Source organism: Ornithodoros turicata, chromosome 10 (assembly GCF_037126465.1).
Source record: "Ornithodoros turicata isolate Travis chromosome 10, ASM3712646v1, whole genome shotgun sequence".
Taxonomy (NCBI): domain Eukaryota; kingdom Metazoa; phylum Arthropoda; class Arachnida; order Ixodida; family Argasidae; genus Ornithodoros; species Ornithodoros turicata.
Window position 1 is genome coordinate 16,260,887 of NC_088210.1, and position 567,896 is coordinate 16,828,782.

Below are 567,896 nucleotides of genomic sequence, written 5' to 3' on the forward strand. Positions count from 1 at the left end.
CAAAAGCACCCGCTTGAGGATAGTTATAGCAATGGCGGGTCTGTGTCACCCCTGTGCCTGTATAGCAGGCGTCGTACCTCGGCCTGAACAATGCTCGCGCAGCCACAACTACAACTCTTGCGTAATCCTCGTTCAACAGGTCAATGCGGAAGTAATCATGCCCCTTCCCCCGTCAAAGCAACTTCGCTCTCCTGTGGGAGAGAAGATAGCGCAAAACCGGCCCTGTTCTTTTTTACTGCATGCTGCCTATACACGGCCCTTTGCACGTGACTGTGAGCGCCGGCAGTGGGGTGTCTTCGGCCGTTTGATGTCAAACAGCGCCGGTTCTGAATCAAAAGTGACTCCTAAATCTCGGTAGGATAAGGGCACAGATATGACGATCGATTTGTATCAAACCAGCGGCAGTCCACCCTGTCGTACAGTACGTATGGTGGCGAAAGTTCTGGGTGTTCCTCTGAACGTCAAAGACCTCGATCTGGCCGGAAAAGCGAATCACAAGCCGGAGTTCGTCAAGGTGAGTAGAGGTCAGTGTATATGGTTGACGCGCTGAAGTGTTGACGTTCGTTACATGCTCAGACATGACGGTAGTATCGTTAAATGAACGAAAATGGAAGTAAGGTGTAGGATGGTCCCAACATGGATGCCAATTAAGTGAATGTTATTGGTTCAAACCGTTTTGTATTCTACCTCAGATAGTATAGTTACGCGGGTACCCGCGGGTACCCGCCGATAACCTTTCCTACGCATGTGGGTCCCGATTTGCGATATTGTACGGGTAACGCGTTGGACGCGGGTAAATTCTCCAAAAACAAGAAGAGAGAAAGTTTAATGGGTCACTTGTGGCGAATTCGCGTGGTCATTTCCCGGTAGATTTTTCTGCCATCCCGAGCTATCATGTTCGCGTGGTCAAAACGTAGCGATCTCGTTATGTTCTCGTGGCGTTTTCCGAGCTCCGGGTGCAGGAGATTGTCCAACTATATCCGGTGCCGTCACATCCGCACCGCGAGGGTGGCTAGGGCCCTGCTTGGCACTCACGGCGAAGTTCACGTGGGTTAGCGGACGACGGTACTCGAAGAGAGGCGACCGCGATGCCTCTAGCGTGATCCAAGCCACTAAAACCTAAAAGCTAGATTCCTGGCGCTCATGTTAGGGTGGCAACGGTCACTTGATCCAGCGCGAGCGCCGACCTAGGCGGCCGTGTTGCCACGAAATGACCACCTGAATTCGCCAGGTTTTTCCCTGGGGCACTTACTTATCAGCTTGCTTCCATCACTTTCGTTTCAGCTGAACCCTTTCAAGAAGGTCCCTACCCTTGTCGACGATGGATTTGCTGTATACGAGAGGTAACTGGGATCGATCATCAGAGCAGATTGATTCCATTGTGTATGGCTGATTACTCTATCTTTTCTTCTTTCAAGTAATGCTATAGTGTACTACCTGATCAACAAGTATGCACCAGACACTCCGCTCTACCCGAAGTGCCCAAAAGCCCGCGCCAAGGTGGACAGCGTTTTGGCGACGATTACGAGTAATATACAGCCACACTACTTCGGCTTTTTTGTGAGTGAATAACTTTTGGTTGATTGATTGATTATTTAAAAGAAAACTAATAACTTTCCTTTTTGATCACCCATGGAAATACAGCGCAAAATACGCGGACGAGAGAGAAGCACAGGACACGGTGCTTCTCTCCTTGTCCTTTGTCCTTGTCTCGCTTGTCCTTTTTGCTGTCCGCCCTAGGCGGCTTTACGGCTTGCAATCGGTGTGTCCTATTAAAACTTTAGGCAATACAACACTCCATCATAAACACGAGCGTACTGCATAACAAGGCTACTAAGGCGTACTCTATGAAAAAGACAGAACTCCCTTGAGCTTCCTGAGTACAACTTTATCAGCAAATGGTAAGAGTGATCACCTAAGAGTACCCCTACCGCATTATTTAAGACACTTCAGTCGCTGAGGTTGGTCCGAAATAGGCAGCACACAATCGCCTCAATTAGTTAACTTCTAGTTGACTCCAGTTTCGGGAATTTGACCCCCACGTCATCTGACATAAGAATTTTATGTTGAAAATTTCCCAGATATCGGGGGTTCGACGTTATAAGACGTAAATCTATTTTTTCAATAACATATTTTTTCTGTCACACTGCAAATCGAACGGCGTTCCCACCGAGTGCCATTCCTTTCTGTTGCATCAAGACATGCACGAAGAACAATAATGCCATTCGCAAATGATGTCACTGTCGATGATTAAGACATCGATCCCCGATCGATCCCCGATCGATCCCCGATCGTTCCCCGATCTTCAACTTGTCATTATCCCATAACACCCGTTAAATGCATCACTTCGGCTCGTGACGGGATAACGATAACGGGATATAACGATAACGATTGATATGTGAAAGTTCAAAATCGGGGCCCGGGACCGAACACAGGTACGTTCTCACATATACACAAGAATTACGGAAAAGAATCATCAACTCCGATCATCGGCCGGCGTGTTATCCACACTAGAAAGGTGACAGTGTTGCCCCCTATATAGGTCGATCTCGCAGCGATAGAGGATGTGCAGAGCAGAGACCTCCCTCACGCGTTGCGGAGCAGCTGATAATGACAGATGGAAGTCACTGAAAAGGTTAGCCAGCTGTAGGACTCGAACCCACATCTTCTGGATTACCGGTCCTGGTATTTGTCTTTTCTATACGTGTTCCAGCCTCGGAACATCAATTGTCTCAGCTAATAATATTGCGTTTCTGCAAGAATGCTTGATATTTCTCTTGCAACCCACCGCAGTCAAAAATGAAAAATCTATGGAAGAGTCCTTCACTGCTCCTTTTTGAAAACAAAAAGCATTCAATACATTATGGGTATAGCATTCAGTGTAATGCATCTGTTTGCAGAGGCCGCGTTTCTACGAGCTCAGAAAGCCGACACCGGAAGAGTTGGTGAAACTGGAAGAAAATGTGCTACGTGGATTTGAGCATCTCGTTGGAGACGGAAAATACGCGGTCGGTGATTCGCTTACCGTGGCTGATGTTGCCCTGGTAGTCTACTTGTCCACGCCACTAGAGGTATATCATCTTTTTATTCGTGTCTCTGCGATATTTGTCTGATACCTGCGATACAAGGAGAAAGATAGGTAGATGAGAGAGAAAAAATCTAGACGTAAGGCTGCGACGGTGCAGTCTGCTCTAGAACGCTCGTGTTCGAGTTCGAGTGCGAGACACTAATCAGTTTCTTGAAATATTGTAGCCATCAAATCAACTATTCGACGTAGAGAACGTGCTGAAGGACTGGTCAGATCAGTATAGACAACCCACGTGCTTTGTGTCTTGGAGCACTTTCTCAAAGACATATAGGTGCTGCAACACTCTTTCAAAACACCCAGCACTAAAAGGCGCTAACGCTATCCCTTTAAAAAAAAAAAAAACGGCATCAGCGCACGAAAAGAAACAGTTATTCTCGTTGCTCCGAACAGCTTTCATAAATAAAAACTTCCTTGGTCAAAATTAATTAGGATAAAGTCCGAAGCGGTTGCTTGATTTTTAAGAAAAATCATCCTGGGAACAGCACCGCAAAGGATATAATTGCCCCGACGACCGTTTTATAGGCCGCGCGAGACACGGCCCACCCGCGTAATCGACCGCGTTATCAAGGGGCCCTTCTCCAATATATGAGGGACCGGCTCCCCTTTGCCTCCCTCCACCGCGTAGCGAATCTGAAGGGGAGCATAAACTCACCATATAAATGACCACATAAATGACCATAAACTGGCTTACTTGTTGTAGAATATATCGCCGTTTATTATTATTAATATTATTATTATTGTTATTATTATTATTATTATTATTATTATTATTATTATTATTATTACATCGCCATTAAAAATCGCATTCTATAAAATTTTGTCCATAGTTAGGGCAGGGAAGGGTAACGGTAGTGGTAACAGAAACAGAAACGGTATATTACCGAAATTGGAGATGGTAACGATAACGGAAATAGAAACGCATACCACGGTCCTCCATTACCGGAAACAAAAACGGAAACGAAAATTATTGTCCGGTATTGAATTCGAGTAATGGCTATTCCTGTTGTGCCATGAAATTTGAGTGACTTTTCATTTTATTTTTGTATTTTGATGACTTCCCTGTAATGCTCTAAATGCTACACGAGAGCATGGAAACAAACCGCAATATTAGACCGCGGTGGGTCCCTGGCTTACCTCGTCGCACGCCTCATAACTCCATGACATCAACACATGACTATACCCCACCACAGAACGAGCATGACATCCTACGATTTTTAGTTATTGATTTCTCTCTTTTTTTTTTCGTTTCACTGTGGTTATGGCAGTATTATGTACAACTGATAGCGTCCACTAATGAATGCAACATTGGTTGAAAATTACACCCATCTTGAGCTGCTGGACTCAGAGTGAGTGAAGACTGAAGACATGTTCCTACGTTTTTAAAAAATCTTGCAAGATGTGAGCATCCCAACGACGTAAAATTACTGGTGTACTGTGTACGCGTGACACCGAAGCAGCACTTGGGCAAAACAGCCTGCTCACAGAGCTGGGCTGTCCTCCCGCAGCTCTGTAACAGCATTTCCATTACCGGAAACAGTAACGGAAACGTAACAGAAACGAAATTGTAAGGCTGGTATCGGAAACGGATAATGGAAACGAAAATACAGCAGTACCGAAAATGAGGACGGTAACGAAAATATATCCGTTATCCTTCCCTGGTTAGCGCGGACACCATGTATATTGTATTGCTATACCGGAGGATAGGCAAGTCGTATAATGCTTGCAAGGTGTAAGATGCATGCATATTATACGCATTGTTGTGGATGGTAGCGTGTTTGTAGCGCGGCCCGTAAAACGGTCGTCGGGGCAACATCGCTTGCGGTGTTGTTTCCGGGAAGATTTTTTCTAAAGAGCGTGTTTGTGGCTGGTCTTCCTCTCTGATGCCAATACAGGGAGTGTTTAGGGCGAGAGCAGTACTATTTTTCGTTTGTCCCATCCTACAGTTGGCAATACGAAAGTCCAGTGTCTTTGAATAGTAGGGGCCTATAACAAGGTCGTCGGGGCCTATAGCCGCTTGCTGTGCTGTTCCGGGAAATAATTTTTCTTTCGCCCACTCTTTCTTGCCTTGTGCAAAGCACTTTGCTCTCAGTGCCGCCCCTTTTACGCGAGCTGAATACACGGCTGCAGTCATGGCCCTGCACACTGGGAAGTCTCCCGGCTCTGATGGACTTCTAGCTGAATTCTTTAAATGCTTCTGGTCGACTTTGTCCCGTCCTTTGACTATCCTTTTCAATAGCTGTTTGGCGGGCGGCCTCTTGTGCCTTTCCAAGGGAGATAGCTTTATTATCTTGCTCTGCAAGGATGAGTCTCGTAGGCACGATCGGATCGCTTATAGGCCCGTGTCTCTACTGAATACTGACTATAAGATTACTTCTAACGTGCTATTGCAGCGAATTTCTCCCGTTCTGGGCCTTGTCACTCCTCCTTGGCAGGTTTGCGCTGTCTCCGGACGGTCCCTGCAGCTCCATTCTTCTGCGTTGCGTGATGCCCCTTATTGGGCTTATATCAACCCGCAGTTTTGGCCTCTTTTGACCAAGAGAAGACAGGGTGCACCACAGGTACATGTACCAGGTCCTGCACGCTTTTGGTTTCCCTGTTACGGTTATTGGCTGGATCAGAACTCTGTACACCGGAGCTTCAGCTACACTCTTAAAAATGAACTTCACCGCATAGCACGCTCCTAGCCAACCATCATTGCGAATGATATCGTTATCTGCCCTGATTGGTTGAAAACGGGAGGCGTACGCCTTTTCTGTGACAATTATGAACAGCATAAGTGTCACAAAAAAGACGTACGCCTCCCGTTTTCAACAAATCAAGGCAGTCAACAATATCATTCGATATTATGGTTGGCTAGGAGCGTGCTATGCGGTGAAGTTCATTTTTAAGAGAATCCCGGTGCCGGCTGTGCTGTCTGGGGTTTTTCCTGGGTTTTCCTCAGACGCTTTCAGACATATGTCGGCACAGTTCCCCTAGAAGTCGGCCCAGGACGCACATTTCCCCAGGGCGTCAGTCGTGACGTTGCCCACATACGTGAGGCCGACAACGGCAAGCCCTCTCACCATCACCACCACCACCATCATTTTTAAGAGGATACTATTGGGCTAAATGGGGCTCTGTCTGCCAGATTTCCGATAAAGTCCGGTGTGCGGCATGGTTGTCCTTTGTCCCCTGCTCCCTGTGCCATGGTCTTTAGTCCACTTTTGGAGTCTCTTGCAACTTTACTTCCTTCGCGCATGCTCAAGCTACCTGGCTCTACAGCTCTTCCGCTTTTTGCGTACGCAGATGACCTGTCTCTAATACTCAGAGATGAAGCTTCTGTTGCCGCCGTCGTAGGTGTTCTAGATGCCTATGGCAACGTATCAAATGCGCGCATTAATCGGGCGAAGAGTGTTTTGCTCTTCCTTCTACCCCGTTGTGCCCGGCGCCCTTTGGCATTCCTGTTAAAGACGACGTTCGTATACCACGATATAACTTTAATAGTTGCGGACTCTCGCCGTCCTCGTGGCTGAGGGTGCACCAGCGCAGTGTTCCTGTTCTCGCTTATCTCAGAGGTTTGGTGCTCCCTATCACGTGTCGAGCCCGTCTTGCCGCCTCGTGGTTTTTCAGTAAGTATACTGGTACCACGGCAGTGTCGCTATCCCCCCCCCCCCCCCGTAAAATCTTGGTGGCTGCGACCCGCATCGCTTTTCGTTTCATCTGGGGTAGCAGGGTGGAATGGGTGTGACATGCCCGCATGTGCCTGCGGGAGTTAGGTGGCCTATGGGTTCCACATATGAAGACCAAGTGTCTTGCCCTTGGTCTTAGAGGTATTTTTGATGCGCTCACGGAGCCGTGCCACGCTGACCATGATCTGTGACAGTTCTTCATGGGTTCTGATATCAGGTTTTTTGCTGCTTTTTCGCTGAGTAGGCCTCGATCTGAGTTTGTCGCACCGCACCTCAGAGAGTATATGTCTCCTCCATGCGGCGCCTGCGTGAGTCTTATACCCTGGTGAACGCATTTCTATGGGGACTGTCAAGTGTCTGTACAAGTTCCTCTTGGAGCTGCTCCCCATGCCTCCGGCGGCTGTGGGCCTTGGTGAGCCCCGGCAGGTTGCTTGGCGTCTAGTCACCGCGGGCTGGTTGGACGAACGTCGGGTTAGCCTGCAATGGCGCTTGGCACACGATGTTTTACCGCTTCGGGACCGTCTGGCTCGGTTCGGAGTCGGCACTCCTTTCTGTCCATTGTGTGCTTGTCACGAAACTGTAGAACACGCGTTTCATCAGTGCCTTGTGCCCGATACGCTGTGGCACAGAGTTGCGGTCCTGTTCGGAGTGCCACGCATTCGGTGGTCTGTCATTCAAACGCTCTTCCAGCCTCTCGTCCCGCATCGCGGTAGGAAACGGTTCCTCCTTCTGGCAGTTGAGATTAACTATCAGGTGTGGATTTCTCGCTGCATTGCAGCACAGGGTGGCCGCGTCGGTAGTGTAGCCGAAGTCCTAAATCTTGTACGAGCAGGGATTCGCTGATCCCTTCGCAGAGAGAGAGAGAGAGAGAGAGAGAGAGCAGTGCTGGGAACTGTGCACTTCGCAAGGCGGTGGCAGGTTGACATCGTTCCCTATACCTGATGTTAAAAATCTTCACGGGAACATCCCCGCACCGCAACACACACGCATTATGTGTTCAACGTATCGTTTGACGAGTCAGCAAATGGAAGCGCATATTTCTGAAATGCGATGTCGGCAAACATGGCGTCATGTCCCGTACTGTATAGGATGGGATACTAGTTGTATTGCCAACTGTATATAGGATGGGACAAGCGCCGTACCCGCCCATACCACGCTTCAAAAAGAGTGCTGCCTTCGCCCTATAAAAACGAAGACAACTCTAGTCAGCGCGCATTTCTTCTGAGTAAATTATTCAAACTCAAACTCACTTCTTCTTCTTTTCGTCTTCTTTTTTTCTTTTTTTTTTTTGTGTGTGTAACAGCTTTTGTGTATAACTGACACATCATGCCGCACGGACTAAACGTTGTTATACTAAACTTTACGGATTTGCGGAATATTTTTTTGCAGCTGAAGTTCGCCAGCCCAGAGCAATTCCCCAAGTTGGCAGGCTACTACGAAAGAATCAAACAGGAACTGCCGGGCTACGAAGAAATCAACCGTCCTGGATTAGAACGCATGATAAAGCGGATTGAGCAACTTGCATGAACGAATACAGCTGTTATCCAAAGTTGAAATAAAGTTGTCTTTCGCAATGCGTTTAAGAATGCTCACCATGTATTGTCTGACAGTCCGTGACTGATGGGAAAATTACGGCATGAAGATGACTTGCGTTTCCCGGAACAGGGACAACTATGGCTATGATGCGCTAAATCTTGGTTAGTTAGTTGGCGTCTAAATCTAGTTGTTGTTGTTGTTTTTAAACCGAGATTATCGGGTTAGAAAAGAAGAAAGCTGAAAGCTATACAGTTTACGTGTCCGTTGGAAACTTTATGTTCGTAAAATGGTCACATGATTCAAATGTCCTGTTTTCTTTTTTGTTTTTTTGTTTTTTTCGTGCTCCGCCATACACTCTTAAAAATGAACTTCACCGCATAGCCCGCTCCTAGCCAACCATCATCTCGAATGATATCGTTATCTGCTCTGATTTATTGAAAACGGGAGGCGTACGCCTTTTTTGTGACAATTATGAACAGCATAAGTGACACAAAAAAGGCGTACGTCTCCTTTTTTAACCAATCAGGGCGCAGAAATATGTCATTCGGGATGGTGGTTGGCTATTAGCGTGCTATGCGATGAAGTTCATTTTTAAGAGTGTAGAGAGAACTTCACCGCATACCACGCTAATAGCCAACCACCATCCCGAATGACATATTTCTGCGCCCTGATTGGTTAAAAAAGGAGACGTACGCCTTCTTGTGACACTTATGCAGTTACGTTAATTGTCACAAAGAGGCGTACGCCCCGAGTTTCCCACAAATTAGGAGTGATAACGGTATAATTCTGTGTAATGAGCAATGGGGTAGAATATCTCACCTGGCGACGAAACCCCCAATCATCATCATAAAAATAAAGTTGTTGCAGTTTTGTTCTGTGCAATGGTTGGCCTTAGCCGTGCTATATGGTGAGGTTCTGTTTCGAGTTTGTGTACGGGCTGGACCAATGAGGTCGCTCCAAGAGCAATAGGGGAAAGAGGGAAACTTCGAAGCTGCGCGGACAGCTGACGTACTGCTACTTGCACAGACGGTATTGGCAAAGCAATGGAACGACCCTTCCGGTTCTTTAATTTGTTTGTTTCTTTTGTTTGTTTTTCTTGGGGAGGGGGGCGGGACTTCCTCGGCGTATTGGCTGGAACCTTTTCTCTGAAAACGGCTCTAGCGGAACAAAAGGAACGGGTGTTGCGCGGAATTTCTTTCTTTTATAATTAAACACTACATTAGTCAAAATTAAAAACGACAACGCAGTATCGAGGTTGCTCGGGCGTCCATAATATGACCCACTTCACCCAGCGTCTATTGCCATTTATTGCAACTGGCACGAGACATGTCCTTATTTTATAAAATTCTGTCCGCAATTAGTGCGGAGACGTATAATACCAACATTTTGAACGCATCAAATGCAAGACATGCTCCGATACCAGTCGATGTAGTTAGCCGCAGTGTCCCAGTAATGACCCAAAAATGATCCAATCTCTCGTTCTATATATACGTGAATACAGAGCAGCACCTCGAAACGTGGTACGGGAACTAATAGCACCAGACAAGATGTCTTCCCATCGTAAAGCTTTTCTTGAGGGAGAAAGACACTGGAAAGGGGAAGAGCTAATTGAACTCCAGGTTCGATCAGCTTGTCCAGCTTATGGATCTGCTGGTTCGCCACGTCAATCTCGTTTCTGCCATACGTGTGACAGGACCCTCAGCCGGATAGCAGGACCTCGTCGACGTCGAAACTTCGGGAGTTAGGTATGTCGTGTCTTTCATGCTTCCCCATTCTTATCTGTAAGAGTCTAGATGCATCAATGCAGATATGCTTACTGTCGTATACTCGTAGTGCCGTTATTGTCCTTACTGTCGATAGAAGGGTGAGGCAATTTTAGAACAGGGCATCCATACTCCTTACACTCTTAAAAAAACTTCACCGCATAGCCCGCTCCTAGCCAACCATCATCTGGAATGATATCGTTGTCTGCCGTTATTTGTTGGACACAGGAGGCGTACGCCTTTTTTGTGACAATTATGAACAGCATAAGTGTCACAACAAAGGCGTACGTCCCCCGTTTTCAACAAATAAGTGCAGATAACGATATCATTCCAGATGATGGTTGGCTACACTCTTAAAAATGAACTTCACCACATAGCACGGTCCTAGCCAACCATCAACTCGAATGACAACGTCCTCGCCCTAGATTTGTTGAAAACGGGAGGCGGAGCCTATTTTGTGCTCATTATGCACGGCACAGAATAGGCTCCGCCTCCCGTTTTCAACAAATTAGGGGCGAGAACGTTGTCATTCGGGATGATGGTTGGCTAGGAGAGTGGTATGCGGTGAAGTTCATTTTTAAGAGTGTAGGAGCGTGCTATGTGGTAAGTTCATTTTTAGCAGTGTAGGGCCGCAATGAAATTGGTCGTCATTGCGCAAAGCTTGTCCTACACACATCTGTGACGTTTTTCGTTGTCGGTGTACTTGAATGCCACGCAATAGAAACATAGAACGTAGTTCAAGTTAACTCTGATGATAGCTGTACATATCTTGGTGCATATTAACTGGGACACCCTGCGGAGAGAAACCATGTGCCTTGCAGGATAGTAGAAGCACTGGACAATCCATGTTCTGCTGCACACAAGCAGGTCCCGTACACAACGTAAGCTTATACGTCTCCTATATACGCCTATTGCACACGGCACCGGCTCATGTAGCTACTCTAACGCCGAATGACGTGTAACGTGTCCGCACAGAGCGCCAAGGTTTACCCTCTACGTGTGAACAACATGTCCCTCGACCTGTACCACATGGAGAGCAGCCCCCCTTGTCGAGCGGTGCGGATGGTCGCGAAGCACCTCAATATCGCCCTCAATCTTATCCCCGTCAACGTCATGGCTGGAGAACATCAGAAGCCGCAGTTCAAAAAGGTACGTGCCCAGCAGAAAATCAGTATTTTACGTGAAACGTCATCCTGCACTCTTAAAAATGAACTTCACCGCATAGCACGCTCCTAGCCAAGCATTATCTCGAATGATATCGTTATCTGCCCCGATTTGTTGAAAACGGGGGGCGTACGCCTTTTCTGTGACAATTATGAACAGCATAAGTGTCACAGAAATGGCGTACGCCTCCCGTTTTCAACAAATCAGGGCAGATAGCGATATCATTCAAGACGATGGTTTGCTAGGAGCGTGCTATGCGGTGAAGTTCATTTTGAAGAGTGTGCGTGTATGCGGAAACCAACACTGCACTCTAAAAACTGAACTTCACCGCATAGCACGCTCTGCGCCAACCATTGCCACGAACGATAGGGTTATCACTTCTGATTCGAGGAGAGAGGGAGGCGTACGCCTTTTTGTATCAATTACCATGTATCCAAATTGACACAAAAAGGCGTACGCCCCCTCCTCTCTTCGAATCAGAAGCGATAACCCTATCATTCGTGGCAGTGGTTAGCGCAGAGAGTGCTATGCGGTGAAGTTCAGTTTTTGGAGTGTACGAAATTCCGTTGCTTCGTATACTCTTAAAAGTGAACTTCACCACATAGCACGCTCCTAGCCAACCATCATTCAAAGTTACATCGTTCTTTCCCCTGATTTGCTGAAAACGGTGTGCGTACGCCATTTTTGTGGTATTATGCGGTTTATAATTGCCACAAAAACAGCATACGCCCCCGTTTTCATATAATCAAGGGAGAGAACGTTGTCATTCGAGACGATTGTTGGCTAGGAGCGTGCTATGCAGTGAAGCTCTGTCCCCGAGCTCCCAGCCTACGCTCCCAGCCTACCATCATCCTGAATGACATCGTTCTCTCCCCTGATTTGCTGGAAACGGGAGGAGTACGCCATTTTTGTGACAATTATGAACTGCAGTGTCACAAAAAGGCGCATGCCTCCTGTTTTCAACGAGTCAGGGGACAGCACGATGTCGTTCGAGATGATGGTTGGCTAGGAGCGTGCTATGCGGTGAAGCTCATTTTGAAGAGTGCAAAAGTTAGTTGAGTGCACGTGAGCATCTGAGCCTCATGTGTCACGGGAAGATGTTTTCCACAAAATATTAGCTGTCTTCGATTCGTCAAAAAAAGTGCAAGAGGCGGTGGAAAAAAGCGAAGTGCATAACAGGTGGCTGCCTTCGTAAAAACTACCCTAAAGCGCCAATCGAATAAAAAAGTGTAGACCTCACCGTCATCATATGTCACCGACTTCTGCACTGCATTGCTACTCTTTGAGCTATCTGTTGTCTTATTAGTTGACTCGAGGAGCAGACCTATCTTCACGAATTTATTGCCTGTATATCCTCCACCGATGATAAGACGTCGCCAATAACCACAGCTACCCTAATCATGTCGTCTGCCCCCTGGCGCACGAGACGTTAACACGAACGTCGGAGAAGCTGCAGCGTCCTCGTGAACCCGTGATGCACTCCTGTGGCACTTTTTCCAATCGAATAATATAGTGTGTAGTGCAAAGGCTACACCTCGAATGGAATGCGGGAATATGCACCGTTTGCACTAGATCACAAAGTGCAGCCCAACCGAAGACCAGCTACTGCTTCTTCTATTGTCTACTCGTGTCGTCTGCTATAGTGGATGAGCGCGACTCATTGTGTTTTCAAACAAAAATCTTGGCCCGAGAACTCTGGTCCTCAGACGTCTATACGTGCAGCCAGTGCGCTAAATGCCTTATGCAATATTACAGCATACCTTGCTCTCTTTTTGTCACGAACCTTACTCGCCCAGCATGCGCTCATAGCGCAAGAATTCGCATTATGATCCCGGACCTGAGGCTTCTGCTTCAATCTAATTTCCCTATAGGTCGCTGGATTTTCAACTTCGAGAAAACAAAGTCTGAATTTTTCGTGTTCATCAATGATTTCAGATCAACCCTCAAGGCGTGTTGCCCACACTGGTTGACAACAGCTTCATCCTTTGGGAAAGGTAAGCAGGAAGAAAAGTTTGGTTGTGTTGTTATTCTTTGTAACATACCAGCCATGCGTGATACTTCCAGTAGTTGGCATTTGAAATGGTATATGTTCAGAATCTCTATCTGTCATTGTACCTATGCATCGTAGACCTTGTTTAGACTCTTGCACAACCACTACTGACACAGATTTCGTATACACGCTATATTTACGCACGAACCATTTGCATCCACGTCTCTGCTTCTACGTACACACATCGATCTCCCTGAATCGTCACAACTACAAACGTTGGCCCACTTAGAGATGTAAACATGGACTATATACAACGCTTCTTGTTTGCTTCTCGCCACTTCCTTGCTTCCGTGTGCTAACGGTCATTACACGAGGCTCAGGCCATGAGCGGAACGATTAAGGGAGTCCGTGAAACTGTCATAATGAATTTGGTGCGGTTGTACACGCGACACGGAAGCAACACGACAGCAACAGCATTAATACTCGTGACAGACGGAGAACACTAAAGACCCTACAAGAGAAGGACGCCTATCCGAACAGCACCTGTGTCAACTGACGCACGACAACGGCGAACCACTAAAAAGGCGTGTAGCCTCGAAACGCGAGGTCGCGCTCTAAAAACAGAGCACCGCCACCGTCATCCCGATTGGCATCGTTCTCACCCCTGATTTGATGAAAACGGGAGGCTTGCGCCTTTTTGTGACAGTAATGCGGTCCTGCACTCTGGAAACAGAACTTCACTTCGTAGCACGCTGTGCGCCAACCATTGCCACGAATGATAGGGTCGTCGCTTCTGATTCGATGGGAGGGGCGTACGCCTTTTTGTGGTAATTCGGATATATGATCACTGCCACAAACGAGGCGTACGCCCCCTCTTTCTTCGAATTAGAAGCGATGACCCTAGCATTCATGGCAATGGTTGGTGCACAGCTTGCTATGCGGCGAAGTTCTGTTTTTAGAGCCGACAACGGCAAGCCCTATCTCCACCACCACCACCACCATCTGTTTTTAGAGTGTCACAAAAGGGGCATACGCCCCGCGCTCTTCGCAAATCGGGAGTGATAGCGGGATCATTCTGCGCAATGTTTAGCGATCAGCGTGTTATGTGGTGGTTATGTGCTGTGTTTTAAGATTGGAGCCGATGAGTTACAGCTCGTACATATGTACCTCGGCTAATACGATAGATGTTTAAAAATCTATTACACTCGCCCGGAGGTCATTGATGTCTACCTCGTTTGGGAAGGAGATAATTTTAAGGCGCGTCATCTGACGCCACACGGCGGCCGGGTGTCGCAAAAGCCAGTGCCGCCGTTTTGGTTGCGGAACTGCCGCTTTGAAATCTCCGCCAGGACACGGCTTTCATTCCGGTCAAGTGGGCGGAGCCATGACGTTTCTGACGTCACGGCGAACCCCCATCTCGTTGCTTCAAAAGATCAAAGAATGGCCGAACTCACCCCATAAGAGAACTGATGTTCTGAGGCTGTTTCTGTTCTGAGGCACCTTTTCAGTGACTTTCATCTTTCATCTCCCCATAAATGGCTCCGATGTTAACAGAACAGAAACAAAGGCACACAGACTTTGAGGGTTGGTATAACAGTATACTTTGCAACATGCACATTCTGCATGCGTCCTCACAGTGAGGACTACGCGAAAGTTGTGTCCATGTCGGGCCTGCTTCTTATTCAGTTTCAGTTTCTCGCTTATCACTTCCACTTGTACAAAGAAAAGCGAGATCGAAACTGCTGTGAGGCTGGCGCCATCTTTCGGCCTTTTTTGAAGGCTTATTTCATTTCCTCGAGGACGGCGGGAAGTTTCGTGGAAGTTTCATCGTTGCAAATGGTGATCTCTGCTTCTTCAAGTTTTCGGTCGGCCACGGATTTGGAGCAACTCGAGTTGGTTGTGGTTGGTGGTGATGTTCACTCTAAAAACTGAACTTCACCGCATAGCACGCTCTGCGCCAACCATTGCCACGAATGATAGGGTTATCACTTCTGATTCGAAGAGAGAGGGAGGCGTACGCCTTTTTGTGTCAATTATCATATATCCAAATTGACACAAAAAGGCGTACGCCTCCCTTTCTCTTCGAATCAGAAGCGATAACCGTATCATTCGTGGCAATTGTTGGCGCAGAGCGAGCTGTGCGGTGAAGTTCAGTTTTTAGAGTGTTGGTGGAGAAAGCTGGCGTGTCTGAACGCAGCGCATATATAGTTTTCTTTGAACGTATATGGATTCCATATACAGGCAACTTCAGCTGCGTTTCAACTGTTTTCACGGCTCTTCAACTATGCATTAGAGACAAAAATTCTGAATCAGCTAAGACCGAATATATGATCGTGACACGACTGCCACACACAGGATTTGATCCCATTCGAATGTGACAAGGCACTAGACAAGAAACCGTTTCAAAGTACGATATGCATACCCTACCCCCATTACATGTGAGACATTAGATGAGCGACAGTCGCACGACAGCAACAATAAATGAAGGAGAAGTGATTATATGACACGGGATGTTTCCCCGTGGTAGCCACGAGACCCTACACTCTTAAAAATGAACTTCACCGCATAGCACGCTGCTAGCCAACCATCACCTCGAATGATATCGTTATCTGCCCTGATTTGTTGAAAACGGGGGGGGGGGGGCGTACGCCTTTTTGTGATAACTATGAACAGCATAAGTGTCACAGAAAAGGCGTACGCCCCCCGTTTTCAACAAATCAGGGCAGATAACGATATCATTCGAGGTGATGGTTGACTAGGAGCGTGCTATGTGGTGAAGTTCATTTCTAAGAGTGTACCCTACTTCACAGCGGTTAATATGAGAGGATGAATTATGATGAACGCGAAGCGACGATATTATCGGACACGCAAACACACGACAAATCAACATGCGTTCTTGCGCATTGTTCAGTTCAGAACGCTCTGCGCCAACCACTGCCACGAATGATAGGGTTATCGCTTCTGATTTGAAGAGAGAGAGGGGGGGGGGGGGCGTACGCCTTTTTGTAGCAATTATCATATATTCAAATTTTCACAAAAAGGCGTACCCCCCCCCCCCCCATCGCTCTTCGAATCGGAAGCGATAACCCTATCATTCGTGACTGTGGTTGGCGCACAACGTGCAATGCGGTGAAGTTCTGTTCTGAGAGTGTAGGGTTATCACTTGTGATTCCAAGAGAGAGGGGGGCTGTACGCCTTTTTGTAGAAATTATAATACATCCAAATTGACACAAAATGGTGTATGTCCCCCCCCCCCTCACTCTTCGAATCAGAAGCGATCACTCTACACTATTAACAGAACTTCACCGGATAGCACGATGAAGGCCAACTGTTGCAGAGAATGATACCGCACTCTTAAAAATAAACTTCACCGCATAGCACGCTCTTAGCCAACCATCATCTCAAATGATGGTAGTAGCTCATAAGCACCAAATGCTCATAACCTCCAAACGCTCAAAACCTCCAAACGCTCATATGCACCGAAAAAAAGTTGGTGGTTTTGAGCGTTTGGTGGAAATGAGCAAGAGGGGAGAAGCTGCTCATAAGCACCAAACGTCCAGAACATCCGAATGCTCATATGCACCGAAAGGCGAGCGACCACAAAGGCCGGGTCTTCCTCTCCCGCATTTGGAACAAGGTCATAGGGTGAGAAAGGTGGAATGAATGGCGACTACCAAGACCGCTTAATGTGTCAGTTTGAAGTTTATGTAACAGCTTGGTCCTACTTGTATGTAGTCAGAACGAATTTTTATGGAAGTTCATTTTTATCTATCGTGAGTCAATGGGGGTTTGAACGCCGTAGTGTCCGCCCATTTGGTCGAACGCCGTTTGGTCTAATGACGTTTGATCGAAGGCGTTTGATCGAACGCCGCTTGGTCGAAAACCGTTTGATCGAAAGCCGGTTGATCGACGCCGTTTGTTCGAAAGACGTATGTTGGAAGGGAGTTCAAAACTGCATGCACTGTGTCATCCGCACCTCTTTTTCTGTAACTTTTGACTCGAGCATACAGAGCTGGCAATCATGGTACTCTGCTTTTTTTCATATTTATTGTTATTATTTCTTTTTCTTTTCTTTTCTTTTTTTTTTTCAGGGAGACCGCTGGTTACTTGCAGACGTTTGTAATTTACGAACCAGTCGGACACATGTTGAAGAAAGTTACCCCAGGTTGGGAGCAGCCGATAGTCTGTGTTTCTTCTGAGCACCATTCTCATTGCTGGTGACACATTTAGAGGGAACGGTCTGAAACGGGATAGCCATATGTGCGCGAAAGCCACTCGTAGTCTGTGGATGCTAAGAAGGAAATTTCGCCATGGCACAACGAAAGATATTAAATTAACAGCATATAAAACCTTAGTTCAACCTCGTTTAGTGTATGCATCTGCAATCTGGGTCACTACACATGGACGCTATCCGAAAAAATAGAGAAAGCACAAAGATCTGCTGCCCTGCTTATCTTGTCTAGGTTTCGAAGGACTTCTTCGGTTACATGTCTGTTGCAAGAACTAAATTTAGATTCACCTGCACATAGGCGAAAAGTAAATAAACTAAAACTGTTCTTTCTCCTATACAATGGTCAGTTGATTGTCAGAAACAATAATACATTGTTAAAATTTATCCACATTCAACAGGAATAAATAATCGAAAAATGTCATTAATTTATTTTTTCTTTATTTGCCAAGAATGTTTAATACTTGAAATCAATTATTATTTGACAAAGTGGGTTAGCATGAGGAATGTGTTTACGAGCAAACGGGTTACATGCAGTTAAATGTTGCTTAGGATAACGGCATTTAGAACTCCGCATTTTAACTCAACACTCCAAGTGAACCAATAAAAAATCGATCAAACGACCGCTGCCGTTTCGATCTTCGATGAAATGTCTTTCGACCAAATCATATGTCGGCACAGTTCCTATAGAAGTCGACCAGGATGCACATTCCCCGAGGCCGTCAGTCGTGACATTGCCCACCTCTGTGAGGCCAACAACGGCGAGACCTTTCATCGTCACCACAGTGAATTAAATTCGCCTACCTGAGGTAGAGCGTGGTTGACAAAACGTGTAAGAGAAAATGTGGCCGATGAACGGATATCAACATGGAACGCCGTCTACTCCATAGCGCCTTAAGCTACATAAACGAGTAAACACAAAAGAAAACGAGTAGTAAAAATAAACTGAAGAAATAACATTAAACCAAATATATGCTAGAGGTTCAACGATAACACCCAGTGAGCTTGAACTAGCGGTGCAGGAAGGAGGATTGACGCTGCACAGCGTCGCAGTCAGGCACTGGCGTCATCGAATGGTTCTGTAGCATTCGCTACAGTCCCACAGTATAAAGTCTGCGTCGTGAAGCGTACATTAGAAGTAGTTTTGGCATGTGCTACAACGTGTCTGTTTTTGCATGTTCTTGCCTGTTTAGGTTCTTTTTTTGGTCTAAATATCTGTCTATTTTCATGGTTTTGGGACGTAAATTTCCGAGTTCTACTTATAAGAGGAAGTAATGTTGTTCTTGAATGCCTAACACGGTGGGCAAACGGAAATGAGTTGAAAACCAATCATCCAAAGAACCAAGCCAGTCATCTTCCAGACCGAAGGTAGAATAACTATAGGAGCGAGAATGTGTAGAGCATGTTGGATGGAGTTACGGAAAAAAAAATAGTCCCGGAAAAGTTCGTCCCGGAAAAATTGGTCCCTGGTTGCGTGGCGGAAGAAATGGTCCCGCGAGGTTCCGTGCGCCCAAAAATACAGGAGCGTCATTGTGGACATCTGATAAACCGAATCATAGCCAATCAAGTGCTATCATTCGCACTCCTCATTTGTTCGAAATTGGAAGACATGCTTTTTAAAATTAACATTAATCTTAATGAACAATAAATGCTGCACGGCATTTAATGAGGAACATAAAAGCGGTTCCATTTGCTGCACCGCTTGTATTGTACAATTTGCGTCTGTTCTTTCTGTTCCTCTCTTTATTTTGTGGAGTACAGACAATGCGACAAGATCATGAAGCAGTTCTGCAATGTCTGCTACCTTCTCCTAAAAGTGAAAAAAAAAAAATAAATAAATAGAAAGGAAGAGTCGTCTTTCTGCAGAACGAAAATTTAAATCTCAGTTCTTTCTTATTCTCACTGATCAGGCCATATCTTCTGTTTTGTCGACCAACTCGTGGAGTGGTAAAAGTTGTTTGGATTTATGTAAAACGCTAACAACTTGGGGCAGCGTCACTGGGAACTTGAACTGGAGAATCGCAGCAAAAATTTTGAAGTAAAAATGGTAGACATCGATGCCAGCGGCGAACTTATAATGGAATATCCTTTCGTGTCATTGAGAAAAAAAGAGGACGCCAAACAAAGAGACGCCAAACAATTTTTAACGTACACATACAAGAAAGCCTCCAGGAGATATATCTGAATCCTTGCATTTGCGTCAGCATTCTATTTTCTGACCACACCAGCTACTGTCGCTGATGCTGAAAGAAGTCTCAGCAAAATGAAACTGACCGATCAAGAATATCCTGCGCTCAATTAACCATAAGAAATGTCAGGCTTTCTGAGTTCGTATAGTCAACCGAAAACATGATTATCATATCTCTGGACTATGACGCATTGATTAACCAACTTGCGAAGAACAAGGCTCGAAAGAAGGGTTTTGCGCAAATGTTCACTGCAGGCCTATGTATGCATAATATAAACCCTATATAAATATCGTATTCCAGCTTCTGCACTGTAAGTGAACCCGGACATATGTTCGGAGGGGACCACGCTCTTTGTTGCTACAGCCCTGGGAACCGAGTGCCTTTCGAGCTAGAATCAAGTCTTTTGTCCTATAGGCTGCCTCCATGTCTATGAAAATAAAGCTCAAATTTAAATCCACAAACGAGAAGGCGCTATTCGTTCTGGCTACATACAAGCAGGACCAAGCTGTTACATAAACTTTAAACTGACACATTAAGCGGCCTTGGTAATCGCCATTCATTCCACCTTTCTCACCCTATGACCTTGTTCCAAATGCGGGAGAGGAAGACCCGGCCTTTGTGGTCGCCCGCCTTTCGGTGCATATGAGCATTCGGATGTTCTGGACGTTTGGTGCTTGTGAGCAGGTTCTCCCCTCTTGCTCATTTCCACCAAACGCTCAAAACCACCAACTTTTTTTCGGTGCATATGAGCGTTCGGAGGTTTTGAGCGTTTGGAGGTTATGAGCATTTGGTGCATATGAGGCACAACCTCAAATGATATCGTTATCTTCCTTGATTTGTTAAAAACGGGAGGCGTACGCCTTTTTTGAGACACTTATGCTGTTCATAATTGTCACAAAAAAAGGCGTACGCCTCCCGTTTCCAACAAATCAGGGCAGATAACGATATCGTTTGAGATGATGGTTGGCTAGGAGCGTGCTATGCGGTGAAGTTCATTTCTAAGCGTGCGGTATAACTCCTGATTTGCGGGAAGCGCGCTGCGTACGCCCTTTTATGAAAATTAACATAACTGCATAAGTGTCACAAAAACTCGTACGCCTCTCATTTTCAACAAATCAGGTGAAAGAACATGTCATTTGGGATGACGGTCAGCTACGAGCGTGCTATGCGGTGAAATTCTGTTTTGCGCGGCGTACCGCATGTCACGGAAATTTTCCTGATCCTCAACTGACCTGGGCAATTTCAGCCGGCCAATCCTGACGTATCTGGTGAACAAGTTCGTGCCTCATAGTCCCCTGTACCCCAGCGACCCACAGCTGAGAGCCACAGTGGAACGTTTCCTTCATTTCGATATTGGCACGTTGTTCAGCACCACGAAAGAAACACTAGTACGTATGGAGACTCTTTTATCGGTACTATTGCCCTTACAGCTGCACATATCACCCTCTCATGATAATGCCCCATGCCGTTGTGCGTATATGCAACCGCCAGCGTTTTGCCGGAATTTTACTAAAGTAGACGTTCCTTCGAGAAGTACGCGAGGAATATCTTTAAAAATAAATGATTTGTGTTATAGTACTTTTTCGTTGTTTAGTCCTTACTAGTTTTAGTATTTAGTATTTAGTATTAGTAGTAGTAGCATTAGTAGTAGCATTTAGTATTTTCTTTATGTATACTACTTACGTCGTAACACGAACTGTCCAAAAGGAATAGAAAGCATGTTTCGGGGTATACGCAGCTGATTGAGCGACTTTTCTCTCTAGATACATGTACTCCTCTTTCACCCTTTTGCTATTCTCTTTCTCTTATTTTTCTTTCTGTATTTCCCTCGCCCAATCAACTACTCCCCTCCTCTCCCTTTCAGTCTCAGACGATATTTTTCGTGGAGAACGGCGGCAAACCTATAGATTCACCTTATAGCATCCTGGTAGACCCGTTTGCAGACGCTCTACACTCTTAAAAATGAACTTCACCACATAGCACGCTCCTAGCCAACCCTCATCTCGAATGATATCGTTATCTGCCGATTTGTTGAAAACGGAAGGCGTACGCCTTTTTTGTGACAATTATGAACAGCATAAGTGCCACAAAAAAAAAGGCATACGCCTCCCGTTTTCAACAAATCAGGGCAGATAACGATATCATTCGAGATGATGGTTGGCTACACTCTAAAACAGATCTTCACCGCATAGCACACTCTGCGCCAACCATGGCCACGAACGGTAAGGTTATCGTTTCTGATTCGAAGAGGGAGGGGGCGTACGCCTTTTTGTGGCAATTATCATATATCCAAATTGACACAAACAGGCGTTGGCCTCCCTCTGTTATCAACAACCCTATCATTCCCGGCAATAGTTGGTGCAGAGCGTGCTACGAGGTGAAGCTCCGTTTTTAGAGTGTAGGAGCGTGCTATGCCGTGAAGTTCATTTCTAAGAGTGCACGCTATGGAGGGCGGCCGAGACTGAAATGTTACGCCACAGCATGCATCCTAAATGTGACATATAGCTTACCGTGCGATGAAATTCTGTTTTTAATGATATGGCCGCATTGTGGGTACATAAATTCCCCTTACGGTGCCCCTTGTAGTTTGAGGAACCAAATGTCAAGTACAAAAAGAATATATTGAGCAAAAATTCCATTGTTTCAGTATCCGGTGCTCTTTGGCGGGACACTCGAAGCTGGCAAGGACAAGCCCCTGGTGGAAGCCCTCAACTTACTCGACACCTTCCTGTACGACCAGAGATATCTAGTCGGAGATGATGTCACAGTTGCCGACATCTCCATCCTGGCTACCCTTACTTTAACGGAGGTACTATTCAAAGTTGAGGAATGACACTCCGTCCGATGGATGGAGCAAATTACGACTTGATGATCACTAATCACTAGACAATTAATCGCTCACTTGTAGTAATATCTTGTATGGTGTGTCCTTCGAAACTTGTACCAGACTTTGCAAAATAAGCCTAGCCTGGTACGGCGTCCTCGCGGAAGTGGAGTGAAGGGGCGGACTTCATTTGTTGAGAGGACACGTCATGTCACGTCACGACAGGCAGGCAGGCCTCCGCGGGGTGACGTAAGCGCGCAGGCCTGATGCTATCTAGGAGGTGTTGTATAACTCTAAGCCATGCATGTGTTATCTCCTTCGAGGATGCCGGTGTGGGCTGGGTTTCCAACCTCCTTTCGTCGGACTGACAACCATTGCGCTGAAAAATTCGCCGCGCGCTATCCTCTGGGAGCTCCTTAGTCCGTATAGAGCATAATGTTCGACTATTTTTTTCCGATGGGATAGCTCCTGAATATCCTGCCAAGTATCATGAATTTTAGTAAATTCGGCACGCTCTTCACATTGGTGGGGTAAAAAAGTGACCTTTACTTCACAAATTTCCGAGTTAAGTTCGCAAAAATTTACGTAACGCGCCTTACGTTACATGACACTCACAGCAGGAGCTGGCAAAAACCTGGCAAGACACAAATGCCGCTGACCGCATGATTCTAGATGGCGTAGTTTTTTTATTATAGTTCAATTACATGTTTTCTGTGACAATCTGTATAGTGTCCTCTAGATGCGTGATGTCGATGAATAAACTCTACAGTGCAGTGCTACATACCGCTGCACGGAATATACATAGTGTCAACTGTTGTAACGCGAGTCTTTTTGCCTTGAACCGTGCTCTACGTACTAGGGCAACGTCCGAAGGGAAGCTACTGCACGCTTAGCGCGTACGGTTTATGCGCAGGTTGCTGACTACGACTTGAGTCCTTTCAAGAACGTCTCGGCTTACTACGATCGGCTCAAGGCGGAACTTCCGTATTACGAGGAAATCAACGACTTGGGAATCCAGCAATTCAAGGCGATGCGCAAAGGAGGAAAGTAATTCCTGTCACCTCCAGAACATTTCACTCACCGAACATAGACAATAACGAGGGAGATCATTGAATGTGTCAGTGAGCAATGCCATCTCGATTCGGACAAGCCGTACCCATTAGGTCCCTTTATTTTTATTTTTTCATATATTTTTTTGCAAAATGGTCACCGCAGAACTCGTCCCTAAACCGACCGTCATCCCGAAAGACATCGTTCGCTCCCCTGATTTCTTTAAAACAGGAGGCGTACGCCTTTTGTATCGATTGATTGATTGAACGAACGTGAGGTAATTATTACATGTTTCTCTCACTCTCTTTCTCCGACCGATGATGGATCCGTGTTCACATCAAAATTAATTTGTAGATCATCCGGTCGCGGGAGTGGACATGGATATGCATTGGCACTTTTGCGCATAAATTAAAAGCGTGCTGGTGCGGCTGGTGCTATGTTGAACGTGCAAATCCAATATGCTACTGATATTATCTATTGTCATCATGTACCGTTGCTGTTGTTATTGTAAAAAGCAATTATGCGTTACCCAAACATGCAGTCTACATCACTGACCATCATCGCTTATTGTGTAATCGTTCTGTGAGCCACATACTCATTCAATTCAATTCAAGTTTATATAATTTCATTTACGTACAAGTAACACTTGAACCAAACTGTCTGTTCGTCCTGAGGACGACAGAATTTAGATACCCTTACAACGTTCACGAGGTGCCGTGGGTGCGCCTGGCTGGGATGGGGGGGATAAGAAAGATATATCTTGATCTATACGTACGTAGCAAGTTACACGTCATCCTGGTTTGCTGATCCGTTTTGCAGTGATCAGAGAATCCAAACAAGATACAGGAACTCAATGTTCCTGCAAGTAGCACGCGCACTTTCACAGTATGCATGGTACTATCTCCTGTTGTTCTATTTGCTTCGTAGCCAAATATACCATGGGCCATCGAGCACAGCCTCACGTTCTGGAGTAGAGATGCAGTCTTGGTGCATCACGCTTTGAATTGTACTTAGGCTGATGGGATTACCACGAAGGGAATAGTGTGTGCTATCCACCGGTACCGGCCTGTACTAAATGTGAAATAAATTTACGCTACAAACAAAATACTATCATTGGCTTATTATATTTACATGCACTATCTATTTATCTTACCGTGCTTACGTAAACAAGCATGGGTAGTGATGATGGGTGAAGAGATTTGCCACTTCGTATGCGGCTCACTGCCCCGTGGCACGCTAGTTAATACGCTATGCTTTTTTCCCCGTGTTAGCACCGCGAAGCAGCTGTGGCTATGAGCGACGTACAAACGCGAACAGATGGAGAGAAGACAGCAGGAAGGAGTGGGGGATACGGGGGGTTTGTATGCGTCCTGGGCCGGCTTCAGGGGGAACCCTGCCGACATTCGTCTGGAAAGTCTTCGGAAAAACCAGGGAAAACCTCAGACAGCACAGCCGGTGGTAAGGTTCGAACCCACCACTTCCCTGTCTTCAGCACGACCTTGGTAGTCATCACCAACGAGTGGGACATGCCGCTGGTAATACGTTGTGTGAAATGATGTTGTGACTGAGTGAATACGTTTTTATTAAGTTCTTGGCGTGACAAAATTTGTACGCATACATAGTACTAACCCAATAGTCACCGCACGAACCCATCATGTCTTTCTTTTCATTTCTTCTTCTCCTTTCCTTTTCCTTTTCTTCCCTTTTCTTATTCTTTTCTTCTTCTTTTCTTCCCTTTTCTTTTCTTATTTTTCTTTTCGTCCCCTTTTCTTTCCTTCCCCTTCCCCTTCTTTTGTCTTTTTTGTTTGGAATAGCAAGCCGACCTTCGTCTGGCTGACCTTTCCTTTCTTTTTCTTAATAAACATATCCCCCCCCCCCCATCATGTCTCCCGGCATCTCTCTCAAAGACTCATCCTCCAACGCCAATTGCGACAACTTGGCTACCCCAAAGTCTCTCTTGGCCACCCTGCGCGGCCCGGTCCTGCGCAACCATCAGGGTGCGGTTTCGACTGCCCTCTTGAGCTTTCTTCGTGCCACCGGCCTCTCGACAAGCCTCTAAGGCCCACTTGTATGTGTGTGTCTGCTTATTTTTTGTTTCGTTTGTCTCATTTCTCCTTTTCTGTTTCTTTTTTTAAGGAATAGCAAGTCGGCCTACACCGCAGTAGCCTTTCTTCCCTTTCTTCTTTTCAATAAACATGCCCCCCCCCCCCCCCCACTGGACCCGATCATGTCATTGTACAAGGCGTAGAGGTGATGGGTGAATAATTATACCCCCTTTCCATATTATTCTTTCTTTAAACCAACCCATCGATGTAAGAACCCCAGTCCTTGCTATAAGATGCAGCCCTCATAGTCAGCTAGTGCCAGTGCACAAATGCATAAGAGGCATAATATCAGTCCAGTTCTTCTAAAAGTTGCGTAGATGAGGAGGCCTTATAAACAAATGTCCACCTCCTGAAGTGAGGATTTGGCTTAAAGAGCTGACAGTTTAAAAGCAAAATCGCTAGAAGGGAACCCAACAACGTTCTGTAAGTGCATATGTGGCCCTTAGCAATATTTGCCCTTATATAAAGCGTTGCGTATTCTGATGACCTAGTTCTGGAATATGCCCTTCGAGCGGTACGGATGATGTTCATTTTCAATGTCGCCTGATAAGCCGTCAGCGGTGTCGCCATCGCAAATGTCCTGCTTTATCTCCCGGTGAGCGGAAAAAAAGCAAGGTTATCTGCGTTTCACCGACCAACACCCACCGTGAGTCACCTGTCTGTCGACGTCAACGATGAGATAACCGTCCTGGAAGACTGCCCCGTCACTGTTGGTTTATGGATGACGTTCTTCTTGTTTATTTGCCCTTCATGTATTCAGAATCCCCTTGTCACGCCAGGGATGCGAACATCAACGACTTCTTACCCGACTCCCTTATTGAGAAATCCAATGCACGACGCCTTAAGAAACCGTTAGTATATGAGGTTACACATCAGCCATTATATACTATGTTGTATAATGCCCCATATGCATGCGAAGGCCTTATAATGCTATAGGTCCGGTAAATATATAATGTTCTCAGGGGTGTTATGATGGATATTCCATGTATTGTGCTACATATATCATACACATATGTGTTATACGTATGTTATATGTTTACGCCCAACACGACCTGAGACCGGTCCCATTCGAATTCATGGAAGGGTTTGGAAGGGAATGGAAGGGTTTGCATCGCATTAAGCGGAGTCAGCTGGTAGCGAACTTCGAATAATCGAGTTCGAGAGGCCCTCCCATATTCACGCCCTGCCCCCTCCAAAGCATTAGGTTACCCCCCTCCCCCGCTACGACAGGCGTACGCCCCGTGTTTGCCACAAAATCGGGAGAGAGAACGCGGTACCATCATCTGCAGTTGCTGGTCTTCAGCGTGTTATGTGGTGAAGTCCTGCTTTAATTCGTTGTCGTTGGAACCGTGTTAGCACCGCGAAGCAACCGTGGCTATCAGCAGCGTACAGAGATGGACCGATGGAGAGATGAAAGCAGGAAGGAGGCGGAGACAGGGGGATTAGTGTGCGTTCTGCATGGGTGATTTCCCATGGAACTGTGCCGACATCCGTTCTGGAAAGTCTCCAGGGAAAAAACTCAGACACCAAGTGGTTACGATTCGAACCCACCACCCCAAATTCTACAGCACGACCTAGGAGACCTAGTAACCACCAAGGAGCGGGGGGCTTTGATCCACTTAACTATGTCGCTGGTCAGTTCTGTTGTAGACCATAAGGTCGTTCGTACCGCATCGTATCATCCACGCGTGACTGTCTAATCTTCGCGACACTCGCGTACGACAACATGTGATCTGTTTGACTGCAACGCTCACCCTGAGTGAGCAACAACGTCACGAGATACTATACAAGCAAGGGGCGGTGGGAGGGGGGTTACAGGGGTTACTGTAGACCCCTGAATTTGTGAAGTGGGCGCAAAATTCCCATGGAGGTGAGGTGCCAAAATGTCATCTCATGTGCCGTATGCGAATAAAATGCCATAAACCTCTTTCCTGAATCGATCAAATTGCCAGCATAGTCAAGGCTCAGTCGTCGATTGATGCGGCAGAACTCACGACGACATGACCTCAAAGGGTTCACGGGTTCCCGGATGTTTTACGCAACTCTCAGTCTCGTGTGTGGCATGAACTATAGAACAGAAAGCTGCACCCCACAGCGCTCTCGTCCGCAGTGACTGCCTTTCGAGAAGCCGCCACAGAAAAGACAGAGACCCAAGACAAAGTCGGACGTTGTAAACACAGCTGCACCATGCCTAATCTTCGCCAGCACTTTGCCACTTTTTGTCATTCAGACTGCCTGGAATTTTTGCGACCCAGGCTTGAACTGGTGGTGGCGGTGGGGGGGGGGGGGGGATGGAAGGTGGCGCCGGTTGGCGTCTGGGGTCCCCCCCCCCCTGATTCAGGACGTTGCACCGCCCCTGTATACAAGAAGAGGGAAGACCCTCGACGACGCGACCAGATAACGATGACGTCACTAGTCATTTATCGGTTTCGCAACGCCTCCCTCGAAGGCCAAATGGTACGTGACCCTTGCCATGACCATGTTTCGGGCTACGTGTATCGTGTGCAGTAGAGAGTTTTGTTTACGCACTAGCAGATGAGGTGCGATAACAGACGTCAACATATTGTTTGCTCCGGCTGGACCGATAGCCAGAATGCCCGTAGATATGCCGAAGATTATATAGCGATTCGACCACGTCATATGCGCCCCTTCCCAGAGTCGCATTTGGAAGCTAGCGGCGGCGTTGCTCATCGGCCCAATAAGTATACATAGGTATATACGTATATACCTACACCTATTTACCTATACCTACACCTACATACCTGTACGTATACATATACGTATATACTTGGCATACGTGTATAGGTAGATACGTATAGGTACTTCCCGGGTCATAGGCCCATAAGGCCTGTAGCTCTCGGCCAGGAGGCGCTGCAATCACTGGGAGTCAGCACCTCGTGCAGGTGAAGAAATTGAAACAACCGGTTAGATCACAACCTCCAATCGGCCGCTCCCTGTTTACAAACAAATTACGTCAGATGGTGCGCAGCAGCGCCGCCAACTTGGTAGACTGGAACTACTATATAAAAAAATCAATAAGTCGCAATCAATAAGTCGTTGGGGGATAAGAAAGATATAGGTTGATCTATCTCTAGCTAGTTACACGTCATCCTGATTTGCTGAACCGTTTTGGAGTTTATCAGAGAATCCAACCAAGAAAGAGTAGATCTCAATGTTCCTGCAAGTAGCCCACGCACTTTCACAGTGTGCTGGAATAGATGCATGGTACTGTCTCCTGTTGTTCTATTATTTGCTTCGTAGCCGAATATCCCATGGACCATCACCTGCTCGAATCGATGTGGCTTCATACTCCCACGTTCTAGCGAGCACAGACTCGGACGTTCTTGAGAAGAGATGCAGATGCAGTCTTGGTGCATCAGGCGTCGAAATTTGTACTTAGGCTGGTGGAGTTACACCGAAAGGAATAGTGTATGTTACCTACCGATACCAGCCTGTTTTAAATGTGAAATGAACTTTCGCTATAAAAAAAATATACTTTTAAAATATAAAAATATATTAATTACATTGTCTCATTGTATTTCTACGCCTTATCTATTTATCTTACCGTCCTCATAAACAACTCATAAACAACTCATAAACGACGACAACAAGCACGTGTAGTAAGTGATTGGTGAAGAAATTTCCCTGGCCCGAGTGGCACGCAAGTTTATACGTGATATGAAATGATGTCGTGACTTTGTGAATACGTTCTAATTAGTTCATAGCGGGACAAAGTTTCTGTATGCTGTGTGGCATCCGTAGTACTACAAACTCAGCAGTTGCCGTATGAACCCATCATGTCATTGCACAAGGCGTACGCGGGGTGATGGGTGAATAATTATGCCCATTTCCATATATTATTCTTTATTTTAAACCTACGCACCGAAGGAATTACATCCATGTCCTTGGTATGAGACGCAGCCCTCATAGTCAGCTATAATGTCAGTGCACAAATGTATAACAGGGACAATGTGAGTTCAGTTCCTCCAAAGGGTGCATAGAGGAGAAGGAGACCTTGTAAACAAGCGTCCATGTGCTGAAGTGAGGATTTGGCTTAAACAAGCTGACAGTCTAATAGCAGAAGCGCTAGACAGGAACCCAACAACTTTCTGTAAGCATACCCAGTGCATATGTGGCCCTTAGCAATCTTTACCCTTGTATGAAGCCTTGTGTATTCTGATGTAGGCAGGTTCTGGAGTACGTCTTTCAAGCGGTACAGATGAAATTCACTTTCAGTGCCGCATGATAAGCCGCCTATGGTGTCGCCATCGCTTCGGGGAAAAAAAGCCAGGTTATCTGCGTTTCACTGGCCGACACCCACTGAGTCACCTGTCTGTTGACGGTGATATAGCCGTGTCCGTAGACTGCCCCGTCACTGTTGGTTTAGGGACGATTTCCTTCTTGATTATTTGTCCAGTTGTAATCAGAACGCACGAGTCACGCCAAGCAGTCGAATGTCAGCCATTTCTTACTAAAACATCTTGGTTTCCTAGCGGTCGACCAGCCATTCTTAGCGAATACCGCAGGCCATACTAGGGTCTTTTAATGGCCCTCTTGTTGTGGAATCCAATACGCGATGCCTCAAGATCAGCATACACGTAAGTAATATAGGACACTGTGTTGTATGATGCCTTATATGCATGCGAAGGTCGTATGGTGTCTACAGGTCCGGTAAATAGTACTATAGTGTTCTGGGGTGTTATAATAGACGTGTCATGTAGTATTGTGCCATATGTACCGTGCATATCTGTTTCGCTCTAAAAATTGAACTTCACCACGTAGAACGCCCTGCGACACCAACCACCCCTTTTGGGACCTTCAGTGGACACCTTTTAGAGAAAAATCCGCCAGCGAAGCGGGTCATTGTGTGCAGTAATTAATTGGTTTCGGTTTACATATTGTTGCCGCGGCTGGTCGCGGTGAAGAGCTGAAGAGCGAAATGACGCTCTTCCATTCCCTTATCCGTGTTCTTGAGCTTACTGCGCAACGGGGAGTGATGAAGCAAACGTGGAAAGCATGTGATATCAAGCATTTGATTAACTGTGTTTCGTCCGTGCGATCATAACAGGGAAAAGGGCGCCTATCACTCAGATAAGAGGGGAGGGGGACTGGCGAAGCCTGTCTGGCGCTGTTACATTTTCTTCAGCACTCCCCGTTGCGCAGTAAGTTCAAGAACACGTAATTCATTGGTGGATAAGGGAGTGGAAGAGCGTCTTCTTGCGCTTCACCGCGACCAGCCGCGAAATCAACCAACTAATCGAAACCAACTAATTACTGCAAGAAATGACCCGCTTCACTGGGGGATTTTTTTTTTATGCCCACTGAAGGTCCCGAAAGGGGTAGTACCCATTTTAATGCCAACGCCGCTCTGCTTTAGAAGTTATGTTTTTTCACAAAAACTCATTTGAATCTTTATTTAAATAATGAGCGCCTCCCACTCATTCACACAGTGCATCGCTTCTAGGCGGTATTGGACAGATACTTATAAAAAAGAAAGTTTTTCAAATGGTGCACCCGTTCCCGAATTATTTAGCCCGGGGATTTAACTGAGACACCCCGTATACCTAAAAACAGGAAGGAGGCGGAGACAGGGGGTCGGGGGGGGGGGGGCGTTCTGGGCCCACTTCAAGGGGAGCTGTGCCGACATCCGTTCTTCTGGAAAGTCTCCATGGGAAAAGCCTCAGACAGCCAGTGTTAGGATTCGAACCCCCTCCCCCCTCAATCTACAGCACGACCTTGGGGTAACCACTAAGAATCGGGTGTTTTATCCACTCTGCCATGTCGCTGTGGTTAGTTCTGTTGCTGTAAGAGTGCAGATGCGCAGACCACGAGGCCGTCCTTATACCGCACTACTGTCCACGGATCACTCATGTCTAATCTACGCGACACTCGCGTACGACAACAAGTGGTCGGTTTGCACATGGGCTGCAACACTTAGAGTGAACAACAGCGTCGCGAGATATTATGCAACGACAGGGAAGTCCCTCGCCGAGGCGACAAGATAACCATGACGTCACTAGTCATTTATCGGGTTCGCAACGCCTCCCTCGAAGGCCAAATGTAAGGTGACCCTCGCCATGACCACGTTTCGCATGACGTGTGCCGTTCGCCGTAAGAGTTTTGTTTAAGCATTAGAAGATAAGGGGCGATAACGGACGGTCACATATTGCTTGCTTCGGCTGGACCGACACGCAGAGTCGAGGATGGCGCTCGTGGAGATGCCGAACCAACTGCAGTTGGGAGCCGCCGAAGTTCAACGGCAAAACATGTGCCAGACGTTGCTGCGCCTGTAAGTGGATCCTTGCCTTCTTCCTTCCTACTTTCTATGCTATCCCCTAGACCTTAATCGTATCGAATCTGGTACATTTATATCTTCCGTTGCGAAGATGGAGAGTATGTTTTCCCAGAGGAAATTTTGTTTTCTGCACCAAGAGGGGTCTGTAAGTCAGCACGCCTATGGTCCCTATAACGCGATTGTGTTATTGATCCAAATTCAGCAAAAGTTTCTGCACGTGATGTGTCGATTGGCTGATTGAGAAAAAAAAATTAACGGATGGACGTGGTGTCTTATGTCCTGGCTTCGCACACCATCTTCCAATTGACCGTCACCATTGCATCATCATCTCCTGTAGATTATCCAGACTTGATTTCGTGACCATTTCGGTATCGCTTTTGAACTAACATTTCTTCAACAATTATTGATAAAAATTATGATTATTATTATCACTATTGACTTGATTGATTGATGTGAGTCACGACAAGGTGGGAACTGGCTGGCCCCACAGTGACCCTGCATGTGTAATAGCAACTGAAAAAGAAAATGTAGAAACCGTGTGAAAACAACGATTACGAAATATATTCACGTTGTACAGCTTGGGACAAAAGTTTACGGAACAGCGGGATGTGACATTTCTCCACTTGAGCAGCACCCTAGCAGCAAGCGGGAGCAAACACACATACTAAACGATGGAGAGAACAGCTAGTCACCTGTTTCTTATTCAAGCTATTCCTGGCAGGTATGACGGGGCCGCTCCGATGTAGAAATACGCCAACGCCGTGTTCTGTAAACTTTTGTCCCAAGCTGTACTTCATGCTTTCTCCAGTCACAAAATTCACTGTGATGAGAATCCTGTCCCACACCCCATTTTGCCACCCTGTTCCTTCTAGAACGCAGGGGCGGATATCGGGAAGACACTGCAGACTTAATTCTTATTCTATTGTCCAAACCATTGCAGATGAACACGCGTTCTACACGACAGGGTCATGTCCGTGTTCAAAGCATAAACTTCTTTTGCATCGTTGAATCAATGAGATGAGCCACAGAAGATCGTGTACTCATCTTCCTAAATTTCTTTCCGTATAGCCCTGCACCCCGCATGGATGCGACGCAGAGAGAGGGCACCGGAATCCTTGTCTTTGAAGCTGTGGAGAAGCACTCTGATCAAGAAGGTGGCGTTGCGCCGTACTTGTGGAGTGAAGCAACGAGGTGCTTCTGTAGCTACCCTGTGAGTACCACTTAAACCGAAATGTATTGGCGTAGCCACCTCGAGTGGTACCTGTAGTGCCCTTTTCCTTGGTGCACCCCTTGGACGCATCCATGGGACGCCCTGGCAGCGTCAAGACCTTTGACAACCTGGTACCCCCATGGTCCTGTTGGCTACGCCATTGTCAAAAACGCCTTACATTACGCCGGTTGTGGTATTGTTTACTCATAAACATGTCAATTCCAGTTGAAGTTTTTCTTGCCTCGTGATGCTGGACGACCACATTGCCGATGGGTGTACCCCGTGATTTTCGGTGGAGGTCTCGTCAGCGGCGACGTGATGACCTTCGACGTCATGCTTCACCCAAGGACTTGCGTCTTGTTCACGTCGCAGTCTTACACGAAGGTATGCTTCTATCTTGTACAATTGTAACAGCATCTGACATTGAGATTGGCATCACTGTTGCGATATACATGAGCACAACCGCGTGAGTGACTGCATTGGCGGAGATGTAGACGGAAACGCGAGTATGCGATAGGGCACGTCACAATTAGTTGAGCACACATAACCTTACGTCACACTGTGTGCCCTGTATATGCCTCGGGAATATTCCTCTCACCACAGAATACTATTCTTTTTCCCCCGTGTGCTCGTCTGATTGCGTCGCCTGCTTGCAACATCCAAACGTTCTCGTTTCTCTCCTAGCGTCCTTTGCATATTCTTGGCATTTCTCCCGCGATATCTTCTTGGCACGTGCTGTCCTCCTCGCTTTCCTCCGCCATTATCTCGACGGATAAAGCTGCTCGTGCGCGGATGCCCGACAAAAGGCCAGCCTGAAGGGCGCAATATGGAAGTAAATGACGATTGGCACATATGATCACCTGCTAATTCCTTCTTCTTGTTCTTCTTCTTTTTCAAATGTCTTCGATATAGAGTACAGGGTCAGCCATGTTGTGTCTTTTAACTGTTCAATACTTGGGCCATACGTAAAGACTGCAGCATTCAAATGTTCTGAAATGCATTGGTGCAACAACAACAGTGATGCAGTGTCAATGCTACTCAAGGAAAACGTTCATTTGATAAACGTATGTTCTTATCACAAACACGTGGAAAGATATTGCCGTTTCTTAATTACATATTTGGGGGAATATGTAAAAACATGTTTGACTTGCTTTATTTATTTGGTACCCAAAAAATTCAGAATTTTCCATTTCGTTGATGTTTTCTTACAACATCTGATAGCCCCCTCGAAATATGCAGGTCTACATGTCCAAACCAAACCAGATGTCCAGACAAACGTGGAACTTCTCTGTGGCCAAAGATGCCTTCCTCTGTGTGCTGCCCGATGTGCTCGTCTGCTTTAAGGAGGCGTCATACTCTCAAACCCAGGTTGTAAGAATGGAGAAGGGATCGAACCTGGTTCTGCTGGATTGGTTCCTGGCAGGCCGTATAGCAAATGGGGAACGCTGGGACTTTACACGGTAACTATTATTTTCTTTTTTCACATTGGCGCTATCATATATATAGCATATGTGACGTAACCTTACAAGTGACAGACCGTTTCATCTAAGGGTTGTAATCAATTGTACATTTAATGTTGATTTCAGTTTGGAAACCATCGTAGAGGTGTACCACGACTCTCAACTCATTCTCCGTGAAGCTCAGAACATGCACAACACTCCTTTCCTGAGCGTCAAGGAATCCATGGGTCGATTCAATGTCTTGGGCGTCTGCATACTTATTGGTCCCCTCATATCAGAACTCACGCAGTCACTCTGCAAGAAACTGAGCACCAGGGAAAGTTATGGTACGCTCCTTCCACGTATTTATTAGCTGTCTTCCACCTCTTCTTCCAGCACATATATGCACATGTATATGTACACATTTTCATGTGTAAGTGATTTGGATTGTCACATTCCGGTTGTGGGGACTTTCTCTTTCTGCACCGTACCATGCCATGGTTACGCTTGCGCTGAAAGTATTCATCACAAATCGTGTAATTATCTCTTGGCTGATATCCTCGCTTCTCCTCCTCCTTTCCAGGTATCACACCAGAATCGGAAACTATCTTTACTGTGAGTCCACTCGAATGCCAGAGGCAAAAGATTGATGGCTGCATTATCAGATTTGCTTCAACTTCGTCAGCCCATGTAAGTCTCTTTTTTCTTCTTCTCCTTCTTTTTTCTGTAGATTATAGCGCAGCCATATAGAGCCATTACAGAGCAGCATCTGGCTTGAAATACGCGGTCTTGTGTAGTCTTGCTAGAAATTTCGCAGAAAGAATACGTTTCGATTCCAGCAAAAAAGAGAGAGAGAGAGACGCTACTCCTACGCTACGCTACGTCATCTGACGTCATCCAGCGAATCATTGTTGTCATCAGAGTCGTTCGACGCTAGTTCTCTGGAATACTTTACTCTAAGATCGCTTCTGTTGTATTTCGGCAGCATATAACGTATATAACAAGCGGCTGCAAAAACAATAACAAAACACACAAAAAAATGACTATTGCGTTTTCATGAAACGTTCAGGCTACTAACAAAGAAATATTGTTTACAGGCCTACTCGAGGTTGGAAGAGGTCCTACAAGCACTGTATCCCGTACTTGGTGGAAACCCTTTCAAGTACAAGTACTGATGCCTTCGGAACGCCAAGAAGTTTCTTGCGAATATGTAAATAATGCCGCCGTGATATTTATTTTGTACTTCTATTTGCGAAAGCAGTGATTCACAACCAGGGACCATTAAAAAAAAAAAAACGTGCAGAGAGGTACACGCACAGTGTGTTATGCGCCAGTACGATGTTGCGCTGGTCTTTCGACGATTTCAGAAATTCAGTTCAGTTTCAGAAACTCAAAAAAGCGTCCCGTTGATTCGATCTTAGTACCCGGATTAATTTCATTCATAAAACGAGTGAGGAAGGAATCGGGACCAGAAGCTACATCATTGACTGCAAAAGGCTGGGAGCCACTGCTTTGAGGAACTCGTAAGAATTAGAGCACTTATACATCGTTCATGTTCATATTGATATTTATCTTCATTGTCATTGCCGTTCATGAGAATCACTCATTAGGCACTGCCAACCCAATGCCTACGCATTTCTAATATGTAATAAAGTTATCGTTATTGTACATGAGGAGGAGGAGGAGTGTCGTTGGGAGGAACCCGAGAGGTCTGCCTGCCTGATTAGACGGCATGTTGTTGTTGTTGTACATACGCGCAAAAATAAAAGCGTTTTCGATGCAATGCTGGAATGTTGTTGTTCTTCAATGTGTACCACACGGGGCGCGGACAAAAGCTCACCGGGGGCGGACAAAAGCTCACCAGGGAGACTGACCAAGATTAGGTCAGGAGAGCCTTTTACGTATTTCATACGTTGGAGAGTGGGTCAGTTCATGTAAAATATGCACCCGTCGAGACTGACCAAGGTTAGGTCAGGAGAGCCTTTTACGTATTTCATACGTTGGAGAGTGGATCAGTTCATGTAAAATATGCACCCGTCGAGACTGACCAAGATTAGGTCAGGAGAGCCTTTTACGTATTTCATACGTTGGAGAGTGGGTCAGTTCATGTAAAATATGCACCCGTCGAGACTGACCAAGGTTAGGTCAGGAGAGCCTTTTACGTATTTCATACGTTGGAGAGTGGATCAGTTCATGTAAAATATGCACCCGTCGAGACTGACCAAGATTAGGTCAGGAGAGCCTTTTACGTATTTCATACGTTGGAGAGTGGGTCAGTTCATGTAAAATATGCACCCGTCGAGACTGACCAAGGTTAGGTCAGGAGAGCCTTTTACGTATTTCACACATTGGTGCGGTGAGCATTTGTCCGGTGAGCTTTTGCCCGGTGAGCTTTTGCCCGGTGAGCATTCGTCCGGTGAGCATTCGTCCGGTGAGCTTATGTCCAGTGAGCTTTTGTCCTGGAACCGTACCTCACAGCTCCACATCTGCGACGACAAATATGTCGCAACCCACGACCTACTATAGATTATAGTTAGCGTGTCATTTGCACCCCTTCCCCAGCGCCGCATTTGGAAGCTGGCGGTGCCGCTGCTCATTCGCCCGTTTATTGCTTCATTGGTTGCTGTAATACCTTGTACTTCAGCTTACCCAAGGATTTTCATACATGTGAGGCGTGTCCCATTCGTGGCTGTGTTCTTGCTAAAGTCATACAGTCAAACCTCGATTTATGAACAGCGAATGTTTCTCGAAAAAACGTTCACAAAACGAGGGAATTCATAAATCGAGGTCTTAAATGACTATAGAAGAAATACAGCTGGTCTCACAACGAAGTGTTCATAAAGCGAGAGAATTCACAGATCGAACGTTCATAAAACAAGGGTTCATTGTATAATCATTTATTAGTTAGTTAGTTTATGTAGTTATATCCGTCAACCAAATACGCCGTTGGAGACAAGGAGAAATGCTACAGCGCCATCAAAGTTCCATCAGGAGGGGGTTGTGGTGGTGGTGCTAATTCCGTTGCTCGGGCTCGCCGTTGTCGGCCTCACAGAGGTGGGCAACGTCACGACTGCCGCCCTGTGGGAATGTGCGTCCTGGGCAGACTTCTAAGGGAACTGCGCCGACATATGTCTGAAAGCGTCTGAGGAAACCCCAGGAAAAAACCCCAGACAGCCCTCAGCCGGCACCGGGACTCGAACCCGCGGGTACCTCCCAGTCTCGACGTGGCATGGCCAGCACGCTAACCACTGAGCCACGGGAGCTGGTCCATTAGTAGGGGAGCGTACTGTGCAGAGTAGTGTCACGCGGCCAGTGTTAACAGCCAATACGGAAGCAGAGCGTGTATGACGGATTATATTTTCTGGTGCGGGAGAAAGTGCGTGACCTCTCTGCGCTGCGTCCAGCCATCCTATAGTCACTAAATCCTACCTGTGGCGCCATAATATTCTTTTAGAGATGACGCACTAGATTTCTTTAGTTGAACACGACTAAAGATTGATCACCATCATCGGTCTACGCGTTTTCATGGGAGCTGTTGCTGTCGTTTGCAAAAAAAGAAGGGAAGCCAAATGCAGTAAATGTCATTCTATTTGTGTGACGACACTGTCGTCTGCTATGGTCGTATGTCAGCTTCTGCACGTTCAAAATTCAAATTTCCGTTATATATATGTATATATTATTTCCCACCCTAGTTCACCCGAATTTCCATCCCATATTGAATACGCTGCACCCGAAAAGCCCATGGCAGGTATTCGATGCCGATAGTGGGTGTCGATATCTCGTCTTTGCAAATCGAAACAGTTCAGCTTATACCGCAGTACGTATCAGGTAATACTATGCATGGAAAGATAGCCAGGTTTTTTAGGTGTGTCTAGCGCCACCTCATGCCCTCTGGACAGGTCTGCGCCTACACACGGTTGAATGACCATAAAGCGAGAAGTTGTTGACGCTGAGCATGTGCTACTCAAGCGGGGCACCCTAGACAGCTGTTGACAGCCCGGAACAGATAGAGCCGTCTTGTTCACCTGGACGGCAAGATGTATCAAATGATCCGGCCGTGAAGAACCAATGCCGCTATTTCGCTTACGTGCCCAACGACATGTAGCAAAATCAAATCTAATCAATGGCTGGGGAACCTTGACCGAGTAAACGCACTGCAGAGTCCAGCGCAGCGACTGCGTTCTGGATGCGTTTATCTTTGTGATCCGAGCAAGATTGCATGAGCATGTTATCTGGAAAACTGACCGCGAAGTACCAATGAAGTCCAAGGGTCGATATGACCGCCCCGGGATTTTTACCGTCAGAATTCTCATTTATATGCCACAACAAAGTCGCTTGGCCTTGGCATTCCGTACACGAAGTCTGACAGCATATCATTCAGCATATTAAAATATCGGATGCTTCCTTTACGAGTGGTAAGTTTGGAAGTCCCGCAAATTGTAATAGTCATACCCCGTTACTCGGGCAGCCTTCGACAACTGTTGACCAACTGCCTTGACACAGCAAGAGTAACAAAAGAGGTTTTGTTTGTGTGCGATATCTTTACATTTCTTGGTCTCAGAGTTGTTTGAAGAGATTGCGAAGCAGACGACAGTGCTGGATGACGTCACGGTATAGTATGGAACACTGTTTTCTGCCCTTCGCGTTTCGGTTTCGGTTTGTATTCGGTACGGATAGGGTGGTTCGTGTTCGGTATGATGCTCAACGTATTTTTTTTTTTTTTTTTCGAATTCTTGCGAAATGTGAATGAAACTTTGACGGTTGCATGTGTACAGTATTCGTGAAGATAGTTTTAGCGAAGTTTCGGAATCGCACCGGCTGTACAAGACCGTACCCTTTAATGCTGTCTCTCGGTCTTCAATGCATTCGGCGAGTTGGGATTCGGCAGATTGGGAAGACACAGAACCGTGTCCGGCGATCTTGCCCTCCTACTAAAGCACTAACGGAAATGTCGGCAAGGCGATCACGCTATGAAACAGTCTTCGAGCAGTGCAACCTCGCAAGACGGAAGTTACGAGGCACCAAGGAAAAGATGCAGCCCTACGTGCTCAAGAACGGATGAGGTGCATGTGCTCCTGAGGAGTGTTTGATGTCGGACCGTGGACTGGATGATCCAATCAAGGAACGATACGCATTCGAAAGAAGACCATGGCCCGCTTGCACGAATGTTGAAGATGTTGCTCTGTATTGTACTCAGAAGTGCTTCGTTGCACGCGCTACACTGTACTGCCAAAGTTACTGAGGGCGCCACTGAGAAATTTCCTTAACGTTCATGGATGAGGGCCTATGGCTCGCCCAGCCTTTTTCAGACCGTGGTCAACGTGTTTTTGCCAAGGTCAGCGAACAGCGGATGTGGAAGCCAGGTTTCACTGCTATTCAAAATGTTGGCGGCAAACGCCAAAGACGCGTGTACGTATCCTACCGTCTTGCAAAGGGCAGAGGTCATTGCTTCGACAGACTGTTATCATCCCTTATCATACGTTAGGAACAGATTTCAAGAGGACTGCCTTATCAATTTTACCGGTGTCAACGGCATGGGACTGGACGCCCAAGATATTGAACATATATGTCTACCTTCTTTTTTTCGACCGTCACGCTATTCCGAAGATGCAGCAGATAGAGATCAGATAGCGGACGCTTCAAGTGAAGTTCTAACAGCGTATTTGATGAGTGTCTAAAAGGGCGGAAAGTATTTTCCAGGCTATCTTTACAGAATGAAGGTCCTGTTGATTAAAACCGGGCGCACAAGGCGAAAAGTGGTTGACAGGACAAAACCTGCCAGAAGACCATTCATTGTTGGTACGGGTAAAAGGCACGCCAAAATTGGGAGGTACACCGGGTTCGAATCCCGGTACAATGCTATTGGCCAACCTCTCCTGAAGCCCCTGAACAAACAAACAAACAAACAAAAACAAGGGGTGCTCTCCGGGTGTCTTTCCCCGGGCAGGCAGTTTGGCGAAGGATGAACCACATGGACACGTTCTTACGACTGTAGTCACGCGCCAATGAACATTGTGGGCGTTGAACGAACCAACCTCTAGAACCGGCAAGTAACAGTTTGGGACATTGCGACCCGGCGTAATATTAGTGTCGGCACAGTGTGGAAACAAGCATTCGGGAGCACTTACTGTTCCGCAAAATCTGTACAAGATGGGCTCCCGCCCTGCACCTCACTTGTGTCCGGAAGAGAGCGCGCATGACAGTCTCTGAGCAGCTGCTGAACCGGTTTCAATCCGAGGGGGGACGAATTTTTGCAATCAGTCTTCACATGCGATGAACCCCGGGGTGCTATAGACTGATCAACGCTGAATTTAGGCTTACATGTTTGTGTCGTCCATATTTGTGACCTGCCTCGACTAACTCTCGTTGTCGTCGCCACACCAGCACTGGACAGCTGTTTCGGCCTTATTGAGCCTTCATCAGCAATGCGTAGGTGGGCGACGTTTGAGCGAGTGGCGTCGGAAGGTCACGTGGAACGTGATGTAATAGATGACGGCGCGCGAAGAGGGGCTTTCAATTTCGTCAAGTTCAAGATAAGTGTTTCCCTTTCCCGGTCACGGAAGTTGGGTCTACGCCAGTGCCGATCAAAATCAGTGTGTGAGCGACCCGCCCACTGGCATGAGCGTAATGTAGAATGAAGATCGATAACGTGCACTGCTTCTGTCCGCTCTCGTAAAGACTGAAATGTGCAGCAATAGAACGTTGAAGGCTTCAAGCTCAATTGAAAGAACTCAAAGAACTGTTACATTACAAGTTTAAAATTAACGTGGCTTTGTTTTTGATAGTTGCTTAGTTTTATGGAAATAATTCAGACTAAATAATTTATGTATTTCTCGTAGTCGTCGAGCAACATGTTAAATATGAATAACGTTTAAGAAGAATTATACGGGCATATTTTCTCCTGAAACTGCACTATTATTTAACTTGTTTTTCATTAAGCAAACGTATCATATTCTGTTTCCAAACACTTTTCAGTTGACTTTTTTTTATTTTTTTCTGGCTTTTTAAACTCTTTTTAATGAAGGGATTCGAAAGATTCGAGATTCGCAAGATCCGTGGATTCCCAGAACCTTCCTTGGATTCGGATCCGGCTTCGGATTCGTAAAATCCGTGGATTCTCAGGACCTTCCTTGGATTCGGATCCGGCTTCGGATTCGTAAAATTCTGGATTCGTCCCATCTCGAGAATATGTTTTTTTTTTATTCCATGTTAGCGCCCGCGAAGCAACTGAACGGTTATGAGCGGTTTACAGACGTGAACAGGTGGAGAGAGCACAGCAGAAAGAAGGATGGGGGATAGGAGGTTAGTACGCGTCCTGGGTCGACTTCAGGGGGAACTGTGCCGACATTCGTCTGGAAAGTCTGCGGGAAAACCCAGGGAAAATCCCAGACAGCACAGCCGGTGCGGGGATTCGAATATCGAGGCGAATAACCGTGTCTCGAATCGAATACGGAATTCGATATGTTCGAACCCAATCGATGTTCCTTCCAAACCGAACATGTACAAGTATAGTTACGAAGAGGCGAACGTAAAGCCGAAAACGCAACCAGAGAGGTCATAAATCAAAGTCAGTGGTACAGAGGATGGCATAGTCTGCTGGTGGACGGGATCCATGGAGCACATCGCCTGAGCTTGGGCAGCAAACAAACAAGGACGACGCTTGATAATCGGATCCCCATATGTGTCACAAAATCTGAATGGAAAATCTACACCCACTTGTCTGATATTTCTGGGGTTAATGGTGTTTGTGGCGAACTTTTGCCATGACTTATACGGGCACTTTGATCAATGTTCAGTCACGATAAGCCGAATACTGTCGAGAAACGTCATCATGACCTTGGTAGACTGACTGAAACCGAAATAAATCGGAAGGGGAGGGCTGGGTTCCACGAATGGGCACTTGTTCGCTGCCTCCTATTGAAAGAAAAGTAGGACCGAAGGTCGTGTCCCTTTCAGAGACCATCGCGATTCCCTCAAGACCATATGTCTTTCGGGCACAGCCTTGTTCGCCTATAGCTTTGAGCGTAGTTGAACTCTACCAAATTGGTGGCGCTGTTGAACACCATGCCGTCATTTGTTTGCATACATGGAGAGGTCTATTGTTGGTGCAAGTCTTCAGATTTAGCTTCACATAATCTGTTTTAATATAGGGCAAATAACATAAGGTACAACAGGCGAAATTTAGACAGGCATCCAAATTACGAAATAATAATAATAGAAGGAAAGGTAGTCAAGCTCAGTCAGGATTATGTATTATAAGGTTGGTGGTGCGCTGCCAACCCTGCTGTTGGTGTAAGGTTACGGCAGTTTCGGTTTCGGTTTGTGTGAATGTGGGCTGAGCCTGGGCTGTTTCGGTTTCATTTTGTGGCTGGTCTGGGAATCATTGCGACGTTGGCCAGTTTCCTCTCTGGATCCTCTGATTTTCCTTTCGGTGACTGTCTCCCAGGTTAGCAGAAGTCTTTTCGTTCTTTGGATGTCGTCTTTTTTTAATTACCCAAATCTGTGGGAGTGGGGCAAGATAATTTTTTTCGTGGCCGATGTCTTCGGATATTGCGCACAGAATGCAGGTGGCTTGTCAGCGCCTGGAAAACGCAGACGGAAACAGAAACGCCTGGAGACGCAGAAACAGACCAGTGTTGCATGTTATACGAGCACTGTTGTGACTACCACTGGCAGAACAGCAACAATTTTCACTCTAATTTGAAATCGTTTCAGTATCATTCCATCATTCCCATCATTCCATCCAATCTCAGTAATGTATCGATTCTAGGCTAGATGGCGCAAGCTACCGCACGTTCCAAGGGAAAAAGCCACAGTAGTATCCAACCATCCATCCATCCGGCGGCCAGAGAAGCCGAGAAGCCGGCTGCGCGCTTGCGCGATGACCGGTTGATGTTGTCCTGTGGTCGGGTGCCGGTACAGTTGCAACCTCTCCGCGAGACTCGTTCGTTGCACATAAATTCAGCACAATGGAAGTTGCAGATCCAAAGCTTTCCTATATTGGACAGTTCTGTGCGAAACACAGCCTCTCAGAGCCCGCATTTCGGCTGCTTTTAACTGTACTTTTGGGTACGTAATCGTCATGATATGGTGTGTTTGAATCGCAATGTGTGTGTTTTGTGAGACAGTCAGCAGTATAGAACCTGTTAAGTTGTAATTTAGACGCCACGGTGACTAATCTTTCGCGACAATTCTCAGTCTTGCAGCGTAAAGGTGAAACCGAAATTGACAACTTAGTGGGCACGCATGCAAATGAACGTGCAATCGAACTGAACCCAAACTTTGGGGTGATAATGTTGCTGTCTGCGAATTGCACAATTTCATGCCATTTCGTCGTTGCACGTGTGAAGTACGTGACGCGGAGCTTGAACGATCGCCTGATACTTCGCTGTTTACGACACGAGTCAAGTATCGCCCGGAGAATCAGAGCGCGACAGCGCGTACCCAAATACGCAGAGAGTTGCACGCATTATTTGAACTTGTCAAGTGGAGACGCAGAAACAGACCAACGTTGCATGGTATACGAGCGCTGTTCTGACTACCACTGGCAGAGCAGCAGCAATTTTTCCTTGACCGGTTGAGGATGGAACAACAAAAGTTCATTGGCCGGACGTCCAAGTGATGGCCCCCGTTCCTTGACGCTTTTGCTGGGCTCCCTAATTTTGCGCGAAAAACAGACGCACGCACATTTATGGTGCTCTGCTTCTTCCTGCTTGGTACGCTGCAGTTTCAAATGTCATGTCTCAAGATGATGATCGCGTGTTGTTATCGAATATACAAGAGAATGTCGCATATAACGATTGCATGGTACACGCTATTGAAAACATAGTGCTGAAATCATATCTCGGAATACACCAACACAACGTATGCTAAGCATACGAACCGGTGGAGTCATAAGGGATATTCTGTTTGCCTACTTCTCTGCAACTTCTCTGCAACTTCCTCCTATTCAAGCTAATTGAAGGAAAGTTTGTGCAGAGTTCCTCATCGCTTTTTTGCCTCATTGTACGCCTCTTTGAAGCCGTGTTGTTTACATGTAAACGTGATAATTATTGCATGCAGGCTACCCCCTGGCACTCATTCACCGGTACTTCTTGTTTAAAAAGAACCCCAATTATCAGCATTTCTACTTCGCAGCCTGTGGCCTGTACCTCTGCTGTTTTAATTATGGTGAGTGTTGATCTTGTCTCCATTCATTCGTGAGCTTTGGGAAACCCTTATAAATGCGGCCATGCAAGGAACAGTATAGGACATGTGATTGCCGATTTTGACAGTTGATACATGTCATACGGAAAGGGTGTTGTCATGTGATATGCTCAATCCACAGGTTATCTTATCACTACAGACATTCAGTTGTTCTTTTGCAAGTGGGAAATGAATGTCGCATGAAGCGCTAAAGTGTATTGAACTGAAATGATTCCTTGTCCCCTTTCTACTTTCAGGTTTCAAAACATGTCATTCTGTAATCAATATTGGTGTTGTATATGGAGTGTTGTTGGTCGCCGGAGGGACATTATTTTCTGCCGTGTTCACCTTTGTCTTTTGCATGGTAAGCAGGAATACTTGCGGTATCACTGCAGTAGTAGCTGCATTAATGACCCACATAGTATTTCGTTTACATATTGAAAACATCACTCTCGAAGACCACATCCGCTGAAGCGTAATGCCGCATCTCCACAAGGCTCATAGATAATGCGACCTCTACAAAGAAGTTTTAACTACTTAGTTAGTGTTATTAGATATGAATTTTGATGTTATTAATAATATTAATGGTTTTATATTAATTGTAATTAAATATAATATAATTAATTGATCGGTTAATTATTAACCTCTAAACAAGTCTTTGTCTACGCTTTCTCTTACGGCTCTGAAACAAGATTTGCAGAAACAAGGCCCCTACAGCGAAGAACTCCCTTTATGTTTTGTCAAATTTATCAAATTTGTCATGAAGGACATGTGCCATTTGGAGATCTGTCTGTAAAGAAATGACATAAGTCACCGTTGTTTCTAGGGTTACCTTCTTGCCGGCTATTTCTTCACAGCAACTGGCGACTATGACATAACATGGACTATGCCACATTGCATCTTGTGCCTCAGGCTAATAGGTATAACTCATTTTGTCAAATGTTACTAGTGAAGCAACTACGTACCTGATAATCGCCATTATTTTGTAAGGCATGGCATCCGAATGCCCTCCTAGACATTGAGGCCATCGGTACACAGCGGTTGTGCCTCTAATTGGCATACTTGGCCACTCAGGGAGCTACGAATCACCAGAGGATAGCATAAGCATCCTCCCTACACAACATGGGGGTAGATGCGGGAGTTTTCTTTTGGAGGGTCCGGCTTTTGACAGCATGCTATGTGTATGCTCTACTAGGGTTAGTTGAAACAGTATGTGAAGACAGAAATTGAGAGGGGGGTTCAGGACACCCCCTCTACCTTTCAGGACACCCACCCCCCACAGGCCACAGTTCCGTCACCCTCTAACCTGGCGCAAGTTGCGCTGCGATGTATCAAAATGCAGGTCTTTTGTCTGCATAAAACCCAACATGACTCTGCCGGCTCTTTTTAGTCTGCGGTGTCGTTTCGTATTTTCATTGTGCCGATGTCAACGCTTTTATTGGCATAGTGTTACTGTACACATTTCATATTTGCCAATCGTGTTTTGTCGACACAGTCGTCATGGCTGCGACCTCTGAAGGTTGGTGCTTCTTGCACGCTTGCGGATGTGTTCGCACTGTAACGTAAAGCCCTGTATGCTTCGAGCACTTTTTTAAAACTGTGGTGACCCCTGCATGCAGACAGGCAACACCTTTGTGTCCTTTTTGTAGTATGGCTACCCAGTTTATCATTTTTCATACTGTATGAGGCAGTGAAGTTAACAATCTGAAAGTATGTGCTAAGGCAGGTGTTCAAATGCCACACGTACAGTACTGTTATTAAAAGAGTTATTGTAAAATCAACGCCATGTGATCTGTACACCACAGGCTTGGCATTTGATGTCTACGATGGACAAAAAGACCCTGTAAGTCCGTAGTTATCGTTACTTTCCTCTAGCATGCTTTGCAGCTTGATACTTGTATCTCTCTTTGTAATCGTGCACATTATTGTAATATTTTTTAGTGCTATGCTTTTTATCTTATCTGTTTTAGATTTATGGTAGCATGCACACTGGCATGTAATGCATGGGGCACTAAATACACTTCACATCCTCATCTATCTTTTTCACCACCACCCTCACCATCCATTTTTGCAATACGAATTGTAGGGGCAGGGAAACTGTGGAGAGTCTTGGAAGAAGGAAAAAGAAAAGAGAATTTGAAAAACTGGCAGTCTGCGATTGAGAATTATATCACATGCTACAGGGTAACAACCAACAAAAGTTTACCCCATGTCAGCACGCGACACATTCAGCAATTACTCAACGCAGGTGCAGCATTGTGTTGGCTACAACAGCTTCAGAGGAGATTCATTCTCAGAAAGTTTCAAAGTGATTGAGCATTGCAGTGCCGAGTTGGAATGCGAAATGTGTGAACTTCTTTGTAGAAACAATGGCAGTGACAGCTCTATGAAGAGCAGTTGAGACGTTTGAAGCCTTGCACGTGTGGCTGTCAGGAAACCTGTTCATTTTAAGTTTTACCCACTTGACTCACTTCTTAAGAAGTCTATGGGGAATTTTTTATCTCGGGGTACACTAAACAGGTACCAGGCGTGTTCCCCTCGGTTTATCTAGGGAATAACATCAGTGTATTGCTGTAAATAAATTCAATTCAGTTCAATACTAGATTTACCTGAAAGGTCCCTAATTATAGGTGCTGCGTTACTTTTTCTTTTTTTTTTTCCTCAAAAGAGCATGCTTGACTGTTAAAACACTGCACAGTCAGTGTTTTATGTGGGTTTGGGTGGATGAACCGTGATCCCTTCCTCTCTTTTATGTTACTTCTCCTCTCCCCTCATCCAGTCTTCTGCCACTGCATCGGTAAGCCTGATTTGTTTCCACTTCTGTAGGCTTTCTTCTTATTGACCTTTTGCCGACCAAAACTCTACTGGGTTGGGGGATCCCCATTGCATCCTGAGATTATTCTTTTTTTTTCTTTCTTTCTTTAACAGCTTTGAATGCCTCTGTAATGTATTCTAGCATTCCTTGTTTTGAGTACATTTGCACGTAATTCTTGACAGCGAATGCACTCCCATCCTTGTGACCCCCATCCTTGTGACCCCCAAGATTCTGTCATGTTCTGACGCTTGCATTGTATGCTACGGTAGTGTTTGTAGAGCTCAGTGCACAACTAACACTAATAAACTAAAGTGAAGACAGAACTGAGTGGTACCAGCTCATATATGCTCTGTAGCCATTTGTTGGGGAATATTGCTACAGTGTACAGGGTATTGCAGTCTCTAGCTCTGTTTGTCATATATTGTCTTTCCTGGTAATATATTGTACAGTTTGTACAACAGTGTATTGGTGCAGCTATTGAGAAAAAGATCTGTGCATCTTGGATCTCAAACTTCCCCAACAACACCGAATATCCTCTGGATGTGCAAACAATGTCGTTAACGGATTCGTACGTCCGATGGATATTCTGAGGATATCCTTCGGACGTACGAATCTGTTAGGACGTTGTTCGTACGTCCAGAGGATATTCGGTGTTGTTGGGGTTTAATAGGTTTTCTTATTTGAGGGAAGCGAAGGAATCCGCCAGGACCGGAAACTACTAGATGTCTTGGTGACTACGGGGTTAGTCTAGCAAACGTCACACATTCCGATCGCGTCGTAAAAACAGAAGACGAGGTTAAGCCCACCCCAAACTTTGAAGACTTAGAGCCATTTGTGTCAAGTTTCATCGAAAATTTTTTTTAGGCAGTATGGTCATGTAGAAAGAAATTTAAAAATCGAGCAAAAACTCGCCCCATGCATGTTCAGTGGCCTATCTCACGCAAACACCACCATTTTTTTTTTTAGTCTGCTTCACATTCACATCACCTCACACAGGCGGTGCTGCTTACAACCTCCTTACATGCCCATTCTGACCATGATCCTGACGTTATGCACTAATCCTCTTCGTCTGTATGTTGGCGCCACCTGTGTGCGGTGAAATGAAAATGAAGCGCACACCGGAGAAAATGGCGGAATTTTGGGTGAGATAGGCCATAGAAAATGCACAGAGTGAGATTTTGCTTGATTTTTAAATTTCTAAATTTGTAAATTTTTAAATTCCAACAAAACTTGGTACAAATGGCTACCAGTCTGCAAAGTTTGGGTTTGGCTAAACCCTGTCTTCTATTTTTCCGATGCAGTCGAAATGTGTAACGTTTGCCAGACTAACCCTGTAGATAGTAAATCCGTTAACTAACTGAGAGGTTTTGGGGGAACGTGAGATGGCAGTATTGGAGCCCGTCATTGTTTAAAGCCATCCTCTCTTTTTTAAGATCTTGAAACGAGCACATACACTGAGATATCCATCACCCAAGTTTGCAATGCAACTGAGCTGAAACAGAATTTAGCACGTCATAGCATCTTAAGGTGGCTTAGAAACTAAAGGCAGTCCAATTAACCTTTGATGCCTCTGTCCATGAACTTTCAGACAAAGCTACCGCACGATCAGAAAAGGACGGCACTTGATAAAGTACCGACGATACTGGAAGTCATGGGACATTCCTATTTCTTTGGAGCCTTTCTAGTCGGCCCACAGGTAAGTTTATCAAAATGCCAACGGGCTTCTCCGACGTTGCGTCGTTCTCACGAGCGGTACGCAAATGTTTCCCATGCTTTTCAGTTTCCCATGAAACGTTACAAAGACTTTGTGCAGGGAAGCTTCTTTAAGAAAGATTCAAAGCCATCGTGGTACGTGCACAGTGTACATTGTACTATCGAAACTAAAGCAAAGTGGAGTGAGTACAACGCAGAATAATGTCAGCTTGACTCCTCTCCTTGCAGCATAAAACCAGCATTACTTCGCTTGGCCCTGGGGCTTCTTGTACTCGCATTCAACCTGTTTGGAAGCAAGTTCTACGATGACAAGTACATGCTCTCCGACCAGTTTCTGGTATGCAGCATTTCGTATTTGCTATATTATTTATTGTGTATAAGTCTGCACCGGTCATGTAGTAATAGATATGCATCATTAATATTTAGTGATGAATAGTTCATTAGCCATCGCTAGGGCCCGGAAACTTAGGCACTAAAAAGTTATGGAAATAGGCAGACAATTGGGCCCTCAAAAACAGCAAAATAGGCAATAAAATACAAAAATAGGCACGTTAATCTGGTACACTCTTTGGCTTCCTTGGAAAAAAAAAAGCTACGGTACCGTACAAGCTGACCTAGTACCTAGTACTAGGTACCTACAGTACCTACAAGCTGACAAGTTTGACTGCTTCTACACAAATGCTAAGGCGACCTAGAAGCACGCAACATTGAAAGCTGCTTTTAGTTCTCAACCCTCGAAGGTCTCGAAAGGCCAAGAAAGCAAATATACATGAACCCCTTTTAGCAAACCAAAGTACTGAAGGAAACCAAAATAATAATTAAAAAAAAAAGACCAAAAGGTGCAAACACGCAGAAACGAAAAGCTAAATGCAGCACCGAGTATGAGACTGAAAGGCACACTGGCACTTGCACCTTTAAAAAAAGAGAGAAAAAAAGGCTGTTATGACATATAAAAATGTTCAAAAAGGCTACAAGTTGATAGAGTCGATGAAAAAGCCAGGCTACCCCTAAAATGGCGTTCCCCATTTAGGCATTCATAGGCATTTACAGGCAAATGCCTAAAATTCCGGGCCCTAGCCATCACAGAATAATAAGCTTGCCTAAGTTGACTCTATAGACTACAAACTTGTCTACCTCAGTGGCTGAAAGGCGTAACTTTCTTGGTGCATTCTTGCGGTTTTCTCAATATACGTGAAAGGTTTGGTCATTTACACTTCTACCTGCAGCAATACAACTTCCTCATGAGGTTTCTTCACATGGGAGTATGGCAAATCATAACACTACACAAGTATGTCTCCTGTTGGTTGTTAGCAGTAAGTATGAAATGAAGTACATCATTTATAAGTGCTGGAATAAAGTAGAGCAGGCATAGGGTTAGTCAAGTCCAAGATGGCTGTAGAACACTCAAAACAATGACGCTGAAGCTTTCTAAGTTTAATGTGTACTTAATATGTACAAGCTTTTGCATGATGGACCACTCTTCATCAGGTACAGAATGAAATGGTGAACCCACACAAGTATACATGGACACGTAAAAAGAGGAGAGAGATATCGGGAAGAGGGTAAGAAACCGAGGGCTGAATAACAAGAGAGAGCTGCTGCTTCCCATCTGTGCTACACTCTTCTTGTCTGCTTAAACTCTTGGTTGAAACGAAAAATAAAAAACGAAATCGTAAGACACTCTAGTCGGCCTCTGCTTTGTTATACTTAGCACTAACCGTTGAATGAATGATCCGCTGATACATGATTCATTCAACGGTTAGTGGTGAGTACAACAAAGTAGAGACTGAATAGGATGTCTTACGATTTCGTTTTTCTTTTCAAACGAAAGAGTTTAAGCAGACAAGAAGAGTGTGGTACAGATGGGAAGCAGCAGCTCTCTCTTGTTATTCAGCCCTCGCTTTCTTACCCTCTTCCCGATATCTCTCTCCTTCTTTTTTCGTGTCCATGTATACTTGTGTGGGTTCATCATTTCATTCTGTACCTGGTGAAGCGTGATCCACCATGCGAAAGCTTGTACATGTTAAGTAGATATTAAACATTAAAAAGCTTCAGTGACATTCTTTTGAGTGTTTTACTGGAATAAATGATTAAAGTGAGTAAAAAAAGCTAGATGCATGAAAAGCAGTAAAAATCGAATAAAACCCGACATAAAATATCACTGAAATGCCATGCTACAGCATGACAACCAAACAGATCCATTTATGTCATCGTAAATAAGTATGGTAACAAGTAATGTGGATCCATTGTCGATTCATGTATTCTGGAATTGGATTGTCAAAAAAGCACATAAATATGGCAGCTTTGAATATAATCTGTGAAAACACAGACAACTTGCAGATCATGATTAGAGCCTGAAGTTTTAGGGTTTTACCCGATTCTTCCCCGAATTAAAGGTTGCCTCTTTAGGGTGAAACCCGATTTTTACCCGGCAAATTGCCCTCACTGGGAACTCTGTAGGAAAGCACAAACTTACTTATTTGGCAGCAAATGCAGTTCCATCACCGTTTGTACCAAATCACTACACTTAGTTTGAGTAACTGAGCCCGATTTCTTCTCGAATTTAGCATACTGGAAGTTTTTTCACCCGAATTCGCATGAATTTAGTGCACATATTTATTTACCTAATTATTACCCCCCGGGCCCGAATTTAGAAAAAAAATATTTCCAGAAAACTTCAGGCTCGAATCATGATGTATTCGTAAAGATATTAAATATTCAGACTTTGTAATCTAACATGTGCCTCGCTGCACACCGGTTTAGGGCCAGCTGTCGAAATGCTTGAGGTGTGAAATTGCTTCACTTCACTATATTTAATATTTACACTTAACTGCAGGAAGGCAGCTGTATAATGGCAGGATTGACGTACAATGGTGAGGACGAAAATGGAAACGATCTCTGGAATGGTTGCGTCAACATCGATGTTGCCTTGTTCGAGACTGCAACCACTTTTGGCAATCTCATCAAATCATTCAACATCAACACCAACCTCTGGGTGGCCCAGTACGTAACGGAATGACAAATTATCAAATTAATTCAGTTAAACTCCCGTTGCTTTCTTTCTTTCTTTTTTTCCCTTCTTTTTCTTTTTCTCTCCTCCTACCACCAACGCGGCCAAAGTAGTTAACCTTGGCCGCGGCCCTGACAGGAGTTGGCAGGAACACGTCTCGACGTTACTTGAGACCCTAACAGAAGAAATTAGCATCATAGTGTTTGGTGCTAACGATTTTAAAATACTTTTCAGGTATATCTTCAAGAGGCTTAAATTCTTGGGGAATAAAGACGTGTCTCAGCTATCAGCACTGCTGTTTTTGGCAGTGTGGCACGGACTACACTCGGGATACTACGTCTGCTTCTTCAACGAGTTCATCGTGATGAAGTTTGAAAGAGATGTAAGCATAGTTGCTCCTTTAAAAGTTATGTGGTTACTTCTGCGCGCAATCATCTCAGCCCTAGTACAAGCAACAAAGCAACATACATTGCATCATGACAGTCATCAACTTGTCATATTTACAACGGTCAACAAAGTACTGTGTTAGCATTCACAAGGTGCATGTAAGCCCACTAATGCGGGAATTATGAGCAGAGATTGTCTCCAAATTTAGTTTAATAAGGTGCAATGCCTACAAGGAAATTACACACCTACATGTGCTGTGTATATGCATCCGTTTATAGTGTCAGTCAGTCATTTAGGCATTTATCTTTAGATTAAGCTGAGTACATACAGCACAAGCTAATTAACGTGTCATTATTGAGCTTTAGGGCATTCGGTTCTACGGCAAGAACTTCGCAAAGATAATATTTTCTTTCAGTTTTTTTTTTTTCATTTTTTTTTTTTTTTTTCACATTACATTATCTAGGAGGCCCAGTAGAAGCCAAAGTCTTTGGTTATAGTAATGCCAAATGATAACCCACAGGCAGTGATGGGCACAGTACCTCAAAATTATACTTAGTATAAGTTAAAGTTAAAAGTAAAGTACCAAGTACCTGGGGTCATTAGTACTTCAAGTACAGTACAAAGTACCCAATTCCAAATGTACTTCAAGTAAAGTACGAAGTACTAGGCAAAGTACTTCAAGTATTCATCAAGTACATTGCAAACTTAATTTGTATCACTTTGCATTTCACTGTTTAGTATCTGTGTCTTGGTTTTTTGGCAAAACCTTAGCAAGCCTTCTTGACAAATCCTCTAAAGCCATAAAGTCCTAGGTTGTTAAGTGCTAACCGGTGAATATGAACTTAATCAGATGACATAATTTGCATGTACATGTAGAGAGGTAATCCGTCAGCTGTGCTGTGATTATGTATTATACCCCGACTGATCCAAGATCACTCGCCCTAGTGTGGTGTTCCAGTACTAATTTTCTGCTATAACAGGCTAGGAAATTTCAAGGGGAAAAAGTAAAAGCCGACGGAGATTATATATTTCTGGGCATTCCATGCTGCTTTTTGAAATACAACATGTTTAAAAAAAGAATACGAAGAAAGTAAAAAAGGATGAAGCACAATGTAAGTGATCATTTTTATAGGACTGTGATCTGCAGCAATATAATCCATGTGACCAATTAAAGAAACGTAAATTGTGAAAATGAAAACTTGTGTCTTTCACAGTGTTCATCATGTAATGCAGTTACATATTGTGATATCAAATGATTATTAATTGCCAATGAATTAAACAATATAAAAAGGGAATATAACCCTGCATTAGGAGAATTAAAATGACAATTGACCAAGTCATTGTGCTGCAGGTCGCAGTGTCATAATGTGGACGTGTCTTTGCATTCCATTCGTTGTACATAATCAAAAGTGTCGATATTTTTTCAACATTTCAAGCCTCTCAACAATAAATTTGCTTCTGCAAATATGCTCTTTAACAGCACAAAAACCCTTTTTGGTAAAAGGGTCAGACTGGGACTCTTAGTACTGCATCCCACTAAAAGCGCTAAAATGACGTTTTCTTGCCGTCATTTTAGCGCTTCTAGTAGGGTGCATTTTTGATACTCTTTTGTGATTTTTTGTCTGGAGTCCAAGTTTGGGTACTTGAGTACTTGATGGGAAAGTACTTGGAAAAAAAGTACTTTAAGTACAGCACAAAGTACACAATTTAAAATGTACTTAAAGTAAAGTACAAGTACACAGAAATGTACTTAAAGTACTACTACAAGTACTTGGTACTTCAAGTACTGCCCATCACTGCCCACAGGTGCAGTAATCAATATTTTCTTGCCAGCAGAGATAATGTGAAATGTGAGAGCCCTGTGGAAATAATTGTTGACAACTGCCGAGATACTGAAATTACCACTGACCTTAAAGTTGACCGCAACATTGCATTATATCTGGAAAGACTTTAGCTCCATTTACCTACAGCAGAGGTTCTCAAACTGGGCTCCGCTACGCCACGCCAATGGTTCGCAGGCAGTTACTGCAAGCACGGGCTATAAGGAACTCACGCTCTAGTGCGTTACAGTAGTGGCTAAATCCCCACTGGGGATGTATTCAATTGTTTGTTTGGTGGAATAAAAATAACTGCGTGATCTATTATTAGTTTTTTTGTGATCCCACTTGTGTTCTTTCAAAAGTAGATCTGGTGAGCTGGGCAGGGGTCCCTCCAGGGTGCCCGCAAATGTGCAGGGGTTCCCCGGGCCCACAGAGCTTGAGAATCCCTGACCCACGGGACAAAATAGTCTGCAGCAGGAGCTTTACAATAGATAGTTTTCAAACTTGGTATTAAAAATAGCATTGTCGCCACTGCCCACGTCTAGAACCCAGACCGAGCTTTGGGTTTTCAGTGCGCGCGCTAACGTCCAAAAATAGCGTCAGTTTCCAAAAGCCGGCTTGCGTTGCTCTCACACCCACCAAGAACCCTTGTGGGATTGTCGTCTGCAAACTGCTGGAAGTATCGACAACAAAAACAAGAAATAAATGTTTTACTTGATGATCCCAACTATTTTTACTACTAACGATGCAATATGTTTACAGAAGGCTATTTTATTTTGGTTTTATTTTTCTCTAGATTTCCTCCTCTTTTTTAGGTCTCTGTTACTAGTGAGGAACACAAGTGCACCCCTGTGCATTCCGAAAATTTTATTATTCTAAAACTCTCTCTTCATGATTGATCTTTTTTTATTTTTAGCAGTAAAATCAGTTGCCTGTGGAACCCTCTATGTGCCTGCTAATCGTGATTTTTACCTCTCATTGTGTGCAAATCCAGGTGATTGAAATAATTGAGAGGCTGCCTAGAGTCAAGCACATTGTGTACCACAAGTACCTGCACATACCAAGGCTCATCATCCTCAAAGTCTTTGTCATGGGCATGTTTGGCTACTGCATCGTTCCATTCGTTCTTCTTTCCTTCGACAGATATAGTGAGGTGAGTCCTTATAAGCTGCTCACATAATGAAGAGCACTGTCTGGAAAGAACCCCACCACCCATGTATTGTATTGTATTGTATGTGCAAAATGTTGTGAGTAGACTATGCCTTCGTAATGTTTACAGTAAGTCTTCTATTGTGCAACTTCGGGTTTTAGCACCGCAGTTATGTTGCACTCTATAGTCACCGACCGATAATTCGGACACCCAAAAATTTGGATATTCAGCTTTTTCGGACAAAGCTGTTGGCACCGTCAAACGCCCCATAGGACTAATGTGCAGTGTCTTACCCTATAAAAGTCTACCAGCGTCGGCATGCCGTGCTCGCCAATTACTCAATGCAGGTGGCAAATTGTGTTGTCTACATATAAAGCTCATAAGGACATTTAATCGAGGTAAATTTCGTGGTGATTGAGCATCCCAGCGCAAAGTTATAACGCGAAAGGTGTGGTGCCGGTAGTCGAAACAACCAAGATGGTGGTGTTGTGAAGCGCATTATAGATGCTGCCCCCCAGAGGACGACCTGTCAGCTGTCGCTTCAGCAGAGACATCTCCGCGTTATGTTATTTCACTGTCGTTCAGTTAGCAGACGACATCCCTTTTGGCTGTCGTCTGCATCGTTTGGCGCTCGGGGAAAGAGAGCCGTACGGTTGTCCTAAGTACTTAGATACTACTACTTAGAGCCTGAAGTTTTCAGAAAATTTTTTCTTCTGAATTCAGGGAGTAAAAACCGGGTAAATAGGCTCAGTTACTAAAACTGGTTCGGTACAAATGGTGATGTAACTGCGTTTGCTGCCAAACAAGTTCGTGTGCATTCCTACAGACATCTCAGTGAGGGCAATTTGACGGGTAAAAATCGGGTTTCACTCTAAAGAGGCAACATTCAATTCTGGGTGCAAATTCGGGGAGGAACCGGGTTAAACCCTAAAACTCCAGGCTCTACATATTCTCAATCAAGTTTAATTTATTATTGACGTTTTCCTTTGTCTACGATTTGTTTGTTGGGAGATCTAATTATACTGCTATGTCTGGATAGCTTCAGAGAGTCTGAGTATTGTGGGTAGCTCCAGTAAACCATGATAGAAGGCGCAAAGTAGCGAACTTTGTGTGTCTTGAGGCTGTTTTGGTGCATTTAGGCAATACGCGACATTGTAATTTGTAACTGACATTATCAAAATTGACTGATTGCTTGAAATTTTCTCCACTTGTACCAGGCCTACTCACGAGTTTATTGGTGCGGACATATTATCTACCTTTCCTGGATCCCTCTATCACCGTACGTGCTCAAAGCCATTCCAAGGCCAGCCACCAGCAAGAAGGCAGACTAAGTTCATCGCCATACTAATGGGCAGCGACATCTTATGTCCCCCCAAAGTGAAACTATAGAGTATGGTGTTCTCATAACAATTTGGTGCAATTTGTTTTGTAATAAAACAGCTCGGTGCTTGTTCAATGAAATGCAGGGCAACTATCGATTACAGTTTTTCGAACTTTCAAAGGAGGAGTACATGTGAGAATTCCAAGCAGCATAATAATCTTGGCCCAGTATCGGGTGAACATCGGCAATACTCGTCCAATATTGCCGATGTCCAGCCGATATTGGGCCAAGATATTGTGCTGCTTGGGAAGCTGAGTAACTGGTATCCATTTATTGCGAACCTGAACGCAAGTACAGAGTTGTTACTTTGTTACTACCCTGTAAGTGGAGGAAAATACGTTTTTTTTGTTTTTTGTTTTTTTCGTAATACAACCTTGTTTCATGGTACGCATTGTGGTGTTGCCATACAGACAAGTGGGTTAGGTTAGTCTAGGCTATTTAGATGTGTTTTCAATTTGCACTTTGAGAAATGTGTGTCAGTGTGTGAATGCATAACGCTTTTACAACTTGTCACAATCCTCTGCATTGAAGCTCTACCAAAACATGCTCCAATGAGCATTTCTGCAGACTTTTTACTTTCAAACATGTCAGGCAGCACTGCAATAATGGCTATCGTCAAAACTAGGGAGTAGCCGCAAGCATGTTTTTCGTGAAATTCAATAGCTTATCTCATGCGTATGCCTGTAGTAAACTAATTCTTGCAAATTGTATTAGTCTTCTTTAACGTGTCCATTTTGTGGATTGCATTTACAAATAATGACATGATCACAAGGAACGGATGTCATAAAAAAATATATCATCCCTGGCTGTCACCAGAAAAACAGTAAATGTCCAACAAAAAAAGAGGTTGTGCCCCCTGGTCAACAAAAGTGACTCGTCCCAGTCCAAGGTCTTGTCAATATATGTTGCAGGCACAGTTCTTGCATGCTATTTTTTTAACGGACGTGGCGCACTGTAATATGTGTGTCAAGTCATTGCCACATGTTAATATCACACTGTGTTTGCTTCCTACAGTAATATGGTAGCTCCATCGGCCTGCCTCTGGCTTAAAACAACCGTACTCAACTTTACAGTAAAACTAGAAGGTGGTTTTCCCATTGTGTCTCTGCACAATGCTCCCTTCAGAGCAGCTTTATGCAAAATATCTTGACAGCTGTTCCAAATTATCACTGAAGGATAGTGATATTCTTTGCCTTTCCCATTATAGAAATGAGTGTTCCTTCGAAATACTCCATAGACCAAATTTTATATACTTCCATAGAAAATAGTCGTAGCTGGCACAACGTAGGTTCCAAGGTGTGAATGAAGCATGCACTTGTCTTGCCTCTTTTGTGTGTCTTCAGACATGTTAACATTGTTCAGCTACTGTTCATGGATGCAATTGCATTGAAATTTACCATTATTGCTAAAGGATTTGCATCGAAGTTGACTGAGAGTGACAGAGTGAAAAGCTGTCTAATAAGTAATAATAATGACGTAGGTATATAGTTGTGAAAAGATGTCCATCATGCTCCTTATAGTTGCCTTTGAGATATACATAGTAGATGTAGTAGCATCTTGTATAAAGACATCACTTTTCATTGCAGTATTTGATACATACAGCACAAAACAACCTGGAGGTACCTTTATTTTTTCAGTTGTCATGGCTGTTTCGCTCCTCATTTGAAATTCCACCAGTTTTAGCTTTTATTACTTTAATGCTGCAATTTTAGGGAGAGGGTGGAGCAGTGAAAACAGTTTTGTTCTCTTCTTCCAAGTGAAACATCCTTTCATAACAAAGCTGACAAATTTGAAGCTTAATAGTACTGTAACAACTTTTTTGCGTGAATTCCACCTCCGGATGAGTCATGGTGAATGGAGCCTAAGGCTTATGAAATGCGGGACTGCAATTTTATTTGCAAGTCGTAAAGTGTGTGGCTTGCGCTCCACTTCACGCTAAATTTACGATTTCAGTACCCCCCACCCAAATTCCTGTGAATACGATGTTTTTCATGCGGAATTTTTTGCCTCGCATGAAAGGTACGCCGATTCATGCTTGCAAAGCTGAAAACACATGGCTGGGATTGCCTTTAGTGATATCAGTGGTATTAGGCACTGTAATGGTATCTAGACTTGTGAATGCTGGGCTGGAATCTGGATAAGGCTTAAAGTAGTACAGTGTACGGACCTAGAAATGGGACGGGGTTACCTAGGCAATTGTCCGTAAGTCCGTACGGGCCCACTCGCTGCTAGTGTGCCTCCCTGAGGGAGAAATGCTCCGCAGCCGTGTTCCATAAACTTTTGTCCAGCATCGTACATGCAAAATGTAACATTTTCCCTCGCACCAGGCTACACAGCCAGTAAGAAACATTCATGGGCATGGAAACATACTAGGTTTCCACAGCGCTGGTCTAGGTCAGCTTTCCGTTTGTGACAAATCAATAACTGGAAATGACATAGGTTTCAGAACTTGCAAGGCTTTCAGAACATGCTGGTAAAACAGAAGGGCTAAAGTGAGACACTATTGACGGTTCTCTCCATGAGCAGCTACACGTGTTTCGAAAGAAACGAAATGCTTGTGCACAACAATTGGACTCTGGACGCATTTTCGACTTTTGCCTCGGTACTTCTAATTCACCATAAGGGAACATTGAGGGATTGGTACACTTAAAAAAAAAAAGAAATAGCACAATGCTTGATTACTGCTGCAAAAATATGCATTCCGTACAATATACGCGGGTACGTGCACTTTTAGCCGTAGTCAGCTTGTTGCATGACCGAAATAATTGAGGTTGCCCCTTTTCAGTGCACAAACTGATAACTGTGTGTGATACCTTGAGGAAATTTCTCGACAAATTTGCTCATTCCTTAGGTACCTCATTACCATTGTTGTGCAAAACCAATTCAACAAATAGTAGGTCACATAACGTGTGGAGTATGAACTAAGCATGCAGGTTATGATCGAGCAATATGCCGAGAAAACACGGAGGGTGAGGGGCCATAATGTGACATGTTACAAAGTGACAAAAACTTCCCAAACTCATTAGAAAGTCATTAGAAATGTTTTGTGCAGGAACCAGCACTAGAGATTTGCAGCTTTAGTACTGCAGTAGCAGTTAGTAGTATTACCAGAAATTAAAATAATTCTTCCCCCAATTCCTCTAAAAATCATTCTGCTATATAGTACATTGTTTTGTGCTCATAAGTTGACTTTGATTATGTATGTTCTGTCTGTTAGTAGACTAGGTACCTAAACTAACTTAATATGAACTGAACTTGCCGCCCTTTTCACTTTTGTCCTGTATCGAACCCGCCTGATCTCTTGCCATGTTTTAACATACCGGTTACTTTTCTCTGACAGTTCCTGGTTTGCTTTGTGGTGTTCCACCAGCCTTTATTGTATGAAGTACAATTATTACATATTGTACTGAAGTAGAACTGTGACTAAGTTTTCTTTCTTGCCATATTGCTTTTGTTACTAGTGTTCACTGTGTTTGTACCTTATCTATTGCAGGGCCTGACGTTTTAGGGTTATACACGATTACACCCGATATTTATCTCCCCCCCCCCCCCTTTCAAAATAAGCAAAAACAGGATTTAACCCGATATTTCCCCGAAAAGTGCTGGGCCAAGGGATCTGGAGTCATTACAACTAACACAGGTCTTTCGAAACTGTGTTGTAAATGCGTAAATATACTCATACAAACTGTCAAAACAGACACACTGCTGCATGTTAGATGCATGGAATAATATTCATACTCTGTGTGATGCATATTATGCCAAATAAACGGAATACACCTGATTCAGTCCGATTCAACCAGAATTTAGTTGAATCAGGTTCAGTTCAACCCAATTACATCCGAATTATTTAAGCAAAATATAACCAGATATTTACATCCCGATGTTGCTGAAAAATATAACCCGAAAAAGTCAGGCCCTACGTACACTATTTCCTGTTGAGATCATATTGTCTTATATTATTCTTCTGTGTAACATTCAGTTCGCAGGCGCACAAAGATTTTGAACTTGGCTACGAGATATCTAATACGGAAGCACTGTTTTGTGGCACAATTATTGAAACATTGTTTCTCAATAGGATTTCCAGTTACACTGAGTTCCGGTGGTGCTTTATCAGTGCCTTAGCATTGTATGAAACGTCTACATTATGTGTGGGCTGGGAGAGGGCTACTTCATGTGATGAGTACGTTTTGAATATGGGTAGAAATAAAACTATTCACATTGGATACTTTGGAGTCATTTCCTTCGTACCAGCTGCACACTGAGGGGCATTATTACCAATGCTGTTGTAGACGTGAAGAAACTATATAAGTGTCCATGCAAAATCCTGGCTATAAAAAATGTTCATAATAGGACACCCAAGCATCCTGCTGCCCTGAAGAGGCAGTGCCATCTGGTGCACACGCTGTTTTTCTAAAATTTTTGCAACACTGCATGGGGCCCCAAAGCTGGCTTGCATCGCAGTCGCGGCTGGCACAAATCTTCACGCGTGTGTCGTCTGCAAACGGCGAAACACATTGACAACAACAGAAAACAAAGTTGTTTTCAAATACATAGTACCAATTTTTACCATAAGAATGCAATATGTTTACAGAAGGCGTTTTTTTTTTTTTTAATGCATTATCGTTAGAACCCCCCCAAGTTGGAAGATCGTAACGGTCTGTCTGTCGGATGTGTGAAGCCTCGGAGAAAACCTCTCTCCTCCCATACCCGCGTGCTGCGCATGCGCACTTGTAAAGGGAAGTCCTCTCTCTCTCCGGCAGCACAACGAAGGGGCAACTTGCGGAGGAGGAAGAAGGCTTGCGCCGCTGTTGTGGCTTAGGTATCCACAGTAGTTAGTAATAGTTAGGGGTGGATTGAGGTGGATAGTGCTGGACAGAGCTGTACACATTACCCAAAAAAAAGAGGAACTAAATACGTTACTACCAGATAAAAGGAACGCGTTCTCGTTACTTGGCAGTAAGGAGTTACATGTTCTATATGTTACATTTGCATAGAAGAGACAGCAGAAATACGAAAGCATCGCCTACTTAATAGTTTTCAGCTCATCGATGATAAATTGCACTTCAGTAGCAACTGGTACCCAAAGCTGGCTGACATGAGTTCCCGAGTAGGGGACAGAGAGACAAAGCACTAGATGCCCTGAGCACAGTGAATACTTGAAAGCAGGTACACAAAGAACGGCAGGCCCTGGGAGGTTATTTGTATAAAGCGGTAATGATGAAAATTTGAATTTACGATCTCGGCAGTGCGAATGATGTGCCTTTTCTTTGTGGACGTTTTGTGGATGTTTTTTTTCTGGACGAGTTCAACTAGCTTATGAGTATTTTCTGTATTCCTTACGAACGTAGCTCAGCTGACTCATTTGGTACCCCGAGGACAGACGGCAGCATGCATTTCCAGTTCTCACAATTCCGTCACTTTTGGGACAAGTAGCAATGCCCCGAACGTGACGTTTCAAATTACCAGCCAATAAACAGGCTTCATTATTAGCTGTGAGGCGGAGTGCTCCTTTTGCTTGTGTGGAACTACATTTTGAGCTCAGTGGTTCCCAAATTCAGCGTCATGACATCTCCAACATCTTTGGCTGGCGCGAACGTCAACAATTGGGCTGCTATCATGTGACGCGATTCCAACCCGTGTACCTCCCAGTCACGACGTCACATGACCAGCACGCTAACCACTTGCCACGCGAGCTGGTGACGCGATGCGGCGTGGCTCAGACCAAAGTATGGCAGCCCGGTCGCCGGAACCGTTTCAGACTTCATGTTGTGTCTGTCCTTTTGTGTTCCCTAGTCTCGGGGTCTCGCTTGCTTCTTAGCCATCTTTTCATTACCATTCGAAGACGACGAAGATGACCCAACGCGAACCTACCTAAGATTCCGGAACTGTATCGCCGGATATTCATTCGTGCTCGCGGTGTGCCACGGGCTGAAAATGTAGTGCACGTGTGACATCTAAATTGAGCATATTTCTTTTCCAGCTTGAGGTTGTAACTGTTTAGATTTTGAATAGAATAAGAGTCACATTGATCTAGTCCATTTCCGCAAGTGAAATAAAATCATACGTGGAACCGTCGATCGTAATTGGCGAGGAAAGCGCTACGTCAAAATGACGTGAAGTTAGAGCGCGGGGCGGAGCTAAAATGCAGCGAATATTTCATCTGTATGCAAGCGCCTTTTAGTCTTGAGCGCTAGTAATTGCAAGGAGCTTTCACTGCCTAGGTTGCAATAATATAATGCGGAGAATTGCGCACCTTGTATACCTGTTTACGGCCCCTTTAAGATGCCAGACCACAGTCTAGAATATTCAAGTTAAATAACAATCAGTCGTAATAATAATAATAATAATAAATAATAGTACCTATAATCACGTTATAGGTGAGGCGCAAAATTAGTTTTGCAAGTTGTTAGCTGTGTTGGTTGCAAGTTGTTAACTGAAAATCATGAAATCTGTCGTAAAACATCAAACCATTTTATTAGCGCAATTTTTTTTATGCCTATGGAATCACTTTGTACGGGTTTAAAATCCCCTTTGGGTCCATCGACTGCTTGAGCAGTCGCATGGTCTCAATCGCTGCTGGTGTTTTGCTGTATTGCAAATATTTCCTTTTCAAAAGACCTATTCCGTGCTCAGCGCTGATGCTACCTTGTAAGGAGGACGTCCAGGAATAGATGAAAGGTTCTATCTGTGCCAGTATTTCCGCGCTGAACGTGCGGGAGGTGACGTTGAGGTGCAGGTTGCTGTCACCCATGTGACCAAAACTGCACACGCGTACTGCGCGGTCCCCCACTCGACTGCGAATCAGTCCTACCGCGTCACCGTAACACTTGAGCGGTACGGAGACGTCGTACTTGTAGATGTACCCGTCGTGGAGGAGGGATTCCGGTATGGTTTCCCGAATCCGCCACAAGTCCTGAGAGAGGAGGTTAAAAGCACCAAGTTTGTAACGACTGTTTGTAACAAGTGTGCGCTCGTAAGAAAATAATGAAATGTTACAAGTGCTGCATACATAAGGCCCTGTGTTTTTGGGTTCCATGTTTATTTTTGAAAATCGGGGGGGGGGGGGTAAAAACCGGGTGTTACTTCAGTGGCCGTAAAAACGGGGTAAAATCTGGCGATATTGGGTGGAAAAGCAGATTTCGTGTGAAAATTTTTAGAGAAGCACTTCTCGCACTTCAGATGAACATGAGATGTGGGGACAGCTGTGCTAAGTGTTCAATGCTTGCCGTTCTCCAGGGTGGCACCCTGCAAGTTCATCTTCAGGTTTTACTGTAAGTGATGATGATGCAAACCAGGGAGTAAAAACATGTTTTAACAGGTTTTACCCTGAAACGCGGGTTCCTATGCATGCATATGGCCCATGTTTTCGGGTTTTATGTTTTTTGAAAATCCGGTGTTACGTCAGTGGCCGTAAAACAAGGTAAAATCGGGCGATATCAGGTGGAATAGCAGATTTTTGGATAGAAATAAAAATAGGGGGTGTTCTCACGTTTTACATGAACTTGAGATGCAGAACAGTGACCTCTAGTGCCGGTATTGGCGGCTGAATTTGCACTTTGTTAGTTTTCTTCTCTCTTTTTTTTCGGGTTTTACCCAAAGTAACAATTATGCAAAATGGGGGGAGGGGGGGATAAAAACGGATGTGGTTTACACTAAACCACAGGGCCCTATGCATACAGCTTTGTTTCAGCTTAAAGATCACTTAAAGTCGCCAACTGGTTTTGAGATTTGGAGTATTTGAACGTAAATTACATGTAGATGCAAAATTTTAGCTGATGCCGCTGATGTTTTCAGACAAGGGATCGAGCCAGTATACGTGAACGTCAGGAAATGGCCCCCGAAATAAAGGCAGATTTGGAGGTCGTTTTTGCTGCTCTGCCAGAATGCGCTTGCTCCCTTGCCCTTAAACGTGAGAAGGAAGCAGCAGCGGCTCTTGTTCTCTCTTCCATTTAAGGGCAAGGGAGAGAGCGCATTGCCGGAGGGGTGACAAAAATTACTTCAAAATATGCCGGGCCATTTTCTCGCACTGTACCGGCTCGACCCCTTTTTTCTGAAAAAGCAACGGGATCTGTACATTAATCCCTAATTAACAAAATTCATTAGTCAGAATTAATGAGGACGATGTCCCAGGACGTCACTAGTGCAGTCTTGAGGTGATCCACTTGACCTAGGACGTATCTCCATTTATTGCAATTAAAACAAAAAGGTGTCCTCCCATTTTATAAAATTCTGTTCACAGTGCAGGCAGACGTCCGAATACACTGACGTACTGTATTTACCTGCGTACCTAACGCACCCTTATTTGAGCACCCAAATGTTGGTACTCCCTCCCTCCCTCTCCCGCCTCCCGCACAAACTCGAGACTTGACTCGACTCCGGGTTCACACTCAAACGCTTTTGTTTCCTCTCTCCCGGGGGATGTACTCACACACCCTTTATGAAGCCTCGTTTTTTGAGCCTAGAAAAGTGTGTTAATTATGCAAGTATATACAGTATTTTATGTATTGTAGCCAGATAGGGAAAAAAATAACACAGATCCCATACCTTTACGCGCGACGGTTCTTTCGCCATCGTTCCATCTAGGACCCAATCCTCTTTCATCACTCTTTCCACAAATTTTAGCAAACTGTCCTCCAGTGTATCCTCCTCAGAACCTGCAACGGTACACGTAAAGGAACGACGCCAACTACGGCCGGGACCTCAACGTAGGGGTAACCGATCGCACGTACCTGAAACTTCGATTAGTAAATAGAAAGGGTGCTCCTTCACAGGGATCGTAAATCCTCTGTTCTCGACCAAGCAACGGATCGATTCGCTGTCCATGAATTCAAACGAAGATAAGAACTCCGGCATCATACCCTTGGCTGCCCTAAACGTCTGCAGGACACCGTTGAAGGTCTGACAACCTAAAGACCGCAACAACGTGGTGAAAGTTGCAGAAGACTCGCAATTGGAAAGCAACCGACTCACCCAGAAACGCGACGCAGGAGGTTGCCGGCCTTGGTGCACACTGCAGGGCCACCTGAGTTACTACACCTAGCGTTCCCTCGGAACCAATGAAAAGTTGCTTCAAGTCGTAGCCCGTGTTGTCTTTTCGCAGACGCTGGAGGCAGTTTATAATTTTTCCATTCGCTAAAACCTGCAAGGATCAAGATTCAATCCCAGCAAATTTCAAAGTGACTTGGCATTGTAGGAGAAAGTTATACAATGTCAAACATGCAGGTCTTGTATTCGAAACACTTAAATGGTGGTGCTGCGAAGGGCTATTGAAACACTGCTCCCCGGACAGCGCTGTGACCAGAGCGTCGAACCGAACCGAAACCGAAAACCGAAATTAACCGTTATTTTTAGTTGGAACTGAACCGGAACTGAACCGTAATTACTAGCGCCATCTTGGAGCTGAACCGGAACCGAACCGATCTAAAAACTTCGGCTACCGGTTCGGGATACCGGTTCAGTTCGGGTTGGTGGGGGATTCGAGCGGTCTGCCTGCCTAGATTGGCGGCACATTGCTCGGGGAAGGGATGAAAGGGGCTCCTGGTGGTCACAAAACAGAAATAAATGCATAAAAAAAACGAACCGGTTCCGAACCGGTTTACAGCTCTGAGCCGATCAATCGAACCGATATATATGTGAACTCAGGAGCTGAACCGGAACCAAACCTTTATGGCCGAACCCGAAACAAACGGAAAAACGTTTCGGTTCGACGCTCTGGTTGTGACGCACAACACACAAGAGCCTGGGATCTTAATGAGGTGTTCTGCAAAACCACCGCATCAGTGTCGTTCGCAGCACTGCCATTTTGATTGTTTTGCACACGCGACTCGTATAGGTATGAGAGATTGCAACACTGCTCGGCGCACAAACATTGTACTACGTGCGAATATTCACGCTTTTCACACTACGTCACTGCACGACCATAGTGAAATGAATACCCACAGCTTCCAAGCCCAGAACAGTGCCGTGCAGAGAGCCGTATCGCAGAAGACGAAGCCCCCCCGCATTTGTTGAAACATTGCCTCCGATGTGGCAAGATCCTTTTGCACCAAGATCAAGTGGAACCACGTAGCCTTCATTTCCAACATAATCGTCCAAGGTTTCCAAGATGCAGCCCGCCTGACACGTGACAGCACCTGCGTATGTCAACACGAGCACGTACTCAGTAAATTCTCGACTTCCCAGCGAGGGACAGCCTCGTACGTGCTGGGTGATTTTGAAACTATAGACTGAACTTTTATTTCAGAGTATAGTATTTGAAACACAGAGGTGTAAAAGCTTCATTCAGTATGGCGGAGTAGTTTTCGAGAAATTTGAAGTAATGTATAGCGGTCGCAGACAAACAGATGTTGCGGGCAGGGAACACCCCACTCACACGTATGTGCTTATCTTTCCTTCATCATCATCATCTTTCGAGCTTTCCTCCAAGTTGAGCCAAACAGCCCTGCAGACAACTTGCACTGTTGCATCATCAGTGGCAGGGAATAGAGTTATGCATCCTGAATAAGTCATTGCCCTACAAGATCATTCCTTTAAAATGACAACCAGTGAGATATCACCGCTTTGTGCCCATTAAACCAAATGCCCAAAAACTGCTGAGACATCAGTGTCTTTTTTTTTCTTTTTTTCGCATCAAACTGACTACCCAAGAACTGCTGAGTCATCACTGGTCTCCCACAAGTTACCCAATGGCCAACAACTGTTGAGACAGCGGTGTCTTTTTCCACGTTAAACCGAATGCCCGACGTACCGTGTGTTACCTGACAATGAATCCAGACTGCCGATCTTGTTCATCTTTTTTGTAGACAGCAGAACTTCATCGAAGACTGGTACGCTGCCTCCCACGAGTCCCGTGTTGCCGCCTTGTGGACACACAGCCAAGTTGTGCTCGTTGCAGTACTGCAAGATTGCCGAGACTTCTTCCGTTGTGCGTGGTAGCAGCACTAGCGAGCTTGACCCTGCAGACGACAGTAAAGCGAAATAGTACGAGTATAATCGCAAAACGAAAATGAGATACAGGTCACGTCTCGCTTATCCTGACACCCCTCTGTACCCACCAGATCTATCTGTACCTTTCTGCTTACCCGATCTATCGTCCCGATAACGAATTTCCGGATGAACGAATCAAGTGCCGGGATTCATGCAGTTTCATTAAATCGGTTTATTACTCCAGGAAAAAAAGAAAGAAACGAGAGAGGGAGAGAAAAGATAGCCTTCTAGAAGTCATTATATTAGAGATCCTTTTAGAAATTCTGAATTTATAAATTTTTCCGTAGAACGTCGTAGGTGGACTTCACGATATCAAAGCCCAGCGCTTCTTTAGCCCAGGCTTAAAGACTGGAGGTACTTTCATAAACTATAAGTAGAGCCTGAAGTTTCGGGAAATATTTTTTTCTAAATTCGGGGGGTAAAAATCGGGTAAATAAACATGTGCTCTAAATCCATGCGAATTCGGGTGAAAAAAAAAAACATCCAGTATCCTAAATTCGGAGAGAAATTGGGGTAAGTTACTCAAACTAACTGTACTGGTTTGGTACAAACAGTATGTAACTGCATTCGCTGCCAAACAAGTTAGTGTGCATTCCTACAGACGTCTGAGTGAGGGCAATTTGCCGGGTAAAAATCGGGTCTCACCCTAAAGAGGCAACCTTCAATTCAGGGTGCAAATTCAGGGAAGGATCAGGTTAAACCCTAAAACTTCAGGCTCCACAGGTACATATAAAAGTACTCTCGCTTGGATAGCCAACACCTGCGCATTGACCTCTTGCGCTTCTCAGGATCATCACTGCTGTCTACAGACCCACCCCAGTGACTGACCTCTGACTAAAAGAGGGTCAAAGAGGAGAACCTATGCAGGAGGCCACATTTCTTGGGGACAATGGCAATGCCTACAAGTGCCAAGGACAAAGGCTTGTTGACACGTTTCTGAATAAGTGAATCAGAGTGGCATTGATTCTGGAACATTGTCTCCAGTCCTTCGCGTCTGGACACAGATAACGAATTCCAGGTAGCCGAATAAAAAAAAACAATGGTAGCAGGTTCGTTCCCAATCGTGCACGTCGGAGATAACAAGTTTCCTATTATATGAATTATGGATAAGCTAGACATGGCTGTACTGCAGTTGTATGAAAAATGTCCTCCTTCCTACAGCAATTATAGTGTAATGGTGACAAGGGGATTGATTTTTAAGTGCTACTATTAGAATGTCGTCGAAGTTTAGGAGGTTTTCGCTCATATGCACGTGTACCCATCACGGACTGCAAGAAAGGGAAAAGGTACCAATTTAACCAGGAAAGGAGCAGAATGAAGCAGATACAGGTTTCACAGGGTATGTGATATCGCACTTGAAGAAAAACAATTGTTTGCTGTAGAGACTGGGCAAGGTCTGCTTACATACACTCATGCTGTGACGAGAACAATCAAATAGCTGTCGTATCATAAATATTTTTCATGCAAGCACATGTTTTCCTTTTTGTTTTGTCATACCAATGTTTTATCATCATGTATCCCCCCTGCCTTCCATCTGCATATAAATTCAGTCAGCAGTGCATACACTAACTGGAATTATTATAAATGTGTGCACTATTTAATAGATACAGATATTTTTGAAGAACACAACAAGGTACAGGGATGGAACACACGTAGACAGTGGCATGCCCAGTCAAGTTGCCCTACGATACTGCCTTAATCGAGAAACAGCGATAAATACAATGATTCTTTTGCAGTGATCACAGCATCACAGTTTACTGCAATAAGAATACTGGTAAAAACAAAAAAAATTTATTCAATGGCTATTGGGCCTGACAGAGGGGTTCGAAGTAATGCCTGCAGGGCAGGGCGTCGGTCAAATGGATTGACCCATGGACCAAGTAATTTTGTCACTGTGAGAGACTAGCTGATTTAGAGGCAGTGTAAGTGTTTGTAAGTCTGGTACTGCACGCAATGGAGAAGGATGTCTTCCAGATTTTCAAAGTCACCACAGGGATGGCGTCTCGGAGAATTGAATTACTTGTGAAACTGTGACTCAACATCGAAGTCACTGTTACCTCTGCACGTCTTCAACCAGTCGCAGTTGAATGGTTCCACATCTGATGGATCGGTCAGCACACAGTCGCTCCCAAGCAGATTTTCAAAGGTCCGTACGTCAGCATCTTTTAGTGAAGCGTATTGGCCACGCGTTTCGCTGACACGCGTTTCAGTCAAAGGGGATGCCGTTCCCAGGGCACGAAGCGTCGCGAAGTTGCCCGGAGGGCTCAGTACTTGAATGCTCCGCCGGAGCAGTGGGCACACCTTACTCCCGTGAGCCGCAGAAAACATCATTGTGCAGTAGCTGCAGAAAATGTTATCAAGTGTTCAGGAGGGAATTCCACTAGAGTCATTTCAATACATGATGCAACAACAAGGGGGGTAATATCTGCACAAAATCTTCCTTCTCGGAGCAGGCACAGAGGACCAGCCCAACAGCAGACATTATTCCTTTAATCATTATTCATCATAGTCACTTTTCCTTTAGTCATTATTCACTATTCCTTTTGTGCAGTCATTATGTTGTCTTTGAAATTGCAATGAACTACACGTCAGAAATCATTCGCCCCATTATACTGCTTTCGATTTATATCTGCAAATCTTCTGCAATGTCATGGATGGGGCAGGCTTGTTAAACAACTGCTGTATGAAAGTATGGTTAGGAAGCAAGCGAGTTGGTGATACTGATATGCATATTGAAACCCCCGACACGAGTGATACGAAGAAAAGGACATACAGCACACAAGTTCTCAAGGTTGAGACCTTGTGTGTTTTATTACCTTGGTCGGCCAAAAGTGTGTAGTATTATTTCTTTTTACTTCACTTCCAGTTTAATCTGTAAAAGGGATGCCACGGGCCGCATAGAGATCCACCCACTTCGCACTTCACCGTCGTACGACGGCAAAATGCCAATTACCTATCACCCTATCACTTCAATCTGCTTCAATGACGATTCGACGACTTTTCAGATTCACGTGACAGTCATATGAGTTTCAAGTAGCGGGGCACGTGATAGCTCACAAGGCAAACCCGGAAGTTTCTCGCTGTTCTGTAATGTTTGCCTTACTGCTTCTTTCCCCCATCTGCTTTCCTTTCTATTTTTTTTTATCTATATTTGCACTCCGTGCACACACATACGAAAGCATGAACGAGTGCTGGTCACCGGATGCTTACACAGATGTCGGACGATGCCAGACGCCACGTCGTTATTTTGCAATAGTTCTCACGTTCAAAACAGGATCACACACCACAGCAACTGCTAGCCAACGTTACATTTCCCACGTTTCCATTATCTGTAAAAAAATACGCAAAGCTCCGTTCTTTTTCTTTTTTTCCTGTGTCAATGTTGCCGCACCACTGATATGAAAACTGACTAAGAATCGCATAAAAAAAAACGTTGTCTGGAAAACAAGTTGTTGTCAGGCGTGCACTGTCAGTAAGGGGCGGATCTAGATCCAGATCCTTACTTTTGGGGTGCGGGGGTGGGGCTGCGATTTCTTTCTTTCTTTGTCGAGGCACGTAGCAGGGGAGGGGAAAGGAGGAAATGTTAAAAGAATGTTTGTTTTTTTTGTAGGGGGGAGCAGGGCTGGGGGGAGGTGCCCCCTCCCTTTCTCCCTCCCTGGATCCGCCGCTGCTGTCAATGCAACCGACTGCCGCCAAGGTTGATGTATTGACACAAAACAAAGAAATACTCGCTGTGATCGTAGAATATGAAACTTCAGATTTGCTTTGACCTGACCGACCTCACAGAATCCGCAATGCAAGTGGTGTTCTGAACTAAACGCTCTAAATTACGCTTTAGTGAGCTATCTAGTCTCCGTTTTCTTCCTTTTTTTTTTTTTCTTTTTTTCTTTTGTACAGTTGCGAGAGTGCGAGAGATTGGCTTGTATCCCAGCCTCCGCCGAAGTGACGCAAGGTCGTATGCGGTGTTGTTTGCTTTGTGATGTCATGTTTGAAGTGGTCACGTGTGATCACGTGGTCTCGCCTTGTTTTATAAGGCGAGTGACGTCTTGCAGTGTCTGAGTGCTTCTTGACTTCGCAGTCTTTAGTTTTAGGTGTCAATTTTGGTTTATTTTACGGAGGGAAACCTCTTCTCAGTTCGGTTACAAGATCTGGCACACCATTGTATGGGTATGTATGATACCAAGTTGTTTCATTGCAAGTTTGGTGAGCCAAAGCACATTGTGGACGCACCACGGTTTTGGCAGCGTTATTTTAGAAGTGAACGTGTACAGTTTTAAGATAAGTTTTCGAAATACTGATGCGTTTTGCGAACTATTTCGCGTTTATGTCCGTGGTTCGACAATTCCTAGGAAATTTAGAGTGCGTAGTGCGCGTTGCGCAGAACCTGCAGTATCGCGACAGCACTAGTGGGTGCATAATCATCCGCATTTGCTGGAGGAGTCTCAATGCTTCGATCAGTTGGGGGATACCGTTGTTAATATCGCGTTACAAGTGTTGAATTAGGGGATTAGGGCATGCCATCACGTAATAAACCACGCCTGCGCACGATGAGAACACTGCACCAGCGCGCACCACCGCATAAACACTGCATGTTCCGCTGGTGAAGCAGCTGGTGAGTTCTATTCACGTACCAGGCCTTCAATCAGCCTGTTTATGGTGACAGAGCGGGCTTCCGTGATGTCTGCCAATAAGGCCCCGCGGCGTTTCGCGAGCATTTCTGTGCACCCGAGCAACATCTTTTTCTTCTTATTATTATTATGATTATTCAGCACGAATGACGTGTTAATTTTGTGCCCGCGCTTTGGGCAAAACGATTTCTCATGCAGCCGTAAAGCGGAAGTGCCTGTACGATATGATGATCTGATAAGCTAACGAGTTTGCGGGTATCTGACCCGATCCGGTCAGAACCGGACTGTGCCAATTTGCGAATAGCAGTGCATTGGCTCCGCGCTAGTGGAATCAATAATTCGTGACGAGTAAGATAATTGTCCCAGCTTTCCCCAGTTGTGGGAGTTTTAGCAGATTGGAAGGTGTCACGATAACAGTCCCAAAATAAAGCATTCCTGCTCTCCCTTTGAAGTGTCTGACATGCTGAACTGGGATTTGACAGCTTCTTTTATCCTGTAGTTTTCGTTGTACTAACTGATCCATGAATGAATCTGATAATGGATATCTTTGTCTCAGGACACCTTCTTGGTGGCCGAAAAGACAGTTATACGTGCATACTTTTTTTCTTTCTGCATCTCGCCTATTGTTTCACCATATAACATTGAAGTGTCATGTCGTCTGCATACAAGTATTGCTTCAGAGAGTCCATTCTTTATTTGCAGATCTACAATTTAAGGAGACAAGCGTGAAAGGGAACTACCTGGACCCACTTGTGATTCTCATCAAGTTGTTTGTTTCAGAATGGCCATCTTGACTCAAAGTACTTCCAGATGTGTTATCATGGTACGCATCATCTCCTGTCATTGCGCATTATGCTCGTTCTATTCTGTGCAATAAGCATGGCATATCTCAGCACTTTTGACCGGCATAAGAATAACGTTGGACGACGATGCCCCATACTTTTTTTTTTTTTTTTGCAATCATGACATCAGCATCTGTACCTGATACCCCAAACCTAAGAAAATATGCCAGTGAACATCCTACAAGACAGTTTCAAATGCAACCGTTGAGATCTTCCTTTCTCTTGCAGGTTTGTCGGCCTGCTGTACACTTTGCTGTGTGGGACCCTTGTATTCCTACCCGGGGATGATAGCCGCGTCGGTGACCATGAAGCGGCCCAAAAGGCAAGTTGATGTCGACGCCTTACTTGACGTCTATACCCGTTGTCGAAAACCTCACTCGCTTTTTGCACCCCCCTCGTTTAGGTGAATGACTGTCATGCCAGACCATTGGAACAAGATGTGACCTTGACCTTAAGAGGGGGTGGACCCCCCGATTCTAAGGTCCAAGATGACTCTCCCAGACTGCTCCCAGCCCCGCGCTGGAGCGAGGATCCCATCGAGTCGCTCACATTTCAAACGGACCACGATTTACAGAAATTTGTCGAACAGGTTAAGCTGCTGCTTCAGCGGGAACTCTGCGACAGACGCTACAACACCATGGGCAACCTGCTGCACTTCTACCGTTCCTACTGCGGCCAGGCGAAACCCGAGAGCCTCGAACGCTTCTACTGTCGCTACAAGCCGCAGGTCTTCGAAGACGGACTTTCCTGCGTCGGTCTCGCACTCCACCTCTCGGAGGAGCTGGTCCGCACGTTTCCGGGCGCCGCTCCGTTCCTGGTTTCCTGCGAGGAGATGGTGCAGGACGTTGACAGTTACTGCAGGGCCGACCCTCCGGATAACTCCAGCATCAAAGAGCACGTGCTCGTCGGGCTGTCCGTCTCTGTCCGGAACCGTAGCCGTAAGGGAATCGTCGTACTGGATCCGGGATACCACGTCGCGCTGCCCGTCGTAGTCATGGAAGACGGCCTGCCGCCTCACACGGGTCGCTTTGTCCAGTCGAACACTTCGAAGTCCACCAAGGAGTACTGCTACACGTCGGTGCCCGAAACCGCGGGGAGGTACATGTGCTGGAACGTAACGGAGGCACGGGCAGGAAGTGTGAAGACCTGGAACAACATACTGTACGTGGGCAGCGACTTTAAGAGCGCGCTCAGTTACTCAGAGATGCGGAACCTCGTCTACGATTTCCGAACTCTGGTAGCACGCGATAAGAGGGGGCCTACCGCCGGGGTCTACTGCAAGCTGGCGGAAGTCAATCGAAATCCGATCTTCACGCTCTTCTACGTCGAGCAGGGAAACCGAAGAGAGCTCAAGGTTCCCTTCTGCATCTTTAGCAGTAACTTTCTGGCTCCGGAGCCAGACGCGGACGTTGAGGCGGCGATCGAAGAGTGTGCAGCGCAAGTTGGGATGGACATCGGGGAAATGATAGGCATCCTCAGCGGGATGGCAGAACTCTACGACAACGTCGACTTTGTCACCGAGCTTCTTGACCTTAACCACAGGGTTGACCCTTCAGACGCGTAAAGCATTGTAAATGTGCTGGTGTATCAGTCATTCACCCGAGAGCATTGTTCATGAAATAAAGCTATGGCAGACAAACCAAAGCTGGCTCTTGCAAAGTTGCTTTGAAAACTGAAGTGTGCATTGTTAGAAACACTCGAGCAAGGAAGGAGATGACATGTGAACAGTCATGCTACTGATAACTGCTTATCACGTGCATTGTATGGGCAGAAGGGCAGATAAGCAAGAGGCTGAATGTAGCGTGCAGGTGGTGAAGATTTGGCTAGGAGGGGTTTGGTGTTAGTGGTCATCGTGGTAGCAGTTGAGGAAGTTGGGATCAATTTTATAGTTATCTTTTATCAACAGATATATTACACTGGCTTACGTAACAAAATAAAAGCAATAAAGGCGTCCTCATCAGCTCGGATACACATGAGAAATGAACAGCACTAAAGTGGAAAAAAGCACTAAAAGAAAAGCACTAAAGTTTTAAGCCTTCGTAGCAATTGGGGCAAAGGTCTTTTGTGGTAGTTGCAAGCGTTCTTATTGCCATGGATATGCCAGGATTATCTTTTATAGAGTTTTCAAGTCTTTATATTTAGTAGGCTGTATGAAAGTGTTGACTGCAACTGCATGTGCGCAACCCGTACTATCTCTACACTGAACAAACTTAGCCTCTCAGAACAGTGGTATGGGAACATCTGGAATGCTTCCAGTGCTGTTGTCAGGAATGGAGGGAACATGTCCAGCAGAGCGCTGGCTGCTCTCCAAGGGCACAATGTTGATTCTTAGTTTTGTTGTGAATGAAGATTTTACAGTGCCAGTCCATTACCTGTTTAAGTGCACCTCGTGTTCATAAACTGACACATTTTAATGCAGAACGTCTAACAGCAGCGGTGTGGTGTGGTCCCCACCCCTCCTCTCCACTATACCCTCTTCCCTTTCCACTTACCATTGAAAGAACACTGAGATGTTTTTTTTTTTTTTTAGAGCTGACCTGGAACCAGGGCCCTTTAATACTGCAGTGACATGCCTAAGACCATGCTCGAGGCATTTTGTGTCTCTTCAGAAACCATGCTGAGGCAGTGCCACTCTCCTCTTGTTTTCTTGATGTGATTGAGATGATCAGTGACATCACAGCTCAGGAGATGTCTATATCAGGGATCGGAACTTTTTTTTTCTGTCAGAGTTCACCTCCGTGACAGCACAAAATATCAGTTCGAACCAGTTCAGGAAAGTGCATACTGCACAGATTGCCATGGGTTAAAAGCATCCTTAGGATTTTCAAATAATGCAAATTGACTTTTGTTGTTTCCAACACAACAGTGGTTAACCTCAACACTGTGTTACTGATCTGCATTTCAGGTACAACATTACAGTGTCACATATTCGCTCATCGTATACACCCTGTTACAATTTGCTCAGGGACTGGCTGTTATCTTCACAGCCCTAAATGAAAGCTAGGGGTTGCCAGACAACAAAATTTGTGAACAAGGACGTGGTGATGACAGAAGGAAGCCTACAAATGCCAAAAGGGAGACCTAATAATACAACTGAATGAATGCAATAGCTGTGAAGAGGAAATACCTCGCGCACTTGAGTTGCAGTTTTGTTTGCTTTGTATTTGTTTGGTGCAATCCGCTGTGTAAATCGTACTTACCATTTGTCACAACCAACATTACGTCTGAACCGTTTCGCGAACCGGTCACCACTTAAATTTATTTCGGTTCGGTTTGGGTCAACGCGAGAGAAATATAATTTTGGTTCAGTGCAGTTCGGGTTCAATTAAAAATACGGGTTTTTAACTGTTTTCGGTTCGGATTCAGTTTTCGTTCCGCTCCCTGGTCTACATCACATGAAACCCCTCCAAGAACACATCAAAGTGAAAGGACCACGATATGGGTAAACATGTAACATGCATTTATTCATCATCTGGTTACAATGGCATGTACCGTGTCACGCTGAGTCAACAACTGTTCTACACCACAAACTATTGCAAACAAAGCTGTACCGGTGGTGTAATTGGGGCCCTGCGTGCGGTCCGTGGAATAGATAAGAGTCATAATGTTCGTAAGGTACATTGAAGCATCTTGCGAATGCTCCAGTTGAAGGATACACGTTCCTCTTTATTGGGGATATATAACTGGGAGTCACAGACGTGTGGGACAGGTCTCTCTCTTCTAAATGATCAGATTGGTACACTTTCCATGCCTTGCATATTTACAAGCCAAAGGACAAGCTGACTGACACGTAATACGGGTGGCGTACGCCCCTTTCTCAAACGAGAAAGGATTAAACAAGGAACTCGGAACCTGTCACAGAAAAACCAAAACATGTTTTGAGCACTTTGTTCAGGAGTGATTCACTAGCTTCAATCTCATTGGTGGCATGTAGTTCGTGACAATGCGCTCAATGAAACGTCACTCCAAAACTCGGCCGTATTTAGGTTACAGCCGCCATCGAGGATCGATTGCCTCAAGCAAAAGTTTTAACAAAAAATTTAATTGATAGATAAATGCAAAGTTGAACCCCAGGTACATCACTACAGACCGACCCGGCACATTTCGATTATTTTTGTTGTCGATTAAAAATCATTTCCCTCCGACAACTTTTCCATCGCGTATGCAAGTATGAAGTTTCAATAGAGAGCGCTTGCCTTTCAAATCGGTTTCAGTTTACATTCCCTTGCCCAAGTCCTATGGGGTGTTCCTTTCACGTCTAACGCCCATGTCACATGGCAAGACTTCAATGGTGATTGAAACCAAATGGCCATTGAGCGTGCATGTGGCGCCATCAGGCGTGTAACCTGTCAACTTCTCAAAGAGCATTAGATCCAATGCTCGCTGACAGGTTGACACTTTACACACTTGAGGGCGCTACGTGCATTTTCAATGGCCATTGGTCTGAATGGGCATTGAAGGCTGCCCGTGTGACAAGGGTATTAGTATGAATGTTAAAATTCTCGCAACCGGACGTACACTTTCAACTCAATAAACAGATACGCTCGAATGTAGCATAATTTTACTACAAACCCAACATGCGCACAGACATTTCTGCCGGTGGAGAACCTGGAAATGCTCTTTCAAACCACGGCGGGAAGGGGGGGAAGGTATTCAAGGTGGGTGGGGGGAGCACGAAATGATTAAAATGCGCGCCAGGGGGCAATGCCGAAAGGCGCTCCCCCTGCAGCACGCAGCGCCAAGGAATGGTGTTAGGCTCCCGAACAACAACGAAGCTAAGTGACTTCACATGCTGGTCTCGTGACGAGGCCGCTGGTGCTTGGCTTTGGATTTCCGCTTCGGACGGGGCTCCTGGCGCGCGTCAACGTTCGCGCCGTCTTCCCTCACGTCGTGTCTGCAAATTAGGGCGGCATTGTGTGATACATGTACACTGCACTGTTCACATAGAAACACAATATGAGCCAGAAACAAATGTGTTTGCATCTGCTATTATGTGCAGGATCAAAAACGAGCTGCTTTTGGCACAAAACTCTGATAGAATGAAGATCCAGATCAACATAGCTCAAAACTTAGTTTAGACGTGTTTAAATGGTGTAGTTTAGACTGTTTCAACATGTGTTTAGACTCATTATCACCACATTTCACCACATTACTGCCAGCAATGGTGGAGAGTGTTTCGTCGCCTCAAGTGATGAAGCTCCCCATCCATCATCATTCAAATAAAGTTGTTGTTCTTTGTCTCTTTTTTTTTCTTTTTCTTTTTTGTTTTTTCTAGTACTATTCTCTCTTTCATACTGTGTTTTTCTGTCTTACTCAGGACCTGCAAAAACTTGCAAATGTAACTGGACTGGGAAAAGAGCTTTCAATTTCAGAGAGGGGGAAATAACTAAGCAACAGAAAGACAAGTATATACTAGTGGAAATTCATCCGCCGTATTCTCGCTCAGCCCCGAGGGATGCCTCGACCGCTTCAATAGCCTCAGCAGTGCAGCGAGCGCGTGCCCAATGCACTGCCAAAGCTACTGCAAGGGCCCCTTGAAGCGCAGGGTCCCTTAAAGCTAAGTGAGAATACGGCGGTATGAACATTAAGAATGACACTGGAGAAAACGCATGAAGCATAAATACATTTACAATTAGGAGGGCACACCAGCTCCCTCCTCCCACATGTATTCTGTACAGCACATATTCGAAGCTTTTTCTCCGTAACTAGCGGTCAGATTATAATGTGTGTGATCTTAATGGAGAGGGAACGCCAAGATCTGCAACGTGTGTGGCTCGGAATTTTGAAATTATTCTCGGTTATTTTACGATCAAAGTTTGGATGGTATCCACAAGAAGTCCAGGACAAATTCTGAAATTCCAGGCTCCACACACCCCAGAACTCCTCTCGGCCAGATACCACGGGTACTAAAATCTGACTGCTGAATTTTGAGAAAAAAAGATCAAATCATGTGCCATAGAGAAGGAGCTGGTATGCTCTCTTAGCCACGACCTACTTAATTATAATGACGATGTCCTAGGCACCCCTTCCAAGCGCCGCATTTGGAAGCTAGAGGTGGCGCTACTGATCGGCCCGCTTATTGCCTTCCTCAATTTCTACAATACTTCATACTTCAGCTTACCTTAGTATTTTTGTTCAAGCAGTGAATGTCCTACGGGACATGCTTCTTTCTAAAGTTGATTATCATCATTATTTTACGAATTTTCGTAAGAGCTGTTGCTGTCGTCTGCTACGGTAGTCGTACGTCCGCTTCTGCGCATTCAAAATTCAAATTTCCATCGGCCAACCATGGTTTTGATCTCACGGGCCAATGAGTAGCGCCCCTCGCGGATCGTGCGGATGGGCTCTATATTGGGTTTGCCGATTACGACATGGTCGTTATAATCTCGTGGGTCGTGCTCTTAACTGCTACTGAAAAATGTGAATACAGATAAAAATGTCTAACCTTGGGCCTGCCATAATAGCAAGCTGGTCCTCCCGGTACGGAGGCCTCTGGTAGGGAAGAGACTGGTACGGCTGATGAGACGACGATGCCCTAACCCTCTGCTGCCACTCTTGGTTGAAAGTGTGCGCTTCATCTGTAAGATGACCGACACATGTCAACCCATATAACCGTTACTAACGCAATCATGCTGACACGAAACAGTGGCGAGCAGCATAACTCACGAGTATCTGTGATGTGCCGTGCAGCGTGCAGGACAGCATACCATACAGCATAGAAGAGCATATTTGTACACATTTATAGCGAACCACAGCATATATGAACGGATACAACCAATGTACCATGTTACATGCTCTCGTAATGACATCACCCGCGTGGGAGCTCCACAGTCGCTAGCGGGATTGATACCGTGGCGTAGGTCTTCACCCTTACCCTTCAACCCTTACCCTTCGACCCTTCACCCTTACCCTTCAACACTTACCCTTCAACCCTTACCCTTCACCCTCCACCTTCACCCTTACCGTATTCACTGTCAATTTGAAGTTTCAAAGTTCTTGTAAGTTCTGTGTGAAAATTGATACCATATCGCAGTAATTTCCATGTTTTCAACAACAGCAGTGTCCTAAATAGCATATGGCAGTGAGTTAGAACAGAAACTAAACTTCATCTGACTTAAATCATAGTGGTGGTCTCGCCTCTTGGAAGATACTGATGCCCTCTAGTATAGTAATATCACTGAATGAACCCTAAAGTCAAAGCAGGATATGCCATAGACCTCCGCCTCCCAGTTCGATACTGGTCATAACTACGGTTTCCATTGGTCTCAAGCAAGCACAATCACATAAGTGGAAGTAGGACCAAGTTTACGGTAAAACAGCACAGATGTACTTCATACCACTACATTTACAGGGTTCATTAATACCAGGTAACAACATCCACCTCTCCTACTCGGCATAACCTTAAAACGAAGTGTGTTTGTAGGATGTAACTGGAATATTAGAAAACTGTTAAATGAATTACCTATTGCAGTTATGTCTGTGTATGCCTTTTGTTTATGGCTAGTGGACCCACAGCGATTGCAATGGAAGGTTTTTGCAGAGGTACGTGCAGGCTTCAAACACAAGTGTTTTTTGTGTTTTTTTATATCCAAGTGATACCCACATTTTAATCAAACAATTTATCAAACTGGCTTAACGACCACTTTTAGTAACACAGGCCCGAGCCAAACCTAGGCCCAGTAACATACAGGCCAGGCCCATATTGGTCTAACCCGAGCCCAGCCAAGGCCCACAAAAAGGAGGCTTTACCCTGCCCGGCCCGGCCCAGCACCTCTGCAGTGCTCTAGTGTCTACATGATTAGGATGCAGTGGTGTAGCATGTGTGTGTGTGGGGGGGGCATAAGGGGGCAGTCGCCCCAGGCACAAGAATTCAAGTTATCGACAGAGAGAAAACGAAGTTCGAAATAGAAACAGTGAAACTGTTTATCAATTGAAAAAATCTCAGTTTTTTAAACACTGGGCGCTGATGGAACAATCTTCTGGGGGCCTCAAAGAGACGGACGCAATTGAAGCGAGGTTAGATATACTGCACTGGAGTAAAATTGCTTCCTGTGTGTTTCGGCAGTAGACTGTGCACGTTGAGACAACAGCGTATATTCTCAAAGTGAAGCAACCGAAGCTGAAAGTCCATGAAGCGCTTTCTACTGGATGAAGCTGATGTATTCTTGTTTGGGGGAGCGATACTTGTTTCACCCTGGGCGCTATGTCCCCTTTTACCTACTGTTCCAGCCCTTATGGTTGAACTGTGTAACAGGAATACAGGAATACTTCAGGTGTAACAGGAATATTTCAGAGAAATACACTAAAGGCCCATTAATTTCAAAGCCACACTGCATTCTTTATCTCTTGCATTCTGGAAGAAGGACATCTAGATAGGATACCTGGGCATGGTATGCCAAACCCGTACGTAAGCAAGTTAGACAATTGACCTGCAAGGATACTTCAAACACTTAAAGTCCTGTTGGAAAAACACCAATTCCACTTAAACCACAGTGCAAGCGCAGTACAAACATGCACTATGGATTGGGGGAGAAGTTTTGGTGACAGCTGTTGTCCACCAAACCAATAGATACAACACCAACCAAATGGACTGAATACGGCCTATTTTTTTAAAACATTGCCCAAGAGGCGAGGTGTCGCTCTTACTTGCCAGAGACCACCTTAACGCACATATAGATGAGCTCACCTTCATCTAGGTTGATGAATTCTACATTCTCGTCCTCTTCTCCGGTGCGCCTGTTGCGCTTGCGTCCGATGATGTGTGCCCTCTCGCCTATGTGGTGTCCAATGGCCATTTCTTGAACCCCAGATCTGGAGTCCTGTAGCGACCGTCGAGTCTCCTTCACCTGAAACAACCAAGAAACATTGCTTACAGGATGCAAGTATACGTCACGACCTACTGCATTATAACGACCATGTCATGGGCACCCCCTCCCAGTGCCGCATTTGGAAGCTAGTGGTGGCGCTACTCATCGGCCCGCGGTTACTGCTTCCTCAACTTCTACAATACTTTGTTCTTCAACTTACCTTGGTCGTGGTATAAGTACTGTAGAAGTGTTTTTTTCCGCGTGAAAAATATTTTCGCGTTTTCGAGCAGAGCTGCTTTGAGGATTGATTCGAGAGAACTTAAATTCGCGACACAGGTTTCCGGGAGTGCTTTGCTCTTGCATATTGTGCCGCCGTCAATACTCCGGCATATTTCAGCACGTACTAAGACATCCGTTGTTCACGTGGATTGCGGCATTCTAGGTCCATTCCTTTCTTCTCCTCACAGAGATAGGAGGAAAGGTCCTGTCAAATGGCCTTTAGGGACCCTGTAGGAGGCCATAGTACTGGCCGTGTGCAAGTTAGCCAGTTTATTTTAGCAGTTCTTATTAATTATCACTCGGGGCACTGACCAGTTCGGTTGAGATGTGGTACTACCATTCAAGCTGGTTTTGAGAATGCGGGGAAAGGCATGTTCTGGCTTCGTGGTATAGTGGTATATTGCATGTATAGTGCAAAGCGTTTATAGGAGTAACAAAAGCATGATGGATTTTTATTTCTTGCCTGATTTTCATCTTGCCTGATGGGATAAAACAATCTTCTGCGCTTGCTTAAACAGCCTATGCTACATGGAGTAGAAAGTATCAGGTAGTCGCGGTATAGCGTCGAATGCCGAACGATTTTTGCCCTCATATGGCCAGAGTTATTCGCGGGAACTTAAATTCGCGATTTTGGAGGTGTGCGCGAAAAACGCAACAAATAATTCCGCGCGAAACAAAACACTTCTACAGTATACACTGCATGTGTGACTGGCCCTATCTGCATTTCGCGTTTTCTGCATATGGACACACAGTCTGCATACAGATAGCATCCGTCATATGTTCATTGCACGCTGCTGAAAGCGCTGAAGCCAACGACAACCAGGACAACACAACACGGAGCGCTCACTTTCAACACCTTAACGCGGATGCATTCACATACGCCGTTTTTACCTCTGCAGCAGGGACTACATCCTCGCTATTGTGCACCTCAGATTTTAGCGCATGATAGTACCATACACCTGAATGTGCAAGTGGTCTATGGTCTAGGGGTCTATGTTTTGACTCATTTTCATATTTCTGTAATTTTCTAAAAATTTGTGCAGCTATCTGCAGGAAGAATACTTATTTAAAGAGAAGGTGCAAGTGCGCAAATATGTACACACTGCACAACAAACAGTGCTAGCTTGATGCTCAAGATAAGGCAATCCAGTTGACTGAACGCACTCTTACACCGGATGGTTCTTTGTAATAAGACGTAAAAAAGGGGTCGAAAGGATGTAGTAAACAATAGCGATTCTTCAGGATAATGCGTGTGACGGTAAATACCAGGGCCAGGTGACCCTTTGCAGATAAACTGACTGCGGCTACACTGGTTCCTACAAATTCTCACTATATGGTGGGCAGATACGGATAGCAAGTGGCACGCAGCAAGATAAGAAACCAATAACAGCAGGACTGTTCCAAGTAATGCAAAGCAGATAACAACTTGTTCTTCTGGACAAATGCGGTACGACTGCGTACGAAGGCAGTAACGTAGATTTTTTAACCTCACAAAGTGCAGAGGCATGCATAAAACTTCACGGCGATGGAGCAATAACTTCTCACTTACACCACCAGGAGCCATGCGCGTCGAATTTGAAGCCTGATAGACCTGCGGCCGCCCGTGCTCGTCAGTCGTCATAGTCATGACTGATGATGATGTGTAGGAGTGGCAGTTGGGATCCTGTGCAATACGTCCCTGAAACACGTTCGGCGATACAGTGCTTAGCAAGGGACTGATTTATCAAAACAGACAGCACTTTTCACACCCCAAAAGGATATTCCACCACAGAAATATCCCAGAATTCACCTTATTATCCCCACAATGTATTGCATAGTTCACTCATGCATATTCAATTATCAACACTTCATATATTATTACTGGTTATTTAACACACACTATCGTAATTTTACGCGTATTAGCCGCGGCTTATGCACAATTTTTTTCTTCTAACGGGCGCTCTGCGGCTTATCTGATCACTATTTTTCCTCGGTATTTTCCCTATACAGCAGTTTTAACGAAAGAACCAACAGTGTCTCTGGGACAGTACCGCCCTCCCAATGCACGAACAGTATACGCAACAGGGGCGAGTCCACATTCGAGTAGATTGACCTTCCTGGTGTCTTCTGGAAGACCACTGACCCAGCGATCCATGAAAAACACGCAACAACCGCACAATCCGATCTGGGTGGAACACTAGAACTGAACTCCTTCATGTACGTGATGCTGACTCAGGAGTATGGACTACAGGGCTTATGGCCTTCTCTATGATCTCCTTTGTCGAGCAAATCAGTCGCGTCGTATTGCCCGCGGCTTAACTGCGAGTGCGGCTTATCTGCCAGAAAATTTTCCAAACGTTCCTAAAAACGGGTCCTGCGGCTTATCTGCGGTGCGGCTTATACGCGTGAAATTACGGTACTACAAAAATTGGGCAAAGGAGGCAGTGGCATAGCCAGAAAAATATTTTGGGAGGGGTTCTGTGGGGATATGTTACATGGGGGAGCAAGGGCGGTCCCAGCGAAGTACTTTGGGGTGGGGGGGCGACATCTGCGAGACTTTAGCCAGTCGCTATCCATTTGGGTGCGAGGGGGGGGGGAAGGGGTTCTGAACACGGGCTCAACCTTTTCTCGCACGAAATCTTATCACTGGTAATCCATTTTAGGTATAGTGCCCAGCATAAAGCCGGTTGTACCCTACCTGGACCGCATTCATGTCGACCGAGCTGGCATCGAGCCGCCCATATAGTACTCAGCAGCTGTTTCATTCATGTTTCATTCAGTCATTAATATTGAAATTGGACACTGCTTGTTTGACATCTTTCTGACATTTCACAAACAATGCTGGTAAATATTGCTTAGCTTCACTGTATTAAAAGTGAAAGCGCACAAGTTGATACTCCTTATTACTAGATTGGTAGCAAGGTCCCGTCTGTTGTGTGTTGCGGTCAGCGGGAAGGATTGGTATGCTAGACGATGGGAAGTCTTATGAGTAACAAGTTTAGGGGTGCGCCCTCTTCACTCTCCTTGAGAGTGTCACAGGGAAAGAGACGAAAACTGGACCAGGCTATGTGTTTTTTTTTGGGGGGTGGGTGGGGGGGACCGCCTCCAACGCCCCCCCTTGGGACCGCCACTGTGGGGAGGAGGATTTCCCCCTCGTTTCCCTTTCCTAAATGCACTGCCAAAGGTACGATTTGGGGAGGGGGAATTAATTCCCGACCCCCCCTTACTAACACCACGGGGGGGAGGGGTCATTATTACAGTTACGTTGGCAACTGCGTTACGCAGTAACATAGTCAGAAAAGTATAGCGGAAGAGGTTACATGGGAACTTCACAGGGGGACAAGGATTTTATCCTTGTTTTCCCTTTCCCAAGTTCACTACCGATGTACGAGGGGGTTTGAACCCACAAACCTACCTCGGCTACAGCACTGGCTTAATTAATATATCATTGCTGATATTTACCTATGAAGCCGAAATAACACTGCCCTCCCCCACCCCCGTTGGGGTGCACGAGGGTGGTGAAAATTTGGGGGTGGAGGGGGTTCAGGATAAATCCCCGTACTGATAATAACAGCAAAGCATAAATTACTCACAAAATTTGCGAACATGTCGTCTACGTTTGGAAAGAGGCTCCTCCCAAACCCTCCAAAGGGAGCCATGGCATGTTGAGCATGCCTCATGGGACCACCGATGGCTGGAAATCCACCTATCATGGGTGCAAAGGGGGACATCATGTTGTCCATCATGGCTTCCATCTGTCGCATAGTCTCCATTGGACCTCTGCAAGAAGAAGAGCATTTGCCACGTTAACTCACTGATGGCCCCCTGAGAATTTTCATATGCACGTGCACACATACTATACAGCAGGAGAGCTTATCAGGGATTTTTCTGCACCCCCTCCCCCCCCCCCCCCCCATCTGAAATTTCCGATGGTATCTTCGACTCGCGGTACCAATGCTCTGAGCCCCAGAGCACTTTGCATTAAACATATCCCCCCCCCCCCCCCCCCCCAGAGCACTCAGAGTTCGAGGCACGCGCTCGGAAAGAACTGCCGAAGCTGTTGTCAGAGCTCTCCGATTTGACCAGACGACGATTGAGCGCTCTAGAGTGATCGGTAGCTGCCAGTCAGTAATTTATCCAGACCCCCCTCCCATATCCCCCAAATTTTTGGAGACACACCACAAATGTTTTTCTTTACGATATCGCTGTAATAGATGACCCCCCCCCCCCCCCCCCCGTTTTTTTGCAACCCACCGTGTTTGCAATTCTGGATGAACTACTGCTACCAGTCGAAGATGCCATTGTTGAATTCCGCTCGGCCAGCAATACATATACGGAACCAGTGATTTATCCAGACCCCCAACACGCCCCCCCCCTTAAAAAAATCTGAGACACCCCCCCCCCCCCCCCCTAAAATTTTGTGAGATTATGCAATATTTCGTTGAAGAGCACAAAAGTACTTGGGGTTACCCCGTGTAGCATAGTATGAGAGTATCCATGTTGTGAAGTCACCCCCTCCCCCCTTCCGCGGAGCCTGACACGCCCCCAGGGCCGGGTAAAACCACTGAAGCCCATTCGACGCGTCCTTCAAAGCCTCCCCCCCCCCCCCCCCTCCTTCCCAGTGAATCAAAATAAAGGACTAAAGAAACACGTAAGACGTAGAGTTAATTGTTCAGTAACACTTTCTCCCCCGGGACACGGCCTAAAATCGGCGCCAGAGGCCGCGAAAAAGTTCGTGATCCCGAATGGTTCCACAGCTACAGTGCGCCGGAGTCGTAAGCTAAGTAACCCATAAAAACTCCTAAGCAGAAGCGAAAGGCCGTGTAGAGACCGCAGAAACACCCCTGCTGTATGTCTGTCACACTTTATTATATGCCGGCACGACTTCGTACCATAAAGACGTCGGCCGTGTAACACCTACGATTGTGTTCTGCTCGCCGTCAACTCCCGCTGTTGTTGCCGTTCGCCCGTTTCGGGATCCGCGATGAAAAAAAAAAAATGAAAGAAAACATGACAGCGGGGCCGCAAAGGATGACGGAGAAAACTATCATTTGCGGAGGAAGGCATATTTTCTCTGTTTTTCAATTCACAACTCATATATATATACATATATATATATAGGCATCTTGAGCACGTACAGATACGAACCATGTACCGCATTTTCCGGTGTATAACGCGCACTCCTAAAAACTGACCGAATTTGAAAAAAAAGTTCCACGTATAACGTGCACCGCAATGTTGCTGCAAGCTTCTGTACTGCCACCAGTATACACAATAAACCGAGGCGGTGTATAATATATGCGTACGCTTTATTTGAAACGTGTTTAGTTTCGCGTCCCTTCTCAATCACGCCAGCCTTAATTCTGAAATGAATTCAGGATTATTGACTGCTCAATAGCATCCCTATAAGCAACATCATTAATTCTATGGAGTCCAGCGCCCTTTCGCCGGCTTTATCAACTGACCCTAAGAGATTTTGTGAGAAACTCACAGCACACCCTGGAAGAGGCTGGAGCTTGTACGACACCGACCAGAAAAGGAACTCTGTAGGAAAATATATCTGTATAGCGCCCATCGACCGCGAAGGACCTCTTCAGAGCACTTTGTTACTGTATAACGCGCGCGTTACACACCGGAAAACACTGTAATCCTAATCCAATCATGTTGCGACTGAGTTGTACCAATGGCGATTGCGTACGATGTATTAAAACTCTCTAGTGAGTTTTAGTCTTTCGTACGCTATCGCTTCTGCGGTAGCGTTGGTGATTCTGCGCATGCGCACGACACAAGCAGAGCTTTGGGCAGAACTTCCGCACGCAAAGGCGACGGTTCTGCAGCGTTCTGTTCACTCGCGTGGTCGTCTTCCTTCGTCTATCGCTTCGTATCTCATCTTTCAGGACAAAAGCCTTATTTCCTGCCCCCCCCCCCCCACACACACACACACACCCGCAGAGCAAAATAAATTACATTCAAATTGCATTACAAATACAGTTCTAAATTTAGCGCTTATATCCTATTCACTGTACATTTTCCAAATTTTAACAGTGACGCATTGTCTCATAGACCTTTCCACGTAACGGAACGGTCGTCTCTGTGGTGTCATGCTTCCACTGAGAGATTCATAAAGCGCAACCAACGCCCTTCCTGGGCGCAGCATCAAATTGGTCGGCGCGGCCCATTGCGACAGCCAAAGTTGAGCGACATGTTGCGGCCGGACGCTCCCAAGCATATATTTCTGCTTGTGTTTTCTCTCTCCCTCTCTTTCTCTCTTGTGCATTGCGAAGTAGCACGGCCTTTCGTTAAAAGGAGACTTGAGAGGTAACTCAGTTACAACTTACAAGTAATCACTTATACTGACCAGTTAACCAGTAATTGTAAATAATCACTTTTCTCCGGGAACAACTTCCATGGTGAATACCACTCGTGCGACAGGTTCTGTAAATGACTGGTATTCACCGTGAAAGTTGCTCTCTGAGAGAATTACAAATACAGTTACAATTACTGGTTAATTGAGCCTCACTAGATACCTTTGCACGGAGGGGTCGTCATTATACGGTATACAATTAACTTGTAACAACTTAAACTGCAAACTGTAACAACTTTATATGTCACTGCCGACATGGTTGTAAAACGGAAACGGCAAAGCCGCTGACAAGAAAAAAAAAAGAAGTAGGGGGAGGGGGTTGCCAAACATTTTTAAGGGGTGTTGCGTCTCGTCGTGACAACATTCCCAGGCGTATACACGGATTTTCGGCAGGTGTTCACGAAGGACATCCCTTTCTTCCCGCCAGCCATCCAGACAGCCAAATAAGGCATAAGCGTGCAGGGGATAATGTGTCCATTCTTCCCGCTGGCCATCCAGTCGACGAGCGACCTTCCGAGCCAGACTGTCTGTCCATATCACCATTGCCTTCCGTAGAGCTAAGCCGATTGCGCTGTCTGGGAGACGGACATTGAAGGTGAAGACAAACGCCGTGCGGCAAGGACACACCACCATGTACAACCAGTGTGCTCTATTATAAACGGTGTCACGTGTTGATGCTAGATTGTATATAAAAGCGGAGGCCTTCAGGGCTCCTCTGTCTGTTCACTTCGAGTCTTCGAACATGTAAATAAACCTCGTTGTGTTTCTCGTAACGGACCCCTGCCTGACTACCTCCGGCACCAGACCGCTCGGACCCGAAACCGCAACAACTGGTTGGCAGCACTGGGATGGATCTCACCGGCTGTAACTCGTCACATGGGTGAGTGCTCCGTTTTCCTTGGTCAGATTGTAGCCAGATCGTAAGTGTCTAGAACGATAGGCAAAATCTGTTAGCCCTTTTGGTATAGGAAGCACTAAGTTTTAGCTTCATTCAAAAGGCTAGGGTACGGGAAATTTGCGCTCAGGGGAGAACCATGGACTTGACGAAGTTGCGAGTGCCAGAATTGTTGCTTTTGCTTGAAGAACTTGGGGGTAGCGCGGGGCAGGTAAAGCGGAAACCTCAAATCATTGAGCTCATTAAGAGTATTGGAGCAGATGTTGAGGAGATTGAGGAATGCTGGGAAATCATCCTCGACAGAAAACGAGACGAGGAAGCAATCAAACGTGAACGCGAGGAAAAGGAAAAAAGGGAGGAACGGCAAGCTAAAGAAGCGAGAGAGCATGAACTTGCCTTAAAGAAATTAGAGTTAGAGCGCCTCCGACTTGAATCCGAGACCTCTGTTAGGACGACTGGTAGAAGTGGGGATAATGAAAAGTTGAAGATAAAGGATCTCCTACAGCCGTTCAAAATCGGGGAGGACATCGGTCTGTTTCTCGTGAACTTTGAACGAACCTGCGAGAGGGTAGGCTTTGATCGAGAGACATGGCCACAAAAACTTCTCACCCTACTTCCTTGCGAAGCTGCAGACGTTATTGCGAGGCTGAGCAAGAAAGACGCGGGGGACTACGACAAAGCAAAAGCCGCTCTACTCAAAAAGTACCGACTATCCACCGAGGCTTTTCGACAGCGCTTCCGTTTGTCAGAGAAAAAGGAGGACGAGTCTTACCCGGAATTCGCCTACAGTTTAAAGGCAAACTTAGTAGAATGGCTCAAAAGCGCTGAAGTATTCGGAGACCACGACAAGGTCGTAGAGTGCGTGGCTCTCGAACAGTTTTATCGAGGCCTCCCTGAGCAGATTATGTTTTGGGTACAAGACAGAATGACTGAAGTCAAAATACAGACAGCCGCCGAGTTTGCAGAAGAGTATGTTACACGTAGAAAGGCGCAAAGTGCGGCCTCCGTTTCCTCTAGAGCAACAAAGGAAACTGATAGGGAACAATCCGCACAAGGGAAAGGCGAGCATAGAAGGAGGTTTCATCCTAAACGCGTTGAGAAAAACCGGGTCAATGAAAGCGAGAACGGGAACGAGACCCGACTGACGTATTCCAAGTCAGAGAACAAAGCCCAACCAAAGAAGGAAACAGCAAAAGTGTTTGAGTCTAGGAGACGCGACGTTTGTTATATTTGCAACAAACCAGGGCACTACGCTGCAAATTGTCCCAACAAAGTGGTGTTTTCTTATGTAAGTGACGGTGGCGAGAATGCTAAATTGTTGGAACCATACGTGCGGGATATGACCGTGAACGGAAAGTCGTGTAAGGTTTTGCGCGATTCGGCAGCTACAATGGATGTTGTGCACCCGTCGTACGTGACAAAAGATGACTACCTCCGGCACCAGACCGCTCGGACCCGAAACCGGACATCCCTTTCTTCCCGCCAGCCATCCAGACAGCCAAATAAGGCATAAGCGTGCAGGGGATAATGTGTCCATTCTTCCCGCTGGCCATCCAGTCGACGAGCGACCTTCCGAGCCAGACTGTCTGTCCATATCACCATTGCCTTCCGTAGAGCTAAGCCGATTGCGCTGTCTGGGAGACGGACATTGAAGGTGAAGACAAACGCCGTGCGGCAAGGACACACCACCATGTACAACCAGTGTGCTCTATTATAAACGGTGTCACGTGTTGATGCTAGATTGTATATAAAAGCGGAGGCCTTCAGGGCTCCTCTGTCTGTTCACTTCGAGTCTTCGAACATGTAAATAAACCTCGTTGTGTTTCTCGTAACGGACCCCTGCCTGACTACCTCCGGCACCAGACCGCTCGGACCCGAAACCGCAACAGGGGGGGCGGGGGGGGGGGGGGGGGGTAAGGGAACTGCACGGAACATATACGACGGAGTTCATCAAGAATCAGGTGCATTTTCAACGTGGCGAAATACCGCTAAAACACACACACACACACCACAGTCCTATTTTTACAATCTCCGTGTGTTTTTAGCGCTATTTCATCATATTGGAGGAGGGGGAATTCAATTAGTCCTAAGCCTGGATATGATTCAAAAGAGCGACGGCTGAGCAGTGTCAACACCACCTAGATACAGAAAACCCTGCTTACTCGTCGACGTGACGTAACAACTAAGAGTCAGCCAATTAGGCTCGTGTTTTCAACGGCCGTAGCCAATCACGAACATGCTTTCAGCGGGTCGTAACCGTGAAGACGAGCCACCGTCAGCTTCACGGGCAGCCAGCAACTGACTGTCGTCTGCGAGTAGTAAACGTCCCCAGCACTAAACGGGAAAACAAAATAGAGCGCAACATCGTCCCATATTATTCTCAAGACCGATTTTCAGGAAACCGTGTTGCACTTTTAGTCTACAGGTTTAAATTTGCGAAGTTAGCTGCAATCATTCGAGAGTTTCGCAGAACGGCGAATCGAGGTATATAGCAGACGAATTCTGACTTTATATGTCGACCACGACCTACTAGATTATTCCGACCATGCCATAATTAGCAACCCCTATGAGGAACCCGTCCGCACGATCCGCTAGGAGCGCTACTCATCGGCCCGCGAGACCTACATCATGATTGGACGATGGAAATTTGAATTTTGAACGCGCAGAAGCGGACGCACGATTACCGTAGCAGACGACAGCAACAGTTCCTATATGAAAACGCGTAAAATGATGATGATAATCAACTTTAGAAGGCAGCATCTCCCGTGGGACATCCAGCGCTTGTACAAAAATACTAAGGTAAGCTAAAGTACAAAGTACTGTAGAAATTGACGAAGCAATAACCGTGCCGATGAGCAGCGCCACCGCTAGCCTCCAAATGCGGCGCTGGGAAGGGGTTCGTATGGCATGGTCGCTATAATCTAGTAGGTCGTGATCCTGACTTTATATGTCGACGTAGCTAAGGAGAGAGAGGACGCAATAGGAAAGCCTTCCGAATCTAAGCGGCGTTGGCAGTGTCGCACACATGTTCCACGTCATAAACACAAAGTCAATACGAGCGTTCGCTAGCGGGAGCCATGTGGCAATAAAAGCCTCTATTTACTCTATGAAGGACAGTCAAGTCAAAAGAGTCAACATGTCAGTTCGACTACTCCAGGGCGCGATTCCCACGTGTTTAGTGGAAATGGAAAGGGTATAAAGGTGCCATGTCATTCTGCGAAAAATGATCAAGAACCCGATAGCTGACACTGGAGCGGAAAACGGACCTCTATTTCCACAGATCAATACGCTGCGCTCCAATCAATAAGCTATCCTACATGTTTTCCCAATAGACAGGCGGTAATTAATAATTAATTGATTTACGTTGCGAGACAACTACATGATCATGAGCAACGCCACAGTTAATCAACTGTGACCACAGTTTCCTAATAGAGAAGAAAAATAATCTTGCCGTATGACACAACGAATTTTTAAAAACCGTTTGGCACATACTGTACGACCTTTCAATTTTGCTGGGACTAAATCTGGCAAATTCCAGATGGCAAACTACGTGATTCGAGTGGTTTGCTGCTTGGAGATAAGTCCGAGATTGCCCGTACCATGTAATACCGCGTACTATGCGATCAGCTGCGAAAACAAAGTTTGCAGCACAGTTTCTGAACTGTCAATTCTTAGCGCTATGCAATATCATGTAAATTCTCAATCGAAATTTTCGCGCACGCCCAAAAATTCGCGATAATTCGTGAACATATTGTAAAACACTAACGGTTTTACAGTAACATATCAAACGCACGCGAGACCGAAGCGATACGCAACAAAACGCTAAGCAGAGGCACGGAGATAACCACAAAACGGTTTACGGAAAAACAACGGGCCGTGCACAGGATGAAAGATCAGGAGATCAAGAACGCCCCCATTGTTTTGTGCAACGTTTAGAGCGGATGAAAGCGAGATGGCTCTGTTCCGTAAGGTCACACGGCTCAGGCAAAACAAAGCACACATTAATTATCACGTCGTCGCACACTGCACAGAATAAGCTTCCGATGACGTGAGACAACTGGGCCCGGTCCGACTCATTTGTCGCAGCCGCGCCACGAGCGTGGTGCAGTTCCTGTCAACTTGCTGGTCAGAAAGGACAATGGGGCATCACGTGACCCGTGCGAAATAGGCAGGGCTTCGTGACAGGAGTCACAGTGGTGATTGTGTCATGGGTCACTCGTTACGAGTCGTGTGCATATGCAGTGGAAAATTACCCCGTCATCATGACTTTCTCTCCGTGTGCCGTCCCCCCGCGTCCAAATGTTGGGACTTTTTTTGCAACCAAATGTCCGATTGTGTGCGCTTAATTTTTTTGCGTTCTTGTACTTACAGTGTTCTAGTTTTAAAAAAGCTATTTATTCTGTGACATAATAGCGGTAACCAGGCGAATTGTAGATGGCCGAAACGGTGGGGGCAATCGAAGCAGACGACAGCGAGACAAGCAGACGACAGCCCTTTCGTCTGCTCAGCACGTTCCGCGCGGCCTGCCTGACGCAGACGACAACCTTCACGGCCGGTTTAACAATGACAACGGGTGTTGTAGCATGGAGAAAACTGAAACACAATGGAAATCTTCGATTTAAACAAAAACTGCTTTGTAGAAACTGTGGTGCTCATGATCTCGATACCTAAACTTTCGCCGTTGAACGTCAAACTAAAAGTGCGATAGAGATTAGAGAAGCATTGCAGCATCGTATAGACGAATGTGCGTTAGGCTTTGTTGGCTAAGTCTTCACACTGTGTAAAAATGTCACCGCCATCACGTGCTTTCCACCAGTAATGGGAAGTACTTGAAGTACCAAGTACTCACGTACTACTTTAAGTACATTTCTCAGTACTTGTACTTTACTTAAAGTACATTTAAATTTGTGTACTTTGTACTGTATTTTAAGTACTTTTCTTTGGTACTTTCCTTTCAAGTACTCAAGCACCCAATTTGGCAAAACAAACGCGAAACTTGGTCGCAAATTGACTTCTTTCAGTTCAAATTAATGAATCAGGTGTAAACTATACTTTTCTTTTTTTTTTTGTAACTAGCACTCGGCAAACATGCTTGCTGAAAGCTTTTTAAAGATAACAGTCGAAACATAATTACCTCACCTTTTATCACTACCAAGCGTTACAACGTCCAGCGATACAATCTAAATTTGTAATGTACTTGATGAGTACTTTAAAGTACTTTGCCAAGGACTTTGTTCTTTACATTTGTAGTATGGTACTTTGTACAGTACTTAAAGTACAACAGGTGCTAGGTACTTGGTACTTTACTTCAAGTAGAGTTTTGAGGTACTTTGCTCATCACGTGCTTTCCACTATTTCTTCAAATCAAATTACACGACAAAGAACCACAAATCAGTCCATCAGTCACAGCACCATAAGGAAGAAGATGGGGCGATGAAACATGCCACCTGCAAAAGATTCATGACCTCACATGCACCTTGCGCGAGCCGGTACGCCAGGCAAGGTTGAACAAATCTCCATGAATACCTGATTTGTTCGAATCGCAGCCGAAGCGAAAGCAGAGGCTACACCTAAATTGGGTCGCGTCTTTCGCGCTTCGTTAGCGTTCACTCTCATTCATTGGCTCCCTCAGCAACCATTGACGTAATAAGGTCGGTGAGCCGCTATCAAGGGTTAGGCCTAATTGTAGCCAGCACTCGAGCCCCAGGCATAAACGGCGTCAGGTCAACAACCGTCTATACCATCACCGTGGCACCGATAATGGAAAGCAGTTTTTCACTATACTCGGTCACTGAAGCAGTGCTGGGATGAAGATAGAGCCGGCCCAGGTTGAAAGGGTCAAAGATCGCTCGTAAAGTTTATGCATGAAGCACGAAGGCGCAGAAGCTACAAAGGAAAGAGACATGGGCGAATATATCTTGTAGAGATTATTTTAAGGATGACAGGCTGACAGCTGTGCTAGAACTGCATTGTACGGGGGGTCATCCAAAATACCGTGTACTCACACGTGCGACATCCCCGCGGAATATTCCAGTAAAAAAAAAGAAAAAGAAAAAAGCTTACAGGACAGAAGTTCATCCGCGTCTTACGTTGAGCATTCGCACGGCACAGGAATATCGAGAGTGCTCATAGCAGACGACACCGTCGATCTTGTCGTCTGCTACGGAATATCTATAGTGGCTGAACGGCAGGATATTCCCTATGGTTAGAAGAGCACCAAATGAAGGAGATAACATTGACCGCCTTTTTAAATAACATGACGTTTTACGCATCTTCTGCTGAAACATTCTGGGGAATGTCGATACCCCCTCTCAAGTCCGTGTCTGGACACAACGCAGACGACGCTTCGGTGTTTATCCACCAGATAGCCTTCATTGAAAACATATTTTATCGGCATTCTTCCCGTTCCGGAGAAATTACTGCCGGCACAGCTAACGTCAATTACTCGTAACTCGTCAATTACTAAAAATGCGCTAAAAAAATCGTGTCGAAAATTTGCAGCTTCCAGGTTGGTTTCGATAAATTATGAAAAAAAATCAAAAACTGCTCGCTCCTATGTACTGTCATATTGAGCTGTCGTGGAATCTTTGGGGGCTTTGCAATGAACTCTGGAAGGCACACTTACTGAGAGTGGTAGAACGAAAGAGCATATTATATGCATCGAAACAGTCAAAAAGCAGAAGTAAATACGACATTTAGGCTGCTACGAAACTACACGAACTCGCATCGACACGTTAAGAGGGCAGTTTATTTCCTTTCTTCTCTCTCTCTCTCTTTTTTATGGCGATTTCTCCGCGAAAAACAGAGCCAAGTGATAATTTTTACGGAAAATCTTAGCTCATATATACTTCAATACAATTCCCGTACAACCCTTTAGTTCAACGTACTAAAAATAGTGGCTCAGAAATATCGGATACCCTCGAGTGCTACTTCTTCATGCAGAAAGAAAAACTTTTTTACACCTTTTTTTTTTAAGTTTCAGGAAACAGACGAGACAGCGGCTACGTATAAAGCGAATTAAAAAAAAAAAAGGCAGGTCAACCGTTGTCCGAAATGACGATAAGTATCGGTGGTTGTCAGACATATTTTCCTGTAACAGTAGAAATACGACAGACGAAGCCTGCCACGGTGGTACCAAACACAAAGGTCGACGTCTGCTTCACTCATAACGTTCACTTACCTTCGACTTATTAGACTTGTTTCGAAAACACGCGACACTGATGGTGAAAAAATGTAGTTCATTCACGAATAGCTAACACGATGTCCTCCTATAAGGTTTGGGCGATGTCAGGGGCTCCGGAGCAAACGCCAGGCGAGGGAGTCTCCCAAATCCTTCGCGCTGCATATCTGGGCACACAAATCGACGTCACACAGTGTCGTCTGCTTGTTCAGCTATCGCAGACGGCTAATTTTAGGGGGCGTTATTTTTGGACTTCTACACTCACGTTCTGTTTACTATTTGACAGAGAGAAGAAAAGAAAAAAAAGGAATAAATAGCATAAAGTAAACTGTCGCCCTCCAAGGCGGATATCCAACAACTGGGCAAATGGATCTTGCGGGGTTTTTTTTTTTTTTTTCTTTCTTTTTCTTCCACGCCATATTGACAGCACCGCGAAAGCAGACGAGCATCTGCGCTCTCTCGCATTCGTGCGAAATTTGGATATTCGCTGTGATAAAAAATGCTCTCCGCGTACGTAATATTAATAGAATGAATTTTATTAATTTACATCGTCGACACTGAAGGACACCGAGTGAAAAAATATTTCTCTGAAAGATGCCGTAACGTCGATACCAACACAAAAGGAACATCAATCAATCGTTAGTTGATGTTACATTCCTGGAAACCGCATGTTGACCTGGTACTGGTAATATACACCCCGTCGCGATTTTCCACGCTGTTTACTGTGTGTGTGTGGCAGAGATGTTAACGACACCGCCGCGCGATAGGCAAGCCATTTTACGAGGCGAGCAGTCAGAAAAGCCGTTAACTCAGAAAATGGGGGCCCGATGGCCGTCATCTTCGCTGCAGGCAATTTTGTTCACGAATATCTAGCGGCGCTGGCGAAGGTCCGCGATATCTGCACTCTTTTAGTTCCTCGTACTAGTTTAATAGTTGCAGACAGGCCTCCGGTGATGACCCTGGATATCATGTACCGGTAGTCAATTCGGCAAAACGAAGTGATTTGGATCGCGGTTGATAAGGTCAAGTTGAACCGGATTAGCGTGAATGTTTAGCTTCGACCCGATTCCTTATCTGCGACAGGTGTGAAATATATATATATACCAGAATACTATCGAATGTTGACGCTTCTCATGCCAAACAGTACTCTGTGCTCTGAGGCTTTAAGACAGAAACGGACGAAATCGACACAAGCCAAGGTGCCTGAGAGAACATGACCGACAGAAATATGACATAGTGCAAAAAGAATGAAGCCAGAAGGCGCAGACGAAGAAACACACAACCCACAGGACGAACCGCAATTTCTTGCATTATGACATATAGCCAAGTACCCCAACTCGGCACTGCGATTTAAATATGACAACCGTCGAAAACGCCAAGAGCGCTTCGATTCCAGCCACACTGTCTGGCGTTTATTTCGATGAGTGCCATACTTTAATCCAGTATATCTCACCTGCGGCTCATCAGCAGCATAAACGTCCCCGTCTTACCAGGTGGCCAGAAAAGTTCTCAGTCCGAGGGTGTAAAAAAAAAAAACGCATCTACAAGGGGGGAAAAAATCGAATGAGGAGATGGCAACGAACGTTCGAGGGACAGGTGTCGTCGACCGCAGATTCTTAACGCTATGTCATCGTTTTTGTGAGGTCGCACTGCGCGTATATGGCCCGTGCAACGGCGTAACGACTTGTATAAGGAAGGCGCGAGCGTAGAGGACGCACGAGGCAGGGATGCGAACACAGAAGCGGAACTCTCGCGTGAAGGAATACGATACATAGGCGCGCACATACGTATTGTTAGGCTTACAAAAAAGATGACTGCACGCTACGTAACTTCTAAAGACGTCTACCGGGTTGCTCATAATTCCGGTCCCATGGGTTTGCGTTATTCACCGCAACACGTCATCCGGCCAACTTCACCCACGCGAGCTTAAATGAATACGCCCAACATACGGAAGTTCTTTAGAAGAATCGAGAATTTCGAATACTGTTATTCGCTCCGAGATCGACCAGTGTCGGCGCGCTGCGGAGAAACCATGAACTACCACAGTGTGGACGCGTCGTCTGCTTTTGCACGTTTATTCCGCGTTCAGTGCAGTAGGTGGAGCATTGGGGAACCGAACAGTATTGTACCATCGCGGCACAAGTGATCTTCCAGTGAATATATACTAGCATTACGAAAAAGAATTATCCACACTAGAATGGTGACGGTGTCGCCCTCTATAGGTCGATCTTGCAGCGAATAGTGGAGTCCTGCACTTATTATTTTTGCGAACTTCCGTCGATCTGAAGCTGGCGTTCAATCCACATCTGACAGTTTCATCGCCGATTTATTTGTCCTCTATGTTGCACACTGTTACGTTACAAGCACAGGGAACTGTTATCAGGGTGGCTGTGATAGAAATTATGGATAAAATGCAAACGAGCTGCTGTAAGCTTGTACTTTGCTTGCCGGCTACGTTGCAAATTGTGTGAGTTGTACTGTATCTACCGTCAAGAACTGGGGGTACTCGATGTGGCAATACGAGCGAAAAGTCGAACGTGGGAAAACGATGTTTGTCTCCGGAAGGAGTTCAATTAAAAAATAAAAAATACTTCATGGGTGGCAGACCTTAAATGGTGAACAGCCACGAAGAACCCGATAGTACTTTTTAAAAGGTATCAGTACTTCGAGACATATCGCGTCTTTTAAGGACTAAATACCAGGGTGGAGGAAACGTGCAACAAAAAGAGAAAAAAAAGGAGGTGATTTGAGTTGTGTTTTCTCCGCTCCCACGACCTAGATTTTATAGATTTTATAATGTTCACTCGCGTGAGCGTCTCTCAATTACAACGTTACGAAAGTGAACTAGAGAGAATAAAGGGAACATGCATATATACGCGTAACTTCTACATTCTCACCGTCTCGCATATATCTAATTTTCTCTAAAGAGTTTTATTGTGACTGTGAGCAACATTCGTCACGCAAGAAACAACGTCCCTTTTTGCACTTCCTATTCTTTTTCTACGTTTTTCCTTTAGAAAGTGTATCTCAGGTCAGAGGGGGTAGCGGAAAGGGAAATGTAGAGCGATCCGACGGGGCCAGCGGTCATTATTTTGCGGAAACACATGCAACAGCTGATTGCAGCGTGCGAACGTTTTTTCATTCACTGATGTCGGAGCAGTGAGCCATAGCCACGCTACGTAACGACGACTCCTAACGCAGCCGAGACAATGACACAACACTGAAACCCGCTAAGTAGATCGGCTGCCTCCATCAGAACACGTACGACAAGTTACGTAAAGCCCTTCCGTTTAGCGATGTCCTTTTTAGAGTGACACCTGACCGGTTGGCAAGTGACTTTATTTCTTCGTTCTTTCTCTCGTCGGAGTAGCAAGCCGATCTCTATGGCTGACCTCTCCAAAGACCCAATAAAAGAACCAATGAACGTACAGTATGGAGTATAGACGCAGGCCAGCGGGATGGAGAAACTCCACAGTGTAAAAAGCTTGGGTTTGGGCACAAAGGCTTTTGCACTATGAAGCTCGTTTTAGGGTCAGCACTCCCGCCGCGCGGGTTGTGCTGTCTGAGGTTTTCCCTGTGGGTTTTCCGGAAGAATGTCGGCACAGTTCCCCCCTAAAGTTGGCCCAGGACGCACACTAACCCCCTGTCCCCGCGGCGTTAACACGGAATTCAAAAAGCGTATTGGCTATATCCTCGTTTTGGTTTCAACATGTTCCGTTCTGGCGAAAAGCGCTTAAGAAAGTCACGTTTTTGTCTGGACAACGTTTTAGCTCCCTTTGCGATGGATGAAAAAGAAAAAAAAAACTCCTAATAAACGATGAAAGATGAAAGTCACTGAAAAGGTTAGCCAGCTGTAGGGATCGAACCCACATCTTCTGGATTGTATCGTTGATTTCTTAGGCAATTTGAGGCTTTGTTTGTATCTGTCCCCTCTATGTTGTTCCAGCCTCAGAACATCAGTTTATCTCCTAATAAAGTTTTCTCTCTCTCTCTCTCTCTCTCTCTCTCTCTCCGTTTGCCTAATAGATGCGGAATTACCGCTCCGTGCTCACTACCAGCAGACGGGGTTTAATGACTTAAACGTTAAATGTATGTTGCGTTGTTGACTGCCCAAGACGATTTGACCCTCATTTTTCTCCGCTTGAACACTTTTAGCGCATTACTCTCGGTGCTGGAGATAATGCCGACAATCATGCGGTTGGCCACTCTAAATAGCAGGCTCAAAGGTACAAGCGAAAGAAAGTGCGTCGATATAAGCATCGATATCAGTAAGAGTTGGGCGACCACAATCGGAACACAGCCTCCGCAAAAATGTTGCCTTCCCCGGCATTTTTCTCCATTACGTGCCGGCTCGAGTTTAGTTTCCGCGTGACAAACGTCGAGCCGTTTGGTTTTCGTTGGAGGAAATATCGTTACAATTTCGCCTCGCAGAAATGTCCATCCTATACTTTCAAAGGTTCTACAGTCGACAACGAACCCGCGACCTTTCTTGACAACCCGCCGTATAAACAAAACTGCCTGATGGGGCGCGCTTGACATGACGTTTCGGAGCGGGGAGTCAGACCCGCCGTCCAGTAGGGCAGGGATTTTCCCAGCATCCCCCCACCCCCGGGAAAAAGAAAAAAGATCTGGAAGAGCCCAAAATACCTGCCACAAATATATATAAAAAGCTCGAAAAGTCAGCAAATACTGGTGTCAGCACCCCCTCCCCCACACACATACAGCCCTGAGACGTCAATCTTGGGCAAATTCCTTGCGAGTCGAGCATATGAAGCGACGGGGATCAGCGCAGGATTCTGATCTCTGTATGGGTTACTGAGAGCTGGGATTACGTAAGGGAGGTGCGACACCTGTATACCATTGTGGCTTTAAATTATTTTTTGTTGTTTTTCTTCTTTTTAGCAGCGTTCGTGGGTTTTTTTTTTTTTTTTAATATATCTGTGGGGATGTTAGGGAGGGTGCTGGAAGAATCTCTGTTCGGGACGCCCTCCGGAGAATGTGTGGCATAAGAATAACCCAGGGATATTCCCAGGATCTTCATCTCAGGAGGTGTTGGTGGGGGTGATGCCCATATATGCTGCTTCTGTTGCGTTTTTGGCCTTTCTGACCGGTATTTTGGGGGTGGGGATTTCCAAGATTTTTTTTTGGGGGGGGGGGGGTGGCTGTTAAGGGGGCGCTAGGGATATCCCTGGATCTGTCACCTACTAGGAGTGTTCAGTACATGCGCAGAGCTTTGGTGCGCGTGGGTCTGAAATGCAGGATAGTGGAATATGGGGCAGAAGGACTGCCGCGGACAACATGGGAATCACGCAACCTGTTAAAATACGTTATTAAGATACTGACTCACAGGGAAATGCGTGACGTTCGATTGCCAAACCACTGCGTCAGCAAGGCGACACACTATAAGGGGTCCGTACAGTACTTTCCACCCTTGCTTCTGCAAACTATACGATACGGCCCTCCTTATGTGTCGGTCGTGTGCATGCAATCTTTTTGAGTGCACCGCTTTTAGATGTATCTTTCTAGCGCTTAATGAGATTAGAATTCCCGTTTGAGGCATCTTTATGTTGTGAGTGATCAAGAAATGTGGAGCCAGCGTGACGCGATTTTTCCTTTTTCTAATGCTCTGAGCGCTGTGAAAACGTTTCTAAGGACGACACCGAAAATCTGACATCATTAAGCACAACACATCACTGGAATCTGGCAGATAAGACTTGCTTCATGCAAACTGGACGGCTCCTCGCGTGCCGTCAGATTTTGAACATGTATGGGGAATCCCGTACAGGCTTATTGACCTTTTGACCCTTGACTCGATCCTTTAACACCCAAGCCAATGAGGAGACCCAACTCGTCCGGACCCCAGTGCTGTGCTTCACTTTGGTTGCTAACGAACGGCAAATACTCCTCAACCTATTCCAGGCTGTTCATTTTAGAACCACAGAGTGCCAGATGTGACTAGGTTTAGGTTTAGGCTTGCCTAATCACTTTTGAGTCAGGGCAGGTGACGTGAGGCCACCACAGGCAAAAGAACAAGTGACAAGTTTTTGGTCTCGAGGGACCGGAACCTATTTCGTCATCTAACCCGAATAGAATTGGCAATAAATTAACACGAATTAGTTGAAATATATTCAGGTTATTAAAGTGCCCAACGCATTATGATCTCAGTTGTCGCTGCGCCATTAAACTCACAATCAAATCAAAAGTGCCCAACGTGATGACCACGACGATATACTCCCTTCATATGGCTTTCCGGGATATCTGCGTAGCTCCCCAATCCCCACCTGCTTCACATAACACAACACCACCCGTGTCCCCCCCCCCCCCCCCCGAGTCCCAGAAAATCGTTACACGGTCTCAAAATTTCGCGGGAAATGACAGCTCGGACGTAAAAGCTTGTTCACACTCACGTCAATATCCGACTCCGCAGTCCCGAAAAAATAACGTATGTTCTCCGCAGTCCAGCGTGGACACACCCTGTGTGGATTAATTCCTTGCACAAACGTAGCTGCAGACACAAAGCCGCACGGGAGACGGAAACACCTCCGGGGGAACCAAAATACACGGGCAGAATCGCCGAGGCTGACTCACAGCACGGAGTATTTCCACTGAGCAGAATCACACCGGCGCAGCAGCGGCAGCTTCTCCGGTCCACTCCCGTTGCTGTTTGCCAGAGCGGGAACGATTTTCTCGAAAGAGAGCGCGGGAGAGGGATAACTAACGGAGGAGGAGGAGGATAGGGACGCAGGAAAGGCAGGGACAAAGAATATATATAAAAAAATGGATTGTTGCTTTGCGATCAAAGCGTGATCCATGGCCTTGAATTTGACACTGTGTAATGCGTGTACCGAACAAAAGCGGGAATGCAACCGTTGTTGCGCGAAAGAAAGGCAGGAGCCACACACACGCACGCACACAAAGGGCTGCTGCCAACATCACGTGAGCGTGTTCACAATGGCCGACTTCCACACGGAATATTCTAGTGGAAGAAAACTCAAAAATAAAAATAAAGTTTGGAGTACTGCACACTTAGCAGACGACAGCGCCGATGATGTCGTCTGCACTTAGCAGACGACACTACAGACCAACATCGGTCCTGTCGTCTGCTAACGGAATATCTCGTGGCTGCGTTGAAGGACATTTCCCACGGTTAGCAGTGCACAAAAATACGTGGTGTTAAGCGTTCGCGCTTGTACGTGGCAGTAAAAAGCTATGACGTTTTTCGCGTTCTTCCGCTGGAGTATTCTGGGGAATGTCCCTCTTGATAATGCACGGTGTCCGTCGGATTGTTTTGTTACATGTACCCGCGATTTGAACCTGTAGATATCTTCCAGCCTTATAAGTAAGGAATACGAAGCACTGTACTTCAATTCTGCCAGGTTTTTGTACAGGTTTTTCGTTCGAGGTGGCGGTCGAGGGTTGAATTTAGCGGGGGTGAAAAGGGAGTGTGACACCCATCGCACCTGATGGGCGTTGTTTGTGACCTATGGAGTCCCGATATCGTTTCACGGAAACGGCGAATCAATTTCTCCAAGCGCATTATACTTTACCGCATGCAGTGCATCGGCGAGACTTAATCTTGGTAGAGACCTGACATCCATCTTCGATGTGGGCAGTTAGTCTGGGGGTAGTTTAACGCCGTTTAAAAAGGCGTAGAAAGCAGTTGACTGACCGATAGGGCTGACTCGCATAAGGAAAATCAGGCTGAGCTGAGCGCAAACGAAGCCATTCTGATCAATACTCCTTATACCAACTAAGCGGAGAGGTCTCGCAATCTCTCCGAATAAGACCCCTTCCCAGCTCGTCGCCCCAAACTCAAATAGGGTCGGCGGTATCAAAAGTCCTCTTGCACTCGTTGTATCAGATAAATGTCCATTGTATTGAGTCGGTAACGAAGCAACGGTCTCGCAAACCGCCCGTGGCGTGATTGTCATCTTTCGCTTTGGACGGCTACGTGATTCTGGAAGACTTCAACGACAAAAATTAGCGACAAAAAATTCTAGCACTTTGAGGAAGTCATGTGTACATCAGTTGTGTATTTCTTTAAACTTTCAGTGTGATCGTCTGCAGCTCGCAGGCTATTCTAATGCAATGCTTTTTAGCGCTCTTGAGTCTGTTTTTAGTAGATTAATTTCCCCCTGTGCCCCACTTGTGACTGATAATGAGATTCGTGTTGCGATCCCATATTTTCACAATGTCTCACATAACATCCTTGCTGTAGCAAAAAAGTTTGGTGTCCGGGTTGTATTTAAAAACTGCTTTAGACTTGATGCTCTCTGTCCTTTCCAGAAGCGTGACAAAGTTTGTAAATCGCATAAAAATAGCTATGTACAATGCCAGTCAAATGTGGTGTATCAGATACCTCTTGCTTGCGGTTTTTGCTATATCGGCCAAACGAAACGTTGCTTGAATGACAGGCTCCGGGAGCACGCTTCGAAGGTGAAAAATGAGGACCAGTCGTCGGAATTGGCAAAGCATCTCAAAGTTTGCTTTAATTGTTCTCCCATATGGGAAGAGACCTTTGTCAAGGCCAGGGAGACCGACCTCAGTCGGAGGCTTTTGAGAGAAACGTTGTCAATTTTGGGGGCTGGGAACTGTGTCAGCAAAACGTCTGTGACCTTCGGCCCTGCTTTGGCGAGCCTTTTGCACTGTCCCCCCTCCCCCACCTGATGTGTTAAAAGTGTGCGGTTGTCCATTAAACTTTAGCTGTGTTTGAGACTTTGTGTTGTGTCGTCTGTTTTTCGTCTTTTTCCCAGTCTCGGGTTTTCGTCATGAAAAATTAGCGCACTGCAAAGAACGTCGACTCGATATGTTAATGCTCGTTAATGAATCACATATTGAGTTTGATTATAAGGGGAAAAACGGAAGATGACGAATCACATATACTTGCCAAATTAATCGCACTTACACAGATAACGATGCCTGTACAAAAATCCATACCCAGGCTTGCTGGGAAGTGGACGGGGATCGCTCTTCGCGCACAGAAGATTGCGCAACTCCTTTTGTTCGCGCATACGTAAGGTCATTGGAGAAAAAGGTCTCGTTCCAAGACCGCGCCATCCACGTAAAGCACGGCCTCGTAACACATAAACAGCTAACGCTACTATTAGTTCCCAGAAAGACCGCGTATATAAGACGTCGACGACGACATAAAATGGCGCAAGATCGCCCTTCGAGCGGAAAAATCTTGTCCTAGATTCGAGTGCCACCCACGCTGGAGTCACTTAGCGACTCTGACCCGCACCATTCAAGTGGACGCATATCTCGCGAAGAGGCGAAATTAGACACCCTCCAAAACTTTCTCTCATTCTCATGTCACACAACTTTCCACTGTTACAAAAAGAAAAATAGAATGTGCTTTTCTAGGTTTTCCCCGGCAATTTGAAGTCCCAGTATGTGGCTATTCTGTAGAATATCTTCGTCGAGTCCTGCTATGAATTGCAAGCACGAGAGGTGAAAGAGTATAATAGCGAGAACTAGTTTTTAACTATAGGACCTCAATCTGTATATGCACTGTATGTATTTTATTTTATAAACAATAAACTCTTATTTGATTGATTGATAATAAGATGTGGGTGGACGCTCACTAATCAAGCAAGTCAGCTGCTAGTCCGTCAACTACGTACGCCGTTGGAGATAAGGAGAAGCAATAGTGCGCCAGGAGAAATACTGCAGCGCCACCACCGGCCACCATGCGCCGTCAGTATAAGGGAGCGCACTTTTTTTATGCCGCAGCGTAGTGTCACGCGGCCAGTCTTAACAGCCAATACGGAAGCAGAGTGAGTATGCTGGATTACCTACATTATCTGGCGCAAGGAGGGAGGGTGGCCTCTCTGTGTCCAGCCATCCTATATCCGCGGCGCAGTAATACTTTGAGAGCTGACGGACTAGGTTGCTTTTCCTTCGTAAGTTGGACACGACTATAGTCGTAACCATACCTCGGCAAAATTCACTCATGAGCATGTCCACTCATGCTCAATGCGAGGAATGAGTTGAACATCAATGAACAAATGGAGAGCTGAGCTAGGAGTGAGTGAGCATAGGAGTCACAAGTGCCGACATGACGTGTGTCTGAAGCCGCACACTCGAAAAGAAAAAAAAAAAAAACAAGAAGAAAAAAAAGGAGGGGGCGCTGCAAAACATTTGGAGGGTTTAAGGAGAGGGGATCCGAATAAATCACCGATTCACACGCCCGAGATTCTTCACGAAAATTGGCCGGGGGACCCGAAAAGACGTGGAACTGGCGCGGACGGTATTCTCTTTTTCCTCCAATGTTTCCAACTCTTCAAGCTCCACGTAAACAAACTGACACGATGAAAGAACATTAGGGAGAAAAAGAAACGGACCAGCGACTACATCCATCCATCCGAAACATCCTCATCGTGTCATTTACAAAGAAAAGCCGTTATGACGGCCGTGTCACGTTAATGACGTGTTTCTTTTTTCTTTTTTTCGGCATTGAGCATGCGACGGCGAACGGGGTCAGCACTCACTACATCGAAAGCTCATGGAGAAGCATGTCATGACAGAACCATTAGCAGCAGCAGCAGCAGCGTACAACACGCGTGCACGGACACGCAAATCCTCGTAATAGCAGGACGGGATGGAATTGGTGCCATTCAATATCGGCGATAATGTGACACTTCGTGGCTTAACTTCGTGAGACAGGCACGATCACGGACCCCATAATGCAAAGGGAGAGGGGGACCGTGTATTAACACGAGCGCGACAGCCTCACGGAAGATCCTAGTGGAAGAAAAAGCGAACACACTGCTCACAGTGCCGGAATATCGGGGAGTGGCGTATATACTGCCGTACTGCACACTTAGCAGACGACACTTAGCAGACGACGCTTAGCAGACGACACCGTCAGCGTCTTTTCCTGTCGTCTGCTACGGAAAATCTTGTGGATGTGTCTCAGGATATTCTCCACTGTTAGCAGTATACGTGAAGACACGACAGGGATATACGTGGCAGCGGAAAGCCTGAGCGGATGTCGCTCCTGTGAATACACGGAGAGAGACTGAGCTTGGGTGAACAACAAGATGGACAACACAGTAATGTGAGCACCGTGTCGTACATCTTTGCGTTCGCCCCAAGCTCAGGTTTCCTACATAATAGAGAAACCAGCTTTGCTACGTCTGTACTATACGAGGGCAATCCGGAAGGTAAAGACCGTTTAGCTTTTAAAAAAAAATTAAGAAAACATGTCATTATTCAACTGTGAGACACTCAAGAGACTACGGCGAGCCATCCAAAAATCGGAGGCGTGGAGAATTTCTTCGCGGCGTTATTACTCTTCACGACAATGCTCGGCCCCATGTTGCTGCTACGACAGTTGCTGGGCAACGTGGTGGGAAAAAGTTTTAAAAGTGATGATGAATTGCAGCTTGCAGTCAACGGTCGGTTAAATGGACTGGCTGTGGACGACTATAGAACAGCGGGATTTGAAAGCTCGTGAAAGGGTATGATAAGTGCTTGAACGCGCAGGAGGTGATTATGTGCTTAAAAATATACATATATCAATTAATAATACGATGGAAATTGATGTTCTGAGGCTGGAACACAGAAGAAATGACAACACAACACACAAGCCTCAAGTGCCTAAGAATAATGAAAGACCGGCTAACCTTTTCAGTGACTTCCTTCTTTCATTAATAATACAGTCAAACTCCTTTACAACGAAACTCAGGGGACGGCGAAAAAAATTCTCAGTAAAGGTATTTTCGTTAAAAAGGATGTCCATTATTGGACCTATAGGGCTCCAACGGGACTGTAAAAAAGTTCGCTGTAGTGGTATTTTCGTTAAAAAGGTGTTCGCTATAAAGGAGTTTGACTGTACAATGTTTTCGTTTTTTTTTTTAAGCTAGACGGTCCTTACCTTCTGGATTTCTTTCGTATTTTATCTGTTAGGGTCATGAGAGGCGCCACAGTCTCTGGTGGTGCATTTCAGTGATTACTATTTCTTGGTAAAGCTATAGATGTTCGATGTGGGATTTATAAACTTTTTTATTTTTTAAAATTTTTTTACGGCGCTCAGAGGCTACAAAAATCGCAATTACTGCCTCGTTCATTTTTTGGGATCACTCGCAAAATTATCAATAATGATTCCTCTAACGACAACTCTAATCTCATTATGAACTATAAAAATACGACCTAAAACCGTATACGTCCAAGAATGCCTCTACAACAACTACCGACTACGTGATTTACTATTTATTTTATTTTATTTTTGTAGCTATCGGCTAGGTTCGACGACCAGTATGCAAACCACGAACGTTCTTGCCTCCTATACTCCTTTCGCAGGCCACAATAAACCTGACATTGTTTAGCTCTCTCTCTCTTTCTTCCCTCTGACGTCAACCTTCCCTTCCTAAACCTCCTCTCCAGTGGAACATCTTGAGTCACTTGCAATGTATCCAGCACATGAGAATCGACTGCCTATAAAGGTAATCCAAGCCTCTCCCAAGAAAACACACCATTCGCTTCCGCCTCTCGCATCTTATATGCAGTCACACGCAGGACAACGCATCCCACGTGCGACCAGAAAAACTCCCACGTCCATTCCTCGAACATCGTCGGCATTATAAACAGAGACAGAAAAAAGGGGGGCTGGAGACCAGCAGCAAAAAATAACTGTCGGAAGAACCGATGATATGGCTTTTAGCAACATGCAAAGTGGGCTAAAGAGACAATGGCGTTCAAGAGGAGTTGTCTCGGTGAAGTCTGTGGACGTCCCTTTTGTGTATGGGTTGACGATGATAAGGGTGGTGACTCTTTATAGAATATAAAGAGCAACATTTTGCGTTGTCTGCTGGGAGAAAATGTTAGGAGGCGATGTCGACGTACATAAACTATAACCAAAATTGCAGCGGGTGAATAAAAGAAATTAACCTCAGCAACGCTCACTCAATGCTCTCTAAGACGGCGACTGACTACAAGTCGGCGAGTGCCGGAAAATAGTAAAACAGGGAGTAATTGCAGCTTCTAGTCATCTAGATCGCCCAAATACTCCCTATTTTAGTCCCCTAACCCCGACATTTACTCCCCCAGGACTGTAAATTGTCACTGAACTTCGCAAATGGTCTTCCGAATGTAACAGACTACGTAAATATGTGCTCTTGGTCGATTTGATGGCATAACGCTGTATAACTCAGCCAACGTAGAAATTTTCCACCCAGACAGAGTAAGATACAGTTGGGGCTTCTTTCTTTGTAAATTGTGCCCAATGTGTGTCGCAAGATTTTATATCACCCGATATATCACTGTTGACGGTTTGATTCGAAGTATTTTAATGCATGCACACGAATTGTGCGAACTGTTAGAACACAGCGTGAAATGCAGGTCTCCACTCTGTGACATTCATTTACTCCCGTGCATTTACTCCCGAAAGGGACTATCTTTTGTGGAAATGCATTTAGTCCCCAAATGGAGTCAAAGTACCCCCTTTTTTTTCTTTCTTATAACGTACTTGAGATCACTGATTGGACGACGGTTAAGCTTAGTTGCTCTATTTGTCAGTCCTTAGATTTGTGGGCGGGGCTGACCTGTAGGAGCTAACTTAATTGTCCCGAAGTAGTGTCACACAGGTGCTAACATCAAATGGTGGACCTACTGCAAGAGACCAGAGACTACTACAAGATAAAGGACGCCATACAGTTCAGGGACAAGCTGGCAGTCTAGTCAGTAAATACTACTGTACTAGGATAATGAAAACAAAACAGCTGGCTCGGTTACTTCACGATTGCATACTGCTTTGGAAAACCTCAGACATTCTTGGCGGCTTCTTGGTCAACCGCTTCCCGTTTCGAAAGTCACTAAGCTGTCGAAGCTGCATACCACACGCACGTAGGCTTTCAAAAAGCAGAACTCATCTCCTTCCGGTAAGGTTCGTCAATAGGGCTTAGGTAATGGAGAGTTTCAGAATAGCGTGCATGAGAATAGACCCAAAACGCAACGCAAAACGCTGGGTGTATCTATAGATGCACCCAGCAGAGTCTCCCCAGGTAATGCTTATGGAAGAGGGCTTTCATAACGTCCCGAGCAGCACAATGTATTGGCCCAATAGCGGATGGATATCTGCAGTATTGGTCCAAAATTGGTCCAGCATTGAATTAGTTCAGCCTATATCGGGGCCAAGATTTTGTGGATTCCAAAACTATTTCCAAAGTAATTCAATTTCAATTTCAGGCTTGACAAAGGCTCCTCCTCCACCTTTTACATTGTGCAGCCATTATAGGAATAAAACACATTCTTTTTATACTATATATACGCAAGCGCTGACTAAGCTTAACCAGATGCAACACTATACAAAACAATCTAATTAAGGTACAACAATAACACTTACATAGGCAGTGGCAAGTTTGATAACCATTACGTAGACACACACAAAACAAAAATCTTAACGCTTTCTACAAAATAAAGACAACAGTAGAAATGTTAGCTACATATCTAAGAAGAAATCACGAAGTCCAAATTCCAAAAGTAACTCCTAGTGCATTACAAATTAGTAATTCACTTGCAATTACATAATGTCGAAAGTAATCTCGATGTAATCGGGCTATACCTGTAACTAATTACATTACAGGTCTTGCTACCACAGCAAGGGCCACCTACAGCGCGATCACCAGCGTGCGATCTTCTCAGCTCCATCTGGCAACATTGTCTCCTATACACCTGTGATCAGTACTAACTCCTTCCGCCGCGCAGACAGCAGCATTCGGTTCACGTGCAGCCGAGCCGAGTCGAGTCGTTAATCGTTCGTGCAGACCGGTAACTGCGGGCCAGAGACGCGTGGTGAATAGCAAGCGTGGTGCATCTCCGATGGCTCCAAAAATGCGCAGAAATCGATACCTTCGCTCGTGAGGGGCTTCGCACAGCGGAAAGCGATACGAGGAGCTCCGTATGCTTCTATTAAAAGTTTTTCGTATCGAGGAAGGCATAATTTCGAATATGGTTACGCGTATATATGCAGTGTGGAAATCTTACATTGAAAGCAAGGTAGAAAAGTGAAGACTAAATTAAAGGATCTGGTCAAAATGGTACCTCTAGCTATAGGGTTCCGGGTTTCGGTTTTTATTTTTGGACGGATTCGGCGTATTTTCACGAAATCGGCGTTCTTCGATGTTTTTCATGGCGTGTACCCGACAGTTATCGGCGAATAGAAATAATAATGTAATTTCCGCACGACGCTAATTCAACATGGCGTTGTTCGCTGCGGCGGCGTTATACGGCTAGCGAAAAAGTAAACGGACATTCTTTCACAACCATCGTATTTCTGCATGGTTTTTGGCATGTGCGGCAATTTATCTCTGTCATGTCCTGGAATGTCCCTCTGTATCCTGTGTTTTTCGATTAAAACCGAATGAGGGAAAATTTACCCGGCGTACGTTTTTCGGTGTTTTTCGATTAAAAAAAAAAAAAAACGGAACCCTGCTTATAGCACTCCATGCTACCAAAATGAGTAAATTAATCGAATTTTTCGGAGAAACAGCTGTACCACAGAGAGCTTTTTTGCCTTCAGATTGGAGAACATGTCATTCTGTCAGCTGAAAGGCGTAATAACATAACACTGCTAAAATGGTGTTTCCAAAGCACCCATCTGAAACGGCGTTCTCCGTAGAATATGCTCTTTGAAATGGCCCCCCAAAAAAGTGTGCCATACGTTTACGCCTGCAAAGTGTTTAAAAAATCATCTCAGTAACATGATTTATGATGAGCGCTGTCTTATCAGTCCAACCGTATTAGATCAAAATTTATATAATATCGATTATGCACGTTGTAAACCATATAGCGAAGTGTGCAGTCGCTCGTTCGCGCGCGCGTCACGTGGTCTAGTTGGCAAGCCCATTGTTTTCGCGTAGGAAGCGACGGGTCAGCCGAAGTTGCATTCGAGCGCTAAACGTTTTTCTCGTAAGCGAAACGGGTGTGAATTAACCGATCGAACGAATCAACCGGTAGAATCAATGTAATTATGGCCCTGTGATTGGGGATAAAACCGGGTAAAACCCGTTTTTACTTGAAAAAGTGCCAATTCAACCACCAATACGGGCACTGGCACAGCTGTTCCGCGTCTTCTTTCAATTTCAAATACGAGAACACAATTTTTTAATTTTCTACCCGAAGATTACTTTTCCGCCCGATATCACCCAATTTCACGGTTCGTGAAATAAAACCCGACTTTCACCCCCGATTTTCAAAAAACCCTGGCCCTAAATATAATCAACCAGACAGAATGAATACAGAGACAGGTATACGCAAAACGCATTCGCGGCTCCTTCCTGCCCATGTGGGCTACCTCATTTACATTTGTAAATACGGGTGTATTAACGAGTCGAAGTAATCAATCGATATAATAAATATATAAATACGCGAAACGTAGCTCCTACGCGACTCTTTTCTGTCCAGTGGATTCTTTTTCACTCGTAAATAGACGTGAATTAACGCGTCAAGGAAATCGATCCATAGAACACCACAATCAATCAATAGATCAGCATGCAAAACGTAACGCTTTCTTTCTTTCTTTTTTTTTTTTTTTTCAGTGTGGATTGCTTTCCTTTACGTTCGTCCACTCCCCGAGTGGTAATATGCAAGCGAGTTGGTGCGCACTTACACGTTGGCAACATACACCTTGACTACCATATACCTGGGCTTCGGGAAAAGCTTGTTCTGGCAATTTGCCTTTTCCTCCAAGCTTCAGGGATATATACCATGTTGCCAACGTCAAACAAATCACGTTCCACTTTGCGCGACGACAGCCTCCGCGGAGTGCCTTCAAATGTGGATGTGCCCGAAGCTCGCGTGCACATCGGCGCGCCCCCAAAAAACACACCCGCGGTAATGGAAGAGGCCGCCGCATCGCCCACATTTTGGCCTCATTTTTTTTTGGGGGGGGGGGGGGGGGGTTGCGTTCGGATAATACAAACGTGGTCGCCGCTTAATTTCACGCCCTTCACGCTATACGCGGAGAACCAATTCGGCGAAAATCTATCGCCGCCACACGACAGCGGAAATCACGACTTGACTCGACCCGGCTGACGTGCCGAGATTATTGCTCCTATCGATGGTCCGTAAATATAGGTGAGATAGTAGTGTGTCGAAAGGCGACAATTAATTCGACTACGGGGACGGGAGAAATCGTCGTGGTATTTCGACCATCCCGATGTTTTCGCGCCAAGTTTGGGAAGCTTGTATTTTGACAACGCAAAAGCATTTCTTGCACGCGTTTTACAATTGCAGCATGCAAAAATAGCTCTCCTATAAATGTACTTTTTTGTTTTTATTCTGCAAGCTCAACTGGACGGTAAGATGTTAAAAGATGTGATGGGCAAAGCAGCAATCGTTGTTTCCTGCAAAGGTCCTTTGAATTATGTTTTTTTATTTTTTATCGAATACACCATTTACCGTGTATTCACACAAGCGACATTCATCGCAGAAGAGGAAGACGCGAAATACGTCATAGCTTTCTGAGTGCGAGCGCTCAACGTCCAGTGTTCACGTACACTGCTAACCGTGGGGAATATCCTGCGACGCAGCCACAAGTATTCTGTAGCAGACGACAGGAAAGACGCTGACGGTGTCGTCTGCGAAGTGTCGTCTGCTAAATACGCAGCACGCCACTCCCGATATTCCGCACCGTGTGTGAATGTTCACGTAACACGGAACGGAACTTAGTCTCTGTGAGCAGTGGTTTTGCTTTTTCTTCCACTAGAATCTTCCGTGAGGATGCCGCTCGTGTGAATACACAGATAGACGTGTGTCCAGAAAACACTCTTCCGGATGGCGTGAAACTTGCGCCACGGAGGTGTGTGTTCTATAGGACAAGGCATTTATCAACGTAAATACATAAAGAGAATATACCGTGCATTACTGTAACTGCGCTGGGGTACACGGACAATAAAGATGCCGACCGCGAGCCCTTTAACTCTCCACGAGTGAATTTATTCATGCTTACATTCCAGAACCTGCTGTTGCTCTTGCTGTTTCTTTTGTTTCTCTCTCTCTATTCCAACCTGTCACTTTGAGGTTCTCTTACTGATGACGACCTCTCGCAGGACACGAACAACATCTCCATAGCTATTTCATTTTCCCAGCTTATCATAGCCAACCAGATATGATAGTCCCTCTGGTGATAAAGCCACAAACGCAGCGCTGACTGAACACTTGACCGCGTCTTTCTCGACCCTGTCCCCTTGCGCCGTTACAATCACGTTGAGGTCACGACGACTACCCCGCATTTGCAACTTCGGTTAAATACGTATTTTGAGGGCCGTCGATCTTGCAAAACACCACCTTCGGGGGAAATATCCTTCATCTTCCTCTACCTCTGCTCCGATTACTTGCCGACACTGACCCCGTACGTTGTCGCGACGTGAAGTTCGAAAGCAACGCTGTACACGTATGCCAGACAAGAAAGAGCACTGCAGCTGCCCACGGATTCCAGCTGCCACTTGCGACTAATGCGTCTGTAGTGGGCCTGGCAAGCCCACAGGGGGGGCCTCCCGACGACCGTCGAAGAGGAAGTGTCGACGACTATATGGTTCAATTTGAAGGGGAACAAGGAAGCTGGCCACATACAGGCGCAGTAAATTTTTTTGGCACCTAACAGCGTGTTAATACGCCCCCTCCTTTTTTTTTTTTTAAATTCTATACAAGTTCAATTGAAAGGTGTAATAATAGAGTTGAAAAGGGTGTTTCCATGAAACCCCCGTGAAACTTTTTTTAAATGGAATACTCCACTCTGAAATGATGTTTTTCGTATAGACTATGCTCTCTCAAAGGGTGCTTTTTGTAGAATACACCATTAGAAGGCTGTTATACGAAACGCCCTTTTCGGTCGCGTTAAACTTATACCACAAAGGCGTGTGCCGTAGGACAAGACGTTTACACCCGAACGAGTTGTGAAAAGAATGGTGACTCTCGAATACACGGCGTGACCTAATAGGGCACTTATTTTTTCTTTGCGCAAACTTAAAAAAAAAAAAAAAAAACGGAGGCTATATACATGCAAGACCCCGGAGGGCGTCACATCGCGCTGGGCGTGGAAGTTTTGCTGCATGGTGGTGTCAGCGTGGCAGAGCCCGGTCACGGTTCTCGGCATCTCTACCGATCCGAATTGTACTACCATGCGAACTAGATACCCACAAAGGACGGCCTACTTTTTTTTTTTAAATCTCATTTCAATGGCAAGTGGACATTTGCAATTACCTCAAAAGAATGGACAGACTACTTCCTTCCGCCTGGCACCAGGAAAAACAAGTTCCTCGCGCACAACTGAAAACGGGTGCCGAAACATTGATAGATGACCTCATGTCTCGCTGCCTCTATATACTCCACCCCCCACCCCACCCTTCAGTTGTACTGAGTGACAATGGCCGACTGCCCCGCAGCTCTGTCTGATAGATTGGTGTCGATTTTACACCTGCATTCTTTAGCAAAAAAGAAAAAAAAAGAAACAGATGCAAGGACATCGGTAAGTTCAATGTACCGGAAATGAAAATATGCAAGGTATGCATGCGCTGAAAGTCTGTCCAACAGGCAGGTGTAATGGCGCAATTGTACGCGAGCGCGGCACCGATGTATTGTGGTGCCCCTCCCAGCTTTACTTTGGTTTTATTGGCTGATTGATTAAATTTCGTTGTGTGTTTGTACGTTTCTTTTTTTTTTTTTTCAGTTCGAATATACCAATATATGCAAAAGCTCTGACACATTACTTTTCGTTAATGTTTTTCGGAAAAGTCACGCCCCTTGTGAGCCTTCGCGATGTATAATGATCAAAAATCAAAGCTCAGCGAATCCACTGAACTCACGCAGACCTCCGTTCGAACGAAGCAGTCCATTGCTTATCACCACGTACGCTCTTTAAAAAGGGGGCATTAAACTGGAGATTGTCACGTAGGCATAAAACGGGTAAACGTGCGAGAACACAAAAGTGCACGCAATATGCACAAATATATAACCACACATTATGCATATAGCACGAAAAGTTGGATGGTCGCGAAAAACATGGCATCTCGAACATAAATAGGTGCAAAACAGTGCATAGGCATCAGCTGCACCCCAGTATGGAGTCTTTATCTTATCTTAAGGGGCAGTAAACATTATAGAGTAGCTCCGCGTATTGAGGAAGGACATGCCAGCCCGCTAACCAACTCCAAGAAACACTTACGGTGCACTGTAAAACGGCGACTAACGCAGCCACGTCAGCGCTTGCCCGACGAAGTACTCGCCTGCAAATCCTCTAACCACCTGCGAACTCGGCATAGTACTCTTTTCGTTTAGTATATGGTCGATTGTTCCGCGCGCCTAGAGCACGGCTGCGCGCGCCGCTTGTATACCAAAAACGCTGTAAAATTTTCGCGAGAATATCAAATTTTTAGAAACTTTCGCGATGTCGCCATTTTTCTGCGAGGTTAATATTGCAGAAATGTGTTGGTTAACGACGACAGAAAAACGCCAGCACTGAAACTTGCAACTTATGGCTGCCTCCCGTGGCATAGTGGTCAGGATGATCGCTGTCTCGCCTCGACTAAGAGGTGACACGGGTTCGAAATCCCGGCACCCGCTGTGCTATCTGAGGTTTTCCCTGGGTTTTCCGAAGACGTTCAAGGCGAATGTCGGCACAGTTCCACCTGAAGTCGGCCCAGGACGCTTACTAACCCCCCCCATCCCCCACTCCTTCCTGATGTCCTCTCTCTAACGTCTCCCACGTCTGTACGCCGCTATATGGCTCATAGCCACAGTTGCCTCGCGGTGCTAACACGGAACTTTTTTTAAATAAAAAATGTAACGACTTAGTTTCGCGAAATCGAACTGAACTATACTGAGCGCGATTTATTGCGGCAATCTCGCTATTTCAGAACACGCTTATAGCAGACTTTGTCAACGTCTTTATAACCACTTCGACGTGGACTCTACACTCATTCCGACATCATCTAGTCATTCTAAACCTGTTCTCAAGTCGCGATTGTACACCTTGAACGTCCTCGTCACGTTCAAGGTTTGACTTTACGGGGACGGCCAGTTGCCGGTGTCGTGGCCTTAAACTTCTGGCAGAGAACTCTATACGCGAAATAACCCCCAAAACTACGTTGCCCCTTAACCTCCAGATGCAGACGAAAATCACTATTTTTTATCTTTAATTTCATCTTAAACTTACTGGCGCAAAGATATAACGAAGATGAAGCGTCGTTCCCAGCTATTTGTAAAATTTCCTCCAGAGCCTCTCCAATAAGTGTCTCTTTGGGAAAACTTGGCACGTGAGGTTCGGATCAAAACAACATCTCGGGTTAGATCTTGTCAGCAAGGTCGCCACGAACCATTTGTCACGTATTTCATTCGAGTCCTCGACGTAAGTATACTGGATGACGCGCGTTATTGCGCGTGTCATTCAGGGTTCCTCAAGGCGCCCTACAACTTCCAACTGACGCTCCGTTCTAAAACAGATTATTTTCGAAATTACAGATTTGTCCCCAATTAATTACTTTGGGACAGTTCAGAGAATTAACCGACTTGCACAGGACGATTGTCTGCAACGCAAGCCGGTTTCCTTTGCGCACAAAGTAATAGCTAAATTTATTTTGATATTTATTTATATTATTTTTGTTTATGTAATATTTATTTTGATTTATTTATTCTTAATAATGTAGTAATTTGTGTTCTTAATTATGTATTAGCGTGCACTGTATTGTGTTTCAATTTTTTGTATTACCCACGTAATGACCATCACGGTCCTTTGGGTTTCTGAATAATAAATAATAAAAATAAATAAATAAATATTTGGTGGAACTACGCGGGACACGATGTATACAATATGGAGGTTTAGAGCACACGAAACGGAGATTGCATGCGTTCTCGAAAATAGAAAATCACTCACTGTTCTCCGCAAATTAAAATGTCGCAAAAAGCAACAGAAATTGTTTATCAAACCAGCGCAGCTATGACGACTACGCGTATACTTGAGAGGGTATGCGTGAGAAAGATACGTATTATTCAGTGCCACTTTCGAGTCTTCACAATGCAGATAGCTGACTATCGTCGCATGACCCGCTAAATACGTTCCACCAGTGGTAACCAAGGATGCATGACAAGTATGTCGCTTCGTTCATAATGGAAGCCTCGTAAATGCTTTTGGAAGGTCACTAAACAACAATCGTCTGCAAGCTATAATACTACTATTACTGCTGACGAGATATCAATCATACAGCGCACAGCATACTAGCTGTCAAATAATGCACCAGCATCTAAAAAAAAAAAACATTGACAGGTCGCTGTACGCCAATGAAGAGGAAGAAACATATGAAATATAAACTAATGTAATGTAATATAACTAATATAACTAAGAAATATAAACTTTTCTAGAAATTCGGCATCACATCATGATAGGTCCCGCTCACAGTCGCCAACATCACATCAACATGGTTTGGTCTCACACCAAAATGCTTTGGTTTGATGTGTAATGGCGCAATAACACCGCCAAACTCATAACCCATCAATCGATATCATCTCACGTCCCGTCAACATCATAATCCATCACGACGACTTCAACTTCAAAGCCCACCATCAACTTCATCCCATCACATCATTCCATCGCTCAACACTGATAACATAAGTGCAGGGAAGCTGGTAGATAATCCCATCCCATCCGTGATACGAGTGTGAGTGATGATGACTGCGAAGACCCCATCATGAATGAATTCACCGACCTATGGCGGGAGACCATAGCTTGAACCTTCTCCGCAGCCACGAAACAGAGGTATGCCCCCCCCCCCCCCCCCGCGCGCGCTTTCGTTCCCTGTGATACGGCACAGTGAATACAAGAACTCAGATAGGATGTCGTTTCTAGAAGGCAAATCTCTATCGCACGCGCGATCCGTAATCGTAGTTCCCGCATTATTCTAATTGCGAGCATTCGAGGAGTCGTGTAAGGAAAAAAAAGAAAAAAGAAAAATGTAGACATAGCTAAACGGTAATCATACAGGACGGCCGGCCAGTCGAGGATATCCCCAAAAGGCAGGCAGCACGAGCAAGGTCAATAGCAGCACCCAAAAGAAAGCGGGTCATTGGACAACCATGATCATAATCATGCACGCGCTTAATGTCTATACTTGTGTGCCATATAGGAAACGCCACTCTTTGTATCTAATCATATACTCTCCTTTCGACGTAATAACCGCGTAATGATTTCGTTCCTGAACCCATTTTATGTCGCTCTTAATGCGATGGTCACGTGATACAGAGCCGTGCGCGAAGATATACGATGGATATCGTGCCTTCACACGAGCGACGTTCCTTAGAACACTCCAGCGGAAGATACGCAAAACGTTCATAGCTATCTGCTGCCACGTGAGCACTCAACGCCATATCTTCTGACGCTATTCTGCGGACAATATTCTGCGGCGCAGTTGCAGGATGGGTTCCGTAGCAGACGACAGGAACGATAGTGTCGTCTGCTACGGAATCCATCGTGTCGTCTGGAATGTCCGCAGTACGCCGCTTCCGATATTCCGAAACTGCAGGTTCTTTCGACAATTTGTGGAAGCGCGCAATCATTACGGAGGAATCTCCTCAACGTTCGTGCAAGCGGGCCCAGAACAGATCAAAGGGATTAGATCTCCACTCTCTAAGCACGGTACCAGGCGCCCTCGTCGGATGATACGGTTCCGTTTTTGCCGCCCAAGATAGTATTCCTTAAAAGGTCGGCATCTGGGCAGCTTCTGCATTTGGAGAGTCATGGCGGTGGGCGTCTGCCACCTTCCTTACGGAAGACGCGTCATCCGTGAAGCACCATCCGCCTCGGTGACCACTGATCTTGCGCGGCGAAATCGCGCTATAACCAAGGTCACGAATCGGTCGTCAAAGCAGCAAGAGACAAAGGCTATCATTTTCAGTGTCCACATCAAGGTCAGGCGTCCGCGAACAATCAAAGCGGGTAAAAGAAAGTGACCGCCGTGTATACACAAGTTTCCTTTCTCTTCTTTTCATCCGACAGATGGGGCGGCTACAGAGCAACCATCCTTTGTCGACAGTTCGTCAGGTAACAATTTGGTACCGCGTTCAACGTAAATATCTGTCTTCCGACGCGTTGTTCAGATTATCCAATTACGCTGTAGAATTTTCGGAAAAGCGCTAACCAGTTCCCGTTAGGGCCGCTTGGAAACGGAAACTTCAGTAACGAAGGCCAATTCAAGTCAATAGCGGTATTCAGAGTTTGATACCTCTTTGAGAAAGAGAAATGCAGTCTACTTGATCTACTAGGACAGGAAGCGATGGACGTCATATACGTCAAGGACTCAATCTGTGAACAGGGTTTTAGCATAGCGTTCTCGGCCCTTGCGTACGTTACGGTCACGCTTTACGGATTTGCGAGACGCTTCGCTCTGCAATATACGCACAGTTTTAGTGCACAGTACGCACACCATACGCGAGGCATTAGAGATTCTCTTTGGGTCCCCAAACACATAGCGAGCTATCCGTGCGCAAAATTCACTCTTGCGATCATGGTACGCGCGCGTAATGACAACACCCCTTTTATGTAATAATCAAATCTCGTCTCGAACCGGTGGCTCGATTGCTTGACAGACCAAAAATCGGAAGCTGCAGCGAAAATAACGGCTTTAAAATTCAATTATGAATAATTGACTTCCAATTTGATCGAAATATTTTGCACTGTGACATTAAGCGTCATAGGAAAGCGCGTGAAAACTCTTTTTTTTTTTTTTTTAGGTTTGACATGTGTCCGGACAAGTCGCCGTTTTCCGGGAAAGGGGAATTTAATCATAGGTTTCAGACAAAGAGCTCTCCTCGCTTGCAATCAACGCCGCCAAAAGACCACCATAAAACGTTCGTTATATATTGTTAAACGTCAAGTGAAGTGGCGGGAACACAATATAAGAAAAAGGGGGAAATAAAATAGCTTTCACTTCCTTCTTCAAAGACGTCCAAACTGACGCTAGGAGAGTCTGCATTTCCGTGAAGTCGCTTGAATTGATGGCTTGCGTGGGCCGGGGGGGTTGGGGGGAGATGTCAAAAACGAGAAATGACGAGAAAGGCGGAAATCCTTTGCGGAACTTCAGTTTCCGTTTTACTGATATAAAATATCGTTCATTCGCACTGCCAGTCTACTCGCACGATAAAAGGACTAACAGTAGTGGGTGACAGGGAGAGAGTTTCTTTATGCCAGTACCAAGATTTCAATGCTAGTACCACGACCTACTAGATTATAACGACCATATCATAGGCACTCCTTCCAAGCGCCGCATTTGGAGGCTAGCGGTGGCGCTACTCATCGGCCCGGTTACTGCTTCCTCAATTTCTGCAATACTTTGTACTTCAGCTTACTTTAGTATTTTTGTACAAGCGCTGCACGTCCCACGGGAGATGCTTCGTTCAAAAGTTGATTACCATCATCATTCTACGCGTTTTCATAGGGGCTGTTGCTGTCGTCTGCTACGGTAGTCGTACGTCCGCTTCTGCGCGTTCAATTTTCCATTGTCCAATCGTGATGTAGATCTCGCGGGCCGATGAGTAGCGCCCCTAGCGGATCGTGCGGACGAGCTCCTCATAGGGGTTGCCGATTATGACATGGTCGTTATAACCTAGTAGGTCGTGGCTAGTACATAAAACCAGGGCTCGCCCTCACGGTCCAATTGCATCTTGTAATCTTCGCTTGACACTAATAAAAGAAGTCTTGGAACCCAACATTTGGGATTTTGAGAAACGGGGGACGCAATTTTAGCGAACCCAAGCGAAGACAGTGTAACAGTGTTTTAGAATAGGGTTTCCCCACCGCAACGCAAAACGCAAGCACCTTGCGCTTGCAGAACTAATAGATCATTTTGTGAACGAAACTAATTTGAAAAACTCTTCGTCGCAAATGTGCTTGCTTTTTTTAATTCTTATTATATTTAACGGTATGCGTGTCTATGGTTGATAGACGGAGTAGTTGATACCGGTCCATGGTGAACTTGGCAGTGAAATAAACAGGGACAACAACAGCGTATACAGCAAGTCAGTACAACTGGCTGCTTTGTTCACCATGGATGTGCTTTTCTATTACGTCTTTTCCGAGCTTTCAGCACGATTTGTTGGTAATACTGATCATGTCAAAAATCGGTAGCTCCAACGGAGGTATCTCCTATGCGGAAGCAGTAGGTTCGGCACTGTCCGCTAGGGGCGCTAGGCATTGGCACGCGACAGCGCCGTGTATGCCAAAGGGGAGTCTGGCCATTAATGGGACCTGCCTATACCTGAGGCTCCACCCACTTTTTGAGGTATCTAGCCAATCACAGGTCGAAATACAGTTGTCTATTGTTACATCCATCCAGTACTTATACCTCATCCTTATTTACTGGGTGCCGCCATTTTGGAGAAACTCGGTTGATTTGGATTGAAATGGATATCACTGGTGGCAGACCAAAACGACGGATTTTGCGTCCACTTTTATCAACGCCATCTGCATGGAGACAGGCATGTTGGGAAGGCTCAGAATTGCAGAAATGGTTGCTGGCAGTAATGATTGGCCAGGAGAGCGGTACAACCGCTTCTTCGTAGCAGACGACTGCCGGTATGAAGTTTTAAATAACGTAATGTAAGTAGATCGAATCAAAAATGAGCAAAGATGTATGTCTAAATAAAATGCAATTATATAATGCAAAGTCTTACGTATAAGTGTCGTCCTTCTTGCTATTTTCTTGGTATCACGGTCTTAACTAGGCCTAACGTTAGCGACGAAACATCCCATTTTCGCGTAAATAACGATGGATGAGCGAAACTGGAAGCTGATTTTGCAGATGCGTACATGAGGATATATACTCACAGTATGAAATTAAAGTAGTCCGTGAAAATTTTTTGTCACGAAATCTCCGCTTCGCCGTTCCAAGGACCATCCTCCATCTTGGAGAAAATTTGGTGTCATGACAGCGCCCATGGAAAACGGTAACCAATATGAAACGCGCCCAAGTTTGATTGACAGGTCGAGCCTCTTTTTTAGGCTCCTCCTAATGGCCAGACTCCCTTTGGCATACACGGCACTGGCCCGCGAGGTATCCATCAGGATTGGATAATGGAAATTTGAATTTTTAAAGCAGACGACAGCAACAGCTCCCACGAAAACGCGTAGAATGACGACGATAATCAATTTACAACCTTAGCATGAACCCATTTTTCGTGGGACATGTTCCATCTGTACGAACATCCTAAGGTAAGCTGAAGTGGGGTACCCTTTTAGAAAGCTCTCCACAGGCGCTGCTAGATACCCTGTCGTTGAAGAGTGCGGCTGTGCGTACCTTCGAGGTACGGTTCCATTTTACTTGATTCGTCGGTACACCGTTATCTGGCAGCTCCTTTCTCCTAGGCTGTCGAAACAAATATTTGTGTGTTCATAAAAAAAAAACAGTATAGACGCAAAATAAGAACGAACAAAGCAGATATACACAGCAAACCACGATTAGATAGAGATAAAGGAAATGTCCTATCTCTATTTGATCCAGCTCCCAAAGCGGGAACTTGTCGCCGCAAATCCAAAAAACACTTCACCCGGCCTACGATAGCGAGGCAAAAAACGACGGCGGTACGACAAGGTACCGTGCTGGTCAGAAGTCTGGCCACCTTATCGCGCCTGGGACAAAGATATGAGAGGGAGGGAGATAAATCCCATTGCTCCCGTATTTACACAACAACACTGCGTCATCCCGCCATTTTTCCACGGTTCATGTTGTGTTCCGTATGGCAGTCAAGGGATGGTGAAACAGCGGAATGAACGCACGATACCCAAGCGTTCTTCACCTCGTTTCACGAACGGAAGTCAACAAAGAACCGAGAGTTGCAAAAACAGTTGCTTCTTGTACGAATGGTGCAGCACCTATTTACCAGAAAGGGTGAAAGTAGGGGTTTCAGTGGCAAGAATGGTGACATACGACCCTTCTGGGAACATTAGACCAGAGTTTGAGATAACTCGTTACCGTAACTAAGTTCCTTTTTTGGGGGGGAGGGGGAGGACATTTGACCAGAGTTCGAGGTAACTCGTTACTGCAACTACGTTCCTTTTTTGGGGAACATTAGACCAGAGTTCGAGGTAACTCGTTACTGTAACTAAGTTCCTTTTTTGGGAACATTAGACCAGAGTTCGAGATAGCTCGTTACTGTGACTAAGTTCCTTTTTTTTGGGGGGGGGGGGCATTTGACCAGAGTTCGAGGTAACTCGTTACTGCAACTACGTTCCTTTTTTGGGGAACATTAGACCAGAGTTCGAGGTAACTAGTTACTGCAACTAAGTTCCTTTTTTGGGAACATTAGACCAGAGTTCGAGATAGCTCGTTACTGTGACTAATTTCCTTTTTTTTTGGGGGGGGGGGGGGGCATTTGACCAGAGTTCGAGGTAACTCGTTACTGCAACTACGTTCCTTTTTTGGGGAACATTAGACCAGAGTTCGAGGTAACTAGTTACTGCAACTAAGTTCCTTTTTTTGGGAACATTAGACCAGAGTTCGAGGTAACTCGTTACTGTAACTAAGTTCCTTTTTTTGGTAACTTAGCTCTGTACTTTTGCGCCGTGGTTACTTTAAGAGTACACGACCGCTTGTCAGGTAACTTTGCCAAAGTAACTTAAGCTAAGTTCCAAGTTACTTTTAATTCGCTTTTCAGTCACGCCCACCTATTTTCTTGCTTTCTCTCCGGTTCTTTCGTGGCATTTTATGCCATAAAACGTGATATTCAATCAATGACAGTATTCTATTCAGGAAGTAAGAACCGCTGCCATTGAAATGAAGCTGAACCATTGTGCGCTCACAGGGAGTAAGATGCAACGAGTTCGAATTGTTGGACATAAACGAAAACGATCTAAGCGTGTTACACTCCTCCGCAGGCAACCCAAGGTCTAACTCAACTGCTCACGCGCGCTGCACCTGTGCAGTGCTATTTTGTGTCCGAAGGAACTTGGAAGTAACTCGTTCTTTGATTTAAGTAACTCCGTAACTGCGAGTTACATTTCAGGCTGAAGAACTTCGTTATTAACTGAGTTACATTAGTTAAGTCACACGGTAACTTAACTCGTAACGGGTTCTTTTTGACGGGTAACTTCTCGATCATTACATGATCGAGAACATTCGAACATCTCGAACGTTTGACTGCAATGCACGACAAAAGACAAGTTCAATGAAGCTGCGCTCCCCCTGTAAATATGGAGCATTCCGCCATTTACATTCATTGCAACCGTTCAAAACCTTACGTCGTTTGCAAATGCCCCGATCCACACGAGCAATTTCCGAGAAAACGGAGACCGTTCATGTATCGAAGGTCGACTCTGTTCCCTTTCTTGCTTCCAGAAAGCTATTCGTCCCACATTTGGTATGTCTTGGTCTGTTAACGTTGTGAAACGTGCATGTCTGTCTGTCTGCATGTGTTTGCTGCGGTTCTACCGAAAGAGAGACACTGGGCCCCACAAGAGTTCGGCGAATTTTCGCAGTGCAGTGTGCCGTTGAAGCGGGTGTAGGAAAAAAAATGGTGCACGGTGCAGCGAGTGATGTCGCTCAGTGAATGGCGTGCAACTTTTGTTGTCCATTAGCATTAATGTTAATGAGAGAGAGAGAGAGAGAGAGAAAAGAAGCCTTAAAGATAGTTTCAACCAATTAGGAGGGCGAATGATGGTCGGCTATGATGATGATGATGATAATAATAACGATCGACAACAGAGTTTAACGATGTTTATTTATTATTATTATTATAAATAACGATGTTTTGATTGGCGCCCAAGAATGGCTACAGGGGCCATAGTATTGGCGCACACAACATAAGTCCGTTTCATCGGCTCTCCACAACCACGCTCCTGTATTTTTGGACGCACGGAACCCTGCCGGACCATTATTTCCGCCCACGCAACCAGGGACTTTTCTTTTTCTTGTTTTTTTTTTTTTTTTCAGATACACAATTTTCCGGGACCACTTTTTTCCGGAACCCCGTTGTGTAGCATGCCCACTCGAGCCAGTGCAAGCTTTTCTGCACTACAACCCACGACCAGCGGAATTTGCCGTTGCAGTTGTCAGGACCTCTTGCGGCTCCTGTATCCATAGCGGATGCACCACTTCATTGAAATACGCCCCCCCCCCCCCCCCCCCATGGCGGCTTCGCGACGTTTAAAGTCATGAATTATCATTTGTCATCATCCCCCTCCCCCCTGAACATGTGTCTTTAACGCACATGCACCCCTCAACAGCCTATTAATCTGGCTCTGGGGTTCCATCCATAGCTTTATGAGCGTGTCCAAGCTATACACTGGAGAACTCAAATTGTCACGCAATTATCAACAAAAAAACGAAAGACACGATCTAGCTTTTCGCGCGCGCGCGCCGCGTCGCCCTCGTCCATTTCACTCTCTCTTGACCCCCCCCCCCCCCCCATTCTGCTCAACATGCTATGACTGTACACAGATTGAGAGTCACGTGCAAAAATATATGCATCGTTCTTCTTGTTGCATTTCAATAAGAGTTGGCAGAAACGACGGAAGGCTGCAAGTTGCGAAATGACACGGAGTGACCGAAGTCCGGGCTTGACCGTATCCAAAGATATACCAGCATATCCACGACACATTTCGTAGGATCAATACAGGGGCATTGTTTTTTTCCGTGTTTTTTTTTAAATGTTAGATATATAAAAAGAGAAGAAAAAAATAAAAATAAAAGGAGCATACAACTGCTTGGAGGAGGCCATACTAAACGCATCATTACGTAATCACAGCGCAGATATTAAATTTCCCATCGCGATTGGGTCCACGGGGAAACGGGGAACCACTCTATGCAGCACCTGTGTTCTCCGGCACTTGCACAACGAATTTTATGATTCTTTCTCGGTGCTACTGGCAGGTTGAAATACGCGCAGGCTATCGCAGCAGCTCCGAAGCTCGCCCGACCACGAGAAAATATAAAATTTGCGAGCTCCCATGCACTGAAGACATCGAAATACTCGCACACGGGGATAAGCAACACGAGTTTTTCATTATGTCGCGAGAGTAATTCTCATATACACGCAGAGGAGCTCACAAAGCCATGCGAAGCAGACGTCTGTTGTTGCGATACGAGACGATGAATGGTAAGAGAAAATACTCACCCAAAGAATGGGTCGTTGTCCAGATCTCTCATTAACGAACCGAACAGGGACATTCTGGCGAAAGGCACAGGCCGACGCCCCTCTGCGCACAGTAAAGTCCTACGGACAGACGAACACACCAGGTAGGCCTAAACAACGAAAGCGACGAAAGTGTTGATCCGATGTCTATGCTACTGCGTCTGCTGCGTAACGCCGTAACGCGCCGCAATCAGAAACTGTCAGAAACTACCAGAACATTCGTGCGCTTATCGTGGCGGCTCGGCGACAAGTGGACAAAGGCAAAACGAATGCTAATTATCACGTAACTTTACTCTTTGCGCAGTAATGCAGAGAAGTGTGGAAGCTGATTCTATACTCCTGCAATATATCATTGTTTTTGTTCGATTTTGTGTTAGTAATTTTACGTTTTCGTATCTTTCGATTGACGCGTTGCTTAATTTTCGATATAGGACTCAGATTTGCCTTTCGGAAACGTTGAAAATGAAAAGTTAAACAGAACTAATATTTTTAGGGAATGTTTTTGTTTATGTCACTCACATTCCACCAGGCGGCGATTAGAAGCTTCAGTTTCAAAGGTTTCGGTTTCGATTTTAGCGTAAAGCGTTCCAAGAGTTTGTCTTCCGGCGGTGTGCTTTCGCCTCGAGTCGGTGCTTAGCAACAGGTGCGCTCTTTGGGTGCTTCCCATGGCTTTTTCTCAGACACTATTGAGCACACTTCTGTATGGAGCTTCCGCAGGATACAAAATGGATTAGTGTCACGTCAGCACATTACTCATCCCCAGTTCAGACATGGTCTCGGAATATAGCCCGGAATAACGCTGTTTGCCAATGTCGTTCGTGTCCCCATCTCCTACGTATTTCATTGAAACCTTTACTTCCCCTTTTCCCAAATTTTGTTCCATATAGACTTATTGCGTTTGTGTAAATTAAGTATTTTGCTGGTTCTTGGTTGTGCCCCGATTTTCTGTATACCCATACTTTCTGTTATGATATTTTCCCATGAGATCGCGTGCATGTCTACCTTAATTACTGCCCATTTTTTTCCCTTAGAGGGCAAGCAAATACCATGCCCCCCCTGAACAAGCCAATAATTTCATGTACCGCTCAACAACATAGACGCTTTATTTAATGATGATGATTGCGGGCATGTGTTGCACATATAAACATAACTCTATAGAAAAAGAAAAAAAATCATAGTTCATTTGACAAGTTTTGGAGTTGAATTCACAAAATTCAAGTTCCTGCGATAGAAAGTCGGTGAAAGTGGTCATAAGTCGCAGCAACGGTTCACCAAAGACAAATATCGTTGACCATTTACTTGCATCATCAGCACGCTTGCATAGTTAATGTATCCCCTCTACGGCAAGACGTTTTTGGGTTCTCACGTCCACACTTCATGTCCTGAGGAGCCAACTAAAATAGCCAAGGAGATAATGCTTATGCAGGATCAAGATCGTCATCACTTGAAGGAACAACCAGCTCTCCATAATAGTTGTAGACCTCGAGTTGTGGCATTATTTGCACCAGATCTTGCAGGAGGGAATCCACAATCTGCACGCAGAATTGTTGACTCTGTACTCTCGAAACAGGAAATTTCAATCAGGGACTGAAACCAAAACTAATATTGGCTACGGTTATGGTTCAGTGTCAGAACTCTGAAAGTGGTTCAGGTCACGGGATTCACTGTTTTAATATTTGCTGTTACCGGTAACCAAACAGTTGAACCGGTGTTTTTCCGGTTTTCTCTAGGATGTATCTTGCCAAACCTTGGATGCCAAATGTATCTTGCCAAAATGTATCTTGGATGTATGTTGCCAAATGAGATACAAAGTGCAACCGGGCAACATTTATGTGTTGGGTTCTGCTGCCATCTGCCAGGTCGAAGAAAAAGCTACCTATTTCTTCGACGCACTTTGGCCGATTGCGGCATTCGCCGTAAAATAATTTGTTGCAGTCTCTCTCGTGTACATTCATTTCGCTCTTGCTGTTACAAGCTACAAGGCAAGAATTAACAACTGCCAACGTTCAGTGGTTAAGCAAACAGGTGTGGAAACAAACAACGTGCAATGCTCCGTTTCTTAAATGATCACCATAATACGGCTCACCATTCATAAGAGGCGTACACGATACATATCATACGTAGCGTACGTCGTCCGATTATGGGTCCAAGCGCATAAGATCGTGTGTTGTCTACACAACTTCTGAATGAAAAACACATGACGAAGAGATCTAATTTAACTGATGCAAGTACTCCACCACCGATCAGAGTTGTAAAGCGACCCAAGGGTGTTCGTGTTCACACTTGAACCACTTCATATGAACAGGTAACCGAAAGCACTTTTTTTCGGTCCACGTTACGGTTTCAGTTAATTGCCGATGGTGGTATTGCAGTTTCGTTCCAGTTCTTGAAAAAGATTTGGGTTCCAAGCCGTTTTTGGTTCCATTCTGGTTTCAGTCCCTGATTTCGATGCTGTGCATAGAAATATACCTCATTGCACTGTCCAAAATGCATATAACGAAGCTTTGGAAGATTCAAAGGCACATCTGGGAGGCAGTAGCCATGGATCCTGAATAATCCTAATAGGACCAAGTTGGTCAAATTCCTTAAATCATAAAGAATATTTCATTCAGCATCAACATTCCTGTGTTTCAATGCAATTTCAAACAACTTTAGGCATCAAAGTACAAGGCACATCCAGAAAACAGGTTCCGTTTGCTAATATCGTCGGACTGTGGTCATCTATTGTGGGGATGCGCACAGTTTCGTTTACAATACATATGATAAGATAGTGCCGTCTTCCGCATCTGTCTTCGTATCAGAAGGTGTGTGAGGCAGTATAGTGGCCTGTTGCCCCTCGTATTTGCTGCATGCGGTCGAAGGGACAGTTCTCGCACAGCTTGTGAGAACAGACAACGAAAATGTTTTTGTTGCAGCTGGAGTTATATCAGGGATGAAAAGAAGATGAAAATGAAGAAGGTGATGTGAAGGAAGCAGTGATATGATAGACAAGACAACCATACTAGCCTGACACACCAGGCTGGAAGCATGCTTTTGCTACTTCACTTTCATAACAGGCGTCATCACTTCACTATGCAGGGATGTCCTGCCATGATAAGCGCCTGTATAGTGGTAGAAACTTTGCAGAAATATAGTTTAAAGTAAGTGGAGCTCAGTGAAAATAAAATATTCCAAAAAAAACATGACCTCGTGTTTTTGAATAGCCAATCGGAACTTTGTTTCCGGATACCCCTCGTAATCTTCTACGTGTACTGGGACTGGAGGAAATTTGCTCCATACCTGCAAGCAACAACAATCATGGACAGGCCCAGCTCCGTAATATCCCAGCACCACGGCAATGCCAGGCACTGCAATTTGGTGCAACTAGAACAAATAGGAAAACGGGTTCCTTCCGCGCAAGCACTTGGCACAGAAAGATTCTCACCATTTGACAAGAGCGTGCACGCCATCGTCGTCGATGGAGAGACTGTCAAATTCCAGGTAGATCAAATTCCGTAAATTGGTCCCCAAAAACATCTGTCTTATGCCATCAGCAGTGAGATTTGGTCCCCGACGCAGTTTGAGACGAGTCAGCTCGGAAAGTTCCTACACAGCAGAAGTACGTGCATACAAAAGCGCACAATTTTGTTATCAGCAGTGGCGAGACGTAGATTCTCCAGTACCTGTATACAAGACAAACTGGCATCTGTTAGGTTTTCTGCATAGCTGATGAACAACGTTTTTAGCTTTGAGCAGTGTTTGATGGCATAAAATGAGGCGTCTGTCAGTTCTTCACCGTCCAACTCCAACCAGACTAGAGTTTCACAGAGGTTTGTAGCAAAGGTACAGATGGACCTAGAGTGTATAAACAAAAAAGTGCTGTCAGTGTAACCCTCAATAGCAGGATGGTGTCACGAGATATGGTTTACCTGTCCGTTATGCGAGTTATTCCGTCTGCATTAAAATGCTGCAGACTTTGGCACTGACGGGAAATGGCTTCGATAGCGTTATCCGTTAATAAACAACAATGTGAGAGAATCAGGGTATCTAAATACTTCCATCGACATATCTGCATCACAGTGGCCTCATCAACATCTCTGCAGCCCTCCACGTTCAGGTACGTCAAGCAAGGGCAGTTCTTCACGAATCGTGCTATCGTCTCAGAGCTGACATCCGACGAAAAGCCCACGTCGAGGGACTTGAGTTGTGGGAACCATTTTGCGTGCTCCGAAACGAACGTAAATACGGCGGAAGCTCGAAGTGTGAGATGCTGCAGCATATGCGATCGCCTCAACAAGGGCAGTACATCAACAGGTTCAGCTTTAGAGTTGACTGTAGCGCTTCTCCAAAGGCTAGGATCATAGGCAACGCTTCGGAAATCTTTGCTGACCAATGCGGCTGTGATGAGCTCTTCTTTCGTCAAGAAAGAAAACACCTTCAGCCTCAGTTCGTAGGGCAGTTCTGTGAAATTCAAGTGCGGATCCGCAACATCCGAACCACTGCTTTGTTGAGATGTTAAGGCTTCGGTCATATCTGCGTGCCTGAAGCATCACGAACTACGTCTCAGAAGCTCACATCCTGCGTAGTTGTTTCATGTCACATTGTACTGCCTACATAATTTCGTGCACTGCTCTTTTCCATTGAATTCTCGCGGCGAATAAGAAGTTCAAGTTACTATCGAAACAAAGCACAAATGTTGTTGTTATTTAAAGTTCCGTTCTGCCGTCTGAGACGCCATGCGGATGTGTCGTCTGCCGTGCTCGTGATGGTGATCTCGCTCGTTGTTATTCCATTGTTCCAGAGAGTTTTGTCAGTGTTTCTCAGTTTTCCTTGTCGTTTCTCGTCTGCGTAGTTACAATTCAGAGCTTACAGTTTTACCTACATTGCAGCACGCGTCACATCGTTCAGCTCCTGCGTAAATATGAGCGTTGCTAATGAAATTGGCAAGTTTTACATCAAGTCAGCATCAACCGGCCAAGTAAGAGAGCTCTGTTGGGTTTCGATTTTCGGTTTGCGGTTTTTGAGCGACGCAGTGACGCAAGGACATCTTATCTATATACCATTTCCGTGACCCTCTCCAAAATTGGACACAGTCATGGGTCATATTGTAGAGCAACCCTTGTCTTCGACTGTTGATGTTGTGAAGCGCAGTATTGTTTGATGCAGGTCCACCGAAAACTGGAGTTATCCGCCATTCTCATTGCTGAGGCGCTACCTAATTAAAATATGTATACTCTTACCCACACAGCTGCTTTTGATGCACTTACACCCTTGCACTTACCTAGCTATGGGATCCAATTCTTATTCTTGTGATATAACTCATATGCCAGGTTGTCATAAAATTATTAAAAATATATATATGTACTTCTCGGTAGGCGATCATCAAGGTCCAAACGTTTTCCTATAAATGTTGATTTTGCGCCTTGCCTACCTAGATTTTCCAGAAATCGATACCGATCCTAATATGGATGGATTTTATTCTAGGAATAATCAGTAGAACGGCAGTTATCAAACCCACCTTGGTGGGTTACCACACAGAGAGTGAGCAGGACAGAAAGGATTGAATCACAATATGCAAGATATGATGTACAAGACATGTAATCACAATGCTTTCCCACTTCTACCTTGAACTGTCATTTCTCATTGAAATTCCAAACAAAACATGGTCTACGGTTCTGTTTTGTACTAGCTCTTTTCCCTTGCACAAAACTCGTATCTTCATTTGCCATGCCCTCACACAATTTTGGCATCTCGTTTCCTACGTCTGTGCAACATTCCACATTAACGTACAAATCGACAGCGTCATTAGGGCAAGCGTAACCCATCCACGTTTGAATTTTTATGCATGCAGAGCGTTTCCCTCGGAAGCCTATGGCAGGACAAGACGTGCGTGCTGATGTTTTTCCGTCGCTTTGCCTGTCCCTTCTGCCGCCTGGATGCCGTTCGCATCAGCGAGATCAAGCCAAAGTTGGACGCGGCAGACGTTAGTCTCATCGGAATCGGACACGAAGAAACTGGGCTGAAAGAATTTCTGGAGAAGGGATTCTTTAAAGGAGGTGGGCATCAAATGAGGCTGCAACATTAAAGGGGCACTAAAGTGCAGAATGACACATGCTGTTCCCTTGACAGCAATGCTAAAGGAACAGGTGTCCGTTGTGACGTTTGTGATTCATGCGTGAACGAAACCGTAGTTTACGGTTTGCCTCCTCTCCCCTTCTCAAGAAGAGCGTCAATGAGGAGCGGCCTGTCATTGGTCCCCTCAAACGATTTGACCAATCATCGCGAGAGATCGTATGAGAAGACCAATGACAGGCCGCGCTTTTTGGGAAGTAGAGGAGAGGGAAAGCGCAAGTTACGATTTCGTTTGCGCATAAATCGTGAACGATGCAACGGATGAGCCCAGTTCCTTTTGTATTGTAACAGAATCTTTCACCACACGAGGAGAAATTCTTGCACTTTAACACCCCTTGAACTCAACTTGAATGTAATAGAAATGCTGTTTCCACAAAGTCAGGGGTGTGACAGCTGCATTAAACAGGATACCCAAGCGCAGCCTGAGTCACAGGCCACTCGAAAGCCGTGCATAGCTACATCAGACACGCAGTGTCTTTAGAATATAAGTTGTACAGTGTTGGCAGATAAGTTCCCAGAGTATGTTATGGAGCTCAATTGATATAAAACATTTCCAATAATAGAAATAGCAAATGGAATTCTTTCTCTGTTTTCAGATCTTTACATCGATGGTGAGAGGAACACATACAAGGCATTGAACTTCAAACGGTATGACTACTTAAATAAAGCAGATAACTTCCTCTCCTGAATGTTGCACTGTATCCAACTTCTCTGCCTGTAGGTACAACATTTTGAGCATTTTCCCAGCCATCCTTACCAGTGCTTCCAGAGCTAAAGCTGCAGCTGTAAGAACAACTATTTTCTAAGTACTACAGAGTGTCCCAGTCAGAATGTGTGTTCCCATTCCCTTGTTAGTGGGTTGCATGTGCATGCTTTTTGGAGATTGTATGCAGCATTATATTGTGCAATCACTGCACTGCAACATAAACGAATTTCAATGTGAAGAAAAGTAACTATTGTTGGCCGCACTTCCAGATTCCAGCATGGAAACCTTACTTTAACTTGGCAAATTTAGGGAGTTCAGTTCCATAATTAAATATCTTTTAAGTAAAGTATGATAAAACTACTTGTGGTACATTGCAAGAGTTCCCCCATAGATAAATACTGTTGGCTGCATAATTTTCAGACAAGTGGATTTTTTCATAGACTTTTGTGACAAACAAAGCAAAACACCCTGTAGTTGTCAGTACTGTTATTACTCAGACAAGATGAACAAACAGTAACATATTCCACATTGCATCCTGCTGGGCATTGGAGTTGTATTGCATATTAAAAAGTACCATAAAAGCCCTGCCTAAAGCACTCCCAAATTGCAATTTCAATTACTGTGGAGACTAATTTACGGCCGCATCATGTGCAACCAAAAATATGCAAATATAATATAAACAAAATTTAAATATAAACAAAAAAGATTCATAGCAGTCTTATTAGGACCACCAAACTGCTACACTTCACTAGCCTTTAATGTTTAGATTGGCAAAGCATTCTTTTGTCAACACCTATTTGATGACATGTGCTATGGAAAGAGCACAAAACCGAAATTCTTTGGTGGCCTCTTAGAAAACGTTGCCCTGGCTTCAAAATGTGACTGAATGAGGCGCATCCAAGGAATATTTACACACTGGGAACCATAGCGGTCTTGCTGGGACACTCGGTACAAAGATTGGTGTTATTGCATTGACATTACTGACTTCACTGTATCAACGTCTTTTGACCAGGCCAGAGATGCTGCTGTAGGTGGTGACATGACCACTGGCGATGGCCTGCAAACTGGAGGAACACTAATCGTCGAGAAAGGTAACATCACTGGATTGTTCCTAGTGTTTTGTGTGAAATTCTCTTCTACATACACTTAGAGCCTAGTGTTGTTTTGGGGTTAAACTCATCATTGCCCGATTTGCATTGTCAAGTGACAAAGTGCAAATTCCGTCGCCAGTGCAGGCACTCAGGAAAGCTAAGCACTGTGAATTCATAGCACTGGCATCTCACGTTCGTCTCAAGTGTGAGAGACACATTTTTTCCCCACATAATTGGTATTTTCAGCCCTGAAATGAAACTAGACTTTCCCTCCCATGATTTTCGAAAGACGTAATCCCCCCCCCAAAAAAACAAAAATCGAACAAAAAAAAAAGAACAATACAGGGGTCGAAGTGTAACAAAACCTCCCCATTGGGTCCCTATCTCCGCGATGTCAACCTCACTCATCCTCTTACGGGCTCTTGGAAGAAGTTGAGAGGTTTCCATGTTGCACGTGGATCCAAGTCCCCCTCTCGCGTGCTGCAATTCAAATAACACTTTTGTCTTTTAGTTGTGCAACTTGCCACTGCATGTTGAAAAATTCATGGATGGGCCTTTCACTACTCTTTTAATGTACAATAATTTACAGTTTTAATACTATTTATAATAGGGGAAAGTGACGTTCTGTTCTCCCTGAATGTGTATGGACTTGTACCATACAAGCCAGACCAAAATGCAACGATAAAAATGCTAATCTAACGCGCAAATTAGCCTTCATACGAAGTTCGTCAACACTGCTTGCCCTCTCTCTTGCAAATGCTGCAACGAAACCATAATACAACTGCTACACAGGTGGCTCTAAAGTGCTGCTGAACTACAAACAAGACACCCCCGATGCCTACGTCGGGAACGACGCCATACTGAAGGCACTTGGGCTGGACCCGGAATCTTCGAAAGATTGACTTTTCCAGTGACCGTTCACTGCTGCGAACAGTATTTACTGCGTGTGTATTTAGCATATACGTATTATATTCCCACGTAGATACGACAGGATGATTATGCGTAAGAGTAACGTATATTTACACAGTGTACCCTTTATTATGTCATATTAAACGTATTACAGTTACACCTGTACAAAGGCTATGGTCTCATTATTGTGCGAGAAATGTTGAGATGCCAATTGTAATGCACAAAATAGGTTAACACTTTTTGGGAGGTGGACTTTGAAATGGGCGCTCGATAACAAAGGTATCTGTGAGGTTAGTGAAGGTTTGGATTCACACTGTCTAACGTGATGATGATAGGAGGGCATGGACCATTGCTGTCTTCAGATAATTTGTGCAATCGAAATATAAGTTCCCACAACAGTGCATAATGACACGTAAACTGGAACAGACCAAGACTGTATCCGAAAAAAAAACACACAAAAAAAAACAGATGCTTTGAAAATGTGACTGGTATTGTTGAAACGAAATAAGAAAAACTGAACAAACTGTGTTATGCACTGGTTGGCGGGGGAGGAGGTGGGGGAGGTGCACTGGGAGGAGGAGGAGCCCCCGAAGGCGGCGGCGGCGCTCCAGAAGGCGGTGGGGGAGGGGGAGCACCAGACGGAGGGGGCGGCGGAGGAGGTGGTGGGGGCCCTCCGGGTGCAGCCCTCGGTGGTGGGGGTGGAGGCGGTGCGCCGGGGGGTCCTGGCGGCCACGGTGGCCTCATGCCCGGTGGCAGTCCTGCATAAAAAACAGCGCTTTAGAGGGCGCCGGCAGCTGTCTCGGGACCAAAATGATGTGGCGCCCTCGATTTTTCAACAGATACCAATCTTTGTACAGCTGCAGCGGACGTCAATCGTAGCCACGGAATGCAGCGAGACAAACTCACCGAAGCCCGGTGGTGGGGGCGGTGGCGGCGCTGGTGGTCGTCCTCCCACGAAGCCCGCGGGAGGAGGTGGTGGTGGACGCATTCCCGGAGGGGGAAACGGGGGCATGCCAGGGGGTCCTGCAATAGATTACTGTCTTTGTAACCCAGTCTTATTATAATAGGATTATCAGTTTACCCATCGGCGGTGGAGGTGGCATCCGGTCGTGACCGGGCGGGGGTCCGGGTGGTGGGGGCATCATGCCGAAGCCCTGGGGTGGGTGCATGGGCGGTGGCGGCATTCCCACTGCGGAAGGAAACTCTTACATAAGTGGTGCTCCGGTGTGTGGAGTGGAGTTTAGAGTATGCTTTGATTCCTGCACTTCAGGTTTAAATCCACCGTGTCTTAAAGTGTCACTTTAAATCGGGTTTATCATTAGAGCCTCAAGTTTTCGGGAAATATTTTTTCCTACATTCGGGGGATAAAAATCGGGTAAATAAAATGTGCACTAAATTCATGCAAATTCGGGTGAAAAAACTTCCGGTATGCTAAATTCGGGGAGAAATCGGGCTCAGTTATTCAAACTAACTGTAGCGGTTTGGTACAAACGGTGATGTAACTGCATTTTTCTGCCAAACAAATAAGGTAGTGCATTCCTACAGACATCCAAGTGAGGGCAATTTGCCAGGCAAAAATCGGGTTTCACCCTAAAGAGGCAACCTTCAATTCGGGGTGCAAATTCGGGGAAGAATCGGGTAAAACCCTAAAGCTTCCTGCTCTAAAGATAGCGTGTCAAAGCAACTTGTACACTGCCACCAAGTTGCTGGCGTCCTTGGACAGGTCTGAACCTGCAACCTTCGGGTCAGCAAGCAAACACGTACACTACAAACTGAGCCCCACTGAGGCCAGCAGAGTACAACAGAGCCACGTTCTAATGAGGTTTTCGTGGAATATTGAAATCAAAGTTCTTACTTGATGCTGGAGGGGGTGGAGGTCCTCCAGGCGGGAATGGTGGAGGCATCGGTCGGAATGCACCTGGTGGTAGTCCAGTGGGAGGCAAAGGAGGAAGACCTCCAGGCATGGGTGGAGGCATGGATGGCATAGGAGGGGGTGGAACGCTTATGCCACCTGAAATAGTATTCACAACCAATAAGCATCGCAGCAGGTAACACCGCAATAACCCTCCAGTGCAAAAAAAAAAAAGTGTGTATGTTGTGTGTGATGTTCAGATGCTGTGTACGTGCCTGCATATCTGATAACATACCACTTTCCTATATGGTAAACTTTACAATACAGTTCTGATATCACATTCAGGCCCCGAAACTGTGTACCTTCTCTACGGCAAGAAAATACTGTGTGTGACAGCTCCTTTTCCTTTTGGTTGCAGCGGCTACTTATTTACTTACCACCCTGAGACATAGCCAATGGCCCCATGGGAGGAGGTGCAGGCGGTGCAGTAGTCATGCCAACGCTCGCTGCTCCCACCTGCGTCGGTGGGGCATCAGCAAAGAGTTGATGGGGCCGATCAGAGTGGGCCAGGGGGTTCTGAGCAGCCAGGAGACGTTCTGTAAACAAAAATATACCACTTCTGAATTTGGACACTATTACTACAATGATGGCTTAGACAGGCCTTTTTGGCCCAACTATGCTCTATTATGTCTGCTCACACTCTAAAAAGGGTTAATAATTAAGCGGTCCGGTAGATCATGGTTAAAAGCACTAAAAACACTCTAAATCAAACACAAATGTATTGCGCAGCACAAATACAGGGTGTTTATTTTTATCCTTTACATAATTTTTATAACAACAACAACAACTTTATTTTTAAGATGAGGAATGGGGCAGGGGCGATATCCTACCCCCATCGCTGGTGGTGATTAAATAATGAATATTCGAAATAATAATAATCGGGAATTAAATAATGAGCCCCTTCACAATAAGGTTTGAAGCCCTACTGTGTCCAAAAGAGCTCTGAGGGCAGAGCATTGGTGGGCTGGGCTTGCTCAAGGACCGAGCAATTTTTATAGGGAGAAGGGGCGAGAGCCCACCTCACTGAGGGACTCGGAGAGTGTGGTTCGGAAAGGTTGGTAGAGTAGACAATGAGGAAGAATGTGCTCCAGATCCTCTAGAGTACAGCAGTGACAGCATGTCTCAAGCGGGAATGCCACTGAGCTGTAAAAGCCACATCGAGTCGCATTCGATGAATAAATGCAGCATCTTGACGAGAGATGTTTTGTGGCATGCGGAAAGCGAGCGTTGGATCAACTCCTTTCGGCATAGATGGGGGAGAATGTCAGTTGTCCATTGGCGGGAAGCCAGGGGCTTCACGAGGCATCGACGAATGGAACGACGGTCTCCTCTCAGCAGCGCAATACTCATTCGCTTCCGATACGAAAGAGCTGCTTCTGTGGCGCTGTCGGCCTGCTCTTTTCCCCACAGCACCAGATAAGCCTCCGTCGTCATAGATGACGCGCTCTTGAGGCGTGCTTTTTCAGTTTTGGCTCATTTGCATACTCAAATTCGGCGACTGATAATTCACGGCACGCACTCTTTTCTGTATCTTTAAAAGATAGAATGGCTTTCAATGAGGATTATCTCCCATTCTGCTATCTCGCTTTTGCCCAAAATTCCCTAATTAAATATCTAATAATAATTAGATTAGACACCTAGGTACATTAGGACACCTTAGACACATTAGGTAATTAGACACCTCGTAGTTACATACTCTCTTCCAGAGGAAGTCCGCCTGGCCGTATAACTCAACCGCAAAAAACGACATCTGTGCTGTTCTCATAGCTTTGTTAATAAAAATTCTGTAAAGGATAAAAATAAACACCCTGTTACTCTCTACAGTGCGGCTTAGAAACCTAACAGTATGCAACAAGAAGATAAATTTTTAAAAATTATATTCCGTGCTAGCACATCGAAGCAACTGTCGCTATCAGCGGCATGCAGATAAGGAGAAGAAAGCAGGAAGGAGCGGAGGACGGGGGGTTAGCGTGCATCCTGGGGCGACTTCAAGAGGAATTGTGCCGGCATTCGTCCAGAAAGTGTGCTGGAAACAAGATCTAGCAGCATTATACTTACCGGCTGCAGAACCATGACGTTCCCCTTTGGAATCCTTCTTGAATGCGTACGAGATAGTGATAGCTCTGTTACACAAGTACTGCCCATTCATGGCCTCGATAGCGGCATCGGAAGCTTCAAAACTTGCAAAGTTGATGAAGGCGTAACCTTTCGAATTACCAGTTTCTGGATCCCGCATGATCTGCACAAAAAATGCAAAATATTCATGATGCCTCAGCTTGCGAACAGAAACGCTGAGGACCTACTTTGGGTGTCTGCAGGATAACTCCAAAGGCGCTGAATGTGTCATACAGCAACTTTTCGTCGACTTCCGGGTCCAAGTTGCCAATGAAAATGTTGGCACCCACGTCCAAGTTCTTCTGGTGTGCTGAAGCCTAAAAAAATCCGATGTGCATCTGACTGTCCGAGTATGAACTTGGCATATTAAATGTGCTTGAAAGCACCGTTCGCAAATATTTGGCTCAAATACGGCAACTACACTTCGACCAGTGGCAGAAGCGGGATGGGGAAGATGGCACTCGGGGGGGTAATGTGGGGTTAGATCAAATTAGCGTGATTGGATGGAACGCCCCACACTCGCTAGGTGGTGCCGGCATCAGATAGTAAATGTCATTGCCGCAGTTTATCCAATTCTTCTGTTGAATGTTAAATGTCCTCACCTTGTTGACACGAATAGGCTTCCCATACAGTTTAATCATGTTCATGATCTTGATGGCATAATCGGCATCTTCCTCACCGAGAAATTCGACAAAGCCATAGCCCTGATGTGAACCGGAGACTCGGTCCTTTGGCATGTGAACGTTCACTGTAAAAAAAAACAGAACACGTCCAACTGTTCAATGGACTCCGGACAGCACAGTAGTTCAGTGATCTTACCTACGGGTCCTGCTTGAACAAATAATTCCCAAAGGATAGCGTCAGAGACCTTGTCATCGAGGCCACCAACATATATGGTGGCATCTGAAATGACAGAAGCAAGTGACAGAAGCGGCATGTAGCCTTTACTACGCTTGCAGCACCGTGAGACTACGACATTCGTGTGAACTTTACCACAAATGTGGAAATACAATACAAATACAACAATACATTTGCTTCCAACACCACGTGAAAATTTAATGTAAATCCAACCTGCAAAAAGTTGCAAGCGTGCCGGAAAACAAACGTGTCTCCAACGCTTTGCTGTCTATGTTAAATAAAGCGTTGCAGGGGCAAAAAAATTAAAACATGATAGTAAATATGCAAAAGCAATCTTCTCCAATTACATACAAACGCAGATCAAGGGTAAACGCTCATTAATGTCATAAATAACACAAAAATTGAGCATACCTTGGTTCCTTTCGGCGATCGGTCCCGCCGCCATGTTGTTCAGTGATCACGATGGCGACTGGAATTCTGCCTTGTTTTTGTCAAAAACTGCAGTTGGTCAAAACGGTGTATATTACCGTAGGCTGATCGTACATACGAACCGCAAATCGATTTGAAATATTGAACGAACATGATAACCTTATTATTGTTGTCTTCTTTTCACACAAATCCCTGCAACTTTTTGAAGTGATTCTGGTTTCGGCCCTTTCTTTCGGTGCTTTCAGTAGAGCCTTTCTCTAACAAAAACAAAAAAAAACACTTCTTTCTTTTGACTTTGGTTACAATAACAGAGCAATCATATACAGAACAAAACAGCCTGTGCTTCAAGACGATCTCCCTCGCACTACATCCGTGGCCGCTGCCTGGCATATGCATGATTTTCTTGAGCATCACCTTTCACCAGCGACCCCGACAGCTACTTGCTAAATTACTTTTTTTTTTTTTTGCGTTGTGACAAAATTGTACAAATAAAAAATGCGATGGCTACATAACAAACATCGGGAACGGAAAGAAGATGAAGACCATAAACAATGGTTTAGGGACATGGCTGGTCCAGCCAGCTTTGCCCGACCAAAAATCTTGCTATGCAGCATTCTTATTGTGCTACTCAGCATTACTGAAAAGTTGTGTGCTGTAAAGCAAAATGATGACGACACCCGAAGCAGTGGAACGTACGCTACGTCAATTCCCTTCTGGAATGAAAGCGATAACGTCTCTGTTCTGTATGTCACACAAACACGCTCAATTGAATATTGGACGTTGACGAGTTCGACTGCATTTTACCACGGCTTCATGATGGTTCCTCCTGAACGAATGCATATCGTCCTCACCCTCATAAGGTACGCCTTTGGAACTGTGCCCTGTGTGTCGCGGTCTCTAGCTAGAGCGGACAGCACAGATGACGACAGGGCTGGCATCCTCAAGGTAATTCCTTTGCACTCATACAATATGGAAACACCTAGTGGCGTGCCTGTGATTGGTGGGCTCTTATATATCATGTCGATTAACGATTGGGCCTTAATAGAAACGACTGCGCCGTATTTCACCATTTCCTTCGGGGGTTCGCAGATGGTGATGGCGCTCCGTTTTCAGGGATCCCTAGGGCCAAGTGCGCTTCAAGGTGGTTCTCTTGTATTAGTTCAGTCGCGCAATTGTGTCGGTATACAGTCGTGAGCTCTGTTTGGAGCTCACCCGCGAGACATAAGGGCTGCTGGAAGGTGATCTAGAGAGGCCCTTGACTAGAGGGAATGGCAAAGGAAGGCGTTGCGTGAAAGTGTTCCCGAGAGGAATCCTTGAGGCGCACTAAGCTCAAAGGATACCCGAGGGCAGAGCGAGGATACGACGGAAAGAGAGGGCCCCTTGATGGTTCACCAGGGGCAAGGGATATTTTAGGGTGGAATGTGAATACGGCGGAAAGAGAGGACCCCTTGAAGGAACCACTATAGGCTGCTGGAACACCTATAGAGGCTGAGCGATATGGCCGAAAGAGAGGGCCCTTGAAGTGCGCACTAGGCTCTGGGGAACCCTGAATGCGGAGCGAGAATACGGCCGAAAGAGATGGCCCTTGAAGGGCGCACTAGTCTCTGGGGAACCCTGAAGGCGGAGCGAGAATACGGATGAAGGAGATGGCCCCCCGAAGGGAGCACTAGACTCTAGGGACCTCTAACGGTGGAGCGATAATACGGTGGAAAGACAGGGCCTCTTGTCATTCGAGGTGACAGCTGGCTAGGAGCGTGCTATGTGGGTCTGTATTTAGCGTAGACTATCGGTTCTTGCAGCACTTTCGTTTTTATCGAACTGTCGCTTATATCGAATTTTCCCTGTTCCCGTTGACTTTGTAATAACGAAACTTCACTGTATACCAACGCTTGGGCGGTCAAGTTGGGGGCGCAAATTATGCGAGTATACACGGTATTTCATCGGCCACCTGTCATGTTGTCAACACGTGGAGGTAAACCTCTACTTCGCGCAACTTCTGTATATAACGATCATTACCCGTCAGTGTCACCGATCCTTTCTTTTCTACTTCTACCAGATCAGCATACTGAGGAATGGCACCGTCTACAACGAGTCCAGCTACTGCGACACAAACGTGTTCGACGCTTCAAGTTCTCCCGCTTTTCTGGCTCGCTCCACCGCTCGCGAGTGCATCTTCCTCGAATTCAACCTGACGACTCCGGAGCAGCCCTCGCTTTGCGGCTTCGAAGTCTTGGTCACCCTGGCACAGAAGCCACGCGCCCGCTCGGCGTGCGTTCCTCCCGAGAATTACCTCTGCCGCAACGACATCTGCATCGCGTATGGTCTCGTCTGCGACGGCGACAACAACTGCGGCGACAGCAGCGACGAAGCCAATTGCAGTGCGCGAAAAGGGTCACGTGTCTGGGTGGTTCTCATCTGCGTCGTGGCGGGGTTTGCCGTGATGATCTCGTGCTTGGTCTGCATTAATTACTCGCTGCAGAGACGTTACGTTTGCGCGTCGCCTTCTGGGATTCGCATATTTTCGTTCAGAGGATTCGATTCGCAAATGGAGGAGCCCGATAACAGCGGAAGCTCTGGAAACGATGTCGGCACACAGGAAGGGCGGCGTGTGTGAATTGAGGGACACTTCGCACATCCAGTAATGAGTCTGTAATTACGCTAGTACATCCGGCTAATTTTATTTCCTAATATGTCGTAAGATAAGGAAATAAAGTTGAGTAAAGAAATTGTACATCACAACCAAACATGTTTCACAGGGGGACAGCTGGTGGCTACGAACATCGACTAAGGAAAACGGAAACGTCCACGACGAGACTCTGAGATACGAAGCTAAAGTTTACGTACATAAGCACAAAAATGCAAACTCGTGGGAGTAGAAAAGAAAAGCTTACAACACAATGGAAGGCGGAGATATATACATAGCTCGCGCATGGCTATATGGATCCGAGGTTTTCGGATCTAGCCCAAAATATCAGAAAACAATACTCCAGTAAAATTTAAAGCGACTCGAATTCGTCCGGGCCTTTTGCAAAGCCGTAAACGGCCAGACGTTACGTGAAATTCCTCAATGTATCTGTGCATTTCCAATGGCAGGCTTCTAAGCCTCGTGCATGTGTGAGCCTGCGGCATTTGTTTTCTAACATTTTTTTTTTTTAATTTCGAAACATGTCATACACTTCTGTTGCGCTGCAGCTACTAAATTTGTCTTCTGGAATTAATTTCAAAGCGTCAGCGATGTTCCGACGGATCAGGAAAATAGAGTATTAACGTTGCACAGGAAGATAAGGACCTTTTTTTTTTTTTTTTCAAGTTGTTATTTTTCTTCCTTTTTTGTGCGTGTGTCATTCACAAATCCAGAAGCTGAAAATTTTTGACACTTTTCATCACTACACGTCGCTGACAAAAGTTTCTACGTTTCTCAATTACGTACCCGAACTAACTGATATAAAAGACAACCGGGACGATAAGGGTCCGATCGAGCCCGACTAAAGTCCGATAATTCTCGGACTGGCCCATATGACCGGCTTATATGACCGGAATCAAAACAACTTTGATATACCCTATAGCCCGACCTGTGGGTCCTGTCGGAATCAGGTTTTCGGAACAGTCTGGGATCGAGTCCCATGACAGAACACGATGGCTTTCCTCCCTCACCCCGTTCCTCCTGTACTATATCCCTGTGCCATACGCACACTTACCAAGATTCGCCCAGTACCGAACACTCGTGCCGGTAAACGGTATTTACGGAAGGGGCTCGGAACGAATGCCAACACCTGAGGCGAAAAGTGGAAATCTTGTCATATACTGTACCCACTATATCAGACGCCACCCACAGAAACGTTGCCTCTATACCTGTGCACTGGCCCATGCAAGAAGGCCAAAACAGCTGTCCAGTGCTGGTATGGCGAAGTTTGAGTACATATAAACACACCACTACCGGACAGATCGGTGTGTTTTGTCAGGAGAACTATACAGTGAACCCCCCGTTAATATGACCCCCGATAATCTGACATACGCGCTTTACGACCATACTCCTGGGGAACAATTTAGTGAAACCTCTGCAAATGCCCCCCGTTAATATGACAATTCCGCATTATGAGCAAAATTTTCGGGAACGACCATGGTCATAATAACGAGGGTTCACCATATACTTATGAGGGTCGCCCTTTGGCACAGACACAGGAAAGCTATACTTCACGTACTGGACAAGAACTCTCCCAACGGGGAGCAATGTCGAACTCTTGAAAGAGCTGCTAGGATCGCGGAAAGGTCGCAAAAAAAAAAAAAAAAAAAAAATAGCGATCCAGTAAAGACGCAAGAATCATGGTTCCCACGCACTTGCAACGTAAAGACTACGAAGTCCCTCGCCTGAACTATTTTCAAACTCCCTGCCTCTCGCTTTTCACACCAGTCTGTCGCACATAACGTAAACACTATAGGGCTCATGCTACGCACTACAAGCCCAGCATGCATCTGACACCCGCGCACAGAGCTCTGGGAACTCTGTGTGCCCTTTGTAACTTTGTGTTACACAAACACAGAACGCGTGGTCTCCGAAATCCAAAACACCATGCCACTGCAAGAGAAACAAGGGTCTCATATGACACATTCGGTACGGGGACCAATGATGTTCCGTCTGTAACGCCAGTCCGTAACCTCCTCTGACACCCCATTGGTGGAAAGCTGTCGGAGACAGCGCAGAGACAGGTGTCACTGGATCTTTACATCAGCAAGCGGGAAACAACACGCGCTGGCACAGGACCATGCCCAGGATGGAAGACAGACCGCAAGGTAAATTGCTTTTGTATTGTCTACCAGGCGCTCTGTTTTGCTTTAACATAGAGTTGATTTTAAAAACATTTTTACGAGCTATAGCTATAAAACGGTTCCCGCGGCGCTACAGTTAGTATCACTCGGATGGTAAAAAGGTGCTATATGTTCAGGTTCAGTCTTAATTTTTAAAGCGTATATTTTAAGGGTCACTATGTATCATCGTGTTTATTCCCCAATGATTTTGCACCATGCAGAGCACTGGATTTGACCCATCGCCCCTGGCGATGAAAATCCCCATTCGTCATCTCCAAATATAGTTGCTGTAGTTGTTTCCAGGGTGTCGTCCGCTATATTTTACGACAAGACAAAAACATCAATGCGCGAAGTTGTTTCTCAACGTTAGATATTGAACACACATTCGTGTTCGCGATGCCGTGATATGGGAGAGGAAAAATCTACCGACATTGTAAGAGCTTATTCAAATTTGGAAGGATGGCCTTTGATATCAGCGAGGGAGTGGTAGATGTTACGCATTCCTTCATAATTATCGCCCGTATTGATTAGAAAATGGAAATTAATGTATCGAAAGCTATAGACACGTTCCATTTCAAACCCAAACATAAAAGTTAAGTTAATCATCGTGATCAAAATAAGGATATCGCTTGTTCCATTTACAACAAGGAAAAGCCCCGTTGTATATAGTTACACGTGGTAATCATATTGATACATCTCCCTTTAGACACTTAAGAGCTGTATTTTTTTAATGATCTGTGGTCTGATCCACATAAACTCAATTACAACACAGACAAGCTCTACGCTTGGCTTTTTAAGACGCCATCTTTAAATTGCACAAACGTACAAAGGCGGGGCAGTTGGCAGAGACAGACATATCTATGCTGCCGTGTCTTGTCCATATGTCTTATGCTACTCTGTGCGTTAGTACCGATACGCCATCTTTAAAGTCTTCAGCGAGCTGAAGCTTTTAGCATTTAAATAACTCGTTAGTCCTCGCCTATAGAATATGCATCCTTGATTTGTGATTCCTACCGAAGCTATATATCATTCAGAAAAACTGAAAACCATTCAGAATAGAGCAGCAAGGCTTGCGGTTCGTGCGGTAGTGACGTCAATGCACTCTTAAAAATGAACTTCACCGCATAGCACGTTCCTTGCCGACCATCATCTTGAATGATATCGTTCTCGCCTCTGATTTGTTGAAAACGGGGGGCGTACGCCTTTTTTTGTGACAATTATGCATAAGTGTCACAAAAAAGGCGTACGCCTCCCCCCCAGATCAGACAAATCAGACCAGACAAATCAGGGCAGATAACAATATAATTCGAGATGATGGTTGGCTGGGAGCGTGCTATGCGGTGAAGCTCGTTTTTAAGAGTGTGGGTCTTATACACCTTGGCTCAGCGTCGTAGACAAGTGTGGGGGCGGGGTTTCAAACGCCTCCGAAACCATGCCTCTGTTAGTGCATTTGGGAGAGGGAAATGAGGGTGAAATCTTCCTTCCCTCATGTAAAGTCCTCATACACTGTTAAAACAGAACTTCACCGCATAGCACACCCCTAGCCAACCGTCATTCCGAGTGATATCATTTTGTGCATTGATTTATTGAAAATGAGAGGAGGCGCCTATCTGGGACAGATTACAGTATCTTGTCCCAGATAGGCGCCTCCCCCCTGTTTTGAACAAATCATGACACAGAATGATATCATTCAGTATAATGGTTGGACAGGAGCGTGCTATGTGGTGAAGTTCTGTTTTAACAGTGTAGAACCCTTCCCGGAATACTTGTCTGGGTATACACTCTTAAAAATGAACTTCACCGCATAGCACGCTCCTAGCCAAGCATTATCTCGAATGATATCGTTATATGCCCTGATTTGTTGAAAACGGGAGGCGTACGCCTTTTTCGTGACACTTATGCTGTTCATAATTGTCACAAATAATGCGTACGCCTCCCGTTTTCAACAAATCAGGGCAGATAACAATATCATTCGAGATGATGGTTGGACAGGAGCGTGCTATGCGGTGAAACTCATTTTTAAGGGTGTACGCCACCGCCTTCACTCATAAGGAAACATGTGTAACACTTTGGTGCAAACCTTCAGCGAATGAGCCATCTAAAAACGGAACTTCACCGCATAGCACGCTGTGCGCCAACCATTGCCATGAATGGTACACTCTTAAAAATGAACTTCACCGCATAGCACGCTCCTAGCCAACCATAATCTCAAATGATATCGTTATCTGCCCTGGTTCGTTGAAAACGGAAGGCGTACGCCTTTTTTGTGACAATTATGAACCGCATAAGTGTCACAAAAAAGGCGTACGCCTCCCGTTTTCAGCAAATCAAGGCAGATAACGATATCATTAAAGATGATGATTGGCTAGGAGCGTGCTATGCGGTGAAGTTAATTTTTAAGAGTGTATGCCATAATGTCCTTTACATGCGCGGATACTTCATGTCTCAAGCAGAGGTCGGCACCTATATGTCACACCCTCACTATTGCTCGCACACTCCCCGCTCAACTAGTTCACTCTGTGCTCATGGATGAACGCGAGTTCCTCATGCCCCAGCTCACGATCCGTGAGAGTCACTCAAGTTCGCAAAGCCTGATGAGCATCAGTTCAGCTCCCTCGGTCTCATGCTCAGTTCGTTGCCTACATGACTGGCCATAATCAGCATAAGTGAACACCACCGTGGTCTCAAGTACCTTGTGGTTCAATACACTCGTTTCCCCTTCAGAACTACAAGGCCAGAGCCAACAACTCATCACTTCTTCAGTGAGCCAAGAAGTAACGGCACCAGTGAAGCCTCCGTACTCCTACGTAGCCCTCATCGACATGGCCATCAAGGAATCACCAAACCGACGCGCCTCCTTGAGCGACATCTACAAGTACATCATGCGCCGATTTCCATACTACAAGAAGGAGAATAAAGGGTGGCAGAATTCGATTCGGCACAACCTAAGCTTGAACGAGTGTTTCGTGAAGATCCCCCGCGATGACGTCACCGAAGGGAAGGGACACTTCTGGACACTGCATCCGAGTTACGAAGACATGTTCTCCGGCGGGAACTACCGGCGCAGACGGCGAATGAAGAGGACGTACAGAAGGCCCGTCCAACAGTGCGACAGGTTGGGGAACTTATTGATGCCCGAAGCGATTTATGGGTGCGATCCAGTTGGGGATCCCGCAGCAGCGACATCTACGTGGGGCTTTGCTCCGCATGGATATCCGGGCATTGTAAGTTGCGACCAGACTTATTGATGACCTCATTTATTTTAGATTTGGTGGTGGGGGCACTGGCTCTGGGTGGTGGTTTAAACCAGCGCCACCTATATAGACAAACAAGGTTTCGTAACTACCGTGTCATATTTTGACCACTGACCATGCACGACATCGAAAATACCACCGCGAAATCGTACCGAGCCCCCCTACCTTGGAGGTCTGACACCGCCTTTCCCCTTCTGAGCGCCGCACTCTCAGGCTCTCCCTCCTCTGCTTAGGGAATGACGTCACGCCGCAGGAGCTTCTGCGGCTGCGCGGAACCAGAGCTGATCTTTAAAATTCCACTTTTTTCTTAAAAAAACACACACACTTTTCGGACGAAACAAAACCAGCCGGGTAGATTGTCGACCGATGCTGAACATAGGGGTGCAGGTTTTCTAGATGGGCTTCCAGAATCACGACAGGGCTTCAGGATGCCGTATGGAACCGATAGCAGCCATCAGCCACCAGCTCCGGTGGCGCAGCGGTAACGCGTGCGCTTGGAGACTGGGAGGTCCGCGGTTCGAATCCGCGGGCCGGCTGTGCCGTCTGGGGTTTTTCCTGGGTTTCCCTCAGATGTGTAATAGGCGTATGCCGGCACAGTTCCCCTGAAGTCGGCCCATGGACGCAGCTATCAGCTATCTTCCACTTCACCCTTTCCTCCTCTCCACCATCTTTCCCTTCCCGAGAAACATGCCGCCTAATCAGGCAGGCAGACCTCTCGGGTTCCTCCCAACGACACTCCTCCTCCTCAGCCATCAGCCACGCGGGCAGCCAATGCTAGCCAATGGTCGTCAAAGAAAACTCGTGTTCAAAACCGTCTGCGGTAACTGGCTTTATACGTAGATGACATCCTGACTTTATAAGTCCAATTGGCGAAGAAGTGAGATGTGGCATCAAGCAAGCCTTCTGCAGACGACACCACGACACGCGCGCTCACGCGGATTATCGCCGGCCACGAGAACGGCGCTAGCTCAAGCTATTTTGGAAAACCCGAAAGCTCGGTTTTTGTTGCTCGGGCAAGTGACGACGACGCTATTTCTTTGTTTCCACATAGCGCTTGGGTACCCTATTCAAGAACTCTCCGTATTATTTGAGAGAATTTTCGAGCAAACTTGTCAGATCTTAGCACAGCGGTGCCGATGTTAGCAGACCGAGCATACCTTAGGACTGAGGAGAAACATACTTTACATGTTTCACTTCCTGCACGTTATAATAGGTGGAATAATATAATTATCCCTCTTCGACAGGGCTACCAACAAATGTTCCTTCCCTCTTCACCCATGGGAAACGCAGACACAGCGACATCAATGCCCACAAGCTTCGTGGGGCAGCACTACCCAATGACGGCTGGTTCCACTTCATTAGGAACCTCGAATGTGGCGCCACAGTACACCAAGTCATCCACGCTGCAGCCTCCGTTGTATCGGCCGTATTAGCATTGTGCTGACAGATATACTTCTTGTAGTATAGACAACCATTAAAATGATGGACTCAATGGTGAGATCGTTAAATAAAAGTGCCATGCCATTACGTGCTTGATGTGAAATGGATGTCCTCAATGGGCGAGTTCATAAAATCCTAGAGTGCTTAGCTCCGCTTTGAATTGTGGGAGTTTACTAATACGAAAGAAACGGGTAACCTCCAAACTGTTTCGATTTCTCCCCTACCGGCGAGCGAAAGCGAAAGCGAAATGTGAAGGCTCAGCAAGCGCATAGTACATGAGAACTTGGTACTCCGAGTACTGCCCATCACTGCTATTAGGTTCCAAGAACTTCCCAAGTGGGGAGAGGGCCGATCCTGGAGTCAGTGCAATACCAGGCCAACACGTGGCAGAGGTGAAGCAAGCTTCAAGGCACTCCGCCGCATTCCAAAAATAAGGTTAATATCCAAATAGGACCCATATCAAGCTGATAACTCAATGTTTGTGCCATGATCCGCACATTCAAGAATAAATCGCGGCTGAATTGTGGATAACAAATGTGTGTATTGTCATGAACTTCGTATTGCCAACTGTAGGACTGCGAAGTTATCTACGTACTGGGGAATAAGTGGAATAAGACAAGACCGAGTAGCAACAACATAAATTTGTGCAAATTGGACGCCATCAAAACTTGCAACCCCAAATCGCCGGTGTCCGTAGAAGCGCTTCTCGAGGAGCACGCCACCATGCATGGTCCTAATAAAAGATGAGGAAGTTATTCGGCGGAGGAAGCTCATCGCTGTGGAATAAATTCAACGAAGCTGTTAACGAAGCTGTCTACGAAGTCTGTTGCCACGCGTAATGCCACTTCGGCATAGTTAATTCTGAACATCAGCCGACGGCACTTGGAACTTGGTGACTGACAGGCACGGAGTAAGAAGACTAGGAGATGAAACTTCACTCTCTCCCGTGACCAGAGAATGTACGAGGAGCGCGCGCTCCGCGGCCCGGCCCGCAGTGCCATCTGTTGCACGAGGACGCATAATTTTCGAAACATGCGGTCACGTGATACTGTCCCTTGTCTGGCGGCGTGACTAAAACACGTGAAAGCACGTGAATCAAACGCTAGAAAAGAAGAAGATGAAACGCTTACTTGACCATCGTGCTCCTGTCGTCTGCTCAACAGAACCGAGAGGCAAGAGAATGAAATTGTTTTCGCTAAACAGGAAGCACTATGTAGTTGACAAGCGCGACCTTTATTGCCAAGACAAACATCGTTCACGTTCATCAGTTTGTCTTCGTTCGTAGAGGCTGCCGTATGACTCGCGAAAAGCATTGTTTCCCCATAGCCTTCCATGTATAAGCGCAAAATGGAGGACAGTGCCGCCGTGCCATCTGTCGCGTAAAGTCAGCAACTGCCTTTTTTTCTCTTCCCCAACGTGACACTCTCTGGTCGCGCGCCGGCGCTTGCTTCTATGGGCAGTGTCATCTCCTAGTCTTCTTACTCCGTGCTGACAGGGCATAAGTTGCTCGGACATGTTGCCTTCCGCGAGGGAAGTTGTGTGCCACGTATACGGACTGGAGATATCGTTGCTCAGATATAGCTCAGGCAACGCCACCTAGACCAACGCCTCCTCTATAAATGAATGCCTGTCAGATCCACTGATCTCTATGTATAAAGGCTGGATCGCGCATGGGAGAGGGGCTCGTGGGGGAGAGGCGTGCATTCGGGCCGCCATGTTGGGAGGCCCGAAAACGCAGTGTGCGCCCATAGAAAACAATGGGAGGCAACGGAGATTGTGAGTATTTATTGCGCTGCAGGCGTTGATCGTTGTTTGTCATCACACAATTTTGTAAGGTGCCAGTATACTGATGTATCCTAACAGTGTTTCACAGGTGTCCTGTCATTCGATTCTTAATTACGTTATGTTTTGCATTCCGAAACTAGACCGTCACGGCAGTGCAGCGCTGGGGATTGTACTACAGTACGTTTCCCAGCCAATATTTCAATAAGAAACGTTGTGAGGTTAACAACAACCATGTATGTAATATCCCGTGCTGCGTTCTGAACAAAAATTGTTCCATAAAGAACGGTCCGGGATGATATATACTCGCATGGCAGAAAGAGATCGTACTGTAGATTCACAGCCGTTGTCTTAGTCGTGTATGGGTTTAGTATGATTTATATCAAGCATCGCCGCAGAAACAGTCTTTTAGTAAACGACAGCGGTGCTTTGCCTCGCAAATATGGGCACACCGAAGCAGCCCTAAATACTTCACGCAATTAGATCACGCTCGTTAGGACAGTTAATCAGGTAGTGATGTAAGCTTAATCAATTAAGTTACTTAGAAAGTGGTAACACCTCCTTGAGACACAGGACTTATCTCTTTTTGAAGTAGAGCCCTTCTATGTTTGTTTGCTTCTTCCTTTATTTGTTCTGATTATTTGCAGGCACGGTTGCGCCAAACTGAATGTCCTTCTCCAGCACTCACATGCTTTTGTTGAATACAACTGCAGCGTGAGAAAAGCTGCTTGGGGACGGGGTCCTGGTATCCAGTGCTGACTTTGTCATGCTTGTTATGTGGAGCATGTTCCAAACAATGCAGCTCCACGTATGATCTTCAAATTGCAACAGGACTATTTGGAGGTTGAAACAGTTGTGATTTTGTCATTTTGGCCCTCGTGTACCCAGTCTGTGAAACGCAAACAAAAAAGTCTAACACGATATGCTTTTGTAATGAAGATCACTGATGATGAGTAAAGAGAATATACGAGTTCAAGTTTATTCAATACTTTATATCATTTATTATATTATTCAACATTTTATGTCAAGTTTATACAACATCAAGTTTATTCAAGTTCAAGATTTATTTCTTGCACTTATGCGTTTCAGGATACAATGAACGTGCAGGGAGGTCGCAAAAGGCTACATTTATTGTTTTGTGACCTTGCTACAATGGCAATATATATTTTAGGAATGACAATTTTCAGGTACGCTCTCTAAATTTGTAGCACTCAATTTTAGGTTGGAATGAGCAATGAATAGCAACTTCCCCACTGATATTTTCTCATATATGCTAAATTTTAAATTTAATGTGATCGAATATGTGATAATATAATAATAATATATAAGAATATAATATGTGATAAATAAATGTGATCAACAGTAGATGTAAACAACATGAGTAGCCAGAGAAGTGCATTCTCGATAAATAATTGTCTTCTTATATAGCGTATATGTGCATGCCTATTAACTGAAACAATTATCACAGTTCCCTGACAAGTTTTAATTTCTGAGAGTGTACTGTAGAAGCTGCTTAGATCTACAACAGTTCATACAAGGTATTATATACTGTGAATGCCTTTAAAAATCCCATGTGACACATATCCCTTTACTTTCTGGAGATGCTGTGGTAGTCAAAGTTTGCGGGCATTACGCAGGTTCTGCACCCATTTCTTGAGTATGTCGAGGCAGCTGTGAAGTAACCTGCATTGATGATGATTATTCCAACTTTTATGGTGCATCGACAAGAAAGGAAATAATACATCAGAACATTGGTTTGGGTGCAACCAGTTAAAAATGAATATGTTGTTGAATAAATGCATTGGACAAATGTTAAAACATCAGTTTAAAACATGGTTTACAATCCCTTATCTTCTAATAATTAAAAAGATTAAAAACTATTCTAAAAAGAATATGGGGAACTCTTCTAAAAAGAATTATAATCTCTAATTATTATATTGCTGGGTGAAGGAGCCTAAAGTCTAAGGTGTGTTTCTGATGTGAATATGTAAGAAAATATGCAAAACTGAGAGAGGCTAACCACAGTGCGTGCACTGAGGTTGTTCCTTCCTGTAAAGTAGAAACCAGTGGATGAGGAACGTGATACTTAACCTGTACACCCAGCCGTATCACACTGCACAGATTATTCACTGGGCAGCCCTCATGACGAAACCTGTATTGAGAGACCACTTTTGCCTTAAAACTGCTACAAATAGCACGACACGCTACAAATTATTGCTATCGTAACAAGCTGACGGTACAGCTCAGACACAAAGGCGTTATTCAAGTCGCGCCACACCACCGTTACGTATAGGATTCTTTGTCACAAATCAAACCAAGGCACAAAACAATACCAATACATGAAAAAAGGTGACAATCTTGGTCTCATTATGACGTAATACCGGACTTGTGCGCGAAGGTAATTCAAAGAAATGAATGTGGCACTTGCTTCCGCAGAGAACACCGTGTACCATGCTAGCAATGCATGCAAAAAAGCGCTCGAGTGTTCGCACATATATTGATGACAACATTACCTGTGTAGTGTAACATGTTCTTTCAAGCATATTATGCACTCAAACTGTATTTGCCGCCGGGTAAAATGCAAGTGTGCTCGATTGAACGTCGGAAGAGCGATCAAGCAACCTGCATCCAGTGCTCGTTTTGGGCAAAGAAACACTTCATAATGGTCAAATAAATGTACAGAATGGACGCCTATTTATTCCTTGATGAAGAGTGACTCACCTGTATAAGTTTAGGCCCTGTAACCCTGCCAGTACGGTTGGTACGACCGTAATTACAAGAAGTTGCCATGATCGCTGCGGCGGCTGTTGTGGGCACCGTAAGATGGCGGCCGGTTTCTTCACGCTCGCGCTCGCTATCCGCGATCTAGCCTTTTACAATCGAGATCAGTGGTCAGATCGCGCGCTTACGAGCCCTGGCGAAGGCTCGGTTTCCCTCGTGCGACGAGAGATGGCGGTAGGCCCTGTAACTATACTGACTATACTCGGCGTTGACTATAGGAGGCGTTGCCCAGACAGAGAAAGCCTGCTTGCTCGTCGACGTGACGTAACAACTAAGAGTCAGTAAACCAGGATCGTGCTTTTAACAGGCGATGGCCAATCACGAACGTGCTTTCAGTGGTCGTGGCCATGAAGACTAACCACCGTCGTCTGCGAGTATAGTGATTGAACGTCCCCCCCGTACTAAATCGGAAAACTCTAAAGTAAAGCGCAAAACGGTCCCATAACTTTCTCAAGACTGCGAACGTGTTGCACTTTTTGTCTACAGATTCAGGACTACGGGTCCCAAGTTAGCTGAAATCATTTGCGAGTTCTTGAATTCGCAGAACGGCGAGTCGCAGTAGCAGACGAATTCTGACTTTATACGTCCACGTGGCGAAGCGGGGAAAGGAGGCAATAATAATTGCCGTCTGTATATCTAGGTGGCGTTGGCTCAGGAGGGTCCCAAGATCTCATTCGCCAATCGTACGAGTAGATATGGATCAAAAGGAGAAACAGTTTGGCATCTGCTCAGGGGAGAGGGTAAAGTTTGGAGAAACCACGTGACCAAGTGTCTGTCCACTCACAAGGCAGCAATAAGGGAACATTCGTTGACCGGCATGGGTCCACGGAAGAAACCGCGTGCGCCTCAACCTTCAAATGTTACCCATTACTTCCGTAAGGGATCAATTAGGCCGCTCTACGTGCAATAGGGCAAATAGGGAAACTGGAGAGCTGCGCAGATAGCCAACGCCACCTACCATACAGAATTGCACGTATTCACCAAGCGACTTAACCATTGTTTGGTGATGTCGGATTTAAATCGATCACGTGGTCTCTCCGGCTGTGGAGAACGGTTGACCACAGCGCATGCTTATTATTCACATTGTTACGAGATGGTCGAGGGGAGGGAGAAAGCAGCAGACGACAGAAGGACTGCGAAGAGGCAGACTCCCGGCTCCCGGTTTTTTCTTCTTTTTCTCCCTTTGTTATAAGGCGCGCCTACAGGTGGTTCGAGACGGTTATGCCTACTTCTGTGTTTGTTAATGAAAAGCTCAGCGACATCTGATCGCTAAAACAATGTACAAAAGAGCGCGTGCGCCACGTTATTGAAGAGGCAGCAGTACGTATTCTCGCAGAGGCGATCGTTGTGCTCTTGTCAGTGTTCGGTCGTCGGTTCTGGTTGCGTATATAATGACTACACCTGCATCGACCATCGCTTGTTTATCGTTTGTTGTACGGCCTGTGTGGTGTAAGAACGCAACGACTCAGTCTTTCGCAACGTCAAGTTATTCAACGCTGCGCTTTTGAAAAATCACGCGTCTGTAATGTCTGTCAAAACTCCGAAGCGGAAATAGGTGAGAGCGGATGCGGACACAGAGTCATTCCCTTTGTAGCGCGACGCAACGCACCAGGGGCGGATCCACGGGGGGGGGGGGGGGGGGGGATACGTCTACCAGTGGCGTAGCCAGACCTCCAAGGTAGGGGGGGCTCGATACGAACCCCCCCCCCCCCCCCCACTGATCCTGTGTCGACAACACACACATACTTGTGCACACTGCAAACTGAGGATTAAAAAAAGGAACGAAAATAGTTGATTTAGACGTTCACAGTACGAGTACATGCATAGGCTGTCACGACCAATAAGGTGGTGTCACGAGATTGGAAGTATTTTGAAAAGCTCATACTTTGAAAACCATTCAAGAGTGCTTCTTAGATAGACGCCATGAACTGCAAGAACTTTCGCGATCGTCACAGTGGTCCCCCCCCCCCCCCACATATATATTATGTTCTCGGATTTGCACGATTTGTGTGGGTCGGTCCGTGGCAGGTAGGGGGGGCTCGAGCCCCCCCTAGCCCCCCCGTGGCTACGCCACTGACCTCTACCCCCCATTCCGGCAGATTTTCCTGCCGCACGCTCCGTTTTCCGCACACGCCGCACGGTGGCGTTCCTCTACAGCTTGCTAAGCTTCGCAACATGTAGATCATAAATAAAGTTCTGGTGTGAAATGAAAGCGCAGCAGCTCGCCGTCTTACATGGCGACCCCCCCCCCCCCCCCCCCCGAGGATCTTCCCTGGATCCGCCCCTGCAACGCACCCAATGGTGCATGTGGCTGAAACTGCGGAGACAAACGACAGGACCATACACCGATGAGACACTGCGCCCTGTTACGTGCCATTGCATATGGGGCATGCAGTTATTGACTCAGTAGGGAGTACACTACGCGAAACTACCCCTCTTGTGAAAGAATGCTTAAAGGGGCACTGGAATGAAAACATTTCCCTCGTGGAAAGGAAGACTGTGCTGTTACCTCGACCATGAACTACTAGATTATAACGACCATGTCACAATCGGCAACCCCTATGAGGAGCCCTTCCGCAAGATCCGCTAAGGGCGCTACTCATCGGCCCGCGAGATCTACATTATGATTGGACAATGGAAATTTGAATTTTGAACGCGCAGAAGCGTTACGTAACGTACGATTACCGTAGCAGACGACAGCAACAGCTCCTATGAAAACGCGTACAATAATGGTGATAATCAACTTTAGAAAGAAGCATCTCCCGTGAGACATACACCACTTGTACAAAAACAACAAGGCCAGCTGAAGTACAAGGTACATAGAAATTGAGGATGCAAGAGCCACCCCACCCAAGCGCCGCATTGGAGGCGGCGCTTGGGTGGGGTGCCTATACACTCTTAAAAACGAGCTTTACCGCATAGCACACTCCCAGCCAACTATAGTCCCGAATGATATGGTTATCTGCCCTGATTATCTGGTTATCTGATATGGTTATCTGCAGATTTGTTGAAAACGAGAGGCGTACGCCTTTTTGTGACACTTATGCTGTTCATAATTGTCACAAAAAGGCCTCCCGTTTTCAACAAATCGGGGAAGATAACGATATCATTCGAGATGATGGTTGGCTAGGAGCGTGATATGCGGTGAAGTTCATTTTTAAGAGTGTATGACCTGGTCGCTATAATGTAGTAGGTCGTGATCTCGACGTCAACACAGAAGGAACGGGGTTCATAGGTTGCGACTTTCACGATTTATGATCGATAGAAAAAAAGAAAAAGAAAAACGCAATTTACGCCTTTCATTTCCGTCTTCTTCCCCAACAAGCGTGGACGATGCAATGTTCCTGAGTGGGTTGCATGCTGAAAAGTGAACTTTTTCCTGCAAATAGAATGATTGCGAATGCGCGGATATACTAATTATCCGCGTGGTCGCGGATCTTACATGCGCGGGTGTGATGCCGGCGCGGATATATCGTCAATATCATCCGCGCTCACCTCTAAAATATTGCCGCTCCATGTGACGCGGAAGTATCACAAAATTAATTTTAAGTTTTGAGAAGTATGGCGCCACGACGCGCACAACCTGCAATTCGCCCGACAACACTGCTTCTTTGGGTGTCCTCACCAATCACCAGAGCAGCTTTTCCAACGTGCGGCGGAGAGCGGAGAACGAGAATCCGAAATTATGAGGCTTTGTGGGGCTCATTCGAAAATTCGTGGAAGGGTGTAAATGTTCACTGCTTGTATTTATATTTCGTCTACCGAGTCTTTAAAAGCGACGTTGATTTATAATACGAAATCAAGAGAAATATGATTTTTTTTAGTCCGGAATGGCACTTCAATGGCAAACATTATACATCTATAAAAAATACATACACCTATACAAAATATATCTGAAATTGGGAACAAGTATATAGGAACAGACACGTGCGAGTCTCTCTCTTTTTGTGTGTGTGTGTGTTCGTAACCAGTCTTTCTATCTTTTCTTTAGGGGACAAAGAAAGCATTCTAAGTATGTAGTAGAAAAAGTATCCCAGCCAGATATTTCGGCAGTGCGATCTGATGGTTTGATCCCGCTAGTGTACTGGTCTTGTGTTACACGCGCAAGGACAAACGCAGGGAAATATTACCAACAGCTAGCCTAAGCCAGCTTCCTTGATTGGACAGTCGAGTGCATAGATGACAGGAGGAAACAGACGCGTGGACGGGACACACGACAGTCTCCTGTGTGCACTTTTTGATTGTTTGAATATGTGTCACCAACTCATCGGTGGTGGTAGCGATAGGGCTTGCTGTTGTCGGCCTCACGTGTGTGGCCTCACGTCACCAACTCATCCAATTGTTACAGCAAGCTGACTTGGAGCCCTTGGAGCAGATCGCCAACCAAGTGTGGCGGGCGATAAATAGAAATGGCTATTGGCTACTATGCATGGGCTGCCTGTTCCAATCTGCCAATCAGAATTCATTCCATCTGGCTCGGCGGCTCCGCCCTCGGCCGGTCTTGGCTTTCGGCTGTTTGCTTGGCTGTGGCTTTGTCCGCTTTTTTGACAACAGTTGTTTTTGTATCATGTGATGTAATACCTGATCGCCTGTGCTGATAGCAGTAGCTGATCAATTGACAACTCCCCAGACTGCGAAAAAGGAACAAAAAAAGTGGAGAGAAAAAGCGGCAGATAGAGCAGATAGCGTGAGATAATCTCGATGCATTCTTTTCTTGGGGGGCGTATTACTAGTTACTAGTGTCACACGCACCTGATGCTCATCGGTATACCTCGGAGGGCAGAAGCATCCTGCAAGAAGCATTAGAGGCACTGCAGCAATGGCATGGACAAAATACCAAGTGTTTTTAGCTCTTATGCTCGTTTTTACTGGCTCTATAAACACACTCGCAACCAAGTAAGTGTGACTAAACTCCTATGTTTCACGTGCGACTCTCCCGAAAACTCGTGACGCATATCACATGAGCGTGCGTCACATTTGATTCGTGCATGTCGCCGTCTTTTAACGGCTACTTGCCATATGGTAACGTAACAAATAAATTATTTCAGGTGGGCCGACAGGTCCAAATCAAGAGGAAGGGATGGGACTATACGTGAATTTGACCACCCCTTTCTGCAGGTTCGTGGCCTATTTATTCTTCGTTTCGTGGGTACTTGGAACTACGCCGTGCTTTAGTTCAATAATAAATTATCCCCATGTGCACGAACCTTCAAACCGAGAGTTTTACAAGGTGTTCACATGAGTTCAGAAGTGTGTATGCTATAAAAGGTCAGTGACATTTTCGCGCGTGACACTATATCTATTTGAGAGACGGACTTGTGCTGCCATACAGTGAATCACTTATGCCAGAAAAACCTACGAAAAAATTGCGGTTACCATTCACTGCGTAATAAAATAAACACTGCCACGGAAACTTTCGTCTTCATGTGTTTCCTATGCGCAATACAGATGGATGGAGGTGAAAGTTTGCATGGTCATATTTATTTTGTTAAACAGTGCTAGGTAACCACAATCGTTTCGTAGGTTCCTCTAGCATAAATTATTCACTTTGAGGCAGGGGAAGTCTTTTCGTGATAGAGGTATAGCATCAAGGAGATATCACTTCTTGCACGAAAATGTGACCGACCTTTTATAGCATACACCCTGTATATAAAACGTATTAGTCGAGCCTTGTATCACAAACACATCCTATTCACAAATCTTCAGTTCAGTCCATTGAACATCAGCAGTCGGGATTCAAGCCGTTCCTAAATGGAACGAACTGCATAGTTCAGGGACTGACAGTGAAACAGAAAAATACTGACTGGGCAGTTGTTGTGCTTGACTTGGGATTTGAAGTGTACATGCTGTGAACGCACATTGTTGCAAAATGTACTTGTGCACTGATGCATAATGTAAAACCCCCGAGACTAGGGAACACGAAAGGACAGACACAAACACTGGGTTTTACATTATGCATCATCTTCACCAGCTCGCTTGCTTCCTAGCCGTTTTTTCATTGTGCACTGAGCTTGTCTCGTAACATAAAATACAGGCATCTAATTCTACTTCCATACATTCCAGGCATAATCTTGCCTGTTTTGCAGATATCCAAGATATATGCTCGTTGATTGTCAACAAGAGATTGATGCACCTTGTTAGTTTGTGCCTAGTTTCAGTGATTTTTTTTTTTCAGGCGGTGGGTATGTTCCTGGGAGAGCTCTCATGCTTGCTTGCCTTCCAAGTCCTGTACTGGTACCATACAAGGAAGCCATCGTCCGAGCCGTTGCCCCCCAGTGTTTCCGGAAGCCGCAGCTTCAATCCCTTCATATTTTTACCCCCAGCCATGTGTGATCTCATTGCTACCTCAATCATGTACGTCGGTCTTGAGTTGACCTTTGCTTCCAGTTTTCAGATGTTACGAGGTGAGCAACCAACACGGTTTAGTCTGACTACTGCTATCTTCTAACAATGGTTTCTGTGCACTGCAAATCCGCATCTTATCTTTATATCTATGCAGCACATTGTGGAAAGTGCTAGGGGCTTGTTTCGGGTTTGGCCATAAAGTGTTCGGTTCTGGTTCAGCTCCGGAGTTCACATATAGCGGTTCGATTAACCGGTTCAGAGGCTGTAAACCGGTTCGGAACCGGTTTGAGCTAGCCACTACAAAACATATTCTGTTTTTCAAATCTCGACGTCCCCCCCCCCCCGTAGGATATAATTTAAATTGAAAAAACAAACAACAAAAAACAATATGCTTAGATCATAGCGGTAACACGTCATCTGGAAGTGGAACATACTTTTTATGTAGCATCTTCATGTGGCAAATGACCGAACCGGTAACCGAAGTTTTTAGACCGGTTCGGTTCCAGTTCAGCTCTATGATGGCGCCAGTAATAAAGGTTCAGTTCCGATTCAATTCCAGCTAAAAATAACGGTTAATTCAGTTTTTTTGGGTCCGGTTCGGTTCGACGCTCTGGTTTATGCACAACAAAGGTTGATTGCATAGATGAGATAATTACCAGCCAACCACACTTTCTACTGGATAAAATTTTGAATTCAATTATGAAACCAACAGTGTTTGACCTCCCGAGACTTGCTGTTTATTAGCAAACTCGTCGTAACGAGATATTGTGCCTGTGGGGACGACATATTGGCAAGCTTGGCGTTTCTTACCCAAAGTGACTGTGAAACTGGGAGGGTTACTGGGTCTAACATCAAAGCACGAGGCCCTTATTATACCCAAAAACTTATAACGAGGTATAACCCATTCTTTTGTTTACGTCTGCAGGAGCCGTAATTATCTTCACGGGGCTCCTCTCCGTCGCTTTCTTGGGCCGCCACCTCAAGGGATACGAGTGGCTGGGAATCCTCATCGTGCTCCTCGGTCTCGTAGTTGTAGGCCTGTCCGACATGCTCTTTCCTGGCCAGGAGGAGGCGTCAAAGGGTCAAAATGGAATAATAACTGGTTTGTTAGCTGTGCCAGATAATGAGGGAGTGACTTTTTCGGGTTAAACCCGGTTCCGCCCTGTTATACCCCCCCGAACTTACCTCCGACCAATTCGGGTTAAACCCGATTTCTCCCCGAATTCCAGTCACTATGAAATCCTCAAGTGACTCTTCCATTGAAGACGAACAAAGGTCGCCACGTGTAACGCATGTAAGAATGGGTCACTTACGTTCCCAGCAATGCACCCATGTGTGTCAACACTGTCTATGCCTTCGGGCATTACCGCTGGAAGGTCACGATCCCGCAAAAATAAAACAAAAAAAAAGAAAAGAGAGAGAGATTAGGAAAGGTCTTAATAGACGAAAGGAGAAACAAAAACACCCGATAGCACCCGAAGGCACAATTACTGCTCGATTTCTCCCCGAATTACAGATTTAAAAATAGCGCCAGATTTTTACCCCCTGAATCCGAGAAAGGCATTTAACCCGAAAAAGTCACTCACTACAGATAATGTGCCGATCATGATGGAAAAAAACCTGCCTTTAGGTGACCTGCTCATAATCCTGGCCCAAGTGATTGCAGCGTGTCAAATGGTTATCGAAGAAAAGTTTGTCACCAAGTACAATGTACCGCCACTGCAGGCTGTTGGATGGGAAGGTATATATATATATATATATATTTGTGTGTGTGTGTACACCTAACTTCTATGGCTTCGTTTTATCAGGGTTCTTCGGATGCACCGTTCTTGGCACACTTTTGATTCCAATGTACTTCATACCTGTTGGGAATTCAATCTTCAAAAACCCAAATGGGCAATTGGAAGATGCCATCGATGGCCTCTACCAGATATCCAATAGTTGGAGTGTATGCCTCGGTGTCATAGGTGAGGTTCTGCATGGATTGCCTCTCGTCCTGGGACAACCTTTCATTATTTAATAATTTGCAAAATTAGATCGAGGCACGTTTGGGGAATATTTTGGTGTAACCTAAATTTGGTGTACATTCAGACGCTCCTAAAACTGACTGGACAAGCACAGTGAAAAAAATTCAAGATAGTAGCATCTGCCAATCCCATTTTGTTGACATTTTTATCTTTTCTTGTTCCGCAGGGACCATAGTCAGCATCGCCTTCTTTAACTTTGCTGGCATAAGTGTAACGAAAGAACTGAGTGCAACAACCCGAATGGTGCTGGACAGCGTACGTACGCTGGTCATCTGGGCTGTCAGCCTGATTGTAAGATGGCAGAAGTTCAGCTGGATACAGCTTGTGGGCTTTTTTGTCCTCATCGTCGGGATGTTCCTCTACAACAACGTTGTCATACGGCCTCTGCTCATCAAAAACGGATGCCTTAAGGCACCGGAAGATGACATGTCACAGCTCGTCGTCGAGGAGTCTGGCGACAGAGTGCAGGAAGACAAGGCGCAGGCATAACAGGGCATAGGGCCATACTTATTTGTTACTGTTTTGTGAAGGCCACAGTACTGAACTGTCAGTTGACAGTTTCTACCTTCAGGCACTGTGGGGCCGTGTAACACCATCACTGCAAGGCGCTAGCACCTTAGCTGGCTTAGCACACAAGGGTGCAAGATAACAATGCTTTCAGTCCTTGTGGCCTTAGCAGAGCTCAATGCAGACTTCTAATTTTATGTACAAGTTGTTCTACAGAACTTGCGCTGTTTAAATAAAACTGTTCAAAAATAAAAGATAAACACCCTGGATGGCACATTTGAAGTGGTAGTGTTAAGATACATGAAGCCAATTTTTTAAAAATCTATTTCAAGTACAACATCACATATGGGAGAGACCCTCAGGCTTATAGTAGTCATTAGCCATGCGAAGCAGTCGCTACTTTTTGGATAACCGCTATGCTACGCATGCACTTTGGCCAGGGATCAAACGACCAGCAGATTGTCCTCCCAAAAAAAGGAATGGGTTCCTCCATGCAAAAGGTCACTGTCTATGTCCAGTGTGAAACCTGAAACTTTATTCCTCCAACTTTGCAATAATTGAACGCAATGTACCTCAAAGGCCAGAGTTTGTTTCCACGAGACCACTCCCTCAGGTGTTCAACAGTTCCTTACAGTTCCTAATTAAAATTTACAACATTAACGCTACAATAAAATTTTGGTGACTTATGTCAGCAATACAAGAGCAAGCAAAAATCAAGACCACCACTACCGTTTTGCACTGGCGATCAATGCGGATGCATGGGCCATCTCAAGCAGAAGTGAATTTTAACCTATGTACAGCTCCAGTCAACCTTAATAATAACACAGAAAAAAAAATGCGGTCTCGTTCCCGAGCGCGATTACAGCAATCCTTGGGGGCCATGAGGAAAACTTCGTTGAACAAAATTATTCCGTTAGTTTAACGCAAGGATTTCGTTCATTTAATATTCCCCCAGTGTGGCTGTTATCGCACTCAAAAACGAGACAGATTTTTTTTTCCAGTGCTATTGTTAATGTTGACAAGAGCTGCCCAACAGTCTTTCATGATACATGAAAGCCATGTTACAACCCTTGCATGATAACAGGATCATACAAAATAACACCAGAATGTGTGCTAACAGCATCATAACATGCCATCACATGACCTGGATCGTATCGCCATCAATATAAACACGCATCACACAACCGTGGAACGAAAACTGCAGCTCTTATTGGAACTCTACGGTTTCGACAACCGTTTCAACAGCATCGCCGACAGCCTCGACGGATTCGACGGCATCAACGCCCTCCACCGCCGCGACACCTTCGACGGTGCCCAGCATGAGTGCCGCGTCGGACGCGAGCACGGCCTTTTTCTTTGTGACGACAGTGCCGTGGACGTGGTACAGGTGTCTACGCAGCATCTTATTGGACACAACACCTTTCTGGCAGAGCGGACAAAAGATGTGGTAGTCCCCGGTGTGGAAACGAGTCACGTGATGCTTGCGTGTCATGGACAGTGTGAAAGCCTTGTCACAGTACGGGCACTTGAATGGCTTCTCCCCACGGTGGCGACGCATGTGCACTTCGAAGAGACCTTCCGTTCGAAGCGTGACGTGGCATAGCTCGCACTTTTTCAAGATGTCCTGCGAGAGAGTTCCGGTGTTGTAGACGTACGAGGGTGAAGTAAGGACAAAATATTTAACAGAAAGAGATGCGTTAACTTCAGTTTCATTGGTGTGAAGTGTTTCTACGGGTGAGCGTGCAATTTAAATTCTGAGTCTGAAGCAAGCTAACGTGCACTTTGTGAAAGTAACTGCACTAGTGCACTAGTAACATTAATGGTACAGTCGCCGACCGATTTTTCGGGCATGCTCGATTATTCGGACTCGTTCGCGGAACGGCCGCGGGTCCCATAGAGGTGATGTATAAGAACGTCCAAAAATTCGCACGCCGTGCAGCTCGATATTTCGGACTCTGTTTGCCCAACCCGCGAATTTCTCTCTTGGGGTGTATACGGAAAATATTGGTATCATCTGAAATTCGTATCAAAAGAAATCACCCAACTAAAATATACAGGCAAAAAAAATAGGCAGTGATGATTGTTGACTTTCCATTCCTCTGAGTAGAAGAGGTCTGTCGTAGCGCTTTTGCGTCTTCGTTTTTGGCCAACGGCCCAGCACGTGCTGTCCACCCGCGAGTCGCGCGACAGCGTTGTAAAGCGAGCTTCACCTAAAGCACGCTGCGTTAGGTGAAGCCGACTTGCGGACTTGATGACAGCGGTGCGTCTGACAGTGTACATTGACGAAATGTCGCTTCGGAAAATAGAAGCTAATGTTATCAGGCAGAGCTGGAAGCACGTTAGGAAAGCATCGACAAATTTTTCCAGCCTACTAGGGCTTAGTAAAGTTTATTTTGAAGCGAAATTCGCTTTTTTCGGACTGCTCGATTATTCTGACTTTTGCGCGATCCCCGCCGAGTCCGAAAAATCGGACGGCGACTGTATTAACAATATTGATGAAACAATAATATTGACCGAATTTCGTAAAACAGTTCAGCTGTTGAGGGGTTAACTGTGGCAGGGGTCTCAAACGTGCGGCCCACAATCGGCTATTGACCGGGCTGAAAGCCTTCCACTGCCAAAGAAGTGGCAATGACACCACATTTTCAAGCACTGCTTTTACACTTGCACAGTGTGGTGCTGTCCGTGTTTGACAGTTCAAACATATATACAATTTTCACTTGTGGACTTCAGCAAGCCTAAATTTCTTCTGGAAACTGAAACCAGACTTCACAACCTATGATAATGTGTGACAGCAATGGGGTAGGGGTTATTGCTCCTGGTGATGAAAACTCCCTACTCATCATCATTTAAATCAAGTAGTAGTTGCTGAAAGAAGGAAGTCACTGAAAAAGGTTAGCCAGCTGTAGGACTCAAACCCACACCTTCTGGGTGCCGTTCGGGCCTCTACCAATTGAGCTAAGCTAACACACTTCCTCAACGACTTCCAGGGGTGCGTCATTTGAAGGGACAAACCACATCCATTTTATTCACTCACTCATTCCACTTTGAGTCACTCAGTAGTTGCTGCTGTGACAGCATTACACCGTGGACGTATGACAGCACAAACATGCACGAACAACCATTTTCGCTTGACTTCAACGAGCCTAAATTACAGTTGCAGTCTATCTTTTGGAGACTGAAGCTATAGACTTCACAACATCAAGGGGGTCCCATCCAGGTGTCATTTATATAAAATTAGAAAGAAAGAGAGAGAGAGATGTACAGTGTTGGACAGAAGTTTATGGAACACGCATATGATTGTATGGACTTACAGACATGTGCCTAGGTAACCCAGTCAGGTGTCTGAAAGTCCGTATGGTATCATTCGCTGCTAACATTGCCACTCTGAGGGAGGAATGCACTGGAGCGTATTTCCTAAACTTCTGTCCAGCGCTGTACAAGGGGCACTCCCAAATTTTCAAAAAGTATAAAACCCAAAAACGTAAGTGTATTCGCAAGGCTCGAGCAATACCGCAAAAATGAAGAAGGCCCACACCTGCTCAAGAAGAGCAGCATCACCTCCAACTGCATACATACTGTACATGTTACCATAGCTCATGCATCGAAAGTGTTCACCCCTTCAATATCCTTCACATCCAGATAAGCCTCGCGCAGAGAAGAACAATAATTTCTCTAACCTGCGAGTGCTTGTATTTATGTGCGGCCAAGCTTCCGGGGTACTTGAAGCGCTTCTTGCATACGTCGCAAGAATAGGTCCATGTATTTGGTCCTCCTTTCTCATGCTTGTGCACAATCATGTGAAAGTTGAGAGCTGCGATCTTGGAAAATCCCTGTCCGCACACCTACCAAATGCAGAAAGAAACACTTGCGTGACCGTAAAGCACGACCTACTAGAATCCAACGACCACGTCATAACTGGCAACCCCCAATGGGGAGCTCGTCCGCGCAATCCACTACGGCCGCTCTACTCATCAGCCGGCGAGATCTACATCGTGATTGGACAACGGAAATTCGAAAATTGAGCGCGCGGAAGCGGACGTACCCTGCAGCATGTGCAGCATGTCGCCGCAGTAGGCAGACAAACCTTACGTGTAACATCGCGGTACAATTATTATTATTATTACTAGCAGACGACAGCGACAGCAGACGACTACGAAAATGCGCAGAATGTAATCAACTTTAGAATGAAACATCTCCCGTGAAACGAGCACCGCTTTTACAAAAATACTGAGGTAAGCTGAAGTACAAAGTATTGCAGAAATTGAGGAAGCAACCACCGGGCCAATGAGCAGCGCCACCTATGACATGGTGGTTATAATCTAGTATGTCGTGCCTATAAGTAACTTTAAAAGTGCACTAAAGCGAAGAAATTTCTCCTTAAAAATTTAACGACTGGCAGTCCACCCACCTGGCAGCGATAATGGAGGTCACGCGAATGGGTCTGCAGGTGCAAAGAGTAAAGACCGTGCGTCTCGAAGTATTTCTCGCAGTGTGGGCAACTCGTCCCCTGCTGCTCGGTGTGAGCCTGCAGGTGCTCCTGGTAGCTTGAGGGAAGCACAAAGACCCTCGGGCACTGAGGGCAGGGATAGCTCTCCGTCGTGTGCGTCGCCCTAATGTGACGCTCAGCCTGGTTACGCTCTATGAAGCCCTTGCCGCACAGGTCGCACGCGTAGGGCCATACGCCGGTGTGGTCTACCAGGTGGCGCAGGTAGCCCTTGCGGCTGTACGAGGCATACTCGCAGTACTCGCACTGAAACAGCTTCAGGTTGGGAGCGTGCTGGAAACGGAAGTTGCAACATGCGATTATCTCATTAAAAGTGACACTGAGAAAAATTAATTAGAATGAAAATGTTTTCGATGATACTCTTTGATAACAAAAATGAATAGTCTTAGTATAATATGTGGGATATTTCGATAAGCACGTAAAAAAAAAAAAAATTTAATGCTACACAAAAATGTGCAATCCACAGCATTTATCTGCAGGGAACATCGGCCTTCGATTGCAAGATATTTTATAAAGCTTAAATGAAAATAAAAAAAATAAAAAATTATTTTTAATTAAATTATTAATTAATTGTTTATTTTATTTTAATTAAACTCTGAAATGTGCTAAGCTGCACTGACGTGTTCTTAAGAGAATCAGGAGGTGCATTGGGCATTTACCGAGATCCAACCGAAGATATACTGCCTGCTGTAATGGTAACAGCTGAAAAAAAAAAGTGCTCTCTCTCTCTCTCTCTCATTATTTTTATTGTCATCTTTGTTTTGCTCTATTGCTCACCTGACATTATCGCCGATTAGACAGGTATATGAATTCTGTCCCGAACACCTTTAAACTTAACCAATATTTCGAGATATCCAAGTTCGAGTTAACGATGAGCACTCGTTACTCTGTTACACAGCAGCGTTGTGCAACAGAGTGCACAGACGCGAGATTTGTTTAAAATAGAAATATAAGCTTACTGTTCCGTCGGGCATCAGTGCCTTGCCCTTGTCAGAGAGCGCAGGTTGAACTGAAACGAGAAACGAGTATACCAGTGAGATTCTCTGCACCAGTTAGACCCCCCATGGTTGCCACAGCTTACTAGTTGTTGGGAGAACTTACATTTGTGCCCACACAGAAGATGCAGCATAAGTTCCCTTTTGGTCATGAACTTCATGGGACACAGGTTACAGGGGTGATTGGTCTCCCTCAGGTGAACTCTGCTCACGTGACGTTTCTTCTGGGCCGCAAAGCTGAAGCTCTTGGAACAGTGCTCGCACTTGAAGGCCTTGATTTCACCGTGCCTTGCTTGTCTGCGATCCAAGTCAAGTCAAGTCAAGCAAAGAAATGAGGCTCACACGCAGGGTTACCGCCAAACAGGTATATTACCGGCAGGGCCGGTTATTTGCGCAATCTGCTGGTTGCCGGTAGGAAGGCGATACTGGCAGCGTTTTGCCAGTATTTGTGGCTCAAGACCTTTCGTAAGGGCTTCTACGGGGTTTTCCCTTCAACATTCCACTACAGCTTGAATAAATCACGGGCCCAACTCTGCAGTCACCAGTCATTTTCTTAGTTATCCATTTTATTATTATTATTGTTATCATTGTTATTCATTAAATCTTGTGCTCGGGGGGGAGGGGGGAGCAGTGGTTGTGTCGAGCCAGCTAGAACTTGGGCTGTAAACAACCTTCATGAGATCTCTGCCTGCAAAGAAGGGTGCCCCACTTTGATCCTGATGCTGGTGACAGCCGTCTTACGAGAAAGAAGGCAAAACAAATGAAAGTGGGGACACTTTCTCTTTCAGGTGCACATTTCCCGTGCGCTTGTTTGCGATAATGACTTTTTCAAAGTAAGTGGCAGTCCAATTCGGTTGCTCCAATACGATCCAGTGTAGTGTTCATGCCTGTTTATAGCAATTCCTAGTATCAATGATCCAGACACACACAGGAACATATGTTTCCTCATATTATCTTCAGCAACCACGCTTGTCTCTTTCTCTCTCTCTGTGTGTGTTCGTCCACCCCTCACCCACTTTCTCTTTCCCACAAGCACTTCCTCCTTTCCTTCTATTCCACCTCCTCCTCTCCTCAGCCGGTATATTTTTCACTACGAAAGGTGGCAACCCTACTCACACGTAGGGTTGCCACCAGGCCGGTATTATACCGACACGGCCGGTTATTTGCTCGCTCTGCCCGTTGCCGGTAGGAAGGTGATACCGGCAGCCTTTTGCCGGTATTTGTCGCTCAAGACCTTTCATATGGGCTTTTGCGGGGTTTTCTCTTCAACATTCCACTACAGCTTGAATAAATCTGGAGCACAGATACAACTCCGCAGTCACCAGTTCTTTCCTTAGTTATTCATTATTATTATTATTACACACAGGAACATATGTTTCCTCGTATTACCTTGAGCTCTCTCTCTCTCTCTCTTGTTTTCTGTGTGTTCTCTTCCACCCCTCACCCACTTCCCTTTCCCACTATTCCACCTCCTCCTCTCTCTCAGCCGGTATATTTTTCACTACGAAAGGTGGCACCCCCTACTCACACGTGATACTTGAGCGTAGTGTTGGTCTTGAAACTCTCGTCACAGACGCTGCACCGAAAGGCCTTGTCTTCCCCGTGGCACAGCTTGTGGTTCCGCAGCGCGGTCATGCTGCTCAGGCACTTCCCGCACACGTCGCACTCGGGCTTCATGTCGCACACTCCCGTCTCAACGTGGCGCCGGTAGCGCACCTGGTGGCACGTGATAACAGCGTCACCACTCTACCACTCTTCAAAACGGTCGGGGACGGTGGCTCACCTCGCTGGAAAATTCTTTGTCGCATTTTTCGCAGGCGTAGTATCTGATCTCGGGATGAGAAGCCAGATGAGACTGCATGCTTCCGATGGCGAATGTGTTGAAAGTGCAGTAGTTGCATTTCATTTGGGATAGCTGTACGATTTCACCTTCCTTGAAAATCAGAACAGCGTTAGTGGTAACAGGGAAAATGGAAAACATACGAGGCATTTTTTTTTCTTCTTATTCTTTACGGTATTTTTTGTAATAAAACTACGAGAGCTAACTTAGATGCGGTTTTCGAAGGTAGGTCATGTGCGTACCGTATTTGCTCGAATGTAAGTCTACCCCCCTTTTCCAAAATCGATGATCGAAAGTAGGGGGTCGACTTATAATCGTGGTCTGCGCAACCACGTTGCTCTGCGGCCAACGCGCTGGTCACGCGCGTTCGCTTCCTCACATGGAGTGGGGGAGAGAGAGGGAAACGGGTGAAAGAGATTTGGACATGTGACAAACGACAGCAATGAAAGCCGTCAAAACGAAAGTTCCTTCTTCCTTTCTCTCCCATGGTTAAAGTGCGTCGTTTCTACGCGGTGTCATTGAAGCAATGTGCGATACTCTTTCCCGATGAATACATCTTTTACGTTTTCGTTACCAGAAAAGTTGTTTTGTTCATTTTCATGAATCTCGAAAAGGAAGGGGGGGGGGGGGGGGGGGGGTCGACTAACATTCGGGTAAATACGGTATGTAACTACAGGACGACTAATGACTAGAGCCGTGCGAATGGCAAAATTGCCATTGCGAATAGTTTATTAATATTTCGCTTGCACCGCGAATTGAATTCGAATAATCAGAAGAGGCCCAATTTGAATCATTTTGAATACCTCATGGTGAAACATTTTGTGGCAGTGTGTTCATTGTGTTCATTAGATGATGCTCTGTTCCAAACTTGTGAGCCCCTGTTTGAGAGAAGAGTCCCCCTGTGTTGTGTATGGTAGACTGCATTAGTGGGATGAACTGCATTGAGAGTTAGTCAACATGATCCATGCAGTATGCTTTGTGCTGTTTGTGCTGAAGTGCTCTTTTATTTTTATTTTTTACCCGAAAATCTACCTTTCCACCTGATATCACTCGATTTAACCCTGTTTCACAGCTCCTGAAATAAAACTCGATTTTTACCTCCCGATTTTAAAAAACATAAAACCCAAAAACACAGGGCCCTAAGTATACGTTCAAACGTCAAAGAGTCATTATACAAAGGCCAAATGCCACTTAGTCAGAACAGCCTTTCGTTGTGTAACTGTGTGTTAACAGAAAAATTTTGTGATCTGTAGTGATGATTTCCATGGGGCATGCAAGACCTTGAAAATGGTAGCACATCGTTAGAAGTACAAAAACACATTACGAAAAAGCGTTTATCATACAATAATATAAACTGCTATTCTGATCAGTTGATATGCCAGAGATTATATCTGTATCCCACTGAGTGTCTTATTACCAGAGGGAAAGAGAGAAAGAGATGAAAGAAAACGTTGACCTCACCCGACTTTCATCCATTGCTTCCACCACATTGAGCACATAGTGACCTAAAGAAATATATGCTGATGATCAATTATTTTACAAAATATGTTTGCCATAGCCTACTTTGCCTTATGGTAAAATGCAGTGGGAACCATTGACATTGATTCCATATTTATGCAATTCCATTTCCAATTGGTGCAATATTTAGTGAAATTCTTTGTGCAGTAAACATTTTGTGCGGTCATGGACATAATGACATTGAACTTAATGCGCATGTATCTACGTTGCAAAAAGCCGACAGTCTTACTGGCAACTGTACCGGACCTTTAGAGCCAGCTAGACCTCACAAAGTTCCAAAGCGGCTTGCCTATTGTTCTTCATTCTTACGTTCAATTAAATGATTTCGGCACTGCTTATACACACTCAGTATAAATTTCAATAATGCTTAGAGAGTGCATGGCTAATGCTAAACTGAAGCTAACTTGCAGAATGGCATCACAAAAGGCCTACATATATATGAAAGACAGAATTTCTTTCTCATAAAATACGTTTTTACAGTCTTTTTGTCAACGCCTTTGCAAGGAGCTACTGCACACGGCAAATTAGCGGAAACAGCAAAGCTCTTTGCAGATCCTGCGAATATCGCAATAAGTAGTCTACACTGCATCAAAGTGATCACAACACTAAAGACCAATACTGTGCAACATCATCAAAATTATTGATGCTCACAACTATGTGTGTCTTGAAAATGGCGGTCCAGATTCTTCTGGAACATGAATCCCCTTCGGCACATGCTACACTGAAATGGGTACGCCTTGGTGTGCTTGCGCACGACATGATGGTCTCGCTTGCGCTCTTGGTCGAACGACCTTCCACACAGCGGGCACGCAAAGCCTGTCGTCCCTCCTGCTGGAAGTTCTGCTACTGGTGATGCTGCTGCTGCAGCACTGCTGGCAAGCTGGATGTATCATAAAAACAATACACAGACAAATAAATGCAAAAGTTAACAAATAAAGCTGAGGTTTCCAGAATAATGCAGTCTACGGCTGCAGATTGAAAAATGTTTGCTAGCGATTTCATGTGGCACAATGCGTAGAAAAGCCTGGCACAGTGAAATACCTGTGTCAGAAGTCACAAGCTGGATGACACACACTCTAAAAAGAAAACTTCTCCACATAGCACGGTGGAGGCCAACTGCTACATAGAATGATGCCGTTACCACACCCTACTTGTGGAAAGCGCAGGGCGTACACCTTTTTGGGACAATTGACGCAACTGCACAATTGTTCCGAGAAGGCGTACGCCTCTCGTTTTCAACCAATCATGGGGCAGAACGATGCAATTCGAGATGGCGGTTAGCTAAAGGCGTACTATGTGGTGAAGTTCTCTTTTTAGAGTGCAAAGGTAACATAAAATTTATGTTTCTGAAGAATAAATAAAGTGAAGGTGCCTTTAGTATGCTTTTTTGTGACCATTTATGTAAATGTCACAAAAAGGTGTAAGTACGCCTCCTGTTTTCAACAAATTAGGGGAGAAAACGATGTCATTCGGGTTGCTGCTTGGCTAACAGCGTGTCGTGCGGTGAAGTTCTGCCCTAAGGGTGCACTCAAACCCACACAGCAAAGTTCCACAATGCGTTCACTGATATGCACAAGTATGACATTAAAGGGCTACTGAAGTGAAAAAGATCCTCCACGTGGATTGAAAGATACCTTGACATCAACGCAGAAAGAACGGGATTCATCTGTTGTGCCATTCATAAGTTATGAGAAAAAAGACTTTTTTGCCCAATTTATGAGCAAAAAACTCAAATTTTTGACATTTCACAATTTAAGAGCAAAAATTTCATAATTTTTCAAAGTTTTATCATTTGTAAGAGAACAATGCAATTTACGCTTTCCTTCTCACTCCCGATAAGCGCAACATTGTGGAGAGGTCCCGGTTTGGTCACCTCAAACAGTCTCCCGTGATGATTAGGCAAATCGACGAGCGCCCACTCCGCATTGTTGGGCATTGTAAGGAGAAGAGGGAGAGAGAAAGCGCAAATTGTGGTTTCTTTCGCTCATAAATTGAACCTCTGCATGCAATAAGGGGAAAAGGCGAAAGATCTCAAACCAAGAAAACTTCAAGTGAATATTTGGTAAAGTAATTGCAGCTAACATGTATCTATGTGTCTACTTTACGTGCATATCCTGTAAGTCGACTTATCCCCTTATTGCATACAGAGGCTCAGTTACGGACAACACAACTCATGAATCCTGTTCCTCTCGCATCGACGACAAGGCAACTACACCTCTCATTCCGCCGGGAGAAATTTCTGCACGTTAGTGTCTCCTTTAACCCATGCTTGCCACATAGCCTTGAGCCTGCTAAAGACCACACACCTTATCCGCGGTGTCTTCCGCTCCCTTTGCTCCACTTTTCTCCGCTTCAGCTCTGCTCTTTTGGTGCAGCCTCGCATGTTTCTTCAGGTGCAGCTGTAGTCCGCGCACCGTGGTGAACGTCTTGGAGCAGATTTCGCACTCCTTGTCGCCCTGCTTCACAGTCTCGTAGTGCGACTGCTCGTGCGCGTGCAGCAGCGACGCGGATGCGAAGCTCCGCGAGCATTCGCAGCAGCTCAGCGTCGGAGGCCCACGTTCGGATACGGCTGGGGACTGGCTCGCTTCTTCACTGTTCTTGCGTCGGTTGCTCGACTGGACCTGCAGGAAGACATAGGGCCGTCTTCAGCGAGCACCGTGACTTGAGGCTCACGTTTTACGGCCAAGTACGGCAGATGACGTGTTTCGCCACCAAAAGGTCTACGATACTTTCGTGGTAGTGTTTTAAAGGTATAGGCACGTCTCCCCTTTGTGTTTTTTTTTTTACACTGATTACTGTTGGCGTACAGTCAAAGTCCTTTATAACGAAACTCAGGGGACAGCAAAACAAATTTGCAGTAACGGTAGTTTCGTTAAAAAGGACGTCCATTATTGGACCTATAGGGCTCCAGCGGGACCGCAAAAAAATTTGCTGTAGTGGTATTTTCGTTAAAAAGGTGTTCGCTATAAAGGAGTTTGACTGTAGTAATTAGTAGAGCACTGCACGAGCTCGGGCTTACCTGAAAACCCGAGCCCGGCCCACAGCTTTCTTTTTGTCGGCCTGAGCTGGGCTTGGGTTTGACCACTATGGGCATGGGCGCGTACATTGCCGTGCCTAAGTCGGGCTCGAGCCTGTGTTACCCTTCTGTTAGTCAAATTTTACAGCCTGATACACTGGGCTGGGCCAGGTAGCCTATAAATTTCTCGGGCCTGGGCTGAGAAACGTGGGATACGTCGGGCTTGGGCCGGGGCCGGACGGGTAAATCAAATGAAGGCCGGGCTTGGCTTGGGCCTGGGCCTAAGGATGCGGCCCATGCAGTGCTCTAGTAATCGGTAGGATACAAAGCTGGAATATGGTGCTTTGTTGATGCATTGCCGTTCTGAAAGTATATACGCCATGCAGGAAAGGAACTGGGTTAGGATCTGTTAGGTCTGACTGAACACCCCTCTAGTATCCTCCTTTCCCTGCTTCTGAAGGCCATTCCCTCATTGGTTGCGCTTTAAATAAATGAGCAACAACAGCAACAAAAAAAGCTTGATGTGAACCACATGCATTTCTGACAAGACGAGAGCAAGCCGACAAAGTGATACGTGTTCCCAAGCAATGACCATGTATTCAACGAGTTGACGTGTTACATCCCTTCTTTGCAACGCCTCTCATGTGCAGTGACACTGGTGTAGCACGTAACAGATCGTGTTTTACATTGTTCCCAGTCACAACTGTCTCACATTCACAGATGAACACACTTGTGGTCGTCTGTGTGAATGCGAGAGCGACTGGCAACAATGTAAGAGAGAATGTGCGGAGGGTGATAGTGTAGCATGGCTTGGTACGTTGAAGAGAGCATCATGCAATTGGTAACACGTCTGACTGGAAATTGGAGCGTGTAGGTTCAAATTCCACTGCTGATGGTGCCTTTTCTTCAACCACCATCAATCCACTGACGTCTGCAACTGGGTGTTGTGAAGATTGTGTTGTGTTTGTCTTACTATGTGTGTAAGTGCCTCATCTATTACAACGTTTAATGAGCAGTTTTATTTGTTTTCCTTTTTCTTTGTTTTTCTTTTTGTTTGCCTTTATTTTTCCCTTTTTTTCCCTGGTAATAGCAAGCCGCCATACCGGTGGCTAACCTTTCCCTCTTATTTTTTTTATATATAATAAACATATCCCCCCCCCCCCCTCTACAACCATCCTCAATTAATAATTCAAAGTCTCACTGCAACATTGAAGCTAACATAGCGGGGCTGCAACCGAATTCCAGTACATTGTCAACTGTGACACCGAAAAGCCCGCAAGGAACTCTTTGATGCAGCAACGACCGCACAAGGATTTACCGATAAGGCGGCGACGACAAACTCACCTGAGTTTTGATGCGCTTGCTGCTACTCTCCACAGACGATTCCTTGATAACGGGGACGTGGGTGGCGCAGTGGGCTTTGAAGTCACTGATGGTGCGAAAGTGTTCCTTACACACTTTGCAACACAGTTCTCCGTGAATGGCGTGCAGGCGGATGTGGTACTTCAGCCCATCCCTGCAACAAGATGGGGACGGACGCGATGAGACGGGGAGTCCCGGCTCGCGATAAACCCACCCGTAACGGTCGCATAGCGCGGACGCTTACGCTGAGTCAGTTGTGTAGTCGCATATGGTGCACACGCAGGCATTGTCTGCCTGCTCACTGCTCTCTGCAACTGACACGTGAAAGTCACTCCTATGTTCCCACAATTTCTTAGTACCATTCTCATCTGAATGTGACTGATACGGCACACAGCTTACCTGATAAACCTGCTGGGTCATCGATGTCTTCAGAGTTATCCTGAAATGAGTTGGGAAACACACTGTGGATCATTTTCTCTGGCCCTCGCCTCGTAGGTTGTATCTGAACCACGACCTACTACAGGGTTAGTCTACCAAACGTTACACATTTCGATCGCATCTTAAAAATAGAAGACGGGGTTTATCCAACACCAAACTTTGCAGACTGGTAGCGCCATTGGTCTGAAGTTTTGTTGGAATTTTTTGTGAGCATTATGGTCCTGTAAAAGAGAAATTAAAAAAAAAAACAAGCAAAATTTCACTCTATGCATTTTCTATGGCCTATCCCACTCAAAAGCCGCCATTTTCTGCTGTATGCGCTCCATTTTCATTTCACCACACACAGGTGGCACCAGCATATAGAACAAGAGGATTGGTGCATAACGTCAGAATCTGCATGTCACATCGTTGCAGGCAGCGCTACCTGTGTGAAGTGATGTGAACGTGAAGCAAACAGAAGAAAAAATGGCAGTGTTTGTGTGAGATAGGCCATTGAAAAAGCATGGAGCGAGATTTTGGTTTATTTTTAATTTTCTTTCTACGTGACCGTAGCGCTTACAAAAAATTCAAATGAAACTTCAGATAAATGGCTATCAGTTTGCAAAGTTTGGGATGGGCCAAATCTAGTCTTCTATTTTTACAGGGCGATCGAAATGTGTAACGTTTGCTAAAATAACCCTGCAGATTATAACGATCACGGCATAATCGGCATCCCCTATGAAGGGCCCATCCGCACGATCCGCTAGGGGCGCTACTCATCGGCACGCGAGATCTGCATCATGATTGGACAATGGAAATTTGAATTTTGAACGCGAAGAAGCGGACGTGTGATTACAGTAGCAGACGACAGCGAAAGCTCCTATGAAAACGCGTAAGAATGATGATGATAATCAACTTTAGAAAGGAGCTTCACTCGTGGGACATTCACCGCTTGTACAAAAATACAAAGGTAAACTCAAATACAAAGTATTGCAGAAATTGAGGAAGCAATAACCGGGCCGATCAGTGGTGCCACCGCTAGCTTCCAAATACGGTGCTGGGAAGACATGGCCAAGCCTATGACATGGTCGTTATAGTCTAGTAGGTCGTGCTCCGAATACATGCACCAAAGGAGGTAATTCAATTCTGCACTCTGCCTTCAAGCAGACAATTTTCACATACCAAATCCATGACTTGAGCACTTGACAAATCTAGAAGCAAAAACAAACACGGGACATATATAGAAATGTGGTTACCGAACAGACTTCGGTACTTAAAAGGACAGAAACAAACCTGCAAGGTTGTCCGGGTCATAGTCGGACAACTGAAGGAAACAAACGAAAAAAATCAGTTCATTCTGCAGTGTCAGCTGTGTACATGGGATTGTGCCACTTGCCTTGTCTAAGCAGTCATGCTTAAAAAAATGCGTACTTTCGTATCTAACAATGAAAGTAACACTTTGAATCTACTTGCAGCTGACACTGACATGACACTACATCACATAATATATTACTCTCTGGGCATAAAGGCATTCAAACCATACAACATGAAATTACAACAACAACAACAACAATAAATTATTCACTTTGTGGCAAAATCCGCCATTTCTGTAACGCATAGATTTCACAGCACTAGATATCCCAAAATGATGTTTTTTTTCCTAGCATATTTCATATCCAGCACTAATCAGTACATTTCACATAAGAATTATGGGTGATAAATGATAAAATGGCAGTGACAGAGCATGAAAATGCAGCTTATTTTGACGGAAAATATTTTCTCCTCTCACTCCCTTTCACCAAAGTATGGTTAAAACCATTTGATTTGATTGTGCAATTACTGCGTTATCCAAATATTTTATATGTAGAACCTGCGTTTTTCCAATAATGTACGCAATTGGTGCTCAAGAAATTTAATGTAACATTTTGGTGTTACAGGTTAGCATAGGGTTAAATTAATTAAGTTAAATAAAATAAATGAGTTACATTAAATGTCATCAAACTAAACTCTACGCCCCTAGACCTAAGGGACCTTTCGAACAGAGAGCTTCCCACCCTCAACTTTTTGAGAAAAAAATCTGTATCACATGCAATATGCAGTACACCAGCTGTCAACAGAGCTCCTCAGTCTCCCTCTCTCCCCTATTGTTGTGGAGTGACCTCATTGGTCCCTCTCCAAAATGACTGGATAAGATTTCAAGGTCAAAGTGCAAATGCTTTCTTCTGTCAACTCATGCCATTTACGAATGACCCCTTATGAGTGCATTGTGAGTAGAGAGACACTTTGTCACATGGTTTCTTATAACCTCACCCCCTCCCCTGCGTGGAGAGGAACTGTCGTAGCGTATTGCCGCTGTGGAATAGGGCGCGTTTGCGTATTCAACGAAACCCGTCCGTCAACGGTAGCAACGGAGTAGCAACCCCGAGAGGAATACGCTGTATGGAAGTAGGTCAGCTGTCTGCGCAGCTCCTCGATTTCCCTCTCTCCTCTATTGCCCGTGGAGCAACCTCATTGGTCCATCTTCCAGAGACAAACTGTCACAGCGTATTGATCGCCGCTCCGCGCGTTTTGTTATCGCGGAACATGCGCGGCAAGCAAAACGTAAAAGGCGAAAAAGAAAACAAATCTCACGTGCACTTCAGAACCCCCGTCATTCTCCGATGGAGGATTGGAGTTGCCTGGAGAGCCTGTAAGCATACAAGGGAGCACATCGTGTAAGCACGAGAGTTGCCACCTTTCGGAATTGAAGTTCTCAACTTGGGAGCAAAGTGCGAACCAAGTCTCATTTTACGGAAATGGTACAGAACACATAAGATCTCACCCAAGGGAAACATAGTAGGGCTCCCAGGAAGGCAGTCCAGCACTTTGCCAATAGTTGGGAATTCCAGGTCGTCCTCGTTCTCCTGGTTTAAACAACCATCACGGGGATTGGAAAACGTGTTATATAGCATAATAAAAATAATAATAAAACAAATAAATAATAATAATAACAATAACTTTATTTTTGTATAGGTGCCCAAAAACAACCATAGGGTCTTCTTATTGGTGCACCACAAAATGTTAGTGTTAGTTGTGCGCACATAATGGCTCGATGCAGTCAAACGGCTTCAATGTAAGATGCCAACGTATTTTTCCAGCACCAACATTTTGCCTTTGTCTTTGACAGTGGGAGGCAAACTCATATAAACAGTGTGTAGCTTGGGTTGTCAGGTTTATTAAAGCACTAAGAGTGCTGCAATAAATTGCTACTAATTGGCAACTTTTACTTTGTGAAACTGATTCAGAGCAAAACTCAATGTCTGTACCTTTATGTTGTCATTGCTTTGCGGGACTTTAATGTTGCAATGTCTGCGTCCGTGAGAATTAGTACTTCACAGTACTACACACATTTTTCTTTGAAGGCACTGATGCCACTTTTTTAAATTATTGTCCGAGCGGTTGGGCAGCGCATCTCGAGGAGTTTCAAAGAAACAGCATCATTTCAAGATTACGTACCTCTCGGCTTGGATATACCTTTGGTACAGCCTTGACAACACATACCGACGGATTTCCTGAAAGTTATAAAAATGACACGACCCTATAGCATGCAAATACGAGACCAAATGCAATAAAAAAAAATCGCACCTGATTCATCTGCGGTAGTTTCCACTCTGACCTTCTGCAATGTTCTGAGGCATGCCTGAAGTGAATGAATTAATGAATTACATTAATGAGATACAGACATTAATGAATGAGAAGCAAGTGGCGCTGTATGGAATGGTCACGTACTGATAAGTCGTCTTCGACAGTGACCGTTCTGACGACAGGAAAGACATCCCCTAAACATGGAATACATTTTCAGTGAGAAAAATGAAGGTCGTGTGGTCTGGAAAGCTCACCATTTACATAGGTGAACTGTATACCAAGTTTGTCTTCGCCTTGCAATCTCTGAAGAGTTGGAGCTTCATGTTAAATTCCTGAACATCCTTTGGAAACTAAAACGCTCACCTGCTTTGGGTCTTCTAGTACTAGCGTAAGACCCGAGCCTGAAAAGTTAGCAGACGATCACTAATTTATGTCAGTAGTGCGCAAAGCCATTGGTGAAGCACATAAAACACACGTACGCGAGGCTACTCCGTAAAATACGAACGTGTAGTCCTTTTTTACGTCTTAGAGGAAGCATACAAGAAGTCATCACTCGCGTTTAGTTCCAGAATTTTAAATTTTGCCAACTACAGCTACGATCGCCCTTTACGTTTTGAATTCACAACTAATGGCGCCACGTTCATACGCTGTTCCATAAAATTGTTTTCACAGCGCCATTATTTTAATATCAGAAGTAACTGTCGACAATAAATCATTACCTGTTAGCCAACAGCGCACACAAGCTGGAATATATAACGTAATATGCGCAGAAATAATAGTAAGTTTTCTATCGTTGAAGCTAGGCCTATATACGTACCTTTCTCCAAGCCATTTGGAAACTCTAGGTCCACAACCAAAGGCGTCGCCTCTACGAACACCTTTATAGCCATCGCAAGTAAATACTATCTACTGAAACCACGAAACAGTGAAGCATCTCTCATTTACATAGTTTACAGGTAACTTCGACTGCTCAACGCAGCTGTTCGACATGTATTTTGGTAACCGGCATTTGCAATCGTGGCAATCGTGCCATGCTTGCGTATTTTCTCGTTGTGTGCGCGGCATTGTTAAATCAGTGTACTGGATTCCCAAAAGTAGCATGAGCAAGCAGCAAAAATATTTATTTCATTGATTGGGAGCTACCGGACATCACAGCAGCCGAAAGTGTTCGCTTTATAAATAAAGGTCAGCATTTACGAACGTTTCTTGGCGTTTTGCCGCCAGGCGTCCTAGCTGTCGGGAAGAATAGGCACAGTGAAATGGTTCACGTTACAGTTGTAATGATCATTACGCAGTTGTTTTAAATTTATTTTTTTATTTTTACTAACAATTATGAGCGTGAATCACTAGCCGCATGATTTCTATGTAGCCGAATCAGAAGCTGTAGCATTCAGCATCCCAGATAAATAAGCGTAAAAGAGTCCATCTTCAGCAGCACTCATTTTCAGACTTTTTCTCTCATGTTCCCCTTCTTCCTGGAATGAGAGAGACCCGCATTTTGTCAATGATCCTGCACTGAAATTACACTCAGAAAGCAACATGTTGCAACAAAAAACAAGACCTTATAAAAACTTGTATTAAATCTATTTTTGGTTGTGTGTGTCTGTTACTGGGAACAAGTTTACAAATACTCAACTTCTGCAAGTACTTCCTCACGAGGCAGCATTTAGAAGATGTTCTGCGGGCACTTTACGTGGGACTAAAGTTTGTGTGCTAACCACATCCAACATGCCTGGTAAAAACAGGTTTTAACTGGTTTAATCCCAAAACACGAGACTCCACCCATTCACATCCAGAACAATCCCTTGCCCTGCTGTCCATATTAATTTTTATTTCAGCATCTTCCTGAATTCATACAGATATCTCTACATACAAAGGTGAAAGATACTGTTGGGAACAAGAACAAAAAGCCACAACATAGTAACCTCACGAAGTTCCCAGCTTTTGCATGTATGTTATGTGTAATCTGCCGAAATAAACTGAACTGAACTGAGCCCCCACAAAAATGAGAACCAACATACTCACACAGGTTCAACAGGTACAGTCGCAGGAGGTGGCTTTACAGTGACCTGAAATTATGAACACGTAAACACACTGCTGTCGTCCGAGATTCTGTCAAGACGTTACAGTTTCGATCTAAACGAGGCAACACGCTGCCTACCTGATACTTCAGCACTTCAGGAAGGGTGACAATCACAATGTCGACGACCCTGAAGGCAGTGATAACGTCAACCACGTCTTCGGCATCACCTTTGACGGACTGGTAGCGAAGTTCTATAAAATTCTTTCCGTCTTCTTTACGGTGAGAAAAGCTTTTCGTTCCAAGTTTCTGCAAAGAAAAGTTAACATACCTTCAAGCAGGTGCCTGTGACGTAATTCTAATTGCGAGCCTCCTCTCTCCAATTTCCACCTATGATGAGTGACCACTTAAGTCCTACGATTGGGACCGCCCACTCATCCGTGGAAGGCTCCTGCGATTGGCTACCAGCCTTGTAGCCAATGTAGTGCCGGCTCTCTCTCTCTCCCCCCAGTTTCCACTTGGCCGCGCTGCACTCCATTCGCGCGCACAGAGCGATTCTTGTGTGGGGGCAGGGCCGAATGTATGATTTATGTTGTCACTGACTATAGTAGTATACTGAGTTTTTTTATCGTATCACTGAATGAGAACTTGTAAGTCCAGACTGTCTAGGTCTACGTCATCTTATGGTTTAAAAAAAAATTCACGATGACGACGATGATCCGGAGTACCGAGAGTAAGTGTTTCCATGGGGTCCGTCAGTGCACAGTGTGTGTACAGACCCTTAGTGTCTTCGGGTTTGTTTTTGAAAATTGGGCAACAAAAATCAGGTTCTGTTTCAGGCGCTATCAGGTAGGATAAAAGATAGGCAAAACTGGGTTGAAATGTGCTTAGCATCCTTCAGTGCTTGTACTGGTCACTGAATTTGAATTTTGAACATTTTTTTTCTTTCTGGGTTGTACCCTGATGATGATGATGATGATGATGCAAATCTGAGGGTAAGAATGAGCTTTACTGGTTTTACTTAAAACACAAGGCTCTGTGTGCAAAGCTTGAGATGTCACATTTTAGTTTCATTGTGCCTTCCATGCCTTACACTGGTATGTGTGGTTAACCATGAGGATCCCCCCTTTTTGAACCGAAAATACTGTTCTGTTACACTGAGAAACGCAAACGAGAAACTCACATCACAGTAAACCCTTTTGATGATGCCTAGGCTCAATGAGAGGACATCAAATGCATGTTCTAGGACACCAGTTACCATGGCCCTATCTTCAAACTTCTTGCATTCCTAGAAATGACAAAAGAACAATTAGAAAATTGGAAACGATTTCTTCTTTTTTTTTTCCGACTGTGTCAACACATCTTATGTGTCATGGTACACTTATCGATAACAGGACTGTGGCTTTTTTTTTTTTTGTCTTTTCCATCGTGCTACTTTGAACCAAGTCTTTTACTGTGCCTAACAATCCTAAATTTGCATGTTACAAAACAAAAAGGGTCACATGGTGCAGACAGAAAACACTGTCACTGTGGATGTGTCACAGGCAGGCAACCATGCAGTATAGCTTCGCTGCACTGCGGAAAATGCGATTTCTGCGGCACCATCCCACGGCCGCCTGGCAACAACTCTGTGATTACAAAACAACACCTTTGCATGCCGACTGTTTCTTATCATCACATGCTCCCTGGCATAACTGAGATACATAAATATCAGTGATGGCCAGTAGATAACTACATGTAGTTAAACTACCTGATTGTAGTTAAAAAGTAGTTATCAACTACTTGCAAAAATGTAGTGGCAACTACTAGTTAAACTACTATTTTAAGTAGTTAACTGCAGTAGTTAGGTTACTGAAGGCGCCAACTACTTCCGATTTTGTCACAAGCTTTACGGCACGATTGTGCTTCCGACTTTTGCCTTGAGCTACTTGTTGGATGAGCACGGAAGTGCAGAGCAATTGTGTCGCGCATATGTACTAAATCTTCACTTTTAATGCTTGTCTAGTGAAGCCTCATTTGCTGTGAAATAATTCTGCAACTTACTTTATCGCGTAGGCACAGAAAGAATCCCGCCGCAAGCTTCGTATTTGACGATCGTAGCAATGGCTTGAGCCAAAGCTTATTATTGCTTGTGATTCATATTTAGGTGTCCGAGAACACTACAAGGGATTGGTGTTGGTGGACAACGTTAGGTAGTTATGGATGTAGCTAAACGACATTGCAGTAGTTAAAAAAGTAGTTTTAACTACTCCCCTGAAAAGTAGTTGTACTACTAGTTAAACTACTCAATCACAAAGTAGTTAGTAGTTATAGTTAAACTACTGTAGAAGTAGTTAGTGGCCATCACTGATAAATATGTCTCACAGGAGCATTTGACTTCAGACAACTCACTGTGAGTCCTCGTACTCAAAGTCAATCTATTTCGAGGGTTATATGCATTTTTAAGTAGTTATTATGCGTGCAGCTGGCACAACGCACACAAAAATAGGGTTGGCAGAGGCCACCTATGTTCTTTCGTCCGCCCAGTCTCATCGTTGCCCTCAGACTCAAGGTCGTGTTGCCTCTGCCAAGATTACACCAGCTTGCTTGCATTCTGCTTTTGACGTCAAGAATAGGGTGCCCTGATAGCTCTCATCTGTGTCTCTTTTTTTTGTGTGTGTGTGTTTGATGCTCAAACTCTGGCTATTTTCTTTGTGGATCTAGAGGTGCGCAAATATATTGAAATTTTCGAAAACGAATAATATCTGCAAAATTGCCCTTAGAAAATCAAACCGAATTTCAAATACCACGTCATGGGATAAAGGCTTCTAGACGTAACAATTAAGCCCGGGTAATCTAACATGATCACAGTTGTATGCTGCTGGTCCTTAGAAAAATGCCCCGGGACAGGCCCTTGAAAAGCGTTAATGAGGAATATGGATTATTGTATTGGCTTAATACAAGGCATACATGCTTATCTGTACATGTACATACAGTAACGTTATTTTTACAATGAAACAATGTGTTTTTCCGTTGGAAAGCAGACGCCAGCATGACCCGATTGGTAGGACACTTGACTGGCAATCAAGAGGTGCCTGGTTCAAATCCTGCCGCTGTCTTGCTTTTTTCAACAGCAACCATTGTTCTACTGCTCAATGTGTTGTTCTCATGAGGCAAACTGAAGACCATAAAATTCGACAAGTTCAAATATAAATTTTTGAATACACATACGAATCGAACTTCGGAGGTACTCGATTCGTACTTGAAATTTCCAATATTCTCATCAACCAGGTTTACCGCATCTATGTCATCTTATCTGTGCCTTGATAGATTAGTGCACGATGCGAGCATGCCGCATTGTTGTAAGCAGCTCCACCTGTACGTGGTGACATGAACGTGAAGCGGACACAAGAGGATGTGGTAGCCTTTGAGCTAGACGGACCGTTAAAAAAATGCATGGGATCAGATTTCGCTTCACTTTTGGTTTTGGTTCTGTGAGACAATGTTTGAAAAAAAAAAAAAAAAAAGCCATGAAAGCTGCGAACAAATGGTGATCAGTTGGCAGAGTTTGAGGAGGGAGAGACCCCGTCTCATATTTTTATTTATGATATGACCAAAATGTGTAATGATTGCTTAATTCACACCATTGTAAACCTGTGAAACCTGAAATGACAACCTACTTCTCCTGTAGTTACCTTAATAAAAATGTAGAGGAAGAGCTCTGTACTCAGTTCTCCAGCAAGACGTCCATTGGTCTTCTTGTCATTGCAATGGCTGGCCACCTTCTGAAGCTCTTTCGGACTGCACAGGGGCAGAGGTGCCTTTGCTGCGGGTGAAGACAGCACACGACGTCAAGCGACAAAACGAGTATTCCCTACAGAAAATCTACAGTGGCTAACATTTCGAGCGTAGAATCGGAAACAGGTGAGAGTCACACAGCTAACACTGACCCACAGCTGCCGCAAGTTGCCTGTGAACCATGATATCGGCGTAACGACGAATAGGCGACGTAAAATGCGTGTACAACGGCACATTCAAGGCATAATGAGCGTACAGTTCTGGGTCGTCCCGTGTGCCGGAGCAAAAATACTGGGCCATCTGCAACATATAAAAATATCGAACGTTAGCCGGCAAACTCAAGTCAGGACGGCAGAAAGGCACACGAAAGAAGTGCCGATCCGACCGCGCACCTTCATGGGCTTCGAGAGAAGATTTGTCAGGACGCAGACTACTGCTCTTGAACCGTCACCCTCCAGGGTTACTTTCCTCAAGCTTTCCTGCAGAGCACGTAAATTAGAATAATCAGGAGCTTTTATCTCGACCTCGGCTTTGTAATACGAGCATGATGCATATTTTGATGCATATTTTGTGGGCATACCTGTAATGCTCCAGCTGACGCAACATCTAAGTGGATACCGTGCGCTGCGCACATTGTTACCACCTCGTACAACTGTGCATCGTCTGGGCTTGGATGGCAACGCAGAAATGCTTTATCTGGATACGTCTTGTACAACTTGTGCGCAACCGCCATGTTGGCCAGCAACATGAACTCTTCTATAAGCCTAAAGCGAAGATTGAAGGTATAAAAATGTGCACATTCCATGCAAAACTGAGGACGTGAACTCTTATTTATTTATTTATACTACTAGAGTACAAGAATATATATATTAGCCTTATATAAGCCTAAGTAAACATTGAAATTATAAACATGCATATCTTCCACGTAAACTGAGAAGGTGCCTTATTTTGTAATGTAGGCAATATGAAACTTGAAGCATTCAAGATGGACAGTTATGCGAAAAAATAACCACGAATTACACTTACTGATGACTCTCCGTGTGTTCATAGATTGAGAATCCCACGGGGTAACAATTTTCGTTCAAGGCAAACACCACTTTCAGCTGATCCAGGCGCAGTGCTCCATTTTCAAACCGCCGCTTGCGCAGCAGCGTTGCCATGCGGTGCAGCGTGCAGACAGCCTTGGTGAGCTCTTCACCGGAGTGGTTGTCGTGAATAGGGGGCAGGCCGTTCAGTGAGCATCCCTCGTCAGGACGGTCCAACATGGCCTGTAACACACGTATGCGTGGAACAACGTGCGTAAACCTTCACGGTGTGACGATGTTCCCTTGTGACACAAAGCCATGGATGTCGCAGTTTCAAACTGCTGGTTGCTTCAACCTTCCTGAAATCCCCTATTTGCGTAACACTTCATGTCTGATGAAATCCTAATAAAGTGTGTTTATCGGGTTTTACGATTTTTCAAATTTGGGGGGAAAATTGGGTGCTATTCACGCATGAGAATTCGGAGAGAAATCGGGCGAGGGAGAAATTTTGCTACGATCTCTGTTTGATATGTCATCGGGGAATTTTCGGGTGAAACGAAAGGCATGTGAAACAAGCCACAGCGGTGACACTGGTTCGAGAAACAATAATCTTTATATTTCCGCTTGGAACTGGGTCAGTGAATGACTGCGGTATTCAAACACTTGCCGAGGAGGAGATTATAAAAGGAGGACAAATAGGTTGTCCCAAATATAGCTCTCTTTGCTGATATTATGATTCACTTTTCCGACGACTTTACCTAGAATGACAAGTTGAAGGACCGCAAGGATTTTGGGTAGATAGATTCGGGTTTTACCCAAATTCTTGAAAACTTGTTCAGAACGATCGCGAAAAATCGGGTTTAACCCGAAAACAAAGAACTCTAAGTGCGTTCTGTCCTGACCTGAGCATGTTCGTAGCTGAGCTTGCAGCAGGACCGAATGACGGAGCGACCAAACCATTCTTCGACTATCCTGCCTTCGTCCGTCATCTTCCACACGACCGAAAAGGTCAGCTTGTCCTCGCCAGGATGCAAGCTGCACAGGTGGTCACACAGCAAACGTGGCAACATTGGCACAACCTGCACGAGGGTACAAGGCAGAAACACCACTAAGAATTTCCTGCCCTCGCAGTCAGCACCGATTCGGGAGGGAACAGTCGGGCGGAATTTGGTTTAACCAACGCCACCTAGGTACAGAAGGCCTGCTTAATGCCTCCTCTCCCTCCTTTTCTACGTGGACATATTTAGTCAGAATTTGTCTGCTGCAACGATTCGCCATTCAGAGAATTCAAGAACTCGCAAATCAAGACAGCTAACTTCGCAAAGTTGTACCTATAGACTAAAAGTGAAACATGCTTTCCAGAAAACCAGTCTTGAGAAAACATTTGAGACGGTTTTGTGCTTCATTTTGATTCCCATTTAGTATGCAGGGACGTTCGCTGCTTGCAGACGACAGTGGCTGCCCATGCGGCTGACGGTGGCTCGTCTCCATGGCTATGACGTCTGAAAGCACGTGCGCGATTGGCTACGGCCGTTGAAAACGCGATCCTCATTGGTTGACTCTTAGTTGTTACGTCACGGCGACGAGTAAGCAGGCTTTTTGTATCTAGGTGGTGTTGGTTTAACCCGAAAAATTCAGAAAAATTCATGAGTCATGTGGCAGCTTACCATTTGAACAAGGTAGACACTAGTGGCCCTCCTCTTGGCAATGTTGTCAAGACAGGTTCCCTCCTTGACAAAATACGTCACGTCTGCAATGTGTACACCGATTTCCCATAGATCTCCCACTCTACGGCATGACATGGCATCGTCCAGATCACGAGCCGTCTTGGGGTCGATTGTGAAGACTAACTGGTCCCTGAAGTCTCTCCGGTTGGCGACCTCGCTCTGCAGGAATAATGATGTATACTTCACAAATGGGCAGCATGCTTATATAGCGTAAGTACTGCCTACTAAAGTGTAAGTACTGCTTGTAAATAAAGCGAGTAAGTGCGGATGTGTGGCATTTGAGTTTCTTCTTGTTAGAGTTACGGGGGCACAAGAGTTTAATGCATGAGGGCACGGCCTTCATACCTCAGGGCCTATGGCAAGGCCCTCTCTTGTATTGTAAACATTTATTGTAGCATAGTCATGGCCGTGTGTTTTAGGGAAAAACCCGGTAAAAACCCATTTTTACCCCCCCCTCCGATTGGCATTATTGGCACTTAGGGTAAACCCCCTCCCTCCCCCCCCCCCCCCCAAAAAAAAAACAACAACAGAAAACTTAACTGGCAAAGTGCAAATTCAGCCACTAATACTGGCACTGGAGGACTGTAAAACGTGAGAAGCGCCGCTTTTTTTCTTTTTTAAATTTCCACCCGATACTGCCCGATTTTGCCCAGTTTTACAGCCCCTGAAATAACACTGGATTTTTACCCCTGATTTTCAAAAAACATAAAACCTGAAAACGCAGGGCCCTAAACATACTGCAAACACATTGTCATTACATTACCTTGTACACTATCCCGTTTTTTGTAGCGATGCATACACAATCACTTAACCAATATCAATACATGCATGGTGTTTTTTTTTTTTTTCTTTTTCCGTATCTACTTTGTGGCTCCTTCCTATATGTGTAGTATTTTTTATTGGTAATTAAAAGTTCCCAAAACAGGGTACCTCAACAGTAGAACTACGCTGAAGCAATTTCAGAACAAATCCGTAGGTAGGCATTTATGTGATTAGTTAAAGAGTTTGAGCCGTATCTGCTGTGCATGTGACATGTCTTATAGTTAGTATTACCTCAGGCACCGACCAGTTTTCACTGACGTCAAGATCGCCAAACACATCTTCTGGAAAATCGCCGTGATCAACAGAGTACGACTCCAATATGGCCTCTGTTTCTACGCTGACGTCTCCACTCTTTCCCAGGAGCTTCCTTAACCTCCTGTATTTAACCACATTAACTGCATGAGAATTCTACGTCGATCAAGTTTCGTCGTCTGCAAACGGAGACATACCCACGAGCAAAGTTCGACTCCGGCAACCATTCTGTCAGCTCGGCCAAGAACAGCGTATCCGCGTAGTCTCCTGGTCTGTGGAAAAACGCTGCAAGAACGATCAGATACAGAATACAGATCCATAATACAATCCATCAAATAATCCATAATCAATCAATAATCCATAATACAGAGCAGTTGCACAAAAGGTAGGAGGTAGTGTGCAACTACACTGGGACACTTCACTATTTTGACAGCATAACTAAACACGAGAGTATTTACCTGGTGGACACTCCTGTGATGGAATCATCATGCGTGGAAACCGCGAATCCTTTGGAGAGAACAGCACCCATGTGGGGTTGTTGTCGTTCAACAGCTTCAAGTGTCCTGCTGTTACCCTGGAATTCTTGCACTCCAGAATGTGAACCACCTGGCAAGTGGAGCAAAACAAGTTGTAAGAACTAGAGCTGTGAGAATATTCGAAATGTCGAATACGAATCGATTACCTGACACTATTCGCAACCTATTTTCAGTATTCGAAATTTTTGAATAGTACAGATGCGAGGTATCGTTTTCGCAATTCTGCAACTGGGCTTCGCCTCATTGCATACAAGAGTTCGGTGAAGCCCACTTCACGTTACTGCCTTTGATCTTATGGCTCCATTTTGCGAGTCGGCTTCACCTCATTACACTCTGGTGCTAGGCGAAGTCCGCTTTACACTGTTTACAATATTCCGTGAATGTATAAAAATACACAAATAAATCCGTAAATAAATAAATCATCCATTATACGAACATGTTATCCATTGCGTAGGCATACACTGACACGTGTTCATTCGCCGCGTCCCACTTTTTAAGATATTTCGAAACCATATATTTTTAGTGGTATATTCTTCGACGATTTATTTTCAATGGCACATTTATGAGCAATATATTTTTAAACCACGTTTTATGAGTGGGTTATTGAGTGCCTGTTATTTTTAACAAAGTTATTTGTGAAATTTATTTTAAAACAAACATTTTTTAACCGTATATTTTTAACACGTTCTAAGAGCCGCCACCCTCGCTGCTATAGCCTCCGAACTGTGGTCACTGATTAGGGTTACAAACGACATGGCCTCTATAATGCAGCAGGTCGTCGTCTCACCTTGCCCGTCTTCTGCACAAAGTGCCTCCACGATGGATGCCTCATGATGTCTACGACGGAGAGCTGCTCGTACTTGCTCTGTTCACGTAGCCGTGCCGTCGACGTTGTGGACGCCGAAGCCCCCGACATCACCGGATCTGGCTCCTTTTTCGCCTTCGTTTTCTTTCCTTCCTTTCCTTTGTTCTTTCTCTTCTTCTTCGTAGACGCCTTCCCCTTGTTCCTTGTGTCTCTTGCCTCGAGCGAACAGCGCGGAGGCGAGTTTAGAACGTCCTCCACGATACTTGCATCCTTGCCACTTACATCTACGGAGGAATCAACCTTGCCGTCCACTTTCGACACGGGTCCCTGCGTGCGGCTCGACGTTGAGCCGGTCGGCGGAGCACAATTCGAAACGCGATTACGTTCTAGCCCCGCACCTTCACAAACAGTACTCTGCGGAGGATCCTGACCCACAGGATCAACGTGAACAACGTCCGGCACCAACAGAACGTCCTCTTCGACGTTGTTGTTCCGAGCGTCCTGCGCCGCCCGCAGGAATTCCATGTCCTCTATGTGCTGCTCCAGTATCAGGCTTCCGCCACTCTCGTTGTCGCTCTGCGATTGGTCGTTCCAATCTTCCTCGCCGGTGAGTTCGTCCGGCGCGACGACCCATTGGCCCGCATTCCTTCTGCACGCTTCCAGTTCTTCCTCCGGAACTTCGAGGAGTTCCTCCGGAGAGAACACCACGGTGGTGTCATTGTCGTCGTGCAGGGCCCAGGGGTCGCAGGACGGGTCGTCGTCCTGCGGTCGAGGGGCGACTTTCTCTTCCGGCCGAGGCGGAGATACTTCATCGCCGGTGCCGAAGTTGTAGTGTGCGCCGGATGGCGGAATGGGAGTGAGGGTGGCTTCCAGAGAGCACGGCATGGAAACTTTAGTCTGTGACGATTTGGAACGATGGCCCTTCTTCTGTTTCTCCACGTATTCCTGTACCTGCCCTAAAAGCCGCTCAATTCCGAGAACCTGCGGCGTTAAGAGAGCACGCGTGAGAGATCGATACCTGAAAGCTTCGATATTTAACCTTATTTTTTCCCAGTATTATGTGCGAGCTAAATGGAACGCAAGTCGCGTTACACTGAATGTGACGCCTGCATTCGAAATGCCTGAGGGAGCTTCATTGCTACTTTAGTAAGAAAAGATTACCCAGAATATCTTCAGAGACGCAGGAGACGCGCGGGTGCAAAAACAGCGAGTCTCAACCTCCCTGGGTTCACAGCTAGACAAGTCTGATTTTTTATTTTTTGCACAAAAACTACTTGGCCAAATTTATTAGCTTTTCCACCAGTGACCATTCCATACAATAAGCGTTCAAATATATATAAAAAGAATAAAAGTTTCACACTCCCGATGGGACTTCACTGGTCTGACCTGACATGAAATTTGCAGAGTACAGAATCCATTTAGCTATCGCAGCCACCCATACGTGTGACACTTCCCCTATGTTCACGCTGGCACTGCCACTCATTAGCTTTTTCTTTCGTGAATTACTTGTTGACACTGTCCCCTAGGCTTTTGAAGGCTCTATGTGTTGTGTTTGTCCCTAGACGGAGCTCACCTCAGCTCGTTTGCCCATCTACATATTCGTGCAATATCACAAAAGTGTTTTAGGTACGTTTCTTGGTTGTTGTTGCATAACAGTTAAACCTCAATATAACGAAACGGTACACAAGGAAATTTGTGTTAGAGCAAAATAATTTGTAGTCCCTGCCAAAATTATTATCTAAACTATATTATCACTAAACTACATAAAAAACTCAATTAATAATAAAATAATTTATATAAAATAAATAATAACAAAAATAAAAGATAAAAATCTAATAAAACTGAGTTATAAACAAAAAGAAAAACATTGGAGACTTCTTAAAATTTAATTAGGTACAAGTTTTCGGGCAGAGCCTGCGCTTCTTCAGGTCATTTATTCAATTTTAGTCTCATGTAGTATTAATAGTAGTATTAATTAAAGACTCCAGTGTTTTGCTTTTTGTTTGTGATTTTCCCCCTTGTGGATCGACACTTCTGTCATTTTCTTCTCTGCCAAAACTAAATTATGTAAGACTCGTAACAAAAATAAATGAATAAATAAATAAATAAACAAATAAAACTCAAACTCAATTCACTGCCATGTTTAGTCAGGCTCGATACAATGGAAGAAATCGTGTTCCCTGTGAGCTTCGTCATATCGAGGTTCGACTACACTTTCAGCACAAGCGCCATAGGCATCCGTGAGATCATTGGAACCCGTCAATACCTGCACTAAAAAAAATATAGGATAAGATGCATAGGTACCTCTATGGTATCTGGTGGGCGTACAAAAGGAACGTGGGACAGCCCATCCCAGTTGGACCCTTGAGACAACGGCGGAGAATCGGAGAAAAAGTCGTCGTCGTCCTGCAGGTGCCCACAACCGTCCCCTTCTGCCTCATCATTTTTGTCCAGCTCTGGTACCGAGCTAAAAGCGCCTTCATCTACAGCTGAATTCGTCGACGACTGCACATTTCCGTCGGCGGGACTCTGTTGTGGTTCATCCGCGTTTACGGGTTGTGTCTCTCGCTTTGACGCTTGAGAGGCTGGAGTGAGAGACGCCGCATCCCAGTCTGGATCTAGAACTTCGAGAATGGAGCGATGACTCTGCTGTTCCCACTGGCGAATCTTGTCCCAGTGAATCTGAACGGAACAAGTGACAAAGTTTGAGCCGTCTCCTCATTGTACGTTGACGTACTCACCTTCCACTGAGACTGGGGCTTCACTAAAACTGCAACCACATCCCCGTTGAGAGCACGGTTCCGGTCATGTAGTCCGCCAACATATATGTCCATCTGACTGTCCTGCAACAATTGCGTTTTCAAACAGCCGATGAATACGATTTCCAGGAAGTCACCCCTCCAAAACTGCTTGCAATATGTGTGCGTGAAGATTCCAATATAACTCTACATGAAATACTGTAGTTCACGTTCGCATTTTGGCATATTCTTCTTGTACGATAAGCAATGTACAATAAGCCGAGAAAAACACATAGTCTCCAGGATTATGCATACTGGAAGTTTTTCCACCCGAATTCGCATAAATTTAGAGCACCCAATTTTTACCCACCAAATTTAGAAAAAAATATTTCCGGAATACTGCAGCCTCTAGTGTTCATCCATGTTCAGCGTCGGCCGACAATCTACTTGGCAATTTTTTTCGTCCGAAAAGTGCTTAGATATTAAATAAAAGGACTCAGCACTGATTCCACAGCAATGGATGCTCCGGCAGCAACATCATCAGTGCGACGTCCCTCCCAGACAGGAAGAGTGAGAGGATGGCGCACAGAAGCTTTGTTTCCGCGAGTTCTTATGCTTCGCGCGGCTGCAGCAACCCTTTTCTCAAGGTCGTGCTTGGATTGGTGCAAAACCTTGGCGGTGAGAATGACATTCTTTGCCTTTTTCCAGAGAGGGAATTCCAGCTTACTCTCAACATCCGCCGTCTGCTCGACGTGCTTGTCATACGTCAATATTTCACCTGGGATTTTCGATACTGTGGTCAGTGATCAATGAGGAGTACAATGACACCACAGTTTTGGAATCAACTAGAATGGGTGCGACCACCCCTGAATGAACTGTCCAGTGTACTGGTAGGGGACAACTTCCATTTTGTTTTGTGATTACCTTTGCAAGCCAAGTGCAGCTCGAAGTCATACCCGCATTAATCATAGCTAGCGCCTGACTTTTTCGGGTTTTATTTTTGGCCAAATTCGATTGGTAAATATCGGGTGATATTTTTCATTTGAAAATTCGGGTGTATTCGGGTGATTTTTTTTGTTTAATAAAAATTTGTCTTAACATGGAACTAATGTTTAGCAATGTTATCAAATTTTATTTTAACGCACGCTTATGAGCGTGCCACGCGACCCGGATGTTTTCGGGTAGATTCGGGTTACACCCGAATTTTACAGATTTCGTTTCGCAGGTACGGGTTTACCCCGAAAAAGTCATGCCCCAATCATAGCTTGAAGTTACACCTGCCACTTGCACTTTGTGACTACATCTAAAAGTGCCACGCTCGTACCGGAGCCCCTACTGCGCAATTGTCGCAAGAAAGCTTAACAGAAGTACACTGCCTCTCAAGGCTTGCGGAGTAACCCTGTAAGTTTAGAACAGTCTAATGGAATGCCACATGCGTGAAGGCGACATGAAACACAACGCTTCAGAAGGCGTGATGGCCAGGCACGATGGCAACAGCAGCTTTCGTAAGTGTCTATTATCTACGGTGAGGTACGGATACTGCTCTGCACCGATTGCGCTACTGATTCACAGCATCCTTCTACCGTCTAAATCAGGCTTGAAAAGAAATCAAATCAAGTTTGAAAAGAAAATGCCTTCGTTTGGCTCATGCAGAACCAGGACAGATAGAAAGGGCAAAACTCTACCAGATAATAAAGGAAACGGAACATATGTATATAAAGCTGTTTGCACACACAAAGCACATACAACACAAGCTGAAACACTGTACCTCTGAACTCAAAATACAGTCACACTCGTACATGTATCCAAGAACAAACGTGGCATAAACCAGCTTCCCAAAGGGAAGCAAAACAAAAATGTTGGCTTGGCCTGGGAATTCATTTACACAGTAGTTGGCACATCAATTAGCTCAAGGAGCAGTAAAGGCAAAATGGTAGGTTTCTTTTCAGGCAGAATTTGCAGGAGAGGGGCCCTAGGCAGGGCAGGGGTGTATGCATGCACCATGAGGTCCCATGAAAATGGCCCATTCATTATTTCAATTAACACTATATCAGAAATTTGCGGTTTGCACGCAGGTTTGCTTCCCTAAATATTCACTACGTTGAGGTTCTACAGTATTGGTGAGCAAGATTTACGTCCAGGCTATGCGCTGCACTGAGCTTCTTTGAGAAAGGACAGAGCCGGCAACAACGCTTCCTTTCGAAGGTGCGCATTGAGGAAGTCTTTTTCATACCGCCACCGGCGCAACACTTAACGATGTAAGCAATTAAGTACTAAAAAGGCATCTCGGTTTTAAATAATTTCTTGCAATAAAATCATGACCAGAGGAAAAAAAGGCACTCCTCCCAATTTGGCATAGTACTGTACTAAGTTTTTCCGCTATCCCGTCGCAGAACTTCACAAAGATTACAAACAGCAACGATCTTTGAAAGGAACAATGATTAACGAGCAAGCTAATTTACTTCAGAAAAAAAGAAAAGAAAAGAAGCTGTGGCATCGCGCTACCAGTAAAAATTCCAGTCATGATGCAGGCACTCTACACAAGTAGCACATTCTCATCACACAAACGGTTCACGTGCAACCGCAGTAGAAGAAGAATATACCACATAATATGTATGCTGCAAGACCAGAAAGAGGGGGAGGGGAAAAAAAATACAGTGGTGTGCAAAAAAAAGTTGCAAATAAAAAATGAACCAAAACCAGCATCGAAGAAGGAGCCTAATGTGCTGTCCATTCTTGCCTGTCCCCCCTTCCACCACGGAAGGAAAAAAATGGAAAGAGAGAACTACCGAGGATTACCGGCGCACTGATAAAGGAGTCCTCGTAGTTCCGCGGGTTGATGCGAAGGACACCCTGCAGACAGAAACGCTGTGTCAGGACTAAGCTCACGAATTTTGACAAGATAAGAGAGCTGCACGCATTTACCTCAAGCACTTCACCCTTTTTTAAGGCATGTTGCACCTCACACAGGGGCATGTAGGCATCGTACTGCAGAGGAAAAAAAAAGTAATTAATGAAGTGATAACAGTGTGAGAGGTGCCGCAGAGCAGCGGCAAACAGGCAGTTTATGTTGGCAGCATAGTATACAGGGTGTTTTTTTTACTTGTTACAGAATTTTTGTAAAAAAACTAGCAGAGCAAAATAGATGTCGCTTTTGCAGTTGAGTTATATGGCCAGGCGAACATTCTCTCGAAGAGTATATAGCTACAAGATCACTAATTACCTGAAAATCTCAAATTAACTCTTTAATTATGGGATTTCGTGTAAAAGCGAGATAACACAATGGGAGATATTCCTCGATGAAAGTGCGTAGTTCTTGTTTCGGCTCATTTGCATAGCGAAGTTCAGTGATTGATATTTCAGCACACGTGCGCGTTTAAAGTTTTTTTTTTAAAACATAGAATGGCTTTCAACGAGGAATTTCTCCCGTTCTACATCGCTTTTACACCAAAATCCCCTAATTAAAGAGATAATTAATGAATTTTAGGTAATTAATAATCTTATAGTGACATACGTTCTTCGAGAGAATGTTCGCCCTGCCATATAACTCAACTGCGAAAAGGGCATCTATTTTGCTCTGCTAGTTTTTTTTTAAATAAAAATTCCGTAACGAATAAAAACAAAACACCCTGTACAACAGTTTCTTGCTTGTAAAGCCAGAGCAACGAGCTATACATGTGACAGAACAATAATTTTAATATTTTTTATATTTTTATTTTTCATATTTATAAGGGCTTGGGGCTATGTCTCATAGGAAATAATCCTCCCATTCATCAAACAACAGTGGTCTACATAACTGAGAATGATTCGCTGCTCATAATGGCTACGTAGCCGACACTTAGCCAACTGTCCCGACGACTTCCCAAAAAAAAAGGGGGGGGGGGGGGGGCGAGATGCGTTTGTAAAGTTGTAGCTGTACTGCTTACCTTTGCATTCCTACTCTTGTTCCTCTGTTTCTGTGAAGTCGCCAGTGAAAGACCGGTGCTTTCTTTAAGAAAATAAATTAATAAATAAATAAGCAAGCATGCAACAAGTAGGAGGGTGATGACCACCTGGTTGAAGCATAATACAGCTGGTCACCTACCAGAGACTGGGCTATTTGAATGGCCCGTTCCCAATGACGATAGGACGCTAGAAGGTGTGTACGCACTTCTGTAGCTCGCAGAGGGTGTTGATGTGCTTTCAGACCCAGACCTAGTAAACACAGAAGAGCGTGTCCCACTGTAGTGTACCGGTACTAAATCCTGTTGAACGTAGAACAGCCCTGCTGGCAATATTATTTGCCTCCTGTCGAGCTACTACGCTCTTACAAATGAACTTCACCACACAGCACGCTCCTAGACAACCATAATCTCGAATGATATCGTTATCTGCCTTGATTTGTTGAAAATGGAAGGCGTACGCCTTTTTTGTGACACTTACGCTGTTCAAATCCTAATTGTATATTGTATCATAACTGCAAAAGATTCGACAAAACAGGAGGACGGAAATGAGGACGCAGTACACGAACCTCGTACATCGATGTCCAGCATGGCGCGACCTCACATCATCTGGCAAAAAGTTGCCAACCTGTGGCCTCGGATCAGAGAACGCCCTGTTCCGAAGATCGGGCGGAGTCCAAGCACTTGAAGAACTACTACTTGAGCTGGAGGGCACTGGAATACGGGATGCTGAGGCAGAAATAGGAGGAGGCGCTCCGTGTCTGGGAGGCGATCTCAGGTACTGAAGGTCACCCACTGTGTGGGCGCCCTGTGGGCTTGGAAGCAGAGAGGACCGCAGCTGTGGCACGTGTTTCCCCTGCGAGACCATTGCCCTTGCTGTTGAACTCGCTCGTGAGCATAGCTAGTGCACCTCTCGTTCGTGGAATAGCGGAACAAGATGGCAAAGAACGCACAAGTCACTTCATGTTGTATGTATTTGTCCCTTCTGTGTTGTTCCAGCCTCAGAACATCAGTTCTTTCACGTTCAACAGTTGCCGCCTGCGTCGATCCCGTCGTATGAATGTGTGTATGAGTGAGCAAAAATGTAAGAGTGAAAGGAGGATGAGTGAGAGAGAGTGGCTGGTTTGTCCCTTCAGATGACGCACCCTGGAAGTCGCTGAGAAGGCGTGTTAGCTTAGCTCAATTGGTAGAGCCCTGGACCGGCAATCCAGAAGATGTGGGTTCGAGTCCTACAGCTAGCTAACCTTTTCAGTGACTTTCATCTTTCATCGTTAACTTCATGTTGTTGCTGGGATGTTAACATACTACATAATAGCAATGTTAATAACGTAACATTGTTGCGCTTATTTGAGTGTTTTTGTTTGTAGTGTGTTTGTGCTTTGTACTCCTGTACACCCCGCTCCTACCCAGGACTCTAGATGGAGGCATGTAGTATTTGAAAATAAATAAAATAAAACAAAATAAAATGAAGTAACAATCTTTTCACAGTGCTACCTTATTGCTGACTCCGTCACTTCAGCAGTCTTATGTGTATATCTTCTCACGTTAAATTTTCGACTTTATGCACCCGTGCAAAAGAAGCTGTATCACGGATCGAATACCTTGGAGTGCCTGCCAGATGTGCGGCTGGGCTTGGTGTCGAAGGCAGCGTCTGGACTGGACTTCTTTGACTGTCTGCGAGGCTGAGAAGATCCCGTCCCCCTTTGTTGTTGTTGGCCCCCTCTTCGCTTTGGGGTGGCACCCTCCAGACTTAGGTGATTTAAGCTGCGATTCACGTGTGCCACGCGTTGAGACTCGCTGCCTGGGGGAACCGTGCTGTCCTCCATATGCTCCTCATGTGGCCCTCACCTCTCTGCACACAAGAGAAGATACTATTAGTAGTACTGACGTGATGGAAGCATAGTTGTGCATCTAATCACTCAATTAGTGAAGGGCACAAGGACCTGAATCATTTCAAAAGATGTACGTGACAAGGCTGTTTATTTTGATTTTGATTGAATTTTCCCGACAGGTGTACCAGGGTCTTGCACAGGATTGCGTTGGTCTCACCTGTCTCTGCTGACTTTTAGGGCTTCTCTGCCTATTTCTTTCTTTTTTTCTTTTTTTGCAGGTGCCTTGGAGGTGGTAAAATTTCCAGGGAGTGCTGAGGGAGGGGGGCTGAAAAAATCCTTGCCTCCTTGCTGGCTTTTGGGGTATTTTGGGATTTCTGCTGTCTTCTATACTCTTTTCTTTTTCTTTTTTAAGGATATTTGTGGGGGCGTGCCGGGAAAATACCTGAGTTATACAACAACCAGTTTCTGTGCGTGCTCACTGAATAACTCGATATTCTATGGAGTCTATCATGTAAGGTAGTCTTGCTCGCGGGTTATCACATGCACTTTCCAGAGCTCTGTCTACAGAGCTTGGAAAATGTGCAAGATAAGAGAGTTCTCCGAAATCACAGAGATTAGACAAGGAACTGGTCATACGCCTACCCTATATTGCGTAGGCAACCTAACTGATCTTTGGTGGTTTAGTTCAACACACTACTTCTCGAAGCCGCCCCTTATCAGGGAAACAATGGCTTTGCGCTGCTTACACGGCTTACACCCGAGTGTGATTACTGGGGCTATGCCGATATGAGCATACACATAACCATTTCTTTTGTAGCACTTGCATCCCAGCTGCGCACATAAGCCGTGGACGTGTGTAGTAGATAACAGTTGTGTGATATGTCACCTGACATTGTGCAAGTTACACAAAGCCGTAACAATAACAAGTTACCCAGCCTGTCCGCCAATCTTCGCATAAGAGCCAGCGTGCAAAACCCAACGAAACAGACTGAAAAACCACACGCAGATCTTCAGTGACGAATCGAAAGATAGCAAAGGCTTACCTTTGCAATCCTTCCGCAAGAGATCTCGAAAACCAGGTGCAGAAACTTATTCTACGCTTATTCGACGGAAGCCAACAGCACTAAATGGCGGCCATCGCTTGCCGATGTTTGTGTCGATGGACTTGCCAGACGCCACGACGGCTCCACCACCGAGTGTAACCGAGTATGCGGACGCTCGCAGAAAATCCATAATCGTGCAGGCGAAAGCAGAACAGTGTTCGGAAGAGACGCTGCTCGAGATCGTGTCAAGTATCACTCTATAGCAGCTGTGAACCCGTTTGCGAGGCAATTTGTTGGCTGCATTTTATTTGTGACACGAACGTTCAGCGTTGTGTCACACGTTGTGTAGAAGTCCGATACACGACCCCATGGCCAACAAATCTGCGCTTTTTACTAATCAGGACTGTGCTCCTTCAGAACGCTCTGAAAACTAATCATCGCAGAGAATGATACCGTTATCACTCCTGAGCAGGGATTTTCACAGCACCCCCCAACCCCCAAATTTTGCACCCCCCCAAAAAAAAATTACAGCACAGAAAGGCCAAAAACGCCACAAAAGCAGCAGATATGGGCGTCACCCCGCCCCATAGATGAAAATCCTGGGAATCATTTCCAGTGATTTATCCAGACCCCCCCCTACACCCCCCTAACACTTCAATTGTTCAGTGACACCCCCTAACTTTTTCACCTTGCGATTTCAGCTTTAGACACATGTCGGTAAGCTGTAATGACGTAGCTACAATAATGACCTCTCCCCCCCATTTTTTCCAACACCCCTTCATGCTTGGGATTCTGGATAAACCACTGATCCTTGCTCCTGATTTGTAGAAAGCGCGCGTGGCGTATGCCTTTTTGTAGCAATTACCAATAAACGTCACAAAAGAAGTAACGATGGATGTCATTCAGGATGGTTGTTATAAGAGCATGTTATGTGGTGGAGTTCTGTTCTTTAGTGTTGGTGCCCCAGAGTTCCTCTATGCCTCGATTCCTCAAGCACAGTGCTATCGAAAAGAGGCTCTGGAGAAGGGAGTGGTCACCACATTTGACCCACAATGGCGTTTCGGCAATTTCGAGTTTCCCCATTGGTGGCGCCTTTTCTCAAAAGTACCCGCAATGCAACATGAAGGGAATCACCACCCACCACCACCACCACCAAGGGAATTTTCTGGAGCGGTCTACTGGTCCAGTCTTCAACCGAGATACTACAAGCATGTATAGGTAACTAGTACATATATAATTCATCAGTATATGAAGGGTCATTGCATAATGGTAGGCAACACTGAGGAAACACTGTTTCTTCCGGAGCTCGGCAGCGAAGGGTACGACGCTCAACGCCTTTCCTGCACCTGAACAGAATAAAAGAGAACGAAACAATGATGGCATAAATGCGAGAGAACATAGCTTATAGCTTCGCGGCAAAAAAATTGTAAGTACCGGAAGAAGGCGACGCTGGTGACACCGCCTGAAGATCGAAGACACTTTCGGCCTTCGCAGCCTTCGCCAAAGAATTCCGCCCACTCCGATGACGCTTGTAGACTGTTGCTGGGACAGTACACATCTAATGGAAGCAAGACGAGATTTCGATTGAAGGGTTTGGGAAAGCATGTTTGACTGCGTATGTTTCACGCAGCCACTTTCGTAATAAGATTTACAAAAACGCGCTTTCCAAAGCTCGACAGGCTGAGTGCGGCGCCAAATGGGGAATTTTCTCGCGGAGGACCAGGCAGTTACCATGGGAACAGGTACGCTTCGCGCCGTCCCATGAAGAAGTGCGCGCGCCGTTTTCTACGATAATACCTCTTCCCCATGCACGTAGGTCAGCTGTTTGCGCAGCTCTCCAGTTTTCCTCTCTCCCCTGTTGCCCGTGGAGCAACCTTATTGATCACGCTCCCATGTAAGGGGCGCGGTGTCTTCTGTGGACCCACGCAGACATACATGCTGGTCTATGAATTCCCCTTCATGCTGCCTTGTGAGTGGACAGACACTTCGTCACGTGGTTTCTCCTAACTTTACCAACTTTACCCTCTCCCTGCGCATTAAACATATCCCCCCCTCTCCCTGCGAGTGTCTGTCTGTCCACTCACGAGGCAGCAATAAAAGAGCATTCGGTGGCCAGCATGGGTCCACAGAAGAGACGTGCGCTTCAACATTGCAATGGCGCCCGGTTATTTGGGAGTAGGACCAATGAGGTCGCTCCATGAACAATAGGGAAGAGAGGGAAACTCAAGAGGTGCGCGGACAACTGGCCTACTTGCATAGCGGATACCTTTCGAACGCAGGATCGCATAGGCATGGGATTTTGTTTGGACTATTCAGGTGAGAAATCTTCGCATGAATTCCCACAATTATAGTGGGATCGGGAAAGGGAATTGTGATTGTCTGATTGGGAATTCCTTTTTTTTTATTACGTGTCGTGGGTGTTTCTACTAGCACTTGCTATTGACCCTTCGGCAAGGTCTTCTATGTAACGTTAAGTAAGTAAATAAACAAACTCATTCCACAAAGGTGCATGCAAAGTGCGTATATGCAAAGCGCTATACAGTCAAGAAGTACGCATGCTGTTCTTATGACTCAAAAGACAAAACGCTATCACTCTGAATGCCTGGTCAGCTTTGAGCATGCTGTGCGGTGAAGTACTATTTTGAAAGCGTATTGTGTAGGGTAAGGGTCAATCATCTCCCAATGTGATTGTACTCCTGCAGCCGTCGACAAACAATGCAATGTACAAACAGTACTACCACATGTACGAAAGATGGAACCGCTGACATAGAAAAACTCACCCTTGAGCCCCAGATATTCACGTTTTCGATACCTAACGTAGGTACTCTCCGAGGGTACACAATCAACAGCCGTAGAGCACAACATGATAAGACAGAACACGTCGCCAGAGAGTCCAAATAATCCGAGATGTGAAGCCATAATAACACCAAGGCTGCGCTTGATCGGCAGAAAGCGCCCGCCGCGCTTACAGCACATAAATCCTTCAAGCAATCATGACGGCTTCATTTGAACGGCGCGCACAGCACTTTAGGTTGTCTCTCAGTACTAATGAAACGAGCATGAAGTATGGAAACTGCCCCGAGTTGGGTCCCAAAAGAGAGTAGAGAGGCATAACAATCATCACGTGTGCTGTTGTGAAACAGAGGTGTCGGAATGTGTGAGAGCCGGGGGGGGGGGGGGGGGGGGGCATGTTGCACTTTTAGTCTACAGGTTCAAATTTGTGAAGTTAGCTGCAACCATTTGCGAGTTCTTCGCAGAACGGCGAATCGCGGTAGCAGACGAACTCTGACTTTATGTGGCCACGTAGCGAAGGATGGAGAAGAGGTATTGAGCAGGCCTTCTGTCTGGCTTGACATAGCTATACAACCGTTTTCCATAAACACATGCGTGCTTGTCTTTGACGCGACGAAGAAGAGGACCTTGCTTGCACGGGACACGTGAATTCTTCCCAGAGGTCGGTAGGCTTCGAAGAAGGAATCGCTGCCGTGTAGATCAGCAGCGGATAAAGAAGATACAGGTAAAGACACTTGTCGTACGTGGGCGCTGCTGCATGTCTTATGCCCAGTGACTGTGAGCGATAGAAGGACCGACAAGGTATTCACGTCCGAGAATTCCGGAAAACAGATCGGGGATGTCTCTTTCAAGGCGTCGCGATCGCGTGTCCTTGGTGATTCTGTCAACATGTCATTCGAAACTCGTTAATATGACCACGGCTGTTCCCGCAGATTTTGGTCATAAAGCGAATTGTCATATTATACGAACACCACGTGTTACGAATCGTACCATGCCCTTTACGTATAAGCTCCGAAAGGTAGAAAATTATGCAAACTGGCATAATGAGGCATTTTAAAAGAATGCGCAACACTTTATTTTCTGTGAAAGTCCAATAAATACGTTTGTTTAGTGTAATTAGGAGTGTTAGGAGAACTGCCGGTCCAGTGACCAACGGTCGTATAGTAAAGTACACGTGTTCCCCCTATATCTGTGCTGAGAATACCGGTCATTGTCATATAAACGAAATGTCATATTAACGAAAAAAAGTTACATGCGGAGGTCATTGGGGAGGGAATGGCACCCGAGAGAAATGGTCATAATAGTGGGGATGTCGTATTAACGAGTGTCATATTAACTATAGGTTCGACTGTATATCCTTCCCTCAGTGCCAGTTGAGCGATGGCAGAGGGAGCTATGAACGAGATGGCTGGTCAGATGCCCGTCCCTGAACCGAAGACTTTATCTGACAAATTCTTCATTATGAGGGACGGCGCTGTCTGCGGCGACATCGCGGAGATCAACAAGCCATGCTGCGAAGCTGGTGAGAATAAACCACACACCATGTATTCACACGAGCGACATCCTCACGGAATATTCTAGTGGAAGAAAAAGCGAAAACACTGCTCACAGAGCTGAAGTTCCGTCTCGTGTTATGTTGCGCATTTACACGGTGCGGAATATTGGGAGTGGAGTACTGCGCATTTAGCAGACGACACTTAGCAGACGATACTCAGCAGATGACACCGTCAGCGTGTTCTCCTGTCGTCTGCTACGGAATATCTAGTGGCTGTGTAGCAGGATATTCCCCACGGTTAGCAGTGTACGTGAAGACTCGACGTTTAGCGCTCGCGCTCAGGTGACAGCAGAAAGCTATGACGCTTTTCGCATCTTCCGCTTCTGGGGGAATGTCGCTCGTGTGAATACACGGACACACACAAGCAAGAGCAGAAATCTCGTAACAGTACGTAACTTATATCTTGCAGCAGGCGAAGCAGTTCCGAGACCAGAACGCGTCACTATGGTCACCCAAGGGACGTCCCCGGAAGGATTCGAGAAGTACTGCGATCCCGAGGGTACGCGACCGCGGATGAGCGAATGTTAACCTTATTCTGCTTCAATATTTTGCAGCGGAACAAAACGCCAATGAAGATGACAACGAGAGTTACGTTGACTCGGAAGATGAGTAAGCGTATGACTTCTATATATGCCTTTCATTGTCATTTCATGCACACGCACATAAGGTCTGGGCCAAAAGTAACGCGAATTATTAAAAAAAAATGCTGCATCACCTTCAAAGTAGGTTCTTTGGGATTGAACACACTGATTCCAGCGACGCTGCACTCTTAAAAATGAACTTCACCGCATAGCACGCTCCCTAGCCAACCATCATCTCGAATGATACCGTTATCCGCCCTGATTTGTTGAAAACGGGAGGCACACGCCTTTTCTGTGACTTATGCTGTTCATAATTGTCACAAAAATGGCGTACGCCTCCCGTTTTCAACAAATAAGGGCACATAACGATATCTTTCGAGATGATGGTTGGCTAGGAGCGTGCTATGCGGTGAAGTTCATTTTTAAGAGTGTACCATTCTCCATATAGTAGTGGAGGAGGTCTTCATGTGAGAAGCTGTCCAGAGCCCTCGTCGCATCTGACTAGACGTCGTCGGTGGTGCCAAAAACGGTGTCCTTCCATGCGAATTTTGATTTCGAGGAAGACGAAAAGTCGCACGGCACCAAGTCGGGGTTTAAGGGTATAGCCAGGGTGGTAGTGGAACTGTTTGCCATAGTCGGCCACGCAGAGAATGGTAGGGATGTTTGTCCGTGCTAAAAATTCCGTCACGGTCAATGACTTACGCCTCGGCACGCGTATTGTCCTGGTGGAGGACCACACTCACAATACCCTCCGCTCGATGACCTGAAGGTATACCTCGACAGAAATTAGCCTGATATATAAGTGTCGGTCCTAATCGTTAGCAGTTTTGCGAACGGCCACATTTTTCATCTGTTCTTGACGCTGCAGGCCGCCCCGAGCGCTGTTTATAACGGCTTCCTTTCCAACCTTGAAGGCCTTTGCCATATCAGGATTTGAGTTTGTGAGAAAGCAGCTTCCCCATACGATGTCCTCAACACCTCTAAGGTTTCTTAAGGTCTTTCCGAGTTTCACGCTAATTTAATTGCGTAACGCTACTCGACAATCCTCTGCGTCTTCGTCCGTGACGAGGTTCTGGAACGGACAGACCCTTCGGAGGGCTCGCGGGCTCAAGTTTGGAGGACATAACGGTATACCTGAGATACCCACTCACTACCTCGATCCTCGCTTTCCTTTTAGGCAGCCCTCTTTGAGAATGTAAGCACGCACAATCATAGCACGCTCCTAGCCAACCATCACCTCAAACGATATCGTTATCTGCCCTGATTTGTTGAAAACGGGGGGCGTACGCCTTTTCTGTGACACTTATGCTGTTCATAATTGTCACAAAAAAGGCGTACGCCCCCCGCTTTCAACAAATCAGGGCAGTTAACGATATGATTTGAAATGATGGTTGGCGAGGAGCATGCTATGTGGTGAAGTTCATTTTTAAGAGTGTGGCCAGTGTGGGCCTCGGTCTTTCACCGCTTTTTTAACATAAATACACAAAGTGTCATAAAAAGGCGTACTCGAGGCGACGAGCGCTAAACCAGCACCCCAACCTTGCAGCAGCTTGGAGGAAGAAAGCAGCTACCTCACAGTAGAGAGTTACTTTTCGCACAAGTTTCTTCAGGACATTCTGGCGCTCATGTGCAATGGTTCCTACGAGACGGACTGGAATATCGAGCACGAGCCCCTGGACCAGCAGATGGTAGAGACGTACAAAAAGAACGCGGAAAGAGTGTACGCTGTTATCTGCAAGCATATTGACGGCTTGACAGCAACCGCTGAAGAGAAGCTGGCGCCCGTACGTCAGGACGCTGCTAGCTTGGACATCGTCCGTAAGATCCAGGTAATGCCCGTTAGGATATAGTATACGTAGGGCCCAGTGTTTTCGGGTAATAGCCCCGTAAAACCCGTTTTCGCACCCCCGGTAAGCGTTTTCGTCGATTCGGGTAGAACCCGGAAAAACCCGAGAAACCGCGGGCCTGGGTCGCGATGGTTCCGTTCTGCCGGCCTTGCCGCCAAGGCGCTCGCGCTTGGCGCATGATACTGGCGATCGCTGCGCCCTCTCGTACTTTTTGCGCCCGATTTCCACACTTTCCCTCGGTATCACCCGATTTTACCCTGCTTTCAAACTCCAAAAATAAACCCCGATTTCTATCTCCGATTTTGGAAGAATATGAAACCCGAAAACACAGGGCCCTAGACGCAGGGAAAGGTAACGAAATCTTTTTCGCTTCCGTTACCATCTCCGTTACTGCATGGCCCTTATTTGTTTCTGTTTTTCGGTTACCACCATTGTTGCTTACGTTTCCGTTAAGTTTCCGTTTCGGTACCGCCCCCCCCCCCCCGCTTTTTGTTCTTCTTTCTTTTCTTTTCCTTTTTTTTTAATTGTTTGAAGACCGTGACTTAACTTAATCCTGAAAACTTAATCCCCGTATTTGTATTTGTTTATCCCTCTACGTTCTGAAGTCTATTTTGAGGACTCCGGGGATACATGCACACAAGAGACAACGTTTATTCAAAATATACATATACGTGATTTCTATGAAAGCTAATATGAACGTGGTTTTCGGGAATGTTACTCACGCTTACAACTTACAAGTCACCATAAGCGTATAAGAACTATGCTTCTTCTATTTACTGTATACTACTTACTTATATGCTCCAGAGTTCATTTTAGTTTTAGTTCTTCAGTTAATTTCGTTTGCTTCATTGAGGTATATTTCATCAATTTATCTATACGATACGGTAAAGAATTGCAATAATTCGTGTCCTGCAGTACCAGAATTATTGTCGTTTCTGTTTCAGGTATTCTAAGTGTGCGATACACCTTTCTGTTTCTGTTACCGTTACCTGCTATATTTCCGGTATAATACCGTTTCCGTTCCTATTACCGTTTCTCTTACCTTTCCCTGCCACATTTTAATTAGCCGACACGGTCGCAGGTCCAGTTGTACGCAGACACCGTGGTTGGGGCCATGCGGCAACTACGGCGCGTAGCCATGCAGTGGACGGTGTTTGTGTTAACAGACATGGCAGCAACGGGAAAGCGGATTCCAAAAGGCTTTTCGGAACAGTACCTGTTTTGCCGCATCGTGTCTGGTTGCCTCAAACTCAGGGACGCGTGGTGGAAGACTGAGCTCTACTTGGCCAAATACTTTCTCCGCTTCCTCAACCGCTGTCAGGTATATACGTTCCTCAACAACATTGCATAAATTTTGAGGAGGTGAGGTGCTTTATAGAGTGGACCTTTCGCTGAAGATCGCCTCAAGCAGTGGTTTGTCCAGAATCGCAAGGGCGGGCGAACTTCACCGCATAGCACGCTCTGCGCCAACCATTGCCACGAATGATAGGGTTATCGCTTCTGATTCGAGGAGAGAGGGGGGCGTACGCTTTTTTTTGTGTGAATTATCGTGTACCCAAATTGACCCAAGAAGGCGTACGCCCGACGCCCCCCTCTCTTCGAATCAGAAGCGATGGCCCTATATCTTCGTGGCAGTGGTGGGCGCAGAGCGTGCTATGCGGCAAAGTTCAGTTGTTAGAGTGATTGATGTGTGCACTAAAAATCCGTAAAATATACTTGTAATTATATGCAACGAAGGTTGTAAAAATATGCAGTGAAATATGCAGCATATGGCTGCATATAGCAGCAAATGTGCTGCCGTTTTAAATCACTTAGCAGCATTTAGCGTTCGTGTCACGTGTGTAACTTGTAGTACTGGGTTAACAAGCAACAAGTTGTTGCTGTTGTTAAACTGTTAGACAAGCTGTTGTTAAACTACACCGGCAACATAAGCTGTCTGTATGCTGCTTTACGCTATCCAACACAGCATAAGCGAGAAAACATTTCTTTTTTCTTTTTTTCTTTTTGTCAGGGTCTCTCCGATGTATGGCAGTGCAAGCTCCAGGAAGTGAATCTATCGGTGCTGCGGTGTGCCATTGAGGTTCACGAGAAGATGGACAACGAAATCGGCCTGTGGAAGTGTGCCCAAACCGTGCGTTTCCCGGCTCGCAAGCTGCCGGCCATGCAACTCAACGTCATCAACATCTTCGTCGATGAACAGCTGAACGGTGATGTGGCGTCTCTGATGACACTCTTCTTTTTCGAGACTGGAAGTACGGTGTACAAAGCGCTCTTCACTATTCAAGAGGAGGTGAGCTCCACGGCTCTCTTACATATATGCCTTATTCCTGCGAACAGCGTCAAAGCGGAACTTCACCACATAGCATGTTTCTAGCCAACAACCATTGCGATATGATTTGTCGAAAACAGGAGGAGGCGCCTAACTTGGACATGCATATACCGGGTGCCTCAGTTAAATCCCCGGGCTAAATAATTCGCGAACGCGTACATCAATAGAAGAACTTCCTTTTTTACAAGCATCTGTACGATACCACCTACAGGCTGCGCACTGTGTGTGAATGAGTGGGAGGAGCTCATTATTTAAATAAAAATTCTAATTAGTTTCATGAAAAACATAACTCACGAATTTCACTTCACGATTTTTTTTGCGGACTATCTATCGAACGGATTTTTGTTCTGAAAACGGTTTTGGTATCTGGTGACCGAAGAGATCAGATGTTCTCATTGGAGCAACTTAGTAGCTTTTATAATTAAAAAAGTTAATTATTGAAAGTTAATTAAGACATTGCCTTAGGAGTCTGCTAATGCCCCCCTAGGGAGTGCCCTTCAGCATATGCTATATTGCAATTGATTTCATCTCGGAAAAAGTGATTGATATATGTATTTAAAAAAAATCTCTTCACACTTAGCGTGGACACCCTGTATATGCATGCATATATAAGCTTTCGCTTGTCCCATCCTATACAGGTGGCAATACCACACAGCCTAAAAATAGAACCGCATAGCAGGCTGTGCTTCTGATTCGAAGAAAGAGGAGGTCGTACGCCTTTTTGTGTCAGTTTGGCTATATTCTGACTAGAGGGCGGATTTTTAGGCACAAACAGGTATAGCGCTATTCGTGGCATAAATCCTTCTAAGCCAACCAGGCGGAGACTGTTTTTGGAGTGTAAGCTGATGATGATGGTGATGATTCGAGTTTTTATGGCGCACCGACAACGAAAGTCAGGACGCGCCACAACAGGCAAAGTGGTAAGGGGCAAACCTTTTTTTCTCGCAGTTTGAACGCAGGCAGTTGCACTACGATCGTCAAGCGATGGAAGCCGAGGTTCGCAGTTCCTGGGCCAAGTACTTGGGCAACGTGTACGACCAGTGTACCAACTTGGGCGCAAATAAGGCACTTTACTCGCTGAACAGCGACCCTACACGCATCGGAGAAGGGCTCCGTTTCTACATGGACTTGGTAACTCCTCTTCACAAGGCTGTCACCCAAGAATGGATGCGCTCATACAGGTCCTCATTACATTCTTTCTGCGCATTCTGGGTCACTTACACTCTACACTCTTAAAAGTGAACTTCACCGCATAGCACGCTTCTAGCCAACCATCATCTCGAATGATATCGTGATCTGCCCTGATTTGTTGTAAACGGGAGGTATACGCCTTTTTGTGACACTTATGCTGTTCATGATTGTCACAAAAAGGCGTACGCCTCCCGTTTTCAACAAATCAGGACAGGTAACGATATCATTCTAGATGATGGTTGGCTAGAAGCGTGCTATGCGGTGAAGTTCATTTTTAAGAGTGCACTCTAAAAACTGAACTTCACCGCATAGCACGCTCTGCGCCAACCGCTGCCACGAATGATAGGGTTATCGCTTCTGATTCGAAGAGAGGAGGGGGCGTACGCCTTCTTGTGTCAATTTGGATACATGGTAATTGACACAAAAAGGCGTACGCCTCCCTCTCTCCTCGGATCAGAAGTGATAACCCTAACATTCGTGGCAATGGTGGGCGCAGAGCGTGCTATGCGGTGAAGTTCAGTTTTTAGAGTGTACACTGTTAGAAAAAAAGGTATAAATAAGGTATAATAATGTGTTCTTATACCCCTTTTATACCTTCTGCTTCAGATATATACCTTTGGATGGTATAGAAGAGGAACAAATCTCCTATTTATACCTCCAACGCTTCTCAAGGGTATGAAAGAGGTATAAAGGAATGCTAACGTACCATATTTATACCTCACCAACACGCGTTTATATCCTGTACCAGGAATAGATCACGAGGCTATGCATTTCACGGTATAGATGAAGCTGCTATACCTTCTGTTTCTTTATACCTTTACGGCTTTTTTATACCTTTACTTCCGCAACGTGCTGTATCACATCATTATTATTTTGTTTTTGGTGACGGTACCAGCTGAGTTAAATGGATGTTTGATTAAGAAACACAGACATTAGTACAGTACTATCTGAATCCACATGGTTAGTTTATGGCTGTATGATATCTACATTGCCGGAATGTTGAATCTAGATGTCCTCACCCTTAGAGTTGCGTGCCAGAAGAAAACTGCTCCACACGTTGTCAAGTCGCCATCGGTACATCAGTATTTGTTGCTCTGTCAATGTCTGTCATCGTGATATATCATGACTTGATGACTGTGCAGAGCGATCTTGCTCCTTGAAATTTTTCTTTAGTTTTTAACTCCATCTTTGCGTGTTTTTTTTTTTTTTTTACATGGGGAGTAATGTGCACGAGCTTTACTTAACAACCATATGCGTTTGCGTGTGTTTATAGTACGTGTGTGTATGTCAAAAACTTGTCTTCCCTCCAAAGGTGATATTTCTAGTTCCCTCCTCTAAAAATGTCTATGCCTATGATTTAATACCATGATGGTACTCGTGCAGACTCGAACAGGGGTATAGAGCTGTACCCCTAAAGGTATGACATATAGCCCTTTGTTGAGGACTATTTTTTTATACCTGTAAGCAGGGTATAAAATAATACCTAAGAAGGGCTAAGTTATTGAGCAGGCGATCTATACCTCTAAAGGTATAGATTTTTCTCTGAGTGTAGATGTTTACCGCTGAAAGGGTATTGGGTCCTTTCTGCATTTTAGTACCAACTCATCATTGAAGAGACCTGCCCGTGCGACGGGAGTATATAACTTTGGTGAGCTATTGCCTATTAGCTCACAAAAATTTATATATTCCTGTCGCCCGGATAGGCCTGCTGGAGGCCTATGCGCTCCTATAGGTCTTCTGGATCACTGCTTCCCATAGTTCCCATATAGTGCATGCCGAGTGAGTGTGAGTTAGGATTTTTCTTATGCTTGTGCCAATCAGAACAGAAAAAAATATGTATCAATCATATACCGGATGTCCCAGAAAACGTGTCATTGAATTATAATGAACTACACTCTTAAAAATGAACTTCACCACATAGCACGCTCCTAGCCAACCATCATCCCGAATGACAACGTTCTCGCCCCTGATTTGTTGAAACCGGGATGATGGTTGGCACGCTCTGCACCAACCATTGGCACGAATGATAGGGTTACCGCTTCTGATTCGAAAGAGAGACTGGGCCGTACGCCTTTTTGTGTCAATTTGGATATATGATAATTGACACAAAAGGGCGTACGCCTTCCTGTCTCTTCGAATCATAAGCGATAACCCTACACTCCTAGAAATGAACTTCACCGCATAGCACGCTCCTAGCCAACTGTCATCACGAATGATATCGTTATCCGTCATGATTTGTTGAAAACGGGAGGCGTACGCCTTTTCTGTGACAATCACGAACAGCATAAGTGTCACAAAAATGGCGTACGCCTCACCGTTTTCAACAAATCAGGGCAGATAGCGACGTCATTCGAGGTGATGGTTGGTTAGGAGCGTGCTATGCAGTGAAGTTCATTTTTAAGAGTGTAGATAAACGTTTATCTATGGTCGCAAGCACAGAGGTGGAGAGGGGGACAAACAACTGTGGGAGGTGTCGTTCGTTATTGCAATTGTAACGGCAGTGGATAACGATATCGTTTTAAGTAATATAGTTTACCTTCAGCGTGACATAGTCTGGATCTGTCACCGATAATGGTTGTTGTATTTATGCTATTTGTTTCTACGTACAGCGCCATAGTGGAACAGCTGAAGGCATCTGCACCGTCCCCAGACGTAGACCAAGTGGCTGCGTGGGTAGAATACACTGGCAAGTGCGTTCTGGACGGCATGCAGTCCGCCTTCGAATCCTTCGAGAAGCAAGTGCAAGTGATCACAAAGAACGTTGAAGCCTTCAGCGTTGAAATCCGCAAGATACTCGAGTGACGACCGCTAGCACATGTTATAACGAAATCCAAGGGCTGCTCCTCTAAAAAAAAAAAAAAAAAAAATTTCATTAATAAAACTGAGGTCGTGATTGTGTTGTGTATGATGGCCCTCTTCCTGGAACGGGAGGGAAGCGTGGCGGTTGAATATATGCCGTTTTCACCGCTTCCGGTTTGGTGCCAAAACTACTCTTAAAAATGAACTTCACCACATAGCACGCCCCTAGCCAACCATCATCCCGAATGACAACGTTCTCGTCCTAGATTTGTTGAAAACGGGAGGAGGAGCCTATTTTGTGCCGTGCATAATGGCCACAAAATAGGCTCCTCCTCCCGTTTTCAACAAATCAGGTGCGAGAACGTTGTCATGCGGGATGATGGTTGGCTAGGAGCGTGCTATGCGGTGAAGTTCATTTTTAAGAGTGTACATCCGGTTTCACAGCAAACACGCTCTGTGCCAACCGTTGTGCCGATTGATAGTTATCGCTTCTGATTTGAGGAGAGACAAGGTCGTATACGCCTTTTTGTGGCAATTCAGATTGCCACAGAAAGGCGTACGCCTCCCGTTTTCACCAAATCAGGAAAACGAGAGATGTGCAATTCTGCATGGCGGCTGGTTCTGAGCGTCCTTAGTCGGGGAAGGACCGGATAGTCTTCGTTGCACCGGAAGTTGTTTCGAGGGCTTGTCTATGTTTACCCGAGAATGTCATGTATAGAATGTCTGGATACCAGGTTTGTGGAACCCATCAGGTACAGGAGTACAGGGTTATACGGGATCGCATCATGGATATGGGAGAGTGAAGACATGAGTGAAGAGTGAAGACATTGATACACAGACCTGTAGGGGCATGTGCACCAGTGGAAGGCAAACCATTACAAATAATCTGAGCGTTAAGCAGCGGCTCAGGAGCGCATGGAGAGTGCTCCTAAACGGGACATCACCTTTTGTGGAGTGTGGTGCTCCCGCTCTCCTACACTCTAAAAACAGAGCTTCACCGCATAGCACGCTCCCAGCCAACCAACATCTCGAATGGTAACGTTCTCTCCCTTGAATGGATGAAAACGGGGGGCGTACGCCATTTATGTAGCAATTATGAACTGCATGATACGCCACAAAAATTGCGTACACGCCCCGTTTTCAACAAATCAGGTGAAAGAACGAGGTCACTCGGGATGATGGTTGGCTAGGAGCGTGCTATGTGGTGAAGTTCATTTTCAAGAGTGTAGTTTCGAAATCGGCGGCAAGCCTAGGACGGTCATTAGAAGCTTCTTGATGCCGTTACCACTATACTGATTCGAGGAAAGAGCGAGGCGTACGCCCTTTTCTGGAAATCGACACAAATGCAAAAGTGTCACAAATAGGCAAACCAGTTAAGAGAACGACGTCTTCCGGGATCATGCGCTCTAAAAAAATGACGGTGGTGGTGGTGATGGGAAAGGCCGCCGTTGTCGACCTCACAGTGGTGGGCAACGTCACGACTGACGCCCTGGGGAATGTGCGTCCTGGGCCGACTTCTAAGGGAAATGTGCCGACATACGTCTGAAAATGTCTGAGGAAAACCCAAGAAAAACCCCAGACAAATGAACTTCGCCACTTAGCACGCTCCTAGCCAACCATCACCCCGAGTGACATCGTTCTTTCCTCTGATTTGCTAAAAACGGGCAACGTACGCCACTTTGTGATATTACGCAGTTCACAACTGCCACAAAAATGGCGTACCCCCCCCCCCCCCCGTTTTCATCAAATCAAGGGAGATGAACGGTATCATTCGGGATGATGGTTGGCTGGGAGCGTGCTATGCGGTGAAGCTCTGTTCTTATAGCACGTCGAGACTGGGAGGTACCCGGTTTCGAATCCCGGTGCCGGCTGTGCTGTCTGGGGTTTTTCCTGGGTTTTCCTCAGACGCTTTCAGACATATGTCGGCACAGTTCCGTTAGAAGTCGGCCCAGGGCGCACATTCCCCCAGGGCGTCAGTCGTGACGTTGCCCACCACTGTGAGGCCGACGACGGCGAACCCTATCACCATCACCACCACCACCATCTGTTCTTATAGAGTGTGATTGCCGCGTAGGAAACCGCTCGAAAAATGGGCTACCGTACGTTGCTTATCCTTTTTTGCACGAAAGCGGTCACTTTTGGCGGCAAGGGCCAAAAGCGCGGGAGGGCGGGCACAGTTGCTTGGTGACTGCACGTGGACTCGTCGACTCGCGATGGAGATAGTTGCCCACGCGCTGAATGAGCTCAACAGCGGGAGGCATCGGTTTCCGGCGTTCTGTTCAAAATTCAAAGTCTCTTTCTCGGCTGGTTCGCAGGACAACTCTATTGGGACGAGCCGAAGGACACGGGACCCTTCCGTCCGTATTGGTCAGTACACATCTGCTCGTGGAGCACCGTTGTCGTTTATGTTCCGGGAGACCGGGATGATTGAAGGACACGGCCTTGCGTATAGGAGTGTTTTGTCTGTCGCGCATCACATTTTGTCCGCTCGCTTCGAGGTCTATGTCCTTCTTTTGCAGACGTCACATTCATTATTGCAACTTGAACGTGTAAACACCGCCGTAATCTCGCTGCGCCTTCGCGGATCCCTAGTGCCTATAGCGCGCCCTTCCAGGGGATCTCTCTCTTCCCCGTATTATCGCTCCCCACTAAGGGATCCCGAGAGCCTAGCGTACGCTTCAAGGGACCCTCTCTTTTCCCCGTATTATCGCTCCCCACTGAGGGATCCCTAGTGCCTAGCGTGCCCTCCAAGGGGATCTTTCTTCCCCGTATTATCGCTCCCCACTGAGGGGTCCCGACAGATAGCGTACGCATCAAGCGGCCTTCTCTTTCATACTCGTAGCGTACTCAATCGCAGCTCCCTCCACTCAAGGCAAGGGCCCACTGGACCACCTTCAAGTGGTCCTTCAGTGCAGTGCAGTGGTGGATCCGGGGAGGAATGGGGGAGGTTGGGCGATCGGCCCCCAAAATGCTCTGTTATTCATTAGTTCCCCCTCTCCAGTTACGCACTTCGACAAAGAACCCCGCCCCGCTCCCCTAAAAGACGGAGTCTGGATCCGCCCCAGCTTCAGTGCCTCTAGTGGGCTCCAAATAGAGACTGTGGCGACATTGTTCTTGAGTTTGTGGGAATAAGAGCAGACACTTAAATTGTACAACGGAGTCAGCTGCGTGAAGCAGTAAGAGGGGCATGACGAAATGCAAGCCTGAGCTTCAGCAAACTTCTCAAGAAGGACGACACATACAGCAGCTCAAAGTACGTTGAGCTTTCTCGTCCTTCTTGGGAGTGTTGCACAAGCTCAGGCTTATATTTCTTCATTGACCTTCTCCACCAGCTGGCTCGTGTTTATGCTGTCTTATCAATAAGAGAGGGCACCTTGAAGCGCACTTCGCTCTTGGGGACCAAGGCAGAGCAAGAGACGGCGGTTTATCGTTTGCAAAGAACGAATGAAGGCCGGGCTCCTTTTCCAGAATATGGTTAGGCAAACGGACAGCTGGAGGTGCTGTTTTCTTTGTGTCCGCTATACTCCCGATGACAGCACCAAGAAAGGCTGCTTTAGAGGCTAGCGAATCTGTCACAGAAATGTTGTGATTTTTTTTATTTTTTTTTCTGGTCATCTTTCTAAAACACACGCAACCAACCTGCCCGCTGTAAGTGTAGACAACGTCCGCAGCCCACGTATGTTCCCGCTTCACGACGTGACTTACAAGACCTGCCTGTCGTGGGACCCGTTGCTTGCTGTAACTCTGCGCGTTTTCGTCCACGATGCAGAGAACGTTATGGAGGAAGTGAGCGACCGCAAGAAGGACGCCGAGCTACACCGGGTGGGCGAGCAGGCGGTGGGCGACTGTCTACGCTCTGCGGTCATAAGCAGCTCCAGAAACAAGTCCACGTCACTTGTCCTAAACACGGCACGAAGGTTTTACAGGAAGTCCAACCCTTACGTCGCCTGCGCTGCGGAGGGACAGGACAACATACTGACAAAGAACCGCATAGTCTCCAAGTCTTCGTTGGAAAGACGGCATAAAGGAGACAGGTACACACACACTTGGTTTCTTTGCCTTCCGTGGGCTTACTCTTGCGTGTGAACTCCTGGTGCAGGCCTATTTGTCGTTTTTTTTCTTTTTCTTTTTTGCTACGACGCTATACGGTGTGCAAGTAGCTCAGCTGACTGCGCAGCTCTCCAGTTTCCCTCTATCCCCTATTGTCCGTGGAGCGACCTCATTGGTCCTTTTTCCAAAATAAGGGGGCAACATTTCAAGGTGAAGCGTACATGATCTCTTTTTGTGTACCCTTGCAGGTTCTACGAATACCCTTTATTGCTGCTTCTTGAATGGGCAGACCACTTTTGTCACGTGGTTTCACCACACTTTACCCTCTCCCGTGGCCTTTACTCTCTCCCCTGCGCAGAGACAAACTGTCGTGGCGTATTGTACAAGAATTACTATCGTAGTCGACAGGCAGGGTGGCAGAGAGGTATTTGTACACCTTCCATAAACCCTCAAAGTGTCCAGAAAGGCCGCATGCATTTCATTTTCGACAAATCAGGAGAGAGATGAACGATGCCATTCGGAATGATGGCTGGCTAGGAGCATGTCACGTGATGAACACGATGCATACACGTGATTGGCAAAATACGATTGGAACGGCCTAAAAGTCATGACGTTTTCTCCTCTCTCATAAAAAACGGCATGTTCTCCGATGGACCTTTTTCACATTCGCGTCGTATCCTAGCACAACAAACCGACGCGGGTGGGTCCACTTCTGTCGTCCCCATCCAGCGCCATCTATTGAACCCTGAGATAACTTTGTCCGGCGCACCCAAGGTCATCGGCGCCACAGCGCATGGGCATAAGCAGTTGTGAAAAAGGTTCATAGGGCATCGCTGAGGGCATTGGTTTCTTCCCAACACTAAAAAAAAAAGGTACTTCATCGCACAACACAACAACCATTGCTTCTGATTTGAGGAGAGAGGCGGGCGTACGCCTTTTCTGTGGCAGTTAATATGTATCCAAATTGTCACAAAAGGTCATACGCCCACATTTTCTGAGGGCGTTATGTGCATCTGCTTTGAGAGTGAGCGGATGTACTGCTTGCGACACACTTGTCTGAAGTCGTCATTCAAAGGGGCATCAACCCGCCTTGGATGTTCCTGGAGGAGCTGTACCATTGTTGTGTTGTAGGGTGGGCAGTGTGCTGTTAGCCGGAAGAAGCAATCTTAGGACACCAGGAGATTTCAGACAGGATAAATCGCGAGTGTGTCGCAAGAAGTACATTCGTCTTAGCACACTGTCTCATTGGACAACGACCGTCACTCACCCCAGACTCTCACGGTGAGTGGTTGGTTGCCTCAAACATTCTGGAGAACGCTTCAGAGTTGTCCTCGGAACGCCATCCGTTGACACGCAGCAGGACTAAGTGTCTCGCACCCTCGCAGCCTGGAAGACCCGATTCCCGAACCTGATTCTACTCGACACGGGGCCCCAGAAGGTACCTCAGGTTCGGCAGAGTCCCTGTCATCGTCGGAGTTTTCGGCAGTACCGCAACGATGCTCGCACAGGGATTACGTGCTCCAGGTTCAGGCCATCTTCGAGACGTACTGGAAAGGGAACTTGAAGAACATATTCGAGGTAATATTCTGGCACTAAACTCGCTTGTGGTTATATATGAGACGCTTCTGAAATCGGGGGTCGGATTAAAATAAGGATGGTATCACTTGACGCGATTCGTTTCGGTCTGTTTTCTTTCTCCTTTCGGAGCAGGTGGGAAGATCTGTTTTTTTTTTTTTCGTGCTAGCGCCGCGAAGCAACTGTGGCTATGAGCGGCGTACAGATGAGGGCAGATGGAGAGAGGACAGCAGGAAGGTGTGGAGGACAGGGTGTTTAGTATGCGTCCTTGGCCGGCTTCAGGGCGAACTGTGTCGACATATTCGTCTGGAAAGTCTTCGGAAAATCCAGGGAAAACCTCAGACAGCTGGTGGTAGGATTCGAACCCATCACCTCCCAGTCAGCACGACACCAACGAACGAGACAGGTGGGAAGTGAAACCGGGGAAGTATCACGTGACGGCGAACGTTTCCGTTTCTCTCTCTCTCTCTAGCTAATTCCTAATTCCCCTTTCGGAACAGGTGCTGAATGAAATCGGGGTGATGTCACGTGACGCTATTCGTTTCGATCTCTCTCTCTCTCTCTCTCCAGTTCTCCTTTCGGAGCAGGTGGCGAATGGAATGAGGGTGGTATCACGTGATGTGCTCGCGTCATCCCCTCTCCACTTCTACTTTCGAGACAGACAGTAAATGAAATCAGGATTGTATCACGTGACGCGCTCGTTTCGCTCCCTGTCCACTTGTTCTCTGGAAGCAGGTGGTAAACGAAAAGTCCCTCAAATAAATGTCCATTGCGCTGCACATACAAATCCACCCGGCGTTGTGCGTGTATGCCACCTATATCTATGAATATTTTTTTTTGTTAGCAAACTATACGTTTTGCACGTGATGTATTTGTCTCTCGTGTTTAAGCTAGGAGACGCTACAAGGCAAAACAAAGTAATATACCCGCCAAGAGCACTGCTGGAACATCCCAAAATTAGAACAGAATATATGGAGGACAAGTGCTAGCATACAACATTCCTTATATAGACCTCTCCCTGTTTGTAAACAAATGACGTCATAGTGTTCGACAGCGCCACCAATTTGGTAGAGTTGAACTACGCTGGAAGCTAGGGGCGAAGTAGGTCGCGCCTGAGAGCCACGGTCTTGAGGGGATTACGATGGTCCCTGAAAGGGACGCGACCTTCGGTCCTACTTCTTCTTCTTTTGTTTTCAATAGGCTGCAGAGAACAAGTGCCCATTCGTGGAACCCAGCCCTCCCCTTCCGATTTGTTTCGGTTTCAGTCTGTCTGCCAACGTCATGATGACGTTTCTCGGGTAGAGGTCCATTTTGAACTCTTATCTCCATACCGGTTCGGAGCTATCTACAGTATTTACAACTCAAACAGTACTTTGCTGCAATATAATAAAAAATTATTGAATTCATATTAGTCGTTATATATCTGCTTCTGTCTTTGTATCAGGGCACCAGGGGCCACTGGTGCGATCAAGGTGCGAAACTTTTTCGCAAAACTTTTTCTTGTGCCTCCTTTTTCTTCAGAAAAAATAAAAATTAAAAGCGTGACGCACTCGCTTCTGTCCCCCTCTCCACTTCTCCTTTAGTCGCTCAGCAGCGGACTCGAAACGGTGACATGCACAATGGCTTCGGTTTTCGTGCCCCAATTTCGTATAAACTGCGGAAGAATTGGATTCATTTCTGCATATTTGTTGCGGATGACCAAAAGACCTCTACAAATGTGCCGATAAACAACTTATATGTAAAAATAAAAAATAAAAAAAGAGTCTCGCGACATACACTGAACCTCTACCCTGTATAGAAACAATCAACGCTGAGGTCTTGGTGCAGGTCCTCCGCGAACTCTCCGAACGTGCGTCGGGCGAACTGAGTTGGAAGAAGCAGAGCAAACTGCAAGAATTCACCAAAGGAGTGACCCGCCTGTGGCATCGCGTCGGCGAACAGGTCTCTTCCTCCACCAACGACATCCTCTGCGGACTCGAGTCCAACAAGAGCAACGAGGAGCCCAACAGCGACTTCTTCGCCCACGAACTGCTCCCGCTGTTGCTACGAATACGCGAGGTGTGGTGGGTCACGCAACGCCACATCGCCGGGAACTTCTTGTCGTTGTACCAGAAGTACGACGACGTACCGGAGCAGTGGCTCATGGCCATGAGGGAAGTGGACGTGCACTTGCTGCGCACGGCGATCGTACACCGAGAGATCATGGAGTGCGAGCTGCAGAAGGTGGCCCGTGCCATTGAACAGGACAACGAAGTATCGGGAGAGGCCGTGTGCTATCTGCAGGACATCTTCATCAAGGAAGGCATAGGCTATTGGCTGGCCGAACATCTCGATCTTATCTGGAGTGAGTTTGGGAACCAGGTACAGAAGGGAGTCGTCAACTTGTACAAAGCGGTATGGATTTTTGTTCCTTCCGCGATTCCGGTGTCGAGAATAATTGATGTGGATTTTTATGTCATGCCGCGTGTTGCCGGATGCCCTGCAAAGCAGGAAACCGGCGCTGTTCCCTTAGACGCTCGTTTGCTGCATTTTTCTTTCTTTCTAGTCAGTTGCTAAAGTGGGGTGCCTATACAGTACGTATGGTACAAATGCTGTATTCACTCGCGAATTGGCGCACCCCTAAATATTCGTACTTCACGATAGCCGCGGCGCTAGCCACCGCAGCGTGAGCGGTTCCCGGAACCACGATGCATGTCTTTTTATATCTCGTGTGCATGTACCAGTGTGTATGAAAATGTATACCCCTGTCCACGCCTGCTTTGGCTACCAAGAGGTAGCTGGCAGTATGCTGTCTTTGAGGAGTAGGAGGATCATTGGCAGCCGACGACCACCGACAACCAACGCGGCGAAACCCATGCACGACTAAGAAACGGAACCTGTTTACTCGTCGACGTGACGTAACAACAGAGTCAGCCAATCGGGATCGTGTTTTCAACGGCCGAAGCCAATCACGAATGTGGTTTCAGCGGTAGTAGCCATGGAGACGAAACGCCGTCATCTGCGACTACTGATGTGAACGTCCCCGCGTACTAAATGTGAAAACTTTAAAATGCGCAAAACGTTCCCATTGCTGATTTTCTGGAAAGCGTGTTGCGCTCTTTGTCTACAGATTCGAGTCTACAGGTTCTAAGTTAGGTGAAATCATTTGCGTGTTCTTGAATTTGCAGAACGGCGAAACGCAGTAGCAGACGAATTCTGGCTTTATATGTCCACGTAGCGAAGGAGGGTGAGGAGGCAATAAGCAGGCCTTCTGTATCCAGGTGGCGCTGGCAGTGTACGTGAAGACATGAGGATGAGCGCTCGCGCTTACGTGGCGGCGGAAAGCAAATACTTTATTCGTATCTTCTGCCGGAGTATTCTGGGGAATACCGCTCACGTGAATAAGAGTCTGTCACTGTCACTTTTATTCTACATCTTCCCAATCTTCCCAGTTTGACTCATCATATATCCGTGCCTGGGCTGCCAAATCCCGACTGGACCAGAACGAAGTGCTGCACACCATCCACAGCTACTGGATGTCCTTCATCCAGGGGGTCCAGGAGTGCAGGCGAGACGTCGTCGACGAAGAAACTAGCAAAAACAACAAGGACGAGCTGACCTACGACCTGGACAACAACAGCATTCCGCACCGCATCTACATCTACACGCGCATCCTGCGACGTTACGAAGACTTGGTCAACCACGACTGGCAGGTCACTTACCGCAACACCATCGCGCTCCTGGACCAAGCCCTAGCGCTGGAGAAAGAACAGGAGGTCGTTTTCCCCGTAATCCACACCAAGGCTACGGTGATAATCACGAAGATCTGGGAAGAAGTTATGGTGGAGATCCGTCAAACCTTCAGAGAGTGCAGGGAGAAGTTCGAAGAAGCAATACTCACAGACCGAGTGGGGTGACAAATCACTCGCAGTGGGCACAGCCTGTATTTTAAATGTAGCCTAAAATAAAGCTCATTACGACAGTATTTTAATGACATCCAATCTGTGGCCTGAGTGGAATCAATTCTTCTCGCAGTCAAAATGTGAGTAGCCCTTATCCCGCGGAACCCTTGTCACCTCAACTACGGTCCGGGATGCACCCGCGTGTCCACAAGCCACAACTAAATGCAGAGTCTATCCATGATAGTCTATTACACCTCTCCCCGTTTGTAAACAAATGACGTCATAGTGTTCGAGTTGAACTACGCGGGAAGCTGAAAGGGACGCTGGCTTCGGTCCTACTTACCCACAAGAACAAGTGCCCATTCGTGGAACCCAGCCCTCCCCTTCAGATTTGTTTCGGTTTCGGTCTGTCTACCAACGTCATGATGACGTTTCTCGGGTAGAGGTCTATTCCTGAAAATAAGCTTTGCTTCAGAAAAGTATGAAACTACTTCGAATACACATTCCCACAAACTTCTGCAACAGATTGAGGCCGTTTGCATTCATGTCACGCATTAACTATAAGCTAATTTCGTTAATTGAACCGAACAACTAAAGCTCACTATTTACGTTTGCGGAACTGTTGGGTTCGTTGAAATACCCCCCCCCCCCTCGTCCTGCAAAAAGAAAAACTGTCCGGTCTTATCAACGTGTCCGTCGTCAGTCGCCAGGTTGCGCGACGAGGCCCCCGATCGCAGAGCCGTTTTTGAGGAGAGTCTGGCCATCCTTTGATCTTTTGCCGTCCAGAGATGGGGAACTGCCGTGACGTCACAGCCGTCATTGCTCCACCTACTTGATTAGGATGAAAAGCGAGCCGCGGCGGCGCGGGAAGATTTCAAGGCTCCTAGAGAGCGGAATGGGAGATTTCTTGACGGTAGCTCTAATCCAAAATGGTATCACTGGCCTTGGCGTCGCCCATCGTGTAACGTCAAATGGCGCGCGTTGGGACAGGTTCCTCCCGATGGCCAAACTCTCCTAGTAAACCGCTCTGCCCTCGATCGGAATAAAACTGCGTCGCTCTTTCCACTTCGCCGCGATAAAGGCGGAGCCAAGAGTTTCGCAAACTAAAATTTCACCGAACATCATTTGCCCAGCGACGGCTTTGCGGCTGTCCAAATTTTGCAGAAAATCTTGCGACAAAACCCGTGATTTTGACTGGAATAGTGTGCTATGGCGATAGGCTTCCGGATTCATGCAGAAAAACGCTACATTTGCTTAGTTAATATGCGAGTTCAATTAGCTTAATTAGTGCGTGACACTCGATTTTGCACGGCCTCACGAATGCAAACGGCCTCAATCGAATGCAAAAGTCTGTATGAGAATATTCTAAGTAGTTTCATAATTTTCTGAAATAAAACAAATTTTTAAGCACTAAAATCGTCTCGTGGACGTTAACGCCGAATCACTCGGACGCAAATATTCGTTTTCCAATTATCTATGCCATCTGAGGATGAGAAATTGTGTCAACTGGGCCATTCCGAATAGCCCACATGTGCCAAATCATGGAAGCCCACTGGGAACTTTTCCTGCAAGGTCTATGGCCAATCTCGCGCCGATTACATCTGTCGAGAAACCTCCACTCAAGGGCATCGTAATTAAGTTGTTCTCAAGTGGCGAAGATGCAGGCCTGCATGTGGTCAATACCATTTGTTTCTGTTCTGGAGCTTCAGAACGCTTTTGTGAGCCCTGGACCTCATAACGCGCAAGAACGCTAACAGCTAGGGATTTGGTGCCCCTGACCTGATCCAAGGTTGGTAGGCCTATAGTGGAGCTACGGCTTACGGATTTGGAACCGTGGTTATAAACACAACTCCACAATTCAAACAGTGCTTAATCTTTGCAAAACTATGACCATTGTCGCACTTATCTTCACGTAGAGTCGGTTCTTAATTATGCAAAACACAGGTGAACTAAAACGTACCTTCGCCAACATCAAATCGACTAGCTGGTGCACATGCTTTTCACAAGCTGTGCACAAAGGCGTTCCATTTGGAGAAGTGGCGAATGCCCAAAACGTAAAATCCATTTCAAAATATCCATTTTGGCTGTACTCTAAAAACAACTCGCTCGACAATTAATCAAACGTGCACTCTGTGCACTATCATGCATTATCGTAAGATAACCTACACCCTCACTCGAAGTTGAGGTCGGCATTTCAGTATTATTGATACTCGAAGTCGAAAGCACGCGCATGGTAAGATAAGAACGCGTCCGAAGCAGAAGCAGAAGCGTTCCGACTCGGACGCGCGCAAATAAGCTCCGCCTTCCCGCACGCGCGTTCTGCTCTTCTACGCTTGCGTAGAATACGGGAATGGCGAATGGCGTCGTGGAAGCGGCACCGCAGTACGAAATATCGGGCGCAGGAGTACATTTGCCTTACTTTCAGCGTTCGAGAGACGACGATTTCCAAAACCCACGCAGATTTGAAGCGAGAATAGCACGAATAATCAAGCAAGTCTTCCGAGGAACGGTCCGAATTACTGGACGCGGAAATACATTAGTTCTGTGGGATGTTCAACGGTGCAGACAGTTTTGTCAAAAAAAATTGCTACTAGTCGTGGTAGCCCTTGTATCGTTTTGCGATCCGTGCTCGCAAGAAATAGGAAACTCGGCTGCGGACTCTTCGCTGAAGAGGGCATCGTGCGATCGTTGTTCCCACACAAAAGGTCGCACGGCTTGTTGGATTGTTGTACACGCTCCATTTTTTTTGAAGGCGTTAGCCCCTGCTGGTCCTATTGGACTGCGAGCAGCTACATTTCAGCAAAATCAAAATTTATCAGTCAGTTGAGGAGCACATCACGACCAACTGCGAAAGCCAGAGCAAAACACCACGCAACACTTGTAAATCAGGTTTACAAGCATGGACGTTTTATACAAAGTTCAAGCGTTTACTCGATATTTAGACACCCCCTTCATTTACAATAAAAGAAATAGCGAAAAGGGCAACCCATTCAGTCTTATTATTCAGTCGCAACAGTTCCGGATGGTTTGCCCCCTTTCCAGTTCAGCAGCTACATGTCACACTGCCTTACAAGAGACGAGAAACTGAGCACGTGGCAAGAAGCCGTCCTCCAATCACGACACGATCTTGAACTCCACTGTACATGCCAGAATCAACCTCCCACCATAGTTTTTTTTTTGTCACATATCACACACACACACACACACTCCCAGTCAGTGTCCCCTTCCACCTCGTCCCCCTCTTCCACGAAATCCCCCCATGCCCCGACCACCGCCTCCTCTCCCCCCAAAGCCGCCCCTCCCGCCCCTTCCACCGAAGCCCCAACCTCGTCCTCCCCTGCCTCCCCACCCACCGCGCTTGGGCTCCGGCATTCCACCTTCGCTGCCTTCGCCCCCTTCCGATCCCCAGCCCCTCTTCATGCCTCCTCCTCCGTCGTGGTCCGGTTGGTTGTCCCCTTGGTACCATCCCTTGTTTGGTCCCCCCATGCCCCCTCCCCCTTGCTTGTTGGGGCTTCCTCCCCTGCCCCCTCCTCTCCAAAAGCCCCCCGACTGTTGTTGCTGTTGGAAGAAACCTTTGCCGGCTGAGTTCTCCCCTTGTTGCTGGCCTCCGTACTGCTGCTGCTGCTGCTGGTTGAAGTTTTCTCCCATGCCACGCCATTCTCCGCCTCCCTGCGGTTGCATATTCTGCATGGGCATCATCTGGGGTGGATGCCCCATGAACTGGTTGTTGTGCGGCCCACCGCCGTCGGCGCCCTGCGGTCCCTGTTGCGGGAAACCGCCACCTTGTGGGTTGAACTGCACTGGGGCGGGTGCTGCAAAATGTAACAGAAAATAACCTGGTATATTTGAATGCCACCGGGTACAAAACCTAGAGTAGAACCTAGATCTATGAAAGATGAATCATGTTCAACCTAGTTCTAGGTCATGTTCAACCATGTTCAACCTAGATCTAGAACTATCTTTGACTGCAATAATGTTTGCATGTTCCAGCCTCGGAACAGCTACTTTCTGCCATCTTTGACAGTGAGAATGCACCCGTTGCACCTACAGGGGATGCTGTAATGCGGCCAAAATTAAGGTGCCTGAATACGAGCTCCCTCTGTTGGGTGGAGTCTCCCTTTACAGAAGTGAACTCCGCCAAGCCGCCATTTTGAAGCCCACGCTCACCATGCGTGAATGCTGTGTGCCGATTTCACCAACTTTTTCAACCCTCCTTTGCTATTTATTTACTCAATCTGAGAGTGTAGTGTATAGCTAAGTGGCTGCGCAGTGCGAGCTGCACGTGGGCTTCAAGATGGCGGAAATTCGTAGCAGACGACACTGTTGTCTTCACCCTACACAGAGGGAGCTAGTATTCAGGCACCCTATCCAAAATTCCTGACCGTTAAAAAAAAAAAAAAAAAAAGAAAGAGAAACATGACAATGCACCCTGCAATCACAGTTGCTGTTAACATTTTGCGTAGAGCTCTCAATCTTTTTCAAAACCCTTATGCTTGAGAATTTGGGATGCCCTGTAGATAGGACTAAATATAGGAGAACGTTCACAACAACTTTACACGTGCTGATGTGCCACCTATTAGGTGCTCAGAGTGTTACCGACACACAACTTCACTTAAGAGTATACATAATTTCTAACGAGACATACGTCTGCTGCCATTGTCGCTGTTGCCCCTGAAGTTGAACATCATGTTGGGTGGCGGCATGCCGGGGTTGGCACCTCCCACATTGCTGCCCATCGGAGGAGGCCCCATGAAATTGCCTTGTGGAGGAGCTCCCACTGGCAGAGGTGGACCCCCCATGTTCATGGGAGGTGGAGGTTGGTTCAGGTTAGGCACCCCTCCAGCAGGAGGAGCCTGAGCATTTGCGTTTGCGGCGGCATCTCCTAAGTATACGAAAGAGAAGAGAACGTAGCAAGCTGAATCATAATTTTCAGCGATTACGAGCAACTCGCTGATATTAGCACAACAATTTAGCCCGAGCACCCCCAGTGTTGCTGCGGTACTGACCACGAAAATTTTGCAGGATATCCTTTGCTTTCGGGAATCGTATGGTCAGGTATCCGAATGGTGTGCTATTACAGTAAACTTCCGTTAATTTCATTTTGACGGGAACACAAAATTTGACTGAATTTTCTGAAGGTTAGTTAGTTGCATTTTTATTTATTTTGCTCGACACTAGCGAAACATTAGATTAGGTGAACTTTCCTGTGGCTACATGCTGTGCAACGCGGGCGATGTAGGTGCCTGGTTCACAGACGCATTGGTCGAATTATATGATGAGGACTGCTTTCGTGTTCGAAATAAGAAACTCTTTTATCAATAGAAACATATGGGCATTTGATGGGACCTTCGAATTCAATCAAATTAAGCAAAAAACCATTATCGGAAGTCTACATACTGTACACCATGTCACATGTGTCATTAGGTGCCCATTAAATCTAGTGAACATTTACTCGTGTAGTTGTCAAACTTATCTGTCCCCTCATTTTATTTGCTTTCAGCTGGTTCCTCATCCTCTACTATAAAGCACACCTATTATTATACTATAAAGCGCTACTATAAATACGTATAACTAATACTACTACTACTATAAATAAATAAATATACTACTATAAAGCGCACCTTCAGGAAGGACCCCATCTGGTGGAGGTGCAAGAAGCAGAGGTTGCTTGTTCTCCATCCACTGTTGCTGAAACTGTTTTGGAATGGGCTTTGCAAAAGGCATGCGCTTGTGCTGGTGCCTCTCCCGTTCAGCGTTGGCATGCTCCTCAGATCCAAAGTCGAGGCCTGGAATGTTCATGTCAACCACTGCGTCTTCTGCACTCTGGTTCTGCTGATCTGCTCGTCAAAAGAAAGTGCGTCCATTAAAATTTGGATCAAGGATTGCGTGCGGCCAATATTACAAAAGTGCGTATATGCTGACACAACAGGGTTACCAAATATACCTTATTTACTCGCATATTTTGCGCACCCCTAGTTTGGCACGAAAAATGATAATAAAATAAAAAGAAATAGTGTAATGTGTGCACCCGCACTTCCGCGCGTGGATATCTCGCCCACGCCTCTCAGCGACCGCGGTGATTGTTTTTCGCTTAACACTGCAGTTTTTGCAACGCTGTCAGTGCTAGTGAAGTTAATTTGCACCCATATTCGAATGATGGTTCACTGAAGTAATGGTCGTACCGTCGCTCGAACTACAAAACAAACGCGGAAAGAAACAACATCGTTGGCCAGGCCGTGATGCGCTGTCCCGTGTCCGCGTGGCAAAGCAAACCTGTGTCGACAGTTATTTCGAGCCAGTGTAAGAGCTCAAATAAAGCTTTTTTAAACTTTTGCTAAAAATTAAGACTGCCCCATAAGTTGTACTGACTTCGTGGCTTCCTCCAGTCTGAAAGATTGGTCGGTGGCTGCATAACTTCCAGTAATCATACAAGGTAGGTAAGTCACATTTTTCCACACGTATCGCACGAACCTACCTTGGATAGCTCGAACCATATCCATTGTGCCCTGTTCTAAGCCCATTCCTGGAATCACTGGAGCAGCGGAGGCTGGCGTTGTAGCTGGTTCATCTGCAGTACATGCGTGGATTTGATTTTGCAAATCTCTCCAGCTCTGTTCCCAATTGTTATTAAAGGCTTACCGTATTCTCCAGTGTCATCCAATCCTCTGGGAAGAGTGTTCAGGTTGTACTTGTCTCTCATCCTATCACCTGGACGATTTCTCGTCCAGAATTTACTGTAGAAATTAAAAAAAAAATAAAAATAACGGAAGAAGTGTCAGGACACAATACTTTGTGCGTTACAGAACTGAAGTTCTGAGGCAATGTAATCCAGAAAATATGGGTTCGAGTCCACACAGCTGGCTAACCTTTTCAGTGACTTTCATCGTTCATCACTTTGTACATTGCTACGGACTATAAAAAGGTCCATGGCGGGATCCTCAAAACCTCCGTAAGAGCCTGAAGTTTTCGGGAAATAGTTTTTTCGATTTTCGGCGGGTAAAAATTCGGTAAATTAACATGTCTGTCCGTGGTTTTGTATAAGCATGCCACAACATGCGCACTGTTGCATTTTTTTTAAATGACTTTAAACGCCACTGGTAAACTCAAATGCAACAGATTTTTTCCGTACGTCTCTGCAGCTGCTGGCAGTGACATACACAATTTCGCTTCATGTGTCGCACTATTTCTTTAAAGTGAAGCCACTCCGGGACACACATATCTGTGATGGTTGCAGGGTGGTGCCGAGACAAGGAAGTGGTCATTATGATTTTGACTGTAACTTTCGTAAACTGAAGGGTAACTTTGACTGAGAGTTGACAGATGGCTGTGCTGGAATGGGTCCATATTCCAAAAAGGGGAACAGCACAGAAAACAGCAGACGACACAGACAAGCTCCACATCGTCCATCTGCTGTTCTTTTTTCTTTTTTTGTGTGTGTGCTCTTCCCCTTTTTCGAAATACGGAAATTTAGAGTTTTAACACACATTACAACATTATCAAAGCCGTCAAATGAATGTAAAATGTACAAGTGTTGGGTGTTTTAGTGCTCCTTTATTCAGCTATATTTATGAGAATAATAATAGCAATGACTGACCTTGTGTGATCGTTTGAACCTGAGCACAAGATGTGACCAAGCGGGTGCCAAGCCAGGGACCAGACACAGGAGTCATGGGCGTTCTCCATGGCACCAACCTCTTTGTCAGCACTGGGTATCAACAAGAAACACAGTGAGAAGTGACTCAAGAATTAAAAAAAAAAAAGAAAAGAAAAGAAAACATCATAAACTTCTGCTCCTCTTCTCATGCGTCTACTCACTATAGTTATATGATCCGCACTAATATCACCCCTCAATATTTCCATTAGTTTTATTATATTGTCACGATTAGTAGGCTACACGCTGTTAGTAGGCACCTTAGAAGGCTTGATTGATTAAGACTCCTTTCTTCTTCTAATATGGTCACCAATAGTGTTCTCAGAGCAGGCAAGATCCCACACTAGAAACTTTTGACAAACCAGTAGTGGAACGTACTATCCATATTTGTCTCAGATTAATTAATCACCTCAATTGAAATATAAAAGAAAGGTAGGTTACCCAGCCATCCAGAACATAACGGAACCATCAGAACCACCGCTAGCAAAGAGACTCTCATGGACGGGGTGCCACGCAAGACCTAAGGGAATAACGGATAAAGTTATGCTCAGCAGGGGAACACAATGTTGTACGGCATCAACGCTCTGCAGTTGCGTTGCAACCACTCACTGCAAGCCTCCTTCTTGTGACCACGAAATGTTTGCAGCTCTTGGTTCATCTTGCGGATGTCAAACAGCTTGAGGAGATGGTCTCTCGATGCAGTCAGGAGCCAGTTCCCATTCCGGTTCCATTTCACTTCCATCACGGTGCTCTTGTGAGCGTGGCTAAAGTTAGAATGTTACGCGTGATTTACGAAGGAAGTGAGAAACTTTTTTTTGAACTGATGATGTCATGGCTCACACCTACTACAACATCAGCAGTGACAAGCTCGTTGGTGAAATTTCTGTCTGTGTAGATGCCATGACGGTGAAGTATTTTGATGCTGCCCTTGTATGGAACCTGCTTTAGGTGTACTATGGCGACCCGCCGTTTGCCGAGTAGTTTTTGTATTCACCAAACATGTGTAAGACATACTGGGTGTTTCACCTAAAGTGATAGAAAATTCTAGATTGTGGGACTTTCGGCAATTACCTCCTGGGAACTTCTGCTGCCATTTAGGAAGGCTTTGGACAAATTTTAGTTGAGGAAAATTCTTTTTTTTTTATTGAACACTGAAAATTGCCAAGCAAACCTCACTTTTTTTTAAACAGAAATATGAAGTCCTCCATGGATAACGGCAGGCCCAACAAAAACTATGTACAGTACCGCAGCAGAAACTGTAAAAAAAAAATTGCAAAAATTATGCTTTAGCCCCGCCTGCTTGATTTTCGCAAAGAAGCGCGTGCGGAATGCGCGTCTAGAGAAGGAAGTGTCCAGGCCTTCATTTGTTTTGCCTTCTTTGTGATAAGACCATTGTTTTGTTTTCTTTTTTGATAAGACGGTTGTCACCAGCGTCAAGGTCAAAGTGGGGGGAAAAAAAGGTAAAACAAGAGACGGGAACACTTCGGCGGCAAAAGTTCCCAGAATGTAATTGCCTGAAGTCCTACAATCCTCCGGCGAGTACGTAGCCAGATAAAATTTTTATCACTTTAGGTGAAACACCCTGTATATTCACAACACATGTGAATGCGCTAAGTCAATTTGCCCCAATGTAAAGCCCCGCTTGTTTAATATACATTGCTATCGCAGCAGTCAACCCAAGTCTAGCAAATCACAGACTAAACCAAAAGGGAAAGAAATGTTGACAGGAAGCCTTGCCAATGTTCTGGGTAGTTGCAACATTGCATTTCTTCACTGGTCAAAACACATACCATCAGAATGCATAATCATGTTTACAGGCCACAAAGACAACCAATTTGTACAAAAGTAGTAACACCAGCTGGCAGCATAGAAGTATCACAATCACATGGAAGTGTGAACACTAAACAACAAACCAATGTTCAGTAGCACATGTTTACATCACTGCGAAACCAAAATGTGACGTTGCCATCCAGTTAGCCTTTGAGCTTATCTCAAAACCTGCAACGCTTTGCTGGATGACATATACACACGGATGACTTATGGTCGAATACAGCTCCAACCTCAAAATCTTTCGACAACTCGAGGGAGCCCCTTTATGTCCCATGCATGATGCGACCTGATACTTACACGGTGGCTAGACTCTGACCAGACTTTGGATCCCACAGCTTGATGGGCTGCTGGCTGTCCTTGCTTCCGGAGACAATGAGAGACTTCTGCGGGTGCCAGTCAACGCACTTCACGTCAGCACCATGTCCTGACGTGCATACGAGTACGAGAAATCAGTCGATCAGCTATCCACTTCATGGGCAAACGCGTGCACCACTACGTTAAAGCCACAGCTTTACAGGGCCAAGTTTACAGTGTTACAGTTTACACCACGCGATTGCCAGATATTGGAACCGTTTAACCATCACGTTATCAATGAGAAAAAAAAAAAAAATTAAATGGCTTCACAAAACATCAAAAGGCTTCTAATAAAAATATAATGACATTTGAGAAAAAGTTTACCACCATGACAGCCCCATGAAGCTACCACCCTTAAATGTGTTTGGCACAATGCCTAAACATGAAGTCAAAATTTTATTTATGTTACCCTCAAAACCCATGCTGCACTAAACGAGAGAGGGGGCAATAACGAGCAATCATCATGGAAGAACAAAGTAAAAAATGGAAAGGTTAATAAAGAAGAAAGAGGAAAGAAAAAGTGGTGCACACCATCATATGCAAATCAAGGCATGCTACACAGCAACACACGTTAGAAATGCTATGTCACATGAAAGTGATCACACAATGCTCTTCTAAATCATAAAGTGTCGCTCGCAGACAAAATATAGCTAGTAAGATATATATGGTCCCACTCCTTGGAGGCCTTAGGCAAAAATGACTCAAAGCGTGATTTAGTCGTAAAATCGGGAACATTTTTGTCCATTTTGGTCAAGTCATTTTATGGTCCGCATCACAGCTGGGGTCAAAGGATCAGCTTGCACAGCACGGCAGAACGGTGTATGAACAATAGAGTCTCACGTGTTACAAGAGATGCCAGCAACTCACCTCTGAGGATTTTCTCTTCAAAGCAGCGAAGGAAATCCCAAACACGAACTGTCCCGTCGTCAGAACAAGTCGTAAATTTAGTGTCCGTTGGGCAGAAACTGTTGGTGTGAAGAGGAGGGAAAATTTGTTGGCACAACGTTTTTCTCTTTGGCAAATGTTTGCTGGAATTTTATTAACTGGATGGTTTCAATGAAGAAACGGAAAGTATTTATTGTACAACCAGAGGCCAAAGGACTGAAAACGAAAACATCAACATGAGCTACGGATGATGAGCTGCAATGAACCTTTATTTACGTGACACAGACGAATGGTATGGTAATAGGGAATTCCGGTAGATCGGAAGGACTCTACGAAAATGATACGATAAAGGAAGCCGTCAAATAAAAAATCAACCACTTCAAAAGAATAATGCAAACACCTTATCATGAACATCTTCTGGTGTACTAACACATGTTAATGACTGATGCGATACTGATGCCGCTAAGGGTGTTTATTGGTAACGTAACTTGGGCTTACGATAAAACTTGCATTGAATGAAGCTCACTATGAATAGTTCTTGCATGCATCAGCGGTTGAGAGCGATTAATACTGATGATCGAAGATTGTCATGTAACGGGCTTTCATATTTCATTGCATTGCACTGTCATGAAGTACTCAGCATTGTGAAAAAAAAAAATGAAAGTGCACATCTACAAGCAGTTATACTATCGCTAGACAACGGTTCTATAGAGTACATCAAGCCTCACGAGGACACGTTATGACCCTTACCTCAATAAATAAAAGGAGAGGTTGAAATTCGTGAATGCAGAAACGAACAGGTCAAACGTGGCTATGCACGTGCTCGTAATACAGTAAAAAATTTATGCTGTACAACATGTTCGGTGAACAGGACGTTACTTGCACCTATGCGTCCCCACCTTAATGCATCTGCTATTACATGCAGTGTTTCGAAAATCTTATTAGTAACAACTCAGTTACTTTTTTCCCCCGAAACAGAGACCTATTATTCGGAGCATCGCATGTTCTGCTCAAATTATGCACCCTTTAGTATTAGCCGTACGACACCACTTTGCTTACGGAATTTCGTGTTACGCCGCTGGTGGAAAGAGTCACCACGTAGAGCATTGTCCGTTTAAAAGAATTTATTGCCTTTCGTGTTTTTCGTTACAAGGCATGTAGTTTTTATCATCAAGCACAAATCTTGTGGCAATGCCTTTATTAGACAAAGGTAACTTTATTATATTATCCAAATTTCTCAGCTTATTCTCTCTGTCATAGTTCTTTTATTGACTTTATTGGAACATGCTCAATGGATACTGACGGCTGGCTTTGTCATTGTTCATCACTGTCTCAAGCTGAATATAAATGCAGTGTGTTCCTTTATTGCATAATGTCTCACGTAAAAAGGTTAATATAGTGCGTGCAAAATGCAACAATATCTTTCGAATGCTGACAGGCCTCAAAATTCCGCTGTGGCGGGCGGGCAGAGTACTTAACTGTTACTTCACAAAGTCACAAGTACGTATTCCTCGTACTTGAGACATACAGTACTGGCCCCAGAGGCTGGTCAGCATTTCGAGGAGGTGTGACCTTTATTGAGCATAAATAAATACAGTGAGGGGGAAATAGAAGACCCCATCGGAAAAACGAGGTAGATACCAACTCACAGAGGGAAGCACAGATTCCGTAACGAGTAAACTTTCTTCTACACCCTGCGTTTCCGCATGATGATGATGATGATGATGATGAGTTAGGTTTAAGAGGCGCATGAGCAACGATGGCTAGTTTCCGCACGAGGAAGTGTAAAATATCACAGTAACACTGATCACAGATTCTGCCGTACCCATGGGGGCCGTGCACGACAACCCTCACGAGAAGAGTTATGACGAAAATTGCGTTTTTTTTTTTCTTTCATAAATAATGAACGATGCAACCGTTGAGTCCCGTACCTTCTGCGTCGGTCTCAAGCTAACGGCGCGTTTCTTTCCGCGAGAATAAATTTTATGTACCTTAGTGCCCGTTTGAGACCGCAATTGCGCTCTGAACCATTCGCGCGGGGAATAAAAACAAACAGACGAAAAACGGAAGTCCTGTGCTGCCCCCTGCGAGTTTCCAAAACGTCACCGTGAGCAGAGCTGAAGCACGAAGGCGTGTCAGTTGGGGCCCACCTTATGCCTCGGATGGCTTCCTTGTGACCCTGGAACATTTTGACGTTGTTCATGTTGGACTGCCAGTATTTCACGTAGCCCGCATGGTCCCCGGTCACCATCCACGTGTCATTGTGGCTCCACACCATGCAGCGCACCGACGAGTCGTGGGCCTGTCGTTTGCAGTACAGAAGTTAGACCGAGCTCATCTGCGTTTGCGTAAGGGTGTGTTACCTGGAGGATTGTTTCAAAGTTGAAGGTGAGCCCGTTCCAGAGCGTGAATTCTCCGCTGGACGCGCCGGTGATCAGCCGACGTCCTTCAGGCGTCCACTGAAACATAGATGCCATTGGTCACTTGAGTCACGTTGGTAAAAAAAAGCAGGTGTGTGGGCTCGATCTCTCTTTCGGAGAGGTGCTCGAGGTTTTCGGCGTACTATTTACCTTGGCGAGTTTCTATTACAGTAGAGTTCCATTGCGAGTTTTTATCATATTATTTTATTAGCGAGTTTTTATTACATTTGAATGTAGAATTTACTACTTTGGTGAGTTTCTATTACACTGGAGTTCAACCGCAAGTTTTTATCACATTATTTTTTTAGCGAGTTTTTATTACATTTGGAAGTAGAATTTACTTTGGTGAGTTTCTATTATGTATTCTGGCGTGCAGTTCAACGCGTCCATGATGTAATGAACCACTATCTATGAAACTGCCTCAACCCCTTCAATGGCCCTCACAGAAGACCGTGTGTCTAAGCAGGTTGTACCCTGCCGCCAAGTTGGTGATGTCCTCGGCCTTCAGGGCAGTAGGCACACACACGCTACTGAGGGATCCACCAAGGATGTTAAAATAAAATAAAATTACTTAACTAATAATTAATTCATCTCTGTACAAAAACCACAATGCCAAAGAGTTAGTACGAGTTAGTACGTTTAACGAAAGTACGTGATTCGAGAGCTTACCACAACACAGAAAATCGGACAGCGCATCTTGTTCGTAGATGTGCGCACAAATTTGGTGGTCACCGCATTGATGGGGTTCTGGAGCATGGCCAGCGGTGGAACAAGCTGCAGACAAAAAGAAGCGTAACATGATGTGGGGGTCGGTTCATTCGTAACGTCGATGAAAGACAAGAGCTGAGCTTACCCGTGTGTAGTAGCCGGAATCCGGTTGGATGGCCCTGGCATCCCTGTAGTCTCTCTGCCATACGCGAGTCTTCAAAGACAGGACAATAAATGTTTGTGCTACATTGACCATGCAGTGTAACGCAGTATGCAGTACAAAGGTACAGTGCTGGACAAAAGTTTATGGAACGTGCTCCGGCGCATTCCTTCCTCAGAGTGTCGTGCTAGCAGCAAGTGGGGCCGTACGGACTTACAGAAACGTGTCTAGGTAACCCAGTCACCTGTTTGCAAGTCCGTACGGTTCCGAGGAAGGAATGCGCCGGAGCGTGTTCCGTAAACTTTTCTCCAGCACTGTACAACGGGAGAGTTCCTGAGGGATGTCGCCTTTCCTTGACAATAAGTAGGGCGCACATTGTCCTGATTAAAGAATGGATAAGTATCTTCCTCCGCGGTTCCTGGAAATTTTTGTCCAGGTCCGGAAACTGAAGTCCGGATAAATGAAGGGGGCAAATTGCATGGAGTGAAATTGCTACTCATGTAATTAATTACAAGTAATTAAGTTACTGCAGTTAATTGCTTTTAGAGTAATTACATTTTATGTGTAACTCGTACTTAAGGAACAATTACACCCTGCTGTGGTTTAACGATTCGGTTGTAAATTTCTCTCAGCTGTACTGTTTTTTTTCCAAAAACTGTGCCAATCAGGTCAGTCTGCTTTCCATATTTCTTATAGTCATTGGTCTTGCACAGGTTTTAGCATTCCTTTCAAATATTATATACTCAAACACTTTCACAGAAGCACGGAAGGCTTTATGTGTTCGTGCATATAGATTTTTAGACTTCTTTTCCATAAATTTGTTGTACCACGCTTAGTGCCACTAATCAAACTTTGTTTCTGATCAGGCCTTCTGTTGTAATTTTTGCTGGCCACATAAGTAATTGTCACCCACTTCACTGTGTAAATTATGACCTTCTGGCACAAACAGCATTGCTATTGGAGACGTAATATATGGCCACCTCAAACAGACACCTCCTCAAGTAACTCAATTACATTTCATGAGCAACCGAAACTGAATTACATTTTCATTTCGGTAACCTTAACTGAGCTTTGTGCGTGAAGCCCAGGCAAAAACAAGAGTTGACTGTATAAAATATGCAAAAAAAAAGGTTTGGTTGTTGACGTTTCCTTACCTCTAGGTACTCAACGATCGACGTGTTGTAGTCAACTGTCTTGCGAGCCACAGCTTTCCGCAGACGCTTCCCATCAAACTCAATGCTCTGCATCTGCTGAACGCCGGGGCGAAAGGCACCCATGCTCATCTTGCCATAGCCACCAGGGCTGAATTTGTTACTTCCTATACCACCAGGGCTGCCCCCTTGGTACTGGAACCGGGGGGCCATCGGTATGTTCTGCGTCTGAATCACCTGCATTTTGCTGAAGGTACGGAAATGCGAGTATAGGTTTGTTACTTGAGAGAAATGCATTGTATGCATTAGAATGCGTCAAAATATTGGCACTTCGAGACAGCCTCTTAGGTTAATGACATTTTTTGTACACAATATACGCATACGCACATATACAATGACACAGCAGAGCAGCTCTGCTTTATGCTTAAAAAAACAACACATCAAAATACACAGTAAACACGTTGTGAGCTACAAGCTGGAAAAGATCGTAGACAATGCATCCACTTACAACATACATGTTGGCAGCATAATTTGATATGTCCATTCGTTATTCTTTATATTTCCAAATTTTTGGCGCGGTGCCAATTTTGTGTGTGATGAGTCCTACACACGATATTCTTTTATTTTTTATTGACACGTGTCCCAAAATCCGACAATGTTCTCCCATCCTGTATACTTATGGTCACCTTCTATCAATCGTTGGACGCCTGTGCTATGAACCGTGGATGCGATACAAGATTTTCGAGCTAAAACATGAAATGCAATCCACGTGTACTAATGAATCTGGGCATTGCGCTGACATTTGTCCGGTATGCTAACGTGACCGTATGACAATGCTCGGTATGTTCATGGTCAACGTGTGTTCCCCAATATAGGACTAAGCAGCGGTAGGTACAACGCACTCATACTTACACCTTCGCAAACTGAAATCTGGGCGTGCAGAGAAAGAGGTTTGTTCGATGTTATAGCACCGAGCTTCGTGGAGCCACGAAGACCATCTTCACTATGAGCGGGCACTTTCTTCAAAGTTCAAATGCAATGATTCGTGAGTCATAACACAGTAACTACCTAAAAACATCATTTTTTGTTGAATTCCGGAAATCTAGAGGCGTCATTCGTTTCGCATTTACCAAGAAACACGCCGCTAACCGCGAACACCAAAAGACGCCATTTTGCAAACAACACAATAACATCTCCGCAGATAATTATTGGACAATAAAAATAACAAAAATAACATTCAATTTAGCTTGCAAAGGCATTGTAGCGCAACTGTAGAAATATGGGAATAAAAGTCATGTAGCGTTTTTTGAAATTCGAATTTCCTACAGGAAAAACGGAAAAACAACAACATCGGCAGACGGCGCGCAGCGCAGCTGAATGTTGGCGCGAAGTGCGAATGCGAAGTGTAGCGGGTGTAGCGTGCGTGGTAGCGTGTAGCATACAGCTTGGCATACAGCAGTCGAAGTCAAGGACATTTCGATTCGCAGAGCGCTTTAGAGTGCTCCGAAGTAACGCTCGTTTGCGTATCGCTGTGTAGTGCGAATTATTGCATTCAAATCACTCGCTAAAAATAAAGTATACATTCATCAAAAAACAATAGGCCTTTTCTCTTGGTTTTTCTAATGTCTATTTATTTATTTTTGTCATCTTCTTTTGGTTTTGATGTACAATGCAATCTGTCATGATTTACGTACGATAGAGAAACTGTCTCAGATCAAGCAGTGTGGAGCTGTGGTTGTGCTCGAAGACTGATTTGTAGCAAAAGCAAAATTATTTTGTTACCGTATAAATACAAACAAACTACAGTAAGGGATTTTTCAAGCACCCCTCTATACCCACTTTTAAAAAATGTTGCAGCTTGCAACCGTCCACAAAAAAAGCAAGGGCAAATAAGCAGCAGGTGTCACACCCCCACCCCGAAACGAAAATCATGGGAATATTTCTGAGACTACCCATTCAGATTTATTTATTTTTCTTTCATTAGAATATTCTGTGAGGATGTCGCCCGCGAGTGAATATGTACATATATATGCCCGGACCCTACCATGCATATTGTTGGTGATGTGCTTCACAAGGTGCTACAAGGCAATGCAACAAGCATAAGTACTTGTGAGGAAGAGCTGCCAATCTCCAGGTAAATGCACTGCCGGAAATGAGAATCCGATCAATCCGGGGATGTTCCATCTTGGGTATAGTCGGTGTTCCGTAGGGGTGTGACACCCATATATGTCTGCTGATTTTCTGACTTTTTCCGCCTTTCTGGGACAGGTATCTTGCGAGTGTTGTAAGACCGTTATGGATGTGGGGGTGCTAGGAGATTTCCTGGGCCAATAAATCTCGAAAAATATATCATGCAACGCTCGGCATGCCCATCTGATGAAACTGATGGTGTCAGGTGAAGGCACACCCACAAGGCACAAAGAAGGCTACTTTTCTAAAGAATGTTGGAAATTGGTTCCACTGAGTGAAGCCCTTTTTTCATTATAGGAGAAGCTTTTGTTTCTGTCCCAAACTCTAATCGAAACTGGAACTACAAAAATAGTCATGTGATCAAACATTGCACCGGAGCAGCCACGGAATTTTCGAAATTGTTTTGTTTCTTCTTGCTACATAATGACTACTGAAATATTATTGAGCTGGTAAAATTTCAATGTAAAAAATAAGTCCCCAATGGTTGTCTGGTTATTTTTTATGTGTTTAGAGTATGACGTCACTGATATGTGGGTAACGTTGACTTTTGGTGACGTTGTTGTTACGATTGGGTGCGGGACAGAAAAGTTCATTGAATCAGAAATATGAGCATGAATGAGGTTGTTTCACGAAGGTTTTGTTAGTGTTTTACCTCTGTTCTGCGGCCATTATCTTTCCTTTTGTCGTTGTTTTATGAAAGTGAATCTCTTTCGGGTTTAATATTCAGTACAGTTGAACAACAGGATAAGTGACCGTATTAGAAATCAGGAGCCGGCACACCTCGCCTGAATATCACTCACTTCCTTTCTTCAATTTCGACTGAAATTATGCCCAGCTCTTTACGAATTGCCGTTGTATGCTCTAGCAATCAAAACAGGAGCATGGAAGCCCACGCATTCTTAAGGTTAGTCCCTGCCTTGTTCTGCGACGGGACTGTTCGTTCGGCAAAATGATTTAAGACTGTCAAAGTAGTATGAATAGAGAGATAACAGTTTAAAACCACGCATTTTGCATGCCAGGTATGCCTGGTTTTGCGTAACATGAATCCTTTTTGGACTTTGAGAAGCTTGTGCACAAACCATGCTCTTTTCGTGTCCGACTTGTATCTTAATGTATACCGTTTTCCGTGCAGTAAAAAAGGTTTCAAAGTGCGCTCGTTTGGGTCCGGAGCACAGGTAAAGCTGCCTGGAACTGCTCCGGACAAACCGAACGTGTACGACTTCGGTGTCACCTACGAGCAGATGTACCAGGATCTTCTGGGCAAAGACAAAGCACTGTATCCTTTCCAGGGTGTAGTATGCACCACATAAACCCCTCCAAACCAGTGTTGTGGATTTGACAAAAAAAAAAAAAAAAAAAAAAAAAAAACGGATTTAAATCAAATCTTCACTTTGAAGAGGACACTAAATCGAATACAAATCAAGTCCGGATTTAAATTGCTCGGAGTAAATCAAATCATGTCAAAGCGTGATTTATTTTCAGCCTACCAAATCAAATCCCTTTTTAAACCTGCATTTGTCAAATCCTTTGCAAATCTGGAAGAGGAGCTAAAGCCGAACAGCTGTGAAATAGTTTCGGAAACTTGGCCTCCGTTATACAAATCTCGAATTGTTATACAAAGCAGCGAAAGTGAAATGTCATCAGTAGATAAATTTACTGCAGCAAATCCAAGAAGATAGGGGAAGCTAGAAACCTGCAAACTGATGACAGCATCTAGCTTCGCTTTTCTCTCTTGTCCCTCTGACTAGTCTTTTAGATTGCAATGTGTGAAACGCTTTGCTAATTACTGGCTAGTCGTTGCGTATGGTACACATGGTATTTCTTGCTGTGCCACACAAAAACTTTTAAAGATCCATATGGAAGAGAGTGATGGGCACAGCACTGTACTATAGAGGTATATAGCACTGCAGGAATAGTGCTCCATAAAAAATATGGCAGGCATGCAAAGCGAGGGAGCTTTTCCAGTGACGCGTAGTGTACCGAAAAATGGTGCAGGAAATTTTATCCTACATATCCCTTCCAGGCACATAAAATTGAATTCACTCTGTCCTATACAACAACAAAATAATCTAAACCCTTCCAAAAAGAAAGGCAAGATTAATCTGTAATTTGTCAGCAAAAACTTGATTCAATCCGAATCCAGATCGATAATTTCTCACCAATCTCCCGTGTCCACCATAGGGATTTAAATCCGGATTTAGATCAAATCCACGATTTCAAATCCACAACACTGCTCCAAACAGACAATTTCTTAACCTGAGCTATCAGCTACACTCAAAATGGAATTCTCCACATGCTGGATCGAAATCGCCGGATCAAGTCCAATCCGGAGAGGTTTCAGAACTGCTATGAAATGTTCGACGTCATCTTTACCGTCGAAGAGAGAGTCTACGATCAAGTAGTTGAAGGTGAATTAGCTAGTGATAGCGTCACGGTACATGGTCTTCCAGTATACAGGGTGTTCTGTGAGAGGATGTCACCAAATTCCTAAAAATAGGTCTTACTTCAAGAAATTCTGAAACTACTTGGAATACACTCTTACAGGCTTTTGTCACAGATTGAGACTGTTTGCATTTGTGGCACACATTAATTAAGCTAATTTGCATAATTAAACTAAAAAATTGCCAAGCGACTGATTTTCGGCTGTCAAATTTTTGTAGAAATCTTGCGAAAAAACGGAATTTTAATTGGGATAGTGTTTTATGGTCCTAGGCTTCTGAACTCTGGAATAAAAATGCTGCCTTTGCTTTGTAATTTTTAGAGTTTAAGTACGCAAATTAGCTTAATTAATGTCTGACACTAATGCAAACGGCCTCGATCTGTGGCAAAAGCCTGTATGTGTGTATTCCAGCTAGTAGTTTTATTTTTTTGAATAAAACTTATTTTTAGGAATTTAGTGACATCCTCCTCGTGGGACACCCTATATGGTACGTCTATTCTAACTTGGTGCTCCCTTTTTCCAGAACTTTCCAGCAGGGAGACTTGCGAGAATTCTCCTGTACACATAATCAACATTGACATACAAGACAACCACGAAGAAGCAACAATTGGTGCATTTCTCATCTGCGAAATGGCGCAACTGGTAATTAGTGCCAATAAAATAACTGGTGGCAATTTTCATTTCCTCATGCAGGTTTCGGTTTTGGGACATATGCCTTCTGGTAAGAGAGGGTACGACAGTCTTATTCTTCAGGCATCCAGAAGTTGTGGAAGTTTGCAGACCCCTTTTAATCCTTACATTCTGAAAATGCAAAAAGGAAAAAAGGAAAATCAGTGGTACCTGTGACACAAATAAATTGGGCAGAGAGGGTATACGAAAGAATACTTTTGTTCCATCAGTATCCTCGAGTGAAAGACTGTACCTTGACAATGGCTGACATCTTTCAATGTGGAAGGAAAAATTCTTGCACTTTGGTGTCACTTTGAAGCTGGCACACACAGAACTATTTCAGAGGCTGTCATAAGATGTGAAAAGCACTGCTGATGCTGACCGTACGGTTTGAAGATACTGGACCAACAACCTCAAGGTCACGAAGCCTCTGTGATCAGTCCGTAGCATAAGAAAATGTTGTGCAGGGGTGCATTGTGTTGGCCTCTCTCCCTCCCTCTGAAGTCTCCCTCGGACACCACATAACAGCTCAACGCTGTTTCCACTGTCTGAAACGTTGTTTGAACCGTCTCCTTTGGAAACAACGAAGCTGTCTTGTCACATTCTTTCTTTCTTTTTTTCATCACATCACCATCGTCTTGTCACATTAATTTTAATCTCCAGAACATCCTGAAGTCATTCTTTAAACTGCATTTTGATTCTTGGAAAAAGGAATAAGGTCACAGAGGGGAGCCGCCCAGGTAACTAATCAGTTGACAGAAAAAAATGCAGTTGAAAAAAATAAAGCTTCAGAGACGAGGCATCACCTTGTCGCTTCCAAACAAGTTTACGATAAATATTCTGGCAATGGAAACAGCAGTGGGCTACGTGTGTTGTTTTTGGTGAGGAACTAACTTTATGTTGACTAAGTTCAAAATTTGCAAGCGCTATAAAACTAATTTTCACAAATTTCGCCATCCACCAATCCACCTTCATTCTCAACTCTCGACTGTACGTTCGATTGTCGACGTTGAATTCACCAAAGATGGGTCTTCCGATTCTACGTGGGTATTGCAGAGAAGTGATACCCACTCACGATTCCCGAAGTCCCGGTGAAGCCTGGGACGTTCATCATTCTGATCCAGACGAGCCCCGCGGTATAGCCGCATAGAACACGCATCACAAAATTAAAAATTTTGCAGAATGTTCCCTAAACATCCCGCCTGGCAAATTATTAAGACAGCTGATAGAAAACACTTTTATGGTATTTTGATTTTTAAACCATAAATCTATTCCGCATAAGTTTTGATCAGTCCTCCTACACTGGTGTCAGTTTCTGGATGACGGACCACTACGCAGGACTGTGAGAAACATTTGGCGGTGTTTTTGTAGGGTGCGAGAAGAAGAGTAATTAGGGTTGACCAGGCCACCAGTTTAGCACCGGTAACATTTTAAAGTTACTCTCGCTCTTTTTGGTTCAGCACAGTTTATGCCACAGGTACCACTGACTTTTATTAAGACTGGTTTTGAATTATGGTCTGCATGCCTTCAAAACATCTGGATGCTTGGACTACTGTACATTATCCACAATGCAGAAAGGTAGGGCAGAAAATAATACACTGATGGCATGAGACTGGTCATTTTAAGTAGACGCTGCCTTTTCATGCTTGGAATACTCCATTCAGTTTGAAAGTCTGCTGTATGAGCGGGATCATCAATCCAGGACCCCGTTGGCAAGAGGGTCAGAGACGTCCCGAGGCAAGCCTCCGCGTGTCCCTCCTCAAGTACACGCTCTGTACACAAGAAAGTAGCTCATATGCTGTTCTGAGCTCAAAATTCTCTTGATTCTGGTTTTATTGTCCAACCGAGCTCCCGGAACCTGCAGTCCGGCGCCCCCTCTGGCGAAGGCACCCGTCCAGTGGAACGGCCCTGATCTTAAAATTCACAGGGGCATCGAGTAGCTTTCATGCACCCCTTGCGTGTCAGGATAAGGGGCGGTGCTGAACTTGAAAACGTTAGCAAGGTTGGGTATTGAAGCTTAAGCACATGAACGATTTTGGAACTCTATGTACAGGTGGGAACTTTATTGTGGATGAATTTGTTTGCTGATATGGAAAATGTTCTCGGGCGGGTGAGGACATTGCGAGAAAACGTTAGAAAAACAGTGGATAGAAAAGTTTGCACTTGTGGAGTTTCATATCCCGGACTTCTTTGAGATCTGCTCAGAAGACATTCTCTTTCACGTGGGCCAGACTAAAAAAAGTTTGCGGATAATTGCTGAGTAGATATCAGGGTGTCCAGTTTCCCTAGAGAATATAGAGCAAACATTGCAAACTTAATGACCATCTCCCAAACATGGCACAGTGGTTAGGATGACCGCTTTCGACGCAGGGACTGGGAGGTGACGCGAGTTCGAATCCCACCACCGGCTGTGCTGTCTCGGGTTTTCCCTGGGTTATCCGGCAGACTTTCCAGATGTATGTTGGCATAGTTCCCCTTGAAGTCGGCCCAGGGTACATACTAACCCCCCCCCCCCCCCCCCCCTCCCTTCCTGCTGACCTCTCTCCACATCTGTACCAGGCCAGGCCAAAATTACACACAACATGTCTGAAGACAAAAAAGTTTAGGTTTCTGTATAGTATGGTTAGAAGACTGGTTAGTGATTTTTCGCTTCAGATTTTGTCCACCTTTTTGTGTATGATACCGAAAACTGCAATCTAGAGTTCTGTAGCATCCAGCAAAGTGCGTAGACAATAGCGCAGATTGCTTTGAAGCAGTTTCGAACAGTTTTAGTTGTGAAACTCTGCAATGCACAGAACAAGCACAAAGTGTTTCAAAGTTTTGTTTCCCCCCGCGTTTTCAGATGTCTGACTCGGATGACCTCGACAACGATATCGATGAGCTGATCCAAGAATTTGAAGCGAAGGCTCAACGTCCTATACTACACACGGTTCAGTTCTACTGATGACGCTTGCCTTGTGATGGTAATGAACTGCCGTTGTAGATGCCAATGGATGTGACCAAGTCCGCATCGAAAAATTGTACATTTGAGTGAATGTGTCGTGGCTCAAAGCAAACTTTTTCTCTGCTCCAGACTTTCTTACGTGTTTCGTGGTGACGTTGTATTAAATTAATGGGCGAATGCCTCGGGGATTTCGTGTCAACGTGAAAAATGTGACGGGAGATGTAATAAGGGAAGGGAAATGTTCAGTATTGTTTGTGGCTTTTGGTGGAGTAATTTTGTTTCACAGATGCAGCAGAGTTGAACAAGTGTGCCAGAGTTTAGAGCTTTTGATACTACTGGGATTTTCATAAAGTTATAGGTGAATATAAAAGACTTACTTACAAAACCCTAAAAGGAGAACTTCACCACATAACACGCTGAAGCACAGGATGATACTGCTGTCAACCTCGATTTGTGGAAAGTGCAAAGTATTTCCTTTGCGAGATTAACATACTGGTCACCGCACAAGTGTCACAAAAAGGCATGCACCTCCCTTTTCCAACAAATCGAGAGAGAACGATGTCGTTCGGGGTGATGGTTGACTAGAAGCGTGTTATGTGGGGAACAGTGTAGCGCAGGTGCATTATGACTGTACGTAAAACTTAAGTGTGAACTACCATAATTGGATGCTCTGCCAGTTCCAGTCAGAGACAAATAAATATCAACCAATGCAAACATTTCATGTCTTGATTGTTTCTCTCTTAAGTATGGGACAAATAGCCACGTGCTTCAGTCACGGTGGTGTGGTGAAGCTTCAACACAGTGCATCAGACAATGTGATGAGCTAACAGTATATGGAACCGAAACCAGGACTAAAGTGCTGTCACATGCTTTCTTGTGCTGCTTAGAGTCACTGTGCAATATATTTAAACTAAATTTGCATTCAATTATTTAGAATTGAATTTTATAGCCAGCACTTCTGCCACAGTGACGTCACCGTCAGCAGTAATTAAACTACCAATTCAAGACTAGGCTTGCTGATGTCATCTTATTGCATCTCAAGATGGTCCTCAATCAGCTACATCTCAGTTGCACACCACTGAGACGTCTGGAAAGGTGTGGTAGTTCGTAGTTGCGTTGCCGTGAAACTGAAGTCAGATGTGAACATGTGCTTTTCTTGTTTACCTCAAAACATATGACACCCTGCTACATGAGTCTTGCATCTGACTTCTCTACACGTCTTCGTCTACTCGTCTGGAAAGTCTTCGGAAAACCCAGGGAAAACCTCAGAGAGCACAACCAGTGGTAGGATTCAAACCCACCATGCCCTAGTCTCCAGCATGACCTTGGTTGCCGCCAACAAGCGGGGCACCTGACAGGAGCACACAGAAAGCGCTTCAGTCATGACCATTCTTTCAAACTAAGCCGTTAACCTGACCTGCTAAAATGCACCATGCGAAGTTATTCACTCGACAGATGCATACATATCCCAGAATTCAATTTTGAATCATTGAATCAATCAATCAATGAATCAATAAAATCAATTTTGAATCATTTTTGACCACGTGCAACAGTGGCAATGCCCGCAACTAGCCACCGGAGTCGTTTTGACGTCATCGCGGTGCAACCCGATAACTGGTCTGCTTGTTTGGAGAAGCGTCGTCTGCTACACAGAGAGAGAACTGGGAGTAGAAACGAAAAAAAAAAAAAAAAAGTGTGAAAAGGCGCCGCCCCTTGATTGGAGTGCGGTCTCTCTCGTAATCCTGATGACATCATAATCCTGCTCCTCCTCGTTTCGGCCCGCAGAGCGAGTCGAGCGGGAACGGGCGCGTTGATGTTTGGCGGCGTTTTATTCGAAGGAAAATACTGCGTACAGAGAATTGTTTTGCGTTAGTTGTCACGTCAGGTTACATCCTTTTGTAATTCGCCAGAAAGAGAAAATCTTTTGGATGGCTTTCTGGGCTCCCTAGCAGAAGGGCAGGCAGAAGAAGCAACCTACCTTGGTGAATTAGAATCCGAGGCGCACAACCACCGAAACGTCAAGATCGGACACCTCACTGACTCTATACTCTAATTCATCGTCAGTCGTAAATTCTGGATCATAACAAGCCTCACCATTGTCGCTCTCGAATAATCGCTGCAGTGTTTCATCACTGGTGAGACTCCTGCTTCTCCGCGATCATGTGTTCTTGTACAAAAAATGCGCTCCTGCGCAAATTGCCACCGCAAATACTGGATTACCACTGCCATCTGTCGTTAAAAGGACCAACTAGACGAGTGGAGCATTGACAGTGTCGCAATCTATTGGCATGCTTCTAAAACAAGTGCTTGTCGGGAAGCCGGCGGATGACCGTCTTCTTCCGCTTTGGCCCCCTTCACGGAGGCCGGTGGATCGCCGGCTTCGGAAGCGGATGGGTTAACCCGCTCGGTCATGCTGCTGCTCAAATCGGTAAACGGCTCCAGTTCAGTGTGCGGTCACACCCTGTATGTATCGTGTCAGTTTAACACGACACCAAGGTTCTTCTTACTGTGGTCATTGTCTATCATCAACCATCTGTCATCACCACCAACGGGAATTTTCATAAAGAGCTCGTACGTGGACGCAAGAATTACAAGTGCTAGCTTAAACTGCACCGTATTTATTTACATTAGACGCAAACCCATATGTTACAGGTCATGAGCAGCATAGACCCGACGCAGTTTTTCCCGCTTCTTGGTGTTGTGGTGTTTCTTCCACGGTTTGGAATTTCCAACTTCGGAAGAGCTTCCAGCCGTGCTCGGGACTTGAGCCGATGATGTTATACACGTTTTCCCTTTGGAGTGCACCTGAGATTCTCTCTGGGTACAAAAAATTAGAGCCACTTACCCCCCTTCACACACACTTTTGGAAAAACAGAAAACCCCAAAACAGAAGGGTTTAACTGTGTACAGTATACTGCACACTGTGTTGTGTCTAACCCAAACCGTACATAAGCTACTGTATACCACATATAATAGTATATGTTGTTGGGCTAGTTGGTTTATATCTAAGAAAACTGGTGACTTGGTTCCAAATACATAAACAAAGGTGATAGAATTTCTAGATTATAAAGTTTGTGACTGCATTATTAGTGACAGCACGGGGAAGCCTGTTGTTCTTTCTTGCTTATTTAAACATTTGACTGCAGCTGAATAAACATAGTTGAAAGTGAGCACCTGTCCTGTCCGGTTCTATGTGTTGTGTCGTAATACCATCACCAGTTTTGTTAGCTATACCAATGTATATAGTTTGTCCAATCTCTACAAGAGGAGACACTATCCTAGACTTATAGAAATTTCCATGAGTACAATTAATTGCCTTTTTTAGGCTACTTTTTCCACAAGTGCAAGTCACCCATTGCTTAATTATTGCCTTCATGAGGAAGCGTGGGAACAACAGACATGATGCCTCCCAGAATAATTCCAGTGCTATATCTTGTACCCAGCATATAATCTATACCCATTTCAACATTATTTCAGTGCATCACTTGGTGTACCACACTGACCAAATTCAAGCACCTTTTCTGAACTTTATTCTTATTACAAATGAGATTATTATCTATTGAAGCAGCACCCCCATCTCTCTTGAGAGAACAGGTGAGGGTACAATGATCCTCAATTTTCCTATGTTAACCGATACGATGGCTGATGAACCATGTTTTATTCCTCTTTTTGAGGAACAGCAAGCTGACCTTCATCTGGCTAATATTCCCTCTCTCATAATACACCTATCCCTCCTCTTTGTTGGGTGAAATGCTTTATTTTTATGCAACAAATATTTATATCTTACCTTTTTGAAGAAGTCCTTGTCAATGTCTCTGCTGGTAGTCTTCCTTGCCTGTGAAGGTGCACATGGTTACAAAAGAACCTGGATGACTTTATGAAACGAAGAACTGAAGCAATTAATGCTTTCATAATTATAAACAACATGTCGGCAGACAAAAACATGTCTCGAAATACTTACCCACTCTTTTCTTGGCTGCTGTGTGCCCGTCGTAGAGGCCTTTGTTCGACTGTCTGGGGGGTACACATGGTACTTGTCCTGAGGTACTCCAGGCGGTGCAGTACAGAAGACTAGCTTGCCATTCACAAAGTCCTTCAAGATGTACCGCGATGATCTAGGATTGTCCGGCACACCACTGGGTGTCATGTAGCCCCTCATGTCTGCGTGCAGTATGCATACGGCGTAATGTAGAGGCATAGTTTACCACAGGGGTTTAAAAAAAAAAAAAAGATAAAAATAATTTTTATATATATTCTTTATATATAAATGTATTTAAAAGTTATTTTTATCTATTTTTTATATAGTTATATATAAATATATATGTTTATATTTATATATAAATATATAGAGAAAAATATAGATATTTAAAATATTTTTAACATAAACAGATAAAAAAAACTGTGAGAGCAGCACTTACACTATTTTTGCAGGCGGGCCAGACTAAGTACTAGTCATGTAACTATTGAATGAGTAATTATCGTAACTTCAATTATTAGCTTTTTAACGATGTTTTCAAGAAAATGCGAGATAGCAAAATTGGAGGCAATAATTATTTGAATCCACCCTCTTTTTAAAAATCCTGAAATCAGCATGTACGTTGATATAAATCGCCAAATTTTGATATGCAAATGGCCGAAACCAGAACTACGCAAAACAGGGTGCATTTAGATAATGACTGGCTCCAATTCTGCTATCTTGCGTTTCCCTGAAAACATCTGATGAACAAGCTCATTAATGAATTTTAGGTAATTATTCATCCAGTAGGAGAGAGACCGTTCTACGTGCACGAGGGGAAAGGGAAAATGTGAAGGGCTGCGTGAAAGGCTGTCCTACTTGCATAGCATATACAGTGCAGAAGTATACACAGTGTCTGACTTTTATAGTTAATTCAATGAAGTAGCATGGTAGGTAAAAGTACTTACAGCCATAAGCATTCAGCAACTCCTCTGAATTTGGTGGCCTGTCCGGGTTTTCAGTCTCATGTGGAGGTGGTAGCATTATGCCATAGGTACACTCCAGGATGTGCCTTGGGATGAGACTGGCAACGTTCCGCTTTGTCAAGGAACCTCGGAAGCGGGGATGCTCTTAAGAGAACGCCCGACAAAAACATCTACTGTTGCCAATATTCTAGTCGTTTTGCCAAATCGAACATCCAGCGGCAACCTCGTATCACCAGCGTCACTAGCGATTCGAACTGCTGTTTGTGGTACTTCACGGGAGTAGACATCATCACTGCTCTTGAAGGGCTAGTTTGCTCTACAAAGCATCAATTCGTAGATCTTCGTTTTCTTAGGTAGCGGATTCCCTTATTTACTAAACAACTGCATCATATTTTGCTTACTTGAGTGGTATAATTTATTATCGGTATTACGAGTCATTAATGACTCATACGGTTCAATGACTGGCTTCTAATTAGAATCCACACGACTTGAAATTGTCATGAAGATAGACTTGTGTGTCATCAGCATTACAATGTTGCGATAACATGAGGGCATTCCTACGGCAACACACCATTTACACGTGACTTCAACTCCGTGAATAGTCTGTTTCTGCTACAGAACCCGGCAGGTCCCGCGGCAGAGAATAGGTGAGGAGGAGACGTGAGAGAGGGCGCCCACGCCTGACCGTCCTCGCGCTATATTCAAAGGAACGTCACAGTCCTCCCTGTGTGCCCTCGGCTTGCTGCCGGAAGTCGCAGAATAAGACAAAAGGATATAATATTTATGGGAGGGACATGATCCGTCATCCGGTCGATGGGCAAGATTCCGTTGACGATCATCTCTGCTTTGTTGCTCACAAAATTTGGGAAAACCAAACCGGGACAGTCGCAGAGACATAGCTCCTCATCCAGGTGTAGCGTCTGAAAAACCAACGGTTCAGCAGCCGCACGTTCACTTCTAGTAACTTCCTCATCACCTGAAAATGCTTGGTCTTTCCTGGTGTCGTCGACACGGACACCTTCTTGCTTTGCAGTAGCGCATTGATAGTCGAACTTTTGCCAACATTGGGATACCCGACCTAAGGAAGGGATTCTCATTTTTGGCATTCCCTTTGACAAATTGTAAAACACAATTTCAAAGAAAATTGAGACCATATCTTACTAATCCAATGACTGTCATTCCTTCTTTCACTTTTGGACCGGTGTGCACAGTTTTAAAAAGTTGTAACAATTCCTCCTTCGTGTGCAGATGACAAGTGTTTTTCAGTGGTCCTTCTGAAAATGTTGACCAGTAGTTACAACAACATGACATTGATCTACAATATCCATTAGTATACATGATTATCATGACTTACAGCATGAAACAACAACAACAAAAAAAAAAAAACTTTACTTCACGCTGATGATTGGGAGGTTTTATCCCAATTGTTTCCCTGAAATATGGATTACCAGTAATACAACATGAGCTGCAGCAGAAACACAGATCTTGAAGTAGGAAGCATCGCCTTGAGCATGAGGAGAACACAGTATACGGGAAGCTCACGAAAAACCAGTATACTTGTTCCTGTATACTTACTTACTCCTGCATACTTCGTTCTCCTCATGCTCAAGGTGATGACTCCTCGGCAAGGTTCCTCAGGTTTCCTCAGCATTGGCAAGGTTCCTGTTTTACCATGATTTCGAAACTTGCAGTAGAAATGCGCAAAATACTGCATACCTCCTGCATCTTTGGTGTGCAGGGGAGTATTACGAGCAGGACTGGGACAGGATTCATCACAGGTTTCGTACAAGCTCTCAGGCAGGCTTTCGTAGGAACTTTCGTCTGAACTCTCATCCGAACATTCATCATCTGTGCTCCCCATTTCGTCGTCTGCTTCGAGAGAACCCTACGCAGCAGATTAATGAGACCTGTTACCAGCAAAAGACACACATGCACAATATGGCCAACCGGTATATGAAAGCCAGATGACATACCTCTTTCGCTTCCTCGCTTTCCAGGAGTGCGGAAAAGAACACTGCATGTATGCCGATGGATGTCAGATATTCGGCCCATGCTTTTCTACAAAAAAACAAAACAAACGAAAAAAAAAAAAGCACATCAGGAATGCTTGTCAGTGAGCGTCGATGACAATAATAAAATGTTATATTGAAAACAAACTGTCGCACAAGGTACCAGGAATCAATTCCAAAAATAATTTCTGTGTCACACACTTTGATTTTATAAGGTATTACAGATGAACTTTTCAAACTGTTCAGACTTCTTACAACTCCCCCTCCGAAAGACTCAAATTGTAAAATGTTAAAATTTCTATGCAGCAGCTGCCAGCACACAAATTATGTTTTTATCACTTCTTGCGTACAGGTATTGGCGCCGAGAAGTTTGGAAGTCGCCCCCTGGTGTTCACTGAATGAACCAGGGGGATATTCTCGGGCAGTATTCGCACATTGCATTGCGTATCAAGGCATTGCACGTGTACGAGGTTGTCCAGCATTGATCTTTCCTGACAATGCATGACGAAAACGACCTATGTGTTCCAAGTAAGTCGCATTTTCATTCTAGTATGACAGTTTTTACTGTAAGTAATAGAAACGAAACCGAAACCAGGATCCCCACCAAGAGGCGGCACAGTGGCCTAGTGAGAGTCTCGACGCCAGTTCCGGAGTTGTATGAAAGGAGCAGAACTTTTTTTACACGTCACCCTAGTGAACGAAGAACAATTTTACGCACCTTTGTTCTCCCGTAAGTAAATCACACTTGTTCAGAAGAACCATGCTCTTCTTGTGGGGTCCTACTTCCGCAACATACCTCACGAGATCTTCACAATAAAAGAGGAGCGGATTTCTCGCATCCACAATTTGAACAACGACATCACTGCAGTACATCACATACGTAAGCTCTCGGGATAAAAGAGTGTCTGCGTCACTTTACCTCCTTTCCACGACTCTCCAAAGCTGCCTCCAGAACTCCAAATTTTTCTCGTACGGTGTTAGGATAATTCCTTCTGCATCCTGCAACCTGAAACAAGACATTATGCATGCTTAGACAACAGTGCTTGTGGCGTGTGATTTTCAAGATACGCTGGACCCGGCGTAATCTTACTCAGAAAGCTCTCGTCGCCAGTTTATGAACGCTTCTTTTTCGAGCGCATGCAGCTCCTCTGGTGTGGTAGTTTCATCCCAATGTGGTCTGCAAAAGTTAACATTAAATTAAGAAGTGACTTTTCAGACGAATGTCGGCACAGTTCTCCCTGAAGTCGGCCCGGGACGCATACTAACCCCTCCCCCCCCCCAACCTTCCGCTGTCCGCTAACACGAAATAAAAAATAAAAACATAATAATGAATAGATTATTCAAATCCAACCCCAGTGAACAACGGTCAATGCATACCTCCGTGGAACCTTTAGGAACTGCTTGTGTTTCTGGTGCAATATTTCGAGGTCTGCTTTCTCATTTTGCGACAATATGCCTGGCGTCGCATTACCTTGCACTACACGTACGTTGAGCTTTTCTAAGAGAAACAGAAGCGTAATAAATGGCCTGTGCTGTAAGAGTAGAAACGGGGCCAAGCACAGCTACCTGCTGTAAAGTCTGTTCCTGCCAGTTCCGCAGTTGCAAGGAATTCGTCCAGATCATTCTGCTCCGTAATACTCGTAACATTAGCTCTGCCCCAGTCGTATCCATCATTGAGTTCTGTAGTATGCAGAGAAGACTAGAAGAAAGATTGGTAGTACGTTTATGTAGCCTTAAAAGTTCTGACATCACAAAATTCATGTTCAACGATGAGGTAAAGATGGTAAAGATCTTGAATACCGCATTTTGAAACTTGTTTCCTTTTGCTTTAATTAAACTCCTGCCCAGCTGCGTCTTTCCTTTCTTTTTCGTCATAGTACGCACAGAAGAACTTTAAACTTACAACACCTTCAACACTTCTCCTGCGTACACATGGGACGCATGCGGTACACGTGATCATAAACCAGAACTAAAAACATGGAAAGTTGTTTTGGGTGTGGCGCTGCATACCGGTCCACAATTATCTCCAAGCACGACGACAATTTCCTGGTAGTCCAATAAAAAAGAAGACTCTCATGAAAGGTGTCCCTCGCTTTCCTCTTTGAGATAAAGCACGTAACGTCTGGAACGTTTACTTTCCTTGGCGTGATCCGCACTGACTAGGATTACACTCGTGAACCAGAAAGAAAAACCAAAACTAGCGCACTCTTGCAGAGCTTGTGGACGTGAGCGACTTGAGTATCAGGGAGAGATCTCCGCCACCGACAAAAGTCGCTGGCAAACGGATGTTGGTCAGCGAAGCTGCTCCGCTGTTCGTCAAAGTAATGGGGACGACCTCGTCATCGTCGCAGGAAAAGTCGTGGGAAAAACTTTGATTGTGAATCAGCGAGAGACGGTTTCGCGCTATGCGGGAGGCCAGCCTCCTCTTCAAATGTGTCGGGCATCTTTCACCCTTGTTTTCAAGCGCAAGATCTTTCTTTGACGTAGTGACTCCATCGTTGACGCCTAGCAGCTGATCGCAGTGTGATCAACGAGCTCGTATGGCTGATTCCCTATCTCTTTCGTCCCATGGGCTGTCGTTTAAATGAAAGTTTCGTCTAATTTCAAGCAAGGTTTCACAACGTTTTGTAAAGAAGCGCAGTCATGGCGACAATTTTGGAACGAGGCATAATAGGGTCATGGAGGTCCGCCGGCTGTTGCGAAACTCCTGCCCGGGCCCTGCAAAGCATCTTGCCTACCCGAAATGTGGCATACGCCAATTCTGGCGCCGAAGTCATCCCTCAAGCTAGGGATCCGTCTAGGACCGTTCAATCGTTTTACAACCAGTCTGCCATCGACATTGCAGCTGCGAAGGTAAGCATAAATTTGATTCTTTGTATACTTGCGTCATACACCTCTGGAAAGGGTAACGATGATGTGTTTTCATTTTTAATTTCACAACTTCCGTTCGTTCGAGTCCTGGCATCTTGACTGGTATTCGCTATTTTCTCTCCAGTGTAGGGTTCGTTTCGCGTGTTCGTTTGTTTCGCCTGATAGTGTACCGCGAAGTAGACTCATTAAAGGGTTGGAAGGCAGGTCAGGGGGGTTCAATGACCCAGATGATGCCCAGGTTTTCACGTGCACACAATGAGCACTGCCTGCAGCGTGCGGACGGCCGTGATTGAAGTGTGTCGCGTGGATGTTTACCACAGCTTTGCTTGATGATCGGACACAGTAGGGACGCCACCAACGTTCACGTGGAAAACTCGTCTTAACGGGGGTGGGGTCGTTAAAAACACGTTCAGCGTACAAATAACAATGCAGGTCGACGTTTTTGTGTGCATAATTGTTCATAATTTATGCGCATAATGCAACAAAGGCTGACGTTTTTGTGTGCATAACTGTGCATAATTTATGTGCGTAATGCATAAGCTGGAACAATGAAGCAAAAAAGTAGGCACAGTGAAACCTCTCCAGTACGGACACCCCTCCAGTACGGACACCCACAGGACCTGAATTCTTGTCCACCTGGGGAGCGTACGCCTAGGAGAGGTGACCGCAATGGGATGTTTCACCATAAACAGATTCCATTATTTCGTTTGTGTATGTGTGACATACCCATGGTGCAGTATCGAAATGACATCCGCAGCCCCAGGCATGCCACTGTGCTGGTCGCGACTATAGCTGAGGCGCGAAATGTTTCATACATCAGCACGACCCAGTCACTGGATAAGTATTTTGTGAGCGGAAATTTCCTCTCTGCATAAATTAGTATCTGTACAAGGAAAATACCGTGGTCCCTCGTTAATATGGACAACTCGAATTATGGACACCTTCCCATGACCACAACCTCTGGGAGAGTGCTGGAAGGTGACACGTCCTTCTTCTAGAATCCTCCGTTTGTCAATCAAGTAGGGGCGGAAGAGAGGTTAAGAGGATTCCTACGGGAAGCCGGGTCTGCGGACCCTGATGCGGAAGCAGAGGAGTTTCTCAGCATTGACGACGAAGCGGACATCGAAAAGGAGTCGACTGATGATGCAATTGTGGTGATGGTGGAGCAACCAGTATCCAACGAGGGGTCCTCAAACTGTTAGACGTTTACTGTGACAATACAGGCATTGCAAAGCCAGTTGTCAAAGCAGCAATGGCTCGGGAAGGGCTGCAGACAGTGCTGCAATTCTTCTTCGAAGACAACGGGGATGAGCCTTGAGCAATTAAAGTTACGGATATTCTATCGACTGTAAGAGGCACGCGATATGCGCACAAGCAGACGCTGATAACAGAGTTTTTTTTGTTTTTTTCACAATAAATGCTATCTGGTTCGATATTATGGACAAGTTTTGCATGAAAGTTGGACGAAAGTGTACGTGTTAAAACGAGGGCTGACTGTAGAATGGCAATTTCGAAATTTGTATCTGATAAGAGATGTCACCTGGAATGATGCAATCATTCCCATTAATTTCAGCCATCTGTACGTTTGACACCAACCACCATTTTGTATTCTGGGAAATCTCCAGACGGAAGCCACCTTCTGGTGAGTTCATCTGAATATTTTGCAACATGCAGCTCTTTGATCTGTGTGTCCTTATAATCAGTCCTTTTAATCTACAATGATGTATTCCACAGCGAAGTGCGCAATACCTCCACAAAGAGCTTCCGGTGCGCATTGCACATCGTATTGCTGGCTTTCGGAGCTTGCCATTCATTGTCGGCTGCAACCCCACTATTTTGGCTGTGGTAGGTTTTTGTTTATTGCTTTTGTTTTCGCTCTGAGAAAGAAGGTTCTGTTTTGACTTGTGGCTCTACGGCTCGGGTGTGTGTGTGTTGGGGGGGGGGGCACTGACCCTTTCCAGCAGAATTCGATAAATAGAATTGTGAAATGGGATACCTACTTAGCTATGACACTGAAATGTATGAGAACTGGACAGTACGGGCAATAAATGTTGAACGAAATGACGTGCCTATGGCAGCTGACATTTTCTTGATTTGAAGGAACATAAAAAAAAAGCATGCATAAAAAAAGAAAACAAGATAGACAGGAAAAATGACAAAAATGTTACGCCGAAGGCTATAATTCCCCTCTTTTGTACTTCCAGCACGAGCTCTACACCCGAACGTTCTACCTTTTGACAGACTTTCCACCAGTAAGTGCTCTGTGTACCTCTATGTAATGAGCTCTCCCAAAAGTAAGCGACGTGTAACATTTCAAAAAGTACATCTCAAAGTACACGTCTGTTTGGCAGCATCAGTGCTGTTTCGTGTGGATGATGTAAATGTAGAACACTGCATGCACGTGGTGTTCACTAACGGATCTTTAGATTGGTACCAAAGTGTTCCTTTTGACAGCGATTACACGCATTTGAACTTAGATGATGACTGTCTTTGCGAGACCGCACATATCAGACGACGACTGATGAATGTTGTGCCAATTCAGTTTCTTCCCCTCGGCAGATAACCGATTTTGAGGCGGAAAGCCGATATTCCGAAACTGTCCAACAAGTACTGGACGATCACAAGGACGTTGTGACTCAGCTGGCAGCAGGGTTCAAGGAATGTCGCAAGCATATCAAGGTGAGCTATTTATGGCATATCTCTCCCACACAGTTAGAAAGAGCCCAATAGATAAGATATGCTATGAAAGACTGTGGAGGAGCCCTAGATAGAGGGTGATTAAGAGATAAATAACAGCAATTAGTAGATGGAAGGAGTCAATGTCTCAAGGAGGCACACACTACTGAAGCGGATTGGATTGGGCTTGAACGGGTGAATTTGAATGGGAACCGGGCTCTGTTAGGCCTTTGCATTTTCGAGTTTTGTTTTTTGCAGTTTCTTTTCTTTTCTTTTTTTTGACAAGATGGGGATGTGTCTGTGTAAAAATGTGCTTTTATGTTAGAAGCTATAAAATGGTGAAATCTGGCAATATCATGTGAATTAGGAGCCTTTGGGTGGAAATGAAAGATGTGAAAACATGAAATGTGAACGCACGAGATGGCAAGGGGCAGCGCACTTTGCACTGCCCCTTGCCATCTCGTGTGTTCACATTTCATGTTTTCACATCTTTCATTTCCACCTAAAAGCTCCTAGTCCACATGACTCCTAGTCTTGGATTCACCCATGCTCGTATAAGTGGTTGAGTTTGCAAATTCGGGGTTAGAAATGAATTTTACCGGCTTTAACCCTAAAACACCAGGCTCTGGTTACAGTTCACTACCATATATCTCAGTTATTACACAGTGGTTACCTTTAGAGGAAATAATGCTTCCAGTGCCAGGATTACAAGAATAACATTTTGTAATGCAGCATGTGAGAACTTCTGTTACCCATATTTAGCACATTTCCCGAATATGTGAGCTGTTGTGATCTACATGTGTAGAAAAAAAAAAGTGTAACAAGATATGGTTCCCAACAATGTCTAACTTTTGTGTCAAATGTATAACATCTAATAACTTTTTACTGCATTCAGTAACAACTTTGCTTTACAAGTCAAACAGTACAAGTGGTAAGCCACGATGTGGTAGCTCAATGAATTGTTACGGCACTGAAAGCTTATCTGTATCGAGACCGCTGCTCATCGTGGCAACTTATACGCTAACAGCTGCTCACTCGAGGAAGCCAATGTCAGGGTTTCCTCACACCTATGATGCCAAATATAGCTGCTGCTGCAAATAGTGTGCGGTGAGAGCGCAAAGTTCAAACCCAAGGGGATTTTTTTTTTCTCACACTCAACAAGCTGTGTCTTGGGGCAAGTTGGCAGGATGCCGTTTGGGTTAGCATCAAATGAAAGAAAGGTGAAGCTGACAGCTCAAGTTTGTTGTGTCATTCCTGCATATTTCATGGTTTCTGCTCTGGTTTCTGCTCATAGGTTTTGAGGCAAAGGGCATCAATTGGTTGTGACATCTCTTATATACAGGGTGTTTATTTTTATCCTTTACAGATTTTTTTACAAAAAAAAAAAAAGCTATGAGAACAGCATAGATGTCGTTTTGCGGAGGAAGAGGATGTCCTCTTGAAGAAAGTATGCAGCTACACGATGACTAATTACCTAAAATTAACTAACTAATTAGGATATTTTGGGCAAAAGTGAGATAGCAGAATGAGAGACCGTCCTCGTTGAAAACCGTTACACGTTTTAAAAATCCTGAAACGCGCACTTGCGTTAAAATATCCATCACCAAATTTTTATATGCAAATGAGATTAAACCGAAAACGGTGCCTCAGGAGCACATCACCTTCGCCGACGGAGGCTTATCGGGACCACAAAGCGGTTTGCTTTGTATGTATTACTGCTGACGACAAATAAACAATCAATCAGTCAATATCTGGCCGGCACATCGGCACCTACTCCAATCATCTCTATGCTCCAAATCACATGGCCCTCTGACGTGAAACGAGCGATGTGCTCCCTGCATTCCTGGTCGCTGCGGTTTGGGTTTCGGCTCATTTGCACATAGAAATTTGGTGATGTATATTTTAACGCACATGCGTGTTTCAGGATTTTTTGAAAGTGTAATGACGAGGATAAAGCCTCGCATTCTGCTATCTCGCTTTTGCCCAAAATATCCTATTTAAAGAGTTCACTACTGAATTTTAGGCAGTTAATCATCTTATAGTTGCATACTTTCTCCGAGAGTATGTCTGCATGGCTGCGTAACTCAACTGCAAAAACGACATCTATGTTGTTCTCGTAGAGTTTTTTTATTAAAAAAATCTGCGCAGGATAAAAATAAACACCCTGTATGTCTGCCTCATGCAGTGATTCAGCTGTCTTTCATGTGCACGTGAAGGGACAATCTGATGAATGAAACAGCACGGTAAACTGACAAAATGGCGTAGATGCGGAGTAGCTGGTGTATGAACTCCATGATGTAAGAGCCCGAGTCTGGGCAGAGAGTGATATTAATTAGGAATATAAATTTATTAGGAGCAACTTATTTATTTACATATGGTAACGAGACTTTCGTGCAAGAGACTGCACTTCTTCAGGTTACAAAAATATGAACATGGTACATCTTTATGCAACCTGAAGAAGTGCAGTCTTGTGCACGAAAGTCTCAATGTGTAAATAAATAAGTTGCTCCTACCGTTTAATATCACTCTTTGATCTACTCATCACCGGCAACTGGACATCGCCTATTTTTCTGGGCACGGACTCGGGCTTTTGCATTATGGACCAGCATGGGAAGCACGTTGTCCCATGTGACCCAAACACGTCTGTGCGCATTTTCTTCCTTCGCGCACTTTCGTTTTCTTGTACAACATAACGTTGGCAAGCTCAGCGCCAGGATTGTAGCATTGTAAGCTGTAGGAAGCTTTCACTCTCTTCCACAGCGGTCATGTTGCTTCCTAAAAAGGAAAGAGTGTGACATTGGTGCGAGCACCTTATTGGGTGCATTTGCAGTGAACATGGCATCCTGTTTATTCTTCTTCCCCAGTTGTCTTGTTTTCGCTGACATTGCTGCAATTTTTTTAAATGACTCCGCATATGTATGTTGCACACCTAAGCTAGGATATGGGCCAGGTTTGGAAGGGTGCCAAGCACTTACGCTATCAGACTTCGGGGCTGCAAGTTAGGAGATAAGGTATCTGACTCTTCAGCAAACACAAGGCCAAGTTCGCTGTGCGATACTTGCTATATTTATGACAGTGCATTGTGCAGAGGAGCCCATTGCAGTATCTTGGCAGCATGCCTAACACATGCTCAAGTGTCATTTGGATAGGTATTTACAAGGGATGTCACTTCTCTGATCATTGCATCAGACGCTGTATGCATGTGTAGTGACTAGACATAGACTAGACATACGAGAGGATAGAGAGGTATCAAGCGAGCTGGTGTTACAGATCCATAACTTAAAAACCCGAGACTGAGGGACAAAAAACGACAACACACGTTCGGTAATTGGACTACTGAACTTTTTTGCCCCTTGGGTATAAGGTTGGTTTCGGAGGTTCATTAAAGATTATGTGACTGCAGTTGAATTATGTTTTATGTCAGGGATTTTTAAGCTGAGTTCGCATGTAATGTTTGCAATTTACCTTTGTGTTGGGCATCCAGCACTTCTTGATGCTGCATTTACTGTTTTGTTGTGATTTTTTTGTGTGTGTTTGTATTGAGGAATCTAGGCATTTATGTGATACAATAATGTTTTTTTTTTAAATACAAGTTTTCTCTCCTTGTCTTTCTGCTGTCATCCTAATGCTGCACAAAGAGAGGATCTGTGATGGCATCCTCAAGCATTGCTACAGATTTTTTTTATATCCACAATTATCGAAGGGACCTAAATGAAGCACTTTTACTATGTTTTGCAGCAGGAGGAACTGGTAAAGACATTTCTGGATCGCACACTAACTTCACGCTTGGGTATGCGGATGCTTGCGGAACATCATATTGCTCTGCGGAAAGATCGTGTAAGCATCATGTGTGTTGTAATGGCATGTCTTTCGAGCATGAATGGTTGAATAATTTGCAGATTATTCAAATTATTATTATAATTTGCAATCAAAAAGTACCTCACTCAAAAACAATGATCATGAGCGATGCCACAGTTGTCTTTCTACGGGTCTTACGATTAGTACAGAGTACGGAATTTGAATAACTGAAATCCTGTCCACACTGCCATATTACTGCCGTCCTCATCATGTTTTCTTACCTGCCACCTTGAGGTCAGCGAGTTGGGCATGTGAATTAAAGAGAAGTCTTGTTATCTTCCCTGTTGGCTTGCAGCCGCAGCATGTGGGAATAATCAACACGCAGATGCGGCCTAAGGACGTCATCGAAAAGTGGGCGGAGTTTGTGAGGCAAGTCCGCTGTGTTACTGTCGTGGTGTCAAGAGGTCATTGAACTTAATGCAAATCAGAAGAAGAAAATAGCTCAATCCAACTGAAGAGGGTATTGATCCTGAGAAGGAAAAAAAAACTGAAGCATCTAAAAGTAATTTTATCTAATCTATTCTATTAATTAATTAATTTAATTAAATAATTTAATTAATTAATGTTATCTATCTAATCTATTTATCCAATCTAAAGTACGTGCCGAGCCTGTGCTTGTGATGAAGTGCAGACTCTGCACGAGAGTTTGTGCAGAATTTTTCTGAGAATTATTCTCTATTCACTGTGTTTTTGTCATTTCTGAAAGGTTGTTGAATCAGGATAGAAAATTCTAAGCGTAGGAAGAGGTAGGAATGTTTCTGTATACAGGGGTTTTTCATATAACATGGAAAAACTTTGTATGAAAAAATTACTAAATCTAAACATTATGAGTTCAGTGCTATTCATCTTGCGGATTTTGCCATTACTTCTGGGCACTTTTACCAAATTTAATTCGTGCAGAATTTTCCCAGTTGATCTCTGAAATTTGCCAAGTCAACCCCACGTTTTTATTTACAAAAGCGGAAAACTCACGTCAAATCTCCCCAGTGGCATTACAAAGTACATAACGGTCACCCGCCCCTTCCTGTTTCCTTCTCGCTCTTCTTATAGATGGCTTTGCATTGCAACCATGCTGAAGTTATCAGCAGAAGCTTCGAAAGGGAAAAGTGAAAAGGGAAGCGGCTAGCAATTTGTGCCCCTCGAATTTCGCAATTTTGTTCCGGCTATTACCATTGTAGTAGTGAATGCACTTTGCAATAGAGTAGGGTAAACCCTGCATGCACTTTCAGTTTCCGTTAAAAAAAAACAGAAAAACGTGAGGTTGACTTGGCAAATTTCAGAGTTCAATTGGAAAAATTCAATTTCTCACAAATTAAATTTGGTAAATGTGCTCACAAGTGGTGGTAAAATCTCTCCCCCGAGATAAATAGCGTCGACCCTGTAATGTATCGTTACTATCGTTTTTTTAATGTAAGGTGAAACACCCCATATAGGGCTTCTATTTAACAAAGCTTTCCCGTCTCAACTTGGCTTTTGGCTCCCTCAGTAGTTAGCAGACGTGCATGAATCGAGCCCAAATTGTCTAAAAGCCGGATTCAACTCGGAAGAAATGTGCAGTGTCAAATTTAAACCATGTAGTGTAAATTTAACTATTTATGTGTCACAACTGAAAAAAATATAGAAATATATTTGAGATACTTGGGATTGAAAACAGCCGAATTCCTAGTGTATGCGCAAAGCCTGACCAGCAATGCTTCTGGTTTAATTGTTGGACGGGTCCGTGTTCCTAATGTCTCGATGCTCTATGTTGTGCACTGTAGCTGTAGCTCTTTGTATATACAAATGCACTTACGTTATTTGTTCACCTTGTATGCACTTATACTCGTATTACTTTCAAAATATCTCCAAGATGAGCCTTGGAGTAGTGTCCCATGTATGCTAGCCTGCTAAATGAGGGGCAGAAAGGCCTAGTCCTTTGTGTCTTAATCCTCGTAATGTCTTAATCTTAATCTCATCAAACTGGTGCTCTTTAGGCAAGTCAGTCTGCATAAATATGGCAAAGCTCCAGCAGTCCGTTACAATGGCCACGTGAACTGCAGCTTCCCGTATATTCAGCTGCCTCTGGACTACATCATTCCGGAGCTGCTCAAGAATGCATTCAGGTAGGAAAAGCTTCATGGGTGTTGCTGAAGTTTGTCAGTATTGCATAGCCATGTAACGGAAAAGCTACAGGCATTTGTGGTGTTTCTCTACTACTGTACAACCCTTAATATTTGTGAGCTCTAATTTTTGGCTGTTACACAAATAAAAAAAAAGCCCAGATTTTAAGGGCATGCAGAAATCTTGAACACGAATTGACGCTCCGAGAACCACGGTGTGGCTGCAAACATTATTTCCACAGTTGGTTGTACAGGTTACTAGCACACATTTAAACTGCCTTGCAGCTCAGCGATGTGAAATGCGGTTTTTATCAAATGTCGTATGGGCAATCTCTGGCTCATCACAAAGTAACCCAGTCAGGCCACAAATTTTAGCATGCAAATAATACTATTATATTAAATAGTACTATTATTTACGGCAAAAATTTAGCAGCACAGTTGCAGGTGTTCTGGTTCTATGCACGAAAACTGAACACTTCTTTCATCCGCGAATTCAGACTGATGAGTAATTTAGACAATCCTGTGGCTCATGGAAGCCCAAGAAGGTAGGGCAAGTAAAATTTGACTGGTCACTGTCAAATTCCTTTTTCGTGGTAATGACCAGGCATAGAATAAGATGAATTTTTTATCTGTTTCTTAGGAGGGGCAGTGAACGGTGACCAGTGTCGCGCATATTTTTGAGATGTCGATACACTGGATGTTATATATACTCTATTTTTTTAATTAATTAATTTTAATTACTTTGCAGAGCAACAGTCGAGTACCACAATGATTCTCCAGAGTCCAGCCTTCCTCCAGTCACCATCACTGTCGCAAACAATGACGTGGATTTCATAATTAGGTAACTTCGATAAACGTTGGGATGGTATTACTTTCTCTCTCTCTCTCTTGATCTCTGTTTGCTCAGATGGCAACGTAACTTTTCAGAATATCCGACCGTGGAGGGGGCATCAGTCACGAACATTTGGGTCAGATAACGCAGTACCACTTCTCAACAGCTGGCTATCACGAGGGACAATACGATGGCGGTCTTCTGGGTAACATGATGAGCCAACCCACTGAAGGGCCTGGCGGAGGACCCATGCACGGGTACGAGTTTCCATAGGGGCTGTGAGAGGCGTTTAAATCTTAGCTAGTACTAAAAAGACTATGTGACTCTGTTGACGAAGCCTGTTCACGTGTCGGGAAAGACCAAGGTTGCCAGATCAGCGACAATGCCTAGCATATCTGTGTTACGCCACATTCAGGACATACACACAGTAGACGTATTTTTACTTGTACGCACCAGTTGTCAAATTGGTTGTCTGCGAGGACATTTGCAAGGACCCGACTGTGATTGCAAGTCATCGACTTTTTTCGTAATGAATGCGATGGTCCATTAGGGCTTTTGTTGGCAGGTGCTTCTGTTTGACTACTAGAAGATACTACAGGTTTTCCCGCCCACATTAATCCAATTGCCATATTTTTAATCTGTGTTCCGTACGAAATAATACGGATGCCAAAATTTTAATTCGGGTGCTACACAAATAATCAACGTGCAAATATAAAATAATTCAGGCACCATATGAATTAATCCAAGTCCAAAAATTTGAATTCATGTACCATATGAATTAATCAGAGTGCTTTTCAGTGTAATCCAGTGACTACAAAAATTAATCGCTAAGGTGTTTAACTCTGACTCCGATCGGCATAGGTAACTTCATATTCTGGAAAATTAATCGGGGCTTCTTATAATCTGTGTGAAAGTCTCACATTCTCCCTATGCCTCCCTCCTGCGCACCCTTTTTTGTACTTTGGTTAGTCTGTGTGGTACGTGGACTAAAATTTTGGCACCAGGATTATTTCATGTGGCACACAGATTAAAAATTTGGAAATCGGATTTCCATTGGAATTTGGATTGGGTTTTTTTTTAATCGGTTTCCGAACTCCCCAGGAACGGTGACACGTTTGCTTTTCTCGTGTGCTTTACGGCCACCACGTGTCACTTTTTACAGTTTTGGCTTCGGTCTGCCGACATCGCTGGCATACGCCGAGTACCTCGGAGGAAGCCTCACCATAGAGACTCTCCAGGGCATCGGAACAGACGTTTACCTTCGCCTGCGCCACATCGACGGAAAGTACGAGAGCTTCCGCATCTAGGCCAGGGGTGTGCAGCACTCTGACGTTTGGAGGTTCTTGAATATACATATGTTAGTCCTATTTTTGTTACAGGGCGCAAAAAAAAAAAAACATTTCAAATATACTATCATCCATTTTTCTTTGCTCCTTCGGGGATTCTTCTCTCAAATGACGGACAAGCCTAAGGATAGAGCTTGATCTGCCACACAAACTCTATCATTTCTTTTTTTTTTGTTGTTTCGTACGTCCTAGCCTCTTCGAGGTCACGTACATGTGCACCATGTGCTCCGCAGTTACATCATGAGTAGCGTAATGACACAGGTGTTAGCTTAATGTAACGACAATGTGAATGGAGGTGAGTGCGTGACATAGCGTATTAAATATGGATTTGGAAATGAAGTGACCTAAGCATGAGATACATGCGACACATTTTGTAGCTAGTCAGGCACAGACTGCTCTATCTTCTGCTTGTCTATATGTATCGAAGGGTCTGGGACAGCGCTAACTGGGCGCCGCTACACTGGGCATGAAAGGATTGCCATTGGGTTTCTTTCACTTTTCTTCCTTTCTTTTTTTTTTGAGTGCACACACAGGGTGGTCACGGCCTGCACAAGAAATCTCAAATTATTAATGCAGGCAGGACGTTGAATATATTTTCTGTTGTGTTAATAATTTGTGCGCTTCAATAGTGTTATGTCAATATTTTTGCATGCAGCTTATGTTGATAAGTAATTTGTCACAAAGTTTGGGCAAACACGTTTCTTCTAGTTCATTGTCGTGACTCATCAGGAGGGCGGAATCTTGAGTTTTGTGACGCGACTGACATGTTCACGAAGATGCTGCTAGAGTGTCCTCTTTGTAGTACGGGGTAGAAGATAACGCTTGAACTCTAAAGTTAGATGCCTTTTCCAGGTGGAAACGGGAGTGGTATGTGCACAATGTGCACTTTTTCTACACATGTTAGGTTTTAACTCAATACTGCCTTGTATTGTCGTGGTGATGCGTTGTGAATGTTCACGAGAACAAATGCAGTGTGTTCGAATTTAGAATCATATGTGACTGCTACGTGTAAATACTGACTGCAGTAATGAAATTGTAATAAATTTGTTTTAGAATGAAGGTGGTTTGCCAAGTTTTGTGTAATGCTGCGTATGACATAAGCCAAATTTTTTCGCTACTTCATTCATGGAGCAGTCTAACAGGGTCCACCATGCACTATATTTTTGCTGTGCAATTTATCGTCACTGCACGTTCACTTTCTTAATTTATATAGAAAAACTTAATGAAGTGGGTTATATTGAATTTTCAACAAACGCCATTTTTCAAAAATTCCATGAAAAAGCAGCCATGAGCCGACATTCCCTCTTTCCCTCAAAAAGGAGACACCATCGCAATGAGGGTTGAGAAAAGGAATGCCGCGGACGGTTGTTCTCCTCAGAGCGCGGCCGTCTCACGCCTCCGCTTAGGGAGTGACGTCACGACGCCGGAGCCTCTACGGCTGCGGAAATTTTTCGGACGAAAAAATTAGCCAAGTAGATTGTCGGCAACATATAGTGGTATCGGTTTCAGAGATGGGTTTCCGGATACAACCGCCTCTTTAAAGGAGCACTGAGGTGACTCCCAAATTTTTTTTTTTTTTTCGCTACAGCGTGTTCTGCAACGAATAAAATGAGCTCCTGCGAAAGAACGATGCGAGTAGGTGACCTCCAGAGCGAGCGCGAGGCCTCTGTTCCGCGCACCTCTCGTGAAAAGAGCTAGTGATGGAAGTGCTGCGCCAATCAAGGCGTCCTGCGCCGTAGAGGGTGTTTGTGCTGCATTTGCGCCAAAGTTGCGCCAAAGTGCGGAGCAGGCGACTACTTCGCAGCCCACGGAGGTCGCACGTGTCACGAGAAAATGAAACCCGAAGCAAACTAGGCGAACCAGCGTTTGGCAAAATTGAAACGTGTCGTAGCGACTTACTAGCCTGCTAATCGGCCGATGCCAGCTATGCCTGGCCTAGCCAAGTGAGGCAGTCTCGGGACGAATCACGTGCACGACCTACTCTATACTAGTATAGTAGTAGGTCATGATCACGTGCACCGTAACGTTACGGGTCCAACGATTGTGCTGTTCGTCTTGTGTTATCTTTTGTGTTTTCCCGGAGCTCAGGGACTTGCTACCAACGTCAAGTATACACCAACTAGCTTGGAGTTTGCTTCTATGTTCATCGCTACCCAAGCTGAGAGGCACGAGGTGATCCCCACGTTAAGACCGCTTTTCGATTCCTAAGGGTAGCTCGGCGTGTCTCTAAAGATAGCATTTCGATCTGTTGCTGTCGGTCACTGTAACATCCTTGTTGTCCTTTGAGGATCGCTTGGCTCTGAGACAACGAAACACATTGCGTTGTGGCGAAACACATTGCGTTCACGCCCGCTATGCACGACTCCTCGGAAGCAGGTTAGGCTTGTGGTACCTCGATCTCGCGCCTCTAAACTGAGGGGAAAATTTCCCAAGACACATGAAACTGAAATTAACGTGGAAAGCGGTCATTCCACAGTGTAAATTAGTAGCCATACACGACCGGTGCCCTCCGAAGGCAGATCGCGAAGCTGCGCCATACTGCGCCATGCTGCGCCAAAACTTGATTTTTCCTGCGCCAGAGCGCTTCGAGGCACTTCCATCACCGAAAGGGCGCATCGCAAAACGAGGAGACGTCGTGACGTACTATATGATCCCGGACCACGTGACTCGTGACATACAACGGCACAGCTCGAACACCACCACCTAAATGGCCTTGGTTCAGACATGTGTAAGCGACGCGTGAGCCCAGAAGAAAGAAAGAAAGAAAAAAACCGGGACCATTGACGTCACGCGAGAATCGTGTCAGCCGTCCGCGGCCGCTGTCTCCGACAGCTTGACAGATGCGGCAGGGTTTCGCTTCGAGCCACGATAAATGTAACATATTTCATTGTCACATTTATGATTGCTCAAAAACATGCTTAAGTAATCGAGCAGTCTACCGGGAGCAACGATGCAAATGGATTTCCGCATATAACGCTATCTAATCACAGCGTAATTTATAGGCTCTGAAAAATCATCCTTCTGCGGAACGCCGACGGACCGATCTGCTGCCGTGACGTAGTGTGACGTAGAAAAAAAATAATATTTCGCGACCTTACATCGGCGACACAACTATGACGTGGAAAGCACAGCATGACGTGGGAGCAGTGTTGCGAGCACTTTCGTCAGATCCCGCCGCGTCATCGTCCTGTCCGCCTCCGGGTCTACGCCAGAGGGAATCGCCACTACCGTGGCTTACTACGACATAGTATTCAGTGACTTTTCTCGCCTCCCCTTTCCACACACATAAACTAGTGACGATGTACCCCTTCCTCTTGTTTCCGGTGCACCCATTACAGGGGTGCCTGTGTTACTTCAGTTTTAGACACATGTCAACAGTGATACATGAAGCTGCTACACCGTAACTGTAAAAGTACTGTAAAGCAGTAGAGCTGCAATATAAGAAAATTTATCTATTCGATAGCCTGAGCCCATCACAATTTTGGGCTCCTAGTTTTCTTATTGACTTTGTTTTTCTTATGCGCGTCGTATCTTAGCGGCTCTCCAGGCAATCACCCTTGTGTGCGCCAAAAACAAACCCACCTGGGAAGCACATTAAAGGACCAAAACCGTTCTCGGAGTGCTCGAAGTGAGGCCGACGAGTTCGCGCGGTGTCCCCACTCCTGTCGTCCACATCCACCCCCAGCAGACATCCACATCCGCAGCCCACATCCAGCAGGCGCATATGATTCTCAGATCATCCCGTTTTCATCTCACAGGCCTCATTGGGATGAGCAGATCCATGCGTCGTCCCCGGATCTCTGGGAGCGAGCAGTAAATCGCATCATACTCATCCCTGTGCGAACTGCCTGCTAGCACAAGTACGCAGACGCCGCGAACACTCCGCGCCTCCAACTGCGCTTGCGCAGGACGCAATTGCGACTGCATTTCGTAACATTACTATGTGGTCCACGATCCTTACTGTAGCGGAGTCCCAGATAACAAGACGTTTAATCAAGTTTCCAGAACGGCTCTAGTTTCCAAATGACGGCATTCGGGATTAATCGGCTGTCACGTGCCCTAGCATATAGCTGCATGTCTTCAGCTTCTTCAGCTGACGCCACTACATCCCTCCCGTCCGAACCGAGGACGACGATCCTTGACAGGGTACCTTCAGGGCTGAGGCACGTTTACGGAATGAGCATCACCGTCAAGGGCGGAATTGTCAGGAAGCACACCGTCGAGTGATGTACCGAAGTCTAGTAGATCCGGCAGGCGGCTCTTGATATCATCCGCATGCACCCTGTGCTCCCTCTTGTCCACTGTGGTAAAAACATAGGTTGGGATATAACCCATAACAAGCGGATGACAGTGTCCCGAAGCCAGTGATTCCTTCGTCACGATCAGCAAAGCTTCGGCCCCTGGTGCGGGAATCGTAATTACGCTTTTGCCGATCCCTCGCTGTATAGTTGAAGTATTCGGATGGTTTGGGCAAAGGAGGTCAGTTTCTGTGAGGAAGTGTCTTTTGTTGAGCAGCTCGTGTTGCGGCTGTCCCGTTGTGGCGCGCGGTGTTTTCCCTTAATTACTTCAGCAAGAAGCGGTTAACTCCTGTTGCCTGGTTTCTCCCTTCTTTCTGCCGACGAAGAAACTGCTTAAACGAGCGTACAAGATTATCTGCTGGCCCGTTAGATTTGGAGTGATAAGGTGGCGTTAGGATATGCTTGATGCCACGGCGGTTCAAGAATCCTGTGAAAACGGATGAGGTAAACTGCGGACCGTTGTCGGTGACGAGTTGCACCGGAAGTTCCTGGGCAGCGAAGATATCACTGAGTGTTTCCATGGTAGCAGTAGATTTGGTCGACGTCCGCCTCGGGCCACTTGCTGTAGGCGTCGACTACCACGAGATAGGTTTTCCCGTCGAAGTCCGCGAGATCGGCGTGTATCCGGTGTAATCAGCCGTGTTGGAACTTCCCACTGATGCAGAGGAACTGGCACCTGGTGATCTGCTGAAGCGGCACACGCTCCACATGAGCGACAAGCCTGTCAATATGCTTGTCCATTCCCGGCCACCATACATATGATCACGCCAACATCTTCATATTGGTCTGGCCGATATGACCATCATGTAGGAGTCTCAGGACAACGTCGCGCTGCTGGGAAGGAGCTGTCATTCCTTCCCGCTTGATGGAGGGAGGCGAAAGGGAGCCGGTCCTTCATATTTGGAGAAGGGCCCCTTGATAACGCGGTCCGCCCCTGGGTGGGCCGTGTCTTCGAACGCGTTCTCAACAACAAGGTCGTCGGGGCAGTACCGCTTGCGGTGCTGTTCCGGGAAGATCTTTTCTTGATCTTCCGTGGAGCGGTGGAGGGGCCCAAATGGGAGTTGGTCCCTCATATACCGGATAGGGGCCCTTTGGTAACGCGGTCCGCCCCGGGTGGGCCGTGTCTTTGAACGGCGCGGCCGATAACAATAACAACATAATTTTTAATTTCGCCCTTCAGCTGCACCTCTGAACGTGCGGCCTATAAAGCGGTCGTTGGGGCAGTGTCGCTTGCGGTACTGTGTCCGGTAAATAATTTTTCTTTCGCCCTTCAACTCCGCGTAAGTGGTGGGGGGAGGCAAAGGGGAGCCGGAGGTCCTTCATATACTGGAGGAAGGCCCAGCAGCGCATGGGCATAAGCAGGTGTTAAAAGTGTCCATTGCGCAGTGCTCGTCAAGTCCTACGGTAAAACTACATTGCACGCGCATAACACTGTGCCTAAACAAAAGAAGTCGGCTGCGTAGTCATCACGAGCTGCAAGCCAGTCGGGAAAATTTATCATTGTCGCTTGACAAATTGGGGGTTATTTCGTACAAGACGTCGCCCCGATCCGTTTTACCGCAATTTTACTAGCACATTAAAAACACATTGCCTCCACCCTACCCCAATTTTTCGCAACATCCCTCGGTGCTTGCGATTCTGGGTAAACAGCTGTGTGTTTATCGGCCTATCCAAAGCACGGAGCTCTTTCTTTACGCACAAAGGCCGGGTGAGCACCGGGGAATATCGGGGGCAGCTGGGATTTCCCAATGAGTTTTGTCTCGGAGTGGGGGTGGGGTGTTCCGCAGGGCCGGCGAGAGAAATTACGGGCCCAGGGGATGGGTAATACCCGGGCTCCTTCCACACGTCTCGATAACATATTTCTGTCATATCATATCATGTCGAATCATATAAAGTATTTTTACTTTATATGATTACGACGAATCTTGGGCCCTGCGGGCCCCTAAAGAGGCCCTGGCCCCGGGGCGCCGTCCCAGGTTGCCCCCCTCTCGCCGGCCCTGGTGCTCCATAGGAGTAGGGGTGTGTGCAATCTATATCTGCTGCTTCACTTTTAAGTGGCTATGTAGATTGTGCCGTTGTCACGTACGTAACCTTCTGCGAGTCTTCGATCGTTGCATGGTGGCGTCCAGCACACATGTTAATCTAATCATATTGCTCTAGAGTTGGCATCTACGTAGTCTTAGTCTAGTCCGTGTGAAACGTTAGAAGGAACCAGTCTGTGTGGCTGGTCTTCCGCTGCGATGCCAATACATGCTGCTTTGCTGGCTTCCCCCCCCCCCTTTCTGGCAGGTATTTTGGGAGGTGTTGCAAGATCTTTGGGACGAGGGGCATTAGGGGTGTCTTGGAGGTGCTGGGAAGTGGCCTGGTCGATGGAAAGTATCGTAATAACCAGATGTACGCAGACAAACCATTCATATGCGCCGGAGTTTAGTATATTGCTTAGAGACGAACGCGGTCTGCTTTGGGAGAAAGACTCGATCCTGTGAAAGACAGGGGGAGAGAACAGGCCCGGTTTGGTAAGTAGCACAAAACATATACACCATTTGAGCTCAGATGCAGAATATATGTGCATTTCGAGGTCGCGATTTGAGGTGCCTCCTTCGTGGATGACAGTCAACCTGCAAAGTCTGTTTGCACAGAAGTTTAGTGTATTCGTAAAAAGGAACTTGGCACAGCAGGTGACAGCTGTCGATCTTCATCCATCATTCGGCATTGATATCCCACGAGAAAGTATATGTATGGAGTCTTCACGAGTCCAACTACAACCGTAAAGACTTCTTTCACCGGCGTGCAGGTACGTGATTTCATTCACCTATGAGAGGCTCTTGGTGCTTGCAGTGTCGTAAAGAGAACTATATGAATTACACTATATAAGTACAGAACTTCACCGCATAGCACGCTCCTTCCAGGTGCGGATTCAGTGGGGAGAGGGAGAGAGAGAGAAGGGGGGGGGCGGTTGGGCGATCGCCCCTCCCCAAGAAACATGAGGTTAAACATTAGCTTCCATCTCTCCCCTCCGCAGTTACGCGCTTCGACAAAGAACCCCCCCCCCCCCCAAAAAAAAAGAGGGTCTTGATCCGCCCCAACACTACAGTGGACCCTCGTTAATATGACCCCCGATAATCTGACCTACGCGCTTTACGACCATACCCATGGGGAACAACGCAGTGAAACCTCCGCAAATTCCCCCCGTTAATATGACAATTCCGCGTTATGATCACAATTTTCGGGAACGACCATGGTCGTAATAACGAGGGTTCACTGTATATTGCGCCAAATGGTAAAATGATCGCCTTTGCGTTGTGGTAGTTAACTTGGGTCTAAACTGCCACAAAAAGTCGTACGCCCAGAGCCATTGCTATGCGGGTGAGAGGGGCGGCCGCCCCGGGTGCTTTCGCCAGAGAGGGCGCCGGACAGCAGGCGTCGGGAGCTATAGGTCGGACAATGAAACGGAAGTCGAAATAATTTTTTTTAGCGCATTCGGAAGCGCAGATGAGAGCTTTTTCTTTCCTTCTCTTAGACTTCGCAATATATTTTAATTCGTGTCCGTAGTGCATATTCGACTAACTCTTGCCTTCTTTCTCATAACTCACTTTTCAATATATGTAGCGGAAGACAATGCAGTCGAGCAGAATTCTCCTCGCCCTTTTGGTGCTCCGCAGTGTACATTCAATCCAGGAGTTCTGTCAAGTGGACAAGAGAATGGGTATGCTGTATGGGTACGGGTACGCGTTTTGCCTGTGTAAAATAACCAAGTAGAGGGTTCAACACGTTCCAACAGAGTTCGCTGTGGCGACTGAGTTAGGAAGAGTGGTCAACTACCTGTTCAAAAAATGTATTCCGATCATCATGGAAAACATCTCGTTCAAGCCCAACGCTGACAACATAACCATGGTAAGGAACAACGAGCATTGGAACTCCGTGACAAAAACAGCGGCATTATAGATTTACATTTTTTCTTATTTTCGGTGTTTCCTGGTAGATTTCTGTGTTGCGGTTGTACTGTAAGAACACTCTCAGAAAAAAGGGTGGAGCAGTTATACCTTTCAGGGGGTAATATCCGTCCCATATGTTGTGCCTAAAAGGTTGCCAAGTTCTACTTGCTACCTCACTCTCTGCACCGAATGATAGAGTTACCACTTCTGATTCGGTGAGCGAGGGGGGCGTACGCCTTTTTGTAGCAATTTGGATGTAGGATAATTGCTTTTACCACCCTTTTACACCCTTTATCAGACGCTATGTTGATCTAGGAGGTAACTATGGAAGTTACCACATTTTCACACCCTTTTTTCTTAGAGTGAACGGCAATTTTCCCGAATTTCACCATCGTAATTTTTTTCCGGGAATTTAAAGTTCCGTGAAATATTCTTAGCGATGACATCGAAGTATAGAAAATTTGTAATCTGCAACGAATGGGTTTCATTAAGTCAAACTGACACACATTCTTGGTACACATTGAGCATGGTACACATTGGACGCCCATGTGCATACCTGTATATATCCTCGGCACCGAGCAAATTGTGGGTCTTCGTGCGGCTTCCTTCTGTGTTATCGCAATCCGCTATTTTACCTGCCCAGCTTATCAGAATGACTTGCGAAAGCCTTCAACACTGCTGGCAGCAATTCGGAGATGATATCCAGAAGGTAAGCTTATTTAAGTTTAGTCACCAGAGAGTGGTACAGTTTAATCGCCATATGTCATGCATGCTCCAGCTTTGAATCTTGTATATCTTGTATCCGCGATGTGCGGTTGCAGCGCTTCCTATCGAAGATGGCCGCCGCCTCAGCAGTCTACAGCATACTTCGCACGCCATTGGCAGTTAAAAAAAAAAAAGAAAGCATACCCTATAGTAACACATATTGTTGCCACAACGTTGCTGCAACGTTGCGAATGTTGGTCAACATTTTTCGTCACATGTCATCATGTCGTCACAACGTCACACTAAAACGTTTACCGAATATTGCTGCCAGGAACATTGCAGCAATGTTGGAACAACGTTAAAAACATGTTGTCCTTACGTGGCAGTATCATTGCAGCAACGTTGCAAAGCTAACTTAAACATTGTGGCAATGTCGGAGGAATGTTCGCATGTAACGTTACTAGGATGTGGCTTCAAAAGGACATTAGCCACGTTTTGACAACGTTTGGGGGCAACATTGCAGCAATGTTCCGGCAACATTTTGTGTTACTAGGGAATTATTGCTTTCCCTCCCTGTGTGGTAAAGTAAAGGGACAAAGTCTTGATAAAGGGATGACAGAGGCACAACCAGGGTTGGTTACCGAAAATATTATTGTTTCCGGTTCCGTTTCCAGTAACTGAAAAACTCGGCTTTTCGTTTCCTACGATTTTCGGTAGCTGTTTCTGTTTCCTTTTAAGAATTTCGTTTCCGTTTCCGAGGTAATTTCGGTACTGGTTTCAGTTTCTCATCCGGAACTCGTACTGTCTCGTTTTGGCTTTTTCGTGTCAGATATTCTAGGTACATAATGGATGCAAAAGGACAGCCACGCCAAACACAAACAATGCAAAGTTTGTCACGAATCTTATACACCGCAAGTAGATGCCTCTCGTGCGCGAAAATAACACGTCATCCAAAACTTTCGCGTCCATCTTGCTGCGCAGTGGGCTCAACACGAAAGAAAGTCCCGAAAATAAACGAATGAATGAATGAATGAATGATGACTGGAAGAATAGTGCGGATATATATAATGTCCATATTAACGCGAAAACGCTTGAGGGAAACGTCCTGCGAATTTGGTTTCCGTTAACGTTACCACTCTTGAATTTCGTTTCGGTTTCGGTTTCTGGTAGTGGAAACTAAAACAATTTTGTTTCCGTTTCCATTTTCGTTTCCTGCTGAATTTCGGTAATTACCGTTTCTCGTTTTCGTTAGCCAACTCTGGGCACAACATTTGCCACAGTTGAGTAAAGCTATGTTTCCATTGGACGGGCGCTAGTGGAGCGGGGAACGGCTATAGGGTGTTTCAATACTAGTACCGAGCCAGATTCATGTAATCCGCCATTTCATAAAATGTTAACGGAGCATGCGCAAGACGGTGGCGTATCCTATCGAGACTTTGGCGAAACGCTTTGGTTGACATTCGTCGTCTGCCATCACGTATGCACACGGTATCGGGTCGAACATTTTTGCGGTAAGAGGCACCATTTCGTGAACCTATAGACGGAAGACTTTTTGATAAAGATGGTAGTAGCATGTTTGTTCAGCAGTTGCAGAGCGAAGTACAACAAAGGGGAGAATTTTGGCTTGCTTCGGTTTCCGTGTAAACGAACCCACATCAGTAGTAGTCTAGTATTTGCTTGCTGCTCGGGCACGGGACACCGGTAATAACCTTGTTCCAGTTCCAGCCTGTGATGACAGATAAGTACCCCCCAGGTACGACGTTGCTTCCCGGACGCTCCTTGAACTACAGATTATGTCTAATTAATCCTTTATGACAAACGGGGGCAGCACGCACATGGTTTTAGTTCACGGTTCACGCCATGCTTGACAACCACTCTATTTCGCCAGTTAGCCGCGCGGTGGCGCCAGCTCTTTCTGAAACGGCGGATTGCCGCGGGGTGAAGGGGGGGGGGGAGGAGGGGGGAGGGGGCACGTAGTCTACGCTTATGGCGTGCACGACTTAGAATTTAGAATCCGTTGATTGGCTGCGGTAGATACGGTACATCCCAGGCCACGTTATCAATGGTCTACTAATAACTCTTGGAAAGCAATACCGGCATGCAAGGGTATCCTGGAGCATAAACCCACGCTTTCTCTTTTCTCTCTCTCTCTCTTGCTAAACAGATATTCGATTGCGTCTACCTTCCTTTTCCAGACAAGCTGGTAAGTATAGCACACTACCAGTCAGATGAAGCCAGATAGGGGAAAGTCGAGAAGGAGCGATGAATTCCAAATAAGTAGCTGGCTGGTGCACACTTCAGCGCGAAGCTGCTGCACTCTTATGGATATGCGTGTAAAGCATTGCACTTTTCTCCCTTTCTATACCCATCTTGCATGCTGCGTTTTCCGTTTCGCTGCCATTCTGGCAGGGCTCCACAGAGTATGGAGTAAAAACTGCGAAACCTATTGCAGCGCAAGCTCAATTTCGAAGAGAAGGACATCGACATCTTGGGAAGAGCAACGGTAAATAGAAGTTACATCCCAATGGACCTTTTTTCACAACGGCTTATGCGCATGCGCGTGACCTTGAGGCGCCGGAGAGGGTTATCTCAGTCTTCACTAGATGGCGCTTTATGGGGACGACAGAAGCGGGAAACAGTGGGGAGACCGCACGAACGGCGCGAGCTTGTCTGTCCTGCTCCGGACTGGTTTTGGTCATTTGTCCATTTTGCGTCCCAAGACAATTATGATCATCAGCTGGATACGCCTTTTTAATGTGCACAAAACACAGCGCACCGTGTTTAAATGAGCTATGAAGTGAGCACGTCGTTTTCTGCTGCGTCTTATTGTACATCAAGTAACATGAGCTCTTGCGCAAGAACATTGTAGTGACCTGTAACATACTAGATTCACTTTATAGCGCGCGGCCTCTGAAAACCTCTCCGCATCTTGAGAAGTCCCATAAGTGAATGAGCGATGCTGACGTCACTATGTCGTAGAGAGTCCGCCGCAAGTACACTCTTAAAAATGAACTTCACCGCATAGCACGCTCCTAGCCAACCATCATCTCGAATGATATCGTTATCTGCAGTTCTGATTTGTTGAAAACGGGAGGCGTACGCCTTTTTTGTGACAATTATGAACAGCATAAATGTGGCTACGAGCGTGCTATGCGGTGAAGTTCATTTCTAAGAGTGTAGCGTCGCGTCGGGTCCCCAGCGGACGAATTCACAGTGGAAAACCACACCCGGCGCATGCTCGCTACGGTGATGCTACGTCACGAGAACCTGATTACGTCACACCAGGAGATCGGGCCGGGACACCTACGTGACGCTGCACCGCTCGCGGCTTCGCATTGATACACCGTGCAGCAAAAAATATTGCGCGTTGTGGGACCTGATACCCTGTTTGATGAGTGAAGCAGGTTTATGAGCAATTCAAAATGTAACTCCCTTGCTCCTTTAACGTTCCTCGAGGACGACCTGGTGCCCTCGGTTGAGTTCGAACATCATGGAGGTGCCACAGGGAATTAGTGACGGCACGTCGATCGCTCCCCTGATAGTTGATACATCGGTAGCTATACTCACCTTAGCTTTACTTACCTTCCTATACTACCTTATTCAAGGGCCATTAACGCTTTTCTTTGTCCTGTAGTAGCGTGACTACATGGAATAATTGATTATGTGTACCGTGTGTCTCTTTGCAGTTGTGCGTCAAGCCTAAGCTCAAGTCTGTAGAAGTTGCGCGATACGTACTCTCATACGCGCATAAAATTTCTGGTTAAATAAACTTCCTGGTTCATTGAACACGTTCGGAGCATCCTATTTGCATTCAAAGTCTGCTGAACCAGCGCTTTAGACTCAAAACGCAGGACGCTCCATGCACCACTCATCCTCGGTTCAGCTGTGGGGGTTCTCACGCCGGCTTCTGCGCGATCGGGTCGGACCATCGCTTGCTGTCGCACTGATCCCGAGTTGATGCGAGCTGACATAATAGGGATTAGGTGAGGCTGAGACAATTAAGGTTATATGAAACCACGTATGCTTGGATCGCTCATGCTCAGCTCACGGTGCGTGAGCGTTACGTGTGCCCAGCTCGCATTGCTCTCATTTGAGTTTTGCCGAGGCATGGGGACACCCCAAGGCATTACCCAAGATCGCGGGTTCGATCCCAACCAAGAATGACACAATGTGGAGGAGGTAAACATGGCTTCGAGCACCGTGTGTCGGAGATTTCCGGCGCATCTTTTCCTTTTTTCTGCCAATAAATCTCCCCCCCCCCCGCCAGGTTATCCAAAGTCCTACCCTGTAGCACGTGCCACAAGGGCGGACTCGCGTTAGGTGTAAAACTACTCTAAGTTATATGTTAGCAGTGTCGTAAGCCTATCGCAGACGTTTGACTTTTAACGACACTGGCACGTTATGTGCACAGAAACCGGGCGCATGGAAGGTCCTATTTATTGCTTAATTAAAAACTATTTGGTATAGGGTTTAGCCATCTTGACTATGCTCCACTCGTCGATGACAGCGTGGGCATTTACTCCGACCAGAGGACGATCAGATGACCAAGCATTTGATGGGGGCGTTCATCTGGCTCGACGTTGTGCATCCGAAGTCAGTTCCCATGCGGAAATTGTGTCGTAGTGGCAGTGACAATCTGCAGGTGGAAATGAAGAGAGTGACCGCCGGGCTGTACTCTTGAGAAGAGCGGGTCACAGTCTACACTGAGTAGCTGGTATCCTGCACGTACCTCAGCTGCATTACTATATCAGGTACATTGAAATTGGTATAGTACGCAGATGTCGTAGACTCGCAGAAGTTCTGTAATGGTAAAATAATTGCTGGGGGCAACACGAATTGAATAATAGGAGCTCACCAGGGAAAAGTGGAGGAAGAAGTATTGGTTGAGAGTTATCTTCAAGCCCTTCAGGTTGGCCCTGATGAATTCCTCTTCGTATTTTCCCATAAACATGAGATAAGCCTGTGTATAGGAATCAACTTAGCTCAGTACTGCTACCTCGTGCATTCTACGTTCAAGTCATCGATCAACTGAGAAGCAACCATCAAGGATCAAGAAGGATCACCATCCAGAATGGACTAACAGATCAAGGGACAGGAGAGAAATAACTACGGTCATAGACACGCTGCAGACAGCCCTATGTCCTACCGGGTCTTCAACAAGTGGTGCGAGTCTGCACCGACGGTTCCTTTCCGAAGCCCAATGTTGACCCAGAGTACACCCGTTTTTAGCAATCGACGTACAAGACGTGTTGGACCATCAGGGCCCCGGTCGTACCAGGACTACAGCAAGTGATCCTGCCCAATCGTCCAGCACCATGGGACAGTTGAGCAGCTGTGTTGTGCATTAGAGATGGGTTTCTCAAGTAGCCGTCGCTATACTGGGTGCCCCCTGGGTCTTTGTGCGCCCCTGATGGCTGGTAAGCGGTACGGGTTCAAGTCCGTTCCCACTGGTGGAGCGATGTTAGCGTTGCTTTGCACACATCTAGTATATTTAATGTTCACGTGGAACGGGGAATTAAGCTGCAGCTCTTGCTCTGGTTACCTAACCTCGTGTGAAGTCGTCAGGATAGGGTGACGACAGCTACCCCTACTTCCACATGACGAAAGCGCATCACCTTGTAAGCGAGTGTAGAGGCTCCCGACATGACTACGACGTCCTTCAGGATCGTTAGACAGTCGACCTGAAACGCGTAATAGAAATCACACAGTATTCCGTCGTGCACGTAATCACTACACCATCCACCTGTTGCAAAGCGTGAGTTGCCATTATTGCAACAAACGAGTATGCCAGTTAGAACTGGAACCTCCGTTCCTTGACCATGCAGCAATAGACGATTTCAGAAAATCCCAGTGCTGCTTGCGTACGCGTTGCATCCTGGGAGGTTACTGGAACGTCGTGGACAATCGGTCGAAAGAGGAGGAACCGAAACAGCTTGGAAATCCATCCAATCTTCTCCTTTGTTATTAGCAAGTTCCCAGAGTTCAAAGCGGCGCTAAGCTCTCTGGGATTTTCTGTAAGCCGTCGGTCACGTCTATACGTCTTCATGGTTTAAGGTCAAAACAGCGTTGGAACAGTGAAGACGGCACTGACCGAAAACCCGATACGAAATGTGGTGATTGAATCTTAACAGCATTCTTCGAATTTTCCACTAGGACTTACCTGCATGAGTTCGTGGTAGTCTGAAAAGAGGTCCATATTGTCAATGAAGCAGCCGAGTAAGCCTTCGTAATTTTCTCTGGACCACTCCGAGTACCAATCCTCATAATCGAGTTGGTAGTTGATGTATGACCCTAAGGCACATGAATATAAAGAGCTTCGTTATGTTATGCCACGCACTATTGTCATATTCTAGATGGTAATTTTATTCATGAAGCAACGCGATGGTACTTGGCGCTGCCGGCTACGCGTCTGACACAGAGCACCCGACCGGTCGCCTTGCTCCCGCGCTGTAGCAGACGATTCTTTGCAACCAATAAAAGTGCTCTTATCATATGACGTCACAAGACGTCACAAAGCTCGCTCATTAAAAAAAAAAGAACAGAAGAGGGATGTTCGAGGGATGCGTCTCTGACGTCACGGCAGGTCTCTCCGCCAGTGAGGAAGCGTGCGTGCTTGCTGATACCAATGGGAACTTCCGTCGCGATTTCCCACGCAGAAGCGAACCGCCACGTTTGTCAAATCCAGGCCTACGAAAACTTTTCACGTGTCGATGTGTGTCGTTGCGAGCCAACATAGAGGAGTAGCGTTATGTGACGGTTAGGTGACATTATGCGGAGATATCTGGGGGAGCCTATATTTTGCGGTCGCAGTACGTCGTATCGGATATTAGCTCACCTTCAAACGTGATTGCTTCAATCATCTTCATGGCAATTAAGGCGCCGATTGTGCTGAAACCGTGGACCCTGCAAAACACACGTGTGACATGCACAGCTTTTAGCAAAATAATGGGAAACTTCTTCCCACGTAATATATTCTCACAGTTAAGAAAAAATGGACTGAACGGGGCAGCAAACTAAATGGGCATGTAAACTAAAGCAAAAAGGACGGAACGGGCCAGGAGACTAAAGGAAAAAAAGGACGGAGTAGGGCAGCAAATTAAAAGGACGAACCGGACATAAAAGTAAAAAAAAAAAGAGAAGGACGGGTGGGGCAGACCAAAGGGAAGAAGGACGGAATAGGGCATGTAAACTAAAGAAAAAGGGTGAAATGGGGCATGTAAAGTAAGGGAAAAAGGACAAAGTGGGGCAGTAAACTAACAAGTTTACAAGTACGGAGTGGGGCAGCAAACTAAAGTAAAAAAAGGATGGAACGGGGCAACAAACTAAATGATGTTTGGATGACTATCGCCCATCAGTACACAGGAGCGGCCCTTCTAACTTTTTTGCCATTGGGACGTGCGTGCCGGCCTTCGCATTGCATTCTGGGATGCTCCTGTCTACCATGTGACCGCTCACGTGACCCCAAGATCATGCGCAGGCCAGCTGTATAATCAGACGACGGGAGTCGTGATTCTCTTGCAGTTGCATTATGCTACCATAGTTGCATTGTGGTGAACGCCGCGCGTCCAGTTTTATTTGTGTGTGTTCGGAGGTTTGCTCTTGGTTTATGCTTGTACTGCAAGACCGATCACGGTAGGACGAGCACTCAGGACTAGAAACATCATCTGTGGCAGCGACGTTCGTGTGACGACGTCGCTACGTTTTGTGTCGTTGTTGCTGAAGTGGTAAAGCAGGCCAGTAATCAAACTTGCACAGCAATGGAGGATATCAAATGAATCTGCAGCTGTAGTACAGCGCCAGCTTGCAAACGAACGATTCAAGATGACTATCACAGACAGGGGTACGAAACAACCGATCAAGTACGTACTTTCGAATAAAACGTGATTCCCGTGACAGAGCTGCTTGCTGTTGAACGACAGCCGCAACCGCGGTAAGAACACGTTAACAAAACGTTGTAATGGTACTCCCATTTTAAGAGTAAAAGCACGAAAAGCAGCGCGAGCAACAAAGCGTTGCTAAACCGAAACGAGAGGACCACATGGTGGACAGGAAGTAATGGCGGTTTTGACAAGAGCGACCGCCAGAGGGGTCTCACGGAAATCTGTTCGAAACGGCCGCTCCTGTGTTTCCTTACTCCATAGCACGGCTCCATGGTCGAGCGCTACCCCGAGCCCGACAAGCGCCAAGCGGGAGCGAGGTTTGAGATTGTCGTTAAAGTTGGCTGGGAACGAGACTCCGCACTGTCAGCCAATTGCGTAGGAGGAGGAGAATCACGTGGAATCTGCTTGTTTTGAAAGCAGACGACGAGGACGATGGAGAAAACCAGTGGAGAAAACGTCTCGTGCTTCTAGCCCTACACACGACTAATATGAAATTATGTTGCAGTTCACGATCGAGTACCACAATTTATCCACGGCCGTCCTATACGCAAAGGAGGCAGAACTAGTCGCGATATTAAATTCCAGCGAAGGGGCTGTCAAGACAGTTGACAACTGGAGAAATGTAAGCTTATAGGCAGACCTTTTGTGTATCGTGCTGGTAGTCTGTACATGGGCGATAGGAAAGCGGTAAAGCACGAAAGACGCCTCGTTTGATACAAACGCGTTGTTGCGCGATCTAAACACCGGTGCCAACCGTGGCGGCATCGATAGGAGTCACGCGAAGTAACGTGCGGCCATCTTGATAGCTCTCGCTCGACATGGTTGGGCCGTTGGGGCTGTCGCTCCCGCGAGCGGCATCGCAAGAGCGTTTTGGAGCGCAGGGAAAACCAAACTCTCATCGCTAGCGTTAGTCTGCGTCACATACCACGTGCTCTCGCTCCCGAACGACACGTTCGGGCTATCGACACGGGTCGGAATAGGCCCCAGGAGGAGATTTGACATCGCCACACAGGTCTACAGATTGTAATAAGGCAGATAGCATAAAGTCTATGTGCTTATGCGAAGTCTATAGACACTTACGGTGGTAAAGAAGATATTTCGGTAGCATTGTGAACAAGTAATCCCGGGATGACTGCAGAAATACAGCATTAGTGTTCGGCACTATCATTACACATGAAATTACAAAAGTGTCGCATGTCCGTCGTTATCACTGACATTATGAGTGACAGTTTACAAGCGCCATGTCACTCTGTCTTTACCCTATAAACTGTTCAAGTAGCGTTACGTGGGTGCTTTGGAAATTACTGCATTTCCCTCCGTATGTGGCGAGTGTGCAATACCACAGCCTCTATAACTTGACCCCTAAATGAGACATATTACAGTTCCTATTTAACTGCCAGCTGTTGCTGGGGGAGCAGTTCTTCGCGGAGGCCCAGAAAATCATACGGGAAATTAAATGGAATCGTGCGAGGTGGGGTTCTTATTTTTCATTTCAACTGATCCTATGTCACCACCTAACCACTAGAGCCTGTAAGAATGGAAAAACTGTTGTAGAACTGTAAAGAAAAAAAAAAAAGCGATCTCAGCAAAGCTAAGTAATGTCGAAGTACCTTTCAATCTGAAGCAGGAAAGCGTGCTGCTGCATCAGCACGCTGCCCCAGTTAGCGTCGGGTCACATTCTCTATAACGTTGAGCTGGTACACTGTACCGGTACCGGATGTGTATCGTGTGAAAATACGCAGTCACATGGGTCAACCGGTACACAGCCGCACTCTTAGAAAAAAGGGTGCAGCAGTTACACCTTTTAGGAGGTAATAGTTGTCGCATATGTTGTGCCTATACGTTGCAAAATTCTACCTGCTATACGTATATGACAGGGTTACCGCTTCTGATTCGGTGAGCGAGGAGGGCGTACGCCTTTTTGTAGCAATTTGGATATATGATAATTGCTTTTACCACCCTTTTACACCATTTATCAGATGCTTTGTTGATCTAGGTGGCAACTATACCACCCACCAGTTACCACATTTTCACACCCATTTTTTCTTAGAGTGCGGTATACCGAGCTGAAACAGCCGCTACGACATCGGTGTGTAGCATAGGGCCACCATTTGGTGCTCACTAAACAAGCTGCGCTGCTTTCAGGCTGGATGCTCACGTACCAATTGTGTTGCTCCTTTCAAGGTAAATTATGTCAGATGTGAATGGTGACATTGTCCTGGAACACAAGGCGTAAGGTTCCTAAATGGACAGTTCGATATAGCTGGCAATTGTAGAGCATTAGTTTTAGTGCATGGGACGCTATCGACTTTGCGTACGTAAGGGATAGCATTGGTGGTCCTGCGCACGCACAAAACGTAAAGACCTTTAGTAACAAAAATCCCCAATGCAAGGTACAGGAAGGGGATAGCCGACGTTTCGAAGCTAGCTCGTGAATATCTTCGACACAATTGTGTGTCTGGTTGGGTAAACGCAATAGTAATGAAAATCTCCAAGGTACAGGAAGGGGATAGCCGACGTTTCGGAGCCAGTTCGTGAAGATCTTCGATTCAATTGTGTGTCTGGTTGGGTAAACACAATAGTAATAAAAATCTCCAACCAAGGTACAGGAAGGGGATAGCCGACGTTTCGAAGCCAGCTCGTGAACATCTTCGACACAATTGTGTGTCTGGTTGGGTGAACGGAACAGTAATAAAAATCTCCAACCAAGGTACAGGAAGGGAATAGCCGACGTTTCGAAGACTGTTCGGGAACATCTTTGGCTACAATTGTGTGTCTGATTGGGTAAACGCAATATAGCACGGACCGTGGCAATAGTAATGAAAATGGTACAGGAAGGGGATAGCCGGCGTTTCGGAGCCAGTTCGTGAAGATCGTCGACACAATTGTGTGTCTGGTTGGCGAAAGGCAATAGTAATGAAAATCACAAACCAAGGTACAGGAAGGGGATTTCCTGTACCTTGGTTGGAGCTTTTTATTACTGTTGTTTTTTCCCAACCAGACCCTCGTGTCGAAGATCAATTCACGAGAGCTCTGCGCATTGCGCGGAACCACCATGCTATCCCTTATGTACGCAAAGGCGATAGCGTACGAAGCACTAAAACTCACTATTGTATCCAAGACAGCATAAACGTCTGAGGCTCACCGTAGGTCTGCGACTATGTTGCCGTGGCTGGCGTTCAATTTCTCCATTTCCCTCAAGGCGTTATTCATGTAGAGAGCCTTGAGTGTCGCTACGCATGTGTCTCGTGGTTCGAACTTCTGCACGGAACATCACCATGGTTAGCGTTGCGGTTCGGTACTCGGTGAAATATATGCAGAACAGATACCAGAACGAACGCCAACGACTGGGGTAAGTAGCTCGTGAAATGATTGATTGATTGATTGATTGATTGATTGATTATGTGTTTGATGGCACAAAGGCAACAAAGGCCACAGAGCGCCAAAACCATGCGTGAAATGAGGCTTGTGCAGTGACACCACGTTTGGTCACGTGACATTGGAGTAGGAGGGTATGCCGTGAGCTGTTGCGGTATCCGTGCAATTACGAAAGGAAAATTTTTAAAAACACTTCGACATGAGGAGTACAATCCTAACCGTGCTGGTGCAAGCCACCTGTGCATGTCTATGCCTTGTGGCCCGGGTTCATTTGCAGAGAGCCCGAAAAAGCACCATACTAACTATGTTAATATGTTAATACGCTAGTGTGTTAATACGTTAATAGGTCGCTGCACTGCTATAGCACTGCTGGTGTCGTTTGCATGTCCGCAGTATACGCCACTACCGATGTTTCTGTGCCGTGCAAATGCTCAAACGAAAGACGCGATAGGACTTCCGCCCCATGAGCGGTTGTTTTTCTTCCTCTGGAATATTCCGTGCGGATGTCACGCGCAGTCAGACGTTTCTGGACGTTCTGACGTCGTCTGTTGACCGCGCCTCCTTTCACGACACATCTCTGGCACATCTTCATGCCTTCTATAGACACCCTGGATCCACTCTCTATATGCGACAGACACGAAGAGGTACACTCACCTCCTTGACCATGTGCTCATGAAAGAAGGTCACCGTCAGGCTTGAGATCTGTGGATGTGTGAGGAGTATATGGGCTACAGAACAGGAGGGTATAATACATACAACAAACCTTGACTACAGCTCGAAAACTCGTTTCTCTGTCCATCCACGGATTCTCATTTGTCTGGAGGATGAGCGCTAGTTTCAGCTCCTCCACTATTCTCCGCACGAACAGCTGTACAACATAACACCCTTAGTTTAGTGCCGTATCCACGACCTTACTAGATTATAACGACCGTGTCATAATCGGCAACCCCTATGAAGAGCCCGTCCGCACGATCTGCTAGGGGCGCTACACTCCCGTCAGACCCGTATATTGAAAGGGAGTCTGGTCATTAATGGGTCGTGCCTATACCTGAAGCTCCGCCCACTTTTCCGACCAATGAAGTCTTGAAATATGGGGCGCTATCAATCAGCCTATCCTCACTATTTGCACCCCTTATCCAACATGGGCAGCGCCATTTTGGGTGGCAAGTGGATTGGATGGGGATTGAAATGGATAGCTCTCGGAATCTGCAAAATTGGTGGATTTTTGGTGCCAATTTGATGAGCGCCACCTAGGGAGCGTAAGGCACGTCGGGAATTGTCGTCTGCTTCCGTCGTTGTACCGCTGCCGGCAGAACCACCTGCTGGGACACTCTGTTGTCGGTATGATTTTTAATCAAATCTACATGAATAGTTGGAATATAAGAGGCAAGAATGTTTATATTCATGAAATCCAGCAATTAAATATAAGATTGTACAGCACAGCGCCGTTTTTGTTATGATTTCGTTGTGATCGCCGTGTTCACTAGGCCTAACACCGGCGACAAAACCGTATTATTTTGGGTTAGATATCGATGGATGAGCATCAGTTGAAACTGATTTCCAAGAAACGTATATGAGGATGTACATTTGCAGCGTAAAATCATAGTCGTCTGTGAAAATTTTTTGTCACAAAATCCCCGCTTCACTGTGTTTGTTTTCGTCGCCATTTTGGGTGGCAGTGAGACGTCATGGCGACCCCCTTGATAAAGAGCAAACCAATCAGTGGAGCGAAACTGTGATTGACAAGTCGAGCCTCTTTTTGTGACTCCTCCCAATGGCCAGACCCCCTTTAATATACGGCTCTGAGTCCTGTGACGGACACGTGCTGCTTAAAAAAGTTCCCTCAGAAAGTACAGCTGTTGAAACTACAGCCGTAACCGTCCGGAAACAGCCGAAACAGTTATCCAATAGCAAGCACAGCGATCCCCATCGCCAAATTTCAGCTGGTACAAAGCCGTCACGACGGTATGAAACGGCTTTGTGCCCGCTGAATAATATGTGCCTCCTGAGTCGTGTACTCGTGTGCTTGTTGAATAATACGTGTGCCGGCTGAATATGTGTGCCTTCGTTGAAGCGTATTTACGTTGCTCCGCGCTCCGCCGGTGAGGAGTGACATGGCACCGCGTATTCTTCCGCAGTGCATTCTTCCGTGCTTTCTTACCCGTTGTCTGCGCTGCAACCTGCAACGCGTCCCTGGACTAGAAAGAGTTCAGGCAGGATTACAAGTTTAAAAATGACGTGGTTTTGCTTTTGATTGTTGCTTTACCTTAATGGAAATAATTCAGACTCGAGAATTAATGTATTTCTTGTACTCGATGAACGATATGTGAAATATATGGATATATATTTTCTCCCGAAACTGAAGTATTATTTTTTTTTCCATTAAACAAACGTATCATATTTTGTTTCAAAACGCTTTTCAGTAGACGTTTTTTTATTTCCTGGGTTTTTAAACTTTTTTTAAAGAAACGATTCTAAAGATTCGAGATTCGTAAGATTCGTGGATTCGCGGAACCTTCCATCTCTTAAAAAACACTAAGGAAAGCTCAAGTACAAAGTATTGCAGAAATTGAGGAAGCAATAACCGGACTGATGAGTAGCGCCACCGCTAGCTTCCAAATGCGGCGCTTCGCAGGGGTGCCTGTGACGTGGTGGTTATAATCTAGTAGGTCGTACAGCTCCGGTCAACCTTAATAATAACACTGGAAAAAATGTGGTCTCGTGCCCGAACGTGATTACAGCAACCCTTGGGGCCATGAGGAAATCTTAATTGAACAAAATCATTCTGTTAGTTTCACGCAAGGATTTTGTTCAATTAACATTCCCCTAGTGCTCAAAGGGTGGCTGTTATCGCAGGGGGAAATGAGACCTATTTTTTTCCAGTGTTATTATTAAGGTTGACCGTAGCTGTACCACACGAGCGAGCCATGTCATCAGGGGGGTATTACTATTTGTATTACAATACTTTTCAGTATTTGTATTATGTATTGTAATACTCATTTTCGATATGTATTTGGACTGCATTACAGTACACAAAAGCGAGGTACTACATGTACGATATCTTGATACTTTTCAATGTGTAATACTTTCGCAGGGGTCGTAAGTGCGACGGGATGAGTGTCACCTGTGCACTTTATCAGTAATTTTTCGTGTCCTACAAACATTTAGACACGAACAGGGTCCCTATTATTCCCCTCTACCCCAAATTATCCCAAAGGGAGTGACCTCGGGGCCAGGGTTTACTCCCTTACTCCCAAGAAGGTCGTGTACTGAAGGCTTCCCGGCATTCGTTCCAGTTCATCGTCCGTAAGGATGAGTCATCCCGTTTCAATCTCTTTGTCGTATGAAAGAGTGCGTCCAGTCCCGTCATCCCTGAACGCGGTCGCACTATGGCCAGTCAGGGGCTCTTGAAGGGCCCACATTTTATGGTCCACACTGGACGAAATCAAAACTGTGCCACACTGAGAGCAAGCTGTTCACTGTGATCGAATTGATCAACGCTATCTTATCATATTCGAAAAGGGCATGCCTCACAGTGCACTACCCCTTTGAGAACGTGCTAAAACTGTGAGCACCTGAAATAGAACGTCATTGGAGAATGACTGTCTCGATAAGTAATGCACAAATTGGACACATTTTCGTTTTTCTTTTTCTTTCTTTCTCCTTAAGTTATGTATGAATATATTACTAGTATTACTCTGTAGTACACACAAGTATTAGTATTATGTATTATAATACCTCAGAATCAAAGTATTACGTAATAGTATTATAATACCGATTTCTAGGAAGTACTATGTATTAGTACTTCTACTACAACTACTTCTACTTCTACTAAAATAGGAGTATTACTGCCCACCCCTGCATGTCATGCGGTCTTCAACTGAAGAACGATACTTGATGAAACGGCAATAGCAGCGGCACGATAAAAAGCGATTGTGCTGAGACTGGAACTCAAACATGCGTACACGTCATTTTGCAGAGATGATTGGATGAGCCCGAGCTCTGAGGCAAGACTATATGGCCATGGTGCGGCGGTGAATACTAAGCTAAGATGATAAAGTGCAGAGGGACACAAAGGGGAGTCTGTGACATATAGGTACACCAGGTTCAGACCAGCATTCTATACTTCTGACACTCTCATGGGAGATCTCCTAGAAGCTGTGAAGGCACGCATACTTACGATAGAAGGTTTGTCGTGTAGCGGATTGTGTGCGAGGTAATCGCTTTGAACAGGCAGCAGGAGGACCATGAGCTCGGCACAGACGTCGGATGCCTTATTGGACTGCTGATAGCCGAAGACTTTTTTCTCGAAGTCCTCAAAGTAGTGCCGAAATGTGAGCACGCCAAAATGCATGACCACTTTCCAGCCCACGTAGTTCACTATGGCACGTCTGCAGGAATACCATAGCAGCCCACTACTACACCACAATGCTGGCTAAAAGCGTCGATTTTCATACCCACACACTCAGAATTTCACCGTATAACACACTGGCGGCAAAAACGTGCACAAAATGATACCGTTATCACTCCTGATATATGTGTAACGCGAGAGTACACGCCTTTTTCTGACACATAACACGCACTCTTAAAAATGAACTTCACTGCATAGCACACTCCTAGCCAACCATAATCTCGAATGACCTCGTTCTTTCCCCTGATTTGTTGAAAACGGGAGGCGTACGCCTTTTTTTGCGACACTTATGCAGTTTATAATTGTCATAAAAATGGCGTACGCCTCCCGTTTCCATCAAATCAGGGGGCTTAATCGCTTCATCGTCGTTACGGTCGTTACAAGCTAACGAACTTCTTGTACGAACGTTACGTTACGAACTTGTAACGAACGTAACGACGATGAAGCGATTAAGCTCCCAGGGGGCTTAATCGCATCATCGTCGTTACGTTCGTTACAAGTTAACGAGTGGCGGGAAATTCAAAAGGGCGGGCGGGAAATTTAAAAAGGCGGGCATGTGATAAAACACGTGCACGGCGCTCTTCGCGCGATACGTGAAAGCTGTGGTACACGTCACGCGCAATGTGTCACGTGCCCACCTTTTTGAATTTCCCGCCACTCGTTAGCTTGTAACGACCGTAACGACGATGAAGCGATTAAGGCCCCTGGGGAGAGAACGATGTCATTCCAGGTGATGGTTGGCTGTGAGCGTGCTATGCGGTGAAGTTCATGCGGAGGTGAAGAGTGTGAAATTATGATAGTAGTTGTGGTGTCAACCTGTCTTCCCGTCCTCGTCCTTCTTGGTTGTTTGTTTTTGTGAAACTGCGTAAGTGTCACAAAAGGTCATCGCAAAAGTGTCAGCGCCATAACGCGCTCCTATAGTTCACCATCATCCACATGGTTCTGTCCTCTGGTTGAAAACAGAAGCACACACTTTTTAAGGACTCCTGCGCAGTTACACCCTCAAAACAGAACTTGACAGCATAACACACTGCTAGCCAGCCATCCTTCTTGAACGACACCGTCCTCTCCCGTGATTTGTTGAAAACTGGTGGCGTACGCCTTTTTGTTGCCCTTTACGTTCAGTTACGTTTAATTGCCAGGAAAAGGCGTACGCCGTGGGCTTTCCACAAATCAGGAGCGATAACGGTGTCATTCTGTGCAAGTTCTGCTCGAAAAGAGTGCTTTCACTGGCCCCCGCGGTAACGCATCCACGTCACCTTACGCATTATAGTCGTCCTGTAGGAGCCTGTAGATGTAAACAAGGTACGACAGATCCCATATGTGCACCAGCCAGCGGTCGTAATTGTCTTCGGAGCCGTAGGCCTTCGCATACATGTGGCGTATGATGTCGTGCCAGTGAACCTATACGCGGAAGTACAAACACTGAAGTACGACGATACTATACTTTGATGCAGCTCACGATATTTATTACGATAGTCAGTTGTTACGGTTCATCATCTGTTTCAGCAAACGGATCCATGCTTTCTCATCACTCACGGAAGTGGTTCCCAAACTTTGCCGCCCCGCGGCCCATCAGAATATAGATAGGGAGTGACTTTTTCAGGTTAAATGCCTTTCTCAGATCTCTCTCTCTCTCTCCTTTTTTTTTCTTTTGCGGGATCGTGATCTACCATCTGTAATCCCCGAAGGCATGGACAGTGTTGACACACATGGGTGGATGTTGGGAACGTAAGTGACCCATTCTTACATGCGTTACACGTGGGAACCTTTGTTCGTCTTCAGCGGAAACGTCACTTGAGGATTTCATAGTAACTGGTATTCGGTAGTAACTGGTTTAACCCGAATTGGTCTTAGGTCAGTTCCGGGGGAATAACCGGGCGGAATCGGGTTTAACCCGAAAAAGTCACTCCCTAAATATAGACGACTCCGGCGCGACCCCTCTTCTCCCCCTCCTCCCAATGTCCCTCGTCGCGACGCCGGGCGTCTTCCGATCACAGCGCATGAGCGGGTTCGCTGATTGGTTAGAAAAAAGGTAGCCTTCCCGTTAAGGAGGCACCCGCGCGTGTTAGTGGGGTTGATTGCTGATGATGCCAGCAAGTTGTAACTGGGAGTTCCCTGTAATAAATGTACATTGTTGGTGTTCTACGTCAAGTCCCCGTGGACTCCTCCTTTCGTAACGTGTCGACGTAGCGTCGGGCCCGCAAACCATTCCTACAACTCTGCGGACCCATTTCAAAAACCCTATACGAACTTATCTACACTGACATTTCATTCAGAGAGAGTTCTCGGTCCCAAAAAGTCTTGCACCAGCGGGATGGTGCACAACTGCATGCTTGCACAACTGCATGCAGCACGCTTCGCGTACCGACAACGCACGCGAAACGGCTTTTGGCGTCCGTTCTAATTCCAGAAGACGCCACTGTGCGGTGCCCCGTGAAGGCGGCGCGTCCGTGTATGCCGCGATAGACGCGGACGCTGTGGCGTTTAGTAGGAGTGAGTGGACCTCACAACATAGATTTTGGCCCTCGTGCACATGTGAAAGCGGGGCTGTGTGATGCATCGAAAGCGTCGCGTACCGTACCTGCAAGCGCATTGCTGAGAAACCTCCGCGTCTCCCTGCCACTGACGTCCTGGTAACGCAGAATAGTGCACTCTTATAAATGAACTTCACCGCATATCACGCTCCTAGCCAACTATCATCTCGACCGATATCGTTATCTGCCCCGATGTGTTGAAAACGGGAGGCGTACGCCTTTTTTGTGACACTTATGCTGTTCATAATTGTCACAAAAAAGGCGTACGCCACCCGTTTCAACAAATCGGGGCAGATAACGATATCATTCGAAATGATGGTTGGCTACACTCTTAAAAATGAGGGGGGGGGGGGTGTCGAGGTAGCTTGCCGTTGTTGGCCGCACTCAAGTGGGCAACGTCACGACACACGGCACAAAATAGTCTCCTCCTCCCGTTTTCAACAAATCAGGGGCGAGAACGTTGTCATTTGGGATGGTGGTTGGCTAGGAGCGTGCTATGTGGTGAAGTTCATTTTTAAGAGTGTAGGAGCGTGCTATGCGGTGAAGTTCATTTCTAAGAGTGTGGGCGCGACGGGGCATTCTTTTTTTAATTTGTGGGCCGCATCGCGTGGGCCCACAGAGTTCATGCACACTCTAAAGACAGAACCACATGAGTACATCGCGCATAATGTGTCCAATCAGAAGATAATATTTTGAGTCACGTACGTGCGCTGTCATTGGTTCCGGTAGGTACGGTAACTTCACGGTGACGTCACCAAACTCGCTAATGATACCGTTATTACCTGAGACTTCTGCAAAGCGCGGGAGCAGGACACACGCCTTTTTTGCGACGGTTAACCCAGCTGCATAAGCGCGCAAGCACTCTTATAAGCCCTATCCATGGGCAGTTTTCAATAATAAATTGAAAGCTAATTGATAATTTCCTCTGCCCCTCACTCTTAAAAATGAACTTCACCGCATAGCACGCTCCTAGCCAACCATCATCTCGAATGATATCGTTATCTGTCCTGATTTGTTGGAAACGGGAGGCGTACGCCTTTTCTGTGACAATTATGAACAGCATAAGTGTCACAAAAAAGGCGTACGCCTCCCGTTTGCAACAAATCAGGGCAGGTAACGATATCATTTGAGATGATGGTTGGCTAGGAGCGTGCTGTGCGGTGAAGTTCATTCTTAAGAGTGCTCTATTATACAGGGACCTTACATTGAACCAGAGCCATTGGTTTGAATGGTAATTGGAGGCTGCCCGTGGGACAGAGGTATTAGAAACAACTTCACTGCAGGGACTTCTCATGGACAAAATATGCTCACCGTACTCTTGTCTCGAGCCAAAGACGACAACTTGTACACATTTCTCTCGTATTCGCTGAAATCGTCTTTGATAATAAGCATCTGTGGAGAAGGTGCTGGTTAGTCAGTGAGAATGCTGACATTTTCGCTGCGTTAAAAGCAGTTATTTTTTTACACTAATTTTAGCAGCAAGTAGACTTCTCGTATCGAGACGCAACAGGTTCAATAATGAATGCACTTGCCTTGGCCAAGTAGTACTCCATAGATATGATCTCCCTGGCTATGCCTTCTAGTTCAATGCGTGGTCTGAATATCCTCGCTATGGACGTGATCAAATTGGTGTAGTCCCTGATCGTTACAGATGTCAGGGATAGCCGCAGGAGTGCCCACTGCGGCAAAAGGAATTCAGGTGGCCCAACCTGGACGTGACCCAACCAAGACAACGTAAGGGCTACAGTCACACAGGCATATCTCCACCAGCGTCGAAATGTACTCTCTTAGAAAGAACTTCACCGCATAGCACGCTCCTAGCCAACCATAATTTCGAATGATATCATTATCTGTCCGGATTTGTTAAAAACGGGAGGCGTACGCCTTTTTTTTGTGTGGCAATTATGAACAGTATAAGTGTCACACACACACACACACACAAAAAGGTGTACACTCTTAAAAATGAACTTCACGGCATAGCACGCTCCTAGCCAACAATAATCTCGAATGATATCGTTATCTGCCCTGATTTGTTGAAAGCGGGAGGCGTACGCCTTTTTTGTGACACTTATGCATAATTGTCACAGAAAAGGCGTACGCCTCCCGTTTTCAACAAATCAGGGCAGATAACGATATCATTTGAGATGATTAGATGGTTAGGAGCGTGCTATGCGGTGAAGTTCATTTTTAAGAGTGTACGTCTCCTGTTTTCAACAAATCAGGGCAGATTACGATATAATTCGAGATGATGGTTGGCTAGGAGCGTGCTATGCGGTGAAGTTCATTTCTAAGAGTAGTTCGTAGGTTTCGTAGTTCGTAGGTTTCAATCAGTAGAATGTTTCACTACACTCTCAGAACTGAACTTCACCACATAGCACGCTCCTACACTGTTAAAACAGAACTTCACCACATAGCACGCTCCTGGCCAACCATCATTCCGAATGATATCATCCTGTGCATTGATTTGGTGAAAATGGGAGGAGGCGCCTATCTGGGACAGATTATCTTGTCCCAGATAGGCGCCTCCCCCCTGTTTTGAACAAATCATGACACAGAATGATATCATTCGGTATGATGGTTGGCTAGGAGCGTGCTATGTGGTGAAGTTCTGTTTTAACAGTGTAGCCAACCATCATCCCGAATGACAACGTTCTCGCCCCTGATTTGTTGAGAACGGGAGGCGGAGCCTATCCTGTGCCGTGCATAATGGCCACAAAATAGGCTCCGCCTCTCGTTTTCAACAAATCTAGGGTGAGAACGTTGTCATTCGGGATGATGGTTTGCCAGGAGTGTAGCTATAGCCTGTGCCCTCGCCCTTATTCATGTAGTTCGTACATTGGGGCATGTAAGAAGGTGGTGGACACCAGGCCGACAGGGAAGTCGATTCACACAGGAATACAGAAAGCCATAAAAAAAATTATGTTCCAAACGCGCTGTGAAAGCAGCTTACTTGACGATGAACACAAATTTTCTCTGTATGCGATATTTTTCATAAAAGAAGAAGAGGAAGAAAAACACCGAAACACTCGAACATCACCACGCGCGTTCCCGCTCGACTCGCTCCGCAGGGTCAAACGAGGCGGAACAGGAGAAAACGCCATCGGTGATGTCATTACGGTTCAAAGGGGTGACAGCGCTTCTATCGAGGTCAGTGCTGACCGGTTTACTTTTAATGCGTTGACATCGCTACGAAAGAATCGCGGCGTGCTCTGTCTGTAGCCACTGCGCGGCGGGCATGCGCGGTGAGTGGAGAGAGAAGGAGAGGCCGCGCTGAGAGTGCGACGCGGCGCCAGCGCGTCGGCAGTGCAGCAGTGGTGGTCGACAGGTTTAGACGTGTCCGCGTGGGCGCGCCATGGGTTATGAAAGCTGTGCGGAAGAGCGGCGGCGAAAGAAGGCTGAGGCTGCGAGACGGCGTCGCCAAGCTGGATCGGAGGAAGCCAGGCTCGTTGGGTTGCGGATGCTGTCTAGCGATAGCGTTATGTAGGGTTCGTGTGAAGGGTTGTGTAGCGTTGTGAAGGGAAGTTCCCAAAGGGTTGTAATGCTAACGCATTTCCGTCGGATCCATCATTGGAACGACCGTGATTTCTTTTTTGTTGCTTTCTCGCTATCAATTGGCGAATAATGGATGACTTCGAAGTGCCTGCTCGTGTATCGACACGTGTTGCCACTTTCAGAGTGGGAAATTTGGACTCTGCAGAGATGCAGAATGATGAGCTGTACGCCGTACCGTAATATGCCTTTCATGTCGGCGGGCGCAAACTTAACCGGCGTGGTCGGTCGCCATGTGGTAACCGAACAAATGGCGCCGGGACAGCTCGGATGAAATCAAGCAACTGGTGTGTTTCTGCCGTCCATGTTTGTAGCCTGCATCAGCTAATTCTCGTTGTTTAGCTCGATGATTGGTAAGTTGGCCATAAATTGTGGTGGTTGTATGACATTGCTCGGTTCTGTTGGTCTTTGCCACAGTCAATGGACGGTCAGCAGTTGATCTTTGGACCACGTCTGCTGCCGCGACGTGCCAGCGATGGCACTGCGATAGATTTCACTTGATTGCGTCTGGCAACGTACCGGCAAGAACACTCCTCCAGCTGAATGAGACATTAAATGAGTAACAAAAGTTTCTAATCGAAGCGATTTGAGAATTATTGATCATAGCGATGCGGCGAACATTTTGAAGCGTGAAGTACAGCAACGCTTGATGTCAGTATAACAATCATCACGATCAGGAACGCGGTAGAAAACACGCACAGAACAGAGTTTAACTGATAACTGAAGTTTATTTTCACAGTCCACCTACTGTGGAATATCGCGCTAGACAAAAGCGAGCTCGAGCAGGGACAGATTGACCGATTTTTGGCTAACGTTGTTCGGGGACTTCTCGATGAGAGTGACCTCCGCAATCTCACGGACTAACCTTAAACCATGCCTCGAACGGTGTCTATGGACCGATGTTCGTTTACTGTATCTAATAAATCAAAGAAACAAGCGAAAAGAAACACTGGCTTACGGCGTCGTTCCGTGCGAGAAATAGCAGACGACGTTCCTCTAAACCAACCAGCGAGCTGTACCGTAGTGACGTCTAAATGACGTGAGCGTCTGCTAGGCTCGTTCCGGGCATTGCCACCGTTTCGCACGATCGCGATTTTCAAAATCAGATTCTGCGATATTTATACAACCGTTGAATGAATCACTTTGCACGGTGCATTTTAATAGGCAGGTTAATGAATTGGCTTGAAAAAAAAAAGGTAGTGATTGACGTGCGTTCTGAGCTCCTTTAATAAATATTTACGTATTTGTTTTATGTGTTTGCTTTGAAAGCATGGAACTATAGTGTTAAAGCAACAGTTAGAATTAGAAGCATGCCGGTGCCCTATAGGGCGCACTGATTACAACGTAGTCTTTTGCCCACCCAACCCAATCCCAGACGTCTTTAGATTTATGGGCAAAGTTGACTTGTAGAACACTTACATGTATGATATAGGGTTGAATATTTCTAGTCTTCATTACGTTCCTCTGCACGCTGATGCTGACGATTACGTCGACGCCGTAAGACATGTGAAGGTTTTCCACAGTCTTGAAAATGTTCACGCTTTCAAAGATTTCCAACATGGGCCATTTGACGATTAACACGCTCTCCAAGATATCCACAATTTCGTGTATGGACTGCGCCTGTTGCTGGTTGTTCAGTTCTGCAGATGCCGTACAGACGTCATATAGTTACCGTGTTCACACGGGCGATATTTCCCAGAATACACTACCGGAAGATGCACATAAAAATATCACAGCTTTCTAATGTCACGTGAGCGTTCAACGTTATGTCTTATTCCGCTTTTTTAACCATGAGGAATATCCTGCGGGTGAGCCGCGAGATATTCCGCAGCAGACGACAGGGCCGTTGGTGTCGTCTGCTATGCCCGCCACTAAAATATCACAGCTTTCTAGTGTCACTAATAACTAATGCCACAAAAATATTAACTTTCTAATGTCACGTGAGCTTTCAACGTTATGTCTTATTTCGCTCTTGGAACCATGGGGAATATCCTGCGGTTCAGCCACAGGATATTCCGTAGCAGACGACAGCGCCGTTGGTGTCGTCTGCCATGTCCGCCACTAAAATATCAGCTTTCTAATGTCACTAATGGCTGATGAACCTAAAATATCACATGTTTCTAATGTCACCTGAGCGTTCAACGTTATGCCTTATTCCACTCTTTAACCTTGGGGAGTATCCTGCGGTCTAGCTACAAGGTATTCTGTAGCAGACGACAGGGCCGTCGTCTGCTATGCCCGCAGTATACGCCATTCCCGAGATTTCTGCGCCATGCGAATACTCAACATGAAAAGCGATGGAACTTCTGTCCCGTGAGTAGTTTGCTTTTTCTTCCACTGGAATATTCCGTGAGGATGCAGCTCGCACGAACACACGGATGATGTCATAGGAGTTACAGAAAGACATGAGCTGAGGCGAGCTCCAGCCAGGGACGACACAAACACCTACTGCCCCTAAGCACCTGACGAGCGAAGAAATTCACGTAATTCACGAAAAAGTCGATGAGTGCCGGCGCCAGTGTTCGAACGTATAGTCCCTCACGATTTCGTGTCGGGGATGCTACCAAGCACGCGCCGCATCGGCATGAACTTCACGTGAACTGCGGAGCCTCGAGTAATTTGAATCCTGGCGCGGCACTCGCGCACTTGTTTTTTTCGCGAATTCAGTTCCGCCATAGGAGACATTAATGTCACAGGTAGCCGTGTCTATCCTGCTAAAAGGTCTGTGGCACTTTGGAGTTCACTTCCTTCAGGGTGTCATATGAGATGTGTACCAAAGACGTTGGTAGAAGGCCCACATGTACACCACATGCAGGCTATCAGCTCAAAGGGAACTTGGGCTGAAACGGGTACCCTTGCTCCTCCTCAATAGATTAAGGTTAGTCATCTATGAAGCAGGAAGAGGAAGCCACTCCTCGGGAGAATCGCAGACTACCCCTTTCTTGTTAGAAAGCCCGGCCATATGTGACCCCTCTTAAACCTTAGAATGCGCGGACTGTCCTTCCGTACGAACAAAGGCACGCTCCCGTGCCTTTACCGGCCTCGGTGGCTCGGTCTGTAGCGTGTTCGCCTTCTGATCCCGAGATCGCGGGTTCCAACCCTGCCGAGGACGCCAGCAACTTGGTGCCAGGGTACAAGTTGCTTAGACACGCTGTCTTTCGCGAGGGACGTTAAATACAGGGTGCCGTGTGGTGAGCTTTCATCGCACTTTAAAGAATCTTCAGGTGGGCAAAAGCAATCCACATACCGACCGCTGTGGCGTCGCTCATGATCTCAGTTGTCTCGCGACGTAAACCCCCAATTATAAATTATACATAAGAATGTGCCTTTGGTGCTGCGTGGTAAAGGCGAAAAATAGACGATTTCAGAAAATCCCAGTGCTCCTTGCGTATACTGGCTGCATCCTGGGAGGGAAATAAACCGTCTTTCACATTTCGTTTTCGCTGACTCCTCGTGGACAATCAGCAGAGAGAGAAGGAACCGAGATAGCTTGGGGACCTTCTCCTCCTTTGTTTCCAGCAAGTTCCCATAGTTCAAAGCGGCGCTAAGGTCTCTGGGATTTTCTGAAGTCGCCTACTCACAATTCAGTCAAGCTGTTCTGATGGGCGCCCTGCATGATTTGTTCCAGGGTAGTGGGGGGCAGAAGGTTTGGGGCGGGCACGGTACGTGATCTGTATCTACTTCTGTGCGTCAACTGCACCCTCAACTACATTGTCGTGGCTCGGAATCTCAGAACGTTTCTGGAACGCGGAGGGAAAATGGGAATCATAATTTGTGATTGTGTTGCAACGGCAATATTTAGTTGCTGAAGCCAGTAGCGGGGGGGGGGGGGGCGCGGCCCCCTCTTGCCACCCCTGTGACGGCGCCCATGGCTGCACTAAGCATAAGCCTTACCTTGGTGGCACACGTTGTAGAATCCGCGGAGAACGTCTTGCCCTGGCATAGCGTACGTCTCTTCCGTTATATTCGATCCTTCGTCGTAGGCCTCCATAAAGCCTGCCCAGAGAGAGAGTGCTCAGAGTAAGTTCTCGTCGACTCTTTAGGCGAAGGCAAAACGCTGCAAACGGCGTAGTACTTGCGTCTTACTAGCGATCTCATGCTGCGCACTGCGCAGGGCATTTTTCCACCGGCCTCCGCTGTACTGGAGCACACTCAATGGGAACGTCGTGCGTGCTGCATCGCAGACATAATTTGGAAAACTGTCACATGGTTCTACAGTGATGTTCACCACGTCCGTTACGCGAGCTGAAAAAAGAACAGTCAGAAACTGAACAGTGTCAGAAAGAAGTGCTGTAATCAGAACGGCGTTCCACGACGAGAAGCTTGAGGGACAATCTTGTCATAGACATGGTCTTCGGGAACGGGTAGAAATATCGGAAGAGAAGGGCAGGATGAAGCCTTGTTCTCGTGCTCTACGGCAGCGTTCAGACCTCTCCCTGTTTGTAAACAAATGACAGCGCCACCAATTTGGTAGAGTTGAACTATACGCTCGAAGCTAGGGGGCGAACAAGGTCGCGCCCGAAAGCCACGTTCTTGAGGGGATTACGATGGTCCCTGAAAAAGACGCGACCTTCGGAGTGCCCATTCGTGGAACCCAGCCCTCCCCTTCCGATTTGTTTGGGTTTCAGTCTGTCGACCAACGTCATGATGACGTTTCTCGGGGAGAGGTCTACTGACCAGGTGCTATCTGCGTTGAGGTGTCGCACCAGGAGCCCGATGTACCTTGTGCTGTACGCGTCTCATTTTGAAGCATGTCTCGTCCTCCCCACATCCGTCTAACTGGAGTCGCTGAATATCTTCGCTCAGAGTATTGCATTCCTTTTCCCGGGCACTATCAAGACAGTCGTCCGGCAACATTGAGAGCGCCGCTCTCCCATTGGACAAAATCTGCAACTCGGTGGCATTTTGCTGACAGGCCAGTGGAACCGCACACTCTTAGGGCCAGCTCTCACTTGGCGAAGCGCGACGCGACGTCGTGAGCGGACGGCGGAAATAGACGCACATTTCCGCCGTTGGGACTGAAAAGACGTCCAGCAAAAAATAAATAAATAAATAGATAAATAAATAAAGCAATAGCATGCATATTCGGACTTCTTTCACGACGTCGGCGAGAACTGCCGGGAACGATATACTGGCCAATCAGGTGATACAGAAAGGCCACACGTGCTGATTATTCACTGCTTTGGACGACAAAATGCCACTGTGGTGGAAACATGAAAATCGTGCGCGCGGACGGGGCGGCGGAAATGCGCCTCTACTTCCGCCGCCCGCGCTCACTGCGTCACGTCGGGCGTCGCCAACTGAGAGCTGGCCCTTAAAAGTGAACTTCACCGCATTGCACGCTCCTAGCCAACTATCATCTCTAGCGACATCGTTCTCGCGCCTGATTTGTTAAAAACGCATTTTTTGTACAAATTAGGTATGTACTGCATAAGCGTACAAAAAAGGCGTACGCCTCCCGTTTTCAGCAAATCCGGGGATAGACAGATGCCATTCGGGGTGATGGTTGGCTATAGGAGCGTGATACGCGGTGAAGTTCGTTTTTAATAAGAGTGCAGTTTCTTTCGCTCAGGCAAAACGACCGTATGCTGCGGCAAACTTATTTCACACCGCGAACTGCAGCACGCTGACCGTAAAGGCTAAACCACATGGAGCGATTTTTGAGAGCGATCGTCGCGCACGGCGACGTCGCAATAAGCGCGACGAGATGGCTTGTCGTGTCCCGAACCACAAGGCGCGACAACAACGTGATCTCGCGCACACAGTACCCAGACGCGCGAGCCGTATGCCTGCTAACACGACGTTGATAAACGTGTACAAAACAACTAAATATGATGACATGTTGGCGACGAGCGACCGCGACACAAATCTGACAGAGGCGGTCGCTCGCGACGTCGCGAAGGAAGCACAGAGTGCGGCATCGCTGGCCCGTCGCGCGACAACAGATGGGTCGCGCGACGCGAAAATCGCGCTAGTTGTCGCTCCATGTGGTTTAGCCTTAACAGCACGTGCGATTTTGTTTAGAGGGCCTCGAAGCATTGTCGTCCAAGAGAGTGGTCGAATAAAGAAGAACGAATTAACGAACGTCTACAGACGAGATCAGTCATTAACATAGCAGACGAACTTAACGGAGTCCCCACCCACACGGCGCCCCCTGGCGTAGAACTTGTACTACTCTGAAGCTATTCAGTGACTCTGCGTTTAGCTATCGATGCTCCAGCGGTGCGAGAACGCGAAATAGATGCCTCACCTGCCCGCTTGCATGTGTCTGTATCGCATACTTCATACTCCGGGTTGGTATGCGTGACTGTCTTGGCTGAAAGGTGGGAACAGAAGACTTAGAAAATCCCGGAAAAAGTACTAGAAAAGTGTCGTTTGTTACAACTGCAGTGGTAGAGATCGCTGTACGCGGAGTAATTGCTAACGTAGGTCGTTACGAACATGTTTCCCAACAGCTCAACTGTCATCCTCTTTGCTGCTGTAGGCGCGGAGAAGCTCCCATTTGTTTCCTTCTTCAAATGTATGCGTACCTCTCATCCAGGTGTCGATGAGATAATAGCAGAAGGTAGCGTTAATGCAGAGGGCGATCGAAAGACACAAAATGAAGCCAATCAGAGTTTGCTCCAGGGGAGACCTCTCGTCCCATACTTTGTCCACGAAGTCGTCCACACTGAAAGTGGAGTGCAACATATATGCTAAATGCGCCACGCAACAACTGCGCACAATCTCACCAACTGCACCAGGCAGCTACGAGCAATATCCCTGTCACAAGGCACTCTTCAATGACCATTGAAATGGCTATTGAACATGTGCGTGGCTCCAAACTTCCCAAAGTGCATTGGGCCCAATGCTGTCTGACAGGTTGCATCACACGTTAAACGCTTGGTGGCGCTCGCGTGTTCAATGATCGTTTGCTTCAATGATGATTGAAGCCTGCTCATGTGGTAAGGGTATAATGGACGATCCCAGGAAATCCCAGTGCTCCTTGCGCACGCGTTGCATCCTGGGAGATTATACTGTCACGAAGAAGGGAGAACTCTCAGTTTCGTTTTCGTTGACCTTCACGCCTCCCGTAGTCAAATGCTGTAGTCAATTCCCGTAGTCAAAAGAATCAAGATGGCGGTGTTGCGATTGTTGCGAAGAGCAGTTGACATGCTGCTCCCCAGACGGCGATGTGTTGCATATCCCACCGCCAGTCGGATGGAACACCGGTGTTCATTATAGATTTCGTGTAACCGTTGCATATGTTGCTCCCGAAATAAGCTACGTGCGGAAGGTAATTGCTGACATAATTAGCAGACGACAACCAAAAGGGATATCGTCTGCTTATACTGAAAGGCAGTGAAATAACATAACGCGGAGACGTCTGCCCTGCCTGCCAAAGCGACACGTCGCAGTCTGGGGAGCTGCGTGTCAACTGCGCTTCGCAACACCGCCATCTTGGTTGTTTTGACTACGGGAATCGCACGTTTTGCGTTATAACTTCGCATTGCGCTGCGCAATCACTTCGATATTCACCATGATTGAATGTCCTTATGAGCTTTATACGTAGACAACACCATGTGCCGCCTGCATTGAGTGCATAATTAAACTTAGGTTGCATGGCATGCATATCAGGAGGTGGCGAAAATCTAGTGAGAACAAATGGCGTTTACCGCATATTTCTATGTGGCATAGTTTTCTTGTTAAAATTCAATGACACGTTTTCTGGGACACCCTGTATGTCTTCGGAGTAATTGTTGATAAAAAAAGACACTGCTAGAGCGGCAGCGTCTTCAAGTTACAGGTGCTCAACTAACTTGTGTATCGGTGAAGTCACTTTTGAATAAATATTTTATGGCATCTTTTCTTTTACCGTGTAAAGAAGTATCCACCAAAGCCATAAGTAGAATAAGACTTTCGGCGTGCTAGTCCTCCACGAGCCCGTGCCTTGCGTCGCAAGACGCTTGCCATACGAGCCCTCTTGAGGAACTCTTTAGCACGCCTCGACATCGCGGACTTGCGGCTGCGAAATCCAGCTGAAATCCAGCAAGAGACAACATACACGAGATTACATATCACGATGGTTCGCAAAGCGTAAAACGAAGCGCAGGCAACCTCACCAGAAAGACCTCAAGCTTCGCATGAAAGTAGCCGAACTGAGTGCTCGAAAAAAAAAAAAAAAGAAATGGAAAACAAGTTTGGCTTACCCTTGGACTTCTCGGTTAACCTCCGGTACCATTCAGACTTCACCATCTTGAATTATGCAGCCAAGTTGGATGAATGCATTCGACTTCTAAGCACAGTTTCCTTCGCAGACGAGGTAGCAGAATCCGAAGTCACGGGACGACTTCTTCTTCTTCTTCTTCGTCTTTCTCCGCAGTGGCGCATAGCACGCGGCAATTGGCCACGGATCGTGACATGAGGGCCCAATTAATGACGGGTAGTGAATTAGCGATGAGAGGATGAGATGAATGAAATTACTGAATAAAAGATGAGCGGGGGAACGGAATGACGACCTGACAATCTACCAGAAGACAGAATGGAAGATGCCGACAGTGGAACATCGTGGGCACGGAGCAGGACGACTAGGAACATGGCGCGTTGGGATGAGTAGCGCGGGACGACTTCACGTGAGCTACGTGTCGCGGAACTACGCTACTGCTTCTCTTTTTTCCTCACACTTCCTGGCTTTGGAGGAGGTTGACTTAGTCAACCCCTGGTGGTCGAAACTATCCGCAATCCTACCCTGCGGCACGTGCACCATGTCGCCACACAAAGAGGCTAACTCACCTTAACGCGTAAATCTACTCCCAATTTGAATTTGAGGACTAGTCTTAACTATATGCTTGCTATTGCCAATCTTGCGATCTCGATGCCAACCACAATGATCAAATATCGAGCACTATCCATGTACCGTGTCATCGCGGGTTGCGGGTAAGGCGCGGGTGGCCCCCGCACTGCCTCCGCGGATTACGCGGGTATATCCGCAATGCCCGCAGGCGCCAAACCAGCCCAGCCAGCAGGCTTTTGGTGCACGACCCGATTCATTGCGAATATTTGGCTCAAAATACTTTCCAAGACGTTTTCGCTTTCCCCCGTATCCAGACCTCCCGTGGTGTGTGAGATGATGACAGCTTTGTCATTTACCGGCACCGCCGAATGGGGCTAATTTTGGCTACCTTTCGGCACCACGGCTGGTACGGTTCGCGTTAGGAAGCTGGCAACCATGTCAGCAGTCGCCACAGCGTCTGGCGCGTTGGGAAAGTGGCTCGCTAACGGACAGTGTCCTCAGCATCAATAAACCATTTCGTGCTGTGACGATCATGTAGCATAACTGAAACCTGCGTACGCGTTAGGCTGTGGGTATGTCTGCGGGTATGCGGGTACGCGTCGGGATGTGCGTGTGCAGATTGCACCAATGACATTGTTGCGGGTGCGGATGCGGGCCGTGCGCCCGCGGGTGCGAATTTTCATACCCGCACTCATCTCTACTGAACAGTGTCCTGCTCGCGGAACCCTTCGACAGGTGCCACAGAAACCCGGTTGAGAAACACCGCTCTACACTTTTTACAAGAAGGGTCTCAAAGTTGGCAACCGCCGTCTTTGATGGCACCGCCCCCTTGTACGAAGGTTGCATATAGGACGTCGTCGCTCGTTACCCCTTCGACCGCAGCGCACCCTTTCGGTTGACAATGACAACGGACACTTCCAAAAAAGTGCCCAACTTGTGCAGTTTAAGACAAACTTCTGTAAAAGACACAGTAGCTAACGCAATAGCATTTTACCCCGAGGACTGATTTATGGCCGTTTATTTTCTGTTACTAAATAACGAAATCTATACGCGACCACACATGTGAAGATGGGTTTCGCGTGAATGAGGCTCAAGCATTCATGAATGTTTGTGTTCCGTAAGAGCCGCTCTTTTGTAGCAAATGCCAACACCTTGTGCAATTGCAACCCTGTTTCAGCCGTAGCCACGTTCCTCTTTTGCCGTGGCGCAAGTATTTCAGCTCTCGACACTCGCCTATAGGCTACCGTGCGGTTCTTAGAACCGTTGGCCATTCCGCGCGCTCAGCGTAAACAGTTGGTTTTATTAACTACGGAGAGAAACTTCCAAATTTGGATCCAACGTGGAAGGCAAGCCTTCGGGTGGCCCAGACTTCAGGCTGCCAGGGCAGGATTTTGTACCCACGCCATCCGTGAAGAAGCATTATGCGGCCTCGTGGAGTGCTCTCGCCGCTGGCTGACGTCTTCTGGTCCTTTCCGCCATGTTCAGGGTGATGTTCGTGCCATATCTCACTAGGATTGTACTCTCCTCCGCAGCGACTCTCCCGTCTTTGGAGTGTTCGCAATTCGTATATGGCATACCAATTGCGAACTCCCCCCATAGGGAGTATTGTTACATTGCACGTAGGACTCTGTGCAAAGGGGGCTACCTCCATAGGTACAGGTTGGGACAAAAGTTTACGGAACACCCGAGCGACGTACTTTTTCTTCGGTGCGACACCCTAGCGGCTGCCGGAAGCGGGTGAGTTCACTGTTTCGGAGGGGTGCGCTGTTAGCGACACACAGTGGTAGTTCCGGTGCCGCTTGGGTGTGCCTCGGAGGGTAGCTACCTCTGTGTGCCGCTAACAGCGCACCCTTCCACCCCTCCGAAACAGTGAACGAACAGTGTTTCGGCATACCCTCAGGAAGGTGCAAGATTGCTATGCCTCGAAGGGGGCACAGTATTTTTCGTGCGCCCCTCGCCAAGGCGTTTATACCCTAAACACCCTAACCGTGTATAGGGCAGAACATTACACCCTAAAGGGGCAAAGTTACGACCTAACATATATGTGACAGATCGTTACCGTAGCTCCTAAACCACTTTTTAAGGAGTACTCCTCGGTGGAAAGCTCCCTTCAGAGATTTGTTGCCGATGTAAAGACCTGTAGAGGTGGTCAGCTGTACAAGACCTCATTTGCAAAGCTATACGTAGGATCGAACTAATTACCGAGGTCGAAAGAAATTACAAAACGACGCATCCCAAACAGAAATGGCATCATGAGTGCAGCAATTTTTATGGTCACGTGCCAACGTCTAACCAGGACCTATATACCCAGAATGCATTGCGTTCACTTGGTTCACAATCGTCCGGGCTGCGTAGAAGTCCCTGGCACAGTCTGGGAGTGTTGTGCAGCGAATAGTGTAGCAATACAGTCGCTGCGCATTTCGTGAATGCGACGCCGAAACGTAACGTGTGTCTGCCGCGCACCACAAATGCACAAAAGTAAGCTGGTTGCGCCGATAGCGGCTGATTTCAGGCAACATGTCCCATGCGAATAATGCCGCGTGGTAATCATGTTTATTGACGTTTATTTACATGTTACATATGTTTTGTACTGGCCGTGATGAACGGTTCTGAAAGACGAAAAAAAAAAAAAAAGAAGAGGAGACAATGAGAAGAACGATAATTGAGCATTCTTTCACGTTGATCGCAAAGTCACCACAATTAAATATGCCGTTTCTTGGCATAGTCGTGTTCAACTTAAGAAGGAAAAAAACCTAGTCCGTCAGCTCTCAAAATATTACTGCGCCGAGGATTGGATGCCACCCTCCCTGCTGCAGTATTGCTCCTGGCGCGCTATTGCTTCTCCTTATCTCCAACGGCATATGTAGTTGACATTTTTTCTTCTTAAGTTGAACGCGACTATGTATAATTAAAATAAAGTTGACAGACACAGAAACAGTTATAAAGAGAATGAGCAACGATGTGGGCGAGGGCTGAGACACATCCATCGAGTATTATACGAGGAATCACTACGCGGAACATTGTGTTCGAACAAGGTCCATAGGATAGGATTTTCTCCATGCTACCACGCGGAATGACATAAAGCCATGCGTAAGCAGGCCTTTGTCTGGATGCTGAAAACGGCGCCGTCGTGACACATGCGCACGTGTCATGATGCAGAGATGACAAAGGTGCACACACAGAAAGAGACTCAGACCAGCCCCAACAACAGCGAATATGATGTACGAATAATGTCTTTCGCGTTCTCCGCTGAAGGACACCACGTCATCCCCTACTGCCGATGAAGTTTCGGCATTCGTACGTGGAGGAATCGAGGCGATCCCGGACTCCGACAAATTGCTAGACCATATCCGGGAATTTCAGAAAAAAGATGAAGTGTGCAGCACACTAAGAGAGTATTGCAAAACGGGATGGCCCCCCAAAGGGCGAATTAACCAGGCACTACGTCCTTATTACGAACAAATGGCAAAACTCTCAGTGTGTGAAGACGTCCTACTGTGCGGCCAGCGTATCGTAATTCCCATGTCTCTGCGAGAAGAAATTCTGGGTCGCATACACGAGGGACACCAAGGAATTGTTAGATGCAGACAGAAAGCGAAGGAGTCTATCTGGTGGCCGGGTATCAGCAAGGAGCTGGCGGACCTTGTTAGAGCCTGTTCCGTCTGCGAGGAGTACAGACTTCAGCCGTCAGAACCCATGATCCCAACGGAGACACCTCCCCTCCCATGGGAAAAGGTCGGAGTGGATCTATTTCACCTAGGGGGAATCGAATACGTCCTGGCAGTGGACTATCGGTCCAGATACCCAGAAGTGCTACCTCTGTCGAATGATTGGTCTTCACGAGCTGTCATTTTACGCTTAAAAAGCATCTTCGCGAGGCACGGCATTCCCCGAGAAGTGGTAACGGACAACGGTCCTCAGTTTGCAAGTGAAGAATTCAGGAACTTTGGACGATATTATGAATTTAAGCACACCACATCTAGTCCCTATTTCCCACAATCTAATGGACAAGCGGAAAGAACTGTCAGGACTGTCAAACGCCTCATTCAAATGTCCGAGGACCCCTATCTCGCGTTGCTCAATTACAGGAATACACCCGGACCTTCTGGGGAAAGCCCAACACAGCTTCTGATGGGACGACGCTTGAGGAGCAGGGTACCACTTCTTCCTCAACAGCTGAAGCCTGATTCTCAGCACTATGGGTGGAAAGACCGAGACACCTACGAAAAGAAGAAACAGAAGACGAACTTTGACCGGAGACATCGCGCTCATACTTTGCCGCCTCTTCAGAAGGGGGAATCCGCCTGGCTACCACAGCTGAAAATACAAGGAACTGTCGTGGATATCGATCGCGCTCCGCGGTCCTATTGGGTGCAGACTAACAAGGGTCTGCTACTTCGAAACCGCAGACATCTGATCCGCAGGGCTAACGCCCCTTCAGGAGAGGGGCTCTCACAACAAGATTCTACGCTGGACATTGAGGTTCCCGAAACACCGATTCCTGTGGGGACTGCCAGAGAAGACTTGGAAGGTGAGGTCGACCAACGGTCCAAAGATGATCCTGGCCCGAGGGTAGATGCCCAGGCTTACGGACAACCGTCCCTGACAACATCTCGATATGGAAGGGTATCCAAGCCTCCGAACAGATATGGTTACCCAGTATAGCCTGTTTTCATTTTTGTATTTCACTACTTGTTTGAGGTTTGAAAAAAAAAAGAAAGGAAGTTGTAGTGTTAGCTCCGCTACTAGGGGGGAAAGGACGACGACGTTGACGAGGTGTAGGAGCTCGTGGGGATGAATAAAGCATTAACGTTCTAAACTGCAACGTGGCTGGATGTCCTTTACTTCACGCTACACTAACGAATTCGTACGTCCGGTGGATATCTGAGGGATATCCATCAGACGTACGAAATCGTTGGACATTATTCGTACGTCCAGAGGATATTCGGTGTTGTTGGGGAGCATTCCATACTTCTGACAACCTCATGGGGATCTCCTATAGAAGCTGTGAAAGCACGTATACTTACTGCAGGAAGTTTATCGTACAGCGGATTGTATGCGAGGTGATCGCTTTGAACGGGCTGGAGGAGAACCATGAGCTCGGCACAGGTGTCGGATGCCGTGTCGGATTGATGATAGCCGAAGACTATCTTCTAGAGGTCTTCAAACACGTGCCGAAAGGTCATCAACGCCAAAATGCATCACCACTTTCCAGCCCACGTAGTTCACTGTGGCACGTCTCCATAGTAACTCCATAGTAACTACATAGTGGCACGTCTCCATAGTAACTCCATAGTAACCTACACATACAGCACTATCCTGATTAGTACGCAGTGCATTTTTTACGGGTGCAACTTACGGGTTGTAATCGTCCTGTAAGAGCCTGTAGGTGTACATAAAGGTACGATGGATCCCATGTGCATCAACCAGCGGTCGTGAACGTCGTCAGAACTGTAGGTCCTTTGCGTACAGGAGACGTAATGATGATGTGCCAACGAGCCTACATGGGAGTACAGACACTGAGTACCGTCGATATTTCTTTGATGCAGCTCACAATCTTTATTACGAGTCAGCAGTAAAACGGATCATCATCTGTTTCAGCAAACGGATCCAGGCTTTTCTCATCACTTTCGGATTTCGTGTGCAGTCTAAAAAGCAGCAGCGCACGACGCGATCAAGGCTAACCGCTACCGCTAAGGCTGCCGTTGTCACTCCTGGTTTGTGCATAGCGCCGGGCACACGCCTTTTCGTGACGATTAAGCTGTAGCCGTGTTCAACTTGAGAAGGAAGAGGAATCTAGTCCGTCAGTTCTCAAAATATTACTGCGCCTCAAGGAGGATGGCTGGACACAGAGAGGTCACGCCCCCTCCTGCGCCGGATAATGTAATTCATCATACACACTCTGCTTCCATGATGGCTGTTAGGACCAGCCGCATGATACCACACTGCGGCAGGAAGTGCGTTCCTCTACTGATGGCGCATGGTGGCGCCGCAGAATTCCTCCTGGAGCGCTACCGAGTTTCCTAATCTCCAACGGCGTATGTAGCTCACGAACTACATTCCTTTTCATTCTGCATAAGCACTCATGTCCCTGTAACACAGCCATTGAGCATTTCCGCAACGTCACCTAGCGTGCAATATATCAACCGGTCGGATCCAAAGCGGTTTGACAAGTTAACACGTCACACCCTAGGTGGCGCTACGCGCATGTTCAATGGCCACGGATTTCAATCACAATTGAAGACTGCCCCGTGTGACAGGGTATTAAAAACTTCACTTCATCACACGCTCCCAGCTATCCGTCCCCGCGAATGACATCGTTGTTCCCCCTGATTTCTTGAAAGCGGGAGGCGTACGTCTTTTTAGTGACATTTATGCAATTATGCTACGTATCCCGCAAAGCCGTACGCGCGGCGATTTCCACAAGCCAGGAGTGATAACGGTATCATTCTACAAACACATCGGGTTATCGCTTCTGGGGGCTTAATCGCTTCATCGTCGTTACGGTCGTTACAAGCTAACGAGCGGCTGGAAATTCAAAAAGGTGGGCACGTGACACATTGCGCGTGACGTGTACCACGGCCTTCACGTATCGCGCGAAGAGCGCCATGTACGTGTTTTATCACGTGCCCATCTTTTTAAATTTCCCGCCCGCCTTTTCGAATTTCCCGCCACTCGTTAGCTAGTAACGACCGTAACGACGATGAAGCGATTAAGCCCCCTGATCCGTCCAAAGGGGAGTGTACGCCTTTTTGTGTCAGTTTCCAGTATATATCCAAATTGATACACACACACACAAAAAAAGGTGTTCGCCACCCTCTCTTCGATTCAGAAGCGCAAATCATTCGCTCATTGGCATGAAGGGCGTGCTCCGCCGGTAACGCAGTCTATACGTCAACTCACGCATTATAATCTTCCTGTAAGAGCCTGTAGATGTACTCGAACCTCCGAAGGTATACGGTAGATCGCGTATGTGCACCAACCAGCGGTCGTCTTCGGAACCATAGGCCTTTACATACAGGTGACGTATGATGGGGTGCCAACGACGAACCTACGTGGGAGTACAGACACTGAGTACGACGGCATTTCTGTCACGCGGCTCACAATCTTTATGACGAGTCAGCAGCAAAGCGGATCATCATCTGTTTCAGCAAACGGATCCAGGCTTATCTCATCACTTACGGATTTCGCGTACACTGTAAAACCAGAAGCGCGTGAGACGATAAAGAGTAACCGCTGCGCATAAAACTCTCTAGGCCGACCAACCTGCAGAATCATATCGCTTTATCTTCGAATTTGAAGGAAAGTTGATTCTTAAAAGGTGTGGGCCAATCTTTGTCAGCTAATCGGGACACAGAGCGATATCATCCGGGATGATGATTGGCATACAGCGTGCTATGCGGTCAGCAGCACCCCTTGTTAGTGCCAAAAAATCAGCTGTCTAGTTATCATACACATTTGTGGAAAGCGCGAGGAAGACGCCTTTTTGTGACAGTTAAGCTAACTGCATGAGGAGTCTTGTATCCCTGTCACAGGGCAGTCTTCAATGGTCATTGAAAGTTTGAAACCAATGGCCACTGAACATGCGCGTAACGTGTCAACCTGTCGGGGAGCATTGGATCCAATGCAGTTTGGCAAGCTGACACGTCACACTGTACATGGCGCTACGTGCACGTTCAATGGTCATTGGTTTCAATCATCATTGAAGACTGCCCTTGTGAAACGGGAATTAAAAACACCGCATCACACGGCTCCCAGCCAGCGGTCGTCCCTAATGGCCTCGTTCTTTTCCCTAATTTATTGAAACAGTCAGTCCTCCGATTGGTGGAGACAAGAGGAGTAAGACTTTTTCTGTAACACCTTGCATGTACGTAAAGTGTAATGCGGTGAAGTTCCGTCTTTAGTGTGTAGGACACGGGGACTTCCCATGGACAAAATATGCTCACCGTACTCTTATCTTGAGCCAAAGACAACATGCAGACATTTTTTTCTCGTCCTCGCTGAAATCGTTCTTGATATATAAGCATCTGCAGAAGCGCTGCCGGTTACAGAGTCAAAATAATCCCCACGCGGTCCCACTGTCTTAGAAATAGCCGTTTCGTTTTTTCACGGTTTCACTCAATCCAGTAACAGGCACAATTCCCATTACGAGGCGCAAAATGTCCAATAATGGATGTACTTGCCTCGGCCAAGTATAGTACTCCATAGATACGATTTCCCTGGCTATACTTTCTAGTTCAATGCAATGGACGTGATCAAACTGGTGTAGTCCATGATCGCTATACAGATGACAGGGATAGCCGCCGTAGTGTCCACTGCGGCGAAAAGAATTCAGGTGTCCCAACCTAGAAGAGAGTGAAAGTTGTCACTCTGAACTCTTTCAGTACGGCCTAATTTGTTTGTTTAATTGATTGCCTTTTCAAGCCTACGGCTAATAAAAGACATTCACAACATTACTTTTACTTGCAATACTTTACTATGAATAATTTACTCAGAGACACTATAAGAGCGACAGTCACAGAGGTATATTTCCACCAGCGAAGAATGTAGTCCGTACATTAAGCGCGGGGCACGCGAGAAGGCTGTGGACGCGAGGCAGACGTGGAACTCCATTTGTTTGGTTGTATGTTTTGCTAACGCGAATAGTTTATGCGTTAAATGAGCGTTGAAATAAAAAGTATCTCGTTTCCGACGGGCGTTTTCACATGATCAGTGCACCAGCAACAGTTAGGAGCGTGCGCACGCACTATGTTGCGACTCGGATTAGTCATGCGCCTGCCTAAGCCAATCAGACGTTTTCAGAATTATGGGCGGAGTTTACCTGTAGAAGTTGAGTGACTCCCGAAGTACAGATAAGTTTGTGCGCTTAATGCGGCAACTTCGGACGCTGAACACCTTCATGTATATAGTATAGGTTTGAATGTATCGAGTCTCCACCATGTTCCTCTGCATGCGGATGCTGACATTTACGTCGATGTCATATGACATGGGAGGTCCATGACGTCACGCGTCCCACCGTTCGGAATAAACGAATTACCGCTTTCTGCTTAGGAAACGTAGGAGACTCCTCTTAAACCTTAGAATCAGCACTTTGTCCTACGATACAAACAAGGCATCATCTCAAGGCAATGTGCCTTTGGTGTTACGAGAACTATGACTATATTAAAGGCTGCTGAAACATTAATGGTGTCCGAAAAACTTCACGATTCAGTCAAGCTGTACTAAGCATAAGCCTTACCTCGCTGACGCACATTTATAGAATCCGTGGACGACATCTTGGCCGGGCAACGTGAAGGTTTCTTCCTTGATATTTGATTCTGCGACGCAGTCCTCCGTAAAGTCTGCTCAGAGTACAGGTGCCCATGTTCTCCTCGACACTCGCAAACATAAAATTGCAAACGGCATAGTATTTCCGTCTTACTAGCGATGTCTTACTGCGCACTATGCAGGCCATTCTTCCACTCGCCTCCGGTGTACTGGAGCACTCTCAATGGAAAGGTCTTGTCTGCTGCAGCGCAGACGTAATTTGGAGAACTGACGCATTGTTTTACAGATATGTTCACGGCATACGTCACGAGAGCTGAAAGAGAACAGCCAGAAAGAGCAGTCGGAATGAGAACGGCGTTCCACGACGACGGAAGCTTGAGGGTTATTTTTGTCATAGAGGCAGGGGCGGATCCAGACCCTTGGTTTGGGGGGGGGGGGGGGGCGGTTTCTTTCTCGGAGCGCATAGTGGGGGACGGGGAGTGGGAAATCCAATGTATAAACTGACGTTTTGGGGGGCGATCGCCCCCACCACTTTGTATCCGCCACTCGCATAGAGGCGCGGTTTTCGGGAACGGATAGAAATAGCGAAAGATAACGCTCTGTGGGGCTTGGCGTGAAGAAAAACTTTTTTTTGCCGCACCAGGAGTAGGAATTCTACATATAGATAAACAAAAGTGAGGTTGACTTCAAAGTTAGATTGAAAAAAAAAATTCCTTCAATTAAAAATTGTCCAAAGCCTTCCTAAATGGCGTCAAAAGTTTCCAGATGGTATTTGATGAAAGTCCCACAATACTCTTACAAAGTCTCTTACAATACAAAGTTTTTATCACTTTACGTGCAACACCCTCACTCTTAAAAATGAACTTCACCGCATAGCACGCTCTTAACCAACCATCATCTCGAATGACCCGGGGCCGTAATCGCTTCATCGTCTTTACGGTCGTTACAAGCGAACGAGTGGCGGGAAATTCAAAAAGATGAGCACGTGACACATTGCTCGTGACGTATGGCACGCCCTTCACTATCGTGCGCAGAGCGGTATGCACGTGTTTTATCGCGTGCCCTTCTCGACTAGTGCCCCCCCCCCCCCCTCCTCGTTAGCTCAGAACGCGTGCAAGCGATTAAACCCCCTGATTTGTTGAAAACGGGAGGCGTACGCCTTTTCTGTGACAATTATGACCAGCATAAGTGTCGCACACACACACACACACACAAAAAAAGGCGTACGCCTCCGGTTTTCAACAGATCATGTCAGGTAACGATATCATTGGAGATGATGGTTGGTAAAGAGCGTGCTGTGGGGTGAAGTTCATTTGTAAGAGTGCTGTATATGGCACTGCATGCTTTCATTTGGCAGAGTCATATGCGCTGCTAGGGTGGCTCTCTTACACTCTTAAAAATGAGTTTCACCGCATAGCACGCTCCTAGCCAACCATTATCTCGAATGATATCGTTATCTGCCCTGATTTGTTGAAAACGGTAGGCGTACGCCATTTCTGTGACACTTATGCTGTTCATAATTGTCACAGAAAAGCGTACGCCCCCTGTTTTCAACAAATCAGGGCAGATAACGATATCATTCGAGATAATGGTTGGCTAGGAGCGTGCTATGCGGTGAAGTTCATTTTTAAGAGTGTACACTCTAAAAACAGAGCTTCACCGCATAGCACGCTGTGCGCCAACCATTGCCACGAATGATAGGGTTATCACTTCTGATTCGAGGAGAGAGAGGGGGAGTATGCCTTTTTGTGACAATTTGGATTTATGATAATTGTCACAAAAAGGCGTACGCCTCCCCATCTCCTCGAATCAAAAGCGATAACCATTTCGTTCGCGACAATGATTCGTGCTCTACGTGCTATGCGGTGAAGTTCGGTGTTTAGAGTGCACCGCTGTTTGACTTCTCATGTTAACTTCGACGCGAGCCACCAGAACTTCACCAACCGAAAGGCATAGCACGCTTTTCTAGCCAATCATCATCCCGAATGGCATCGTTCGCTCCCCCTATTTGTTGAAAACGGGAGATCTACACCTTATTTGTTACATTTACGCAGTACGTAATTGTCACAAGAGAGAGAGAGAGAGAGAAGGCGTACGTCCCGCACTTTCCACAAATTGCCTTCCCACTCTTGCAACCAAACATGTATTCGACGGGATGATTATATCGTATTGTATCTAGATTTACAATTAGATTTAGATTAATTCGCCGACAGAATATTGACAATTACGTCGATGTCGTTTTCAACAAATCAGTGCAGATAACGATATCATTGGAGGTGATGGTTGGCTAGGAGCGTCGTATGCGGTGAAGTTCATTTTTAAGAGTGTAGCACATAAGAAATTACGGAGTTCGTTCTGTACCTAGACCACTGGGATTGTTAAAGGGAAGAAAATAAACATTGTTACATGAAAGAAGAGAAAGAAACGAAAACGTCGAATGTTGCGTCAAACATGTAAAAAAAAAAAAAAGTTACCGCCGGTTTACAAGACGATCTGCCGCGTTTACTAAAAGGAATTGCTTAGAATTGAGCGAATTCTTGCGCGTGATGGAAAATAACCGAACTGAGTTGTAGAAAGAGAAGTAAGCTTACCTTAAGTTTAGCTTACCTTTGGACTTCACGGTTAGCTTCCACAGTAGCATTCAGACTTTACCATCCTGGGTAATGAATCCAGCAAGTCACACTGGACGGTAGCACGTGACGACTTCACGTGAGCACGTTGTGACTGAACTTTCTTCTTCTTCTTCCTCACACATTCTTTGCTTTGGATCCAAGGGAGACTGGTCAGGGCTATATATAGTTGTAACTACGCTCGCAAATTATGACCGACGCTGTCACTGTGACATGTCAGGCTGTTTTCGCGTTTAGACATCGGAGAGGAGAGTAATATGTATATGTTTTGCTGACAAAACGCCACGACGAAGGAACGAAGGACGGTAACGGGACGGGTCGCACTTTCAACCTTTACTGTGCAGATGAAGACACGCGAATGAACTAGACAAACAAACGCAAGCTGAACCAAACAAGAAAAATGCCCGTGATAACGCGACCCACTATCACCCAAACCAAATACGTCTGCCGATAAGAAGACCCTCAGCTACACATATAGCATCGTGCGAGTGCACGCTGTACTTTACGACAGGCAAATGGTTCCTAGACCTCCCATATAAACAAGCAAAGGGACCGATGTATCAGCTCTCCAACTGCTCTATCATCGAAACACCAGGAAACTCTTATCGGCAAAGGTTTGGGTGATAGCGGATCGCGTTATCACGGAAATTTTTGCGTGTTTGCCACGAGGGTTCATCCGTTCACCTTCCCAAGCAGCACAATGTACTGACAGTCGAGTGCAATGGTGGTGGACGGTATGTGTCTTACCAATGGTGTTCCTTACTTTCACAGGCATGTTCAAGGCACAGGTATGTTAAAAAAATTAATAAATAAATAAAACTGGTCGCACTTTCAAGTTTCAACCTTTACTGTGCAGATGAAGAGGCACACATTAAATAGACAAATATATCCTAACTCAAGCAGCACAATGAAAGTCGAGTGCAATGGGGGTGGACGGGTAGGTGGAAGCCCTGAACATACCTGTGAATGTAAGGAACATATTGGTAAGACACATACCGTCCACCCCCATTGCACTCGACTTTTCAGTACATTGTGCTGCTTGGGTTAGGATATGTTTGTCTACTTAATTTGTGCCTCTTCATTTGCACAGTAAAGGTTGAAAGTACGACCAGTTTTATTTATTTATTTATTCATTTATTTATTTTTTTACAAGCGCCTTGCTTGCTGGTCATTGCCGCCGCCATTTTTATGTTAACCTGTATGCTGACGTTTGCAATGGTGCGCGACCAGGACCTGCCCAGAATGCATTGCGTTCGCCTGAGTGGCACGCTGTCGTCTCCGACATGTGGTATATACATTTCTGTGGTTATCGGTTAGCAAGTAGCGGGGCTGCATCGGAGTCCCCCGTACAATCTGGAAGTGTCGTGCAGCGCAGCGTACACTCTAAGAAAAAAAGGAGTAGTTTTACTCCTTTTGGGGAGTAATTGCATTGCCACAAAATATAGTCCCTTTCGGGAGTAAATGCACGGGAGTAAATGAATGTCACAGAGTGAAGACCGCATTTCACGCGCTGTTGTAAGAGTCCCAGGTACATAATTGGTGCGCATGCATGAAGATACTTTGAAGCAAACCGTCAACCGTGATATATCGAGTGATATAAAATCTTGCGCCATACTAGGGCACAATTTGCGAAGAAAGATGCGCTAACTGTTTCTTACTCTGTGTGGCTGGAAAATTGCTACGTTGTGTGAGTTATACAGCCTTATGTCGTTGAAATTGACCAAGGGCACATATTTACGTAGACTTTTGCATTCAGGAGACCATTGGCGAAGTTTAGTGACAATTTGCAGTCCTGGGGAGTAAACGTCGGGACTAAATGTTGGGTTAGGGGACTAAAATGGGGAGTAATTGCAGACTAGGGGAGTAGAAGCTGCAGTTACTCCCCGTTTTACTCCTTTTTTTTCTTAGAGTGTAGCATTGTAGTCGCCGCGGATTTCGTGAACGCTATACGTCCTCTTACAGGTAGACGTCGGACATCCGTGTTGCCGAAACGCGAGTCTGCGAAAAATGCATCAGAGTAAACTGGAGGCACATCAATCACAGAAGACGCGCCGAGGCTAATTCATACTGGCTATACTCTCGCTTCTACTTGGGACCAAGTAAGCAAGGGCCTTTCGTCGAACATGGGTAGCGACTGATACATGCATTTCAGGCAATATTATCTCATGCGAATTGCTCTGCATGATAATCACGTTTATTGACGTGTCATTTACACGACTTTGTTTCCGGCCCAGTTATCCAGTTAGTTTGTATGCATATCGAAGGGCATGTACTGCCGTCATCAAATTTTCCACTGGTTGTGATGAACAGTTCTGAAAGACGTAAACATTTCTTAAAGCAGAGTTCAGATAATGAGAATAATGATAAATGAGATTGCAACGCCACCAAAAATATGCTGTTTCTTGGCACTAGTCATAAAATAGAGAAAATTGTTGACAGACACAGAACCCACACGATTATAATGAGAAAGAGCATTGATGTGGTTTCTTTGGTGATAACCTCAAATTGAAGACCGCAAAAAAAAAAAAAAGCAAAAAAAGAGAGAGAGAAAAAAGGAGAAGCACTCATCGATAACAGGAATCACCATGCACAAAAGTTTCGCTGTGCGGTGTCAAGTCAAGTCAAAGTTAAATTCACAAAAACGCGTGGAGAAAGCAGCTAGCGGCCCGGCCAGATCTCCTCGTGTGACATCAGCAGACCTGTGTGGCGTCACGCCTGCGTGGGGAGTAGCCGTAAGTTCTCATTGGCCACCGAAAATTTCTCTGCCCCGTGATGCTTCGCGGCCGCCGCGTCTGGCTACGTCACGAGTCACCTGATCTCCTCGCTCACCTTCGCATTTCTCCTTCAGCTTTGTTCATCTCTTCGTTCATCTTCGAATCTCTCCTTCAGCTTTGTTCATCTCCTCGCTCATCTTCGAATATCTTCCTTTAGCTTGGTTCATCTCTTCGTTCACCTTCGAATCTCTCCTTCAGCTTTGTTCATCTCCTCGCTCATCTTCGAATATCTTCCTTTAGCTTGGTTCATCTCTTCGTTCATCTTCGAATCTCTCTTTCAGCTTTATTCATCTCCTCGTTCACCTTCGAATCTCTCCTTCAGCTTTGTTCATCTCCTCGCTCATCTTCGAATCTCTTCCTTTAGCTTTGTTCATCTCTTCTGTCATCTTCGAATCTCTCCTTCAGTATTGTTCATCTCCTCGTTCATCTTCGAATCTCTCCGTCAGCTTTGTTCATCCCCTCGCTCATCGACTTCCCTCACGCACCCTTGTGTGAGTCGAGCTCCTGTCAACGTTTTCAGTGCTCATTTCTGGTTTGTGATGGCCAATCAAGGGGCTGTGTCACCCATGGCGACGCGGAAGCTGTGGGCTGGTTTCGCTTCCTGGTTTTTCGGTGTGGTGTTGCTGTCGTGGTGCACCCACCACATCATCATCCCATCTATGTGTGTGTGTGGTGCACTGAACATGGGTGTCGAATTGCACGTTTGCCCAGCTAATTGAGCTTGTGCGTCCGCGTATACCTTATGGGAATCAAGAATCAACACAAGACGAAACGGCGCTATGCGGTCACGTCGCCAATGAGGTTTCGCGAGACTTCAGCTGCCGAGCCGGCCGAGCGCCGTGCGCTCTGCTTTCCAAAATTGAACACGAAGGTAGAAAACCGCGCTTGGCCCTGTCACGTATGGGAAAGTCCGCGCTGTCGACTCTGTCCTCTCGCCACAGAATGTTCTTCCTCCCACTGCTCGTCTGCTTTTGTCGTCTGCCAAGAGCATCGGGTTGAACGCTCTCCTTCGCTTTTGCTAACAAATCTTCTACCGTTTCTTCCAGGGTGGTTCGGATCAGAGATGCGGGATTAAAATTCCGGAATTGGAATGATTCCGGAGTGATGCCCTGTTTTTAGCGCACCGGAACGGAATGGGAATGGAGTTAAGTCACCAGCTGTTGGGAATGGAATTGGAATGGAATTAGACCGGTTTGGGGCCGGAATGGAATGGCCAGCGAATGGCGTTAAATTGGTGACCTCGAGCACGCTGGGTTTTGAGCGGAAGCCACTGTCTCAGGTTCTTCCTGGGTTTTCCTCAGACGCTTTCAGACATATGTCGGCACAGTTCCCTTAGAAGTCGGCCCAGGACGCATATTCCCCAGGGCGTCAGTCGTGACGTTGCCAACCTACGTGAGGCCGACAACGGCAAGCCCTATCACCATCACCACCACCACCACCAGCCACTCAAAGTAAGTGTCTGGCAACCATTCAACCGAAGGTCGTCTGTAGTTTCGGATTACAACGCAAGAAAAAAAGTCCGCGCGCTTCGGACGCTGTACGGGCAGGCAACATTGCTCGTAAACGCTCGTCGCGGGGCTGGTTCTTGTTTTAAGATGTTAATGTTGGAAACAAATAAACATAAAATTCATCAAAATAAAGCAGTATAAGATTTGTTCTGCGTCGGCAGTTGGTGGGATATCTAGTATCCCGTTACATGTTTCTTTTTTTTTTTTTGCACTGATCAGTGCACCAGTTAATAACATATAGTATGTCACGTTAGCCCCGGAGAGGGAATGGGAATGTCCTTTTCTTGGGTGGAATGAGAATGAGCCTCACCTCTTCATTCCGAGGAATTAAAAGGAATGGAATTTCGACTCGCGACCACTCCTCGGAATGGAATTGGAATTGAATGGATCGACCCATTCCGCAACACTTTCACAACACTGGTTCAGATATCCTCTGCATCTCTTTTCCCGATATCTTCTTGGCTTGCGCTTTATCCTCCGTCAACATCTCGCCGGACGCAGTCGTTCGTGTGGATATACCCGCGAACTGGAGGGACTTTAGGATTATGGAAATTTCGATTATCGCTCAGAGATTTTTCGGTCAAGATGGCGTCGCTCTTTCTCACTGGGTGCAAGGTTACCTTGATGTGCGGTGACATGAACGTAAGAGCGGTGATACGTGTGCTAGGTGGAAGTAATCCAAAGAGAGACTTCTCATACCACAATATCCATAGAGATGTCAATGTCTTTCGGCTTTAGGATCCCTTTCCTTTCCTGTGGGGAGTAACGAACTGGATTAATGTGCATTCACCGCGTTCGGATATCACGTGCACGATGCAAAGAAACGTTTGCAACTTGTATTTGTGCCTTTTGTGACGGGATGGCAGCACAATACAGGGTTCGCCAAGATAAACTTCGGTGGTTTGTATAACGAAGATAAAACAAACGGAAACAGTGTCGGGAAGCTGAAGTAGATGGTAGAGGACGTACTATGCCCCAAAATTTTATGTCGGTATACTGCCACCTGGTCCGTTTCTCTGGGGATAAATCGTGAAGAAAAAGGAAAAAAAAAAAAAAAAAAAAAAAACCGCCCCTCCCTAACATTTCCAATCGGCTATACCTGTGTTTCAGCTCCTCCCGTCAGATGGCGAACCTCTCACAATAGTCCTCTGCATTCAGTTCCACTTGCTCACTTGGTTTCGATATCGTCTGCAACGCCGCGTTCGACCGTTTCGCCATCTGACGGAAGGAGCTGAAACGCAGGTATAGCCTATTGGAGATGTTAGAGAGAAATGTTGGAAATGTACGGACATTGAGATACCCCTATCGTCATCACTAAAACAAAGCGACGCTGTATTGAGGTACGTCGGCTTTCACTTGTTTGAAAAAAAAAAAAAAAAGCACCCAGGCAGCGCGCCAATATTGAACCAATATTGGCAGCCAAGATTACCAATATTGGCCCAATTTTGCAAATGCAACCCGGCCCAATATTGCCCCGATATCGGGACCAAATATTGGTAAGCCAATATTGCCATTATGGGTCCAATATTGGCAGGCCAGTTGTCTCATTTGTACCCTTATTGAAGCTTTCAGATTATGTATTACCTCAACAAAATCACAAAAGTAATTTACGATTTGTGATTTTTGCTGGAACACTCGTGTTACTGAAGAATACTGGTTCAATATTGGACCGGTATTCCCAATGTGCAGCCAATATTGGGCCAAGATTCTGTGCTGCTTGGGCTGTAATGTTTTTCATAATGGTAGGCATGCAAAGTCAAATGGAACATTGCTGTGGAATATATGGTACTTAATTTCTAAAATAATTCCGATGAAAAACGAGAAGCACGGATACGTAATTATAGAACGTAGAATCTTGAACTTATAAATGATTGTACAATACTGTAGTCTAGTTATTTCCTTACCAGATCACTTCTCAGGTCAGCCAAGAAGCATAACTTGACCTGGAAAACGCATGGGAAAACGTATGGGTAGCATTAAAAGACTGTATAGATATGCATATAAGAGAGATATGCATCATTTTAATCCGTTTAATTTGAACAGGGACTGCACTTTTTAAACCAGTCAATGCGGAGTAGTTTGAGAAGATACTTAAAAAAAGTCTGCTAGGGCAAACAGACACTGTGCATTTCGGCGGGATATCGGGTTCAGCTCCAGCAAACATGATAATTCCGGTTCTGCTTCGGTTCCATATAATCGTGATTCGTTTCACCGGTTTAGAGTTGCTCTATTGGTGGGAGTTATATGACCTATAGGTAAGTCATGCGCGGGCCGGATCCGCACCCGACCCTCTACTAGCACGGTCTTACTCGGGAACCGCACCCGCTGGAAAATGCTGGTATCGGCGGATACCCGCCGCACCGAGCCGTATATTAAAAGAGAGTCTATGGCCATTAATAATAATGGGTCATGCTCCACCCTGAAGCTCCACCCACTTTTTCGGCTTTCTGACCAATGACGTCTTGAAATATGGGGCACTATCAATCAACCTATCCACACTATTTGTGCACTTATCCAACATGGGCAGCGCCATTTTGGGTGGCAAGTGGATTGGATGGGATTGAAATGGATATCTCTCGCGATCTGCAAAACTAGTGACTTTTTGTGCAGATTTGATGAACGCCACCTAGGCTGCGCAAGGCACGTCGGGAAATGTCGTCTGCTTCCGTCCTTGTACCGCTGCCGGCAGAACCACCTGCTGGTACACATCCTGTCGTCGGTATGATTTTTTAAAAAACTTATCTACATGAATAGTTTGAGTAAAAAAGGCAAGGATGTTTATATCCATAAGATATAGTAATGAAATTGAAAATTGTACAGCACAGGGCCGGTTTTGTTATGATTCTGTTGTGATCGCCGTGTTCATTATAGGCCTAACACCGACGACAAAACATATTATTTTCGGTTAGATATCGATAGCGGAGCATCAGCTGAAACTGATTTTCGAGAAACTTATATGAGGATGTACATCTGCAGCCTAAAATCAGAGTAGTCTGTGAAAATTTTTTGTCACGAAATTCACGCTTCACCGTGTTTGTTTTAGTCGCCATTTTAGGTGGTGGTGGTGATAGGGCTCACGTATGTGGGGGGAATGTGCGTCCTGGACCGACTTCTAAGGGAACTGTGCCGACATATGTCTGAAAGCGTCTGAGGAAAACCCAGGAAAAACCCCAGACAGCACAGCCGGCACCGGGATTCGAACCTGGGAACATCCCAGTCTCGACGTGACATGGCCAGCACGCTAACCACTGAGCCACGGGAGCTGGGGCCATTTTAGGTGGCAGTAAGGTGTCATGACGGCCCCCGTGATAAAAAGCAAACCAGTCAGAGGCCCGGAACTGTGATTGACAGATCGAGCCTCTTTTCGGGACTCCTCCCAATGGCCAGACTCCCTGTTAATATACGCCTGTACCTACCCTGGGGGGGGGATATGTTTATTAAGAAAAAGAAAGGAAAGGTCACCCAGACGAAGGTCGGCTTGCTATTCCAAACAAAAAAAAAAGGAAATGGAAGGAGGAAAGAAAAGGGGACGGAAAGAAAAGGAAAAGAAGAAAATAAAAGGAGAAGAAAAAGGAGGAAAGGGGAGTAAAGAAAAGGGAAGGAAAGGAAAAGGAGGGTGATACATTTGCGTAAGCTTGAATAAATGTTTACGGCAATAGCTCGTGCGTAGAGAAAAAAGAAAAAAAAAGCATCAGCACTTGTCCTTGCATTCTGAGTGATTATACCCGGTAATCAACCACCCTTGTGCATCGATAATTGAGCCGCACGCTTGTGTACTTACCGCGGACATGTCCCCCGGCGTCTTCGCTTCGCACCCGAGTATGATCTCACACATGTTTAGCATGAACTGCAATACGTTGTCGTAGATTTTACCGTTGAGCGAGCCAACAATGATATGTATTTGAGTTCATGCCACGACCTACTCTATACTAGAGACCCGGACAGCTGGCGATCCCCTATGGGATAGACGGGTCATGGGTTAGTTACGTTAGTGACCGCTGCAAGCGCCACATAGCATTATTGGGCACTGTTACTGGGGAGAGGGAATCACTCTATCACCCTTGCCACCGCATTTAGTCTGCTACGAAGGGATACACAGGCTGTTGCTAAGCACGCGCTATTCTCCCTCTTATACCGCTTCGTCATTGTCAGCACAGCCTACCATACATCGCCGCGGTTTCGACAAGTCACGTGGTAACGAATAGTGCGAGCTAGCGCCAAATCCCATAGCCAAGCGGCGATTGCCAGAACTACCACCCGGTGCTGGGAACATTGCGGATGTCCAGGTCTCTAGTATAGTATAGTAGGTCGTGGTTTATGAAGCTTACCTCTCGATAATACTTTACCGAAGGCTTGAAGCTCAAACCCTTGATGAGTTTCATGCAGACGTCGAACGCATTTCGTACGATGCGGTTCACTTCTCGTATGGGAGGTATCGCTGGTCGATAAAGAACAGAGACGCGTCGAGCGTCAAAGGTCAGCTACTAATTTTTCCAAGAATTTCTAATGCAATGTATTTCCGTGACAGTCGCAATTCGTTCATTAGCGGGGAACGCCGCGCGTCTCTGTGTGAAATGTGTGAAAATAAAATAAAATAAAAACAAAATGAAGATGCTGCCCCGTATAGAACTTTCATTTTTAGTTTCGCGGACACGCCCTAAATGGTCTGCAAACACAACGCACGGACGCATTTGCGTCACAGCTGTTACGAGTGTCTTGTTTTCTTTGGTAGGAGCCCATAATCGTAGGGGCGCGGACAGTTGCTCACCGAACAAGTTCTCACAGGAGAATGCCCGTAGGAAAATTGCTCCCCGTCGAAGCGCTGAAGCCGAGAAAAGGTTTTCTCCTCGGGAAACCTTTCGGGAAAGGTTGCGGATATAACCCAACCTTTGTGGTGATTTTGTTGCGGAGTCCCACTTTAACGCGCCCAATGAAACCGTAATTTCGTGCGTTGCTTTTCCGCACGGCGTAGTATACTGCTCCTGACGTATAATTTGGCGTCATAAACGTGTGCAACGTAGGGACCTACCTTTCTCATATTTGCCCTCGCATATGGCATAGCAGGCTGTGGCGTAACCAGACCAGATTAGAAACACGGCACGAAGAACAATCATATCCGGAGAGAGAGACAAAATGATTCCCCTCTTTGAGGAAAGCGTAACGGGTCGTCTGCCTGGGGAGGAAAGTCGACAGTGGCGTCGGACGCCGGTTGTTCAAATATAAGGGATAGTTCACGCGTTGTTGTTATTTTTTCCTAGGATATCGATACCAGGATTGCGAAGGTGCCACTCCGGCGTTGGAATGATTCCGGAATCAATTTATCAGATTTATTCCGGATTTATCAGAGCCTGGAATGGAATTGGAATGGAGTGGTGGAAACTGTCCTAGGAATGGAATGGAATTAGGCATTTGTTTCGCAGGCGGAATGGCATCAGGAATGGACTGGTCTGTGTGCCACAGACCAGTCCAGACCAGTGTGTGCCACAAGGTCAACGGCGAAACAAATAGAGCCCTGGACCGGTAATCCAGAAGATGTGCACTGCCTGGCTATAGGGAGAGGTAACGGAATCTTTTTTGTTTCCGTTGCCATATCCAGTATTACTGGCCCTTATTTGTTTCTGTTTCAGTTTCGGTCACCACCATTGTTGCTTTCATTTCCGTTACGCTTTCGTTTCGGTTTTCGGTACCGCCCCACCCCTCCGGCCTTTTTGTTTTCCTTCTTTCTTTTCTTCCCTTTTTCTTAAAAAAAAAGAAAGACAATTGAGACCGCGACAAAACTTAATCCCTCTACGTTCTGAAATCTATTTTGAAGACTCCAGGGATACATGCATACAAGAGACAACGTTTATTGAAAATACACGTATAGGTACGTGATTTCTGTGAACAGCTAATATGAACATGGTTTCCAGGAATGTTCCTCACGCTTGCAACCTCCAGGTCACCATAAGCGTATAAGAACATTGCTTCTGTTTACTGTATACTACTTACTTATATGTTCCAGTTTGATAGTTCATTTTAGTTTTAGTTCTTCGGTTAATTTTAGTTTGCTTCATTGAGGTTTATTTCATAAGTTTATCTACATGATATGGTAAAGAATCGCAATAATTCGGGTCCTGCGGTACCCAAATTACTACCGTAAATTATTGTCGTTCCCGTTTCTGTTTCAGGTATTCAAACTGTGCAATATCTGTTTCTGTTACCATTACCTGCTATATTTTCGTTTCTGTTACCTTTCCCTGCTTGCGACTTTGTCGAGGTACATCAGCGGTTCTGCCTGAAGTCCTGCCCTGCCTCGATGGGCCCCAGGAAAAGTTCTCGTATCATACCCAGCATTCTCCGAGACTCGGTTTCGAGTGCGCACCATACGTCACGTCCTTTTCGCAACAATCATCTAGTACGGAGATGATGAGCTAACCCAGTAGTACTCCAGGCACTTAGTATGACGAAACGCTGCTGCTGCATTTCTAGCGTGTGTCCCGAGGAATCCTGGGAAATGATGTAATATAGTGCACAACTGCTTACCAGCCTCGAAACACATTCCGGGTGCCACAGAGGGCTGTTCTTCAATTGCCGGTCTCGATGGTCCCGTTGGTAGGGTGTTTGGTCACAGATTCCAAAATCGTAGGTTCGAACGCGGCCGATGAATGACGCCAGCGACTTGGTGACAGGTCACAAGTTGCATTGACACGCCGTCTTCCGCGAGGGACGTTAAATACAGTGTGCCGTCTGTCAAGATTTCAGCGCACGTAAAAGAACCCTCAGGTGCGCAAAATTAATCCACTGGCCGACCACCTGTGGCGTCGCTAGTGATCACAGTTGTCTCGCGGCGTAAAGCCACGAATTAGTATTCGATAGACGATTTTAAAAAGATGCACGCGCCGCAAAGCAGCGTCGGAACTTTGAGGGACACTGCTCTGTCGTCTGCTTCGGTTATGGTTTACCCCGGCTGACGCTGCTTCTGCGCGCTGCGGGAATGTTGTTGTTCTTCCTCTACTCCGCCAGTCTCGTACTGCTTTAAGGCGCTCCAAGTTCCCATGAGTCCTTGCGTGCCACAGGTGGCGCTTCCTTTTCTAAAGAGGTTAGGGAGCTTCACTCTAAACAAAAGGGGTGTGAAGAGGTGGTAACTTCTATAGTTCCCACCTATAGGCCAACATAGCATCTGATAAAGGGTGTAAAAGGGGGCAAAAGCAATTATCAGATATCCAAATTGCTCCAAAGAGGCGTACGCCTCCCTCGCTCACCGAATCGGATGAGGTAACCCTACCATTTGTAGGTAACAGATAGAACTTCGCAACCTTGTAGGCACAGCATATGCGCCAACTATTACCTCCTTTTCTAACCCTTTTACACCATTTTTTCTAATAGTGCTCCATGGGTTGCTGCGGCTTCTCCGCTTTGAAAAGGGGACGCACATGGAGGCCCCCTATAAAGAGGTCTATTCCTCCAGGGCGATGAGGACCTTATGGCTTGCTCTGAAGCGCGCGCGTACTGTCTGGCGCATCGTACAAATTCAATGCGGAAGGTTTACACCATGCAGAGTGGTAGCTGAGCCTTCGCGAAAGTGTGTAATATGTTAGGTGGTGTTCTAGCCTGGGGATTAATGGCATCCACCCTCTCACTTTCGGTCATGGTGGTGGTGGTAGTGGTGATGGAGCACTCGCTTCGTTTCCGTGGACGCTGCTTACCCGGGTCGTCACTCTTGTCGCGGAGTTAATGTTCCTCCTTCGAGGGCCGCGGTGCTGATAACGCCCGATACGACAGCGTCATCACTGATTAGATAATACGGTTACCATTATCAACAGTTTATTAGTGGCTATATGCCACTGGCAACAAACAAAATAATTATCCTAAGACGACACAGCACGGCCATCGTATTCTTTAAGGAAGTCTTCAATCAATAAACATTGAGTACGGTGGTAATTTTCTATGACGTTCATCTCGTTGAGGCTTATCCGCACTTGCTGGCGACGATGCTGCCCGTAAGACGGCCAACTCGTCTTTTCCACATCTGGAAGTTGCCTGCGAGTACAGGACAATCAGTTACGATCCGTGATTGAACTTAGGTAATAGTGAGAGCTCTGTTCGCACGTTGCTGTTCAAATAAAATGGTGCTTCAGGGAAAGCATACTATGATCGCACTTTGCACTAAAGGTACACGTATACTTCGTATGAATGAGGTACATTGTCGCGTAAGGAACACTATAATATGCTTTCTAATACGTTCGTCTCAAAATACGTCCATTTTTCGACGACATGGCGTACGAAACGGCGTTCGATGAAATGTCACGGAACCGAAAAATTGACATTTCATCGAACGCCGTTTCATCGATTCCGTGGCCGCCATTTCTTCTTGCGACAACGTGTAAAATGCGTAAAAGGCCCTCCTGACCTAACCTTGGTCAGGCGACGATAAAACGACGTCGATGAAACGACATTAGACGAAACGGCGTTCGATGAAATGGGTATAGGGATATCTGTACAGACGTGAAAACAGAACCACCAAAGACCAGGAAAAGATAGTGGTCTGGCCACAAGTGACCACTCCAGGGTAGTTACAAAAATACCGTGTGTATAGGCAACACCGCCCCTGTGGTGGATTCAGGCAGTGGAGGCCCCGGGGGGGGGGGGGGATCACCCTCCCAAAAGATTAGGTTAAACATTAATTAGTTTTGCCCATCTCCCCGCCTTAGCCACACTCTTACAAATGGACTTCACCGCATAGCACGTTCCTAGCCAACCATAATCTCAAATGATATCGTTATCTGCCCTGATTTGTTGAAAACGGGAGGCGTACGCCTTTTCTGTGACACTTATGCTGTTCATAATTGTCACAGAAAAGGCGTACGCCTCCCGTTTTCAACAAATCAGGGCAGATGTAGGATATCATTCGAGATTATGGTTGGCTAGGAGCGTGCTATGCGGTGAAGTTCATTTTTAAGAGTGTAGCCAACCATCATCCCGAATGACAACGTCCTCGCGCTAGATTTGTTTAAAACGGGAGGCGGAGCCAATTTCGTTACATTATGCACGGCACAGAATAGGCTCTCCGTCTCCCGTTTTCAACAAATCAGGGGCGAGAACGTTCATCATTCGGGATGATGGTCGTCTACACTGTTAGAACAGTACTTCACCACATAGCACGCTCCTAGCCAACAGTCCGAATGATATCATAGTTTCCTTATTTGCTGAAAATGGGAGGAGGCGCCTATCTCGGACACATTATGCTTGTCCCGTATAGGCTCCTCCCCCTATTTTGAACAAATCATGACACAGAATGACATTATTCGACATGGTGGTTGGCTAACACCGTGCTATGTGGTGAAATTCTGTTTTAACAGTGTAGGAGCGTGCTATGTGGTGAGGTTCATTTTTAAAAGTGCTGTATACGCGTTTCGACAAAGAAACCGTGTTTGTGCCCTGTTGCTGGACCTGTTTTTTTTTTTACCTATTCTACTGTAGCTTACCCTGTTTTTGCGAAGTTAGTCCATATACTGATCATGAATCGACTCAGATCCTCCTCTTCTTTCGTGGACGCCACAGTGTTTCGCAATGGGACGCCGAACAAAAAGTCCAAGTCATGCTGCTGAGGGGCACCGGGCGAATCTCGAAACGGAGAGAAGGAGGCCTTATAGTCAAATAAATAAGCGTGAACACGATTTTGCCTCGATGCCAAATAGTCCGCAAAGTCCAAGAGGGGACACACGTAGAGCAGGTCGCTGATCAGCTGCTGAGCGTGTGCGATGTCTGTGTCGTTGTCTTCCATCCTGTACACGTTCCACAGGGCGCTGACGTTTGCAACTTCGAAGTTGGCCAGTAGCTCCGTCAGCGCTTCCACAGTGTTGTGTGCTGTTGCAGCTGTGAGGTAGGCTGCCATGTCGCTTCCTTCGTTCGATACTGAGCCCAGAAAGATGTCCTTGTTCTGCTGATGTCAATTGAAATTAGAGATTAGGAGAAGACACGCATAAGAGAGCAGAGCAGTCTTATACCCTAGTCAGACAGCATTTCAAATGTCAATTGCGAGAAATGGCCTTCGGCCTCTCAAATGACCTTTGTTCGGGGGCGCCTGCCAGACAGGCGGGAAAGGAGCGCTCCTCAACTGACTGCCCTCACCGGCTCCCTTTTTCGGTTTCGTTTTCCCTGTCTGCTGTGGAAATTTGAAGTTGGTCTTTGCGCCACAAATCAAGATGGAGAAGCCATATGCACTTCTCTAAATAGGATCTAAATACGTTTACACAGTTTCACTCCATTATCCGCGTTTTATAGGTGTTCCTACATTCAGCTGCGGAGGTAGCGAGGGTACAATGGCATAACACTGTTGTCGACATTGCTCCTTTCTGCTCCTCAAATGTCGTTGGGGGCCTCCTTTCGCGTTGATGGTCATTTCTTAGAAAGGTCCTTTGAGCTGCCGTCTGACAGGCTGTCAGAGGTCATTTTTTGCAAATGAAAATTCCCCGAAGTCCTTCGAGCATGCCGTCTGACTGGGGTATTATTGTGTCTCCTGGAGCACCAGTCACTTTATCTCATTCGACTTTGTTGATTAGGAAATAACGTTAGACGCTCGCCAGACTCTCTTGTTTTTGTGTTTTCTTTTCTGCTTTGTTTTTCGCACCAACAAATATACCTTCCGCTCTGGAAAACATTTGCACCGCATGACACGGTGGGAACCTACCATTGCGCAGAACGATACCATTATCACTCCTGATTCGTGGAAAGCACGGCGCGTACGCCTTTTTGTGACAGTTAAAGGAGCCATGAACTGTACAAAGCTAGCCCACCGACTATGTCGCCTCCAAACACCAAACGGCGATTTTAACTTGTTGGCTGTGACACGTTTATATAGATGAATCCGATAGGTCCGTATCTCCACCACATAGCACGCTCCTAGCCAACCATCATCCCGAATGACAACGTTCTCGTCCCTGGTTTGTTGAAAACGGGAGGCGGAGCCATTTCGTCACAGAAAGGCGTGCGCCCCCCCCCCCGTTTTCAACAAAGCAGAGCAGATAACGATATCATTCGAGATTATGGTTGGCTAGGGGCGTGCTATGCAGCGAAGTTCATTTCTAAGAGTATGTACGGTTTACCTCAATAACGTTGTCATTCATTTGGGTATAGATATCACTGGATAAGATATCAACGTCTCTGGTGGGTCCGAAGTGGTTATGGACGTCGCGTGTACTCTCCACTATCAGCTTGGCAGATGTCTTTCTCATGCAGTCGAGCACCGCCAGAGGGGGCCGCCGAGGACAGTTGAAGGCACTAGACAGGTCTTTGACGCTTCCTTGATATTGTCTGAAAAAGAAAAAAAAAAAAAGAAAGCTTTGCAGCAACATTCCCGCGGCGAAGGGCACCTAAATGAAGCAATGAGGTGACATTTCAAAGGGGCTCGGAAATGCATTGAATGCTTCCATTAAGTTGACTTTAACACGAAAGGAATGGGATTCGTCGGTTACGCCGTTCGAACACAAGCCATTCCTAGCTATCCAAGCTATCCCTTTCCCTCCCCTTCTCAAGGCGGCCTCGGATTGGTCTCCTCAAATGATCTCTCGCGATGACTGGACAAATCGCTCGAGGAGAACAATGAGGGCACACTCCTCATTGTCGACCTTCTTCAGAAGGTGACGAGGAAGAGGAAAAAGCGTACATATTGCGTTTTTTTGTTTTTGTTTTCTAGCGGTCATAAATCACGAACGACGCGTCCGATGAGTCCCGTTCTTTTGGTGTCAAGGTAACGGCATTTTTCGTTCAGCAAGGAGAACTTTTTTTGCACGTTTAGCTCCGCTTTCAACATGGCTCGAAAGCCTGTTACCATTCATCAAGATCATCAGGAGCCACCATACAGAATATTTTCCCTGCTGTGAGGTGTACTGCAACTGCACAATCAAATTTACAAGAACCTACGGAAATAGCAGCCTTGGCTGGCCGGCCTGACCTGCTCATGTGACATAGGGAGGTCCCCTCGCAGTCACCGAGTCTGCCACCGAAAACCCGTGTCCTATACGGACATGGCACACGGCGCTTACGCCGCTCCGGTCTACGTCACGGATCACGTGCCACGAAAGCCTGTCAGGGTGCCGATGTCATGACGCGGCCCCCTCCTCTCCTCGTTCTCTTACACGATCTTTGAAAGGGTGGAGGGTTTTTGAAAAGTCTGCGGAACAGGAGGTCTCGCGTCCGAGGTCACTTGCGCGGTGTCTCGACTGTGTCGCTACCGTCGGCCCCGGACTATACTGCTACTCAGCGCCGTCATCGTCGGGCACGGGCAAACGTCATCCGGCTCGTGCACGGAAGCCAACAAAACTGGGGAGCACGAGAGATTATGGTCCTCTTGACTGTTCTGGGCCCTCTTCATGTTTGCCAGAGTTTCCGCCTTTGATTAAAATCCAGATTCTGGACCGCTCTGTGTCTTCAGTTTGGGGGAAGGAATGCATCAGCAGGAGCTCATCTTATTTGAGAGAAGAAGAAGAAGAGAGAGAAGGCTAGGACCCACGTCAGTTTGTCATGTAGCTGTAACGGCCGCTGAACTTTGTTTTCCACAGTACATTTTGCACATCGCTCAGTACAAGGCGGTGTCCTCTCTCGTTATTTAAGCGACAGATCAAATGGTCGGATTACAACCCAATGGTTTCCTGTGGTTTCGAAAGGTTTGATCAGGTCATTGTTGACGTACCTTCCGAGCGGCCCTTCGCCCTGGAAGATTATTCTGGAGAAGCGCGCCCGCCAGAGGGAGTTCGCACCCAACAGCTGGGCTCCTATAGACCAAGCTCCTGAGCCACTGCCCATGAGAACAATGTTGCTGCTCTGGCCTCCGAAGTGTTCGATGTAGTTGTAAACCCACTCCAATGCTATTTGTTGATCATGAAGTGCCAAGTTGCCCGGTGTATCAGGAAACCCTAAAAACAAATCAAAATCAAAAGCCAGAAGCAAAATAAAAAAATCGAAAGAGCAAATCAAAACCAAAACCAGGAAAACCAAATAGCTATAGCAATAGAAAGGTACGATCGCTTGGAAGAGGTCGATGCTTGTGATAAATGTTCGCAGTAGACATTCACATTGCACGCGGATCGCCAGCGGCTCGGCAGCACGCGGCTAAATGGCCTCGAAATAAGGCATTACAAGGTCAACAGTGCAGCAGGCAGCAGCGCTTGCGTATGCACAGTGGACAAAAGTGCAATGGCGAGAGTACAGCAGAGGTTATACGCTGTACACGAAATACTGACATAGATCCCTCGTCGTTAGCCAGTCGGAAGACAGGCGCTATCATTCTAAATGCTAATTGACCTTGAGCAGCATGTTACGCGATGAGGTTCCGCTTTTAGGGTGTACTGCGTCCATACGGCTATGACAGGACTTACCTTTAAAAGACACGAAAGCGAAGGCTCCTAACCTGAAGTTGGGCACGACAAGGACGACGTCCCCCAGAGCAGAGAAGTACCTTCCGTCATACCGGTTGTTGTCGCCGTTCTGAAACTTCGTTCCAAACAAGAAGATCACCACTGTCTTCCGGCAGGTGGGTTGCTCCGAGATCAAGCACGGTGTCCAAATATTCAGATGAAGGCAGTCTTCGGCGGTCTCACGGTAATCAATTACGCTCTTGCTGCCAACATAGACAGACGTTTGGACGCACGCTGGCTTTCGCAGCGTTGCATCAACGACGTGCGGGATGCTGTCGAGACGCATGGGAAGCTTGAATCTGTTGTCACCCGAGGTGGATTGAGCGAAGTGGACGCCTAGAAATGCGTACATCGTCCGTCCTTCAACATCGAACCTGTATCCGCGTACTGTGCCGTAGGTCCCGACAGGTACCTCGACCAAATCCCACTGGAACCACATGAGGACTAGCACAGTGGTTAGAGTACAGGATACGACGAAGAGGACGAAGGCTATGTTGACGACAACTATCCTTTCCCGTAGGCCGTGCAAACTGGAAGAAAGAAATGAGTGACGTTAGAATTGTAGGCTACATGGACTCGTATGCATGGAAGTTTATACGAAGTCTAGGGACTATTTGCAATGCTGGGAGTGAATGTCGATGTTAGGAGACCCTTATATCGGGAGCGTAATTGCAATTAGGGGGCCTAGAAACTGTATATACTCCACAGTTCACTCCGTTATTTCTTGTGAGTGTAGAGTGTGCTTGGCTCGAACCTTGTCCCGTCATCATGTGTTCGAATCGCACCAGGGGGCTTAATCGCTTCATCGTCGTTACGGTCGTTACAAGCTAACGAATGGCGGGAAATTCAAAAAGGTGGGCACGTGACACATTGCGCGTGACGTGTACCACGGCCTTCACGTATCGCGCGAAGAGCGGCGTGCACGTGTTTTATCACGTGCCCACCTTTTTAAATTTCCCGCCCGCCTCTTTGAATTTCCCGCCACTCGTTAGCTTGTAACGACCGTAACGACGATGAAGCGATTAAGCCCCCAGAGTCCACAGCTGGCTCATTGCCCTCAAGCCTGACTTTGACTGTGCCACGGATGCTTCGTAAGACGCGCTACAGGTAAATGCATTGCCAACCCCCGCTTGCACGAACGTTGAGGAAATTCCTCAGCGCCGTCCTCAGTAGCTCTGCGAGTGCTTAACGAAGACACAGCGTTGAGGACAGTAGCGAATGAGGAACTCCCTTAACACTAGTACAAGCTCGTTGAGTTCCGGGAGATATTGGATTGGAGAGATATGACGAAATGGAACTTCCATATTTCGTCATCAGAGGGTTTACGCTGCGCGCTGTCGCTTTACGACAGCCGATGCACACTCCGCATGCGTAGAACGTGACTTTGCGTACAGTGCAATGTGAACACCAAACTTCCTAGCGTATCCCACAACTAAAACTCTATGAGCATCTGCGCTACAACGATTGATCATGCTCCCATCGAGGCAGCTTGACGAGCAAAACGTGCAAACGTTAGCAAAGCGCTAAGAGGGCTCCTATGGATAGATCGTGGTCAGATGCGAGCAGGGAGGGTTGGGAGTTCTTTCACTATTTAGCCGCATATTTTTCCCTTCGTGATCCGCTGCCGCTAAACGCGGGGCAAAAACTTATCTCTACGTCATTTACATCCAAACACAATGTTGGAAACGTTTCCATGTGCACTTACAACGACTTCCTCTTGATACTCGGCCATGACCTCCGTTCGACGGACAGCTGCTTCTGGGGGCTACTTCCAGGGGATTTCCTCTGCCCCACAGACACTTCCTCCACCTCTGCTTCCTTCTTGAATATCTCGACGTGTTCTTCCGCCTTCGAGTCACTAGACGAGGCGAGATTCTTAGAGATGCGTTTGTGCTGCCCCGCGGGGGAGACGCCGTGTTCTGGAGACTTGCTCACCACATGAACCACCACGGGAGCTTTTCCACCTTCGTGTATCGGAGCAAAGACAGTATCTTCCTTAAGAACTATCGTGCCTTCATCGGAGTGTCGGAGCGTTGGAATGCTGTCTTGTGACAACGTTGGCAACTCGTCGCTGATCGGTGACAAAGGCGATAAAGCGCTGGCTGGTTTCCCATCGTGTGTGGTTCTAGATTTCTTCGACTTCTTACTCGATTTTGACTCTTTTCTTCGCTTCGGAGGTGATGCGTGCCGTGCCCGCGTCGGCTCTATTTGGTTCGTGTCAGCATTGGGAGCAGGGGGATGTCCTTCGGCTGCGGGTTTAGTCTTCGATGTCTCGTGCGCTGGGTTGCCACCGGGTGGCGTAGTGCTGGACATGTTGTGTCCTGTAAGAGCCCCTCTGGTAGCCTGTAAGGTTCTCCGATCTGAGAGATCACTGAAGGTAGATGGCCTAAAAAAATCTGATTTCTTCTTCATGCACGAGCTCCTGTGCGATGCCACGAGCCCTCGTGCGTAAATGTTTGTCTTCTTTCACAGCTGTTCAACAGCAATCAGTGCACTCTAAAAAAAAAGGGGGTGTGAAAAGGTGGTAACTTCTACAGTTACCACCTAGGTCTGATATAGAGTTTGATAAAGGGTGTAAAAGGGTGGTAAAATAAATTATCATATATCCAAATTGCTACAAAGAGGCGTACGCCCCCCTCGCTCACCGAATCAAGCTGCCGAGCCGCTATCGTTATCTGCCCTCATGTTTTGAAAACTGGAGGCGTACGCCTTATTTGTGAAGCATATATTGTTCATAATTGTCACAAAAAGGGCGTACGCCTCCCGTTTTCAACAAATCAGGACAGATAACGATATCATTCGAGATGATGGCTGGCTAGGAGCGTGCTATGCGGTGAAGTTCATTTTTAAGAGTGTACGCCCAGGCTATTGACGGACATCTACGTGAAGGATGCTCTGAAAGATGGTTGACGAAAATCAGTGCCGGTGGCGGGGCTCATCTCTCAAACACACATCTCTCGTTGGTGCGTCTAAGTGTTGTGTTTGTCTTGATTGTTGGTTGGTTCTTTTGTTGGTATTTAGCATCTTACTCAATACCTTTTCAATATTTGCCACTCAGTAATATAATTAATTCCTGTTTTTTTTTTTTCAAATCGTGCTCCGTTTCACAACTTGTTTCAGCAGCTTTGCATTGCGCTTGAAGTACCCTGTAGGGTTCCTCTGCTGGAATAGAATCTAGCATTTTACCTGCATCGAGCGCTTCACTGTCTGGCCCAAGGTTGCTCCCCTACCTGAATCTATTCCTGTAACTGTTGCTCGGGACATCCTCGACGTTTGAGTCGGTTGTTCTACCTCTTCAGTGCTCGTACAATGTTCATGTTGTCCTTCCGCATACGGTATCATTGACCAAATTTACAGTCAGCGTTAAACAGCATACAGGATCCGGATCCCAAACTCTTGTTCCACCGTAGAACTTGTCAGGAGCACGTCCCCTACCAGGACTCGACTAGAGACTCCGCAGACTACGTTGCAGTCGCTTCGAAAACTCCTCAAACAGCTTTCAGCTCTTCAACCGCAAGGTTTGGCCGTGCCATGTTTTGATTCGCCGCGATTCATTCATGAGCTTGCTGACCCATAAGCCATAGCCTCCTATAGCTACAGGAGGCTATGTCTGACGCCACGAAAGCTCGTATCCTATCGCATCCGTGCGTTACCGGGCTCGCTGATGGCTGACCCCACGATGGCTCGTGCTGCTCCTCGGCAAGCCAGCTACGGACATCGCCATTCGTCGTGAAAACACTATTCCATCACACATTGCCGTGCGCTGTCGCCTGTCTTGCTTCATCTGGCCGAATCGGGACGAATGATGTAAAATGCCTCTTACACGCAATAATACTTGAGTCAGCAAAAACACAGTGGGAATGGGGAATTTCATCGCCACAGGCGACGCTCTACACACACTTCGCACACTCACCACAACTTCACCACATAGCAAGCTCTGTGTCAACCATTGCCACGAATGATAGGGTTATCGCTTCTGATTCGAGGAGAGAGGGAGGCGTACGCCTTTTTGTGTCAGCTACCTTGTATCCAAATTGACACAAAAAGGCGTACGCCCCCTCTCTTCGAAGCAGAAGCGATATCATTCGTGGCAATGGTTGGCGCAGAGCGTGCTATGCGGTGAAGTTCAGCTTTTAGAGTGTACTGTTAGCACTCCTGATTTGTGGAAAGCGCAGGGCATACGCCTTTTTGACCTTTGGCCTTTTTGGCAGAGCGTTGGTGGGCTGTATTTAGCCATGGGCCAAGCAATTTTGATACAGAGAGGGGAGAGAGTCCCAGGTGACTAAGAGACTCTGAGGGTGCGGTTAGGAAAGGTTGCACCGCAGTGAGTGAAGTGTCAACTTGCAAAAAGCGATAACGCCACCCAGGTGTAAAAGCCGCACGAGTCGCATTCCATGGATTAATGCATCTGGACGAGAGGCGTTTCGTGGCATGCGGAAAGCGAGCGTTGGATCAAATCCTCTCTGGTTGGATCAAATCTGTTGTCCATTGGCGGGAAGCCACGGGCGTCACAAGACGTCGAAGAATGGAACAGCGTTTCAATGTTGGGAGCACATGACAGGTGCAATGAAAATTGAGAGACCATTGCCAAATTTATTATAGGCCATAGAGACCAAATTTATTATAGGCACACATATTGCAGGTGCCACGAGTTCTACCAGACGACGCATTTCTGCTCCGGGTTCATGATGCCTCCAAGGGGGCAGTTGAAGGCGTCCGCGAACCGCTCGAAGTTCATCAACGGAATAATAGTCCTGCAAAGAGCACTGTTCAGCGCGGCTACAGCGGAGACAAGAACTTTAATACCTGAAGCGGTTTGGTATTTGTTCTCGAGGCCTTAGGTAAAAGTACATTGAACGCTTTCGAGAAACCTCGCAGCGTGCCTTAAAAAGAAGAACGCTTTTAGTGCTTACTACAACACGAAGACGTGTTGTTCTGTTATTACCATAGCGTAGGAGATGAAGAATATTTGATCCAGATTCCAGGGTTCGGTGTTCGGGATTGTATAAGCGCCGTACAGTTCTTCATATTTGGTCATATAGACTCTGTAGGCCTGAAAGACAATGCATGCTATGCAATCGAAAGGAAATCGCCAGTACAGTGATAGAGTCTACCTGCTGCTCTTTACATGACCCACCGTGTATGTTGGCGACACCGTGAGTGTCGCGTGGTGCTTACCTTGTATGCGAGCCTCAAACCAGCGTTATCGGCGATACTGGTCTCCAGAGTAGAATTGACATTGAGCTACGTGAACAGAATAAAGTCTTAATGCAGGTTCTGGCTAAACGCATAATGAGACTATACTAACCCTTCTGCCAGTAACGGGATTGCTGAACTGATCGTATTGCTGCATGAGACAGTTGGCGCTGGCTGTAAATTTCCGGTGAGACTCCCGGGACCACCATTCCACCAGCTTTCCCCGTTCGTCATACAAGGCACCTTGCGGAGAGAGCCAGTCCTTATAGTATGCACAGCGCAGGTCTTGGGCAGGACGTTCGTTACCTACCTTGTTCGCCGAACCCATAAGTCATGTATTGGCCTATGATCGACCCAAGAGCACCGAAGTTTATGGGCCTATAGAAAAGCAGGAATAAGTAAAGAACCCAGTATACCCACACATCAGCATGGAAGCACGAGCAAGTGTTAATACATAGGACTGCAGCAGCAGCTCCCAATTGGTGGACTTCTAACGCGGACTGAGGAATTGCCAGATGGATATGATTCTAATACGCTAGAGATAAGAAATGAGATGAATAAAACGAACTGTTCAAATAAGATAATGCAAGAATATCTCCCGTTAATGCGAGAAGCACAGAGTGATAAGATTTTACGGATACGTGCCTTTCTCAACCTATTAATAGGGAGTTTCAGGAAACCGTGGGCACCCTCCGATCCTTTGCCGCATCGCTATCAGCCAATCAGCTATTGCTACGCTGCGCTGATTGCGGAAAATGCCCTAATGCCATTTCCTCTTTGCATTTTTTCCAGCACTTTTCCTAATAGAAGTCATTACATTTTCCGCTTTGGCGGAGGTTTGTGCAACAGATAAGACGTGCACTTACGCAAGGACGATAGTCGTAGCGAGCGAGAGGCCTTTGGTTTGGGCACACTCTAGAGACCACCCTCAAGTAGAGATCCCGTAAGTGAGAGAGTGATGTTGACATCACTACGTGACGCAGAGGGTACGCCGCAATTAGCACCGGGCTTCGCTGCGGACTAAATTCGGGCAGCGGACTAAATTTATGGTCGAAATGAGACCTCGCAGGTGCTCGTCACACCTAGTAACGTCACACGATAGGAAATCTTGCCGGGCGTCCAAAGTCACGGCGCATCGCTCATGGTCGGCCTTTGATGGGGTTTTCGTAAATTAAATTGCGCGATGACAAGACATCATCGTTCGTCGAAAATGAATAAGGCAGGGTTCGCTGCTCCTTTAAAGAGGCACTCCAGTGTCTCTTTAAAGTCTTTCTTTAAAGTGCCTCTTTTCAGTGTCACTCTCTTCCCTGCTCTTCTCGGACTAACGGATCGTTGTGAGTCACCAGGTGCGATGCTTCGCACACGTGTGCCGTGCCCTCAACCTGTTCAACCGTGCACGTCAACCACGGTCGCCCTCGCTGCCCACCTCTAGTGAAGTCGTGGACTTCTGCTGCTTTATCGCCGCTCCGCGTCTAAGGGGAGAGTGACGTGACGGCCGGTGGACGACGATGAGGACGGACACGCGCCTGGAACACACGCTCCTCAGTTCCACCGGCGCGTCCATAGAGATAGGCCACCGTCATCGCCTCTCCATGGCATACCATCATCGCCGGTCACCACCTCCTCTACAAGAACCTTACCCATAGGAGATTTTACTACTTACGGAGCGAGAGCCATGAGGAAGAACGGGAACTGAAGGTAGTCCACCGGCAGAACTGCGATACAGAGAGATCAGAAACAGTCGTAGAATAAAAACGGGTACGTACGCAAATAATTTCCCAGCAAGCTGTACTGCATGCCCCATTCGCCGTCTTCAGGATACCACCTAGAGGATTAAATGGAAGACTCGGAGACAAGTCTACCGGATTTGGCATTTCTTACCCAAAATCTTGAGCTCTCCTGTAGCGCCTGAGCCTTGCAAGTGCGATGCGGTTGTGAATCTTAAGAGTTCTCAAGAAGCTGATGAAATACTCTTCTTTGCGGAGGTCAGGTATCTGAAGGAGGTTTATTTTATACAGCATTCCTCCTACAGTACAGATAATATACTCACATCCTTGTAGTACTCATCAAGGTCCCTGTCGCTCCGAATCCATGGAGGAAATCCGATGTTCATCTGCAGGTGGTGCAGCTGTCGTTGGGAGAAAAAGCTTATAGTCTGCGGGAAGGTGCATATGTCCAAATTTATTTACCTTTTGCCTTGCTCTTTCTTTTGTCTCGTCGTCCATCCAAGTATTCAAATCTACGAGAACTTCAAAGGCGTCGCGAACCTCCTCTGCTACCTCGTACACCTGCACAGAGCATACTAGTGAGAACGAGCTGCAAGTTTTTAGCAAGGAGGGTGTGTTTGTGCTTCGTTAAAGGTCCTAAGCCGTAGTTCTCGACCAACGGCTTCAGGACTTCATCCAGGACAGCGCTATACCTTGCGATAACGTTCTGCCGGCCTGGTGATGTGCCGGTCGAAGTAGAGCCGTCCTACTGCGAAGTGCAAGAGCTTCGTAGTCATTCGCACACACTCTCGTGGTAGTTCCGTGATGTCCTGGAGAAGGTACCGGTAGCGATCGAATCGGAAGCGGGCACGACGGAACCGCTCAAGGGCGTGGTTACCCATCATCTGTACTATGCGCCAGCCCAAGTAGTTAGCCACTGCAGAGCTGCAAGTTCAGTCGCGTTGGCCATTGTAAATCATTCCGGATACGACGGAGAATCAATCGAGTCACATTTCGTAAACTTGATGAAGAGTACCGCTTCACCGTATACGTATAGTGCAGGGGTGGACCCTGGACTTCTCTGAGAGGCGCGGTCGGTTCAAGACAGCGTGCTGCCGCCTAAGATCACTCAGCACTAAGCGCTAAAATGAGCGGGGACATGACATCCGGACACCCCTAGATCTTCCCCTACCCTTGGTGTTTGCGACCGGAACTAGCAGGTGAAATTATACCCTGTAATCTGTAAATCCTGTAATCGGGATAACCAGCATCGTACCTTGGAACTTCCTTCAGGAGCCTGGAAAGCCTCTTGAGATACAATGGGTGCGTGATCACAACATGGTCGTCTGTATCCAAGGAAACGCCGACCTCTTTGAGAATAATGTTAAGGAGATATGTCCAAGGGATCTGAAAAACGATTCGAACCGTAAGAAACGACGGACCAACTTTTCTAGCGTCGTGGCTCACCTCTTTTATGGAGCTTTCCAGTGTTCTTAACGACATGAGGTTGTAAACTCGCCTCGGGTTGTTGAGTGTTTCCAGAGGTTCAGTAAGCTGTTCCGATGGAATCGTGTGTCACTTTACACTGTCACACGGACCAAACCGCAATGTCTTCCAAATACTACTGAATTACAATACACGTCTCTCCCATTACATTATTCCAAAATATTGTTTCTTTATGTAACGCGGAAGTATCAAAATCTCTAGTTCTTAGAGGTATGACGTCATAGGTGTCCTCAGTGTGCCACCCGTCTGGCAGCGCTGCTACTTCAAAGTCCATTTCCCGTCTCGTCACCACAGCCGTTAGCCGTTAGCGTTGTTGTAACGTGGCGCGGAGAGCGGATATACCGGGAAGGTGCGCGCATTGTTCCTTGGAGAGAGACGCCAGAGCTCTGTGACGTCACCAACTCTGAGAATCCGAAACTATGACATTTTGCAGGTTCTTTGGGAAAGCGCGAAATGGTCGCTAACGGCATTTTGATTTTACGCACCTAGTCTCACAGTGAAGTTGATTTAGAATAATAAAATAAATAATAATAATAAACAAATGATTCTTTTAGTCCATCGTGGCACGTTCCAGCCACAGTGTCGTGTCAGTGACGTCAATCAATGCTGACTCACCGCAGCCAGTTTGCTCTCAAATGCGACGATGTTGTTGACAACGTCAGCCGCTGTTACGCTGGCACCGAGCAAGATGGCGCTGCGATAGATGTACAGCTTGTACCTGTGCAAGATTCTAAAGAAGGGTGAGCGGAAGCGACCGCGTAGGACTATGCTCTCCACTCCAAACGACGGCTGCCCAATCTGGAACAGAAATCGTGGTGAGGACGATCGTACTTTCACGGGGGCCGGATCCAGGTCTTACGTATATGATATATCGGTCGCTATTATGATAGTCCATGCCCACTCGAACCGAAATGATCGCGTCCAGGCCGAGTTCTCTGATGACGCTCCCCAAAATGTGGAAGATTCGAAACTGCGCCGTCTGGTTCACCACGGGCCAGTTGGGGATTTCGAAGTAGGTCAGCAGATCTTCCAGAGGCTTCACACCCTTACTGTTCCGGAGGTCTATAAGCGAAAAAGAAAAATTATCACTCGTATTACAATATTCGATTGGTCGATTGCTCTGGAGCTTTCTGGCGAGGCTGGTGGAAAGAGTGCTCTGATTGCATTGGCCTTTCGGTTTCCGAGCGCTCTGGGCCGCTCTGAGCGGTACCAAGATCTGAAACTTTCCTACCAACGTCGTTCCATTCCCATGAATCACGTCCATGTCCTGCTTCGGTGGAAAACCGGAAGTTATACGTTCTACTGCTGCGAATGCGGCTGTTACGCCAATGCCACTCAGATAAACAAAGCCTAATCCCTTAAACGACGTGACGCAGTCATTAAGAACCCGCCAATAAGGACCGTGATTTCGGCGGCTGTAGCTATGGAGACAAGCTGCCACCAGCCGCATAGGCGGCCACTTGTAGTCACAGAAAGCGTTGTGTTCTAAAGCGTCAGCGGCGATTCACTGAAACAGACGACATCCTTGACTTCAAGCAAGACTTCTGTGTCTAGATGGCGCTGGCCGCGTTCGGCTTGTTCCAGATACCTTCAAGTCTGATTACAAGCGAGAGCCGAACTTGCCCGGTCTCACTCAGAGGACCAGGTGCGACCAGTCGAAGATGAGTCTCGAAACTTACCCATATTGATGCATCCTTGGTATAGCGCGGACGCCTTCTGCATGGCTGTCTGATCGCGGTACGAGATCACGGTGTTGTTCAGGATCTCTGCACGAGGACCTGCAGTCGTAAGTCTGAATCCCTCTAGACGTTGGAAGGGCTTACCGCCAATTTCGTCTTCTACTTTGCGGTGGGACTCAATTACAGTAGTGAGGAGAACTTCATCCGGTGAGACTCTAGCTTTTTTCATCCAGCCGCCGCAAACGAACTCGAAAAAGTCATCGCATGGCTCCAGGAACTCTGCTAGGGAGTCGCGCAGACTACCGACTGAAAATAGAATAATTCATCAGTGTCTTTGTAACACGGTGTGCACATATATGGCCTAACATTATAATAACAGGACAGTGATAACTAATATTGACTCGAATCAAGTGGGATACGAGATTAATCGGCAGCCTTTCTCCACTGGGGACGGGGGCACATGCCGTGAGGATGCCCTGGTGTTGAATGCATCTTGTGCTCACAAATTCCGCTGAACGATGTTGTGATTTGTGACTGATATATTGTTTATATTGTCATATACTTTTTGTAATTGTACACCAATATTATTATCCTAAGTTCATTGGCACGAGCGGTGACCCATGCGCAAATGGGGAAGAGTGGACGGAGGACTGTCCTATGCACCGCTGGACACGTTCTTCCAGAGCATCCAACTCCTATGAGGAGCCCATCCGCACGATCCAATAAGGACGCTACTCATCGGCACATCATGATTGGTCAATGGAAATTTGAACGCGCAGAAGCGAACGTACGACTACGGTAGCAGACGACAGCAACAGCTCCTATGAAAACCCGTAGACTGATGATGATCAACTTTAGAAAGACTCATCTCTCGTGGGATGTCGACCGCTTATACAAACATACTAAGGTAAGCTGAAGTACAACGTATTGTGGAAATTAAGGAAGCAATAACCGATTAATTAAGCCGATGAGTAGCGCCACCGCTACACTCTAGAAACAGAACTTCACCGCAATAGCCCTCTGTGCGCCAACCACTGCAAACGAATGATAGGATTATCGCTTGTGATTCGAGGAGAGAAGGGGGCGTACGTCTTTATGACAATTTTGATATATGATAATTGCCACAAAAAGGCGTACTCCCTCCTCGCTCCTCGAATCAGAAGCGATAACCCTATCATTCGTAGCAATGGTTGGCGCACAGCGTTCTATGCGGTGAAGTTCTGCGTTTAGAGTGTAGCCTCCAAATGTGGCGTGCGACGCACTGTGGTGCAAAGCTTGCTCCGTCTCTGGCTTCCTCTGTTATACTGTGTAATACAGCGCTGACACTAAGTCCAATACTCTTCAATATTCCATTCCTTCAATATAGGCCACTGAGAAAAGCTGGGCGATTAGTGAAAAATGTTTTGAAGCAGAATATGACACCTTCGTTTAATGAAAACCAAATTAAATATTGTTTCAGCTTTAGGAGAAAATACACCCGTATAGTTCTTAAACGTAATTTATTTAACACGTTGTTCGTCGACTACAAGAAACGCATTAATTCTCGAGCCTGAATTATTTCCATAAAACTAAGCAACGATCAAAAGCAAAACCAGGTCACTTGTAATGTAACAGTTCCTGCCTAAACTCTTTCAGACGAGAGCAATATGTAAACGAACAAGAAAACACCCGCCGCCCAATGAGGCTTTCGGCGGAACCCGAAGGCGCCAATTTTAAAAAAGAAACGAGTAAACGTGGTTGGTGGATTCGAAAGATTCGATTCGCCGTTTTGGGCACAGGGATTCGGATTCGCGAATCTCGAATCTCTGCGCCTACAGGATTCGAGAATTCGTGGATTCCCAAATTCGGTTTGCACATCCCTAGCAAAAGGGCTAAAACGGAAAGTGACGAAACGGACGACACAGATCGCGCAAACTTTCAGTTGTTTATTCACATGAATAAACAGTCGAAAGTTTACGCACAGTGTCACTACGCTGCGTCCCTTTCCGCTTTAGTGCTTTTACCCACATCAATGATATTCACCAACAGGCCCAAAAAGGCACTTTCAAATAACCGTACGAAGACCAGCGACGAGGAAGTAAATATTCGCACTGCATTTCTCGCAGCACAGTATTCGTCCAACAATCAAGTTCTCATTTCCTTTTACCGCAGTATATGCTCATTGAGCTCCACTGAGTTAGACGGTCTCGCCTCCTTTTCTTAGTTACGCGACAGTTAGGGATTCGAGTTACTGATTGGGTATTCTGCGTAAAAATATCGAACTTCGAAAACAGCGGACGATTCTGAAACCATTCTACAGCTGTCCAGCACTGTTAGTTCCTCTTCCGGATTTGTAATGGATTTGAAAAAAAATGCGGATTTGAAAAGGGATTTGATTTGGCGCGATGAAGATCTATCCGGATTTGAAGTGATTTGAAGTACTGCATCTTGAGTGCGTACTCAAGATACGTATACAAGTCTGTATCTAAGTTGTGATCAAGGTCACGTGTACCACTATAAAACACTACATAAAGAACTACATACCGAAGACCCTGCACTCCTCGTAGTCACAGCTCTGCGTGGTATTCCCGTACGGGTTATAAGGAATCAGTTCACCAGGGCGATGACATTCTCCTGGAAGGGACACTCTGTAAGACGCGTTTGTGATGCAAACGCGAGGTCGCGTAGAACACATTTTCGCGCTCTGGGGGAGGCCATAGTTGATGCGGAAACTTAAGGCGGACCCACGCGGTCCAGTTAACGTTCGCTTCCAGGAGGAGTTGGCTGCACCGTCCCAAAATTGTTTTCTTCGCTTTGCTTCCCTCACGCGTTTTAAGGAAGTAATGTAATCGGCGCAGCGTGCAGAACATGATAGCAAACGAGTACAGTGAAACTCCTTTATAGCGAACACCTTTTTAACGAAAATACCACTACAGCGAATTTTTTTGCGGTCCCGCTGGAGCCCTATAGGTCCAATAATGGACATCCTTTTTAACGAAAATACCTTTACAGCGATTTTTTTTTTTTTTGCTGTCCCCTGAGTTTCGTTGTATAGGAGTAAGGAGTTTGACTGTATAAGCCATTATTTACATTCGCAGGGATCTGGGAGACAGCAGTAAGCTTGTCGAATTGGTTGATTGCAATCAATTCCCCGACTGTTACTGTAGAGAATGACATCATTTTGGCCCAAATATCGCGGGCGGGCGTGCCGACAGAAGCGATTTTGTTGCATCTCCTATAGACTCCCATGTAGTTGAAAAATTGACAAATTTTAATTCGCCGAAAATCAGTGGATCGCGTCAGTCCTTCACAAAATATGTCATTCCCTAGATAAACTCGAGAGAAACACGCCTGTACCTGTTTCACATGGAAATTTAGCGAGGTTTACGAGAACCCTGCGAACAGAAATTCCTCATAGACTTCTTAAGAAGTGAGTCCGCCTTAAATTCGCTGAAAACGCGGGCTCATGTTTCTCGGTGACGTCATAGTTTTACTTGTACCCTTGTCACAGGGGCAGTCTTAACTGCGGTTATGCGTAACTGCCGTTACCCGACCAAACCGCGGTTATAGCGACGTTCGACTATACAGTTTGGCACGGCGACACTGGCGCCGGCTTTCGTCCCTGGTGGCGGGGGAAGGAAAGTTTTCCAGTCTATTCTATACAAGCGTAGATGACGATGTTGGTGAATTCACACGTTATTGCGTTATTAATCCTGTCTTGTGTTCGACCTACTTCAGTGAATGTGTACAATGCCTGATGAAATAACTGCAGGAAACCGCGAAATAACTTATATAAACGCTGGAAATAACTTATCCGCGCCACCACATGTGGCACTGATTGCAGTGAGCGAGGGCGCCCCCTGCGCAGCCGAACGAGCCCATGGTGAACCACGGTTTGGTGTTTGTCACATGGCAGTTTGTGACATATGTTAGCAGTGACCACGTGATTGCGACACAAGCGCCAGGCATATTCTGGTTACGCTTTTTTATCATGAAAAGAAAAGGGCATAACGGTAATTAAAGAGCTTAACGATAATTAAATATACGGTACGCACATGATTACTTGCGGGAGATGTCACACGGCAGCGCTAAGCGCGGTTAAGGCAACCGTCCATATCCTCGGCTATACCTCGCGAAATTAAGGTAGCCAAGCTCGGTTTCCCATAACCGCGGTTAGAGGCGCAACCTCCGTTTGGTCGGCCGTGTGACTGCAGCAAACAGCGATTACCGTGTGTGTAACCGGCATTAACGGCATGGCCACCACCATCATCATCATCATCGTCATTTTAGCTCATTTTAATGCCGGCAGCGCCCTGCTTTAGGAGTTGTTTTTTTACGAAACTCATTTGAATTTTTATTTAAATAATGAGCGCCTTCCACTCATTCACACGGTGCGCAGCTTGTAGGTGGTATCGGACAGATACCAAAAGTAAGTTCGTCGATTGGTGCACCCGTTCGCGAATTGTTGAGCCCGAGGATTTAACTGAAACACCCGGTATATGTGTTTGAAAAAAAAAAAAAAGAAAAAAAAAAGACAAAAAACACACACAGAGTGGAATTATTGGTCTGAACGGTAGAAAACACCATCAGAGTTTTAGTACATTGTACGCTATCGCATTGCGTACGTAAGGGATAGCGTTGATGGTTCTGCGCACGCCCACACTCTAAAAACTGAACTTCACCGCATAGCACGCCCTGCACCAACCATTGCCACTGCCCAATGATAGGGTTATCGCTGCCGATTCAAAAAAGGGAGTGGGGCGTACGCCTTTTTTGTGTCAATTTGGGTATATAATAATACACACAGAAAGGCGTACGCCTTCCTCTCTCTTCGAATCAGAAGGGATGACCCTATCATTCGCAGTAATGGTTGGCGCAGAGTGCGCTATGTGGGGAAGCACTGTTTTTAGAGTGCATAACAGAGAGAGGGCTTCGGGCAGTACGCAGAACCACCAACGCTATCCCTTACGTACGATGCACTGTTAAAACAGAACTTCACCACATAGCACGCTCCGAGCCAACCATCATACCGAATGATATTCTGTGTCATGATTTGTCCAAAACAGGAGGGAGGCGCCTATTTGGGACAAGATAATCTGTCCCAAATAGGCGCCTCCTCCCATTTTTCAACAAATCAATGCATAGAATGATATCATTCGGAATGATGGTTGGCTAGGAGCGTGCTATGTGGTGAAGTTCTGTTTTAACAGTGTGTACTAACCCCTGTATTGAAAATGTTGTGAAATGATGTTATAGACATAGGGCGAGAATAGACGGGAGAGCTAGACACGAAATGATACCCACTTTTATCTTTGCTACCGAAGCATCGGAACAGGACTATGATGATGACAACTAGAGTAATCAGTATTGCAACGACAACGCAAGTAATGCAGGAACTGAGGAAGGTGTCTGTGGATCCTGGGCTCCTGGAGTCCGAATGCAATGCTTTAGTCAAACGGACAACGTAAATGTAGGTCGCATTTTTACTCACGACATTTGTGAAGTGTTCTGTGCTTGTTCAGGCTTCCTAGAATAGGGAAGGACAATCGGGTTATGGAGTGACGCTCGACCAATGTTAAACAGACATTGCGTGTTCACTCTTGAAAATGAACTTCACCGCATAGCACGCTCCTAGCTAACCATGATCTCGAATGATATCGTTATCTGCCCAGGGGGCTTAATCGCTTCATCGTCGTTACGGTCGTTACAAGCTAACGAGTGGCGGGAAATTCAAAAAAGTGGGCACGTGATAAAACACGTGCACGGCGCTCTTCGCGCGATACGTGAAGGCCGTGGTATACGTCACGCGCAATGTGTCACGTGCCCACCTTTTTGAATTTCCCGCCACTCGTTAGCTTGTAACGACCGTAACGATGATGAAGCGATTAAGCCCCCTGATTTGTTGAAAACGGAAGGCGTACGCCATTTTGTGACAATTATGAACAGAATAACTGTCACAAAGAAGGCGTACGCCTCCCGTTTTCAACAAATAAACGTTACCTTCCTCGAATGCCGAGCAATATATCACTTACTCTGGCGCCTTGAAGCCGGGTGGAGGTGGTGCCCTGTTGAAACGACATCGCAGTACATCAACAAAGATAATTACGCTGTTACAATCTATAAATAGAACTTTACCGGGTCAAAACAGACTGCCATTTTCTTGATTTTTTTGAAAACGGAAGTGCACGTGCTTTGGTATCAATTGATATACAGGGTGTTTCACCTAACATAAAAAAAAATCGATTAAAAAATTGTGTCTGAATAATATGGTGCGAACGCTATTTAGCTCAGGGAAGGTTTTGCCATCACTTTTACGAAATTTAATTCGCGAGAAACATCCTGCAGGATGTTATCCGATTCCACGTACTTCCAGTTTTAAACAAATCACGAAGATAGACAATTACGTATATCATTTTGAATAACAATTGTTCCCGAGTGACATCGTTTGATTTGTTAGAAACGGAAGGAGTACGTCTTTTTGTGACAGGGAATGTAGTTCCGTACCCGCACTTATGACAAAAAGAGAAACAGAAATAGTGTTACCTGAAAGGCCAGAAAATTAGCGAACGACCGACACCAAGATGAACATGGAATGTGACAAAATAAACTTTTTTCCAACGAAATCCGACATCTGGGTAAGGCAGCAGAGGAGCATGTACCCTACCGGCGGCACAGTCCGATGCCCGCGCCGCCTGGAGAGTGCCCGAGGGAGGGGCACAACCAGAACCTGAACCTGAGGGGGAACCTGAACCTGAGGGGAACCAACACAGCCTCACCCAACCACCGAATTGCTACCATGTCCGTTTGGGTTAAGCAGTGCCGTCCCTTCTGTGCTTCGTGAAGAGTTTTACAGTGCGATACAAACCGACATAAAAACGCTCTACGGATATCACTATAGCATTGGGACTTATTGGATGTAAACTGTCACTAAAAAAAAATGTGTAGGCTCGGCGCTTTCCACGAATCGGGGGCGACAACGGTGTCATTCTGTCTGGGCAACGGTTTGTGAAGATCTAGTTTAAGAGTGGATAAGGCGTAGAAATTCTAGAGCACTTACCCGTGATGCGCCATAGTCAGCAATCAGCGGGGCTGTCTTCGACTGATGTGTCAACGCGACCAGCGAAGTGGCTGCTATTCTTCCTCGTCGTCCTGCTGCTATTGTTCGAACACGTCCGGGAACGTGGGGCGGGCAACCTTCGTCTTTTCTTCTTCTTCTTCTTCAGCCAGGAAGGCAGCGGCCGCTAACCACAAAGGGCGATTGGCCAGGGCAGGTGATGGAGTTTGTGATGGTGTGGAATAAAAAATGCTGGCCATGTCACGTCGAGACTGGGAGGTACCCGGGTTCGAATCCCGGTGCCGGCTGTGCTGTCTGGGGTTTTTCCTGGGTTTTCCTCAGACGCTTTCAGACATATGTCGGCACAGTTCCCTTAGAAGTCGGCCCAGGACGCACATTCCCCCAGGGCGTCAGTCGTGACGTTGCCCACATACGTGAGGCCGACAACGGCAAGCCCTATCGCCATCACCACCACCACCTGTGGAATAAAAATATCGTAAAAATTAAACAAGTCAGAAACATGAGAAGTGGAGAAGGAGCGTACGCAGAACGGTGCCTGTTTGATTTGGTCGTGGGGTGAAAAGGAGATGCAGTTCTGCTTATTGGTAGTGCAATTGTGTCGTGACACATTGCCTTTGTGCCCTTTCACCACAACCACCACCACCTTTGTGTTGTGGATAAACTAGTAGACTGCTGTGAGTTCGGACAGAGTCAGGCTGGCAGGCTTATTTTCGATGTACTTCAGTACGGATCCAAGCTCGATTCACGCTGCGTATACAGTGTGCCGGCAAGTGCCGTCGTCTATGTAACGCTGTCCATTTTGTTAGGCTTCCTTTAAGTGCACCTTGCTGGCACTGTGCGTGTGAAAAAAAAAGTAGCTGGACTACACCGCTTCATCAGCGTGGACTCTATTTGCAATAAGTGTTCATGCATTTCTCCTTTCTCTCGCTAAAGGGTGTACCTGACCGCTAAGAACGTCAATGCAGACAACAGCAGTAAGCTATTAGCCACGCATTTCCTGATAAAAGCAATTTTATGGAACATATAAAATGGAAGTGTTGAACCGGTTCGCGAACCGGTTTGATTTTTGGCGTGGCCGAACCGGAACTGAACCGGAACGAAATCAAAGCAACGCGAACCCGAACCCGAACCGAACCCGTATTTTTTTGCGGTTCGACACACTGGTTATAAGGTCAGAAAGAGTGAGGGGAACAGTGTATTAACACGAGCGATATTCTCGTGGAATATTCTAGTGGAAGAAAAAGCGAACACACTGCCCACGGAGCCGAAGTTCCGTCCCGTGTTATGTCGAGCATTCACACGGTGCGGAATATCGGGAGATGGCGCACTGCACACTTAGCAGAAGACAGCAGACGACACCGTCAGCGTCTTTTCCTGTCGTCTGCTACGGAATGTCTTGCGGCTGTGCGTCGCAGGGTATTCTCCATGGTTAGCAGTGTACGTGATGACACGACGTTCAGCGCTCGCGCTCGCGTGACAGCAGAAAGCTATGACGTTTTTCGCGTCTTCCGCTGGAGTATTCTCTGGGGAATGTCGCTCGTGTGAATGCACGGGAAGAGGAAGAAGAAGAGCCAACCACAAACGGTCCCATTCTCCCTCGGAAGACGAAGAAGAACAAGAACGGTCGACGTTCGTTCCTTGGATTGCTTGGATCGCGTTCGGCAGAACACAAGGTGCTGGAATCCCACCGTGCTATCTCATACGGATAACTCACCATCTCTATAGTAAGCGTACTTTCAAGGCTTCGGAACAACCTTCTGAGCCACTGACGCAGTGTAGTTCGTACCCGTACTTATGGACTTAAAAAAAAATAAAAATGGAGAGCGCGTTTAAGAGTACTGCGTGGAAATGAAACAGCCTGATGTACAGAATCGAGAACTAAGATTTATGAGTAAATGTGCACTATAGAACGATTTTTATGTCGGTTTGTATCGCACCGTATAAAACGCTTCACAAAGCTGACAGAGGTGGTAGCGTACCTGTGGTTAAGTTAAGTTAATCCAGGTTAGGTAGCAGGGATCGGGGCACGCTCTAGGCAGTAAGGGCATCACGCTGTGCCGCCGTTCAGGTTCTTTTGCACCTCTGCTTCCTTCACAAACATGGCGGATTTCGTTGAACAAATAGGGCTAATGTTGTAGTTTCGATATAAATTCTGTCACATTCATTGTTTCTCTTGTGTCAGCCGTTCGCTAATTTTTCGGTCTTTCAGGTAACACGATCTGTTCTTTCTTTTTTCTGTTGTTTCACTCTCTCTCTCTTTTGTTTTTCAGCGTAGGTGCACTCTTAGAAATGAACTTCACCGCATAGCACGCTCCTAGCCAAGCATCATCTCGAATGATACCGTTATCTGCCCTGATTTTTTGAAAACGGGAGGCGTACACCTTTTTTGTGACCTTTATGAACAGCACAAGTGTCACAAAAAAGGCGTACGCATCCCGTTTTCAACAAATCAGGTCAGATAACGTTATCATTCGAAATGATGGTTGGCTAGGAGCGTGCTATGCGGTGAAGTTCATTTTTAAGAGTGCGCGAGTATGGGACTATTCATCCAGTCACTGATATCACGTTTGATTTGTGGAAAGCGTAGCCTGCACACCCTTTTGTGACAATTAACACAACTTCGTAATTATCACAAAAAGGCGTACGCCTCCACTGAATAACACGCTCCTAGCCAACCACTTCATTCCGAATTTCATGAATGTGTCGTTCTCGCTCATTTATTGCAGGCTGATTTCCCGGGAGGCGTACGCCGTTTTGTGACACTTGCGAATTTTAATTCAGTCGTCACGAAAAGCCGTTCGCCACGCACATTCCACAAATAAGGACTGACAATAGTTTCCTTCCATGCAATAGCTGCTTTTGAGCCCGTTCTCTGGTGAAGTTCCGTTTCAACATTGTGACGTTAAAACAGAACGTCCGAAAAAAAAGAAGAAAAAAGAATGTCGAACACACTATAAGGACTCTGAGAAAAGGATACGATAAAGGAAGCTGTCAAAATCAGAACCTTATCAACAACGTGACGAAAGCCACTTTAAAAGAATACCCTATATGCAGGTAGTGCCCAGTTCCCCATTTTCCTTCTCTCCCTCTTTATTTCGTTCTCCCTCTTTATTACGTCCCTCTTGTATCTCCCCCATCACCGCAAAAACTTGACATGAAATCATCTCGTTGCTCTGTCCTGTACTAGGAATATGTCTGGGGTGAAGTTTGAGGTGAGTGCTGCGCTCAGGGAAAAAGGGGTGATCAACAACGTGCTCGCAAAGATTGAGTCCATCAGCAGGATCAAGAGGGAGGCCATTGTGTACGGTAAGAAGACTTTTCCTGTTGCCTATTTCGTGCCCTGTCTTTTGTACACTCTTAAAAATGAACTCCACCGCATAGCACACTCATAGCCAACCATAATCTCGAATGATATCGTTATCTGCCCTGCCGTACGCCTTTTTTGTGACACTTACGCTGTAATTGTCGCGCAAGAGGCGTACGGGCAGAGTTTTCAACAAATCAGGGCAGATAACGATATCATTCGAGATGGTGGCTGGCTGGGAGCGTGCTATGCGGTGAAGTTCATTTCTTAGTGCGTATGACAAAAGCACTAATATAATACTCTAAGAACAAGGCTTCACCGCATAGCACGCTCCCAGCCAGCCATAATCTCGAATGATAGGGTTATCGCTTCTGATTGGAAGAGAGAGGAAGAGAGAGGCGTACGCCCCCTCTCAAGCGATAACCATATCATTCGTGGCAATAGTTGACGCAGAGCGTGCTATGCGGTGAAGTTCTGTTTCTGGAGTGTAGCCGTTGCATGCAAACGGGTTGAATGTGTTCGTTCGTAAAAAAAAAAAAAAAAAAAGAGGCCGAGAGAGAAGAGAGAGGCCGAATGTTGGCCCCTCATGCGGGCACTTCACCGCATAGCACGCTCATAGCCAACCATCATCCCAAATGACATCGTTCTGCACCCTGATTGTTAAACTGGAGGCGTAAGACCTTTTGTGATGACACTCACGCAGTTATGTTAATCGTCACGGTGGTGACGAAAACCGGCTTGCCGTTGTTGGCCTCACTTATGTGGACAGCGCCACACTCTACAGAACTTCACCGCATAGCACGCTGTGAGCCAACCATTGTCAAGAATGATAGGGTTGTCGCATCTGATTAGAAGAGAGAAGGGGGCGTACGCCTTTTTGTGACAATTTTCATATATCCAAATTGCCACAAACAGGCGTACGCCCACCTCTCTCTTCGAATCAGAAGCGAAAGCCCTATCATTCGTGGCAGTGATGGGCGCACATCGTGCTATGCGGTGAAGTTCTGTTTTTAGAGTGCACGACTTTCGCTAGGACGAGATGAGATATGATACAAGATGACGGCCGAAAGTTAAGATCCAGGGCAGTCATACCAGAATTGGTGAGAAGTCATCGTCACAAAAAGGCTTACGCTCCGCAATTCCCACAAATCAGGAGTGATTATAACGGTATCATTCTGTTCAACGGTTGGTCTTCACCGTGCTCTGTGGTGAAGTTGTGTTTTAGTAGTATACAATAATTAGTCCCGAGTGTTCTGTTCAGCTCTTGCAGGGTTCGCAGTACTGATGTTCCTGCTGAACTTCTGGGGAAGAAGGATGACTAATATTATTACGACAGTCTGGCCGATCATCGGAAGGCAAGCAGTAGACCTTTTTAGAAAAGCAAGCGCCACCTCTGGCGCGCAAGGGCTCATGGGATCTTTGAACGCCGTGAAGCATTACGAGACAGCGAGAGGCGGAGGTACATGAAGAACAACATTCCCGGTGTGCGTAGTAGCGGTGTCGGCCGGCGTACCATAGCCGGGATAAATCATAATCGAAGCAGACGACAGAGCAGTGTCGCTCAAAGATCCCATGTTGTTTACCCCGCCGCGCGCTTGGTGGCGCGCGCAACTTTTTAAAATCGTCTATTTTGTATTCTTCTCTAAAGGGTACCAAAGGGTACTTTAAACGGTATTCTCCTCGCAGAATGAAAGATGTCGTTACCTTCAAAACAACACAAAAGGAGCGGGATTCATCCGCTGCATTCGTGCACTGTGAGGGAAAGAAACCGCAATGTGCGCTTCTCCCCTCTCTCTCCCCTTCTCAAGGAGCCCGACAATGCGGAGAGGCCTCGGATTGGTTGCTTCAAACGGTCTCCCGCGATGACTGGCGAAGTCGTTTGCGGCGACCAATGAGAGCGCGCTCCGCGTTGTCGACATGTGTTCGCCCTACGTATAGAAGAAGCGTTCTTCTCGCGCTGTGGGCACGCTTGTTTCGGCTAATTTGCGTAGCAAAATTTTGTATTGTATACTTCAATGTAGTAGTAGTTCCTTTGAGGATCTCGAAAAAAGAGAGTGGGTTTAAGTAATGGTTAAGTAACGGGTTTAAGTAACACTCTCTCCTGAAGAATGTCCGCCTGGCCGTATATAGCCCACCGACTTGGCGTGCGCATACCTGTTCGCTTCCGTCTCACTCGTTTTACCCAATGAAAGCAAATGTCCTATCTCCCCTCCTGCAGTGGAACGTTACACGTTACAACTTTCTTTTGCATTTTCGTGGACCAAGGCATACAAACTCGCAAACGCGCTCCGCTTTAGTGGGACGACGAACAAGTGGCTTCGCTGTGGAAACCCCGGTCCCAGCGTTACCTCGACGAGACTCACTCGTGGACACGCTCATTCATGCTCACTCATATATGCTCAATGTGGCAAATGATCAGAGCATGAGTGAACAAACGGGAGAGGTGAGCGGCGAGTGACTGAGCATGACTGACAAATTGAGCTGGTGATGAGTGAGCCGGGGTCACAAATGCCGACCTCCGTTCCCGATTGCGTGTTCCCGACCATATGCGTTCACTATCGAAGTTCTCGATGACTGAAGGAAACGTAAACACCTTCAGCGAAAACAGCCTAATCAATCGCCGCTAGATGATATCTAATACTATCTAGTACCCTGCCTAGTAGGTTTTGTATTGTCTCCTATAAGTGACGCGTTGCACTCAACCTATCGCTTAATTATGTCTGTTGGTTTGCTGCAGTCTGCGAGCCATGGATAAGGCCTGCACGGCCAGCCAGACAAAGTGGCTGGGGTATTGGATAGTCTATGTCATTGTCAACTCCTTCGAGTTCATCTTCATAGGCCTGGAGACGAGGATCAGACGTGTATTTATTATTAAGGTGTGTGTATGGATAACTTGTACATCAAACGGGAGGACGTCACCCCATAAGAAGCAATGAGGCCGCGGCCTTGAGAAAAGAAATGCCGCGGCCGTGCGGGTGTCTGGACGGCGCCTTTTCTCCTCTTAGCGACGCGCTCTCCCTCCTCCGCTTAGAGTGACGTCACCCGCTAAAGAACCAATGACGCGCTGACGGCCTCGGGAAAAGGAATGCCGCGGCCGTGGGGACGGCGCCTTCCTCCTCTCACAACACGCTCTCACTCCTCCACTTAGAGAGTGACGTCACACCGCGGGAGCGTCAGCGGCCAGGGAAGGCCACTTTTCGGACGAGAAAAAAAATTTAAAAAAAGCCAATTAGGTTGTCGACCGTTGCCGAACATATAGTGGTATTGTGTTTCATAGATGGGTTTCCGGATGGGGTCCCTTTAAAGTCACAAACTAAAAATTATATTTTATTTCGTACATTATTAAGACAGTTATTTGCGCCTACGTATTTACTTTAATATCTCAAGTGCTTAGAAGGCATGTCCTGCATTCCAGGTTTTACACGAACGTGGTAATTCGATATAAGCGACAGTTTGATATAAGTGGAAGTTCCATAAAAACCGCTACAATATAACCTCGGAACCGCACAGGAACACCGCGGAACGACAAAAAAGTATTCACTCAGGGGGGAAAAAGTTCATGCTGAACACCTTGGTAAAGAAAGATAAATGCGTGAACTGCACCTACTCTGTCTTCTGCATCTCGACTCACCATTCGCAGTAGGCACAGTCGGCTGGCAGAACAATTCGAATAATCGGGGTTCGAAACACATGCATTCCCAGCATCGCCACCAGCAATGGGGTAGAGGTTCGCCCCCGGCGATGAAACTTCCCATTCATCATCTCGAAATAAAGTTGTTGTTGCGGCTGGGACTGCGTAGAACATCGGACAAAGCGGTTTCATTATAACCAGGGTTTACCGTATACATCGAACTGCGGCATCGCGGCAGCAATCTTCGCCACAGAGGCGGGAGAGGGTCACGTGCTTGCAGGGCCCAAATGGAATTCCGGAGGCTTTCGGCGTCAAAACTCATCCACCATGACATGCAAAAACCAGGTCCTTTTATACCCTACACTCTTAAAAATGAACTTCACTAGCATGCTCCTAGCCAACCATAATCTCAAATGATATCGTTATCTGCCCTGATTTGTTGGAAAGTGGAGGCGTACGCCTTTTTGTCACTCTTATGCTATTCATAATTGTCACAGAAAAGGCGTACGCCTCCCGTTTTCAACAAATCAGGGCAGATGGTCGGCTAGGAGCGTGCTATGTGGTGAAGTTCATTTTTAAGAGTGTAGTCAGGCAAAGCTAAGACCGTTAGCGGAATGACCGTTACTTCACCTGTAGTCCAATCATAATTTCGAATGACATCGTTCTCTGCCCTGATTTGTTGAAAATGAAAGGCGTACACCGTTTTTGTGACAGCTGTGCTAGTTCATAATTGCCACAAAAAAAGCGTACGCCTCCTGTTTTCAACAAATCAGGGCAGAGAACGATGTCATTCAAAATGATGGTTGGACTACAGGTGAAGTAACGGCCGTTCCACTAACGGTCTTAAGTTTGCCGTCTGACTAGGGCATTACTCAATACTTCAGATAGTTAAAATACTCAGGCGCGTAGTACAACGCGTAAATGTTCGACCCTTGATAATGAGCCCTTTGAACAACAGTGGGGCTGAGGCTATCCCGCCAAACATCACGTTCTGACTTTCTCCCCTGCAGCTCATCATTCTAACTCTAGCGGCAGTACCCCACAGCAAAGCTGTGTCCGTGCTCATGTACGAGAAGGCTCTTCGAAACAAGGTGTACAAGGGACCTGCGGACGCGGGCGGTTCCACGGTACAAAAGATGGAGAAAATGGCGGAGAAGCTGGTGGAGAAGGTTACCGCCGAGAAGTCGCACAGCGGTGGATCTCACATGTCTACAGGTACGAGCGAAGTCAAGTCATCGCCAGCCAAGGAGTCGCCCAAGCCGAACGGAAAGAAGTCCAAAGGGATGCCAAAGAAAGGGTAAAAGTCGACGTACACTTTTCGACGCGCTACTGCCCTTGCGTTTGCTGACCAAGAGCGAGGGAGGCTCCGCCTCCTGGATGCCGGCCAATAGGAGGACGCGAAGGCTTGGGCTCGTTGACGCTCATGTTGACGGACGGCGAAGCCGTTGGTTAGATTGGTGCGCCATGGCAAAAGCCTTGGGGGGCGTTATTATACACTCTTAAAAATGAACTTCACCGCATAGCACGCTCTAAGCCAACCATCATCTCGAATGATTTCGTTATCTGCCCTGATTTGTTGAAAACGGGAGGCGTACGCCTTTTCTGTGACGCTTATGCTGTTCATAATTGTCACAGAAAGGGCGTACGCCTACCGTTTTCAACAAATCAGGACAGGTAACGACATCATTCGAGATTATGGATGGCTAGGAGCGTGTTATGCGGTGAAATTCATTTTTAAGAGTGTAGTTACGTCATTGCAGTTTAACATATCAGTACCGACAAATGTCAAGCTGAAATCGCAAGGGTATCCCCTGTAGGGGGCAGACAGGTGAAAAAGTTGGGATGGTGTCAATGAAAATTTGGGGGAGAGGGTGTTAGGGGGGGGGGTCTGAATAAATCACTGACTTCACCGCATAGCACGCCCCTAGCCAACCATGATCGTGATATGCCCTGATTTGTCGAAAATGGGACGCGTACGCCATTTTTGTGACAGTTACGAGCAGGGTAAGTGTCACAAAAGGCGTACGCCTCTCGTTTTCAACAAATCAGTGCACAGTGTTCGTTATCAGTGTTCGTTGTCAGTGTTTATGAGTATTCATTATCATTCAAGATGATGGTTGGCGGGGCATACGCCGTTTTATCGCATTAACGTATATCCAAATTCACGCAACACGCCTTCACCACATGGCACGCCGAAGGCAATCCATTGCAAATACCGTTATAACTCGTGAGTTTGAAAGCGCGGGGCGTACGCCCCTTTGCGACAATTTGCATGACTGCATAAGTGTCACAGAAAGGCGGATGCCTCCTGTTTTCAATAGATCGGAGGAGAGATCGACGTCATTCGACATGAGGGTTGAAGTTTTGCAATGTTCTGCAAGGGTTTATTGCACCGACCAGCCGCAATATGTAATTATGCAATTACGCAATTATGCAAAATTTCCGTTTTGTCGCGCAAAATACGCGGCGAAATACCCGTGGTCAACCTTGTGAAAAGGGACTACAAGCAGCAGAACACATAGAGAAGTCCATAGGGCCCAATATATAGTCCTACCTAACTGGTTGCGTTTGCTTTCCGTTTCAGCCACAAGTAACGGGTCGCTTAAAAAGCCTCTGGGAAGACGCAACATCATCGCGTATTATTTTTTGTAAATTGATCATTTTCAATACGTTCCTCTAGTGCGAGTTGCTCGTGGAAAATAAAACTCAGCATGTTTGACGTGTGTAGCAGTAATAAAACCTAATGATAAGACCGGTAAATAGTACAATCTGACAACTCTTGTTTTGCCTCTCATTGATGTCCAGAGAAGAGCAGAGATGGTAATGGAGTTCAACATGGAGTTCAAAAGTTTCGACCAATTAAGTGAGCGTAAAATGTCGGAATCGCTGGGGGCACACACAGGACAACCAGCTCCGGTGGCGCAGCGGTAACGCGTGCGCTTGGAGACTGGGAGGTCCGCGGTTCGAATCCGCGGGCTGGCTGTGCCGTCTGGGGTTTTTCCTGGGTTTCCCTCAGATGTGTAATAGCCGGCACAGTTCCCCTGAAGTCGGCCCATGGACGCAGCTATCCTCCCCCCGAGCGGATTCCGCTCGGTCTTCCACTTCACCCTTTCCTCTCCTCCTCTCCACCACCTTTCCCTTCCCGAGAAACATGCCGCCTAATCAGGCAGGCAGACCTCTCGGGTTCCTCCCAACGACACTCCTCCTCCTCCTCCTCCACACACAGGACACATCACAGCGTGTCGTATAGAATGTCCATAAGCCCGGTTGTACGCAGAAAATCTTAGCGCCTTGTCGGACGACGGATGACCTAACAGTTTCGCGATGTCGAAGGCCCGGGAGTCCACACGAGAGAGGCTCGTCTCTAAGGGTACATTTATGCTGCAGCATCGCTGCTCGCTGCTCGCTGCAGCTTCAAACACATCGCTGCTCGCATTACCCTGCAGATTGCTCAAGATGCTGCTCGCTTTCGCTATATCAGTCGCCTAGCAGCGTTCACTGTGGAAGGATGGAAACGAGGAAAAGTGGGAAGGAGGAAACCGACTTCATCACAACCAATCGCAGGTCGGATTTCAAGACGCCAGTCATCAATGATACCAGGAAGACAAACATGTTTACATTCCTAGGTGCAGCGAGCAGAGCGGCAAGCAGCGGCGAGGATAAGCGAGCAGCCAGGCTGCAGGGTAAATGCACCAACAGAAAGCTCTGTGTTTGACCTGTCATCGCCAGAAGTCAGGTAGTCCCCGGGCATGTTCAAACATGTTTGGCAGCATTGTTGTGGCGATGATCATGGCGTGCATCTTTGGCAAGCAGCGATGCTGCAGAATGAACGCGCCCACAGAGATACATGTGTTTGTTTCGTCATCGCCAAACAGCGATGTGCCATGTGCCAGCAGCGATGCTGCAGCATAAATGTACCCTAATGCCCATCGAGCATCAACGTACACCTGACATATATGGCAGTGACTTGGGCCAGCATTTACCAAAGTATGGTCCCGCCGAGCTGCCGTAGATTAACCCTTGTACCCCGTAGCGCACCTTGCAAACGTTATCTTGTGTAACGTCCTGTGAGTAACGTCCTTGTGTAACGTCCTGTCCCGCACCTACTATACTTCCATGTAGTTGACGACAACCCACGCTTTGATGTCAACATGCAGGCTTTACGGCAAAGCGTGCCGTATACAGGCCCAGGACAACCACGTGGTCATAAGGCCAGTTTCACACTACAGTGCTTGTCGCCCGTTTGCTTCAAAGATGCAACCTAAAAGCAGTCGAGCTACCGTAGATTCCAGTGGGCACGTTTTGACTCCGTTAAAAACGTGGACGACAAAAACGTTAGTGTGAAACCGGCCTAACGGGTATACGTCCCTAAATTTTCCGTATACATCGAATCCTGTGCTATCTTGTGCCCTTCATTTTTCGTTTGTTGTTTGTCGTTTATCGGGACATCTCGCTCAGAGTCCAAAGTTGCTTCTACGTACGACACTCCTGTATGAGTACAATAGCAACTTCAACGGGTTTTCCATGCTGAGAGTACACACACGCGTGCTGTGACCACTGATACAGCGTACCGATATCGACTGCACGACAAGTGAAGCAGTCGAGCATATCACCCGAAACCTGGTTGTCGGACCACGGAGCAAGCATGAAGACGTTCATTCTTGCTTTTCTTGCGTGGTTTCTGGGGCTGCGTTTTGAATATACTCGAAGAGGTAAGGGCGTCCATTTTTTTTACCCTTCTTACAACTCTAGTTCACCCCAATACTGAAAGTAATGTTTAAATTTTGGAGTTTGGGCGAAGGAGAGCGTTACGATATATTTTCAGCTCGTACTATCGCTGCACACCCGGAGCGAGCTAGTACACCTCGTACAGTGTATTATAGAAAGCTTCTTCCAGTGGACGAAACAGTGCTAGAACACATCACAAAAAGAGAGATAGATAGCACAACCACTGATTTCCAACTATCCGAGAACTGTGTTCTGGCGCTGTTTCGTCTATACTGGGTTCGTGCGCCAACTATACCTCAATCCTCTGTCTTAGTGAAAGATTCACCCACTCAAGTTCCTGTTCCAGTTACTTAGTTGTTACTTAGTTAGAACACAGCCCCAGAATTACCCAATCACCCTGCGTATACCCAACGTACGTACCCAACACCCGTACCCGAATCATTGTACACTGAGAAAGTTGCAGTGCATGACGAATCGTTTTAGAAATGTGTGTGTGTGTGTGTTTTTTGTCAGAACAATCATAGACTGGAATTTGCGTTCCTCAAAATCCGGTCTCATACCGGTTTGTCAACCACCTGTCTGTCTGTAATTTGTTGACACGCTCTAAAAGAGTGATATGTGTGTTGATGCGTTTCGCTCGTGCGGTTGCCTGTTTTATTGTTCTGTTATAGTTGTTCTCCTACAATGTAGGATGTTCCCTTACATGTTTTCAAGTTGAGTATGAAGTATATGCGGTAAATAAATAAAAAACTTCATAACCAGAGTACTTTTTGTGGCCCTTTAACAAAAAGCAATGCAGTTCCAGTTTCCAGTTGACTCGCAATTTTTGAAGCCTGACATTACAGCGTCTGCGTAGAATGAAACAGACCGTAGATAGTCCGACCAGTAGACCGTCTCGATAGATGTTGTTGAGGTCGGACAGTCGGGACATCCTATGTGATTAATCCTGCAAGTCTCGCACATCCCATTCCATAGTTTTGTGTCGTCTTAATTTTCCATAATCTGTTCATCCTTCTCTTTCCCCCTCTAAAGTCGTTATTATTATTTATACGACTTCTTAGACTGGATTTATTAGTTTATTCTGGTTTTTGTCTATCTGTATTTTTCTTTTCTTTTTTCGTGTTCTGATATTTGCTGTTTTCGTTAAATTTTCTTACTACGAGTATCCGAGTGTAGTGGATCCTCGCCGCGTCAGGACTGGCACTTCCGTGTTTCTTATTATTTTTATTTTCTCTATCTAATCTAATGTAATGCATGAGGACACTCTTCGGGAAGCGTGTTTTGAGGAGGTGTCATAAAACAATTGACCATATGGCCGTTTTGTCTCTCAGATCTCGAACTCTTGTGGAACCGTATATTGTGTTATCTGTACCATCGCTACCAGTTGTGGAAGCGGGAATGGAAGATTCCCCAGCGTACCTTTTTCGTGGGAAAGCAGGATCCATACACTGCTGGAATTCTTTTTCCTGAAGCGGAATGGGAAATAGAGCGACCGACATGCGAGAAACTTGGCAGGGTAAGTACAATGCATACATACAAGCACGCATGCATACGTACGTACATGCAATCATACAAGCATACATACAAGCATACATGCATACATACAAGCATACATGCATACATACAAGCATACATGCACACATACATATATACATACATGCACACGTGCATACATGCATACATACATGCACACGTGCATACATACACATAGAGGGAGTTTTTAGTTGCACCAAAGTTTTAAAAAAATTGCATATTTCAATTTTGTCATTAGCTTGTCATTAGAAATAAGGTTACTTGTGCATTGATGTGGCTAATTAACAGATATATATTGATTAATTTTTAGTTAGATGCTACTAGGGAAATGTGGGATAGCAGTATTGGAGGCAGTCACTATTTATAGCTACAATCTTTGAAATCCTGAAATACGCACGCACACTGAGATAATCCAAATTTTGCTATGTAAATAGCAAATATCTATGGCTACATGCATACATACATTCCAGCTGCATGTCGTCCGCTCGATGGTGGTACCCAAGGTCGTGCTGAAGACTGACAGGTGGTGGGTTCGAGTCCTACCAGCGGCTGTGCTGTCCGAGGTTTTCCCTGGGTTTTCCGACAGGTTTTTCGAGACGAATGTCGGCACAGTTCCCCCATGAAATCGGCCCAGAACGCAACCACCCTCCCCCCCTCACACACACTCCTGCTGCCTTCTGTCCACTTCTGCACAGCACTCGTATAGCAACAGTTGCTTCGTGGCGCAACACGGAAACATACGTAAACGCGTACATGGCGTCATTCGGGAAGATGTTTCCCTGAGAGATGTTTACGCGGTGAAATCCTGTTTTATCATTTCATCAACCATCAGTGTACGTACGTTTGTCTCTTCCAGAGGAGGGACGAGATGTTCTTTTGCGGAACGAGGACCACAGGAGAGTGCTTCGTCATGAGAGTCAGCAGAAAACGTGGCCGCTGCCTCGACCTGTGGATGTACTTGCGAATGGAGAACGGCGATCACTACGAACTTGTGGAACACTCACTTCTGGATCTCAGCGGGAAAGAAGGCTTTGCCGCGAAAGGGTTACGAATCGAATGTCAGGCTCCGATGAGACAGTGGAGAATAGTATTCAACGGCCTCATGCGGTAAGAGCAAAGCAGTCGTTTACTTATATAATGGTGCTACACAATTTACTAACGAGTTTAGCTCTTCAAAACGAAACACCTAACGTGATGGTGGTGGTGACGTGATAAAGAAAAAAGATGGGGATGTGAGTTTCGACGAAGACACCTACATACACTCTTAAAAATGAAGGGTGGTGGTGGTGGTGGTGTGATGGCTGGATCGGCTCGCCGTTGTTGGCCACGCAGAAGTGGACGTCGTCACGACCAACAATAATCTCGAATGATTTCCTTATCTGCCGGGGGCTTAATCGCTTCATCGTCGTTACGGTCGTTACAAGCTAACGAATGGCGGGAAATTCAAAAAAGTGGGCACGTGACACATTGCGCGTGACGTGTACCACGGCCTTCACGTATCGCGCGAAGAGCGGCGTGCACGTGTTTTATCACGTGCCCACCTTTTTAAATTTCCCGCCCGCCTTTTTGAATTTCCCGCCACTCGTTAGCTTGTAACGACCGTAACGACGATGAAGCGATTAAGCCCCCTGATTTGTTGAAAACGGGAGGCGTACGCCTTTTTTGTGACACTTATGCTGTTCATAATTTCACACACACACACACAAAAAAAAAAAAAAGCGTACGCCTCACGTTTCCAACAAACGATATCATTCGAGGTGGTGCCTGGCTAGGAGGGCGCTATGCGGTGAAGTTCATTTTTAAGAGTCTATGTAACGCTTAAAACTCTCGAGACCACGATTACGCCTTTTGTGATACTTATGCAGTTACGTTAATTGTCAGAAAAGGGGCGTACGCCCCTGTTCTTCCACGAATCGGGAACGATAACTGTATCTTTTTGTGTACCGTTCCTTCGCAGATCTCTGTCGACAGACGACGCCAGCACTTCGAACCTGCACGTCCGAATAAATTTCCTGTACGTGTTCCGTATAGATTATCTTATATTTTACGAGTACAATCCCAACTTGGGAGCGAAAATTATGCCAGCATGCATTCTGAGACTAAATTACCGATTAAATTGTATCCCGACTGTTCGTTCCTATAACAGATGGAAGGCTTCGTCTCACGTGTTCGACATCCAGGCCAACGCTTCGCATGACGGTATACTTGACAGCTGTCTTGTGGAATCACTAAGCCAAACTACGTCCAACTGCAAGCAGTAAGTTTTATATCATCATCTGTTGTTTTGCTTCGTTGAGCACACTTGCAGTGCGGGTGTATATTCATAAAATGCGCGAAATGCTGCAGCTGTACAGGGTGTCTCACCTAACGGATAAAAAATTCTAACTGGCGACGGGCTCGCCGCGGGAGGATCGTGGGACTTTCGGCAATTACCTTCTGGAAATTGAAAATTGTCCAAAGCCTTCCTAAATGGCGGCAAAAGCTCTTGGTCTCTTCGAACGACCTCTCACGATGATTGGATAAATCGTTTGAGGAGACTAATGGGAGCCCGCTCCGCATCGTCGGCCTTCTCGAGAAGGAGAAGAAAAGTGTAAATTTGCGGTTTCTTTCGCTCATAAATCACGAAAGACGTAACCGGTGAACCCCGTTCCTTTTACGTCGATCTCAGGGTAACGGCATCCTTCATTCCACGAGGACAAACACATTTGCACTCTGGTGCCACTTTTAGAATGTGACTGCCAAGTAACGCGAACGGTAACGAGCGATGGAATAAACAGGAATTAAGACGAACTAAAATATTTTACTCTTGGCGATTATAGCGTGCACCAACTCATCGACGGGTACGAACAACGGGGTCAACTCATGGGTACCGTCACACTAGCCGACGAAAAAGAAAGGGAGATGTACCTTTGGGGTACCAGACAACGACTGAAGGGAAGTAGGTGCCATTACAGCGAAATGTGATTGCCTGAATTTGAGTTTGAGTCGATTACTTCTACTGCAGACGTCAGTACAGGAAGTTTCACCAAAGCAAGTCACGTGTTTGGTCACACAAAAGTAAGATACCTTTCGTTGGCACCATTCAGCGAAGGGATATTGAGCAGATTGTGCTAACTAAAGTCCTTAATTCCTAGGGGGCACAGAGCTTTCATATAGCCTGCTATCACCCGAATATCGGCTACGGAAATTCTGAGGACGTGCCAGATATGTCGAGGTAAGTGATTCATTTTAGGTAAGATAATAGTGGTGGTCAAAAGTCACTGCCGATATTTTGTGTATTCTGTTCAGAATTCAGTATATAGGGTGTTTTCACGTGACGTCAAACGAACCCGTTTGGCCGCCATGGTGGTGGGTCACTTTTTTCGGCGCAGCTGCCTAGATTAGATTATCTAGATTATTATCTAGATTATCTAGCCTAGATTATCTAGCATATTTGCTCGAAAACGAAGCCTCGAATGGTGTTTTGAAATCCATTCGCGTCCGTACCCTTCTTCTTCTTCTTCTTCGTCCAAGGAGATGATGGCCATGCGCCACTAACCCTTCTTTTATCCCGAAGACACTTCGTCGTTGTCGTTCTCATATTTTCTTTTATGAAAACTATGGTTGTTGCATCGAAAAATAACGCAGTTTGTCATCTTTCAATGCCGCTAGCACGAAAAGTGACCACCAGTGGGAGGAGCTTACGAGCATGCCACGTCACTGCACGTCACAATGTGACGTAGGTGAAAACTCCCAATGGTGTGACGTATCGCTCTGTATAGGAAATTCTGTCAGCTTCTGTTACAATGGAGATGTCTCATTTCATTTATTGATACCTTTACAGGCCCGGGAGCATGAGGGGTGTTAGAACAGAAATTGTTTGAAACAATGAAACCTCAGTTCTGGGTACCTGTGTTATCACAATACTATCATTGGTAGTATCATCATAGTTTAGTTCATTCTGGTTACCTGTATAGTAGCCTGGCGCATTGTGGCTACCTGTATTCTCTCTCTATTCTTGATTGATTCTCTATTCTGTCCACTTTTACTTCCTGATGTGGGGTCGAGTCCTACAGCTAGTTAACCTTTTCAGTAACCTTCCATCTTTCATTGCTATCTGTACTGTCACGATTTCATTCAATTTCATTAATTCACTCAATGTTTATTTGCGAATACTCACTGTGTTGTATTGTGGTGTACGATGTAACGGTATTGTGTTGTGTTGTTGTACGTTGTTGTACATTGCTTGTTTTGAATGTATTTGCGGTATTTGCACTGTGTGGTAATTGCTATTTATCTGCCTCTCTTTACGTGCACCAACACCAAGGCCCTTGTGGCTGTTCTCGGGCACGAATGAATCAATAAATCAATTGTTCGCATAATCATTGGAATACATTATTTCGGCAGCTAGATTTGCTTAAACGGGTCGGCTGTAACCAGAATACTTGCGAAACAGAGGTTGTCCATAATTATCACATTTAAGTGAAAATCGTGATAACTACTATAAGTCACATGGAAATAAGAAATCCACATCCGAATAGCGAATTTCTTAAATGACGATACGTAACACGTGGACATATAGGTCAAGATAAGCTATTGATTATTGCAATTTAAACCTACAGAAAGTATGCAGCGCTGGTTGATGCAAGCCATTTGGCCATGACTATACAAAGTGTGTAATACAGCATGTTCTCCGAACGTTCTAGGTTCATTTACGGAAACTTACAAACAGCGGATGGCGTAGTGGACCCAGTTACCGAAACCTCGTCTTCAGGTCTTCACGTACTTGCGTTGCTGGAGAAACCCAGTTTTCGCATAACAGCAGGTGAAAAGAAAAAGAAAAAGAAAAAAGAATAAATAAAGAAAGAGAGAAAAGATTGCAGTAACTTTTACCATTCCCTCCTTATCCTTTTCCTGCTCCTTATACTTTGAAAGACAGAATACTATGGTAGATGCTAGATTTTCTCTGTCGCTGTTCTTTTTCAATTGATTTTCTTTCTCTTCTGCCAGATGAGACGCATGAAATCCAGATCAAAGATGCCGTCACTTTAAAACGTCATGTTGCAGAGTCTGATGGCACGCAATTACTTTATATCGAATTCACGTACGACGGGGTACCAGGATGTGGCTTAGGATTCCTAGATATCAGGTAAGTGTTAGTTATTCGTACTCCACTAATCACTCATCTTGTTCAGTCATTCCAATCATCATCCTTCCAATGTCTTATCTTCCAGTTCGCCGAGGCTATTTGATGCGTTCAAACTAAATGCCGGTCTGCGTAAGTTATGGTGGTTATTATTGGCTGGGGTGGAAATATTTAACAGTGTTTACAGCCTCAACGTTCGTTCCTGCGATCGGAATAAATCTCAGCAACCTTCCGCTTCTAGTTACACAAGACGAGGGTTGTCCATCCACCGTTCCCTTTGTAGCCAATATTTCCGATGTTGTCTGCAGACATACCAGTGTTGCTGGTGGGAAAGGGTCATCCTTATGTCTTCTGAACGCTATCTCCGAGGAAAATAAAGAGGTATGTGACTATACCGTTCAAATGTAGAACTGGATTAGTCGACCGCCACACAGCGGTCGTACACTCTTTGGCGGTTCATTGGTTCGTTTACTTCGATGCTGCTCTACATTTAACGTGGTTGTGAATGATTTCATGTTCAGGACCCTCTGAGGTCTCCGTGTTTATCGGCAATTGTGCAGTCCGTTGGGGGCAATCGGTGTATTTAGTCTATGGTCATTTGAACTATATCAACTCATTTACTGAACTCATTAATTTGTTGTACCCTGCTCGTTTTTTTTATGCCTCTTGGTCATGGGGGGGGGGGTGGAGTTTGACTTTTCTACTTCCTTGGTGTCCTGGAGATCCTGACCCGACTCTGTTGGGTCTCATATCTTCATGTTTTGTAGTTTTCAATAGATCAATCCTGTTCAGGTACTACGATCTCTTGATACCCTTGAACAGGTCTTCAAAGTTCCCGCTGGAGTCATCGTCACTACAGCTGCGTACGACTTGTTCTTGAGGGACGGTCCAGCGAAACTGTTGCAGTCCATCTTGCAAGAAGCTCAAGGGTGCGCAGATTCAATGTTTCTTCTTAACATTTATTCAATGTGTACACGCTTACTTCTGAGCACGTCTAAGTAAGTATTGTCTTCCATTATAGAGAAAAAACCGTCGAAGAAGTGACCCGAGTCTCAGAGAGGTACGTCTTATCAACAGACGTGTCAACCGGATGACACAATGCCTGCATTCGAACCCGGTTGTGAAGGTTGTGTTTCACGGCCGTGATATTGCCGCCGAGCCACAGGAGAGGGTGCCTCCTGCTGCTATCAGCGTCTAGCATTCTACCTCTATGATCGAGGCTGCGACGCTTTGTTAGAAGTGTACCCAGCGTACCCAGCGTGTACCCAGCTTTTCCCATGCGCTTTTTGACTTCAAAGCGTTGGCAGCCCTCGATGGAGCAATCCTTTGTTTGACACAGTAAACAGGCGTGCATTCCCGTATTATGTACTATGCCTTGACAGGTCCTGCAACCTGCCCTGCCTGCATAGTATGCATTTGAAACGATCCTTATCCACTACAGCAATATCGTGTCCCAATGGAAGTTATATAGCGCTATATGTTTCGCTTCGTTTGTTTGTAACTGCGTTATTTTACTACAAGGGTATGCTGCTTTCTAGGGTGGTGAAAAACATCAGGAACATGGCGCTGCCAAACGTGCTGAAGAAACGAATCAGAGACGCTTTATCTCTGGCACTCGATGGTGACATTGAGATAAAAAGGTTCGCCGTAAGGAGTTCCTGCACAGGTACGTTAACATGACGTCGCATATATCGGAAGCGAGATAACGAACACGTCCTAAAAGAAAACACATGAAACTACATCCCCAACTCGATCGATTAGGAGAAGACACGTCCGAAATGTCTGGAGCAGGCCAGCTCGAAACGTTCCTCGGAATTCGTGGAATGGAAGCCGTAAGTCAGGCTATGTTGAACGCTTCAATACTAGTCTAATCAATTTCAATCTTCAGGTGTACGAAGCCGTCGTCAAATGCTGGGCGTCACAGTTCAGCCCCGTCGCAATTCAGTACAAGAGGTAGCATCTTCTCAACACGATAGCGTTCACTTTCTACTGTGTGCTTATAGGACGACGTCCCACTGACACTGCGTCGAGCAGTGGAAATTCCAAGTAATCCAGTGAAAGTAGATTGAAGCAAAAGTTTCAATCTAGGCGGCCCAGTGGAAGAACAGTCTATGTTCGAAATACCGACCTGAGACTATTCATTCATTGGGCCGCCTAGTAGGCTAACACTCTCTGTTCGAAATTCCGCAGCTCACTGAGACCTGCGCGTGCTGGCTTGCTGAGCTCAAGCCCAAGCAGCACCCGGATGTCGGGCCGACATCGGCCCGATGTACTCTTGCCGAAGCCCTGGACATTGGCCCAACATGCACTTTGCAACACTGCCCAGAGTTGGGCCGATGTCGGGTCAGGATATTGGTCCGATATCACTTCGACACGCTGCCGATGTCATTTCGACGTGGTACCGCATTTTTCTGCCAACGTCGTGCCGACATTGCCAACTTCTGTGGTGTATCGGTTACAAGTTGGCTGTGTCGGGGATATGTTGGGCCGACATTGCCAACTTGCTGCCGACATCGGCCCGATGTCGTGTGCTGCCTGGGAGATCGCGCGGGTTCTGTCCCGGCCGAGGGCGGTGGCAACGTAGGGGAGGTAAACATTGCTTCCAGCACCGTGTGTCGAAGATTTCCGACGCACGTCAAAAGTACCACAGGTGGTCCAAATTATCCGCAGTTCTACCCTGCGACACGTGGAACATGTCGCCACACTGCGCGACAAGCCTTACGTGTAACCATCACGGTACCATTACCATTTATTTTTTATTTTTCAAGACCTGTGGCTTCTGCTTGAATCTACTGACGATACAGGCATTCTATATACTCTCTTCTAGCGAATGCACACGATGGACACAAGATAGAAAACATGTTGGTGTCTCAATGTCACGAAAGTCGCGTACGTATACGTAACGTGATGTCTCGTACCGCAGACGATATGGCCAGTTGCTGAACTCTCCCATGGCAGTGGTCATCATGGAGATGGTGGCTTCCGATGTCGCAGGAGTGATGTTCACGTGCGATCCCCGCAGTGGTAACCCAGCCGTAACGTACATTACCGCTAACTACGGACTCGGAGAAGTATGACCACTACTTTGAACTATATATAGCTGTTGTTTCTTTCCTGCCGTTGTTTTCTGATTGTATCCTGTGCTCTCGCCGACAGAGCGTCGTATCTGGGCTCGTAGAGTCTGACATTATATCCGTCAACAAAGGGAGCAATGGAAAGATGACATTGGAGAAGGTGGTTCCAGGGACCAAAGGCAGCAAGGTCGTCATGGACGGTAAGAACCCTCATAATGTCGCTGTGCACTTACTGTGCCTACCGGAACGAATGACAAAGAGCATGACTAAGAATCTTATCTGCTGACAGGGTGCGGTAGACGCGGTAGCCCAACCGGTAGCGGTCTACACTGTTAACAGAACTTCATCACGTAGCACGCTCCTAGCCAACCATCATACCGAATGATATCATTCTGTGTCATGATTTGTTCAAAACAGGGAGGAGGCTCCTATCTGGGCCAAGATAATCTGTCCCAGATAGGCGCCTCCTCCCATTTTCACCAAATCAATGCACAGAATGATATCATTCGGAATTATGGTTGGCCAGGAACGTGCTATGTGGTGAAGTTCTATTTTAACAGTGTACTAACACTCGCATAGCCTGTTAGCCTTTCTGCATAGCCTGTTATTCACACATTTCTTTTTCGCTGGGCTACAGACCCTGGAGGCACAAGGACAGAGAACTTCGTTGATGGAGAAAATAAGTGCAGTATCTCTGAAGGACAAGCACTGCAACTGGCAAGAATAGGATCCATCGTAAGTACTGTTACGTGATGATCAAAGCCCGCGAAACATTTCTCGGCTATCTCTCCTCGAAATATTCACATGCCATTGCTTTCAAGATTTTGGTATTAGCAGACGTATACGACTAGGGCAGATAAGGCAAGAGAATAGAAAGCGTTAGTGACCGTTAATAGGCAGTTGTAGCAACCCCTTGGTAAGGTTATAGTGCCTATCGGAGCCAATCGCGGTCGTGTGTGACTCAGAATCTTCTCCACTGATTGGTTCCGGTCGATACGGTTCCACGCAAGCCGCGTTATCAACAATGTGCTAAAACTCCCTATTGTTAGTAGACCCTTTATAACGTGGCTTCCGAAGTACCGTACCTGCCGCACCCAATCAATGGATAAGATTCAGAGTCATGCACCCTGTCATTGGTTCCAGTATGTACGGTAACGTCACGGCGATGTCATTAACGATTGAGTATCAATCAATCAATCAGTCGATCGATCTCCCAAAAGTCCCATACGGGCATTAACAATAGAACCGACGCCGAATTTTCAGTGTTCCTTTTTGCGCTATTGAAAGTTGAGATCCTCAAAATCCCATATTTCCCCCCCAAAATAATCAAAATTAATCCCAGATTAATCCAGAATCCCATATATTTTCACGCGTATTAGCCGCACCGCTGATAAGCCACGGCTTGTACGTCGGAAAGATATCACAATGAATGCAGCGGTATATAGGTACACTTCGCCGGAAGGACTTCGTTGTCTTCGGCAGTGTCTTCAGTCTCTTCGGCCAGTTCCTGACGTCATCCACGCCGTACTCTCTTCCAGCTGCTCTGTTCCCATGCTGCTGAGCATATTCGGGAAGCGTGCTTATTCGGCAATTCATGTTTAGTCATTTGATAAGCCCTTGACCTCGCCTTCGAAAGAAGAGAGACGAAAGCTCCTGGTCAGTCGTCCTCAAAGACATATACGAGGGGCACCTGTATGCCGGGTGAGAAGCTCAAAGAGAAACTTCCCTCAGATAAGCCGCAGTGGACCCCTAGAGATATTTTTTTAACAAATAAGCCGCGGATTATACGCGTGAAAATATAGTACTCTTTGCCACATAAATAGCTGGCACATAAATTCTGCAACGCCGAACATTTTTTCGTGTCGTCGACAAGACCAGCAAATGTTTTGCGCAAGCATGGACTGCGCTTGTGAAGCGATAGCAGTGAAAAGGTATATCCGGAAGCAGAAACAGCAGTTCAAAATTGGTTTCAGCTATGCGGATCATGATTATGACGCATGACCCTTACGAAGTTACGAAGTGCTGTACAGTCACAGCTTGTGGCAAACTATACGCCGATATAGTTCTTTTTACTAAATACGAAAATACGCATGGTGTAATCGGTATAAATACAGCTAGAAATGGTGCTAAAGGTAGATCTTCAGCAACGGAAAATTGTATGCTGAACGTTTACTTTTCCTTTGTGTTTTCTTTTCTAGACAAAATCGTCACTTTGGAATAACAGATATAGCATTTCAGTTCACCCGTTTTCTTGAAGGTCGACACGTATTTTGGAGATTCGAGAGACGTTGAATGGGCTGTTCGGGGCGAAGATGTCTACGTGCTTCAGGTCTGTGGCTTTATGCGGAAAGTCTATGGTTGGTCGTGGTTTTGTACTATGCAAAATTTACGGTACGAGTCAACAATAATATAACATGCTCCAGGCACGTCCTATCACATCTTTATATGAAGACACAGAGTTTGAAAGCATGCACGCTTTGGATACTGCGCATCAGTCAGAATGGGAATTCTACTCAAAGGCAAACGTCGGGTAAGACAACTATACCGTATAAACCGGAATATGGGATGACCCATATAACTTTCAAATCGTAAAGAAAAGAAACACAAGTTTCTACCTGAGGTGACATCGTAGGGATGTGCCTGCGACGTCCAAACAGTGCCCATATCCTGGTCCCCTGGATGTCGCATGGATATCTCGCAGGGATATTCAGGCGGTACGCGGTTGGTTCCGGTTGGAGACATACTGAGGAAATAAAAATAAATAGAAGATAAAATAAAACATCGACATATATTCCTGTTTACAGTATATACTTACTTGTTTCGATCCCTGTTGTTACTATTATATACTTGTTTCGATCATTGTTGTTACTGTTATACTCGTTTCTTTATTCTCCAACAGCGAAGTGATGCACAGGGGAATTAGTCCACTGGGTACATCGTCGCTCCTGAATCTGTGTACGCCTGAATGGATAGTAAGTATATATTTTTTATGTCCTTAGGGCACATAGTGTTCATTGTAGTACAAGAGTCGTCCAAGGTTGACCGAGACTTTTTCTCGAGAAAAAAAATCAGTGCGTAAACGTAACTGAATAAAACTTTCGAAGGACGAAGTGCAGTCCTTTTCAGGTCAGTGGCACGTGCAGCAGTAGCAGCGCTGCGAGCATTGTGTCTGTAGCTGTGGAACAGCGATGCATAATCAAGGTCCTTGTGGAGGAGAACGTCAAACAAGCCGAGACTTCAATAATTACAGCCGCAGTACAGGTCCCGACAAAAGTTTATGGAACTTGCGAGCGGTGTATTTCCCCCTCGCTACGACACCCTAGCGACAAGCGGAAGCGGGCTTGTTCACTCGTTCAGAGAGGTGGAAGAGTACGCCGGCAGCGACACTAATTCAAACCACGTTTCGGGCACATTCAAGCGATATCGAAACTACTGCGGTGTGTCGCTACCAGCGTACTCGCTCGCCGCTCACCCCTCTGAACGAGCCCGTTTCCGCTCGCCTGTAGGGTGTCGCACCGAGGAAGAGATGCACCGCTCGCGTGTTCCGTAAACTTTTGCCGTTAGATGCCGTTACGTTGACAACAATACAAAAGGAACGGGATCCGCCCGTTGCGCCGTCGTGATTTAAACGCAAAAGAAAGCGCCCAATTTGCCCTCTTCCCCTCTCTTTCCCTCTTCTTTCTTTCTCAAGAGGCATGGCAATGCAGGGCGACGTCCCATTGGTCTCTTCAAACGATTTGTCCAATCATCGTGGGAGAGTGTCTGCGGAGACCAATGGGAGGCACCCACGCCTATTGAGAAGGAGAGAAGATGGAAGATGCAAATTTGCTGGTCTATTTCACTCCTAACTCGCCAACGACGCAACGTGCGAATCCCGTTCCTTTGGTATTGCTGTCAAGGTAACGGCACCTTGCATTCGCGAGGAAAAATATTTGCGCTTTAGTGCCCCTCTAAGTATTATTGTTGTCTGACGTTGTTCTTAATGATGATCCTGCCTTTTTTTTGCTGTAGGGCTACATCAGGCGCACTCGGAAAGGAAGGTTGCTCATGTCGCCCTATTTCAACAAGACGTTTCCCGGGTCCCACTACCACAACCTCCTCGATATCTGCGAGGTAATGTTGGATACCAAGATCGACAACCTTTTTCCGTTCACGTGAATTACTTCAAAAGTGCAAAACTGCAGCTAAACGGGCATTGAAACGCACAAACAAGTTCACTTTAAACGCTAAACTTTCACGTTAAACGCTATGTTAATTTCGTACTCGTTATCATAATTCAAAACTTTGATTCCGTTACGGAGCTACAATCGACATTATACCGGACTCTTTCTTGCTTCGGCGCTAAGCAGTGCACGTCGTTTCAGCTCTCGTCCCTCTTGTCCGCGTTGACGTCGCCTTGGGCCCATCAGGAATGGTGTCATGACATCACCCGGTGGTCGCTTCTGTATGCTGTTGACCCAACGCTTTCATTTGAAATGCCAGGCGGTTTCCTTCGCCTGTTTACGTGTCTCGTGCGTCGTTTACGCCTTAGCGTCGCATTCACCCCTGCACTCTAGCTGGTCTAGCACTATATAGGCTGGGCCACAGCACCACCGTGCTGTGTACAACTTGTGGTTTCCCGGCAACAATCCGACACATTCTCGCAGACTGCAGCCAGTACGTACGCGAGCGACGGGCCTTTAAATATCAACTTGAAATGCTGGATCAGAGGCCATTCAACATCTGCAAAATTCTCGGCTTATGGAGTAACCCTGGACATCAGTGCCGTGCACTTGGCGCTTTTCTTTCCTTTCTGAGGGACACCGGCCTCCTTCACGAACTGTAGGGATTTCCTTCCCTCGTCATCCTTTCATGTGAACCTTTTTGGGATGGGGAAGGGTCCTGCACTCAACGCAGGGAAACATCCCACATCATCATCGTCATCCATTCATTTATGTTGTTGTTGTTGTTGTTTCAGCTCGTGTATCGGTGTTTTTAGTCCATACTGCGCGTGCACGCGCGTGTCACGCCATGGAGCAGTCCCTGTATGGCGGGCTAGAATGCCGCCATAGTCCCTGCCATAGTCCCTGCCATAGTCCCTGCCATAGTCCCTGCCATAGTCCCTGCCATAGTCCCTACCATAGTCCCTGCCATAGTCCCTGCCATAGTCCCTGGCATAGTCCCTCCATAGTCCCTGTGAAAAACATAGTGCGCGCTACGAAGCGGACTGGCGTCGCTGTTCGAAGGACGTGAAGATAAATGTTGTCAGTGGAACATTCGCGAGAACTGTTGTGGGCTACAATTCAGTGAATCGGTATTGAAAAAATGCTGCAGTGCGCATCATGCCGCGCATATATACGGAACAGTACGATTGGACCCATTCCAAATCCACGTGCCCCCGATAGGTATGCGTGCGCTTCTCCTGCTGTCGCATCGGATGCCGCCGTCAAGGGAAACTCGAATAAACGCACTGTGCGTGTGTGCGTACTTCGGCATCCGATGAGGATTTTAAGATGAGAATTACGAGATGAGAATTTTAACACAAATTTTTATCATATATTACCCTTTCCAACCGTCAACATCAAAAGCACGTAGGTGTAGCATCCAAAGGCTATTTTCATTCATTTTTTGTTTCATTTCAAACCACATACTTTATCTTGGAAAGCAAAGCACGTATGTACGAAATAGAACTTGTGGCAGAATACATATTTTTTGGCACTCATCATTTTTCTTTGTTTCTCATTTACTTTTTGTTCTGAGGAAACGTGTTACCCTAAGTGCTCTTAACAAACTATCCGGATTTACTAAATCGGGATAGTTTACATCGTGGCACCGGGTGCACAGCAGTCGCAAATGTAGTGCGAAGGAGTATACACAATAGTAGCCGAGACGCGATTGCCTAAATTTTGACGCCACGATAGTCAGAAGGTAGCCAACCGACCTCTCCCTGTTTGTAAACAAATGGCGTCACCGCGTTCGACAGCGCCACCAATTCGGTAGAGTTGAACTACGCCGAACGCTAGGGGCTAACAAGGTCGCACCCGAAAACCACGGTCTTGAGGGGATTACGATGGTCTCTGAAAGGGACGCGACCTTCGGTCCTACTTTTCTTTCAATAGGAGGCAGCGAACAAGTGTCCATTCGTGGAACCCATCCCTCCCCTTCCGATTAGTTTCGGTTTCAGTCCGTCTACCAACGTCATGATGACGTTTCTCGGGTCGAGGTCTATGCGGCACAAAGTAGCCAAATCTTGCAACCCTGTTCCCAAATAGAAAAGTGCAAGTCACTTCTCGATCAGTGACTAGCATTTCACATTTTCCGCCAGTACCGCTCGCAGTAAACGTATACTGTATAGTGATTTGCCTACCGCTTCTCTGCCTTCCACATCACATGCACCATCTTGTTTTAATCTACGAATCATTTTCTTTCCATTATTTCAGATATTTTTATGTTTTCTTTTTCAATATTCCATTATTCTCCATTATTCAGTTTTTCCATTATTTTGCGAATGGCGATGGCGCTGCGATGGACCACATCCTGCTCTCTCTCTTTGGACGTCGCCTTCAAGACAAGGACTTGGAAGAAGCCGTCAAATCAAGGAAATATTCCCCTTTAACAGAAAGAAGGTTTGTCGAATTTAAGGTACGTGTTTGTTACGTCTAAAATCTTCATGCTTGGAAACAATTCGCGTCATTTGCGAGTACAAGTGGGACCACATTATACTGATTGAATTAGACGCGACACATATATGGACACGCGAACCTTGACGGTATACCAACAACATTACCAGTAGAACAGTGTTTTCTCGTGTCACAAATATTGGCCGTGTCTAAGCGGGTACGTTGTTGGAAAGCACGTCACAAAGAAACACAGCGCGCCGCAGAACAAGAACTGAGGAAACAAACAGGAGACGTCCTTGTTCCGTGGTGTGCAGTGTTACTCATGACGCTCAGCACATTTCAACAAGCCCGCATGAATGCTTCAAAACTGTTCTGGGCCAATACACGACTTCAGAAGATATCAGGCACAGTTTCCCATGAAGTCGACCCTGGACGCACACTACCCCCCTCTGTCCCCCACTCCTTCCTGCTGTCCTCTCTCCATCTGCCCACATCTGTACGCCGCTCTTAGCCCCAGTTGCTTAGCTGCGCTAACACGAAATTGAAAAAAAAAAAAATCTGAGGAAGCATTGCGCTGCTTTGAACTATGGGAATTTGCTTATCAGAAAGGAGGAGAAGGTCTCCAGACTGTTCCGATTTCTTTTCTCTCGGCCCATTGCCCACGAGGTGTCAGGGTCAGCGTAAACAAAATGCGAAGGACTGTTCTTCCTTCTTCGTGACAGTAAACTCCCACGATGCAATGCGTGCGCAAGGAGCACTGGGATTTCCCGAAATCGTCTGTTCCCGATGGACTTTTTATGTGGACGCCTGGTCACCAACGTAAGGGTGCATATACTTGCGTAAGAATCGCACACTCGTCGTCCCATTAACTCTGCGTTTGTCTTGCACAGCCCGGCATCAATACCGGTCATAATTTTGCCGCAAATGTTTGTTTTTTCCTAAAACAATCCAGAGCGTGCGAAGATCGCGTAATGTACACTAAAGAAGCTCCGTCAGGTATACACGGAAATCGCCAAAGTGTCTATGGAGCGCTGTCTCTAAGGTAGTAACCTCCTATCCCAACACCGCTGTATGATTCGTTTTTGGTCATATGATCATTGGGTCATATCAAGACGTTCATAAGACGTCTACAAGACGTCAACAGGACGTTGCTCTTTCTTTTCTTTCTTTTAGACTCGTTATGCATCAGGACTCAGCCTGAAACTCGCTTGGAGGAGACATGGTAACTTTACCATACCTGTCAAGAGCAACATGTCCGCGTGGCAGCTGTTCGATAGTATCACCAACAGCTGTTGTGGCAAGGCAACGGTAAGCGTTTCTACATGAGATAAGATAAAAACAACCGACCTAACCAAGCCGACCTGACCAAGTGCAAAAACAAAGAACGGATGGTGCGCTTTTAGAGGGGGTACTAAAGCGGGGGGAAAAAAAGTTCACCTCGACAGAATGAAAGAAAGATGCCCGTTACCTTGACACCAACACAAAAGGAACGAGATTCATGAGGTCCGTCGTTTGTGATTTGTGAGCGAAAGAAATTACGCTTTTCCTCTTCCGGACAAAAACTGCGGTTAAACTGAAGTTGCGATGGGAAGAGTGGGTGCCTGAAATACATTTAACCTGAATATTTCATTTCGAAACTGCCGGAAACGTTAGAAAATGAATTTTATCCAATCTTGCAGCCGGCTGCGCGCTCCGGGCTGAATTCAGGCAACAGTGAGCGGGCCGACGTCACTGGAGTCCTTTATGAAGGCAGGCTGTCAGTCACAAAATGCGGTCTTCCGACACGCAATCTGCTACCGAACAGTCGCCAGAAACATCTGCGTTCATGCTTTCGATAGTATCGGGTTGCAGCCAAACTGGCGACGCCGTCAGCTGAGCGATTGGGAATCTCGCTGGCAATACCAATGACGTCACCGGAAGAGGCGAAACGGGGAAGGGTAGTGTCGACCGGAAGGTGGCAGTTGGTTTCGGGTTCGATGTTTTCGATCTTTTATGAAAAAACACGATCGGATTTTGCGAAACTTTTTTGATGTTTTCTTCTTGGAAGGCGTCTCCAAGTGGATATCAGATTAACTTGAGAATTCCGGATTCCTCGTGGACACCACCTTAACGGATTGGTGTCCTCAAAGGATTTGTCCAATCATCGTGAGAGGTCATTTGAGGGGACCAATCCAGACATATGTCGGCACAGTTCCCTTAGAAGTCGGCCCAGGGCGTCAGTCACGATGTTGCCGACATCTGTGAGGCCGACAACGGCGCGCCCTTTCACCACCAGCACCACCACCACCACCACCACCACCGTCGTGGGGCATCGTTCGAGGAGGTCAATCCGAGTCGGCTCCACATTATCGCGCTTCTTTCGAAGGAGAGGGCTCCCATTGGTCTCCTCAAAGGACTTTGTCCAATCGTCGTGGGAGATCGTTCGAGGAGGCCAATCCGAGGCCGCTCCATTGTCGCGCTTCTTCCGAAGAAGAAGGCTCCCATTGGTTTCCTTAAAGGACTTTGTCGCCCCTCCGCACTATCGCGCTTCTTGAGAAGGAAAGGGGAAGGGAAAGCGTAAATTGCGGTTTCTTTCGCGCATAAATCGGCAGTGGTCCCAATCGATGAATCCTGTTCCTTTCATGTTGGTATCAAGGTTATATTTTTTGTGGTATCGCTATTATAGAATCTGAAAATAAAGAAGTAATCCCAGAGAAGTCATGAGGTATAGTAAATGAGAAGGTTACACCTTCCACACACGTATCGTGTGAAATTGACAACGGTTTCACCGACGCCGATTAACATTTGAACAGACATCAATGGTCCCGTAACGTGTCCCCTGTCACACGGACACTTTCGAGCAGGATCGAACTCCGATCCTGCTTAACCCGATCCAGTTCGTTAAACGGGATTGAGATTCTCAAGACAGCTTGAAGAACGCATCCTCGAAGTCAGCGAATTTGTAGTGGTAAACAAAACATTACATTAATTTCCAAATGTTCCTGTACAAGCCCATGGAATTTCACGGTTACTGTTTTAGTTTAGGTATGAGGGGCGACTGCGGTTGCTGATTTGTTTAATCTCCACCACTCTCGACACCGCGCTCTCGGTAGAGGCTTAGTAAGCAGCACAATGCGGAAGAGGATGCGGTTATTCTTGACCTTTTAGGAACATATTTGTCAATCACAGCGTACTGTCTCGTAGTTAGCGCCGCCTGTCGACAAGCCAACCTTTCGATACGCATAGAGTTGGACCGTGTAGCAGCATCGCGCACCGAACGCTCTTGAGAAACTCGATGCGGATCGGATTCAATCCACATTGAAAGCAGGGGTATAACTCTGCTTCACTAAAAGGGAGTTATTGTCACCGAAACATTCATCATGTCGCCAACTAACGTTTGTAAAAAAGGAATTGAGTGTTAGCACTTTTTATAGCAACCCTCGATCTCAGTTCAAAGTGAAACTGGGCCTTATAGGGCTCTTATGGCGATATTTTTTCCTCGTTTTGTTTCGGCCACAGGAGCTGTCATACCATATGAATTCGACCATGGCATCATCGCTGTTCAACCACGATTTAATTTCTGCATTGTGCACCGTTATGGATAAGTCGGGTAAGTTGCCAAACAATCACGAAGAAAAGGCAAAAAAGAGAAAGAGAAAAGGATGTCGCATGACAAATGGGGACAAATTCTGCATTGGCGTAGGTATTCAAGTGGCACTAAATTGCAAAACCATCTCCTCGCGGAATGAAAGATATCGTTACCTTGACACCAATACGAAAGGAATGGAATTCGGCCGTTCCGTCGTTCATGATTATATGAGCCGAAGAAACCGCAACTTACGCTTTCCCTGTCTTTCTCAAGAAACGCGGCATTGAGGAGCGACCTCCTATTAGCCTCCTCAAACGATCTCCCGCGATGATTGGACAAATCGTTTGAGGAGGTCAATGACAGAGCGCTCCACACTGCTTTCGTGAAGAAGAGAAGAAGGAAAGCGTAAGTTGGCGGCTACATTTGCGCATAAAAAGGTAAACGTCGCAACGGATGATATCCGGAGAGAAAGGGAGAGTGAGCGAACGAGCGAGTTACTTAGTTCATTCTGCGAGTAGAAATGTACATGGAACATGACGCACATTAGGTCATGACGAAATCTTTCTCTAAAGTTTATGTTGTGCGTGAAACCCTTCTGGTAGGCCTTGAACTTCGAAAGCTAACAAGTCTCTTTCCTGTAGATATGGATGATGATGTTTATGGTGCATTGGGAAGCCTCATATCATCGTGCCATAACCCCGTCAGTGCGGACGTGCCACCTGCTCTTGAGGTACTTACCTATTTCTGTCCGCAAATCACCTCCTACTGACATTGAAGCCATTGCAGTGTGTATACTTCGAGCTCACTAGGTGTACGCTCCATTCCAATCTTTCAGCGTCTTGCAGAGGCTGTTGCAAAAGACATGGACCCGAAGGAATTTGCAGCCATGACAACAGAGGTAGCGCTGTTATACTACAGTGTACTCTACCAAAACAAAACAACAACACAGGTTGAACTTTGTTTTTTCACATATATGCACCGCAAAAGTCGACCATCGTCATATATACCGGTCATTGGACGAAAAAAAATAACAGTCTCGCAACAGCTTGCACAAAAATCCTAAGGTAAGCTGAAGTATAGGCATCATCACCCTCTTCTCCTCATGAAAAACATTCCTTGAGGCGTGCAGACTATGCTCCATAGCCTCGCGTTCACCAACTCTCAACTATTCAAGATCGGCTCTAGGGGTGACGCCTGCTGTGGCCACTCTCAACAACCTGGAACAATCGAGCACATCCTGCGAGACTACCGAGCATATCATTCTGCGCGCAAAGCCCATCTTCCTCCAGCTCGGACACGCTGGCGGTCGTCCTCTACCTCGGTGGTTCTTCTGCCGAACGTTCCGCTAAAGCAAGAAACCTTATTCTCTTTCTGCAGAAGCGGGTCTTGCTCAATGAACCCTCTAGTACTTTGTTCTTCCCGACGAACACATGCACCCTCTACGCATCTCCATCCTTCATCCTCTATCCTCCATCCGTCTTTCTTTTTTTTTTTTGCTATAGTCGTGACGTCGCCCACTTCTGTGTGGCCAGCAACGGCGAGCCGATCCTGCCATTACCCCCTACCCCTTCACTCTTAAAAATGATGGTGGTGGTGGTGGTGGTGGTGGTGGTGGAGGTGAAAGCTCTAAAAATGAACTTCACTGCATAGTACGCTCCTAGCCAACCATCATCTCAAATGATATCGTTATCTGCTCAGATTCGTTGAAAACGGTAGGCGTACGCCTTTTTTGTGACAATTACGAACCGCATAAGTGTCACAAAAAATGCGTACGCCTCCAGTTTTCAACAAATCAGGGAAGATAACGATATCATTCGAGATTATGGTTGGCTAGGAGCGTGATATGCGGTGAAGTTCATTTTTAAGAGTGCACCATGTCGTGATATCGATATCTGCCCTGATCTGTTGAAAACGGGAGGCGTACGCCTTTTTTGTGACAATTATGCACAACATAAAGTCACAAAAAAAGGCATACGCCTCCCGTTTTCAACGAATCAGGGCAGATAACGATATCATTCGAGATGGTGGTTGGCCAGGAGCGGGCTATGAGGTGAAGTTAATTTTTAGGACAACGGCAAGCCCTATCACCACCACCTCATTTTTAGGAGTGTTCTGTTCTGAGAGTGTAGGGGCATCCGAGGCAGCAGTAAGGTTTGCTGCAATTTGCCCATATTATAGTTACAAAGCCGCCGTGTAATATACGACAATCTGGTTTCAGCAAGCGCAAGAGTTTCTCGGACAATCTCGTACCGCGGCTTCAAAGGCATTCCAATCCTTCTTGAAGACACATGGCCACAGAGGTTACAACGAGGCATGTTACCATCTGCATAGGTTCATTACAAAAAAGTTAATTGTCCCAGTGTCATTTCAGTTTGATATTTATCAACCAACCTGGAGAATGGATCCGACAATCCTGATAAAAAACTTACAGGTGAGAGACGATATTCTTTATCCAGTTGCAGAAGATGGCAAATATGTGTCCTCGGCTCGGGAGTACCTTGTTTTCACGTTTCTCTCTCGCTCCGCCTTGGCACGCTTTCTGTTCTGTTCGATCTTCTGTTCTTCACTGAGAGGCCGTTCCCCTGGTCGTCACGTGACCACTTCTTAAGCCAAAACGCGGGACACGTCGCCGGCGCTATACTCTCCCAGTCACTCCTTAGCGCATGTGGCAGTGAGCCCGTCAGTGAAGACGTATGCTGCGCCACTTGCCGGTGCTCCGCGCCGCGTCCTGCGCCGCGCATACACTCTTAAAAATGAACTTCACCGCATAGCACGCTCCTAGCCAACAATAATCTCGAATGATATCATTATCTGCCCTGATTTGTTGAAAACGGGAGGCGTACGCCTTTTTTGTGACACTTATGCTGTTCATAATTGTCACAGAAAAGGCGTACGCCTCCCGTTTTCAACAAATCAGGGCAGATAACGATATCATTTGAGATGATGGTTGGTTAGGAGCGTGCTTTGCAGTGAAGTTCATTTTTAAGAGTGTAGGCTGCTCCAGTGCGGTATCCATGGCGCGAGCTCAGCGCTACCAATGATTTTTTCCGCTCATATCGTACAGAAAATCGTCGGCGTTACCACAATAATGCTGTGGCAATAAAAGTTTCTTAATAAATTCTAGATATTTGAGAGAAAACTAATTAATTATCATCATTAGTTGTTACACCCCCTCTTGATGTCCGCCTCGCCATATAACCCACCTGCAAAGATACGGCATAGTATGCTACTATTGTAGCTTCTGATAAATAAATAAAAATAAATAAGTAAAACGAAAAGAAAGAAAGTAAAAAAGACGCCCTGTATGTCGGCCTGTGCCTTCATGCAAAAGAATAACTGTATTCTCTCGAAGGTTCTGGCACTCAACATCGGTGAGAAGAACGAGAAGAAATCTCATGTTCCTCTTTTTGAAGCCATTGACAGCCTCAACATTCCGATGTCACCATTACGAAGGTACGATGTCCCGTATCCTACCTGAAATAAATTTAACCTGAATAGGTATTTAATTTTGAAACTGTCGGAAACGTTAGAAAATGAATTTAATCGAATCTTGCAGCCGGCTGCGCGCTCCGCAGCTATAATATAGCTGTGGCCCAGTACCTGATTCAATTAATGCATAAGGCGTCGCCTCATTTGTGGCGTCGCTTGTAATAACAGTGTTTAATAATAACAGGTGTCGTTACTTTCGCTCTTCAGGTTGAAACTGGCTTTCTTGGTGGAAATGAGTCGCAGATCAGTGGCACAGCGCGAGTCTTCCAAGGTAACAGTTCCACTTTCCTTTATCCAGTTATACGTTTGATTTATGTTACCTTTATCTATTAAATACGAGTATGAAATGTTAATTAAACGGTTCAAAATGACGGTTAAGCTCGGAATTACACAACGGTGATTCCCACGACGTAGGCAGCATTCGTGATTCATGCGTGTACCTCGACATAGGTATCGTCGCATTACGGTTTGCAAGGATTCGCTCGTATCACGTGGCGCAGTGGTCTGAAGACACATCACAAGTACAGAGAGTAATTGCTATTTCTAAAGTGTCATATTATCCGAGGAGATGTTAAAGGGACACTAAAGTGCAAAAGCATCTCCTCGCAGAATGAAAGTTGCCGTTACCTTGAAAGCAATACAAAAGGAACGGGGTTCATCCGTTGCGTCGTTCGTGACTCATGATCGATAGAAAAAAACGCAACGTACGCTTCTCTCTCCCGGCCTTTCTCAAGAAGCCTGACAGTGCGGAGTGGCCTCGGATTGGTCTCAGCTCAAACAATCTCCTGCGATGAGTGGATGTCTGAGGAGAACCAATGAGAGCCCGCTCTCCATTGTCGGGCTTGTTGAGGAAGAGAGGGAAAGCGTACATTGCGGTTTCGCTCGCTCACAAATCGCGAACAACGCAACGGATGAACTCCGTTCCTTTTGTGCTGGCGTCAGGGTAACGGCACCTTTCTTTCATTCTGTTTTTCGTAATTTCTTTCATTCAATCTTTCATTCCGCGAAAAAAATTCACTTTAGTGCCCCATTAACAAAAAAAAAAAAAAAAGAGTCGCAGATGCGCTCATAGTGAACGATGTGTGACACATATCGTTCACCAAATAGACCTCTGCCTGTTTGTCAACAAATGACGTCATAGTGTTCGACAGCGCCACCAATTTGGTAGAGTTGAACTGTGCTCGAAGCTGTAGGGGCGAAAAGGTCGCGCACGAAAGCCACGGTCTTGAGGGGATTACAATGATCCTTGAAAGGGACGCGACCTTCGGTCCTACTTTTCTTTCAATAGGAGACAGCGTACAAGTGCCCATTCGTCGAACCCAGCCCTCCCTTTCCGATTTGTTTCGGTTTCAGTCTGTCTACTAACGTCATGATGACGTTTCTCGGCTAGAGGTATATTCATTTCGGCTTCGAAAATTGCGTACACTTCTCTCCGTTCGCTCGCGGTTTTTCTTCTGCAGATTTCGAAGCCTTTCTTTTTTTTTTTTCACGGCCACTTCTGCGATGTTAATCGTCGCTTAGGTAATTTCACCATGCGTGGTATTCGCCGTTTTTCAGTCCCTCCTCGTCAAGATGGTGGATGCATTCCGCCTCGCATATCATCAGTTGGCAGACAAGATGCTACAGGAGGGATTCATACCTGAAAAGGACCTTCTCTTTTTCATGACCCACCACGAAGTAGGGCGGCTACTGAACACCAGGAGCGCTACCATCCTTTCCAGGTCGCTTTATGCTTCAGATACTTTCTGTACTGCACAGGTTTGAAATGTCTCGAATACCTATGACCTCCTCCTCCTGTTCCAACGCAGGGCCTACAAGAGGAGATCTGTTTTCCCAAAGGTGTGCGAGTTAGAGTTCCCAGAGATCACAAGGGGACCCATTCATCCCGTAAGCTGGTATAATTATACGGCATACAATTTTTGATTACTTGGTAATAATTGGTAATAGTTAATAATGAACAATACTGCGTTCTAGAAAAGGAGTAAATTGGGGAAAATATAAAATATTACGGCTTTTAGTCCCTTAGATTACAGTTACTCCCCATTTTAGTGCCCTGACCTTAAAATTCACTCCCCACGACGGAAAGTAATTCCTTAATCTCGCTTAAACCACAGCGCATTTGGCGCAGTTTAGGGACTATTTAAAGTGTTGGGGAGTACATTTCAGGCTCAGACGACTAAAATGGGAAGTAATTGTAATCTAAGGGACTATAAGCTGTAATATCTTTCCCAATTTACTCTTTTTTTTACGGTTGCAGTATAGTTTAAAAAACTGTAACACTTGCTGTGTGTTACATCATAGTATTTTTAGCCGCAAAAGGGACAATAGCGGTCGTGGCAATGGATGTAGTCCCCAAAAGGATCGAATTTATCTTTTTACTCGCTAGTGGGATTTATTCATTAGTTAACCCCCGTTTTTTTTTTTTCTTGGACATTATGTGGTTGCATTTGTTTTGTTTTCATAATGTCACTTCAATTTACGTGTAAACTGTCCCCCGCATCTCCATATTTCTCCTTTTCAATCAATAAGTCAATCACCATTTTCACGTCTTCTTAGAGTGATCTATCAGTGTACCCAGCGAATGATGAACAGCATTGGAAATAAAATTTCTATATCTACAACATCGCGCACGTCACCGTCTATCTAAGTCAATAATTCGTGTCTATCTGTCATTATCAATGCCACGTGATTTGGTGCAGGAAGTACAAGAGGAACCGCAGCTCACAGATAACACTACGTTCCTCAAAGGTGAACTGTACACCACTTATAGCAAACTGTGAGATCGCAAAACGTACGGCTGAACAAGCGTCACTTCTCTCGTTTCTCTTTGATTTCGCGGTACAGGGTTCCCCATTAGCAAGGGTTCTGTAGAAGGCACAGCCCGCGTGGTTACGTCCATCGACGAAGCATCCGCTATACAGGTGGGTACTATGTCAATGTGGAAAGTACCTCGTTGGTAATGAACTCAACGTCTCATTCAGCGCGGAGATATCCTCATCACGTACGCCACAGACATTGGATGGACTCCGTATTTTACTCTCATCTCTGGGATAGTCACCGAGCTAGGGGGTCTCCTGTCGCACGGTAAGACCGAGAGTGAAGAGAATAAAAATAAGAGAGCGAGTGCATTTTATGAGAGGTGTGTGTATTTTACTTTGTTGGTGTGAATTTTTTTAATGCGGTAGATTAGAGTCCTCGCTATGAAAGAACCGCGGCGTGTCTGTCTGTGGCCTCGGAAGTGTTGAGAGGTGTTCCTAGTGGAGAGGAGGCTGGGGAGAGGGTGCGCTCTGAAGAGAGGGAGAGTACAGGTGGAGCGCGCGCGCGGAAATAGGTCACTGAGAGAGGAGGACGGAGAGGCTCAGCGAGGGGCTCGTACGCGGTAAGTGGAGAGAGAAGGAGGAAAGGAGAGGGTGCGTGGAGAGTGCAACGCGGCGCGCTAGCAGGGCAGCTGTGGTCGCTGTGGAGGTCGACAGGTTCAGAGGTGTCTGCGTGGGCGTGCCATGGGTTATAAAAGCTGTGCGGAGGAGCTGCGGCAAAAGAAGGCTGGGGCTGCGACACGGCGCCGCCAAGCTAAATCGGAGGAAGCCCGAAAGGCGGCTCATTTGGCTGCGGATGCTGTCTTGCGTTAGAGTTGTGTAGGTTCGTGTGAAGGGTTGTGTAGCGTTGTGGAGAGGATTTCTCAAAGGGTGCTTCGCATTTCCGTCGGACCCACCAGTGGATCGACCTTTTTTTTTTTTTTCTGAAAGGTCGGTTACCATAATCGCATCACAAAAAATGTACACGCAGGATCTGATCCGGGTTGATCCTTACATATACGTGCAATGATTGCTGTTGATTTTAGGATCGCAGCGCAATGCACAGGAAGAGAGGGAGAGAGAGTACGTGATGATTGGCAAAGGGTATGCAAAGGCTACACCGAGTAGTTCTGTCATGCTGCTGCATTTATCCTATGGGTATGCTCGTTAGCGTTAACGTTCGTGCTAGCTGTAATAAATAAGGGATAAAATTGAGGTTCTGATTCTCGTGTCGACAGTCGTCAACTCTAAAACGGGCATTTGACACCTTGCGCTAACAAACTGTACTAAACGGATATCTGTCAGATCTAACGTCAGATCAGAACGGTCAGTATCTCCAGTGGATTTTCTCAGGTCACTACGAGTAATTTATGGTGGCTTAAATCTGTGAACTGGCTTATTTTGGATTGAACGCTGCAATTTTTACCAAAAACAGCGATTGAAAATGCAAAAGACGCCCTGCAGGCGAAAACCGTTGTTTGCAGGATTGACATTACTTGGATTGGATCGGATCGGATTTGATTGGACCCAAAAACGATACGGATGCGCTTAGTAGTCAGAAGCTTCCTGTGTTTGAAATCGTCTGCGGCTCTACGCCGAATCAGATTACCTCGGCACTTTATCATAAGACCATGTAAGCAAGAAGGGACCACTCGGTTTCAATGCACCGTTTTCTTTGGTGCTTCGCGTAATAGTTCAGTCTTCCTCTGGTGAATAAATTTCACATATTGATATGATAATGAGAATTTTTGGCTTTACGTAGCGAGTCAACTACGATCATTCATCAGCGACGCCGTCTGTGGATTAATTTCGGCTTTAACGTGCACTGAAATCTCAGCACTGGGCACACCGTATTTCACACTTCAGGTACAAGGCTTGGTCATTGCGTTTGCTTATTAAACTCTAACTTCAGTAATGAAATTATTTCTCGTAGCTGCAATCGGAATCACCGTTAAGTGCAGTATTATGTGTGACCTCATAAGATGTATGCCTCAGCAACTGTATGCAGCAGAATTTTCAAAATAATTCACAAGAATGCATCCTGCTTCTATTCCCGTTTCAGTGCCTTTTAGTTAATCTTTTGAATTTTTTTTAAATTCTGTGTTAGCGCCGCGAAGCAACTATGGCTATGAGCGGCGCACAGACGTGGACAGATGGAGAGAGGACAGCAGGAAGGAGTGGGGGACAGGGGGATTAGTATGCGTCCTGGGCCGACTTCAGGGGGAACTGTGGGGGACATTCGTCTGGAAAGTCTTCGGAAAACCCAGGGAAAACCTCGGACAGCTCAGTCGGTGACAGGGTTCGAACCCGTGTCACCTTCCAATCTCGGCGTGGAAGGCGATCATCCCAACCATTATGCCACGGGAGCTGGTGCTTTTTTAGTCACACACACTATCTTTGAGACATGTTTTTTTGCGATTCCGAAGTATATTCGTGCTGTACATAAATTCATAAAAATGTATTCCTATGACTAACTGTATAGGAGCTGTGGTTGCCCGGGAGTATGGCTTGCCTTGCATCGTCGGTCTTCACGGAGCTACGAAAGTTTTCAGAACAGGTAAAATATGCGAAGACCTTTCGAAACGGTCGTTAATTGAGTGGCGAATGTCTTATCGTTTGCAGGCGATAGGGTCCACCTGAACGCTTCTCAAGGCGTGCTCCGGAAGATAGATAGCGACTTGAAAAACACGGAGATATAGTATCGTGCCAAGTATTGCAAGCGGATACTTTATCGTATCGAGCGAGCATATATTCATAACGCCATGACATGAAATGCATGCATATAAATATGTTTCATTTGCTTGTCTATTAACTGCTGTAATTATTATTTCTGATCTCTTGGGTATGTAGTATAATTACAGGCGACCATATACTTTTCGCACTAACACGAGATGTACACCGTTTTGCGCCGCCTCCCGTTTTCGACAAATCTGGGGACAGAACGATGCCATTCGGGGACGATGGTTGGCTAGAAGCGTGCTATGCGGTCAAGCTCATCTCCCTCGGTTGCCCACCTCTGTGAGGCCGACAACGGCGAGCCCTTTTCACCACCACCACCACCACCACCACCATCATCATCATCTCCCTCGATCCATCTCGGGCACGCTAGCGGACATCCTCTACACCGGTGGTTCTTCTGCCGATCGTTCCGCTAAAGCAAGAAACCTTAGTGTCTTTCTGCAGAAGGCAGGCCTTGCTCAACGACCCATCTAATACTTTGCCCTCCCCGACGAACTCATGCACCCACTACGCACCTTCACCCGTCCGTCCTTCTTTCTTTCTTTCGTCTTCTCTCTCTCTCATTCTCTTTTTTCTATAGTCGTGACGACGCCCACTTCTGTGTGGCCAACAACGGCGAGCCGATCCTGCCATTACCCCCCCCCCCACTTATGCAGTTATGACACTTGTCACAAAACAGCGTACGCTCCATGATTTATTGAGAACGAGGGGCGAGCGCCTTTTTGCGACACTCGTGCTGTTATGATAATTGTCATGAAACTGCGTACGCTCCATGATTTGTTGAGAACGAGAGGCGTAGCCTTTATGTGATACACTCATGCAGTTATGATAGTTGTTATGTAATGGCGCACGCCCAGCGCTTTCCACAAATCAGGAGCAATAGCCGGCGTTCAGCCAATTTAATTAACCTTTCGTTATCCTCAATTACGTTCAAGTGACCTTTAATTACCGAAGGTAATCGCGGGTTCTCTGAGGTAATCTTGAATTTCATTTAGTTCCCTTTAATTACGTTTACTTGCTTTAATTACTCCCGATTTCCCTTTAATTGGCGTTAATTACCTTTAGTTACATTTAATTACCTCCGGTAAACTATCGTCTGTTCTCGTGGTTTTTGAGAATAACCATGCAGCCGGAGACTTCCCGGTAGGAAAACACTCTCGACCCAGTTCAGATTCTAAACTGAGCCGACAGCGGAAGCAGTTGTCTCCAGGGTTTGGTATAGTTCCTTCGTGTGCGACGTCGCCGATAGGGGACTGCTCGGCCACGAGCTGGAGATTTTAGACAACCATGTTCCCAACAGTAGATAATACGTATGCGAGGCTTCCATGTATCGCCCAGATAGCCTTCCAAATAGCGACACTGAGTTCCACAGGGGAGCAGGGAAGCCATTTTGTTTCCACTCCACACCAGCACCATCCCCAGCGGCCTTTCCAGGAGTAGAGGAGACCTTGGGTTAGGGAAGCGTGTGTTATTATCGTTCGGCGTTATCTAGGTGCTGCGCCCACGAGAGCGTCAAGGTGAAAGAAAATCCAAAGGGGCTGCCAGGCACGCAAACAACGAACGCAGAAGAAAGAGACTGGTGTACCAAAGGGCAGGAAGAGAAAAGAGATAACGCCCATTTTCCCGCGCATTGAATGAAGTATGGCAAACATTGTGACGAAGGCGACGATGATGATGATGACAATAGAATGGGAGACGATCGTCTCGAAATCATGTTTATTCTTTATTTCATTTTTTATTTTTTCACTTTTGAAACAGCACGTTCGTTAAAATATCTGCATGGTTGAATATTTTGCTGCTGCAACTGAGCCGAAACTGAAACCGAAACCGTGTGGACCAAAAACGCAGGGAAGACTGCACACTTTCGACATCGGAGGGCCACTTGCTTTGGAGCAAGCTTTGGAGTGAGAGAGATATGATTGGGGTAGGTGCTGAGTTGGTGGCCCGATCAGCCAGCCGAACCGTCAGAGGATGTAGTTCCATATCGGGACCACTGGCTTTTTTTAAAGAAAAACGAATAAAAACAAAAATCTAACGCTTTTACGTGAAAGAGGAAGTAATTAGTAACGAAGTTCTACAGGAATGTCCCTCGTGTATTGCGTAAAACATATAAAAATTAAATTTTATCGCCCGTTTCTTGATGGCGATCCGCCATCTTGGCTGAGGACCTTACTGACCTAACCCGAGGCACAGTCTCGACGCCCACACCGCCTTGTGCGTTCCTGGGGGGGGGGGGCGCCCCCCCAGACCCCCCAATCTGTAGAACATAACTTAACCTAACCTCACTAAAGTGAGATGATTTAGCCCATTTCAACGACCCTACCTTTCGCAAGACGGCAAGTTTCGAATCCGTTAGGCTTAGCATTCCCGTGTTTCTCCTGCGCTAAAAATGAATCAGATGGGATTGTTTAAATGCATATAAAAAAGCCCTTCTAGTCCATAGAATTTTATAATTCTTACATTTTTAGATTCAGTATATGATCTTCTTCCACTTCTACGCAATATTTACTTTCCTAACCGTTTCAGTAATTTTTAAAAACAAGTGGTCCCGATACGGAACTACACCCGTTTCAAGGGTCTGTTCAAGGTCTTCCACCTACCCGTCCACCCCTATTACACTCGACTTTCAGTACATTGTGCTGCCTGGAAAGGATGACAGACGTATACTTTTCTGTGACGTATATTACACAACTACGCCCTTCGGGGAAATGAGCCTGTCGTAACGTGTTTCGAAGCTGAGTCCAAAAATAGTACATACCAGACACGTGTGCACGATAGCAGCTGTGAAAGGTACTCAGGCGCGCTTACCACTGATAGCATATATCGCCGCCGGCCGCACGAGAAGTGGGGCAGTGAAGCGTGCCCCTCCCCCCTCCGTGACGTTATTGTTTAGGGAGTACTCCCAGAGCGAACATGAAGACATTCATTCTTGCTATTCTTGCCTGGTTTCTGGGATTGCGTTTTGAACATACTCAGAAAGGTGAGAGAGCACTTTTTTTCATTTCTTCCCAGCTTTATACTTACTTGGCGTGCACTTGACGTCACACCATAGGTTTACACGTGCTTCTTCCCTCTTTCTGGTGAACCGATGCACCCCACCGCAGTACGTCGTTCATCTTTCCCCTATTTCTGGAGAACCAGCGCACCCTATCGCACCCCTCCCCCTTATTATTATTATTATTATTATTGTATCTTTTCCTTGCAGAAAGAGCCAGTTCACATATTTTTAAAGCTAAATATTGCTGCTTCACCGCAGAACAAGACAAACCACATGCCGTCTTTGTAGTAGAGAGATTTTTAGTGCACCATACGGCTGTCGCCCTTGTGTACGTAAGAGATATCGCGGTGGTTCTGCGCCATGCGTGAAGCTCTCTCTCTCAATGTTTTGCGCATGTGCCGAACCACCGGCGCCATCTCTTACGTCAGTGATTTATCCAGACCCCCCTAAACCCCCCGCCCCCCAAATGTTCAGTGACACCCCCCTAACTTTTTTCATCTGTGTACAGGCGTCGTCACCCTGAACCATACCTGGGTAGTAATGTCATTACTCTAATGAAATTACAGTAATGAATTGCTTTTTCTGGTAATTTGTAATGTAATGCATTACTTTTGACATTATATAATTTGTAATAGAATTTAATTACATTTGGGTAGTAATTTTAATGACATTACTCATTAGTTTTTATAAAAGAATCGAGTGTGTGTTCTGTGTTGGCACTTGGCAGAAAGAGAATTGCCGACTGGCGATTTAAAAGAATTCCAATGCCCACTATGAACGGTGACGCACGCAATCGGCACAGAATAAAATATGTATTGTTTTTACAACGTAGTGTTGTCTAGCAACGAATTTCCACATCCTCAACATCGTTACGATTAAACTCGTAGTAATGACTTTGTAATGTCATTACTTTTTCTTAGTAATTGTAATGTAATTTCATTACATTTCAATTGCAGTAATGAGCAATGTAATTTAATTAAATTCTAACTGGAGTAATGAGTAATGTAATGTAATTACATTTTAGAAGTAATTTACCCAAGTATGCCCTGAACCGTAGCGCAGGAGCGCGTGGCATGCTCGCATGCCAGTGCCACCTTGTGTCGATGATGCGGCGTGCTGGGGCGGAGACCCTGGGGCCCTGCTACAGAAGTGCCCCCTCTCGACTGGGGCATGGCAAGCACGCACGGAAAATCTTCTCAGTTAGCTATCTGCAGACACTTCAACGATAAGAAGAAGAAAATCACTATACGAGCAAAAATATCAGTGTTCCTTTGGCGTATTTGCATCCACACAAACACGTTACCAAATCTTCCCTCAGCGCCATGAAACAAACAAAAAATTTCGTGATAACACATATCATAGTGAACAGAACGCTCAGAGCGAAGATGGGTGAGCCTACAGTGCTTGCATATGCCTCAAGCTTATTTCAGAATATTGTGCCCCTCAAGCTCGCCCTTCCGCAAACCAGCATTTAGATAAAGCATGGCATATAACGCGCGCGCAATTATTGTGCCTGTTTTGCGAGGGCGTAAGGTGATACTCTACATCAGGTGATCCACTCGTACCATGCCAATTACCCTGAGCTCAACCGATCGAGAGGAGGCGCTCTTTTACCATGGTCTCAGAGCCTCCACCCCAGCATCGGCACAGGGCGGCGCTGACATGCAAGCAGGCCACGTGCTCCCGTGGCGACGGCTGTACCTCCTACAGGGGGTGCCCTTGCGAGTTCATCTTCAGACCAGTGTCAGTAATGATATGTTAAGCTGTAATGACGTAACTATAATAATAACCCCCCCCCCCCTCAGTTTTTTCTAACACCCCTCTATGCTTGGGATTCTGGATACACCGCTGTCTAATGTATTCGCAAAGGCGATAGCGGACAGTGCACTAAAACTCACTCTGGTGATTTGGTGGGACATGTGTGTTAATCGCCCAGATCGATCGCATTCTATAGTTAACGTGGTCTGATTTGTCCGTCGTCGGGATATTATTCTGGATGAAATGGCAACTTGTCGATGTGCATGTGATCATGCCGGTTCATTTTCCAGACCTTGGACTCCTGTGGAACCGTATATTGTGTTACTTGTACCTTCGTTACCTGTTGTGGAACCGGAAATGGAAGATTCCCCGGCGTGCCTTTTTCGCGGAAAAGAAGGACCCGTACACCGATGGGATTCTTTTACCAGATGCGGAATGGGAGATGGAGCGGCCGACACTCGACAGACTTGGCAGGGTAAGGTACTAATTCGTCTCATAGCAGCAACACACACAGGACAAGGACAAAGAGTAAACGAGAACGCACCCTAACAAATGACCTTCACCACATAGCACGCTCATATATCCAACCATCATCCCACGACTGATGTCGTTTTTTCCCTAGATTTTCTTAGGAAGGGTGGGGGGTGGGGGGCGTACACCATTTCTGTGGCATTATGCAGTCCACAATTACCACCAAAACAGCGTGCGCCCCAACCCAACCGTTTTCATCGAATCAAGGGAGGAAACGTTGTCATTCGGGTCATGATGGTTGGCTAGGAGCGCGCTATGCGGTGAAGCTCTGTTTATTTTAAAGTGTAGTAAGGGTAAGTTACATGCATACATACATATACATACTATGATGATGTGGATGATGATGCAAAATGACGTGCACATTACTTGTGATACTCCATCAAACAGAAGGGTAAATAAAGGGTAAATAAAGTAGGTTGTTGTAGAAAAAGCGTGTCAGCCTTTTTGAGGGGCGACGGGCTGCACAGTCTACAAACGGAACTTCACCGCATAGCACGGTGAAGGCAAACCTTTGCACACAATGATACCGTCATCACTCCTGGTTTGTGGAAAGCGAGAGGAGCTTACGCCTGTTTGTGACAGTTAACGTAACCACAGTAGTGGCCCAAAAAGGTGTATGCCTCCCGTTTTCAGCAAATCGGAGGGGGGGGTGTTATTCGGGAAGCTGGTCCGCAAAGAACATACGTTATTTGGTGAAGTCCTCTTGGAAGATTTTCTTGTCCCTTCCAGAAGAAGGACGAGATGTTCCTTTGCGGAACGAGGACCACAGGAGAGTGCTTCGTCATGAGAGTTAGCAGAAGACGTGGCCGCTGCCTCGACCTGTGGATATACTTGCGAATGAAGAATGGCGATCATTACGAACTTGTGGAACACTCCCTGCTGGATCTCAGCGGGAAAGAAGGCTTTGCCGCGAAAGGGTTACGAATCGAATGTCTGGCCCCGATGAGACAGTGGAGAATAGCATTCAACGGCCTCATGAGGTAAGAGGAAAGCAGTCGTCAACTTACACGCTGACGATTGACGTCTTACTGCACAATGTACAGTGCTGGACAAAAGTTTACGGAACATGCTCCGGCACGTTCCTTCCTTCATGTGACACGCTAGCAGCGAATGAGACTGTAAGGAGGGAAGGGTAATGGTAATGGAAACAGAAACGGTATAGTATTACTGAAATTGGAGATGGTAACGATAGCGGAAATCCATACCACGGTCCTCCATTACCGGAAACAGAAACGGAAACAAAAGTTATCGTCTGGTATTGAATTCGGGTAACAGTTATTCCTGTTGTGCGAGTGTACATTTGAGTGATTTTTAGTTTTGTATTTTGATGACTTTTGATGAGCATGGAAACGAAGCGCAATATTGGATTGTGAGGGTGCATCCCTCACTTCCCTCATCCCAGTCCTCCTAACTCCATGACATCAACACATGACTACACACCACCATAGCACGAGGATGACAACCTACAATATTTAGTTATTTATTTTTACTTTATTTGCATTTCACCGTGGCTATGGCAGCATTATTTACTACTGAGAGCGTCCACTTATGAATGTGACATTGAATGAAGGTCACGCCCATCTTGGGTTGCTGGATTTAGAGTACCTGAAGACAGAAGACATGTTCCCACATTTTTTTTTTAGTTCTTGCAAGTTGCGTGCATCCCAACAACGTAAAATTACTTGTGTAGTGTGACACCGAAGCAGCACTTGGGCAAAACAGGGTGCTGACAGAGCCGGACAGGCTGTCCTCCCACAGCTCTGTAACACCCGTTCCACTACCAGAAACAGTAACAGAAACGTAACGGAAATATAGCAGTGACGAAAATGGAAACTGTAATGAAAGTACAGCCGTTACCCTTCCCCGACTGTACGAACTTGACATGTGCCTAGGTAACCCAGTCACCTGTTTGCACCATTCACTGCTAGTGTGCTACTCTCAGGAAGGAACGTGCCAGAGCGTATTCCGTAAACTTTTGTCCAACACTGTACTAAGGTACTATCAACTAATTACTATGTTACTACTAATACAAAATTATTAACTATTAAGTTACAACGTAGCAAGAAAATAAGTACAGTAAAACCTCCATTGTCTGACACCTCCCTATCTTGGACAATTCCACATATCGGACAACATTTCATTGCACCGACGGGCACGCATTGGAGATACACGGGGACAAAATTGTCTATGTCGGACACCTCCCTATTCCGGAAGTAGGACAGGGTTTTCCCAGCTAAGCCAGACAGAAGCCCGGCCAAATTCTCAGTCTCAGCCCATCTTTGCACCGAAGATACTTAAAAAAAAACAGTGCCCTTGACTTTCACCTTTTTTTCTTTCCTATACACTGGTCTCAGAGTTTTGTTATTTTAGTTTTTGGAGTCCAAAAAGGATGGGCACTTGTATTTGGTTTGTCTAGAGCCGTACGTGCACTGCACCAGGGCAATCAAAAGTGGGCTGATGCTTCAGAGACAAGTCCTTGAGCTTAATTCCAAGGGGGTTTAAACTCTCGAGCAAGCAGCATGCTGCTCGAAAAGCTCCAAAAGTAATGCCGTTGAGTGGAATCCGTGCGGGATTGAATCTACCAAAATCAGCAATAGATATCAGTGAAATAAGAGCGTGAAGAGGTATCAGGTGTCACTAATGACCATGAATTCAAGAAGAGGGACATTTCTGGCAACACAGCTGTGTTCTTTTCCATCTTTTGTTTCCCTTATACATTCTGTAACTCGGACACCTCCCCAAGTAGGACACATTTCGGATGCACCGAGGGTGTCCAAGACAGGGGAGGTTTCTATATACCCAGGTGGAAATTTTTAAGAAGCACTAAGAACAGTGTAACTCTCTTTACTGTATAAAAAAACATAGCTCCACCAGCTGCAGCCATTAATAAACATTCATATTGACACATAAAAAAAAAAAAAAAAAAACGCGCACCTCTTATTTTCAGCAAATCAGAAGAGAGAACGTTGCCTTCCTCAATGACGGTATTATGTGATTCTCTGCTTAGAATTGACCGTTCATTCGCAGATCCCCGACGAGTGATGACTCCAGCACTTCGAGCCTACACGTCCAGCTGAATTTTCTGTACGTGTTCTGTGTAGTCGTCTCTTAAATTTTACGAGTGCAATCCCAACTTGGTTGAGAAAATTATCTCGAAGTGCATTTTGAGACAGGATTATCAATTATGCATTCGTTCGCCTGACAGGTGGAAGGCTTCTTCGCATGTGGTCGACATCCAGGCCAATGCGTCCCATGAGTCTATACTTGAGAGCTGCCTTGTGGAATCGCTAGGACAGACTATCTCCAACTGCGAACGGTAAGTCGGACGGCTCTGCAGGTGGGTACATTGTAATCCAAAGAAATGTTGAAAGATGGAAGTCACTGAAAAGGTTAGCCAGCTGTAGGACTCGAACCCACATCTTCTGGATTGCCGGTCCAGGGACCAATTGAGCTAAGCTAACACGCCTTCTCAGCGACTTCCAGGGTGCGTCATCTGAAGGGACATACCAGCCACTCTCTCTCACTCATCCTCCTTTCACTCTTACATTTTTGCTCACTCACACACACATACGACGGGGTCGACGCATGCGGTCGCTGGAAGTCGCTGAGAAGGCGTGTTACCTTAGCTCAATTGGTAGAGCCCTGGACCGGCAATCCGGAAGATGTGGGTTCGAGTCCTACAGCTGGCTAACCTTTTCAGTGACTTCCATCTTTCATCGTTAATTTCTTAAGCAAATTGAGGGTTTGTATGTATTTGTCCCTTCTATGTTGTTCCATCCTCAGAACATCAGTTCTTTCATTGTCCAAAGAAATGTGGTTGTGACTCGTAACATGTTGATACAAAATTGCTCTTCGAATCGTCCCTCGTCGCGAAGTTGTCGTGAAACGTGACCAGTGATATCATTACAGTCATGCGAGCGACGACGCTCCAATCAGGGTCGGCACTTTCCACCTTTTTTGTTTCCTTACTCTCCCAGTTTGTTTCGTGTAGCCGATGACATTTTTCTAAACCAATCAGTGGGCTGTACCGTAATGAACAACTCTCAGAACAGAGCTTCACCGCATAGCACATTGTCCAACAGCCGTTGACACGAATGATAGCGCTACTGCTTCTGATTTGAAGAGTGAGGGGAGGGGGGCATACGCCTTTCTGTAGCAATTTGGATATACGATAATTGCTACAAAAAGGCGTACGCCCCTCATTCTTTTAAAATTGGAAGCGATAACCCTAACTTTCGTGGCAGTGGCTGGTGCATAACGAGAGCCTGAAGTTTTCGGGAAATATTTTTTCTAAATTCGGGGGGTAAAAATCGGGTAAATAAACATGTGCACTAAATTCATGTGAATTCGGGTGAAAAAACTTCCAGTATGCTAAATTCGGGGTGAACTCGAGCTCAGTTACTCAACTAACTGTAGTGGTTTGGTACAAATGGTGATGTAACTGAATTTTTCTGCCAAACAAGTAAATTAATGCATTCCTACAGACATCCCAGTGAGGGCAATTTGCCAGGTAAAAATCGGGTTTCACCCTAAAGAGGCAACCTCCAATTCGGGGTGCAAATTCGGGGAAGAATCGGGTAAAACCCTAAAACTTCAGGCTCTATGCATAACGTGCTATGCGGTGAAGTTTTGTTCTGGGAGTGTAGCATGTTGACAGAAAACTTCGAACAGTCCCTCCACGAGAAGATGCATTCATTTTGTTTCAGGCTTTTTTTTTTCGTTCTTCTCTCTCCTTTTTTTCTTCCGTCCCTTCCATGCTCCTTTAATGTCCCAGTACGGTCCCAGTAACCGCCAAGTAACACAAATGCAAATGAATATAGCCAAGCGAGAAAGGGTCTAAAGCTCTCTTTACGATTATAGTGTATACCAACTCATCGACGGATACGAACAACGGGGTCAACTCATGGGCACCGTTGCGATAGGCGACGAAAAAGAAACTGAGATGTACCTTTGGGGTACCAGACAACGACTGAAAGGAAGTAGGTGTTATTAACAGCTAAATATGATCGTCTCAGTTTGAGTTCTCTTACTGGCCCTTAATGAAATAAGTGACTGCTTCCATTGCAGGTGTCACTGAAAGTGTCACAAAAGCTGGTCACGTGTTCGGTCACACAAGGGTAAGATATTTTTCGTTGGCGCTGCCACCATTTGACGAAAGGTTATCGAGTAGATTGTACTAACCAAAGTGATTAACGTCTATAGGGTGCACAGAGCTTTCATTTAGCCTGCTATCACCAGAATACTGGCTACGGGAATTCTGAGGACACGCCAGATACGTCAAGGTACGTGAAGAAAGATGGAGCGGCGGCCAAAAGTCTTGTATCACTTCTGTGTCCAAGCACACCTCGTGGTGACATATCTTGTGTGTTCTGTTCAGAGTTTCGGGATAGTCTTAAATATCAATTTCTGTAGGGAATTCTGGTAGCTACCATTGTAATGGTTAAATGTGCTTGTACATGAAGCATTGGCAGCTTAGGGTTCTTCATTTACGTGTTTTATGACTTTTCAAATTTGGCAGTGGGGGTGGGTGGGGGTGAATAGGGTGCTATTTACACTGTACGAGCTGTCCCTCACTTTAACTCATTCATCTGTTTGTATCTTCTGTGTATAAGCACCCCGGTGTAGCCAGGTCGACTTCGTCGCAATTCTCATCCCCATTTTTGTCTTTAGCACATCATTATCACTATCATCACGAAGTTTGAAATATCATATGTTTTTCAAATGTTTTAGATTCATCTACGGAAGCCTACAGGCAGCGGATGGCTTAGTGGACCCAGTGACCGAAATCTTGCCTTCGGAACTCCACATATCTGCGTTGCTGGACGCACCTAGTTTTTGCATAAGAGCAGGTGCAAAACGTGATTGCAATGACAGTAACATTTCTTCTTGTTCCATACTTTGGAAGGCATACTAGTATTTACTCGATTTTCTTTGTCGCTGTTATAAATTAAATCTTTGCTTCTTGGTTCCGATTATTCCTTTTCTCCTTTGTCAGGCGAGACGCATGAGATCCAGATCAAAGATGCCGTCACTTTAAAGCGTCATGTTGCAGAGCCTGATGGCACGCAATTGCTTTATATCGAATTCACGTACGACGGGGTACCGGGATCCGGCTTAGGTATTCTAGATATAAGGTAAGGTGGGTTACACGTACTCCACTAATCACTCATCTTGTTCAGTCATTGCAATCATCATCCTTCCAATGTCTTATCTTCCAGTTCACCGAGGCCATTTGAAACGTTGAAACTAAATGCCGGTTTGCGTAAGTTAAGGCGGCTCTTATTGGCTGGAGTGGAAATATTTATTTATTTAAATATTTAATATCTTTATAATGTTTACATCATGAATATTCGTTCCCGTGATCGGAATAAATCTCAGCGACCTTCCTCTTCTAGTTACACAAGACGAGAGTTGTCCATCCACCGTTCCCTTTGTAGCCAATATTTGCGATGACGTCTGCAGATATACCAGTGTTGCTGGTGGGAAAGGGTCATCGTTATGTCTTCTGAACACTATCTCCGAGGAAAATAAAGGGGTATGTGACTATATATGGTATAACTGAAGAACTGAATTAGTTGATTGGCCACGTCCCAAGTCAAAGCAGGAGCATGTCGTCCTGTCCGCGCATCTTTGCGAATGATTTGGTGCGTCGTCGAGTACCCGAAACTTTGAAGCCTCAATTTCGGGACTTTTTTGCGCAGTTCCATTTGCAATATCGAGCGCATTTCTTGGTGGATCTGACTAAGTCCGCTACATGCTCTCTAATTCTGTAAAAAAACAAAAAAAAAAACAAAAAAAATAACGTTAGGTTGACTTGGGAGAGTTCAATTAAAGATATTAAATTTATTTTAATTAAAATCAAATTAAACTATTTTTCCAAGGTGGCAAATTTAGTTGCCACGCAAATGCCGTTGACCGCATATTTTTCCGTCGCCCGATTTTTTATAAAGTCCGAATGACACGTTTTGTGAAACACCCTGTATATATATATTGTCATCTGTAGGATGGGACAAGCGCCGTGCTTGCCCACATCGCATTACAAAAATAGTACTGTCCTCACCCTAAAAACGAAGAGCAGGCACTAACAGCTTTGTCTCTCTCCCCAGCGAACATCCTATCCTTTGTTTGCTCTGATGCTGGTCTACTCTTCATGTACTTGTGAATGAGTTCATGTTCAGTTACTACAATCCCCTGATACCTGCAAACAGGTCTTCAAAGTTCCTGGTGGAGTCATTGTCACAACAGCCGCGTACGACTTGTTCTTGAGGAACGGTCCAGCGAAACTGTTGCAGTCCATCTTGCAAGAAGCTCATGGGTGTGTAGATTCAGTGTTTCTTCTTCAACATTGATTCAGTGAACATTTGATTTTGAACTAGTCAATTTGAATAAGCATTGTCTTCCACTGCAGGGAAAAAACCATTGAAGAAGTGACCCAGGTCTCAGAGAGGTAAGTCTCTCCCGTCGCGGTCAATTGGTCAACCGAATACCATGGTGCCTGCATTCGAACCCAGTTCCACCGAACTGTAGGGTAGGGTGCTTACTGCTGCTATCAGTGTCTTGCATTCTACCTCTATGTGGTTCATGCTGTGACACTCTGTTAGAAGTGTACCCAGGGTACCCGGCGCACCTAGTGTACAGGTTGGGACGAAAGTTTACAGAACACACGAGCCACGTACTTTTTCTTTGGTGCGACACCCTCGCCGCTTGCGGAAGCAGGTGACTTCACTATTTCGGAGGGTGAAAGGGTGCGCTGTTAATGACACAGGGTGGTAGCTTCCACTTCCCAGGCACACCCAAATGACACCAGAGCTACCGCTGTGTGTCGCTAACAATGCACCCTTCTATCCCTCCGAAACAGTGAACTCACCCCCTTCCGGCAGCTGCGAAGGTTTTGCACCGAAGAAAAAGTACGTCGCTCGTGTGTTTCATGAACTCTTGTCCCAACGTAGACCCAATTTATCTCGTGCGCTTTTTGACTTCAAAGCGTTCCAGGCAGCTGTAGTAGAGAAAAAAGAGAAAGAAAAACACTTCTAAAAAGACGAGAGCGACATGTCTTAACGGACGTTGCATAGACAGAATGTTTCTTTCGTTTTGCTTGTTTGCGATTGCATTAATAATGCGTTAGCATTGGTCCTGGCTACGAAAGAATTGCGGCATGGTCTGTCTGTAGCCCCGGCGCAGTGCGTACGTGCAGTGAGCGGGGAGGGCGGGAGGAGAGCATGACACGACATTGGCGAATCGGCAGTGCAGCTGTGGTAGGTGGCGTGCCCAGACATGCCTGCGTGGCCGCGTGCGGCATGGATTATGGAAGCTGTGCGGAGGAGCGGCGTCGAAAGAAGGCTGGGGCTGCGAGACTGCACCGCTAAGCTGAATCGGAGGAAGCCCAAAAGACTCGTTTGGCTATGGATGCTGTCTTGCGTTAGCGTTGTGTAAGGTCGTGTGAAGGGTTGTGTAGCGTTTGTGAAAGGGAGCTCCCTAAGGGTTTTCAAGTTTTAATACTCGCACGCTTCCGTCGGATCCACAAATGGATCGGCCATGCATTTTTTGCTACAAAAGTGTGCTCCTTTCTAGAGCGATGAAAAACATCAGTGACACGGCGCTGCCGAACGAGCTGAAGAAACAAATCAGAGACTCTTTAGTCCTGGCACTTGACGGTGACATTGAGACAAAAAGATTCGCCGTAAGGAGCTCCTGCACAGGTACGTTGGCACGACGTCGCATATATGGGAAGCAAGGTGGCGAATACATCCTAATAAATATTAACACTACATCCCCAATTCGACTGATTAGGAGAAGACACGTCCGAAATGTCTGGAGCAGGCCAGCTAGAAACGTTCCTTGGAATTCGCGGAATGGAAGCTGTAAGTTATTCTATGCTGTGGGACACTTCACTGCCAGTGTTGTCAATTTTGCTGTTCAGGTCTACGAAGCTGTCGTCAAATGCTGGGCGTCACAGTTCAGCCCCGTTGCAATTCAGTACAAGAGGTAAGAGCATGATAGCATTCCATCAAACACATTCATGATGGACGCTAGACATAGTAACAAACATGTTGGCGTCCCGCTGTCACAGAAGTCGCGTATACGTAACGTGATACGATGTCTCGTACCGCAGACGCTATGGCCAGTTGCTGAACTCTCCAATGGCAGTGGTCATCATGGAGATGGTGGCGTCTGACGTCGCAGGAGTGATGTTCACGTGCGATCCCCTCAGTGGCAATCCCGCCGTAACATACATTACCGCAAACTACGGACTCGGAGAAGTATGGCCTTGCTCTGAATTGTAGCTGCTGTTTCTTTCCCGCCATCGTTTTCTGATTGCGTCGTACTCTCGCCGACAGAGCGTAGTATCTGGGCTCGTAGAGTCTGACACAATATCGGTCGACAAAGGGAGCAATGGAAAGATGACATTGGAGAAAGTGACTCCAGGGGCCAAAGGCAGCAAAGTCATCATGGACAGTAAGAATGCCCACTGTGTCTCATATACATATGTTACGCACGCATTTATGTTTCTCTGCCTACAGACTCTGGAGGAACAAGGACGGAGAACTTCGTTGATGAAGAAAATAAGTGCAGTATTTCTGAAGGACAAGCACTGCAACTGGCAAGAATAGGATCAATCGTACGTGCTGTTACGTGACGATCAAAACCAATTTCCATTTTCTTTAATTTTTTTTTCTACTCCTAATGTAGTCTGATCAAAAGCCTAATTATTTCTCGAAACATTATTTGGTATCTTTCCCCGGTATATTCAGTTGGGACCGTTCCGGATATTTATAGGATAGATGACTCGCAATTCCTGTTGACTCTGTTGAACGCTGAGGAAGCTACATCTGGCTTGAGCTGGCGCGTGGCGCAGCGGTAACGCGTGCGCTTGGAGACTGGGAGGTCCGCGGTTCGAATCCGCGGGCCGGCTGTGCCGTCTGGGGTTTTTCCTGGGTTTCCCTCAGATGTGTAATAGGCGTATGCCGGCACAGTTCCCCTGAAGTCGGCCCATGGACGCAGCTATCCTCCCCCCGAGCGGATTCCGCTCGGTCTTCCACTTCACCCTTTCCTCTCCTCCTCTCCACCACCTCTCCCTTCCCGAGAAACATGCCGCCTAATCAGGCAGGCAGACCTCTCGGGTTCCTCCCAACGACACTCCTCCTCCTCTCCTCCTCGGCTTGAGCTGTGAAAGTTGAGGCCCGCGAACACTGTTTTTCATTCACGTGGTACATAAGCTCTGCAACAGTGAATATTTTTTATTGTCGTCGGCAAGGCCCGACCCAGGGCACTGCATTTGTGATGCGACGATAGCGAATCAGTATCAGCAAAGGAGGAACAGCAACCGAGGCAGGTTTCCAGACGTAAAAGCCATGAATTACAAAAGTTACAAAACGCGTGTGATGTCATTGGTATATAGAAAAAGGACAAATTGCAAAGCTGGACCCTCAACCATGGGAAATCAAATGATCTGCGTTTTTTTTTTTTTTTTTTTTGTTGGTTTGCGTGTGTGTTTGAAGGAAATCTTCATTTTTGAAATAACACCCACCTTTTCTTGCAGGTCGACAGGTACTTTGGTGATTCGAGAGACATAGAATGGGCGATTCATGGCGAAAGCATCTATCTGCTTCAGGTGTGTGCCTTAACGTAGAAGGGTGTATGGTTGGACGTGGTTTGCAATATGAAAGTTCGTGTCACCAATAACGTAATATGCTTCAGGCGCGTCCTATCACGTCTTTGTACGAAGACACAGAGTTTGAAAGCATGCATGCCTTGGATTCTGCGCATCAGTCTGAATGGGAATTCTATACGAAAGCAAACATCGGGTAAGGCAACTACACTACATAAACAGGACCGTGAGACGACCCACAACTTTCAATTTGTTCCCCGTAATCCAGCATGGGCAGCTCCATTTAGGATGGTAAAATCAGAGTATAGTCTGCAAAAAGTTTTTAGTCATGAAATTCCCACTTCACCATGTTTGTTTTTGATGCCATTTTAGGTGGCAGTAAGGTGTCCGGTAACCCCCTTGGTAAAAAAAAGCAAACCAGTCTAAGGCCCAGAACTGTGATTAATAGGTTGATCTTTTTGGGACACCTCCCAGTGGCTAGACTTCCTTTCAATATATGCGGCTCTGGCAGATAGGGCACAAATGTGAGACACCACAAGCTACACTGACAAGGTGGCACCAAATGATATGATGCAAGATGGTGTCATCTGCCACCCATTGTTTGCAGACTCGTGGCATACGGGACCAGTGTCTACCTTTCCCAGTGCATGGTCACAAAACACCTCTTAGTCCTGTATATGTATTCTGGTTTGTGTAATGGTACATGTATGTAGTATTGCTTGTGAGATAGCCCAAGCAGCACAACATCGTGGCCCAATATTGGACCAATATCGGCAATACTGCTCCAGTATTGGTCAATCTTGTTGCAATGTTGGGCCGACATTGGCCAATATTAGCTCAAAACGTTGTGTTGCTTGGGTATATTGCAGTCGATTACTTATTGCTGTATTCTGTAACAGTGAAGTGGTCCATCGTGGGATGAGTCCTCTGGGTTCATCAGCTTTTCACAACCTGTTTGTGCCTGAATGGGCGGTAACTATCCTTTTTCCCTTCGTTGGGTACACAGGTGTTCACTGTGCGTGGTGTTAAGATGCGTTAAGGTGACATTAGGGCTCCTGCCTCTGTTTACAGTTTCAGTTTACAGTTTCAGTTTATCTGTAATGGTTTTGGTACCTTAACATTGTCAGAGAGTTGAAAGACCCGAATGCTATAGTTGCACATGCACATTCGGGTTTTGACTTCTGCAGCAAAGATTGCCAATATCGGTATTGTGATTGATTTCGGCTACATCCTTCACTTAACACCAGTGCTTGTAAGTAACAAAATGTTCCAGGAGCTTCATTAGAGGGGCACTAAACAGGTATACAAGGCACACTTTTTGGTAGTGCATTGCGCTACGTTGCTGCGGTGAAGTTTTCCAAAACTTATTGGCACAAAAAAGTAAATAATGGTGCTAAACAACAACCTGCCGAACCTGTTTGCTGTCGCATTGTTGCGGCTCCGTGGCTGCGGAGGGGTTTAACTTCAAAGAATAAGTGCGGCTTATAAAGAAATCTCATTTCTATTACTGAAGGCCGCTGGAGAAGATGCACAAATAATACGCTGTGGAAGCACGTTCCTCGTGAATGTAGTCTAGTGGCTCTGAAAAAAACACTTATTGCAAAATGCAGCAACATAAGTTGTGGGTCGCACGAAACGTCGAAATGACGTCGCTCCTATCGTTGTGAGAACTCGAAGAGCGGAGTAACTTCAAGAAATAGTGCGCAACGCGTTCTGTAATTACCGCGCTACTATATGTCGTTGTCGACCTTCCTAATTTAAGAAAATATGTTTCAGAGGTAAATGGACATATTCCTACTGATACATCATTGCTCTTATAACAGTTTAGTGCCCCTTTAACATGAATTTCTGAAAATTGCACAGAAACTACAATTTCATGTAGTCATCATCATCATCACCACCTCTCTCTCTGCAATGGGGCAGTGCTTTCAGTTCTGATCCTGCCTCATGACATCGTCTTTCTTTTTGCTGTAGTGCCAGATGAAGCGCGCCCAGAAAGGAAGGCTGCTCACGTCACCTTATTTCAACAAGCTATGCCCGGTGTCCCACTACCACAGCGTCCTTGATCTCTGCGAGGTACTGTTCCATCCCAGTAACTTTTAGCTGTCCAAACGAATTATCACACAGGAGCAGAATTGCAGTTTTAGTATACATCTGCTGAACCACTAGAAGGAACCAAGCGTATAGGTCGGCATTTTCTTAAACATTCATTCGACATCCCCTCAGAACCCATCACGTCATGAGCCCTCATTCAACTTCAAAGCCCATCACACTGACTTCAACCTCAGATCCCATCATGTTTGTGAAGCTGAATTCCTGTGATCGGGTCTGAGGTCTGTGATGGATTTTGAAGTTGAATTCTCGCATCGAAGCGAGATTAAATCCGTTGGGAACCGGGAAATGCTGTGCAAAACGACATCGATTTGCTATTGTCTTCGATCGCCGTCGCCGTCGTACTGGTGTATGCACCGTCGCTGTCGTTTTGCACAGCATTTCCCGGCATTCCCTCTCAGGGCGCACGCGCTGCTCCCTGGAACTTTTGAAAACGGCCTATTTGCCGACCTATGTAACCGAGGAATGAACTTGTAGCAGACGACACCAGCTCCCGTGGCTCAGTGGTTAGCGTGCTGGCCATGTCATGTCGAGACTGGGAGGTACCCGGGTTCGAATCCCGGTGCCGGCTGTGCTGTCTGGGGTTTTTCCTGGGTTTTCCTCAGACGCTTTCAGACATATGTCGGCACAGTTCCCTTAGAAGTCGGACCAGGACGCACATTCCCCTAGGGCGTCAGTCGTGACGTTGCCCACATACGTGAGGCCGACAACGGCAAGCCCTATCACCACCACCACCACCGTAGCAGACGACACAGATGGCGTAGCGCCGTGCGCAGGCACTTCGAGTTTTGCACGCCCCTCGTGTTACGCGCCAGCCTTTCACCATTCTACTCGGCCACCCTGATCGAGTTCAGTTGGCACCCAGCCGGCAATAAAGAACCTTCCGTTGCAGTCCTTTCTCTGACTCAACAAACTCTTTAACTTACTTCATCAATGATACACATGGTATGAATGAATCAGTGATATGTATATGCATGTACAGTCGACACTCACTTTATAACCACTATTCTGGGCCACCATGTTTGTGTAAAGGCCTCCCATTATTATGATGACACGATAATTCTACTACGACCAATATTTCGGGGTACAAACTGGGGAGAATGCCTTCATTCCTGCCCCTGTTGTTGTGAGTGTCAACTACAAAGCGAGTCATCCCTATGACCCAAAAGTCCAGTAGTCCAGGGTAAAGTAGTGACTCCAGGGATGACATACGGGTGGTATGTATCTGACAACGTGGCATATATATGCAAGCCAGCTGGTGGATGAACTCCATAATGTGAGTGCATGAGTCTATAGGCACACAAAGGGACTGCACAAACACGCGACTCAAACCACCAAAGTTTACTAAGAACCATGTACATACAGGGTGCATCATTAAAAACTGACCAGAATTTTTATAAAGCTGCGAGAGCAGCATAGATGTTTTTGCAGTTGAGTTCCGCGGCCAGGCGGACATCCTCTGGAAGAGAGTATGTAACTACAAGATAACTAATTTCCTGAAATTCATTAATTAATTTTTAAATTACGGAATTTCGGGCAAAAGCGAGATAGCAGATTGAGAGACTATCTTCGTTGAACACCTTTCCACGTTTAAAAAATCCTGAAACACGCATGTGCGCTAAAATATCCATCCCTGAATTTCGGTATGCGAATGAGCCAAAACCGAAAAACCCACGCCGACGGAGGCTTATCTGAGCCGGAGAGCGGCTTATCTGCCCACCTGAGCGGCGCTCCAAATCACGTGGCCCTGTGACGTGAAATGAGCTAACTTATGCATAACAAATTGCATCGTTAAAATACAATAAATTGAATTGAAATACTGAGCCAACAATATCTGCGTCTTCAATATATAAGACAGAGCCAAACAGACTCCCTTTATGAATTGCACGCATCCCAGTGGCTGAGCTTGGGGTTTAGCATCGTCCCTGGCGATAATGTTCCCCATCCGTCATCTCGAAATAAAGTTGTTGTTGTTGTTTCCTAGGACATCATTCATGTTTCTGTTTTGTTTTGTGCATTTCTTTTTGTTTTTTGCTGCCATTGTCGTGAGGCCACGTGAAAATAGCACCAAGGGAACGTCCAATATCGTCAAAATGACGTCACACTGACGTCTACAGGTTTTTCCCGGCGATTTTAATCCGAGTGCAATTAGTCCATGCCCCATAAAGTTTGCATGGCACGTAGATTAATTTCGATGGCGCTTGGATTAAAATCACCGGGAAAACCCGTAGTATGCGCCACTCATGCGTGAATTTACATATGAAGAGGGTGAAATACAAGCATACTGGTCGGCCACAGCTTCTCTGCATGTGTCATCTCATGTGTCATTTTGTTATCATTGCGAATTATTTCATTTACTTTGTTTCCCTCTTTTTCTGCGTTTTAAATACTTTATTGTTCTCCATTACTCAGTTTTTCCATTATTATGCGCCGGGGGGTGGCGAAGCGGTTGAGCACATCTTGCTCTCTATCTTTGGACGTCGAATCGAAGACAAGGACTTGGAGGAAGCCGTCTCATTAAGGAAATATTCCTGTCTAACAAGAAGAAGGTTCGTCAATTTTAAGGTATGCTTTCGTCATTTCGGTAATCTTCGCTCTCTAAACGGATCCCGGCCTCATAGCACGCTCCTAGCCAACCACCATTGTGAATGGCTTGCTTCTCTGCCCTGATTTGTTGCAAGCTAGGAGTTTTCAACAAATCAGGACAATGCCATTTGGACAATGTGTGTGTGCCATGAAGTTATATTTTAAGAACCCAAACTGGTCGAAATTTTCCGCAGCCCTACCCTGCTGTGCATGCAGCATAATGCCACACAAATACTCACCTTAAAATAGTACAGACGTCATTTTTAACACCCTGTTTTCTTCCTATAAAACTGTTAAGTAGGCCAGTAAGATGCACCATGCGAAGTAATTCACACCACAGAGGCATAATTATCGCAGAAATTGAATTTAAAGTATGCCGCAAAAAGCGACCGTGTGCAACGGCGGTGAAGAGCAGTAGCAGCCTGTGATCTGCCTGGAACCTCGCACTGACGCTATAAGGAGAACGCTCACTGATTGGTCTAGAGAAATGTTGTCTGCTACTCCTCTGTCGTCTGCTACTCGGCTGTTCGGGGTTCTGATAAAGCCTTTCTCCTGGCTCGGTAATGATTCGGCCGCTCCTTCTATCCCCAATTCTTCGGGAGAACTGGCGAAACAGGTTTACAGCGGCAAAGGGACAAGGCGCTGATCCCCACTGACCGGCGAACCAGAACGAGTTCTCCTTATAACGTCATCGGTGACGTGGCATCATACCTGCTCCTCATAATACCCGGAGTGGCGAGTTAAGGGTGAAGGCGCGGACCCACGTTTATGTGAGTTTTTTTTTTCTTTTTTTTCTGGTAAACAAGTCGCACACATCAAAACCTTTAGCGCCATTCGGTAAAATGACCCACACATTTTCATCAGACGTCTTAATCTGAAAATTTTTTGGAAGGCCCTCTGTGTACTCCTTTAAGTATAAACCAACCCCCAATTAAAAGTTCTAAGAGTTCGGGAACACATCTTGATCTGTTTCGGTTGGCCCTGTGGAGCCCAATATTAAGAATTGTAATGATTTTATTATTACTAACTAACTAACACAATAATAATAAGTGTCATAATTTTGTCAGTAAAAAAGTTTGTTTCGCCATGAAACTGCCCCGAATCGTGTCATGCTCTCGGAACTCCCATCTTGTGTAGCAAAAATGCTCTCTGCCTGGACAATGCAGTGCTCCATCTATATTGGTTTTCGTTCATATAAGATCGCCTTGCTTTCTTATTTTATTTTTTTAGACTCGTTACACTTCGGGGCTCAGCCTAAAACTCGCTTGGAAGAAGTATGGTGACTTTAAAATGCCTGTCAACAGCAACATGTCTGCGCGGCAGCTGTACGACTGCATCTGCAGCCACTGTGGTGACACTGCAGGGGTAAGTATTCTTTTATGTTCAAGATCTCCCAAGCAGCACAACATCTTAGACCAACATTGGCAGTACTGCTCCATTTTTGGTCCAATCTTGGTATAATATTGTGCCTACATTGCCAATATTAGACCAATATTGGTAGTACTGGTCCATCATTGGTCCAATCTTAGTATAATATTGGGCCTACATTGCCAATATTGGCAATACTGGTCCATTATTGGGCCAATCTTAGTATAATATTGGGCCTACATTGCCATTATTGGCAATACTGGTCCTTTTTGGTCCAATCTTAGTATAATATTGGGCCTACATTGCCAATATTGGCAATACTGCTCCATTTTTGGTCCAATCTTAGTATAATATTGGGTCTACATTGCCAATATTGGCAATACTGGTCCATTATTGGGCCTACATTGCCAATATTGGCAATACTGGTCCATTATTGGTCCAATCTTGGTGTAATATTGGGCAGGCATTGCCGATATTGGGCCAAGATATTGTGCTGTTAGTGCGTACTCGCACGGTTTTCTGTGTGACCTGAGCAAAAAAATCACTAGTGGCTCTGAGTGGCTATGGATGGTCCCACGGACGAACTTGCTGACTGAATCGCAAGCGGGGCGACTCGTGGAGCAAATATTAGACAAACGCGGTTGACAGTTCAGGAACAGGTGGTATTGGGCGGATCTAGCGTTTTTCTGGGAGAGGGTCCAGCCTTGGCCAGTATGGTATACACAGTCTAGGTCAATTGGGACCATACCTTCCCTCTCCCAATTTCAGGAAACTGTCACTTTTTCTACTCTCACTGTGTGGGTTGGGTTTCCAACCTCCTATCGCCGGACTGACAGCGACTGCGCTCCAAAAGCCCTCGCGCATTATACCCAAGTGCCCCGAGAAGCACGATGTTTGGCTATTTTTCCCGACAAGATAGACCCTGAATATCACTGTCAATTATCATGAATTTGAGTAAATTCGGCACGCTCTTCATGTTGGTGAGGTAAAAAGTGACATTTGCGTGGCAAATTTCTGAGCTCACTTCGCAAAAATTTGCGTAATGAAACTTAGGTTACATGACATGCGCATCAGGAGGTGGCAAAAATCTGGTAAGAACAAGTGTCGTTGACCGCGTGATTCTAGGTGGTGTAGCTTTTTTATTAAAATTCAGTGGCACGTTTTCTGGGACACCCTGTATATGACATCCGGTATCCACTTCCGGTTCAACACTTTCACTTACATAGTCAATTAACCTTTAATTAGCCTCAATTATTTTCAATTAATCATTAATTACCAAAGGTATACTTGTAGGTCTTCTGTTGTAGTTTTGAGGTAACTTGCTTAAATTACTCTCAGTTTCTCTTTAATTATGATTTAATTGCCTTTGATTTAATTGAATCTTTCTCTTAATGACATATATCATGCTTTCATTACCTCTAGACTCAGCTTTCTTGCTTTAATTGCTCTTACCTTTTACTCTTAATTACCTTAACCTGTTTCAGCATCAAATCATTTGCTTTCATTTACATTGACCCTCTTGAAACCCCTTCACGTGTCCACATATTGCTCTGCCTTAGTGAGGCTTCACCGTCTCGTACACACAGAGCCACATACATACCTATGATACAGCTTTCTCCACTTTGAGACTCCTAATGCTGACACATTAAAAGAGACGTCTTGCATCATTGCGGGCCTACCAGCTTAACCACGGGGATGAAGGATGTGCCAAGCATGTTGCTGCACAACAAAAGCAGAGCGCAGCCAGGGATTCCATGTCGTATGTAAGAGCGGATATTCAGTTTCAGCGGTAGTTCGTGAGCGATCCATTTGGAATACTGTGTTCAGTATGTGATGATGTTTGTTTGATATGGGTTATAAGAGAGGTTAGGTAGGGGGCAAGATGGATAGGCATATGGGCTAGCACTAGCCCTGTGGCATAGTGGTGGGATTATCGCTTGCCACACCAAGAGTGGCAGGTAACATGGGTATAGAGCCTGAAGTTTTAGGGTTTTACCCGATTCTTCCCCGAATTTGCACCCCGAATTGAAGGTTGCCTCATTAGGGTGAAACCCGATTTTTGCCTGGCAAATTGCCCTCACTTGGATGTCTGTAGGAATGCACTAACTTACTTGTTTGGCAGAAAAATGCAGTTACATCACCGTTTGTACCAAACCACTACAGTTACCTTGAGTAACTGAGCCCGATTTCCCCCGAATTTAGCCTACTGGAAGTTTTTTCACCGGAATTCGCATGAATTTAGTGCACACGTTTATTTACCCGATTTTTACCCCCGAATTTAGGAATAAAATATTTCCCGAAAACTTCAGGCTCTAAACGTGGGTACGGATCTCTGCACGTGTTGTGCTGTGCTATCTGAGGTTTTCCCTGGATCCTCCAGAAAACTTTTGAGGCGAATGTTGGCACAGTTTCCCCAAAAGGCGGCCCAGGACGCATACTAATCCCCCCCCCCCCCACTCCTTCCTTCCTCCTGTCCTCTCTCCACGTCTGTACGCCGTTTATAGCCGCAATTGCTTCGCGCCGCTAACATGGCAGTTTCAAAAAGATGCGCTCAGTGATGTGTTTCTAGCATTTTAAATTATCCGTGTACAATCTTGCCAGGAGAGCCCACCAGTTTTTCTCTTCCTTTTTTTTTCTTTTTTTTTTGTTAGTGATACGCAGGAGCTGACCTGTCTGAGCGTAAACACTGAAGGAAAAGAATTATTAAGAAGAATTATTAAGATGGATACTTTATGGCGGTAGAATCAGAAAATATGGAAGCACGTTAAATGTAGTTCAAGAGAAACACCAGTCAAGCAAATGTCAAGGTTGCGCCTCCTAGAGTCACTAAATAAGGTGCAGAGTAGCGACACTGAGCCACCCCAGCGAGCGAGCGAGTCGGGGCGCGGGCAAAAGCTCACTGGACAAAAGCTCACTGGACAAAAGCTCACTGGACAAAAGCTCACTGGACAAAAGCTCACTGCGGACAAAAGCTCACTGCGGACATAAGCTCACTGCGGACATAAGCTCACTGCGGACATAAGCTCACTGCGGACATGAGCTCACTGCGGACATGAGCTCACTGCGGACATGAGCTCACTGCGGACATGAGCTCACTGCGGACATGAGCTCACCGCGGACATAAGCTCACCGGACATAAGCTCACCGGGGCGGACAAAAGCTCACCAGAGAGACTGACCAAGGTTAGGTCAGGGGAGCCTTTTACGTATTTCACATTGCTGCGGTGAGCTTTTGTCCGCTCCCGGGTGAGCCCTTGTCCGGTGAGCTTTTGTCCTGGATTCGAGCGGGTCAGCCATCTTGAGTCCGGTACGGCTGCGTGACCTAGCAGAGGGATGCCAATCTCCCCCTTCTCCGCCGGAGAACTGCACGCAGTCGAGCCAGCTCGCAACTGAGGAAACTGGTTGAGGATAGGGGGGACTCAACATGGATGGAAAGTTCTTTTAAGGAGAGACCACATGACACGATTGGTCCAATCACAGACACCGAATGGCGGCTCCGGCGTGGAAAAAGAATGCGGTACTCTCTGTCCCTGTTTGATGACTCTAACACCTCCCAAATGCCCATCTTGTTGGCTCGTCTAAACCTTACGTTATCGCGGTAATTTTTTTCTCGTCGATTCCTTCGCAGGTGGTTTCGTGTCACCTGGTGTCATCGGAAGCGTCTTCCTTGTTCAACCATGATGTAACTTCTGCATTGTGCGAACTTATGAACAAGTCAGGTAAGTTGCCATACAATCAGGAAGAAAAATTTACAAAAAGATGGAAGACGTCATATGAAGAATAGGAATAAATGGTACATTGGCGACGCTAGTAACGACAGGTTCCACACGTTAGGCCATGCTGAAATGTAGCTCTAAAATGTTGTCGTAAAATCCTGTACATATATATTTTCCTCACGTTCCTGTATCGCCGCATACTGGAATTACCAAAACTTCATCCTTGTAGATATGGATGACGATGTTTATGCTGCGTTGGGAGGCCTCATATCATCGTGTCATAACCCCGTCAGTGTGGACGTGCCGCTGGCTCTCGAGGTACCATTGTACCCGTATACTTCGAGCTCACTAAGTGACCACTCCCTTCTAATCTTTCAGTGTCTTGCGGCGGTTGTTTCAAAATTCCTGGACCCGAAGGAGTTTGCAGCAATGACAACAGAGGTAAGGATGAAGTAGTTTGACGACACAGTTGAAACATACAGTATCCTGTACGTACCGGAACGTAAGTCGCTGTTCCTAAAAATCCACCAAAAGGTTGCTTCTCATCTTGCGATTGGATGAAAACCTTCGGGTCTCGCACCATGTGTGGCAGACGACGCATAGTAAACACCAATGTAAGGGAACATTGATGATGATGATTCGAGTTTAATTGGCGCGCATCTACAACAAACAATATTGCCACAACCACGGTGAAATGAAGAAAGTAAAAAAAAATAATGGAAATAAAAAATTGTAGGCTGTCATCCTCGTGCTATGGTGGTGTAGAGTGCGTGAAGTCTATGTTGTGTAAGTCTGTAGTAAGTAGGCAATTTCACGAGTAGGTAAGTGAGTATTGCACCCTCGATATCCAATATTGCGCTTTGTTTCCACGCTCTCGTGTAGTATTTAGAGCATTATAGGGAGTGAAGTCATCAAAATACAAAAATAAAATAAAAGTCAATAATATACCGTTTCCGTTACCAGTACCGTTGCCCTTCCCTGCGCAGCGGACCCAAAATGGCAGGCTCTCTCACTAGCAGGGCTCAGTGTCGCTACTCTGTCCACTATTGAGTGACTCTGGGTGTTACTGGAGCGTATGGGGTGCACTGAAGCTGTGCTCTCCAGGGTGGCGAATATTGTTAGAGCCTGAAGTTTTCGGGAAATATTTTTTCCTATACATTCGGGGGGTAAAAATTGGGTAAATAAAGATGTGCACTAAATTCGTGCAAATTCGGGTGAAAAAAACTTCCAGTACGCTAAATTCGGGGAGAAATCGGGCTCAGTTATTCAAACTAACTGTAGTGGTTTGGTACAAACGGTGATGTAACTGCATTTTTCTGCCAAACAAGTAAGTTAGTGCGTTCCTACAGACATCCCAGTGAAGGCAATTTGCCGGGTAAAAATCGGGTTTCACCCTAAAGAGGCAACCTTCAATTCGGGGTGCAAATTTGGGGAAGAATCGGGTAAAACCCTAAAACTTCAGGCTCTACGAATAGTATGGCTTCTACATAAAACCAGGTTTCTCGCAGGAACGAATACTGCAGGGGAATACGAAGTTAGCTCTCTGAGGCAGAGCAAGAAGTGACCGAACCCGTGTGTCGATCCAAACGTTCCCGATATGGCACTGCTAAGTGGGAGCAGTATATTGCTGGCGTCTTGCCACCCCCCAAGTCGCGCTTCCGCCAGCAGACGCCTCGATCACTGCTGTATACGTTCCAAGTTGACTTTGCATCAATCAATTAATTCATTGTATGCTTTGGGTATCGTACTTCCCCACTAATTGTAACATTCTGCCTGAGCCTGGGGCAAACAGTTAAGAGTTAGCTGTCCATATTTTCTCAATTTGTCTGAGTATGTCTTCAGAAATGACCTTCACTCTGTATGGCCTGCATAAAACAAGATTTGTTCTAGCCAGCAGGGTTAAAAATGTGAGCTTTTCTTTCCTGTAGAAATTTTTTTTAAAAATCGACTAACTTTTTCGTCTCATTGTGCCTCACCTTACCCTACTTTTAGCAAGCAGAGAAGTGGCTCAGACATTCTGGCACGGCGGCTTCAACGGCGTTCGAGTCCTTTTTGGAGACGCATGGTCACAGAGGCTACAACGAGGTACGTTACCTCCAGAATAGGAGCCATACAGAAAGCTAATTATCTCGGTTTCATTTCAGTGTGACATTCATCAACCAACCTGGAGAATGAAACCAACCATTCTGATAAAAAACTTACAGGTGGGGGATAATGATCTTTATTGTGCTACAGAAAATGAACAATATATGCATTCGTACGTACTTGCACGTCAAATTAGCAACTGCTATTCGAAGATTGAATGCTGTCATGGGCTTTCATATTATTATCGTTTTGAAGGTGCTGGTACTCAACATCGGCCACAAGAACCTGATGAAATCCCATGTTCCTCTTTTTGAAGCCATTGATGGCCTCAACCTTCCACTGTCCTTATTTCAAAGGTAGGGTGTCCCATAACGTATCTATCGTAGCTATCGGCCGGTGTTATACTTTGCCTTTACTTACTCATGCTACATTTTATTCCTCTAAACTTGTCTCTGCTGTCACTAACTCAGTAATAGCAGTACACTCTAAAAGAAAGAACTTTGCCACATACGATGCTCTGCAGCCATACAAGCTCTGCTAACATCTTCTTCTTCTTCTTCTTCCACCACTAGGAACAGCGGCCACCAGCCACACATATCGTTATTGCCTCTGATTTCACGCGAGAATTGCGCGTACACATTTTCTTTTCTTTCATCATCGGCCGACAATCTACCTGGCAAATTTTTTTCGTCCGGAAAATGCTTAGATATTTAACAAACTGATTTTAAAGGTCAAGGCTGCTTCTGGCGCCACAGAAGTATGGCGGGCTAGCCCGCCATAACAGAAGCTCTGGCGGTGTGACGTCACTCCCTAAGCGGAAGCGAGAGAGTGCGAAACAACGCTCAGTGGAGTATCCAGAGGAGGAGGATCCAGAATCAGAGGAGGAATTAATTAATCCATTAATTAACTAATTTGATTGGTTAAGATTATTCAAAGTGCTTTTACAGTACAAAACAGATGAAATGCAAAAGAAAAGCATGCTTTTTTAGTGTGATTACAGAGGTCTTTTTTATATCTGCTTATAAGGTTGCGACTGGCTTACCTGGTGGAAATGAGTCGCAGATCGGTGGCACAGCGCGAGTCTTCAAAGGTTGGAGTGCTTCTTTATGTAATTAAAAGAAGTATGCGAATATTGAAGTTCTTGAATGCGAATCGAATACGAATATCTGCAAAATTGTCGTTCGAATATCGGATCGAATATCACGTTGTACTATCTTCTAAGAGTCCATTAGGTTAAGTGTTAATTAAGCTAAGAGTTGATTAAGTTAATCAAGCCCTGAAAACAAGTATCGTCACAGTTGTGTTCTGCTGATCCTTAGGAAAATGTCCCTAGTGCTAATAAGGAATATGCATTAACGTATCGGCTTAGCATAGCATATACATGCTTATATGCACACATACAGTGGAATGATTTTTACGGTGAAACTATGTGCCGTTCTCATGAGGCAAGCTGGAAACAGTTAAAGCATTGCACCTCAGAATTCTTCCATGAACATTGAACACCTGTGTTAGCATTGTAAGTGCTGGTTAACACGCAGCAGCTTTGTAATAAGCCGCTGTGATATTCGAACATAAACGAATATTGCATTTTTGAATATGAATACCAGCCGAATATTGCAAAAAATATTTTATTCATATTCGAAATTTCGAATATTCGCACACCTCTAGAATTTACTTATCTGCTTGATTTACATTACCTTTCTTCATGAAAAGACAGTATGAAGCGTAGGCTAAGGTGTTCAAAATGACAATTTAGTTTAAAAGTATGTGACCGTGAATCATCAGAAGTGGGCACTATCAATGATTCGTGCGTGTATCGCTATAAAGTATTGTCGTCGCATTTGGTATTGATTAGGACTTCACAACTACATCGTGTAGTCGGTAGCCTTAAAGTGTCGTATTATACTGGCACAGGTTGAACGAGCGAGGAAGTGACATTTTACAATATCAAGTTTTATAGCAGATTGGAAGGTGTTCACGATAATGGTTCTGAAAGTATGATGAGCCAATCGCGGCGTTTCTTTGAAGCGGGCGACATCACACTGCTCAACTTGGATTGATAACTGCATTTATCTTAAAGCTGCTGTAGGGTTCTTCCGATATACTAATACCCGCTATTGCTAGAAACCCTGCTTCATTCGACAAGTTGTTTATCAGGGACCACCACGCGAAATATTTTTGATGGGCCGTTAAATTAGATGCATTGCGCAATGAAATTTGCAAAGCGCCCTGAAAAGGCAGCCATGAGCCATGTGGCACAGCCCCCACTGAAGTGTGCTCTCACATCGGGCACGCAGCAAAGTGCAGAGGGGGCTCCCATTGGTCTCCTCAAACGATTTGTCCAATTGTTGTCGGAGATGGTTCAAGGAGACCAATCGTCGTTTGTTTTGTGTTGTTGTCAAGGTTGCATCTTTCATTCCACGAGAAGAAAACTTTAGTGTCCCTTTAATGCTTTGTCACGTGATTTCACCATGTGTGGTATCCGTCATGTTTTCAGTCCCTCCTCATCAAGGCAGTAGATGCACTCCGAATCGCATACCATCAGTTGGCAGACAAGATGCTACAGGATGGTTTCATACCAGAAAGGGACCTTCTCTTCTTCATGACTCACCACGAAGTAGGGCGCCTACTGAACACCAGGAGCGCTACCATCCTTTCCAGGTCACTTTACACTTCAGACGCTTGTACTGTGTGCTATGAAATGCCTTAACTTCTACGACCTCTCCTGTTCCAATGGTAGGGCGTACAAGAGAAGGTCTGTCTTCCCAAAAGCCTCTGAGATAGAATTCCCAGAGATCACAAGAGGACCCATTCATGCTGTAAGCTGGTATACAGGGTGTCTTTCCTTTTTTTTTTCTATACAGCTTTTTTTCATAAAAGCATTAAGGGCTATACACATCCTGTTTTCGCTCCTATCATCTCTGGGTCGGCGGACGTTTTTGGCCATCTGTTGCACAACTGTTGAATGACTAATTACCTAAAAATAGCTCATTATAAAAGCTACGAAGTTGTCCCAATTGGGAACATCTGTTCCCATCCGTCACCTGATATTGTAGCTGTTTTCAGAACAAAAATCGTCCGCAAAACAATTTGTGAAGGAACACCATTTTTTTCTTTATTTTGTTCATTGCACATCTTCGGAGATTTCTTTCCTTCACCCCCAATGTGAGCGGGTGAATGGAGCACACTGCCGCCTCACGCGTTGAAGATGAGCTTTAACTTGTGGAAACAAAACAAAAACAAATATCGCGGGTGATACTATCAGAACTGCCCTTATCTTGGGTTGCATTTTTTATGTTTTCTTTTAATTGTTTTACAGGACGCAAGAGGCGATAGTGTGCTCTTCCACCCTCTCACATTGGGGGTAAAAGAAAGACTTGTCTCTGAGGATCTGCAACAAACATAATATAGAAAAAGTTGTGTTCCTTCACGATTTTTTTGCAGACAATCTATGGAACGGATTTTTGTTCTGAAAACAGCTACGATATCAGGTGACCGAAGGGAACAGATGTTCTCATTGGACAGCTTCATAGCTTTTAGAATTAAAAAGTTAATTAGCTATTTTGAGGTATTCATTCAACGGTTGAGCAACAGGTAGCCAAGAACATCCACCGGACCACAGATGATAGAAGGGAAAAACGGGATGTCTATAGCCCCTACAGTTTTTTAAAGGAAAAACCTGTATCGAAGAAATGGAGAAACCCTGTACTTATATGCAGTAGGTTATACTTTATTGACTCTTATTATTTAATTGGTTGGTGAGTTGGTTAATAAGTTTAATAAAGGCTACTCGTTTACTCATGTCGCTAAGTTTGTTTCAACAATACGCTATCAGAATGGGACTTCACCACATAACTTGCTGAAGACCAACAATTGCGCACAATGATACTGTCCTGCATAATGCTCCCGATTTGTGAAAAGTGCGGGGCATACCCTTTTTTTTGTGACAATTAAAATAACTACATAAGTGGCACAAAAAGACACGTGCATCCCGACATCATTCAGCATTAATGTTGGCTAAAGAAGCGTGTTATGCGGTGAAGCTTTATTGCTCTGTGTCTCCTGCCATTACCCCCCTTCCCCCAACTCTGTTGCAAGAGCGTATCAGTTCATTATCGGCTGAATTGCTCCTTACTTATAACAACTGCATTAATTCTAATTCAAGTGCAGATTAAATGCTAATTAACTTAATAACTGATAGAAGCGTATACGAAGAGGGGAGTCAAGTCCTGTAGATCACATAAACAAAATACAGAAGCTGGACAGAAGCTTGTACAAGCTTTCGCGTGGAGGTCCACGCTTCCTCAGGTGCCACCTGAGGAAGCGTGGAGGAAGCGAAAGCTTGTACAAATTAAACTTAAACAAAAATCTTCAGTGTCGGCTTCTGTATTTTTTTTTAATAACTGATACTTAATAACCGGCGCTTCTGTACATAACGGATGAACACCATTCGAAATAAACTATAAATGTACAACATGTATATCTATATAAATGTGTATATAATAATAAATAAATGTGTATATAAATATGTATAAATGTACAACATACGGTTTACGTAACATCTTGGAGACTGGATGACGATTTTTTCTGTATTGACGTATACTCCGACAATTCCTGTGCTATGCAGGTAATTATAAATGCTTATTTGGTGCAGGGAGTACAAGAGGAACCGCAGCTCACAGATGACACTACATTCCTCAAGGGTGAAGTTCTCACACTTATTGCAAGCTTGGAATCAATCAATCAATCGATGCGTATGGTTGAGTGAGCTTTCTTTCAATATGTCTGATTTTGCGGAACAGGTATCCCCATCAGCAAGGGCTCCGTAGAAGGTACAGCTCGTGTTGTTACGTCCATCGATGAAGCATCCACGATACAGGTGGGTACATCCGAAAATATGCCAATATTGGAAGTACCTCATTGATGAATGAACGCAACGTCTCGTTCAGCGTGGAGATATCCTCATCACGTACGCCACAGACATTGGATGGAGTCCGTATTTCACACTCATCTCAGGGATAGTCACCGAGCTCGGTGGTCTCATGTCGCACGGTAAGACCTAAGAAATATATATAAATATATATATAGAGAAAGCAGTTTACCTTACTTTCACGATTCCAATGCACCCCTCATTGTAAAGCGCAGGTGAATTTAGCACAAAAAATTTAGGTTACAGTTCTACCACACGGTTACGAAACAGGAGGCCAAACACGTTTTTATGACTGGAGTACTTTATGACTAGAAACATACAACACACTTCACTTCATTTGACTTCACTGTTCTGGAGTTCCTTGTCGCTATCAACTGACCATAGGTAGTCATCCTCGCTGCCGTCTTTCAAAGAGTCCGCCAGTGAATCTTCCAGTGCATCTAGTGAATCCCTTTCTCAAGGATTTACTTAAGATGCCCTTTTCCGGCATTCCTTTGGTAGGGGGTTGCTATTCTGCAAGTCGCCTTCACCTGACACTTCCGTGTATTGCGGTCAAGCCCGTTTTAAGGAACGCCCAGCGTCGCTTACTTTACTTTTCCTTTCCGCTAACCTTATAGAAACTTTTCGGTTCTAATTTGGATGGGCAAGGGAAGCTGCCATGGCCACTAATCTAACCTAACCTATCACAAAACTAACCAAACTTATGACATCTTACGTTAGTAGGTTCATGGCAGCTCGCCTTGCACCCAAATCCTAAGAAGATAAAAGCTCTAACAGCGACGGTCACATATGACGCAACACAGAGCACCACTTTCAACAATTCAATGGACTGTCGAAACATCTCAATTTCTGCAGCAGGAATTGCTTTTCCCTCTCCGTCTAAGGGAGCACCGCAACAACAAAAACAGTAGACAAGGGAATCTCTTTTTGCATTTCAGAGATTGTGGATGCGATGGAATGTATAGCAAAACAACAGTTATTGAGGGGCGTCACAAAAAGCAAAGAGAGAGAGGTGGAATGAAATGTGCCAACAAGCCTAAATGGATGTTTTAGTGTCCCAAATCCACTTCGATAATGAAGTTGGGAGGGTGAGGCAAGCTGCCACAGCCAACAGACTGTAACGCTTTGGCTAGTTTACTGGTAAGTGATAGGTTAGATGAATGGGATCATGGCAGCTTGGCTTGCCCCACCAAATCCGTTTCAATAATGAGGTAAGTGGCAGAATGGTAACGCCAACCAAAAGTGGGGCAAGATGCCCCATTTTTTGTTCGACACAGCCTGTCATCTCGTCTCTCTTATGTCTCTGTCTCTAAGAAAAACCATCCAAAGCGGTACCGGCAACTGCTTTGCGTGCGTCCCTGCTGCACCATATTTCGAAACTTTACGGCGAGCTGCTCCGACACCCCCGACACGGCGGTGCCGGCTTACGCGCGCCACGAAAAGGTTATAAGTTCAAACCGACCAATGAGCGCTCGCATACCGGAAGAGCGGCCGTAGGAGCCAATGGGATGCTCTCGGTAGAGAACTCGCGCTTCGACGTAAAAATTTTGACTTTTCATGACGTTTGATGACGCGAAAAGCTCGCAGCGCCTCACTTTAGTCCGCAAAGGAACTCGCAAGTTTCATCCCCTTGCACATAGTTTGGGCCACGTGACTCGCGATGTCTGTGCCAATGGGAACGGCCGCTTTACACCGAGTTTCCGTGTTTTTTCTCACAGCACGCCTCCCATTGTAACGCGCATGAAATTTTGAGCAAATTTTTTTCCGTCAAAAGAGTGCGCTCTAGAATCGTGGAAATACATCCTTTTTTGCAAATTGTGCATTGGATATTTTACCCCTAAACAGTTGGTATCACCCCAATCACGCATTGACCATATCAGTTCTGGTTGAGACACACAAGTTTTGTCCGCATAATTAGTCTAGTTGGATGGGGTACAAGGCAAACCAACAATACACGGACAACATGAACAACATATGGTCCCCCCTGGTATGTCCCCTGGTGCACACGCGTTTGTACCCTTCGGTTTCTAAGACCATCTTCGTTCACTTTCAGCATTAGAATTCTGACAGCCAAAAGTGGAATCAGCATGAAGAACGGCACGATGTGTGTTGAGCGTTAAAACGTGCCAAGCAAGTGCATGCAACTGAATTTAGCTTTCGAAATTACTGAAGACATGCGCCGTGTTTCTGTTCCCATTTCATCGTTTTTAATTATTCACGCGGTTCAAAGTATATAGTGCTGCTGTACAAGCATTCATCTCTATATGCATATCGACCGCTCATCGTAGGAGCTGTGGTGGCGCGGGAGTACGGCCTGCCTTGCATCGTTGCTCTGCACGGAGCTACAAAATTTTTCAAAACAGGTACGTCCTCCGAACACATTTAGAAAATGTCATTAATTCAGTGGCGGATATCTTGTCGTTTGCAGGCGATAGGGTCTACCTGAACGCCTCTCAAGGTGTGCTGCAGAAGATAGACAGCGACCTGAAAAACACGAAGTTATAGTATTGCGCCCAGTATTATACGGGCGGATACTTCGTGTAATGGATCGAGCGAACATATTCATATAATGCAATGACATGAAGTGCATGTTGTATAAAAATGTTTCATTTGCTTGTTGATTAGCTGCCTTAGTTATTATTGGGTTATTTATCTTGTTGATCTCTTGGGTCTCTGGTTACAGGCGACTACCACATACTCTTCGCGCTAGCACGATGTGCAGAGCGTTGGACCGAAACGTTTTTCGGTTTGTTTCATGCTCGGGTTTCGGTTCTGATTCAGCTGCAATTCACATATGTATCAGTTCAGGATGACGCAAAAATAAATCATGTAAAAAGAAAGCACTCAAAAATAAATCTCTTAAAGACAACTTTTAAAATAAACTAAAGAGAAAATCATGATATACATCATGAGAAAATCCACGCTGTCGAAATAAACTCCGAAAACTAAACTTTGAGGAATAAACGCTTCGAAATAAATATTCTAAAATCCACCGTCCCTGATTGGTGGACAGCCGACGGCTCTAGGTCCGTCGCGGAAAATAGTGCGCTCATCGCGCTTGGGGCTAGCCGGGGCAAGAACTAACCAGGATTTCCCTACACCGGAAGTAGGTTGCCTCCCTGTACGTGACCCGTGGTCAGTTCTATTAACCGGTTCAGAACTGGTTCGACGCTCTAATATGCTACAAAATTATAGGTAGCCACTAAAAATGCTACAGAATCTCTCAGTGACTTTTTTATGCATCTATTTCTGTTTTCCAACAGGATCCCTTTTAATCCCTTCCCCGAGCACGTGCCTCCAATCTGGGCAGGCAGATCGCTCGAAGCCCCACGTCACCCACCACCCACCACGGAGGAGCATGGAAATTATCGGAATAAAATACACGGAAAATATATCGGAATAAAAATATTCGCACAAAAAGTTAGCGTAGCGCGCGAGGGAGCTTTGAATCTCGCGGCAGAAATGCACCCTCACTCGGCTGCCAGGCGCTGAAGTCATGGGGCCGTGCCGTCTCTTTCGTTGTTTTGCGATTTCTCCGGCGGTTAGGCGTCGGCAAGCCAACCGAGCAGGAAGCGTTGTTGTACATCGGACGTCGTGGAAAGGACAGGTGATGAACTGAACACTCTTTAGGCGACACGTCTGCTCTTCTTGACGAAACGTTTTATGGAGTTGGAGCCTAATCTCCGCCAGCTTCGATTTAGCCACACGAATGTACCGGAGGCTGGTATTATGATGGTGCTAAGTGTGAACGAACATTCGGATTGAAATATAGTGCGTCTTCGTTGTTACAAATGCATAGTCATGAAGACGCGGCGCAGTGACCAGTGTTTTCACTTGAAGAGGTCGTCGACCATCATGACTTCTCCGTGTTGTGGTCAACACTATGGGCTCTGAACCGCATGGACACCGGCATCTCCGAGGCGACAGAGCGGACCGATGAATGCTTAGCTGTGTAACATTGCGCTTACCGTATCTTACTGATACCCGCAACGTCAACGTCTGCACAAGCACAGCAACATGGATACCAAAATAAAACCAGTAGAGTTCATCTGCCAGCGATCTGTGGGAAACCCCAAAACACATGGCCAAATAAGCGTTTTCCTTTTTGGTGGTCATAGGCAGCATACAACAATGGCACATGGAATAAATTCCCAACCGACAGGAATGTATTCAGTCATATCATATATATGTTGCGCATACAGACACAATACTGCGTCACAGCTGCATATTTGCTATGCATGCCCTCCTGTGGAATAGAATATTCTCTTTCACTCTCATGCATTGCGAAAAATACATGGATTAAAACTTAAGCACTTTAAAACTCTTCAGTTGTTTAGTTTGTGCCCAGTTAAGTGTTGGAATTCAAACTTGCTTTCAATAGAAGACATTTTAAATTAGTATGATTGACTTTTGTATTCAGTGCTCATCAACTTGCTCCATCCGCTCAAATTTGTCTTCTTCATCTTCCTTCTGTCATCTATGCGTGGAGCACTCTTACCCACACAACATGTCTGCCAAGTACGCAGACACGAACAAGGAAGAGACTTACTGGTGTACCAAGGTGGGGAGGAAGAGATAAGAGATAACGTTCCGAGGGAATGCTCTTGAGATGTGTAAGGGCATCGTCGCCGCCCAGCCAATAGGGTTATTAAGAAAAGAAAGAAAGGAAAGGTGGGATAACCCTTGAACCTCGTAGACTGGGAGAGCATGTGACAGGACGTGCCGAAAAATCTAGAATCCTGTACTACTAGTACCTCCGGGATAAGTGATATGTTGAGATGATATAGATAAGGCAACTCTCTTCCCGCTTGCGTATTCCCATTCCATGAAGACATCCTTCCGTTAACATGTGTAATGCATGCATGGGCGCTAATACAATCTCCATGCGAGATATGAACCGACCATTGCTTAGAACAACGGTTAACAAAAAATCCCGGTAAAAGAGAGAGAAAAAAAAGCGACTGCATGCTGCGACACGACCGTTGCTGGCGCGACGGAGAAACTATATAGATGTGACACAAAGCACGTGACTTTCCGCACTGGTGAGCTTCCTTGAAATGAGCAAATAACGCACGGGGGGGGGGGGGAGGCTCGCCTAGTCCCGCGCGTTGAATGCACTAAATGCACTATGACAAACATTGCATATTTAGGGTAAAAGCCATTCTTGGGAACCATTGTACACCAATAAATCCATTTTTCTTTTTTTGAGTCCCTTCATGCATGGTCCCATTCTTTCGGACAAAAATGACGATGATGATGATGACGATAGGTGAATGGGAGACAATCCTCATTGAAATGTTTTTTTTTATTTGTATTTATTTATTTCTGCACTCTTGAAACCAGCACATGCGGTGAAACAGCTGCATGGTTGAATGTCTTGCAGTTGCAAATGAACCGAAACTGAAACTGAAACCGCGTGGACCAGAAACGCAGGGAAGACAGCGCACTTTCGCTTTCGACATCGGAAGCTCTGAAGGCCACTTGCTTTGGAGCGAGGGAGATAATTGGGGAGGGGCTGAGTTGGGGTGGCGTGATCAGCCAGCCGAACGGTCAGATAAATTTTGTTTAAAAAATCTGTAAAGAATTAACGAAGTAATATTGTTTGCAAATAGTCGTATGTGAAAGGTAGGTGACAGACTCTATAGCTCGTACTATGCTAGACTCACCTTTTCTGTGACGAATTACCGAACTACGCCTTTCGGGGGAAATTGAATGTCGTAACTTGTTTTGCAGCTGAGTCCAGAGTATTGCAGATAGTACAAGACACGTGTGTACGCGATAGCAGCTCTTCAGTGGGCTCCACGTAAAAGGTACTCAGGCGCGCCGACCACTGATAGCATATCACCACCACCCGCACGAGAAGTGGGTCGGTGAAGCGTGCCCCAGTCGACCTTATTGTTTAGTGAGATATCCCGGAACAGGTATGAAGACGTTCATTCTTTCTGTTCTGGCCTGGTGTCTGGGATTGCGTTTTGAACGTACTCAGAAAGGTGAGAGCGCACTTTTTGTCGTTTGTTCCCGGCTTGACTTACTTGGCTTGCACTTGACGTCACGCCATAGCTTTACCCGTGCTTTTTCCCTCTTTCTGGTGAACCGATGCCCCAAGCAGCACAACGTACTGAAAGTCGAGTGCAATAGGGGTGGACGGTATGTGTCTTATCAATGTTCTTTAGTTTTACGAGCCTGTTCAAGGCCTTCCACCTACCCGTCCACCCCTATTGCACTCGACTTTCAGTACATTGTGCTGCTTGGGTACGCGTGCACCCTATCGCACCCCTTCTTTTTTCGTTTTTTTCTTTTCATCTCTTCCAGGCAGAAAGAGCCAGTTCACGCTTTTTTAAAGTCATTCTTGCTTCACCGGAGAACAGGACAAACCGCATGATGTCTTTGTAGTAGAGCGTATTTTTTCCATTTTTTCCTCCATTTTTTTCTTTTAAAATCAATCAATCAACCATCAGAGCGTATTATCATAGATCGAGCAGTTACCCGTCAAAAAGAACTCGTTACAAGTTACCGTGTGAAAAATGTAACTAAGTTAATAACGAAGTTCCTCAGCCTGAAATGTAACTCGCCGTTACCGAGTTACTTTAAAAAAAAGAACGAGCTACTTCCAAGTTACTTCGGGCACAAAATAGCACTACACAGGTGCGGCGCGCGTGAACAGTTGAGCTAGACCTTGAGTTACCTGCAGAGGACTGCAACACGCTTAGATCGTTTTCGTTTATTTCCAACAGTTCCAAAGCTTTGCATCTTACTCCGTGTGGGCGCACAATGGTTCAGCTTAATTTCAATGGCAGCGGTTCTTATTTCCTGAATAGAATACTGTCGCTGATTGAATATAATAATAATAATCTTTATTTGGCTCAAGAGCTGAACGCGGAGCTCTGGGAAAAAAGCCGCATTTGCAGCTTGATGTGCCCCAGGCTCCGTCCTTCAGGAGCGGAACTTATTACATACTTATTACATAATGTTCATACAATGTAATCAGTTCGACATGCGTCACAAGACACGCAGAAAATAAACTAATATTTCGGAGATTAATGAATCACAGTGTCCACAGTGTTTCAACATCGCGAACCGTACATAGAATAATATATGTATACATATAAATATATGGGAATCTAATTAACAGGTACGAAAAAGGATACTGGTTAAGGCGCTTCAATAAACATCTGACTATCAGGAAAAATATAATCATTGCTCACAACTAAAGAGAAGGAATCGTATCTTTGAAACGTTTAATTTCAAGAAGTGAAGTTGTATGTTGTCATTTAAAAGTTTTTGCAAAGTATATGTAATTAGTTGTGTGCCATATTGTGTTCGTGGTCTTTCAACCTGCTTCATATCACGCTTTATGGCATAAAATGCCATAAAAGAACTGGAGAGAAAGCAAGAAAACATGTCGACGTGAGTGAAAAGCGAATTAAAAGGAACTTGGAACCTAGGTTGAGTTACTTTTGCAAAGTTACCTGAAAAGTGAACGAGTTCCTCTGAAAGTCACCACGGCGCTGAAGTAGCGAGTTAAGTTATAAGTTGCCGAAAAAAGGAACTTAATTACACTAACGAGTTACTGGTAACGAGTTACCTCAAACTCTGCGTATTAGTGCACTGTATGCTATCGCCCTTATATACGCCCACGTATAAGAGAGATCGTGGTGGTTGCGCGAAGCTCTCTTTCAATGTTTTGCGCGTGCGCCGAACCACCAACGCTATCTCTTACGTACACGCAAAGGCAAATGCAGACAGTGCTCTAACTATAGCGAGTTGACATATATGTTCCACCACTGTGGTGGAACATATGTCTTAATTCGCCAAGTCTCAAACGACCAGGTCCATCCCATTCTATAGTTTAGCGGTCTGGTTTGTCCGTCATCAGGATATTCTTCTGGATGAAATGGCAAATGTGCCTTGTCAACATGCATGCTGTCATGCCGGTTTATCTTCCAGATCTTGGACTCCTGTGGAACCGTATATTGTGTTACCTGTACCTTCGTTACCTGTTGTGGAATCGGAAATGGAATTTTCCCAAGTGTACATTTTTCGTGGAAAAGAAGGATCCGTACACCGATGGGATTCTTTTTCCGGAAGCGGAGTGGGAAATCGAACGACCGACACATGAGAAACTTGGCAGGGTAAGGTGCTATTCGTCTCGTAGGAGCAACATACAGGACAAAGGAGGGTAGTGAATGGGAATACACTCTTAAAAATGAACTTTGCCACATGGCACGCTCCTAGCCAACCACCATCCCAGGAGTGATATCGCTCTTTCCCTTGCATTTCTGAAAGCGGGGGCGTATGCAATTTCTGTGTGCAGTTCACAATTGCCCGCCGTTCTCATCTAATCAAGGGAGTAAATGATGTAATTCGGAATATAATGGTGGGCTAGGGGCGTGCTCTGCGGTGAAGCTGTTTCTTTTTGTGTGTGTGTGTGTGTGTGTTGTAAGGAGGGTAAGGAACATAGATACATACATACGTACTTTGATGATGTGCTGATGTGGATGACGATGCAAAAAGACGTGCACCTAACTTGCTATGCTCCATCAAACAGAAGGTACCCAAGCAGCACAATGTACTGAAAGTCGAGTGCAATAGGGGTGGACGGTATATGTCTTATCAGGGTACTTTAGTTTCACAAGTTTGTTCAAGGCCTTCCACCTACCCGTCCACCCCTATTGCACTCGACTTTCAGTACATTGTGCTGCTTGGGTAATAAGGTAAGTACAGTAGATTGTTATAAGAAAAGTGTGTCAGCCTTTTGTTGCTCTTGCGCGACGTGTTGTGCACTCTAAAAATGGGACTTCACCGCATAGGACGGCGAAGGCCAACTTTTACACACAATCATACAGTCATCACTCCTGATTTGGGGAAAGCGAGAGGAAGGATACGCCTTTTTGTGACAATTAACCAAAAAGGCGTGCGCCTCACATTTTCAACAAATCGGGGTGGGGTACGTAGGACGATGTTATCCGGGAACATGGTCCGCCAAGAGCATGTTATTTGGTGAAGTCCTGTTTCAAGATTTGACTGTCTCTTCCAGAGGAAGGACGAGATGTTCCTTTGTGGAACGAGGACCACAGGAGAGTGCTTCGTCATGAGAGTTAGCAGAAGACGTGGCCGCTGCCTCGACCTGTGGATATACTTGCGAATGAAGAACGGCGATCACTATGAATTTGTGGAACACTCACTGCTGGATCTCAGCGGGAAAGAAGGCTTTGCCGCGAAAGGGTTACGAATCGAATGTCTGGCCCCGATGAGACAGTGGAGGATTGCATTCAACGGCCTCATGAGGTAAGAGGAAAGCAGTCATGTACTTACACGCTGCCGTCTGACGTCCTACTGCACAATGTACAGTGCTGGACAAAAGTTTACGGAACATGCTCCGGCACGTTCCTTCCTCCGTGTGACACGTTAGCAACGAATGGGACCGTACGCAGGGAAGGGTAATGGTAATGGTAATGGAAACTGAAACGGTATATTACCGCGATTGGAGATGGTAACAATAACGGAAATGCACAGCACGGTCCTCCATTACCGGAAACAGAAACGAAAGTTACCCTCCAGTTCGGGTAATAGCTATGTATTCCTGTTGTGCGACGTTTGAGTGACTTTTCATTTTATTTCCGTATTTTGATGACTTCATACCCTGTAGTGCTCTGAATACTACATGTGAGCATGGAAACAAAGCGCAATATTGGATCTCGAGGGTGCATCCCATAGTTGAACACCTCCGTATATCGGATTTCAAGATTTCATTGCACCGACAGGCTCCCATTGAAAATACATGGGGACAAAATTGTCTATGTCTGACAAATACCTATCCCGGAAGTAGGACAGGGTTTTTCCAGTTAAGTCAGACAGAAGCCCGGCCAAATTCTCAGTCTCAGCCCATCTTTGCACCAAAAATACTTTTAAAAAAAACAGTGCCCTTGACTTTCACCTTTTTCTTTCCTATACTGGTCCCAGCATTTTGTTGTGTTAGTGTTTCGAATCCAAAATGGGGTACTGTCAGTCTACATTTTAACTATTCTTTAGCGTGAGCACTTGTATTCGGTTTGTCGAGAGCCGTACGTGCACTGCACCAAGGCAATCAAAAGTGGGCTGACGCTTCAGAGACATGTTCTTGAGCTTAATTCCAATTGGGTTTAAACTCTCAAGCAAGCAGCGTGCTGCTCGAAAAGCTCCAAATGTAATGCCATTGAGTGGAATCCGCACCGAATTCAATATATACCAAAATCAGTAATAATTAACAGTGAAGAGCGAGTAAGAGGTTCCAGGTGCCACTAATGACCATGAATTCAAGAAGGGGGACATTTCTGGCAACACAGCTCTGTTCTTTTCCATTTTTTGTTTCCCTTATATGTTCTGTAACTCAGACACCTCCCTAAGTAGGATACATTTCGTATGCACCGCGGGTATCAAAGATAGGGAGGTTTCACTGAGCACTAAGAAGCACTAAGAACATAGTAACTCTCTTTGCTCTATAAAAAACATAGCTCCACCAGACGCAGTCATTAATAAACATTCATATTGACACAAAAAAGCGGGCGCCTCTCGTTTTCAACGAATCAGAAGAGAGAACGTTGCCTTCCTCAATGATGGTTGGGTTGTTATGTGGTTCGCTGTTCATTCGCAGATCCCCGCCGAGTGACGACTCCAGCACTTCAAGTCTGCACGTCCGACTGAATCTTCTGTACGTGTTCCGTATAACTTGCTCTTATATTTTACGAGTACGATCCCAACTTGCGAAGCTTATCCCGAAGTTCTGAGACTGAATTATCGATTATGCATTCGTTCTCATAACAGGTGGAAGGCGTCGTCGCATGTGGTCGACATCCAGGCTAATGCGTCTCATGAATCTATACTTGAGGGCTGCCTTGTGGAATCGCTAGGACAAACTATCTCCAACTGCGAACGGTAAATCAGACGCTTGCTCTGCGAGTGGGTACATCATAATACAAAGAAATGTGGTTGTGATGCACAACTATAGGGCTGATAAATATCAGGTTATATTTTTCTTCAATAATTCGGGTGTAATCGGATTGTACTGAACCTGATTCAGCCTAACTCTTGTTGAATCGGATAGAATCAGGCGTAAGTCTTCGGTTTACTCGCCATAATACGCGCCAGTAGACACAGAGTCCATGCATATAAGAGGCAGCAGAGTCTCCCTTTTGACAGTTTGTATGAGCATGTTCATGCATTTACAACACTTTCAAAGTTCTGTGTCACTGGTGATGACTTCGGAGCCCCCTGGTCCAGCAGTTTTCGGGCAAATTTCAGGCAAATATCGGGCGTAATCGGGGGGGGGGGGATATGTTTATTAAGAAAAAGAAAGGAAAGGTCAGCCAGACGAAGGTCGGCTTGCTATTCCAAACAAAAAAAGGCAAGGGGAAGGGGAAGGAAAGAAAAGGGGACAAAAAGAAAAATAAGGAAAGAAAAGGGGAAGAAAGAAGGAGAAAATGGGAAGAAAAGAAAAATAAGAAAAGAAAATGGAAGAAAAGGAAAAGAAGAAAGCAAAGGAAAAGGAAAGGAGAAGAAGAAATGAAAAGACAAGGAAAAGAAGAAAGAAAAAGAAGAAAAGAAAAGGAAAAGAAAAAAACTAAACTGAAACACAAAACTAAAACTGAAAAGTCACACACACATCGCGGGTATAACACTAAAAAGTATGCATAAGGCCATATGCATAACATGTTGATACAAAATTACTCTTCGAACAGTCCCTCCTTGCGAAGTTGTCGCGAGACGTCACCTGGGATGTCATTACGGTTACAGGAGTGACGGCGCTTTCCATATTTGTTTTTTTTTTTCGCGTTTCTCTCCCACTTCTTTTTGTGTAGCAGACGACGTTTCTCTAAACCAATCAGTGGGCTGTACCGTAATGACGCCAATGCGTACATTCTCAGAACAGAACTTCACCGCATAGCACGTTATGCGCCAACCACTGCCACGAATGATAGGGCGTACGTCTTTTTTGTAGCAATTATCATATATCAAAATTGCTACAAAAAGGCGTACGCCCCCCTCTCTCTTCTAAGCAGAAGCGGTAACTCTACACTGTTAAAACAGAACTTCACCACATAGCACGCTCCTAGCCAACCATCATTCCGAATGATATCATTCTGTGCATTGATTTGTTGGAAATGAGAGGAGGCGCTTATCTGGTACAGATTATCTTGTCCCAGATAGGCGCCTCCCCCCTGTTTTGAACAAATCATGACACAGAATGATATCATTTGGTATGATGGTTGGTTAGGAGCGTGCTATGTGGTGAAGTTCTGTTTTAACAGTGTATCATTCGTGGCAGTGGCTGGCGCATAACATGCCATGCGGTGAAGTTCTGTTGTGCGAGTTTAACATGTTGACAGAAGACTGCCCTTCGAACAGTCCCTATTCGAGAAGTTGATTCCCTCTTTTTCAATCCTTTCCATGCTTCCTTGATGTCCTAGTACGGTTCCAGTAACCGCCAAGTAACACAAACGCAAATGAATAGCAAAGCAAGAAAGGGTCTAAAGTTCTCTTTACGATTATAGTGCATACCAACTCATCGACGGATACGAACAACGGGGTCAACTCATGGGCACCGTCGCACTAGGCGACGAAAAAGAAGTGGAGATGTACCTTTGGGGTACCAGACAACGACTGAAAGGAAGTAGGTGTTATTTTTATTAGGTTTATATTATATTTATAAGTAGGTGTTTTTAATTTGAGTTCTCTTACTGGCCCTTAACGAAATAAGTGACTGCTTCCATTGTAGATGTCACAGAAAGTGTCACGAAAGCTAGTCACGTGTTCGGTCACACAAGGGTAAGATATCTTTCGCTGGCGTTGCCGCCATTTAGCGAAAGGTTATCGAGTAGATTGTACTAACCAAAGTGATTAACGTCTATAGGGTGCACAGAGTTTTCATTTAGCCTGCTATCACCCGAATACTGGCTACGGGAATTCCGAGGATGCGCCAGATATGTCAAGGTACGTGAAGAAATTGAGATAAGATATAGCGGTGGCCAAAAGTCTTGTATCGCTTCCGTGTCCAAGCATACCTCGTGCCTTGTGGCGACATTTTCTGCGTTCTGTTCGGAATTCCAGTGTAGTGTCAAATATCGCGTTCTGTATGGAATTCTGCCAGCTATTCCTGGGTTTCCCTCAGACGCTTTCAGACATATGTCGGCACAGTTCCCTAAGAAGTAGGCCCAGAACGCTCATTCCCCAGGGCGTCAGTCGTGACGTTGCCCACATCTGTGAGGCCGACAACGGCGAGCCCTTTCACCATCACCACCATCACCACCACCACCACCACCACCACCACCAGCGTGGAAAGCAATGAAGCCTGAGACCTGCATCGCCAATGATAATTATTCGAGTAATCGTTGAAAAAAGAGGTATTTCGGCAGTCGGATTTGGTTAAAAGGGTCAGCTGTAATTAGAATACTAGAAGCCGCATGAAAATAAGAAATCCACATCCGGATAACGAATTTCCTAGACGACGATATGTAACACATGATCAAGATAAGCTACCGCTTATTACTGTCAAAATCACAGAAAGGTATGTTAAGCTTGTTGATGCAAGGCATTTGTCCATCACTATATATGAACTGTCCATCACTTTGACTTGTTCATCTGTTTGTATTTTCTGCGTATAAGCATCCTGGGGTAGCCAGTTCGAGGGGTAGCCAATCATCACGAAGTCTGAAATACAGCGTGTTCTTGAAATGTTTAGATTCATCTACGGAAACCTACAGGCAGCGGATGGCTTAGTGGACCCAGTGACCGAAACCTCGCCTTCGGAACTCCACGTATCTGCGTTGTTGGACAGACCTAGTTTTCACATAAGAGCAGGTGAAATAAATGATTGCAGTAACGCTAACATTTCTTGTTCCTTATAGTACTTTGAAAGGCAGAATACTAGTAGCAACTCCATTTTGTTTGTCGCTGTTATCAATTTTTGCTTCCGATTATTCCTTTTCTCTTTTCTCTCAGGCGAGACGCATGAGATCCAGATCAAAGATGCCGTCACTTTAAAGCGTCATGTTGCAGAGTCTGATGGCACACAATTGCTTTATTTCGAATTCACATACGACGGGGTACCGGGATCCGGCTTAGGTTTTCTAGATATCAGGTAAGGTTAGTTATATACGTTCTTGGCTAATCACTCATCTTGTTCAGTGATTTCAATCATCTTTCCAATGTCTTACCTTCCAGTTCACCGATGCCATTTGAAACGAAACTAAATGCCGGTTTGCGTAAGTTACAGCGGTTATTATTGGCTGGAGTGCAAATACTTGACAGTGTTTGCAGCGTCAACGTTCGTTCCTGTGATAGGAATAAATCTCAGCAACCTTCCTCTTCTAGTTACACAAGACGAGGATTGTCCATCCACCTTTCCCTTTGTAGCCAATATTTCCGATGTCGTCTGCAGACATACCAGTGTTGCTGGTGGGAAAGGGTCATCCTTATGTCTTCTGAACGCTATCTCAAAGGAAAATAAAGAGGTACGTGACTATACGGTTTAACTGAAGAACTGGATTAGTCGATTGGCCATGTCCACTCTTTGTCATTTTTTTAAATATATATTTATTGCCATCTCGAGGATGGGACAAGCGTAATGCTTGCCCACATCGCATCGCAAAAATAGTACATACTGTCATCGCCCTAAAAACGAAGGGCAGGCACTCACTGCTTTGTCTCTCTCCCCCCGAACATCCATTCCTTTGTTTACTCCGATGCTGGTCTACCCTTCGTGTTCTTGTGAATGAGTTCATGTTCAGGTATTACAATCCCCTAATACCCGTAAACAGGTCTTCAAAGTTCCCGGTGGAGTCATTGTCACAACAGCCGCGTACGACTTGTTCTTGAGGAACGGTCCAGCGAACCTGTTGCAGTCCATCTTGCAAGAAGCTCAAGGGTGTGCATATTCAACTTTTATTGTTCAACATTGATTCAATGACTGTTAACTTTTCAGCACGTCCGTAAATAAGCATTTTCTTCCACTGCAGAGAAAAAACCATCGAAGAAGTGACCCGAGTCTCAGAGAGGTACGTCTCTTCAATAGTTGGGTCAACCGAATGCGTTCGAACCCAGTTATGAGGGCTAGGTACCCAGTAGGTAGGAGGGTAGGTAGGAGGGCTAGGTAGGAGGGCTGGGTACCCAGGGTACCCAGAACACCCAGTGTGTACACAGTCTACAGGTTGGGGCAAAAGTTTAAGCGACGTACTTTTTCTTCGGTGCGACACCCTAGTGGCTGGCGGAAGCGGGTGGGTTCACTGTTACGGGAAGAGAGGGGGGGGGTACGCTGTTAGCGACACTGGGTGGCAGCTTCCACTTCCCAGGCACACCCAAGCGACACCGGAACTACCGCTGTGTGTCGCTGACAGTGCACCCTTCTATCCTTCCAAAACAGCTTGTGAAGTCACCCCCGTCCGGCAGCCGCTAGGGTGTCGCACCGAAGAAAAAGTATGTCGCTCGTGCTCGCCAACGAGCGGACGCCTTAGCCCACTCGGCCATGCCGCTGGTTTGTCCCAACCTGTATACCCAATTTTTCTCATGCGCTTTTTGACTTCAAAGCGTTCGGAGCCCTCGAATTTGCTATCCTTTGTTTGACACAGTAAACAAGCGTGCGTTCCCGTTTAATGTGGCATACCTTGACAGGACCTGCAACCCGCTTGGCCTGCGTAGTATGCATTTGTAACGGTTCTCATCGACTGCAGAAACAGCTTGTGATAATGATGATGATGGTAGGAGAAAAAAAATGGAGGTGTGAACCCAGTCACTGCGGGACAAGCTACTCCAGGTCTAGTCTCAATGGACGTTGCATAGACATAATGTTTCTTTCGTTTTATTTGTTTGCGATTGCGTTATTAATGCGTTAGGCCTCGCTACGAAAGAATCGCGGCGTGGTCTATCTGTAGCCCCGGTGCAGCGCGCGGTTAGTGGTGAGGGGAGCAGGGAAGGAGAGGGCGGGTGGAGAGCGTGATGCAGCGCTGGCGCGTCGGCAGTGCAGCTGTGGTGGTCGACAGGCTCAGACATGGCTACGTGGGCACGCCATGGGTTACGGAAGCTGTGCGGAGGAGCGGCGGCGAAAGGAGGCTGAGGCTGCGAGACTGCGCCGCTAAGCTGAATCGGAGGAAACCTGAAAGGCACGTTTGGCTGCGGATGCTGTCTTGCGTCAGCGTTGTGTAAGGTCGTGTGAAGGCTGGGTTCTGCAGCATTTGTGAAGAAGAGTTCCCAAAGGGTTTTCAAGTTTTAATACTAGCGCATTTCCGTCGGATCCACCAATTGATCGACCATGCATTTTTTGCTACAAAAGTGTGCTCCTTTCTAGAGCGGTGAATAACATCAGCAACATGGCGCTGCCGAACGTGCTGAAGAAACATATCAGAGATGCTTTATTTCTGGCACTTGATGGTGACATTGAGACAAAAAGATTCGCCGTAAGGAGTTCCTGCACAGGTACGTTGGCATGACGTCACATATACCGGGGACGATGGCGAATACGTCCTAATAGATAACATATAACACTATATCACCAATTCGATTGATTAGGAGAAGACACGTCCGAAATGTCTGGAGCAGGACAGCTAGAAACGTTCCTTGGTGTTTGTGGAATGGAAGCTGTAAGTTATTCTATGCTGTTGGACACTTCACTACCAGTGTTATAAACTTTGCTCTTCAGGTCTACGAAGCTGTCGCCAAATGCTGGGCATCACAGTTCAGCCCCGTTGCAATTCAGTACAAGAGGTATAATAGCATGATAGCGTTCACTTTCTGCCATCGACGTTTAGGACTTCCCTATGAACATTACACGCGTTCTGTAATGTCTTCTAGCGAACACACATGATGGACGCTATAGATCAGGGGTGCCGAAGTGGTGGCTCCCGAGCGAAAAATATGAACGGTCATGGCATTATCATTGGGCTCTGAACTCGTGGAGTCTATCTTGCGTTGATTAGTGAAAAAAAAAATAATAATAATGTTGCCACTGACCTGTAGCAGCCGCTGACTGTCAAACTAAGACTTGTTGTTCCCTCTCTGCCTCTGTTGCTTTCGTCGTCATCGCTGATGACTCTCTAAACCTGTTCCCGCGTCCGACTTCTACTTGATTGATGTTACTAGTACATTGCTACCAAAATTTCTGAACAGCCCCACATGGCCGATTTGTAATACTGGTGCCTGCAATGCCACGAGAGACGGACCGGTTCAGTCGCAAGCTAGGTGATATCACTAGTAGCGATGCGAGGAAATATTCTTCGACTGCAGGAGACTTGGAAGGGAGCTTTTTGGCTCGCCGCTTGTCCACAGTTGTTGACAACGCTCCTGATAACTAACAAATGGAACTGATTGACCTGCAGTGTGACGCACCGACAAGAACAAGTTCGCTGAAGTTGGTGCGGCTTCGTTCTATCCTTACGTTGGACGCGGACAAACCTGTCCACGTTAGGCACAACATACGTCTAATAACAATAGAGAGTTTTAGTGTATCGTACGCTATCGCCTTTGCGTACGTTGGGGATGGCGTGGTTCTGCACAGTGCGCGAAGCTGCTTGCGCGTGCGCATAACCACCAACGCTATTCCTTACGTACGCAAAAGCGATAGCGTACGATCCACTAACACTCACTAATAATTCGTGGTTTTACGTCACGAGACAACTGTGTCAACACATGTCTGCGAGCAAGCATTTTCTGTGATGAACCTGAATACGTCAAAGTTGCACTCACAACTAAGAAACGAACCCCTCAACGCAGTTAAGATTGCACTTGCGCAGTCATTTTCACACTGTGTCGACGCAATAGCTAAAAACAAACAAACAAGAGGTACCAAGACACAGCAACTAAAAAAGGATTGCTGACCGTACGATTTCGAACTGCTAAGCAACGCAAATCTATACTTTTTACGCCGTTTTAAGCTCTGGTTGTGCCATCTATACCAGAAACAAGCTACCAAAAAAATGTGATATGCGGCCCACGTAGTTCCTTCATGGCTCAATGTGGCCCGCGGACGCAAATCAGTTCGGCACCCCTGCTATAGATAGTAAACACGTTGGCGTCTCACTGTCACAGAAGTCGCGTATACGTAACGTGATGTCTCGTACCGCAGACGATATGGCCAGTTGCTGAACTCTCCAATGGCAGTGGTCATCATGGAGATGGTGGCGTCTGACGTTGCAGGAGTGATGTTCACGTGCGATCCCCGCAGTGGCAATCCCGCCGTAACGTACATTACCGCAAACTACGGACTCGGAGAAGTATGACCGTTACTATGAATTGTAGCTACTGTTCCTTTCCTGCCATGGTTTTCTGATTGCATCGTACTCTCGCTGACAGAGCGTAGTATCTGGGCTCGTGGAGTCTGACACTCTATCTGTCAACAAAGGGAGCAATGGAAAGATGACATTGGAGAAAGTGACTCCAGGGGCCAAAGGCAGCAAAGTCGTCATGGACAGTAAGAATCCACACTGTGTATCTATATACATATCATGTTATGCACGTGTTTCTGTTTCTCTGCCTACAGACTCTGGAGGCACAAGGACAGAGAACTTCGTTGATGAAGCAAATAAGTGCAGTGTTTCTGAAGGACAAGCGCTGCAACTGGCAAGAATAGGGTCAATCGTACGTGCTGTTACGTGACAATCAAAAGCCATTTCCATTTTTTTTCTTTTTCGTTCGACTTCTAATCTAATCTAATCAAACGCCTAATTATTTCTCGAAGCATTGTTCGGTATCTTTTCCCACTACATATTCAGATGGGACTGTTTCGAATATTTTCTCGGTCAGATGACTTGTGGGACTGGAAGAGACGCTTCCTCTGGACTCTGCTCTGTTGAACGTCGAGGAACGCCTGGCTTGAGCTGTGAAAGTTGTGATTACGTTCCATTACATAAACTCTGCAACGACGAACATTTTTTCGTGTCGTCCCCGGCCCGGGACCGGCCCGACCGGGGGAACCGCGTTTGTGAAGCGACGACAGCAAATTGATATCGGCAAAGTAGGAACAGCAACCGAAAAAGGTTTCCAGACGTAAAGCCACAAATTACAAAAAGTTACAAAACACGAAGGATGTCATTGGTACAGTCAAACTACTTTACAACGAACGCCTTTATAATGAAAATGCTGTTATAACGAACATTTTTCGCAACAACAACAACAACAACATATATATTGTGATGATGAAGTGGGGAGGTTTTCCACTCTAGGAGTGGAACGCTACCCCATAGCTAGGGGTCTAATATGAGTGGTGACAATGATCAGTGATGACGATGAGAGATGACGGGAATGATCGAAGTGGCGATGACGATGCTTGACGTGATCGTGGTGGTGGGAGTGTCCGAGGGCGCATTTTTCGCAATCTGGTCAAGCACCCATAGGATTCAATGTATACTTCGGACATTTATAACGAATTCCTTTATAACGAATGTACCGAAATAACGAAGTGATTTTGAAGTCTGTAGGGCGAAATTCGCGTGGTGAAGCTTTGCAAGCAAATGTCAAATTGCGAAATTTTTTTGAGTGTTTTTCATTCCGACGCGGCACGCTCGGCGCCACAGTTGACGGTTCCACTGGGAAAGTCTGAGGTGCGTCTTGATCAGACCAACGAAATTCTACCAATAAACAAGATTTCTAGCATTTTCAGGCATTTTTCCTTTGAAACATCCGTTTTAACGAGGTTACCTTTACAACGAAAATTTTCCGCGGTCTCCTGAAGTCCGTTATAAAGGAGTTTGACTGTATATAGGAAAGATTGCAAAGCTGGGTTTTCAACAAGGGGAAATCAAATCGTGCGCGGTTTTGTTTATTAGCTTGTGTGTGTATTTGCTTGTGTCGTCATGTTTGAAACCTTATACCACGTTTCACCCCTTTTCTTCCAGGTTGACAGGTCTTACGGCGATTCGAGAGACATAGAATGGGCGATTCGAGGCGAAAACATCTTCTTGCTTCAGGTCGGTGCCTTTATGCACAAGGGTCTCTGGTTGGGTGTGGTTTGCAATATGAAACTGTGCGTCTCCAATAACGTGTTTGCTCCAGGCACGTCCTATCACGTCTTTGTACGAAGACACAGAGTTTGAAAGCATGCGCGCCTTGGATTCTGCGCATCAGTCAGAATGGGAATTCTATACGAAAGCGAACATCGGGTAAGGCAACTACCTTACATAAACTGGACTATGTGACGACCCACAACTTTCAAATTAAAGAGAGAGAGAAACAAGAAATTATTTGCACCCAGAAAGACAAGGTTACCTCAATAATAAATTTCAACGAGAATGTGGCGGAAAGCGGAGCCTTATATTAAAGGGAGTCTGGCCATTAATGAGTCATGCCTGTACCTGAAGCTCAACCCACTTTGTCAGCTTTCTGACCAATGGCGTCCGGTGGTGGTGGTGGTGGTGGTGGTGATGGTGAAAGGGCCCGCCGTTGTCGACCTCACAGAGGTGGGCAACGTCACGACTGACGTCTTGGGGGAAAGTGTGTCCTGGGTCGACATGTGTGAAAGCATCTGAGGTAAACCCAGGAAGAACCCCAGACAGCACAGCCGACTCCGGGATTCGAAGCCGGGTACCTCCCAGCCTCGACCAATGACGTCTTGAAATATGGGACACCATCAATCAAACTATCCTCACTGTTTGTCACCCAATCCAACATGGGCAGCGCCATTTTGGGTGGCAAGTGGATTGGATGGGATTGAAATGGATTCCTCTCGCGATATGCAAAACTAGTGGATTTTTGGTGCAAATTTGATGAACGCCACATAGGCTGCGCAAGGCATGTCGAGAATTGTCGTCAGCTTCCGTGGTTGTATCGCTGACAGCAGAACGACATGCTGGTACACATCCTGTCGTCGGTACGATTTTTTAAACTATCTACCCGAATAGTTGGGCAAAGAAAGGCAAGAATATTTATATCCATAGATTCAGTAATTAAATCGAACATTGTACTGCACAGAGCTGTTTGTGTTAGGATTTCATTGTAATCGCCGTGTTCACTGGGCCTGACACCGACGACAAAACGTATTATTTTGGTTTGATATCGATAGCAGAGCATCAGTTGAAACTGATTTTCGAGAAACTTATATGGGGATGGTACATCTACAGTGTAAAATCAAAGTAGTTCGTGAAATTTTTTTTGTCACGAAATTTTCAATTCGCAGTGTTTGTTTTCGTCGCCATTTTGGATGGCAGTAAGGTGACATAGCGACCTCCGTGGTAAAAAGCAAACCAATCAAAGCCTCTTTTTGGTACTCCTCCCAATGGCCAGAGTCCTTTTGTGGCATGGCCACAAAACACCTTCGTCCTACATATGGGTTTCTGGTTTGTGTAATGGTACATATATATGTATTGCTTATGAAATTGCCCGAGCAGCACAACATCTTGGCCCAATACTGGCCCAATACTGTCTTAATATTGGTCGAATCTTGGTCCACTGTTGGGCCAACATTGCCAATACTAGTCCAATATTGGTCCAGTCTTGGTCCAGTGTTGGGCCGACATTTCCAATATTTGTCCAATATGGGATACTGCAGTCGATTACAATTGTTTCTGTATTCTGTAACAGCGAGGTGATGCATAATGGGATAAGTCCCCTGGGTTCATCAGCTTTCCAGAACCTGTTTGTGCCAGAATGGATGGTAACTATTCTTTTTCCCTTTGTTGGGTACACAGCTGTTCACCATGCGCGGTGTTAAGATGCACTAAGATTACATTAAGGCTCGTACCTCTTTTTAGTGCCGATTATTTTGTCGTGTGACGAATTTAATCGATCTCGATCGTTTTTTCGCCAACATCAACATCTGTTTACTCCCACCACTGGATTAATAGAGTTTCAGCTTATCTGTAATGGTTTCGGTGCCTTAATGTTGTCGGAGAGTTGAAAGACCCGAATGCTGCAGGCGTAAGTGCATTCTGTTTTCGGATTCTGCAGCAGAGATTGCCAATATTAGTATCGCGATTGCGATTGCTTTCGGCCACATCCTTCAATTAACACCAGTGCTTGTAAGTAATACATGTTGCGGGATCTTCGTTAACATACTATATGCAGTTCGGAGGCTTGCACACAAACTCTACAAGTTCATGTAGCCTCGTCTAATCATCATCATGTCGCCTCCTGTCTCTTTGCTCTGGGGCAGTGCTTTGCCTTACAACGAATAACTGCCTCACTTTCAGTTACGACCTTGTTTCATGACACCATCTTTCCTTTTGCTGCAGTGCTACATGAAACGCATCAAGACAGGAAGGGTGCTCATGTCGCCTTATTTCAACAAGACATTGCCGGTGTCCCACTACCAGAACATTCTCGATCTCTGCGAGGTACTGTTCCGTCCCAATAACTTTTAGTCGTCCACGCGATTTATCACACGGGAGCAGAACTGCAGATTAGTATACATTCCCTGCTGAACCACTAAAGGGAACCAAGCATAGGTCGGCATTTTCCTAAAAATTCATTCGACATCCCATCATGATCGGATTTCCGCGCAGCCCATCACAAACCATCACATCACAACACCTCATTCGACTTCAACTTCAGAACCCATCACATCACAGCCCCTCATTCAACTTCAACTTCGAAACCCATTACGTCACGACCCCTCTTCAACTTCAACTTCAGAACCCATATCACATCACAACCCCTCATTCAACTTCAAAACCCATCACATCACAGCTCCTCATTCAACTTCAAAACCCATCACACTGACTTCAACCTCAGATCCCATCACGTTTTTGAAGTTGAATTCCTTGAAATTGAATATGATCGGGCCTGAGGCCGGTGATGGATTTTGAAGTTGACTTCCGATGATGGGTTTTGAGGTCGGCGATGGATTTTCAAGTGAAGTCGATGATGGCTTTTGAATTTGAATTCCAGCGAGGGCTTATGTTGTGTCCACCGCATCGCTGCGCGAACTCACTCAGTAGGGGCCTCGTGAGTGCCCCTCATCCTCCTTTGGTAGTGGTGGCCCACACGTTGTTATAGTGCAGTTTAAAGTGGTGCTGAGCTGCGCTGCAGGGTTCTATACTCCATTTGCAACGATCACGGCGATGCTTTATTAAATCTGTTGTCACTTTGACGAGACTGTTACAATGAGGGAAGTAGCAAACTTTAAAGGGGTACCCGCACTCCCTTTCTGTGACTTGGTTATTGCTATTGCGGTTGCTGTGAACCATGTAAAATTCGCTGCCTGCCATTTACCACTTTGGTACTGGTTGCCGACATGTTGGTATTGTGCATATTAAAGGGGTGTTGTGCTGTGCTTTAGGTTTTATATTTCATTCCCTGATATGAGCAACTAAAGGACCAATTCCTCGTATCGCTGGTTCCAATGTCATAATGATAACAAATAAGGCTCTAAAATTAACTGGGCTTATAGCATGGGTAGCCACAAAATTCTTAAAAAGCAGGACCGGGGCTTTAAACTTTACAGGAGCTGCAGCAGTGGAGGCCGGAAAAGTCGCAAAAAGTAGCACAAGACCCCTTTAATATGAACTAGTGCCCTCGTATCGGTCGTCGGCCAAAGTCATGACGATAGCAAAAAACGTTTTAAACGTCACAGGGATTGCAGCAGTGGCGGCCGCAAAATTCGCAAAAAGTAGCACAATCGCTTCACCTTCAAAGCCCATAATACACTGCCTTCAACCTCAAAACCCATCACACGAACTACAACTTCAAAACCCGTCACATCACATCATACCCCTTCATTCAACCTCAACGTCACATCACCTTCCTTCAACTTCAACATCGCATCACCTCATAGCCCTTCATTCAACTTCACCTCGCCTCATAGCCCTTCATGCAACTTCACCTCACCGCATAGCCCTTCATGCAACTTCACCTCACCTCACCTCACCTCATGGCCCTTCATTCAACCTCACATCATTCCCCGTGGTGTGATGGTGAATGAGGTCGGTGAAGGCCATCATGAATGAATTCGCCGACCTATGGAACCAAGGAATGACATTCAGAATTCTTGAACTTTCTTCATCAATGATATGTATGGTATCAATGAATCAATGGTGTGTGTACGCATGTACAGTCGACACCAGCAGCGCCCTCGGACACTCCCACCACCACGATCACGTCAAGCATCGTCATCGCCACTTCGATCATTCCCGTCATCTCTCATCGTCATCACTGATCATTGTCACCACTCATATTAGACCCCTAGCTATGGGGTAGCGTTCCACTCCTAGAGTGGAAAACCTCCCCACTTCATCATCACAATATATATGTTGTTGTTGTTACAGTCGACACGCGTTAATGTGACACTCGTTACCATGACATCCTCACTTTATGACCACTTTTCTAGGGCACCGTGTTTTCCCCAATGGAGGTCCTGTGTAAAGGCCTCTCGTTATTATGACAACACGATAATTCGACTATGACTAATATTTCGGGGGACAGACTGGGGAGAACACTTGCATTCTTCCCCCCGTTATTGCGACCACAAACCGAGTCATCCTCCTGACCAGCAGTCCAGTGGTCCAGGGATGACGTACGCGCGGTATGTATCTGACAAGACGGTGTGCATGCAGGCCAGCTGGTGGATGAATTCCAGAATGTAAAAGCCTGAGTCTGGGCACACCGAGGGACTCACGACTCGGGCTCAGGGACTCAGGCTTTTACATTACGGGGCGCGGACTGTATATTTGCCATCGCCTGCGCAATTGAGCAAGCAGAAAATCTACGTAGCGGCAGTTTTTCTAAGCAAGAGGTTTTAATGAATTTCTTCCCTGGATAAATTGCAAATACATTGTAAAGTTGTAAATAACAAATTGCATCGTTAAAATAAAATAAATGGAATTGAAATAATGTGCCAACAATATCTGCGTCTTCAATATATGAGACAGAGCCAAACAGACTTCCTTTATGAATAGCTTCCCTAAGGCATCATCCATGTTTCTGTTTCGTTTTTCTTTTTGTTGCTGTTGTCGTGTGGTCACGTGAAAATAGCACCAAGGGAACACCCGGTATCCTCACAATGACGTCACGCTGACGTCTAGTATAAGCCACTCATGCGTGAATTTTCATGAACAGGGTGAAATACTACAAGCATAGTGGTCGGTCACAGCTTCTCTGCCTCTGTCATTGCATGCGTCATTTTGTTATCATTACAAACCATTTCGTTTACATTATTTCTATTAGTATTTCTCTCTTGCTCTGCGTTTTAAATACTTTATTGTTCTCCATTACTCAGTTTTTCCATTATTTTGCGCCGGGGGGTGGCGAAGCGGTTGAGCACATCTTGCTCTCTATCTTTGGACGTCGACTGGAAGACAAGGAGTTGGAGGAAGCCGTCTCATTAAGGAAATATTCCTGTCTAACACAAAGAAGGTTCGTCGATTTTAAGGTATGCTTTCGTCATTTCTGAAACCTTCGCTCTTTAAACAGAACTCCACCTCATAGCACGCTCCTAGCCAACCATCATCGTGAATGGCTTCGTTCTCTCCCTGATTTGTTGCAAACAAAAGAGGCGTAGCCATTTTTGTGACACTTATGGAGTTCGTCCTCAACAAGAGAACATGCCGTTTGGACTATGTGTGTGCCGTGATGTTATGTTCTAAGAACCCAATGTGGTTGAAATTATCCGCAGTCCTACCCCGTGCAGTATGGCGCCACACAAGTAGGCTGAGAGGCGTGTAAATCTACTCCCAATTATGCGTTCAAGAACACATCTTAATCTGTTTGTGTTGGCCCTGCGGAGTCCAATATTAATAACAGTCATAATTATAATAATAACTAACTAACTAATAATAACTGTGATAATTTTGTCGGCAAGAAAGTTCGTTTTCGTTTGAAACTTCCCGGAAGCGCGTCATGCTCTAAGAACTCCCATCTTATGTATCGAAAATGCTCTGTGCCTGATGCTCTGTGCCTGGCCGTAGTGCTCCGTCTATATTGGTTTTTGTTGCTTTTCTATTTTATTTTTTTCAGACCCGTTATACTTCGGGGCTCAGCCTGAAACTCGCCTGGAAGAGGTATGGTAACTTTAAAGTACCCGTCAACAGCAACATGTCTACGCGGCAGCTGTATGACTGCATCAGCAGCCACTGTGGTGACATCGCGGAGGTAAGTATTCTTTGATGTTCAAATTTTCCCAAGCAGCACGACATCTTTGCCCAATATTGGTTCAATCTCGGTATAATATTGGGCCGACATTGCCAATGTTGGTCCAATATTGGGCCAACATGTTGTTCCGCTTGGGGATGAAGGACTCACCAAGCATGTCGCTGCTCCAACAAAAGCGTAGAGCAACCAGGCGGAAACTCCATGTAGTATGTGAGAGCGGATCTTCAGTTTCAACGGTAGTTCGTGAGCGATCCATTTGGAATATACCGTGTTCAATATGTGACGGTGTTTTTTTTTTATATGGGTTATATAAGAGAGGTTATGAAGGGGCGAGATGCGTATAGGCATATGGGCTCAGCACTAGCTCCCGTGGCATAGTGGTTGGGATTACCGCTTGCCACGCCGAGATGAGTGGCAGGTGGCGCAAGTTCAAATCTCCACACCGATCGCGCTGTGCTGTCTGAGGTTTTCCTTGGGTTCTCCGGAAAACTTTTCAGACGAATGTCGCCACAGATCCCCCTAAATGCGGCCCAGGACGAATTTTTAAAAAGATGTGCTCAGTGACGTGTTTCCAGAATTTTAAGTTATCCGCGTACGATCTTAGCAGAAGAGACCACCAGTTTTTTGTCTTCTTTTTTTTTTTTTAGTAGTGATACGCGGAAGCTGACCTGACTATATAAGCGTAAAGACTGAAGAAGAAAAAAAGCAGCTATTAAGATGGATACCTTATGATGGCATCCTCGGAAGAATCAGAAAATATGAAAGCACGTTAAATGTACTTCAAAAGAAATTCCAGTCAAGACGTAGGAAATGTCAGGGTTACGCCACGTCTCCCACGTGCCCATCTTGTTGGCTCGTCTAAACGTTACGTTATGGCGGTAATTTTTTTCCCGTCGATTCGTTCGCAGGTGCCTTCATGTCACATGATGTCATCGATGGCGTCTTCCTTGTGCAACCATGATGTAACTTCTACATTGTGTGAACTTATGGACAAGTCAGGTAAGTTGCCATACAATCAGGAAGAAAAAAAAAGAAGGAAGACGTGATATGAAGAATAGGAATAAATGTTTCATTGTCGACACTAGTAACGTCTGCACGGTTCCGCACACTAGGCCATGCCGAAATGTACACTCTTAAAAATGAACTTCACCGCATAGCACACTCCCAACCAACCATCATCTTGAATGATATCGTTATCTACCCTGATTTGTTGAAAACTGGACGCGTACGCCTTTTCTGTGACAATTATGAACAGCATAAGTGTCACAAAAAAGGCGTACGCCTCCCGTTTTCAACAAATCAGAGCAGATAACGATATCATTAGAGGTGATGGTTGGCTAGGAGCGTACTATGCGGTGAAGTTCATTTTTAAGAGTGTAGCTCTAAATTTTTTTTTTTTGTAAAAACTTGTACTTCTTTTCCTCACATTCCTGCATCGCCTCATACTGGAATTACCAAAACTTCATCCTTGTAGATATGGATGACGATGTTTATGCTGCGTTGGGAAGCCTCATATCATCGTGTCATAACCCCGTCAGTGTGGACGTGCCGCTGGCTCTCGAGGTACCATTGTACCCGTATACTTCGAGCTCACTAAGTGACCACTCCCTTCTAATCTTTCAGTGCCTTGCGGAGGTTGTTTCAAAAGTCCTGGACCCAAAGGAGTTTGCAGCAATGACAACAGAGGTAAGGATGCGGTAGTTTGACGACACAGTTGAAGCACACAATATCCTATACATACCGCAACGTAAGTCGCTTTTTTTTTAAATCCACCGAAAAGCTGCTCCTCGTCTTATACGCAGTGATTGGATGAAAATCTGCGAGTCTCGCAAACCATGTGCGGCAGACGACGCAATAGTAAACACCAATGTAAGGGAATGTTGATGATTCGAGTTTTTTGGGCGCATCGACAACAAAGATCATAAAGCGGCAAAACATTAGTAGCATAAGGGAGCATGAGGCACAGTGAGGCATGGAGCGGAGTGTTGCTTCGCCAATATCTGTATCATTCGGAAATCTTAGAAAAGCGAAACTGTAACTGTGTCCGTCAACCAGTGCGACATCGTCATCAGTTCATGCTACAAATTGTGGAGCCTTGTCGATCAGTTAGGCAAATCAGTTTGGCGGACGTATCTAGACGAGGAAATGATATTTTCAAGACATATCTTTGTGGTATACGCAACAATAGTGACTAGAACCTTACACATTGTCTCTGTAGTAGATGAAAGCAGAATCACTGTGAATTAGACTCAAAAGATGCAATGCTTCTTTTCTCATGCTCAGCCACGTGCTGAGATGGGCATCTCAATAGCTGTGTGATGGGACACGGTGTTATGGGACAATATATGGGGCACGGTGTTACGGGACCACATGGGGCATGGTGTTACGGGACCATATATGAAGCACGGTGTTACGGGACCACATGGGGCACGGCGTTACGAGACCATATGGGGCACACTGCAGGGTGGTGTTCTCCAGGGTGCACTCTAAATCTTTTCACACCTTTAAAGGTGTAATAACGTGCATGGCGTACGCCTTCTTCGGTGTAATTTTAGTAACATCATAATGGAGCACGGTTTCGCACTAATTTTCTTTACTCGAGTGTTCTCTGTCCTCCAAAAATTCAGTCTTGCAACGTCTCAACATTGTTCAACAGTATTGTAGACACTTGCACGTGCTCGATTCTCGGTAGCGATGCATATATGCATTACCTCGTGTCTACGATATCCAAGAGATAATGAAAGCAAGATTTGCGCTGACACTTGATCTTTTGTAATGCTTTTCGAATTTTGTAAAATATCATCCTGGAGATGCAATGTTACGCAACCAGGTTGAATGTGCATAGCGCACACCTTTAAAGGTGTGAAAAAGTTTACAGTGTGGTGAAAAGCACGGTTTCTACATAACGTCAGCTTTCTCGCAGGAAAGAATGTCGCGGGGGAATACGAATCTGAGGCAGAGCAAGAACAGATCGAACTTGGGAGTCGATCCCAACGTTCCCGATAAGGCACTGCTAAATGGGAGCGACATTGCTGACGTCTTGTGTCTCCCATGGAGCGCTCCCACCAGTGAGATGCCGCGAGCGCTGCAATATGCGTTCCAAGTTGACTTTGCATCAATTAATTCGTTTATGCTCTCGGTAGCATACTTCCCCACTATAGTTGTAACATTCTGCCTAAGCCTGGAGTTAGCTGTCTATATTTTCTTGATTTGTCGGAGTATGTCTTCAAAAACAACGTTCATTTTGTACGGCCTGCATAAACAATATTCGTACTAGCCAGCAGGGTTAAAAATGTGTGGTTTTCTTTCCTGTACAAAAATTTAAAAAACTCTATTAATTTTTTCGTCTCATTGTGCCTCACCTTCCCCTAGTTTTAGCAAGGTGTAGATGAGGGGAACCACTCACCATCCAAGTAGAGGTAGTAGAAAAGAGAACCAACGATGAACACTTCTTTAATGGACACTAGCTTCCATGTAGCAGACTACATTATTCAGGTGTAGAAGTACAACATATGATGCAGCATCATATGTTGTACCTTTACACCTGAATAAATGTAGTCTGCTACATGAAAGCTAGTGTCCATTAAAGAAATGTTCATCGTTGGTTCTCTTTTCTACTTTTAGCAAGCCGAGAAGTGGCTCAGACATTCTGGCACAGCGGCTTCAACGGCATTCGAGTCCTTTTTGGAGACGCATGGTCACAGAGGTTACAACGAGGTACGTTACCACCAGAATAGGAGCCATACAGAAAGCTAATTATCTCAGTTTCATTTCAGTTTGACATTCATCAGCCAACCTGGAGAATGAAACCAACCATTCTGATAAAAAACTTGCAGGTGAGGGATGATGATCTTTATTGTGCCTCAGAAAATGAAAAATATATGCATTAGTATGTACTTGTATGGGCTTTTATGTTATTACTGCATCATTTTGAAGGTGCTAGTACTCAACGTCGGCCACAAGAACCTGATGAAATCCCATGTTCCTCTTTTTGAAGCCATTGATAGCCTCAACCTTCCACTGTCTTTATTACAAAGGTACGGTGTGCCGTAATGTATCTATCATAGCTATCGGCCGGTGTGATACTCTGCCTTTTTCTTTCGTGCTACATTTTATTGCTCTAAACTTGTCCCTGCATGTATGGCCGTCACTAACTCAGTAATACCATCTACCCTCCAAAAGAAAGAAATTTGCCACAGTGACGCTCTGCAATCTGCACCAAACATATTGTTCTCGCCTCTGATTTGATGCGAGAGTGGGGCATACGCCTTTTTCTTTCTTTTTTTTTGTGACAGTTAAAGGGACTGTCACATTCAGACACCCATCTATGAAACCGATACGGCTATGTTCGGCATCGGCTGACAATATGCCCGGCTAATTTTTTTCAGGAAAGTGCTCAGATATTAAATAAACAAATTTTAAAGATCGGCGCTTCTTCTACCGCCGCAGAAGCTCCGGCGGTGTGACGTCACTCCCTAAGCGGAGGAGTGAGAGGGTGCGGCGGCCCCCAGAAGAGGAAAGGCGCCGTCAAGACGCCCTGTAACTATAGACCTTGTCGCGCTACTCTCAAACCACCAATCTCCGTGCGCTCGTTAGCCTCGTTCCCAGCGACGACACAAGAGAGGTGGACTGCCAAAATCACTCTTCCCATTGGGATGAATTCTGGTGGCCGCCGTCTTTAATGATTCTGACTGACGATAACGTAATATTCGATATAACTAGTCATCCGGTAAAAGATCTGAGTAGCGTATCAACGTTCGAAAGATCAAAGAAAAAGATGATTGCTCGCTTTCGCGTGTGATGTGCACAGTTGTTCACGTGAGGAGAGCTGGCCATGGGATATCTTTTCTACACCGGTTCCCGAGCGGAAGAAACTGAACGCGCACGAAATGAAGAGGAACGGACACGAAAACGAACGAAAACACACACGGGAAAATGAAGGAACTCGGCAAACTGCAGTCCACACGTGCACAGTTCATGTGACTAACACGGGGTGGCAGCACTAATGGCGGCGCCCATCCCTTGAGTCGCGTTTTTGTGTATACGAGACGCCCACGCGGCCGTGGCATTCTTTTTCTCAAGGTCGTGCCCTCATTGGTTCATAGGGAGTGTCCTTTTCTCGTTTTTCCAGATAGGGAATAGACCTCTCCCTGTTTGTAAACAAATGACGTAATAGTGTTCGACAGCGCCACCAATTTGGTAGAGTTGAACTACGCTCGAGGCTAGGGGCGAACGATGAGGGGATTACGATGGTGCCTGCAAGGGACGCGACCTTCAGTCCTACTTTGATTTCAGTAGGAGGCGGCGAACAAGTGCCCATTCGTGGAAACCAGCCCTTCCCTTCCGATTTGTTTCGCTTTCAGTCTGTCTACTACCAACGTCATGATGACGTTTGTCAGGTAGTGGTCTATTCCTGCATACTCTCAACATCCGCCGTCTGCTGTTGTCATGCATTCTGCCGCATAACAGCGAAAACTACGCCACTCTTACGTGCAGGACTTTCGATACCATATGGTCAGTGGCCCACGAAGAATGAAATGGCGCTGTAGTTTCGAAACCGACAGAAACAGATGCGACCATCCCTTTAACGGGTGTCCCATGCAATTGCCACAAAAAGGCGTACTGCTCTCCTTTTTAACAACATCTTTCTGGCCCAGGATGGGGCTGTGATCAGCGTTCCCTGCTCGCGGTTCACGCGGCATTGGTGAGGGCAACTGTGCTTTACAGCCTTCCTATTCTGCACAGGATATCAACAACTTCATTAAATACGCTTCGGCCCCTGTTTGCTCGAAGCCTTCGTCGATGCCTCGGAGTTCCAAGAATGGCTGAAACACGACAAGTACTGGCTGAAGCTGGTGAGCTCCCGCTTGAAGTTCTCCGTGAACGGGAAACGGCTCGGCACTACCTCCGTTTGCGTGCTCACATTCCCCGCCACCCGCTACTCAGGAAAATTCGATACCGCCCTGGAAGCGACTTCTATCGAGTAGCGCAGAGGACACGCCAGACTCTCACTGGCTTCATAACTAAGGACACTATACCGCCGGAAGCTCCCTGGTCTCTCCCGGTACCGCCCACGTTTGTACGCCTCCCAAACCTTCTGCAAAGAAGAGATCAGGTCCCCCCTCAAGTCCTCCGAGCCCATTTTCATGCTCTGGTAGACGAGAAGTTTTCTACGTTTACGGCAGCATATACTGATGGCGCATCCCGAAACAACAAGTCCGCCTCAGCCTTCGTCATTCCATCCGAAGGCGTCGTGCACGGAAGACGCCTTTCACATCCAACCTCCTCCACAGCTGCGGAACTCTATGCCATCCTTTCTTTCTACAACACATCGCTGATTTTCCACCCCGGGAATGGGCAGTCTTTACAGACTCCAAATCTGCAGTTCAAGCAATTGAAACTTCCGGCATACGAGGCCCATCCGCACCCCTAGTCACCGACGTGTTAATGGCTTACCACACTATCTACGCCGCAGGCCACATGCTAGTTCTCCAGTGGGTTCCAGCCCATTGTGGTGTCGTGGGGAACGAGCAGGCCGACAGCGCCGCAGAAGCAGCACTCTCGTCTCGGAACCGGACCCGTATTGTTCTGCTCAGAGGAGACCGCCGTTCAATTCTGCGACGTCTAGTGACACCCCTGGCTTCCCGCCAACGGACAACCGACATTCTTCCCCCCTCTATGTTGAACAGAGTTGATCCCATGCTCGCTTTCCGCATGCCACGAAACACATCTCGTCAGGATGCTGCATTAATCCACCGCATGCGCCTCGAACCAGCTCCGGTGGCGCAGCGGTAACGCGTGCGCTTGGAGACTGGGAGGTCCGCGGTTCGAATCCGCGGGCCGGCTGTGCCGTCTGGGGTTTTTCCTGGGTTTCCCTCAGATGTGTAATAGGCGTATGCCGGCACAGTTCCCCTGAAGTCGGCCCATGGACGCAGCTATCCTCCACTTCTTCACTATCTTCAGGTCTTCCACTTCACCCTTTCCTCCTCTCCTCCATCTTTCCCTTCCCGAGAAACATGCCGCCTAATCAGGCAGGCAGACCTCTCGGGTTCCTCCCAACGACACTCCTCCTCCTCCTCATGCGCCTCGATGTGGCCTTTACAGCTCAGTGGCGTTACCGCTTGAGACAAATTGATTCTCCCACCTGTTGCCACTGTGGTGCTCTTGAGGATCTGGAGCACATTCTTCTTCATTGCCCTCACTACGAACCTTCCCGAATCACACTCTCCGAGTCTCTTCGTCAGCTGGACTCTCGCCCTTTCTCCCTACCGAAATTGCTTGGTCCCTGGCCCAATCCAGCCCAGCAACGCTCTGCGCTCAAAGCTCTTCTGACATTTCTGGACACCATCGGACTTCGATCGTTATTGTAAAGGGGCTCGTTATTTTATTCCCCCCATTCCACCAAGCACTGGGGTAGAGTATCGCCTGTTGCGATGAAACTCCCCACTCTCCAAGGCCGAAAATAAAGTTGTTGTTGTTGTTTAACAAATACGGAAAACGAACGACATCATTCTGAACGCAGTTGGTTATGTGCCTGTAATAGGGGTCACACGGGCAGTCTTCGATGGTCATTGAAACCAATGGCTACTGACCACGCGCCCAGCACCATCTAGCGTGCATTTTGTCAACCTGTCAGGGAGCATTGGACTCAATGCTCTTTGTAAAGCTGACACGTTACACGCTTGGTGGCGCTACGTGCTTGTTCAATGGCCATTGGTTTCAATGACCATCGGAGACTGCACGTATGACAGAGGTGCTATGCAGTGTCGTTATTAATTGATTAATTGATCAATTAATTAATCAATAACTACACTGCATAATACCTCTGTCGCACGGGCTGTCTTCGATGGTCATTGAGACCAGTTGCTACTGACCATGCACCCAGCGCCATCTAGTGTGCATTTTGTCAACCTGTCTGGGAGCATTGGACCCAATGCTCTTTGCGAAGTTGACACCTTACACGCTTGGTGGCGCTACGTGCTCGTTCAATGGCCATTGGTTTCAATGACCATCGAAGACTGCCTGTATGACAGAGGTATTATGCAGTGTAGTTATTAATTAATCCATTAATTAATTTGTTTGGCTAAGATTATTCAAAGCGCTTTTACAGTATGAAAAAGATGAAAGGCAAAAGAAAAGCATGCTTTTTTAGTGTGATAACAGAGATCTTTTTATTGCTACTTATAAGGTTGAGACTGGCTTACCTGGTGGAAATGAGTCGCAGATCAGTGGCACAGCGTGAGTCTTCAAAGGTTCGAGGGCTTCTCTATGCATCTACTTATCTGCTTGATTTACATTACCTTTCTTCATTTTAAACGACAGTATGAAGCGTTGGCTAAAATGTTCAGAATGACGATTTAGTTTAAAAGTGACATAATCGTGAATCATCGGAAGGGGGCACTATCAGTGATTGATGTGTTTATTGCTATGACGTATCGTCACTGCATTTCGTATCCCTTACTTCTTCACAACTACATGGAGTAATTGATAGCCGTAAAGTGTCATATTATCCCGGTACACATTAAACGAGCAAGGAAGCGACATTTGGCAGTACCAAGTTTCAGTAGATCGAAAGGTGTTCACGATAATGGTTCAGAAAATATGATAAGCCAATCGCAGTGTTTCTTTGAAGCGGGTGACATCACATTGCTGACCTTGGATTTGACAACTTCTTTTATCGTATCGTTTCCGTAGAGTTCTTCCGGTGTACTAATACCCGCTATTGCTAGAAACCCTGCTTCATTCAACAAGGTGTCTATCAGGGACCAGCATGCAAAATATTTTTTGCTGTGCGGTTAAATTAAATTAATTACGCGATTAAATTTGCAACAGCGCCCTGAAAAGGCAACCGTGAGCCGTACGGCACGGCCACCACTGAAGCGCGCCCTTACGTCGGGCGCGCAGCAAAAGCGCGGGGCAGGCTCCCATTGGTCTCCTCAAATGATTTGTTCCAATCGTCGTCGGAGGTCGTTCGAGGAGACCAATCCTCGTTCCTGTTGTCTTGTTGTCACGGTAACGCGGCATCTTTCATTCCACGAGAAGAAATTTTTTTCGCTTTAGTGTCTCTTTAATGCTTTCTCGTGTAATTTTCACCATGCGTGGTATCCGTCATGTTTTCAGTCACTCCTCATCAAGGCAGTAGATGCATTCCGTATCGCATACCATCAGTTGGCAGACAAGATGCTACAGGAGGGTTTCATACCAGAAAGGGACCTTCTCTTCTTCGTGACGCACGACGAAATAGGACGCTTACTGAACACCAGGAGCGCTACCATCCTTTCCAGGTCTCTTTACACTTCAAACACTTGTACTGTCTGTTGTGAAATGCCTTCAACTGTACCACTTCTCCTGTTCCAACGGTAGAGCGTACAAGAGAAGGTCTGTCTTCCCAAAGGTCTCTGAGATGGAATTCCCAGAGATCACAAGAGGACCCATTCATTCTGTAAGCTGGTATATTTATATGCAATGGGTTATAATTTATTAAGGCTTATTATTTAAGTAATTGGTTAGTTGGTTAGTAAGTTTAATAAAGACTATTCGTTTACTCATGTCACTAAGTTTGTTTCAACAATACGCTATCAGAACGGGACTTCACCACATAACGTGCTAAAGACCAACAGTTGCGCACAATGATACTGTCCTGGATGATGCTCCTGATCTCTGAAAAGTGTGGGGCGTACGCTTCTTCTTCTTCTTCTTTTTTTTTTGTGGCACTTAAAATAACTGCATAAGTGGCACAAAAAGGCATGTGCATCCTGACTCATTCAGTATTAGTGTTGACTAAAGAAGTGTGTTATGCGGTTATATGTTAAGCTCTGTTGCTCTGTGTCTCCTGCCATTACCCCCCTCCTCCCCACTCTGTTGTAAGAGTGCATCAGTTCATTAACAATAAGGAGTGATTAAATGACAAATTAAGTAAATAACAGGTACTCAATATTGAACGCTCCTGTACATAACGGATGCACGCAATTTGAAATAAAACTATAAATGTACAACATAAGGTTTACATAACATCTTAGAGACTGATGATGACAATGACGATGACAATTTTTTCACTGTTGACGCGTTCTGACAATTCTCGGACTATGCAAGTTGTTACAAATGCTTATATTTGGTGCAGGAAGTACAAGAGGAACCGCAGCTCACAGATGACACTACATTCCTCAAGGGTGAAGTTCTCACACTTATTGCAAGCTTGGAATCAATCAATCCATCGATGCGTATGGTTGAGTGAGCTTTCTTTCAATATGTCTGATTTTGCGGTACAGGCATCCCGATCAGCAAGGGATCCGTAGAAGGCACAGCTCGTGTTGTTACGTCCATCGATGAAGCATCCACGATACAGGTGGGTACATCCGAAAATATGTGAATATTGGAAGTACCTGATTGATGAATGAACGCAATGTCTCGTTCAGCGTGGAGATATCCTCATCACGTACGCCACAGACATTGGATGGACTCCTTATTTCACTCTCATCTCAGGCATAGTCACCGAGCTGGGTGGTCTCATGTCACACGGTAAGACCTACCAGAACGAGGAAAATTAAGATAAAAGAAATATAGATATATACATAGAATGCAATGTACCGTATTCAGAGTTGTACACGTTACTCGAAAAAATTAATTTATTACAATTACGGTTACTACTGAGCGAAAAGTAATTCTTTACCGTTACAAATTACTTCATCAAAAAATGTAATACGTTACCGATTAAAAATGTAACGCGTTACTTTTCCCGTTACTTTTATATTGTGGGCCATACTAAAGCCAACAAGCCTGCAGCGAATGCAACCATGCAGCTCTTGTTGCAAATTCTAATATGAGACACTAACATATACGATACGTGAAATTCACAAATATATTTGAAAACAAGATACAAAACACATACACGCATATATTTCATATTTATATACATATTTATATCTATATGTACACAACATTGTTGACACCATTGTTGACAGCTAGAAGGTTAAAAAAGTAATCGATTACTCAGTAATTGATTACCGAAAATTGTAATCAGATTACTTGGAAAATTACTTACTCACAAAATTAATTGATTACGTTAAAAAATTACTGAAAAAAGTAATTGATTACTAGTAACGCAATTACTAGTAACGCGTTACGTACAACTCTGACCGTATTGACATGATTGTAACGCGCAGGTGAATTTAGCAAGAAAAATCACCAAAAAAAATGTTAGATGCCAATTCTACCGCGCGTGTATGAAACAGGAGACCAAACACGTTTTGATGACTAGAACAAAGTACTTTATGGCTAGAAACGTACAACACATTTCACTTCATTCGACTTCACAGTCCGAGAGTTCCTTGTCGCTATCAACTGACCACAGGTAATCGTCCTGTCGCTGCTGTCCTTAATCGCTGCTGTCCTTCACATAGTCCTCTAGTGAATCTTCCAGTGCGGGGAAGCGTGCGGACTGAGGTTCGTTGAATCCTCTTCTCGAGGACTTACAGCAGATGCCCTTTTCCGGCATTGCTTCGGTAGGCGTTGCCATTCTGTAACTCGGCTTCACCTAACACTTTCGTGTACTGCAGCCAAGCCCGAAACTTTTAGATTCGAATTTGGACGGGCAAGGGAAGCTGCCATGGCCCCATTCTTCTGTAACCTAACTTATCACAAAACTGGGAGGAGGAAAACTATGGGGGGAGGAAGCCCCCCTCCCCCCATATCCCCTCACCAACTGCTGTCAGAAGCCCTGTAAACAAAATACAGAAACCGACACTGAAGATTTTTGTTTAAGTTTGATTTGTACACGCTTTCGCGTGGACCTCCACGCGAAAGCTTGTACAAATTAAACTTAAACAAAAATCTTCAGTGTCTGCTTCTGTATTTTGTTTATGTGATCTACAGGACTTGACTCCCCTCTTCGTATACGCTCAAGCCCTGTAAACAAAGAAATGAAAACGCTTATTTGCGCTGCCGAGATAATTAATTCAAATTTTCTTCGTTCCCGCTTTATCTTGTTCAACAAACCTGCCGGGTCCTGCCGTTCGGTGCCCTCTCTCGAGGGGGCGCTCGGGGCGGCTGCCCCTCTCGCACCCCTGTCGCTACTGCTGCTCTGGGTACACCTCAATCGCGCACTAACCGTATCAGTTCTGGTTGAGACACATAATTTTTGTCCACGTTATTAGTCTAATTGGGTGGGGTACATTGAGAAACTGAGTGGGCAAACCAACAATACACGTACAACATGGACAACATAAACGTGGTATGAGCCTGTCCCGTGTTGCATACGCGTTTGTGCCCTTCGGTTTTTAAGACAATTTTCGTTCACGGCTTTTACTTATTCAAACAACTTCAGCATTAGAATTAATTCTGACAGCCGAAAGTGGAATCAGCATGAAGAACGGCACGATGTGTATTGAGCGTAAAATGTGCCAAACAACTGCATGCAACTGAACTTAGTTTCCGAAATTACTTAAAAGACACGCGCCGTGTTCCTGTTTCCGTTTCATCGTTTTCAATTATGCACACGGTTGAGGGACACGGTTCAAAGTATAGTGCTGCTGTACATGCGTTCATCTCTATGCATGTCGATCGCTCACCGTAGGAGCTGTGGTGGCACGAGAATACGGCCTGCCTTGCATCGTTGCTCTGCACGGAGCTACAAAATTTTTCAAAACAGGTACGTTCTGCGAACACATTTATAAAATGTCATTAATTCAATGGCGGATGTCTCGTCGTTTGCAGGAGATAGGGTCTACTTGAATGCTTCTCAAGGCGTGCTGCAGAAGATGGACAGCAACTTGAAAACCACGGAGCTATAGTATTGTGCCATATATTACAGGCGGATACTTGATGTAACCGATCGAGTGAACATACTCGTATAATGATGGGTGTCACCCAGCTACGATGTTTGTAAATAAATTTAACAGATACTTTCTCTCTCTCTCTCTCTCGTATAATGCCATGATATGAAGTGCATGTTGTAAAAGATGTGCCACTTGCTTGTTAATTAACTGCCTTAGTTATTATTTGATTATTTATCTTGCTGATCTCTTGGGTCTCTGGTTACAGGCGACCACGTACTCATGGCACTAACACCAGGTGTACGCCTCTTTGTGAAAATTAAGGTAACTTCGCCGGTGCCACAAAAAAAAGCATACTCCTCCCGTTTTTAACAAATCTGGGACGAAAATGATGTCATTCGGGATCATGCATGGCCAGAAGCGTGCTACGCGGTCGAGTTCAGCGACATTGTGTAATTGTCACAAAACGGCGTATGCCCTAATGATTTTTTTTAAAATAGAAGTGTACGCTTTTTTGTGATGCTCGTGCAGTTATGACAATTGTCACAAAACGATCTAGTATGTTCAGCTCTATGTTCCGCTATAAGATGTCGACATCAGCGAGCCGAAGTTCACGACGAGTCAATGTGAGTGGTCATCTGCCCTAAACAGCCCCATACATTACACTGAGTACTACATAATACGTATGCGATACTTCCATGTAGCGCCCAGATAGCCTTCCGAATAGCGACACTGAGCTCCACTGGCGAATGTGGAAGCCATTTTGTTTCCACTCCACACCAGCGCCATCCCCAGCTGACCGGGTATCCGCACGAGCGACTTTTTCGGGCGAGATCTCGGCGGAGGCGCGAGGGCTACACGAGCGGCGTCACAGTTTCTTGGGTGCACGTGAGCAACGTCACGTCTTCTCGTGCACTCGTCTACCGCCGAGAGACTATGTGCGAGTTTCACAGAATTTCTCCGACGAAAAACTGCATCGGCTAGCTGCGCTGCATTCAGAGCCGTCCTCCGCCGCGTGTTTGAGTAACTTCTTCATCGTCACTTCATGCGTCGTATACGGATGCGCTCGGTATTTCTTCCGCGATATCTCGTTGGCGCGTGCTTTCCTCCTCGCTCTCCTTTGCCGACGTCTCGCCAGATAAAGTCGCTCGTGCGGATACCCGGTGAGGAGCAGAGACCACTACGACAACGGTGTTCGCCGAGGAGACCTTGGGTTGGGGAAGCGTGTGTGATTGTCGTTTGGCATTACCTATAGGTATTGCCCACAAGAGCGTTTCAAAGGTGGTGCACGAAAATCCAAAGGGGCTGCCAGGTACGCAGACACGAACACGGAAGAGGCTGGTGTACCAGAGGGGGGGGGGGGGGGAAGAAGAGATAAGAGATAACGTCTCTTCTTCAGATGTGCAAGGGACCGTTGTCGCCCAGCCCGCTGGGTGCCTAACACGTAAACCGCGTAGATAAAGGGCAGCATGTGACAGCACGTGCCTTTTTTTTTTTCGGAATAGCAAGCCGGCTCTTTGCCTGGCTAACCTTTCCTTTCTTTTTTTCTTAATAAACATACCCCCCCACGTGCCGAAAAAGCTAGAATCCTGTACTACCCGTACATCCGGGATGAGTGATGTTGAGAATATAGATAAGGCGACTCTGTTCCCATTTGCGTATTCGTATTCCATGAAGATATCCTACAAACCTCCGTTAACATGTGTAATGCATTCATGGGTGCTAATATAATATAACCACCATGCGGGATATGAACCGAACATTGCTTGGGACAACGGGTATATTTAACTAAAAATCCCGGCATAAAATGAAAAAAAAAAGAGGCGACTGCTGCGACTCGACCGCTGCCGGCGCGACGGAGAAACTAGATGTGACGTCAGAAACAGGTGGCTTTCCTCACTGGCGCGCTTGCTTGAAATGAGAAACTAATGTAAGTGACGGGGAAGGGGGGGGGGGGGGTAGGGGCTCGCCACATTTCCCGCGTGTGGAATGCAATATGGCAAACATTGCATGTCATATATTTAGGATAAAAGTCATCCTTGAGAACCATTCTACACCGAGAAATCCCCTTTTCCGTTGAATCCCTTCATCGTCCCTTCATAGTCCCTTTTTCGGGCAAAAATGATGACGACAACGACGATGGTGATAGTAGATGGGAGACAATTATATACAATCCTCGTTGAAAGCAGGTTTATCATTCTTTCTTTTTGTTTTTTTTTGTTTTGTTTTTTTTAGTCTTGACGCCAGCACGTGTGTTGAAATACCTGCATCGTTGAATGTTTTGCTGTTGCAAATGAGCCGAAACTGAAACCGCGTGGACCAGAAACGCAAGGAAGACAGCGCACTCTCGATACAGGAAGGCCACTTGCTTTGGAGCGAGAGAGATTGTAGCAGGTGCTCAGTTGGTGGCCAGATGAACCAGCCGAACGGTCAAATTTTCTTTTAAAAATCTGTAAAGAATTCAAGAAAAGAATATTGCTTACAAACAGTCGTATGTGACGGATGAAAGGTGTAACTCGCAACTACTTACCTTTGCTGTGACGAATGACCGAACTACGCCTTTCGGGAAAATGTGACTATCGTAACGTAACGTATTGAGTATCGCAACGCCCCTAAATCCAAAGTTGCTTGTATAGTACAAGAAGCGTGTGCACAATAGCAACTTGAATGGGTTCCATGCCAAATGTACTCTTGTGCGCTGACCACTGATAACATATCGTCAATCGGCGCACGATAAGTCAGGCAGCGAAGCGTGTCCGCCACCGTGAACTCATTGTTTGTGAGTATCCCGGAGCAAGTATGAAGACGTTCATTCTTGCTGTTCTTGCCTGGTTTCTAGGATTGCGTTTTGAATATACTCAGAAAGGTGAGAGAGCACTTTTTGTCCTTCTTCACAACTTAAAAAATTCTGACTAAGGAACTAAATAACCGGAGTGTCTTTTCTTTCCTTTTTTTTTTTTTTTTTTTTTTCATCTTTTCCAAGCAGAAAGAACCAGTTCACGCGCAATTTTTGAAGCCAAACATTGCTGCTTCACCGCTCCCTCAGAACAGGTGTTGGTGGTGGTAGGGCTGAAAGGGCCCGCTCAGAACAGAACTTCACCGCATAGCACGCTCCTAGCCAAACCATCATCACGAATGATATCGTTGTACGCCCTGATTTGTTGAAATCGGGAGGCGTACGCCTTTTCTGTGACAATTATGAACCGCATAAGTGTCACAAAAAAGGCGTACGCCTCCCGTTCTCAATAAATCAGGGCAGATAACGATATCATTCGAGATGATGGTTGGCTAGGAGCGTGCTATGTGGTGAAGTTCTGTTGTTTGGGTGCGCTGCCACAAATGATATGGTTATCGCTTCTGATGTGGAAATAAACTATTTATTATTATTATTTAAGGAGAGAAAGAGAGAGAGGGAGTGTAAGCCTTTTTGTAGCAATTATCATAGATCCAAATTGCTACAGAAACGGGTACAGCCCCTCGATCTTCGAATCAGAAGCAATAACCCGAATATTCGTGACAGTGGTTGGCGTGCTATACGGTGAAGTTCTGTTCTGAGAGTGCGCAGAACAAAACGAACGGCAGGCTGTTTCTATAAACGACGTTGTGGTGTTAATATTCCAAGTCTAACACCACCGATCGCGTTCTATAGTAAACGTTGTCTGATTTGTCCGTCGTCAGGATATTATTCTGCATGGAATGGCAAATGTGCGTTGTGGATGTGCATGTGGTCATGCCGGTTCATCTTCCAGATCTTGGACTGCTGTGGAACCGTATATTGTGTTACCTGTACCTTCGTTACTTGTTGTGGAACCGGAAATGGAAGATTCCAGAGCGTAACTTTTTCGGTGCAAAGAAGGATCCGTACACCGACGGGATTCTTTTTCCTGAAGCGGAATGGGAAATAGAGCGACCGACACGCGAGAAACTTGGCAGGGTAAGGTACTATTCACCTCATAGCAGTAACACCCAGGACAGGGAACAGGAAATTGAGTGCACCCAAGTTCCTGTTCAAGTTTATGCGTTTCGTGAGTGCACTCAAGTTCCTGTTCCAGTTACATAGTTGTCATTTTAGGATACAGCCCCATAATTACATACCCCACACATACCCAAATAATCTGTCACTTTTGATGTGTGGAAAGCGCGGGGCGTACGCCTTTTTGTGGCAACATTAACATTTCTGCATAAGTGTCACAAAAAGGCGTACGCCTCACGTTTTTAACAAGTCAGGGGAGAGAACGATGTCACTCGGGCTTTTGGTTAGCTGGGAGCGTGCTGGTGTGGTGAAGTTTATTTTTAATAGAAGAAGTCGGCCCAGGACGCAGATTCCCTCATGGCATTCGTCGTGACGTTGCCCACCTCTGTGAGACTGACAATGGCGAGCCCTTTCACAGCCACCACCACCACCACAACCATCATCTAAAAAAAAGAACTTCACCACATGGCACGGTGAAGGCTAATCATTGCGCAGAATGATACATTTATCAGTCCCGACCTGTGGAAAGCGCGAGGGGCGTATGCCTATTTGTGACAATTAACATAACTGCAGTAGTGTCCTAAAAAGGCGTACTCGATCCCGTTTCCAACAAATCAGGGGAGGACGACGGTGTTATTCGGGAAGCTGCACTCTTAAAAATTAACTTCACTGCATAGCAAAACTCCTAGCCAGCCATCATCTCGAAATCGTAATCTGCCCTGACTTGTTGAAAACGGGAGGCATGCGCCTTTTTTGTGACACTTATGCTGTTCATAATTGTCACAGAAAATGCGTACGCCTCCCGTTTTCAACTAATCAGGGAAGATAACGATATCATTCGAGATGGTGGTTGGCTAGGAGCGTGCTGTGCGGTGAAGTTCATTTTTAAGAGTGTGGTCCACAAAGAGCATACCAGGGTTCGAATCCCGGTGGCGGCTGTGCTGTCTGGGGTTTTTCCTGGGTTTTCCTCAGACGCTTTCAGACATATGTCGGCACAGTTCCCTTAGAAGTTGACCCAGGACGCACATTTCCCCAGGGCGTCAGTCGTGAAAATTGCCACAAAAAGGCGTACGCTACCATCTGTCTTCCAATCACGAGCGATAACCCTATCATTCGTGACAATGATTGGCGCACAGCGTGCTATGCGGTCAAGTTCAGTTTTTCAGAATGTGTTTCAAGATTTTCTTGTCCCTTCCAGAAGAAGGACGAGATGTTCTTTTGCGGAACGAGAACCACAGGAGAGTGCTTCGTCATGAGAGTTAGCAGAAGACGTGGCCGCTGCCTGGACCTGTGGATATACTTGCGAATGAAGAATGGCGATCATTATGAACTCGTGGAACACTCACTGCTGGATCTCAGCGGGAAAGAAGGCTTTGCCGCGAAAGGACTACGAATCGAATGTCTGGCCCCGATGAGACAGTGGAGGATTGCATTCAACGGTCTCGTGAGGTAAGAGCAAAGCAGTCGTCTACTTACACGCTGACGATTGACGTCCTACTGCGCAATGTATATGGTGCTGGACAACAGTTTACGAACACGCTCTGGTACATTCTTTCCTCGGAGTAACGCGTTAGAAGCGAATGGGACCGCACGGACTTACAGACACGTGCCTATAGGTAACCCAGTCACCTGTCTTGCAAGTCCGTACGGTACCATTTGCAGCTAGCGTGTTACTCTGAGGAAAGAATGTGCCAGAGCGTGTGTCGTAAACTTTTGTCCAGCACTGTACTAAGAAGTTACTATCTACTAATTATTATGTTAATTACTAATACGCTTAACTATACTAAGTTACACTCTACTAAGAAAATAAGTACTAAGAAGCACTCAGAACATTGTAGCTCTCTTTACTCTATATAAAAAAAAAAGAAAACAGAGCTCCACCAGCCGCAGCCATTAATAAACATTCATATTGACACAAAAAAGCGGGCGCCTGTCGTTTTCAGCGAATCAGAAGAGAGAACGTTGCCGTCCTCTATGATGATTGGGCTATTATGTGGTTCGCTGCTTAGAATTGACCGTTCATTCGCAGATCCCCGTCGAGTGACGACTCCAGCACTTCGAGCCTGCACGTCCGACTGAATTTTCTGTACGTGTTCCGTATAGTTTGCTCTTATGTTTTACGAGTATGATCCCAACTTGGTTGCGAAGCTTATCCCGAAGTGCATTCTGAGACTGAATTAACGATTATGCATTCGTTCTCTTGACAGGTGGAAGGCGTCGTCGCATGTGGTCGACATCCAAACCAATGCGTCTCATGATTCTATACTTGATGGCTGCCTTGTGGAATCGCTAAGACAAACTATCTCCAACTGCGAACGGTAAATAAGACTCTTGCTCTGCGAGTGGGTGCATCATAATTTAATGCCCTTGTAATGTGGTCGTGATGCGTAACATGTTGATACAAAATTATTCTTCGAACAGTCCCTCCTCGCAATATCACCGCTGGTGTCATTAAGGTTACAAGAGTGACGGCGCTTTCCTTTTTTTCTTTTTTTCGTTTCTCTCCTCGTTCTTTTTGTGCACTCTTAAAAATGAGGAGGGGGGAGGGGCGAAGGCAGGATCGGCTCGAGCGTTGTTGGCCACACAAAAGTGGGCGTCGTCACGACTATAGCCAAAAAAAGAAAGACGGATGGAGGACAGAGGATGAAGGGTGGAGATGCGTAGAGGGTGCATGAGTTCGTCGGGGAGAGAAAAGCGTTAGAGCGAGAGGTCGTTGAGCAAGACCCGCCTTCTGCAGAAAAAATGAACTTCACAGCATAGTACGCTCCTAGCCAACCATCATCTCGAGTGGCATCGTTCTTTCTCCTGATTTGCTGAAAACGGCGGCCGTACGCCATTTCTGTACCATTATGCAATTCACAAGTGCACAAAAATGGCGTACGCCTCCCGTTGCCATCGAATCAAGAGAGAGGACGTTGTCATTCGGGATGATGGTTGGCTAAGAGCGTGCTATGCGGTGAAGCTCTGTTTTTAGAGTGTACACTGTTAGAACAGAACTTCACCACATAGCACGCTCCTAGCCAACCATCTTTCCGAATGATATCATTCTGTGCATTGATTTGATGAAAATGGGAGGCGGCGCCTATCTGGGACAGATTATCTTGTTCCAAATAGGCACCTCCCCCCTGTTTTGAACAAATAATGACACAGAATGATATCATTCGGTATGATGGTTGGTTAGGAACGTGCTATGTGGTGAAGCTCTGTTTTTAGAGTGTAGTAATGCCTCTTCGAACAGTCCCTCATCGCGAAGTTTCATTGATTTTATTTCAGGTTTTCTTTCTGTCTCTCTCTCTCTCTTTCGAACTCCTTTCGATACTCGTTTAATGTCCAAGTATCACTCTGAAAACCAGACTTCACGGCATAGCACTCTCTGCGCCAACCAACGTCTTTTTGTGTCAGTTATCCAAATCGAGTATCCAAACTGACACAAAAAGGCGTACGCCCCCTCTCTCCCCGAATCAGAAGCGATAACCATATCATTCATGGGTTGGCGCAGAGCATGCTATGCTGTGAAGTTCACTTTTTAGAACGTACAGTCCCGGTAACCGCCAAGTAACACAAACGCAAATGAAGAGCCACGCAAGAAAGTGTCTAAAGTACTCTATACGATTATAGTGCATACCAACTCGTCGACGGATACGAACAACGGGGTCACCTCATGGGCACCGTCGCACTAGGCGACGAAAAAGAATCTGAGATGTACCTCTGGGGTACCAGACAGCGACTGAAAGGATGTAGGTGCTATTAACAGCTAAATGGTGATCGTCTGAATTTGGGTTCTCTTACTGGCCCTTAATAAAATAAGTGATTGCTTCCATTGCAGGCGTCAGTACAGAAAGTGTCACAAAAGCTAGTCACGTGTTCGGTCATACAAAGGTAAGATATCTTTCGTTGGCGCTGCCACCATTTACCGAAAGGTGATCGAGTATATTCTTAAAATGATGGTGGTGGTGTGGTGATTGTGAAAGGGCTCGCTGGGTTGTCGGCCTCACAGATGTGGGCAACGTCACGACTGACGCCCTGGGGAATGTGCGTTATGGGCCGACTTCTAATGGATGAATGAATGTTCTTAAAAATGAACTTCACCACATAGCACGCTCCTGGCCAACCATCATCCCGGGTGGCATCGTTCTCTCCCCTGATTTGTTGAAAACGGGAGACGTACACCCTTTTGTGACACTTATGCACAAATGTTAATTCTCACAAAAGGGGCGTACGCCCTGCGCTTTCCGCAAGTCACTCTGTACAATGGTTAGCCTTCAACGTGCCATGTGTCGAAGCTTTGTTTTAAGAGTGATATAGATCGTACTAACCAAAGTGATTAACGTCTCTATAGGGTTCACAGAGTTTTCATTTAGCCTGCTATCACCCGAATACTGGCTACGGGAATTCCGAGGATGCGCCAGATATGTCAAGGTACGTGAAGAAATTGAGATAAGATATAGCGGTGGCCAAAAGGCTTGTATCGCTTCCGTATCCAAGCATACCTCGTGCCTTGTGGCGACACTTTGTGCGTTCTGTTCAGAATTCCAGTATAGCGTCAAATATCGCGTTCCGCAGGGAATTTTATTAGGTACTGTTGCAATGGTTAGATGTGCTTGTACACCTCCCGTCAAAGCTAATAATACCACTGCAAAAAATGTGGTCTCGTTCCCGAACGCGATTACAGCAACCCTTGGAGGAACCCATGAGGAAATCTTAATTGAACACAATTATTCTGTTAGTTGAACGCACGGATTTTGTTCACTTAACATTCCTCCAGTGCCCCCAGTGTGGCTGTTATCACGCTCTGAAGTGAGACAGAATTTTCTCCAGTGTTATTATTAACTTTGACTGGAGCCGTACATGAAGTGATGGAAGCGTATCAGCTATGAATCTGCGTCAGAACAATCCCAACTGCGATCATTTTTCGCTCCTGGCTGCAATGTTTGTCAATCATTCATAGGTTGCCAGCAGCTGACGAATCAGGCAGCGTTGGCATGCATGCCCTATAGGTATATGCTGTGAATCATCAGACCTGCATCGTCAATGATAATTATTCGGGTAATATCGCTGAAGAGAGGTATTTCGGCAGCCAGATTTACTTAAAAGGGTCAGCTGTAACCAGAATACTATAAGCCACATGAAAATAAGAAATCCACATCCGAATAGCGAATTTCCTAGACGAAAATATGTAACACGTGGACATAGATCAAAATAACCTACCGATTATTGCTGTCTGAAACACAGAAAGGTATATGTCGCGCTCATTGATGCGAGACACCAAGTGTGAAATACAGAATGTCTTTCAAATATTTTAGATTCATCTACGGGAACCTACAGACAGCGGATGGCTTAGTGGACCCAGTGACCGAAACTTCGCCTTCAGATCTCCATGTATCTGCGTTGCTGGGGAAACCTAGTTTTCGCATAAGAGCAGGTGAAAAAAAAAAATTTTTTTTTTTCAGTAACGTTTACCATTTCTTTTTGTCCCTTATACTTTGAAAGGCAGAATACTATAGTAGTTACTCGATTTTCTTTGTCGCTGTCATCAATTTTTGATTCTTGGTTCCGATTATTCATTTTCTCTTCTGTCAGGCGAGGAGCATGGAATCCAGATCAAAGATGCCGTCACTTTAAAACGTCACGTTGCAGAGCTTGATGGCACGCAATTACTTTATATCGAATTCACGTACGACGGGGTACCGGGATCCGGCTTAGGGATTCTAGATATAAGGTAAGGTTAGTTATACGTTCTCGGCTAATCTCTGACCTTGTTCTGTCATCCCAATCATCTTTCCAATGTCTTATCTTCCAGTTCGCCGAGGCTATTTGATGCGTTCAAACTAAATGCCGGTCTGCGTAAGTTAAGGCGGTTATTATTGGCTGGAGTGGAAATATTTAGCGGTGTTTACCTCGTGAATATTCGTTCCCGTGATCGGAATAAATCTCAGGAACCTTCCTCTTCTAGTTACACAAGACGAGGGTTGTCCATCCACCGTTCCCTTTGTAGCCAATATTTCCGATGTCGTCTGCAGACATACCAGTGTTGCTGGTGGGAAAGGGTCATCCTTATGTCTTCTGAACGCCATCTCCAAGGAAAATAAAGAGGTATGTGAATATACGGTTTAACTGAAGAACTGGATTAGTCGATTGGGCACACAGCGATCGTCCACTCTTTGACGTTTTTTTTTTCTTTTTTGCATTTCCATCTGTAGTATGGGACAAGCGCAATGCTTGCCCACATCGCATTGCAAAAATAGTACTGCCCTCGCCCTAAAAACGAAGAGCAGGCACTCACTGGTTTGTCTCTCTCCCCTGCGAACATCCGATCCTTTGTTTACTGGTCTCCCCTTCGTGTACTTGTGAATGAGGTTCATGTTCAGGAACTACAATGTCTTGATACCCGTAAACAGGTCTTCAAAGTTCCCGGTGGAGTCATTGTCACAACAGCCGCGTACGACTTGTTCTTGAGGAACGGTCCAGCGAACCTGTTGCAGTCCATCTTGCAAGAAGCTCAAGGGTGCGCAGATTCGATGCTTATTGTTCAGCATTGATTCAATATGAACATTCACTTTTGAACACGTCCGGAAATAAACATTATCTTCCTCTGCAGAGAAAAAACCATCGAAGAAGTGACCCGAGTCTCGGAGAGGTACGTCTCTTCAATAGTTGGACCAACCGGATGGCACGATGCCTGCATTCGAACCCGTTTCGGAAGGCTGTGGGCACGCTCGTGATATTGCCGCCGAGCTACAGGAGAGGGGCTTACTGCTGCTATCAGTGTCTTGCATTCTACCTCTATATGGTCCAGACTGCGACACTTTGTTAGAAGTGTACCCAGGGTACCCAGCACACCCAGTGTGTACCTAGTGTACCCAATTTTTCTCATGCGCTTTTTGACTTCAAAGCGTTCAGAGCACTCGATTGCAGAAACAGCTTGTCTCAATGGACTTTGTGTAGACACAATGTTTCTTTCATTTTCCTAATTCGTTAGCATTAGAGTCCTCGCTACGAAAGAATCGCGGCGTGGTCTGTCTGTAGCCACGGCGCGGCGCGCATGAGCGGTGAGTAGAAAGGGAAGGAGAGCGCGCGTGGAGAGCGCGACGCTGCGCGTCGGCAGTGCAGCTGTGGTGGTCGACAAGTTCAGACGTGTGTGCGTGAGCGCGCCATGGGTTATGAAAGCTGTGCGGAGGAGCGGCGGCGAAAGAAGGCTGAAGCTGCGAGACGGCGTCGCCAAGCTGAATCGGAGGAAGCTCTAAGGGCTCGTTTTGCTTCGGATGCTGTTGAGCGTTAGCGTTGTGTAGGGTCGTGTGAAGGGTTGTGTAGCGTTGTGAAGGGGAATTCCCAAAGGGTTTTCAAGTTTTAATGCCAACGCATTTCCGTCGGATCCACCAACGGATCGACCATGATTTTTTTTTTTTTTTGCTACAAAAGCGTGCTCCTTTCTAGAGCGGTGAAAAACATCAGGAACATGGCGCTGCCGAACGAGCTGAAGAAACAAATCAGAAACGCTTTATTTCTGGCACTTGATGGTGACATTGAGACAAAAAGATTCGCCGTAAGGAGTTCCTGCACAGGTACGTTGACATGACGTCACATATACCGGGGACGATGGCGAATACGTCCTAATAGATAACATATAACACTACATCACCAATTCGATTGATTAGGAGAAGACACGTCCGAAATGTCGGGAGCAGGCCAGCTAGAAACCTTCCTCGGAATTCGTGGAATTGAAGCTGTAAGTCAGGCTATGCTGTTGAACACTTAAATACCAGTTTGATCAATTTCAATCTTCAGGTGTACGAAGCTGTCGTCAAATGCTGGGCGTCACAGTTCAGCCCCGTTGCAATTCAGTACAAGAGGTAATAGCATGACGGCGTTCACTTTCTACAGTCTTCTTTTAGGACGTCCCTATGGACGTTACAGGCATCCTGTACTGTCTTCTAGCGAACAACATCCCACATCATCATCATCCATTCATCTATGTTGTTGTTGTTGTTCTAGCAAACACACATGATGCACGCTAGTGATAGTAATAAACATGTCTTGCTGTCACGGAAAGCGGGTACGTAACATGACGTCTCGTACCTCAGGCGCTATGGCCAGTTGCTGAACTCTCCCATGGCAGTGGTCATCATGGAGATGGTGGCTTCCGATGTCGCAGGAGTGATGTTCACGTGCGATCCCCGCAGTGGTAACCCAGCCGTAACGTACATTACCGCTAACTACGGGCTCGGAGAAGTACGGCCATTACTCCCAGTGAGGCTTCTGCACGTGACGTCACGCGCAGCCTTTGCGCGCCTTGGAGGCACGTGACACGGGAGGACATGGGAATGCGTCTTACTGCGGGCCGAATGAGGCAGCAGCCTGTGGTTTTTGCAATTTGCTCTCGTAATGCCCTCACTCACGCGGCATGCCCTCCTATACTGTAACTCCCGTGCGGCAATATGTTTTCCAATGTCACCTGACCAAACATGACGTCACTGTACAAGCCTCATTATATGGCTGCCTTTCCTTTTCTGCCGTGGTTTTCTGATTGTGTCCTATACTCTCGCCGACAGAGCGTAGTATCTGGGCTTGTAGAGTCTGACATCATATCCGTCAACAAAGGGAGCGATGGAAAGATGACATTGGGGGAAGTGACTCCAGGGGCCAAAGGCAGCAAGATCGTCATAGACGGTAATAACCCCCTCTAGCGTCTCTTTCACATCGTGTTATGCACACATTTGTTTTTCTCTGGGCTACAGACTCTGGAGGCACAAGGACAGAGAGCTACGTTGATGAAGAAAATAAGTGCAGTATCTCCGAAGGACAAGCACTGCAACTGGCAAGAATAGGGTCTATCGTACGTATACCGTTGCCTGACGGTCAAAGTCCTAATGGTTCCTATGAAAACATTTTTCGGCTATCTTTCTGGACACATTCAGATGCGACTATCTTGTACTTTCTTGGTCAGCTGACGTGGCTGACGTGTGCTGCTGGAGGGCAGGCTTTTCTTGTTTTTTTTTCTTTCTTCTTCTTCTATTACGCTGTTGAACGCTGAGGCAGCTACGTCTGGCTTGAGCTGAAATTTGATATCCTCAAGACTGTCTTCTCCACTCACGTGATACATAAATTCGGCAACGCCGAACATTTTTCGTGTCATCGACAAACGCGGTTCTTCACGACCCAGGGAACCGAGTTTGTGAAGCGACGACAGTGAATCGATATCGGCAAGCAGAAACAGCAACCAAGAAAAGTTTTCACTGCGTTGGTGGTTTTATTACCGCTGACTTTAGAATGATGCATGACCCGCAAGATATATTGCCTGCGCAGATTGTGGTAAACTATATGCGGCTCGCTGGTTCGTTTACAAAACACACATGTAATCGGCACGTAGAAAAACATAGCAAAACTGGATGTTCAGCAACGGGAAATGAAATGGTGCGCGTTTCTTTTCTTTTTCTGTGTGTATGAAATGAACTCTTCGTTTTTGAAATAACATTATACCGCGTTTCACTTCACCCCCTTTTCTTGCAGGTCGACAGGTACTTCGGCGATTCGAGAGACATGGAATGGGCGATTCGAGGCGAAAATATCTTCCTGCTTCAGGTCGGTGCCGTTACGCGGAAGAGTCTATGGTCGGGCGTGGTTTGCAATATGCAAGTTTTGTGTCACCGATAACGTAACATGCTTCAGGCACGTCCTATCACATCTTTGTACGAAGACACGGAGTTTGAAAGCATGCGCACTTTGGATACTGCGCATCAGGCAGAACGGGAATTCTATACGAAAGCAAACGTCGGGTAAGTCAACTACCCTATACATAAACTGGACTATGGGACGACCTACAACCTACAAATTTAAAAGAGAGAGAGATAAGTGTCTTTGTACCCAGAAAGACAACGTTACCTCGATGATGAATTTAATGGAGAATCCTTTCCCGCCTCGACCTTGTAACAACAATGGCGGCTGTGTTGGCACGCTACGGCCGCCATTGTTTTTTTTCAATGTCGCGGTGGCGAAGATCAGAGGTTAGCGGTACTTTCCCCAATGCACTGATTTTAGCACAAAGGCGACACAGCGCGAACTACAAACGGACCGAACAAGTGCAAGCAAAAAAAAGAAGAAACAGAAGATGGCATCGTCTACCACCCATTGCTGAAAAACGCGTGGCATATATGAGACCACAGGGGTGGCATCCATTGTATTGCTTCCTTAGACGAAAGCGTGCTGTGCGAACGCAATGCATCCTGGAAAGGTCCTGGTCGCACGTCACAGCGAACGTCAAGGCGCACGTGACCTACGGCGGCGCCCGTGATCAGCGGCCAATCCGTTTGTAAACAATGCGGTTGATGTTTCTGCGCGATGTTTCGGATGCCTTTCGATCACGGTAATTATTTTTATCCGATAATCTCGCATTAAAACGAGCAGTTTTGCATATAAGGCCTCGTACTGTTGAAGACTTCCAAAGATGTGATGGCGACCGCGCATTAAAGAAGCGTGGAAGTGACCCCAAAAATATTTTAGTTTTTCGCTGCGACGTCTTCTACAACAAATAAAATGAGCTGCTTGGAAGAACGATGAGCGCAGGTAACCCAGAGAGCACGCGCAAGGCTGTGTTCCGCACGCCTTTAAAGGGACTATGAAATTTCCCGAACCCCCATACTTTTTTTCGATGGAAACTGTTCTTCCCGCAGAGAAACTAATATGCCACAAATTTTTCCGGACGAAATCGCTCCATTCTGCGAGGAGCGCGCGCTGGAAATGTCTCTTCCGCGTTCCTCCTCTCCCGCGCATATTTCCCTGCCGATGGTGTAACTGTACGGACCGCTCTTCGGTTCCCCGTTACGTCATCGGTGTTGCACAATGGCAAGTAATGCCGCGAGCTCGCGCTGTGGCTGCCACCACTGCCGAAATCTGCCGATCGCGCGAAAGCTGCTGTCATGGAGATTTCCACTCCCGATGAACGCATACGCGGGATCCTACGGCGCATGCTCCTGGCGGGATTCCTCGGCTCGGCAACACGTCACGATGACGTGTTGCTGAGCCGGCCGTGGTCGCGTCAAGTTACCCGTTGTGTCTCCGCTCGGCAGCTCGTCACGGCGCGGCGCCAGCTGTCCTCCTTCGCCGCTCCGTTTAAATTCGCTCCCGAGAAATCCGCTCGCGCGACGAAAGTAAAATTTCGGTTCTAGACTCAGAAAAATGTCTTCTTTCGAACGAAACGAAGAAAAAAATCGTTTCATAGTCCCTTTAAAGAACGCTCTCCACATCCGAAGAGCGCCGAAGCGAAGCCGAAGACGGCGTGACGTATCACGGGTTACAGCACGTGACCAGTGACGTCCGACGGCGCAGCTGGAATATGGATAAGCGGCGCCTGAGCCGAGATGAAAAAACAAAGAAAAAAGGCACCGAGCAGCTTCTACGTCAAGCGGGGCTCGTGTCTCTCGCCCGCGACTGCTGTTCTCCGACTGTCTTTTGTAAATTTTATTGCGCAGTGACAATACGCCGCAGATCGGAAATATTTTGCATGATGACTTCTTGTGAACAGCTTCACAAATGAAGCAGGTTTTCGAGTCATGTTAAATGTCACTTCCATGCTCCTTCTGAGCTGATGCGACGTACTCAAACTAAGGAGAAATGGGCCACCATATGTTGCGGAAGACGCACCGCATAGTTTACGCTAGCAAAATACGTTCATCTCTTGGCATTATGACGACGGAAAGATGTCGGTAAGCGGCAAAACGACATGTAAACAAAGTCACATGACCTCAGTTTTGCCAAAAGTACCCGCTTGAGGGCAGTTACAGCAATGGCGGGTTTGTGTCACCCCTGTGTATGAGACCAACGTCGACCTTTCCCGGTGCATGGTCAAAAAACACCTTCGTCCTATAATCTGGTTTAATTATAGTATATATGTGTTGCTTATGTGGTTTCACTGCAGTCGATTACTTGTTTCTGTATTCTGCAACAGCGAAGTGATGCACCGTGGGATGAGTCCCCTGGGTTCAACGGTTTTCGTGACCTTGTTTGTGCCTGAATGGATGGTAACTATTTTTCTTTTCTTTTTCTTTTTTCGTTTTTGTTGGTTACACAGTGCGTATTGTGCGTGAGGTTAAGGTACGTAAAGATGACATTGTGCCTCGATTTATTCCCACCTATCATTGGATTATCGGTACATTGTAAATGAGTGCGAAAGGAAGACGGGGAGCAAGCAGCGGCACACATATACAAGGATACTGCGGCTTGTTGCCCCATTTTCCTTTCGCACACGTTTACAATGTCTACCAACAATCAACGAGCCGAAGTTCATTCAGTTTTCGACTTCTGTGGCAGAAATTCACGATATTGGTATTGTAATTGCTTTGGGCTACATCCTTCAATTAACAACAGTGCTCGAAACAAATATTCTGGGAGCTGAATTCGTTAACAAGACGTACTTCGGCAACTTACGCATGCAACTCTACAATTTCATGTAGCCTCGTCTATAGTTGTGCTAAACTTAAGAAGCAAAAGAAATCTAGCCAGTCAACTATATACGTACGCCGTTGGAGATAAGGAGACGCTATTATAGCGCGCCAGGAGAAATACTGTAGCGCTACCATGTGCCATCAGTAAGAGAGCGCACTTTCTGCTGCAGCGTGGTGTCAATACGGAAGCAGAGTGAGTATGATGGGGGGGGGGGGGGGTATATTTATTAAGAAAAAAGGAAAAGAAAGGAGTATGATGGATTACATTACGTGACGCAGGGAGAGAGTGTGACCTCTCCACGTCCAGCCATCCTATCTGCGGCGCAGTAATATTTTGACAGCTCACGGACTACATTTCTTTTCCTTCTTAAATTGAACACGACTATAGTCATCATCATGTCACCTCTCTCTTTGCACTGGGCATAGAAATCATAAGGAGAGAGGCTAGAAGAAAAGCTGGGAGAGAGAGTAACGGGGGAGAGCAAATAAGTTGTACGGAGGCGAGGCCCTCTCCCAATGTCCAAGCCCCGGAGGCGCCATGATCGAGATTTTGGATTCGGCCGGGTTGGGCCACCGCCTTTCCACGCGTAAAGACCAGGCGCGTTCGGCGCCATGGTATCCAATCCAACGAAAGTCGGGCTTGCTTCCGCCGGGCTCCGTGTGCCGGGCCGTGTGCGGAGTGTGTTTGTTCTGTCTGTTCTCACGTGTGCGCTTAAATCGTGTCTTATTCTGTAGGGAACGAGTGTCGTACGGTTTACACTTTGTGCTGCGACATGAAAAACGGCGCACGGAACTCGTAGGAGACACCATTCTTAACACACTAGGCCTAACGTATCGATCATGGCCGCTCCCATGTTGAGATGCCCCCCTTCGCTGGCTTGGTTTCTAGTCATTATGAGAGTTCTATGGCACTGGGGCAGCGCTTTGCCTGACGGCGCATAACAGCCCCGGGTCATCGTGGTCATTAACAGAGCCGTTTATAGGGAGAGTTTGGCCATTCTTTGCTCTTCTGCCGCCTGGAGATGCGTGACGTCAGACACGTCATCGCTCCGCCCACTTTGCCGGAATGAAAGGCGAGTCGCGGCGACGCTCACCTCCGCTCCAAAATGGCGGAATGAGAGGCAAGAAGAGATTTCAAGGCGGTAGCTCCGCTTCAAAATGGCGTCACTGGCCTTGGCGCCGCCCGTCGCGTGACGGCAAATGACGGGCTTTCAAACATAATAATAATAATAATTGGGTGTTTACGTCGCGAGACAACTGAGATCATGAGCGACGCCACAGCGGTCGGTCTGTGGATTGCTTTTGCCCACCTGAGGGTTCTTTAACGTGCGATGAAAGCTCATCACACGGCACCCCGTATTTAACGTCCCTCGCGGAAGACGGCGTGTCTAAGCAACTTGTACCCTGCCACCAAGTTACTGGCGTCCTCGGCCGGGTTCGAACCCGCGATCTCGAGATCAGAAGGCGAACACGGGCTTTCAAACAGGCTCCTCCCAATGGCCAAACTCTCCGAATAGACGGCCTTCATTAATAAGTGCTGCTACTGTCTGGCGTTGCGTTCAGTTACGATCTTGTTTCCTGACCTCATCTTTCTTCCTTTTTTTTTTTTTTTTTGGCTGTAGCGCTTCATGAAACGCACCCGGAAAGGAAGGCTGCTCATGTCACCTTATTTCAACAAGACATTTCCCGTGTCCCACTACCACCACCTTCTCGATCTGTGCGAGGTACCGTTCAATCCCAATATTTAAGTCACGGAATAGGAAAGACCGTAGGTGAAACTTGACCCTCTCCCGGGCCAGATAAAGTGGAGACAAGCGGACTCGGTACCCTAAGGCGGACTAGGGTGCCTGGATGCCCGGGTTTCCTAAGGCAGGCTAAAGTCCCTGAATTGGGAAAAGTAACACCATCCCTTGATCTTGCCGTCTCGACCTTGGACCTTTCATGACGATCGTACCACGGCCGCCATTAAAAGTCCAAGGTCGCGGCGGGAAAGGGAAAAAGATGTCGCTACTTTCCCCAATCCAGGGACTTTAAGGCGGACCAGAGTGCTGCGCCATCTGTAGGGCGGAGTGGGAAAATTTTATTGTGCACGTGATACTGCGCAGTCATTGCTTGGCAGTCATGCTTGGCAGTCATTTAGCTGCTCCGTCCGTTCTCCGTTGCCGCCCTGCGTTTTTCTTTTTTTCTTTTTTTTTCTGCTCGGCATGTTCGCCCGTCGCCGTGTCGCGTTGTCCGTCCATCTGAGCCGGCAGAGCGGTCTTGTTTCTCGTTGATTGCGGAAAGCAAAGTGCGCATTGCAGCTCACACCTGGATATGTGCTGTAAATACATCCATTGCCCACTATACACATTTCGTGCTAGAATTGTATCTGTTAAGCACGGTGTGAACCGCTGTAGAGCTCGAAAACCGCACTGTTTCCTCATACGTTTCTGTGCGAATGCGACAAAAACGGTGGTGGGAACACATTTCTCCCTCTCCGAAACTGACTCGATTCCATTCCGCCTCATCCTTCCATGGGGAGTTTCAACTCCTGTATTTCTTACTCTGTTCGAGCGAATTACTACAAAAGAACGAAACTGCAGTTTAGTAGACCTCCCTGCTGAACCACTAAAGGGAACCAGGAAATTGCATTTAGAATTCTTGAGCTTACTTCATCAAGCAGCCTACCAGGAACGACAGTGAAAAATATTTCGATTCTAAATTTTAATTTTTACAATTCAATTTGCATGCGCGAAGCGGTTAAGCTTTGGAAGTGGTATATATAAGTTCCGTACCAGAACCACTTGGTTTCGAAAATTAGTGAGAGCGTTTGAAAGGTAAATATCGCATACAAGTGAAAGAATGCCATATACGAAATTCAAAAATATGCGAATTACGAAAATTTGTGTGGTGTCGAACCTTACACTAGAAAATACGGTATTTTATCATAAGGGCCGACAGTGGAAAAACACATGTACTGGAAGGAGCAAGCGGGATATAGTAGTCTCCCAATCAGCTCGCGTGACGTTTCTCCACTACGGTCACGTGTGACGTGTCCCCTCCCACATCCTCTCGTCACTTATTATCCGCAGCGGGACGCGAAGAATGGACCTTTTTCACATACGCGTCTCATCCTAGCGGCTCTCCAGCGAACTACGCTCGGACTGCGACAAAACAAATCCACGTGGGTAGCCGGTCCGGAGTGGGACCTACGAGCTCGTGGCTTTTCTGCGGTCTTCCCACTGGTCCCCACTTCTGTCGTCCCCATACTGCGCCATCTAATGACGACGGAGATAACCCTCTCCGGCGCCCCAAGGTCACACACATGCGGATAAGCCGTTGTGAAAAAAGTCCATTCTGCGGCAGGAGCAAATCATTCAAACAGTTAAGGTCACCAACACTCTTAAAAATGAACTTCACCGCATAGCACACTCCTATAGCCAACCGTCATCTCGAATGATATCCTTATCTGCAATGATTTGTTGAAAACGGGAGGCGTACGCCTTTTTTTTTTTTTTACACTTATGCTGTTCATAATTGTCACAAAAAAAGGCGTACGCCTCCCGTTTTCAACAAATCAGGGCAGATAACGATATCATTCGAGATGAGAGTTGGCTAGGAGTGTGCTATACACTCTTAGAAATGAACTTCTCCGCATGGCACGATCCTAACCAACCGTCATCTCTAATGATATCGTTATCTACTCTGATTTGTTGAAAACTGGGGGCGTACGCCTTTTTTGTGACAATTATGAACAGCATAAGTGTCACAAAAAAGGCCTACGCCTCTCGTTTTCAACAAATCAGGGCAGATAACGATATTCGAGATGATGGTTGGCTAGGAGCGTGCTATGCGGTGAAGTTCATTTTTAAGAGTGTACGGTGAAGTTCATTTTTAAATGTGAAGAGAACGTCCTCGTGTCGTCACAATGACGTCACAGTGACGTCTTATGTACCTCTCTCATGCGCGAATTTCTACGCAGAGGATGGAATGCTACAAGTATAGTGATCGAACACAGCTTCTCTTCCTTAGATATCGCATGCATCATTTCTCCCTTTTTCATTGCTTGAAGTACTTATTATTCTCTATAACTCGGCCAGCCGTCATCTCGTAATAAAGTTGTTGTTTTTGTGTTCTCTATTACTCAGTTTTTCCATTATTTTGCTCCGGGGGGTGGCGCTGCGGTTGAGCACATGTTGCTCTCTCTCTTTGGACGTCGGCTCGAAGACAAGGACCTGGAGGAGGCCGTCGTGTCAAGGAAATATTCCTTTCTGACAGAAGCACGGTTCGTCGATTTTAAGGTATGCTTTCGTTGCAGAACACGCTCCTAGCTAACCACCATTCCGAATGACAGCGTTCTCTGTATTGTTCTCTGATCGTTGAAAACAAGAGGCGTACGCCTTTTTGTGACTTTTATACATTTCTTTTTCAACAACAGAACGATGTCATTCGGATGTTGCGTATGTTTGCGGTTAAATCCTATTTCGGCCCTGCAGACTCCAGTATTAATAGCAGTCATAATTTTGTCAGTCAGAAAGTTTGCCTTGCCAATTCCATCTTATGTATCGGAAATTGCTGTCTGTCTCGACGAAGCAGTGTCTTGCTACAGCAGTAACCTTCCCTCCCAACACATTGTATGTTCAGTCTATAATTGGTGATTGTTCATTGAACCAGTTTGTATTGTTTTGTATTTTTTAAGACTCGCTATGCATCGGGGCTCAGCCTGAAACTCGCCTGGAAGAAGTATGGCAACTTTAAAATACCCATCAACAGCAATATGTCTGCGCGACAGCTCTACGACTGCATTACCAGCAACTGTTGTAACGTCAGAGCAGTACGTATTCTATGATGTTAACGTCGATAGCATTATTCTTGTACCTTCCAGGATTTTCTGTGCGATGTGAGCGAGAACTCACTGGTAGCGCTGAGCGTCTATAGATGGCGCCGCGGGTACCACACTGGAGCAGGCTATGCGCGGCGCAGCAGGGAGCGGATCGACAGCGTTTGGCACAGCCTGCGAACTTGCTGGCCGGCTCACTCCCGGCGGGAGGGACTCGTAGCGCAGTATCAGACAGTATGCGGCTGAGGGTTTCGAAATTGGTAGTAGAGGATAACACCGGTTACGTATGCTGCGGTTTACTATAAAAGGTGGCCATAGAATGAAAAGAAAAACGGCCTCTCGCTGAAGAACAGAAGATCGTGCACAAGGAAAGACATGGCAATGGGTAGCGAGAGGTGCAAAAGGACTCTCGAGCAGCGAGAGCGACATCTTGCTTCGATGGGGGCCTATCGACAAAAACAATGGAATGAAGGACGCGCCAAGCGTGTTGCCCCACAACGAAAGCGGAGAGCAGCTCGGGAAAATTTCGCGTCATATGTAGGAGCGGATCTTCAGTTTCCACGGCCGTGTTCAGTACGTGTTTGTTTGTAGTTCGCTAGTGTTGTTAGAAGGTGAGCGTTGAGTGGGCTTACGTGCTCAGTGAAGCATTTTCAGAATTTCAAATTACCTGCGCGCAATCTTAGCAGAGAGACCGCCATTTTTTTTAAGTAGTGATACGCAGAAGCCGACCTGACCGACCGTACAAAGAAAGAAAAGAAAGCTCTTACGGCGGATACTTTATTTGGCATCCTCGTAAAAATTAGAAAATATGGAAGCACGAGAAGTAGAAGAGAAGCCTCATGAATGATATTGCAAATGTCGGGGTTATGCCTTTCACGTGCCCATCTCTGCTAGGCCTTACGTTATCTCAATAATTTTTTCCCATCGTTTTGCCCACAGGTGGTTTCATGCCATATGAACTCATCGATTGCGTCTTCCTTGTTCAACCATGATGTAATTTCTGCCTTGTGCGAATTTATGGACAAATCAGGTAAGTTGCCATAAAATCAGGAGAAATTTCTTTAAAAATCGAAGACGTCATATGAAGAATAGGACTAAATGTTCTATTGGTGCCAGTTGTAATGCCTGGAAGGTACTCAAGACTGGGTCATGCAGAAATGTAGCTCGAAAAGTTTCATGTAAAAACTTATATATGTTTTCCTCACGTTCCTGCATTGCATCATATTGGAATTTTTCGAAGCTAACAAATTTCATTCCTCTATAGGCTCTGTGGATGATGATATCTATACTGCATTGGGAAGTCTCATATCATCGTGTTATAATCCCGTCAGTGTGGACGTACCGCTAGCTCTCGAGGTACTTAATCTCCAGAAACACCACCGATCGATTTGAGGTCATTGCGCCGTACGCTTCGAGCTCGCTAAGTAACTATTCCCTCCTAATCTTTCAGCGTCTCGCAGAGTCTGTCGCAAAAGACATGGACCGGAAGGAATTTGCAGCCATGACAACAGAGGTAAGGCTGCGGTAGTTGACGATCCAGTTGAAGCACAGTATTCGACATACCGGAGCATAGGTCAATCTGTCTAAAAATCGATCGGAATGTTGGTCCTCATCTTATGTACGGGTAATTGTATGAAAAACAGCGAGTCTCGCAACAGTGCGTTGTATAGACGCCATCGTAATGACGTTTAGGAGACCAACTGCAGGCGACTGCGTACACTCTTAAAAATGAACTTCACCTCATAGCACGCTCCTAGCCAACCATCATCTCGAGTGATATCGTTATCCGCCCTGATTTGTTGAAAACGGGAGGCGTACGCCTTTTCTGTGACAATTATGAACAGCATAGGTGTCACAAAAAGCCGTACGCCTCCCGTTTTCAACAGATCAGGGCAGATAACGATATCATTCGAGATGATGGTTGGCTAGGAGCGTGCCATGAGGTGAAGTTCATTTTTAAGAGTGTAGGTCCAATCCAGCACCACCACTCTACAGGTGGTGTCCGTCCGTCCATTCCAGGGTGAGTGTATGTGGAGAGAGAGAGAGAGAGAGCGACATTACCCCCTCCCCCAGCTCTGTGCATTTTGCAGTTCATAATTGCCACAAAAATGGCGTACGCCCCCCATTTTTATGAAATCAGGGGAGAGAAAATTGTCATTCGAGATGATGGTTGGCTAAGAGCCTGCTATGTGGTGAAGCTCTGTGTTTAGAGTGGGGCGAAAATCCTGAGAACGCCCTTGTGGATGAGGGACGGTTGTACTTACATCTTGGGATCGTCGCGGTGGTGGGACCTACCTCAGCAGGATAGCGGGTGTCGGCGTTTTGCGATGACAAAAACAACGGTATCTAAAAGTAGCACCACGTGGTATCACGTAAGGTGTTCCAGCCTACTTGCAGACGTTTGGAGATTTGGAGTCTCCAATAGGCGGCAATTTTTCTTTTCCCGTGTGCTTATTGCTCGGACGGTGTTGTTTCGCTGTATTTTTGAGGCATCAATTTTTTTTACAGTTCATACGTTAGGGGTCTATGTATTTTCCGGTTCGACTTATTTTTGCGGCTAGACCTGTATTACCTGAATATTAATTTCCTGTTAGCTTGCATCGATATTTCTTCGATGATATCTTTGGTTCATTTTTTTTTTTTTTTCGTTTTACTTGATATTGTAAAATTCCCGGTATCACTCCCCTCTGTAATGCGCCGGCGCGCTTGAGGGTACATAAAATAAAATGAAATGAAATGTTTCTCATCTATACACGATCATTTGCACATATAGCTGCAGTGTACTATACGGTGTAGTATGTACTTTTAGCAAGCCGAGAAGTGGCTCAGACATTCTGGTACGGCGGCTTCAACGGCATTCGAGGCCTTCTTGAAGACACATGGCCACAGAGGTTATAACGAGGTGCGCTGCCACCAGAATGGGAGCGATACAGAAAATTAATTCTCTCAGTTTCATTGCAGTTTGACATTCATCAACCAACTTGGAGAATGAAACCCACCATTCTGATTAAAAACTTACAGGTGAGGGGCGATGATCTTTAGTGTGCCTCAGAAGGAAAAATATGCACCGTCGACAACTAATATTCAGGAAATGACTTTTTCGGGTTAAATGTATTTCTCAGATTTGGGGAGGGGGGGGGGGGAGGGTAAAAATCGAGCGCCATTTTTCAATCTCTAATTCGGGGAGAAGTCGGGCTATAATTGTGCCTTCGGATGTTATCGGGTGTTTTTGTTTCTTCTCTTGTCTATTACGTCCTTCTTTAACCATTTTCCTTTTTTTTGTGTGTGTGTCCTACCAGCGCTAGTAGGCACCATGCATATACAGTGCTGACACATGACTGTATTGGTGGGGAAGTAAGCGACCCATTCTTACATGTGTTCCACGCGGAAACCTGCAAATGGGCCTATTCGGGGAGAAACCAGGTTTAACCCGAATTGGCCGGAGGTCAGTTCGGGGGGGGGGGGGGGGGAATAACCGGGCTGAACCGTGTTTAACCCCCCAAAAAAGTCGCTCCCTACAAATATTCAAAGAATGAATGTTGTCATGGGCTTTTATTTATTATTGTGTCGTTTTGAAGCTGCTTGTAGTCAACGTCGGCCACAAGAATCCGGTGAAATCTCACGTTCCTCTTTTTGAAGCCATCGGTAGCCTCAACCTTCCACTGTCACTACTACAAAGGTACTGTGCCCGGTATCATCGTTAATACATGACATTCTCGGGTAAACATAAAGAGAGCCCCCGCCACAAACTTCCGGTGCCACAAAGACTTCCGGTGTTTCCGCGACTACACTCTTAGAAATGAACTTCACCGCATAGCACGCTCGTAGCCAACCATAATCTCGAATGATATCGTTATCTTTCCTGGTTTGCTGAAAACGGGAGGCGTACGCCTTTTTTGTGACAATTATGAACAGCATAAGTGTCACAAAATAGGCTCCGCCCCGTGTTTTCAACAAATCAGGGACGAGAACGTTGTCATTCGGAATGATGGTTGGCTAGGAGCGTGCTATGTGGTGAAACTCATTTTTAAGAGTGTAGGGGACGCTCGGAACCAGTCGCCATGGAGAATTATATATAATTCGCTTTCTTGATTTGTTGAAAACGGGAGGCGTACACCTTTTCGTGGCAATTTGGATATATGATATTTGCTACAAAAAGGCGCACGCCCCCCTCTCTCTTCAAATCAGAGGAGATAACCCTATCATTGGTGGCAGTGGTCGGGGCACAACGTGCAATACGGTGAAGTTCTGTTCTGACAGGGTACACTCTTAGAAATGAACTTCACCGCATAGCACGCTCCTAGCCAACCATCATCTCGAATGATACCGTTATCTGTCCTGATGTGTTGCAAACGGGAGGCGTACGCCTTTTTTGTGATACTTATGTTGTTCATAATTGTCACAAAAAGGGAGTACGCCTCCAGTTTTCAACAAATCACGGCAGATAACGATATCATTCGAGATGATGGTTGGCTAGGAGCGTGCTATGCGGTGAAGGTCATTTCTAAGAGTGTAGCTTTTTTCCCCAGTATCCTGTAGTCTGCACTCTTAAAAATGAACTTCACCGCATAGCACGCTCCTAGCCAACCATCATCTCGAATGATATCGTTATCTGCCCTGATTTGTTGAAAACGGCCGGGAGGCGTACGCCATTTTTGTGACACTTATGCTGTTCATAATTGTCACAAAAAAAGCGTACTCCTCCCGTTTTCAACAAATCGGGGCAGATAATGATATCATTCGATATGATGGTTGGCTGGGAGCGTGCTACGCGGAGAAGTTCATTTTTAAGAGTGTGTTGTTTCCATGCACCTGTAGCTTTCGTGAAATGAAACAAATGCGTGATATAAATAAAATGAAATGAAAATTTAATTCTGAATGACAGCTGGTTACGTTATGCTCTGCTTTTCGAACGTAATAACCGGGTTCGATAACAGGGCTCGTTATTTCTGCTCTTCAGGTTGAGGCTGGCTTACTTGGTGGAGATGAGTCGCAGATCAGTCGCACAGCGCGAGTCTTCAAAGGTTGGAGTGCTTCCTTATTTATTTGCTGATTTCCTTGATTTGCGTTACCGTTCCTCATTAAATGACAGTATGAAACGTTGGCTAAATGTTCAAAACAACGATTCGGTTTAAAAGTATACGCCATCGGTGAATCAGCAGAAGTGAGTACCCTCAGTGATTCGTGCGTGTATCGACGTATCCTCGGTACATTTTGGTGTCGCTTTGTAACATTTTGTACACTCTGCAACTAAAATATCGTCCCAAAAACGGGGCATAAATTCCCGTCTAGACGTTCTGTCAATGAGACCGCCTTGTTCAGCCAACACCATCTAGATACAGAAAGCCTGCTTACTCGTCGCCGTGACGTAACGACTAAGAGTCAGCCAATGAGGATCGCGTTTTCAACGGCCGAAGCCAATCGCGAACGTGCTTTCAGCCCTCGTAGCCATGGGGACGAGCCACCGTCGGCCGCATGGGCAGCCACTGTCGTCTGCGAGCAGTGAACGTCCCAGCATACTAAATAGGAAACAAAATACAGCCTGGAATATGGAATGGAATATGGTCCCAGCCCTCCCCCTTCGATTTGTTTCGGTTTCGGTCTCTCTACCAACGTCGTGATGACGTTTCTCGGGTAGAGGTCTATTGCAAAGTCTCAAAACAGCATTGCCGTCAGACTGCCTGCGACAGTCGTTCATGTTTATACCATGTTTATGCCAAGATCTGAACACGTCCTTAGCCATACGGCCCTTGGTCAGCCATGAACTGTACCCATCTTTCGACAGCCGTAATATTTTCCAAGTGTACGAAACGTTCTTGCTGCATATGTGATTTTTGCGTGAACCCAAAGCCATACCGGTTACAGAAGAAACGGTGACATTGCGGTATAGTGGGGGGTCCCGTTTGGCGGCTGCCCCGGGGCATATACGCCCCTTAAATCCGGCACCGTCTAGTACATTTGCAACGTGCTACTTTGCACTGTACTTTAAGAACTACTTATGCCCTTTACTTTACGCACAATTTTGAAGTACTTTATCCATCACTGTCAGTTGAGTGCAACAGTGCCGGAGCGAGCTATCATTCGTCTCCTCAAACGATGCTCCCTTTAATGCTCTCTCAGGTAATTTTCACCATGCGTGGTATCCGTCATGTTTCAGTCCCTCCTCGTCAAGGCAATCGATACCTTTCGAGTCGCATATAACGAGTTGGCAGACAAGATGCTCCAAGAGGGTTTCATACCAGAAAGGGACCTTCTCTTCTTCATGACGCACCACGAAGTAGGGCGGCTACTGAACACCAGGAGCGCTACCATCCTTTCCAGGTCGCTTTATACTTCAGATATTTTCTGTTTTGAAGTGCCTTAACCTGTACCACCTCTCCTGTTCCAACGTATATAGGGCGTACAAGAGGAGGTCTCTTTTCCCAAAGGTCTTGGAGTTGGAATTCCCAGAGATCACCAGAGGACCCATTCATCCTGTAAGCTGGTATACTTATGCAGTAGGTTAGAATTTAGCAACGGTTATTGTTTAATTAATTAATTAATTGGTTAGTTGGTGGTGGTAGTGCTGAAGGATAATGCTGCTGAAACTGATGATGGCGATGACGATGACGATTTTTTCTGTACTCCCGATGCGTTTCGACAATTCTCTGACTATGTAAGTCATATTACAAATGCTGCCTGATTGTGTGGTGCAGGAAGTACAAGAGGAACCGCAGCTCACAGATAACACTACATTCCTCAAAGGTGAGATGTTCACACTTATTGCAAGCTGTGAATCAATCGATGCGTGTGTGTTCAAGATTTCCATGACATTGCTGAACAGGTATCCCCATCAGCAAGGGCTCCGTAGAAGGTACAGCTCGTGTCGTTACGTCCATCGACGAAGCGTCCGCGATACAGGTGGGTACAGTTGAATACTATGTCCATATTGGAAGTGCCTCGCTGATGAATGAACGCAATGTCTCCCATTCAGCGTGGAGATATCCTCATCACGTACGCCACAGACATTGGATGGACTCCATATTTTACTCTCATCTCAGGGATAGTCACCGAGCTGGGTGGTCTCCTGTCGCACGGTAAGACCGAGAGTGAGGAGAATAAAAATAAAATAAATATAGATAGACAGATAAATATATAGATATAGAGAGCGCAATTTACATCCTTATTCGGACATTCACAATCATTCATATTTTACGGTTGGTATACACTACAATCGCACACAGGCGAGATCAGTTCTGGTTCAGACACACAATTTTTCTCCACATAGTTGGTCTAGTTGGACGAGGGTCACGGGGTACATTGAAAAACTGAGGCGAACCAAAAATTCAGTGGCGATTTCGCGGCAAATGGGAGAGAAATGCGTTAGCACTAAGCGCCTTTTCCGGTCCATACGTCACTTCCGAGTATGCACTTCCGGTCTAAACCCGACTTCCGGTTCTCCTCCTCAGGTCTATACTTGACTTCAGGTTCGACACTTTCAATTGCTATATGCAAGTTCATTTAGTTAACCTCTAACTACCCTGTAATTACCGAACCTATAATCTCTTGTATTCTTGAATCCCCCTTTAATTGGCGTTAATTACTTTTAATTACATTTAATTACCTTCGGTAACTTGCGGTTACTTTCAGTAATCTTTAATTTCATTTAATCATTCTCTTAGTTACATATATCTTACATTCATTACCTTCAAACTCAAATTTATCGATTTAATTGCCTTTAATTACCTCTAGTTACCTTCAATTACTCTTACCTCTCAATCTTAATTACCTTCGACTACTTCAATTTCAAATCGTTTACCTCCGTTTATATTTCCCCTCTTATATCCCCATTACATGTCCACTTACACCTCTGCCTCGGTGAGGCTTCACAATCTCACACACACATACACATGTACGTACATACAGCGTTCTTTTTTCTTTTTTTTCATTTCGACACTCCTAATACTAACGCATTAAAAATGCACGGAGAGCATGAACAACATAAACGCGGTACGGGTTTGTTCCGTGTCGCATACGCGTTTTTGCCCTTCAGTGTTCAAGATAATTTTCGTTCACTGCGTAAAATGTGCCGAACGACTGCCTGCAACTGAATTTTACGAAATGGCTTAAAAGACGCGCGTCGTGTTTCTGTTCTCGTTTCGTCGCTTTTAATTATTCAAATGGTTCTGGACCTTCAAAGTGTAGTGCTGTTGTATATGCATTCATCTCCATGCATGTCGATCGCTCACCGTGTAGGGGCTGTGGTTGCACGCGAGTACGGCCTGCCTTGCATCGTTGGTCTGCACGGAGCTACAAAATTTTTCAAAACAGGTACAGTGTGCGAACGCATTTCGAAAACGTTGTTAATTCAATGGCGGATATTTTATCGTTTGCAGGCGACAGGGTCTACCTGAACGCTTCTCAAGGTGTGCTCCAGAAGGTAGAAAGTACCACGAAGAACATGGAGGAAATGATATTGCCAATAATTAATAACTGATGCTCGATGTAATGGGTCGAGCGAACATACTCATGACTCAATTATAAGAATTGCATGTGGTTCATTTACCTATTTATTGACTGCCGTGGTGAATTATTTATTCTGCTGCTCTCTTGGGCACTGGTTATCGGTGGGCACATACTTCGCGCACCAAGGTGCATGTCATTCTACCGAGGAAACGATAAAGAAAGATATGCTTCGTTGAACAGAAGGAAGCGTCCATGAGTGGGAGTGCAAGAAGAAGTCAGAAAAAAAAAAAAAGAACTTTAGACGACGGAGGCTCCTTCGTTTAAAATGAAAAGGAAGCGTTTGAATTCCTTTCAAATTCTTCCTTTTTCTGAGCAACTGGTGGTCATCATCTCTAGATTGATTTATTCCTAAGAAATAAAAAAGAAAAAAAGAAAAAGAAATTAAAAACGGCGTCAAAGTGACACGCAGTTAGAATCCACCGAATATATGCTCGTTCGATATGCATTATGCGCACGTGATTTATCCTCAGTTCCTCATTTTGATACTTGTCTTTATTTCGCACTTAACAATTACACTTGATACACTGGAGGGACAATTCACAGGAAACGGAATTGCACGCAATAAAATATGCAATCCACCGTTCAGGCCTGAAATTCGTCCGTCTCTCATCTGGAAGAGCCCTACGTACAGAAGTGAACAACATTTATCTTTTATTGAACAAATTTGTTGATCTAGATCACGAAAAACTGCATTTTTGAAGGGGCACTCAAATGCAAAACCTGGCGGACTGAAAGATGCCGTTACCTTGACATCCACTACAAAAGGAACGGATACCCCTCTGCTTCTCCTCCTCAGCAAGCGCGGCAGTGCGATGAGGCCTCGGACTGGTCTCCTCGAGCAATCCCTCGCGATGATTGGACGAATCGCTTTGAGGAGACCAATAAGAGTCCACTCCGCATGATCGGCATTCTTGGGAGGGGGAGGAAGAGGGAAAGCGTAAATTGCGGTTTCTTTGCTCCCCGTAAATTCCGAACGACAAAAACGGTGAATCGCGTTCCTTTTGCATTGGTATCCAGGTCACGGCATCTTCCATGCCGCCAAGTGAAAGTCGTTTTGCACTTGAGTGCCCCTTTAAGATATACCTTTGCGTGAAGTATAAACACTATCGTCGGGCTGTTGGAGCACTCAAGGGATAATACGGGCTCCGCAACTCAAGAGCTGCATCTGTCTGCTCCTAACCTGGCTTGGCGGCCCCGCGAAAGTGGAACGAAGGAGCGGACTTTGTTCGCTCAGGTGACGCTTGAGAGTGCGGGCCGACAATCACGTTTGTATCTCGTGTCGCAACAGAGCCATGTAAAATATATTATTACAACTTTATTATACGAACAACAGGATCCGGAGTTTCCCTGTAGGGATTTCCTTCCCTCGTCATCCTTTCATGCGAACCTTTTGGAATGGGGTAGGGTCCTGCACTCAACGCAGGGAAACATCCCACATCATCATCATCATCCATTCATCTATGTTGTTGTTGTTATTGTCATGCAACGTGCAATTGACACCGCGACTGTCAAAGTGATATTTAAGGGAGACCGAAATCATTCCAACTATTAATTAATTATGAATAATACGAGAGTACCTTAAAGCGTCCGTGAAGAGATTCCCAAAAAATCTGAGTTCTCAGTGGAGAACGGTTCACGAGGAGGCCTATTATGTGAAATATATCCTATTCTTGCCACAATGCATTGAACGCGTGCGCAGTTCACGCGAAAAAAAAGAAAGAAAGCGTCGAGCGGTCGCCCGACACACCCTCTGCAAGCGGACTGACGTCACGTATATCCTCTGCTCACTCCTAAGTAGCACCAAGCCAGCCCGCCAGTGGCCAAGGTCGCCTGCTTTTGACGTCACAGCCAGTTTCTCCGTCGTGCCGGTAGGCGGTGGCGTCGAAGCAGTCGCCTTTCCAAGCAGGGCCATCCAAAATATTTTCAGTTTAAAACATCTGATGAAAGTATATGCGTCAGTTTGCCGAACAGCACAAAACGTTTTGATGCATGCATTTCTTTTTTTCTTTTTTTAAGTACACAAACACAGGCGCGCTCGGTCACGCTCGACTCGCCCCCGGGGTGTAACGAGGATGAGAAGGACGACCGTACCGTCTGCGCGTACTCAAAGAAAAAAAGGGTGTGAAAAGGTGCTACCGTAGTTTCACGCGTATAAGCCGCACCGCAGATAAGCCGCAGGACCCGTTTTAGGAACGTTTTGAAAATTTTCTGGCAGATAAGCGGCACTTGCATATAAGCCGCGGGCAATACGACGCGACTGATTTGTGCGACAAAGCAGACCGTAGAGAAGGCGATAAACCCTGTGGTCCATATTCCCGGGGCGGCATGGTGTACAACAAAGGAGGTCAGTTCTAGCGTTCTACCAGCATCGGATTGTGCACTTGTTGTGTGTTTTTCATAGATCGAGGGGTCAGGGGCCTTCCAGAAGACACGAATCACCGTCACCACTTTCGTTAAAGCTGCTTGGGGAAGACACCAGGAAGGTCAGTCTATTCCAATGTGGACGCGCCCCTGTATCGCATTGATCGTGCATTGGCAGGGGGGTGCTGTTCCGGAGACACTGTCGGCCCTTTCGCTAAGACCGGCGTATCTCACAATAAAGTTGTTGTTCAGCACTTTCAAGCCCGCCTCCGCACGCTCTAAGCCTCCTCTTTCACAACATAACACGGTGGCGTGTGTCACGGAAAAAAAAAAGTTAAAAAGAAACAGGGAAAGGAAAAGCTTCCGGCAAATGAACGATGAACACGTACCTTAAGATATTCTTGGTACGCTCGCACTAAGTCATTTGTATTCCGATATAATGATAAATAAAGAGATGTGGGCGGGTTTCTCTTTCGTAAATAAAAGTCAGCGAAGGAAGGAACAATTTTATGGGTGTGAAAGCTTCAGTCGTGAGCGTCTCGTTTGGCGCGTGCTTTTCGAGTCCAACCGTGCAGTCGCAGCCTTCACGGTGGGAGAAGCACTTTGCCCCATTCAGATTCTCAACTTCCCCTGCGCTTCTGTAACCGCATGAACGGACAACGAAACCAGTTGTCTCTAGGGTTTCCTCAAATGTTTCATTCCTTCTGGATGTTATCGCGCAGCATCGGTACATGAGGGAATTGGGATAGCATTTATACTTCGTTCGTCTTATACATGTTCAGTTGTACGATGTCCACATCCGCGGCTCGCCGTCCAAAAGTGCACGTAAGTAAAACTATACCATCTGCTGTCAATTGTAACTTGCAAAACTATACCATCTGCTGTCAATTGTAACTTGCATTGTGCTTACATTATGGTGTACCGGATATTTTTTCTGCTTTAATATTTTTCTATTCTGTCCTCATCGTCATCAGCATCGCCCTGATAAGGTGTGTTACCGTAGTTCTCAGGTTAAAATACATAAAAGTGAGCATGCACCAACTTCGAGACAAAACACTAATGAGACACTGCACAGCGCTGTGACCGCTGTGCAGTGCTGCTTTTCGTTATTGAGGGTTGTTACTTGTTAGGCACCTTTGGATTAGTGACATAAATACTCGCAATGAGTTATCAGGATGCCATAATTGTAACGACATACTTTGTTCGAGTTTTTTCTTATTTTGATTATCACTTTGAATATTAGGAAACGTCCCATGTCATCATCACTTCTCCATCGTTTATTGTTGTTGTTGTTGAATATTGCATAGTTTTTTACTATGTTGTTGATCATTTGCACAGTTTGTGTTGTTGTTGTTGTAGCTATACAATATAATTACATTTTCCGGTGATCGCTAGTCGATGAGCGGTTACATTTGAACTTACTTTTACTGCAGACGCCACAAGTCACAAGACAGGCAAGAGTGATTCATTGCGTTGAGATGAACTTTGTTTGTAAATAGACAGTATATATAAAAACACCGTCAAGTCCACGAAGGAAGTAGTTAGAAATGTAGCTTTTCTTTTTTATCTCTTCTTAAAGAGGCACTAAAGTATAAAAATTTCTCCTCGCGTAACGAAAGGTGCCGTTACCTTGACATCAACACAAAAGGAACGGGATACACCCCTTGCGTCGTACGTGATTTATGAGCGAAAGAACCGTAATGTGTCGCTTTCCCTCTCCTCCTCCTTCTCAAGAAGCCCGCCAATGAAGAGAGATCTCCCATTGGTCTCCTCAAACGATCTCCCGCGATGATTGGGCTAATCGTTTGAGGAGAACAAATGAGAGCCCGCTATGCATTGTCGCCCTTCTTGAGAGGGAAAGAAAGAAGGAAAGCGGGGCATAAAGCCGGGGCATATTTATTAGAAGTGCAACCATAGAAGGGCACGTTAATCGAAGGTATCGTGACACAGTGGCGACGTTGCTAATATGGTGCACTAAACAGTCACCCTTGAAGACACTGTTTTTCTTCTTTTCTTTTTTTTGTTTTTTTTTTTTCGCTGCTGGAGAGATGACATTACTTCAAACCAGCGGCATGGCCGAGCAGGCTAAGGCGTCCTCTCGTTGGTGGGTAGCCAACGTCGTGCTGAAGACTGGGAGGTGGTGGGTTCGAATCCCACCACCGGCTGTGCTGTCTGAGGTTTTCCCTGTGTTTTCCGAAGACTTTCCAGAAGAATATCGGCACAGTTCCCCCTGAAGTCGGCCCAGGACGCATACTAACTCTCCCTGTCTCCGCACTCCTTCCTGCTGTCCTCGTCCTTTACGCCGCTCATAGCTACAGTTGGTTTTGCAGCGCGAAAACGGAATTTAAAAAAAAACACATTACTTCAGATACACAACACAGAATGATTCATGTGCGGTCATTCCCACCATCACGATCAGGATCGCCATTGCCACTCCGATCATCATCGTCATCACTCATATTAGGCCCCCTAGCTATGGGGTAGCGTTCCACTCCTAGAGTGGAAGAAAACCTCCCCACTTCATCGTCACAATATAATTGTTGTTGTTGTTGTTATTCATTCATGCGCACTGTGTCACGCGTCACGTGATATTTGTCTATAGACGACTTTCTGTGTAGAAACATGTGACGTCACGAGAAGATTGGTTGGAGGTTATACTTTGCTGTGGATGGCAAGAAGCGGGAAAAAACGCGTCGGCTGATAGGCTGATAAAGCTGATAGTGCCCACCAGCATGCTTTGTGCGGTGGCGTTACATAATCAATAACGTAGTGGTGCAGGCCGTCTACCTCGACGCCAGCGCCCCCTCGAAGGGAAACGCGGCGTAAACGCTTGGTACCTGTCAGCAGCGTGATGCAGCGTTGTTTCGCCGTTCGAAGGCAGCGATTCATGTGAAACTACATGCACGGAGAGAAAAACGAGTGAAAAGCTAATTCTTCCTTTCCGAATATGTGAGAAGACGATTAGGAACAACTTTTATTACAGACGTTCAAACAAGACTTCCGTGCAGAGCCTGCACCGGATGAAATGCAGGCTCCCCACTAAAGTTTTTTCTTACTTTTTCTTCTTTCTTTCTTTTTCTTTTTGAGCTTTAACGTATATACACAAACTCGGCGTGGTTCTTAAACGATTTCGCTGCCTGCATGTACGGCAGTATTAGTAGACAGGAAGGACCTTCCCGATAACGGTTCCGACAACACGATAACCCTCTCGCCCGATTCCACAGAACTGACTGGCATCACATTGTTTGTCTCGGATTGGAAACTTCCCTTCGCCGTATCGTTTCCGTAGAATGCTTCCGATCCAGAAACTGTCAAAAAAAATTGCGTAAACCTGTATGGAGCGTCGTTGATGATCACAGCTATATAGACGTAAAGCCAGGAGTATAATCCATTATGCCGAACCTGGAACAAATTACTATACTCTCCGCAACATGCCAGGTTGCTCTTGATGACGACCACTCACTGGCACTGTGCCGGCGAACTTCTTTGCGCGTGACTTATTGTGAGGCTGCAGAGATAAGAGCGAGATAAGAGAATGATTGTTTTCTGCAGGGGACGCTATTCAGAAAGAAGCGCGACATGGTGAGGAATGCAGCTCCCAATTCAGTGAATGGCTGTATAACAATGTCGGCGCTCTGGGTCGCGCTCTGGACTGTGGCAGTTCAACTGAAAGATGCTTTGAACCTCATTTTTGATCAAGGTTAGTACGTGATTGTTTTATGATTTGTGAGGGCGATGTCATCTAATTCCGATCCATTTCATCGTTTGTTTGTTTCATCGTGGAAAGCCGTACTCGTCAGGCGTTTGCACTGAACCGCTTGAAGATAAACTTTTGGGGCATGGTCATGGTTACTCTTCTGTCCTTACTCCGCGCCCAGCTGTGGGTAGCCCCCCTCAACCGCATGGTGAACTGTCAAAAACAAGCCTAAACTAACGTAATCTCTGAAAACTAACCTAGGTCCCAGTTCTAACCTAGGTTCCCACCGGGGACGATTTCGCGGGTAACGTTTTTTTCCGGGGGACATTTTCTCCGGGGTCGATTTTTCCGGATCCCGTCCAGAATGTTTGTGCTTCGCGCATTGGTCGCGTTGTAGAAACGGTTACCACGTTACGCTGTACGCTGATCGAGTTTTGTTCATGAATGTGAAAACTGACCATAAAAAAAAAAGGGTGAAGAAATCGATCACTTCCCCTCAAGCGCTGATGACGTCAGTCATGTTGATGATCAGAATCATTGTCAGTAGTATCGAACAAAAAAGTATTTTAGTGCGATTCAGTATTCCAGCGGCCTGCAGACAAAATATGGGAGCTTGATCACGGTAAAGCTTCAAGACTTGTGCGTGTCTGGTTGTTTAGCTAGCAGATTTTCGCTTACTCGTCGCAGCTATAGCAGATGATGACATAACTGTTATATGCTCCACTCACATAGACCAAGATAGTAGTAGACGGGATACAGTTATAAATCTAAGGGCAGTTTGTCCTTTCTTTGCATTTGTAAAGGCCTACATGTACACATGCGGCGTAATTCTCTTCATCTGCAACGATTAGAGGAAAAGGCCGCGGGTGATCTACTCCGTGCTAGAACAACAACAGCTACATGCATGACGATGGGATGAGGTATTCCACCGCGTTGCGATACCCTTTCTCATAGTGCATGCGGGTGTGAGATGGCGATGAAAGAGATGAGATATATATAGAAACATGACAGAACACACGGCAAGTGAGATACTACACGTGCAGAGGCGTCGTAAACTGTCAATATCAATAGTCGGACATTGACATGGCGGATCTAGGACATCTAGGTGCACGGACGCTTCGGTGCAAGGACATGTCGGTGCAAACGCTGCGGGCGACGGACAGTTCGGTGCACGGACATTTCGGTGCACGGACATTTCGGTGCACGGACATTTCGGTGCACGGACATTTCGGTGCACGGACATCTCGGTGCACGGACATCTCGGTACAATGACATGTCGGTGCAAGTGCAACAAGGAAGGAAACGACGAAAAGGGTATTATTAAATAGGCTGTGTCGGCAGCAATGAACTTGATGATTTGCAGAGATTTATTAGTGTGATTTGTCCGTGGTATCTCTATCAAAAAAATATTTATGTACCGGCAACATACACTGAAAGCATAAAGAGACTTATGCAGCAAGTTTTGTACACTCGTAAAATGTGCAAATGTGGACTCGATATTATGAAAAATATATATATATATATATATATATAGATAGATAGATAGATAGATAGGGGAGAAAAGACACCAGAGACTGAAGTAGGGAGTAGGGGAAAGTTATTTATTAAGTTGGCATTTAAACTAAGGGTCTGGGGGAGTCTACGTTTCGACGGAAGCTCCGCCTTCTTCGGGACTTCCGGAGCTTCCGTCGAAGCGTAGATTACCCCAGACCCTTAGTTTAAATGCCAACTTAATCAATAACTTTCCCCTACTCCCTACTTCAGTCTCTGGTGTCTTTTCTCCCCTATCTATATTCAACATCCTGGTCGTTCGAACCTCAATTTTGTAGTATATATATATATATATATATTTGATATTATGTGAAGTACTAAAACCAAGACGAAGGGCGACACACACAGGTGCCGCTACCTGCGTGCGTCGTCCTTCGTCTTGGTTTCAGCGTTTTTATCCGTCATGACATACTAACAGGCCCAACTTTATGTTTTACGTCGATATTCCTGTTTATGGATATACAGGGTGCCTTTATAAAGACAAGGTGCTCTGCGTGAAAAAAAAAAGAAAAAAAGAGAGAGAGGGACGTTGGAGCGTTCTCTGGTACTTTTTGTGTTTTGCGCGTTTTTTTTCTCTTTTTTTTTTTTTTGCACCAAAAGTAAAAGTCTACGTGAGGCGTACGTCACTGGGAAACAATTGGGATGGCTGATTAATGAATGGCGCTGTCTCTCTTGTAACCGCGATGACGTCACAATTCTCCTCCTCCTCGTTTCGGCCTGCAGAGCGAGACGAGCGGAAACGGGCGCATCGATGTTCGGGGGACTGCGTATAGATTTTTTTTTCGTCAGTTCTCACGTCAAGTTACGTCCTTTCGTAATTCGCCAGAAACAGCAAAATCTTTTGGGTGGCTTTCTGGGCTCCTTTAAACGTATTGAATATCATTTATTTGTCATTGTTGTTTCTTCTCTTCTCTTCTTCACCTCTTCTTTCCTATTTTCTTTCTTGCGTTGAGAAAAAGCACTTCTTACATGTCTCAAGTCAAAATGTCATCCACTTTTGGTTCTTCTTGAACTGGATCATGAAGTCCCACAAGCATTTCTTGCATGGCTCGGCCGGCTCTGGTTCGCTCTCCGCCCTCTGCTAGGGCGCCATGTGACAGTGCAACGGACGGCACCTGTTTTCACACAATGAGCCTTTTAATGCTGTGGTCGCATGTACGACGGAACTCCGCCGGAAGGACGCTCTTTTTTTTTTCTTTTTTTTTTTACAGACACACAAGTTCGCAACGGTTCTCGGTTTTGAGGACCTGATATGTCCAGGCTCTACTCTACGACCTTCGAATCTAAACCACCCACCCATTTTATTAACTAACCAAATCAATTATGAGAGCTTATTAGGGCTGGTACGTGCTGTTGAAACAATATTACGTCTAAGTATGCACTGCCGCAAGAAGGTTTATGCAGCGCGGTTTTGGAACAAAAAATGAACCATGAATTTCGGAAAATCATTCCTCGAGACGCACCCTATTTAGAAAAATGCGACCAAGGAAGCATAAACGAAACTACGTATTTCAAACATCTTCAACAGGCTGAACGTATTGATCCCCCCGGCTTCTCGTACACTCATCTCCGTCTCATGTTTTTATTTTTATTTTATTTTATTTTTTACCGTAGACGATGAACATAGAAAAAGCCATGTGCATCTTTCGTAGGTTTCTGTTACTTCTTCAAGTACCTGTTGGCATCATTTCGACTGGCCTACAAACATTCCACAAGGAGCAAAGTCTTTGAATTATGCGACGTCAGCAAAGCCGTGGAACCTTCTCACATGAACATCGTATCCACACAGCGTGAGTGGGAAAAAGAATGCCCTTCGCCATCGGATGCCCTGGTCAAGGTATCAATCAACCATCAAATATTACTGTATCTTTCACAAGAAACGCGATATGGGCCTGTCGGCACATTTTCTAAATCCTTGACAGAACCTTCCTAGTACCCTTGTCACACGGTCTTCAACGATGTTTGCAACCAACGGCCATTGATACCAGAGCGCGTAGCGACACCTAGCGTGTAACGTGTAAACCTGTCGGGGGCATTGGATCCAATGCTATTTGAGGAGTTCACACGCTACACGCTTGTTGTCGCTACCCGTATGTTCAATGACCATTGGTTGCAATGATCATTGAAGGCTGCCCATATGACAGGGGTATACGTCTGACAGCAGATCATGTTGATGGTGGAGTACGTGTTCGCGTCACTATGTTCTTGTCCATGTCTTGCTCCTTTAGGTTAGATTGGGTAGGGTTAGGTTAGGTGAGCTATGCTATCAGACACATACCCGCGCCTTATCTGGCGTATATGCACCACTTTTATTCTTATTTACCGCTTTATATATTTCGGGTCGCCCTGTAGTTTCCAGGAGTGTGGAAGGCCACGAGGCCTATACAAGCCGAATACCGACAGCGTTCCTCGATGGGCAGTTATTTCAGCAGAGATGTTTATATGCCGTAAAAGCTTAGTTAGTGGGGTGGAGAACAGACAGAGAGTATTACATTTATGCTCTCCTTTTCCTTTCTTTATATCTCTCCTTGTTACCGCACGTCAGTGATGTGGGAGTACGAGAGCAAACTCGGTGACCACAATTATAAAAGAACTTACAAGGACGAGGCACACACAGACGGACAGTGTTCAACTAGCAACTGATGTTTCTTCTTGTTGGACGCCGTTCGTATGTGCGTATTTTGTCGTTGTGCGCTCTTTTAGCATGGAGAATTTCAATTCACGCTCCTCGCCGTCGGCACCCCGTTCGGTGACTGTATCACTTTCACCCATGATCTAATCTTATCATCTTGACAGAATACAAAGGACACAGACAGCTGTTCTTATCCTGTACAAATGCTCGAACCCAAGCAGCAAAATGCACTGAAAGTCCAGTGCAATAGGGGTGGACGGGTAGATGAAAGGCCTTGAACAGATTCATGAAACTACAGAACATTGATAAGACACATACCGTCCACCCCTAATGCACTCGACTTCCAGTACATTGTGCTGCTTGGGAACCGATAGCATAAAGTATGTTTTTTTTTTTTTTCTACTTTGAGTAGCTACTAGACTTTGAGTAGCTTATCCCGCTGTGAGCGGGCTCACATCTCCATTTTTTTTTCTCCTATCATGATCATCAGTCTGGGGCAAAATCAGTACAAAAGCAGTTTCAGCAATACAAATTAGCAGCAAAGCAGTACAGAATAAAAGCAACTGCGGACAGGCACCACAAAAACGTCGTGTATTTTCTTCCACAATGCCCAGAACGAGGACAGCTTCTTCTTGTACGGAGTCAACTCCACGGGCCACAAGCTACTTCTCTATTTCTCCCGGCTGAAAAACTCCATAGCTGAGCTGTGGATGTGTCTGTATGCTGCTGACGGCACCAGGTACGTCCTTCCCTGCGGTTTCACGTTGGACCGCAGCGACCAGAACAGCTTTGCTGGAAAGGGACTCAAGATTCAGTGCCTAGCTCCTGCCAGACGTTGGAGAATCGCGTTCAACGGACTTCTCAGGTTAGTTCTCTATGCGTTAGACGTTGTCCGTTTCCTACAAATAAAATAGACGGAAATGACCCGGTACTCCGTGATCGGAGAAAACCGAACATACTCAACGATCTATCGTAGGTAACTTTCAACCCAGCGTTCAGCCCAGTCAAGCGTTCGAAGAGTAAAAAGCACCAAAGTCATATTGGTGTGGAGAAGCTAGCAAAACCTTTTCCTGGCTAACCTTTTCTTGCTTTTTTTCTCAATAAACATATCCCCCCCCCCCCCTAGCAAACCTATATTTTTTGTTCATGCTGTACCTTGCCACCGCTCCGCCATTCTTTACCAAAAAAAAAAGGTCTGATCTCTAGCTGACGTCACGGAATCATTGGGTGTCCCGCCAATCACAGCCACACTTTCAGTACACGCACTTATTGCTACAGGCGAGCTAGGACAGTGCTATGGATCGTGAGATTGTGAGAGAGGCAACTCTATACAGCCATGTCATCGTGAGGTGCCTTAATTTCTTTTAAATCTTTAAGTGCATGACCGATTTTCATGCACCCTCACGTTGCACTGAGACCTCATCCGGGTTCTTCATTATTGACTTCGTATACAAATTAAGACCGATTAATCGTTCAAAAGTGTGTTTGAATATATCTGTCAGTACCAGGACAGAGACACATTTGCACCCTTGACCAATTTTTCGTCTATGTCAGCTCTGTTCTGTTCCTGCCTGAAGTGTGTATTATTGTTTCATTCCTTGTCTCATTCAAACCGCGTTCAATTTAGTAGAAGTTCACGGTTGTTTATGGGCACCTTGAAGAAGCATCGAGTACACATCGAACATATAGGGTGTCTGCAGATAAACCTAAGTCGCATTTACAAATGTAACTTGTTGTGTACTGTATATGTCTGCTGTCGTTGTCGGGCTCACTGCTTTAGAAAGTATATGGGTGAGTTTTGTTCGCAGGGTTCTCGTGAACCTCGCTAAGTTTCAGCACGAAATAGGCACAGACGTGTTCCCCTCTAGTTTTTCCAGGGAATGACATATTTTCGAAGACTTGACACGATCCACTGATTTTTGGTGAAAGTGCCACTAATTCTTTCCTTCGATTGCAGGAAGAGCACGACCGAAGACAACGATCTCGATGGACCCGAAGTGCACGTTAAGTTTGGCTTTATGTAAGTACATTTGGGCTATCTTATGCTACATATCCTTTCTTGTTTATTCTGTCGCGCGTCCAATAAAATCTCTTCGCACAGCAAGTCAGTGAATGCACGATCAAACCCGTCGATTTCGCATAAAATGGCACGAGATTTAAATCCACTATCTGCTTGTCGACATGCTTGGTTTGTGACATACGAAAAGTGGCAGCATCAATTGGGCGTTATAGGCCGTCACGTGACCACGTCACGAGGTGTCACGTAGTGGTTGGAACTGTGAAACCGTTGCTTTAATATTATGAAGGTAAACGTGCTATATGGCGAATTCTGCTGCTTGTTTTCGTGCAGTCGGTATGGGTTCAGCGTAGAGGTAGTCAAGGAGGTCGCCGTAGGCTGCCTCACAGGCGTGGGCACCGTCACGACTGACGCTCTTGGGGGCGGGGGGGTTGCGTCCTGGACCGATTTCTAAGGGAACTGTGCCGACATATGTGTGACAGCGTCTGAGGAAAACCCGGGGAAACGCACCGGGATTCGAACCCGGGTACCTCCCAGTCTAGACGTGACCAAACCACGAAGCACCATCTGTAAATATGCCATAAATAAAGCACTGAGGCACGCGGGCTGGTAGGTGGTGGCAACTGCTTGAGAAACAAACAAAGTGCGAAGAGCGTTGCACTGAAGCGCCCAGTGTGGCACGAACACTCAAGACAGTGTAAGCTTTCCTGCACTACAGCGACCAGTGGCCTTTTCCATTACTCCGTCAAACGCCATGTACATACATGTATTGTTCCAGAGAGACAGCATCGAAAATAACAATATGAAATCAGCGAGTCGTAGCACATCAGAAAGTGTTATCATGATAACGGCTCTGAAAACACGAAAAGCAAATCGCCTCGTTCCTTTTAAGTGGCTGGCACACGTTGCTGATCTTTGGTTTGATAGCTTTCTCCACCGTATCGTTTTCGCAGAGTGCATCCGATCTATTACAACGATTGTTACGATCGTTACAATAGGGCTGTGAACCGTGCGAGTCTTTGAATGGGGCTTCGTATCTTGACGGTGAACGACAAACACAAAGGCACCTCTGTTTGAAGATCAGAGTCCCCTATATACTGACACTTCTTCAACATCTTTTGTCTTTGCCCTTGTCTTTTGCTGCTTCCAGTTCGAATGTTTTTTGTCAAAATCCTTTGCCTTTTTAAGCGTGTAGTGTTGTCACGTACGTATTTATTTATTAATTGGCGAGTGGGCTAAGGCGTCCGCTCGTTGGTGGTAACCAAGGTCGTGCTGAAGACTGGGAGGTGGTGGGTTCGAATCCTACCGCCGGCTGTGCTGTCTGAGGTTTTCCCTGGGTTTTCCGAAGACTTTCCAGACGAATGTCGGCACAGTTCCCCCTGAAGTCGGCCCAGGACGCATACTAACACCCCTGTCCCCCACTCCTTCCTGCTATCCTCTCTCCGTCTTTCCACATCTGTACGTCGCTCATAGCCACAGTTGCTTCGCGGCGCTAACACCCAATCAAAAAAAAAAAAAAAAATTTATTAATTGGTGCGTCTCAATTTATTCGTTGCTGTATTCGACATGGGAAGTAATCATATATGCAGTAAATATCTGGTGGTAAAATGCAGGCATAAACGCGAACAATCCGGGGCACCCACACGCACAATGAGTCCCTAATGCAGTAAAGCATGTCAATAAACGAAAAAAGAAAAAGAAGCTATGTTACAATAATAAAAATCACACTGACGTTAGAGTGCACAAACAGGCGAGGGTGCGACGAGTGAAAATAAGAAGTAACAACAGCTGTGAATGCACGATGGGTATATATGTATGGGCGGTATGATGATTGAACTGTATATACGTAAAAGTTGGAAATGCAAAAAGAAAAAAAGAGGACAAGCACGGAGATGAATAAAGAGTTCCTCAAAATCACACTAAAAAATAATAATGGTACCGTGATGTTACACGTAAGATTTTGTCCGTCTGTAGAAGGAGCTCCTCAATGGCTCGTTGTGGCCACTCTTACGAGCAGCAACTCTCGCTGGAATATTGAACATTGCGCGAGGGTGATGTCTCTTCTTCCAGTACGCAAACTCGATTGAAAAGCGTCGCTTATTTAGTCCTCTCTCGTTCTCTTATGGGATTTGGGAAGGGGTGCGAGGAATTCTGGGGCGCGTACAGATCAAAGACTTTGAGCGCTGCAGGCAGACTTGTGCGTAACGCGTTACTAGTAATTGCGTTACTTGTAATCAATTACTTTTTGAGTAATTTTTCGAGTAATCAGTTACTTTACTGTCAAAGTAATTTTTCGAGTAATCAATTACTTTTCGGAGTAATCGATTACTCAGTAAGTGATTACTTTTCCGGTGGAGATTAACTTATCTTTCAGATGTTCTGCCCCGAGTCAAGGCCCTCGTGCCGTCAGCCTTTGTTGGGCCGTTCTACTATAGCAAGCGGAGGTCATTGTAATAACGTTCTGAAATTTCAGGGTATCTCTCCCTAATCTCTTCCTACACCAGTGTGGTGGTGCCTGTAGCTTTGGACTTTGGAGGTTTAGTGAGTCTGGGGAAGTTCCACGCAATGTTCTTCGACAATCGGGTCAGCGTCTTCCCGGGCGATAGATACAGTAGACTGACAGATCTACCTGTCCTACGTGTTTGTTTCTCGTGCTATTTCAGCTGTTCCGCTGTTGAACTTTTTTTTCTTTTCTTTTTTCTTTTCTGAGGCAGACAAAGACGGGTATAATTTGCGTGAATGAAGAGTAATGACCGGAATAACGCGTTACTTTTCTACTCGTTACTCAATTACATTTAGAGTCGAGTAATTGGTAACTGTAATCAATTACTTTTTGCGTAGAAGTAATGGTAATCAATTACTTTTTTTCGAGTAACGGGCACAAGTCTGGCTGCAGGTTAGCTAAGATCACTGTCCTTCCGAAAGAACGCCATGTTTGTCATACAACCTGTTGCAGCCAAATACTTGTGGACGAGGCTTTCGCTGACCCTCGAAACGTTCACACATTTATTTAGTATGTGCAAACCTTTATACCATGGCGTTACTCTTACAGTTGGACTCCTGTGTCCCACACGCTTGAGTACCCAGTGGAAATTAGTCCCGTCTTGATGGCCGAGGAGTTCGCTAAGCTCCCGCTCGTCAAGATGCTGTGGCAGATCGAACAGTAAGCATTACGCAGTGGGCATTCTTATGGACTATCAATTGCATGACCCTCTTTTGGTTAATGCGCTTGCGTTCGCAGGTTTGGTACAGACATCGACGCCTATGACCAAGCTGGCATGATGACAGGCGAGGTGTTTATTGACGGCAAGAGGACCGAGATTCAACTCTGGGGTTCCAGAGTTCGCTCGAAAGGTAACTGAACTTTGGTGATATGCATTCGTGAGAGATGTACCTGCAACCTTGTAAAGAATAGCCAGGTCAGTATCAGGACCGTAATTCTGTTGCTGTTGCGCAGGTGTTTTATCATACGCCCCTGGTAGCGAAGATCATCACTTCGGCTTCTTGGAGGTTAGTCAATGACCAGATGCGTCAAATCGAAGTGAATATTGGGTAGTCATGCGCGCCTGCACTTTTTCTTTTGCTATCAGTCGAACAATCGTGCGCGCCTGCATGATGAGAGCATCATGAGAGCTATAGACAGGCCCATGACATTAAAAAGGAACGAAGGAACACAAAAGGAACAGGAGTCCTTCTCAAGAAAACCGGCATTGCGAAGCGCGCTCTCATTGGTCTCCGCAAACGATTTGTCCAATCATCGCGAGAGATCGTTTCAATAGACCGAAGGAGGGGGGAGGAGGAGGAGTGTCGTTGGGAGGAGCCCGAGAGGTCTGCCTGCCTGATTAGGCGGCATGTTTCTCGGGAAGGGAAAGGTGGTGGAGAGGAGGAGAGGAAAAGGTGAAGTGGAAGACCGAGCGGAATCCGCTCGGGGGGAGGATAGCTGCGTCCATGGGCCGACTTCGGGGGAACTGTGCCGGCATACGCCTATTACACATCTGAGGGAAACCCAGGAAAAACCCCAGACGGCACAGCCGGCCCGCGGATTCGAACCGCGGACCTCCCGGTCTCCAAGCGCACGCGTTACCGCTGCGCCACCGGAGCTGGTTTTTTCAATAGACCAATCCGAGGCGCCTCCGCATTGTCGCGCTTCTTGAGAAGGAGAGAGAGAGAGCTAGGGAGGGAAAGCGTACAAAACTTCGCACTTTAGTGCCCCTTTAACGATACTAGCTGAGTTAAGATTTAATTCTGGTTTGGATTTATCTCTGGTTCTCCGAAAATCATGATTTTAAAGGGGTTGGGACGCTTTAGTATATGCAGGGTTGATTGAGGCGAGTCACATTTGTTGTTGTTGTTGTTGGGGGAGATGTGTCACACCCCTTCAACGTGTTGCGCTGTTCGGGTCCTGTCGTCTCGCACAAAAAGAAAAAAAAAGATAGGTTTCATTGATAGCGGGCTCGCTTGTTTGCTCACCAGCTCGCTGGATTTTCTAGCTTTCTGCTGCGTATAGCTTATGGTTCATTCTGTTTCCGTCAGGATGGAAAAATTTATCACTTGGTTCACACGCACGACTACGCAGGTTCGGAAGGGTAAATTATGTCACGTTCCAACTCATCTATAGTACAGATTATGGATCATGCTTTGATATGTTTGTACATTTCTCGTCCTATTACTACAGCCTGTTCTACGGAAGTATGTATCTGCCGAATCAACGGATGCTTCCAATAGACTACTGCCTTGTACGAACCAAAGAACTCAAGTACGGAAAGCCACTCAGGCTTTATATCAGTGCAGGTGCGTATCATATGCGTGAAGACCTTGCGATGAATTGCAGAGAGGCTTCTGGAGGACAAAGAGCCCATAGTCGAAAGCGACATCAGTGCGCGTTAACGTCCGTTAATTTGAACTTCCAGGCTCTGAAGACAATCCTATCCATGTCAGTCACATTGACAAAACCTTAACGTTCACAACCGAAGACAGTTCGAAAGAGTTCCAAGTCGTGGCTAATCGTCTGGTGTCGGGTGATATCAATGGCAATGGAATCACCGTTCGCATAGAAAAGTAAGGCACAACAGGGTCATACATCCCAAGTAGCACAACACGTTGGCCCAGTATTGGCTATAGCGGCCCAATATTGGTCCAATCTTGGACCAATGGGAAACATCTTGGCCCAATATTGGCCGGATATTTGCAATACCGGCACAATATTGGTCCAATCTTGGACCAATATAGGGCCGGTATTGCCAATATTGGGCAGAGATGTTGTTCTGCTCGGGATCTTTTGGTTCGTTGATAGGCACCTCCACAAGTGATGCATGTATTGTCTTATCTGTAGGAAGGGACCGACGACGTATCGAATTCCAGAGCACTACAGGCAGCTCGTTACGTCGACGCCACAAAGTACAGTATACGACAATTTCCGTGATGTACAGCTCGCGTCGAAGTTAACTTGAACATCGCTCTAGCCTGCGAAGCGGGAAGAGAGCCACCCTGGCAGAGCCCAGCAGAGAACAATGCCGTTCAAGTTAACTGTGGTGCGATCTGTACACTCGTTAGTAGTAAACGATCTTCAACGGTCCTCAAAGACGCGGTTTTTCGTCTTCTTCAAGGCGATGTCAGCGTGGAGCACCCACTTGGAATAGGCATCGAGCAACAGATCTGCAGGAGACCTGAACTGACGGGCGGCAAAGGTTCCTCGTTGGCTTTGCTGCATTCTATCAGCGAACGGAAAAGAATGGTAAATAAGTAAAATAAAAAGGCAGTCTAGCTGGCTCTTTTAACCGAATGTTTCAAATATACGTCTTGTAGTTCACCGTGCCACGAGCCTTCGTGATCACTACCAGGGCGTACAGTGTATTTTCATCGAGCGCACAGTTCCAGCAGCTCGTGAAAGAGGTCACAGTGTCGCAAACATCGTAAGATTCATACAAGTGCCTCCTATAATGTGGGAGTCATGCTTATACGTTTCCACGTTCCTTCTTGCCAATAGGGGAGGCAGTCTGTCTCAACTCAAAGACACTTGCAAGAGGTATAACTTTTAAATACTGTTTCCTGTTACACGGACTGCAAGAGGCTGCATGACTAGCCTAAGGCACAGTATTGCCGAATGTGTTTAAACATGCTTGCTGCGTAACATTTTCAGAGTTGTTCAGTCTATGGCGAAGCTTCCACTACAAGAAGTGATCAAAGATGAAGTCGTGGAATGTCTGCAGAAGTTTGGAAGCGATTACGAAAAGCGCACTTTTGCAGTTCGCTCGTCTGCAGTCGGTAACCTTGGATTTTTATTATTCATTCTATGGTTTTGCACGTTTCTCATTCCTGTCGGTAAATGTACCGTTGTTGTCATCAGGAGAGGACTCCGAAGAGACGTCTGCAGCTGGACAAATGCAGACATTTCTAGGCGTCCGGGGAACTTCGAAGGTACGTCAGCCTGTTAAAAAAAATGACCGCCGCAATTTTATGGGTACGTGTCTCATGACGTTTGCGATGACGTGCATAATGCATTGCGCTCGTCTGGCATGCCATTGGGCCAACCACAACGTGGTACCCTATGATCACGTGACGTGTGCCGATGTACGGAGAGTCGTCCCTGTGCTGGAGCTCACCTCGGCACGTTTGCTTAAGTATAAGGCCCCTTTGCCCCTATTCTCATGCATTTTGCAGTAAAAAGAAAGAAACGCGACACGAATATTACCAGGCTCTCATTAAAATAACCTTCGTGATCGTTGCAGATTTTCGAGAGCATTGTCAGGTGCTGGGCATCTCAGTTCAATTTTGCAGCGGTGAACTACAAAAGGTATATATATTTAATCATGCACTTGCATATCTATCCTAAATTGTCGAGCTCACCAAACAAAGTCTCAAATTCAAAGGTCAATTCAAATGACGTGCCTCCGCTCTGCAGGCAGTACGGCCAGCTAGTGAATTCCCCGATGGCTGTAGTCATACAAGAGATGGTACCAGCAAGTGTAGCAGGTGTTATGTTCACCTGCGACCCCGTCACTGGCGATCCGTCATATATTGCAGTAACGGCGAACTACGGACTCGGAGAGGTAATCACGACGCTGCGAGGTGTACTGCTTTAACTGTATACCATATATTCTGTGAGTTCTTCCGTAGTCGGTTGTCTCCGCGTCTGCTGAACCAGATACATTCTTGCTCAAGAGGACGGATGGTATGAGGCCAGTGCTGCACTCGGTGCAACTCGGACAAAAGAGCGTGTACATGACAGAGTCAGGTGAGATGAACAAAGGTTGAGTTAGGAATGTGTCCTGATTTTTGTAGGGCTAGTAGGGCTCAATGATAGGCAAGCCTGAGCGATGGGCAAGAACACCTAAACAAACACAAACACAGGACAGACTCTGTCTTCCCTCGCACCGTCTACATGTTCATGAAGTTCGTTGTTGTCAATTAAACGTCTTGCTGGTTTTGGGCCTTCGTGTTTGTGTTTGTTTACGTGTTCTTGACCATCGCTCAGGCTTGCCTATCATGAAATTTATCCACCAGCTAGCCTGCATTTACGCCATTCTGTCATAGTAGGGCTCGTTACGGAGACGTATTTGTCTCGTGTTCTATCGTGCGTGTATGTCTATCGTTTCTGTCGTGTCTCTTATCTGTCTATCGTGAATTTTAGAAACGGAGGGCGTGCTGATGCAACCCGTTTCCGAAGAGAAGACAAAGCAGAAGTGCATGACAGACGAGCAAGTTGAACAACTGGCTTTCATTGGAACTCAGGTCAGTGTTCTATGAATAGCTGGCATGTGTCTGCGCCGCCTTTCGAAATGTGGCGGTCTCTGTTGAAAAGTTAAAAGCGTACGGTCAATTTTGTTTTTCGTTGTTTACTTTCTCATATTCCTTGTTATTCTTGGTGTCAGTCATTCGCTATTTTTTTGCTCTTTCAAGTAATGCCATTTTTGTAGTTTTTGTATTCAACTTTTTTTAGAGCCATAAGTGGCGAAACCACACCCAAAAAGTTTTTCCACTCCAAAAAGGCTATCTTACAATGATTGTAAATTCTACCGAGAATACGGCAAAGACACACCCATGCAACGCAGCACAAGCGACATGCAAGCGGTGTATGGTGAGCTAGCTCACCACACCCAGGGCATACACAAGGAAAGAACAAGATGGCGCAGTCCGCCACCCATTGTCGCGAGACTCGTAGCTTTTTCCGCCAACGACCGGTACATTAGACGGGGCTCGGCTTTTTCCGGTGCGGTTTCGGAAACAAGGTCGACATGTGTATTCCGGTTTACAAGCTGGGTGTACGTACCTTTTAATTTTTACTGTATTCTTGACTGTACGGTTGTTAATTTTGACGGCGCAGGGGAGATCCGTCACGGCACCAAGAGGCATGCGGCCTGTGGTTATTGGTCGTACTTGCATACATATGTATATATAGATTACGTTTGTATCCCTTCAGATTGAACGGTGTTTCTCTGCCCCTTGTGACATCGAATGGGCCATTCACCAGGGCAAGTACTACCTACTGCAGGTGAATCACAGACCTTGCGACAAACACAGAAGGGTTACATACAATATCGTTACAGTTACGGCCAGTCTCTTCAATCCTCAAGGAAACAGACTACGAATTGATCCACGAATTTGATACGGGACTCAAGAGCGAGAAGGAACTCTTCACGAAGGCCAATGTGTCGTAAGTTTCAGGAACCTGATAGAGGAAACACGAGTGTAGCCTGTAAAATAACACGTCCTCCCATGAAATCATCCCATCAAACTTCCTATCAAGCTACTCGCTCACACTTTTATATTCGGTTAATGGGGCCGATGTCTTATGGGGTAGGACCTTCCATAACTTACTTAGTTTATCGGGAGATTGTTATTTATTGCATATACCTCATTTATTGTCCTTTGTTTATACAGTTTCTTACTTAAAGGGGCTCTAAACAGCAAAAATGCTTCCACGCGGAAAAAATGGTGCCGTTACCTTAAAAGCAATACAAAAGGAACAGGATTCATTCGTTGCGTCGTTTATGATTTATAAACCGCAATTTACACTTTCGCTCTCCTTCACAAGAAGGACGGCAGTGTAGAGCGGCCTGTCATTTGTCTCCTCAAACGACGTGCCCAATCATCGCGGGAGATTGTTTGAGGAGGCCAAATGGATGTCGCGTTTCTTCAGAAGGAGAGAAAGGGTGCACTGCTGTTTCTTTAGCTTATAAATCATGAATTCGCAACCGATGAACCTCATTCCTTTTGTATTGCTGTCACGGGAAAGGCGTCTGTTATTCCGCGATAAATTATTGTAGTTTAGTGTGCCTTTAACTAATTCATCTAAAACGCTGGTAAAATTCACTGGACTGCAAGAGGAAAGAAAACACAGTGTATCCTTACCCCTTTACCATTCGTGACTTCTCTCTCAGTTCGGTACGTTACACACCAAAATAAAAGCGTTTCTCTTTTGGCAGGGAAGTCTTTCCCGGAGCTCTAACCCCACTGGGTTTCGGCATCATTCGGCTGTGCTTCGACACTTTGGCCAGGGTACGTGTTCACCTCCTACTGTTACTAGGTTAGACCGTTTATAGATGTTTTGAAACGTCAGCCTCAGGTGATGTTGCACCGTGGCATTCTCCAATAAATACAGTAATATGTGCTTCCCCAAAAATCGTCAGCACAAATGGACGGCAATAGTGCAGCAGTGAGGCTTCGAAAAAGAAAAAAGAAAAACAAAAAAAAAAAGGCGGAACGTGGAGTTAGTAGTGGCAATATCTGTGCGCTAGCATATGGAGGAAACCTGCAAAAAGTGTGCCAAGTCTAATATTCCTGTCGCACGGAGAGTCTTCAATTGTCATTAGAGAGTTTTAGTACATCGTACGCTATCGCCTTTGCGTACGTAAGGGATAGTGTTGATGGTTCTGCGCATGCCCATAACAGAAAGAGAGAGTCGCGCATTCATGGCAACAGCTCTGAGGTCACAGGAGTTCAAGCAGGTTAGAAGACGTCAGGAACACATAGAATAAGTGCAGGCATTGACGGTGCTGCATACAGTTAGACCAAGGACCCAGGACTGCTGCAAGGCTGAGCGGTTTGTAGTTGAGACGGGTCAGTTGGGCCTGGAGCAGTGCTCTCTCCAAACTGTATAGAGGGCAGTCGATGAGGACGCATTGAATGCTTGCCACTATTGCCACCTAGTGGGAACCCGGGCTGGTTGACGCATAACCCAGTCTGTGTCTGAACGGCGGGGTGAAGGCCACATTGAGGCGAAGTCGATGCAGAAGGGAAGTGAGACAGCGGGGCAAACGGCCTGGGAGGGAAAACGACATAGTTGGATAAAGGCTCATTGAGAGTAATTGAGGCTAATTACAGGGTAATTAAATGGACTTACATGTAGTAAATGAAAGTGTCAAACCAGAAGTCAAGTATAGCTCAGAGGTGGACAACTGGAAGTCAGGTTAGGCCAGAAGTGGAAACCGGAAATCGAGTTAGTATTTACCGTATTTCTCTCGCATTTACTCCTAAATCGCCACTGAATTTTTTCGCCTCGCATGCTAGCGCTTTGACGCTTTGATGACGAGACTGGCTAATGTCTTTGGCTTTTTGTGGCCTTCTTATCTGGTCACAGCTGTGTCCGGCCGTGCGCGAGTGCTCCCACCACCCCAGCTCGCTCTAACGGGTACGCGAATGCTCCAATCGCACAAACAGATCGTGTGCTCTTGGCCGGAGCGGGTGCTCCTTGTGGAGTCGGCTGACTGCTCCAAATTTCCCATTGGAATTCAACACAAGTCTTTTTAGATGCTGGGAAGACCGCTGATACGCTGTCGTGCACGCGAGCACCCAAAAGTATGTGAAGTACAGCACCAGCGGCATGGTCGAGTGGGCTAAGGCTCGTAGGTGGTAGCCAAAGTCGTGCTGAAGACTGGAAAGTGGTGGGTTCGAATCCTACCGCCGGCTGTGCTGTCTGAGGTTTTCCCTGGGTTTTCCGAAGACTTTCCAGACGAATGTTGGCACAGTTCTCCCTGAAGTCGGCCCAGGATGCATACTAATCCCCCTGTTTCCCTACTTTTTTCTGTTGTCCTCTCTCCATCTGTCCACGCCTGTACGTCACTCATAGCCACAGTTGCTTCAAGGTGCTAACACGCAATAACAAAAAAGACGTACAGCACAAAGTAGCACTGCTTCATATCAATTTGTTCACTTACTGACCTTTCCAGGAAGCAACAACCAGACTGGTGCCATCCATACCAAAGGATTCAACATTTTATGCCCCCTTGTTCGTCCCCGTGTGCCGTCATAGCGTCTTCGTGTGGCTTTCAGGGGTACGTATAGACTAAAGAACTAGACGATGGACTGAAGCGTTAATTGACGACCGACCTTTCGCTTCCCAACAGCTACAACGCCCTAGGGGCGAAGACATGATGGCGAAAGCCATGCTATACAGCACAATGGGTAGAGACATCTCGACTGACCCACTCACAAAAGAGAGCGTCAAGAGAGGTGTAGCGACTGACCCCAAGAGGATTCCAACAACAGCTCTCCAAATCTTAAAGGTATGACGTAAAACTAAGCATCTAAGCCCCCTAGTGCGGCACCTTCGTAGTTGAAGCAGCGTACCTAGGGAACCTTTGGGAACTGACGCAGTGCTTACGGTCGATCGGTAGGGAACCTTCGGGAGCTACCACGGTGCATACGGTCGATCGGTAGGGAACCTTTGGGAGATGGCGCGGTGCATATGGTCGATCAGTAGGGACCCTTCGGGAGAAGGCGCGATGCATATGGTTGATCGATAGGGAACCTTCGGGAACTGGCGCGGTGAATACGGTCGATCGGTAGGGACCCTTCGGGAGAAGGCGCGATGCATACGGTTGATCGGTAGGGATCCTTTCGGAACTGGCGCGGTGCATATGGTCGATCGGTAGGAATCCTTTCGGAACTGGCGCGGTGCATATGGTCCATCGGTAGGAAACCTTCGGGAACTGGCGCGGTGTATATGGTCGATCAGTAGGGAACCTTTCGGAACTGGCGCAGTGCATGCGGTCGATCGGTAGGGAACCTTGGGGAACTGGCGCGGTGCATACAGTCGATCGGTATGGAACCTTTCGGAACTGGCGTGGTGCATACGGTCGATCGGTAGGGAACCTTTGGGAACCGGTGCAGTGCATACGGTCGATCATACGGTTTCCGCATGATCGAGCGGCAAGGAATCGGTCAGGGTCTCTTCATGAAGTGTTTTCGGGAACTGGGGTGAAACACTGCTGCGATACATGTGGCACCATCTTTCAACTAAAATATATATATAGTCTTTCGGGGTGCTGTAAAGATTCTTTCACGGAGCAATAACAAACATGGTCTCATACGTATTCACCCGATATTGCTATTAGACTTCTGGAGTTTGTACAATTCACTAAACAGAACGCTTGAACAATTCTAACTCACCAAGTCATCTCCACATGTAACAGCATCCAAAATGGTGGCAGACGTCTTTTCGGATGTTTTTCGTTACGACGCGTTTTTTTTACCTCTGTGGTCGGAATGAAGATGAGTAAAAATATTAGCACTCCGTGAGGTTGTCGAGAAACGAACGCTGATGAGGCATCATTGCAGCATCCGCATAACACTTTACGGGCAAACGAGCGGACGGGAGCTCCATCTGGGGAAACACACAACACTTGTTAACACTTGAATGCCGTGGACTAGATGGGATCCTGTTGGCGGCGGCCATGTTTCGCTTCGCACTGTCCCCGAAGGAGAACGATCAGAAGCGAACCGACCGTCGACCCCAAAAGCGGCCACGAGGATCCCCGCGCGGACCGCGCGCTAAGGGTAATCCGTTCGAGATAGAGCGCATGCGGCCCGCTCCAATCTCTCCCAAGCGACCGTGTGGGGCGTGTTCGACCAGTTCGCAACTCTCTACTGCAGCATACTACTAAAGTGTGAAGTAAAGCGGCATTAAAGTGCAAATCTTTCTCCTCGAAGTATGAAATATGCCGTTACCTTGACAGAAACACAAAAGAACGATATTCATTCTCTGCTTCGTTTGTGGTTTGTGAGTGAAAAAGACCCAAACTTTCCCTCTTCCGCCTCTTCTCAGGAAGGCCTACACTGTCGAGCGAGGTCTGATTGGTTTCCTCAAGTGATTTGGCCAATCAACGTGGAGGATCGCTTGAGGGAACCAATCCAAGCCCGCATTGTCCTGCTCTGTGACTGTTCTTCATCTGGGCTCTGTACCCTTAGCCCCGAAGAACAGACTTTGTTGGAAATGTTGGGACGTCCTGATGTTATTCCCTTAACATTTCCTCAGCGGTTCGCAGGATTCTGTTTAGTCCATAATACTGTTGGTCCCTGGTGGGACTCGTGCACAACATAGAGTAACAATTAACGTGCAACATAAACATGGTAACGAAATGGGAAGCAACTGTTCGGAGGGCTGGAACACAACACAAGCCTTAAGGTGCCTGTACATGGTTCGTAGCCTGCCGCTGTCTGGCTTTTTCGACGACTGCCGTATTTTAACGTTAAATACCATGGTTTCTACTGCTACGAAACTATATCCAGATCGGGCCGCATATACGCGATGTAAACCATTGGATATGTTAAGAGGGCAGCGTTCTCTTTTACTTCACAATTTCTTCACAAAGAACTGCATCAAGTGGCATTTCTTATTTTAGTTTTACCGCATAACACATCCTCCGACGACAGTTTAGGTCCCAAACACCCATTATTATTATTATTATTCGTTTTATCTTGCATTGCAAATCTCGTGCTTTATCTTCCGGTAACGTGGGACTCCTATCATTTTCACAGATGCTGTTCACCGTGCAAAAGCAACTTGATGCAGTGACCCGTTTCAGTAAGAGCTACAATTTATCCATGGATGGCCTCTCTACGTCACAGCAAATGTACAGAAGGATTGGGTCGAACCTCAGGTTTCTTGCAAAGGTATGCGCCGTTGTAGGCGAAAGGTTTCGCAGTATTAACTGTTTTGTAACTGTTTACCTCGGTTCGTAGCCCTCGACGGCGTTGATCGAAGCGTTTTCCGCTTCTTCTTTGTATAATCTCGTCATCCTGAGGATCCTTATCGCCGCCAAAGGAGGTAAGTATATTCACGTTCAGTGTTACTGTGATGCACATGTATGACGTACGCCTCCGTTGCAGACATGACACCTCAAATACTTGTGGATTTCTCCAAGATGCTTCGCGGTTGCGACACGGAAAGTGCTGATGTTCCCAACAGCATATTGGTATGAGCTTATGGTCACAATGTGAATATTAGGTAGTAGAGTAGAGCATCGTTATAACGAGGTGAACGGGACCGAGAAAAAATTCGATATAGTTGGATGTCTCTGGCACCCTTTTAGTTTAGGTGCAAAAAAGAAAAAAGGATGTGAGAGGGCTCTGCCGGCTCATCCATCGCTGTAAGGAGAATCGGCTAGCACTATACAGTTCGAATAATCCGGGTTGAAGCGCATACATTTCGGGTTTCCGTAAAACGCCGAATGAAGCGGTAATTCGAGTAGAACGGTTTCGTTATAATGAGGGCGTATTAATTCTCGAACCCGTAGCCAAACGCGAATGATCCTCCATCACTCCGCGTCATCAGAGTGAAAGCATTAGTTTATCTACTTGTAATAGGGGTGATTTCACGTTGAATCACAGTGCAAAGTGGTCAGCCAATGACCTAGTTATGGGAGTCGGTCTAGATATTGCTACACTGCGATGTTTTGATGACGTAGTAGTACGATGTGAGCTCTTCGCACAGCCAATGAAAGATCGCTGATGGGGGACGAGTAGTAGCTCTCATCGGTTGGCCATTCGAAGACCAGTGCCTTGTCTTTCTGCCGAACAGGATAGTGAATCATTCACAAAGGTTGGGCTTGTTGTATCCTAGTTCCATCCTTGTTGAATGGTCCCTTCCAGCATGATCTGAGAGGAAATCAGAGCACATCGCGAGTAACTTTTTAGTGTCCTAGATCGCACGTACTGTTATGCCTTTACCCTCGCGTATGACGACATGCCTGAGCAACTTGATGGCGTACTTGCCGGGTTTGAACCCGCAACGTTGGGATCAGTAGACTCATCCGTAACCTACTGATCCACCGACGCTGGTTCTCTTGAAATAAACGACATCGTAGAACGGGACAGGTGAACTGAAGCAACCGTGAAGAACGGTGGAACGGCTAGAAATAATGGATTCTACGAAGAGATTAGGAAATAGATGGAATCAAGATGATGTGTCGGTGAAAGATAGCATTTCGTTTAGTCTGAAGAGCCCGCACAGCAAACTCGCCCTCATGATTGTTTATACTGACAGGAACTGGGAAACCTGCTGCGAAAGTCAGAAGACCGTGACAGGTTCCTTACAATGTCTGTGGAGGTGAGAGCAAGATAGTTCTTGTTTTGCGATCCAGTATCGTTCGGGTAACAATATACCAGCGCGGAGGATGGCGAGAATAGTGTAGTCACTCATGTGAAGCGAATAACCCGGAGGCGAATCCAGGATTTTTCTGGGTGTGGTGGTGGAGACCGGCCCACTACAGCGCATGATGCACACACTACCAATGTCAATCAAGAGAGAGGGGGGGGGGGGGGGGGGGGGTAAGACATCGGGACTTCCCCACAACAGCCCCTGGAACAACCCCATCCCTCAAGCACGATGTGGCGTCACAAAAATCCGAAATAAATCGTTAGCCATAGAATCCGCTTGCGTTGTATCGCCTATTGAGCACCATCAGCGATACGTTACGGACCTACGAAATATCACCAAATGTGAACGTTTTTCAACCGTACCTTCACTTAAGACGTCTTGAAACACCGACAAGTAACTTTATAGCGCTTTTAGAGATAACGAAGTTTCTTCTGAACCACATTGTAGAAATGTGGTCAGTGTCTAATGAGTGCACTATTGTATATTGCAGGACGCCACTGCATGGCTCAAGACTACAGACAGCATGTGTGGAGTGAAGTTCCGGGAATTTCTAGAAAAGCATGGACATAGGAACGTCAAAGAGGTATAGGCACATAGGCGGCAACCAAAATGTGCGTTGCAAGTATACCGCGACGCATCGACGAAGCCGAACTGTGCTGCCGTGACTGCGAATGTCAAAACTGCTTTCTTTCTACCTTTCCAGTTCGACGTATACACAAAGCCGTGGGGAATGGAGCCGTCTTCACTCATTGCGTCACTCAAGGTTAGTGTGTGCACGTTGCTAAGCTTTATATTCTTGTCCTATATGTTGATTCACTGATATGCGTGCAGCCCTCCTGCAGACTACTCTTTTTAGTAGGCGACGCAGTCGGTAGGGGTACTTGCAGAGCCGCTCGGAATTTCAGACAAGTGTGCCGCAAGCAGGGCTTGTTGCCGGAAACGCGAAGTAGAAACAGAATCGAAAATATTGTGCTTCCAGTACCAGAGACCGAACAGGAACGCAATCCAATGGCCATATAACCATAACGGAATTACGGAACCATAACGGAATCTAACTGATGGCACGGCAGGTGTCACGCGTGCCGCTTGCACTGCCGCCAATACGCGACAATTTTAAAAAAAAATCGACATGTACACGTGTTTGATCGTTCTGTAACCCAGGCGGCTGCTACAGCACCATCGACCACTGAGAACAGAACCACAGCGGAATGGACATTGGACAACCTGTCGTACAACCTCACAATTTTTCAAAGGTGACATAGATTCTACAGTTTACGTGAGTGTTCTTTTTTCTTTTTTTAACGATGACCCTGAACACCATAAGAAACACTACGACAGCACTTGGCTTGGGTCGTGGCTGTCTCTTGAAGTTTGTCCACCAGCCGTTTGACGCGCGCAATGTTTTGACGCCCGCCCCGCACGGGGAGCGGCATACTTGAGCAAGTCGTACCATATCACCAAATTGCTACAGTCCACGGCCGCGGTAGCCGCGGTACAGGGATGTATATGCCAAGTCCCCCCAAATCCACCTCGGAAAAGCGTGCAACGAAGAAGGCCGCCACTAGATACCCCACTGTTGCCGTTCCGGATCACTTCAGCGCGCTAAGTTTAGCGGCAAAATGTTTTTGTTGTTTCTGCGAATGAATCTAGTCTTTATATGTCCAAATAAAACGTATATGTCCATATAACAACTTTCTGTGTCGTGTTTCACTTTTTGGTCCCGTTTTTAAACGTGTTGAGCGATCGGAAGGATCTAGTGCACGCCTGCGTGCATCACATAGCGTACCTGTCGTACCAGGCGCCGCAGGTGCAGTCGTCCATTTCTCCTTCGGTGACTTGACCTGACTTGGATTGTGCTTCAACTGGATCTTTAGCGCGCTACAACCAAACGCAAGCCAACGTCTGGTAACAATGGGGTATCTAAGGGCGGCCTCCGGCATTGCATGCATCGGGATAGGAACAAATACATGGGAAAATGGCGACCTTGGGGGACCTCGTATATGCATACGTGCCTTTGTACTTCTTTCAGGCTGCTGCTTAACTTCTTGCTGCCGCGCGCGCGAACTGCAGTGGCAGGGCGCGAGACAGCAAAAGTGAGTCCATGGCGCTCTCTCTAGAGCGACAGTGCGTTCCCTAAATTATGCGGATTTTACCCGACAGTCTGCTACGGTGAGGATGATCCACAAGTTCCGCGTTGCCTTCATCCAACTGGCCAATCAAATGGTGCGAGAAGGGAGAATTCCGGAACCAGACATCCTGTTCTTCATGACATTCGAAGAAATCGGGCAACTACTCGAGACGCGGTCTCCCACCATAGCAGCCAAGTAAGCTGGCATATATGCGTTTTTATAACAAATTAATGAAAGACGTTCCGACGTGCTACGACGAAAAGTTGTACGATTTCTTACGCGGTTTTTATTCAAAACCTTCCAGGGCTTCCCGCAGGTTCCGGCTCCACGCTGAGCTGAACAAGGACAGGTATCCCAACCTAATGGTAGGCGTTCCAAAACCGGTACGTATCGGGCGTTCATGGCATACGTGTGCAATGCTTGTCGGCTAGAAAGTGTGAGAGTAAGGGAAAGGGGGATGGTTTGGGGGAGAGGAAGGACCTGGAACCTCGTTGCCTAAAGTGTACTACTTTTCTCACCGACTAAAAGCCCCTGTACACACGGACACGAAACTTGCTTCTTCCCTTGCATAGCCCTGTATATTTTCCCGCGTCACCTCAACCAACGCCAGATCAAACAAGGCATTACCGCTAATCAGCGGGATACAGTCAGTGAGGCAGCCATGCTTTCAGCGACCGTAACCACGGAAACGTGCCACCAGAGGCCGCATGGGCATCCATTTATAGCCACAAAAAGCCTGTGCGGCGATTGGCTGGACAAGCCAATCGTTGTCGCTGTCAGACATATGTCAGCACAGTTGCCTTAGAAGTCGGCCCAGGACGCGCATGCCCAAAGAGCGTTAGTCGTGACGTTGCCCACGTCTGTGAGGCCGACAGCGCCGAGCTCTTTCACTAGCACCCCCACCTGCACCCACGGTTGTCGTATTGTATTGAATGCAATGAATCGTGAAGTTGGCCCAGGACGCAGTGTCCCCCCCCCTCTCCGTCCGATAGTCGCGACGTTGCCCGCCTAAGCGTGGCCGACTACGGCTTGACGATGTTTGCAAGTTTGTGAGGAACCTAGTTTCTTTGCGTACCGCAAATGGCGCTAGCTACATGACTGACGACTGACTCCTAGCAAGACATCCTAGAAAGATCCCTCTGAGGTTTTCCCATTCGTTGTCCTGTAACACGTGACTTGCAAAGCGCGGCATCAAGTCATGCTCACTCGCCACAATCGCTTCTTCTTCACTGTCTGCTTTCCTGTTCAGTGCCGCCAGTAAGAGAGCTCTGTAAATCTTCATCCCATCCCATAGTCTAGCTCTACATACGTACTGATTCCATCCTTGCGGCTTTTATCGCCACAATTATTATGTTTCCTAGATCGAGCGGGAGTTGAAGTACATAGAAGGAGAAACTGAACTTAAAGGTAAGAAAATCTTATGACCTTCAGACCTTTTGATAGGATACGTGATCTCATATAAGACATAATTCGCACCTATTTCAAAATACGCCGTAAATGTACAGAGTAGATATACAGATTTTGCAGGCATTTGTATTTCTTACACACACCACGAAACAGCTTTCGTCAAGGTGCTGCATTAATTCATCGAATGCGACTCCATGTGGCTTTTACAGCTCAATGGCGTTACCGCTTGAGACAAGTTGACTCTCTCAGATGCTGTCACTGCAGTGCTCTAGAAGATCTAGAGCACATTCTACTTCACTGTCCACACCACCAACACTCCCGAACCGTACTCTCCGGATTTCTTAATCAGCTGGACTCTCGCCCAAATTTGCTTGGTCCCTGCCCAAATCCAGTCCACCAACGCTGTGCCCTCAAAAGCTCTTTTGACATCTTTGGACACCGTAGGACTTCGGACCTTTTTGTGAAGGGGTTCATTATTTCATTCCCCACATCACCATCAACAATGGGGTAGAGTATAGCTCCTGGCGATGAAACTCCCCATTTATCATCTTAAAAATAAAGTTGTTGTTGTTGTTGTTGACACACGCACAGAGAGAGAGAGAGACAGACAGACCGACAGACAGACAGACATACCACGTACCTGCCCCCATGCAGAAATGTATGGAGGCAGTGGGGGGGGGGGGGGATTCTGTTAGTTCTGCACAACCCCGTTGAGAAGCACTGCATCACACAGTTGTACTGGACGCGCAGTTGACCATTTTCATGCTCATTTAACACATGAACAAGAACATGACCTGAAACATGTTAACATCTTTTCGTGAGCAGCCGAACTCAAACACCTCACGAGGCATCATTCAGCAATATTGACCTGATTCCCCCCGTCAGGTAGTCCTATGAGTCAAGGTATCGCCAGGGGCTATGCACGAGTGGTACGAGACTTTGAAGAGGCACATCTCATTAAGGTACAATGGAGACAGTGATGCGTAAGCATAAATCAACTGAAAAGTTGTCATTTATTGTGCAGAAGGGAGACATCCTAATCACGACGGCAACTGACACAGGGTGGACTCCGTACTTCCCACTCCTGGGCGGAGTGGTAACAGAGATAGGAGGACCGCTATCTCACGGTACAGTATCGGCATGAAAGATAGACTGAATCGCTGAATAAACCATGTATATAAGTCGGCGTAGATGCAAGTCTAGCCGGAGGATAAACTTCATGATAGGCGAGCCTGAGCGAAGGGCGAAACACACACAAGCACACACAACACGTTTATGTTGTGTCTTGTCGTGTTTGTGTGTTTTTCGCTCATCACTCAAGCTTGCCTATCATGAAATTAAACCATGTTTCCCTTCGGCCATTCTGTTGTTGTCTGGTAGCCAAGAAGACAATTAGTATTCGCCCCGAGATCGAACGGTGCCGGCGCGCTGCGGAGAAACGACGAACTACCGTAGTGTGGATAGCTTCCTCGCGTCGTCCGCTTTTACACGTTTATTTTCCGCGTTCAGTGCAGTAGGCGGAGCATTGGGGAACCGAATAGTATCGTACCATTGCGGCACAAGTGATCTTCCGGTGAATACACACAAGAATTATGGAAAAGAACCATCAACTACGAACATCGGCCGGCGCGTTATCCACACCAGAAAGGCGACGGTGTCGCCCCCTATAGGTCGATCTCGCAGCGAAATTCGCACAGTCATATCCAATACCTTTCTCGTGTTTTGAGAATCCTAGTGCGTTTTGTTATACCTCACGAGTACCACGTAACTGCTTCCTTCCTCAGGAGCTGTAGTTGCGAGAGAGTACGGCCTACCGTGTGTGGTTGGAATCGACGATGCCACATCGCTATTGAGAACCGGTACGTAAGCACCAATTTTATTATCGTACGACAAAACAGTTTCATTCACCGAAGGAACAATAAATTTTTCCTCTTCGCAGGCGATTATGTCCTTCTTGACGGCAATACGGGGAGCCTAAGGAGGGTTCAGAAACCGCAGGATGACGAAGGCGAACTCCATGACGTGTTCCAAGGGACCCCACGCCTGCAGGGGCATCTGTGACACTAAACGTTGAACGGGACTCTGTGAGAACGCTTGTCCAACTGCGTCTGTAAGGCATATTGAGAGCAGTAGACGTGCGTATCCCTGCTGCTCAAAGTGGCTCCTATACCAAAGTCACACGGCAAAGTGAATGACATTTCCAGCTAATGACAGTCGAAGCGAATGTCATTCGTTTGTACTGCGTCGAGACTAATTAAGACAGTGGATAATTAAGACACCAGGGCCGAACATATGAAGCACTATAGAGGTACATAAAGTATATTTTTATTTCGTTTTCTCGAAACTAGCGGAGCAACAGATTATTTCACAAAAGCGTGGCGTTTTGGACGACGCTCAGTTGGCTAAGTATCACGAGCCAAGACAAGTAAGAAGCCTATCTGTACCACACTTGGGGACATGGCGACTGGGAACGAGAGTAGTTCTCCGAAAAACGGTGTTAAGCTGTCCTTCCGTCGTGTCAAAAGTTATTAAATTCATGTTAAAATATTTGATTACAACTTCTCATTCGTTTTTGATTTCGTCAAACGGTTTATCGTTGTTGTTTTCGCAACCTCTCTACTGCGAGAGTACGCAGTCGGTGGGAGAGGGAAAAGCGAAGGAGTTCCCCGAATTTATTCGCATGTATTGCCATTTGATTTCACAGTGTGACACGGAACGAATGTCATTCAGTGCGAATGTCATTCGCTGGGAATGACATTCAATTTGCCGTGTGACAAGGGGTATTAGTCTACTGTTCTACCGAAAAATGTAATCATTAATGGTACGGGTGATCGGCTGGTCATGACATCCGTTAGAAAAAGATTATGTCCTACAAATATATTCCCGTCTCCGTGAATTACACATATGATTATATGGTTGACTCTATCGAGCACCCTCGTGCTTACGGTGTCTGACGAAAATGTTGCAAGGTAATAAAATTAAGTTATAAAAGTCGATATTATTTCGCGATTTGAAACAAATCCATGAAATCAATTGAAAAATATTCTGGTAGTTCATACGTCGTTACGGGATAGACAGAATAACTCGAGCACACCTATTTTTGCATAGTCCAGTTGAACCCTTCTTCACACTGCACACTGCAGAACCCGCGACAATGAAGAGACCGACGGGGCTGCAGCAGCTGCGTACCATTCTCGATCAAGCGTGCGGATTACCCTCCCCAAAGGCGACAGGCGAACCTTCCTCAATGATGTGGGGAAGCCTCACGCACATGCACAATGGTCCCGTGACGTTCCATCGAGAGTTCTGATGCGTGAAATGGACCTTGACCTTTGCTTCAGCATGCCCTCTCGTGTGCCTCGCCATTTTGCATCGCCATTTTGCATCGCTGATGCATAGGCTTCGTCTCGGGGCTGCGTTCACCCCTCATTTCAAGCATCTGATCGGCCGCTCCGCCTCCATGCTCCGCTCTCGCTATGCTGTTTTGGCGGTTACCAAGCATGTGCTTCTCGACTGCCATCTTTACAGCTCCCAAAGAGCAGCTCTGCAGTGTCGTCTGCAATCGCATTGGCAACCATCCTCGGCCCTTGGTCTAACCAGATCGACCATCGTCAAACTCTGGATTACTTCCAGATTTTTCTCCGGGACACTAGTCTTTTCTCTCTACCCTATAATGTGTCTGCGTACCTGCGTGCTGTGGGTGCGTCTTTGTGTGTGGTGCTTTTTGCCTAGCGTTCTGTTGATGTTGACTGTCGATCCCTATTCAGCGCCGTTCATCATCTCATCATCAGAAAACGTCTCATTCCGTCCATGGTGCCTTGGAGCCTTTTGCTTCTTCTTCTTCCTCTTTTGTTTTCTTTTCTCTTTTGTTCCTCTCCTCCCCCTTCTTCTTCATCATCATCATCCTCATCATCATCACCACAAACCTGCCATCGCCCCTTTTCTATCAGTCACGATGGTCATTCCGTCGTTGAGAAACATTGGTACTTTAGGAGTTCAAAAGATCTGCTCCTTGGGTTTAGCGAACTGGTATGTCAGACCTCACAATGGAAAGTTGGGCCAGTTGGTAATTTGACATCACTAAGGTAGGGCGAGAGACACACACAACCACAAGCTCGAGTTCGAGCTCGTCCCTTGTGGCTGTGTGTGTGTCTCGCTCTACCTTAATCATGTCAGACCTCACAAAGTCTCAGAGGGGGATGATAATTGGCGCGCACCTCGTTGTGGCGTCTGTGGCATGAGTTGCTGAATTGATGGACACGTTGAAGTCCACTGTTTCCTTGGTCACGTGGCAGTGTACGAAGACCAGCGAAACATCTGAGGTCGAAAATCAAAAGCTCGATGCGAGGGGCAGAACAGCACTGTCGAATTGTGGCCAGGAAACACAAAACTACAGCCCCACAGGTCACTGCAGAGTTGAATGCAAGCTTGAGGGAACCAGTGTCGGCGAAAACTATCAACCGTATCATGCGCAGAAGGGTGTCCTACTCCGTATTGAGCAAAATAACGTGTGATGTGTGGTTGGTATCCGAGTTATGTTGTCCAGTCCCTGTATCTAACTGTTACGCGTCACACTCGAACGTGAGCACCGTTCCATTTCAAACGTACACAAAAGCTATTAGAGAGTATTAGGAAAACATAGAAGTTTTACGATAACGTTTCCGAAAACATGATACGCCAATTACGTGACTCGTTTGGAGGGGGTGACATCGCGTTGCTGATATCTGATTGGCTGACAGCGATACGGAGTCGTAATCTGGAGACGCTTATCATATCATAAAACTCCCTATTATCACATTATATTACAACAGCGCAGCAATGTTACGTCAAAGCAACCTGGGGAGAGACATATTTACTTGCTTGCTTGCTTCCCCCGCGTACACTACGACACTGCAGTGAAAGCACGCTTTACAGGAGACCGTCACGGAGGGATGGACACGCGCTTTGTCAGACTTCGCTCCCTATTTGTAGAATGTGCTGTGCTCTAACAAATAGGATTCTCGAGAACAGGCTCAGCATTACTTTGTCCTTGCAGGACACTCTGAAGGACCATGGTTTGTGCCTATTGATCTACAGGCCACCACTACACTATAATATCTATTACCTTCCTAACAACCTCGCAGAACCATTTATCATCATCAGTTTATCTGTTATTATTGTTGTTGTCCTTTGCGTAATAGTGTCGGCATGGTGATGAAATGGCCGATAATATGATAATACGGCAGATAAGATGTACCATTTTTCATGATGAAAAGCTTTGAAGTACATGGAACAAAAATGTAGCAAAAACCTACCTAGTCGCTGACGCCGAGCAAGTAGGGGACCAAAAGATTCGTTGTGAACATCTGCGAATTAACAGAGAAAATACTGAACAAGTCATTTCATCTCATTTTAGACTTGATTTTTAAATGCAATTACCTCATAAATTGCAAACGTTCATGAAATACATTAGTTGGGGGGGGGGGGGGGGGTAGAGAGAGTTAACTGTGCGTTGTGTGCTGAGATTCCAGCGCACGTTTAGTTCGTTCATTATCATAGTTATCTCGTGACCCTAAAAACACGACCTGCGTTAGGTTTCGACATTATAGCTCATGCAATCAACTCTGCTATCATTCCCGGTTATTTTACGATACAACATAAGCTAGGGTTCCGCGTTTCCGGCATTTGCCGGAACATACCGAAAATCACCCGCAGAATATTTTCTTGGAAATTAGGCACATTCCGCGAAAACTCCGAATTATACTCTTGCATACGGCGCTATATGCCGACAATGCCGGTACCTGATTGCATTTTTTTTTTCCTCCGGGGCATCACATTTTGGTTTTCCCTCCACCCCGTTTCCAGGTGTAACGCGGGGAATACCACCTCGTAGACCCACTAGCCTTTAGCTCAGGGAAAACCCTTCCCATTTATCCCTGGGTCGAGGGGGTTCCAGAACACGTGGTACCCTCTGACAAAGGAACGGAAATTCTTTGCGTTCTCAACGTCCTCCTACTAAGCTGCCCTGCTTTCGTGAGTCATTATGGCTGCCGATTTTTCGGCATCTATTTTTGGAGAGAACGTTACAGATACAACAATATAGAACAAAGTGCAATCTGGGCGGTTACTTCTGTAATTAGATAATTACGTTAAAATATTCTGATCAACAAATATAGAACAAGTATCTCCGAATTTATAAATGCGAAAACATATAAATGCCGAAAAACACCCGCACAATCTCCCCAGGAATAAATGCCGAAAACGCGGAACCATAAACATAACCAGCGTACAGTATCCCGTTCCGAAAAGTACATCATTTTAGAATCCTTTGGTAACGATAGCTCGCTATCCTAAGCGTGCTGGACTAGCCTGCCCAATATAGAGTTGGGCCAACATCTCCATTTATACCAACCAACCCAAGCAAAAAGTACAACACACTCTATCGTGTGACGGTGAAGCGTAAATGATGTTCACCGAGGGTGAATTTGCCAGCTTATGTTCCTCATGCCACAGATAGGTGCCTTTCAGGTATGAATATTTTTCCATATATGCAACACAACACGAAAGATTGCATAAGCAGAAACTACGTCATGGACCTGGTAAAGGGGTAGTAGTACTTCGTGGGGGCACTGCTCAATATAAAAGGTGGCGCTTTCTCTCTCTCCCTCTACTTTGTGCTTCGTTCAGACACTCACGTGTATTCCCCTTCTGTTCAGCGGCTGTAATGGCCTTATGTTGTCGAGACTTGTCCAGTCCACAATAGAACCGGAGAGCTGTCTGTGAAGATGACGGAATAGATCAACCTGTAAAAAAAAAAGGAAAAGAAAAACTGCGAAATAACCTCGCCGATGCGCTGCCATGTGGGCAATTTGGAATCCGTTAAAATGCATAACCGTCCAGCACTGGAGTCACCAAAAGCGGTCCACAGTACATCAATAGCATTGTCAATTGTGTATGTCAATGGCATGTAAGCTGCAGAGGTTGATTCAACAGAAAGTACAAAGCTTTTGTCGATGTTCGTCAATGTCAGTTTGTTATTTGCTGTCTTTTCTTTTTTTTTTTTTTTTTTTGTCTTGCAGGTTTCGATGTCAAATCAGCGAGGGTGGTGGTACTGGTCATGATTTGAAAAGCTTGACGCAGTTGGCATCATAATTGTAGGCAGCGTCATCCGGTCATGACTGTATAGCTGGAAGATGGGATGATCAGAGTACGAGGAGATTAGAGTCGATGGTTCAAATATGCGAGGGCAAACACTTCTAGCACTGAGAATGAATTTAGACTATAAAGAACGCCTGTAAGTAGAAGCCTGCTCGCACGAAGGAAATTCCTTAGTGGCCTCCTCAGTATAGCTTTGGCAGTGCTTTACGCACGAGCAGCCTTGAGGACTGTATCACGTGCCCGGAGCACTACGGAGGCTACTGAGGACACCAATGAGGAATTTCCTCAATTTCCTTCCTACAAGCGGAAGCCACCGAGGAATCTCGTAACGGTTCGTGCAAGCAGACCCAGGATGCCACTGAGTTCGTGCAACTGGCGTGTCTTTCATGGATGATGCTAAATTAGCTAAGCGACCATGGCATATAGTCCTCGTCTTGTAAGTCGTGGGCCAATTTCTGTCGCGGAGTGTCACGGTGATAACGACTGCCTGAAGCAAAGCGCGTACCACATTACCTTACACCGTACAGGTCCTGACAAAAGTTTACGGAACACGCGAGCCGTGTATTATCCCGTCGGTGCGATACCCTAGCGGCAAGCGGGAGCGGGCTTGTTCACTCGTTCAGAGGGGTGGTTTAGTGCGCCGGCAGCGACACCAATTCAAACCACGTTTCGAGCACATTCAAGCGATATCGAAACTACCGCGGGGTGTCGCTGCCAGCGGACTCGGTCACCCCTCTGAACGACTAAACGAGTCCCTTTCCATTCTGTCACCGGCTGTGCTCTCTGAAGTTTTCCGAAGACTTTTCAGACGAATGTCGGCAGAGTTCCCCCTGAAGTCGGCCCAGGAAGCATACTAACCCCCTGTCCCCCACTCCTTCCTGCTGTCCTCTCTCCGTCCGTTCACGTCTGTACTCATAGCCACAGTTGCTTCGCGACGCTAACACGGTATTTTAAAAAAGTCCCTTTCGGATCGCCGGTATGGTGTCGCAAAGAGGAGGAATTACACTGCTCGCGTGTTCTGCAAACTTTTGTCGGGACCTGTACGAGAATTAAAATATTTCTTCATTGTCGAGTTCTATTCGATTGTACGCTATCGCATTGCGTACGCTATAAGATAGCGTTGCCGCCATTGCGCATGCAGAGTAGAAGCTTACGCAAGAACTGCTTGCGAGCGTGCGCTATTTTTTTAGGGATAGCGTGCGTTGAAGACGACCGCTTGGTGACCCTTGCGCCGGGAGTGCTGCGTTGAACGCGTATAGCGTCTGATCATAGTAGATAGTGTACGATCCACTAAAACTATATAATGCTTGCCTCGGCCAAATCTCGTTGTATATAATGTTGTAGAACGAAGCGTAACGTTTGACGTTCATAGCGAATATTTCTTACTTGTTTTGCGCCGACAGAGCTCGGAGGGTAAAGTAACGTCCACGTGACCACTTCGTCACATAATGGTGTCGTAAGGGAGCCAGGGTAGCGAAAATACGTGGAAATATACACGGGCAGGAGGTCATCTAGGGCCATGGCGATGGTGGTCTTCTGGTGAGGATCGAGGACACGACTGATGCCACTTAAAAGGCGTCGAAGCTTGGGATTGGGGAGCGCTCGCACCTGGGGATAGAAGTACACATGACATGAATGCGCTCTCTGGAAAAGACTGTCTAGGAGGCCAATGGAGTTGCTACGGGTTTCTCGATCCCTTTGCATCGCAAAAGAAAGGAAGAGTGTGTTAAAGTGTTACTAGCGCTACGAGGTAGGGGACTGTCACTACTTGGGAAACATCATTGCCAAACAGGGCTCAGTTCGAAGCAAGACAGCAACCAAACGTGTGGATTTTAACATGGCTACTCGAGCTAACCGTAAGGTATTACCAGATACAGTGAACACTCGTTATTATGACCGTGGTCGTTCCCGAAAATTTTGGTCATAATGCGGAATTGTCATATTAACGAGAGGGATTTGCAGAGCTTTCACTGCATTGTTCCCCAGGTGTATGGTCGTAAAGCGGGTATGTCAGATTATCGGGGGTCATATTAACGAGGGTTCACTTATATATATATATATATATATATATATATATATATATATATAGACAAAGTACTTATTTGGTGGCTTAATAAGAAACGAAAGGTAAAAAGATTCATTTAAGCCAGTTGGATTAGTCTGAACAAAGTTCAAACGCTTAGGAGCATCTACTACCTCACATATTTTTTGTGCATAATCTGCACTTCATCAGGTGATGATTTCAACACCTGATGAAAGGAGAGACTAAGTGGGACTAATGAAGACTTTAAGGGGAAAAAAACGGACTAATTTTCGTCCGTTTAGTCCTAAATGCATTGCCACAACCATTAGCCCGTTTCCAGGCTACCTTTTTTTGATTCCGTGTTAGCACCGCGAAGCAACTGTGGCTATGAGCGGCGTACAGATGTGGGAAGATGGAGAGAGGACAGCAGGAAGGAGTAGGGGACAGGACAGGGGGGACAGGAAGTAACCGTCTCTCTCAGCACGGTGCTGAACACGCCTCGATTCGCCGTTTGTGTCTTCTTTCTTCGCTCCTCAGTATCATGGATTCCTTGCCATGGATACTTCACACCACCTAGCTTGTTTACTCTTTATTACTTCACACCTTCCTTTCCGCTTGTGCGCTTAATTAAGCAGAACTCACTTTATGCACGTTGTTTCCATTACTCGGAGCGTTATGCATTATTACCTGAAAGAGTGCTGCTACAACTTCCAATCCATCGTCATGTTCTCTTGCGGAGTTGATGTCCTTGTATTTGCCGTTGTAGAGCACAAAGTGCGCCTGGAAGTTAAAAAAAGCAACGGAACTATGTAATACATCACTAAGCCCCCGTGAAATTGTGATTGACCACCTTAGGAGAGATAATATGAGCTATACACACTATGTTTGTTAACTATATTAGTACCAATGTTAATGATGCGTTTTGCTCGCCTTAGACGAACATCGTATAGACTCATTATTGTACACTTAATGGCGCCTAATGCTGTTATATATATATTTATCCAGGCGGGCGCCTCTTGTCGAACACCTCGCAAGAACGTCTGCCCCGGCGAACGTCAACGCGGTATGGGTCCAGATCGTGCTGACCACGTAAGAAATTGGAAGCCACACCAAAGTTGTCATAAACCAATCATAAGTGCAATAGATACCACGTTGGACCAATAAAAGGTCTAGACGATAGCGACCCCTGTACGCCGTGTTCGTGAAGGCCTGTTCAAAATGTATTTCGTGGTTCTTTCCAGAGCAACATATTATATCTGCGACCAAGGGCGCGCTTACACGAACCTTGAGAGAATTTCTCAGTGCCGTCCTCAACAGCCTGGCAGGTGCTCTACGAACTAGCAGCGTTGAGGACACTAGCGTGCACACGAAGCTACTGAGCGCACAACTGAGGAATTCCCTCAACATTCGTGCAAGCGGGCCCAGGTCTACTGAATTATACGTGAACGTATGCAAGAATTCGTCCTTACCTCCATAGCAAAGCGCACGCCGTTGACCACGTGTTCCGACGTCCAATGAAAGTGAAGGCTGTCAAAGATGTAAACCTCACCCGTACTTGGATTCTCCACTCGTGGTATAAGCTGTCCTGGAGTTGCCGTTACCACCACTAGGAAGAACACAAAACCCACAATTCCCGGTAGAGCCACTTGCCTCCCTGTGCGAGCTGTACATTACCTGTCGCTCCGACATTCTCGACTGTATATTGCTGGATCTTGCTGAATCCCCGCAGGTATATCCGCCCTAGCGTCCTGTTCATGTGCACCATTGAAGTGCTTATGGCAACGGGGGACTGGCGACTGCCCTTGCATTTCGCGAAGATTCTCGGCCACTTGGATGGTCCTGCGATTCCATTTCACAGACCTAGCTGCTTCCACTATTGTGACCACTTGGTACGTTGCCTATAAGTAAGATATGGCAGCGTCCTTAAAGGGACTGTCGCGTCCGACCCGGTTAATTCGGGAATTATGGCGCCGTTTTACTCATTGTTCATCATACCGACAATAACGCCGTAAATCCGACGCGAATTAGTGGTGTACTTTCTGTGCAATCTGGTGTAAGACATCGCAAGAGCAGATGACGGATGTTGAGAGTCCCTCTGTGGAAATCGGAGAAAACGTCACTCGGACAAGGCCAATCAGGGATCGCCCATTGGCGTGGACAAGTCCAATCAAGGGGCGGCCACCTAGGTAGAGAGAGCCTGCTTACTCGTCGACGCGACGTAGCAACTAATAATCAGCGAATCAGGATCGTGTGTACAACGGCGGTAGCCAATCAAGAACGAGCCTTCAGCGGTCGTAGCCATGAAGAGGAACCACCGTCGTCTACGAGCAGTGATGGAATGTCCCCGCGTACTAAACGAGAAAACTTTAAAATAAAGCTCAAAACGGCCCCATATCCTTCTCATGACTGATTTTCTGGAATGCGTGTTGCACTTTTTGTACTACAGGTCCCAAGTTGGCTACAGTCATTTCCGGTTTCCTGCATTCCCAGAACGGCGAATTCGGCATTCGGCGAATTCCCAGAACGGCGATTCACTGATTTTTGGCGAATTAAAGTCTGTCATATTTTCAATACATGGGGGATGCAACAAAATCACTTCTCTCGGCGCGCCCGCCAGAGATATTTGAGCCAAAATGATGTCATTCCCTACAGTAACAGTCGGGGAGTTGATTGCAATCGACAAATTGGAAAAGCTTACTGCAGTTTTCCAGATCCCTGCGAATGAAAATAATGGCTCTGTCGTTTGCTCGCATGTTGTGCAGGTTGGCGCCGATTACATTGTTTCCTTAAACCGCGGGACGAAAGCAAAGCTAATAAAACAATTTTGCGACGGTGCCAGCCCTCCGGAAGCGAACGTTAACTAGAGTGCATGAGTCCGCCTTAAGAGCTTGTTGCTTATACCTCGCAACATAACACACATGTAATATGTCGCCTGTCAAAATTGCTCGCGGCCATACCATTTGCACCTCGTCCCAGCGCCGCATTTGGAGGCTAGCGGTAGCGCCACTCAGCGGCCCGGTTATTGCTTTTTCAATTTATGCAGTACTTTGTACTTCAGCTTACCTTAGTATTTTTGTACAAGCGGTGTACGTCCCATGGAAGATCCTTCTTTCTAAACTTGATTATCATCATCGTTGTACGCGTTTTCCTAGGAGCTGTTGCTGTCGTCTGCTACGGTAGTCGTATGTCCGCTTCTGGACGTTCAAAATTCAAATTTCCATTGTCCAATCATAATGTACATCTCGCGGGCCGATGTGTAGCGCTCCTAGCGGATCGTGTGGACGGGCCCCTCATAGCTGTTGCCGACTATGACATGGTCGGTATAATCTACTAGGTCGTGAAATTGCTATAGAATCGGTCGGGGCGGCTTCGGGAGTGAAACAGCCCTCATTTTAGCAACACTGGCGCCCATGCGCTCATGTCATGTTTAGAGCTTTTCTTGTTGTGATTTCGGTTTCTGCGCCGAGTGCCGTAGACGTCACTGCGTTGACCCAGTGTTATGCGCACGCAATGTAGTTTTCCCGCCGTACTTGACGGCCAATGCAAAATTGATGTCTACCTCGGTACAATGTTGCCCGCAATTTTCAATTTTGATTTTTTTATAAAACAATGAGTGCGATTGGGACGAAAATCGTGACGTTAGAGACCTGAGAGCGTAAGCCATTGAACAAGCTCATTTTATGAGAGTGTGCCGTAACTGCGTTCCGGTGCCTTCAAGGTCTTCTAACTTGCTCACCGCGACAGATTCCCTCAGCTTCATTATTCTAGCGCGACAGTGTTCCCTTACCTAGGCTTGAGTCGTACGACCATTCTATCCCGTAAGTCGGTCCCACGCCGCACGAGCACTCTGAAAAAGAAAAAGATAAAAGGTGTACAGGTGCTCATATGTCTTGAAAGATTTGAAAAGCGTTGCCACATGAATGACCCTTTTGTTAAGTACCAACCGCGAGAGCGAATGATAACCAGCCTGTTCAGCTACAACTATTCTTATCAACTTATACCAACGGTGTAGCAGTTTGAATATGGTATACGGTTTTTGGTGCTACAGTTCCGAGGTCGTGCTAAACACTGGGAGATGGTGGTATCGAGTCCAAAAAAGGGGGATGTTCTTCAGTCACGTATAAACAGTTGAACGCGAACCTTGGAACGTGGAACAAGTGGAACCTTGTGGAACGCATGTGAAAATAGTGACTCACCCATTCTGAATACCGTTTTAAAGAACAAAACACGAGGCAGTTTGAACGAAGAACTATACATTGTCAGTTATGCCGGCTAGAGTGGTCATGATAACTTACTCCCAAGCAAGGACGAAGCGACAGTGAAAGCCATGCAGTAACGTAACGAGAGCATCTCTTCCCGGTGCACAACGGAAAAGATACGTCTTCTTCGAGGCAGGAGGGCTCCCAGCCAGCTGCGCCAACAAGAAGGAGGAAAATAAACATCCGAAACTTGTAGGCCTTTAACTCTGCGCTGAAACCGCTTCAAATGACCGTGACAATACACACACGAGTGCGTGCACAAAGTTTCCAAATATCGTTTTTGTACAATGCAGCTTTTCGTGCGTCCTCTTGTGAAAGATCGTTTACGGGGCGGGTCCGGTGAATTGTCGATCGAGAGATTAACGCTGTGTAAAGACCTGAGTAAACGTTTCTTCTTTAAAGTAAGTTCTTCTGAGTAAACGAGCGCTTCTCTTTTTTTGTACGCCCAATAGCAAACCTCATTTATGGCCTGCGGGTTATTTACTGATACAAGGAGTATTAGTGTACAATGAACGTGCGAAACTGAAATTATAACGCAGTGAAAGAATATAATAATGTAAATTACTGCCCAAAAAATTTGGCTGCACCTTTCGAGCTATGTGTCAAGCGTGTGTAAATATACAGTAACTGTGTAGGGCAGTCGTTCCGTCTTAAAAGGGGCACATAAGTGGGAAAATTTCTACTCATTGAATGAAAGATGTTACCTTGAAAGCAATATAAAAGGAACGATATTCATCCGTTGCGTCGTTCGTGATGCGCGAAGAACGAAACGGTCAGTTTACGGTCTCCCTCTTCTCTCCTTCACAAGAAGGGCGGCAATGTGGAGCGGCCTCCTACTGGACTCCTCAAACGATATCCCGCGATGATTGGACTGGTCGTTTGAAGAGTCCAATAGGAGGCCTCACCACACTGTCGCCCTTCTCGAGAAGGAGAGAAAGACGGAAAGCGTAAGCTGCGGTTTCGTTCGTGCATAAACCACAAACGACGCAATGAATAAATCCTGTTCCTTTTTCATTGCTCTCAAGTATTTAGAAAGTAGTAAGAAATATTTTGCGCTTAATTGCCCTTTTACGAGTGTTCAGTGGAAATATTTTTCATGATGGCTCGTGACGACCACACGGAAACTGCATTATAACGGCAGTTTCCTAGAGAGCAGCCATCTTGCCTGACGTCACCCATTCGCCATTACAGCAGTGTGGGGGCGCCACGGCCGCGCCCAGTGATATGCACAGATGCCAACGTGTCCCGCCTCCACCATTCAGCGCTGCGGTCATTCGTGTTCCAAAGCTATTTCCTCCGAACTGATCGGGTGGGTGTACTCTTTGCTGAACATGCACGAGGGTCCTTGAGCCGCATAGCAACAGTTATGTGCCACGTGGAACAGCTGCGGATAATGTGACAAGGGTGTGGCTGTAGGTATTTCGCTTTCGCACGCTTATGCGCGTGTGGTTTTACACGCGTGAGTTTCGCTCATCTTAACTGCTGTGTGTACGGCTAGTGTCAAAGTTAACTTGAACAACGCTCCAGCCGGCGAGGAGGGAAGAGCCGCCCTGGCAGCGCCAAGCAGAGAATGCTTTCGTAACGTGGGTCACCCCCTCTAACTGTAAACAGATGACCAAAAACCGCCTTTATTTCTAAGCACCGCCAGGGTCCGCAGGCCGGAATGGCGTTCAAGTTAACTCTGATGCGAGCTGTACCCTTTTATTCCTACCCTTAATTCTTACGTGGCACAGGTCCCGACAGAAGTGTACGGAACACGCCTATTAGAGTACCTTTTCTTCAGCCTAGCGGAGAGCAGAAGCGGGCTCTGTCACAGGGACGGGCGAGTGCGTTGGCTGCGACACACCGGTACTTTCGGTATCGCTAGAATGCGCTCGCTACCGGCGCACTCCTCAAGTGAGCCCGCTTCCTCACGCCACGCTGGATAAAAACTCTCGCGCGCGCTCCGTAAACTTCTTGGGACCTGTACCCATCCCGACATGTCTATAGTTGCAGCCCCAGAGAACACAAGCAGCGCTCAGGTTAACCAACAGTATGTTTATTCGCATACACCGCCGTTCCCCGCAGAAGACCACTGCGTCGTAATCTGTCCGCAACAGCCGTCAAGATGCATTTCTTTTCCGCGCTTTACGGCTTAAATTACGGCTTCAGGTTCCCTCTCAATAGAGAGGGATACTGCACGTGTAAGGGGGCTATCAGCGATAACAACTCGCTGTCGCCACGCCCCCTCCCACCTTTTCAAACGGGGCTGTGCAAGATGTCATCGGAAGGACAGCCACGAGCTAGCTGCTGGCTGTACTCTTCGCAGGAAGACTTCGCCGGTGATTCGTACGGCCGTTTGGCAAGCGTCGAAGTCGGTTAGGAAGTCTTGAACTGGAGGGGTCGCTGTGGCTGGAAACCGTCGATATCCAGTCAAGTTCGGGCGCAGCAGGCTGTTCGAGGACTGAGGAGGTGCTGAGCTGTTCAGATAGTGGCGTACAGAATGAAGTCATCTGCTGTTACAGGTCCTGTGCCGTTGGACCACGGCAGTCGAGAGAGCTGGTATTCCTCTTGAGCGGCATGACCGGCAAGGAAAGAGAAACGGCGGGAATCAAAAACAGAACGCAGAAAAAAACAAGCGTGAAACATTATAGCGAAGACAGCTAACAACTATCAGCTTATCCATAACGTAAAAACCCTCGACTCGGAGACAAAACACAGACAATCTTTTTTTGTCCCCCGGTTTTGGGTTTAAGTTATGGATCTATACCACCAGCTCGCTTGCTACCTCTCTATCAGCTCATGTTCCTTGGACACAAATGGCCCGACAGGTCGGCCGCCCCAAGTTAGGCGCCAAATTGTGGGAATTTAGAGTTAATCCCACCATCTGTCCAACCCTCAGAGAATACAAGCAACATTCAGGTGAACCAGCAACAAACAGCAGAATTATTCGCTTACATCGTAGTTCCCTGCTGTAGACCACTGCCGTAATCTGGCGACTGCCGAAAGAACCCGTCCGCCGCTCGCAGCATAGTTGTTGCTCGTACCAGTCGTCAGGATGGCTCTCCTTTCTGCGCTGCTAGCGCTACGGGTTATATAAGCTTCAGGTTCCCTCGCAGGAGAGAGGGAAACCACACGTGTGAGACCACTATCGGCGATAGCACCTCGCTATCGCCACGCGTCTTATCTAACGAAAGACCATACTAAAAGATATTTTGGTTTTCCAGAATAAATGCGCGTGCCATTTTGCCTGCACGGCTCCCCACGCGGCACAATGTACTGAAAGCCGAGTGCAATAGGGGTGGACGGTATGTGTCTTATCGATGTTCCTTAGTTTCACGAGTCTGTTCAAGGCCTTCCACCTACCCGTCCACCCCTATTGCACTTGACTTTCAGTACATTTTGCCTGCACGGCTCTGCTGCTCGCGGTGCCACCACTGCCCTCACGAGTTGCACAACGATGAAACATTGGATTTCTGAGCGATGCAAACCATGCATAATATTTTGCTTTTAATTTTACTTCCTATAACATGCAACAACAACAACAACAACAACAAGAAAAACAGAAGGCTACAAGATACTGGGGAAACAACCTACATTATGTAGATCGACGTGCCCCAGTCCTGCTCTTAAACCATTACAGTGGTTAAAAAGAGCTAGGGAGATTGCGTAAATTTCATGATATCACGATACAATAAATATATATGAACAACCGGAAGAATGAGCACAATATAACACTTAGCACAAAAATTCATACTAGAAACTTAACGCTAGAAGATTGCGTGACTGGTAAGTACTTAATAGTAGAAAGCTGTGTGACAGTTTGTTTATTTTACGAGAAAAATAACATCCTGTAACAACTACGTCTACAGGGCGAGAAAATAACTGTGTGCCGCATTTCATTTGCGGTATTTGAATTTGCCACGTGGCTAGTGTGCGCAAGCACGGTGCTTGATCATTCTTTACTAGTTTTGCTAGACTGTGGAAGTAAGAATATTTCGGTAATGTATCGCCCTTATGAAGGGTAAGTCTGTGAAAATATGCTTTATGCTCAGGATAACATTGTTTATTAGTGGCCTCGAACTGCATTTTGTCTGTAATGCTACTCGTGTTATCAGCAGGTTCACCTCAAAGTTTTCACGTGACATTATCAGGCTGTTATCTAGACGTGCGTGATTTTGGTTTGACGGTGGCGTTTAGCGCCCTCTGTTATCTGTTCTCACTCTGACAAAGAACGGGACGTGGGAGCATGCGCAGTGAATATCTTTACAGAACAGAAAAGAATCATCTGCACGTCCTCGGCGCACCTCCCCAGCACAGCAGGGAAAGCACTGATGTTTGGAGGTATTTTCCCGCCATCTTTTTCGCATAAACAACACGGAGAGGCCCTCCGTACGTGCATGTAATCTTCCTTGTTCGCATAACCTACAAGGTATAGCCTGTTCAGATGCTCTCTATAGACTAAGCCTAACGTGAACCTGAAAGTTGGCCAGCCCATTCCGGAAAGTAATCTCCGTACCAGATCAATAGAAGGCATAACCATGAAAGCTGTGCCATAATGTAACATATTGTGCCAAACGCGTTCAAATGCACTAGCTTTATATAGGGCAATCAGGGATAGCAGCATAAAGTCTCACAGCGTCACGTGGTCATCGGATGTCACGTGGTGGTGGTGGCTGTCAATAAAAGTATCGGTCGAAACTAGAATTTAAAAAGCTGAAACCGAAGAAAGTAGTAAAATCAGGAAGCCCCTTAAACTCAAGGAAGTGTCTCCGTTTATTCCAGGATACAGCCCCAAATACATATCCGAACAAGACAACTTTATTTGAGTGATGATACGATTTGGCTGTTTCATCGGCAGGGGCGATACTCTACCCCATTCCTCGCTGTAATTTGGTTCATGAGCCAGACAGAGTGAGTACCAAAATGCCAGGTTGTCCAAGAAGGATATCAATGCTTTCAGGGTGAGCGTTGGCTGGCTAGATTTGATCATGGAACCAGAAATGTTGTCATGATGACTGGAGTTGAGTTGAGTAGTTAGTCTTGTAGAGCCTATAGTCTTCTAGTTAGTCACTGGTAAGTTGGTAGTGCGAGTGATGGAAGAGCTTGTGTTCTATATATCTTCCAGATGACCACATTGGATTTTCTTCGAAGGCATATCTTGGAGAGTCAGCATGTCTGCGGCGGTAACGTCGCTGAGCTGTAACAGCCACGCTTGAGTTGCATCCGATGAATTCCTGACGAGAGGTATATTTCATGGCATCCGAAAAGTGAGCGTTGGATCAACTCTTGCAAGCATTGACGTGGAGAGAATATCGGCCAGGGACGACACTAATCGTCGAAGAATGGAATACATATCAAAAAGTCACGCAACTAATAAAATGAATAAAGATCAGAAATAGTCGAGAAGCAATATCAGTCGACAGTAATGTTCTACAAGTAGAAATAGTAGTAGAGATATTGAAGTCGAGTATAGAACAAAGTATCCATATAGTATCAATGGATAAGAGGTTATCGAAATGCAAGTCCTAAAATATCGGGAGCAGTTTCAGGTAACCGTCAGAAATGTCACACTTCCATGAATGATAAAATTGTAAGTAAAGTGAGCCAGACACAATTGTTCGAAGTACTCGGAGATAATAGTCAAACGACATCATACTAATTTCGTAGAGGCAGCAAGAAATATTTTCATAACTTAAAAACCCGAGACCAGGGGACAAAAAACGACAAACACAGACAAGGCTGACAAGGCATTTTTGGCTGACAGTAGCCTGCAGTACGACCAGTACTTCGACAACGGCACCCTTTCAACAACCTTCATCACGGTTGTGCCACATGGACGTCAGATACATGAGAAAGATATATATAAATTTTTCACCTTCCTTTCAGACATGACTATTCCATTTTCAGTGAAAAATAATAAAATACTCCTATTGAGCTGAAATCAGGCACACATACTCAGTAAAAGGTCCTCTTTACTGTGCAGGTGGACAGGGGCTGGAAGAAGGACCCCCAAAAGGTGGCCTCAGAAAACAGTAAGAGGTTAGTCTTACTGTCTTTTCTATTTTCAGTGAAAAAGAATGAAAGGCTCCTATTGAGCTGGCATTAGGCACACACACTCAGTAAAAGGTCCTCTTTACTGTGCAGGTGGACAGGAGGTGGAAGAAGGACCCCCGAAAGCTGGCCTCAGAAAACAGTAAGAGGTTAGTCTTACTGTCTTTTGTATTTTCAGTGAAAAAGAATGAAAGGCTCCTATTGAGCTGGCATTAGGCACACACACTCAGTAAAAGGTCCTCTTTACTGTGCAGGTGGACAGGGGCTGGGAGAAGGACCCCCAAAAGGTGGCCTCAGAAAACAGTAAGAGGTTAGTCTTACTGTCTTTTCTATTTTCAGTGAAAAAGAATGAAAGGCTCCTATTGAGCTGAAATCAGGCACACATACTCAGTAAAAGGTCCTCTTTACTGTGCAGGTGGACAGGGGCTGGAAGAAGGACCCCCAAAAGGTGGCCTCAGAAAACAGTAAGAGGTTAGTCTTACTGTCTTTTCTATTTTCAGTGAAAAAGAATGAAAGGCTCCTATTGAGCTGGCATTAGGCACACACACTCAGTAAAAGGTCCTCTTTACTGTGCAGGTGGACAGGAGGTGGAAGAAGGACCCCCGAAAGCTGGCCTCAGAAAACAGTAAGAGGTTAGTCTTACTGTCTTTTCTATTTTCAGTGAAAAAGAATGAAAGGCTCCTATTGAGCTGAAATCAGGCACACACACTCAGTAAAAGGTCCTCTTTACTGTGCAGGTGGACAGGGGCTGGAAGTAGGACCCCCAAAAGGTGGCCTCAGAAAACAGTAAGAGGTTAGTCTTACTGTCTTTTCTATTTTCAGTGAAAAAGAATGAAAGGCTCCTATTGAGCTGGCATTAGGCACACACACTCAGTAAAAGCTCCTCTTTACTGTGCAGGTGGACAGGGGCTGGGAGAAGGACCCCCAAAAGGTGGCCTCAGAAAACAGTAAGAGGTTAGTCTTACTGTCTTTTCTATTTTCAGTGAAAAAGAATGAAAGGCTCCTATTGAGCTGGCATTAGGCACACACACTCAGTAAAAGGTCCTCTTTACTGTGCAGGTGGACAGGGGCTGGGAGAAGGACCCCCAAAAGGTGGCCTCAGAAAACAGTAAGAGGTTAGTCTTACTGTCTTTTCTATTTTCAGTGAAAAAGAATGAAAGGCTCCTATTGAGCTGGCATTAGGCACACACACTCAGTAAAAGGTCCTCTTTACTGTGCAGGTGGACAGGGGCTGGGAGAAGGACCCCCAAAAGGTGGCCTCAGAAAACAGTAAGAGGTTAGTCTTACTGTCTTTTGTATTTTCAGTGAAAAAGAATGAAAGGCTCCTATTGAGCTGGCATTAGGCACACACACTCAGAAAAAGGTCCTCCTTACTGTGCAGGTGGACAGGGGCTGGGAGAAGGACCCCCAAAAGGTGGCCTCAGAAAACAGTAAGAGGTTAGTCTTACTGTCTTTTCTATTTTCAGTGAAAAAGAATGAAAGGCTCCTATTGAGCTGGCATTAGGCACACACACTCAGAAAAAGGTCCTCCTTACTGTGCAGGTGGACAGGGGCTGGGAGAAGGACCCCCAAAAGGTGGCCTCAGAAAACAGTAAGAGGTTAGTCTTACTGTCTTTTCTATTTTCAGTGAAAAAGAATGAAAGGCTCCTATTGAGCTGGCATTAGGCACACACACTCAGTAAAAGGTCCTCTTTACTGTGCAGGTGGACAGGGGCTGGAAGAAGGACCCCCAAAAGGTGGCCTCAGAAAACAGTAAGAGGTTAGTCTTACTGTCTTTTCTATTTTCAGTGAAAAAGAATGAAAGGCTCCTATTGAGCTGGCATTAGGCACACACACTCAGTAAAAGGTCCTCTTTACTGTGCAGGTGGACAGGGGCTGGGAGAAGGACCCCCAAAAGGTGGCCTCAGAAAACAGTAAGAGGTTAGTCTTACTGTCTTTTCTATTTTCAGTGAAAAAGAATGAAAGGCTCCTATTGAGCTGGCATTAGGCACACACACTCAGTAAAAGGTCCTCTTTACTGTGCAGGTGGACAGGGGCTGGGAGAAGGACCCCCAAAAGGTGGCCTCAGAAAACAGTAAGAGGTTAGTCTTACTGTCTTTTCTATTTTCAGTGAAAAAGAATGAAAGGCTCCTATTGAGCTGGCATTAGGCACACACACTCAGTAAAAGGTCCTCTTTACTGTGCAGGTGGACAGGGGCTGGGAGAAGGACCCCCAAAAGGTGGCCTTAGAAAACAGTAAGAGGTTAGTCTTACTGTCTTTTCTATTTTCAGTGAAAAAGAATGAAAGGCTCCTATTGAGCTGGCATTAGGCACACACACTCAGTAAAAGGTCCTCTTTACTGTGCAGGTGGACAGGGGCTGGGAGAAGGACCCCCAAAAGGTGGCCTCAGAAAACAGTAAGAGGTTAGTCTTACTGTCTTTTCTATTTTCAGTGAAAAAGAATGAAAGGCTCCTATTGAGCTGGCATTAGGCACACACGCTCAGTAAAAGGTCCTCTTTACTGTGCAGGTGGACAGGGGGTGGAAGAAGGACCTCCGAAAGTTGGTCTCAGAAAACAGTAAGAGGTTAGTCTTACTGTCTTTTCTATTTTCAGTGGAAAAGAATGAAAGGCTCCTATTGAACTGGCATTAGGCACACACACTCAGTAAAAGGTCCTCTTTACTGTGCAGGTGGACAGGGGCTGGAAGAAGGACCCCCAAAAGGTGGCCTCAGAAAACAGTAAGAGGTTAGTGTTACGGTCTTTTCTATTTTAAGTGAAAAAGAATGAAAGGCTCCTATTGAGCTGGCATTAGGCACACACACTCAGTAAAAGGTCCTCTGTACTGTGCAGGTGGACAGGGGGTGGAAGAAGGACCTCCGAAAGTTGGTCACAGAAAACAGTAAGAGGTTAGTCTTACGGTCTTTTCTATTTTCAGTGAAAAAGAATGAAAGGCTCCTATTGAGCTGGCATTAGGCACACACACTCAGTAAAAGGTCCTCTTTACTGTGCAGGTGGACAGGGGCTGGAAGAAGGGCCCCCAAAAGTTGGCCTCAGAAAACAGTAAGAGGTTAGTCTTACGGTCTTTTCTATTTTAAGTGAAAAAGAATGAAAGGCTCCTATTGAGCTGGCATTAGGCACACACACTCAGTAAAAGGTCCTCTGTACTGTGCAGGTGGACAGGGGCTGGAAGAAGGACCTCCGAAAGTTGGTCTCAGAAAACAGTAAGAGGTTAGTCTTACGGTCTTTTCTATTTTAAGTGAAAAAGAATGAAAGGCTCCTATTGAGCTGGCATTAGGCACACACACTCAGTAAAAGGTCCTCTGTACTGTGCAGGTGGACAGGGGCTGGAAGAAGGACCCCCAAAAGTTGGCCTCAGAAAACAGTAAGAGGTTAGTCTTACTGTCTTTTCTATTTTCAGTGAAAAAGAATGAAAGGCTCCTATTGAGCTGGCATTAGGCACACACACTCAGTAAAAGGTCCTCTTTACTGTGCAGGTGGACAGGGGGTGGAAGAAGGACCTCCGAAAGTTGGTCTCAGAAAACAGTAAGAGGTTAGTCTTACTGTCTTTTCTATTTTCAGTGAAAAAGAATGAAAGGCTCCTATTGAGCTGGCATTAGGCACACACACTCAGTAAAAGGTCCTCTTTACTGTGAAGGTGGACAGGGGGTAGAAGAAGGACCTCCGAAAGTTGGTCTCAGAAAACAGTAAGAGGTTAGTCTTACTGTCTTTTCTATTTTCAGTGAAAAAGAATGAAAGGCTCCTATTGAGCTGGCATTAGGCACACACACTCAGTAAAAGGTCCTCTTTACTGTGCAGGTGGACAGGGGGTGGAAGAAGGACCTCCGAAAGTTGGTCTCAGAAAACAGTAAGAGGTTAGTCTTACTGTCTTTTCTATTTTCAGTGAAAAAGAATGAAAGGCTCCTATTGAGCTGGCATTAGGCACACACACTCAGTAAAAGGTCCTCTTTACTGTGCAGGTGGACAGGGGGTGGAAGAAGGACCTCCGAAAGTTGGTCTCAGAAAACAGTAAGAGGTTAGTCTTACTGTCTTTTCTATTTTCAGTGAAAAAGAATGAAAGGCTCCTATTGAGCTGGCATTAGGCACACACACTCAGTAAAAGGTCCTCTGTACTGTGCAGGTGGACAGGGGGTGGAAGAAGGACCTCCGAAAGTTGGTCTCAGAAAACAGTAAGAGGTTAGTCTTACTGTCTTTTCTATTTTCAGTGAAAAAGAATGAAAGGCTCCTATTGAGCTGGCATTAGGCACACACACTCAGTAAAAGGTCCTCTTTACTGTGCAGGTGGACAGGGGGTGGAAGAAGGACCTCCGAAAGTTGGTCTCAGAAAACAGTAAGAGGTTAGTCTTACTGTCTTTTCTATTTTCAGTGAAACAGAATGAAAGGTTCCTATTGAGCTGGCATTAGGCACACACACTCAGTAAAAGGTCCTCTTTAGTGTGCAGGTGGACAGGGGGCGGAAGAAGGACCTCCGAAAGTTGGTCTCAGAAAACAGTAAGAGGTTAGTCTTACTGTCTTTTCTATTTTCAGTGAAAAAGAATGAAAGGCTCCTATTGAGCTGACATTAGGCGCACACACTCAGTAAAAGGTCCTCTGTACTGTGCAGGTGGACAGGGGCTGGAAGAAGGACCCCCAAAAGTTGGCCTCAGAAAACAGTAAGAGGTTAGTCTTACTGTCTTTTTTAGTTTCAGTGAAAAAGAATGAAAGGCTCCTATTGAGCTGGCATTAGGCACACACACTCAGTAAAAGGTCCTCTTTACTGTGCAGGTGGACAGGGGGCGGAAGAAGGACCTCCGAAAGTTGGTCTCAGAAAACAGTAAAAGGTTAGTCTTACTGTCTTTTCTATTTTCAGTGAAAAAGAATGAAAGGCTCCTATTGAGCTGACATTAGGCGCACACACTCAGTAAAAGGTCCTCTGTACTGTGCAGGTGGACAGGGGCTGGAAGAAGGACCCCCAAAAGTTGGCCTCAGAAAACAGTAAGAGGTTAGTCTTACTGTCTTTTTTAGTTTCAGTGAAAAAGAATGAAAGGCTCCTATTGAGCTGGCATTAGGCACACACACTCAGTAAAAGGTCCTCTTTACTGTGCAGGTGGACAGGGGGTGGAAGAAGGACCTCCGAAAGTTGGTCTCAGAAAACAGTAAGAGGTTAGTCTTACTGTCTTTTCTATTTTCAGTGAAAAAGAATGAAAGGCTCCTATTGAGCTGGCATTAGGCACACGCACTCAGTAAAAGGTCCTCTTTACTGTGCAGGTGGACAGGGGGTGGAAGAAGGACCTCCGAAAGTTGGTCTCAGAAAACAGTAAGAGGTTAGTCTTACTGTCTTTTCTATTTTCAGTGGAAAAGAATGAAAGGCTCCTATTGAATTGGCATTAGGCACACACACTCAGTAAAAGGTCCTCTTTACTGTGCAGGTGGACAGGGGCTGGAAGAAGGACCCCCAAAAGGTGGCCTCAGAAAACAGTAAGAGGTTAGTCTTACTGTCTTTTCTATTTTCAGTGAAAAAGAATGAAAGGCTCCTATTGAGCTGGCATTAGGCACACACACTCAGTAAAAGGTCCTCTTTACTGTGCAGGTGGACAGGGGGTGGAAGAAGGACCTCCGAAAGTTGGTCTCAGAAAACAGTAAGAGGTTAGTCTTACTGTCTTTTCTATTTTCAGTGAAACAGAATGAAAGGTTCCTATTGAGCCTGCATTAGGCACACACACTCAGTAAAAGGTCCTCTTTACTGTGCAGGTGGACAGGGGGTGGAAGAAGGACCCCCAAAAGGTGGCCTCAGAAAACAGTAAAAGGTTAGTCTTACTGTCTTTTCTATTTTCAGTGAAAAAGAATGAAAGGCTCCTATTGAGCTGACATTAGGCGCACACACACTCAGTAAAAGGTCCTCTTTACTGTGCAGGTGGACAGGAGGTGGAAGAAGGACCCCCGAAAGCTGGCCTCAGAAAACAGTAATATGTTAGTCTTACCTTCTATTCCATTTTCAGTGAAAATAATAATATGCTCCCATCGAGTTGAAATTAGGCACACATACTCAGTAAAAGGTCCTCTTTACTGTGCAGGTTGACAGAGGCTGGAAGAAGGACCTCCGAAAGTTGGTCTCAGAAAACAGTAAGAGGTTAGTCTTACTGTCTTTTCTATTTTCAGTGAAAAAGAATGAAAGGCTCCTATTGAGCTGGCATTAGGCACACACACTCAGTAAAAGGTCCTTTTTACTGTGCAGGTGGACAGGGGCTGGAAGAAGGACCTCCGAAAGCCGGCCTCAGAAAACAGTAATATGTTAGTCTTACCTTCTATTCCATTTTCAGTGAAAATAATAATATGCTCCCATCGAGTTGAAATTAGGCACACATATTCAGTAACAGGTCCTCTTTACTGTGCAGGTGGACAGGGGGTGAAAGAAGGACCCCCAAAAGGTGGCCTCAAAAAACAGTAAGAGGTTAGTCTTACTGTCGTTTCTATTTTCAGTGAAGAAGAAGAATGATCCTATTGAGCTGAAATTAGGCACACATACTCAGTAAAAGGTTCTCTTTGCTGTGCAGGTGGACAGAGGCTGGGAGAAGGACCCCCGAAAGTTGGCCTCAGAAAATAGTAAGAGGCTAGTCTTACCGCCTTTTCAATTTTCAGTTTAAAAAAATATGTTCCTATTGAGCTGAAATTAGGCACACATTATCAGTAAAAGGTCCTATTTATTGTGCAGGTGGACAGGGGCTGGGAGAAGGACCCCCGAAAGTTGGCCTCAGAAAATAGTAAGAGGTTAGTCTAACTGTCTTTTCTATTTTCTGTGAAAAAGAATGAAAGGCTCCTATTGAGCTGTCATTAGGCACACACACTCAGTAAAATGTCCTCTTTACTGTGCAGGTGGACAGGGGCTGGAAGAAGGACCCCCAAAAGGTGGCCTCAAAAAACAGTAAGAGGTTAGTCTTACTGTCTTTTCTATTTTCAGTGAAGAATAATGATCCTATTGAGCTGAAATTAGGCACGCATACTCAGTAAAAGTTCCTCTTTACTGTGCAGGTGGACAAAGGCTGGAAGAAGGACCTCCGAAAGCTGGCCTCAGAAAACAGAAAGAGGTTAGTCTTACCTTCTATTCCATTTTCAGTGAAAAAGAATAAAATACTCCTATTGAGCTAAAATTAGCCACACATACTCAGTAAAAGGTCCTCCTTATTCTGCAGGTGGAATGGGATGAGAACGACTTCGGAAATTTGGGCCTCAGCAAACGAGATTAGAAGGAAAGGACGATGCGTCTTCGAAATTGGCGGAAGACGCCAAAATTTCATGTCGAATGTCAACTCGTTTGTAATGCTTATTACCTTGCATTCATGTGATTAAATTTTTGTAATTCTTTGATCCAATGTTGAATAAAATTAGTTCAGATCATATAAAGCGTGTGCCCTGTAGAAAAAGTGCAGAATGTTTGTTTTTGTGAAAGGTGAGTAGCCTATGCTTAAATGGCTTACGGAATTTAAGTGCTGGTATTATGCACCAGCTCTAACTGGAGCTTGCGAACACCTAGAGCTCAGTAAACAAATTATGTAACATCTACCCGTTACAAAACTGCAGCGCTTCCTCTAAGAATTCTGCGCAATTTAGGCAAACAAAATGAGGAAAAATGGACTCTTCCGGCAGGAAGCACACCCCTTGGACGAGTCCATTAATGGACTCGTCCGGGGAGGGAAAGGACACCCCCTCGACGATTCCATTAATGAACTCGCCCGAGGGGTGTCCTTTCCCTCCCCGGACGAGTCCATTTCCCATAAGTCACCTTGATTGCCCTTGAACGACCTCTATATGACCTCAATTTGACCTCTAAAACGACCTTTCAAACTTGCTGCATTTTGTCGAAAATCGGCCCAAAAGATTTACTACTGTTTGACCTTGTTTGACCTTGATTGACCTTGTTTGACTTTGGTTAACCTTGTTTGACCTCAAACGTGGCCTTGAATTAGTTCCGGACGTCCCCGCAAGGGGGAGCGATGTACTTTGCACAGAAAATGCACGATTTCGGTGCGAGGAGAGTTACTTGCGCCCATTCTACTGAGCACATCAATGGACTCCATGAGGGGGCGTCCTTTACCACCCTGCCGGACGAGTCCATTTCCCTGGATAGATTTGAGCAAGGTTTCGAGATGAGCAGTAGTCTAGGGTGTGATAAGAGGAAGGGAGGTGCTGTCCTCGCCCTTGTCGTAGTTTGTTTACTGGCAGTACTTTTCAATAATATCGTTTAGCATTATTTCAGTAAGAGCCGCTTACCTTCGCAGCATTCTTAATTATGCATGTTTTTTTCAAGATCACGGTGTTGTGAATAAAAGTTGTTAAACACGGAACGAGCAAATTTTAATGAACAGAGAGACTGTATTGAGACCAGAGTTGAAGTTGCAGAGGCCCGTTTTCGTAGGTCCTTCTTCCGGCGCCATTCCACGTGCAAACTGCAGAGCACATTAAATCTTGATGTTTTTGGCCGAATTTCCAGGGTCCTTCACCAGTGTTGAAATCTGGTATACATTGTGAAGCACACGCAGCCAAGGGCCGGACGACAGGCAGCAACAACACGACTGCTAAGTGTCAGACTACAGATATATATTCACAGACTCCGACATATATATATACGCACACGCTGCAAAACATTTGGAACTTTAACCAAGAGAATCAAAAAGGGCATTATAACTCTCCCTCTCATCCTTTATTCCACACATCTGCAGTTTCACCCTGTGCATCCAAGAAGATTCTTTTTCCCATGCAATTACACCTGCAAAATGAATAGCACCTTGTACAGAGTTTATGTTCATAGTTCCAGCTAAGTCTGAGCACCTTTATTTTTTTTGCTAAAAATGGAGGGAAGGGTAAGACTAACCTCTTGCTGTTTTCTGAGGCCAAATTGCCAAGGTCCTTCTTCCCCTGCAATTATACCTGCAAAATGAAGAGCACCTTCTACAGAGTATATGTTCATAATTTCAACTAAGTCTGAGCACCTTTATTTTTTTGCTGAAATGGAAGGAAGGGTAAGACTAACCTCTTGCTGTTTTCTGAGGCCAAATTGCCAAGGTCCTTCTTCCCCTGCAATTCTACCTGCAAAATGAAGAGCACATTCTACAGAGTATATGTTCATAATTTCAACTAAGTCTGAGCACCTTCATTTTTTTGCTGAAATGGAAGGAAGGGTAAGACTAACCTCTTGCTGTTTTCTGGGGCCAAATTGCCAAGGTCCTTCTTCCCCTGCAATTATACCTGCAAAATGAAGAGCACCTTCTACAGAGTATATGTTCATAATTTCAACTAAGTCTGAGCACCTTTATTTTTTTGCTGAAATGGAAGGAAGAGTAAGACTAACCTCTTGCTGTTTTCTGAGGCCAAATTGCCAAGGTCCTTCTTCCCCTGCAATTATACCTGCAAAATGAAGAGCACCTTCTACAGAGTATATGTTCATAATTTCAACTAAGTCTGAGCACCTTTATTTTTTTGCTGAAATGGAAGGAAGAGTAAGACTAACCTCTTGCTGTTTTCTGAGGCCAAATTGCCAAGGTCCTTCTTCCCCTGCAATTCTACCTGCAAAATGAAGAGCACCTTCTACAGAGTATATGTTCATAATTCCGGCTAAGTCTGAGCACCTTCTTCTTTTGTGTGTGCATGTGCTGAAAATGGAAGGAAGGGTAAGGCTAACCTCTTGCTGTTTTCTGAGGACAAATTGCCAAGTTTCTTCTTTCCCTGGAATTCCACCTGCAAAATAAAGAGCACCTTCTACAGAGTATATGTGCATAATTCCAGCACACACTCTGAGCATTTTCTTGTTTTCCGTTTTTCGTTCTTCTTTTTCGAAAATAATGAAAGGAAGGATAAGACAATAAACGTACAAAACTGCAATTATAACGCAATCAAGGAATATATTAATGTAGCTTAGTAAGTAGTTATATAAAAAAATGCCACCTCTTGAGCTTTCTTTGTGTCAAACCCGTTTACTTACGGTGACTTTATATTGTAGTCGTTTCTTAGTATATTTTTTTGCGAAACTCTTTTTGAAATACTATTAAATTTTATCATTTTGTTGAAACACTTTGAGGTGTTCTGTTCCAATCTTCTCTCTCTCTCTCTTTTATCGTTGTCACTGTGGTGGTTACCCAACTTCTCCACAAACACAACATTGCTTTTACCTAAAGGTGTCACCGTGTCTATACCCTCAACATATGTTACGCCGTGATGTTCTGTCTTAAAAGGGAAACCAAAGTGCGAAAATTTCTCGTCACTCAATGAAAGATGTCGTTACCTTGAAAGCAATATAAATATATAATATGCGTCGTACGTGATGCACGAACGAAATGGTCAGTTTACGGTTTTCCTCTTCTCTCCTTCACAAGAAGCGTGGCAACGTGGAGCGCACTCCCCATTGACCTCCTCGAAACGGTCTTCCTCGATGATTGGGCAAATCATTTGAGGAGACCAATGACAGGCCACCCCACATTGCCGCCCTTCTCGAGAAGGAGAGAACAGGGAAAGCGTAAACTGTCGGTTTCCTTCTAGAATAAATCACGAACGACGCAATGAATGAATTCAGTTCCTTTTGTATTAGTTCCAAGGTAACGGCAACTTTCATTCCGCGAGGAGAACTACTTTTTGCACTTCACCGCCCCCTTAAGGGTGTTCTGCGTACTTTTGCGTTCTCCGCCGTTTAGCGCTGCGATCATTCGTGTTACGAAGCTACTTCCTCCAAACAGATCAGGTGGTGTACCTGTTGTGGAACATGCACGAGAGCCCTTGAGCCGCACAGGAACGGATATGTGCCACGAGGAACAGCTGTGGATAATGTGACAAAGCTGCAGCTGGCGGTCTGTTGCTTTTGCACGGCTATGCGCCTCCACTCGAAAAAGGGACGGTGGTTGTGGTGGTGGTGGTGGTGACGAAACCGGCTTGCCGTTTTCGACCTCACTTAGGCCTACCATTGCACACAATGATACCTTTATGACTCCCGATTTGTGGAAAGAGCGGGGCGTACGCCGTTTTCTCTTTTTTTTTTCTTTTTTGAATTGTATAAGTGTCCAAAAAGGAGCACGCCTCCTGTTTTCCATCAATCAGGGGGCAGAACGATGTCATTCGGAATGGTGATTGGCCAAGAGCGTACTATGTGGTGAAGTTCTGCTTTTATAGGGTGTGGCGTGTGGTTGCCCTGCATGAGGATCGCTTATTATAACTTTGAAACGCATCTTTTACACATGTGGAAAAAGCTACCGTCACTGTGGCTCTCAGAAGTATAATCCAGGCTACCACGTTCCATTCTCTTTTTCTCTTTATTTTTTTTTTTTTCGAAGCTGGTATAACATTAGCACCTGTACCTGAAATATGCAGGGCAAACCGCAGTGCAGTTCTACTATCGTAGAGGAATCTCTTTTGTCTGAATCCTGTCCTTTCCTGGCATTGCTTCCTGCGGTGACCGTGAATATATTGAGTCTGTTCGACCGCTGTAGACGATCCATTTTAAGAACAACCCGCGAAACAATTAGAATATAAGTTCTTAGGGCACATATCTCGCCCAATGATACTGTGTCTTCAAGAGTGATGTCAGAGGCAGAGATGAAGTTAACGGGACAAAAGAAAAAAAAAAAGGTGGTGGTGATGGTGGAAGGACTCGCCGTTATCGGCCTCACAGAGGTGGGCGACGTCACGACTAACGCCCTGGGGGAATGTGCGTCCTGGGCCGACTTCTAAGGGAACTGTGCAACTGTGCCCTTCGTTTTTCTTCCTTTCATTCTTTTCGCTGTTGTAATTGGCGCCACCCGTCGCACTTCTGAAGCAGATCAGCCGACCAATCGTCGTGCTCCTACGCCGTAGCAGACGATTCTCGACATCCAATAAAAGTACTCGGCTGATCTGACGTCACAACACGCCAAAATGGGCTGGAAGAGATCGCGGTTATTCCCTGCGACACTCTTCGTTTATATCGGGGCTTGCAATCCTAATTTCAACTTCTCCCGACATAGTTTTGTTTCCGATCCTTTCATGTTCGTCTCACGTTCCAAGTTTCAAAAAGATTTAAAGAAAAAAAGACGTACAAAAATATCCCGCTTCAACATAATGTTTCGTCGTCGATACTGCTCTCTTTGCATTCTTTATGTCACGAACAAAAAAAAAAAAGGTTATGTCGTCCCAGAAAATCTTATCGCCTCGTCAGTAAACAGCGTTCAGCAGCTGTAAACCCGAGGTCCCTATGCAGCACAGGCGGTGTGACTACGTCACCGCGTTGCGACGCGACGTTATTATGAAGAGAGAAGGGAAAGGGCATATCGCCGACGAGGTTAACAATTTTCCACACAGTTCGTCTGTGCCGTATATAGTACCTATATCGAAGTATCTCCATACAAAATGCAATAACGGTGCACCGTGCAGCTTTTTTTTTTCCCCATAATTTGTGAAGCGTTTTGCGAGTATGGAGGGTAAGCACCTGCTAAGTACTACGCTGGACGCTCCTGACATAGCCGTGGTTGCGGCTTACTTTGTGTCTGTACTCGCTGTTGGAATATGGGTAAGTCAGCCATTTCTCTTATTACCGCGTGTTTTCTCCTGCGGGGACACGGTGAGGAAAGGGTCCTATAGATGAACTCCTTGTAGGTAATTCAAAAGAAGACTCTTTTCTACTTGTTGAAGGCCTGCCATACTATCAGAAGACAACCGGCTTTCTGAAAAATATAACCTTATTTCCATACACAACATGTACAACTAAAGCGTGTCCTGGGCTTATAGAAGAGCGATTGCGAACATTAATGTGGTATTTCTTGAGATCGCCAATGTGGCACCTAATACGTATATCGCTATCCATACCGCCACCAACAAAGATGGCCAATTCAAAGATGCGGAACATATCATGTGGAGAACAAAGGTTACAATATACACTCCCGCAGTCTCTGGGAATGTTCTATGTTCATGGCAAAACATGTCCTTGGATTTAAAAAATGTGTAGTACACTCTCCCTTTACCTATATAGATAACTGAGATTCTGACATCATCATCATCCCATTTATATATATATACGTGTGTGTGTCGTGTATGTGGGTTACGTCACATGTACTCATGATGCATGCTATATTGTATGCATATGGATTATGGCCTCTGCTATTGTGCTTGGTGATGCTGCCGCTACCGCATGGAACCAGTGACCGTGTCAATTCACACGCAGCCGTTTTTATGTCGCCGGTCCTAATCGCTTATTAGGAAATAAATTATTATTGATATTATTACTTTTCATAGAACTGTAGGTCAGTGCATGTTGGATGGAGAGCGCAGCTCTATTTTTAATCGCATTAGATAGCATTACGTTGACGGGTAGAAATCCAGCGAACCGATAAGGAAGTATGAAGGGAAGTGCCTCAGGACGAGAGCTGTCGTCCTGAGGCACTTCTCCGCATATGAAGTAGCATTGGCACGCAAATGACCCCCATTGAGCTATGGCTTTTATGCGGGAGGTACAAGACGGCGACATTTCCATGAGTGTGTGTGTGCGGGGGGGGGGGGGGGGGGGAACGAAACTATAGAGACGGGGACAGACAAGTGGACAGGTCCAGGAACCGAGGTAAGCGGGGAGGGGGGGATTTATTGGCAGAAAAAAAAGGAAAAGGAAAGATAAAAATGAAAGGTCAGCCATGCAGCACGCCGGCTTGCTATTCCCTAAAAATGCGAGAGAAGTTAGCGGGGTTGTTGTTGGTAGTTGACTCGGAGGGTGCAGGACCACGTTCACATTGTGACTCGATCTTCTCCGCGTCTGTCATTTTCTAGTACACTCTAAGAAAAAGGAGTAATTTTATTCCTTTTGGGGACTAAATGCGTTGCCACAAAAAACAGTCTCTTTCGGGAGTAAATGCACGGGAGTAAATGAATGTCACAGAGTGAAGAGGGCATTTCACGCCCTGTTCCAAGAGTGCCAGTTACATAATTCGTGCACATGCATAAAGATACTTTGAATGAAACCGTGATGTATCGAGTGATATAAAATCTTGCGACATATACTCCGGGCACAATTCCGCGAGGACGAAAGTCTATTTCTTCCTCTGTGTGGGAGGAAAATTGCGAAGTTGGCTGAGTTATACAGCCTTATGCCATCAAATTAACCGAGAGCACACATTTTCGTAGACCGATTGTATTCGGAAGACCATTTGAGAAGCTCCGTGACTATTTGCGATACTGGGGAGTAAATGTCAGCATTAGGGGACTAAAATGGGAAGTAATTGCAGGCTAGGGGACTAGAAGCTGCAATTACTCCGCATTTCACTTTTTTTTTTTCCTTAGAGTAATGGGTTTCCTCGAATAACATAAGTTCAGAACCACACTGTGCTAGTCTAAGAAACATGACGTCATATTATATACTAACATAAACCTTGACACGTAACAGAGTGATCGTACTGGGATAGTTTTGTAAAATAGAGTTGAGAGTTGTTTGAATAGCTACATAAAAAAATGGAAGAAATTGAATTCGTTACCTGACGAATTCTGCTACTCGAAACCTGTTCCATGTGTTTTGGCCCATCCACACGTTATTCCAACCGGGCTCTACGACAGACAGGCAAAAAAATGCTGCATTTGCCGGCGTTTCGTTGCCAGTCCATAACACGCGGATTAAATTACCAATCATGATTAAATACGTATGAAGGCCAATGCTCTAACAGTTAATTACGCCTACACCATGTGACGAATCTAGATAGCCGTGTCGCCAGCAGCAATGGCTGGTTAACGTTTTTAAACGAATAAATAAATTACGAAAGACAATTACTTTAGAGGACAAACATTTATTTGACAAAAATGAAGAGGAAGAAAGGAAAGTACAGGGAAATGCTTCAAAGCTGTCCCCAGGCGCAACATGCAGTCTTCATCCCAGCGAGCAGCACCTGCAGGAAGAAGCAAAGGATTAGGAAATATCACTAATAAAACCACGAAATATACTCCACGAAGTGGTGCTGGTGCATCTTCGTTGCTGGACGACCTTGCCGCTTCAAGGCTCGAAAACCGAGGTGCAGCAGTTTCTGGAAGGCAAGGGGGGCAGTTAAAATATATACCTGCCTCAACCAGTAAGCTAGTGCATGTTTGCGTATCAGGGAATGATAAAACACAAAGCCATAATGAGGCAACAAGCTTTTATTGCAACGATGATCAAATAAGACTTGTACAAAACAGTGACAAAGTAAAAGGACGCAGTAAGAAAGGACAACGGGAATAACGCAGTGTCCCTGCCTCAACGTGTAAACTAGTGCATGTTTGCGTCAAAGGGGCAATGAAGAAAAGCACAAAAGAGCACACATTTTATTAACGCAAGTAACGGGGTTACAACAAATCGACAAGTTCAGAAAACTGGGGGGCGTCGGCAATTATGAGCCTACAGCGCGACCGTAAGCTAGGCCTAACCACGATGGAATTGGAATCGAAGGTGGACACAGAAGTTGTGGCTTACTTTTGTCGTAACACCCATTTGGCTTACGAACTGCAGCGCGAAGTTCCTCTTCATTTGACGAAAAAAAAAAGTATTCCGTTCGTCAAAGTGCAACGGCGCCAGAAAATATAAGCTCGGTTGCTCTGTGACGAACGGAATGTGGGCTCAGTTAAGCCTAACTTAAAGCTACTCGAAGACAAAGGCGCGTAGCTCCTCTTGAAGCTTGCCATCTTCATCTGTCTAACTTAGCTATATATATATACAGCGAAACTGATTTGAACGTTAGCGTTCCACCGATAAAACGTTAACCGAGCCCACCTGTTGCAGAGCCGTATGGGATAAGCCCAGACGGTCACTGCGAAAGAAAAATGCACTTACCATTCGAAGGCTTCGTCTACCAGACCGTGAACGTTGAAGAACAAAGATCCGCCTTATCGTCATTTGTGAGCAGATATCTTCAATGTGGGCTGAAAGAAATAGCAAGAAGCGTACTGTCAAGATGGATGAAATAGATAATGCCGACAACCCACAAGGTTTTTACTCACCGCTTATCTGGAACCACGGGAGCTGCTGACGAATGTCACAGCCAAGAACAACTGGTGTCGTCCAGACCGTGCGTGTCGCTTTTAAACCTACGGTGATTTCAGGTAGACAATGTAACATTTGAGCAACAATACTGAACTTTCATTTTAAAGTAAAGGAAAATTAGAGAACAATTTTATGACGCCCTCGAGCGCATTTCTCGCGGGCATCTTTCGTCGCTTATTTCATCGTAACCAAATGAACTACTGCGTTACTGATTCAGCCCATCAAGATGAATGAAAGATCCTAGAGCGAAAAGAAAGTGAGGACGGGTGGTCTCGAAAGGGAACCGACATGAGACGTGGCTCAGTGTGGCAAGTGAAGCGACACGATCTTGCAGTTACGGCTTACAAGCTGACACAAATGAAAAACGTCGAAAAGAAAAAGAAGGAACGTAACAATAAACAGAGCCACGAAAACATCGAAGTCGATGTTTTTGTGGCTCTGTTTATTTTTATTTTTATTTATTTATTTATTTAGTTTGTTTACTTGGTTCGTCATTTAAACAAACTACAGGTTACGTGTGCAAATGCCACTGGAGTTTATCTGCACACACCCTGTATGTACATTTGAAGCGAAAGCGCTCGCGAGAGAGTTGCGTGGAGTCAGGTGCTCCTCTGCCAGACATAATTAATTCGACGTTGTCAGGGAACGCACTTTCTTTCAGAGTTGCTCTCTCTTTTAAGTTCGATCGGCAAAGATCGACGAAAAGAACGCAAGGGAGTGCGGTCTCGAAACGAAACCCACATAGGACGTCGCCTATAGTGTTGCCAGCGGAGAAATACGATTTGCAGCCATATAGCCACAAATAGCAAACGAAAAAGTGTCGAAAATAATATTTACGTTTCGTCATTCAATGAAGAATGTATGTTTACGTTTATCTCTAACACAGCGCGCAACAACATGCTCTGCGGCGTTACCATGCGCCATGTGCATTACTGCTACATTTCCTTCGCTTTCCTTCGTTTTCTTTTCGACATTATTCATTTGTGCCAACTTGTAGCCATAACTGCTAAATCTTGTCGCTTCACTTGCCACACTGAGCCACGTCTGATGTCGGTTCCCTTTCGAGACCACCCGTCCTCGCTTTCTTTTCGCTCTAGGATCTTTCATTCATCGTGATGGGCTTATTCAGTAACGCAGTAGTTCATTTGGTTACGATGAATAAGCGACGAAAGATACCTGCGATAAATGCACTCGAGCGTGTCATAAAATTGTTCTCGAATTCTCCTTTACTTTAAAATGAAAGTTCAGTATTGTTGCTCAAATATTACCTTGTCTAACTAAAATCACCGTAGGTTTAAAAGCGGCACTCGCGCTCTGAACGACACCAGTTGCTCTTGGTTGTGATATTCGTGAGCAGTCCCCGTGGTTCCAGATAAGCGGTGAGTAAAAACCTTGTGGGTTGTCGGCATTATCTATTTCATCCATCTTGACCGTACGCCTCTTACTATTTCTTTCAGGCCATATTGAAGATATCTGCTCACAAATGACGATAAGGCGGATCTTTGTTCTTCAACGTTCACGGTCTGGTAGATGAAGCCTTCGAATGATAAGTATTTTTCTTTCGCAGTGACCGTTTGGCTTTCCCACACGGCTCTGCAACAACTGGGCTCTGTCAAAGTTTTGTCGATGGAACGTTAAAATCGTTTCGCTGTATAGCTAAGTTAGACAGATGAAGACCTCAAGATTGCTTCAAGAGGAGCTACGCGCCTTTGTCTTCGAGTAGCTTTAAGTTGGGCTTAACTGAGCCCACATTCCGTTCGTCACAGAGCAATCGAGCTTATATTTTCTGGCGCCGTTGTACTTTGACGAACGGAATACTTTTTTTTTTCGTCAAATGAAGAGTAACTTCGCGCTGCAGTTCGTAAGCCAAATGGGTGTTACGACAAAAGTAAGCCATAACTTCTGTGTTCACCTTCGATTCCAATTCCATCGTGGTTAGGCCTAGCTTACGGTCGCGCTGTAGGCTCATAATTGCAGACTCCCCCCAGTTTTCTGAACTTGTCGATTTGTTGTAACTCCGTTACTCACGTTAATAAAATGTGTGCTCTTTTGTGCTTTTCTTCATTGCCCTTTGACGCAAACATGCACTAGTTTACACGTTGAGGCAGGGACACTGCGTCATTCCCGTTGTACTTTCACTTTGTCATTTTACTGTACTAGTGTGATTTGATCATCGTTGCAATAAAAGCTTGTTGCCTCATTGTGGGTTTTGTCTTTTATCATTCCCTGATAAGCAAACATGCACTAGCTTACGGTTGAGGCAGGTATATTTTGACAGTCCCCCTTGCCTTCCAGAAACCGTACCTCAGTCTTCAGAGCTCGTAACAGCAAGATAATCCAGCAACGAGATGCACCACTCGTGGAGTATCTTTAACATTGTTTTATTAATGATATTGCCTGATCCTTTGTTTCTTTCTGCAGGTGATGCATCCCGGAATGAAGACTGTTGTGCCTGGGAACAACTTTGAAGCATTTCCCTGCACTTTCGTTCCTTTCTTTTCATTGTTAAATAAATGTTTGTCCTCGTAAGCAATTGTCTTTCGTAATTTAATTGGCGTAAAAACATTAACGAGGCCAGTGCTGGCGGTGATGTCTATCCAGATAAGTCACATGGAGTAGGTGTAATTAAATATTTGGCATCTATAAATTTCATCAAATTGGTAATTTAATCAAACGTATTATGAGCTGGCAACGAAACGGAAGCAAATGCAGGCTTTCTGGCTATGATAGACTGATTGGAATGATGGGCTGAACGCCTGGAACACGTTTCGATTAGATGTAGAATTAGCTGAAATTTTCAACTGCTAGAAAGGCAGTTTCCATGTTCTCTGAAAAAATAGGACAGATTTTCACTCTAGCTTAGGGAAGATTACAGAACCAATCAGTGTAATGTACAGTGTATATTTGTTTCATACACAAATTCGGAATGTAACAAGTTTAGGTTCGTGTAATCATTAGCGCAAGGCCTTACTGGAACTAGTAAATGCATGAAGTTATGCGGATAATTCCCGGTAATTTTGACTTACTGAGATGGAAGAACGGCTCTCAGTCCATTTTTTCTATGACTATTTTTGAAAAAGTGAATTCCTTAGTTTTATCTCCGTTTGTTCTCCAATATTCGCTAACTTTCCGTTCTTCAGTATTGCATCAGAAAATGTGCAACATGGCAGTATGAGGAGAGTTGTATTCGGGTACTGCTAGGGGAGCTGTCGCTGCACAAACCAGATGCCAGATGGATGCTGGTCGGTAGTGCCCCCTAGCGGTACCTGCACACAACTCTCCTGAGACCGTCATGTTGCCCTATTCTAATGTATGGAAGTCGATGTTTTCGTCGCTTTGTTTATTCGACGCTTTATTTTTACTTATTTTATTTTTTTTACGCTGGGTATGGCTTCCACGATTTTTCTGTAGCCTTTCGCACGCATAAATGCGCCATCATGCGCCATCGGAAGTTCGTGAGGTGAGCAGACGATATGCAAATGGCACTGGAATTTGTCTGCACACACCCTGTATATCCAGAGTTATTCTTATTTTGTCCTGACTGTCGGCAGCGGAGAGGGAGGAGCAACCGGAGAACCCGCTCCTCGCCGTGTATTCACATGAGCGACATTCCCAAGAATACTCCAGCGGAAGACGCGAGGAACGTCATAGCTTTCTGCTGTCACGTGAGCGCGAGCGCTCAGCGTCGTGTCTTCA

At 45.8% G+C, this 567,896-nt stretch overlaps 33 protein-coding genes, 4 long non-coding RNA genes, 1 other non-coding gene and 1 pseudogene across 57 annotated transcripts in view; 22 read left to right on the plus strand and 17 right to left on the minus strand.

Moving 5' to 3' along the window:
- Positions 1–231: 231 nt before the first annotated feature.
- On the plus strand, positions 232–23,501 carry LOC135369737 (uncharacterized). Its single transcript, XM_064603254.1, has 10 exons — positions 232–514; positions 1,285–1,343; positions 1,419–1,560; positions 2,901–3,071; positions 8,146–8,277; positions 11,031–11,204; positions 13,155–13,213; positions 20,873–21,014; positions 22,274–22,447; positions 23,364–23,501. Exons 1-10 carry the CDS (start codon positions 374–376, stop codon positions 23,499–23,501), a joined length of 1,332 nt encoding a protein of 443 aa, XP_064459324.1. The 5' UTR covers positions 232–373.
- Positions 23,502–30,042: 6,541 nt separating this feature from the next.
- LOC135370696 (uncharacterized) lies at positions 30,043–36,332 on the plus strand. The gene is made up of 8 exons (XM_064604493.1): positions 30,043–30,203; positions 31,801–31,894; positions 32,969–33,110; positions 33,336–33,494; positions 34,350–34,570; positions 34,697–34,896; positions 35,133–35,239; positions 35,647–36,332. The coding sequence occupies exons 1-8, from the start codon at positions 30,182–30,184 to the stop codon at positions 35,722–35,724; spliced, it is 1,023 nt and encodes a 340-aa protein (XP_064460563.1). The 5' UTR covers positions 30,043–30,181; the 3' UTR covers positions 35,725–36,332.
- Positions 36,333–43,378: 7,046 nt separating this feature from the next.
- LOC135370686 (lysophospholipid acyltransferase 5-like) lies at positions 43,379–61,233 on the plus strand. Of its 2 annotated transcripts, XM_064604477.1 has the most exons (14): positions 43,379–43,618; positions 44,612–44,719; positions 44,992–45,098; positions 45,561–45,654; positions 46,540–46,577; positions 47,514–47,531; positions 49,138–49,245; positions 49,330–49,397; positions 49,491–49,599; positions 50,489–50,575; positions 52,099–52,265; positions 52,507–52,654; positions 55,474–55,632; positions 56,847–61,233. In XM_064604477.1, exons 1-14 carry the CDS (start codon positions 43,519–43,521, stop codon positions 56,958–56,960), a joined length of 1,425 nt encoding a protein of 474 aa, XP_064460547.1. In that variant the 5' UTR covers positions 43,379–43,518; the 3' UTR covers positions 56,961–61,233. The 2 variants fall into 2 exon arrangements, with proteins under 2 accessions (XP_064460547.1, XP_064460548.1); XM_064604478.1 differs by lacking the exon at positions 47,514–47,531 and having other exon boundaries at positions 43,380–43,618.
- A 2,232-nt stretch (positions 61,234–63,465) lies between these two features.
- On the minus strand, positions 63,466–71,434 carry LOC135370684 (D-2-hydroxyglutarate dehydrogenase, mitochondrial-like). Of its 2 annotated transcripts, none has more exons than XM_064604475.1 (8): positions 71,207–71,434; positions 70,054–70,337; positions 67,768–67,965; positions 66,950–67,143; positions 65,981–66,149; positions 65,740–65,916; positions 65,555–65,664; positions 63,466–63,923 (listed from the first exon to the last, which is right to left on the minus strand). In XM_064604475.1, exons 2-8 carry the CDS (start codon positions 70,325–70,327, stop codon positions 63,507–63,509), a joined length of 1,539 nt encoding a protein of 512 aa, XP_064460545.1. In that variant the 5' UTR covers positions 70,328–70,337; positions 71,207–71,434; the 3' UTR covers positions 63,466–63,506. The 2 variants fall into 2 exon arrangements, with proteins under 2 accessions (XP_064460545.1, XP_064460546.1); XM_064604476.1 differs by lacking the exon at positions 71,207–71,434 and adding an exon at positions 70,813–71,189.
- Positions 71,435–73,418: 1,984 nt separating this feature from the next.
- On the plus strand, positions 73,419–75,110 carry LOC135369738 (uncharacterized; the record flags this gene model as incomplete). Its single annotated transcript, XM_064603255.1, has 3 exons — positions 73,419–73,447; positions 73,695–73,788; positions 73,870–75,110. Coding segments are annotated over 3 exons (1,284 nt in total), but the record flags the coding sequence as incomplete, so codon positions are not given.
- A 1,795-nt stretch (positions 75,111–76,905) lies between these two features.
- LOC135370687 (myeloid leukemia factor 1-like) lies at positions 76,906–128,251 on the minus strand. 3 transcript variants are annotated; one of them, XM_064604481.1, is made up of 6 exons: positions 128,066–128,251; positions 86,125–86,311; positions 84,102–84,230; positions 82,153–82,312; positions 79,912–80,044; positions 76,906–78,360 (listed from the first exon to the last, which is right to left on the minus strand). In XM_064604481.1, exons 1-6 carry the CDS (start codon positions 128,116–128,118, stop codon positions 78,252–78,254), a joined length of 771 nt encoding a protein of 256 aa, XP_064460551.1. In that variant the 5' UTR covers positions 128,119–128,251; the 3' UTR covers positions 76,906–78,251. The 3 variants fall into 3 exon arrangements, with proteins under 3 accessions (XP_064460551.1, XP_064460552.1, XP_064460550.1); XM_064604482.1 differs by lacking the exon at positions 128,066–128,251 and adding an exon at positions 117,135–117,200; XM_064604480.1 differs by lacking the exon at positions 128,066–128,251 and adding an exon at positions 96,971–97,076.
- Positions 128,252–129,162: 911 nt separating this feature from the next.
- Positions 129,163–132,834, minus strand: LOC135370692 (F-box/LRR-repeat protein 7-like). The gene is made up of 6 exons (XM_064604487.1): positions 131,992–132,834; positions 131,746–131,917; positions 131,508–131,668; positions 131,363–131,446; positions 130,553–130,667; positions 129,163–129,615 (listed from the first exon to the last, which is right to left on the minus strand). The coding sequence occupies exons 1-6, from the start codon at positions 132,591–132,593 to the stop codon at positions 129,502–129,504; spliced, it is 1,248 nt and encodes a 415-aa protein (XP_064460557.1). The 5' UTR covers positions 132,594–132,834; the 3' UTR covers positions 129,163–129,501.
- A 2-nt stretch (positions 132,835–132,836) lies between these two features.
- Positions 132,837–137,047, plus strand: LOC135370694 (prostamide/prostaglandin F synthase-like). Its single transcript, XM_064604488.1, has 6 exons — positions 132,837–133,040; positions 133,914–134,118; positions 134,791–134,842; positions 134,916–134,979; positions 135,913–135,991; positions 136,784–137,047. The coding sequence occupies exons 1-6, from the start codon at positions 132,984–132,986 to the stop codon at positions 136,891–136,893; spliced, it is 567 nt and encodes a 188-aa protein (XP_064460558.1). The 5' UTR covers positions 132,837–132,983; the 3' UTR covers positions 136,894–137,047.
- On the minus strand, positions 137,006–142,281 carry LOC135370691 (splicing factor 3B subunit 4-like). The gene is made up of 10 exons (XM_064604486.1): positions 142,197–142,281; positions 141,747–141,830; positions 141,530–141,675; positions 141,116–141,244; positions 140,871–141,051; positions 139,190–139,348; positions 138,756–138,911; positions 137,982–138,089; positions 137,807–137,923; positions 137,006–137,658 (listed from the first exon to the last, which is right to left on the minus strand). The coding sequence occupies exons 1-10, from the start codon at positions 142,228–142,230 to the stop codon at positions 137,429–137,431; spliced, it is 1,344 nt and encodes a 447-aa protein (XP_064460556.1). The 5' UTR covers positions 142,231–142,281; the 3' UTR covers positions 137,006–137,428.
- A 483-nt stretch (positions 142,282–142,764) lies between these two features.
- On the plus strand, positions 142,765–144,945 carry LOC135370190 (uncharacterized). Its single transcript, XM_064603896.1, has 2 exons — positions 142,765–143,159; positions 144,271–144,945. Exons 1-2 carry the CDS (start codon positions 142,779–142,781, stop codon positions 144,826–144,828), a joined length of 939 nt encoding a protein of 312 aa, XP_064459966.1. The 5' UTR covers positions 142,765–142,778; the 3' UTR covers positions 144,829–144,945.
- A 1,917-nt stretch (positions 144,946–146,862) lies between these two features.
- Positions 146,863–151,801, plus strand: LOC135370191 (forkhead box protein L2-like). Its single transcript, XM_064603897.1, has 3 exons — positions 146,863–147,005; positions 149,745–150,244; positions 151,519–151,801. The coding sequence occupies exons 1-3, from the start codon at positions 146,978–146,980 to the stop codon at positions 151,705–151,707; spliced, it is 717 nt and encodes a 238-aa protein (XP_064459967.1). The 5' UTR covers positions 146,863–146,977; the 3' UTR covers positions 151,708–151,801.
- A 251-nt stretch (positions 151,802–152,052) lies between these two features.
- Positions 152,053–152,225, minus strand: LOC135371303 (U2 spliceosomal RNA; annotated as a pseudogene).
- An 8,654-nt stretch (positions 152,226–160,879) lies between these two features.
- LOC135370688 (solute carrier family 35 member F6-like) lies at positions 160,880–165,425 on the plus strand. The gene is made up of 7 exons (XM_064604483.1): positions 160,880–161,173; positions 161,326–161,395; positions 162,453–162,681; positions 163,548–163,724; positions 164,253–164,363; positions 164,431–164,589; positions 164,816–165,425. The coding sequence occupies exons 1-7, from the start codon at positions 161,097–161,099 to the stop codon at positions 165,136–165,138; spliced, it is 1,146 nt and encodes a 381-aa protein (XP_064460553.1). The 5' UTR covers positions 160,880–161,096; the 3' UTR covers positions 165,139–165,425.
- A 918-nt stretch (positions 165,426–166,343) lies between these two features.
- LOC135370690 (zinc finger protein 14-like) lies at positions 166,344–183,500 on the minus strand. Its single transcript, XM_064604485.1, has 23 exons — positions 183,253–183,500; positions 182,799–182,836; positions 182,690–182,738; positions 182,580–182,629; positions 182,436–182,490; positions 182,307–182,362; positions 181,633–181,714; positions 181,443–181,498; positions 180,105–180,135; positions 179,994–180,022; positions 178,794–178,833; positions 178,639–178,708; positions 178,377–178,548; positions 176,323–176,637; positions 174,668–174,896; positions 173,960–174,003; positions 172,442–172,591; positions 172,187–172,374; positions 170,765–170,955; positions 170,623–170,672; positions 169,568–169,936; positions 168,837–169,001; positions 166,344–166,780 (listed from the first exon to the last, which is right to left on the minus strand). Exons 1-23 carry the CDS (start codon positions 183,323–183,325, stop codon positions 166,364–166,366), a joined length of 2,919 nt encoding a protein of 972 aa, XP_064460555.1. The 5' UTR covers positions 183,326–183,500; the 3' UTR covers positions 166,344–166,363.
- A 230-nt stretch (positions 183,501–183,730) lies between these two features.
- LOC135370689 (DIS3-like exonuclease 2) lies at positions 183,731–203,078 on the minus strand. The gene is made up of 24 exons (XM_064604484.1): positions 202,954–203,078; positions 201,680–201,930; positions 200,648–200,934; positions 200,222–200,331; positions 200,064–200,125; positions 199,063–199,125; positions 198,937–198,990; positions 196,141–196,242; positions 195,704–196,081; positions 193,382–194,380; positions 192,517–192,664; positions 192,256–192,343; positions 192,038–192,182; positions 190,925–191,143; positions 190,160–190,336; positions 189,259–189,500; positions 188,813–188,996; positions 188,625–188,711; positions 188,385–188,532; positions 188,130–188,260; positions 185,639–185,743; positions 184,597–184,764; positions 184,461–184,504; positions 183,731–183,910 (listed from the first exon to the last, which is right to left on the minus strand). Exons 2-24 carry the CDS (start codon positions 201,902–201,904, stop codon positions 183,880–183,882), a joined length of 4,197 nt encoding a protein of 1,398 aa, XP_064460554.1. The 5' UTR covers positions 201,905–201,930; positions 202,954–203,078; the 3' UTR covers positions 183,731–183,879.
- Trnaa-ggc (transfer RNA alanine (anticodon GGC)) lies at positions 201,247–201,319 on the plus strand. Its single transcript has one exon. It is a non-coding gene; the product is annotated as a tRNA-Ala (tRNA).
- Positions 203,079–204,166: 1,088 nt separating the features above from the next.
- LOC135370704 (uncharacterized) lies at positions 204,167–205,975 on the minus strand. Its single transcript, XR_010415432.1, has 3 exons — positions 205,734–205,975; positions 204,388–204,511; positions 204,167–204,299 (listed from the first exon to the last, which is right to left on the minus strand). It is a non-coding gene; the product is annotated as an uncharacterized LOC135370704 (long non-coding RNA).
- A 377-nt stretch (positions 205,976–206,352) lies between these two features.
- Positions 206,353–216,143, plus strand: LOC135370695 (uncharacterized). Of its 4 annotated transcripts, none has more exons than XM_064604490.1 (9): positions 206,353–206,470; positions 207,089–207,268; positions 207,711–207,800; positions 207,856–207,910; positions 209,429–209,711; positions 210,811–211,050; positions 211,741–212,019; positions 213,007–213,239; positions 215,859–216,143. In XM_064604490.1, the coding sequence occupies exons 2-9, from the start codon at positions 207,127–207,129 to the stop codon at positions 216,049–216,051; spliced, it is 1,515 nt and encodes a 504-aa protein (XP_064460560.1). In that variant the 5' UTR covers positions 206,353–206,470; positions 207,089–207,126; the 3' UTR covers positions 216,052–216,143. The 4 variants fall into 4 exon arrangements, with proteins under 4 accessions (XP_064460560.1, XP_064460559.1, XP_064460561.1 ...); XM_064604489.1 differs by having other exon boundaries at positions 207,114–207,268; XM_064604491.1 differs by having other exon boundaries at positions 207,114–207,268; positions 209,432–209,711.
- A 2,074-nt stretch (positions 216,144–218,217) lies between these two features.
- LOC135370192 (uncharacterized) lies at positions 218,218–225,653 on the plus strand. The gene is made up of 5 exons (XM_064603898.1): positions 218,218–218,415; positions 219,818–220,082; positions 221,484–221,676; positions 223,501–224,067; positions 225,105–225,653. The coding sequence occupies exons 1-5, from the start codon at positions 218,262–218,264 to the stop codon at positions 225,567–225,569; spliced, it is 1,644 nt and encodes a 547-aa protein (XP_064459968.1). The 5' UTR covers positions 218,218–218,261; the 3' UTR covers positions 225,570–225,653.
- A 3,114-nt stretch (positions 225,654–228,767) lies between these two features.
- Positions 228,768–241,890, minus strand: LOC135369739 (pre-mRNA 3' end processing protein WDR33-like). Its single transcript, XM_064603257.1, has 16 exons — positions 241,626–241,890; positions 240,717–240,960; positions 239,548–239,616; positions 239,364–239,468; positions 238,638–238,733; positions 238,425–238,576; positions 236,257–236,354; positions 235,333–235,459; positions 233,815–233,969; positions 233,647–233,725; positions 233,149–233,259; positions 232,194–232,288; positions 232,030–232,122; positions 231,176–231,391; positions 230,200–230,436; positions 228,768–229,366 (listed from the first exon to the last, which is right to left on the minus strand). Exons 2-16 carry the CDS (start codon positions 240,954–240,956, stop codon positions 228,768–228,770), a joined length of 2,472 nt encoding a protein of 823 aa, XP_064459327.1. The 5' UTR covers positions 240,957–240,960; positions 241,626–241,890.
- Positions 241,891–243,467: 1,577 nt separating this feature from the next.
- Positions 243,468–249,672, plus strand: LOC135370195 (RNA polymerase II subunit A C-terminal domain phosphatase SSU72-like). The gene is made up of 5 exons (XM_064603901.1): positions 243,468–243,807; positions 244,036–244,179; positions 245,172–245,311; positions 245,867–245,985; positions 248,855–249,672. The coding sequence occupies exons 1-5, from the start codon at positions 243,731–243,733 to the stop codon at positions 248,954–248,956; spliced, it is 582 nt and encodes a 193-aa protein (XP_064459971.1). The 5' UTR covers positions 243,468–243,730; the 3' UTR covers positions 248,957–249,672.
- Positions 249,673–251,554: 1,882 nt separating this feature from the next.
- On the minus strand, positions 251,555–257,873 carry LOC135370699 (large subunit GTPase 1 homolog). The gene is made up of 15 exons (XM_064604497.1): positions 257,707–257,873; positions 257,473–257,605; positions 257,284–257,404; positions 256,997–257,083; positions 256,826–256,912; positions 256,625–256,768; positions 255,871–255,955; positions 255,614–255,782; positions 255,059–255,171; positions 254,874–254,975; positions 254,674–254,817; positions 253,880–254,003; positions 252,918–253,117; positions 252,744–252,791; positions 251,555–251,773 (listed from the first exon to the last, which is right to left on the minus strand). Exons 1-15 carry the CDS (start codon positions 257,779–257,781, stop codon positions 251,603–251,605), a joined length of 1,803 nt encoding a protein of 600 aa, XP_064460567.1. The 5' UTR covers positions 257,782–257,873; the 3' UTR covers positions 251,555–251,602.
- Positions 257,874–258,155: 282 nt separating this feature from the next.
- On the plus strand, positions 258,156–270,647 carry LOC135370700 (branched-chain alpha-ketoacid dehydrogenase kinase-like). 2 transcript variants are annotated; one of them, XM_064604500.1, is made up of 11 exons: positions 258,156–258,759; positions 260,351–260,419; positions 260,512–260,622; positions 260,982–261,029; positions 261,337–261,456; positions 265,195–265,290; positions 265,607–265,680; positions 267,285–267,413; positions 268,159–268,251; positions 268,338–268,499; positions 269,405–270,647. In XM_064604500.1, the coding sequence occupies exons 1-11, from the start codon at positions 258,550–258,552 to the stop codon at positions 269,547–269,549; spliced, it is 1,257 nt and encodes a 418-aa protein (XP_064460570.1). In that variant the 5' UTR covers positions 258,156–258,549; the 3' UTR covers positions 269,550–270,647. The 2 variants fall into 2 exon arrangements, with proteins under 2 accessions (XP_064460570.1, XP_064460568.1); XM_064604498.1 differs by having other exon boundaries at positions 258,157–258,759; positions 265,192–265,290.
- A 5,786-nt stretch (positions 270,648–276,433) lies between these two features.
- Positions 276,434–282,290, plus strand: LOC135369740 (uncharacterized). The gene is made up of 7 exons (XM_064603258.1): positions 276,434–276,680; positions 277,496–277,592; positions 277,668–277,780; positions 278,465–278,530; positions 280,691–280,729; positions 280,979–281,029; positions 282,213–282,290. Exons 1-7 carry the CDS (start codon positions 276,621–276,623, stop codon positions 282,288–282,290), a joined length of 504 nt encoding a protein of 167 aa, XP_064459328.1. The 5' UTR covers positions 276,434–276,620.
- Positions 282,291–282,947: 657 nt separating this feature from the next.
- LOC135370701 (membrane metallo-endopeptidase-like 1) lies at positions 282,948–308,837 on the minus strand. 3 transcript variants are annotated; one of them, XM_064604501.1, is made up of 22 exons: positions 308,471–308,837; positions 308,137–308,299; positions 306,812–306,951; positions 306,532–306,597; positions 304,368–304,526; positions 304,176–304,277; positions 301,701–301,921; positions 298,265–298,441; positions 298,044–298,124; positions 295,460–295,599; positions 293,965–294,175; positions 290,548–290,652; positions 290,439–290,486; positions 289,552–289,667; positions 288,569–288,624; positions 287,487–287,538; positions 285,362–285,429; positions 284,687–284,817; positions 284,142–284,207; positions 283,382–283,486; positions 283,256–283,326; positions 282,948–283,162 (listed from the first exon to the last, which is right to left on the minus strand). In XM_064604501.1, the coding sequence occupies exons 1-22, from the start codon at positions 308,514–308,516 to the stop codon at positions 283,063–283,065; spliced, it is 2,424 nt and encodes an 807-aa protein (XP_064460571.1). In that variant the 5' UTR covers positions 308,517–308,837; the 3' UTR covers positions 282,948–283,062. The 3 variants fall into 3 exon arrangements, with proteins under 3 accessions (XP_064460571.1, XP_064460572.1, XP_064460573.1); XM_064604502.1 differs by lacking the exon at positions 290,548–290,652 and having other exon boundaries at positions 308,471–308,836; XM_064604503.1 differs by lacking the exons at positions 287,487–287,538; positions 288,569–288,624.
- A 2,751-nt stretch (positions 308,838–311,588) lies between these two features.
- LOC135370702 (uncharacterized) lies at positions 311,589–321,294 on the minus strand. Of its 3 annotated transcripts, none has more exons than XR_010415429.1 (7): positions 320,929–321,294; positions 318,293–318,634; positions 317,238–317,399; positions 315,958–316,105; positions 314,414–314,554; positions 314,082–314,354; positions 311,589–311,663 (listed from the first exon to the last, which is right to left on the minus strand). It is a non-coding gene; the product is annotated as an uncharacterized LOC135370702 (long non-coding RNA). The 3 variants fall into 3 exon arrangements; XR_010415430.1 differs by having other exon boundaries at positions 320,913–321,294; XR_010415428.1 differs by lacking the exon at positions 320,929–321,294 and having other exon boundaries at positions 318,293–319,399.
- A 1,674-nt stretch (positions 321,295–322,968) lies between these two features.
- LOC135370709 (receptor expression-enhancing protein 5-like) lies at positions 322,969–365,422 on the plus strand. Of its 4 annotated transcripts, XM_064604510.1 has the most exons (7): positions 322,969–323,050; positions 354,018–354,163; positions 358,956–359,074; positions 360,334–360,427; positions 361,810–361,948; positions 363,714–364,000; positions 365,288–365,422. In XM_064604510.1, coding segments are annotated over exons 2-7 (651 nt in total). In that variant the 5' UTR covers positions 322,969–323,050; positions 354,018–354,161; the 3' UTR covers positions 365,298–365,422. The 4 variants fall into 4 exon arrangements, with proteins under 4 accessions (XP_064460580.1, XP_064460579.1, XP_064460581.1 ...); XM_064604509.1 differs by lacking the exons at positions 322,969–323,050; positions 354,018–354,163 and adding an exon at positions 357,285–357,441; XM_064604511.1 differs by lacking the exons at positions 322,969–323,050; positions 354,018–354,163 and adding an exon at positions 357,373–357,492.
- Positions 323,128–330,347, minus strand: LOC135369741 (uncharacterized). Its single transcript, XM_064603259.1, has 6 exons — positions 330,263–330,347; positions 329,562–329,671; positions 329,015–329,080; positions 327,138–327,176; positions 325,933–325,986; positions 323,128–323,263 (listed from the first exon to the last, which is right to left on the minus strand). Exons 1-6 carry the CDS (start codon positions 330,345–330,347, stop codon positions 323,186–323,188), a joined length of 432 nt encoding a protein of 143 aa, XP_064459329.1. The 3' UTR covers positions 323,128–323,185.
- On the minus strand, positions 333,063–341,075 carry LOC135370198 (acetylcholinesterase-like). 2 transcript variants are annotated; one of them, XM_064603903.1, is made up of 6 exons: positions 340,333–341,075; positions 338,589–339,157; positions 337,904–338,126; positions 336,318–336,525; positions 334,698–335,152; positions 333,063–333,252 (listed from the first exon to the last, which is right to left on the minus strand). In XM_064603903.1, the coding sequence occupies exons 1-6, from the start codon at positions 341,037–341,039 to the stop codon at positions 333,081–333,083; spliced, it is 2,334 nt and encodes a 777-aa protein (XP_064459973.1). In that variant the 5' UTR covers positions 341,040–341,075; the 3' UTR covers positions 333,063–333,080. The 2 variants fall into 2 exon arrangements, with proteins under 2 accessions (XP_064459973.1, XP_064459972.1); XM_064603902.1 differs by having other exon boundaries at positions 334,698–335,155.
- LOC135370707 (neprilysin-1-like) lies at positions 343,216–355,867 on the minus strand. The gene is made up of 23 exons (XM_064604508.1): positions 355,751–355,867; positions 354,726–354,758; positions 354,185–354,220; positions 353,998–354,119; positions 351,238–351,327; positions 348,859–349,020; positions 348,715–348,801; positions 347,895–348,097; positions 347,651–347,833; positions 346,997–347,083; positions 346,806–346,936; positions 346,243–346,474; positions 346,013–346,111; positions 345,874–345,951; positions 345,705–345,817; positions 345,590–345,648; positions 345,487–345,538; positions 344,134–344,201; positions 343,936–344,066; positions 343,806–343,871; positions 343,573–343,680; positions 343,434–343,510; positions 343,216–343,381 (listed from the first exon to the last, which is right to left on the minus strand). Exons 1-23 carry the CDS (start codon positions 355,762–355,764, stop codon positions 343,282–343,284), a joined length of 2,331 nt encoding a protein of 776 aa, XP_064460578.1. The 5' UTR covers positions 355,765–355,867; the 3' UTR covers positions 343,216–343,281.
- A 1,781-nt stretch (positions 365,423–367,203) lies between the features above and the next one.
- Positions 367,204–467,992, plus strand: LOC135370705 (uncharacterized). Of its 2 annotated transcripts, XM_064604504.1 has the most exons (77): positions 367,206–367,415; positions 368,763–368,947; positions 369,821–370,071; positions 370,922–370,978; positions 371,111–371,221; positions 371,784–371,902; positions 371,969–372,021; positions 372,099–372,178; positions 373,650–373,768; positions 373,954–374,092; positions 374,178–374,221; positions 374,331–374,470; positions 374,912–375,018; positions 409,049–409,087; positions 410,212–410,339; positions 410,431–410,501; positions 410,561–410,625; positions 410,753–410,900; positions 410,979–411,096; positions 411,162–411,259; positions 412,181–412,252; positions 412,339–412,445; positions 413,149–413,221; positions 414,224–414,325; positions 416,774–416,926; positions 418,178–418,312; positions 421,943–422,033; positions 422,260–422,348; positions 422,409–422,471; positions 424,023–424,115; positions 424,175–424,234; positions 424,371–424,471; positions 425,142–425,205; positions 426,613–426,776; positions 426,856–426,934; positions 428,770–428,818; positions 428,918–428,994; positions 429,065–429,167; positions 436,993–437,177; positions 438,083–438,333; positions 439,679–439,735; positions 439,849–439,959; positions 441,576–441,694; positions 441,800–441,849; positions 441,935–442,014; positions 442,763–442,881; positions 443,023–443,161; positions 443,245–443,285; positions 443,395–443,534; positions 443,841–443,947; positions 444,039–444,077; positions 445,364–445,491; positions 445,585–445,655; positions 445,715–445,779; positions 447,137–447,284; positions 447,364–447,481; positions 447,551–447,648; positions 448,905–448,976; positions 449,062–449,168; positions 450,586–450,658; positions 451,236–451,337; positions 454,217–454,369; positions 454,954–455,088; positions 455,997–456,087; positions 456,563–456,651; positions 456,712–456,774; positions 458,713–458,805; positions 458,865–458,924; positions 459,025–459,125; positions 463,277–463,340; positions 464,209–464,372; positions 464,452–464,530; positions 465,209–465,257; positions 465,357–465,433; positions 465,504–465,606; positions 467,660–467,734; positions 467,800–467,992. In XM_064604504.1, exons 1-77 carry the CDS (start codon positions 367,349–367,351, stop codon positions 467,874–467,876), a joined length of 7,707 nt encoding a protein of 2,568 aa, XP_064460574.1. In that variant the 5' UTR covers positions 367,206–367,348; the 3' UTR covers positions 467,877–467,992. The 2 variants fall into 2 exon arrangements, with proteins under 2 accessions (XP_064460575.1, XP_064460574.1); XM_064604505.1 differs by lacking the exons at positions 458,713–458,805; positions 458,865–458,924; positions 459,025–459,125; ... (6 more) ...; positions 467,660–467,734; positions 467,800–467,992 and adding an exon at positions 458,461–458,550 and having other exon boundaries at positions 367,204–367,415.
- Positions 399,111–408,989, plus strand: LOC135370425 (uncharacterized). The gene is made up of 13 exons (XM_064604165.1): positions 399,111–399,333; positions 401,400–401,584; positions 402,370–402,620; positions 404,668–404,724; positions 404,846–404,956; positions 406,501–406,619; positions 406,708–406,757; positions 406,843–406,922; positions 407,371–407,489; positions 407,636–407,774; positions 407,859–407,902; positions 408,036–408,175; positions 408,849–408,989. Exons 1-13 carry the CDS (start codon positions 399,267–399,269, stop codon positions 408,987–408,989), a joined length of 1,503 nt encoding a protein of 500 aa, XP_064460235.1. The 5' UTR covers positions 399,111–399,266.
- Positions 467,993–470,057: 2,065 nt separating the features above from the next.
- Positions 470,058–498,177, plus strand: LOC135370706 (rifampicin phosphotransferase-like). Of its 2 annotated transcripts, XM_064604506.1 has the most exons (40): positions 470,058–470,724; positions 471,608–471,792; positions 473,030–473,280; positions 473,861–473,917; positions 474,039–474,149; positions 475,450–475,568; positions 475,658–475,710; positions 476,171–476,250; positions 477,135–477,253; positions 477,412–477,550; positions 477,632–477,675; positions 477,785–477,924; positions 478,230–478,336; positions 478,430–478,468; positions 479,266–479,393; positions 479,487–479,557; positions 479,617–479,681; positions 479,913–480,060; positions 480,381–480,498; positions 480,567–480,664; positions 481,339–481,410; positions 481,498–481,604; positions 483,773–483,845; positions 485,891–485,992; positions 488,396–488,548; positions 488,947–489,081; positions 490,027–490,117; positions 490,352–490,443; positions 490,538–490,600; positions 491,897–491,989; positions 492,049–492,108; positions 492,666–492,766; positions 494,048–494,111; positions 495,245–495,408; positions 495,485–495,563; positions 495,783–495,831; positions 495,911–495,987; positions 496,061–496,163; positions 497,323–497,397; positions 497,463–498,177. In XM_064604506.1, the coding sequence occupies exons 1-40, from the start codon at positions 470,658–470,660 to the stop codon at positions 497,561–497,563; spliced, it is 3,993 nt and encodes a 1,330-aa protein (XP_064460576.1). In that variant the 5' UTR covers positions 470,058–470,657; the 3' UTR covers positions 497,564–498,177. The 2 variants fall into 2 exon arrangements, with proteins under 2 accessions (XP_064460576.1, XP_064460577.1); XM_064604507.1 differs by lacking the exon at positions 471,608–471,792 and having other exon boundaries at positions 470,659–470,724.
- Positions 498,178–500,727: 2,550 nt separating this feature from the next.
- On the plus strand, positions 500,728–531,761 carry LOC135370710 (rifampicin phosphotransferase-like). Its single transcript, XM_064604513.1, has 41 exons — positions 500,728–500,778; positions 503,506–503,653; positions 506,854–507,038; positions 508,448–508,698; positions 509,791–509,853; positions 512,903–513,013; positions 513,092–513,204; positions 513,308–513,360; positions 514,384–514,436; positions 514,526–514,641; positions 514,761–514,908; positions 515,183–515,247; positions 515,457–515,584; positions 515,656–515,762; positions 515,837–515,875; positions 515,990–516,114; positions 516,197–516,267; positions 516,579–516,643; positions 516,752–516,899; positions 516,967–517,084; positions 517,481–517,581; positions 518,270–518,341; positions 518,397–518,503; positions 519,276–519,348; positions 521,019–521,123; positions 521,196–521,354; positions 523,609–523,743; positions 523,813–523,897; positions 523,960–524,045; positions 525,116–525,178; positions 525,720–525,812; positions 525,933–525,992; positions 526,391–526,482; positions 527,259–527,322; positions 527,390–527,553; positions 527,663–527,741; positions 528,720–528,765; positions 529,651–529,727; positions 529,790–529,892; positions 530,550–530,624; positions 530,705–531,761. The coding sequence occupies exons 1-41, from the start codon at positions 500,728–500,730 to the stop codon at positions 530,824–530,826; spliced, it is 4,119 nt and encodes a 1,372-aa protein (XP_064460583.1). The 3' UTR covers positions 530,827–531,761.
- A 4,373-nt stretch (positions 531,762–536,134) lies between these two features.
- Positions 536,135–542,125, minus strand: LOC135369742 (carbonic anhydrase 6-like). The gene is made up of 7 exons (XM_064603260.1): positions 542,122–542,125; positions 541,713–541,772; positions 539,600–539,764; positions 539,395–539,531; positions 538,613–538,705; positions 537,289–537,510; positions 536,135–536,389 (listed from the first exon to the last, which is right to left on the minus strand). Exons 1-7 carry the CDS (start codon positions 542,123–542,125, stop codon positions 536,135–536,137), a joined length of 936 nt encoding a protein of 311 aa, XP_064459330.1.
- Positions 542,126–544,201: 2,076 nt separating this feature from the next.
- LOC135370200 (uncharacterized) lies at positions 544,202–545,265 on the minus strand. Its single transcript, XR_010415245.1, has 2 exons — positions 545,122–545,265; positions 544,202–544,733 (listed from the first exon to the last, which is right to left on the minus strand). It is a non-coding gene; the product is annotated as an uncharacterized LOC135370200 (long non-coding RNA).
- Positions 545,266–546,375: 1,110 nt separating this feature from the next.
- On the plus strand, positions 546,376–547,572 carry LOC135370201 (uncharacterized). Of its 2 annotated transcripts, none has more exons than XR_010415247.1 (3): positions 546,376–546,595; positions 546,949–547,077; positions 547,292–547,572. It is a non-coding gene; the product is annotated as an uncharacterized LOC135370201 (long non-coding RNA). The 2 variants fall into 2 exon arrangements; XR_010415246.1 differs by having other exon boundaries at positions 546,376–546,507.
- Positions 547,573–554,483: 6,911 nt separating this feature from the next.
- Positions 554,484–555,585, plus strand: LOC135369743 (uncharacterized). The gene is made up of 7 exons (XM_064603261.1): positions 554,484–554,513; positions 554,611–554,645; positions 554,749–554,797; positions 554,907–554,962; positions 555,068–555,123; positions 555,224–555,279; positions 555,385–555,585. The coding sequence occupies exons 1-7, from the start codon at positions 554,484–554,486 to the stop codon at positions 555,436–555,438; spliced, it is 336 nt and encodes a 111-aa protein (XP_064459331.1). The 3' UTR covers positions 555,439–555,585.
- Positions 555,586–560,507: 4,922 nt separating this feature from the next.
- LOC135370202 (sodium/mannose cotransporter SLC5A10-like) overlaps positions 560,508–567,896 on the plus strand; it is a 17,427-nt gene continuing 10,038 nt past the window's right edge. The window contains exon 1 of the mRNA XM_064603904.1: positions 560,508–560,720. Within this exon, the coding sequence (XP_064459974.1) occupies positions 560,625–560,720 (96 nt within the window). The 5' untranslated portion in view covers positions 560,508–560,624. The remainder of the gene's footprint in view (positions 560,721–567,896) is intronic.

Coding starts and splice junctions, on each gene's coding strand:
- LOC135369737 (XM_064603254.1), top strand. CDS start 374: ATGACGATCGATTTGTATCAAACCAGCGGCAGTCCACCCTGTCGTACA. Junction 3,072..8,145: donor ACTTGTCCACGCCACTAGAG/GTATATCATCTT, acceptor ATTTTTTTGCAG/CTGAAGTTCGCCAGCCCAGA. Junction 11,205..13,154: donor AGAAGCCGCAGTTCAAAAAG/GTACGTGCCCAG, acceptor CAATGATTTCAG/ATCAACCCTCAAGGCGTGTT.
- LOC135370696 (XM_064604493.1), top strand. CDS start 30,182: ATGCCTCAAGATCAGCATACAC. Junction 30,204..31,800: donor GCCTCAAGATCAGCATACAC/GTAAGTAATATA, acceptor ACCGACACGCAG/AGTCGAGGATGGCGCTCGTG. Junction 35,240..35,646: donor CTTCAACTTCGTCAGCCCAT/GTAAGTCTCTTT, acceptor TATTGTTTACAG/GCCTACTCGAGGTTGGAAGA.
- LOC135370686 (XM_064604477.1), top strand. CDS start 43,519: ATGGAAGTTGCAGATCCAAAGCTTTCCTATATTGGACAGTTCTGTGCG. Junction 45,099..45,560: donor TCACCTTTGTCTTTTGCATG/GTAAGCAGGAAT, acceptor CGTTGTTTCTAG/GGTTACCTTCTTGCCGGCTA. Junction 55,633..56,846: donor CCTTCGACAGATATAGTGAG/GTGAGTCCTTAT, acceptor CACTTGTACCAG/GCCTACTCACGAGTTTATTG.
- LOC135370684 (XM_064604475.1), bottom strand. CDS start 70,327: ATGATGTTTTCTGCGGCTCACGGGAGTAAGGTGTGCCCACTGCTCCGG. Junction 67,144..67,767: donor CAGTCTGGATTCATTGTCAG/GTAACACACGGT, acceptor TGACATACGCAG/GTGCTGTCACGTGTCAGGCG. Junction 63,924..65,554: donor AAGAACCGTCGCGCGTAAAG/GTATGGGATCTG, acceptor CTCCTCTCTCAG/GACTTGTGGCGGATTCGGGA.
- LOC135370687 (XM_064604480.1), bottom strand. CDS start 97,032: ATGAACTACATTTTTTCACCATCAGTGTCGCGTGTTTTCGAAACAAGT. Junction 84,231..86,124: donor ACGACATGTTCGCAAATTTT/GTGAGTAATTTA, acceptor AACGTGTTTCAG/GGACGTATTGCACAGGATCC. Junction 82,313..84,101: donor CGCGCATGGCTCCTGGTGGT/GTAAGTGAGAAG, acceptor TGGTTGTTTCAG/GTGAAGGAGACTCGACGGTC.
- LOC135370692 (XM_064604487.1), bottom strand. CDS start 132,593: ATGACCGAAGCCTTAACATCTCAACAAAGCAGTGGTTCGGATGTTGCG. Junction 131,918..131,991: donor ATAACTCGCATAACGGACAG/GTAAACCATATC, acceptor TATACACTCTAG/GTCCATCTGTACCTTTGCTA. Junction 129,616..130,552: donor ATTTTGGACAGTGCAATGAG/GTATATTTCTAT, acceptor TTCTGCGTGCAG/ATTGTGGATTCCCTCCTGCA.
- LOC135370694 (XM_064604488.1), top strand. CDS start 132,984: ATGAGCGTTGCTAATGAAATTGGCAAGTTTTACATCAAGTCAGCATCA. Junction 133,041..133,913: donor AGTCAGCATCAACCGGCCAA/GTAAGAGAGCTC, acceptor TTATGCATGCAG/AGCGTTTCCCTCGGAAGCCT. Junction 134,119..134,790: donor GAAGGGATTCTTTAAAGGAG/GTGGGCATCAAA, acceptor CTCTGTTTTCAG/ATCTTTACATCGATGGTGAG.
- LOC135370691 (XM_064604486.1), bottom strand. CDS start 142,230: ATGGCGGCGGGACCGATCGCCGAAAGGAACCAAG. Junction 141,676..141,746: donor TGTTCAAGCAGGACCCGTAG/GTAAGATCACTG, acceptor TTTTTTTTACAG/TGAACGTTCACATGCCAAAG. Junction 141,245..141,529: donor AGCCTATTCGTGTCAACAAG/GTGAGGACATTT, acceptor GGATTTTTTTAG/GCTTCAGCACACCAGAAGAA.
- LOC135370190 (XM_064603896.1), top strand. CDS start 142,779: ATGGCTGGTCCAGCCAGCTTTGCCCGACCAAAAATCTTGCTATGCAGC. Junction 143,160..144,270: donor ACAGGGCTGGCATCCTCAAG/GTAATTCCTTTG, acceptor TACTTCTACCAG/ATCAGCATACTGAGGAATGG.
- LOC135370191 (XM_064603897.1), top strand. CDS start 146,978: ATGCCCAGGATGGAAGACAGACCGCAAG. Junction 147,006..149,744: donor GATGGAAGACAGACCGCAAG/GTAAATTGCTTT, acceptor TTTCCCCTTCAG/AACTACAAGGCCAGAGCCAA. Junction 150,245..151,518: donor CGCATGGATATCCGGGCATT/GTAAGTTGCGAC, acceptor CCTCTTCGACAG/GGCTACCAACAAATGTTCCT.
- LOC135370688 (XM_064604483.1), top strand. CDS start 161,097: ATGGCATGGACAAAATACCAAGTGTTTTTAGCTCTTATGCTCGTTTTT. Junction 161,396..162,452: donor TTGACCACCCCTTTCTGCAG/GTTCGTGGCCTA, acceptor TTTTTTTTTCAG/GCGGTGGGTATGTTCCTGGG. Junction 163,725..164,252: donor TCAAAATGGAATAATAACTG/GTTTGTTAGCTG, acceptor ACCTGCCTTTAG/GTGACCTGCTCATAATCCTG.
- LOC135370690 (XM_064604485.1), bottom strand. CDS start 183,325: ATGGCTATAAAGGTGTTCGTAGAGGCGACGCCTTTGGTTGTGGACCTA. Junction 178,709..178,793: donor TGACCCAGCAGGTTTATCAG/GTAAGCTGTGTG, acceptor TTCACGTGTCAG/TTGCAGAGAGCAGTGAGCAG. Junction 172,375..172,441: donor ACAAAGAATTTTCCAGCGAG/GTGAGCCACCGT, acceptor ACGTGCCACCAG/GTGCGCTACCGGCGCCACGT.
- LOC135370689 (XM_064604484.1), bottom strand. CDS start 201,904: ATGGAGGACAGCACGGTTCCCCCAGGCAGCGAGTCTCAACGCGTGGCA. Junction 192,344..192,516: donor ATCACAGGAGTGTCCACCAG/GTAAATACTCTC, acceptor TCGTTCTTGCAG/CGTTTTTCCACAGACCAGGA. Junction 184,765..185,638: donor TCAAAAGGGTTTACTGTGAT/GTGAGTTTCTCG, acceptor TTTTCTTTGCAG/AAACTTGGAACGAAAAGCTT.
- LOC135370695 (XM_064604490.1), top strand. CDS start 207,127: ATGGCAGAGGGAGCTATGAACGAGATGGCTGGTCAGATGCCCGTCCCT. Junction 207,269..207,710: donor CAAGCCATGCTGCGAAGCTG/GTGAGAATAAAC, acceptor TATATCTTGCAG/CAGGCGAAGCAGTTCCGAGA. Junction 212,020..213,006: donor TCTTCACTATTCAAGAGGAG/GTGAGCTCCACG, acceptor TTTTTCTCGCAG/TTTGAACGCAGGCAGTTGCA.
- LOC135370192 (XM_064603898.1), top strand. CDS start 218,262: ATGGAGATAGTTGCCCACGCGCTGAATGAGCTCAACAGCGGGAGGCAT. Junction 221,677..223,500: donor ACTTGAAGAACATATTCGAG/GTAATATTCTGG, acceptor GTCTTGGTGCAG/GTCCTCCGCGAACTCTCCGA. Junction 224,068..225,104: donor TCGTCAACTTGTACAAAGCG/GTATGGATTTTT, acceptor CAATCTTCCCAG/TTTGACTCATCATATATCCG.
- LOC135369739 (XM_064603257.1), bottom strand. CDS start 240,956: ATGCAGGTGATTCAGACGCAGAACATACCGATGGCCCCCCGGTTCCAG. Junction 233,970..235,332: donor GGTCAGAGTCTAGCCACCGT/GTAAGTATCAGG, acceptor TTCTAACTTTAG/CCACGCTCACAAGAGCACCG. Junction 233,260..233,646: donor GTTATGTTCTGGATGGCTGG/GTAACCTACCTT, acceptor GTTGATACCCAG/TGCTGACAAAGAGGTTGGTG.
- LOC135370195 (XM_064603901.1), top strand. CDS start 243,731: ATGCCCAGCTCTTTACGAATTGCCGTTGTATGCTCTAGCAATCAAAAC. Junction 244,180..245,171: donor CTGGGCAAAGACAAAGCACT/GTATCCTTTCCA, acceptor CTGAGCTATCAG/CTACACTCAAAATGGAATTC. Junction 245,986..248,854: donor TCTGCGAAATGGCGCAACTG/GTAATTAGTGCC, acceptor CCGCGTTTTCAG/ATGTCTGACTCGGATGACCT.
- LOC135370699 (XM_064604497.1), bottom strand. CDS start 257,781: ATGACGAAAAAGAAAGGAAAGACGCAGCTGGGCAGGAGTTTAATTAAA. Junction 257,405..257,472: donor AGGAACAGACTTTACAGCAG/GTAGCTGTGCTT, acceptor TGTTTCTCTTAG/AAAAGCTCAACGTACGTGTA. Junction 254,818..254,873: donor GAAAGACCAAGCATTTTCAG/GTGATGAGGAAG, acceptor TTGGTTTTTCAG/ACGCTACACCTGGATGAGGA.
- LOC135370700 (XM_064604498.1), top strand. CDS start 258,550: ATGGCGACAATTTTGGAACGAGGCATAATAGGGTCATGGAGGTCCGCC. Junction 261,030..261,336: donor TTTTGACAGACTTTCCACCA/GTAAGTGCTCTG, acceptor TCCCCTCGGCAG/ATAACCGATTTTGAGGCGGA. Junction 268,252..268,337: donor GACGTGGATTTCATAATTAG/GTAACTTCGATA, acceptor GTAACTTTTCAG/AATATCCGACCGTGGAGGGG.
- LOC135369740 (XM_064603258.1), top strand. CDS start 276,621: ATGTATGGAGTCTTCACGAGTCCAACTACAACCGTAAAGACTTCTTTC. Junction 276,681..277,495: donor CTTCTTTCACCGGCGTGCAG/GTACGTGATTTC, acceptor CAATATATGTAG/CGGAAGACAATGCAGTCGAG. Junction 278,531..280,690: donor TCGGAGATGATATCCAGAAG/GTAAGCTTATTT, acceptor CTTGCTAAACAG/ATATTCGATTGCGTCTACCT.
- LOC135370701 (XM_064604501.1), bottom strand. CDS start 308,516: ATGGTGAAGTCTGAATGGTACCGGAGGTTAACCGAGAAGTCCAAGG. Junction 306,952..308,136: donor GGTGGATACTTCTTTACACG/GTAAAAGAAAAG, acceptor CTCCACTTTCAG/TGTGGACGACTTCGTGGACA. Junction 288,625..289,551: donor AACATAGTCGCAGACCTACG/GTGAGCCTCAGA, acceptor CTTGTGTTCCAG/GACAATGTCACCATTCACAT.
- LOC135369741 (XM_064603259.1), bottom strand. CDS start 330,347: ATGATTGTTCTTCGTGCCGTGTTTCTAATCTGGTCTGGTTACGCCACA. Junction 325,987..327,137: donor CTGACCTGAGAAGTGATCTG/GTAAGGAAATAA, acceptor TACTCCCCACAG/GAAAGGAAAGGGATCCTAAA. Junction 323,264..325,932: donor ACATCTCTATGGATATTGTG/GTATGAGAAGTC, acceptor TACGTCTTTCAG/AACTGTTCATCACAACCAGT.
- LOC135370198 (XM_064603902.1), bottom strand. CDS start 341,039: ATGAAGAAGAAATCAGATTTTTTTAGGCCATCTACCTTCAGTGATCTC. Junction 339,158..340,332: donor AGTATCAAGAGGAAGTCGTT/GTAAGTGCACAT, acceptor TCTTTCTTCCAG/TTTGCACGGCCTACGGGAAA. Junction 336,526..337,903: donor GGCGAAGGGCCGCTCGGAAG/GTACGTCAACAA, acceptor TTTCTTTTTCAG/ACAATATCAAGGAAGCGTCA.
- LOC135370707 (XM_064604508.1), bottom strand. Junction 351,328..353,997: donor CTTCGGTAGCAAAGATAAAA/GTGGGTATCATT, acceptor TGTCCCTTCCAG/GAGAATGTCATCGCCCTGGT. Junction 347,834..347,894: donor GCGACCGATATATCATATAC/GTAAGACCTGGA, acceptor TTTCTGTTCCAG/ATTGGGCAGCCGTCGTTTGG.
- LOC135370709 (XM_064604509.1), top strand. CDS start 357,314: ATGCACGGGAAGAGGAAGAAGAAGAGCCAACCACAAACGGTCCCATTC. Junction 359,075..360,333: donor GAGGGAGGCCATTGTGTACG/GTAAGAAGACTT, acceptor TGTTCTGTTCAG/CTCTTGCAGGGTTCGCAGTA. Junction 361,949..363,713: donor GACGTGTATTTATTATTAAG/GTGTGTGTATGG, acceptor TCTCCCCTGCAG/CTCATCATTCTAACTCTAGC.
- LOC135370705 (XM_064604504.1), top strand. CDS start 367,349: ATGAAGACGTTCATTCTTGCTTTTCTTGCGTGGTTTCTGGGGCTGCGT. Junction 371,222..371,783: donor ACTACGTCCAACTGCAAGCA/GTAAGTTTTATA, acceptor TGGCGATTATAG/CGTGCACCAACTCATCGACG. Junction 447,649..448,904: donor TGGCAAGAATAGGGTCAATC/GTACGTGCTGTT, acceptor CTTTTCTTCCAG/GTTGACAGGTCTTACGGCGA.
- LOC135370425 (XM_064604165.1), top strand. CDS start 399,267: ATGAAGACATTCATTCTTGCTATTCTTGCCTGGTTTCTGGGATTGCGT. Junction 399,334..401,399: donor TTTTGAACATACTCAGAAAG/GTGAGAGAGCAC, acceptor TTCATTTTCCAG/ACCTTGGACTCCTGTGGAAC. Junction 406,620..406,707: donor CAGACAACGACTGAAAGGAA/GTAGGTGTTATT, acceptor CTTCCATTGCAG/GTGTCACTGAAAGTGTCACA.
- LOC135370706 (XM_064604506.1), top strand. CDS start 470,658: ATGAAGACGTTCATTCTTGCTGTTCTTGCCTGGTTTCTAGGATTGCGT. Junction 485,993..488,395: donor ACCTTCTCGATCTGTGCGAG/GTACCGTTCAAT, acceptor TCTATTACTCAG/TTTTTCCATTATTTTGCTCC. Junction 492,767..494,047: donor CCACTGTCACTACTACAAAG/GTACTGTGCCCG, acceptor TCTGCTCTTCAG/GTTGAGGCTGGCTTACTTGG.
- LOC135370710 (XM_064604513.1), top strand. CDS start 500,728: ATGTTCAGTTGTACGATGTCCACATCCGCGGCTCGCCGTCCAAAAGTG. Junction 508,699..509,790: donor GCGTTCAACGGACTTCTCAG/GTTAGTTCTCTA, acceptor CTTCGATTGCAG/GAAGAGCACGACCGAAGACA. Junction 516,115..516,196: donor AGTTCGCTCGTCTGCAGTCG/GTAACCTTGGAT, acceptor TGTTGTCATCAG/GAGAGGACTCCGAAGAGACG.
- LOC135369742 (XM_064603260.1), bottom strand. Junction 539,532..539,599: donor CGAGAATGTCGGAGCGACAG/GTAATGTACAGC, acceptor TGTTCTTCCTAG/TGGTGGTAACGGCAACTCCA. Junction 537,511..538,612: donor TTGTAGCAGCACTCTTTCAG/GTAATAATGCAT, acceptor TTCTATCCCCAG/GTGCGAGCGCTCCCCAATCC.
- LOC135369743 (XM_064603261.1), top strand. CDS start 554,484: ATGTTAGTCTTACCTTCTATTCCATTTTCA. Junction 554,514..554,610: donor TACCTTCTATTCCATTTTCA/GTGAAAATAATA, acceptor GGGTGAAAGAAG/GACCCCCAAAAGGTGGCCTC. Junction 555,280..555,384: donor GCCTCAGAAAACAGAAAGAG/GTTAGTCTTACC, acceptor CTTATTCTGCAG/GTGGAATGGGATGAGAACGA.